Below are 576716 nucleotides of genomic sequence, written 5' to 3' on the forward strand. Positions count from 1 at the left end.
GCTCTCGTTGTTCCAGCGTCGAATCTGCCGGACAGCCCCAGAGCACCCCTTGTTATAGTTCGACCCCTCTTTGATGTCCGGAGTCTGTGCAGGCAGGGGTCTTGTCACCTGGGGGTCGCTTGTCGGGATTTCCTGCTATAGTCTTTTGATTCTTTCAGGGCCGGGTCGGGAGGAGTCCCAGACACCCAGCAGGCGTGGAGCCAGCCCTCAGGGAGGCCGGAGGGCCGATCGAAACCCATCGTCCCGGGGGAGTTCAGAGGTGCGATAGAAACTGCTCCTCCCTCTCTCATCCCCTGGAAGCGGGATGTCCTCCAGCCGGAGTGGCGCCTCTATGCCCGGGTCGCGCTGGGGCCGGGCGGCCATCTTGGTGCATGAAGTGGGCACGCGGGCCCGGGGTGGCCGAAAGGGGAGAGGCCAGGGACGGGGATGTCCGGGTCGGTGCGTGTGTCCTGGTGGGGAGGTTCGGCTGGGCCGGGGGCTTGGGCTGTATGTGTCAGGTTTCGGTGGTGCGGGGGCACGGAGGGCCATTCTACGAGGCCGGGTCCAACACCGGTCAAAGGGGTGAGGGTTAACGAGAGAAAAAAGGACTAGTTGTGCTGGCGAGGCTGTAAAGAGCTCAAGAGTCTCGGAAAGGTAGGGGGTAGCGGGACTGTCTCTGGTAACGGTTCAAAGCAGGGACGTATCCGGCGCACAGCTCACAATCCTCGAGCTGGGGGATATGGGGTCGGAGTCGGGGTCCGGCGGGACCGTGAGAGTCTGGGGGAGCCGCGAGTCACTCAGCGGGCTCAGGTACAAGTTCGGAGGTCTTACGATCTTCAAGGAGCCGCGAGTCACTCAGCAGGGCTCAGGTACAAGTTCGGAGGTCTTACGATCTTCAAGGAGCCGCGAGTCACTCAGCAGGGCTCAGGTACAAGTTCGGAGGTCTTACGATCTTCAAGGAGCCGCGAGTCACTCAGCAGGGCTCAGGTACAAGTTCGGAGGTCTTACGATCTTCAGGGAGCCGCGAGTCACTCAGCAGGGCTCGGGTGGGTTCAAGTTCCAGGAGCCGCGACCACGTCAGCAGGCTCTCGTTGTTCCAGCGTCGAATCTGTCGGACAGTCTCAGAGCACCCCTTGTTATAGGTCGACCCCGCTTTGATGTCCGGAGTCTGCGCAGGCAGGGGTCTTGTCACCTGGGGGCCGCTTGTCGGGGTTTCCTGCTATTGTCTTTTGATCCTTTCAGGGCCGGGTCGGGAGGAGTCCCAGACATCCAGCAGGCACGGAGCCAGCCCGCAGGGAGGCCGGAGGGCCGATCGAAACCCATCGTCCCAGGGGAGTTCAGAGGTGCGATAGAAACTGCTCCTCCCTCTCTCATCCCCGGGAAGCGTGATGTCCTCCAGCCGGAGTGGCGCCTCGAGGCCCGGGTCGCGCTGGAGCCGGGCGGCCATCTTGTTGCATGGAGTGGGCACGCGGGCCCGGGGTGGCCGAAAGGAGAGAGGCCATGTACGGGGAGGTCCGGGGTTGGTGCAGGTGTCCTGGTGGGAAAGGTCGGCTGGGCCGCGTGCTTGGGCTGCAGGCACCAGGTTTCGGTGGTGCGGGGGCACGGAGGGCCATTCTACGAGGCCGGGTCCAACACGTACAAACTGGGAAACCCAGGCATGTGTCCTGTGCCACAAACGTACATCACACATACACAAACACAAATCACTCAGCATTGCTCCTCATCCATGGACAAAGGGAGCTAGGGGACCATCCATGCAAACATTCACATCAGTCCACCATCAACACCACACATCTGAACTGCAACAATGTGTTTCTGTGAAGTCCACATGGACAGGTGACATTGCACATGAACCCATGACAAACACAGGAATGTTGCCAGGAACTAAGGTGCACACACACATCACACAAGGACTGTTTACAACCCTGGGGAATGACAGACACACTGCACAGTATGCGGTACATGGCCATGACCTCAAAGGTCATGTAACCTTCAGAATCCCTGCTACAGTCCCAGGACTATGCAGATGCCAAGGAGGAACACAAGGCACACATGCTGACACCTGCCAGCATCGCTGCCGTTAACCCGACAAGTGGGAGCAGTCACACACACATTCAAATGTCTCAATCACTGAAATCTACCACCTAGGGACAACTACATGTTATTGCGAACAAACAAGTGCCTTGAGGAACCCTGACTGTGTCCCATCTGTGTCTGACAACATCATCAACACTCAGAACTGACAAATCACAATGATGATACAACAATTAACAGTAGTGTGTCATGCACCCACACATCTGGTAGCCCATTGGAAAAGTAGTGGGATGAACCCAGTACCACTCAGCAAGCATCAACAACAGGAACATATCAAGGGAACCCTGTCTGTGTATGAACAGGGATGTGGACACACACACATGCACATACAACACACACCATGGGCCCAGGCCATGTCACTGGACAACACACTAACTTGAGGGGACACAACTCCTGTGGGAGCCCAGCTGTGCCAAACATATTCACCGCAAGTCCCACTCATGTCTGCAGAACACTTGGTCAGTCAGCCATCAGTTACCACACAATGAAGGCTCTGGTCACAACAGCCTGGGTATGGGAGTCTTCCCTAAGTCATCTGCACAGATCCAAAACATATGTCTATCAAGTTGCACAGAGGACCCAGTTGCTCCCATTACAATGATACACACACCTGTAGGGCCTGTAGTGATGAGCACGAAGTATGTGGAAGTGACAATACGGACAATGGGAAGCACATCATATGTGCAGGGGTGCAAGCCACAGATGTGACCATGCCAATGAAATGCTCACAGAGAGATGTACATAAATAGTTGATCCTGACACACCCAGGTAGCTGCAAAGGATGACATGGATACCCACCAGAATAGGATACATATCTCATGGACCACAGGGAGTACCTCACATCAACACATCAGTATGCAACAGTGTAAACCAAGCATTACAGGTGCAAGGGCATGTAAAACAACATCAACATGATGTACAGCTAAATCAAGTTCACAGGGACAAAGTAAAAAGCTTTATTCAGCATATGAAAAGTGAAACGTCTTTTCCAACAAAAGGCCAATGGCCAGTCCATATCCAAATGGCAAGGAGTGAACTAGAGTGACAAATTCAGTATATGAAATGCTAAACGTCTGTGCAACCAAAAGGCCAATGGCCAGTCCATGTCAAAATGCCAAGGAGTGAACTAGAGTGACAACTGTCACACTTTGCTTGCCTGCACTGCTAAGGACCGGGGTCATCCCCTCGGAGGGGCATACATGGGGGCAGGCCAGGCACCGCAGGGACAGGATCAGGGCGCAGCAGAAGGAGGCAGTGAAGAGGTAGGGGATGAAGGCGAGACACTTGCAACTGCAGTGGAGCTGACTGAAGTGGTGGGTGCTGTCACAACTGTGGGGCACAAGTCAGATGGGGTGGGTGCCGGCACAACTCCAGTGGGCAGGTCAGATGGAGTGGATTGGCACACCACTGCAGTGCCCAAGTCAGACTGGGTGGTCGTGGACTCCAAAGCAGTGCCTACATCCATGGGAGCGTAATGGGGACAAGTGAGGTCGGCAGGGCGGGGGGGGACAAGGTCCCCACATCAGTGGCACCAACTGTCTGACCAGGTGTGGATGAGTAAGTGCTAGGGGGGGATGGCCTTAGCATTTTGGGGATGGTGTATCTGTGTGTGGGGGAACCCGGGGCAGGGAGTGGCAGGGGACCCTCTGGAGTGGTGGATTGGGGTATGGAGGACGGAGACCTTGCCTTGGAGCTGCGTGGTGGCGGGGGGGGTCTTGCTCTTCTTGCGCCGGGGGACTTGTGGGTGGGCGTCGTGGTCTGACTGCGCCTGGGGGAGGGTGTCCGGGTGTGAGGGGCACTCCCTTCTGTGTGTGGGGACTTCCTCTTCCCCTTGTTATAAGGATCTGCAGGGTCGGTGGGGAAGAGGCCAAGGTCACAGAGGAAGAGCTTCTGGGGGGATGGGGTTGCAGGTGAGGCAAGGGAAGGGGGCTGGGAGGGAGAGGTCTCGGAGGACTGTGGAGTGGTTGTGGATGACTGTGTGTGTGTCAGCAAACAAGCCCCTGCACTGGCTTGTGTGCATGTCTAGCCCTTGGTTTGGGGGTTCCTGTGTTTGGGACAGGTAGGGTGCTAGGAATCGTGGGTGGTGCAGGGGTAGGTGGGGTGTGGGACTGTTGGAGGAGGGACACTGCTGCCCTCAGGGGGGAGGCCACGGACTGGTTCGTCCTTTGTAGGGCAGACATGCCAGAGGAAATGCCCTCCATGAATGACACCAGTTGTGTCAACAGACCTGTGTGTGCATGGAGGACCTTCAGCATCGACGTCTGCCCTACATGGATCTGTCTAAGAAAGTCCACAGACTCCTCAGTCAGGGCAGCAGGGGACACAGGGGCAGGGGGTGCGGTGCCTGGCACAAAGGAGACATGCTCACGAACACGGGAGCTCTCTGGGATGGTAGCCGATGGGAGGGGGTGGTGGTAGTGGTGGTGGTGGCGGAGACAGCCTCAGTAGCTGGTGTTTGGTGGCTGCTGACACCCGCCTCCACAGGGGAGTCATCCTCAGAGCTGCTGTGGCCTTCAGCTGGGGGGATGGTGCTGATGACTCCTCTGTGTGGCTCAACTCGCCCTCCGTGCCACTGGGTCCACCTGACTCCTCTCCTTCTGTCCCTGTAAGGCTCTGTGGCTCCTCCTGGTCCGTGGAGCTGTCCCCTCCTGTGGCCGTGGAGGTATCTGGATAGGAATAGGAAGTAAGAGAACAACATCAGTCACCTGCACCGACTGCACACACCACAGTGAGTACATCACATCACAGGGCAAGCTCTGGCATCATCAGCTGAACAGAGCTCAAAGTGCCAACACTGTTTAGGATGAGACAAATGTCATTCTCAACATCAACCATGGCACACATATCCCTCCTTGACTTTCACACATATGTCCATTGCATGTTGGATGCTAACACACCAATGTGCCAACATGTACCACCCACACATTAGTTGTACATGCAAGTGAACATGTTGGAGTATGTCACTAGACACACAGCACATCTCTTGCGACTGACTCAGTACAGGTGTCCGGATGAAGAGATGGGCAGAGACGCATTTCACATGCTTGGGATGCATGCCAGCAACACACACTATTATGTACTCATGTCCTGATGGGCAAGGCCACAATGGGGTGCATGGTGCACACTTGAACACAATGCAGGCTCACTCATAGTAAGTTCAATGCCATGGCACTGGGATGTCCTGAAAGTCAGTCAACACTGTCTCCTGTCACAGGGGCAGGGCATCCAGACAACAACACTATGCACTGACTCACAATCCTAGCTCAGGGGTAAAGCTGACTCTGCAGATGATCGGCGCACTTGCCCATCCCATGCAAACAACATATCCAGGACCCAGAAGACCCCACATCATGCAAATCATTCATATGAGTCTCAGCAAACACAAATCCATGTACATTAACACATCACAGTCTGCCATGCATGTAACCCAGCTGTATGAGGGACACAGTTGCATACACCATTGTGCGCTGTCAGATGATCACACACCTATATGTCACACAGGTCTTGTCTCCCATAGTCACATTGCAGATGTCATGCTGACCCTCTGAATCGTGGACACTCCAGTTGTACGTAGAAACAAGCCACACCCTAATGACACAGAGGCAGACACCTGAGGGCACATGTCACTAAGCATAACCCGCAATTTCATACACAGGAGTGGGATTACAGAGTGTTTCTGAATGCCCTTGAGGGGGCATGACTGGGCAGGACTAAGTGAAACAGTGTTTTGCCCCGGACAGTAGTCAGGTGGCTAAGCAATTGACATACTTGATATACATACTCCTGATGCCCAAAAATTGGAGTCCCCTGCTGCAAGGTTTTGTTTTGAATACCCCAGAAACATGTTGCGAGTCAGACAAGCAATTGGTACACATCTCAAGGGCACACACAGTTCACATGTCAGATCTCAGGCATTGTGTAAACAATTGACCCACCCATGAAACACACAACAGAGTCACGGGAACTGATGCTGACTGGTACCTGAAACATAGCTGACTGCAGGGACACAGTGCCCTAGTGACACAAGCAACAGACTGTAGGGGCCACACCTGTCGAACAGATGAGGAGGGTGGATCACACAGATGAGGGACCTGATAATGGGACTACAATACCTACGTAATGTGGAAGTGTGACCCGGACAAAAGACTGCTATTTGCATGTCAGATATAGTACACAGATCAGGCATGGACTTACCCCCTTCCTGCTGCTGTCTGGCCTTCAGCTGCCTATCCAGGTCCGGGAAGACCACTGCCAGTATCCGGAGCATGTGGGGAGTCAGGGTCCGGTGTCCACCCCTCCTGCATGGAGGTGACAGCTTCAGCTGGACTCTAGCTATCCTCCGGGTCCAGCCCAGAAGGTCCTGCCACCTCTTCTGGCAGTTGCGGATGCGGCGCTTGTAGACCCCCACAGACAGAACAGCCTGGGCGATGGTCAGCCAGATCTCCTGCTTCTGGTGGGCATCAACCTGTGAGGATGACAAAGTGAAAAGTACATTAACACACATGCCCCACATTTGTGCAGCACACAATTGGATATACATGTCATGATCACAAAGGGAAATAAATTACACAGGTTGTGCAACCATGGGGAATGAAAACTCACTTGCATGTCTGACATGTTAACAATGCCTGGATAGTTTAAGCTTGCAACAATGCACTTTAGCAGCAGGAAAACTATTCATTACATGTACTTACACACTTTGGTCGATGAAAGTAGTCTGTTAGAATGCTTGCCACTGGTGTAGACACTGCTAGTACTGCTAGTCAGACAACATGCATAATTAGGAAGGCAGTGGACAGCACACTCACCTGAACCCCTGGTGTCCCATAGAGCTTTCTGTAGTCTCGAAGGAGCCCGTCCAGCAGGGCCTGGTTCTCCTCCTCAGTGAAGGCTGGGGCCCTCTCCAGTGTATGTGCCATAGCAGGAGCCAGAGGATGCATAGACAGCAGCAGTGGTAGTAGGGATGTGGTCCAGTAGCATGTAGTGCAGGCAAGTGAGCTCCCGGGGGGCCAGCCAGCCTTATATCTGTGCTGCAGAGGCAGACTCAATGACAAGGCGTACGCACGGCTCGGTCATGACCCGTGCAATGCGTACGCATTGTCACACGCGTCGGACCCAATTGCATTCAATGACATGGCGTACGCACGGCTCGGTCATGACCTGTGCAATGCGTACGCATTGTCACCTGCGTCGGACCCCATTGCATTCAATGACAAGGTGTACGCACGGCTCGGTCATGACCCGTGCAATGCGTACGCATTGTCACCCGCGTCGGACCTCATTAGTGTGACTATTATACGGATGCAACACACATATACTGCCCATGGACACCTGCACACACCTGCCACACTATAGCATTGGCCATACAGTGTCCCATGGCATGTGAGGCTGCATTCCCTGGGTGTTTGAGGGGGCCACAGCTGTTTTTTTGTCTGGCGCTTCGTGCAGCACCTCCCAGGCTGTTATCTTGTACATGGGGGCAGAGTCCTTTGTGTGTTGTGCACATTAGCACTGTGATGTGCAATTGGACAGTAATGGGCATGAGTGAAGGCCACAGTGTGAGGTTGGATATGTTTAAGACATGTCACATACACCCTGAGTCCTGGGGGTGATAGCATGTACGTCACAGTGAGACCTGTAGCCCCAATACTGATGTGCACCCACAGTCTGTGTGCATGTTGTGTCTCAGATGTGTCTGATCACATTACCAATGGGTGTCAGTCTCCACATCCATGTGGTATATGCATCAACCTTGATGGGGTGTGTGTTTAAGAGACGTACATGTAGGGCCGGCAGGAACAACAGTGGCCACTACCTGTGGGACTTACGCTTGCCTTGTGGTGTGTACATGCTACACCATGTCCATTGCTGTGTTGATGTGGCAATACAGGGACCCTGGATTTCTGCATGGCAATGATCTGTGATGCCTGGGAGACATGAGTCCTCATTTGACACTGGGGTGGGTTTTTTGAACATTGCAGCAGCACATAGGTTGGGTGACACAGCCAGATGATTAGCCCATTGCACTACATGGCACTCATGTGGACATGTGGAATTGAGATGTGAGGTGGTGGTCTTGTAGGTGACATATGTGTCCATGCCGAACAGTACATTGTGTAATGTCATGAACTAGCATGTGATAGTGATCGTGGTCATGGCCACATGGGTGGATGAACTGAGTATCTTCCTTTGTGCATCTCTGTACTGCAGGGCACCAGCTGTCCATTGTCCGTTCCCAGACCTTGCAACCATGCAGGAAGGCGACAGCATCAGATGGTACCGCTTCACCAGGCCACTGATTGAGGAGTTGGCGGAGCAGTTGGCGCCACATCTGCTACCTGGCCGGACATACCCTACAGCACTCACCCCAGAGGTGAAGGTGATGGCAGCCCTGCACTTCTTTGCTACCGGTACCTTCCAGTACACTGTGGCTACTGCTGGTGGTATGTCGCAAACGATGTTTAGTCGGGTGCTATGCAATGTCTTGGAGGGGATGTTGCAATTCCTCGACCTGTATATCAAGTTCCCGAGCCAAGATGAACTCCCTGAAATTAAGGATGCCTTTTATACACTGGGGAGGATGCCAAAAGTCATTGGATCCATTGACGGGACACATGTTGCCCTGATACCACCACAGGCACATGAGCAGGCATACCGGAACAGGAAGCACTACCATTCGATCAATGCTCTGGTGGTCTGTCTTGCTGACATGTTGATCACACATGTGTGTGCACGGTTCCCTGGTTCGGCGCACGAAGCCTACATTATGAGGAGTAGTCACATTGCAATGCTGATGTCACAGATGCCAGCTCAGCGTGCCTGGCTTGTCGGTGTGTACTGACTGTTTCTCATTGTGTGTGATGTATTCCGCACTCCTACAAAACTCAGCTACTTGTTCATTTTTGTGTCTGTAGGTGACTCTGGATACCCCAACATGCCGTGGTTGCTGACACCCCTCAGGAACTCTGTGACACCAGCCGAGCTGCGCTACAATGAGGCACATGGTCGGAGCAGGAGGGTGATTGAGCGGACATTCGGCCTCCTGAAAAGCCGCTTTCGCTGCCTGGACAAGACCGGAGGGGCCCTCCCATATGAGCCTGCAAAGGTGTGCAAAATATAATACTGGTCTGCTGCATGCTACACAACATGGCGGTGCAGAAGGAGGTGCCTCTCATCCAGGATGACGATGACGATGACAAACGTCCGGCACCTGTGGAGGATCCCGGCCTGGGCCAAGATGCCAGTGATGATGAAGATGATGGTGACGTCCACTCCCAGCTCATCAACAACTTCTTCACCTGAATGTGAGTTTCCAGTGTTGTTATGTGAATGTATGGAGGTAGCCTGGAATGTGTTGAGCCAGCTCTGTTGCTGTCTGAGTGTGTCTGTGTGCCACTTGACTGGATGCGTGCTGTGATCTGTCCATTCAGGTGGTGTGTACTTCACAACAGGGTAGTACTGCTAACTAGTGTTTGTGTAGGTGTTTTGCAACATGTTTTGTGAATGTGTATTGCATTTCTCGCCTGTTCATCTGTGCTTTTGACTATATCTTGTCTGTCCTTCCCAGGGTCCTTTGCCTGTTGTGTGTTCAACACTGACCCCCAACACACAGAAGCCAACACCAGTGTGGAAGTTGACAATTCCCATCAACTGATGTACCACACATCCCTGGACTTCCATTATTCAACACATTGTGAGCCTGTGTCCACTGTTACGTAGAATTACCGTGCAACTAGTGTGGAATAAACGTGTTGCTGATGTGTAATGAACCTGTGCTATGCTTTGTTATGTGCGTTGTCTGTCCTCCCACATCTGAGTGACATCTGCTTACCTCACCTGTGGACTTGTTACCACTGACTGGGGTTGGTGTTGTGTCTGTGCATGCCAATGTGTTTCAGGTCAACATCATTGTGTGTGATGAGTAACATGGCCATGGTGAGTATGTGTACTGGTGAGTTTATTTTCAAACATGTGTGAGTGAAGTGCACAGGATGCTGGGTGCTGTACAGTGGTTTGGGAATCCAAAGTTCACATTGGAGTTGGAAGTGCTGGTAGATGAAATGTCCAGAGTAAAGTCCACAGTTGTCTGCTACATTGGCCCAACATGAACCCTCCATGTAATGTGGGCGAGTTGTGTGCGATTGGACAAGGTGAACGGGTTGCGCACAAAGAACATTGTCCAGAACAGGTTTGGAGGCCCTGGGGATGTGCTGGGACATCTGCCTCTCACATGTCCTTCTTCGAACGACCCCTCTTCTTCCGGGGGGGGGGGGATCCTCATGTGCAGGCCTCTGCGGTGCAGGGGACTCTCTGCAAGAGACCTGTTCCCTCCCTGCGGTGCTGGCAGATGGTGTTGCAACAGATGTTGGGGGCACACAGAGGGGTGGGGACAGGTTGGTGTTGATCTGGCGGAGGCATTGTAGTATGTCCCGATGCACTGCAGTTAGGGCATCCCACTTTGCCTCCATGCGGGCATGGTGGGCGACCTGCTCATGTTGTATGTCCTTGAGGATCCCCACTACCTGGCCAAATCCTCCGGTGCTATCCTGGTACGCATCTCAGATGCGTGCCAGTTGGGGGTCATCATGCAGTCCATACCCCTCTGCAAGGCGTGCCCTGTGCCTCCCACCCCTCCCAGCATCCCTCTCCACACGGGCAGGACCAGCGGCAGTATGCACAGGTGACACTGGGACCCCTTGGGTGGTGTTGCTGGTGGTGTTGGCTGTAGCTTCGGGGGGGTCCTGTGTCCCTGTGCTGTGGGTGTTGATTGTCCTTGCTCTGTCCGTGTTGGCGGGGGTGCCCTGTCGATGTCCAGATGCTGGAGGCGTGGGTACAGGGGGGGGCAGATGTTGCTGCTGCTGGTGCTGCATGATGGCTCACACCGGAGGGGCCAGGTTGGTCGTCATCATCCGAAGAGGACAGTGAGAGAGTCAGACCAGAGAGCTCAGTATCCACCAGAGTCTGGGACTGGGTATCCTCGTCATTTGGCGCTGGGTGCCCAGCACGACCTCTGTTTGGAAGAGACACACAATGTGATTTATGTTTCTACATGCATCGTTGGTTCAAAAACATGACATTTTCTACTTTTCATACAGATGCCTGCCTGTACACTCCTTTTTCCCAGCTTGTCACAGACAGAGTTTGATCTTGTTGTTGGCCATTTGCCAGCATGACCTTGTGCTCCCCACAACAGAGCCCAGTGTCAGACATCTTGTCAGTCCCTTCCCACTCCCTGTGAGGCGAGTATGGTTCAGGTTGATCTTGCAGGGCCATGTGGGTGGGTGTAGGTTGTCTGTGACTGCGAGTCCCATCATACTCTTGGCTACACCCCCTTCCCAGCATGCCCATGCTTCCTCCCTCTTGACTCTGCTTCCCTGTGAGGGGGTGTGACATCAATGGCATGATGGCTGAATGTGAAATCCTGGTGTTTGTATGGCTACAAGTCCCAAGTGAGCCCCTGTGCTTCACACAGCAGTACGGGGTATCTTTTGCTGATATTTCAATGAGGTGTGTGTCAATGCATTGTACCCGGTGAGTTGTGTAGAGTTTGTGTTGGGGGGGTGTCTCCCCATGCTGATTAGTATGGTCAGGGCTGTCAGATCTCCTTCCCATCATGAAACGTGCTTCCATTGTAGGGCGTGCAAGTTGTCTTTCAGGATGTCAGTCAGTGGTGTCCTGCTTCTGATTTGCACAAAAGCCCTAGCAGGGCCTTGTGCTCCCCACAGCAGAAGCCAGTGTCAGCCATCTTGTCAGTCATTTTCCACTCCCTGTGATGTGGGCATGTTTCAGAGTGGTCTTGATGGGCCAATCAGGAGGGGGAGCATTATCTGTGACTACGGGCCCCATCATGCTTTTGTCTACACTCACTTCACCTGCATCCCCACTATTCCTTCCTGACAGTCAGCTGCACTGTGAGGTGGTGTGTTTGTGGTGGCAAACTGTCTGGCTGGGTGTATTTGGCTTAGTGCCACTGGCTTGCTCTATTTGTTTGTAGGTTGGTGCATGACATGACACAGTCCCCAGTCACAATGAGATGGCAGGTATTGTGTTTGTGTGACTGGCATACACATCTTGGGTTGATTATCTATTGGTTAGTGTAGCTTTGCTTGGGGTGCATGGTTTCACTGTCCCCTTGCCACACAATCTTGGGTATGTTGTTTGTGTACTCACCAGTCTCTGGGATGTCTGTTAGGCCATGGACGCTCTCTGGTGGTAGGATGTCCCGCACCTTCTCCTCCCAGGTCCTGAAGTAGACTGGTTTGGCAGGCGGGCCACCGCCGGTGCGCTGACTCAAGGCGTGATCTTTCTCGATGAGTTTCTTGACCCTCCTGCGCACGTCATACCACCGGTTCTGGATATCGTCCTTTGTGCGCAACGTTGGTGCTTGTGCGTTCACCTTGTCCACAATCCTCGCCCACATCTTGGTTTTCTGTGAGATGGGGGTCCTTTGAACCAATGTACCAAACAAATGTGGCTCTACTCTGATGATCTCATCTACCAGCACTTCTAACTCACTATCTGTGAACTTTAGATTCTTCTTTGGAGGCATGGTGATGAGTGGGGGTGGTGGGGGATGTGTGTATGAGGGTGCAAGTGATGTTGGGTTGGTGTTGGTTTTGCTGTGTGTACGTGTGTGTGCTTTTGTATGAGGTGCTGATGGTGTGTGAGTTGTGTGATGGGTGAGTTGTGAGTGTGTCTCTGATTGCTGTGTACTGGTGTTTGCTGATGGCTGTGTCTCCTGTTTGCAAGGGATGATGGTAGTGATTGTAGTCCTTTATATATTTGGAGTTGTGGGTGTGTCTTTGTCCAATTAATTTTTTTAGGGTATTTATTGGCTTAGTCATTGCTTGTTTGGTCCTTTTTTTGTGTTTTTTCCTTTGTATTTAGTAGGCATGAAGGAGACGTTCATGTGACGAAACGGATGCTGCTGTTGTCTCGTGCGGGCTTCTCCGCCTCGTTCACGCTGCCTGTCTTCTGTGTTTGGTACACGTCGTTCGCGGCGGTCTCTATTGCTTGTGTGCCCGGTTGTCTGTGCATGTCGGCCGTGCGGCTTAGTCTCCGTGCGAGTCGGTCTAGTTTTACAATCATTGCATCGTACTGCGCTAATCGTACATCGTGGGTACGGGTCGGTTGGGTTGATTCCGGGTTCGTGTCGATCGGTGAAAATCGCGTCGCTTTTCCGGCCGGATCACCATTTTCCCTCCGGCTTGGTCGTATGGCTTGTATTCCGTACGTGTCGGTTGTAATTCACTTGCGTTGCATCGTACTGCACGGGTCGTACGGCGCTGGTCCGTGTCGGTCAGTATTCGGTCCGGGTCCTTGTCGGTCGGTTCGTTTTGCGTCCGGAATCGGAATCGACCCCATAGTGGGGCAAATTGGTGCAAAGTCTTGGGGCCCGATTCACAGAACTAACTTAAGACAAAATCCTAAACTTACTACCATTTTGGTATTCACAGAAGGCCCTTACTAATTTTGGTATTCACAGAAGGCACTTAATCATTTCGGTATTCACAGAAGTTAGGAGTCCTAACTTTAGGACTCCTAAATGCCTTCTGTGAATACCGAAAGTCTTAAAATTAGGATTTTTCTCAGTTCAGTAGTAGTATAGTTAGGACTCCTAACTTTAGGACTCCTAAATGCCTTCTGTGAATACCGAAAGTCTTAAAATTAGGATTTTTCTGAATTTAGTAGTTCTAAGTTTAGGACTCCTAACTTTAGGACTCCTAAATGCCTTCTGTGAATACCGAAAGCCTTAAAATTAGGATTTTTCTCAGTTTAGGAGTCCTAAGGTTAGGACTCCTAACTTTACAACTACTAAACTGAGAAAAATCCTAATTTTAAGGCTTTCGGTATTCACAGAAGGCATTTAGGAGTCCTAAAGTTAGGAGTCCTAACTATACTACTACTGAACTGAGAAAAATCCTAATTTTAAGACTTTCGGTATTCACAGAAGGCATTTAGGAGTCCTAAAGTTAGGACTCCTAACTTCTGTGAATACCGAAATGAGTAAGTGCCTTCTGTGAATACCAAAATGAGTAAGTGCCTTCTGTGAATACCAAAATGGTAGTAAGTTTAGGATTTTGTCTTAAGTTAGTTCTGTGAATCGGGCCCTTGATATATTATTTACTATGTAGTGCAATACTCGATTTGCAGTACAAATAAGTACTAAAGTACTGCAAATTAGTGCTACGTGCTGATTTTCTCTAACTAGCCTCTAGATGACGTCCCATGGTTGGGACATTGGCGTTCCCATACAATTACCCATGGTTTTAAACACAAAGTCCTATATATTGAAAATGTAATGTACAGCACAAATACAAAGCTGGAAAGGTTTTAAACTGTGCCAGAGCATTGTAATGTGTACTGGAAGGGCACTCTTCCTGTACAAAATCTATATTAGACATCATGCATATGCACTTAGTGGAAGGGTGTGAGGGTTTGCGTGTGGTGCAGGGCAGCCTAACATGCACAAGTGTGGGTAAAGCGAGCAACCATGTCATACTTATCTTAGTAGATATGACATTGTTCTTCTCAACTCTCATGCCACGCAAAGCAGCAACTTTGGTTGCTATGCAGCTTTCCGCGAATTCTGTAAATTTGCCTCATCATATAACTGTGAATGACTGAATGCTTTCCGGCATCAACCTCTGGTAGCCCATTCTCTTGTTTTTGATGGTACTAAATAAATCCATATCTTACAGTTTTTGGGAATAATAATTGTAAATCGTTTGCAAAATCGATTATTTGTTTTTATATTGATTTTTAATGGTTTGCGTAAATGATTGAATCATAATTTATGGTTTATATGGTTTGTTGCAAACCATAGAAAACTCGTTTTTTCTCTTCTATTTATGCCATGGAGTTTTATTTATAAAAAGTAATAGTAATTATAAGACATGCGATCTTGGAAAATCATACCCAATTGCAATGGCCTAAACCGATGATCCAATGATAGCTAGCTCTTTCCTAGAACACTCTCCCTGGGTCAAGATATAAAGCTATATTTCCATTCCTGGGAAATTAAGGCGAGATTCTCCCGGTATTAAATCTTGCTTTTCTTTGGTTTGACATTGCTGAAATACCCCACAGTTTATTAAGGTCATATTGCGTAAAAATTGTAGAAGTTTTAAAATACTTCTCCTGAGGCGGAACTTGGCCACGAGCGAAATGGCCAGCTTCTGGAAAGGCTCCGGGCTCCGTCAATGTTTCTTGCAATGCACAGGGCCGCTGATCCTTTTCCCGACTACTGCGACCCAGAGGTCATCTCCATGACCTAGAGCGGTAATCAAATCCGCATGTTGCTCATCTCCACTGCTCCTGTCCTGGTTTTCTCCAATGGTGAGAGGCCCTCAATTACAGGAAGTGACGGCAGGAAAACATTTCACAAGGCCCTGCTCCTGAGACCAAGCTGCGTAATGGAGGTTTGGATCATTGACCTGTTCCTAACAGAGGTGCTGGTGCTGCTGTACCCAGAGAGTGGGCGGGTAGGGTAAGCCACCTCCTGCGCCGTTAGATCTTTAGTGGCATACTCTACGACCGACTCTGAGGTGCATCACAATCAGCGGGCGAGCTTACCGTCAGCGCTGCTGACTGTGAGGCCCTTCCTCCCCTTGTACCGAGAGTAGAGATTTACACCAATAGATGTCATGTTGGATTGGGCTTGAAGAAGAATGATGATGTCACATGCTACCATGGCGGCCCCTCTTTTTCTCTGCTACTGACGCTGGGCGAATATACTGAGGCACAATCTTATTTATTTCCAGCCCTCACTGCCACTTGGCATCCAGACCTCTTGCATACCTTACTCCCCACGGAGCCTGCCAGTTGACTGCTCCCCTTGACCTTTGAGATAGAGAACATGATCATTTGGTATCTTTTATTCTTGCTTCCTTCAACTGGGCCCAGTTACTCACTTGAATTGAAGTTGAAATTGAAATTGAATTGAAATGAGATTTATAAAGCGTGATGGCTACCCGTAGGCCTCCCAGCGCTGCGGACAGAAAACAGAACAAAGGCAAGAGAGAGACTTAGAACAGCCAGGTTTTCAATAGCTTGCGGAAGGATAGAAGATTGGGTTCCTTACGTAGTTGGAGAGGGAGGGCATTCCAGCCCATAGCACCATTATAAGAGAAGGAGCGACCACCACATCTGGACCTTCTTATTCTAGGTTGGGAGGCAAGGAAGGATCCGGAAGACCGAAGATCTTTCTTCGGGTGGTAGGGGGTAATAAGAGACTGAAGAATGACGGGGCCCTTCCTCCAGAAGGTCTTATGGGACAGACACATAGCCTTAAACTGGATCCTTTGCCTGATCGGCAGCCAGTGCAGGCTTTCTAATGCTTGTTTTACAGAATTCCGATGTGGAATCTGAAGTAATCTGCGAGCCGCACAGTTCTGTATTACCTGGAGCTTATTGATGGTATATTGAGGTGCTCCCAGGTATAAAGCATTACCATAATCCAGGCGGGAAAGGATCAGTGCCTGGACCATGATTCTTCTGGCGTGGAAGGGCAGGAGGGGAAGGACCTTATGAAGCATCCTCAGAAGTCCAAAGCAAATAGACGAAAGTTTAGTTGCCTGGTGACTGAATGAGAGTGAATGATCAATCCAGATGCCTAGGCTCTTGATTTGATCTTTGGGCATAGGAGCCGGGCCTAGGCAGACTGGCCAAAGGGAGGTTGAGTTGAAGACAGGAGAGTTGCCCAACAGCATGAGCTCCGTCTTATCCCCATTCAACTTAAGGCATGATTGTTCCATTCACTTGGCGACCTCTTCTAGACAGCAAGCTAGGGTGTTAGATGGTCCTTCCAGGTGGTTAAGAGCTACCACGAGCTGTGTATCATGTGCATATGATACAATTTTTATGCCAAATGGATGAACAATTTCTGCCAGGGGTTTCAAATATATGTTGAATAGGGTGGGGCTCAAGGCAGAGCCTTGAGGTACCCTGCAGTGAAGGGGGTACTGATTGGAGACGGCGTCTCCCTCAAAGACCCTAAAGGAGTGGCCAGTAAGAAAAGATCGCAGCCACTGTACTGCCATACCAGACACTCCCAAATTCATCAGTTTGGTGCACAGTGTGGAATGACTGACAGTATCAAATGCAGCGCTGAGGTCCAGAAGGATAATAGCTGCAGTTCCCCCTAGGTCTAGGATCCTTCTTGATTCCTCAGTCACCGCTAGAAGAGCCGTCTCAGTACCCATTTGAGGGGGACATTGACAGCTGAGTATACTTCTGGTCATTGCACCAGCGGATTATAGGACTGACACACTTGCCAGCGATGACAAATGCTGAGGACCAAATCAAACAGACAGATACTTTGCTCGAAAGTGGCCGCTGGTTACATGCAGTCCATGCTGTCCCCTGTCACGTTAGAGATGCCAAAGGTTATGCTAGACTCTCAGATAGTGGATTTTAAGGGCTTCAAGGTCTCTGTGAATACAGCAGAAGCCTCTACCACCTCCATGAATCAAAAAGTAAAAAGCATCTCTTCAGAACTTGCTCATTTCAAACCTCAACTACACATTGCAGAACAATGCCTCTAGGATCTGGATAGCAAATATGCAGTATACCAGATTGTGAAGATGAACTCAGAATTTAAAGAAGAAAGTAACTCGCTTGAAGGACAGGAGTGGGTGGAATAACATTCTCATTATTGGGTGTCTGTATCTGGACAAAGGTGTGGATTTCATTGATTTCCTTAAGGGGCACCTGCGTTCACTCACAGGTCTGAAGTTCCATCCAGTGCTCTACTTTCAAAGAGCGCACCACTTGCGACCCAAATCCCAGTCCACTGGGTCTTCTTTCATGACTGTTATAGCTTACCTGCTACGATACCAACACATTAGGATATTATTGCAAGCCTCTAAATGTTCCAACCCATTCCAGTATAAGGGCAACCTCATCTCTCTAATGGCAGACTACTGTTACGACATTGTTAGAAATGAGGGTCTCTAGTTGGCAATGGTATACACCTTTGTACAAATAGGGACCCTTGCTTCTAGTCAGGGAAAGGGGATACACTCCTGAACAACCCCTGCTCACCCCCTTGGTAGCTTGGCACAAGCACACAGGCTTATCTCAGAGGCAATGTGTAAAGCATTTGTGAACACATACAGTAATACAGTGAAAACACTACAAATGGACACCACACCAGTTTAGAAAAATAAGTAATCTTTACTAGACTTAACATAAGACCAAACGACAAATATCCACAATACTGTAATAAAAATATGACTTTCAAATGGTAGAAATAGCTTAGTTCACTGTAGATGGTAAAAGCGACACTTTACTCTCAAAGTACCTTGGATGCGTCACGCGAAACAAACAAAAGGGTTGCAGGGAAGGTGATGCATCGGTTCCTTGCTTCGGGGGAGGTGATGCGTGAGTTCCTTACTTCAGCGCAGGGGAGGTGATGCGACGGTTTCTTACTGGAGAGGAGGTGATGTATCGGGTTCTTACTGTGATCCAATGCAATGTGACAAGATGGTGCCTTGATGTGATGCGACAATCCGGTGCGATGTGACAAAATGGCGTCTTGGATGCGATGCGACAACGTCGATGCAATGCGTGCACACCCAACAGCCGTGCGGCGAAATCGATGATCTATGGAGCCGCGACAGGCTCTGTGACACGCTTCTCCAGTGATGCGACGGCGACCTCTGCGGCTGGGGCAAGCTTCTCCGGTGATGCTACACGCTTCGTCTGCGATGCGGCGGCGAACAGCTGTGGCGGAGGCATGCTTCTTCGGCAATGCGACGGCAACTGCTGCGGTGGCGACACGCTTCTCCTCGTTGCGTCGCGCTTCCAGCTCCCAGGGACAAACAGTCTCTAAAGTTCCTGAACAGCTGCAGGCACCTCTCTGCAGGTTACATTTCCCAGCAAGGAAATTCAGGGGGAGCTGGTGGTAAAGACTTTGTGTCCCTGAGACTTCAGACAGGAGGCAAGCTCAGTTCAAGCCCTTGGAGATCTTCCTCAAGATGACAAAGCAAGCAGCAAAGTCTTTTCTCCTTTCCTTGGCAACAAGTAACCACTGCAGTCCAATCCTAGAGAGCAAACAGCACAGGGGCATTACTCCTCCTTCAGCCTCTCCGGTTTCTTTTCCTTGGCAAAGGTTCCTCTTGATTTCCCAGAAGTGATCTAAAGTTCTGGGGTCTGGGTCGCCCTTTTTATACACACAACTCCTTTGTCTCTGAAGGCAGAGAGTGTCTGTACCTAGTTCAAACCAGTTCTGGGTGCATTCTGCCAGTGCAAAACTTCTTCTTTTGTCAGTGTCGGCCAGGGTCATCAGACACACCACAGGAGGTCGACCCAGCATTGTGGAAGGCAGGCACAGCCCTATTCAGGCCCAGGTGCTACTCCTCCCACTACTCCCAATGCAGATAGGTCTATTCAGCCTAGTGCTGCCTCACCCTGTCTCCTGGAGCCACCCCAACCCCTGTCACTCACATACCAGACATGCAACACACAACCTACCAAGCAGAGGCAGACTGGATGGTTAGGCAAGAAAATATCTACTTTCTAAAAGTGTTATTTTCAAACACAGAATGTTAAATCCAACTTCACTAAAAGATGTATTGTATCATTCTGAGTTCAGGCATACTAAATTCATTTTTCTACCATGTTCCCTGGGTCAGTTAGGATGATAAGATGTCATATTCAAACTGCCCATTCTGGCTTATGGGAACAGGTAGCCATGCAATAGTGAAAAACAAAATTGGCTGTAATTCACTATCAGGATATGCCACACACATCAGGGCATGTCCTACCTTTCACATACAGTGCACTCTGCCCTAGGGTCTACCTTATGGATGGCTAACATGTAGAAAGGAAAGGATTAGGGACTGGTAAGTGGGTGCACTTACCAAGTCAACATTGCAGTCCCAGACTGCACACAGGCTCTGCAATGGCAGGCCTGAGCCATATTTTACGAGCTGCTTCTGTGGGTGACACAATCAGTGCTGCAAGACCACCATGAGCATTTGATTTACAGGCCGTGGACACACATGGTGCACTGTACTATAGTCTTACAAGTAAATCAAACAACCAATCATGGAATCACTAATCCATTACATTATTTTACAATAGGGAGCACTTGCACTTTGGCACTGAACAGCAGTGGCAAAGTGCCCAAAGCATCTAGATCAACAAAAACAGATGAGGCAACAGCAAAAAGTGCAAGGGAGACTCTTGCCAATGGTGCCAAGTCTAATAGACACTAACATACTCAGTGTAGGAAGCTGGCTTTTTATGTAGTATACCAAAAAAAGGTATACTGTGTAGAAAGTTCAGACGACCCTTATTGGTTTACAGAACTTAAATCAATAACCCCAAACGCTCTCTTTTGTGATAGTGTGGGTGAGCAGTTTAGGCTTATCGGAGGGTAGTGTTAATGCATTTGTTGAACACACACAGAGCCAATAAATGAGACATGCGCTCGAAAAGAAAATCGAGACAAATTTAGAAAAATAACAAGCATTTTGATATTTATTTTAACACCAAGAACTTTTTTAATGGGTAAATACTTTTCGTAAAAGAAGTTTTAGCAGGTAAGTAAAATGTTCAGTCACATACGTTTTACATGCTTAATAGGAAATATATTGCATACAGTTCTTAGTAAAAAATTCTCAGGGGTCCCTTTTTGGACTCAAGACACTAGGGGGGCCAATGTCCAAAGTGTCTAGGTATAGTAGTGCTTAATGGGTTGGTAGCCTTGCGCACTACACTGTAGGCAAGGATGGGGGCCACTTAGAAACAGGCTGCAGAGGGGGACTTGGGAACACTTCAGTGAGCTCCCACATGGGGGCACAGTTTGTGGGGTCCTGGGAGTAAGGGAGCCCCTTCGGTTATAGTAGACCCGGGCAGGGGAGCTTGGGTGCAGAGGGTTTTGGTCAGCTGATGCCCATGTGTTAAAGGCACCCATAGAACTCGGTTAGACCTGCAAAGAGGGACAAATCTGGACAGCTGTGCCACTCAGTGCTGGCATCTGTGATGCTGATGTTCCTCATTGTCTGCTCAGTCTCTGCAGTGTTGGAGTCCAGATTAGCTTTAAACAAGCTTTGTTTGATACAAGGGGTCTGGTACACTGGGTATTGGTGGGGGGCGTCTCCAGTTGGTCCTGGAGTCTTCTCAGTTTGTGGAGAGATTTATATGACCTCTTGGAGCATGGTAACCTCTTCCTGGGTGACTGCTGTGTTGGTGGACCCAGTGAACAGCAGAACGGTAAACTGGACATTGTGGGAAATGTTGATCGCTTGGTAAAGTGCTGGAGGACCTCTAAGGCTTTGGAGGCAGTACAGCTGCAGGACGTCACAATTGTCGGGACAGGAGCAGGTTGGCAGGCAGGGTTTAGCACCAGTGTCCACTTGCAGTCCACAGTTCTTGCTTCTTCTGCTCTTCTTTGCCTTCTTCTTTCTTCACTCAGTCGAATTTAAGTTTCTTGTGTCAGAGGGTCACCTAAATACTCAGGGCCCGATTCACAGAACTAACTTAAGGCAAAATCCTAAACTTACTACCATTTTGGTATCCACAGAAGGCACTTACTCATTTTGGTATTCACAGAAGGCACTTACTCATTTCGGTATTCACAGAAGTTAGGAGTCCTAACTTTAGGACTCCTAAATGCCTTCTGTGAATACCGAAAGCCTTAAAATTAGGATTTTTCTCAGTTTAGGAGTCCTAAGGTTAGGACTCCTAACTTTACAACTACTAAACTGAGAAAAATCCTAATTTTAAGGCTTTCGGTATTCACAGAAGGCATTTAGGAGTCCTAAATTTAGGACTATTAAATTGAGAAAAATCCTAATTTTAAAACTTTTGGTATTCACAGAAAGCATTTAGGAGTCCTAAAGTTAGGAGTCCTAACTATACTACTACTAAACTGAGAAAAATCCTACTTTTAAGACTTTCGGTATTCACAGAAGGCATTTAGGAGTCCTAAAGTTAGGAGTCCTAAATTTAGGACTACTAAATTGAGAAAAATCCTAATTTTAAGACTTTCGGTATTCACAGAAGGCATTTAGGAGTCCTAAAGTTAGGAGTCCTAACTATACTACTACTAAACTGAGAAAAATCCTAATTTTAAGACTTTCGGTAGTCACAGAAGGCATTTAGGAGTCCTAAAGTTAGGAGTCCTAAATTTAGGACTACTAAATTGAGAAAAATCCTAATTTTAAGACTTTCGGTATTCACAGAAGGCATTTAGGAGTCCTAAAGTTAGGAGTCCTAACTATACTACTACTAAACTGAGAAAAATCCTAATTTTAAGACTTTTGGTATTCACAGAAGGCATTTAGGAGCCCTAAAGTTAGGACTCCTAACTTCTGTGAATACCGAAATGAGTAAGTGCCTTCTGTGAATACCGAAATGAGTAAGTGCCTTCTGTGAATACCAAAATGAGTAAGTGCCTTCTGTGAATACCAAAATGGTAGTAAGTAAAGGATTTTGTCTTAAGTTAGTTCTGTGAATCGGGCCCTCAATCTAGGGGCATTAAGGGGAGTGAAGTGTAATTGCCAGTGGGCTACTTACCCTTGGGGTAACTACACCCACTATATGACCACTTTTTGTCGGGAGTAGGCATAACCTTGTCCCAGAATTCCTAATTTTTACCAACATCAAAATAGAGGAACCCTACTTTCTTGGGTACAACAGGCATCCCACTTTAGGGTTGTGACTGGCCTGGTAGTGCCACAAGTAACAATGTAGGTGAAGAGCGCACACTATTGTGAAACCTGAATCAGTGTATTACGGTACACGTGCTGTGTTGCAAATATCCCTGCGAAGCATATGTTAAAGAAACCAACTAAGTGGCCTATACCCTGGTAGGCGACTAGTATTGCAACCTGCACAGCAAATGAACGTTCATGCATTCAATTCAGCTTTTAAACAAAACTATTTACAATGAGATATAAACATAATATACATTTGAATATCTATACAATTTAGTGCTTTTATATTATTTCCATTAACAAGCCAAGATTATCAAAATTGCATTTTCTCTTTACAAAACGAAATTATTGCGACACCCAAAGCATTTCGGGACGCTGGGTCCCTTCGTCAGGGGTATTCTGTAAGAAGAAAAGGAGACCAATTTCAAAGGATGCACACCTGGGATCAGATATGGTGTTAAACACTAGTATGGTATGTGAACTCATTGTGCTCCCTTCACCACAGTGATTAAACAAATAAAAATGATACCTGACTCTAACGACACTTACTGTCTTGACTCCGCAAATTGCAACCACTATAGAAAAAAGAACAAACTATAGTACACCGAAACCACAGAAAAATCAAAGGGAATCTCATGATAGTGTTCTATAACCAACTGACATGTACTTGCTAACTGTACGTGTGTGAATAATCACAATTTCAATCTTATACCCAAAAGTATAGGGCACCTGGAGATACAAAAGTACCTGGTTTATAAACTGTTTCTGATAACTGTGATTCACTCAACTAACAAGAACCGTAGTGCAACATGCCTCCTAGCATAGCTCATTTCCCACCTTTCCTAGTGCCCAATGGGCCGCAGGGCAGGGAGTGCCTCTGCCAGGTCTTGGAGAAGCTAGGATTGCTTATCAACGGTGGCAGAGGCTTTGAAATCCATGGTCTTGCCATGCAGATTACCTGGCCATCCTGCTGGGAGATGTGTGAACACCTTCCTCCACTGCAGGTGTTGTTTCTGGCCTCAGAGAGGTCAGGGTCTCACCTGCATGGGGTCAGAAACCTGTCTGTGGTGGCAGGAGGGACATTTCCAGTCAGCCAGCACACTGAGAGGATGTAGGTTTTCAGGGGGCACCTCTAAGGTGCCCTCTGGGTGAATGTTGTACAAAATCCACTACTGGCATCAGCAGGGATGTATTATGGCAAGGTGTTTGGTATCAAACACCATGGTATTAAGTGAAACCATAATGTACCTGGGGAACTCGTAATGACCAGTGCCCAGTACTTATATTTAATATGGATTCCCTGTTCACTTGTACGATCTAGCAATTGAGCCAAACAACATAGGGGCATATCTGCTCTTGCAAATATGTCCTCAAATGTAATATAGTTCACCCTCTCTTAGGGCTATAAGGCCTGCTATAGGTGTGACTTACATATAATTCATGCAGTGTCTGTGGGCATGGCACACAGGGTGTATGTCATGCTGTGTTTTAACTTTTGTCTTACCCATTTCACGTAACCTGCTATGGCAGTCTGCATGGGTTTAGTTGCAGGCCCCTTACGGTGGCACAATACGTGGTGCAGCTTTTAGGGATCCTCTTTAGTACCCATGCCCCAGTTACCGGGGGATCTTTTACTTGGGACTTACAGGGAGGCTAAAGGTCTTGCCAATTGGGGAACAATTGCACAGTTACTTTGTTTCAGTGAAAGAACACTGACACTGGTTGACCTGGTTAGCAGAAACCCAGGGCACTTCAGTCAAAATTGTATCAGATACTAGGCAAAAAGTGAAGGTGACCATGTCAAAGAGGGGCCCTTTCCTACACTCAGGAAGACCATCATCATAAAATACTTTATTTCGGTTCTTTTACAAACCATAAAAGTGCGTATACAATATACAATACTTTGTCACAAAAGAAAAAACCATACATTTCACCAAGTGCCAGTGCAAAGGAGGAAATACATTAATGGTATAGGCACATAAAAAGGACAGAGTTTCACGATATAAACATTACTGGTCCAGACAGTTTCTCAGTCTGACAGATAATTTTAAAAACTCCTTGATTTGGAGGATACTGTCACTGTGCAAAAGCTGCAAATACAAAAGTGCCGGCCTGATTTGTTTAAAACCAAGTTTTTTTAAAAGAGTTACTAAGAATCGCTTGCGTGGAAATTCATAAAATTTACATAAAAAAATAATATGCAGCATATCCTGCGGAGACTTTCCGCCGCAGCCGCAAGGCGCCGCTGATTTATTAAAAATATCAGTCTTAGGTCTAATAAGCAGGTGATGGAACAGATTAAACCTGAATCTGGTCAGTAAGAATTTTTCATGTGTGGTCAGTGAACCTGCCAGGTATGGTTCAAGAGCCTCAGTAGTCTTTAGCATAACAAACTTCCTCACACTATGTTTTTAAGCTCCACTTCTTCTCTCAGGGTCCTCCTGTCCATCAAGAAGGCCTGTTTAACGAACTCCAGATCTCCCTTTGAAATTAGGCATGGATTGGCAAAAGGTTCAGATCGTCCAAGTTTTGCAAAGTTTGACTTTAAATAGTTTAGCCAAGGGGAACACATTGCCTTGTCCAGGCCCATAAAGTCCTTCACAATTAAATGTGTTAGGGGTATGTCCTCATTTAGCCATAATTTGAGCCAGCAGGTCAGGGGACGTAGAGAAAGCAGATCACATAAATATTGCGTCCCCAACTCCTCATGTACAACAAGGTTAGACGTACCAATGGGGACACACAGTAGGCGCTTCATGAATGAATTTTCCACGATCTGTAATTGCTCCCCGCCAACATACCCCCAGATTTCGCTGCCATAAGATGCAGTTGCTACGGACTTAGCATTATACAATTTCAGCATGGCGCAAATGGGTTTTTTCCCCAGTTTGGCAGCAAGGTTGAAAATAGATCCATTAACCCTCACCATTTCTCCTTTCTTTTTTACAAGATGAGGTTCCCAATTTAGTTTTGTGTCAAAAAGAACTCCTAGATAGGAGAAAGTTTTAGATAAGGGAATTACTTCTTCACCAATCTCAAATGAGAAGGACCTTTTTGGTTGCTGACCAACTTGTAGAACAAACGATTTTGTATTATTTACCAGAAGGTCTCTGTCTGTCATAAACAAATTAAAAACATTTAACAAGGATTGAAGCCCCTTCTCTGTTCTTGAAATTAAAGCCGCATCATCTGCATAAAGAAGTATTGGAATTCCACGCCTGCCTACTCTTGGGCAGTCTGCACAAACATCCTGTAACACACCATCTAACTCATTAATATAAAAGTTAAAAAGAAAGGGGGCCAGAATACAGCCCTGCCGGACACCCTTTCCAATGCTAAAGTTATTTGTTACTCTCAGATCTTGGGAGTATCTCACGTTGGCTCTGGTATTACAATGTAAATCAACCAGAAAATCAACCAAACCGCTATCTACCCCCTTCGACCTCATGGACTGCCACAGCTTTCCCCTGTTTACACAGTCGAAAGCGGAGGACAAGTCCATAAAGGCGAGATGGATGGTGCCTTTTTGTATTACGGTGTATTTGCTTAAAATCAAAAAGAGGTTGAGGCATTGGGTTATTGTCGAGCGGCCTTTACAAACACCATACAGCGAAGGGGACATAATATTCTTTTCCTCAGCCCAATCTGTAAGTCTTTGCAGTACAATTCTTCCTACAATCTTGACCAAAGAGTCTATCAGTGAAATGGGTCGGTAACAGTGTGGGCTACCCTTGTCCCCCTTCTTAAAAACCGGGACAATTGTAGAAACACCCCACGATCATGGACATCCTTCTTTCACAGCAGCATTGAAGACAGACTCTAAGATGGGTGCCCAAAAATTAGGTTCAGACTTAAATAAGTCAGGGGGAATCCCATCAGGCCCAGGGGCTTTCCCACCTGTGAGCCCCAAAATGCCCTCAAAAACTTCACCTCTGTTAAAAACAATTTGTTCACCAGTATCAATACAGGCAGAAGTCGTAATTGCATCCACTGTACAACAATATAACTTCTTAAAATGCGCTTCCCAATCCTCCTTGGATATATGGCTTTCTAGGCATGTCACCAACTATGTTGGTGAGTGAGGGTTCATGAGTAACTTCAGATTGATTTGCAGTGTCACAACAGTTTTGTTATTAGGAATCATTAGTCCTATTATTTTCACACTCTTCTGTTGTTTTCTTCTTCTTTCTAGGCCGTCTCCCGGCTCCTGGGCCAGGAACGGTTTTCTCACCAAGGCCCAAAATCTAGTACTACTCCGAAGGGTGGCAGGATCTAGAATCTCTGACCACGCCTCTTCCCTAAGGGATTCCTTATGTCTAGCAATAATATTTTTATAGGTCTTTCGACACAACTGAACATCAGCTTTAATCCTAGGTTTTGACGCCAGTGCTGCTCTTAGATTTCTGGCGGCTTTTGAGCAGTCGTGATTAAACCACCTAGGTCCTTTAAGATCCGACTTCTTTACAGGTGCTGATAATAGCTGAGACACCTTATCCGCTAGACATTGGAAAGCATTTAAGACAGTATTTGGGAGTGCACCCTCTTGTGTACAAACCGTGATTTCATCTGCACATGTAACTTTAATTTCATTATACAGCAGATCGGGGGTAACCGTGGACCATCTCAACCAGCGTCTGCCGTCTGTGGTATTCACCCTACCAATAGAGGAGTCTTCTCTTTCTTTAGCTATCAGTGGACCCCTCATGAAAACAGTGAGAGGGTTATGGTCACTGAATTCATTAGCTTCAATGGAGAAGGATCCCACAAAAGACTGCATTACTGATGTTAACAGAACAAAGTCTATAAAGGTTCCCCTCCCATTCCCCTTAAATGTCGGGGTATCAAAGCACTTGGTAGGGGCCATCAAAGCCATCGTAGTTGTTAGGTCCAACTCATTAAGCATGTCATTTAAATGTTCCCCCTCAGTTGTATGCTCAAAATGGAAATCCTCACAACGTGAGCAATTAAGTTCTGTAATCATTTTAAAAAGGGGATCTCCACAGGGATGCACATTAAAATCCCCCATCACCATGAGGTTGTGAATGCAATCCTTCATAGAGTTACTAATGAAGGTGTTCAGTGTTACTATCTGACTGGAAACAGTACTTAAATTAATAGCATTATAGAAATTAACCAGGCCAGCCCTACAGTTATCCCCTGTTAAAACTAACCCAATAATACCAGTATGGTTTGTTGTGATTCTCCGCACCTTACAGCAAAGTGCTATAGAAATAAACACAACCATTCCCCCTTTGGGTCTGCCCCTAGTGGTCGCTACTGCAGGGACATAATAAGCCTTATACCCTTCCAGAAAATGATTGCAGTCAGTTGACCAGGTTTATTGCAAACAGATAATTTGGTACTTCTTAATGTACCCAATCCAGTTGCAGTCCACCATTTTTATGCCTAAACCCGCAATATTCCAGGAGATTACGTTATTTGAGTTTGTTACTGCCAAGGTACTCTCCATACATCCCAGGTCCTCTGATCTTCGAGTTACCTGCCCAGCAGATACCTCATGTCAGTCACATGACTCTAATCCCGAGAGAGCATCAAATCTATTATGTGTTGCAATATTGATACCATTCCCACTCTGGCTACCAACATTGTACAAATAAGCTCCATTGGGGGTCAATGGCTGTAAAGATATACATGATCTAAGAGGCCCAGGGGTCGGTGGATTTTTAATCAGGTGGGAGTAAAAGTACCCCAGAGGGCGTATGCAAATGCTATTAGGAGTATGAACCATTGATGCTGCTCTTAGTAAAACCGTGGCAACATGTTGAGGATGCCTGAAGTGAACAATAATACAGTCACCATTTGTTAACTTACTAGATGGTCCGATCCAATTCACCCTTCTTGTTGTTATTATTTGGTCAGCAAATTTAACAGGAAACCCACAATTTTTATTGAGCCAAGAGACCGTTCTATTCTTTAAAGAATCATGAGTTTCCTCATGGGCCTGATATGCATGGGACTCAATGGGAGGGACATTTGTAAGTACAGCCACATAAGGTGCACAGTCAGGTGGAAGATTGACATGGCGAGTTTTCTTTACATAACTGTGAACTGACATGCCCTCAGGAACTCCCGTAGCCCTTATGTTCTGCATAATTGGTGGGTTGGGATCAAATGGGGCAGGCTCAGCAGCAGATGTATACTGCCTAGTATTTTTTAAATTAAGTCTGCCTGTTCCCAGACCCTCAACAGTTGGTTTATTATTCTCTACATTTGAGTTTCCTGGTGCTAAAGCCAAATGCGATGTTAGCAGCCCACCTAGTCTTTCCACTTCCAGAGAAATTATGTCTAATTTAGATAACAGGGGTTGCATCAGCTCAGTGATTTTTGCCTCTATTTTTTCTTCCAGAGAATGAATTAGAAGAGCAAATGGTTCCAAATCTATATTAATACTGGTGCCACCCATACCACTACCATCCTCTGGGTCCTTTCCAGCTACCACACTACTTGGGGCTAGATTGCTCTTTCCTGCTCTAGGTTTACAATTCTTCCCCCCGCGTTTAAATTGTACCTTCCTGCACAATCTTACTGGCCTTACGGGGGGTGATAGGGGTGGTGTCTCTTCTTCTGTCGAGTCAGGTACTGTTTCTGGGTGGTCTTCAGTCTGATCTGCATGTACCTGCGCCACAGTAATGGCATTAACCCCATTACCCCCTTCCTGTCTATCTGTAGCAGCTAGATCCACCAGAGGGGTAGGCAACTCTGCTGATAAGACAGAATCATTACCTCGCCCTAGAGACGCTCTGCGGGTATTATTAATTTGATTAACCTTTTGTATAAGATAATTTTCCATGGAACCTGCCCCAATTATGGGTTTATTAGCCTTAACCTTAGCCATTTTGCCAAGCTTGACAGTAATCCTCAGCACGACACAAGTTACCGGCGAATAAAGAACAAGCTACTAACTTCTAGTGACAAACAAATTAAAACTCACACTTTAGTGAGTAAAACAGATCAGAAAGGTCAGAGTACAGGGTCCATGGCCCAGCCCAGCCTCTTCTGGCCTCTTCTGGCCCGCCCTTTGCCCGGGCTTAGCCCGGCTTGCTCCCGCGCGGGCAGTCAGGTAAGATTTATGCCCCTCCTGGCGCTCCTTTGCCTGTGCCTTAGGCGGCTTCCAGCTGGGACTTGTAGTCCCCACAACCCTGGCTCCCCTCCGCACTGCGGCCGCACAGGTGGCAGGAAGTGCGGCGGCGGGAGAGAAGCGGGAAGAGTCGCAGATCTGCCCCGTCAGCAGGAGTAAGCAGGCGCAGGCGCTGGTGCTGGTACGAGAGCCACAGGTGCGCTGGTGGCTGCCAAAGAACTCAATTGCCCACAATGCCACATCAATCCTCGAAATTCTGGCAAACTGACCCAGCTAAAGCCAAAACCTCTGCTGAATCTCAGCTCTTTGCCAAAAGTTTATGTGCTAAGGCCAGCTAATATTGCAGATATTTATTAGCTTAGCAAGTCAGAGAGAAGATTTTAATAAGCTTCAATCCGTCGGATATTGTGCTGCCTTACGGACCACGCCGTCCTCCTTCAGCTGCCTTCCCCTCCTCACCTGCAGCCAAAGCTCGTTCGACGATCCACCCCAGAGTTGCACTTTAGTGCCCTGAAGACGCAGCTTAGCCGAAATCGCCTTTGCTCGACTTCTTTCTCCCACCGCTTCCCTCCGTCACTCCGTCACTTCGTCACTGTTCGCCGGGGAAGGTTGGAGCCACTATCGGCAAGGCAGGCACTGTTCGTTGCCACTCGAGCACACACAAAGTCACGCTAGAGCAGGTTTAGAACCCCTCTCGCTGTCTAATGATTCTTTCAGGTTACTCAGCGCCGTGGAGCCAAAAGCAAAAGCTAAAAGCTAAAAGCCACAAGAGCCCTGCAACCCGTTCGACTGTCGACCTTCCAGGTACGGGGCGGGGCCTCTCCTTCCACGGCAGGAATCAACTAACCCACCAAAGAAGTCTCTAAAGGTGTGTCCAGGATCAGAGCAATACCGTTTCTCTCGCTCCACGGGGGTCACCCAGGCCCGGCCTCCGCTCCCGGCTCTGGCAGCTTCAGTGGAAGAAGGGCCCGGTGCGGTTCAATAAGTCTCTCAAGGGCACGGGACTCTTCAGTGACAGGACAACGGCAACTGGGCCTTTTAATATCAAGGGGCCTCTCTGCGGAGGAACAACCGTCACAACACCTCTCAACAGGGGGCTCAGCGAGTGTCGCAGGGATGTCCCGTGATGGTGGCCGCTACCGGTGAGAGGGTGGGGCTGAGTCACAAAGCTGCTTCCAACGGTAGTATACCCAGCCACCTGCAGAGAATCACAATACGAGTCCTGTTCTGGAGAGTAGTTTAGCATCACTGTCAAAGGAGCCATTTCGGGAAGATACACGGTATAAAGTGGAGGTTTTGCGGCGCACAAGTCTCTAACTTCAACTAGGCAGCCAAGTGAGCTTGAGAACAGTTTTAATAAGTCTCAGTTTGGCGCCCTTCTCAGCGCTCAGCCATTAACCAGTCATTAACCTCTTTTTCAAAGAAAGACAGTGTCACACAATTACCGGTCCCTTTCTTGTACAACCACCTTCTCACCTCCTTCTTCAGTCCGCCGAAAACGATCAATAGGAACCGCTTCTTCGCCTCTCCCAATTACTCCCGATTGTTTTCGAGTCTCCCGCCTTTTGCGCCGCTCGCAGAGCAGCCTCTTGCCGACGGGCTCGAGCAAAAATGTGGAGATGAAGTGCCAGAGCGCCGCGTCTTGGCTCCTCGTCTCGGCTCCTGCCTCACCAATTTTTCGCCGCCTGCATTCAGCCGGTAAGCCGGTAAGCCGCTGTTGGTCTTCAACGAGTTACATGGCAGTTACTTCATGCTGTTGATTTTCCAGACGTTGGAGCAGCATGCCGGTTTTCAGAGCTCTCCTCACAGCTCCTCACAGCTCACCTCCCCAGCGTATCCCATAAGGAAGGGGTGGGGCCTATTCCGGAAGACAATTTTCACTCTCAGGCCTCATTTTCCAGAACTTCTGTTTAATTGCTTTCTTAACCCAGATGTTATAATAGTTATGATCAATGGAGTGACTGGTAAATTTACTCACCCTGACAAACTCGAACAATTTATAATCAACATGAGTGACAAGCAGATGGATTCAATCTGCCAAGGTGAGAGGGCTCCTCACCAACCTCAGAAGGCCCTGCTATGCAACCTCGATACTAGACCCATGTAAAACTTCACCTTCTCTCATCAGGTCTTCAGTGAGAGATAGACATTTTGAGAAGGAACAAACAATGCCCAAGAGGGTAAACATCCATTTGTACACGGTCATTACACCACGTACCATTACTACGCAAGCGTTACAATGCATGCGCTGTAATAAAACGCGTAGCCATTTCTACGCATGTTATTCCAGAGGTAAGAGGGTCTGTTTTTAAGGGTTTAGGGTAGGGGAAGGGTCGTATGGGGGTAGTCTTTTAGGATTAAGGGTAGTGTTGTGTTTGAGGGAGGAGTAGTGTTTTGGGGTTTAGGGTAGTGTCGGGGGGGTCGTGCAGAGGAGTGTTTGGGTGTAGGGACAGGACTGGGGGTAGGGGAAGGGTCGTGCTGGGGGTAGTGTTTTAGGGTTTAGTGTAGTGTTGTGGTGTTTGTGTAGTGTAGGGTAGTGAATTAGGGTTTAGGATAGTGTTGGGGTGTCGTGCACGGTAGTGTTGTAGTGTAGGGAGCGGACTGGGGGAAGGGTGAGGGTTGTGCAGGGGGTAGTGTTTTAGGGTTTAGGGTAGTGGTGTGATGTTTGTATAGCGTAGGGTAGTGTATTAGGCTTTAGGGTAGTGTTGGGGGATCGTGCAGGATAGTGTTTGAGTGTAGGGACAGGACTGGGGGTCGTGGAAGGGTTGTACAGGGGGGGTGTTTTAGGGTTTAGTGTAGTGTTGTGGTGTTTGTGTAGAGTAGGGTAGTGTTTTAGGGTTTAGGGTAGTGTTGGGGTGTCGTGCAGGGTAGTGTTGTAGTGTAGGGAGCGGACTGGGGTCGGGGAGGGTTGTGCAGGGGGTAGTGTTTTAGTGTTTAGGGTAGTGTTGTGGTGTTAGTGTAGAGTAGGGTAGTGTTTTAGGGTTTAGGACAGTGTTGGGGTGTCGTGCAGGGTAGTGTTTTGGTGTAGGGACAGGACTGGGGATCGGGGGAGGGTTGTGCAGGGGGTAGTGTTTTAGTGTTTAGGGTAGTGTTATGGTGTTGTGTAGTGTAGGGAAGTGGTTTAGGGTTTAGGGTAGTGTTGGGGGTCGTGAAGGGTAGCGTTTGGGAGTAGGGACAGGACTGGGGGTAGGGGCAGGGTCGTGCTGGGGTAGTGTTTTAGGATTTAGGGTAGTGTTGTGGTGTTAGCTTAGTGTAGGTTACTGTTTTAGTGTTTAGTGTAGTGTTGGGGGGGATGTGATGGGTAGTGAGTGAGTGTAGGGACTAGAGTGGAGGAATGCGGATGTTCGTGCAGGGGGCTGTGATTTAGGGTTAAGGGTAGTGTAGTGGTGTTTCAGTAGTGTAGGGTAGTGTAGTGTTTGAGTGTTTTGGTAGTGTTTTCCATTTTAAAATGTGTAGGGTAGTGTATTTCTATTTGTTATTTAAAGTACTGTTGTGTTTTAAACATTTTTAAAAAGGGGTTAATTGTCTTTTCTTAATATGACACATTATTCTGCATACCATTTTTATTACTAGGCAAGTGTTTACTTCATATACATTAACACTTTCAATGTAATGGTATGCGAAGTATAAACTTGCGTAGTAACGGTTACTGCTAAGTAATAACCACGTAGTAATGGCATGCGAAGTAATGGCATGCGAAATAACGTGTCATGTTCCCCAAGAGGTAAATCCAGATTCCCGCTGAAGCCCTGACTATACTTAGGGTCCTTGCTTAAAATGCCCTCTGAATACTGGATCCAAACACAATTATACCCATCACAATTGCTTTGTCTACTCTATGGAAGTTTCAGCAAGCCACTAGGTACATTTTTGTACCATATGACAAAGCTGATGCCATGGGAGGTATGCTAGCCAGTGTAAAGTTTAGGAAGTATCAGAAATCACTCTAGCTCACACTTTTAATACTTATTGTAGTGCTACAGGGATAGTTATGTTCCAGAGAGACTCGGACCTTCCGAGGACCTCACCAGATGAGACCCTAATCGTCTCTATATGGTATACTACCAGGTACTCTGACGACTCTCCTGCATCTGCACCTTGTTGCCCACACTCTCCCTATGATCCCTACAACCAGACTGCTGTCAGTGTGGTGCTTAAATGTGAACCGGCTCTCCACATATGTAAAGCAGAAAAATATCTAGTCCTATGTGGCTGGCTTCAAACAAGATATTGTCCTTTTACAGGAAAGTCACCACTCCACCACTGAGTCCTCTAACCTCAAAAGAGACTGGATGGGAATGGTTTACTATTCTGCCTATGGTCACAAATGGATGATGAGCTCTTCTGTGCCCTGTAACATCTACTGAAAGTGAAGAGTTGCAATCCTCCACCACAAAGCATTGAAAGCAAAAACTTTAGAAACCTTGATGGACAGGGAGGGGAGATAAATGGTGGGTAAATCTTTGCTAAACCCTCTTTCCCGGGCACCACTCTCGTCCTTGGGTCAGTATATGCTTCTAATGCCCAGAAAAGGGACTTTTTTGTCTGTATCATCAGCAAATGCACAATGCATTCCGGGTCCCTCCTTATGCGGGGAGACTGGGATACCTCCCTGGACCCGATGCTAGACAGATAAGTTAGGCTGGACTTTAGTAATAATAGAGACAGAAATTCCCTTCAGGATTTAATGTCCAATCATGGACTGACTGATCCATGGCAACTGGTGCACACCATGAAGTGAGGCTATACTTTCTTCTCATGCCCACACGGCACAGAGACAAGGAACAACTTTTTCCTGCCATGTCTTCTATTACCAAAAATATGGAATTGTACTAGTGGCACTATTGTGTTGTTGGATCACACCTCAACAGTGCTTCTTTTGGATATGCAGCAACTCGTTCTCAAGTCTTGGACCTGGCATATGGTTTCCCTTCAATTTAGACAGCCCCTGTTCTCTAACTCAAAACTTCTTGGAACTGGATGATGGATCCGTGTTTTTCTTGCAAAGCCTTTGTGTTGCTGAAAAGCACATGTCAGAGCACTGCTGATTAATGATGCAGCAACTTGATGCATGGAGTTCCACACTACATGAGACAGCCTGGAACAGGAAATACAATATACACGGCAAATGTATAGGCAAGACTTCTCAGCTGACCAAGTCTACCTCCTAACAATGAAAAACATCTCAATATCATGTACTTCACGATTGCAGAAAAGGCCCTTTTCTGCATCAAGTGTTTTCACTGCAAAAGAGGAGAAAAAGCAGGTAGCCTGCTTGAATTACAGCTAATTAGACAAAACTCTGCAGGTTGACTGCTATCTCATCCCTGGACATTACTGGAGAATTTACCCCCTTCTTCACCCGCTTATATACATCGGAGGCACCCGAACATGATCAAGATGAGGAATTATTCATGTCAGATATATCACTTCTGTGACTCAGTGGAGCTCTGAGTAATACGCTGGATCAAAAGGTCCAGGATGAAGTTTTACTAACCAGGATAAGAAAGGCTATCCCACTCCTCATTCACAAAAATCAGGTGGCCTTATACAGAGTAAGTCATCACAGAACCACCGAAGAACTCTCCTCCAACTGCTATGGCAGTCCCATCATGATACCAATGAGAAAGTTACCCTCTCACTTGACACAAAAAAAGCCTTCAATTGGGTGGAGTGCTGAGTACTTGTTCCTTGTCATGGATAAAATGGGTTTTGGGCCCTGATTCCTCAGCATAGTACATTCTCTGCACTCTGGACCATCAGCACAAATCAATTGTAATGGTTTCCTCCCTGAGACCCTAGTCATTCAGAGAGGCACAAGACATGGGTTCCCCCTGTCCCCACTTCTGCACCTGATGGCTCTTAAACCATTGGTTAAAAAAATCCGGACAACCATAGGATTAAAGGAATCACTTCCCCAGCTGGAGATTTGAAGATTATGCTATATGCCAAGGATATCCTAATGATGCCATTAAACCCGGGCACATCCCTTCCAGCCCTTATGAACATGATTACAGCATTCTCCATTTTCTCTGGATACGACATTATTTGGTCCAAATGTGAGGCCATGCCAATCACTGGGACCATGACTGCCGGTTCTATATTAGGTATTCCTTTCAAATGGATATTGCACAAATTCAAGTATCTCGGGATCTTCATCAGCATGAATATCCACTGTGTGGCTCCAGCAAATCTCACAGCCCTAATCAATCAGATGCACTGGGAATTCAAGAAGTGGAGGGGGCCTTAAACCTCCCTCCGGAGCTGTATTTAAATCATCAAAATGACTGTCACGCTGCGTTTGAACTACGTTATTGGCATGATACTTCTATTGTTATGGCGCAAAACCCTACAAAGCATAGAGGATATAAAAGCCTCCATTTGGGATCATGACAGGTCTTGAATGGCCAAGTTCAAACTGTATGCTGATCTGATTCAGGAGGGCTTTGTCTCCCCAACATTGAATACTACTGCACAACTCACCAATTATAGCAGCTAGCCTATCATTCCCAAACTGATCTGGAAATTCCGGATTGGGTTATCGTAGATCGTGAACTCCAGAATGAGGCCATAGGTGTGCAAGTATTATATATGCAACTGTGTGGCTCTATAGTGCCTGAGATCCCCTTGCCCCACTGTTCCACGCACACCTGGAAAGCAATCCAAAAGTCATTGATATATGATTGCTTTTTCCATGATTAGGCCCCGTTCTGGCATAACACAACTATCTGGAATGATGGTTCGCACATTCTTTGGAAATGATGTGCCTCAAGACGTATTCAATAGATCAGTCTCCTCCAAGGAGATGCTTTGAATCATTCCAGGGTGAATACAATCTCCCACCAGATCAGCACTGGAAGCTTTCTTCAATGCATCCTTACTGCCACTTCAGTAGACTTCTTGTACCCTCTCCAGTGCATGATTATCTGAGTAATTGGGACTCATACAAAAAGGTAATCTCCAACCGCTATTACTTGATAATTGGTGACTTTTATCCAAACTGACTAAAAGACTCTTACAAAGGATCTGGTCTGACCACTGACTGCCGGAATTTGAGGAAATTGTATGTTTGGAACTTTTACTAACACATGATAGATACTTATGTGAAGCATGTTTACAATTCAGCTATTTCCAAGTCCTGCATGATTGCCACTGGTCACCTTTTAAATGGCATGGGGCGCACTCCGTCTCCTCCTCGCTTTGTTGAAGATATGTCATGAGAGAGGTGACATTGTGCACATTATGTGGTTGTGTCGAAAGCTATCTACATTTTGGACTGATGTTTGGAATTCTCTGAACCAGATTGGTGTGGCACATGTTCAACCATGTATGAACTTGGGGATCCTTACTAATTTCAAGGACATTGTGGGCCTATCTTCACATGGGAAGAGATGGTTGGCATCTTCCCTGGTGATGGCGAAAATGTGCAATCTATGGTTGTGGAGAATGACGATTGCACCAACGGTAGCGGATTGGGCCAATCCAAAGGGTAAGCTAGCCCCCTATGAAAGGATGATGACTCAATGATCAGATGACAATTTTTGAAGCTATTTAGATCCCATTCCCCGACTTGCTGTCACTGTCCCAGGAGACCTAATGGGACACAATCCCCCCTATTCATACCTAGGAGACACCTTTAGGTGGATAGAAACAAGGCTTTCTATTCAATCTTTATGGGCACTGTAATTTTACAGACCTTTAAAGATTTCTTGTGATAGGGTTTGCTACTGGGCGTGGTCAGGGGGAGGTGAGATTCTACTTTTCCGATTTTCCCTTTATGTACTGATAGCGGCAAGACCTATTTCCGACTCTTGACTCGATGGACTTGCATTCATGACTGAATTAGGTACATTTTTTAGCCGGTGCCTTCCTTAAGGGTAATGCGAGAAAAATGTATTGCTCTATTCTTCTCTGTGATCCTTCTCTTTTAAATGGCTTGATATGTACTACTTCTTACAATGGAAAATTAAATGAACAAAATACTTCTCCTAACAGTATATCTCTGACAGAACCAAAATACTACCAACATTACAAGGAGCCCAAATTCCTGGCACAGAAAATACTAAACAAAGTATAATTCTTAAGCGTCAATGAGCAGAATACCATTGGTGGATTGTACCATTAGTGTTAAAGCATAGTACCAAGTGCAAAGAGCAGCATTCTCCTATATATGGCTACCTGCAAATTCCTGCATCTGGCAGACCAGGACAACTAGCACTGCTACCAATGGTGTCACAAACATGAGCAGATCCTGAGAATCCTAATGAGAGAGGCAAGGTTGTACAGAATTGCAAATGGCCATATCAGTCACGTACATGCAACAAGTACATCAGGTACAGAGCTGCAGACAGCAACACATTTGTCACATAATTGCAGACTGAATCCAGAGCCATAACCGCGGATCAAGGTGGCTGCACTCTATCTCCTTTACAATGTAGCACATGACGAAGCTGTACCCAGATCAAAACAGCACTTATTGAAGAAACCAAACATCACCACATAAGGCTACAGAACCATCAGATATTTAAGCTCCACAGTACAGCAAAGTCAAGCTTCAAAGATGAGGGAGGGAAAAAAACTTTTGAACAGCAATAATAATCATGCAGCAGTGGAACATGGGGGGCAAGGGACTCTTTTGCACAAGCGAAGGAACCGTGTAAGTGTCAGGAGCTGCATTTCTGTTAAGGAATCACCATAGTGTGAGAACAGCAAGGAATGAAAAATGTCCTAGCAAACGTAACGGAAAGTCTCAATTCTATTAAGGACTCGGAGGCGAGGATTATGCCTTCTTTCTTCACTTTATTCTCATAGCAGCGTTAAGATTAACAAAGACTATGTTTCCCATGAACCATAAGGAAAGGTAGCAAAGAAAACAACATAGCAACAGCCAATCACAACAAGGTATCAGTGTCCAATCAGGGGCCCTTGAGCCCAACATAGTCCTTTGCTAGTGTCCCCTCTTCCTCTTTCGGAGCGCAAAGTCAGCCTTCCTGCTCTCTTCAGATATCCTGTTTTTGAGCATCAGAACCAGTAAATGACAGGGACACATTACCCAAAGGAAATAAACTTCTACAGCCTGTAAAAGAGCACTGAGCAGTTACTTAGAACACAGCATAGTAATACAAAAAATCAAAACTTGAAGCCAAATACTTACTGCAGTATGGGGAGGGAGGGTTCTCCTCCTACAGCGTAGGGCGGGATAATCCTCGCCTCTGAGTCCTTAATAGAATTGAAACTTTTGGTTACGTTAGCTAGGAAATTTTTCATTCTATGTCAGGACTGGAGGCGAGGATTATGCTTGTTTAAAGCTTGCCCACAACCAACTGAGCCATATTAGGCACCGGCTTAAAGTAGAACCTCTTAAAGGTGGAGTCTGAAGATCAATCAGCCACATTGAGGATATCCTCCAAATGAGCAACCAAGACGAATGCCTTAGAGGCCATAGCTCCACGAGCGGAATGCGCCCCAAAGTGACGAAGGCTTATTCCAGCCTCTTGCATCACCCAAGAAACCCATCTGGTGATAGTTGGCGAAGAAACCATTTTAAAGGGTTTCCAGAGCGCAAAAAGGAGTTGCCGTTCTCCTGGTGGGGCGGAACTCTTCCGTCATATCTTCATATGCCTTGAGACATCCTACCATACAAAGTTTTGGGGAGTCAGGAAACTCCGGATATGAGATAACCCTGGTATGGTATTTTGGCGACGTAGTAGTGTGAAAGTCACCCCCACGGGGTACATATCCTCCCGGTGATATCCAGGGCCTGTACATCCGAGACCCGTCTGCAAGAAATTAGGCACAAGACCATGGCCAGCTTCGCAGAAAGCTCCTTTCTGGAGAGGAACCTGTTAGGTTGCCAGGATGGAAAAAGGTTGAGAACCTGATTAACATCCCAAAGCACGGGGTAATGCGGCTCTGGAGGCAAATAAAGTTGAATGCCCTGAAGCAACCTGCAAACCAAGGGGTGCTCACCCATAGGCGCCCCATTAACTGGAACATGGCCAGATGAAATAGCCGATCTAAAGGTGTTGCTAGACCTGTAGGCAAGTCCGTCAGAAGTGAGCTGCGCCAGAAAGTTCACAATGTGAACGACGTCTGCGACCAAGGGATCGAAACCCCGTCACAGACACCAATGGGTCCATCTACCCCACGCGAACCTGTATCTCTTGACAGTACTGTCTGTCCAAGCCTTGGAGATGAGCATGTCAGCCTCCTGCGAAAGTCCTGGGGACTTCATTCTACCCCTGAAATCTGCCACACCATGAGAAACAGTGAGCCCGTCAACACTAGCGGATGAGGAGTCCCCTCGGGATTCGTGAGGAGCGACGGAAAGTGGGGGAGTAGGATTGGATATTCCCAAGAAAGTTCCAGAAGAATCGTAAACCAGACTTGCGACTTCCAAAGCAGAGTGACCAGCACCAGGTTTGCTGATTGTCTGCGGGCTTGCGCTGTTGTCCACGTGATCATCGTGAAGGGAGGGAAAGCATATCCCTGCTCCAAACTCCAGTCCTGGAGGAATGCATCTGTGGCTGCCGCCCAGAGATCCGGCCTCCAACTGAAGAACCCAGATATCTGATGATCCAGTCTGGATGCGAAAAGGTCCGCTGAGAAGGGACCCCAGTGGTCGTTCAGCATCGCAAAACCAGACTGGTCCAGCCTCCATAGACTGGAATCTCGGAAGTGGCGCGATTGGAAATCCGCTTCCAAGTTGTCTTGTCCAGGGAGGTATTCTGCTGTGACCGAGGTCGGGCTGTCCAGACAATATTGCCAGAAACTCAGCGCCAGGTCAGAGAGGGCTTTTGACCTGGTGCCTCCCAGGTGGTTCGCATACCAGACCGTTGTCCATTTTGAGGAGAACGCACAACTGCAACGAGTCTTTCATCCAGCAGCGTACGGTAAAGGAGCCCGCCAAAAGTTCCAGACAATTTATATGTAATTTTCATTTGCCGGGTATCCACAACCCTCCTGTAGAAAGGTTCCCGCACCTGGCAACCCAGCAGAGTCTGCTGGCATCGGATTCGATCACCAGATCTGGGGAAGAACCGAAGATCGCTCAGCCGTTCCAGGCCTCCATGTGGTCCAACCACCAATGAATCTCAGACCTTACTTCGGCCGATAGGGCGACCCTGTGAGAGTATTGATACCCTTTGCAGAGGAAGTACACTTTGAGGTGCTGAAGAGCCCTGTAGTGAAGTGGGCCCAGGAAGATGGCCTGCATTGACGCTGACAGGAGGCCCACCACCCGGGCCAGCTGACGGAGAGATACCTGCTGTTTGGACAGGACGTGTCGCAACTTGTGACGGATTTTGGTGACCTTCCTGGAGGGAAGACTGAGAGTAGAGGTCGTGGAGTCATTTACGAACCCCAAGAAGGTAACTGACTGGGCTGGCTGTAACAGAGATTTCCCATTGTTGATCACAAAGCCGAGGTCCTGAAGGAGAGTCACTGCCATCCGAAGATGAGCAGTCAGCTGATGGGGCCAGGAAGCCATTAGGAGAAGATCGTCTAAATATACGATCATCCTGACCACCCGAGCTCTCAAAAACTCCACCACCAGCTGGAGCACCTTGGTGAAGCACCAGGGAGCCGAGGAGAGGTCGAACGGAAGAGCTGTGAATTCGTAAATAAGGGACGCCAGGCAAACTGAAGAAACCGCCTGTGAGGGGGGAAAATCGGGATCACCAAATAGGCGTCCTTGAGGTCTAAGCGGAGCAACCAATCATGGGGTCGAAGTACGTCCCGAAGGAAATGAATCCCTTCTATTTTGAAATGGCGATAAACTAGCCATTCATTGAATTTGCTTACATTTATGATGGGCCTCTTGCCGCCGTCTGTTTTCCCACCAAGAAAATATTGCTTAATAACCCCCTGGGACGGAGAGAGGTAAGGGAGATAGTGCCCTTGCAGAGGAGGGATGCAACTTCCTTGTCCACAAGGGCCGCATCTTGGGCGGAAAACTGAATGGGCCAGGGTTTGGATATCTAAGCTGGGTGTCCCACAGACTCTATGTGAAACCCTAGCACTGTTTGGAGAACCCATGCATCATGCATTAAAGACAACCAAGCCTGGTAACAACTTACCAGTCGCCCCCCTATTCTTAATGGGGAAGAAGGGTGAACACTCACCGGTGTTTGAAGTGGCGGATCCTCCTCTGAATCCATTTCCTTTGCCACGGTGTCCTCTAGTGGGATAAAAGTTCCCGAAACAGGACTGGTCCTGGTACTGACCGGGGCCTCTCTGGTTACCCTGATGAGGTTGCTGACCGGCCGAGCAGCCCTTGCCTCGGCAGACCCCTGCCTCGGCCGGCCCCGTGAAAAACACGGGGAAAAACCCTTTTTATCGTGGACTGAGCCCTGAAGGTATTAATGAATTTGCCGAGCTCCTTCACAAACGGCTCACCATACAAACCCCCTGGGCAATGGCACCCGCTTCTGAGTCCGCCAGGTCCCCTAGTTTTGGGTCCATTTTTATAAGGAGGGACCGGCCACACTCGTTGAGAGGGCACAGTTCGCATTGCCCAAAAATATAACCACTCTCTGCGCCCAACTGGATAGGATCTCCGGGAAATAATGGAGCCAGACTCTTTTGCTTCCTCAGCCATCTCGAGGATTTTTCTAATGGAACCGAGGGCATCTAGGCGCTTGTCCTGGCAACCCCTCCAGGATCTGTCAATCCCTTTTTTGGGATCCCTGATAAACTTCTGGAGGAAGGTGGACATGCAGGAGTCGATTTCTGAGGTAAGGGCCACCTTCCCCTCTAAAGAAGGGCGGGGACACTCAGCCCATAAGCAGTTGCCAGCCACTTTCACTAGAGGATGACGGATGTGCTCCGCCACATATGCAGCGACCTTATCCACCGGGACCCACTCAGAGGAGTGAGGATGGACGATATTGTTTGGGTCGAGCAAATCGGAAGTGTTTTGGGAAGGGAGGGAAGGGAGAGAGGGGAGCCAAGGCCTCGAAGGACTGGGGTCGAAGTCAAGGTCTCCAGCCGCGTCTGGGTCAGTAGACGGGAGGGATGGCGGGAGGGGGGAGGATTCCCTGCAGGCAGCGCTGCTTGGCTATCCACAAAAGCCTGCCTCAAACGTTCAAAAGCGTTCGAATCTGCCCCAGGTACTCAGGGGCATTTAGATGGCGGAGAGCCAAGGGTATTGGGGTCCGAAGGGACCGTGGCCATAGGGGTGCAGCCATCCGCTGCTAAAGATGTTCAAATGCCTGATTGATCTGGCGCGAGAGCCTGTCCTCCAAAGGAGTGATAGCTTGGCCCACCGCCTGGTAGATAGAAGAATCTACTGCCTCATAAAAGGCATCCCCCCAAGTCATCTCTGCGAGGGGGTCTTCCTACTCTTGGAAATCATCATAGTACTCCATGGTACCAGTCAAAAATGGGGAAATAACTGATTATTAGAGTGGTGATCCACCAGGCTGACAATGAGGCCTAAGATGTTAAGGGCTGGGTGTCAGCGTACACTATGGGCAGATGTACCACAATTTATCTGGGGTTCTAGCCCCAGGGGACAAAGCTGCTGGATTTCCAAATCCCCTATCTTGAGGGAATATAACTGGTCTGGGCCGCGTCCTGTTTAAGGCCATCACTGGCTCATACAAGACCTCCACGAGCCGTTCATTAAACCAATACGGACTCTGAATCCCGTCTACAAAATTTCTGGCAGGGAGATAGAGCTCAAATATGCAAACTGGCAGTCGGCGGGAGTATTATATCCGCTACCGCCTACCGACCCAAAACCGGGCGTTCTCTTCAGATCAGAGGCTCTGCTGCAAGCGCGCGCGGTGTTTGAATTCCTGAGAAGATCAAACACAGCAACGCACTGCGAACGTCCTCCCGCGCCGCCTGGCGGCAGGAGGTCCGCAGAGCACAAGCCAGCAAGACGCTGCGTAGGGACAGGAAAACCCGTTTCCGCGGCACAACAGAGACTGCATGCGCAGATACGCGCTGTAAAGGTAACCGACAAAAACAAAAAGAGATGCCTTGATCCTGAAAACAAGCAGCCTAAATAGGGCCAATTAAATGACACATCGCGATCGTGCCTAATGAAGCCTAAACAAACCAGGCAAAAAGCCCGGCGCAATCGTGCACGAATGGCAATTAGCATAAAATATTAACAAAGCACGAAACAGAGAGAGAGACAATTAGCATACAAAGCACTAAACAGTAAAATAACTGAAGAGCACTTATCTAGCTGCGTAGCACCGAAGAATGAGGAAGTGGGGACACTAGCAAAGTACTATGTTGGGCTCAAGGGCTCCTGACTGGACATTGATACCTTGTTGTTATTGGCTGTTGCTATGTTGTTTTCTTTGCTACCTTTTCCTAGTTGTATGGGAAACGTAGTATTTGTCAATCTTAATGCTGATATGAAAATAAAGTGAAGAAAGAAGGCATAATCCTCGCCTCCAGTCCTAACATAAAATTTCCTTTATTAGCCATCTCACCAATTCAAAAGCACAATCGAAAAGTCAGCAAATGAACAATGAAACCCCCTCTCTGTAATTTACATTTTTGCTAATACCTGAGCTATCTTTAGCAAGACCTAAGAAACAACATCAGCACAGTGGCCTGTGAGGGTTGTTGACCTGATTAGTTCCAGTCATTTGCCTCTCTGCATGTAACTGCAATGGGTTCCTGTGTGTTGTAATGGGTCATATGCAATTTCATAGAAATACAATTACATGGAATAGCATTACTGAGAAACCATTTCGCCAAAACTGTTTAATGGAAATTTTGAGAATGAATGGCATTTACCATTTCATAGAAACCAATTCATAGAATATCTTTTTGTTCAAAATTGATTTTGCATACTTCTTTGCTAAGGTGTAAGATCTTACTTTGAGAAAGAGTTTTGTTAGAGGAATTTATTTTAGAGTTTCTTCAGGGGATATTATTTCAACTTTTTATATTTTGCAATGTCAAGCAATTACATTGGATGCTTTTATTTTGCTGGATTTTCATCACCTCTATACGTCATCCATCTCTGGCCCCTCCCTACCCCTAAACATCATCAATCCGTGTGCCCTAAAACATTTCACCACACCTAAACTACACCAATCACCTTATACACTCAACCTTCACCCATCCCAACAACCTAAAAAACCCTCACTACACCTGAACTACACCCATCCGTGACCCTTAAACTACACCATCCCTGAACCTTAAAAGCCCTTTCTGCCCCTACACTCCACCCATCCCTGAACCGTAAAACTACTCACTATCCCTAAACGCCACCTATTCCTGAAACTTAAAAACCTCTTTCTACACCTAAGCCCCATTAATCCCTGACCCTTTAAATAGCATCACCATACCCAGACTTCACCCATCCCTTAACCCTAAAAACCACTCACCACCCTTAAAGACCACCCACCCATAACCCATAAAAAATCCTTCACACCCCTAAACTCTACCCATCCCCAAACCCTAAATACCCTTTTCTACATATAAATTCCACTATCCCTTGAATCCTCAAAACCACTCACCATCCTAAACTCTATGCAATCCTGAACCCTAAAAGCTCCTGGCCAACCCTAACTTCTACCCATCACTGAACTTTAAACACCCTCACTTAGACCTAAATTCCGGTCATCCATGAACCCTAAAAACCACTCATCACCACTAAAATCCACTCATCCGTGAACCCTAAAAAGCCCTCATCATCCCTAAACTCCACCCATTAATGATACCCAAAAAACCCTTTCTATGCCATTACTCCACCTATTGCTTAACCCCTAGAAACCCCTGATCACTGCTAAACATCATTACCCGTACCTGAAACCCAAACCCCCTCACTAGTCCTAAACTCCACCCAAGTTTAATGTACTTTTGGATTTTTCCTTAAATTATCTTTCTTTTAAAATGTTTTCATGAATTATTTGTATTTCCTTAAAATTGGCTTTCCTTAACATTGGTTTTCCATGATTTAATGTCCTCCAATGCGGTTTCTTAGTTTTTGTTTTTCCATTAATTCACATACATCAGTTGTAATAGCTACTAGCGGTGACTATCCCTAGTTGTTGAAGGCACAAAACAAAATAATTGTAGAACACACTGTCAGCCTGTCTTTTTGCTCTAATGTCAATGCAGAAGCAAATGTGACATAAAGCATGTGTGATTGTTCTGCCTTATTGACAGCCGGGAGCAAAGAACATATGCACAGAACATCTCACTGTATTTTAATATTTATACAGATTATATATGAAGTGCACTTCTGCATACTCACAAACGATATTTATCATTATTGATAGTTCAGAGGCACACAGGAGCATATAGAGAAAGAAAAAATGCATTTATTCAGTACACCCTTAGAAAGACGGCCACACCATAGTATTAACAGTTATTTGTTGGGTAATAAGAACTGGAAAGATGAAAAAATATGAAATATTTGTTGAGTTATATCCCCAAAGCACGTTAAAATGAATATTGATTTTAATGTGGTTACATGTAAACTTAAGTGTATGTGATGTTAACAATTATGGTGTAAATTGACATTTATTTGATTTATTGTTAAACTCCCAAGAACAACCCATCATGATGAATCTGTTTCATAATTTAGTTAAACTATTTATTTTAATTGTTTTCATTGAACATCCACATACCAATAAATTACTCCCTTTGCAGAACCGCAACCCTGAACCTGGAATTGGGCCAGGGATTCCTGTAAATTAGATGAGTGCCATTGGGTAGCACAGCTGTGTTTTCCACTTTATCACATGTAATGGTAGACAAGGATTATGGGATGATTGCAACAGAGTATGTTACACTATTTTAAATGCATGCTGCATTTGAATAAATATCACTTTTTTCAGCCCAAAACACCTTGGGTCAGATTCACAAAAGCATTTATGAGTTTGGAAAGTATACAACAGTAATACTCTTATATGCCTTATTGAATTGACCCTGAAACGCCCAACTTTCTGTGCAAAGAGTGTGCAGTCCTCTCCACATGTACCAATTGTATATAAAAATTCAGTAAATATTGCTATTTTAGATGTTTTGAGGCCAATTCACAAAAGCATATATGAGTACATACAAGAGTACTGCAACAATACTATTTATATGTACTATTACATATCTTTGTTAATTGACCCCTTTGCTGTCTGGTAGCATTGGGAGTAGCTCCTTAAGTCTCTAGCTTTTCTTTGCCATTCTTAAATATAGTTGTATTCTGGCAAAGGTTGGTAAAAATGAATATAATATAATATAACATAATATAATATTCTAATTAGCCATAGAAGAAATTCTGTGACGAAGGGTCTAGATCCCAGTCATTCATCAGCAATCATAGAGCCATCCAAGATGGCGTATAATATCCCTCCTGAAAAAATTCCCAAAAAGTTCATGCGTACATGTGCAACAGACATAACTATAATATAATATGAACTCAACAAAGGCACTTTGATCTTGCAAATCACTAGCTGGGTAAAAGTTAATTCTTAGCAAGAACATCAAAGATCATTTTGAATAGAAAGGATTTGTGAAATATTTTTAAAGGAGGCAATAACTTACTGGGCATCCTGGTTCTCATGTACTTAAAACAGAAGGAAGCTGAGCCTATTTAATGGGGTCTAGAGAAAAGGCAGACTTTAGGTTTTTCATAGAAGAAGATCAATGGTGTGCAGGGAAACAGAATGTGTATTCCAGTGATTTGTTATCACTACAGAAAGAAAATGACATCCTGCCCATATTCACTTATACTTTAGATAATCCACAATACAGTGGATGAAGAATGAAGATTCAAGGATGGTGAGTAGTACCTGATGATTCTCTTCACCATAGGTAAGCAGTGAAAAGGGCTTAAGGCTGCCTATGAGTGTGGTGGAAATTTGAGAGCTAACATGCAGTATAAATATAGATAAATAGTAAGTACATTATAATGTCCTTGAGAGCACTGAGGAACAGGAAATTTCAGTAGACCCAAAATAGTTGCTTCGACATCTAATAAACAAGAGCCAGAAGGCAGGTACAAGAGAATCTTCAGCTCTATCCTCACAAATGAAAAACAGTTCACAACATGAATCATGCGTGAAAGGCCCTGATATAAGAGGAAACCAAGATTTCATACCTCAGATACCCTAATAAGAGATGTGCCAAAAATAGACCAACAGGGTAGAATAACGTGAATTACACACATATCTATGTTCACACTTTTATTTTAATGTGGACTGTTGGAAAATGTCCCTCTCTGAGGCCTCCCTCCACCTCCATTTCTGACCTCGTTTTTGTTGGTATTAGGACTCTGAGCACTTTACAACTGATAATAAGTGCTAATGTGCATGTGCTTTCTCCTCTGAACATCGCAACATTTGCTCATACCCAATTGCCATATTTAATGTACTTGTAATTCCCTAGTAAAGTGCACTATATGTGCCCAGGGCCTGTACGTTAAATGCTACAAGTGGGACTGAGGCACTGATTGTGCCACCCACATAAGTATTCCCTTAACCATGTCTCAGGCCTGCCACTGCAAAGCCTGTGTGTGCAGTTTTTGAATTGATATTTCAACTTTACAAGTGAAACCTCTTTCCAGGTCAAATCATCCTTCCTTTTTAATACATATCAGTCACCTCTAGGGCAGGCCTGGACAGCCCAGAGGGCAGGGTGCAATATGTTCACAAAGTAGGACATATACTTTTACGTTTTACATGTTCTGGTAGTGAAAACTCTTAAATATGTTTCTCACCACTACAAAGCCTATCACTCCCATTGCTTAACATTGGGAGTACCTTATTACCTCCTTTTAAGTGTAATTCTCATTTACGGAGAGATAGACTTTTTAAATTTGGTGTCACTGAACTCACAACTTAAAATCACAACTTATGGTGAAGTCATATTTTAAATTCAAGTTTAGCCAATGACACTTTTAGAAAGATGGCATTTGTTTACTTTAGCCATTAGGTGCCTCCTGTCTGACTCTAGAAAATAAATCTGGAGTGGGTGACAGCTGGATTCCTGCATTCTCTTTAGATAGCCACACACAAAGGAAGAGTGAGTGTGACTGACTGGCCATCTGCATGCTGATGGGCCAAGCTGAGCAGGATGGGAGGGAGGACCTGACACTTACACCTGAAAGGGCAGTGTCCTGTCCCCAAACAAAGGGTTGCATATCCCTCTGGAGTGAGTCTGGAGCCAGGGTTAGGGAAGGCATGGACTCTATGCACTTCAAAAATTTCTTTGAAGTCTCCTCCAGTACAGAGGCACCAATGGGTACAAGTACTGGAACTCTAACAACACCAAATCAGTACTCTTCTGGACCTGCGACTACTCTGCTAGGAAGAAGAACTGCTGTGCTGAAAGGACTGCCACTCAGCTGCATTGCTGCTTTGCTGGAGCTGCCTTGCTGTGCTCTTGCTTTGCTCAGCTGCCTGCTGGTCTCACCCCTGGCTCAGAAGACCTGGACCTACATCACATGAACCCAGAGTTACTCCAAGGGCATACTGACTTGCATCCTGTTCCAAGTCTCAGAGGTATCAAAGACTTAAACTACCTGTATCTGCACCTGTACTCTGCGAACTGTGAGTCTGCCTTGCCAAATGGTGCCTCCCCAGTCCTGGACCCTTAAAAGTTAGGCCTATGGTGCCCTACATCCAGAACCCATGCAGCCTCATTGGAACTGGCGTATCTCGGTCTTTCAATGAGTCAGAACCAGCGCATCATCGTTTTTGCGTGAAGCGGACCTGGTGCATGGCCCTTGGACCCATCGCATCATCTTTAGAATCAATGCACCGTCTACTTAGGGAGCAGCATCTGCACGCCACATCCAGGACCAGTGCTGGCACTTGGAACTTCGCCGCAGTTGAATGGAAAGGACCCGGGGCATCACCTTTAGAACCAGGATGTCACCTATGGAATTAAAGCATTATCTACTGCAGGAGCAGCAGTTGTGCATCGCATTCAGAACCAGTACTCACACTCAGAACGGCCGCATAGCCACAGTTGCCTGGAGAAAATCGGTGCATCTCCACCACTGCGTGGCTCGACATTAAAGCATCACCTCTGCTGCACCTTATATCCTTGTGATCACTTGTAGCAAATAAGAGCATTGTAAAAGCTCTCACATGCTGAAAGCAAGCACAATTGTTTTGACAGAGAGGGAGCTGCATGTTAGCATTGGCTGTGGTCAACAAGAGCCTGTTAACAGGATCGAATTACCATTCGGTCTCACTCATTATCTTAATCGGCTGTTTACATTGCCACGTGCTCACCCGACTAGCACACCTCACCCTTTGTACACCATTGTTTCTTATATGCCAGCTACTCTCCAAGCCATCAAATGCACTTTCAAAGGGTACACCCCAGCTGACATAACAAATGTATGAAGTTACAACGCATACATTCACAATGCGGTAGTTTACATCACGTCTGTTACAACGAAAGTCATTACAACGACTTGCGCTGGAGGGCGCTGGACTTAGGAATAGTATGATTTACTATTCCAACTCCAGCCTATGTAACAGTAGGGAAGGTGTTGGAATAGTAAATCATACTATTCCTTAGTTTAGAGCGCCATCCAGCACAAGTGGTTGTAACAACTTGCAATGTAATGCCCGCGATGTAAACATACCACGGTGTAAAGGTCATTCTCCGACATAACACTCTACAAACGGTTACACTGTGCACCTTGCTCTCAAAGTGCGCATTTTCTTGTGTGTGCATTAGTCTTTGAGGGTGTTTCATATGCAAATTCTGGTCATATGCGCATCAAGCATATAAGCTTGTATATAAGTGTTGTCCTTGAGCAAATTGACTACTTGGTCATAATTTGTGTGTTATTCGACTGTGCACTCCGCTCTGAAAATGTGTGTTTTTTAGTTTGCGTGTTATTCTTTGGGGTGCTTCATATGTGAATTCTAGTCATAAGTGCACTCTCAGTTTTCTTGTGCACATTGACTACTTGTTCATAATTTGTTTGCTGTTCTACTGTGCACTCCCCTCTCAAAATGCGCATTTTCTTGTCTGCACGTTCATTTTTGGGGTTGCTTCATGTTCAAATTCTGGTCATACTCACACTCTTTGTTTTCTTTGGATTGTTGTTCTACTGTGTACCATGATCTGAAAATGTGCATTTTCTTGTGTGCATTTCAGTATTTGGGGGTGCTTCATGTTTGAGTTCCGCTCATACGAGCACTCTCTGTTTTCTTGTGTGTATCGACTACTAGTTCATAATTTGATTGTTGTTACACTGTACAGCCCGCTCTTAAAATGTGCCTTTTTTTATGGGCACATTACTGGTTGGGGGTGCTTCACATGTAAATTCCGGTCATATGTGCACTTTCTGCTCTTGTGTGCATATTGTCCTTGTGTCCCTTATTTTATTTTCAGTACACACGCCCACCTCAGGTTTTTTAAGACATGCTCTCTCTTGTGTGCACAGGATTCGTCGAGGGTTGTTTCACATGTCCTGCTGATATGCACACTCTATGTTCTTGTATGCAACTTCTTTCGGTATATCCCCCACCTTTCTATCTCGTCACCACCTCCGCCCACTATCCTTACTACAATAGAGCATGAAAAGTTTTTTACTGTCTTGAAATGTTTATGATTATATGCATGTAAAAATTACTTTTTGATTGCCATTGTATTAAATCAGGTTGAAAAGCAAATTGCTATTTTTCACACAAGTCTTAGCCACTAGCTCCCAACAAAACACTCCCCAGTGGACTTGCCCACTCCAAGCACTGTCCATTCAGACCACCAGGGCACCACAGAACGCCCACCCCGTCACCAACAATGTCAAGCCCACGTCCCACTCATGGGCCTTCAAATGACCAAAGTGGGCATTCCTCTAAGGCACATACAGGAAGCCTTCCCCAACGAAAAGGCAAAGATTTGTAAACTTTGCCAAGAGTGACACTTGCAAACCAAAGCACACATGTACACATGGCCTGAGTAGGGAACATTCGACCCCAAAATAACTGAGCATACCAAAACCCACATAATTGCCAAACACAAAAGACATAAGAGGGAAAGGAGAGGGGCAACACTTTACCTCTGGACTCAGTTCAAAGAAAGGGCAATATAGGACCCCACAACCCAGCCCACTGTTGAGTCTTCAGCAACTCCCTCTGTACACGACATGTGTGTGGCTACCCCTGCAACATCAGCCTTGGGGTATGTAATCCCCCCATTGTAGAAGAAGAGGAGCCACACGCAAATGGAGTTGCCATGGACATAGGGCGATCCCAATCACTAACCACTCAACATAGTTTAGGCCTCCTTCGGACCAAGGCTATCCCATTTAGGAAACCAACGTGCAGTGCACGACAGCAGAGCTGGCCTTCAGGCTTTCCAGGGTCAGATGAAGCATGGTGGCTAGCTGAGCGGTTCTCAGCTGTCCTAGATAGCGTTCCTGCAAGCTTGGGTGATGAAGGATGCTCTAGCTCCCTGGGGTCGAAAAGAGAAGGCGGAGCTGTAGGGGGCATAAGAGCAATAGAAATAGAGACACCCAGTGGGGGAAGTACAGGAAGGTCTAGGACAAAGATAGACAGGTCTGAATGCAGGGACAGAGCTAGGACACTTCGGGAGGAGAGGAGAATTACCCACGTTCTGGAAGAGAGAAGTGAGGCCAGATGCAGAGAGAAAAGGGAGAAATTGGATGGCGAGAGGTTACTTGCCCGCCTAGGGTCACTGCACATCAGACTACCACCCATGTCCAAATCCCTGAGACATAGGGCACACGAGATCAGGAGCCAAGGACATCTGATCCTCACTGAACGCCGATACTCCAAAAGTAACATACTAATAGCACAGAGACGTAGCCTCTCTGCAGAAAAAGCAACAAATGACACTACACAGGCATTTGGGAATGGTAACCACACCCTGAAGGAGATAATTGCACTGAGAGAAGGTGAATTTTAGGTGAACCCTTTTTGTAGTTTGCTAGCCCAATGGAGAAGGGGAGAGGGTAATGATGCTAGGCCCTGGCCACAAGAAGGGTCATTTGAGCCAGAAGACATGGCCATGGCAGATGACTCGATTGGGCATGAGGAGATAAACCCAGATTGGGACTTCCTCTACAGGCAGCAATGTTGAAGTAGGAAGAATACATCAAGGACAGGCCCATCACCTGTTCAGCAGCAAGGCAAGGAAGGGGCGACAGGGATTGTTTATGCCCCTTGGGCTGAAATGGACAAGGAAGGGCTCAGGGCTAAGCTTCCATTCCAAAGAGAAGGGGCAGGGAAGTGGATTCCCTGCTTTGAAAATAACACAGCAGGTAGCACACTTGCTGTAGGGGATATTAAAAGCCTACTAAGTAGCCTGACTAACGCTGAATTCGCCTTAGCCTGCATACCAGCAATAACTCCTACCAATACCCAACACGATGGGGTAATGTTTAACACATATGAACATCAGATCTGGACAGCCCTGAGAGAAATGTTCCCTGACCTCCCGGACATTGGTTGGTAGGGACCATTAAGCCTGATGAAAGGATAAACTACTATCTCAGCAGAATGAAGGAAAGATGGGGCCAGGAGACAAGACAACAATGGGTTAATGCAGGTCTGCAGCTCACCTTTTTCTTCAATGTCCTTAAAAAGGGAAAGCCCACCAAAGTACAAAATGGACATGACAACATAGTTGGGTTGGACACAAAACTATGGCCAGAGATACAGGCCCATATCATACATTATTATAAGAAGAAAATAGAGAAAGACGGGCAGGACCAATTCCATAGGGACACAGCCAAGTTGGTACACCAGAAATGAAAAAGGCAACGCTGGATGGAGCAGTTGAGCTGCAGCCACACAGATGGCCATGATCCCCATGGGAAGAGACACACAGATCTTCCAGGGATTCCAAACTATCAATCGAAGAGGAGGTTCCAATGAAAGAGGAAGGGAAGGTCTGATGAAAGATAATAGAGAATGTTTTTACTGCAGTGAGATAGGACACCTTGTAGGAGATTGCAGGACCAGGATGCATCAAGAGCAATAGAGATCTAGGTGGGAGGCAAGGAACACATGCAACACCCAGGCCCAGCCTAATAGCAACCCACAACATCCTCAGATACAGAACACTTATACCCTCCAGTGGGGGATCCCCCTCCTCACCATAAACACAGATGGACGGACCACACCTATGGCAGGATCATCAAACAGCAGGGAACCCATCCCAAACATTAGCAAAGGGCCTAGGGATCCCGGTTGCACAAGGAGGAGCAACAGTATGGGAAGGGAGCTCACTGTTCTAGCCCCAGAACCCCTTCTGGGTCCAATGAAAGTACCCAGGAAACTCTCTGTGTCCTGCATTGTCAGTCACACACAGGTTGGATGAGGAACCCATTGTGACGGTGGCTATCAATTAAATACCTTACATCTTCCTAGTGGACACTGGGGTCACTGTTGTGTAGTTCCCACTAATCCATAGGATCTGCACGTTGGTTGGACAGCATAAACTTTGGCTGAGGTGCCTAGACTGATTCCAGGCACCCAGCTGGGTATGTTGACCTAGAGACCGGCTAGCTCACTGTGCCACCATAAACCTCTTTAACCCTACCAGGGAGCTACTGGTTTCTAGAAACCACTGAACATGACAACCCTGACCCCTCAGAGAACATGATAACAGATCAGGACCACTCGCTTAGTCACTCATGCTCTTTTGTTCTCTGGGAAGTGTACAGAGAATACACAGGGGGACGTTTTCAATATATTTATTGAACCAACGTTATTTTTGTATAAAATAGACGTGCTGCGGTAATCAATAGACATGCACCAAAAGAGTAAATAGCAAATATAGTTCTGCCACGCTACTAAAACAGTGTATATATGCAGGCATACAATACAAGGCAGTAATCAGGTGTACTCCCACTCTGCAACCCCCACTCTGTGTGTACCTAGAGTGTGTGCAGGTGTGAAGCCAAGAATCCCCCCAAGTGATGATCCAACCCCATTACCTGGCGGGAGAAAATGTATAACCTTGTCCTGATCACAAACTGGACAGCCCTCACAGGGATGGCAGACCGTTGCATGGTGAAGTGTAAGCATGCAGGGACCCTCGGTGTTGGCTGGAGTGCCTACTCTGCTAATCTGATGAGATGCTGATTATTTATAATAAAAATCATCCTTGTGATGTACGTATACATTAGCAATGTTTTGGATATGTAGATAGCCCTGTCGCCCTGTGGATGAAGATAGAATGACATTTGTACATCCGTGCGTAAATGCCTTGTACTTGATGTTTGGGGCATTTTGATAATGTTATGCAAAGCTACATGTGTAAACAAAAGTAGTTTCAGAGAAACTAATCCAACATTGTCATGCATGCGCATATGGCAAAAGGTCACAGCAGTAATGTTATTGTGAAAAAGAGGACAATGCAAGAAATGAGCAGCTTCACTACATGGGCCTAGCCCGGGCACATAACACTACAAGATCTTGCCTCAAGGAAGGGAATGTTCCCCTCTCACGGAACACCATGAACCTACAGGGGTTTGGAGGGACTTTAGAGAGGGTTCCCTTCACTGAAATACTTGACTTGGAGATAGGTGGAAACCAACTCCAAGGTCAACTACTGTATCATCCTTCATCCCCCACCAGCCTTCTGGGGAGAGGTCTAATGGCCAAACTAAACATGACCATCCACTTTTTAGAAGATGGAACCATAACTTGCTCAATTCCCCGGGATCTCCCCCTTATGACTTATGACCGTAAGACCCAACTCTGAAAAGGGGAACACAGTCTGGGCCTCACCAATAGACCAGGCTGTATTCTCCAAAGCAGTTCTGACCCTCATCACCAATGCCCAATGCTATTAGGGAGACAGGTACAGCTGCCCAAGTGATTCCTATTCTGTAAGGAATGGCACCAAGAGCGGGTGTCCCAACTAGTGACAGTCCAGGCAGTAGAGATCAGACCCATTTACAGGGTCTTGATGACCTATGATGACAATCAAGTCACATGGCCATTCATCAATTTCTTAGACCCTGGTCTCCATGTACAGGACATATCAGATGAACAACTGTTCGCTGACTACCCAGAAACCTCAACAAAAGTCTGAAGATCCCATAGGCATCAAAGTTGAACTGCAGCGTAGGGCCTCGCACCTGTCACCACGACAACATCCCTCGGGGATAAAGATTTCACACACTAAGTAATAGGCAACTGGTCCACATGACGTGAGGCCTATCAACACCGTCGAACCAGTTAGGATCATACTCAGTGAAGGCCTCGTCCTACCCGGAGCGAAACAGTACCCATTGTCCAGGGGCGCAGAGAAAGACATAACCCCTACGATACAGGCCCTGATCTATCAGGGAGTACTACACATGGGGGTTTCACCCTATAATAACCCCATACACCCTGTGAAGAAGGAAAAGGGGGGAAATTGGCACCTAGTACAGGACCTACATCAGCCAATTGATATACAGGTTCCAGAGTTCCCTGTGTTACCAGACATCTCCATCAAACTGACCAACATCTCAACCGACATGGTAAACTTCTCAGTCATAGACATTAAAAATGCTTTCTTCAGCATTTTGCTTCACCCAGACAGCCAGTATCTAAAGTCATTCACAATTAGCGGCACTCAACTGCTCTTTCAAAGCTTACCTCAAGGGTACTGTGAGTCACCAAGTATCTTTAATAGGATCCTGAAGCATGACCTGTCCAATTTCCAATGTAACAGCACCATTAGAATATGCTGATGATATCCTGATATGCAGCCCCACCGACCTGATATGTAGACAACACACTATAGCCCTCCTCACTTCGTTAGCAGACAAAAGGTTACAAAGTGGACAAAGAGAAAGTGCAATTTGTACTACAGGAGGTCAACTATTTGGGTCAGCTGATCTTAGCCTCAGGAAAATGGTTCAGACACGATCGAACACACACTATTAGAGCAATAGCCCCATCCCAGACAAAGAGGGAGATGGAAAAATTCCTTGGGTTTTGCAACTACATCAGGCAATGTGTCTTTGACTACAACACCCTATAGCCTCCTTGCTGGCCATGATGAAGATTGCAAAATCCTGTGGAACCCAACTGACATGGACCCATGGGATGCAAAATGCCTTATCCGATTTACAGAAGAAATCATGAATGCACCCGTAGTTGGGACTCCAGACTATAAGAAGGACTTCTTCCTGTTCTGCCATAGCCATGGATGGGTGATGACTGCAGTTATCACCCAAAAGTACCCCTTAGGGCACAAACCTATTGCATATTACAGTAGTCAACTTAACTCTGTAATGCAGGGACATTCCCCTTGTGGGCAGGCCCTGGCCGCAGCCGCATTTGGGGTGGACAAAAGAACCTCTATTGTCAAGGGGGCACCTCTCACACTGTACACCGAACATGCTGTGTTCGCAATCACGCAGAAAGGGAAAGTCACCCGAACACCCAACGAGACTCAGGATATGAGCTTTTGCTCTCCAGACCAGTGCTCAACATAGTGCAGTGCCATATCGTCAACCCAGCCACATTCATTGCCCATGAAGTAGAAGAAGGACAGGAAGTTCACGACTGCCCAGTGCAAGCACCAGATTAACCCACCAAGACAGAATAAGACCCTATCCCCAATGGTAAATTCATGTTCATTGATGGTTCCTCTGTCATAGATCATGAAACCGGTGTTAGTCACACAGGGGCAGTAGTGATCACAGGAGATGGTCAGACATCCTCAGATTCCCTGCAAATCACATCACAGCTGACATTGGTCCTGTGCCTCTTTGCACAAGCAGCCAAATTGATGGCACTCATTGAGGTCCACACACAAGGCACAGGAGACATCATCACAATATATTTAGACTCAGCCTATGTTACAACTACCATACATTCCAATATTAGTAGACGGAGGAGAAAGGGCTTCTTCAAATCTGATGGCACACCAATAATGCATAGGGATCTGTTAGAGCTGTTCATCAATTCATTGACGCTCCAAAATGAGTAGCAGCCATCAAGTGCACAGCACACACAGGAGGACAGGACTTTACTAGCTGGCCAGGCCGCAAAGGAGGTGGCCTACGGAACCACTGAAGCAATCCATGAGTTCCCAGTACAGGATTCTGAGAAGCAACCCCCAGAGTACTCCTCACCACCTTCTGAACTACCATATAACGAGATGGCTAGATTAATCCTCAGGGAAATATAGGAAGTGGCTCTCACACATAAACGAGAACTCTGGGAATCTAAGGGATGCACACGGACCCCCATGATCTCATCTACAGGGACACTCTTACAGGGAGACAAGTCATTCCCCAAAGCCTGCTCTACTCCACCCTGAACCAGCTCCATCTCCTAGTACACACCCCTAAAGAGAGCATGCTCACCCACCTACAACTCCTTACTCCTACTCCTTACACAGCAGAAATTATCTCTATGTACCTAAATGAGTGCACAGTATGCCAACTGCACTCACCTAAACCCACACTGAAGGTTATAGAGTTATTTACCTCAAGACCCTCTGGGCCATTTCAGGCACTACATATAGATTTTACCAACATGACCAACAGGTGTACCACTTACCAAATCTAATCATGGTGGTCAGCCCCTTCTCTAGGTGGATAGAAGTTGACCCTGCACACACTGTGACGTAAAGCCGCAGCTACCTTTCTGGTTCCAGAAGTCATACCTCCTACCCAGATGGAGATCAGCAGTGAACCATCCTGGAGATTACAGATTTAATGACCTTGGACAATTTAGATCTAACCTTTTTGACCAAAATCTGACAAAACAAATCCTTTCAAACAGGGTTAGACCTCCTTGTCTCAGCAGAGTATTTTACTATCCACCATCAATAGAATCAATAATATTGACACATGGCACAGTTATCCACTAAAAGTTCATAAATTACAAAGCCTTAAAAATGGTCAATTGATTACTTTTCAGTGTTTGTCAATAGAAATAAAAATCATAGACCCAGCTCGTACTAAACTTCACTTCATCTATTATTCCTTTTCACCTGGTGACAATTGCTAAATTCACAGAACAATGTATTGAATGACTCTCTGAAATCTAATCTAACAATAATATTTTCCTGAAGGACTTCTTCTGTGGGGTGATCAAAAAGAATCTCCCCTGTTCACTGCTGTTGACATTTTTATCCAATTAAAAACCTCACTCAACTGGTTGTGATTCCCCTCTCCCCACACAAAGGCTCCACATTGGACCTCCTCATTATGAAAGAATTGTTAGTTAAGTCTGAGATCCCGGGCCAGGAGGATAGGTCTGTTCTCTTCCACATCCTCATTCTTACTTCATTCCTCAAAAGTAGTGACTCGTGGACAGCAGGAAGACCCAAAGAATGGGTCAAAGAGAAGAATGCTAACACTACCTCTTTAATGTCGGATGTAGCCTACTCTCTACATACTAACCCAAGAATTGAATCGCAGCTTAATTTAATTTAATGTACGGAGACCATCACATGGATCTTCCCATAAATACTTAATATGATGACAACCTTAAAGCAATTCTTCTCTGGAAGGATTAAAAAGGTTGGGACTTTAACTTAATGGTCATTAGATAATCCCACCTATAAAAAACATTTACAAGAGACTTGACAGCTTGTTACCTCACAGCGCGCACTTCTACACTCAAATGCCTCTCGATGGGAACGAACTCTCTTAATCCAAATTTCTAGTTATGCCACAGCTGCTAATACTTATGTACGTAATATTCATCCTTGTAAATATGGTTACTCGTTCTTTTTCGTCCCCTGCATATTTTATAATGAGTGTGTCTCTTTCACTGTTACAGGAAGCTCAACCATGCTATGTTACTGTATGATATGTTTTATTGCTCTTGTCCACTCTTTCAGAAACCGCCAGTAAAAAAAACATAAATGTTCATTTTCAATGTTTAGAAGATTCTGAAAATATTTTAGTCAGCGAGATATGATCTGAAATGGAGCAAGCAGTGAAATTCATGAGCAATGATGTCGAGGCTTTGGTAGGCACGAGCGAGCATGTGCCTGCCTCTCTGCCCGCGTGCGCACGGATACGTATTATGAAATAGTATTATTTGCTTTGAGCTTTCCTGACATATAAATCTCTGGTTTCCAGAGCCGAACAGCCAACATTTAGTGCGAAAAAGAAAAAGGAAGCAGAGAAATGCACTCGTGGCCTGGGGCAGGTTGACAGGTATCAGAAGTCCGTCATTTAATTAGAAGGGTCTTAGCTGAGCCAGAGTGCTGCCTCGCTGTATCCGACACATACACGGCCCTGCACACTGAAAGCCACCGATGAGAGCTTAGGAGGTGGGTGTATCAAGGCTTGACAGTTCCATTTTGAGGAGATTACAGTTTAGAAGTTATTTATTCTACCACGGGCATGAGGTTGACGGATAAATGCTCTTTGCATAGACTTTGTAACAATAAAAGTCGGCGCTGTCAAAGATAGTCCTGCGTGCCTCACATTTCATTTTTTTTTTTTGCCCGTGGATGACAGTTAATTTGTAAAAGCCTGGAGCCATGAACATAGTGGGGAATGTGACCTACATCGGATTGAATGTGTGTACCAATTCCTTGCTGGATTTAAGTTGTAAATTATGCACTACCCAACTGGTTTAGTACTGCAATTTAGCATCGACTGCAGTGACAAGATCCCTTCGGGCTCCAATCTCAAAAGCTTTGCACGTGGCAAGAAATAGCAAGTGAAGTCTATATTCAAGAAATACAAAGTAGCAAAATGTTCTTCATTGTTACAGCCATTCGTGCCACGGACATAATTGGAATGGAACGATAATGACACGAATCGAGGCAGATCTGCCTTCTTATAATACCTTGGAGACGCAGTAAATCACACATTGTCCTCAATAAGCGGGCGTCAGGATAGCTCACTCAGCTAATTTTGGCTCTTTAATGATAGCGAAGATTGATAAGTGTTCGAAGACAGACAGTGAGTGAAGTAGGAGAGAGAGGTGGTGTGTTAGCCGTAATGGCGTCTGGGCCTGGATGTGAGTTTGCCACTCCTTGCGCCACTTTTTCGTCACTTTTCCCATGTTAGAAATGACGCAAAAGTGGCGCAAGGGCCTTATAAATAAGAACCTCCATTGTTTTTAATCAAGGGACAGGGCGTGGTGTGTTTCACCATCTTGACTTTTGACTCTGATTTGCTGCTGTAGTGTTTAATATCTCTGTAAGGTCTATGTTCATGTTTACATAAGGTTTGAGCTTCGAAAAGCCTTGGACATGGTAACAATGAAACAGCCGTGTGGGATGGTGGTTAAATCGCCGAAGCTACCTCGTCCCTCCTCCTCTATTTCGAATTACATCACAGATGCTATGGGGGTGATCGAAAAACAGATATATGAGTGTTGAAGAGTCCCTAACTCAGTGGTTCCCAAACTGTTTGCCGTGGCTCCCTGGGGAGCCGTCAAACCTAGCCAGGGGAGCCGCTCATCAAGCACTTTAATGCATTTAATGTTGAAGGGGTTGTTGGCTTCAGTTAAACTAATTTTTATTTATTTTTAAACAAATTTCATTGGTCAAGCGGCACATATACAGCAGAGCCCCGTAACCCAGCGACATCTGCACAATTATAACATATAGAATTGACTTTGACATTTTCCCACTACTATACCCAATAAGACCTTAAAGGAAATACAACATAAATCTAACGCCCCCTCCCCTCCCCCCCAAGTGCACTACCCATCCACCCAGACTGGATCTGCATAGATATTGAAAGTCAAATTGCCCACCTGGGTCCCACCCCCCACCCTACTCCCAGAGTTCCGGCCAAGCAGCCCAGATTTTATAATCACTAATCGCATTCTACAGAAACCGGGTCTAGGAGCAATCCCCGATAGTCTGCCCACCGTTTCCATATTTTAAAATGTTTTAGGGGCATCCTCTAGCTAGGAAGATCGGTTCCTCAAGGTCCATAGAAAAGTCTAGACCGTTCTTCATGCGGTCACTGCAGGGGGCCTCGGAGCCTTCTATGCCCTCGCTATATCCCTCTTTGCCAACGTGAGACCTAACAATAACACGTGACGTTTATAGACATTGCCTCCTATCCCCTCCAGGACATGTAATAGTGCCAGTTTCGGCGAGCGGGGAAGATCCCAGCCCAAAACCTCCGACAGGCAAGTGAAGACTCCCCTCCAAAACCGATCCAGAGACAGACACTGCCAAACCATATGCATCAGCGTACCCTCCTCCCTGTGGCATCTGAGACACTGTGGGGATGCAACCAACCCCGCCCCCCACAACCGCGTTCGCGTGTAATAGACCCTATGCAAATATTGAAACTGGACCAGACATAGACGCACCGCAACGGCCGCCACACGGGGGGAAGCTAGGGCCTCCACTCAGTCCTCTTCCTCCAAGGCTCCCAGGTCACCCTCCCAATCCTCCCGGAGTTTCTGCAGTGTGGAGGAGCAGTGAATAACCAGGGTTCGATATATCCTAGATATCTTGCGGTCTTGTAAATCCCCCATAAAGACCTTTACCTCCAAGGGGCTGAACACAGGCACTTTTTCTAACCCCACCAGGCTGGGCGACAGGGCGTGCTGAAACTGGAGGTATTTAAAGAATTGGAACTGCGGCATATGGAACTCCATCTGAAGGTCCCGGAATGATTTCAATTTCGAACCCTTCATAAGATCCCCCAAGACCGAGATCCCTATGAGATCCCACCCTCTGAAACCTTGCAGGGTGGCTAATTGCGGCAAGCGCCCATTATCCCAAAGGGGGGTCTCCTGCGTCAGCTTATTCCACCACCCCATTCTGCGCAGTGCCTGCCTCCAAACCCGGAACACCACCTTTGTTGCCGGGGGCAAAGGCCCCCGCAGTGGTGCAGAGTACAATACTGCATGTAGAGAATGGTCCCCTATGAGTCGCCTCTCCACCGCATATGCCGGATCCTCACGATTGCCATGCCACCATTCGTTCAATACGAGTAGGTGAGAAGTTTGATAATAGGACAGGATATCGGACAACGCGAGCCCTCCACTATATGTACATAGAAAACACATCCGCAGGGCCACATGCACTTTGCCCCCCTCCCATAGGAATTGCCCGAGAGCCGCATTTACCTACCGGAACCAACGGGGGGGATCGGATATGGGTGATTCTGCAACTGATATAGGAGACGAGGGAGTGCCACCATCTTAAATATGGCTGATCTGCCATAGATGGTCAATGGCATACGGGACCAGGTCTTAATGTCATCGCGAACTCGCTCTCAAACCGGAACTAAATTACGCTCCCAGGCAACTGCAGGTATATGTGTTATAAAGTATTTCAGTCCCCCCATCACCAACTGAATCGACGATACCCAGCCATTCAGGTCACACCGGCCTCCAATTAACCACAGCGTAGATGTGAGGGGATTCATATATAATCCAGAGGTTTCCCAAAAAATCTGCATAATATGCAGGGGCCGAGGTCCCATTCTATCCACCTCCGTGAGAAAAAAGAGGATGTCATCCTGGTCCCATTCAAAACTGTGAACCTGCGCGTCCATACGCACCCATGCAGCCAGTGGCTCCATCGCGAGTGCAAATAGATATGGAGACAGAGGGCATCCCTGTCTCGTTCCCCGACCTATAGCAAACATGGAGGAAATCACACCTGCTACCCGCACCGAGGCCGTAAGGTCGGTATATAATAGGGTCAATTAAGACAGGAACCGCGGTCCGAGATTCAACCGACGCAACAGTGCAAACAAATATATCCAGCTGAGGGAATCAAACGCCCTATCCATGTCAGCTAGCAGCAAAGCCGCCGGAGCGCCCAGTCGTTGGGCGGCCGCTACTGCAACATGAGCCTGCCTAATATTGTGCCTAGTCGCCCGCTGAGGCATGAAACCCGCCTGATCTGGGTGGACCAGCGTCGCTATGTGAGGCAATAGACGATTTTCTAGGGCCTTCACCAATATTTTGGCCTCTACATTCAACAAGGAGATGGGCCTGTATGATGCGTGTTGATCCGGTGGCCTACCGGGTTTATGAAACACCACCACTTCCGTATGTCTCCAGTCTGGGGGGAGAAAGCTGCGTTCCCGCGCCTCCTCTACCACCGCACGATAGTGAGAGCCCAGCTGCAAGAAGTAAGGTTTAAAAAATTCGCTCGAAACCCAATAAGACCCGGATCCTTCCTGGAGTGGAGTTCCCCCAATGCGGTTCCCTGCTCCTCATCAGTCAGCGGGAGCTCCAATTCCTCCCTCACTGCATCTGTCAAGGCTCTGGGTGGGAGGTCGGCCAAATGCCGGTCAATCACTTCAGGAGATAGGCATTCTTTAGGGGCGTACAAGTCTGCATAATATGCAGCAAAGCTGTCGGCCAGAGCCCGTGGCTCTTTGAGTGGCTCACCAGCCTTGTCCAATACTCCCGGAAGTGTCTGTGAATGGTATATCTCTTGACAAAGCCAATGGAGCATGCTACCAGACTTACCCCCATTGGTATACCCTACTGCGCGTTGCGAGCCAAGCCTGCCGGGCCTCATCTGGCAGGAGCGCAGCAAAATGTTGCTGTGCAAGAAGCAATTGTACCCTAGCCTGCCCGCTCCCGGTAGCCCAACCCTGACGCTCAGGATCTCCAATGTCCGCCTCCGCCCGGAGAAGCGCCTCGCCACGTTCTCTACGTGCCACTGCACACCAAGATATGTCCTTTCTCCTCAAAACTGGCTTCATTGCCTCCCACATCATATCGGCCTCCGCGACCGACCCAACATTCACACTCAGATAGTCATCTATGGCGATGCCCATGTGCTCCCTATAGTCAGCATCTTGCAAGTGCCACATCGACAAGCGCCACCTGAACGGCTGCCTCCCCCGCCCCAGCTGCACTGTAAGGGCTATTGGGGAGTGATCCAATAATCCTCTTGGAAGAATCTCTGCTGCCTCCACCCTGCCCACATGCACTCTTGAGATAAAAAAAATTATCTAGTCTGGAATAGGAATCATGCGCCGACGATAGATACGTATACTCTTGATCATGCCGATGTAGATGTCGCCATGCATCTGTCCAGTCTAAACCTGTCACTAGAGAATGGAGTTTCGTGGTACCACCACCCCCCATGCCCCCCTCTCCCTCCATCGATCTGCTGCTATGTCCATCACATAATTCCAGTCCCCCCCTACCACAGACGCCCCATCTGGCACGTCCATCCAAATGACCATAACACGCTCCACTAGATTCCATTGTAATGGAGGAGGGGCATATACGCTACTTAGCACTAGGGATTCCTCCCCAACTTTTCCCTGCAGGAATAAATATCTCCCCTGAGTGTCGGTCCATTGCTTTACCTGCACATATGGAACCCTTCGATGAATCAGTATCGCCACTCCTCGCGATCCCCTCACAAAGCCGGAGTGAAACACCTGGTGGTACCCATACCTCTGAAAGCAAAGAGCTTTGTTCCCCAACAGTTAAACTAATTTTACTTAAATGCATGATGTTGATGTTTTGTAAGTGACTTGCCTAAAGCTGTAAACATAGTGCTTAATTGATGGCATGTCAAGGGAGATGACCTCCATATTTCACTGGATCCCCACATTCCAACACTCCCAAAGTAAGCGAAGATGCCCGATCTATTTTGTTAGACTCGTTAATACTTTCGTTTTTTTCCAAATGCATTTTACACCAATTCAAGTTTTCAGGAAAGTACAGTTTCCCTGTCTATTAAACACACTAAGTATTATTAAGTATTGACATTTGTACTTGAATTATAGGAACTTCCAGCACACATTTCTTTCAGTACACACACTTCCAGACAGGACTGCTCTCTCCTTGAGCACAGGGAAGTAAAACACCAAAAAAAGCATATTACTAACATTTGGAAGCAAGAAAAAGGGACACTTTATGTGGTTTACAAAATTGTGAGTCACCCTGCTGAGACAGGTGTATTGGCACATATGACATGGGTAGAAATGGAAGTGCATGCAAATAGTCTTTAATCGCAGAAACACTTTGGCAATGGGGCCTACATGCATAGGGGTGCTATCTAGCACTGTAAGTTGGATAAAAAAAGTTTGAGAGTGTACTCTAAAAAAGGCATGGGCAAAGAAGCGTAACTAAGATTCTTTTTTTAGATGCGCCACTAAGTAATATGAAACACCCTGCGTATATGATTATAATACCTTCATCAGCTTTATCCGAATTGTTTTCAGAGAGAAAAATGCAAGTGCTCCCGAGGCCTGGCTAACATCCCCCCATTGTCCCAAAAAAGTAACATTGGGGAGCAACGGGCAATGGCCACTGGGTCAAGGGAGCCGCAGATCGAAAAAGCTTGGGAACCACTGCCCTAACCAATTGAACTACTGATAAACCTGGATCGACTAATTGCAGCAGTTTTAAACCCTAATCCCAAACACGGCAGTCCAACTGGCAGAAGGCAGTCGGACGACAAGGAATTGTAGGAGAGTGTTGCCGAATTCCGTCTCTCAAGTCAACCAGTCACTCAACCTCCGAAAAAACGCCTTAAAATACCACACACTACCTTGACACAGATCCCTCAAGCACCCTGGGGAGGCTGAGGGCGGTGCCCAAAAAAAACTTCTCCTCAGAAACAAATTCAAACTAAAAAGGCTACTAAAGCATTAGCCAACTGCTTGTCCTCTCTTCCTTCGCTTCTCTGATGGCTTTGGTACAGACCCTCACTGACATGGTTAGGCTTTCATTTAGTATCATTACTGAGCAGCTAAAAGGCATTGAGAGGAGTGTTCTAACCTGCCTGGACACGCTAGGGAAGGGCCACGCACCACCCGCACGTCATCCCCAAGTTAGGGAAAATAAAACTCCCACACCACTTTCATAAGTGCCCAGTACTTTTCATACAGTCCAATGTGACCATCTCTCACCGCCTTTAGCTTTAATAGGGGTCGGGGCCCCCACTACCCAGTAGTCCCAATTCTCCCTCCCTGCTTCAACAGTCTGTTATCGTTCCCATATTCAAGAAGGGAGACCATAACAGTATAGCACAATATTTCTTTGCTGGATTCCCTAGTTAAGGAGACTGGACACACCCTTCTAGGCAGACTGCAGGACTGGGCCGAGCCCAATAATATTATCTTGGATCTGCAGTATGGGGTTCGGCCTGGCTTGGGACTACAGAACAGGCAATTAACCTGAATTTACTTATTGGGAAATAAGTGCACATCAAAGGAGGTAGTCTGTTTTTAGTATTTGTTGACCTAACATCCGCTTTTGATTTTGTGCTGCATGACAAACTATGGCCAATCATGGTTAATATGGGCATAGATTGCACTATTGTGAACTTCCTCAGAAACTTGTATGCTTCATGCCGGGGCACAGTACGTTATGGCCTGAACGGCAAATGCACCCAGTCATTCAACATAGAAAGATGTGTTCGCAAAGACTGCGTACTCACCCCCTTTTTGTTTAACCTCTACCATAACAGCGTAGGTAGTACTTTAGCAAGCAAGTGTACAGACTTACCCCAAGTTGGGCATCTCTCAATTTCTGCACTATTTTATGCCGACAATGCTGTTTTAATGGCTCGCACACCACTTGGCTTACAGCGATTAGTTGATGAATTTGCCCAGTTCATGCAGAATAAACAGCTTAAAAATTAATATCAGTAAAACCTTTGCAATGAAAGTTGGGAAAAGGGGCACAAGTTGTCGTGATATTGTCAATGAGGATTCTAAAATGTTGTTTACATCTACATTCTCATATCTAAGTATTTCATTTAATCAAGCTGGGAACTGGATGTGTGCACTTAAATCTAGGAGGCTCAGATTTGTCAAAACCATCATCGCCTTGCTGAATTTTGCTAGGAAATGAAGCATTAAACACCAGAGGGAAATGATGACCATCTTTAAGGCCAAATGCAGACCAAACCAACTGCCACAAACGGGTCTGAGCTGTGGGGATATGCGAATGCTGATTTACTTCAACTAGCAGAAAACGCATTCCTAAAGAATCTCCTTGTTCTCCCGAAAAGCTGCTCAACCTTTGTCTGCCACTCTGAATTGGGAGTTCCTTATTTAGCAGACGTGATCAAGATCCAGCCAGTTTTACTCTTGCATAAAATCTGGCCCCCTGATCACACTGTGCTCAACCGCTCCATCATATAAGACTGCCTTACATCTATTTCTGCACTTAAAATCCCCAGGCTCAAATTTGTGCATGACTTTTTGGCAGTCATTGTCCACCCCGAGTGTTTTGACCATCCTGAGCTCTTGATTAGCATCCAAAGGAAAGTCCTTAAATTGAAATGCCTAGTGTTACGCAAGGAATCGAGGCTATCCACAGAGATCACAAAATCCTCTGTTTTGAAGAACCAGATGATTCTGACTAGTCATAACATGCAACCTTATTTAGCTAACATGTACAATCCGCGCCATAGATTCGTGCTGACCCGGTTTCGGCTGGATATTTTCAATCATTTAACCAGCTTTCCTACAGTCAATAACTGGTCGCCTGACCCTGTGAAATGCCCATGTGATGATATTTCTATGCACAGTACCATTCATATTGTCCTGTTCTGTAAATATTATTCAGGTCTGAGAAAATGTCTTATTAAACCCCTGTTATCACAATAGGTTTTGTACAATGTTAACCAGCTTTTATATATCTGCAATCACTTTCGAGCTTGTATATATGTGCTGTATTGTCTCGGTTTCTATTGGCTGTTATACAGTGTAGGAAGCAGCTGTAGAAACCTTATTGATCAGTGGGGACACACGTTTTTATCCATGTTTGTTTTTAGATCTGTGTTTTATCATTTTTAACTGATTTTTAATCTTGATACTGTCATGTTTTGTAGCTTTTATTACTCACTATGTGACCTCGAAAAAAGCTTATTTTGATTGATTTATTGATTGAACATAACTGATTGATCAAGGAGATGGTAAATGGAGAAAAGGATAAATATTTCTTGAAAAGCCTCATTTGCAAAATAATAAATAGCAAACGAAGGAGATCCTGTTAACCAGCATGGTGATTTGGAGATGCTGATTAAAGTGGATCCTAAGTTATCTACGGAGTGGCTGAACGAGGAGAAGCACCAATGCTAGGGCGTCAGAAATCAGAAGACCAAGACCTAGAGTTATTTTGGTCACTGATCGAGTGGCATAACACAGGCTCCCACAGCCCCTGCGGAGGGGGGGCAAGCTCCAAGGGGCCCCCTTGGCACAATACTCTGGCTGGAGAGCCCCTGGTTGATTCCGGAGGGGCCCCCCCATGTACCTTGCAGGGGCACCCCCTCAAGTTTCGTTACGCCAGTGCACTCATCGTGAGTATCTCAGATTTGTCAGTGTTAATTTGGAGCTAATTATTATTCATCCACAAGCAATGGTGGCCAGTATTACTGCTTAGTGGTGGGGTGGGGGGGCACAATTCCAACCAAAAATGAAAAGCACAACAAAAAAATTATTAAAATCCCACTTGCCTGCTGCTCCGATGACCACCACCTTCCTTCTCTCCTCTGATCCTAGACTCCAACTGCGCAGGCTCCTAGATGCAAAATCTCAGAGCTTATCTCATGCTGGGAATACTATTCTGAGCAGGATTGGTCTGAGCAGCTTCGTTTGCCGCTCAGACAGTGCATTTGAGCCTAGGGCCTTTTTCCAACCTGGCTGTTCATCACAGCCTGGTTGGAGAAACGTAAGTGTGTATGTGTGTTTGGCCGGCCTAGGACAACCGGTCATACACACATGCACCCTTAAAAAGTGCCCACCACACCTCACCCTGCCATTCCTCTCTGACAGGATTGCCTGCCCTGCCCTGCCCCGCTGAAGACTCCATCGTCAGCAGTTAGGCAAAAGTAAAATGATATCAAAATGCTTTTATTATCATTTTTGTTTCCTCTTTTAGCAGAGGGCGGAGCTCCTCTGACATTATGGAGGAGCCACCCCTGTCCACAAGACAATGTCAAGGATATTCTTTTGGAATTTCTCTCTGATTACAGGAAATTGGCAATGAAGAGTGACCAGAATGTGTGTGTCATTGGTGTAGCACATTAAAATAAAGCCACTGGATCAAATGAGCTAAGGAAGGGGAAACAAGTAAAGGTTCAAAAGAGAGGGAGTGAGAGACAAGAGAGATTGTCCCAGAACACTTGTGAAAGCACAAAGACGAAAGAGCAGCAATCTGAATTCAATAAAGTATGGACAATTTTAAAAATGTCTTTCCTGGAAATTCGAGAAAGGAAGATGTGAGAGGAAAAGTAGTCAGCTCAAGAGGTGTAAGCAATTTATTTATAAATCTTGAGACCTAACACCAAAATGTTTTCTTTTAGTAGGTGTGTACCAAGGTGTAGAGGGCACTAGGACCCTGCACAATAATGAAGGTAGGGGCCAGTCACCAGACACCACTTCCAGTCAGGGAAGGGGGATGAGCAGTATCAGAAGACCAGGGAAGAGCAAGGATGTGGCTATGAGCATGAGAGAAAGTATACGAATAAAGTAGGCAAAGATCCCTACCTTTGTCCTTGTGTTCCTTGGGGTCCGGGGCAGAAGCAGGAAATAACAGCAGGTAAGTCATTTTTTTTGTAGAGACATTTGGGTGCCGATCATGATCCGGTAAGAAAATTCCCCGTACGACTCGTATCCGGTCTTTTTACCGTACGAATCGCACAAGTGCCGTACAAACTGCCAATTACGATTCGCATGGTAAAAAGTCCATACGAATCGCATTGGGAAGTATTCCCCACACGTCCTCGGGTCGGAAAATGTGTCCGACACGTCCACGGACGATTTACCGTACAAATGTGAAAAGTGAAGTCCGACCGAGGAATTACGATCCATCCCGTGCGTCCGATGTTACAACCGTATGGAAAAAACACCGTCCGCACTGAACTCCCATAGCAACCATGGAGACATGTGCCCGCATACGCGCCGCCCCCCCTAGCCCCCGTACGTATGCGCCGACCCCCCCCAGCCCCCGTACGTACGTCCGAGTCGTACCCCCCGTGTATGTACACCCGTGTACGTGTCGAACCCCCGTGTATGTACACCCGTGTACGTGTCGAACCCCCCTTGAATGTACACCCGTGTACGTGTCGAACCCCCCGTGTATGTACACCCGTGTACGTTCGAGTCGTACCCCCACCCATGTATGTACACCCGTGTACGTGTCGAACCCCCGTGTATGTACACCCGTGTACGTGTCGAACCCCCCGTGTATGTACACCCGTGTATGTGTCGAACCCCCGTGTATGTCGAACCCCCCCGTGTATGTACACCCGTGTACGTGTCGAACCCCCCCGTGTATGTACACCTGTGTACGTTCGAGTCGTACCCCCACCCGTGTATGTACACCCGTGTACGTGTCGAACCCCCCGTGTATGTACACCCGTGTACGTGTCGAATCCCCCCGTGTATGTACACCCGTGTACGTGTCGAACCCCCCCGTGTATGTACACCCGTGTACGTGTCGAACCCCCCCGTGTATGTACACCCGTGCACGTGTCGAACCCCCGTGTATGTACACCCGTGTACGTGTCGAACCCCCCGTGTATGTACACCCGTGTACGTGTCAAACCCCCCCGTGTATGTACACCCGTGTACGTTCGAGTCGTACCCCCAACCGTGTATGTACACCCGTGTACGTGTCGAACCCCCCGTGTATGTACACCCGTGTACATGTCGAACCCCCCGTGTATGTACACCCGTGTACGTGTCGAACCCCCCGTGTATGTACACCCGTGTACGTGTCAACCCCCCCGTGTATGTACACCCGTGTACGTGTCGAACCCCCCGTGTATGTACACCTGTGTACGTTCGAGTCATACCCCCACCCGTGTATGTACGTGTGTACCCCCAGCGCGTAGCACGGGGGGGGTTCGACACGGGGGGGTACGACTCGAACGTACACGGGTGTACATACACGGGGGTATGACTCGGATGTACGGGGGCTGGGGGGAGGGTACGACTCGAACGTACGGGGGCTGGGGGGGGTCGGCACATACATACGGGGGCTGGGGGGGGTACGGCGCGTACCAGGCCACCTACTCTGGTCGTTTCGCGACGTACTTCGCTTTTCCGGCACTTTTTTGGTGCCGTGAAAATATTGCCGTCCGGACTGCTGTCGGTTAGAATCGTGGGTTCCTGGGTCGTGAAACGCTGCCTGACAGCATCCCGACGTCACGTCGCAGCATTCCCGGAGCACATTCGTATGTATATTTTCGTCGGTCGGTGTTTTTACGATTCGTACGGAAATGGTGTTTCCGTGCGAATCGTAATTCCATGTTTGTGAAGTTTTACGACCGGGTACGAGTCGGACGGAGAAAACGCTCCGACCGACGGTTCGTACCCGGTTTTTGCCGGATCGTAATCGGCACCAAAGGGTCTTATTTATGGGAGCCCTGTGTAACCTTGGCACCAGGTAAAGTGGTAGGGTTCTCGTGGCTTTGGGTAACCTCATACATCATGAGTAAGACAAGACAGCACAAATCACTGTAAACTAAGCCTGGGCAAAGCACTACACTATGCTTGCGTAGTTTGCGCAGTTTGCGATACTCCGCACTACGCGAATTGCACGTAGCACAGTGCAAACACACGTAGCGTAGCGTTGTGTAGTGCAGTGGTTATTTTTTGCATGCTCGCAGTCCTCAATGTCAAGTTGGCGACCGCGAGCAAGCAAAATGACATCCCGCAGAGACTTTTTCCTCGTTCGCGATCAGCAACATCAAGTTGGCGTTCGCGAGAGTGGTAAATAAACCTCCCGGCTAGATTCTCAACACGGGTGTTGGACCCGGCCTCGCAGAACGGCCCTCCGTGCACCCGCACCACCGAAACCTGGTACCTGCAGCCCCAACCACCCGGCCCAGCCGGTCCCTCCTACCAGAACACCCGCACCCGGCCCGGACATCCCCGTCCATGGCCTCCCTCCTTTCGGCCACCCCGGGCCCGCATGCCCACTTCATGCGTCAAGATGGCCGCCCGGCCCCAGCGCGACCCTGGCCTAGAGGCGCCACTCCGGCTGGAGGACATCACACTTCCAGGGGGATGAGAGAGGGAGGAGCAGTTTCTATCGCACCTCTGGACTCCCCTGGGACGATGGGGTTCGATCGGCCCTCCGGCCTCCCTGAGAGCTGGCTCCACGCCTGCTGGGTGTCTGGGACTCCTCCCGGCCCGGCCCTGAACGAGATCAAAAGACAATAGCAGGAAACCCCGACAAGCGACCCCCAGGTGACAAGACCCCTGCCTCCACCGACCCCGGACATCAAAGAGGGGTCGACCTATAACAAGGGGTGCTCCGGGCCGGTCCGGCAGATTCGACGCTGGAACAACGTAAGCCTGCTGAGTGACTCGCGGCTCCTGAAAGATCGTAACATCTCTGAACTTGCGCCTAGCCTGCTGAGTGACTCGCGGCTCCTGAAAGATCGTAACATCTCTGAACTTGCGCCTAGCCTGCTGAGTGACTCGCGGCTCCTGAAAGATCGTAACATCTCTGAACTTGCGCCTAAGCCTGCTGAGTGACTCGCGGCTCCTGGAAGATCGTAACATCTCCGAACTTGTGCCTAAGCCTGCTGAGAGACTCGCGGCTCCTTGAAGATCGTACACCTCCGAACCTGTACCTGAGCCCGCTGAGTGACTCGCGGCTCCCCCAGATTCTCACGGCCCCGCCGGACCCCGACTACGACCCCGTATCCCCCGGCTCGAGGATTGTGAGCTGTGCGCCGGATACGTCCCTGCTTGAACTTTTGCCAAAGACTGTCCCGCTACCCCCCTACCTTTCCGAGACTCTTGAACCCGTGCACACCGTGTACATATTTGCCGTGATAGCCTACTTGATAAAGATTGTTTCTGAGAATAACCGGTGTGATTACTCTGTGTCGTGTGGCGCCAGAAGTACGATCCTAGCTGCGAGATTCCTCCCCCTGGGGAGTCTCCCGCCAGTGCCCGGCTACGATACTTTGAGGGTGGGTCTCAGGGTAGTCAGGACCCCCTTTCCGGGCTCCTCTGAGGTCGCCGTCTAACATTGGTGGCAAGCGACGGGATTCGGGCCCATCACCTAGAGATCGTACCGTGAACAACGGACGCACCACCGACAAGGATGGCAGAAGGAAGCGCCATGAGCCCCGCAGAAACCAACGCCAACAGGGTGTTCCAGGTGGAGCATCTAGAAGAATATACACACAAGGAGCTGAAGCAGTTTTGCAAAGAACTTAAAATCGCTACCACTGGTCTCAACACGAAGGAAGATTTGCAGAAAGCACTGAAAACTTGGGTGGAGACCGGGGCCTCCCGCCCGGAAGGCACGGGGGAGCGCCCCGACGAAACCGAACCTCCCCAAAGTGAAAGCAGCAGCAATCAGGTGCGAGGAGGCGTACCAGACGGGGGCTTCTCCCCAGAAGAACTCGCGGACAGAGAGAGAAGCCGCAATCATGAACTAGAGCTGGCCAAACTCAAAATTGAGGGCGAGTTGAAGTTAGCGGAAAAAAAACTAGCGGTAGAACAAATGCGTGTACAAGGCGAACTGGAGGAGAAAAAGCTCCAACGGGAGCACGAAGGAAGGAAGCTCCAGCTGGAGCACGAACGCAGCTTAAAGGAACTCGAGCTCAAGGCCCGAAACGAGGAAGGGAGGCCCCCAAGTAACCGAGAGACGGTCTCCCCAGCGGAACAGAAGGTCCACATCCCGAAGGATGTGGTCAAGGAATATTATAAAAACGATGACATTCAGCAATGGTTTCGGGCCTACGAGGTCGCCATGACCTCCCATCGGATCCCGGAGAAGGACTGGGGGGCGGGGTTGTGGGGGCGGTTTCTGAGCGAAGGAAGGGACACCCTGCTCGACCTACCCCTCTCCCTGCAGACCTCCTACAGCCACATGAAAGAGGCTCTACTCACAAGATACGGCCTCACCCCAGAAATGTACCGTCAGCGGTTCCGGGACTGCAGGAAGATCCCGGGCACCACATGGGTGGAATATGTAAACTTTTTCAGTCGGGCCTTCGATGGGTGGACCAAGGGCAGCAAGGTCACCACCCTGGCCGAACTCACTGATCTCATGTTGTGGGAACATCTAGCTGCGAACTGCTTCGTAGAACTACGTCAGCATCTGCTGGACAGTAAGCTCACAGATCCCCGGAAGCTGGCTGTGGAGGCCGACCGCTGGACCAACACCCGGGTCTCCCGGGGCATGGTAGGAGAGTACCCCCGAACCAGTCAGGGACCACCCCGCCAGAGAGGAGGAGGGAACCAGGGAGGGCCGAGAGAGTCCCAGCCTAGCCCCCCGAAGACACCACCTCCACCTTTCCCGGCGCCCCCTCCACCAGTAACCGGGCCCCCTGGGAAACGGGGACACCGGGTGACCGTCACATGTTTTCGCTGCCAGAAACCCGGGCACTACGCCAATGACCCAGAGTGCCCCATGGCCCCCCAAGTCCCCCCGACGAGACAGATAGCCAGCGTAGCCCTGGGGGAGGGGGTAGAGGAAGCCGAAGAGTGGGAACCCGCAGCAATGGCCCTAGTATCCCTGGGAGATAGGGAGATGATCCCTGGTAGCCTCCTCCCCTCCAACACCCAGAAGTATGGGCAGCTTGTCAAAATCAATGGCCACCAAGTAGAGGCCCTGCGAGACACCGGGGCCAGTATCACCGGTGTCCTCAGGCACCTAGTCCCCGAAGAGCAGATCCTCCCCAACGTCTTTTGCCCTGTGATATCCGCAGACAATAGAGAGAGCATGTGCCAGGTAGCCCTGGTGCCATTTGAGTGGGGAGGGGTGATAGGCAAACTCAAGGTGGCCGTAAGAACCTCCCAGCCGGTCGACTGCCTTTTAGGGAACGACCTAGAGAGTTCCCCATGGAAGCACGTAGAGCGTAAGGCCCACCTGGGAATGATGGGACTCCCCGAGTGGGTGTGCGCCACCACCCGATCTATGTCCGCCCGACTCACTCCCCAGAGGGAGGTCGAGAGCACCCCGATCGAAGAGATCAGAACAGTCCCCGCCGAGGGTCCTTCCGTCCCCCCATCAGAAGGGTCCGTCGCTAGCGATGAACCCACACCATCCGACCCGGACCCAGTCCCTGAGTTAGGCGATCTACCCGAGTTGGCCCAATGGCGCCACGAGGGCGGACCCACTCGGGAGGAGTTTTGCAGGGAGCAAGCCACTTGTCCGTCCCTGGTCGGGCTGCGGCGCCAAGCCGAGGGCCAAGCCGCAGGTGACCAGACCGGGACGCACCGAATCTATTGGGAGAATAGCATCCTGTACAGTGAGCAGAAGTCGGTGGAGCTGGGATCGGGACGGGTACTGGTGGTACCCCTCCGCTTCCGAGGTTTCCTCCTGGGTTTAGCCCACGACGTCCCCCTCGCCGGTCACCTGGGACAGGACAAGACGTACAACCGTCTTGTGACCCATTTTTACTGGCCTAAGATGAGAGCAGCGGTAGAGGCCCATTGCAAGTCCTGCCCCACGTGCCAGGCTAGTGGAAAGAGTGGAGGGAAACTCAAGGCTCCCCTCCAACCCTTCCCGGTCGTCAGTACCCCCTTCGAACGAGTCGGGATCGACATCGTGGGACCACTGGACCCCCCCACCTCCCAAGGCCACCGTTTTATCTTGGTCCTAGTGGACCACGCCACCCGCTACCCAGAGGCTATCCCCCTGCGCACCATTACGGCCCCTGTGGTGGGCCGGGCCCTGATGGGGATCTTTTCCAGGGTGGGGTTTCCCCGCGAGGTCGTGAGCGATCGCGGCACTAATTTTATCTCAAAGTATATGACGTCCCTGTGGCAACAATGTGGGGTGTCCTATAAGTTCACCACCCCGTACCATCCCCAAGGAAACGGCCTAGTAGAAAGATTTAATAGGACCTTGAAAGGGATGATCGCTGGCCTAGACGAACCCCTCCGGCGGAAGTGGGACGTCCTGCTCCCTTGCCTATTGTTCGCGTATAGAGAGGTCCCCCAGAAGTCCCTAGGATTCAGCCCGTTTGAGTTACTCTATGGGCACCCCGTCCGAGGTCCCCTCAGTTTGGTAAAGGAAGAGTGGGAGGCGGCACCCCAGACCACCCCCCGAGATGTGTTCCAATACGTCTTGGCCCTCCGGAACCAGACCAGGAAGTTCCGAGAACTGGCCGAGGCCAACCTGGAGGCGAGTCAAGAAGAGATGAAACGCTGGTACGACCAGAATGCCACTCTGGTTGAGTTCCAGCCGGGCCAGCAGGTGTGGGTCATGGCCCCCGTGAAGCCTGGCGCCCTCCAGGACCGATGGACTGGGCCGTACAAGGTGGTGGAGCGAAAGAGTCCAGTTACGTACTTGGTGGACGTCCAGTCGCCCCGGGACCCCCTCCGGGTCCTGCATGTGAACCGACTCAAGCCTCACTTTGTGCGGACAGAACTGAGCCTCCTGCTGGCCACCGATGACGGGGCCGAAGATGAGTCGGATCCCCTCCCGGACCTCCTGTGTGTCAAGGAGCAGGATGGCTCCGTGGAGGGAGTGAACCTTTCCCCAGCCCTCACGGCCCAACAACAAGCGGACTGCCGCCAGCTCCTAAGACAATTTGCCGACCTCTTCTCTCTGACCCCCCGGGTCACCAACTGGTGTGTTCATGACGTGGACACCGGGGACAGCCCGCCGGTGAGACACCGAGCCTACCGGGTTCCTGACCGGGTCCGGGCCTGCATTCAAGATGAGGTCTCGAAGATGCTGACCCTGGGGGTGATTGAGCCCTCTGACAGTCCCTGGGCCAGCCCCGTGGTCCTGGTCCCGAAGGCAGCGGCCCCCGGTGTCGCCCCCGAGCTCCGATTCTGCGTGGATTACCGGGGGCTCAATGACGTTACCCGAGCCGATGCCCACCCCATTCCACGAGCCGACGAACTCATTGACCGACTAGGGGCAGCTCGGTTCCTCAGCACATTCGACCTCACCTGCGGATACTGGCAGATTGCGCTCACCGAAGGGGCCAAGGAGCGGTCCGCTTTCTCCACCCCCGACGGGCACTACCGCTTCCGCGTGATGCCCTTCGGGATGAAAAATGCCCCGGCCACTTTCCAGCGACTGGTGAATAGGGTCCTGGCCGGGTTGGAACAGTTCAGCGCGGCATATCTAGACGATATCGCCGTCTTCAGTTCGGAGTGGAGTGAGCATCTCCAGCACCTCCGGAGGGTGCTAACCGCCCTGCGCCAGGCAGGCCTCACAGTAAAAGCTAGCAAGTGCCAGATCGGGCAAGGCTCCGTAGTCTACCTGGGGCACCGGGTCGGGAGCGGCCAGGTAGCCCCTCTACAACCAAAGATCGACGCCATCCTGGCCTGGGAACCACCCATCACCCAGACGGAGGTCCGAGCCTTCCTGGGACTCACAGGATACTACCGACGCTTCATTCGGGGATATGGCAGCCTGGTCGGCCCTCTCACCGAACTCACATCTAAAAAACAGCCAAAGAAGGTGCAGTGGACGGCTGCCTGCCAAGAGGCTTTCGATGCTCTAAAAAAGGCCATGTGCACTGCTCCCGTCCTCCAGGCTCCCGACTATGCCAAGGAGTTCCTAGTCCAGACCGATGCCTCCGAACATGGCATTGGGGCCGTCCTGTCCCAAGTGAATGACCAAGGCCTAGACCAGCCCGTCGCCTTCCTCAGTCGGCGGCTGCTGCCCCGAGAGCAGAGGTGGAGCACCATAGAGCGCGAAGCCTTTGCCGTGGTCTGGGCACTCAAGAAGCTACGACCCTACCTGTTCGGCACGTATTTCAGAGTCCAAACTGACCATCGGCCCTTGCGGTGGCTCATGCAGATGCGAGGAGAAAACCCCAAGCTACTGCGGTGGTCAATCTCCCTCCAGGGGATGGATTTCACCGTAGAACACCGCCCTGGTACGGACCACGCCAACGCTGACGGCCTCTCCCGGTTCTTCCGCCTCAGCGAAGAGAACCCCCCAAGATGATGGGCAGTTCTCTCCGGCTTTCAGCTGGGGGGGACGCGTGTTGGACCCGGCCTCGCAGAACGGCCCTCCGTGCACCCGCACCACCGAAACCTGGTACCTGCAGCCCCAACCACCCGGCCCAGCCGGTCCCTCCTACCAGAACACCCGCACCCGGCCCGGACATCCCCGTCCATGGCCTCCCTCCTTTCGGCCACCCCGGGCCCGCATGCCCACTTCATGCGTCAAGATGGCCGCCCGGCCCCAGCGCGACCCTGGCCTAGAGGCGCCACTCCGGCTGGAGGACATCACACTTCCAGGGGGATGAGAGAGGGAGGAGCAGTTTCTATCGCACCTCTGGACTCCCCTGGGACGATGGGGTTCGATCGGCCCTCCGGCCTCCCTGAGAGCTGGCTCCACGCCTGCTGGGTGTCTGGGACTCCTCCCGGCCCGGCCCTGAACGAGATCAAAAGACAATAGCAGGAAACCCCGACAAGCGACCCCCAGGTGACAAGACCCCTGCCTCCACCGACCCCGGACATCAAAGAGGGGTCGACCTATAACAAGGGGTGCTCCGGGCCGGTCCGGCAGATTCGACGCTGGAACAACGTAAGCCTGCTGAGTGACTCGCGGCTCCTGAAAGATCGTAACATCTCTGAACTTGCGCCTAGCCTGCTGAGTGACTCGCGGCTCCTGAAAGATCGTAACATCTCTGAACTTGCGCCTAGCCTGCTGAGTGACTCGCGGCTCCTGAAAGATCGTAACATCTCTGAACTTGCGCCTAAGCCTGCTGAGTGACTCGCGGCTCCTGGAAGATCGTAACATCTCCGAACTTGTGCCTAAGCCTGCTGAGAGACTCGCGGCTCCTTGAAGATCGTACACCTCCGAACCTGTACCTGAGCCCGCTGAGTGACTCGCGGCTCCCCCAGATTCTCACGGCCCCGCCGGACCCCGACTACGACCCCGTATCCCCCGGCTCGAGGATTGTGAGCTGTGCGCCGGATACGTCCCTGCTTGAACTTTTGCCAAAGACTGTCCCGCTACCCCCCTACCTTTCCGAGACTCTTGAACCCGTGCACACCGTGTACATATTTGCCGTGATAGCCTACTTGATAAAGATTGTTTCTGAGAATAACCGGTGTGATTACTCTGTGTCGTGTGGCGCCAGAAGTACGATCCTAGCTGCGAGATTCCTCCCCCTGGGGAGTCTCCCGCCAGTGCCCGGCTACGATACTTTGAGGGTGGGTCTCAGGGTAGTCAGGACCCCCTTTCCGGGCTCCTCTGCGGTCGCCGTCTAACAACGGGGAGGTCAGGTTTCTCATTGTGAGTGGTCGCGTATGCTCGCGACTGCTCGCGATGAGAAACTACCAGTCCGCGTTGAGAAAGCTGCCGCTCGAGTAAAAATCTACTCGAGCGACAGAAAACTACAGCTCGCACTGTGCAAGATGCCGTTTTCAATGATTGCACAGTGCCGAATGCTTGTCCGCACTGTGCAATCATTGAAAAAGGCATCTTGCACAGTGCGAACAGGGTACTATGCAGTTTGCGAAGTGCTACGCGTAGCTCACGTAGTGCGAAGTGCACTTTGCGTAGCTACGCGTAGCGCTACTTCGCGAACTACGCCCAGGGTTACTGTAAACACCTTACTCTGCTAACAGAAAGCATTCCACAGGAGTTGCAGTGGGTTTTCCCATGCAAGACCCATGGAATTTGACGCTGTCCCAGATTTACAGAAACATGTGTACCTGTGGTAGTGAAAATCCGTATGCCGCCCAAGGTAAGGCGTAACGAGGAGAAATAACTTGATTTGTTCTTAATTTTTCCTCTTTCCATGTATGCTGCATTTTGCAGCACACATAGAAAGAGGTAAAACGCCTCTTTGAATTGTGGTTATTGTGCAGGAATCTGTCCCCTTCTGCACAAAAACAATCTTGCCTGCCACACAGGCACTTTTGCACCATGGTGCAAGGGGTGCCTACTTTGGCGCTAGGCTGCTGAAACTTAAATAAGGTGCATTGCTTAAATATGGTACATTCCTGCTCTTTCACTTTGACGTTGCCTTGCTGCAATGCTCTAAGCCAAAATGCCATAAATGAGTCCCTTAGTGTCTCATTTACAATGAGGCTGGGGCCCTGGAGAATCACTTTTTGGACACTCCGTTTTTTTCTTTTTCTATAATAGCTGCATTCTGCAGCGCACACAAAAAGTGGAAAAAGCCCCTAGTCATTGTTTTAGGACCGTTTCCCTTCCTGCACAAAAACAATTATCCCTGCAATGCAGGCACCCTTGCACCATGGCACACAGGTACCTGCATTGACGCATGACAGCCCATTGTGCCCCAGAGAAGGAAAAGGACAGGGATGCACTGTATCCGATAGATACGGTGCATTCCTGCCCTTTTATTTTGTCATACGGCAGCACTGCAGGAAGGCCTGCGGTGCTGACCTATGGCAAAATCTAGTAAATAAGGCCCATAGTGTCTTTGAACTGTTGGTTTTACCAAGGTGATGATGAACAGAGACAATGAGTGCTTGAAGTGGAAGTTTCAATGATATTGCTTATGGAATCCAAAATCTGGTTATTGTAAACAGCAAGGTCGTTATTGTGTGATGCATTTAGGTGCAGGTCCGAGAAAGAGAAGGAAGAAGAGAAATGGTAGGAAGTGAGTTTAGACCAAAGACGTTCAGTGGTAGTAGGGGGTACAGCAGCCCTAGTTAGAATGAGAGGTGAGAGCCACAATACAGAGACAAGAAAATGATGAGAACAAGACTGGGGTCCAGAGAGCTGTTGATACCAACATGGGAGGCAAAAAGTAGGGTCAAGAAGATAATCAGCTTGGTCAGTGGGGCCCTTGACAATCTGGAGTAGACATAGGCCACAAGGGCCTCAATGGATACATTGTGGGTGCAAACTGTGCTCTCTCTAATTACTGCTGCCATCGGTGTGGTAATTTGCTTCGGATTTTAAATTGTATTCCCTGAATGGGGCAACTACGTGGGACTTGCACATGATGTGACCTTGTTCAGCACTGTTCAAATAAACAAGGGGGCAGATTTATGTTTGACTTGCGCCTCATTTACGCCGCCGTTGCGTCACTTTTGTGACGCAGCAGCGGCGCAAATCCTGTGCCATGGTGCGGGGTATTTACAACGTGACGCATCTGGGAGATGCGTCACGTTGTAAAGCCCTGCGCCACATGTAGGCGTTCCAGGGCAGGTGGGGGCGTTCCGGCGCAGGAACGCCTCCAAAAAGTGGCTGAGTGAAATCTACAAGATTTCACTCAGTCACTTTTGAGCCCATGCTGCGTCAAAACCCTGCGCCTGCTTGAAGCAGGCGTAAGGATTGACGCAGCATTGTGAAGATAGAGCCCCCCAGAGCAATGCTGGAGCTGCGTTGCGCTTGCGACGCAACTCCAGCAATGCGCCACTTTTACGGCACAGATGCGTGACGCATCTGTGCCGTTTTTGCCCCATGGTGCGCCGCATTATAAATGCGGCGCATCCATGGTGGCGGAGCTGGTGCGCAAAATAACTGGCGCATCCCTGCTGATATGCAGGGATGCGTCAGTCATTATAAATATGCCCCAAGGTATCTAGGGCCTAGTATCAACGGGGCTACCAGCCCAAGTACAATCAGGGCCTTATATGATCACATATGTTACTAGCTTTGTCACTTATTCTGCTATTTTCCATTTGTCCTCTAACAGTTGCGAACAAATATTCAGTTGCTTTCATATTTGGAAATCGTGATGTATGGAATTCAATGAGCAGTTACAGATGGGTGAGATAACAACACTTCGCAAGCTATACCTGAGCTTCCACTACACCGAAATGTAGCTACTCACAGACACAGGTGAACCAAAGGATCTCTAAAGTGCCTATGGGTCTGAAGTTAGTATTTGTCCAGGTTCATTTCTTAATCCTGCCAGGCATGCTAGGAAACGCAGAGAACAACAAGCACACACAATCAGCCCATAAAGACAGCAAAACCTGGAAAGGATTCTAGATGACTGCCAGAAAACGCAAAGAACTCCATCTGCGGAACAAGAGCAAACAAAAAGGGCGCTGAATCCACATAAAGGACTTGCATGGATGCCACATTTGAATACAAGTATTAGAGATTGCAACGTGGAGCACACAGTAATACACACATTAAAATGGTAGTCGCCGATCTACTACATTCCAGCAATTGTGAGCATCATTGCGTCATCATGACAACACCTGCTGCTAAACAAATACTCCAGTAATTGAAGAGCCACCACTTGAAGCACTCTCTCTCATGGATAAGGACATGCTTACACATTTATTTACCGAGGATGGATATGACATTAAGCCTCATTACATATTTCCAGGTAGTCCTAGAAGTCTGAAACATTCAGTTGTAGGGACATGTGAATTGCCCAATGAAAAATGCAGACGATTCTTTGTGTAGCATCAGCAGTAGCATAGATTCTTTCCATGATACTGAGAAATGTTGTCACTTGGGAGTTTTGGGGCCTGATGTACTAAAAGGAAGACCTCAAAAAAGTGTTTACAAATTGCTCACCGACCTTTTGTGCTCCGTCTCCAAGTGTGGGATGTGGCTCAGGTACTAGTAGGTCAGGGCACACAAGCTCCAGTCACGGTGATGCAGAATAAGCTGCCTAATAAATATTCATTAATCGCTATTTGTGATCTCTTGTGACTGGCTACAAACACAGGGATTTTGGCTTGCAAGGAACAGAAGACCACCATCTTTTTGTTTGCATTTACAAATGGACAACTTTGTTTTTTAAGCAGTCTCTGTTCCTTAAAGTAAATAATGTTGCATTTAAAAAAAAAAAAAGTTTCTCATTTGGGAAAATCCAGGGGAGCACGCAGTGGTACCCTGGACCAATGCCTGTTACCCCCTAGGTTGTCTAACACAATTCAGAAAAGGGAAGGTGTCCCCCGGATACAGCAATCCCTTTGAGAATCAGTATTCACCTCCCTTGAGGTGTCGGTAACAGATCAATGGTTTGCGACTGCAATCATCAATGCAATGTCATTCATTCATACCACAATTAGATCCGCAATCAGAAAGAGACACCCCTTTCACACCCACTCCTAATTGCGATTTGTGAGTTGGAACATCTTTTCCGACTCAGAAAATGAGTTTAGTACATTGCACATTACACTTTAGCATTCGGCAAACATGTCATTTTGTAAACTGCAGGATTTGCAAATACAATAGCGTTTAGTACTTTTTGGCCCCTTCTATCTAAAGCAAGCAAAGTGATTAGTCTTTTGATTTAGAGGTGAAAGCAGTTTCTTGTGGCGAAATTGAGAGCTAAGATTCACATTACTCAGAAAAGAACCCCTGCTAAGCATGCGTGGGATACAAACCACTTTAGTTAATGGTAAGCTTCTTCATAAAAGATGATAAAGGAATTCCATTATGCTCCAATTGATTATCTTAAATGAATTGGAGGCTAACCTACTGCTTAAACAGAAGACAGATGCATGTTCGAATAAACATTGTCATACATTGTCATGAACTAGTGAGAGTAGCACCAGCTCCCAGGTTAAGAGAAAAATGTAGGATTACCTCCTCAAAAGACATGGGGAGGTTTACAGACACCATCCCAGCATCGAATTAAAAATTATACCTTAAAGACATTATACTATGGCATGTTGCTTCGGAAAGATTTTATGTACGTCTTGGGGTAAGCGGCTTAAGTCTTCGCAGTGGGTATGATGCAGTGAACTGGCTGAGCTGACAATATAGAAATACAGACATCATGTGTGCCTTATTATCATGGCTGAAAAAACATTATGGTGGCGTACAACTTGAAAGTCCATGAAGATGATATCAATTACCTTCATATGTCAAGTGTAGTCAGAAAATATGAATTTGCATCCTACCTGGTTGGGTGGAACTTGCAGAATTTCACTCCGTGGCATTCCACGGAGTTACATAAAAACTCTGCGAGATTCTGTGGTAGGTAGTTGTAGGTCAAATCTAGTTATAACTATATATATATTCACTGAAAAAACCATAGGTTTCACACAAGTTATAGTTAGCTGTACATTTCACTCGTAAAAAACCAATGAAATTCCCCCGTTATAGTTAGTGCAGGCAACTATAACTCACGCGACCGCAATCCTCTGCTGATGCTAATACTGCATTTAGACACTTATTTGCCCATGTCTTCTTCCATTAAATTTTAGCTATACATATATTACAAATATTTTTTTTTCATAAAGACACATATGTCATCAGCAGAGGATTGCGGTCGCGTGAGTTATAGTTGCCTGCACTAACTATAACGGGGGAATTTCATTGGTTTTTTACGAGTGAAATGTACAGCTAACTATAACTTGTGTGAAACCTATGGTTTTTTCAGTGAATTTGCAAGGTTTTTTAAATGCTAATTCCTAACTATATCGTGTGTGAAACCAATGGTTTTTTCAGTGAATTTGTACGTTTTTTTAAATGCTAAGTTACTTTACGCCATTCGTGGCGTGCGCGCCCAGTTAACGCAGTTCGTTCCGTGCGCGCACGGTGCGCTTCGCGCACCGTGCGTACACAGTGAGCACGCGGTGCGCTTCGCGCACCACGCGCCCACTTTACGCAGTTAGTGCCGTGCACGCACGGTGGTCACGCGGTGCGCTGTGCGCACCGCGTGCCCACCTTATACGGGATGGGCCATGTACGCACGATGCGCTTCGCGCACCGTGCGCACATGGGGGACATGTTATGCGCTTCGTTGTGAAAAGGTATTCATTTGTACTATTTCGTGATGATATAAGCCATGCACAAATGGTGCCCTTCGGGCACCATTTGCACACGGGGTGTGGAGAGTGTGGATAATTTTTTTTATTTTTATAATTTTAACCGTACGCGTACGGTAAGCGTAATCGGCGATTTTTCGAAAAAAAATAAAATTGTTTTTTTGGCCTTGGGGGTTGTTTGGGGACACCTATATCGATGCTGGGTAGTTAAGAACTGAATATACTGCCCCTTTAGATGGTTTTTGTCTTTGTTTTTGCTGCCCCCCTCAGAGTGCGAGAGAGAAAATGGCGGCCGCCGCTTCCTGGTTTCGACCGATTCGAATGTTTACTTAGATCGAACAGCCAATCAGAATCGCGCTCGCGCACGTCACCGTAAGCGTACGGTAAGCGCACCGTAAGTGCACTGTAAGCTGGCTCAGATATATATATTGATTTAAAGGCTATTTTCTCAGAATCTACTGAACAGATTTACACCAAACCTACAAAAGGCACTTCCTTGACCTGTAGACTACCTCTCTGCCAAATTTCAAGGAACTCTGTTCAGCCGTTCGGGCTGTAGCTGTCTAAAGGTCCTATGGAAAAATGCATGGGAAAAACGTGTTTTGGGACCCCCCTTTTATCTCAGCCCCCGCATGACGAATCCCCCCGAGACTTTCAGGGTAGGAGCGGAGCGCAGCGCCCCACCTATTTTGAAAATTTCGCGAGGATTCGTCGACCGGCGCCAAAGTTATTCAAAATAGAATGTTGCGGTTTTCCTATGGAAACAGGGTCCTAACTATAACTACCTACTGGCGACCGCCAGTAGGTAATATATATATATATATATATATATATATATATATATATATATATATATATATATATATCAGCAAAGCGACTCCTTCATGTTTTCTTCTTCATCGAAAAGAGAGTCACGGACCCAAACTTGGTGGCTGAAACTATTTATTTAAGAAGCCGTATGACGCGTTTCGGGCACTCAGATGCCCTTGATCACATGCGGAAACGGAGTCCGCTTTCTATTTTTATATTTTTTAGTGAGCTACACCCATAGTGAACACAAACAAAATACTTCCGTTCGCACAGTTTGGATGAGTCAAGTATTATGGTTTGTTGAAGTCTATATTTTATCTTGAGTTCTTTTTGCTACTTACTTTTGTCTGTATATAGATAGTTTTATATACATGCACATAATATGAAATTTGCACAGTTGTTATAATGTGAACTGTATCTAATTGTCGCAGATACAATGGTGTGTGCTAAAAGAGTATAAATACCAATAAAACCGTTTATATTTCTTGGTTGATTTAAAACCATAAATAAATATATATATAAATACATATAATTATATATAAGCAAATGTATACATACAGTTACGCTTTCAATGGTAAAAACACATATTTCGAAGTGTAAAAACCAATTACTGCATAAATGCTTGAAAGGGTGTAAACCATAGCTTTGTGCAAAGTGCTACAAACTATTCATTATTTAACTTGCTAATGAAAATTTGAATTAAGTAGACATTAAAGGCATAGATACTCTGTTTTTAATTGGGTATATATTTTTGACATGGTTGGTATGCCTATCGTTAGCAATACCGAAAATATAGTTAGGACCTATTTTCCATAGGAAATCCGCAACATTCTATTTGGAATAATGTTGGCGCCGATTGACGAATCTTCGCGAAATTTTCCAATCTTTTGGCCAGCTCCGGTCCGCTCCTATCCGGAAAATTTCACGGTGATTCGTCAAGCAGGGGCCGAGAAAAAAGGGGGGTCCCAAAACGCATTTTCCCCATGCATTTTCTCATAGGACCTGTTGACGTAGCTACAGCCTGAACTGCTGAATGGAATTACACCAAATTTGGCAAAGAGGTAGTCCTCAGTTCAGACTTGTGCCTTTTGCTTAAATTATATATATATATCTATTCCACCAGAAATACGCACTGAACCATTAGGCAACGCGAAACAGGCCCTCCAGCCAATCTTTTGATTCAATCTTTTATTGTGGTGTTAGACCTGGTATCTTTGGCGTGGTTACCCCTGACGTTTTGCCTCTACCTCCTGTGTTTTTTGATGCTATGCTGGATCTCGTTTTTGCTGGTTTAGATGCTTTGGGCACTTTGCCACTGCTGATCAGTGTCAAAGTGCAAGTGCTCCCTTGGTAAATTGTTGTATTGATTGGTTATCCATGATTGGTATATTGGTTTCACCTGTTAGCCCCTAGTAAAGTGCACTGCATGCGCCAGGGCTGGTGATTCAAATGCTACTAGTGGGCTGCAGCACTGATTGTGCCACCCACAAGAGTAGCGCTAAAATGATGTCTTAGGCCTGCTTGCAGTGCCTATGTGCAGCCCAGGACTGCCATGTCGACCTGGCCAGTGCACCCACTGACCAGGCCTTATCCTTCCCTTTCTGTACATGTCAGGCATCCCTATGGTGGCCCTAGGTACCCCCCTGGGCTGGGTGCAGTGTATCTGAAAGGTAGGGCATGTACTGAGGTGTGTAACATGCCCTGGTAGTGAATCACAGCCATTTTCGTTTTTCACTGCTGAGAGGCTATCTTGCCCATAGGATAGAATGGGGAAGGCTGTTTACATGCCTATCTTCCCATAAGGGCAAGATAGAAAATCCAAGTTTGGTATCTCTGTGTTCAGAATTTAACTATACATCTTTTTAGCAAGATGGTTTTTAAATTCACTGTGTGAGAATAGCACTTTTTAGAAAGTAGCTGTTCTCCTGTTTAACCTTCCTGTGTGCCTGTGTGCTGGTTGGCTGACTGGTGTCATGTGATGGGCTAGGTGGCTCCAGGAGCCTGGATGAGTCAGCAGCAGGGTGAATAGGGAGATCTGCTTTAGATGGGTGGGAGGAGTAGTCCCTGGGTTTGAATAGGGCTGCCCCTGACAAACACAAAGCTGGCTCCACCCCCTGCTGGCCAGGCTGAGGACTCTGCCTCTGCTGGCACAAAGAAGGCTCCACCTCCTGCTGAGCGTCTAACGACCCTGCCCCTCACTCTGATAGGAACCAGGTGCTCCAGAGCAGAGCACACCCAGGAACCGGTTTGAGCAGGGGAATCCCCCCACTGAAACAAAGAGAGACAAAGACTTGGAGGGGTATAAGAAGAGGACCCCAGACACCTAAACTTTAGATCACTTTGGAACTAAGAAGAAACCTCTGCCAAGGAGAAAGCTGAAAAGAACTGAAGAGGAGAAGACTGCCTGCTTGCTGTTTTGCTTTGCTGCCAAGGAGAGGGGAAGGACTTTGCAGGGTCCCCTTCTTTTGATTCTGATCTCCAAGGGCCTGAGAAGAGCTGGCTCCCTGTTAAGAAGTCCCAGGAACAAAAGGACTTCACCACCAGCTCCCCTGGAACTCTGCTGAGAGAGTTCTGACCTGCCTTGGAGTGCTTGCCCAGTCTTGGGGCCTCAGGAGGTAGTTTTGCTGTGTTTGGGAGCTGGGAAGCAGAAGCGTGAACAAGAGTGACTGGTACCCAACGCATCATCCGATTGCGTGTCGCAAGATCGAGAGTGCGAGGGAAATTTCATCGCGGCACCATCGCAACACGCAGGGTCCCCGCATCGCCGAGTGCATCGAGCATCGTCCCGAAGCGTGAAGATTCCTGGCATTGCGAGGGTCGTCGCAGAACCAGTTTGCGAACCGCACCACTGCCGGTGCGTGAAAGTCTCCAGTCGCTGCGTGCGTCGACGCAGAGTCCCGTTCCGTGGTGCATCGAGAGTTGCGGCGCCGGAAGGCAACGCTGCGCCATGCATCGCACCACATCGAAGAGTGTCGCATCGAACCTGTGCGTAAAGCTTCCCCCTAAGAAACCTACGCAACGAAGGCCAAAGTCATCGCATCCTCCCCTTACAGATCGGAGCCGGCGCATCCACCTCTGCTGCGTGAAGCAGGGCTGCTGCAAAGCCTCCCCAGGATCTCAGGAGTATCGCATCGCCTTTGCAAGCTTCCTTGTTATAGCTTTTGGGAACCTTATCGCAACTACAGGTACTGTTGGGCACGAAAGTGTTGCATTTTGTGCATTGAGAGTCGCATTGTGCAAGACACCGACTTTTACATCCTGGAGTACTTTCTGCAAACTCTTGAACTATCTTTAAAGTAACCTTTTTGAATTATATGTTGGTTTGTCTGTAGTATTTGGTCTTGTGAAGTTTTTAGTAAAGATACATTATTTTTCTAAAACTGGTGTGGAGTAAATCTGTGGTGTTTTCACTGTGTTACTGTGAGTGTTGGTACAAATACTTTACACATTGCCTTTGATAGCCTAGACTGCTCAGGCCAAGCTACCTAGAGGGTGAGCAGGGGTTATCTTAACAGTGTATCCCCCTTTCCCTGACTAGAAGCAAGGGTCCCTACTTGGACAGTGGTACCTACCCTGCCAACTAGAGACCCCCAGATCTAACATTGGTGGTCAGCGGTGGGATTGAACTTGTATTTGTACTTGACCCACAGTAATTGGTGTACATCACTAGTTTAAGTGCAGACCAATAGACAACCACATGCTATATTTTTTTCTTGATTCTATTTTTGAGTAACTCTTCAAGAGCATCATGTCTCAGGTGGCAACAAGTGAGAAGGCAGAAGTGGAGTTTTCCATTACGGAGTTGTATTCGTACGGAGTGGTAGCACTCAAGCAATTCTGCAAAGACCGTGGTTGCCCCTTTAAAAGCGGAGCTAGAAAGGATGAGCTCCAAAAAATCTTGAAGGCCTGGTGGGAGGCCCAAGAGGAGGATGATGCAGATGTAGAGGATGGTTTTTCTCCCCAAGATCTGCCCGTGGGCAGAACAGTCTCAAGGGCTGGCAGCTCCCATTCCAGTAGGGGGCTCACTCCAGAGGAGTTGGAGGAGAATCAAAGGGTGAGAGACCATGAACTGGAAATAATGAGAATGAAAATGAAGCAAATGGAAGTAGACAAGGCGGCGGAGGAGAGCAAGAATGCCCGTGCCTTGGAGGAGAAGAAAAATGCCCTTGCTTTTGAGGAAAGAAAATTGCTTTTGGCTCATGAGTTGAGCATGAAGGAGCTGGACATCAAGGCCAAGCAGGTGGAGTCCGGTTCAAATGGTGGCAGCGCACAGCCAGTGCAGGGGGGTAAAGTATATATCCCCAAAGATTTAGTGCAGAATTATAACAGGAGTGAGGATATCTATGCCTGGTTCACATCGTATGAAATTGCATTGAGGATGAATGGTGTGCCTGAACAGCATTGGGGGGCGGGCCTGTGGAAACATTTGAGGCTTCTGGGAGGAGTGCTCTAGAGCCCTTAGAATTAGCAGGTACCATGACCTATCCCAATATGAAGGAGGCCCTATGTCTCAGGTATGGACTTACTCCAGAGCAGTATAGACTGCAGTTTAGGAACTCCAAGAAGAAAGAGTCTGAGACTTGGATGGAGTGTGTGAATCTGTACTCTGCACTGGAAGGTTGGATGAAGGGCAGCAAGGTAACTGATTATAAGGGGTTGTTACATTTAATTAGTTGGGAGCACTTGAGTAGTCTATGTGTTCCAGAGCTGCGCCAGCATCTTTTAGATAGCAAGTTGACGGACCCCATTGAGCTTGCTAAGGAGGCGGACCGCTGGACCAGTACCAGGGTCCACAGAGGAATTGTGGGTACCATTGCCAAAGGCGGGCAGGGTCCCCAGCAGAAGAGTGGGGGGGACAAGGGTAACCAAAAGGAGTTCTCACAAGGGCCCCAAAATAGTTCCCAGGGTAACCAGTCCCAGCCCCCCAAGTCAAAACCCAAACCAACCTGGCCCCCTAAGGGCAGGTCGGATAACAAGGGTCCCATTAGGTGTTATCACTGTCAAGAATTGGGTCACAAGTCTCCTGTGTGTCCCAAGAAATCCCAGGCACCCTCTGGTGTTCCAACCCCGGGTATAGCTAGTGTAGCTTTTGGTGGGGATTTAATTTCTAGTGATTTGGAGGGTTTAGCAGTTATGTCCCTTGTCTCTTTAGGAGACACAGAGATGGTCCAGGAAACCCCTGTCCCTGATAACACTAAGAAGTACAGGCAGTGGGTGACCATCAATGGGAGGAGGGTGGAGGCTCTCAGGTACACTGGAGCCAGTGTGACTACGGTCAGGTGTCAGTGGGTCCCTGAGGAGCTGATCATTCCAGACGTACTTCACCCAGTAGTGTCAGCTGACAACTCTGTGCGCCTTTGCAAGGTGGCACATGTTCCCTTTGAGTGGGGGGGGGTCTCAGGTCCTCTCAGAGTTGCTGTGAGTCCATCCATGCCGGTAGACTGTCTGCTAGGTAATGACCTGGAGAGTTCCCCATGGAGGGAGGTGGAACGCCAGGCTCATTTGGAGATGTTGGGTTTGCCTGAGTGGGTCTGTGTGACCACTCGGTCCATGGCAGCCAGACAGGGTTGTGAAGCAGACCTGGAGCCTGAAACAGTGGCCCAGGTCCCTGCCAGAAAGAGGAAGGGCAAGGGGCGTGGTGCGTCCACCCCCACTGTTCCCACGGTCCAGGAAGGAGCAGAACCTACGGGGGATGCCCTGGAGCCTACAGGGGAACAGGTAGCTGAGCTGGGAGACATACCTGAGCTGACCCATTGGCAGCAAGAGGGTGGTCCCTCCAGAGAGGAGTTCTGCCGTGCGCAGAAGACTTGCCCTACTCTTGAAGGTCTGCGGCACCAGGCTGCAGACCAGGCAGCAGGTGCTGATCCGAAGAACTTTTTCTCTACTAGGAGAATGACTTGTTGTACAGTGAGCCTAGGTTTGCTGAGCCCAGTGGATCACGTACCCTGGTGGTACCCGCAGGGTTCAGAGACTTCCTACTGGGTCTGGCTCACGACGTGCCGCTTGCAGGACATCTCGGGCAGGACAAGACCCGACAAAGGCTTGCCACCCACTTTTACTGGCCCGGGATGAAGACGGACGTCGCTTCCTTCTGTAAATCATGCCAGACTTGCCAGGCAAGTGGCAAGGCTGTAGGAAAATGCAAAGGCCCTCTCCAGCCTTTTCCTGTAGTGAGCACCCCTTTCGAGCGGGTGGGGATAGATATTGTGGGGCCACTGGACCCCAGGACCGCCTTAGGCAACAGGTTCATCCTGGTCCTGTTGGATCATGCCACCCGGTACCCAGAGGCTATCCCTCTCAGGACAACCACAGCCCCGGTGATGGGCCGTGCGTTGATGGGGATCTTTTCCCGTGTGGGTTTCCCCAAAGAGGTGGTATCTGACCGGGGTACCAACTTCATCTCCAGGTATATGAAGTCTCTGTGGGAGGAGTGTGGGGTAACTTATAAGTTCACCACTCCTTACCACCCTCAAGGAAATGGGTTGGTTGAAAGGTTCAACCGGACCCTGAAAGGCATGATCATGGGGCTGACAGAGCCCATGAGACGGAAGTGGGACGTCTTTTTGCCATGCCTATTATTTGCCTACAGGGAGGTACCACAAAAGTCTCTAGGGTTCAGTCCCTTTGAGCTTTTGTACGGGCACCCTGTTAGAGGACCTCTCAGTCTGGTGAAGGAGGGTTGGGAGAAATCCCCTGGGAAAACCCCCCAGGATGTGTTCAGCTATGTGCTGGCCATCCGCAACCAGTCACAGCGCTTCCGGGCCCTCGCTCAGGCGAACCTGGAAGCCAGCCAGGATGAGATGAAGAGGTGGTATGACCAGCATACCACTCTGATGGAATTTCAACCTGGGCAGATGGTGTGGGTGATGGCGCCAGTGAAGCCTTGCGCGCTCCAAGACAAGTGGACTGGGCCATATGAGGTGGTGGAGCGCAAGAGTGAGGTGACCTACCTGGTCAACTTGCGATCTCCCAGGAACCCCATGAGGGTCCTACACGTGAACCGCCTCAAACCCCATTTTGAGAGGTCTGAAATAACAATGCTACTTGCTACAGATGCAGGGATGGAGGAGGATAGCGATCCTCTTCCTGACCTCCTGGAAGCTAAGGAGCAAGATGGGTCAGTGGATGGAGTGGTCCTCTCGCCCACCCTGACCCCAGAACAGCAGAGGGACTGTCGCCATGTGCTGGGTCAGTTTGCATCTTTGTTTTCCCTGACCCCCGGTATCACCAACTGGTGTGTCCATGACATGGACACGGGAGATAGCATGCCTGTGAAACAGAAGTTTTACCGGGTGGCTGACAAGGTCAGGGCCAGCATCAAGAAGGAGGTTTCTAAGATGTTGGAGCGAGGGGTGATTGAGCCCTCCAGCAGCCCCTGGGCTAGCCCAGTGGTACTTGTACCGAAAGCTGCTGCACCAGGTGCCACTCCAGAACTTAGGTTTTGTGTGGACTACCGTGGGCTCAATGCTGTCACGAAGACTGACGCACACCCCATCCCCAGAGCTGATGAGCTCGTGGATCGGTTGGGAGCTGCCAACTACCGCAGTACATTTGATTTAACTTCTGGGTACTGGCAGAATGCCATAACTGATGGGGCCAAGGAGAGGTCTGCGTTTTCAACGCCAGAGGGGCACTTCCAGTTCCGTGTCATGCCCTTTGGGTTGAAGAACGCCCCTGCCAAATTCCAGAGACTGGTCAACCAGGTACTGTCCGGGCTGGAGCAATTTAGCGCCGCATATCTGGATGACATCGCTGTGTTCAGCTCCACTTGGGAAGAACACTTGCAACACCTCTGCGCAGTGTTGAAGGCTCTGCATAGTGCAGGCCTCACTATCAAGGCCAGTAAGTGCCAGATAGGGCAGGGTTCGGTGGTGTATTTGGGACACCAGGTAGGAAGCGGCCAGGTGGCGCCCCTACAGGCCAAGATAGATACCATCCAGGCTTGGGAACCCCCCAAAACCCAGACAGCGGTGAGAGCCTTCTTAGGACTCACCGGGTACTATCGCCGTTTTGTCAAGGGGTATGGCACCATTGTGGCTCCCTTGACAGAACTAACTTCCAAGAAGTTACCGAAGAAAGTGATTTGGACCAGTACCTGCCAAGAAGCTTTTGATGCCCTGAAGGAGGCCATGTGTACAGCACCTGTACTCAAGGCGCCTGACTTCTCCAAGGAATTCATAGTGCAGACAGACGCTTCTGAGCATGGAGTGGGAGCGGTGCTCTCACAACTAAATGATGAGGACTTGGACCAACCTGTAGCTTTCATTAGTAGGAGGCTACTTCCCAGGGAACAGAGGTGGAGTGCGATTGAAAGGGAAGCTTTTGCTGTGGTCTGGGCACTGAAGAAGCTGAGACCCTACTTGTTTGGGACTCACTTCCGGGTTCAGACGGACCACAGGCCCCTCAGATGGTTGATGCAGATGAGAGGTGAGAATCCTAAGCTGTTGAGGTGGTCCATTTCCCTACAGGGGATGGACTTTACGGTGGAACACCGCCCCGGTACAGAACACGCCAACGCTGATGGTCTGTCCAGGTTTTTCCGCCTTAGCAATGAGAACTCCCAAGAGGGTGGGTAGTTCTCCCCACTTTCAGCTGGAGGGGACACGTGTTAGACCTGGCATCTTTGGCGTGGTTACCCCTGACTTTTTGCCTCTACCTCCTGTGTTTTTTGATGCTATGCTGGATTTCGTTTTTGCTGGTTTAGATGCTTTGGGCACTTTGCCACTGCTGATCAGTGTCAAAGTGCAAGTGCTCCCTTGGTAAATTGTTGTATTGATTGGTTATCCATGATTGGTATATTGGTTTCACCTGTTAGCCCCTAGTAAAGTGCACTGCATGTGCCAGGACTGGTGATTCAAATGCTACTAGTGGGCTGCAGCACTGATTGTGCCACCCACAAGAGTAGCGCTAAAATGATGTCTTAGGCCTGCTTGCAGTGCCTATGTGCAGTCCAGGACTGCCATGTCGACCTGGCCAGTGCACCCACTGACCAGGCCTTATCCTTCCCTTTCTGTACATGTCAGGCATCCCTATGGTGGCCCTAGGTACCCCCCTGGGCTGGGTGCAGTGTATCTGAAAGGTAGGGCATGTACTGAGGTGTGTAACATGCCCTGGTAGTGAATCACAGCCATTTTCGTTTTTCACTGCTGAGAGGCTATCTTGCCCAAAGGATAGAATGGGGAAGGCTGTTTACATGCCTAACTTCCCATAAGGGCAAGATAGAAAATCCAAGTTTGGTATCTCTGTGTTCAGAATTTAATTATACATCTTTTTAGCAAGATGGTTTTTAAATTCACTGTGAGAATAGCACTTTTTAGAAAGTAGCTATTCTCCTGTTTAACCTTCCTGTGTGCCTGTGTGCTGGTTGGCTGACTGGTGTCATGTGATGGGCTAGGTGGCTCCAGGAGCCTGGATGAGTCAGCAGCAGGGTGAATAGGGAGATCTGCTTTAGATGGGTGGGAGGAGTAGTCCCTGGGTTTGAATAGGGCTGCCCCTGACAAACACAAAGCTGGCTCCACCCCCTGCTGGCCAGGCTGAGGACTCTGCCTCTGCTGGCACAAAGAAGGCTCCACCTCCTGCTGAGCGTCTAACGACCCTGCCCCTCACTCTGAAAGGAACCAGGTGCTCCAGAGCAGAGCACACCCAGGAACCGGTTTGAGCAGGGGAATCCCCCCACTGAAACAAAGAGAGACAAAGACTTGGAGGGGTATAAGAAGAGGACCCCAGACACCTAAACTTTAGATCACTTTGGAACTAAGAAGAAACCTCTGCCAAGGAGAAAGCTGAAAAGGACTGAAGAGGAGAAGACTGCCTGCTTGCTGTTTTGCTTTGCTGCCAAGCAGAGGGGAAGGACTTTGCAGGGTCTCCTTCTTTTGATTCTGATCTCCAAGGGCCTGAGAAGAGCTGGCTCCCTGTTAAGAAGTCCCAGGAACAAAAGGACTTCACCACCAGCTCCCCTGGAACTCTGCTGAGAGAGTTCTGACCTGCCTTGGAGTGCTTGCCCAGTCTTGGGGCCTCAGGAGGTCGTTTTGCTGTATTTGGGAGCTGGGAAGCAGAAGCGTGAACAAGAGTGACTGGTACCCAACGCATCATCCAATTGCGTGTCGCAAGATCGAGAGTGCGAGGAAAATTTCATCGCGGCACCATCGCAACACGCAGGGTCCCCGCATCGCCGAGTGCGTCGAGCATCGTCCCGAAGCGTGAAGATTCCTGGCATTGCGAGGGTCGTCGCAGAACCAGTTTGCGAACCGCACCACTGCCAGTGCGTGAAAGTCTCCAGTCGCTGCGTGCGTCGACGCAGAGTCCCGTTCCGTGGCGCATCGAGAGTTGCGGCGCCGGAAGGCAACGCTGCGCCACGCATCGCACCACATCGAAGAGTGTCGCATCGAACCTGTGCGTAAAGCTTCCCCCTAAGAAACCTATGCAACGAAGGCCATAGTCATCGCATCCTCCCCTTACAGATCGGAGCCGGCGCATCCACCTCTGCTGCGTGAAGCAGGGCTGCTGCAAAGCCTCCCCAGGATCTCAGGAGTATCGCATCGCCTTTGCAAGCTTCCTTGTTATAGCTTTTGGGAACCTTATCGCAACTACAGGTACTGTTGGGCACGAAAGTGTCGCATTTTGTGCATTGAGAGTCGCATTGTGCAAGACACTGACTTTTACATCCTGGAGTACTTTCTGCAAACTCTTGAACTATCTTTAAAGTAACCTTTTTGAATTATATGTTGGTTTGTCTGTAGTATTTGGTCTTGTGAAGTTTTTAGTAAAGATACATTATTTTTCTAAAACTGGTGTGGAGTAAATCTGTGGTGTTTTCACTGTGTTACTGTGAGTGTTTGTACAAATACTTTACACATTGCCTTTGATAGCCTAGACTGCTCAGGCCAAGCTACCTAGAGGGTGAGCAGGGGTTAACTTAACAGTGTATCCCCCTTTCCCTGACTAGAAGCAAGGGTCCCTACTTGGACAGTGGTACCTACCCTGCCAACTAGAGACCCCCAGATCTAACATGTGGCAAAACAACAAAGCATAAAAGCATTACACGTTTCGAGTCAAGCAGGTCCTTAATCGAATGTATGACGTTACAATACATACATTTACAACGCATGCCTTTACAACACAGTTTTTATATCGCAACATCCTTTACAATGCATTCATTTTACATCGCCTGCCATTACATAGCATTTTCAGAAACTACCTTTACAACGCATTCCATTACATCGCATTATACCTTTACAACGCATACCATTACAATGCATACCATTACATCGCATTTAAGGTAAGTGTTGGATAGTATAGGTGTAATATTTACTATTCTAACTCCAGTGAGTGCAACAGTAGGGTAAGTGTTGGATAGTGTAAGGGTACTATGCGTTGTAATGGTATGCATTGTAATGACTTGCGATGTAATGCCTGGTTTGTAGTGACATGCGATGTAATGGCTGCGTTGTAATGACAAGCGATGTAAAGGATGTTGCGATGTAATGACTGCTATGTAAAGGTAGTGCGATGTAATGACTGCGTTGTAAAGGTTATTTCCTCCCTTAATCATATGCAAAGTCAGGAGTGCTTATTGGTATGACGTTTATATAGTTGGTACATAAGCAGTGAAGACGGACATGTAATACTACCCTGTTCATTAAAGGACTTGAGATTCAAATAAATACCCAAATGAGTTTCACTTGAAATGTTGAAAATGAGGTCAGTGCTTGCTTTTCAGTTTTAGTACGCTGGTAAATCCTTTGTAAATGTTTTTGCATATCTTAGCTTCCTTTCACTGACATAAGCTAATTTATTCAAGAACCACAAAGTCCATAATGCTTTGTTACTTTCCAAGTAAAACCATGTCCTTTCATATCAATTGCTAGAATATTAATTCACGCTTTTTAAAACACACTTCCACACAGCCTGGTTGGAGAAATGTAACTGTGTATGTGTGTTTGGCCGGGCTAGAAAAACCGGTCAAACACACATGCACACTTAAAAAGTTCCCACCACACCTCACCCTGCCATTCCTCTCTGACAGGATTGCCTGACCTGCCCGCCCCGCGGAAGACTCCGTCGTCAGCAGTTAGGCAAAAGTAAAATGATAATAAAATGCTTTTATTATCATTTTAGTTTCCTCTTTTAGCAGAGGGCGGAGCTCCTCCAACATTATGGAGGAGCCGCCCCTGTCCACAAGACAATGTCAAGGATATTCTTTTGGAATTTCTCTCTGATTACAGGAAATTGACAATGAAGAGTGACCAGAATGTGTGTGTCATTGGTGTAGCACATTAAAATAAAGCCACTGGATCAAATGAGCTAAGGAAGGGGAAACAAGTAAAGGTTCAAAAGAGAGGGAGTGAGAGACAAGAGAGATTGTCCCAGAACACTTGTGAAAGCCCAAAGACGAAAGAGCAGCAATCTGAATTCAATAAAGTATGGACAATTTTAAAAATGTCTTTCTTGGAAATTCGATAAAAGAATATGTGAGAGGAAAAGTAGTCAGCTCAAGAGTTGTAAGCAAGTTATTTATACATCTTGAGAGCTGACACCAAAATGTTTTTTTTTAATAGATGTCGTACCGAGGTGCAGAGGGCTCTAGGACCCTGCACAAGAATGAAGGTAGGGGCTAGTCATTGGACACCACTTCCGATCAGGGAAGGGGGATGAGCAGTATCGGGAGACCAGGGAAGAGCGAGAATGTGGCTGTGAGCATGAGAGAAAGAATACGAATAAAGTAGGCAAAGTTCCCTACCTGTGTCCTTGTGTTCCTTGGGATCCGGGGCAGACGCAGGACATGACAGTAGGTAAGTAATCTGTTTTTTTTCCCAGATACTCTCAAGTTCTTTGCAGAGACATTTGGGGTATTATTTATGGGAGACCTGTGTAACCTATGCACCATGTAAAGTGGTAGGGTTCTCGTGGCTTTGAGTAACCTCATACGTCATGAGTAAGACGAGACAGCACAAATCACTGTAAACACATTACTCTGCTCCTAGAAAGCATTCCACAGGAGTTGTGGTGGATTTTCCCATGCAACACCCATGGAATTTGATGCTGTCCCAGATTTACAGAAACATGTATACCAGGGGTAGTGAAAATCGATATGCCGCCCAAGGTAAGGTGTAACAAGGAGAAATAACTTCATTTGTTCTTAATTTTTCCTCTTTCCATGTATGCTGCATTTTACAGCACTCATAGAAAGAGGTAAAACGTCTCTTTGAATTGTGGTTATTGTGCAGGAATGTGTCCCCTTCTGCACAAAAACAATCCTGCCTGCAACAGATGCCCTCTTGCACCATGGTGCAAGGGGTGCCTACTTTAGCGCTAGGCTGCTGAAACTTAAATATGGTGCAATGCTTAAATATGGTGTATTCCTGCTCTTTCACTTTGACGTAGCCTTGCTGCAATGATCTAAGCCAAAATGCCATGAATGAGGCCCTTAGTGCTTCATTTACAATGAGGCTGGGCCCCTGGAGCATCACTTTTAGCATTAAAGAGGCGTGCAATATGAGTTGCTGTGGACGTTCTCAACAACACCCATGGATTTTTGACACAGCCTCAGATTTAAGAGGAATCGTAACTCTGAGGCAGTGTCAAAAACATACGCCTCCCCAGAGGAGGCGTAAGGGAGGCGCAATGAGGTGAAATACCTTTATTTGTCCTCATTTTGTCTTTTTCTATGATAGCTGCACTCTGCAGCACACACAAAAAGAGGAAAAAGCCCCTAGTGATTGTTTTAGGAAGGTTTCCCTTCCTGCACAAAAACAATTATCCCTGCAATGCAGGCACCTTTGCACCATGGCACAAAGGTGCCTGCATTGACGCATGACAGCCCATTGTGCCCCAGAGAAGGAAAAGGACAGGGATGCACTGTATCCAATAGATACGGTGCATTCCTGCCCTTTTATTTTGTCATACAGCAGCGCTGCAGGAAGGCCTGCGGTGCTGCCCTATGACAAAATCTTGTAAATAAGGCCCATAGTGTCTTTGAACTGTTGGTTTTACCAAGGTGATGATGAACAGAGACAAAGAGTGCTTGAAGTGGAAGTTGCAATGATATTGCTTATGGAATCCAAAATCTGGTTATTGTAAACAGCAAGGTCGTTATTCCATGCCTTTAAAGGGATCAATCCCATGTACGGCTCCGGTTGTGTTTTATAACAGCAATCTGCACAATTATGTCACTCCAACATCTCAGATCGATAATTGGATTTTGCTTGTTTTACCATATAATCGTGTTCCGTCGTCATGGTGTGCAAGAGACAATTCTCCTACAAATCCTGGCTGTTTTCCAAAATCATCAGCAATGCCAGGTGGGCCTGCCAAGGCCCTTCCATGAAACACTTTTTATCCATTTTCGCAATAGCAGCCGGCGGGCTCCCCTTCGAAGTAAATAATCCAGAAGAAAACGAACGCCAAGGAAGCCCAGCCTCGCGGACCATGGCCTGTCAGGGAACGGCACTCCCAAAATATTCCACCAGAAATGTGCACTGCACCATTAGACAATGCGAAACAGGCCCTCCAGCCAATCTTTTGTTTCAATCCTTTATTGTGGCAAAACAACAAAGCAGAAAAGCATTACACGTTTCGAGTCAAGCAGACCCTTAATCATATGAAAAGTCAGGAGTGCTCATTGGTTTGGCATTTATATAGTTGGTACATAAGCAGTGAAGACGGACATGTAGTACTCATACACCCACTCACAGACCCATTCAGACACTGACACACCCACTCACAGATGCACTCAGAGACTCATGTACCTACTCACAGACCCACTCAGGGACTCATGCACCCTCTCACAGACCGCCTCAGAGACTCACATAACCACTCACAGACACTTACGTATCCACTGGCAGATCCACTCAGAAATTCACCCACCCACTCACAAACCCACTCAGAGACTTATACACCCACTTACTGAACCAGACAGACAGTTACATATCCACTGACATATCCACTCAGTCATGTACCCACTAACAGATCCACTCAGGCACTCACACACCCACTCATAGTATCACTCATGCACCCACTCACACACCCAATCAGAGACTGACACATCTACTCACTGGCTCACTGAGACACTCATACACACACTCACAGACCCACACAGACACTTACATATGACTGACAGACTCACCCCTCAGAGAGTCATGCACCCACTCACAGACCCACTGCGACACTCATATACCCACTCACAGATCCATTCAGACACTCTTACACCCACTCACAGACCCATTCACACACTATCACACCCAGTTAGATGCACAGAGAGATTTATATAGTTGTGAATTTTAAATGTGCTGGTGTCTATTGAATATCTGGCACATGCATCAACAATGCCATTTGCGATTCCTTAATAGCGAAAAATAAGGATTCGCTAATAAGGAATAGCAAAAGGCTATGCATGTAGAAATCGCTTACAAAATAGCGATTTCTAAACATTCCTTAATTGCTACTCACAAATTGCGAGTCGCAATTAAGGAATACCTCCCCATTGATTTCTATGGGCCTAGAGGCCCATAGGAATGAATGGGAAGACTTTCTCAATTTGCTAATCTCAATTAGAGAATCACAAATTGCTCATGCTATTTCAAGGGTGCCAGGGCGTCAAAAAGACACCCTGTTGCACCCCTGAAATCTGCATATGAATACATCTTGCACACACACATGCCCCAAGGGCATGTGTGTGTGTAAAATGGAACTTTGAAAAATGCACTTTAGTGCATTTTTCAAAGTTTTTGTAAATTACCATGAAGTTCAACTTCATGGTAATTTGCTCCCCCTATTAGCGAAATCGCTAATTTTTAAACTTTCATGCATTGCATTTAAGGAATCTCAATTTGGGATTCCTTAAATGCAATTGCAATTTAAGGAATCGCAATTTAGAGATTCCTTAAATTGCGATTTTTGCATTTGGGAAGATGCATCCCAAATGCAAAAATCCCAGTCGCAAAGGGGCAGATTCTGAGAATCTGCCCGTTTGCGACTGGCTTTTGCTTTGATGCATGTGGGCCTATATGCTTTAGTTTTGCGTATTGACTGTGTATTTGTGAATAAAAAAAAACAAAAAAAAAGCGATTTAAAAAGAAAATTAAGCATTGTTTGAGATATAGGGTGGCCCTGAGTAGGGGTGGGCGGAATTTGCGTAGTTGCTCTACGCAAAGCTCCGCGAAATGGTAAAAAATCTCTGCGAGCATGCAGAGTTCCACAAACACGTGGAATTGCTTGTTCCGCCCATTCGCAATGCTATTTTCCTGTTCGCGAATGCTGTTTGCGTGCTCGGGGGGAAATATCTCGCGAACATGCATTTTGAAAGCGCAAACAAGCAAAAAATTCTGCGAAGCCGCGGATCGTGGAATTTTTGGCAATTCCGTGTTCTCTGTGGAACGCGAAATTACCAAAATTCCGCAAGCGGAATGAAAATTACCACCCAGGCCTAGCCCTGAGAAGATCCTTTGTGTTTATTGTGTGTAGATGATGACTACACATAAAACAGGATGCAGGGTTTTAAGTTGGTGAGGAACACCCTGTTGCCTTTCTCTGGGAAGTGAACTCCATCACTTCCATATATGCATATATCCTCCATGTTAAAGCACAAGTTGTTGTAGATAGAGTCTATGTTATGGTCTCTGAAAAATGTGGATACAGTATTATTGACATATTTCCTGGCTTTGTCTATTTGTGCACAGAGCTCATTTGACCATTTCTGCCTTTGGCATATGTTGGAGTCTACCACCGGTTGTGGGCCACTACCCATGTGGGTCTTGTGCGGCATGCAGCCACACTTCTGTGACTAAAGAGATCGACATTGGCACAGGCAGACCGTGGACTCTTAGAAGCCACAGTAACTGCAACAGCTCAAATTTGATCTACCTTATAACTTGTCCGTGTGGGTTAAGATATGTCGGAATGACCACCCGTCGGATAAAAACCCGTATTTTGGAACACAAAAGTACAATACGGTGTGGTCGTTCCTCTACCAAACCTACTAACCACTTTCTAGTGGTCAATCATGTTCCCAATGACCTGCACTGGACCGTCCTTGACAAACCTTTCATACCTCCCCATCTGACAGATTGCTCTTCCTTTCTGTTTAAACGCGAGCAAAGGTGGGTGTACAAGCTTAACACGCACGTTCAAGGACTAAATGACGATATTCCATGGCTGTCCCTATGAATTTCGCATTACAAGTCTACTCTTTGGCCCCATTTTTCAGACTCTGCATATGGGAATAACCTATACGGTATACTTCATGATTTGTTGCTGCTTTTCGTATTCTGCGGCTTCCTTGTTGGGCCACCTAACATTTGCCCCTATGTCTTACATACTTAGACTGCCAGTCAACATTGACTTTTTCCATTCTCCCTCGACAGTCTACTGCTGTCTTGCTTTCCCCAGACATCCATTGTCCATGGCATCAGAGCACGCTTTGTTTTCTTTTCCTTTCCACCCACTTTTAAGTTTTAAATTTTGCAAATATTTTTCCCTGCGGAGCTAGTGCTTTTTAACTAGGTTCCTCCGTGTTGTATTTAAATGAATTGTTGCCCAAGCCTAATAGCATGAGTTTACATTCATTTCTCGATGTGGGCTTTATTTCACGGAGCGACTCTCCTCATGGAGCTAGTGTCGCATTAACTAGCTCTCCTCCGTGTTGGATTTATAAACGAAGCTTCAGCTCAATAGCATGAGCTTACTTTGATTCTGCGATTTGCGAATATTATGTTTTACAGAGTGAGTAACACGCATTTCGCTTCCCTCACTCCATAGCTCGACTCTCACACAATGGTAATGAGCGCTGTCATCCATTCACTTAATTACCCGTGGCGTGCATTCCAACAATTTTTGACAGCTTGAACTCAATCGTCGGCTGCATACCCATCACCGTGGCAACCTGCACACGGGCGGTTGAGCACCATTGATTGGTTCTCCCCATTCGGTGGTTTTCAAACGGGTCCTCCTATTGGCCCCATCCTGATGACACAATCTTTCTTTACGAGACACCGTCCAGCCCCGCGGGACCTCCGGCTGCAGGCTCATTCCGGCCCGGTTCCCCGACGGAGAGGTAGGCGTCTCGTTAAGCTCTGATGCTGTGTGCACACCGCCCTTTTTCTTTCCTTTTCAGTTAATACTATGATTTTTCAAAGGCGGTAGTTTTACAATCTTTTATAGATACGTCTGGTCACTCGTTACGATTTTGATGTAAACGAGGCACAGTTACTTTGAGCTCTTTCGCTCTTTGTTTAAACATACAGACTCACCATACTTTGTCTTACATGATATGTGGTGGTCTTGTTTTGGTTTTTTCACAATAAGAACATGTTGGTGAACCTGTTTTTTGTATTAACTAGGACTTTGTGCATTCAGTGATTCTGTCAGTTTCCCTCGCTATTAGATGTTTAGTTCACATGTTTATCACACTCGCTCATGAGATGTAAGTACCCCATTCCTCAGTAGTCTTACATCTTCTTTCAGAGCGGTGTTCCTTCCTGAGCTGTTGCCAGGTGGAGGTCAATTTCCCACCCAGTTTTCACGGGTGAGTGGCCAATGCTTAAAGTCATCACATTTCTCATATTTTCATTACTTAGCATTTGGAACCAACTTTTTCTTACACTGATTCTCTTTTGTCTAGGTGATGTTTGAATTGTAAAGGTGACGTACACCCGACAAGCAACTCTGGGGTGTTCACGGTATCCTTTGTTGTGTAGTTCTCACACAATTCTTTCCTTTTTGCAGTAGCTATCTAGGTCCTGATGAAAGCCGAGCCTTCTTAGGCGCCTTGGCTGAAACATGTCGACCGTTGTCTTTTGCATTGCACCATTGGTTATATTGAACTAGTGGTGCTCACATTTTTAATCTAGCATCGGTGGTGTCAAGAGATTCCTCCTTGCCGTCCCGTGACTAGTTTTAACACACTTTCACTGCACTATCATTTCATTAGCACTGCACCCCTCACTCACACCTAGCTCTTCATATGTGGATTTAGTCCATCCTTTAGTGCAAAATCAAAACATCCCTGAGCTCCTCCCTCTCATAGAGGGGGTTGTAGCCCCCAGAGAAACTAGGATTTTTCTCTGGGAGGAGAATCCCATATGTTGAAGCATGTCACCCAGGGTGAGTGAGGGATTACGTCCTTAAAGGGATTGCCCTTTCACTAGGTGAATTGGGCTTTTGTTTCTCATTCACACACCACCTTTTCATCTTTCTTCTTTCCCCTTTTTGTAATTTTAGACCTCAGGGTTCTTAGTGTTTATAATATGTTGGAGAACCCCAAGGCAGTCTGAGGCAAAAGTACCATTAGTTAAGTAAATGTATCCTTCATTAGGATTTGCAGTCCTACCCTAGTAAGTCTGCCTAGGTCATTGCCACTATAGTTCACAATCATGAGGCCAGGGTGTTGACAATCCACAATGTTTTTTTACCAAAGGCAGCAACTGATGCCACTTTAACCCTCTCTGGCCAAACCAAGTAATGTCTACATTAAGCAAGCCCAAGTCCCTGTCAAAACACTCTTTCTAGCACACTCTCTAGCCTAAATTACAAAGCTATGACCCAAAATCCACACTCTAACCTTTTTGAAGGGAAGGAGGAGTAGCACACCTGAGAAGGTTGGAGCAGAATGAGACAGTTTTCAAAATGAAAGGTAGTTAAAATGGAGGACAGGACCCGTTTATTAAAAGCACATATTTGATTGGATGGTGTAAATATGCAGGTCGTTAAAATTAGCAAGTGATTTTTATGAAAAAGTAAGTAGATCTGTGATTGTCTCTGGTGAAGATAAAAAACAATTTAATGCAACCCTGGATAGGCTTTTGATTGCAAACAGTCAACCACACCTGCTGAAGTTGAGTTGTAAAGTAATGTGCTGCTTCTAGAGTGTGTTGTGAATTTGTGACCTACTGGTTTATGAGGGTGTTCCAAAGGGGGTTGCTATGGTAACCTTGCTAAGAGAGTGTGGAGGAAGGGCCTTAAACAGATTCTTGTATGTTTCTTAAAATTATAGTGGTTTACACTCATTATCTATTATGGAGGGTTTATTTTCTAGGTGCATCTATGTTACTAGGACAGTGGTAAAGTGTGAAGAATACAAAGCTAGATATGTTTTTGGACTCTCGTATTTATTTGCAAATTCAGTATGAAGTTACACAGGGGCCGCGCTGAAGATCACAAAGAATTCATGAATATGCCAAAAATCTACCACATTGGACTTCTTTATTGGAGTGCAAGAAAGGGTTAACATACACTAACCATTTAGAAGTGGAGTAACAAAAGTAAAATATGAAAGGTATGTTTTGATTTGCTGCCTTCAGCAGCATCAGAGAGTGTAAAGTTGAAAAGGTTGCCATTAATGGTTGCTTTGTATGAGAGTGGTATACCATTCTTATGCTTAGTTTTTACATTTTCTGAGAAGGTTGAATCTATCTGATAAGAGCAAAACAAAATTTGACCAACAAACTCGATTTTCAGGTATATGAGTTAGATTGAACTTTAAAAAATAATGTGATTAACCCGTTCCGTGCTCATGACGGAACCACTCCGTCATGAGCCACGGGCGCCGTGTGCTCATGACGGAGTGGTTTCGTCATGCTGCGGCCGTTGGCGGGCGCTCCACCCACGCAGCGCTAATTCCCCGCCTGTGAGGGTGATTAGCGCAGTGGGCGGAGTCGTGACGGAACCACTCCGTCATGAGCACAGCTCGCCTGTGACTCATGACGGAGTGGTTCCGTCATGAGCACGGCGGCGCCACACTGCCCCCAAACCCCCCCAGCGTCGCGGCAGAATTCGTGCCGCGGCGAAGGGGTTAAAAAGGTATATGTGTATGTGAGGCTGATGAGAGTTAGCATGAAATGCACAAAAGTATAGTAACTTTATGTGGGGATTTGTGAGTGCTTGTGTGAGTGTTTTTATATATTTACTAATGGGTGAGTAACTCTCTTTCTGGGTGAGTAACTCTCTTTCTGGGTGTGTGTGTGTAAGTGACTGTGTGTTTGAGGGTGAGAGTAGCTGTGCGACATGTTTATTAAAAATGTGTTGACCGGGTACTGTAGACTGTACGTGTTGTTTTACTGTATGGTCTAGTTGGCATTATGAAACAGATGGCTAAGCTTTAAACTACTATTTAACTAAGAACTAACAGCCCTACAAAGTTTCACAGGTCCATGCGTGATGTGCTGCTCCAGACCAAGGTTTTTAAAAAAAACATATTTTATTTGTCGATTGCATACATATCACAGCACCCTGTGTATCAGAGTCGTCAATGAAATCATATTGCATCCTGTTACAAAAGCAATCTATTTTTGTGCATGCCATCCTGCAATACCACAAAAACACATCCCAAAATATAACAAACCCCCCCAACGCCCCCACCCTTCCCCCTGCGTTGCACCATGTCCATTCGGTCCCCACCACAGCCTTAATATTCTGCACCCAAGTCGTAGCACAATAAGATATATTCCCCCGGGTTCCCCCCCTGCCCGGCGCCCCCCCAACCTGACTAGTCTCAATTATGATCCCCATGAATGATCCTCTACCTCCACTGGTTGCTCCAGCCACATCCCCCGGTAACCCACCCATCTTTTCCATATTTTATAATGATTGCGTGGGCATTCCCTGGCCACAAATATGGGCTGTTCCAGACCCATACAGAAATCTAGGCCGTTTTTCCATGCGGTCACCGATGGAGCTCGAGGTGCCTTCCATGCTCTGGCGATGTCCTGCTTTGCTAGTGTAAGGCCAAGTCGCAAAAGATGCCGCTTATAAACATTACCCCCAATGGCCTCAATGATATGCAGCAGTGCCACTCGTGGCGTTCGTGAGATCTCCCAACCCAGAACCTCCGACAGACAGGTAAACACCCCCCTCCAAAACCGGTCTAGGGATGGGCAATGCCAAGTAGTGTGTAGAAATGTTCCTTCCTCCCGGCCACATCTGAGGCAATCTGGAGCAGCAATCATGCCCACTCGATACAGTCTGGTCCGGGTGAAGTAGACCCTATGCAGATATTTGAGTTGTATAAGGCGCAGGCGCATCGCTATAGCCGCTTCTCTAGGAGCCGCCAGGGCTTCCCGCCAGTCCTCCTCATCCAATGCACCCACGTCTGTCTCCCAATCTCCCCGCAGCTTCTGAAGCTTTGTAGAACAATGGATAACTAGGGCCTGATAGATCCTTGAGATCTTCTTGGCCCCTAAGTCCCCCATGAAAAGTCTTGCTTCCAAAGGACTAAACTCGGGGAGGGATGTCAGACCCTCCAAGCTAGGGGACAGTGTATGTCGAAACTGGAGATATCTATAAAACTGTGATTGGGGCATAGAAAATTCTCTTTGTAAGTCCTGAAATGACTTAAGCGTCGTGCCACTCATAACGTCTCCCAATGTCGAGATGCCAATATCATCCCATCCGCGGAAGCCCCGTAGAGCCACCAGTTCTGGGAAGCGCCCATTATTCCAGAGGGGGGTCTCCTCAGTCAAGACATTCCACCAACCCATTCGACGCAATGCTTGCTGCCATATCAGGAAAACCACACGCGAGGCCGATGGCATGCTGCTGTGCAAAGGGGCCGAATACAGGATAGTGTACAGTGTATTAGACCCCATAAGCAGCCGCTCCAATGCGTACGCCGGATCCCTCCTATCGCCATACCAACACTCGTTGAAGACAAGGAGATGCGAGGCCTGATAGTAAGACAGGACATCCGAGGACGCAATTCCCCTGCAATAAGAGGATAGAAAACTTGTTCTAAGGGCCACACGCGCGTTACCCTCTTCCCACAGAAACTGCCCCAACACAGAATTCACCAGCCGAAACCATCGAGGCAGGATCGGATATGGGTAGTTTTGCAACTGATAGAGTAGCCTAGGCAGCGCCACCATCTTAAATATTGCCGACCTGCCATACAGCGTCAGTGGCATTCGAGACCAGGTCTTGAGATCCGAGCGGATCCTCTCCCACACCGGCATCATGTTGCGCTCCCAAGAAAGCGTCGGTACCTCCGAAAGGAACACTCCCAAATATTTCATCCCACCTGCAGCCAGCTGAATATCCCTCGCCCACGCACCGGTCCTCGAGCGGTCCCCCAGAACCCACAGTGTAGATTTGCGAGGATTCATATAGAGCCCCAACGTCTCCCCAAAGATCTGCATGATCCGTAGGAGTCGCGGCCCTGACACATCCAGCTCCGTAAGGAAAAACAGGACATCATCCGCATATAATGCGATTCTGTCCGATACCTCCGGAGACCATTCAAAGCCTCTGACCTGCGCATCCATGCGTACCCACGCCGCCAAAGGCTCCATCGCTAGTGCAAACAGGTATGGGGACAGGGAACATCTCTGCCGTGTACCCCGCTGAATTGGAAAGATAGTAGATGCCGGCACCGCCACCCGCACCGTCGCCATCAGATCTGTATAGAGGAGCATAAGGTAGGAGAGGAAGCGCGGGCCCAGGTTGAGTCGGCATAGTATGGCAAACAGGTATACCCAGCTCAGGGAGTCAAATGCCCTGTCCATGTCTGCTAACAGGAGCACCGCCTGTTCCCCAGTTTGTCGAACAGCCGCCACCGCCACGTGTGCCCACCTTATATTGTGTCTGGTGGCCCTCTTGGGCATGAACCTAGCCTGATCAGGGTGTATAAGAGTCGATATGTGTGGCAGAAGGCGATTAGCCAATGCCTTGGCCAGGATCTTAGCCTCCACATTAAGGAGGGAGATAGGGCGATACGAAGCCCGTTGATCCGGGGGCCGGCCGGGTTTAAGAAACACCACTACCTCTGTGTGCCTCCAGTCTGGGGGGAGCATGCCCTTTTCCCTGGCGTCCTCCACCACGGCCCGAAAATATGTGGCTAATTGCGTGTTATAGCGACTGAAGAATTCACTCGGGAACCCATTGGGCCCGGGTACCTTCCCAGAGTTAAGCTCTCCCAAGGCCGTGCCGAGCTCTTCCTCCGTTAATGGAAGCTCCAAGCGGTCCCGCACTTCATCAGATACCGCTTTCGGCGGCAGATCAGCTAAGAATTTATCGACGGTGGCCGCTGGCAGGCATTCCCGGGGGGCATAGAGATCTGCATAATAGGCAGCAAGACTTTCAGCTATGATGAGCTGGTCGGTGATCGGCACCCCTTTATCATCCAGTAGACCCGGGAGGCCCTGGGCATGAAAGGCGCCCTGGCAAAGCCGATGGATCATCTTTCCGGACTTGTCCCCCCACTGGTATATTCGGCTACGTGTCGCCAGCGAAGTCTGATGAGCTTCGTCCATGAGAAGGGCTGCGCAAGACTCTTTGGCCTGGAGTAATTGCCTCACCAACTGCCCTTCCCCTTCTTCCCGGGCCTGACATTCGAGTGCCTCAACGGAGGCCTCCGCCCGTGTCAACTCCTCCCAGCGCTTACTTCGAGCCGCCGAACACCAAGATATATCCACACCTCGTAAAGTGGGCTTCAAGGCCTCCCACAAAGACCCTGCACTAGACACCGATCCCTCGTTTGAGGTGAAGTAGTGAGCAATGGCCTCTCTCATATGTGTACTGTAGTCTGCATTCTGCAGGTGCCATGGCGAGAGGCGCCACTGAAAGGGCTGTCGCCCCTGGCCCATAGACAACTCAACGGACACTGGAGAATGGTCGGAAAGGCCACGGGGTAGGATATCTGCCAACACCACTCTACTAACCCTCGCCCGGGGAATAAATAGGTAGTTCAGCCTTGAGAAGGTGTTATGGATCGCCGAAAGATATGTGTACTCCCGCCTATCGCCGTGGGCCCACCGCCAGACATCAATCCAGTCAAGACTAGCCACCCGAGAGCTTAGTTTTGTGGGGCCACCCCTCCTCCAACCACCCTACCCCCCACTCCTGCCCCTGGCCAAGTCCATAACATCGTTCCAGTCCCGTCCCACTACAGAGAGCACATCCGGCATATCCGCCCAAAGGGCCAGTAACCTCTCAACAAGAGACCACTGCAAGGGGGGGCATACACACAACCCAAAATCAAGGGGACCTCCCCAACCGTGCCCCGAATAAATAAATACCGGCCCTGAGGGTCAATCCACTGCTGCGCATGTATATATGGGACCCTACGATGAACCAGTATCACCACCCCTCTGGAGCCCCTCTCAAATCCTGCATGGGGTCTTCGTAAACATGAGGTGCGTTTCCTGCAGCATGAGGATATCCGCCCGAGCCCTCTTGGCCTGATGCAATATTGCTCCCCGCTTAATTTTGTCAAGGGCCCCTCTCACATTCCATCTTATATAATACGGAGGGTGCCTGGGACTCCTGTGTCCCTTAACGACATGCTAGCCATCAGGAAGGGAACCCATCCACCTCACAAATAGGGGGCTGCGGCCGTGTGCATGAATAGTGTCGTGAACCCACAATGGAAGTGCGACGCGGAACCTATAACAACTCCCCCCCAACAAACCCCCCACCCCATACCTCAATAACTCTGAAGCATCTGTCACGGTGGGGCTAATATCCAGGTCCCAACGGAGGAAGTGGCACTGCCCCATCCAATGGATCCCCAACTCACAGCCCATGTTCCTCGGGCGGAATCTCGACCAGTACAAGCCAGGCAGAGAACCAGCCCACACTTTAACTCCCCCGACAATTACATCACAAAGACTATGATAAGCACATTGTGGGCAAGGGAGACCATCCCTGCACCATACCAGCCCCAAGCGTCAGTGTACCAAAGATCAGTGTCCATGCTCCAGACCTCCCCCAGTGGAGACCCCACCAGACACAGAGCGCCTCCTGGATCGTGACCGCCTGTCACCCCTCCGTTACTGTCCCTTTGGACCCTTCCGGGCCACCTCACCGGAAGAGGAGTCCGACTCCCTACCGGGCGGCATAGGCACCCTCACCCGCACCGTTTCATCAGTCCACTTCAATACCTCCTCCGGGGTGTCAAAGAAGTGGGTGCGGGAGTGGTACACCACCCGCAGACGAGCCGGAAACAAAAGGGCATATGGGAGCTTAAGATCTCTCAGGCGGGCCTTCGCTGCCATGAATGATTGGCGCTGTTGCTGTACAAGTCGAGTATAATCGGGAAATATTAATATGCGCACATTTTCATATAGCAGCGGTTCCTTAGCCCGGGCCTATTTCAAGACAGCATCACAGTCCAGATAGTTCATGAATTTTACTATTATTGACCGTGAGCGAGCCCCCGGCGGCGACTTCTGCATCAGTGCCCGGTGAGCCCGCTCCACCATGAAGCAATGTGACATAGCGTCCGGCAGGAGCCAACTTTCCAACTACTCACAGCTTCACAGCCCTCCGGAAAACCCACGAATCTCAAGTTATTCCGCCGGGCCTGCCCTTTTGCATCCTCCGCCCGAAGCGCCAATCCCCGCTGGATCTTTTCCATGTTTACCATTTTGTGCTTCAGCATGGTAACGTCATCTTCCACTCCATAAATCCGGGTCTCAGCTTCTGTGATGCGAGACACAGCGTTGCGCAGATCTTGGCGCAGCAGTGTGACATCCGACCTAACCGCCCCGATCTTGGCATCGATCATATCTCTGGATTGGGTTATGGCTGCCATGAGGGCCGCATTGTCAGGGATAGTCTCCGGCGGCCCCCCGGTGGCACCAGCCACCACCCCCGGACCAGTGAATTTATCGATAGGGCCATGTCTAGTGGAGCCACCGCCCTTGTCTCTCGTCATGGCCGCCTCCGGGGACCCCCTGCGAGGCCGAAAATGGCTGGGCCAATTGCAGGAGCGGCGGTACAGGGCCCAGTGAATCCCCTCTAGGGGCCCGACCCCTCTGGGCCTCACGCAGGACAAAATCCGCAGATACAATCCGATCCTGGCGACAGCTGAGTGGCCTCACTGAATGCTGCGAGCGTCGACTGTCCGGGAGCCTCCGCCCGGACAGCCCTCAATGTGACGGACCACTGGGCCAAGAGAAAAGGTTCCCAGCTGCACCTCACGTGGCCCGACCGTGCTGCCGATCTCAGCCGCCAGGGTGCTCCACCCATCCTCAGATGCAGCCTCACGCGTGTCGCGGGCACCCGCAGCGATCCCACTTTGCTCCTCCGTCAAAGGGCTGCCCCCCCGTCCACCGCAGACATCGCACCTTCTCTCTCCTCACCTCCACGACCCGGTCCGGCCGCCGTGTCGTCGATTGCAGCCCCGCCTAGGCTACCACTCTAATCCAGGAGGGGGCCACCGCCCCCGGTCCGCAGTATGGAACAGCTCGCGTGTGAACGGCCTCCTCCATGCATATGGGGGTTAGGACTCCGCCAGGCACCGCCGCAAAGACCCACGATTCCAGGGGGGCTGATGCCGTCCTCACAGGGGGCCGCCACGCTGCCCCGCCCCGCGCCAGGCTGATGAAGAGGGAGCAGGGGGGAAAGGGGAGGAAGAGGACCCTGGATCCTCCCAGCGGCTGTGTCCCCCAGCGCTCATCCACTGCCAGCCCTCGATGTGCCTTCGCTGAGTTCGGGGGCCAGACCCCTCTGCGGAGCCCTCCACCACCGCTGCCACCTTCTCTAGATGCTGGGCGGGTCCCGTGTATCACACTGTCCAGCTATGGAGTCGGCTCTGCGATGCCACTCCCGTGTCCCGCAGGCACCCGGTCCTCAGCGCTGCCCTCACTTCCTGCCGGCCGGCACAGTACTGACGACTTCTCCCGGGGCCGGGCTCAACGCGACCCGCTGCTCCCAAGGGACTCGAGGACCTGGCATGCGACTCCCCGGCTTCACCCCCCATCCCCGCCTCAAGGCCCTGTCCCGCGCACGGCGCGACTCCGCCACCGATCACGCACGTGGGTGCCCTGGAGCACAGTCGAGTGTCCGCCCGGGGGGACAGCGTCTCAGCCGACCCTTCAGGATATATAAGATGTTGGGGGAACCAGGATATTGGAGGATTTTAGGCAGGCTGGACGGAGCTCGCCTAACTCACGTCCGCCATTGTAGCTCGCTAGGCCACGCTCCCCCAGACCACGGTTTTTCATTGAATTGTGGGACTAGTAGTCTTTTTTATTCTATTATAACAGAGGAGTACAAACCTGGACTGCAGCAGCCTGTGAAACATGGCAGCTATGTGCTAGATATCCTTTAGATAGGGTGTTGGTAAGTAAGTAAAAAAAACTGACAGGTGCTGATACCATCCCAACACCCCCAGCATTAGATGAGGCCCAGTGTAACTCTATCGCAAAATTTTTCATAGCTAAGGTTGAACGTATTTACGACTCCATGAGCCCCCCTTTGAATACAGAAGAATTGTGTTCTGAACAGACCGGAGATATTGAACTGCTTTCTTCCAGGATGAAGCTGACACATTGGGAATTGTTTGACGACACTTCGTTCTCCATCTGTCTAAACAGTATACGATCGGGCTCACCGCGTGATCCTGTACCTGTAAAATTCCTTAAATTACTAGATCTTGCACCTCGGAGGGTTCTTATGAGACTCTTAAACGCCTCATTACGTGAATCCCAGGTGCTACGGGACTGGAAACACGCAATGGTTGTTCCCCTTGTAAAAAAAGCTGGAGCTGATATGTCCAATCTTGCCAATTTCAGACCAATATCATTGCTACCCGTACTTTCTAAAGTGCTGGAAAGGCATGTCAACACCCAACTATACAATCTAGTGGAATAGTCGGGATTTTTGCATCCATCCCAGTCTGGTTTTCGTGCTAATTATTCCACTGAGACCGCCCTTCTTGGGGTAACCGAGAGTTTAAGACACGGTATCGACCACGGTGAAACATCGGCGCTTATCCTTTTGGATTTAAGTGCGGCGTTCGATACCGTGTCTCATTCCATTCTTTTGTACTCTCTTTGTTCCCTGGGATTGGACGGTCCGGCTTTGGCCTGGATTGCCTCCTTTTTAAGTGAGCGCACTTTCCAGGTGTTTTCCACGAAAGCCACTTCTTCCACTTATACATCGGCATATGGCGTTCCTCAGGGGTCTATACTCAGCCCTCTGCTGTTCAATATCTATGTAAGACCCCTCGCTTCTATTGCAGAAGACGCTGGGCTGACCATTTTCTCATATGCTGATGATACTCAGATTGTTTTTTCCCTCTCCAGCTGTGAAAGCAATGATATATCGGTTTTGAAAACTGGGTTGTCACGTATAGCTGAGTGGATGCAAAGGCATCTCCTCAAGCTAAACGGTGACAAAACCGAAATTCTTATTTTCGGGAAACAGAAAGATCTATGGGGCCCACAACATTGGCCTAGTGAGATGGGACCTCTCCCTCAGCCATCTTCAGTGGCCCGTAACCTCGGCTTCCTCATAGACGACAAACTCTCCATGAGACAGCAGGCCACTCAGGTAGCCTCCATCTGTTTTACTACCTTATGATGGCTCCAGAAAATTCTATGGATGCTGCCTCCATCCACCAGGAGAACCGTTGTCCAGGCGTTGGTAACCTCTCGCCTGGACTACGGAAATGTCCTCTACCTTGGTGCTGATGTGGCCACTGTTAATAAACTTCAGGTTGTTCAGAATTCTGCAGCCCGTCTTCTTTGTAACATCCCGAGAAGACAATCAGCTATGCAGGCTTTACGCGATTTACATTGGCTTAGGATTCCCAGCCGTATTAACTTTAAAGCCTTATGCTATCTTTTTAAAATCAAGCAGGGCTCGGCCCCGATGTATCTGCGTAACCTTGTCCAACCTTATAAGCCAAATCGAACACTCAGATCGTCCGCTAATTGTGACTTTGTCATTCCTCGATTTAAACTTGTAAAAATGGGAGGGCGGGCCTTCGCTCACCGTGCCCCTAAACACTGGAATGCGTTACCTTCCACCTTGAAAACTGAGACTAATTTTCTCGCCTTTAGGAAAAGACTGAAAACATTACTATTCCGGTGATTTGCATGTTGATCCAGTTGTCTCATGGTGCCGCTTCTATTGGTCCGTTTTCTTCTTTAGTCTATCCCTTCGCGCCGGGAAACCCACTGTGGGTAGCTGTTGCGCGTTATAAGTTCAAATAAATAAATAAATAAAAATAATAGAGCAGGCTTGTATGTGCGTAGATGATAAGGCATGCCCTTTTAAGCCATACTCAGTTACATATTTACTTTGAGACCTCTAGTCATAGGTAAATATGCAGTGTTTCACCCATACTACAAATTATATGCATATGTAGAAAAGCAGTTACTCACCTAGCCTGAGAGAGAGAGACAGAGGCATATAGATAGTCAATGACATGCCCATACAACACCTACATATGCAGCAGTACCTACATATAACCTGTCCCCACTGTAGTCTGTAGATAGGCTACAGGACAGGGTGCTTTATGCTTAAATATGGTTTTAAGTTTCACTGTGCTATGTGTGCGTTAAGAGACCCATATGCTTAGTTATACATCCAGTCTCCTACCCATACTGCAGCTCACATACCAGTTAACAAAAACGTATCACTCACACAACCAGTCAGACAGCGACAGAAGCACTTATACATTCACTTTAACACCTACACAGCAGTTACTTATGCAGCAGTATCACAGTCAGTTGCATACATAATAATATACCCCTATACTTACTAACACAGCCAGTAAGCAATTCTTACAGCCACTTACATACACATTTAGAGACCCATATAATTACTAAAACAGCCAGTCATATACTGGCATAATTACTTAAACATCTGGTGACCCACACAGAAGGACTGATTACTCACTCAGATATGTAGTCAAGTACTGATACAACCTAGTCACCCATACTCCTTTAAACACAGCTCGGCCAACTACAGCAGACCCTGTGTGCAGTTTTATTGCCAGATTGACATGGTATTAAAAACATCTTGCCAAGCCTCAAACTCTCCTTTTACTGCACATAACACACCATCAGCTAGGCTGTAGGGTGGCCAATAGGGCAGGATGCTTTCTCTTTAAAATATTCGACATGTCCTTTTGAGTTTCACTGACTTACACGTGCACTTGCAGACCCCTATGCCCAGTTATACATGCAGTTTCTCACCCGTACTGCAACTCACTTACCTATTTACAAAAGCATAGAGTCACATACACACTCATACGGCAGTTATGTATCCAGCAGTATCAGAGACAGTTACATACCATTACACTCACTAATACCTAATACAGCCAGTAAGCAATTCATAGAGACACCTCGATACACATTTAGACATCAATAGATTTATTTAAAGAGCAAGTGATTTACTGGCATACTTACTTCAACTTCTGGTGGCAAACCCACAGAGAGACTAATACACTTATTCAGATAAGTAGTCAAATAATGAGAGACCTAGGCATCCATCCAGAGAAGTAGTCCTTTAATCATGGCTTGGGCCTCGTACTGCAGAGCCTGTGTGTGCCATTTTTATTAAACACACAGTGAGGAACTGGTGGTCTAATGGAACAAAACTTGTAGGGAACCAAACTGCCAAACTCTAAACACAAAAATAAACTGTTCTGCCTCGAATAATGCCTATAATAGGACATTCAACAGAGATCACAAGAAGTTGTCAGGATTTCCATCAACTGCCAAGAGAGGCCAGTGTCATCATCTGGTAATCCTTCAATCTTAGCCACTATTCCTCAAATCCTTGAGGGAAATTGTGTAGCAATAAGATTGCAACTAAGCCAACAAAGTCTAGTCACAAAAGGAGAGCAACAAAAGATGGCTGATCAATGTGATCATGAAAGATAGTAAGTTATCTCTCGCTTGATGGAAATGATATTAGTGCAGTGCAGAACAGTGAAATTTAAAAAGGAGTTGGAGAAGAGAGAAACAACCTTTAATCACCATCTCTATGCCAATCCTATTAAAAATATGCTAAAGCAACTTTGAACAAATAGGTTGCTTAACAGTGGGTCGACTAGTTTCAGCCAAGATGGAACTATGTCCGGCTTTCTTCTGGACCTATATATCAAATTAAGCTACTGCAACAGTGAACTTGTGGTTTAAAACAAAATTGTCAAATGTACAACCTTGGGTGATGAGATCTCAGAGAGGGCAGGGTGATCTTCACTCCTGCACCTTTCTAGATACAGACCTCACCTCACCTGGTCACTAACTCAGGGATGGGAGACCCCGCTCTATCCGTCGGTGCCTCGGGCTCCCCTGTGCTTGTGGGAGGTTTTATTAGCCAGGATGACTTGGAATTTAAAACGACTTTGCCAAGCCTTAAACTTTCCTTTTACTACATATAAGTCATCCCTAAGGCAGGCTGTAGCTAGGTCATAGGGTAGTGTGCTATGTACTTGAAAGGTAAGACATGTACTTTGCAGTTTCAGTGGGTCACATACACCAAGGTAGAGTTTCATAGAGCCACTGAAACATCCAGACACACACTGATGGATGCACTCATACTTCCAGTCACTTACTCATTCAGTCACTCACACACCAACTCAGTCCCTGATAAAGACAGTAACATATTCAGTCACCTATAATTATATCTAAAACTACCTGTACAGATATTCACTCACTCACTCCCTAATACAGGTACTAACACATGCATTCTCTCACCCACACAGTGACTCATACAACCACTCATCCATGCTTACAATAACTAACACACCCAGTCACTCTCCCATGGAACTACTACTACACCCAATTACTCACCAATGGAGTGGACTGGTATACAGTGGAGTCAGGTACAGTGTAGTGACATACCGTGCAATAGTGTAGAGTGGAGTGCAATAGAGTGAAGTGATGTTGAATGAAATAGCGTATAGGGGAGTGTCATACAGTGGAGTGCCATAGAGTGTAGTAGCGTAGAGTGGAACAGTGCATAGTGAAGTTGCGTGGAGTGGAGTGACATAGAGTGAAGTGGCACAAAGTGGAATAGTGTAGAAGGTAGTGGCGAGAGTGGAGTGGAGTAGAGCAGCATAGAGTGCAGTGAGCTGCAGTGGAGTGGCGTACAGTAGAGTGGCATAGAAGAGAATAACACAGAATAGATTGCTCAATAGTGGAGTTGCATACAATGGAATAGTGTAGAGTAGGATGACGTACAGTGTAGTGGTGTACATAGCAGTAGTATACAGTGGAGTGGGTTAAAGTGAGGTGGTGTACTGTGGAATAGCGTAAAATGGAGTGGCATACAATGGAGTGGCATAGTGTGGAGTGGAGTACACTGAAGCGGTATACAGTGGAATAGTGTACACTGGAGTGGGGTAGAGTGGAGTGGCATAGAGTGTACTGGCATGAAGCAGAATAGCGTAGATTGGAATGCCATAAAGGACAGTAGTATACAATATAGTGGTGAAGAGTGTAGTGAGGTGCAGTGTAGTGGTGTATAGTGGAATAGCGTAGATTTAAGTGGCGTATAGTGAAGTGGCATACAGTGTAGTGGTATAGAGTGGAGTGTTGTAGATCGGAATACCATAGAGTGACGTGTTAGTAGAGTGAAGTGGGGTAGACTGTAGGAGCATGCAGTGTAATAGCATACTGTGAAGTAGTAAAGTGGAGTGTTCTAGAGTTAAGTGGCATACAGTGGAACAGCATAGAGTGTAGTGAAGTAGAGTGGAGAGGCATAGAGTGGAGGGGCATACAGTGAGTAGCATACAGTGGAGTGGTGTAGAGTGGAATAACATTGCGTGTTGCCAGCGTACAGTGTAGTGACATAGAGCGGAGTGGCATATAGTGGAATAGCGTACATTAGAGTGGTTCAGAATGGATTGTCATGAATTTGAATAGGGTAGAGTGTAGTAGGTTAGAGTGGATTAGCATAGAGTGAAGTAGTATACAGTGGAGTGGCATAGAATTGGGTGATGTACATTGTAATAGCGTACAGTGGAATGTCGTAGAGTGTAGTGGCATATAGTGGAGTGGCAGATAATGTCCCCAGCACACGTGAGCAACAAGTACATTAGTTAAAATAACAAGCTGTGAGCATCAAGTAAAACAAAGTGCGATGATTCTTGAGTTTTTCTTTCTTTTATTCCTTTGTTCATCCAACAGGCTGTTGGATGAACATAGGAATAAAAGAAAGAAAAACTCAAGAATCATCGCACTTTGTTTTACTTGATGCTCACAGCTTGTTATTTTAACTAATGTACTTGTTGCTCACGTGTGGTGGGGACATTATCTGTTCAGCCAATTGGCAGATACCGATTACCTGGGGAGTCTAGTGGTGCTCCTCACCTTTCTGCACCGTTACTAATATATACTGCTCAGAATACTCCATAGATGGTACTCTCCCTAAGTGGCGCCATTATCCTACACTTCAAACCACTACCTTCCTTTTCTTTACATATAGTGGAGTGGCATAAAGTGCAGTGGCATAGACTAGAGTGGTAGAGAGTAGAGTGGTGTAAAGTGGAGTAGTGTAGGGTGGGGTGGGGTAGAGTGGAGTAGCATAGAATAGAGTGGTTTAGAGTGGAGTGGCGCACAGTGGAACATCGTATACTAGAGTGGTGTACAGTGGAGTGGTATACAGTAGTGTGGCATAGAATAGAATATCATAGATTGAGGTATCCTCTAGTGGAGTTGTGTATAGTGGAATGGTGTAGAGTATATTGGCGTATAGTGTAGTAGTATAGAGTGGAGTGGTGTAGACTGGAGTGTTGTACAGTTGAGCAGCATACAGTGGAGTAGTGTACATTGCAGTTGTGTACACTCGAGTGTGTAATAAGTGAATATCTTAGAGTAAAGTGGCGTACAGTGGAGTGGCATAGTGTGATGTGTCATACAGTGGAGTGTTGTAAAGTGGAGAGGTGTAAAGTGGAGGAAGGTACAGTAGAGTGGCATACATTGGAATAGCTTGGAGTGAAGTGGCATGGACTGGAGTGGCATACAGTGTATAGAGTTCACAGGAGCCAGGTAGAGTAGAATAGCATAGATAGGAGAGGCATAGAGTGTAACGACGTAGAGTGGAGTGTCGTACAGTGGAGTATTATAGAGTATAGTGTCGTAGAGGGTAGTGAGGTACAGTGTAGTGGCGTAGAGTGGAACAGAGTAGACTGGAGTGGCGTAGAGTGGAATGGGGTATTGTGGAGTGCCATAAAGTGGAGCGTTGTGGAGTGGAGTGGTGCACAGTGGCATAGCATTAAGTGGAGTGGCATACAGTGGAATAGCATACAGTGGAGTGGAATAACATTGAGCGTTACTGGTGTACAGTGCTGTGACATAGAGTGGGGTGCATCTAATGGAATAGCGTAGAGTACAGTATGGTAGAGTGGACTGGCATACCGTAGAGGGGCGTACAGTGTAGTGCTGAATAATGGAGTGATGTACTGTGTAATAGCATGCAGGGCATTGTCATAGAAAGGAGTGGCATATAGAGGAGTGGCGTACAATGGAATGGCGTAAAGTGCAGTGGTGTGCAAAGTAATTACATACAGTGTAGTGTATAAACTAAAGTTGCGTACAGTGAAGTAGAATAGAGTGGAAGGGAGTACAGTGCATTATCGTACACTGGAATGATATAAAAAGGGGTGACGCAGAGTGTAAGAGCATACATTGTAGTGGTGTAGAGTGGAGTGGCGTATGGTGGATTGAGGTAGAGTAGAGTGGTGTACAGTGGACTAGCGTAGAGTGGAGTGGTGTCTAGTGGAGTGACATACATCGAAGTGCTGTAGAGTGTTGTAGGGTAGAGTGGAGTGGTGTGGAGTGGAATAGAGTGGAGTGGTGTGCAGTGGAGTGTGGTAATGGAAACAGAAGTACCTTGAAAGTTTGTTAACAGATGTAGATATAATGTGACAGCAAAATATATTATTTGGAGTAGATAGTAAGTTTTTGGATGTAAGTGGGAACAGTGTAAGTAGTGTTAAAATTATATATTTCTAAATTATATATCGTGCCCGGTATACCTTGGTAAGTTTGTGGCATACCGCAGTAAATGTGCATGATAAGGCAGTATTGATTGGCTTATGGGCATGTTTACAAACGGGAAAAAGCAGCAATGTTGTTTTCAGTACATTTTGTCTGTGTTTTGCTTTTTGTTGCATTCTGTGTTAGGGCTTACATCTAGATAATTATTCAATTTTATTGCTCTTCTCTACCTATTACCACTTTATTAAAGTATTAATAGGTAGATAAAGTATTTATATATTTCCATATATTTTTACTGCAGTTGAGGAAGAAATCTAATTTTTTTCTATTTTTTTTTTAAGAAGTAGAGCAGTAATTTGTAGGTATTATTGCAATACAATATAGACTTTGTACTGAAGATTTAAATGTCTTAAAAATGAAATATATGCTGTACCCTGTAGTATCCTACAATTGTAAAATATAGGGTACTACAGTGTATTTTTACCTTTTAATTTGAATTATTTTTAAAAATGTATTTTTGGTACTGATGTACCCCCGAGGCAGGATTGCAGTGCTCCGTACATTTGTAGAGACATTTTTAAATAGAAACTTCTAAATATCTTTTCCCACTTATTACCACTTTAATAAGATGCAGGTAAGTATTTGGTTTGATATGTGTCCCTTACCTATTGGTAAGGGACACATATCAAACCAAATACTTACCTGCATCTAAGGGCAAAATGCAGAACACAGGCAAAGTGTACCTAAAAACAGCATAGCTGGCTATAACCTTTGTAAAGGAGGTCATTAGCCAATCACATAGGATTAACGCAGTGCAATCCATTCTGAGCTAGCAAGCAACAAAGTTTCTTGCCTAACAACTTTGTAGGAAAAGCAGACATTTGAGGTGAGCAGATTTAGAGTGCCACTGGTGTTGTAGGGTGCTCAATATTGGAGCTGATCTTCACCTAAACTTGGGAACTACCCAGAGGTCCATGCATATATTTAGGAGCTCTCTGACAATTTAAGGTAAACGCGCACTGGTACAGCAGCTACGTGGGTCGGGTGGTTACAGCTTACAGTGGAGGCCGGAACAGAGTGGGTAACTATACTGCAAGGACCGGCTGGTCACACGGTTTAGTATTAACCCACAACACATAGAGGCGACCTTTGGATAAGCAAAGCATATTTTAAATTTTTCTCGCAGAATGTCTGATGACGCACGAAGAGCCCGTGAGCTCGCCGCGGACGATATATTTTCAGATGCCTTAGAAAATGAGGCTGCAACCAATAATAATGATGCATGCATAAACACCGGGACAGAACCTACTGGGTTAAAGGAATCCTTCAGGTTACTGGAAAAATACAAAAAGCAAGAGCAGGCCAAATGGTGGGAAGCACGCTCACTTAAAAGATATTTGGACGTGGGGAGAATCCCCAGAGGGCTTCGCATTATGCTGGCCCCTAGTTATGAGGCGCCCAATCCCTTGATGATGGCGGAATGGGGACAATGTAACCTGGAGTCATCTAAACGCCTCGTCCAAATTTTGGTTAAATACGCAGAGATAGACGGGGCAGATCTACAGGTCAAAATCGATGCCCTGGAAGCCAAAATAAAACAGCAGAGTGAAGAGTCCCACCAGGACCAGATAACAAACTTGAGGAAGGATATGACCATTAGACTAACCAAAGAAGAAGACAAAATTAAAATTCGTAAAACGTACAAATTCAAAAGAGATCGAGATGACTATCTACATGGTCAGATTTTCACCTTTGTGCGTCGTTATGACTTGCTTAGAGCAGCCACAGCTAAAAAACGCATTCAAGTAAATAAAGGGGCACAACAACAGCAAGAAGAAATGTCTCCAGTCTCCAGTTCAGCACCAGAAAGTGAATCAGATAGTGAATGTGCTAACAGAACAACTTGAGTGAAATTGACGTTGGGGGAAGAATTGGACGTCCTGAAACAAAGCAGGAGGGATACATTGAGACCACGCCCGCAAGAAGTAAAGGCAAAACAAGATGCCAGAGGAGAAGGGGGAGACGCCAGGCCCGCAAACAATGTCGAACAAAAGAAGCGGGGTCGTGGCAGAGGTCGCAGGTATTAGAGGCAAAGGAGAAAGAAGTAATATGCACCAGCAGGATATCAGAAGATGAGAAAATTAAATCTATCATCAACCTTAGTACAATGGAGCTGTTGGTAGCAGAAAGACAACTACTGTGTTTGGGACTCAGCTTTTGCCCAGAGTGAAACTTTCAAGACACTAAAACGAGAGCTGATGTATACCAATTTATCCGCAAACTTAAGCTCAAGAAATATCATTTACAAAGAGCCACTACAGATCAAGGAATAAATTCAACCAATGAAATTGAGGCTCCAGGCTTGAAGATCTCAGACCTAGGCCTCTTGCAGGATATGTGTCAACTTGCTTCAGGGGACAAAAGCAATACACAGGAAGCAGCAGCGTTTATGGGTCAGAAGAAATCAGAAACCCACTTCAAACCAAAATCCAAATTTATTCCTATCTCGTCAAGTGATGGCTTGGATGCATTTAATGAACATGTGGTTGCGCAAGTTAAAAGACTGACCCTCGCCAATAATAGACAAAAGAAAAAATATTCAAATGATGAAAGAAAGTATCAACAATTGATGGAGAAACTGCAGAAAGGGGACTTGATAATAAGAAACTCGGACAAAGGTGGAACCATTGTCCTATGGCCAGTATCGGATTATCTTGAGGAAGCATAGACAATTAAATGACATCCAATGTTACAGAAAAAGCAATTCATTGAAATACAAAGCAATGCAAGATATGTTATTCCAAAGTCTGTTAGCTTGGAAGGGTTTGGGACTGTTGAGTTGGGATGAATATAGGTTTATAAAAAAAGAACATCCACTTGTACCATATATTTACTTCATACCCAAGGTCCACAAAAGTCTAACAGTTCCACCTGGGAGACCCATTATTGCAGCATGTAATGGGCCTTTAGAAAATCTTTCCAAATATATAGATTACTTTTTACAGACTCACATGAAGATGCTAGATTCTTATATACAAGATACTAGTGACTTTCTCAACAAAATCAAAGATCTAGCATGGAATACTGATCTACTACTAGTAACGTTGGATGTAACCTCCTTATACACATGCATTAGGCATATGGATGGTCTAAGAGCAGGTGAATATTTTTTGAGCAGGAGATCGATGGAACATACAGAACATACACGAATGCTGCTTAATATGTTATCTTTCTGTCTAGAGAATAATTACTTCGTTTTCAATGGCCAATTATCAACAGGTACAGGGTGTGGCTATGGGGGCCAGCTTCTCCCCCAGCTATGCCTGCTTGTTTATGGGCTGGTGGGAGGTCCTCAAGGGGGAATTTGAACAAACCTGTAAGTGCAATATAGTCTCTTGGATGCGTTTTATTGATGATTTATTTATTGTTTGGCGAGGCACTGAGGAGAGTGTTTTACAATTTGTAGAAAGTATTAACCATAATGATCTTAATCTTAATTTTACTTCCAACATCAGTAAAAGCTCAGTGACATTTTTAGATGTACAGGTTTTAGTATATAACAATATGCTGGCAACTACCCTTTTTAGAAAACCTACCGCAGGCAACACACTACTGCATGCCACGAGTGCACACCCCAAACATTTAATAAATAGTATACCTTATGGGGAGATGCTCCGTATTAGACGCATATGCAGTGACCCAGTGGATATGAAAATAAAACAAATTGAAAGCCAGGCAAGGTTTTTAGATAGAGGATACAGCCCCAGAGTAGTCAAAGCAGCCATGACTAAGTCACAGCTCAAGCCAAGAGAAGAACTTCTTCAATATAAAACGGAGATAGAAAAAGACAAATTGGAGCCAGTTCGCCTAATCTTAACTTATTCAAAACAGGAAAAGGAGTTGAGAAACATTGTCAGACGTAACTGGCATTTTGTCAGAGATGATCCGGTGATAGGTGGCTTAATGCCCCCTAACCCTGCCATAGCTTTTCGTAAATCTACCAGCATGGGCAATGTCTTGGCCAAAAATAGTCAGGAGATCTGTAAAAAGGAGAGCTGGCTACTTACCAGAAATGGATTCTATAAATGCTTAAGCTGTAGGGCATGCCAATTTGGAATTAATACCAAAACCTACAGGACATTTTTCTCTGACAACATCAGAGAAATCAAACAACATTTGACATGTAAAACTGAATATTGTGTGTATGTCCTGGAGGGTGACTGTCATCTTAAATATGTAGGCAGCACCAAATTGGCAGTACATAAGCGAATCCTACAGCACTTAAGGGCAATAACAAATAAAGATCAGAACTATCCCGTTGCAAGGCATTTTGAAATCACGCACAACAGTGATCCTCGATTTCTTCATTATTTTGCTATTGAATCCATCCCCATAACAAAGAGAGGTGGGGACAGGGAAGCTTCCCTACGAAGGCTTGAGACCAATTATATATTGGAGTTTAATTGTAAGTGGCCGAGTGGTTTGAACACAACTGAGGATCTACACACCCTTTTATGAGAAAAATTGGGAATGTAGGGTGCTGTATTATCAGAAAGAAAAGAAAAATACATTTATATGCCACCTGAGTGAAACATTTCTGAAAAATCTCCAACAATCTCTGATAAATTTATGATCGTCCATAACATGGCTATACTATCTACTATACAAGTAAATTTAGAATACCCAGTCCCTGAAAATTTGGTGAGGAGGGTAAACTAATTAAAACAATAATAATGGGAATAGAGGAAAAATTATCTATCATAGGGGTACAGTCCTATGACATTGTTTTTTACAGTTAGTTTTAAGAATTTCATGGGTAGTTTTTATCTATGTGTCTTTTTATTGATTGTTTTAGACATGTCACTGGGCTGCTGTCTATGTTTTAGTATTTTATTCCCATTTGATCTTATACATTCTACCTCTATAAGTATGAACAGTATCTCTTATTAGTGAATCTGTAGTCTCTTCAAACGTGTGTCCAATGGATTTATGCAATGGTTTTTAATGCACTAGTCACTTTTTTGGATATCAGCGTATTAGGCCCTTTGGTATTTTATACGCTTAGAATTATAGCACTATAGCACTTTATTTTGAAAAAAGAAAAAATCTTCAGGATCTTGTATGGTCTCGGTGAGCACTCAATATTATATGATGTATATTGTGCAACTAATTGATTCATGAGAAAGGTTGGATAAAATGCAAAATTTATTTTTCCACCATAAGATCGATTAATATATTTAACAACACTTGTATGAGGAAAATAGGGCATTTATGCTTCTATTACATGTTTTAGATTTCCTTTATATATGGGGAAATGCACTCGCACAAAAAGTATTAACAATGATGAAATGTGTTCATACAAACATCAGTATGTGTTCCATGTTTATCAATGATTATGTTGCACTTTAAAAATGGGCAATTCTGTGACGTATGATCAGGTGATCAAGGCCGCTGGGACGGCCGAAACGCGTCCTGACACAGAGGAAATAAAATAATGCTGCACAAAGTTGGTCTACGCTGGTGATTTCCACGCGTAAGCGGGTGAATATCGCGAGTTGCTGTGATATATATATATATATATATATATATATATATATATATATATATATATATATCGGACCCCTTATTTTGTGAGTGGGGCTGGACTCTATGTTTTACCAGTCAGCAGGCACTGGTTCCCGGCATGACCTCTCGCTCTGGAGCAATGCGCTAGCTTGCAAATCTTGGACTTTGTACAAAAATACAGCGTGTCTCCCCCCAGAAGCAGATAAGAGTTTCCCTGGATTTCACTGCTGCAAGGGGAGAGAGGACGCAGCATTGGACTGCGTGAAGGTAACAAACAAACAACTTACCATTGATGTATCCCGTAGATGGACTGTCACAGTGGGTGTGGGGACTGTGGCCAACAGGTTTGGGGCACCACTGGTTGTACAAGTGCACAATTACTTAATGTACACTCGCAGCGGTACACACAAAACCTGGCGTGGATCAGCCCTGGGAGCAGCGCATGCAGCGCATGCAGTGGCTACACAGCATACTCCAATGTGAGTGGACCGCTAAATTTTCAAATAAGCCTCCAAGTGCAATATCGCTGTTGATGTTGATGTGGAACTGGCACTGAGGAAAGCCGCAACACTGAAACGCATCTGCCCAAGCATTTCACTAACACAGCATTTCAACGCCATGCACCTGATGGTATGGCAATAAAGATCCTTCGGACCCATTCTTGTGTGAGTGGGGCTGGACACTCTGAGGAAGGAGTAAAACTGCTCGTGTAACGAGGGTTGTCAAGCTGGCTGTCTGATGAAATAAAAGTTGGAAACTTACCTGCAGTGGTGCGCGTCTTCACTTGCTGGGCAACATGTTTTGAATATATATATATATATATCGCACAGCGCCGCTTGTATGCTTTCCTTCCTCTGGAAAAAACGGACGGCGAGACCACAGCTTCGTGCTTCAATTATTATTTATTCAGCCACCTTGTCCACCATGACGCGTTTCGGCCTTGCGGCCTTGTTCACATAACGCGCTACGGGGTTGCCATGTTTTATTTAAAGTGACATTGTTACCACACGTGATTTCATCAAAGACTTCAACGACATACTATGCGTATACTTTCGCAATGACAGTGTGCAAAGCTGCTTTCATAAATAAGGATAAAACTTGTTTAAAAATTGTTTTTAAATTCCAAGTTTAGAATAAATAGAATAATTTAGATAAAATATCATTTTTCATTGTTCTAAAACCTCATTATCTAAAAGCGATTTTATTATGCGTGTGCAAGACCGTCTTCATGCATTTTGAGATTTTTGGCTATATATGCCTTATCTCTTGCTTTTGTGTAGACCAATATATTTGGATCTATTGTGTTGGACATTGCTATATGGGTTACATTAGCATTATCCTTGAAAGTATACACCGCCGTTCTAATTTATTGTTTTTTCAGCATGTTTTTATGTCATTATGTGTTTTGGATGTCTTAGGATAAAGTGCAAGTGCAAAAAACTAAATATATAAATAGTGCTAGATTATAAAATTTGTGGATGACGTGTGATATTAAAGAAAATGTCATTTATATATATATATTTATCCAAAAGTACCCTTCCCCCAACTTGACTTCTGCCTAGTACCCTTCCCCCAACTTGACTTCTGCCTGCTACCATAGCAACAGCTCATGGAACACTGCTGTGTGGAGTTAGGTCAGAAGTGCGCCAAACAATGTTTCAATTCCACAGAGCAAGAGTGCTTGACTTTTCAAACCTAACAGCAAATCCAAAGTACTGTTCTTTGGTAACACATTTTTCTGTACCAATACAAAACATGCTTCTATTAATTTACACATGCAGCCTAGTTTTTATTCTAGAATGGTATGAAACAGCCAATCAGTTCTTTTTTTTATGAAAAAAATATGTATGCCTCCATTTCCAAACTGTCTTTCATTTCATTTTCCCATTCTACTGAATTACACCTCCTGAGTGCATCCAGATCTCCTTGGAAGATGTTCACAGTGTGGATTGTTGGGCACAGCTATGTCTTCTGGAGTGAAAAGTATGCAGAGAAAACAGGTATGGTGAGAGACCTTGCTTTGCCAAATGTAGACATTAAATGGATTGGTCAGAGAGGGTTAAAGTGGCACCAATTGATGCCATTGGTGAAATCCTTCATGCAAATCCAACACCCTGACCTCATAATAGTGCACTGTGGTGGCAATGACCTAGGCACTTTGACTGGGGTAGGTCTGGAAATGCTTATGAAGGACACCTTTGCACAACTGTTTTCACTTTTCCCTAAAACTGCCTTTGTGTTTTCGAACATATGCCAAAGGCAAAAATGGAACTGGTCCAATCATTTCTGTCCGCAGATTGACAAAGCAAGAAAGCACGTCAACAAATCTGTTTCTGCTTTCCTCCGTGACTATGGTATGGGTTCCATTTACCACAACAACTTGCGTTACGACATGCAAGACATTTATAGAGGAGATGGTGTACACTTCAATGATGAAGGGAACAGAGTCTTCCTCTTGAACCTTAGACTCTGCATCGGTACTTACTTGTAGGTACCACTAAAAAATCACTTCATAAACACAACGGCTCTTTTTAGAGCCCCCTAATATCTAAACACTTAAATCTGAATTTTATTTCTCTTTTTATTTTTTTTTCTACCGTACGCGTACGGTAAGCTTACCGTAAGCTTACCGTACGCGTACCCCGCGATTTTTTTTTTAAAAATAATAAATGTTTTCTTTGAACTTTTCTGTCCTTCTTTGACCCCCTTACAAATGTTAGGGGGTCTGTAACTCTCCACCTTGCCCCCTTTTCAAGATATCACTCTTTTTTTTCTGAGTGAAAAACACGAAATGGCGGCCGCCGCTTCCTGGTTTCGACCGATTCGAATGTTTACTAAGATCTAAGGGCCAATCAGAATCGCGCTCGCGCACGCCACCGTACGCGTACGGTAAGCGCACCGTAAGCGCACGGTAAGCTGCCACAGATATATATATTGATTAAAAGGCTATTTTCTCAGATTCTACTGAACAGATTTACACCAAACCTACAAAAGGCACTTCCTTGACCTAGGGACTACCTCTCTGCCAAATTTCAAGTAATTCTGTTCAGCCGTTCGGGCTGTAGCCCTGTCTAAAGGTCCTATGGAAAAATGCATGGGAAAAACGCGTTTTGGGACCCCCCTTTTATCTCAGCCCCTGCTTGACGAATCCCCCCGAGACTTTCAGGGTAGGAGCGGAGCGTAGCGCCCCACCTATTTTGAAAAATTCGCGAGGATTCGTCGACCGGCGCCAAAGTTATTCAAAATAGAATGTTGCGGATTTCCTATGGAAAAGGGGTCCTAACTATAACTACCTACTGGCGACCGCCAGTAGGTAATACACACACATATGTCTATATATACACACACACACATATATATAATCACACGCGCACATTTAATACACATATATGTATATACATATATATATATATACATATGTATAAATATATATATTTATATATATGTTGACCTTTTTTTCAGGGTTTTTACAAATGTAAAGTAAGATTTAATTACCACACCTAACACTGTCAACCAACAGATGTGCACGGCCTATGGCCAGGCCCTGCACTGAATCCCCACAGTTGACAACATCTCTGCCATGCACAGCCTTTGCTCCTGCCTTTCATGCGGTTGGTCAAAGGGCCTGAATTTATGCTAGGCCCTGTGCCCAACCTACCCACAGGAGGTCAACCCCCGTGGCTGGCCAAAGCCCTCCAGTGCATGACCTTTGACTGTGTGTTGCATGGGATTGGCCACAGGGCACCTACACCCTTGAGGGCAGCCAAGCAAACCCCTACTGTGCACGACCTTCTACCATACAAGGTGTGAAGTTGGCCACAGGGCCTGCCAGGCTTGGTTCACTTTTTTTAATTGAGCTTTAATCCCACACATGTAAGGGGGTGAAGCATGGCAGATGGGGTCTCCAGGATACTGCAACTTATCGGCCCCAGGGAGGGGTCCCCGGAGCTAATTATCAGCTGATTGAAGGCTGATTGCCCCTCCGCATAACATTTATGTTTGACCTTGGGCATGGGGTCATTGGGGTATCTTCGAGGCTTGGCGAGGGGGCCACAATCCCCTTTCCCATTTTAAAAATATAAGACCAAGGGTTGGAGTCCCCTGGGCTTCTTTGAGTTTCAGGGAGGAGCGCTGTTTGCAACCCTCTCCATTATATCTTTACCAGCCCCAGGGAATGAGCTGCCTGGTGCCTCATGAACAGTCAGGGAGGGGTGTTGCACACTACCCTCCCTGTTATGTATTTACAGGCACCGGAGGATGGGGTCCCCGGTTCCTCATGAAGTCTCGGGGAAGGCAGTTGCATGCTTCCCACCCCAAAATAAATCAAAATGCCCTATCCCTCCAGAACTTGTCCAAACACAGGGTAATCTGTGCCGTGGATCTATGAAGATTTGTTTAATGGCACCAAAGTTATAAGCAAACCGAAAAATGCTTTTCATATGACAACCTAGTCCTAACTATAACTACCCAATGGTGACGGGTGTATGTATGTAAGTATGTATATATATATATATATATATATATATATATATATATATTACCTACTGGCGGTCGCCAGTAGGTAGTTATAGTTAGGACCCCTTTTCCATAGGAAATCAGCAACATTCTATTTTGAATAACTTTGGCGCTGGTCGACGAATCCTCGCGAATTTCTCAAAATAGGTGGGGCGCTACGCTCCGCTCCTACCCTGAAAGTCTCGGGGGGATTCGTCAAGCGGGGGCTGAGATAAAAGGGGGGTCCCAAAACGCGTTTTTCCCATGCATTTTTCCATAGGACCTTTAGACAGGGCTACAGCCCGAACGGCTGAACAGAATTACTAGAAATTTGGCAGAGAGGTAGTCCTCAGGTCAAGGAAGTGCCTTTTGGAGGTTTGGTGTAAATCTGTTCAGTAGATTCTGAGAAAATAGCCTTTAAATCAATATATATATCTGAGCCAGCTTACGGTACGCTTACCGTAAGCTTACCGTATAATACATATAAAGGGGCTGTTTAGACAGCGCCCATGCACATAGCCATGTTAGTTGAGACCTCAAAGGCCAAAAACGGTAAATTTTTATTTTTTGAAAATTTCGCCGATTACGCTTACTGTACGCGTACGGTGCGCTTACGCTAAAAATTTTAATAAAAAAAAAAAACACTCTCTGTGCATGGCATATTATTGTCATCACTTACAAATTAAATTTAACAGATTACCTATCACAAGGAAGCGCATAATATTTCCTCCATGTGCGCACGGTGCGTAACGTGGGCACGCGGTGCGCGTAGCGCACTGCGTGCCCACCTTGCGTGTACGGCACTAACTGCGTAAAGTGGGCGCACGGTGCGCGAAGCGCACCGTGCGCGCACGGAACGAACTGCGTTAAGTGGGCGTGCACGCCACGAATGGCGTAAAGTAACTTAGCATTTAAAAAACCTTGCAAATTCACTGAAAAAACCATAGGTTTCAGACATGTTATAGTTAGCGGAAATTTTACTGATAAAAAACCAATGAAATTCCCCCGTTATAGTTAGTGCAGGCAACTATAACTCACGCGACCGCAATCTTCTGCTGATGACATATGTGTCTTTATGAAAAAAAAATATTTCTAATATATGTATAGCTAAAAATTTATGGAAGAAGACATGGGCAAATAAGTGTCTAAATACAGTATTAGCATCAGCAGAGGATTGCGGTCGCGTGAGTTATAGTTGCCTGCACTAACTATAACGGGGGAATTTCATTGGTTTTTTATCAGTAAAATTTCCGCTAACTATAACATGTCTGATACCTATGGTTTTTTCAGTGAATATATATATATATATATATATATATATATATATATATATATATATATATATAAATATATATATATATATCTATATATATAGTTAGAAGAGCATTTGTTGTTTTGCTTATAACTTTGGCGTTGTTTGATGAATCTTCATGAAAGTTTCCAAACCAATTCTTTGTTCATATCAGCTCCTATGTGGGAAGTTTGGGAGTGATACGTCAAGGGGTGGCCGACAAAAAAGGGGGGTCCCAGAACGTGTTTTCTCCACGTTAATCTCCATGTGAAACTTTAGACAAGGCTACAGGTTGAACAGGTGTGAAGGGAATTATACCAAATTTGGCAGGGAGAAGGGTCTTGGTCTAGAAAGCACGCTTTTGTTTATGTGGTGTAAGTCTGTTCAGTAGTTTTTGAGAAATATCGAAATTTACAGATATAGATATTTGGGAATTCTGCCATCTGATTGGCTGAGGCGTTACGAGCATGAACTTGTTGCTTATTGGTTGGGAGCAATTGTCATTTTAATAAAGCCCATTTGAGAGACCCCGGAGTGTGCCGAGCCTTTACTTACCTGGGAGAAGGCAGTGGTCGTTGTGTTTGGTCAGCAAGCAGGTTGCTGACATGCGGCACACCCTCTCGGTCAGGAGCATCGCGGAAGACCAGCAACCCTGGACGCTTGCACTAAAATGCAAATACGCGGAGCCCCCCAGCAGCTGGTAACACCATTCGGTCGCATTTGCTGCAATGGGGAGAGAGGAGGCAGCATCCAATGCCTGAACAAGGGGACGACAGGAGGCTTTTATTTTCATCCAACTGGGCACTCAAGCTGGACTGTAGCTCAGGCCCAACGACTTGGGGGCATCACATGGTGTTTGGAGGGACCCTGCCACTGTGCAGACATCCATCTGGACTACGTTACCCAGCATGCATCTGCCTGGGAGGATGTTCACGTGATGCAGGTACACCTTTAATTGGAGGAGGGGTCGAATATCACCTGACTGGGAGTGGTCAACTTATCAACTGCACTTTGCCTGACCCCCAGAGAGACAATGGAGTCCGTGAGACCGGCACTGAGGAAAGCCAAGAATGGCTGAAACGCGTCTGCCAAAGCGTTTCAGGGACTACCAGAAGCACGCAATTGTCATTTTAATAAAGCCCATTTGAGAGACCCCGGAGTGTGCCGAGCCTTTACTTACCTGGGAGAAGGCAGTGGTCGTTATATATAAATATATATATATATATCTATATATATAGTTAGAAGAGCATTTGTTGTTTTGCTTATAATATATATATATATATATATATATATATATTCAGTGAAAAAACCATAGGTTTCACACACGTTATAGTTAGGAATTAGCATTTAAAAAACCTTAGAAATTCAGTGAAAAAACCATAGGTTTCACACATGTTATAGTTAGCTGGACATTTTACTCGTAAAAAACCAATGAAATTCCCCCGTTATAGTTAGTTCAGCTAACTATAACTCGCGCGCCCGCAATGCACTGCTGATGACGTCACATATTACATCACTCATGACATGGTCAGTGACATCACTCATGACATCACTGATGACATCTCAAATGACATCACTGATGACCTCACTGATGACATCATCCAGTGAATGTGTATTTTTCTGAAAATTAAATATGTTTTATATATGTATATCTCAAGGTCGATGGAAGAATAAATGGGTATATTACTGTCTAAATGGATGATTTCTTTTTGAAAAATTGATTGTGTAACTGACTGATTAAGTGTATCATAGTGAATACATGGCTTAGTGAGTAATGTTTAAATATATAAATATCTGTATCAGTCTCTCACTTTGTGTATAAGTGGCTGCATGGGTTGGAGAGTAGCTACATGGGTGTCTATATAGGTTATTAGTTGGTTTTTTGAGTATCAGTATGAGTGTCTGCATGGTTCGGTGGGGGGTATGACGTAGTGCATAGGTGCATGAATGAGTGACTCACTGTTTGTATGTGTTGAACAGAGCATGTGTGCAGGACTGCATGGGTGGATGAGTGTGTGCATGGGTGTGTTAGTGAGTGAATGACTGTCTCAATAGTGTCTTTATGAGTAACTACATATGTTTAAAACTAGTATATGTGACTATTGGTTTATATATGTGAGTATATGTGAGAGTGAGAGATTGAAAGAGTTCCTGTATGAATAAGTATGTGTTTCTATAAGTGATTGTTAAAAAGACTAAGTATGTGTAAGTTTCCGTAGAAGTAAGTGTGGTGGTGTGTGTTTAACTGTATATGCAAGTAAATGGATGTTTGATTCTTTATTGGCATGAGTGACTATGTGTGTGAGTAGCTCTATGGATGAGTGGCGTTGTGTAATAGGATGTATAGGTGTATGAGTACATATGATAAGTGAGTACATGTATGAGTGACTGTATTGGACTGTTGGTGAATGAGTGGATGTGTATGTGGATCTTAGAATTACTGAAGAGGTTGTTGTAACTGTTATTGGTATGTCCATTGTTTTGTAAATTTTAGTCTCTATTTTTGATTGTGTGTATCAAAGGTTTTATTAGGGGAAGAGGAGGTCTGCCACTCTATCACAAGGATGATGTCATCAGTGAGGTCATCAGTGATGTCATTTGAGATGTCATCAGTGATGTCATGAGTGATGTCACTGACCATGTCATGAGTGATGTAATATGTGACGTCATCAGCAGTGCATTGCGGGCGCGCGAGTTATAGTTAGCTGAACTAACTATAACGGGGGAATTTCATTGTTTTTTTACGAGTAAAATGTCCAGCTAACTATAACATGTGTGAAACCTATGGTTTTTTCACTGAATTTCTAAGGTTTTTTAAATGCTAATTCCTAACTATAACGTGTGTGAAACCTATGGTTTTTTCACTGAATTTCTATGGTTTTTTAAATGCTAAGTCCTAACTATAACGTGTGTGAAACCCATGGTTTTTTCAGTGAATTTGCAAGGTTTTTTAAATGCTAATTGTTTTTTTTTTCTTCTATTTTTTTTTAACATATTTTTATTTTATTTTTCTTACCTTTTATAAAGACTATGGTTAAATTTTTAAAATTCTTTAATATGTTTTTTTTTAATATTTTTTTTAAAATAAACATGTAAAATTTATTTGCAGTACTTTTTTTCTATTTTTTTTATTATTTTTTTAGTACGCGTACCGTAAACTCACGGTAAGCGTACGGTTTACGCTACGTCCGTAATTTATCCACGCTGCTTGCGTATAGTTACGCAATTTGCGTAGCCGCGCGTACTCCGCGTGGGACGCGTACGCGTGTGTGCTACACGCGCACGTTACGCGGAAGTGTCGGGTAGTGTCTGTTATGCGCATGCGCGCAAGCGCGTGTCTTTTTTACGCGCATGCGCACTTTTGCCGTAAGCGTACCGTAAGCGTACCGTAAGCGTACCGTAGGTCATGTGATCATGAAACACAACTTTTGATTGGTTGAAACTACTTTCAGTTCTAGAACTCTCCTACACCACACCCATTCCCCTCATTTCTGCTTGTGATCCCTTAGGAGAAGGAGCTGGTTTGTCTTTGGGATACGATGGCAGAACAGCAGAGCTCTTCTGAGAGTGAGGCTAGCACTAGCAGCACTGTCTTGAGGCAGAGATCGAGGAAACAAAAGCCCTCTTATGTATGGGATTATTTTACTTTTCCTGAAGGCCAGCAAAAGGTGAATGCACCCTTAGTAACTTGCAGGCTGTGTCAGCGTGTACTTTCTAGAGGTAATCCTGACAGGAAGTATTCCTTTGGGAATCACACCATGAAGAGACACCTCAAGGATGTACACAAAAGGACACATGGTCATCTTTTTGGAGGTAACTCTTCAGAAAGACAAGCAAGTACATCCACAGCAGCTCAGCCTGGACCATCATCTGCAGAGCTGACTCCTTCTTCTGCAGGTCAGGTGAGCCCTTCATCTGTGGGAGGAGCATCTCCTTTTGCTGGCCCTCTGGAAATTAACCCTCGGTTTGCGAGGGTTGAAGTACGGTGCGCCACTTGTCACGATCTAATTACTTATAGGGAGACCAGTGTTTCCCTAGTGAACAGTAAAATAGATCAGCACACTTGTCGTACCGTCTAATATTCCCAATCTTTCTTTCCTCTGTCCCTGCATGAACACAACGGCTCTTTTAAGAGCCAACCTTACCTTTCATCTATTTTTTATATATGTTTTTAAAAACTTTTTTTTTTTTTTTTTACCGTACGCGTACGGTGCGCGTACTTTTTTTTTATTTTTTAAAAAAAACACTAAAAATCAATTATCACATTACAAGGTCCTTGAGAGACTACAATTATTATTATTGACTTACCATACTCACTCAAAAAAATATTTATTCATTTGTTTTTTTTAAAAATAGCTTTAAAAATGGTTCTAGTTTTCAAAAATTTTCTATATGAATCTGAAAAAAAAGAAAAAAGTATTAATATTTTTAAAACATTTTATAATACAGTACACATATTTAAATTTTTTTCCAAAAAATATTTTTGCCTTATTTTTGCTGTTTTCAGAATATATTGCATTTCACTATAAATTGTGAAAGCAATTGCATTCATCATTTTACAGCGGGCAAAAAAAAATAACAATCACAAAGATTGTAATAAGAAAGCCCAGAATCTCTTTTTACTTAAACTTAACATTATAGAAATGCATAATATTCTAAAAAAATATCATCTAATACCAATAGTTATTTCTTTAAAATACCGTCTGATATGTTTGTTTCAGAAGTATAATCACAATATTATATCTCAAATAACTCCACAATACATCTGATTCCATTTCCTTTAGGGCAAATAGTAATTTTAAAATTTTGTTTGGAATAAATTTCCAACAGTAATCAAATAAAATTCTAAAGTTTAATTTGTCCAGATCTCACTGATTCTCTGTTACATTTTGGTTCACGGAAATTTTTGGAATAATTTATTAAGTCCACAATAGAATTGGTTACTTTTCCGCATGGCCAAATAGTAATTTTTTAAATCATTTTTGAAAAAAATTCCAATGGCAGTCCAATAACATTCCAAAATTTAAATTGTGCAGATGTTACCGATTATCTCTAAATTATTGGTTTTTCAAAGTTTCATTAAAAATTAAAAAATTCCACATTACAATTGGTTATCTTTCCATTAGGCCAAATGATAATTTAAAAAATCATTTTTCTACAAAATTGTAATGGTAATGCAGTAAAATGGTAAAATTATTTTGTCCAGATCTTGCCAAATCTGTCTAAAATTTAGGTTTCAGGAAGATTAGATAGGAATTTGCTAAATCAAAAGGCAAACGTTGTTTGAAAATCAATTGGGAATCATTACACAGTGTCCAGCCTTTTTCACATTTAAGATAAACTGTGTAATGTCCAGAAGTAACAGTAGGTCCATCATGGAAAATTATTGCAACAGTTACAAAAGTTTTTCCTGAAATTGATAATTGCTGTCCTGTAAACTTCTTTATTAAAGTATCCAATTTTGAACCATCAGCTCTACATCGTTGCATCATTAAAATTACATACTGTCCGTATTCCTTTAAAATTAATGTTGAAAACATGTCAGATTTACACTCACCACATTTCATGCTATGATTAGCATCTTTAACTAATTTTGCAAAAGTAACTGTTTTACTTTCTGGCAATGTCAAATAAATAAACCTTTCATTATCAACATTAGAACCACATATATTATAACAATTATCACAACTATGTTCCCATTTATAAGAGAGACCAAAAAAAATGTCAATGGGAACTCCTTCTTCTTCCACTACCTGAAGAAAATACATCAAAAATTCGTGTGCATCTTGCTGTTCATTTTGAGAAAACTGTGTTCGTCCTGAACATATATCTAAAAGTTTTCTAATTTCAGTAGCACTTTCTATTTGAGTTTTATCTTTACTCAGCTTAAGAAAAAGGAGACTCAGCTCTGAACAGAATCTTTTTCCCTGATTTACTATTATCTGCTCTTGCAAACTTTCCAGATAAAATGCAACATTCAGCACTACATTTGCGTAGCAGTTGACACCAGAGCTATTTTCAAAATGACATCCTACAACCTGTTCTTCATTTTCCTTTTTCTTTTTGCTTGCAATTACATCACTCCTCTTTTTTTCCTCTTCTCTACATCTTCATTACAGATATTGTCATTTTTTCTTTTACGAGAAACTACACGTTTCTCTAACACAGGATACTGACCTAAATGAGGAGCATAGCTTCTTCTTAATCTATTATACTCCTTTACACAGTTTGTATCAGCACTAACTTTTGAGTCATCAAAGTCTATCATGAATAAACCTGATAATGTTTTCACTCGTGACAAAGCAACATATGCCATACCTTCTTTGATCACAGTTGAACCAATGTTCACAAATGCACAATCTACAGTCAATCCTTGAGACTTGTGAATAGTTACAGCATATGCTAGAGAAAACGGAAACTGCTTCCTACGTACATATAAGTCTTTCACAAGCATGAAACGAACTGTACAACGACAAATGTCTTTAACTTCTTCTATCTGATCAAATTTTATTTTTAAACATTCAATTCCATCTTTTTTCTGATAATTAATAAAACCCACAACTCTTCCCATAGCTCCATTAACTAAACCTTTTTCAACATCCAAATTTCTCCTTAAAAATACTCTACAGTTCATGCAAACATATAGATTTTTTTCTAATCCAGCTGTTTTGGAGATGTTCTTCTCTAGTGAGTCCAATTTATTTTTCAGTTTGCCTGTTACTGTGACAGTAATTCTTCCATCCTCAATTTTGTCCACTGCTTCCAATTTCCTGATCTCTTCCTTTTCCAATTTCAAAAGCTCCTCATTGAATATTGAGCATTCACGTAGAGTTGGCATTAAGCAGATGACACTTTTGTTTTCTGCAATGTTCTTGTATATCTTCTCTGCAACTATTTCTTCCTTTGGAAATAAATTATGTAGCAGCCGACTCTGTAATGCTTTTTTGCCAACTTCTGTGAGTAGTCCAATTCTGATATCCTTCAGAATACTTCCATATTCTTCATCGCTTGCTTGCCTCATATTAGTAGTAAGTTCCTTGTACTCAAAGAAGGACCAAATATTTGTATTTCCGATGCTTCCCAATGACTTCTTTGTGTCTTCATGTGTGACAGTACTAAACACTGGTTGTCCTTTAACTGGAGTAAGTTGCAAACGATCTCCAAAAACTATGACGTGTTTTCCACCAAATAACATGTCATAGTCTGTCTTCAAAATTTGCTGCATTCTTAAATGCACAAAGGCAAGCATTAAGTTTGATACCATGCTCACCTCATCAATAATGAGAACTTGCATCTTCTTCAATACTCTTGAAACTTCCAAGGATGCTTCTCCAGTTAGCTTGTTGAAGTGTATTTTGTTCTCATGCTCCACTGGTAACATTAGCAAACGATGTAAAGTGATTCCTTTTATGTTATATGCTGCTAACCCAGTTGGAGCAGTAACCACACAAGACAAAGTAGAATCCGTTTTTTGCTTTAGGTAGCTTCTGATGACTTTTATTAGGAAACTTTTTCCAGTTCCAGCTTGTCCGCTTACATACATCCTGATTGGATGAAATGATGTGCATGAGCACTCTTTTTTTTCATGTAGAAATCTGTGATCAATTTTGTTTTTGATCTCTTCATAAATTTGTTGCTGCTCTTGATTCAGTTGTCTTTCCAAATTTTCTAAGTCTATAAATTCTTCTTGAGCTTAATTCATAGCCGTTTCCACTTCATTCATGGCTATTGATGCTTCATTTTCAACGATTGGTTGTCCTAGGGGATCTTGACTGAGTGTTCCTGAACTTTGGCTGTCCTGAGAACTGTCTCTAGCTATTTCTGCTGCAATTGTAGTTTCCTGTTCAATTTCTTCATTTAACATTTGCAGATAAGTTGAGAATGTACTGCATTGTATGCTGTCTTTGCAAGCATTAAAATAATCTTCATAGCTTTGAAATTCTCCCAGTAGTTCATCCTCTGTACGCCATGGTTTAAACAACTGTAAAAGAGCCAAGTAGTAAAATTCCTTCTTGTCAGTAGTGTCACAACTCAGCTTCCGGTGATTTATCAAACTTCCTTTTGTTTGCTTCACCAAACATCCTTCTTCACCAACGACTTTATATTTTCCATTGTTGATGTCTTCTGCAGCTTTCCGTGAATAAATGTAGTTCTGCAACACTTCATAGAGACACATGTTCTCCAGATGATGACTTCTCTTGGGATAATAAGTGTCCAACATGTTTGATTTCAAAATATCTGTACTTTCTGGGTCATTCTCGGCCAAATATTCAATTTCTCCTACAGATTTCAGTACCCGATTTCTCATTGCTGCAAGGCCTAAACTTGCCCAAATTATTCTTCTTGACTTCGAGTAGAGACTTGCAGAAGATAACCTATCTGAACATTCGTAGGATCCAATTTCTCGATGCGATAACATCTTCAAACTGAAACTGTACAGCTTCTTACTGACAGTCTTCTCGTGAGAAATCTCTTCCCACATTTCCTTCAATTCTGTTTTTTCTGATTTCGTAATGTAAGACGTTACATATCGAGCAACAGCAATGGAATTGTCAGCAACATACTGTATATCCATGTTAGCGTTCCACATGGATAAAATGACTGGGTTGTAGTCATTTATATTTTTTGATTCTTCTTTTCTTTTAAGGTTGTAGGTATTCTTTGGTGATTTTCTTGTGATAGTATGTCTCACAGCTGACATAAAACTGTTTACTCTTCCATTTGAAAGAACAGGTCTAGGAAATCCAAATCGACATTTAGGTGCCGATCACGATCCGGTAAAAAATTCCCCCGTGCGACTCGTATCGGGTCTTTTTACCGTACGAATCGTACAAGTGCCGTACGAACTGGCAATCACGATTCGCATGGTAAAAAGTCCATACGACCCGCACCGGGAATCATTCCCCACACGTCCTCGGGTCGGAAAATGTGTCCGACACGTCCTCGGACGATTTACCTTACAAACGTAAAAATCCAAGTCCGATCGAGGAATCACGATCCATCCCGTGCGTCCGAGCCTACAACCGTATGGAAAAAACACCGTCCGCACCGAACACCAATAGCAACCATGGAGACATGTGCCCGCATACACGCCCAACACTCCCCCCAGCCCCCGTACGTCCGACACGTACCCCCCGTATATGTATACCCCCACCCGTCTATGTACACCCCAGTACGTTCCAGTCGTACCCCCACCCCAGTACGTGTCGTACCACCGTCAATGTAAACCCCCCCACCCCTGTACGTGTCGTACCACCGTCTATGTACACCCCAGTACGTTCCAGTCGCACCCCCACCCCAGTACGTGTCGTACTCCCCGTGTACCTACACCCCAGTACGTTCGAGCCACACCCCCACCCCAGTACGTGTCACAGCCCCGTCTACCTACACCCCAGTACGTTCCAGTCGTACCCCCACCCCAGTACGTGTCGTACCACCGTCAATGTACACCCCCCCACCCCTGTACGTGTCGTACCACCGTCAATGTACACCCCCCCACCCCTGTACGTGTCGTACCACCGTCCATGTACACCCCAGTACGTTCCAGTCGTACCCCCACCCCAGTACGTGTCGTACCACCGTCAATGTACACCCCCCCACCCCTGTACGTGTCGTACCACCGTCAATGTACACCCCCCCACCCCTGTACGTGTCGTACCACCGTCCATGTACACCCCAGTACGTTCCAGTCGTACCCCCACCCCAGTACGTGTCGTACCACCGTCAATGTACACCCCCCCACCCCTGTACGTGTCGTACCACCGTCAATGTACACCCCCCCACCCCTGTACGTGTCGTACCACCGTCCATGTACACCCCAGTACGTTCCAGTCGTACCCCCACCCCAGTACGTGTCGTACCACCGTCCATGTACACCCCAGTACGTTCCAGTCGTACCCCCACCCCAGTACGTGTCGTACCACCGTCAATGTACACCCCCCCACCCCTGTACGTGTCGTACCACCGTCCATGTACACCCCAGTACGTTCCAGTCGTACCCCCACCCCAGTACGTGTCGTACCACCGTCCATGTACACCCCAGTACGTTCCAGTCGTACCCCCACCCCAGTACGTGTCGTACCACCGTCAATGTACACCCCCCCACCCCTGTACGTGTCGTACCACCGTCTATGTACACCCCCCCACCCCTGTACGTGTCGTACCACCGTCAATGTACACCCCCCACCCCTGTACGTGTCGTACCACCGTCAATGTACACCCCCCACCCCTGTACGTGTCGTACCACCGTCCATGTACACCCCAGTACGTTCCAGTCGTACCCCCACCCCAGTACGTGTCGTACCACCGTCAATGTACACCCCCCCACCCCTGTACGTGTCGTACCACCGTCAATGTACACCCCCCACCCCAGTACGTGTCGTACCACCGTCCATGTACACCCCAGTACGTTCCAGTCGTACCCCCACCCCAGTACGTGTCGTACCACCGTCAATGTACACCCCCCCACCCCTGTACGTGTCGTACCACCGTCTATGTACACCCCCCCACCCCTGTACGTGTCGTACCACCGTCCATGTACACCCCAGTACGTTCCAGTCGTACCCCCACCCCAGTACGTGTCGTACCACCGTCAATGTACACCCCCCCACCCCTGTACGTGTCGTACCACCGTCAATGTACACCCCCCCACCCCTGTATGTGTCGTACCACCGTCCATGTACACCCCAGTACGTTCCAGTCGTACCCCCACCCCAGTACGTGTCGTACCACCGTCCATGTACACCCCAGTACGTTCCAGTCGTACCCCCACCCCAGTACGTGTCGTACCACCGTCAATGTACACCCCCCCACCCCTGTACGTGTCGTACCACCGTCCATGTACACCCCAGTACGTTCCAGTCGTACCCCCACCCCAGTACGTGTCGTACCACCGTCAATGTACACCCCCCCACCCCTGTACGTGTCGTACCACCGTCTATGTACACCCCCCCACCCCTGTACGTGTCGTACCACCGTCCATGTACACCCCAGTACGTTCCAGTCGTACCCCCACCCCAGTACGTGTCGTACCACCGTCAATGTACACCCCCCCACCCCTGTACGTGTCGTACCACCGTCAATGTACACCCCCCCACCCCTGTACGTGTCGTACCACCGTCAATGTACACCCCCCACCCCTGTACGTGTCGTACCACCGTCTATGTACACCCCCCCACCCCTGTACGTGTCGTACCACCGTCTATGTACACCCCAGTACGTTCCAGTCGTACCCCCACCCCAGTACGTTCCTGGCGCACCCCCAACACAACCTCCTAAGTACGGAGCGCACCCCATGCCCCAACATCACAACCGCATGTACGAGTCGTACAAAGCCACACACAAGGACCAAATCGTACAACCAAATGGCCCATGTACACACCGTACACACGCTCAAAACGCACGTACACAACAAGGACAAAACAAAACAACTCAACAATACACCATTCGAAAGGCACACAGCCACTAAACATGGCCAACAACCACCAACATAACACAATCACTGACCTGCAACTGTCAAAAACAAACAGAGGCCCAATACACCACCACTCCTTATAACACACCCACCCAAAATTCAAACACTGCCACACCCACCCATGGACCAATAAAAAGGGCCCACACACACAAACCATGAGCCTTTGCAACAGACCCACTGCTGCCAGACACCACAGAACCAGACTACAAGCGACACCACATCTTACACTTGCACACCTTCACACGACCACCCTCACAAACACCCTCTCATCACATTCACACACACACACAACCATCCACACCCCCCCCAACATCCACACACCCCCCACACCCACACCATCCCCACCCACACCCCTCACCATGCCCACTACCAAGAATCCAAAGTTCAGTCACCGAGAGTTGGAGGTCCTTGTTGATCAAATCCTCAGAGTCGAGCCACAGATCTTTGGAACATTGGTCAGAAGCACCAGCCAGGCAGCCAAAACAGCCATGTGGCAGACCATCGTCGATGCTGTGAATGCTGTTGCGGACACCAGGAGGACCAAGCAGGATTGCCAGAACAGGTGGTACGATCTGCGGAGGAGGGTCAGAGCCAAGAGACAGGAGGAACACGACCAGGCCAACGCCACCGGAGGAGGGCCCTCCCGCAGACCCGTACAGTACCATCCCTGGGAGGAGAGGGTGATGGCCATACTGCCGGTGGAGGCAGTTGAAGGAGTAGAAGGACTCCGAGACCCGGGTGAGTACACAAACAACGCACCTCACATGGGGGGAACTGCAACCACAAACAAAATTAATAACAGGCACGCAAACACCACAAGCCATCGCATCACTCAACCACACTCCATGAGCAGGCACATGCCACTGCTGCCACCATGCCCCATGCACCCAGCTGGACAATGTCAAGTCACAGGCCACAGAAGACAACAACACATGACACGGTAACCCGGATGGCGGGAGTGTGGGCACCAAGAATCACATAGTGCGACTCCAAAGCAGACAACAATGCCCTCTGCCCATATGGCCTAGGTCACAGCCAGACAAACACTGTGTCCCAACACAGGAATGACTTGCCAGCAAATGGCGGATGCCTTGCATCAACACATGGGGGTGAAGGCACTGTTTTGCACATGCCAGCAGCTAATGAACAGCCAACAGTGTGAAAGAGTGGCAGCACACACCACCACAGCAGCAGCGCACAGACACACAGCAGACAAAATGGGTGCCTGGAGATCAGAAACAAACTCACATCAACAGGCCAAGGGCCACTCAAAGATCTGCTAACAGTGTGTGCCCAGGAAGCTGGGCCAAGGTGACAGAGGGTGACACACGGAGGGAGGGAGAGGGGGACACAGAGGGAGGGAGAGGGGGACTGAGAGGGAGGGAGACACAGGAAGATGGACAGAGGGAGGAGGCTGACACACAGAGGGAGGGAGAGGGGGACACAGAGGGAGGGAGACACAGGAAGATGGACAGAGGGAGGAGGCTGACACACAGAGGGAGGGAGAGGGGGACACAGAGGGAGGGAGAGGGGGACACAGAGGGAGGGAGAGGGGGACACAGAGGGAGGGAGAGGGGGACTGAGAGGGAGGGAGACACAGGAAGATGGACAGAGGGAGGAGGCTGACACACAGAGGGAGGGAGAGGGGGACAGAGAGGGAGGGAGAGGGGGACAGAGAGGGAGGGGGACACAGGAAGATGGACAGAGGGAGGAGGCTGACACACAGAGGGAGGGAGAGGGGGACACAGAGGGAGGGAGAGGGGGACACAGAGGGAGGGAGAGGGGGACACAGAGGGAGGGAGACACAGGAAGATGGACAGAGGGAGGAGGCTGACACACAGAGGGAGGGAGAGGGGGACACAGAGGGAGGGAGACACAGGAAGATGGACAGAGGGAGGAGGCTGACACACAGAGGGAGGGAGAGGGGGACACAGAGGGAGGGAGACACAGGAAGATGGACAGAGGGAGGAGGCTGACACACAGAGGGAGGGAGAGGGGGACACAGAGGGAGGGAGAGGGGGACACAGAGGGAGGGAGAGGGGGACACAGAGGGAGGGAGAGGGGGACAGAGAGGGAGGGAGAGGGGGACAGAGAAGGAGGGAGACACAGGGAGAGCAAATCAGTCCTTTGGTGTGTGGGAATGTCTGCTCGTCAGCAGGTGGACTGCGTGCATGTAGACAAGGGTGCCCAGTGCCAGAACCCCCCCTCTTCATCATGGCAAAACGCAGGGCCATGTTACAACCTGTACACGAGCACAAGGACAGCCACCTGCATCATATGAGTGTGTGGATCCACTCCATGTGCACATGTACAGTGCTACAAGGAAGGCGCAAACGCATAGCTCGGCACACATGCACACTCCACTGCTGACTGCAGTCACACTTGACGCAGCAAGTAAGACTGTGCCACACATAGTTAAAGGGGCCAAATTGGTGCCCAAGGGACACACACATGCACAAGTGCACTGTGAGTGGAATGCAAGACAGATCCTAATTCCAAGAGGAAATGTGCCAACTTTGTAACGGATGCAACATGGATGTTGCATGGATCAAAAGTAACATTGTCTCTCTCACACACAGGTCAACGTCGTGCTGCACCCCCCAACACTGGGGGGGAACACTCACAGGACCCGGATCTGCAGGAGACCGATCCCACCGGCAGCGACCACTCTCACCACTCTGCGGACGACCCCGACCGACCTGGCCCCTCTGGTGTCCAACCACCTGCAGCACCTGCGTCAGGTACAACCGTGCCAACCACCACCCCCACTCCTGCCACATCCCAGGAGACACCCAGGATCCCTGCCCCAACACCACAATGCAGCCAGGCTCGCCAGGAGGGACACGGTGTCCCGGGCACCCAGGAGGAGGCAGGCGACAACGCCAATGCCACCCCTCAGGTGTCCCGGAGACCCCATGTGCCCACAAGTGCAGGCCAGACGCAAGTGGGCAGGGGTGGTGGGAGTGGAGAGCGGCGGAGGCGCGAGCCTGACCAGTTGGCTGGGGATCCGGTATTTTCCCATGTCCGTAACATCCTGGACTCATACCGGCAGGACACCACGGGCATGGCCCAGGTTGTGTCCGTCCTCGAGGGGATCAAGGTCCAGCAGGCCCAGCAACATGCGGAGCTAATAGCCTGTCTACAGCTACACCAACGGAGGATGGAGGACAGACAGGCTGAGCAAGTGACGGCGTCCCAGGGGATTCACGCTGAACTCCGTCGGATGGCCGACACCATGGCCGACCCTCCCTGTGCCAGAAGGCGGAGAACATCACCACCCACAGGGAGGGATCATGAGGAGGAGGAGGAAACATCCGACGGAGCATCCCAGACGTCGTCACGGCCTGCTGCTGAGGTTCCCCGCAGGAAGCCGGGTCGTCCACGGAAAGGACCGTGAGGGTGGCTGCTACATCACCATCTCCCAGGACACCTGGCCTGGCACCTGGCCCACTGGAGCAACAGCATCACAGCATCAAGAGACATTCTCTGCCACATGGCCCTGCTGGTCACTGGCTGACCAATGTTGACAAAGACTGTGGCATGGACTCTGAGGATTTCCAATGGCAAGGACACCAACTCCCCTACTGAACTTTGGATTCCCTAATCCCGGAAAGGCCCTCACTTGGCCCCCCCCCCCCAATAATAAATCACACTATTAAGAGTAGATGCCTGCTGGTAGCATTATTACCTAACATGTGTCTTGTACAGTCTAAACATGCCTGAGTCATCTGTTCACTTCAACCATCCACACCCTGGGGCCTGAGTCTGGCACAGGACACATGGGTCACAGTTTTCTAGGCAAGACAGACATGGAGCACCATACACACCCGTGATGGTCAGAACCAGCTGAGGGGGTGGCCGAACAACCGTGCTGACAGACACATTGAGTACAGCAACAGTCATGCGCAGAGGTCAGGGATCCTGGCCCGTGTCCTGGGGGGCACCCAGGTACGTGTAGACAGGTGGCAGAACCATGTCCTGCAAGCTTGAGTCCGGTGGATGCAGAGAATGGGGTCATGGACAACGTTGGATGCATGGGGATGGCACATGTCACAATACCCACACAGTCATGGACATCATGCCCATTACACAGTCTCAGCACACACACACAGCTTGCATCTTGCCACTCGACACATTGACACATAGCCACAATCAGGGAATACCATGCCAGACATGCAGGATGCACCGTGCCAACACACCAGCATTGACTGAGAAGAGGCACCTTGGAGGCATAGGGACACCTTTAATAGTCATGTGTTTGGGATTGCAGAGGCAACTTGAAGTACACATGAACACATCATGTGGAGTAACATGTGGCTCCAACACTGGCACCCCCCTTCTGCAGCACAAATGCGTGATAGCCATGGAACTGGCACACAAGTGTCGGATAATAGCTAAATACCCACAGCTGCTCACGGAGAGCCTGCCATACACCATACATCCGCTGATGTGGAAGTCCCACGCCATGTCAAGACAATGTTAACCGTATGTGTCCGAGGGCAGTGTCACACACATTGATGCCTTCATCACAATCCACCATCCCATCACTGATGACTGACAACCAGGCAGCCCATCTATTCAGGTGTACCCAGCTGCATGTCGTGTCCCATGGGGATGCCACATGTCTGCAGAGGACCCAAACCCCGACCGGGGCAGTGTGCACACATCGTGAACAACTGCCACACCCAATACACCCCAGATGCATCCCTTACCCCATGGAGACTTCCAAACGTGTCCGTGCCTGTAACGCTGAGTCAGCCCACGATGCCATGTCCATGAGGAATAGCAGTGCCACAACAATGCAACCAGCAAACGGCATGCGCAGGTACCTGGGGAAGAGAGACACACAAGAAGTCAGCCACAAGAAGCACAGCCACTTGCATGTGCATGTACTCGACACATGTATGTATGACAACATGCTAGGTCACAATTATGTCTGGGGAAATACTACCATCACTGCCACCATCACTCCAGTGACACACCCACACACACCTCTGACCCACGTGCCATACATGCAGGTGGAGACACACATCACAACGCATGCCACACGGGGACCAATGCGTGCACACTCAGACCCTGGTACTCACCACTAAGCAAAGAAGTCGCGTATGAGCCGAGTCCGGATGTCCTCTTGCGGCTCCACATCCTCCACATCACTAGCCCCATTGCCAAGCCCTTCGTCCTCCACGGGTGGATGGTCCTCGTCATCTTGATCCAGGATGAGGGGCACAGCTCTTTCAACTGCCATGTTGTGCAGCATGCAGCAGACCATGAAGATCTTGCAGACCTTCGCCGGGGCATATGGGAGTGCGCCGCCGGTCTTGTGGAGGCACCGGAATCGGCTCTTCAGCATGCCAAACGTCCTCTCTATCACTCGCCTTGTCCGGCCATGGGCGGTGTTGTAGCGGAGCTGGGCCGGCGTGATGGGGTTGCGGAGAGGTGTCAGCAGCCAAGGCATGTTGGGATAGCCAGCGTCCCCTAAATGGAAAGCACATGGATATCGTTAGAACAGGCGAAGCGGTAGTGCTGCTCGGCCAAACAGAATACAGGACAGACAGACTGTACCCACCAACAACACATGCACGTTCGTTGCGCAGCTGCATCATCATATCAGGCATCCCGCTACGCCTCATGATGTAGGCATCGTGTGCTGATCCTGGAAAACGAGCACAGACATGTGAAATCACCATGTTGGACAGACACACCACAAGGGCATTGATGGAGTGGTAGTGCTTCCGATTGCGGTACGCCACCTCCCGTGCGTGTGGTGGTACCAAACCTACATGTGTCCCATCTATGGACCCAATGACATGGGGCATCCCTCCCAGGGCATAGAAACCACGTTTGACCTCAGTCATCTGTTCAGGGGTTGGGAACTTGATGAAGTCATCCAGGTGAATCAACATGGCCTCCAAGAAATCATGCAGCACACCGCTGAACATGCTCTGGGACATGCCACCAACATGAGCTATGGTATATTGGAAGGTACCCGTGGCAAGGAAATGTAGGGCAGCCATTACCTTCAGCTGGGGTGTCAGTGCCGTAGGATACCTGTGCTGCGGTTGCAGGTGTGGTGCCAGTCTCGCCGTCAGCTCCAGAATCAACGGTTGGGTGAAGCGGTAGAGCCGGATCCTGTCATTCTCCTGCATGGTGGCCAAGTCTGGAAGTCTTCGGGCAACAGGAGGCGCTCTGCAGTAATTTGGAAGTGACAAGGAAGAGTGAGTGCACTACGAGAACAACTCATGTCTACTGAGCACATGTAAATCTGCCAATACACACATGCCACATAGGGAGTCAGGCATGTGCTACATGCCCAGGACACGTATGGATGCAAGGTGACACTCCTTCCAAGACCCAGCTACACACGGTGATTGAGAACCTCCCCATGCCACGCCATGGGAATAGCTGTGTCCCAGTGCAAGTGAACAGCCCGACGCAAGACAGAAGTGACATACACCCACACATCAGCAGAAGTAGGATGCCGATTGTAGAGACTGGTAGCGGAACACCGGAGCCACAGGTCACATGACATTACACTAGGCCTGCCCACACACCTTGCCATGAAGGTGCACATGTCATGACTCACCACACATTCCTTGTGAGGATGCTGACATGGCCTTGTCACGCTACTCCGTGTCCCATGCATACATGTGCACCTCACATCAGATACCACATGTGGCATGGTGTGCGGAACAGTGTGCAATGACAATCTACACACAGACACATGTTGGTTGCTGCAACGGCTGCAGCTTTTGAGGGTGCTACAACATCAACCTGATGTAAATCCCGGACACATAAATGACATAGTCACATTGTGCACTGTGGGTAGTGACAAGTCAGGTGTCATGACCCCTGTACCGGGCATCATGGGACACTTCCGTGTGTTGGTGTCCGTGCCATGCCAGTGACGCTCACCCCAAGTGCGCAGTACGACATGCACACATGTCAAAGGAGTCAAGGGCATGCCTGGCACACATTGCACCCTCACACAGTACACCTGTACACATCTCATCATACATCTGGTGCCTCCTCCACTCAGGAGGCATGTTCCACATCACAGCCTGTCACACCTGTGCCCCACACATGTAGTAATGCACAGACGATGCCTTGATGTCCATTCCTGGACAAGTATGTCCATCCATGGACAAGTATGTCCGCCCTATTCCTACCTGTGTGTCGACTATCACCACAGTGATGTGTACAAACCGGCGTACTGCTGCTAAGAGGGCCTGTGTATGTTCCCCAATCACTGTGGGAGTGCTGCCGTATGTGTACCCATCGTGATGGCGAGCGTACAGGCATTTGTACGGTCCGTACCACAATGAGTACGCATACGCGTGCAGACCCATAGTGATAGTGAGCGTACATGCGAGTGTACGGCCCTCTCACTATGGGTCTGCACGCGTATGCGTACTCGTTGTGGTACGGACCGTACACTCGCATCTACGCTCACTATCACTATGGTTCTGCACGCGTATGCGTACACGTAGTGGTACGGACCGTACACTCGCATGTACGCTCACTATCACTACGGGTACACAGACCCATAGTGATAGTGAGCGTACAGGCATTTGTACGGTCCGTACCACAACGAGTACGCATACGCGTGCAGAACCATAGTGATAGTGAGCGTACAGGCATTTGTACGGTCCGTACCACAACGAGTACGCATACGCGTGCAGACCCATAGTGATAGTGAGCGTACATGCGAGTGTACGGCCCTCTCACTATGGGTCTGCACGCGTATGCGTACTCGTTGTGGTACGGACCGTACAAATGCCTGTACGCTCACTATCACTATGGTTCTGCACGCGTATGCGTACACGTAGTGGTACGGACCGTACACTCGCATGTACGCTCACTATCACTACGGGTACACAGACCCATAGTGATAGTGAGCGTACAGGCATTTGTACGGTCCGTACCACAACGAGTACGCATACGCGTGCAGAACCATAGTGATAGTGAGCGTACAGGCATTTGTACGGTCCGTACCACAACGAGTACGCATACGCGTGCAGACCCATAGTGATAGTGAGCGTACATGCGAGTGTACGGCCCTCTCACTATGGGTCTGCACGCGTATGCGTACTCGTTGTGGTACGGACCGTACAAATGCCTGTACGCTCACTATCACTATGGTTCTGCACGCGTATGCGTACACGTAGTGGTACGGACCGTACACTCGCATCTACGCTCACTATCACTATGGTTCTGCACGCGTATGCGTACACGTAGTGGTACGGACCGTACACTCGCATGTACGCTCACTATCACTACGGGTACACAGACCCATAGTGATAGTGAGCGTACAGGCATTTGTACGGTCCGTACCACAACGAGTACGCATACGCGTGCAGAACCATAGTGATAGTGAGCGTACAGGCATTTGTACGGTCCGTACCACTACGTGTACGCATACGCGTGCAGACCCATAGTGATAGTGAGCGTACATGCGTGTGTACGGTCCGTACCACTACGTGTACGCATACGCGTGCAGACCCATAGTGATTTTGAACGTAGGCATGCATGTACGGGCCGTTGCCATGCATTTGGGGTGCCCTAGGGCCCGGAAACGCACCGTACCTGTGTGTGATTCTCCTAATTACATAGGGGACAAGTATTAAGGCCTACATGCATGCTGGTTGTCATGGCGACCAGGTTCAAATTTCGATTTTGTTCTGGAAGGTGCACAGCAGAAGTCAGTTGGAATTCTTCTACTTTGTTGCAATGTGTTTGTGGGGCTGACATCATGCAGGAGAATGAAACCGATAGAGAACCCACAGACTGCTAGGTTTGAAGGGATTGGTGGAAACATAGGATGCAAATGTGAGTGACCAATCACTCTGTACTCCTGTGCATGAGACTGGGCAGAAGGCCACATATAAGGCAGCCAGGTCCCATGAGGGATTACTTGCCTGCACATCTTTGCATTTGTCGACCAAGCTGCTGCTACTGATTCCCTGGAACCATGTCAAGGGCTGTGGAGAGGACACAGCCATTCACCCTGGAGGAGAACATGGCTCTGCTGGATGTGATCCTCCCACAGTACCCCATGCTGTATGGGCGACCAGGGTATCAGGTGAGTGCATAGGCCACTGCCACAGACTGTCCCTATGTTGTGACTGTGTCTTCAGGCATTGTGACCCGGTGTGACACACATGCCATGTACTGTCGGGGGGGTACCAGGGGGGGGGGTGCCTGATGTCTCCCAGCAGTGCCCTGAGACAGGAGGGGTGTGTGCAGAGTCCTCCCAGCAGTGCCCTGAGACAGGAGGTGTGTGTGCAGAGTCCTCCCAGCAGTGCCCTGAGACAGGAGGGGTGGGGGCCTATCACTCACAGCAGTGCCCTGAGACAGGAGGGGTGGGGGCCTATCACTCACAGCAGTGCCCTGAGACAGGAGGGGTGGGTGTGATGCACAGTGTGAGCCTTGATCATTGATTGTGACATTGCCATCATTCCACCTGAGTACCCACTATGGCACGTACTGCCTTTTTCCTCACCAGAGGATGATGTCCCTATGACAGAGGTGCAATGCGTTGGCTGCATTACATGCCATGTAGTAACCAGCTATTATGTTCACATATGTCTCTCTGTGACATGTGGCTGGTGTATTGATGTGGTGTCACTTGTACTTCCTCACAGGTAGGCGCCTCTGCCAAGGAGCAGATCTGGCTGACCGCCGTCAGTGCCGTGAGGCGTGTGGATGGTCGGAGGCGGAGCCTGTCCCAGGTGAGGAAACGCTGGCAGGATATCCGGTGCTGGACGCGGAGGATTGCACGGCTCCTGCTGGGGGACTCACCTGAGAGCCACAAGAACCGCGGCCGCCGCCGTCTGACCCACCTCCACAGGCGTGTGCTGCCGGTGGTCTTTCCAGACCTGGAGAGGCGCTTACAGGCGATGCAGCAGGCGGAAGGGGGTAGGTACATGTGCGTTTGTTGTGTGTCACCGGCATTTGTAAGGGCACAGTGGCATTAATTCACTGGCAGGGTTTAAAGGTGCTGTGCCCATCCAGTTTGCCCAAGTGTAGCGCTGCGCCCCTGCCACCCTTCCCCTCCTTGCAATGTGTTCCCTGGTCTGTGTGTAGTCACTCCTTCACAAGGTAATGTAGGCTGGCGCTTTGTCCACGAGAACAATGACTGTAGCATCATGGGTGGTGGTGGTGGGTAACAGGTTGTGGGACCTTGCCTGTGAACTGTCAAGTTCACTGCATGTGGGTTCCATGTCAGTTGGCACTGATGCTGGCTCCAGACATGGGAGTTGGTCTCTCATGTGTCATGCCTTACAGCGCGCATGTCCTATGTAGTGGCCTGTGACATGATGTGCATGAGTGTGCGCTACGCATAGTGCAGGGATGGTGACGTGTGTAGCAGTCATTCCCATTCAGTAGCATGTAGTTGCGTGCCCAATACTGTCCCCTGGGGCACCTTATCCTCAGTGTTGTTTGTGTCATCATCAACGTGGACACTCTCACTGTCTACAGCGTAGGTTGTGCTCTGTGCCATTGTCCCCTGTCACCATGTATATAGACGTGCTATTATGTACAGGTGTCCACTGTGCAGCCTGACCTGATTGTCCCTCTTCATACTCACAGTTGCCAGTGCCTGTGTGTCTTGTTATACTCATCTGAGGATGGGCACTGGTACCTCATTATTTGTACAGGCGCACCTTTGCTGTTTTGCGTCCAATCTTGCCTTTTGCCTGCCACTGTGTTTATCACCCAGACTATGAGATGTTGGTGCCACCTGTGTCTCAGCAATTAGCATCGTGTGGGGGTTGCTTGGGGCGGGCAATGCCTATGTGTCAAATCCTGATTCCTAATTGCTGGGTCTGGACAGTGTGTGATGTTACTGGACACACACGCAAGGTGCAGTGACCGAGTTATGTTGGGCATGTTTGCAGCATTACCTATGCAGCATGTGTCTCAAGTTCATGGATATTGTCCCTGGTCATAGGTATTTTCACAAACGCTGTGTGGTGCAGAGGCAGTGCAGGATTGTCCCCAGGGCCTGGGTGCTATGTCAGACTCCGTTTCCTGTCATCAGCTATTGTCTCATGCTCTCCATGGTATTTCAGTGGCATGGTGGCTCCACCAACTGTGTTTCATGCCCTACATCGGTACCTTGTTTTGCAGATGTTAGGGATCTGCCTCTTCAGGCTATGCAATGTTGACTATGTAGATTGGACTCATGTGACAGATGTGTACAGGTGTCTGATTAATTTCTGTCTCTCCACCCTGCCCACAGCATCGTCGGGGGACACAGAGGGAGACATGGACACGGACCAGGCGGAGGGACCGAGCACCAGTGGCAGCCGTGACATCGGGGCTGGCACATCGAGTGGGACAGAGGCGGAGGATAGTGTGGCCGAGGACCTGTCGACTGGCACATCAGACTACGAAGCTGACAGGTCCGAGGAGGATGTCTCAGGGTTGGCGGAGGCTGCACCAGCAGCTGACAGTGGAACAACACCTGCCACCACCCCCTCAGTTCCCACCAACCGCCTCCCACTTGCTCGTGTCCCTTCCCAGCGTGCCCGGTCACCGCATGTCTCCTTCCTGCCAGGCACCGCACCCCCTGCCCCTGTCTCCACTGCTGCCGCCAATGCTGAGTCTATGGACATCCAGCGGCAAATGCAGGTTGGTCAGGCTGCGATCCTGAATGTCCTCCATTCCCACGGGAAAACCCTCACCAACATCGAGGCATTCTTGGAGGGCATTCATTCTTTGCAGGCTGACCAACGCAACTTGCTGAGGTCCCTAGACTCCACACTGACTGCAGCAGTGGGTCTCCTGCAGCGCGACCTCCCCCCACCTACCCCTGCCCCATCCACACTTCCCACTTCCATGCCTGTCCCACGTACACCCAGACGTCGGCATGCACCCACCACAACAGACACAGGCACCACACCAGCAGGGAAGGTCCACCGCACTCCTCCTGACACGCACACACAGGGTGAGATAGGCACACCCACTGGGTCGGGGGGCAAACGTGTGACACGCAGCCAGAGTGGGAGTCCGCATTCCACACAATCCACTCCCTCCAAATCCCCTCCCCTCAGCTCTCCTGGCCACATCTCCCCCAAGGACTCCTTCATGGCCGCTCTGTCCCTGAGCCCCACAGTTACGCCACCACGCAAGCGGTCAAGGAAGTCCTCGGTCAGCGTGGTTGAGTCTCCCCCCCTGTCTCCACCCTCCCCCGGTGGCGCTGCAACCCATCCCTCTGAACCCCCCCCTCCTTGGGGCCTGAGGTCACTTCGGGTGCAGGGGACTCCCTGGAGGACCTTGCTAAGGTGTGTAGTGCCATCCTGGCCTCCGCCTTTGGCCATGACACACCCCCTGTGGTTGAGTCCTCCATCCCTGCACCCACAACGCCGCCCCTTTGCCCTGATGTCCCTGCGGTGCCTGTTGCTTCCCCCCCCCCTGATGCCCTCACCAGTATGGAAGACGATGGCATTTGACTGTGCAGGCAAGGTAGGGGACACACATCCCACTGTGTCCCCCATGCAGCTGGGAATAATTGACTGCCCTATGGCCTTTGTTGACTTTGAACTGCCGTTGATCCACGGACATTGTGCTCATGCTGATTAAAGCTTATTTTTTTTTTCATTATCACACTCCTGCTATGGTGGTATTGGTGTTGGTGGGGCTGCTACATTGTTTTGGGTGGTGTTTAAGGCTTTGGGTGTGTGGGATTTGTAGTAGTGTTCTGCTCTTTGGGGCCACCCTAGGATCTGTGTGCCATCACAAGGTGTTGGCTAACTTCCTTAGGTCATGTCAGCAGTTACTGCATGGTTCAATTGTCCCAGGGTGTATTCCTTCCTCTGTGTACCCAGTTTCTTCCCTGCAGGGTGTTCCCAATGTTTAGCGCAGAGCTGTGTGTACATGAGCTGTGTGTGTGACGGAGCCCTTCTACTTTGGCCATGCATGCATGGCCATGTCTCCACCTGCAACAATCGTGGCATCCTTGGTGATCACTGTACTTGTGTGTGGAGTCAGTTGACATGAGTTCATGGGGACATGTTCCCTTGTAGGCAGTATGGATGTGGGTAATTGTGGCATCACACACATGTGTTACACCCCTCCTGGGTGTGGACACTGCTGGGAGGACTCTGCACACACCCCTCCTGTCTCTGGGCACTGCTGGGAGGACTCTGCACCCACCCCTCCTGGGTCAGGACACTGCTGGGAGGACTCTGCACCCACCCCTCCTGTCTCTGGGCACTGCTGGGAGGACTCACCACCCACCCCTCCTGTCTCAGGGCACTGCTGGGAGGTCTCTGCACCCACCCCTCCTGTGTCAGGGCACTGATGGGAGGACTCTGCACACACCCCTCCTGTCTCTGGGCACTGCTGGGAGGACTCTGCACCCACCCCTCCTGGGTCTGGACACTGCTGGGAGGACTCTGCACCCACCCCTCCTGTCTCTGGGCACTGCTGGGAGGACTCACCACCCACCCCTCCTGTCTCAGGGCACTGCTGGGAGGTCTCTGCACCCACCCCTCCTGTGTCAGGGCACTGATGGGAGGACTCTGCACCCACCCCTCCTGTCTCAGGGCACTGCTGGGAGGACTCCACACCCACCCCTCCTGTGTCTGGGCACTGCTGGGAGGACTCTGCACCCACCCCTCCTGTGTCAGGGCACTGCTGGGAGGACTCTGCACCCACCCCTCCTGTCTCAGGGCACTGCTGGGAGGACTCCACACCCACCCCTCCTGTCTCAGGGCACTGCTGGGAGGACTCTGCACCCACCCCTCCTGTCTCAGGGCACTGCTGGGAGGACTCTGCACACACCCCTCCTGTCTCTGGGCACTGCTGGGAGTGATGGGCACCCACCCCTCCTGTCTCAGGGCACTGCTGGGTGGACTCTGCACACACACCTCCGATTTCTGGATATGTGCGCTTGGCACATACACGGTGGGGTTACGCACACTGCATTAGAGGTGAGGGTACGAGTCTACTGACACTGGTGTGGTGGGGGTACGCTCCGTACGTCCGCGGGTGGGGGTACGGGTCGTACTTACACTGTTGGGCTGGGGGTACGCTCCGTGCGTCCGCGGGTGGGGGTACGGGTCGTACTTACACTGTTGGGCTGGGGGTACGCTCCTTGCATTCGTGGGTGGGGGTTCGAGTCGTACTTACACTGTTGGCATGGGGGGTACGCTCCATGCATACGCGGGTGGGGGTACGGGTCGTACTTACACTGTTGGGCTGGGGGTACGCTCCGTGCGTCCGCGGGTGGGGGTACGGGTCGTACTTACACTGTTGGGCTGGGGGTACGCTCCGTGCGTCCGCGGGTGGGGGTACGGGTCGTACTTACACTGTTGGGCTGGGGGTACGCTCCGTACGTCCGCGGGTGGGGGTACGGGTCGTACTTACACTGTTGGGCAGGGGGGTACGCTCCGTGCGTCCGCGGGTGGGGGTACGGGTCGTACTTACACTGTTGGGCTGGGGGTACGCTCCGTACGTCCGCGGGTGGGGGTACGGGTCGTACTTACACTGTTGGGCAGGGGGGTACGCTCCTTGCATTCGTGGGTGGGGGTTCGAGTCGTACTTACACTGTTGGCATGGGGGGTACGCTCCATGCATACGCGGGTGGGGGTACGGGTCGTACTTACACTGTTGGGCTGGGGGTACGCTCCGTACGTCCGCGGGTGGGGGTACGGGTCGTACTTACACTGTTGGGCTGGGGGTACGCTCCTTGCATTCGTGGGTGGGGGTACGGGTCGTACTTACACTGTTGGGCAGGGGGGTACGCTCCTTGCATTCGTGGGTGGGGGTTCGAGTCGTACTTACACTGTTGGCATGGGGGGTACGCTCCATGCATACGCGGGTGGGGGTACGGGTCGTACTTACACTGTTGGGCTGGGGGTACGCTCCGTACGTCCGCGGGTGGGGGTACGGGTCGTACTTGCACTGTTGGGCTGGGGGGTACGCTCCTTGCATACGGGGTGGGGGTAGGGTCCGTACATATCCGTCCCCACGCTATGTGATGTTTGTGCGGCCCGTACCCAGGCCTTTGCCACGTGGGTGCGATCCGTCCCGCCATTGTTGGGGTGACGTGTGTGGGCGTGGTCCGACTCGTACCCACGCTCTTCAGGCGTGGGTACGGGACGTACCTGTCTGGTTGTGTTGCCGGTTCGCGTGGTGACGGACTTCCGTTGTGGCGGTCGCTGGCTTATCAGGACACGCCCCCACCCCCTCGTGGTGACCAGGGCATGGGAGTCAGGTATGTCCAGGCCATGTGTAGTGTGTCACTCATGTGGTTGTTTTGTGGCCTGCCCTGGTCGTGCCACCCCCACCCCACCCCACTTTCCCCCCTCCCTTAGTTATTCTGACCTTCTGCGGCGTCTGCGTCGTAACCTGTAGAGGAGGTGTACTGCTATGAGGGCAGGGATGACTCGTAGGTTCGGGTCCATGTCTGTCCGTCGCGTACTGGTACTCCTTGCTCGCGTCGTCCTGTCGCGTACGGGTCCTCCTTGATCGCGTCGTCCTGTCGCGTACGGGTCCTCCTTGGTGGCGTCGTCCTGTGTGTCCGTCACGTACTGGTCCTCCTTGTTCGCGTCGCCGTCTGTCCGTCGCGTACTGGTGGTCCTTGTTCGCGTCGTCCTGATTTCCCGGCAGTTTTTGGCTGCCGCAAAATATTCACCGTGCGGGGTGACGTCGGTGCGAATCGTGATTCCTGGGTCGTGAATGGCTGGCTGCGTGCGTCCCGACGTCAGGTCGGCGCTTTCCCGGATCGCATTGGTAGGTGTTTTTTGTTCGGTCGGTCTTTTTTACGATTCGTACGGTAATGGTGTACCCGTGCGAATCGTAATTCCATGTTTGTATATTTGGACGACCGGGTACGCGTCGGACGGAGAATCTGCTCCGTCCGACGGTTCGTACCCGGTTTTTGCCGGATCGTGATCGGCACCAAAGTGTAGTATTTTTCTTTGCTCTTGTATTTCCGTCGACAGTATTTTCCACACCGATGACTTTGGAAACGTAAAACTTGCTCCTTTAACTTTTTCTCTTCTGTGCTTTTTGGTATAGCACATGTTGCATATTCTTCAATGTAAGATAACACTGCTTCATCAGTATCTGTTCCAAACTTTGGGGCATCCTTGATCCACAACAGCATATGAATATGAGGAGCACCTCTTGCCTGGTACTCTTTTCTCCAAAAGAAATCCACTACTTCTCCAAGAGGTGGATTTTTTTTTATTGCAGATGAAGGACATCATAGCCTCAAATCTATGATTGAAATATCTGCAAACATTAACCGGATCCAATGAGCACAGTTCTCCTGCTGTCTTGTATTCGATGTTTTTAATGTTTGAATTTGCCTCTCGTAGAAAATCCAGTAAATCATCCCAAGCGTACTCGGCACAGCTTAGGGTAAGGAACCATGTTGGTGTTCCTAAATTCCGTAACATGCATTTTAGTTCACCATGGCGTCGGTACCAATATTCATTTGTCCCACGCTGACAAGCCATCAGATTGATCAGTTGTGTTTCCAAATGATCATCTCGGTGCTGCACTTTCTCCATAAAATCCTTAGCAGACACATTTTGTAAATGTACTCCACTTTTTAAAATGTGATTTACTGCATAAGACAGTGCAGACAAGTCGCTTTCAAATAAAAGATGGAACAAATAAGGAATACTTTGTCGAAATCTGGGATCTTCAGCATATAGTCTTGTAGTCCGATACTCAGAAGCTGGAATCTGTTCTGGACGTTCATCGTATCGTCCTCCTTTTCCTTTAGGAAACAGCTGGGGAAAACATCGAGCTTCCAAGCTCTCCTCCCATACACTCACGGGAGTTCCTTTTGCTTTCTTCATCTGAAAGAGATCAATATTGTCTCCCATAACTTCTTTTGAATGAAGAGGATGTATGCTAAAATGTTCATAAATTTCTTCTTCCTTTGACTTGTCCACTTTTTCAATTTGTCCAGTTGGTGTTTCTGTGTCTTCTTGTAAATCTTCTTCTTCTTCTTCTTCTTCTATATAAATTGATTCATACCATTTGTTATTCCTTTTCAAATACAAATTTGCTTTTTGTACTTTCCGTACATCTACCAGCTCCTGCCAAATCTTCTTATTCTTTGTAGGTACCCCATTAACCAGAATAATTAATGGTTCAGTTTCCAAAGTATCCGCATCAATAGTTTCCATATTTTTTTTCAAATCCAAGGGCAAATACACCACTCTACCTTTTAAACCTCTCAGTAAATCTGAAGGAGGTAATTTACCAGTTTTGGGCTCCATACGTACTATGGTCTGGAACGGATGAACACATTGAATGAGTATAGACTCATATGTATTTAATTCAGAAAGTTCAGCAGGAATAGCATCCAATTCTAAATTATTATGTACAGCTCTGGTCGGCATTCTATTTTCCTCTAACTTGTTGTAACAGTATTTACAAATACGCTGATCTTCACCCAATTCAAAACAATTTTCTAGAAATATATATGTGGCAAAATCCTTCCACTTATAATTATCTTCATTTTCACTCTTTCTGTAGAGATCAAAATTCCTAGTTTGTTTTCTATAATGAGTTCTGCGGCAACAAATACAAGTAAAATTTGGTCTTTCATTAGAGACTATTGCAAATTTTGTTATGTGATCATTAAATGTGTTACTTACAGAGGGTTCTACATTCTCTTCCACTTCTTCCTCATTTACTGTGTCCTTCTCTGCACTGTTTTGTTCAGGACCAAAGTAACAAAACTGAATTTCATCAACAACCTTCTCTACATCTGATACCGTTCCTCGGAACAGAGCCCTATTCAATTCATTTAACTTTATTGCTGGACTTTTGGCAAAATACAACCGTCTCACAAACTTTCTCATTTCAGTATGATGAACAGCCAGCATCCTAAAATGATGGAAAACACTATTGCACACTTTTCTAGATAGACAAGCCAGAGAATGACCCTGCAAACCAGTATTCTCTCTCACTCTGCATGGATCCAGACTTTGAAGCACCTTAATCTTCTGTTTTATACTTTTTTTACTATATTCTCTTAGAAACTCTCGAAATTTGTCAATAGATTCCTGACGCACAGTGCAAATACTACTACAATTCCAAGTGTACACTGGGGCTTTAGGACGTCTCCCCATTGCCTCATCTGCCATCACTTGTACCTCATCTCTTGGAACCATTATCTCCTTCTCCATTATGCAACCATTTTTTACTTCGTATGAACGACCTCTGGTGTCAACTGCATGCAGCAAACTATTACTTTGAAAATAGCTCTCTTCATTAAAAAAAGGTTCACTACTTGAACTATGCATCCACTTTCCTAAAAACACTTTACAAAAGTTTGTTCTGTTCACTACTCTTTTCCTTTTGCTATGTGATTTCAGTACATTAACCATTTTGTCTAATGTACGCATCCTATTCAAAATTAATATGAATAGTTTCCTTTTTAATTCTAATGCCTTTGCTGCAATGGCTTCAATTTCTTTTTTTCTCTTGTAATATTTTGCCTTTTGCTTATATTTCTTCACATCCTTTATCAAATTGGACATAACTCTTCTCTGAAACATTTTTCTACGTATCTCTTTAAACGCTGTTTTTCTGTTTAAGTTTAACTTTTTAGTTGCAGAAGGTATATTTGCATTAACTAAATTCTCAATTTTTTCTTGTCCTTTTTGTTTGAAATCATTCTTTCCTGTACAGACATTTTGTACATTTTTCCTTTTTTTGAATATATTCCTTAGAAAATATTTTTTTTGCTTACCAGAAGATTTTTTCTTCCTCCCAACATCAGCATCTTCTACTAACTTTGATCCTCTAGTTGTCTTCAAATATAGTTTTTTTTTTAGCGTTTTTTGCATCTTAAATTTTGTTCACTGCTCTTCAGCAATACCTGAAAAAAACTAAAAAAAAAATTCCTTTATTTTATTTAAATATATCACTACATTTCTTTTCACAATACTCACAAAACAAAATTTCTTTGCCAATTTGAATGCACACTTACTGCTCTTTTTTTTTGGCAAGTGAAAATCACTTTTACAGACTGACACATTATGAAACCACTTTTCAGATTTTTTAAAAAGCCCATGTCCAGACTGCTACACTCCAGCAAGGGCAACCAGCCTTAGTGATGCTGAATGTTTTTGCATTACAGACTGAAACCTGAAAACCCCACTCGCTTGTAAATACTGTGCATGATTATACATGGCAAGCAGATGGGTGTGTGCTAAGAGTCTGCTTCTTCCCCCAAAAAATCGCTCCCCCTTTCCATCTAATGCAACTGTGAAATCACCAGAAAAAAACGCAATAAATCTCTGCCTATAATTCCTCTTTGCACACAGAGTCATGTTTTCACATTAGTCCCAAAACGAAATTTCTTTGCCAATTTGAATGCACACTTACTGCTCTTTTTTTTTTGGCAAGTGAAAATCACTTTTACAGACTGACACATTATGAAACCACTTTTTTGATTTTCTTAAATGCACATGCCCAAACTTCTTTTTCAGACCACCACCATGTGTAACCTGGGTGGCTGCCTACACTCCAGCAAGGGCAACCAGCCTTAGTGATGCTGAATGTATTTGCATTACAGACTGAAACCTGAAAACCCCACTCGCTTGTAAATACTGTGCATGATTATACATGGCAAGCACATGGGTGTGTGCTAAGAGTCTGCTTCTTCCCCCAAAAAATCGCTCCCCCTTTTTCCTACTAATGCAACTGTGAAATCACCAGAAAAAAACGCAATAAATCTCTGCCTATAATTCCTCTTTGCACACAGAGTCATGTTTTCACATTAGTCCCAAAACGAAATTTTTTTGCCAATTTGAAAGCACACTTACTGCTCTTTTTTTTTGGGCAAGTGAAAATCACTTTTACAGACTGACACATTATGAAACCACTTTTTTGATTTTCTTAAATGCACATGTCCAAACTTCTTTGTCAGACCACCACCATGTGTAACCTGGGTGGCTGCCTACACTCCAGCAAGGGCAACCAGCCTTAGTGATGCTGAATGTATTTGCATTACAGACTGAAACCTGAAAACCCCACTCGCTTGTAAATACTGTGCATGATTATACATGGCAAGCACATGGGTGTGTGCTAAGAGTCTACTTCTTCCCCCAAAAAATCGCTCCCCCTTTCCATCTAATGCAACTGTGAAATCACCAGAGCAAAACGCAATAAATCTCTGCCTATAATTCCTCTTTGCACACAGTCATGTTTTCACATTAGTCCCAAAACGAAATTTCTTTGCCAATTTGAAACCACACTTACTGCTCTTTTTTTTTGGGCAAGTGAAAATCACTTTTACAGACTGACACATTATGAAACCACTTTTTGGATTTTCTTAAATGCACATGTCCAAACTGCTTTTTCAGACCACCACCATGTGTAACCTGGGTGGCTGCCTACACTCCAGCAAGGGCAACCAGCCTTAGTGATGCTGAATGTATTTGCATTACAGACTGAAACCTGAAAACCCCACTCGCTTGTAAATACTGTGCATGATTATACATGGCAAGCACATGGGTGTGTGCTAAGAGTCTGCTTCTTCCCCCAAAAAATCGCTCCCCCTTTCCATCTAATGCAACTGTGAAATCACCAGAGCAAAACGCAATAAATCTCTGCCTATAATTCCTCTTTGCACACAGAGTCATGTTTTCACATTAGGCACAAAACAAAATTTCTTTGCCAATTTGATAGCACACTTACTGCTCTTTTTTTTTGGCAAGTGAAAATCACTTTTACAGACTGACACATTAGGAAACCACTTTTTTGATTTTCTTAAATGCACATGTCCAAACTTCTTTTTCAGACTACCACCATGTGTAACCTGGGTGGCTGCCTACACTCCAGCAAGGGCAACCAGCCTTAGTGATGCTGAATGTATTTGCATTACAGACTGAAACCTGAAAACCCCACTCGCTTGTAAATACTGTGCATGATTATACATGGCAAGCACATGGGTGTGTGCAAAGAGTCTGCTTCTTCCCCCAAAAAATCGCTCCCCCTTTCCATCTAATGCAACTGTGAAATCACCAAATAAAAACGCAATAAATCTCTGCCTATAATTCCTCTTTGCACAGAGTCATGTTTTCACATTAGTCCCAAAACGAAATTTCTTTGCCAATTTGATAGCACACTTACTGCTCTTTTTTTTTGACAAGTGAAAATCACTTTTACAGACTGACACATTATGAAACCACTTTTTTGATTTTCTTAAATGCACATGTCCAAACTTCTTTTTCAGACTACCACCATGTGTAACCTGGGTGGCTGCCTACACTCCAGCAAGGGCAACCAGACTTAGTGATGCTGAATGTATTTGCATTACAGACTGAAACCTGAAAACCCCACTCGCTTGTAAATACTGTGCATGATTATACATGGCAAGCACATGGGTGTGTGCTAAGAGTCTGCTTCTTCCCCCAAAAAATCGCTCCCCCTTTCCATCTAATGCAACTGTGAAATCACCAAATAAAAACGCAATAAATCTCTGCCTATAATTCCTCTTTGCACAGAGTCATGTTTTCACATTAGTCCCAAAACGAAATTTCTTTGCCAATTTGAAAGCACACTTACTGCTCTTTTTTTTTGGCAAGTGAAAATCACTTTTACAGACTGACACATTATGAAACCACTTTTTGGATTTTCTTAAATGCACATGTCCAAACTTCTTTTTCAGACTACCACCATGTGTAACCTGGGTGGCTGCCTACACTCCAGCAAGGGCAACCAGCCTCAGTGATGCTGAATGTATTTGCATTACAGACTGAAACCTGAAAACCCCACTCGCTTGTAAATACTGTGCATGATTATACATGGCAAGCACATGGGTGTGTGCTAAGAGTCTGCTTCTTCCCCCAAAAAATCGCTCCCCCTTTTTCCTACTAATGCAACTGTGAAATCACCAGAAAAAAACGCAATAAATCTCTGCCTATAATTCCTCTTTGCACACAGAGTCATGTTTTCACATTAGTCCCAAAACGAAATTTCTTTGCCAATTTGAAAGCACACTAACTGCTCTTTTTTTTTGCGCAAGTGAAAATCACTTTTACAGACTGACACATTATGAAACCACTTTTTTGATTTTCTTAAATGCACATGTCCAAACTGCTTTTTCAGACCACCACCATGTGTAACCTGGGTGGGTGCCTACATTCCAGCAAGGGCAACCAGCCTTAGTGATGCTGAATGTATTTGCATTACTGAGTCCAACCTCAAACCCTTAAACTATTCTTTTTTTTTCCAGTACACCTTAATTTATTGTGAAAACATAGTCCATATTATTTTACATGTTACTCACATTTAAATTTCTCCCAAAACAGAAAATGATAAACGCAACTTCAACAAAAAGAATTTCCATTTCTATTATTCATTTCTTAATTTACCATATACATCTCCTCTCAAACTCTATCCTCACCTTTAAAATTAGTTAGTTGTGAAAGAAATGTGGCACTCAAACAGCAGATTATCAGAGCCAGGATCTCTGTTGTGTTCACCTCTCTCCTCTCAGCAGAACCAGATAATGGCAAACTTTCCCTCTATTTTTCCACACATAGACATGTAAGTTTCAAATCTCAGTGCTTCCTCCTTTTTTTCAAATGTAATCACACATTTCTATTGGTTGAAAACCAACCCTTTTCCAAAAGTACCCTGCCCCCAACTTGACTTCTGCCTAGTACCCTTCCCCCTTCTTGACTTCTGCCTGCTACCATAGCAACAGCTCATGGAACACTGCTGTGTGGAGTTAGGTCAGAAGTTCGCAACACAATGTTTCAATTCCACAGAGCAAGAGTGCTTGACTTTTCAAACCTAACAGCAAATCCATAGTACTGTTCTTTGGTAACACATTTTTCTGTACCAATACAAAACATGCTTCTATTATTTTACACATACAGCCTAGTTTTTATTCTAGAATGGTATGAAACAGCCAATCAGTTCTTTTTGTTTTGAAAAAAATATGTATGCCTCCATTTCCAAACTGTCTTTCTTTTCATATTGCCATTCTACTGAAAGACACCTCCTGAGTGCATCCAGTTCTCCTTTGAAGATGTTCACAGTGTGGATTGTAGGGCACAGCTATGTCTTCTGGAGTGAAAAGTTTGCAGAGAAAACAGATATGGTGAGAGACCTTGCTTTGCCAAATGTAGACATTAAATGGATTGGTCAGAGAGGGTTAAAGTGGCACCAGTTGATGCCATTGGTGAAATCCTTCATGCAAATCCAACACCCTGACCTCATAATAGTGCACTGTGGTGGCAATGACCTAGGCACTTTGACTGGGGTAGGTCTGGAAATGCTTATGAAGGACACCTTTGCACAACTGTTTTCACTTTTCCCTAAAACTGCCTTTGTGTTTTCCAACATATGCCAAAGGCAAAAATGGAACTGGTCCAATCATTTCTGTCCGCAGATTGACAAAGCAAGAAAGCACGTCAACAAATCTGTTTCTGCTTTCCCCCGTGACTATGGTATGGGTGCCATTTACCACAACAACTTGCGTTATGACATGCAAGACATTTATAGAGGAGATGGTGTGCACTTCAATGATGAAGGGAACAGAGTCTTCCTTTTGAACCTTAGACTCTGCATCGGTACTTACTTGTAGGTACCACTAAAAAATCACTTCAAAAACACAACGGCTCTTTTTAGAGCCCCCTAATATCTAAACACTTAAATCTGAATTTTATTTCTTTTTATTTTTTTTTTCTACCGTACGCGTATGGTTAGCTTACCGTACGCGTACCCCGCGATTTTTTTAAAAATCAATAAATGTTTTTTTTGTACTTTTCTGTCCTTCTTTGACCCCCTTACAAATGTTAGGGGGTCTGTAACTCTCCTCATTGCCCCCTTTTCTTGTTTTCACCAGGAAGCCGCCGCTTCCTGGTTTCGGCAGATTCGAATGTTTACTAAGATCTAAGAGCCAATCAGAATCGCGCTCGCGCACGCCACCGTACGCGTACGGTAAGCGTACGGTAAGCGTACCGTAAGCGGGCTCAGATATATATATTGATTTAAAGGCTATTTTCTCAGAATCTACTGAACAGATTTACACCAAACCTACAAAAGGCACTTCCTTGACCTGAGGACTACCTCTCTGCCAAATTTCTAGTAATTCTGTTCAGCCGTTCGGGCTGTAGCTCGTTCTAAAGGTCCTATGGAAAAATGCATGGGGAAAACGCGTTTTGGGACCCCCCTTTTATCTCAGCCCCCGCTTGACGAATCCCCCCGAGACTTTCAGGGTAGGAGCGGAGCGTAGCGCCCCACCTATTTTGAGAAATTTGCGAGGATTCGTCAACCGGCGCCAAAGTTAATCAAAATAGAATGTTGCGGTTTTCCTATGGAAAAGGGGTCCTAACTATAACTACCTACTGGCGACCGCCAGTAGGTAATATATATATATATATATATATATATATATATATATATATAAATATATATATAAATATATATCTATATATATAGTTAGAAGAGCATTTGTTGTTTTGCTTATAACTTTGGCGTTGTTTGATGAATCTTCATGAAATTTTCCAAACTAATTCTTTGTTCATATCAGCTCCTATGTGGGAAGTCTGGGAGTGATACGTCAAGGGGTGGCCGACAAAAAAGGGGGGTCCCAGAACGTGTTTTCTCCACGTTAATCTCCATGTGAAACTTTAGACAAGGCTACAGGTTGAACAGGTGTGAGGGGAATTATCCCAAATTTGGCAGGGAGAAGGGTCTTGGTCTAGAAAGCACGCTTTTGTTTATGTGGTGTAAGTCTGTTCAGTAGTTTTTGAGAAATATCGAAATTTACAGATATAGATATTTGGGAATTCTGCCATCTGATTGGCTGAGGCGTTACGAGCATGAACTTGTTGCTTATTGGTTGGGAGCGCTGCGAGTGGTTGCAACTAGGAAGTGTTGGCCGCCATTTTGTGATTCCGTCAAAGCGAGTAAGGGGAAAAAAGGGCAAAAAAAATAGGAAAGTCAGTAATATTTTATACGTAGTAGGAGGAAGTTTTGTTTGGAACACGGTAATTTGTATATTGTGCTTAGGTGGTGTTATACAGGGAGTGCAAAGGTAAATCAATACAGTATTTGTAACGTGCAAACTACACAGAAAACGATAATTGATTGGAAGATAAGAAGCATTGGGTACTAAAAACTAGGGTGCATATTAGTTGCGTGAAAAAGCATGTTTGTCATTGGTTAATAAAGAGCCGTCTAAACGTGGAGTACATTCCATAGGATGAAATGTGCAAAGCTCAACCAGACGTGCTACTTGCATTTGGAAGGTGCATTTGGAGCTTAAAACAATGGTGAATTTTTAACCCGCAGGTGCTGTTAAATGTTCGAGAATATGCTGAAAAAAACCCGTTATGTTTAAAAAAATCATGAACTTTTAACTTGTAGGTGTCGTAGAATGTTCCAGAAAGTGTGGTGATAAAATAGGTTGAACTTCTGACCAGCATGTGGCATGGAATATTAAGTAGCTTTTCAGGTGGAAAATTCAAAAATAACCAATGGAGATATGTTTTGGAATGTCGATGAAGGAATGAAGTATTCTGATTTGTTCTTTACATGTATTTATATGTGGAGTGACAGAGAAATTGTGCCATTACTGGTTCCATTCTTGATGAAAGCAGTGCATTACATGTACTGTGTGACAAAGAAAGAATTGCATTTGTGTGTGACATTTGAAATCTGCATACCAACTACAAAGGTGAGGTAGAAAAGAACAAGGTGTGTTATGTTTTCTGTAGTAGTGATTAAGTATTTGCGGTAATATTTTCAAGTTTGAAAGTATTTTTTATTTCAAAATAATATCCTGTTAGTAAAGTGTGGTGTTTCATATTGGTTATAAAATATGCATAAAGTTTGACCTGTTGTTATATAAGTACTTTATATATGTTTAGGAATTTTTCACAAAGAAGAAATGTAGTTTGTCATATTTAAAGGACTGTATGATTTTGAAAATGAGGTACAGTGTTAATTTGGGTTTGTTAATGTATTCAGGCGAGATAAACAAAATGTCCCACGTTTGCAAATTATACTTTTTGTGGAAGTAGTGGGGAAGGGGGGGTAGGAGATGTATGTGTTATTAAGTTAAAAGCGATAAAACCAAAGCCAGAAATGTTATGTGGACAGGTTGTGGTCTCATTTTTGACAGTAAGAGGTAGATTTGAATATAAGTCTAGGTAGGTTGTTGTACTGTGAGGCCGTTTACAGTGTTTGGAGATTACATGGAGAGGAGATGGAGATAGTAAAAGTGATACGTTCCTTTTATATGTACGCATAGTTTGAATCATTTGAATATAGGTTGAGATATAATATGAACTTGGTTTCTGGTTTGCATTTGGGTATAGTTAATAGTTTTAGTAGTTTGTGACTAGTGAATAATAAAAAGGTAGATATACTAAAATATATGGTAGTAAACGTATTAATTATTGTCTGTTCTTATGAAATAGAAGTGGTTGGGGAGTGTTTCTTTAGAAGAGATGTTTTATAAATGTGTGAGAGATAAAAAAGATATGAAAATGTTCGGTATATTTTCTGCATGACTTTCTTGACATTAGTAAAGTACATGTCATTACAAGTGATAATATTTGTCAGGCTGTGTTCCTGTGCCGATAAAAGGTATGGGTATAAGTGGTCCGGGTTTTACCTGAGCACAGTTTCACTATCTCTTTTGAGACACTCGTCAATTTTTTCATTCAACTTAATGTCCTTAATATACATATAGTAAAGGGACGGTATATCAAAAGTTTGGGAATTACAACTTTGTTTACTCTCCCCATCCTCTGCTATACACTGTACAGAGTGTTTAAACGACTTTATTAACATACAGATGTATAACTAGTAAAGGTGGCGTAGTGCCACTGGGCCCATTTATAAACCGTGCTATGTGATGGTTTATGTATTACTTGACAATTTGCATGTTTGAATACTTTTGGATGATAAGCGTTACGGAAGACACCTTTAAAAATTGAGCCCGAGTATGGGTATAGCACCGCTACTAGGAATGGTGGCAGTTTCTCTTTGATTTCGTACGGTTAAGCAATGGCGGGGTTGGGATGGGGGAGATGGGAATGTTGGTGATTAAAATACAGACTTTAGTAACGTGCAGATGTCTAGCTACTAAAGTTGATGTAGTACCACTGGGACCATTTATAAAGCGCCCTATGGCATGGTATATGTTTTACCTGCAAATTTGCATGTTTTAATACGTTTTGCTGATGAGTGTTTCGGGAGATTTCTGTTGAAATTAAGCCTCTGTATGGCTATAGTGGCGCTTCCAGGTTTGCTGTGGCTCTTTGTTTTATTGTGTAAAGTTAAGCAAGGGCTCGTGTGGAGGTGGTGTAGCGTTACTGGGACTATTTATAAACCGCCTTATGGTATGATGTATGTTTTACTTGGAAAATTGCAGGTTTCAATACCTTTTGCTGATGACCGGTCCGGCAGACACCTGTTGAAATTAAGGCTATGTATGGCTATAGTGGCGCTAACGGGAGTGCTGGGGCTTGTTGTTTTGATTTCGTAAGGTTAAGCAAGGGAAGGGATGGGGGTGGGAGAGGTGGGTATGTTGCTGATTATAACATGGACATTTGTAACATGCATATGTGTAGCTAGTAAAGGTGGTGTAGTGCCACTGGGTCAATTTATAAAGCGCTCTATGGCATGGTATATGTTTTATCCGGAAATTTGCATGTTTTAATACCTTTTGTTGCTGGGTGTTCCGGCAGAGACTTGTTCAAATTAAGTCCCTGTATTGCTATAGTGGCTCTACAAGGTTTGCTGGGGTCTTTCTTTGATTTAGTAAGGTTAAGCAAGAATGGGGAAGAGGATGGTGTAGTGGCACTGGGCCCATTTATGAAGCGGTTTATGGTATGGTATACATTTTTCTTGCAAATTTGCATGTTTTAATACCTTTTGGTGATGAGTGTTCCAGCAGACAGCTACGCAAATCACACAACATTTCTGTGGATAACAAATATTCCTGCTGATTGACACTCTTGCACTGTAGTAGAAGGCTGCCAGCGTTGATGGCAAATTATGAAACTTGGTGCCATAGTACATTTAAATGGAAGCTTGGATCATTTCTTTGTTACTTTGAGGGCTTTAAGTGGGGGAAAAAATGGGGGTGCTCTAAAAGGGGCAGGGCAAACCTGTTAAAGGGGTGTGGGCTATCCAAGTAGGGGCGTGGTCTACATGTAGAAAACTAGCATTGTGTGCTTAAGAAAATCCCCTCGAATTATCCTACGTTCGGGAAACACACTCTTTAAAGGATTACTCTTCCTCCTACAACGTGGCTCACGTAGCATGTCTCCACTTCTCAGTAGTGAGCAGAATTAGCATGCACACATCGTTGTGCATGCTCTGACTGCAGTGCAATAAAAAAAAAGAAAACTTGACTACCTTTGCGAGGGCCGAAAATAGAGCCCGATAGAGACCCATTTCAAGTTTTTCTGAAAATAACTGCCGGTGCTCAGAGCCAGCCCACTTAAAGCCCTCCATCAATACATCCTAAGCACTGCGCCATCCAACCATCTTTCAATTCATTCAGAAATTCCTGCCTACATACATCTGTCCCTGCAGTTATTCTAATTATCTATCAGCCCACTCGCCTATGGTAAGCACCGTGCCATCCATCCAGTTATACGCCCATATATTCATACATACATCTGTCCCAGAACCAATCCTACGCGTCTATCAGCCCACACATGTATCCTAAGTACTGGTCCATGCATCCATGTATCTTTCCATTCATCCATATATCCATACATCCATCCATCTAGCTATCTATTCATCCATGTGGCCATCCATCCAGTCGCCCCTTATTCAACTATCCGTCCTTATTTTCGTGCACTGTCCGCCGCCAATCCTAAATACTGCATATTATATTCATCCACCCAGCCTCTTGAGGGGCCAAAAAGGCTGGCGATAATCATTGAGAGGCAGATGAAGTTTCTCATAAAGAACAAGAAAGCTTTGAGTTGGTCTTTGCGGACCAGAGTTCACCACCCTTCTCTGGTGGTGTTTTAAACAAAGGTTGATGTAGGGAAAGAAATGTAAAGCAGCTTTTCAGTGTAAGACGTTAATTTAGAAAGATAACGGGGCATATTATCAAGAACGGCGTTAAAATCGTTACTGCTTTAGCAGCAGGAAACTGCCTCTAAAGCGGCGATAATGGGCTTGATAATGTGCCCTTGTCAATTCCCATAGCTGGCCAGGTTGTGGTGTGAAGCTGGGCTTCTATGGGAATTCACAAGGGCATATTATCAAGCTCATTATTGCCGCTTTAGCGGCAGTTTCCTGCCGCTAAAGCGGCGATAATTTAACGCAGTTCTTGATAATATGCCCCTAAGTGAGCCAGGCAAAGCGTGTGTTTTCGTAGCTCTACAACAACACTCTGTGAAAGGTGAGAGCAGAATTGTGTTGGAGTTGGCTGTGTGTGGTCGTCTCCAAAGGTGCAACTAGAGTGACATTTCGGGGGAGGCTAGTTCTTTCAGCAATAGGCAGAGTGGGGATGTAGGGGCTCTAAAAAGGGGTGGAAAAAAAACAGAGCATCATTTACAAGCAAATGGTCTTTTGAAGACCTGTGAAGTACTCGGGTGCGGCTCTGTGTGTGCTATTGGGAAGCTGTCTCAGGGAGTCCGGGGCAATGGTCTTTCTGCTAATCACACCACGATGATGTTGCTCCTGCGCTGCAAAAAGAGAAGGGAAATCATGAGAGAAAATGGCTCTCTTTAAAGGATTTCTTTTCTCCTACAATGTGACTCACCTGGCATGATATCTCCACTTTTTAGTAGTGAGCAATGTGCATGGTCTCACTGTCTCACTACAGTCCAATTAAAAAAAAGAAACAACGGACTAACTTTGCGAGGCCTGAAAATAGAGCCCCATAGAGATCCGTTTCGAGGCCCCCAAAAATAAACTGTCGGTGCTCAGACTCCCTCCCCTCCAATTAAAGCTTTGGCTGCAGTGTTATGTTTGCGAAGTTGTAGATAAAATTGTTAGGCTAATAATGGTAATTTTTCTGTGTGCCGTTTGGTTGGTAATATCATCCTAAGTATATAGATTGCAATTTAAAAAAATATTATCTATAAAGTTGTCTGCGGTGGGTTGCAGAGGGAGTGTGTGGGGTGGTGGGGTGCGGTGGAGAGGTGAAAAGTACGAGGTAGTGCAGTTACATGTAAATTATAAAGGTGTATGTAAATAATTAAATAAATACTTGCTGTATGTTTTATGGCACTACCCGTCATCCTACTGCTCCCCTGCCGTGCTCCATCACGTTGCAGCACTGCCTCTGGAAGCTGTCAGTAGAATTTATGTAATTGTATGTTATTATTGTAATATATTGAACTGATGTAAAAAATAATTGAATCTATTTTTTTTTTCAGAAAATTATTTCGTTTGGATAAAAATTTGAAAATGTCTAGAAGAACTGAGAAAAAAAGACAAGAAAAGAAGCATTTATATTTGCAGAAAAGAAAAGATTTTGAATTACAAAATAATGAGAGGACTACACAAATAGTTTCTTCTGGTAAAAACACTAGACAATTTCTGAAAAAAATATCACGAACATTTAATGAAAATAACATCACACAAAGGAAAAAGAAGAATTTTTCAAGTAAGGAGAAGGAGCCTTCAATTTCAAATACAAGGACATGAAAACAGGATAAAGAAACAGTATCTGTTACCTGGAGACAAAATCAATTTCAAGAAATTAGTCAGAGACTTTTTCGAACTAGAGTGATTCAGAATTTAATGAGAACATGCTGCAAATATAAAAATAAAGTGCTGTAATTCAAACAGAAGCAGCATATCGAAAGTATAGTGCATACTGCTTTTACTTTAAAACAGAAGTTATTCATTGTGATTTTGAAGAGGATCTAAGTATTAGATAAAGTAATCAAAGTGTTGAAAGAGAAAAGTAGAAGAAAAAGACTTGTGAACAGAACCAAATTTTGCCAAATCTCTAGTGGACATTGGAAACATACTTCCAGTAGTGAGCCTTTTTATAATGAGGAAAGTTACTTCCAGGAAAACAGTTTAACATTTGCAGTTGATACTGGAGGTCGTTGCTATGAAGTTCAGGATGGTTGTCCTCTTCCAAAAGAGGAATAGGTTGGTAAAAGTGCAGAAGAGTTAATAGTTGAAGAAGTGCAAGGGAAACGTACACAAGCTCCTGTGTATAAGTGGGGTTGTAGCAGTATTTGTAGTATTCGACACGATTCTATTGATATAATGCGAAATTAGCTACGAGAATATACACAGAAAAGTATTAAACAGAAGATTAAGTTGTTGCAAGGACTAGATCCAAGTAATGTACAAAAATATACTGAGAAACATGGGCATTCTCTGGCTTGTCTTTCAAGAAAAGTGTGTAAAAGTAATTTTCATCACTTGAGGATGTTAGCAGTACACCATTCAGAAATGCGGAACTTTGTAAGGAAACTGTACTATGTAAAAAGTCCTGCATTATGTTTAAGTGAACAGAATACAGCTCTTTTATATGGATCTTTATCAGATGTAAAAAAAAAGTGTGATGATATTGAAATGTGATATTTTGGTTCAGAAGAGCAGTCAATAGAAAGTGTAAGTTTGACAATTACAGATGTTGAAGGAGATGGGAAAGTGATTAGCACTGATCAGTTTGAAGAAGAAATTGGAAGGTTTAATGTATTGTGCTCTGAAATACCAAACTATGTTTTTGTTTGTTGTGAAAAGGAGAACAATAGTAAGTGGGAAGAATTTGCAACTTACTTGTTGGTGGAAGGTCGATTGAGATAGGTAGTGATCAATGTATATGTAAATATTGTTACAACAAATTATGAGAAAACAAAATGCCTGCTAGAGCAGTACATAATAACTTAGAATTAGTAGCTATTCTGGAGGAACTAGCAGAATTGAATATATATGAGTCGGTTCTAATTCAATCTGTTCATCCTTTTCAAACTATAATTCGGATGGAGCCTAAAACAGGTAAACTGCCACCAACAGACTTGCAAAGAGGGCTGAAAGAAAGAGTGGTGTACCTACCTTTGGATTTTATGAAAAATATTGAAACTATTGCTGGAGAGAAAGAGGAAAATGAGGCAGTAGTCATTCTAGTAAATGGTGTACCAACAAAGAGTTGGAAAATATGGCAACAATTTGTGGATGTTAATAAAGTTGAAAAGGCTACCTTATATCTTATAGAGAACAATATTTATTACAAAAGTGTAAATGTGGATGAACAGGTAATACGTTTAGAAGATGAATGTGAAATTTCAAGTGGTCAAATAGAGAAAGTGGACAAGTCAAGTACTGAAGAGATTTATGAACATTACACAATATGTCCTTTGCATTCAAAAGAAGTAATAGGAAGCAGCATTGAGTTATTTAAAATGAAAAAAGCACAGGGAACTCCAATGAGTGAGTGGGAGAAGAGCATGGAAGCTCGTTGTTTTCCACAGCTGTTTCCTACTGGAGAAGGTGGACGATATGATGACTGACCTGTACGTATTCCAGCTTCAGAATATCGGTCAACGAGATTATATTCTGAAGATCCTAGATTTCGACAGTGCATTCCATACATATTTCACGTTTTGTTTGAAAGTGATTTATCTTCTCTGTCGTATGCAGTGAACCACATATTTAAAACTGGAGTTCATCAATCACTTCTGTCTGCGAAAGAATTTGTGGAGAAAGTTGAAAAAACATGAAAATTTTGAATCACAGTTAATCAATTTGATGATATGTCAACGTGGAACAAATGAGTATTGGTATCGTCGTCATGGAGAACTCAAGTGTATGTTAAGGAACTTAGGTACACCAACATGGTTTGTCACACTTAGCTGTGCAGAGTATGCATGGGAAGATTTGCTTGAGTTTCTAAGAGAAGTGAATTCCAATATTAAAAATGTTGAAATAAAGACTCCTGGTGAACTGTGTTCATTGGATCCTGTAAATGTGTGCAGATATTTTAATCATAGGTTTCAAGCTATGATGTCTTTTATCTGCAATAAAACGAATCCACCTCTTGGAGAAGTTATTGATTTATTTTGGAGAAAGGAGTACCAAGCAAGAGGTGCACCTCATATACATATGCTACTATGTGTCAAGGATTCACCTAAATTTGGAACTGATTCGGATGAAACAGTATTGTCTTTCATCGAACAGTATGTGACATGTGAGATTCTGAGAGAAGAAGGAGATAGAAGCTTGAGACAGCAAGTTTTACGTTTCCAAAGTCCCGTTGTGGAAAGCACTGCAGAAGAAAATACAAGTCTAAAGGAAAATGTTACACCAAATGTCGGTTTGGTTTTCCACGTCCAGTTATTTGTAACGGAAGAGTCAATTCTTTTTTTTCTTCTGTAAGGCACACAATAACTCGGAAATCTCCAAAGAATACCTACAACTTAAAAAGAACAGAAGTGTCAAAGTATATCAATGACTACAATCCAGTCATTTTAAAAATGTGGAATGCGAACATGGACATCCAGTATGTTGCAGATAACCCGTTATGTTACATCGTACATAACAAAATCAGAAAAAATAGAGATGAAACAAATGTGGAAAGAAATTGCCCAAGAGCAAAAAATTGTATAGCTTTACTTTGAAAATGCTTTCCAACCGAGAAATTTGATCCTATGAATGTTCAGACCGCTTGGGCTCTTCAAGTTTATATTCAAGTTTATATTCAAAGTCTCAAGGAATCATTTGGGTAAGTTTAGGTCTTGCCTGCTCATGGAATAGAGTGTTGAAATCATTAGAAGAAATTGAATACTTAGCAGCAAATGAACCAGACAGTACAGACATTCTTAAAACTAATATGTTGGAGACATACTATCCGAAAAGGAGTCGACATCTGGAACAGCTATGTCTGGATGAAGTACTTCAACATTACAGCTTCAAAAGAAATGTTAAACAGAATTTAAAAGAAGGAAAATATGCAGTAGTTGGATGTCATGGTTGTTTAGTAAAACATGCAAAGGATAATCTTATAAACCACAAGAAACTCAGTTGTGAAACTCCAGATAAGCAAGAATTTTACTATTTAGCACTTCTCCAACTCTTTAAACCATGGCATAGCGAAAGTTAATTTCTTGGAGACTTTGACTGCTACGAAGATTCTTTTAATGCATGTAAAGATAGCATTGCATGTACAATTTTCCCAACATATTTAAAAACATTGAATGATGAAGTTGAACAGGAAAAGACTATTACAGCTGAAATTGCTAATGAAAGTTCTCAAGATAGTCAAAGTAGTGGTCAATGTAGTCAAGATCCTCTTGGATAACCAATACTGGAAAATAAAGCAGCGATTGCTATGCATGAAGTTGAAATTGCAATGCAACAAGCACACAAGGAGAATATTACATTGGAAAAGTTAGAAGAACAACTAAATGTTGAACAGAAAGAAATATATGTACAAGTGAGAGAACAGATAGAACATGGTTTGTTGCATGAAACAAAAGAATGTGTGTGTTCATCTTTTAAACCTCTTCTGTTGTACATCAGTGGTCAAGCTGGGACATGCAAAAGATTTTTAATTAAAGTTTTGACCAGCTATCTTCAAAAAACTACAGGTTCACATTTATGTTCTGTGGTAACAGCTCCAACTGGATTAGCTGCACACAATGTTAAAGGAGTTACTTTGCATAGATTACTGATGTTACCAGTTGAGCATGATAGTAAATTACAATATCAGAAGTTGTCTGGAGAAGCTTCTCATGAAGTGTCAAGAGTGCTGAAGAAAATGAAACTATTAATTATTGATGAGGTGAGCATGGGCTCAAACGTAATGCTTGCTTTTGTACTCTTAAGATTGCAGCAGGTATTAAAAACAGATTATGACGTTCTCTTTGGAGGAAAACATTTAATTGTATTTGGTGATCTGCTACAACTAACACCTGTAAAATGAGAACCAGTGTGTAAAATTCTTCTACATGAAGACACAAAGAAATCTCTGAGAAGTATTAGAAATGTGAATCTGTGGTTACATTTTGAATATAAAGAACTCACTCAGAATATGTGACAAGCACGAGATGAAGATTATGGAAATATTCTAAAAGATGAAAGAATTGGTGTTCTAAGCAAACATGGTAAAGAGGCTTTTCAAAGTCGTCTACTAAAGAACTTGTTTACAAATGAAAACACACCAGCAGAAGTAATGTACGGGAAAATGAATGAAAAAAAGTCTATAGTTGGCTTAATGCCTACAGTGGAAGAGTGTTATACATTTAATAGAGAGCTTATGAAATTGGAAAATGAAGAAATAGTTCACATTGAAGCTATTGATAAAATCGAGAATCAAGGAATAACAATTCTTCTTTCAGAAAAACTACAGACTAAATTGGATTCTTTGAAAAAGTCTGTATCAAAAACTGCTGGCTTAGAAAAAAATGTAGATGTATATTTAAACTGTCAGGTAATTTTGAGGCGTAATCTGAATGTAGAAGAAGGTTTACTGAATGGAGCAATAGGGAAAGTTGTTGATTTTGTGAAATATCAAAATAGAAATGGAACTGAATTCTTGAAAGTTACATTTGATCAGATTACAGAGGTAAGACAGATTGCGAGTTGTGATGTGCGATTTTTGCTTGTAGAAGACTTGTATGTTCGTAGAAAACAGTTTCCCTTCTGTTTAGCATGTGCAATAACTATTCATAAATCTCAAGGTTTAAGTGTAGATAATGCTTTGATAAATGTAGGAAGAACTGTGTTTAAAGAGGGAATGGTATATGTTGCATTTTCTCAAGTTAGAACGTTGTCTGGTTTGTATTTAATTGATTTTGATGAGAACAAGGTTAGTGCTGATGTTAATTGTGCAAGAGAATATAATCGTTTGAGAAGGCTTTATGCTCCAAGTTTAGGTGAATATCCTATTTATGAGAAACGTGTTGTGTGTTCAAAACGCAAACATGGTGAAGAATCAACTATGGTTGGAAAGCAGAAACAAAATCAAGAGAAAAGAAAAGACGTAAAGAAGCAGAAAATACAAAAAAAGGGATGATGTCGGATTCCAATTAGAAAATGCTTCTGGCGTCAACTGCTATGGTAATGTTATTATAAACGTTATATTTTATCTTGAAGATGTTTATGGTGAAATTATGGAAAGTCAGGAAAAAAGATTATGTTTGGCACTTTATACTTTATTTCAAGAATTGAAAACTGATAGAAGTAAGATCCATTCTGCTTCTGGTATTCGCCAACTGTTGGATACATGTACTGGATCTTTAACGTTCAGTGCTAAGATACAACAAGATGCACAAGAATTTCTGATGGTTACGCTTGGAGTACTAGAAGATGAAGGAATTCAGATTGGGAGTTTATTTGGACTCAGTTACAAATGGGAACATGAATGTGAACAGTGTTTGTTAACTTCAAGCACTATAGTTGACAGAGAACGATTTCTATATTTGACAATGCCTGTCTGCAAATCTGTAACATTTTCCAAATTACTAAAAGAAGCAGATCACAAGATGATCTGTTCTCGTTGTAAATCAACAATGCTATCTACATTATGCCTACAAAGATATGGAAAATATTTGATTATAATGCTACAACGCTGTAGACCAAATGGAAGAAAAGTGGAAACCAAAATCAAAAATGTTGTTGCTAGTCAAGTATCTATTTCTGGAAGAACTTTTGCAACAGTTGCTATTGTTTTCCATGCTGCAAGTACTAACACAAGTGGACATTATACAGTTTATTTAAAGTGTAATAATGGTTGGAGTCACTGCAACGATACAGACTTGGAAATGAAACCGAGATTGCCTCATGAATTACCCAACTCATACTTGATGTTTCTGAAACTCTGGGGCAGATTTATAATAACTGGCGCATCCCTGCATATCAGCAGGGATGCACCAGTTATTGTATGCCACAGCTCCGCCACCATGGATGCGCCACATTTACAATGCGGCGCACCATGGGGCAAAAAGGCACAGATGAGTGACGCATCTGTGCCGTAAAAGTGGCGCATTGCTGGAGTTGCGTCGCAAGCGTGACGCAGCTCCAGCAATGCTTTGGGGGGACCTATCTTCACAATGCTGCGTCAATCCTTACACTTGCTTCAAGCAGGCACAGGGTTTTGACGCAGCATGGGCTCAAAAGTGACTGAGTGAAATCTTTAAGAGGCGTTCATGCGACAGAACACCCCCCCCTTGCTATGATATGGTCAGACACGTTTCGGCTGCACGCCTTCTTTAATGTCAATGGGTTCAAAAACAGGGCCATATTTAAAATAAAATTAACAATCAACATAGAGTAAGGAAAACTCAATTCATTTAATTAATCAAAATAAAGAAAGGACGTAGTTACTGCATTATGTCAGTTTCAATGTGGTGGCTATCTTAGAAAGGTTCAAAATCATTCATTCTCCTTCCTTATTTACATTTATTTTGTTCAACACCACTGTTACAATTCCATTATTATAATCAGTGTTTGTTTAAGATATATATAATCCCACTTTATACACGATTTTATCAAAACATTGCATTGCATTTCATATTAGGCATTTCATGTCTTTATACACAATTGAGCCCTGTATGGGCTTTCATAAATACCCTGCTATATGATTGCAAGCCATTTTTGAGATACAGTTTGTTTTCATTTTCGAATCCAAATACACAATATCCCTCCTAATTATGCCCTGAATGGGCCTTCATTTTGAAAATTTAGTTTCATTATCCCTGTGGGATTGTACTCCCTATTTTTTCAATTTCCGCCATCTTATGATCATACCTGCCCTTTTCACTACACTTCTCTTGCTGTTGGAAACTCAACCAAAACAAACTCCGACTGTATCCTCAGTGGGGAAGATGATTTCATGCTTGTGTCCCCTGGATGTCCCATCTATCTATTTATTCAATATGGACCCAGAGCTCCTCTTCATTGTTTAGACCTCGGGGGGCTTTGTCTGCAGCTCAACAATATAACAAGACTCCAACTTTTTAAGTTTCCTGGTTCTATCTCCTCCCCTTTCTACCTTTGCCACCTGATTCAAGCAGAAAAACTTCAAAAGATTTGGGTTTGAGTTATGTTTTTCCTCAAAATGGTGTGCCACAGGATAGGTAAATCATGATTCCTTATGGCACGCATGTGCTCCAGGATCCTTTTCTTTGTTGGGTGTATAGTGCTCCCAACATAATTCATATCACACAGGCAAATTAAACAATACACCATGTAATCGGAGTTACAGTTCATTCATTTTACGATTTTTCGCTTGGTCTGTCTTCCCAGTACTTGAAACTCTTTTATTTTTTTACTGTGTCTGCACGTTTTGCAGTTCATGCAGGGATAGAATCCTGTAATCTGATCCTTCTTTTTTGGTCCCTTAGAAAAATGGCTTCTGACTAGCTGGTCCTTCAAAGCCGGACCTCTTCTATATGTGATAAGAGGACTCTGTGGTATTGTTGGTGCTATGATATTATCAGCTTTGAGTATCCTCCAATTCTTACAAAAAATCTGAAACACTTCAGTAGAACCAGTCGTGTACTCCGTTATCATTCTGACCGTTCCTTTGGTCTCTGCTGCGTAGCCTTGCCCTTCTCTAGTTGTTACCAGGAGATCTTTTCTTTGTACCTTTTCTATTTTCTTTACTGCATTAATCTGGGTCTTATTTCTATATCCTCGGTCTTTGAACCTGCATAATGCTTCCTGACTTTCCTTTTGAAAATCCCATCTATCAAACAGTTGTGTCTCAACCTTACCAGTTCGCCATAGGGGACCTCACTGATAACACTCCTCGGGTGAAAACTGTCAGCGTGTAATGTGCTGTTTCCCGCCGTAGGCTTTCTATAAAGAGTAGTTTCTATGGTGTTGTCTTTGATGTACACCCTTAGATCTAAGTATGGTACATTTGTTCTGCTCATACATTCAGGGAATTTTAAGTTCAAATTATTATCATTCAGGGCCGTCACATACTCCATTGCCTCCTCTGATGATCCTCTCCATATAATGAAGAGGCCATCGATACAGCAAGACAATAATACAACTTTCTCTAGCCATACCTCATTTTCTCCAGGCCACGTGCTTCTCCCACCAGCCTACATACCCTACATAGCTGGGGATGAAGCACATGCCCATTGCAGTCCCCTGCTTTTGGTGGAACAATTCTCCTGCAAATAAAAAGATGTTATTTTTGAGACAGTATGATATAATTTCTATTAACATCACACTGTGTTCACAGTACTTTAAGTTTCTCTTCTTTAAGAAGAATTGTGTTGCTTCCAGTCACTTTTGATGTTCAATACTCGTATAGAGGCTGGTTATATCCAATGTTACCAATAGCATATCTGGTTCCCACTCAGTATTGGCAATAATGCGTAAAAAGTCCTTTGTGTCCTTGACATATGAGCTTAAATCCGTTACCAGGGGTTTAAAAAAACAATCAATGTAGATGGAAGCATTCTCTAATAAACCATTTTTTTAGGATACTATCGGTCTTCTGGGAGGGTTGGCTATACTCTTGTGTACTTTTGGCATATGGTAAAATGTTGGCAGTTCCGGTGACTCACAAAATATAAACTTGTAATCTGCTTCTCCCAATATGCCTTTTGCCCTCCATTTGTTTGCCAGTTCATGGAAATCCTGTATGCTGTTTTTTTCATATTCAGTTCTTGTTGTCAACCTGTAACATTCTTTGTCTGCAGGTTGTCTCCTGGCTTCATTCAAGTATGTAATCTTGTCCATTACCACTACATTTCCACCTTTGTCTGATGCTTTTATTATTATGTCATCATCATTATTCAGGTGTGTTACTGGCAGTCGGCAGTAAGTAGTTATAGTTAGAACCATGTTTCCATAGGAAAAGCATTTATAGACTTGCCTATATCTTTGGGGCCGCTTGATAAATCTTCCCAAAATTTCTCCCCAAAAAGTGTCATGGTGAGTCTTGTTGTGCATGAAAAGTTTCAGGGTGTGATCCGTAAAATGGGGACCGAGAAAAAGGGGGGGGGGGGGTCAAAAAAAGTGTTTTTCCAATGTTATTTCCCATAGGCATTTTGAACAGGACCACAGCCCAAACTGCTTGATGGAATTACACCAAACTAGGCAGAAAGCTAGCTCTTGGTCTAGAAAGAATGCTTATGGTAATTTGGTGGGAATCCGTTCTGTAGTTTTGGGGAAAATTTAAATAAAACTAAGTTGTATATCTAGGGACACAGATCCTCTGAGGATTCATCAGTCCCCGCACTCACATGTGATTGGCTGTCAACACTTCAACCAGGAAGTGTTGAGAGCCATCTTGGGACTGGGTTGAACCAAGTCCCAAAAAACTGGTAAAAAAAGAGAAGGGGCAAGGTAGGACTACCCTGACCCCTTAAGCCTCTTGAGGGGTGTGGGGGGGGGCTGCATGGACCCTGAAGTGCAAAAAAAGCATTAACATAAATTGGTGGGAGATGTGCAGGATCCATGGCTCCTACCATAAAAAACAAAATGTGGGTTCCTGAACTTCTTTAATGGTTAGCCCCCGGGTGGACCAGGTCACAGGGGCATGAGCAATTATATAAAAGAGGTGAGCGTACAGGGCCCCTTTTCCGGGCTTATAAAAGCCCCGGGGACTGCCACCTTCCTTGGCACTTTAAAGAATATATGTGGGTGGGCCCACTGGACCTGCTCGTGCCCCGGGGACAGACAACGTCCAGAGGAAATTCAAGTTAAATTAATGCAGGGGGCCCACGAGACCCTGCCGCAGCCCCATAGACCACCACCTCCCCGGGGCACTATAAGAATATACATGTGGGAGTGCCCACTGGGCTCGCCCGCTCCCCGGGAACCGCCACCTCCCAGGGGCAAAACCTATCAATTTAATGTGGGGGGTCTGCACCTCATTGGGGTACTATAAAAATATATATGCAGACAGGTCGATGGGTCCCGTCCATGCCCCAGGAACCACCACCTCCTCAGGGCAAAACATACATTTAATGTGGGGGCCCTGCATCCCAGGAACCACCACCTCCCTGGACAATTCATTGAATTTAAGGGGGGTCCGTGCGGCTCCCACTGCAGTCCCATGGCTGAAACAAATTAATGTAGGGGATCAGTTTCAGACCCCCGGTCTCGGGGGACGCCCCCTTGCCGGTACAAACTTTTATGATGGAAGTGCAGCCACCCTCGTGAAGCCATTTATGGCTCTGGGGACTGCCATCCCCCCAGGGCCTGCTCCTGCTACCTACCGAGGCACCCACTCTCGGGGTAGTTATTTGCTTTTGCTTAGCGGGAGCTGACAACTCCCACCAAGTGAACATAACTCCACTTTCTGAAAGCTGGAGTTGTCAAACAGCTCTGGCTTGCAGAAAGCGGAGTTTTCATCTGTTTCCCTGCAATCAAATATGGTTTCAGGCAAACAAATGAAAACATTGCTCTGACAGACAGGGAGCTGCTTTTCAGCAGCCCCCTGTCTCTCAGAGCAATGCCGGCTCCCACAGGAGGCAGGGAGCTGGCTGGGACCGCAGAGACGTTGAGGCTCCCACTGTGGTCCCCGGGGCTGAAATCCCTAATAAAAATGACAAAATTAAGGTCAAAAGGGAGCAGAAAGAGGCAGACTAAAGGTTAGAAATGAGCAGAAAGAGGCAGAATAAAGGTCAGCAACGAGTAGAAAGAGGCAAGATAAGTGTGAGATATAAGCAGAAAGTGGAAAAATACAGGTGACAAACTAGCAGAAAGAGGCTAAATAAAGGTGAGAAACAAGAAGAAGGGCACATTAGAGGTCAGAAACCAGCAGCAAGAGGCAAAATAAAGGTGATAAACAAGCAGAAAGAGGCAAAACAGAGGTCAGAAACTAGCAGAAAGAGGCAAAATAGAGGTCAGCAATGAGCAGAAAGAGGCGAAATAAAGACCAGCAGAAAGAGGCAAGATAAAGGTCAGGAACGAGCAGAAAGAGGCAAAATGAAGGTCAGAAACTAGCAGAAAAATGCAAAATAAAGGCCAGTAATGAGCAGAAAGAGGCAACATAGAGGTTCTAAACAAGCAGAAAGAGGCAACAGCGATCAGAAAGAGCCAAAATTGAGATCATAAATGAGCAGAAAGAGGCAAAATAAAGGTCAGAAATGAATACAAAGAGGTCAAATAAAGGTCAGAAACAAGCAGAAACAAAAGTCAGACAACAAGCAGAGAACAAGTAGAATCCACTCAGGCACTATGCTCCTACTCACAGAACAACTGAGACACTCTCACAGTCACTCATAGACCCAGTCAGATACTCATGCATACACTCACAGATGAACTGAGACATGTACACCCACTCACAGACTAAGTTAGATGCTCATGCACCAGTTACTCATACTCTCTCACCCACTCACAGTCCTACTCAGAGACTCAAATACCCATTCACAGACCCAGTCATGAACTCATGCACTCACTTACAGACTCACTTAGATAGACACACATTCAATAACAGACCCACTCAGAGACTCATACTCACTCACAGACCCACTCAGATGCTCACACACTCACTCACAGACCCCATTAGACACTCATGTATCAACTCACAGGCCTACTCAGACACTCACACACCCACTCACAAACATACTCAGACACTCATACACCCACTTAGATACTCACGCACTCACCTACAGACCCACTCATACACCTACTCACATACCTAGTGTGACACTTATATAAGTACACCCAGGCCCACTCAGACACTCACATACCCAGTCATACACCCACTGAGACACTCATGCACTTAGTCACACACCCACTGAGGCACTCTTGCACTCACTCACACACTCATTTTCAAAGGTTACACTTAGAAAATAGAATTTAGAAATCCTTAGAAATTCACAGAAAAAAACAAAGGTTACAGGGACGTTTTAGTTAGGCTCACATTTCACTCGCAACCTTTCCCCACCAATGTTCAAACATGACTGCTAGTTAAAAAACCATAGAAAATCACTTTAAAAAAGTCAAAGGTTACAGGAATTTTATAGTTAGGAAATCGATTTTGAAAAACCTGAGAAATTCACTTAAAGAATGAAAGGTTGCAGGGACGTTATGGTTAGGCCCAGCTTTCACTCGTACAAAGCCAGTGAAATTCAGCAGTTATAGTTACCTGAGCTATAACTATAACTTACAGCCCCGCAATGCACAGCTTATGGCTTCACATATTGCATCACTCAGGACATGGTCAGTGACATCACACATGACATCACTGATGACATCTCACATAACATCACTGATGATATCACTGATAACATTGTCTACAGAACCAAAGGACATATACTCACACCTCTATACAACCTATAATTCTCTCTCTCATATAGGCACTCACACAACCACATACTCACCCATAAAGCTACTCATCCAACCAGTGACTTACCCATTCAGCCACTCACAGACTCACCCAAACAGCCACTCACACACCCACTTATTCACCTATATATCCACTCAATCACCCATATAGCCTCTCAATACAGCCACTCACTCATCCATACAAGCATTCATATGCTCTCTCTCACACCCACTTACATATCCATTCACACATCCATACAAGCACTCACACATCTGCTCGCTCACCCATACATTCATTTACATAGACAATTACTTTACAATGCATCAACTCACATACTACAACCAAAAAGCCACTCAAAAAGCCACTCACTCATATAGCCACTTATACAGCCAGTCACTCACTCATACAGCCAGTTAGACACCCACTCACTCATCCATATATCACTTACACACCCAATCACCCACAAATACAGCCACTCACTCACATATACAACCACTGACATACCCACTCACTCACCATCATAGTCACTCATACAGCCACTCCCATACCTACTTGTACACCCATACAACCACTCACATACCCATTCACACACCCATACCAGCACTCAGATACCAACTCACACACTGATACACAGAGTCGCACAGCCACACAAAATATATGTTAGAAATAGTATCACTCATTACTAGTATAGAAAGTATACTATTTTGACTTAAGTAGTACCTTGGTATATATGTTTAACACTCATAAATATTTAGAAAACACATACACTCATTGGATGATGTCATCTGTGATGTCATTTGAGATGTCATAATGATGTCATCAGTGATGTTACTGACCATGTCATGAGTGAAGTAATATGTGAGGTCATATGCAGTGTATTGCAGGGGGCATAAGTTATTGTTAGCTCAGGTAACTATGACTGCTGATTTCACTGGTTTAGTATGAGCGAAATGTGAGCCTAAATAGAACACCTCTGTAACGTATGATGTTATGCAGATTGTGATTTGTGTTATTTGGTGCAAATCTGTTCAGCAGTTGTTGAGAAATTTAAGAACAAAATTATAGTGATATCCCTGGTAGTGTATGTTTTGTGAAAAAGGACAAGCTCATGCAGGGAAATACACAGTTCTGATTGGCTGCCAACACTTCAGCCAGGAAGTGTTGGCAGCCATCGTGTGACTCGGCTTTACTGAAAACAAAGTGAAAATAAAAAAGGGGCAGGGTAGGAATACCCTGATCCCCAAGCCATGGTCTCGGAGTCCCCTTGGGACTTGGGAATGTCATAGAAACATTTTTTTAACTATTTTGTCGCAAAATCGAAATATTCGCCAATTTGCTACAACATTAAAAAAAAAACAAGCACAGGCTCCCGTGCTTGCTTTTGAATAACCCCCTGGAGGGCCAGGTCCTGGGGACATATCATAAATATAGGAGGGTAGTGCACAGGCCCCCCGCCAAGGGCTTATAAAACAACCAGGGACCGCCGTTTTGTCTGGGGCACTCTTTATTATGTATGCGGCTGGGCCCATTGGACCTGCCCACAGCCCCAGTGACAGCAATGTCCCTGGGGCTACTTACAATAATATGGTGGGGGCCTTGCAGAACACCCCTGCCCTGGGGGCTGCCACCTCCCTGGCGCTAATTACAATAATATGGAGGGCTCACGTAACCCCACTGCCCTAGGAATCACCAACTCCCCAGGGCCAAACTCTAAAATGGGAGGGGGGCTGTGTGGCCCCTCCTCTTAGGCTGTTCTAGGCCCCGTGGACCACCACCTCCCTGGCGCAGGCCCTATAAGAAAAAAGGAAGGTGGGCAGCGCAGGCCCCCTTCTGGAGCCACACATGGCACTGGGGACCACAACTCGCTAGGGCCGGCTCCAGTAATGTCCCAGGGTGCCCTCCCCTGGGAAATTGCAGTTTGCTATGACTTGGCAGGAGCACTGCTCCCGCCAAGCCATAGCAAGTAGTGCTTCACTTTGAGCAAGCAAAAGCATTTTGCTCTCACTTGCTCAAAGCAGAGCACACTTTGCTTTTACACACAGAAAGCTGCATGTTAGCAACTCCCTATGTGTAAAAGCAATGCTGGCTCCCAAACTAGGAGGGGAGCCAGCAGGGACCGCAGTGGCATTGCTAAGAGTTCATCAGAGGCCATGCCCCCTTTCTCCACCACACTGCAAACACTCCTCCGGACACACTACTCGTTGGGGGATGAAGTTCACTTTACTCTGGAAGAACCTTGGTGGCGAAGAAGCCCTCCTGGTACCTCCTGTAGGTCCTACACAGAATGGATTTCTGAATTCTGGTCAGAGGCACAGTCCCCTTTCTCCACCACCCTGCAAATGCGACTACTACTTAAAAAACCATAGGAATTAACTTTAAAAAACAAAGGTTACAGGGATGTTATAGTTAGGAATTAGTATTTAAAAACCTTAGAAATTCATAGAAAAAAACAAAGGTTACAGGGATGCCATTGTTAGGAATTACCATTTAAAAAGCCTTAGAAATTCACAGAAAAAAACCTAAGGTTACAGGGACCTTATAGTTAGGCTCAGATTTCACTCATACAAAACCAGTGAAATTCAGCAGTTATAGTTAACTGAGCAAACTATAATTTGTGCGTGCCCTGCAATGCAGTGCTTATGACATCACATACTACATTACTGATGACATGGTCAGTGACATCACTGATGACATGTCAAATGACATCACTGTTGGCATCATTCACAGAATCATTCCCACACCCACTCACACTGCCATAGAACCCATCATACACCCACTGCCACACAACTATTCACAAACTCATTCACCCATACCAGTACTTGCACACCCAATCACTGATTCGTCGATCTACATACACATCCTCTCACTCACCCATGCAGCCACTGATACACTGAGTCAATCACTCATAGAGCTACTCAGACATCTAGTCACTCACCAATACAGTCAAACACAGAGCCACTTACTCACTCATACAGATACACCCACACCCACTCACTTACTCATACAGATACTAACAAGTTCTTACTCACCTATACAGTCACTCACACAAGCAAACACTCACCCATACAGCCACTCTCATATTCACTCACTCACCCATACAGTCACTCATACACCTCATCACTCACTTATACAGCATTTCACATACCCAGTTACTCACCCATATACCACTGACACATCCACTTACTCACCCACATAGCCATACACATACTCACCCATAGAGACCGACACACACACACTCACTAATCTATACATCCACTGACTCACCCACTCATCCATAAAGGCAGTCACACACCCCCTCACCCACCTGCACAGAGACTAAGACCACCATACGGGTACTCAGACTACCAATCACTCACCAATACAGCTACTCAAGTACCCACTCACACACCCAGCCCTTTAGGCATCAACTGACAGACTAATACAGGCATTCACACAACCTGCCACTGAACCATACGTTAACTGAAACGGCTAATTGCTCACTTTTACAGTCAGTCATGCACCCACTCAATCATCCATACAGGTACTCATCCACCCACAGATTCACCAATATATCTTGGTGTATATATATTTTACACTCATAAAGTTTTTTTAAAACACTCACAGTCACCAGATGATGTCATCAGTGATGTAATTTGAGATGTCATCAATGATGTCATCAGTGATGTCACTGACTTTGTCATGAGTGATGTAACATGTGAGGTCATAAGCAGTGCATTGAGGGGCGCGAATTATAATTAGCTCAGATAACTATAATGGCTGAATTTCACTGGCTTTGTACGAGTGAAACCTTAGCCTAACTAAAACGTCCCTGTAACCTTTGTTTTTATTTAGTGAATGTATATGACTTTTCATTAAATAGGCATTTTTCATTTCTGTAATAATTTTGGCGCCATTCAAAAAAAAGTTCACTCACTTATGCTCCTGGAAAGTGGGGGCAAAGAAAAAGAAAGGGTTTTGAAACATCAATTTCCCATGTTGATGGCCATAGGAATATTTGCTTTCCGATGTAGAAAAAAGACTGAATTTCATGAAATTTGGAAGAACTGTAGTCAGAAAGTGTGCTTGTTATTTAGTGGAAATCTTTCAGTAATTTTCAAGAAATTTGCATTTAAAAATGTGCTTTGGGTAATCATGAAGGGGTTAATCTCCTAGAAATGTTTGTGCTATCTGGACTGTTATGTACTGCAAGACTTCTGTAAAAACAACACTTCTGTGCCATTCCTGCAGTACACACATTTTATAAAATACTTGAATCCCATTGGGTGAGGCAGCCTTCTGATTGCCCAGCTGCAACACCTTGGAAAAATGTAATGGGCAATGGGGTTTGAGTATTGTAGGAAATTGGGTTACTGGTTGAGGGGAGAATCAGACCGCAAGGTCCAGACAGCATCATCAAGAGGTGGGGTCACATCTCTTGAGCCAGGGTGCTTAAATTCAGCATTCTCTGTCCACGGTACAGGATGCGTGTGAATGGTTTGAATGGGTTGCCACCTACATTCTACTTTGTGAAGGTACTGTCTATGTATTATTTCCCCTTTCTAAGTTTTGGACACCTATACCTAATACGAAGAAGTGGAAATTGGGAACCAGCAAAGTGACCTCTGGCACTGTAGCAGGACGTACATCATTGGAGTGTTTTTTGTACAAGCTGTGTGGGGAATCAGTAAGGAGATACAATTAGCAGAGATGTGTCTCTATCTTACTTCTCCTCCCTAGCCCCTGTGTTGACCAATCACTCACCCATAACAGACTCAGCACACTCTGCTATATGCAAGAAAAAAACCTCGGACTGAAGAACTGTGGTCATTTTGATGCCTCTGGTTTCTGTTCAACCTGGTCATGGAGAGCTTTGAAGCCCTTAAGATAGACATTGCCCAGTGAGTTAATGAACAACTTAAGGTTACTTTGAATAGTCACAATTCTGAATCAAAGCCGGTTTGAGGGTGGTGAGTGGTGATTTAGCCTCTAGGGGAAGATCACCATGGACAGTGTTTGTCTTCATTTATCTCCAAGTTTGACCTGTGTACTGCCATGTTGCTCCTGGGTAATTTGCATTATAATATCCCTACTTATGTTTCTGGAGACGTATAATTGATGATTGATTATATATTTGTCTCAAGGCACCTTTTAACTTTACTAGTCCCTGTGTGCATAGTGATCACAACACCCTAACAATTGTGGTGCTAATTCCAGAAGGGAGTTGCAGAAAAAGAGAACCTGGCCTCAATTTAACAAGCTGCTTTTTATTGTAGCAGACTGGAGCTTAGACCAATAGGTTCTTAAGCCAATTATGTCTTATTCACAATACTTTATCACGTTTAATATTTTCATATAACATTTACTTAATGTATGAGTCAAATACACATCTAATACACAACGACTGTTAAACTTAAAGTGTGCCTATATACAACAATGTGCACAAAAAAGTGTGATCATAATTCATATATGAATCAATGAACAAAATAAACAATGACACCAGCTGATAGTTGACACAAATAATACAAAGCAGTTCCATCAGGATCTATAACTTGGCAAGATTTAGGAGTCTGCTGCTACAAGGGATGCATGCTGCTCTATGGGATACATCTTAAGTTTGACCCCCCTATAGAGGATAAAAGCGTCTCTTGATGTCCTTTGTAGCTAAATGAGAGAGGAAATGCCGACGCGTTTCCAATCCCGCGTTGTAATTACTGGATTTTCATCAGGGCAGAAGCACGGTGTAACCTATAAATTGAAATTAATAAAACGTGTTACCTATGGCGTTAAAAAACGTTTTTTATGTAAGTGTTTAGTTACCATATTTACTTCACTCAATAAAGTACCTGATATTGTAGTCCTGAGCGTTTTATACTTCTTGATTTACCTGGACACTTTCAAGGACCTAGAAGAGCCAGAGCATAGGATGTCAGAACACAGTTTTGAAGCATTCTCTCATAAATGTAACAGGGTTTTGTGGCGTTTTTACTTACACATGTATCCTCGAAAGGATAATGGAGTTTTGAGCATCCAAATATATTAAGGAAACGAGTCCCTCAGTGAAATTTTCACATGCGCGGGTCAATTACCGCACTTGCTGTAGAAAAAAGAGAACAGAAGAAACACAAGCACGCTTCGTTTACTTTGAGTTTTGTGTTCTGGATACATTGTATCTATTCTTCATGCACTGCGATATTAAAAATGCTAGCGCACTTACTTTTAAACGCGTGTAAAAGCGGCAGCCTTTGTTCCGCTGCCGTGTCTTTCAATGCAAATACGCCGTTTATCTGAAAGGGTAAAATGATCATTTTGTATCTGTTGTTCTATAAAGGACGGGTGAAGCATTATAACTAGACTACTGTGAAAACGTCACTTACTTTAGCCTTTTTGAGGTGCCAGTTTTCCAAGCGTCTTTAATCCAGCTTTTGAAACTCAGTCGGAAATGAGTCTGAATCTTTGATTTAACTATATCCTGTTTGACAGGAAATTTAAATGACACCTGTTTAACTGAATTATGGGATGTGTAGTCCCTAATATTCTTCAGTTCGAGTGACTTAAAAGACTAATTATTTACAACTAAAGGCAAAAGTGTGTTTAACCCTTTCGATGCGCATGACGGAGCGGTTCCGTCATGCGCGTCGGTTGCGCTGTGCGCATGACGGAACCGCTCCGTCATGGCCCCGCCCGCGCACCAAACCTTCAGCACAGCGCGGAAATCAGCGCCGCGCTGAAGGGGTTAATAATACGTGTGCGTACGGCAATAGTCTGTGTTTATTTATTCTTTCTGGCTGTTTGCATAATGAATTTGAGAGGCTCGCTTTTTTTTGGTGGATGTCAGTTAAAAAAAAGGGACAATCTCTGAAATAAAATGAAAGCCACTTGGGGGCACAACATGTCTTTTGAGGGAGACATACCTATAATGTAGTTTTTATGGTTTTAATGAAAAACATCCTTTAATGAGCGATATTTTACAGAGGACTCAGTGCAAAATATGATGTAATTCAGATGATTCATTCAAGCCAGCTATAATGCAATTCAATTTTAAAATCAAGTACGCTTCTCTCTTTTGTAGTAATGTTTCAACATCCCCCCCTCTGGGTGAAGGTTTAATCCCTGACAATACAGTCCAAAGGAAGTCTTTGTCAGAATGATCTTTCTCAATAAAATGCAGCACCATTGGGGCTGTTAGCACTTTTTTCTTGATCCTAGAGCGGTGTCGTACAATCCTCTGGTTAATCTGCTGGGTAGTTTTGCCAATGTACAGTTTTGGACACGGGCACGTGATGGCATAGACGATGTTCTTCGTTTTACGATTTGTAAATTCTTTATGTACCAATTTAATGGAATTGTATGTGAATTCATTACCTTCTACGGTGTTGATGCACGCGGATGAAGTACTACATTTGTGGTGACCCTCCACTGGATTCAGATTCCATAAAGATCTTAGATTTGTCTACATTTTTGAGGTTTTCAGATTGGCCCGAATAATCCGTTGGCCTATGCTTTTGTTCTTTTTCATAGCGAACAGTGGTTTTTCCATGGGGAATTCAAGACCTGCAAGTAAATGCCAGTTGTTCAAAATCACCTTACGGAACTTATGAGTGCGGGCTAAATGTAGAAACACATACCAACTTGTATAATGGTTTTTTAGGTTTCTTGACCAATAGTTCTTCTCGGGGTGTCCACCACGCTCTCTTTTTCGCATGTTTAATCATCTTCTTAGGGTACCCCCTTTTCTTTAGTTGTTTGCATAAAACTTCTGCATGGACCATGAAGTCTTCTTTTCGGGCTGAGCTACGCCTGATTCTCAAAAGTTGACTGTACGGCAGATTATCTTCAAGGCTTCTAGGATGCAAGCTTTGGTAATGTAGAATAGTATTTTTATCTGTTGGTTTACGATGTAAGGTAGTAGACAACTTATTGTCCTGCGCGTCCTCCCTGGCGTTGTTTGGACAACCCCTCCCCCCTTTTTTCTCCCAATTCCAGAAGGGAAGCATGTCAGTTTCAAGTGGGGTTGTAACAAATTGATTAAAGATAACAGGCTTAGATTTGTATGGTGGGGAGTAGATATCCTGAGGATACTGCTTAGGCTTTGCACAGGTCATTTGCCACTAATTAATAGCTGTTTAACAATAGATTCAGAGCCCCTGCAGTCAGTTTTGGTGTTTGTAGAACTGGGCGAAGTTGTGTGAGACCGTTCAATGAAACTTATCAGAGGTCAGATGGGTGGGCCCCACTCCTGGTTTAATGATAGACATAGAAGAGCTTGTGCCCAACTCTACCGGGCCCTCCAGGTTGTTCCTAGGCATTGTGTAGTTATTGCCAGATACAGGAAGGCGTACAAGCTTATTCTGAATGAAAGGAAACTAGAACTTCACTGTGAGGCCTGGGATAAATTAGTTAATGTCTTCAAGAGGAAACATGCTAAATTATTCTGGTATACTGCGAATAATTGCAAATGATCTAAAAATAACCTTAGAGCTTTAGATTCTAATATAAGCCTTGTTTAGTGGGTTCATCATTTTTAAAAATCCAGCGCACAGTCTCTGCTGTCTCATCTCTTAAATGTTGAATTTTTGTTGGAAGAAGTGGTTGAGGTCATTGCTGTTAATATGGAAAACAAAGCTCCTAGGCCAGATGGGATCCCTATGGATTTATATAAATCCAGTTTAGACTTTTGGGCCCCACTTGTTCCTATCTAGCAATCAGGCTTCTAAAAGTGGACTACCTCAGTCCTAGAAAACAACTGTTATAGTACCAGTTTTCAAAAGACGCTGCAGAATGATACTGGATGCTGTCAGCCGATATCACTTTCAGAATCCTTGGCTAAGATTCTGGAAAGGCTGATTACCTAGGGTTGAGGATAATGGGATCCTCTCCAAATTTTCATACATATTTTGATCTGGTCTCAGGACTTTGGAACAATGTCTCAACCTATATCTACTGATCAGTAAATATGTCATCACAAAGAAGGGACCTATTTTTCTAGCTTTTTTAACATCTCCTGCGCATTACATAGTGTGGTGGGCTCCATTTTGTGTGCTAAATTGGAGGTAATGGGGTTGATAAGGGGCTTCTGGGCCTTCTGAGGGCATCACATCATGATCTTTCTGCTACTGTTAGAAAGGGGGTAAAAGGGGAAAGTACTGATCTGTTTGTCTTGGGTTAGGGGGTACGCCAAGGGTGCGTTCTTGCTCCTATCTTTTATTAGGTCGAGCCTAGCAGCAGCGCGCGTGCACAGCTCGCTCTGCAAGCCTGCCATAGTAGAGTATGGGAGAGAAGCCGCGCCCACTCTCTGCCCATATTTTTCATTCATTTGAATTCGTTAATAGGCTTGTTAGTCCCTTTTTAGTACGACCATGTCTTCATTTGTAAACTCCCATGGCTACTGGCCCCTTTACTTCAGCTGTTACATGGGAAATGTTATTTGGTCTGTACTTTATTGAGCTTCTCTTACTGCAGTGTGGACATTCACTGCTTCAGCTGAAACCGCTTGTGTTTTTTAAGCAGCGTGCCCACCCCCGTGCCTGCTTTCAATCACTTTAACCCAGCACTATCTCGTGTCTGTTTCAGCCTCCCCAAGAAAAATGGATTTCCCCCCAAGTAAATGATTTGCGAATTAAGTCATGAGAATTCCAGGTAGCACATAATCCTGTGCTGATGGGCTGAAGCTGACAACAGCACATCTGTGTTGCATGTCATCAGTAGTAAAGACACCTGATGGGTTGTTTTCACAAAAGCCTGTTTTATAAACAACATCAACATCACCTCCACCACCACCAATACTACCACCACCACCATCAATACCACCACCACCAATGCAACCACCAACAATACTATCACCACCAATACCACCACCACCAATACCACCACAGCCAATATCACCACCACCAATACTACCACCAATACCACCACCAATACCATCACCAATACCACCACCACCACCACTACCACCACCAATACTACAACCATCAATAGCACCACCACCAATACCACTGCCAATACCAATACCACCACTACTAATACCACCAATACCACCACCACCAATACCACCAACACCAATACCATCATCACCAATTCCACCACCACCAATACCACCACCACCACCCCTACCACCAATACTACCACCACAAATACCACCACCACCAATACCAATACCAATACCGCTACCACCACCAATACCACCACCACCAATACCACCACCAATACCACCACCACCAATACCACCACCACCAATACCACCACCACCAATACCACCACTAATACCACCAATATCACCAACACTACCACAATACCATCACCATCACCAATACCACCACCAAAACCAATACCACCAATACCACCACCACCACCAATACCACCACCACCAATACCACCACGACCACCAATACCACCACCGCCAATACCAACACCATCAATACCAACACCACCAATACCACTACTACCACCACCAATACCAACACAACCACCACAAATACCACCACCAACCACCAACACCACCACCATCACCAATACCACCCCACTAATACCCCCCACTATCAATACCACTACCACCACCAATACCACCACGACCACCAATACCACCACCACCACTAATACCACCACCACAACCAAAACCTGCATCAATACCACTACCACCAACATCACTACCACCAATCCCACCACCACCAATACCAATGCCAATCCAATACCACCAACAAAACTGATACCACAGCAAATACCATCACCACCAATACCAATATCTCCACCACCAATACCACCAATACCACCAAAAATATAGATACCACCACAAATACCACCTTCAATACTACCACCAATATCACCACCACCACCAATACCACCATCACCAATACCAATACCACCACCACCTCCACCAATACCACCACCAATACCACCACCAGCAATACCAATACCACCACCACCAAAAATACCAATACCACCACCAATACCACCACCAATACTACCACCAATATCACCACCACCACCAATACCACCACCAATACAAAAACCAATACCACCACCACCTCCACAAATACCACCACCAATACCACCACTACCAACAAAACCAATACCACCATTAGAAATACCACCACCATCAATACCAATACCACCACCACCAATACCACCACCAATACCACCACCATTACCACCAATACAACCACCACCAATACCACCACCACCAATCCAATACCACCACCAACAACAATTCCAACACCACCAATACCACCGCCACCAATACCAATACCACCACCACAAATACCACCACCAATACCACCAATACCACCACCAATACCACTACCACCACCACCAATTTCACCACCACCAATACCACTAATACCACCAGCACCACCAATACCACCACCACCAATACCACATACAATACCACCACCACCAATACCACCACCACCAATACCACTACCAATACCACCACCACCACCAATACCACTACCACCACCACCAATACCACCACCACCAATACCACCACCACCAGTACAGCCACCACTATCACCACCAACACATTCCACCACTAATACCACTACCACCACCACCAATACCACCATGACCAATACCACCACCACCATTATGACCACCACCAATACAACCACCATTAATACCACCACCAATACCACCACCCCCAATACTACTACCACCACCAACACCAGCACCATCCTAATACCACAAATACCACCACCACCATTTCCACTACCACCAATTCCACTACCACCAATCCAGTACCACCACTTCCAATACCACCACCACCAATCCAATACCACCACCACCACCACCAATTCCAATACCACCACCAAAAACACCACCACCATTAGCAATACCACCACCACTAATACATCCATCAATACCAGCAAGACCACCACGACCAATACCACCACCACCAATACCACCACGAACACCACCACCACCAATACCACCACCACCAATACTACTACCACCACCAATACCACCATCACCACTACTGCCAGTACCACCACCACCAATACCACCATCAATACCACTACCACCAATACCACCACCATCAACACCACTACCACCAATAATCCAATACCACCAACAATACCACCGCCAATACCACCACCACCACCAATACCGCCACCACCAATACCACTAATACCACCACCAATAAAAACACCAATACCACCACGACCAATACCGCCACCACCAATACCACCACTAATATCACCACCACCACCAATGCACCACCACCACCACCAATGAAACTACAATACCACCACCACCACCAATACCACCACCACCAAAACTACCAATATCACCACCACTACCAATACCACCACCACCAATATCACCACCACAACCAATACCACCACCACAAATACCATCACCACCACCAATACCACCACCACCAATACCACTACCAATACCACCACCACCAATACCACCACCATCAATACTACCAATACCACCACCACCACTAATACCACCACCAATACCAACACCAATACCACCACCACCAATACTGCCACCACCAATACCACCACCAATATCACCACCACCACCAATATCACGACCACCACCAATATCACCACCAATAACACCACCCAAACAATTCCACCACTAATACCACCACCAATACCACCACAACCAATACCACCACCACCAACGCCACTACCACCACCAATACCACCACCAATACCACCATCACCAGTACTACCACCACCGCAATACCACCACACGAATACCACCACCACAAATACCACTACCACCACCACGCCCAATACCACCACCACCACCAATTCCACTACCAGCAATCCAATACCACCACCACCAATACCACCACCAATACCAATACCACCACCACCAATACCACAAATACCACCACCAATACCATAACCATTAACACCATCACCAATACTACCACCAATTTCACCACCACCAATGCCACCAATACCACCACTACCACCACCACCAATACCATCACCAATAATACCAATACCACCACCACCAATACCACCACCACCAGTACCACCACAACCACTAATACCACCACCACCAATACCACCAATACCATCACCAATACCACCATCACTAATTCCATACCAATACCACCACCAATACCAATGCCAACAATACCACCACTACCAATACCACCATCACCAATAACACCACCACCACCAGTACCACCACCACCACCGATAATACCAACACTACCACCAATACCCCTACTACTAATACCACCAACACCTCTACTACCACCACCACCAATACCACCAATACCACAACCACTACCACCAAAACCACCACCTCCACCACCACCAATACTACCACCACCAATACCACCACCAATACGACCAACACTAATACCACCACCACCACCAATACGGCCACCACCAACACCACCACCACCAATACCATCACCACCAATACCACCACCCTCAATACCAATACAACCACCACAACCAATACCACCACCACCACAATACCACCACCACTAATTCCACCAATACCACCACTACCAATACCCCCTCCAATAGCACCATCACCAGTACCACCACCACCAATACTACCACCACAACCAATACCACCACCACCACCACAAATACCACACCACCAATCCAATACCACCACCACCAATACCATTGCGAATACCAATACTAGCACCGCTATACCACCAGTACCAATACCACCATTACCAAACCTACCACCACCAATACCAATCCCACCACCACCAATACTAATACCACCACCACCAATACCACCAATAACACCACCTCCACCAATACCACCACCTGTGCCACCAATACCACCACCACCACCACCAATACCACCACCACCAACAATACCACTACCACCACAACCACCAATACCACCACTTCCAATACGACCACCACCACCAATACCACTGCCACCAATACCACCACCACCAGTGCCACCAATACCACAACCACAAATACCACCACCACCAATACCACCACCACCAGTATAGCCACCACTACCAATACCACCACCACCAACACCACATTCCACCACTAATACCAATACCACCACCACCAGTATAGCCACCACTACCAATACCACCACAACCAATACCACCACCACCAATACAACCACCATTAATACCACCACCAAAACCACCCCAAATACCACCACCACAATACTACCACCACAACCAACACCACCACCACCCCAATGCCACTAATACCACCACCACCATTTCCACAAACCACCAATTCCAATACCACCAATCCAGTACCACCACTTCCAATACCACCACCACCAATCCAATACCACCACCACCAACAGTTCCAACACCACCACCTAAACACCACCACCATTACCAATACCACCACCACCAATACCACCAACACCAGTACCACCACCACCACCAATACGGCCACCACCAACACCATCACCACCAATACCACCACCAATACCACCACCCTCAATATCAATACAACCACCACAACAAATACCACCACCACCACAATATCACCACGACTAATTCCACTAATACCTCCACTACCAATACCACCTCCAATAGCACCACCACAAATACCACACCACCAATACCACCACCACCAATCCAATACCACCACCACCAACACCAATACCACCGCAAATACCAATACTTGCACTGCTATACCACCAATACCAGCATTACCAATCCCACCACCCCAATACCAATTCCACCACCAACAATACTAATACCACCACCAAACCATCACCACCAATACCACCACTACCACCAATACCACCACCACCATCACAACCAATACCACCACCAATACCACCACCACCAACACCACCATCACCAATACCTCCAATGCCACCACCAACACCAATATCACCACCACCAATACCTCCACCACCACCAATACCACCACCAGCAATGCCACCACTACCTCCAATATCACCACCAATACCACCACCAATACCACCACCAGCAATACCAACACTACCAATACCAACACCACCACCAACACCACCACCACCACCAATACTACCACCAATACCACTACCACCAACACCACTACCACCACTACCACAACCACCAATACCACCAAAACCACCAATACCACCACCACTACCACCATCACCAAATCACCAATACCACCACCACCAAAAAATTCCGCCACCTATACCAGCACCACCACCCATACCACCACAACCAATACCAGCACTACCAATACCACCACCACCACCAAGACCACCACCACCACCAATAACACCACCACCAATACTACCACCACCAATTGCACTACCACCAATGCGATACCACCACCACCAATACAAATACCACCACCAATACCTATACTACCAATACCACCACCACCAATACAACCACCAGAAATACCACCACCACCAATAGCAATACCCCCACCACCAATACCAACATCACCAATACCACCACCAATATCATAATCACCACCAATACCATGATCAATACCACCACCACTAACAATACCACCACCACCAATACCACTACCTATACCACCATTTTAACCACCACCAATACAGCAAGTACCACCACTACCACCAATACCACCACCAATCCCACCAATACCACCACAACCACTAATACCACTACCACCAACACCACCAATACCACCAATAACACCACCAATACCAATACCAATACCACCACCACCACTACCACCACCACCAATATCAATCCTACCAACAGCAATACAAATGCCACCACCAATACCACCACCAACACCAATACCACCACAACCACTAATACCACTACCACCAACACCACCAATACCACCAATAACACCACCAATACCAATACCAATACCACCACCACCACTACCACCACCACCAATATCAATACTACCAACAGCAATACAAATGCCACCACCAATACCACCACCAACACCAATACCACCACTACCACCAAAACAACCACCACCACCAATATTACCACCATGAATACCACCAATACTACCACCACCAATACCACCACTAATACCACCAATACCACCACTACCAATACCACCACCACCAATAGCACCACCACCACCAGTACCTCCACCACCACCAATAATACCACCACCACCACCAATACCCCTACCACCAATACCACTACCACCACCACCAATACCGCAACCACCACCACCAATACCACCACCTCCAACACCACCAATACCACCACCACCAATACCACCACCACCAGTACCTCCAGAACCACCAATAATACCACCACCACCACCAATACCCCTACCACCAATACCACTACAACCACCACCAATACCACAACCACCACGACCAATACCACCACCACTACCACCAGCACCTATACCAACACCACCACCAATACCATCACCACCAATACCACCACCACTACCACCACCACCATTACCAATACCACCACCAAAACCAATACCACCACCACCACAATACCACCACCACGAATTCCACCAACACCACCGCTACCAATACCACCTCCAATAGCACCACCACCACCACCACCAATACCACCATCACCACCACCAACACCACACCACCAATACCACCACCACCAATCCCATACCACCACCACCAATCCAATACCACCACCACCAATACCAATACTAGCACCGCTATACCACCATTACCAATCCCACCACCACCAATATCAATCCCACCACCACCAATACTAATACCACCACCACCAATAACACTACCAATAACACCACAACCACCAATACCACCACCAGTGCCATCAATACCACCACCAATACCAATACCACCACCACCAATACCATCACCACCAATACCACCACTAGAAATACCACCACCACCAATAGCAATACCACCACCACCAATACCAACACCACCAATACCACCACCAATACTACAATCACCACCAATACTACACCAATACCACCACCAATACCACACCAATACCACAACCAATACCAACACCACTAACAGTACCACCACCAATACCACCACCAATAACACCATCACCAATACCACCACCTATTAAACCGTTTCCACCACCATCAATACAGTCAAAACCACCACTACCACCAATACCGCCACCAATACCACCACCACCAATACCAATACCACCACCACCAATACCACCAACACCAATACCACCACAACCACTAATACCACCACCACCAACACCACCAATACCACCACCACCAATGCCACCAATACCACCACCAATATCACCAATACCATCACCAATACCACCACCACCAATACCACCACAATACCACCACCAATACCACCAGCACCAATACCACCACCAATACCAATACGAATACAACCACTACCACCACCACCAATACCAATCCTACCAACAGCAATACCAATGCCACCACCAATACCAATACCACCACCACCACCAATAATACCACCATGAATACCACCATCAATACCGCTACCAACAATACCACCACCAATACCATCACCACCAATACCACCACCAATACCACAACCACCACCACCACCACCAATACCACCACCACCAATAACATCATCAATACCACCACCAATACCACTAATAACACCACCATCAATATCACCCCCACCAATACCACCACTACCACCACCGCCAATGCCATCATCAACACCAATACCACCACCACCAATACCATTACCAGTACCACCCCCAATACCAGCACCATCAATATCACCACCACCATTGGGAAACAGCGTTTACAACACTGCTGTTAACATGCCGTCAGGTAACAATTCGTTTGTTACAACAACTGCGTTGTTACCACGCATGGCTTTACATCGCAAGTCATTTCTACGAATTACGCTAGGTGGGGTGCAAGACCAAGGAATGTGTTGGACTTTAAATCCAACACATTCCCTTCTGTTGCGCTAATTGGAGTAGGAATAGTAATTTATACTATTACTAAGTCCAGCGCACCACCTAGCGCAAGTCATAGAAACAACTTTCTATGTAAAGCCATGCGTGGTAACAACGCGGTTGTTGTAACGACCACGTTGTAACCTACTGCGCGGTATTAGCAGCGTAGTAACGTGCTATATTCCCACCAATACCACCACCACAATACCACCAACACCAATACCATCACCAACACCAATTCCAATACCATCACCAATACAAACACCACCACCAAGACAAACACCACCACCAATACCACCACCAATACCACCACCTCCAATAGCATTACCACCACCACCACCAATACCACACCACCAGCACTACTAAAACCACCACCACCAATACCACCACCACCAGCAATACCACCAATTCCACCACAACCAGCACCAACACCAATATCACCAATACCACAACCACCAATACCACCAATGCCATCACCACCAATACCACCACCACCAATACCACCACCACCACCACCACCAATACCAATACCACCACCCCAGTGCCTCTTGCTCACTAGTAATATCAGGGGCACTGTACAAGGCCGGAGCAGAGCTGAAGCCAAGACCATCCCTCCCTCCTTCCATGTCTACCATAAAGCACAGTCCACCCTGCACCAGGAGATGAAGCCATGGCCCTACCACAGCTGGAGTGTTTTTTATTATGCCAAAGATAGCCTTAACATTACACAATGCCACACTGCACACTCAAATCACGGAAAGGGCAGGAAATAGCCTCCCCTAACGCTCTTCCTCATGAGCTGTGATAGTGTCATTACAGAGCAAAAGGTGTTGGAGCACTTTGTGAGTGTTCATAGCTTGGATCATATGTAACTCTCACTTCACACTTTGTGTCTGTGTAATTTACAACACTTACACATCTTCTTCACTGCACTATTTATCACTACTTTAAACATGTTGCAGGCCGGCCTCTTCCTCTGATATTTACAATCTAACAAGCAGTTGAGAAGGCCCTTTATTGCAATGCAATAGGTCTCACATTTGAGAGATTTTAAAATATTAGTATCTTAAGTGACAATGCCTTTTAAATCCCAAAACATAAATAAAATGCATTGTCATTTACAATGCCAAAAGCTCAACCGTGTGTGAATGCGAGACCTATTGCATTGCAAATTCTTGTTTATTATATGTTGCTGGGCTAGAGGAGTCATTGGAGGTCAATGGCGTAGATGCCACAAACATAAAAAAAACAGGCCTATTCCAGCATTAACCTTTCTGGATGACGCTGTCCTGATTTCAGGCATGCCACGGGGGTCTTATAATCTTAATGGAGCGCTATATTGATTTGATGACTACCTTGGATTACATCCTAATACAAAGTACTTCGGGGCTAGAGCTTTATTTGGAGTTTGTCTCTCGTTTTTGAGATGAGACTATCCTCATGAGATTACAATTAGGGTGTATTAGATGCCAGCTATGCTTCCCCCCTGGGCAGTAAGACCAGGCATCTATTCTTTTCTGTCCATGCGATGAAAGTTTCCCGCAGAGTGCTCTCTACTTTGCATTTTTTGCCATATTTTATTCGCTTTTTCGCAGGCACTTTTTAATACCAGTTTTGAAGTGCTTCGGATTGACAAAATGTAGATTGGCCTTACTATACTTACAGAAATTGAGCACCCCAGAGGTCTGTGATAATGTTAGCCTGTTTCTTAAAAATGCCCTACGTATTGGGAATTAAATGGCTTTTTAACTATAGGGAATGATGAATTTAATATTTTACTGTACCTGTTTTTACAATCTCGACTTTTATCCTGTTTCTTATTTTTATTAAGTGTTTTGTGTAATGTTTTGCTTTTATGATCATTGTATAATGGCCGAATAAAGATTATTATTCATTATTCATACTCAAGCAGCAATCACAATTTTTGTCAGGGTGAAAAAAGCAATCTTAAATTAATTTGTGATTAATACTCTGGAAGCTTGACACAAATGCTTCACTAAGAGGCAATGTGTACAGAATAAATGCAGCACTTCAGACAGTAATAAACAAAAACACAACAACAAAAAAACTCCCACACCAAGTTAGAAAAGTAGAATAAAATGTAATAAATAATTTGAGACCCCAACAACAAAAATCCAATCAGTAGAACCTGAGCTATGCAATTTTAAAGATTTAAGTAAAAGTAGTACTTAAAAGCACAAATTGGCAACTGTGGTTATCGGGTCACTCCGGACTGGTAGAAGGTCACAAGTTCAGCGAGACCACGATGGAGCACGGACCGAACACAGTGACCATGTTAGGCCTGCTGAAGAAAGTACCTTACATCCTGGTTACAGAGCGTTGCAAGATCCTGCGTGAGGATGAGTCGCGCAGCTGCAGTTCAGAGAAAGCTGCATGCTGCAATGCAAATTCAGGTATCAGAGATGAGTAGCGCTGCGGTGGTTCAGATGAAGCATCAATGGGATTTGCAATGCGAGGTCTTGCATCATTGTCAAAGATGCCATTATCAAAGGCTTGCAATGCGAAGTCCTGCATCAATGATGCATTACACAGCAGCGGTTCTGAGGAACTGTGAGCTGTGATGTGAGGTCTGGTGTTGCAGATGTGTTGCGCTGCATCAGTTCTTCCCAAGAGACCACAACTGGGATGGCAGAGAACCTTTGGGCCCACTTCAAGGGGTCCAGGACTGGGGTGGCACCGCTTGAGGGGGGAGATACTCACAGCAGACAGAGTTCAGGTGCTGGGTTCAAGGTGGTTGGAGCCTTTTCTGTCCCTGAGGCTCTGATCAAGAGGCCAGCCAACTAGCCCTTGGAGTCACTCTGGTGGTCCTGGGTTTAAGATGCGGATACAGTGCTTTTCACTTAGGCAGCAGGGCAGCAGAGTAGCAGTCCTTCTTGCTGCAGAGCAGCATAGCAAGTCTTCCACGGGTCCAAGTTGGGTCAGAGGGTCCAATATTTATACTTATTGTCAGCTTTGAAGTAGGAGAAGGTTCTGGAGGTTTCTATCCCTAATGGTGTTTGAAATTTCCTGCCTCCCTGCCCTGGACTCTACTTGTCTGAGGGTATAGAAGACTTGTGTGGAACCCTTTGTCGGTGTGCTGTGGCAGAGTCTTTGTAAAGTGTAAGTGTGATGATGACAATTCCTTTCCCTAATTCAGAGACAGCCCATCCTGTCAACATCAGTTCTCCCTTTGTCCCATGGTCTGGGTGCAGCCAACAAAGGTCAACTGCCAGCTACACCTAGTCATGTGACCCATGATATAGGCTGCAGGCACCAAATTATTGGGACAAGTAAAAGGCATGATTTATATGTACTAAAAAGGAAAGTTTACGCCTGGCCAAAGGTTTATTTTGGCAAGTTGAGGCTTCAGTGGCAGGTTGGAGAAATGTTTGACAGGCTACTTAAATAGGTGGCACAATTAGTGCTGGAGGCCCACTAATAACATTTAATTTAGCTTCCCAAAGCAGGAAGTGCGGTGACACGCTCTGATTGGTTTATCCCCTCCAATCAGAGGCGTACCTAGAGGAGCCTGTTGTGTCCCCAGGTACTTTAGCTCGCCGTGGTAAGAGGAAGGGGTGACATATGTGTGTTACTGTCGCTTCTGTCTGATTTTTTAAAAACTGAATCTGATATTATTATTGCTTTTAACTGAAACGCTGCAAGTTTTAAAGTCACAGCAGTTTTTTTTAGACTCTTAGCTTCCCAAAGCAGCAAGTGTGGTGACGAGCTTGGATTAGTTTAGTCCCTTCAAACTGAGGTGTAACTAGGAGGAGCCTGTTGTGCCCCCAGGTACTTCATGCACGCCGCAGCACGACCGGCGGTGCACCCAAGGCAAGTCCATCAGCACCCGTCAGCTCCTGGACGTCGCCAGGAATTATGGCCATCTCTCCATCCATAGGACTATCTACTCTCACGAGGTGCTACTGTCGGTACGAAGGGCCATCCCCAAATGCCGGTCCCATAACTGGGCTCCCACTGAGGGTGCAGGGCACTGCGACCACTGTAATTTCAAGCCTCAGCAATGCCTAAGCATCGTGTCAGGCGATTGGCAGCCCCCAGCCATTATCGGCGGCATTAACTGCCGTTCATTAGTTAAACACCACGCTGAAATATATGATTTACTGTCTGAACGCTCTTTTGACATTCTGTTCTTGACAAAAACCTGGCTCTCACAAGACTCGGTGGGTATTCCAGCCCTGGCCCTGCCCCCGGAACAGAGAGACGGGGCGTGGTGGCGGCATTGCAGTAATATATAAAGACTGCTATATGTGCAGCTTGGAACAGGCCTAAATTCAGTATTGTGAGAAAGTGCCACTTTTAAAGTAGCCCTAACTAACAATATCACGCTCTCTGGTCTGTTGATATACCGCCCCCCGGGGTTATCCAAACTTTTCAAAGAAAGTCTTGTGAACACGGTTAGAAGCCTTTCATTGCAATCAGCCAATTTTACAATTTTAGGTGATCTGAATTTACATTTGGAATCTGACAGTGACCTGGAAATATCCAACTTTCTTAATGACCTGGCAGCCTGTCAATTAAACGTATGGTCTTGGGGCCTAGGCATGAGGCAGGGCATCTGCTTGATCCAGTACTATCTAACATCCTGCTTGCGGAGGCCCCAATATCGTCACCTATGACATGGACTGACCACTACTTAATATGTTTCCCGTTGTACCCAACAGGTTCCAAATCTCAGGGACATCGCAATGCCATCTATAAAAGCCCCTGGCAGAAATTAGATCACTCCACTTTCCGAGGCACTCTTGTCTCCACTCAACCTGCACCTGCCTCAGACATTGAGGGTGCTAGCGAAAGGTTAGGTAAGTGGATCACTTCAGGCACTTGATAAGTGCATCCCAGCCAAATGGATCCATCCCAAGAAAGCCTCATCCCATGAGTGGTTTGATGAGTCACTTGTAATTGCTAGAAAAAAGTGCAAAACTCATAAGCGCTGCTGGGAGATGCTCCTACTGCCCTACGGCTAAATCAGAATATAAGGCTGCTAGGAAAATCTACCATAAACTGATCCGGAAAACCCGAGCCACCTTTTTTGCCAACACGATTACCACTAGCAATAATCCCTCTAAAACCACCTTTTCTCTATTAAAGGATATGGTGAAACCACCAACGCCCAATGAAAGCTCTATCACCTCTAATGATCAATGTGAGGTGCTGGCCACATACTTCATCAATGAGGTAGCAGGCATCTAGGATAGCCTTCACGTGGCATGTGAAGCCGCAGATGCGCCAAGGGGAGACCCCAGAGGGAACGGGTCTCACTCCCTGTCCTCTCTGTCCCCGATCACTATAGATGGCCTTAAGGCGCTGATCACCTAGATAAAATCAGGGTCCCCTGATGACCCTCTTAAACCTGAAATATTTGTCAAACACCAAGAATGCCTGTTTCCCAGTTGTTTGGATCTTATCAACCGTTGCCTCTCCAATGCTGAGATCCCTCTAGCCTGGAAAGATGCCAAGGTTATTACCCTATTGAAGAAGCCGTTTCTCGATGCTTCCAGACTGGAGAACTATCGCCCGATCTCTCTGCTACCTTTCCTGGCGAAAGTCACAAAATCTTTTGTGAACTGCCATCTGATGCAGTACCTGGAGTCCAACTCCTTAATGGATCCGTCTCAAAACAGCTTCCGCACCAGGCATAGCACAGAGTCAGCCCTATTAGCTGTTAAGGAACAAGTAAGATCATCCATGGATGAAGGCAATATGATGGCACTCATCCTGCTGGACCTCAGTGCCGCCTTTGATACAGTCTGACAGAAAATCCTGATCAGTCGGTTGCAGCAGATCGGTATCAAAGGTAGTGCGCTTAATTGGTTTGTGTCCTTCCTGTGGAATAGGTCTTTTCAGGTTATCTCTCCTCCCTTCCACTCCCAGAGTCACCCTCAGTGCTGCGGGGTCCCTCAGGGGTCAGCATTGAGCCCGACCCTGTTCAATATTTTTGTTTGACTACTGGCCCTGCTGGCCAAAGTCCATAACATATCTTTGGTCTCTTATGCGGATGATACGCAGCTAGTCTTTTCTTGCACTAAGGACCCCAGCCAGGAGGCGGGCAATTTCCAGGAGGACCTGTCCGCTGTGGCAGGCGGGATGGAGGCTCATTGTCTCCAGCTTAACATTTCCAAAACGGAGATCCTCTTGTTGGGCAGAGACTACCATTTATGGGAAACAGATGGTGGCCTCAGGAGCTGGGTCCCCGTCCTGTGCCAAAAACCACTGTAAAGAGCCTCGGCATTAGGATGGACAGTGCTCTATCTTTTGAGGAGCATGCCAAGACTGTGGCAGGAACCTGTTTCGGCATTCTGCGTGGCCTCAAACCTATTTTGGGATTGTTCGACTCCCACACCCGCCAGTTGGTAGTTCAAGCCACGATTCTGACCAGGCTGGACTATTGCAATTGTCTCTTGCTTGTCGCTAATAAATCAGGGACTAATAGGCTCCAGCACAACATGAATGCTGCAGCCCGTATTCTACTCGCTATACCAAAGCACTGTTCTGCCTCTAGTGCGCTGCTCTGTCTCTATTCGCTGCCTATTGAACAGAGGATCTGGTTCAAAGCACTCTATGTCACGCATAAAATATTGGCAGACGTCGGTCCTAAGATTCTCAGTAATCTACGTCTTCCATACATTCCCATCCACGCTCTGCGATCTGCGGGCCACCACCTGCTGCTGGTGCCACGTTTCCGTAGAGCGAGAACGGAGGGGGGGTCGTTCATTTGACGTACGAGCACCTACCCTTTGGAACTCGCTGCCTCTCTCCATCACGATCATCCCCAATCACCTGGCCTTCAGAAAGGCAGTAAAGACATGGTTGTTCCAGTAGCAGGTGCCTTGTATGCACCCTCCCGCCGTACCTTAGCGCTGGGACAGTCTAATATAACATTTAAAGTCCCTGGGTACATGTAGTACCACTTTACTGTGACTTCCAAGTACATTAAGGTGGCGATTCCGATCCGTTAAAAAAAAATTGCGTACGACTCGTATCCGTATATTTTTACGTACGATTTGTACAAGTGCCCTACAACCGGCGAAGTACAATTCGTACGTTAAAAATACATACGAATAGCGTAGGGAAAAGTGTACGAGAGGGAGCCGGACATTTTTACGTGCAAATCATAAAACAGAAGTCCGAGCACGCAAGTACGATCCGTACCGCCCGTCCGAATACACAACCGCATGTAAAAGGCTCCGTACGGAGCGAACGCAGTAGCCCACATGTACACGGGTAAACTTGTGCCTGGATATGAGTCATACAGCCCCCCCTCCCCCCGCATATGTCAGCACCGTACCCTGTATGTCAGCACCGTACCCCCGTCCGCACTGTACCCCAGCCCCGTACCTGTACGCACCGTACCCCAGGCCCGTACCCCAGCCCCGCACCTGTACGCGCCGCACCCCAGGTGCGTACCCCAGCCCCGTACCTGTACGCCCCGTACCCCAGGCCCGTACCCCAGCCCCGCACCTATACGCGCCACACCCCAGGCGCATACCCCAGCCCCGTACCTGTACGCACCGTACCCCAGGCCCGCACCTGTACGTGCTGCACCCCAGGCCCGTCTCCCAGCCCCGTACCTGTATGCACCATACCCCAGGCCCGTACCCAGCCCCCCACCTGTATGCGCCGCACCCCAGGCACGTACCCCAGCCCTGTACCTGTATGCACCGTACCCCAGGATCGTACACCAGCCCCACACCTGTACGCGCTGCACCCCAGGCCCGTCTCCCAACCCCGAACCTGTACGCACCCTACCCCAGGCCCGTATCCCAGCCCCACACCTGTACGCGCCGCAACCCAGGCACGTACCCCAGCCCCGTACCTGTACACACCATACCCCAGGCCCGTACCCCAGTCCCATACCTGTGCGCACCGTACCCCAGGCCCGTACCCAAGCCCCGCACCTGTACACGCTGCACCCCAGGTGCGTACTCCAGCCCCGTACCAGTACGCACCGTACCCCAGGACCGTACCCCAGCCCCACACCTGTACGCGCCGCACCCCAGGCGCGTACCCCAGCCTCGTACCTGTACGCACCGTACCCCAGGCCCGTACCCCAGCCCCGCACCTGTATGCACCGCACCCCAGGTGTGTACCCCAGCCTCATACCTGTACGCCCGTACCCCAGGACCGTACCCCAGCCCCAGCCCCGCACCTGTACATGCCGCACCCCAGGCCCGTATCCCAGCCCCGTACCTGTACGCACCGTACCCCAGGCCCGTAGTGCCTGTACGTGCCACACCCCAGGCCCGTACCCCAGCCCCGTACCTGTACGCACCGTACCCCATCACCGTACCCCAGCACCCTCACCCAGCATCGCGTCTGTATGGACCTTACCTACGCGATAAAAACTCGTACAGAACCAGGACACTGTAAAACAGCACAAGGAGGGTCAATTCGACTCGCACAACACTACAAAACACGTCTACATGACAAAATACATCTCAATGACTGACCTGGCACATCCAAACAGGCAAACAGAGGCCCAAAATCAAAACCACCTCTTATAACACACCCACCAAAAATTCAAACCCAGCCACACCCACAAATGGACCAATAAAAAGGGCCCACACACACAACCCATGAGCCTTTGCAACAGACCCACTGCTGCCAGACCCCACAGACAAACAACTGCACCTTACTTACACCTTAACTACACCTTAACTTACACACCTTCACACAACCTCCTTCACAAACACCCCCTCTTCACATTCACATACACACCATCACATTCACACCCACACACCCACAACCATCCACACCCACACCCCACACCATGCCCACAGACAAGAATCCAAAGTTCACAAGGGTGGAGCTGGACCTCCTTGTCAACGAAGACATCAGAGTCAAGCCACAGCTGTTTGGAACATTGGTCAGACAGACCAGCATAGCCCAAAAAACTAGCCTGTGGCAGAGGATCGTCGATAAGGTGAATGCTGTAGCGCCCATCCAAAGGACCAAGCATGAATGCCAAGCCAGGTGGTACGATCTGCGCAGGGCAGTCAAGCAGAAAATGAACGAGGAATACGCCCAGAGCAACATCACTGGAGGTGGGCTGCCCCGCAGACCCGTACATTACCATCCCTGGGAGGAGAAGGTGATGGCCCTGCTTCCGCCGGTGGGAGTACATGGAGTCGAAGGAGTAGCAGAGCCTGGTGAGTACACAAACTACTTACGTAACATGGGGGCAATGGCATCCACACCCCAAATACACCAAATGCACGCAACTACTCCCAAGCCCTCACCGGACACAACCACACTCAAAAAGCACGCTCATGCCACTAACATGTCCATGCCCCAATCGTCCGACGGAGCGTCCCAAACATCGTCAAGGCCTGCATCTGAGGGTCCCCGGAGGAAGGTGGGTCGTCCACGGAAAAGACTGTGAGAGGCAGCGGACCATCCACATCTCCCAGGTCACCTGGCCTGGCACCTGGCCCTCTGGCGCAACAGCAGCACCACATCCAATGACATTCTCTGCCACATGGACTTGCTGGTCACAGTCTGACCAATGATTACCAACACTGTTGTCTGGACTCTGATGACTTCAAATGCCAAGGATACCATCTCCCCCTGTGAACTTTGGATTCCATGCACCCGGTAGAGCACCTTATTTTATCTACCAAAACACGTACCCCACCGCAAATAAAAAGATTTATTGTTTATTATGGGATGTTGCAGTCATTTTGCATTAGTCCAGATGTTGCAGTCATTTTGCATTAGTCCACAACATATGTGTGTGTAAATGTCAAACTATGCCTGAGTGTTGAACTAACTCCACCCATCCATACCCTGGGATCTGAGTCTGGTACAGGACCCACATGGGTCACAATGTATCATTCAATGCAGACATGGAGCACAATACTCACCTGTGATGGCCTCAAGCTGCTGAGGGGGGGCTTGTAATACTGTGCGGACAGACCTGTTTGGAAGAGTATCATTAAGGCGTAGAGGTCATGGCTCATGTGGAGGTTTCCGGGGAGGGAGTCCCAGGTATGTTTTGCCAGGTGGGAGAACTATGTCCTGCATGCTGGAGTACGGTGGATGTGAAGAATGGTGGCCAGGGCAAGGTTGGATGCACGGAGATGGCCCAACGGGGTCTCGGATGACAGTGGTACAAGGTTGGTTTGGGGTCGGGGTTGTGGCCTGCCTCCTGAGTGTGGGTGGGGAGTCTGAAGGTCATCCTGCAGCAGACAGTGATCCATTGCAGCTATCTCTGCTGGACGGTGATGTGGCTGGGGCGCAGGATGTTGAAGTTGAGGTGTGCAGATGCACCCTGGATGTGTACTAGTTTCCCGGGAGTTTGGATGTACTTGCTTCGTAGAGGGCAGGGCAGTATTTGACACGGATGTTGTCGTGGACCTGGGGGATGGTCTGTCTTTCCTTAGAGTGGATCTATCTGTGGATCATGTGCATAATGCAGAGGGTGTTGCAGCCTGAGGTACAGATGCTGGTGATTACCATGGCAAATGTGAGCAAGCAATACATGATGCACACCATCTTGTGTGCGTGCCCACTGGGTGCTTGTGCAGGGCTCTTGCGGGTGGGACACAAGCAGTTGACCCAGCTGTAAGGGGACAAACTGCAGATGATTACCTCAGTCCTGTACAAGTCCAGCCTCAGGTGGCTGATGTTCAGCCATTCATCAATGGATCTCATGCATTCTTGAATATTGGAACTGGCAATTTCGGCGTCTTTGGTGAGGGTGAGGAGCACCTGGCTGTCAATGGCATACGAGCTGATGATGAGGTGCTGTGCGCATGTGATGGTGGTGAGGGGGGTCCCGGACACATTGTAGTTTGACACGCTGAGAGATGATACCTGTGCCATGTGCCAGACGACGACACCATACTATATGCAGAAGCCTTGAGTCCCACTCCCATGGCCTTGCTGGAGTACAGAGCAGGTGGAGAGTAGGGGGGACATGACCTGGTTGGTGTGACAGGGCCTGGAAGGCGTGGCAGCACTGTGTAGGCATTCGGAGTTGCACACTCATCATGCAAAGGTGTTGTGTGTGCCCTTAGTGTATGCGTGAGAGCAGGCGGTAGAAATGCGGATGGACATTGCTTGGACGGTGGCTGCAACATCAGACTGTAGTGTGATGTGGGTCATGCAAGGACATGAGGGTCATGCAATGTGCACATTGCATGTGCAGATGGTCCAGCCTTTGGCACCGCGTGGCCGCAACAGTGGCACAGACAAGCTGATGACAGCCAAATGAATGGGTGGAGGGAGGAAGGGAGGAGCATCTTTGAGGCGTGTGTGTTGCCAAATCCGGAAACTCTGTGTGCCCTTGCTGCAGGGGCTGCAGCAGCAGGCGGCATGTCCTGGAAAATATGCCACAAGTTGCACACAAAGACAAGGATGTCAGAAAGGACAACTGCAACGGGCGTATGTAAAGGAAGGAGTGTCCGGTTTTCCATGGCACACCCAGAGACAATGGATGCACAATCACCAAAGATGACTGACATCGGATCAGGAAACTGACGGCCGAGCTGCGCACAGGAAACACACCCTCAGCAGGTGTTGAGGGCCCGTTGTGGGGACCAACATGCCCAAATACATACACAACCATGGACTTCATGCACAATAGAGATTCTAATCCATGAAGAACAGCATGCATGTTGCTCATCTAAACATAGACTCATATGCACAATCTTTGACAACTATGCCAGAGATGCCGCATGCACAGTGGCAAGAGACCTGCATTGACAGAGATGAGGCACCTTGGAGGGTGAGGAACACCTTTATTACTCAGGCTCACACCTAGGGAAATGCATCAATATGAACAGACTCACAGGTCATTTGGCTGAACATGTGGGACCTACACTGGACACCCCCTTCACACCACAGATGCTGTAAATCCATTGAACTGGCACACAAGTGAAGAGGGTGAGCCAAACAACCCCTGATGCATACGGAGAGGCTGCAATTCCCCATTGAGCCTCTTATGGGGATATCCCACACTATGTCCACCCGTAGCCTCCCGTATGTTTCAGAGGGAAGTTTTACACACATTGATGCCTTCATCACAATCCACAATCCCATTACAGATGACTGTCACGTAGGGTGACTATCAATTCATGGGAGTCATGCTACATGTCATGTGCCCCATGGTGAGTCGACATGTGTCCCATCAATGGACCCAATTACATGGGGCATCCCTCCCAGGGCATAGAAATCACCCTTGACACCTGTCAACTGCTCACGAGTCAGAAAATAGATGAATTCATCCAGGTGATCCAACATGCCTTCTAAAACATCATGCAGGACACGGCTGAACATGGTCTGGGACATGCCACCAACATCAGCTATGGTGAATTGAAACGTACCGGTGGCAAAAAAATGTAGGGCTGCCATCACCTTCATCTTGGGGGTCAGCGCAGTAGGATACCTGTGTAGCGGTTGGAGGTGTGGTTCCAGCCGGGCGGTCAAGTGCTCAATCAACTCTTGCGAGAAGCGGTAGCGTCTTATGCAGTCTCGTTCCCTCATGGTACCCAAGTCTGGCATTGGTCGGGGGAGAGGCAGTGCCCTGCAGAAATTTGGAAGGAATAACGAAGAGTGAGTACATTACAACACCAATGTCAATAAACTGAGCACATGTTCAACAACTAATACACATCTGCGAAATACAGAGTCTGGTCTGTGCAATACATCCAGGACACGTATGCCAGCCAGATGAGACTCCTACGAAGAGCCAGCTACAACCGTTGATTGTCAAGTTCTACATTACATGCCCTGAAACAAGCTGTGGGCCAGTGTAAGTGAACAGCCAGAGACATCACAGGAGTGACATACATCCACATATCTGCATTTGAAGGATGTCATCTCATACAGACAGCTGGCGGCAAACTAGATGCACAGGGCACATGTCATTAAAACTTAGCAGCTCACACACATTGCGATGAAGGGGTACACGTGATAAAAGAAAACACAGACATGGAGATGACGCAGATATGTCCTCATGTCAAAAGAACATGTTCGAAGCATCCAGACACACGAAACGTGTGAATCCACATGTGGCATGGTGTGCGCATATGTGTGCCATGGCCATCTATGCACAGACACATGTTGGATGCAGCAACAGCAGATGCAGTTGACGGAACACCAACAGCAAGCTCATGGGAACACATGACACACACGACATAGTCACATCGGGACATGCTGGTAGTGAGATGTCAGGTGTTAGTGTCCCTGTCCCTGGCATCAGGGGACAGTTGCGGGTGTTGGTGACTGTGCCATACCAGTGATTCAGTGCTTGACACGTTTGTACTGCATGCACACATGTGCAAAATGTGAAGGGGAAGTGTGCCACATAGTGCCCCATCACACATGGCATGTGTACACAGGTCATCACACATCTATTGTGCAAAAAAATGAGGAGACATGTGCCATATCACTGCCTGACACACATAGGCCCTGCACAAGAAGGACTGCACTGACAATGACTTGATGTACAGCCTTGTGCGAGTCTGAGACCTCCATTCCTTTCCTGTGCACCTCCTATCACCAGTGGAAGATGTGAAACGCACTGTACACACGCTCTGAGGGCGTGTGTATGGTACGTATCACTATATTGGTGTTGGTGTAGGAGTACGCGTGTGTGTACGGACCGTACACTCGTACGTGTACGACCAGTGTGTACACGTACGTGTACACACTGGTGGTACATGTACGTGTACACACTGGTGGTACACGTACGTGTACACAGGTGGTACACGTACGTGTCAAACGCACTGTGCAACTGGTGCCGTAGGGGTATGTGTGAAACGCACCGTACCCGTGTGTGGATTGTAAAATTACATAAGGGACACATGAGGGACAAGTATTATGGCCTAAATGCATATTGGTTGTCATGGAGACCGAGTTTCCAGTTCAAATTTTTCCATCAGGTGGCCAGCAAAAGTCGGTTGGAGACAATATACAATGTTGCAAAGTGGTTGTTGACTTGACATGATGCTCAAATTTTGAACCATGCAAAGGCACTCACTGATGTATGTTTAAAGGGATTGGAGGACACGTAGGATGCAAATGAGTCTGACCAATCACTCTGTACTCCTGTAAATGAAACAGCCCAGCAAGGCAGCCAGAACCCATGAGAGGGCACTTGCCTGCACAACACGTCATTGGACACCACTGCTGCTGTCATTGCTTCCTCTGTCACCATGTCCAGGTCTGTGGAGAGGGCCCAGCCATTCACCCAGGAGGAGAATGAGGCATTGCTGGACGTCATCCTCCCACAGTACCCCAGCCTGTATGGGGGACCAGGGGAGCAGGTGAGTGCTGACTCCACTAGCTTTGACTGTGCACCTTTTTTGTGACTGTCACTTCTGGCATTGTGTCCAGGTGTGACAGACATGCAATGTTGTTTAGAGTGGGTCCCAGGGGGGGAATGCCTTATGTCTCTCATGCAGAGCATGATGTAGTTCATGTCTGCACTCCTCACTTGCATTGTGCTTACTGTGACGATCACTGCATGGTGCATGGCAAATTCAGCCTGGCTAATCCTCTTGGGCATTTTTGTTTGTTGGACCTGGCCATTTTGGCCGGATGGTCCTTAGACTTTTCGCCTTCCACCTGTACTTTTTCTGACCTGTTGTTGGCTATCCTATGACACTGGGCACTTTACCACTGCTGATCAGTGCTAAAGTGCATATGCTCTCCCTACTGTAAAATGTATATGTTGGTTGGATTCCATGATTGGCTTATTTGGCTTACTGTCAGACCCCAGTAAAGTGCACCAGGAGTGCCAGGGCTTGTAAATACAAATGCTGCTGGTGGGCTTGCAGCACTGGTTGTGCCACCCACAGAAGCGGCCTGGTAAAATGTATCTAAGGTCTGCCATTGCAGAGCCTGCGTGCAGTCTGGTACTGTCATGCTGACTGGGTAAGTGCACACACTTGCCAGTCCCTAAACCTTCCCTTAACTTCATATCAGACACCCCTATGGTAGGCCCAAGGGCAGGGTGCATTGTAAGCATAAGGTTGGACAAGCCCTGATGTGTGTGACATGTCCTAATAGTGAATTACAGCCATTTTCGTTTTTCACTATTGTAAGGCTACCTGTTCTCCATAGGCCAGAATGGGCTGTTAGAATTGTTACATTCTATGATCCTAACAGACCCAGGGAACATGGTAGAAATTCGAGTTTAGTATGCCTGAACTCAGAATAATAAAATACATCTTTTAGTAAAGTTTATTTTAATATTCTGTGTTTGCAAATACCACTTTTAGAAAGTTGGTATTTGCTTGCTTGACCATTTCAGCCCGCCTCTGCTATGATGTGTATCTGCTTGTCTGGTTGTGTGAGTGACAGGGCTGGGGAAACCCAGAGGGGCAGGGCTAGGTAGCCTGGTGGTGAATAGGAAGATTGGCAGTCAGATGGGTGGGAGGAGTACACCTGGGCTCTGAATAGAGTTGTGCTCTGCTACCACAATGCTGGCTCCACCTCCTGCGGAGCGGCTGATGTCTCTGCCCTGCACCCTGAATAGAAAGGCAGAGTCATGTCAACAGAGTGCTCAAGAACTGGTTTGGACTGGGCAAAGGCCCCTCAACCCCAGAGGAACAAAGGAATTAGGGGTATAAGTATTGGGACCCTGCTCCCAAGAAATTAGATCCTGCTGAAACAAGAAGAACCTCTGCCAGAGGAGAAGGAACTGGAAAAGCTGTAGGAGGAGTAACTGTCCCTGACCTGGGGGATTGGTCTGCAGTGGTTGCCTTGCTGCTGAAGGAGAGGAGAAAGACTGCTAAAGACTTTGCTTCAACTTGTGCTTTGAAAAGATCTCCAAGGGCTTGAACTGAGCTTGCCCACTGAATGAAGTCCCAGGACCAGTGTACTTCACCCCCAGCTCCCCAGAGTCTTTTAGAAGTGCCTGCTGCTGTTGTTGGGCCTTCTGAGGGACTGCGTGTCGCAAGGAGCTGGAAGCACGATGCAAGGAAGAGAAGTGTGCCGCCGTCGGAGCCGCTGTCGTCGCATCTCGCAAAAGGGGGTCGCCGCTGCAGCATCGCATCGAGCGGAAGCGTCTCGCATCATTCCGGAAGTATCTCGCAAAGCCGAAGAAGTGTGTCGTCATCGCAGCCATCGTAGCTGTCGAATTGCACTGCATCGAGAGAAGAGTCTCGCATCGAGGAGGAAGTGTATCGCCATCGCAGCCATCGTAGTTGTCGCATTGCACCACAACCAGAAAAGCGCCTCGCATCCACGGAGAAGCGTGCCGCCGTCGGAGCTGCTGTCGTCGCATCTCGCAGAAGGGGTGTCGCCGCTGCAGCATCGCATCGAGCGGAAGCGTCTCGCAACGTCGGAGAAGAGTGCCGCTGCCAAGGCCATCGTCGCATCTCGTCAAGGGTGACACCGCTGTAGCTGACGCATCGAGTCGAGCCTTCTCGCAACATCAGAGAAGCGTAACGCATCTGGAAGATCCCGTCTTTATTTCTTTTGCACCAAGAACTTCAACGCATCTGCATCGCTGCAACACTTTCGTTGCCCTGCATGTCGCATCTAAGGTACATTGACTTAAAGTGTCGAATTTAAGAACTTAAGAGAAACTAAGCAATCTTCTACCAACTAAGCAACCGTATTGTGTCTTTTTAAACTGTTTAATGGTCTTGTGATAATCCTATATAAAGAATCCTTATTTTTAATATAAATACCTGTGTGGTGTCCATTTGTAGTGTTGTCACTTGGTTCCTGTATGTGCTCACAAATGCTTAGCCTATGACGCTCTGAGATAAGCCTTGTCTGCTAGCGCCAAGCTACCTAGAGGGTGAGCAGGGGTTATTTTAGGAGTGTAACCCCTTACCCTGACTAGAGGAAAGGTTCCCTGCTTGTCACAAGTACCTACCTGTGCCAACCAGAGAACCCGGATTCTAACATTGGTGGTCAGCGGTGAGGATTCTGGACTTGCATATGTGACTCATGTACAGTGATTGGTGAACACTACTTAGTGAGTGCAGACCTTAAACGCAACCAATACTTGTTGGTAGATTTCTTTTTGGGACTTTCTATTTTTGAGTACTGCCAAACTTAACCATGGTGGAGAAAGCAGCATCCGTAGTCTCTGTGAATACTGAATTGGAATGGGAAGAAGAGAAAATATATCCAAAGCGGGGTACAAAGTTCCTCAAGTACTAGAAGGAAGAGATGAGGTAGGTGGATGAAAGGTTCAGTCAACAAGAATTGTTGAAAATCAACAGGAAACCAGGGGAGTTCCCTTAGGTGGAACTAATGCTCTCACACACCCAGCAAGCTAGGTGTCATGCTTCATCATATGAGCATTGCCCCTCGCCAAGTCGGCGCTGCAATCCTTGACGGGCTTCCGAAACCGGGGCTCTTTGTCGGGGATCTTTTGTTCCTGCCGATATATGCTTGGGTGTAAGGGACCTGGTAGAATAAATGTAGCAGAAAATGGAAGTTTATATTAAAAAGGGTTGGTCAGTCCTAACAGTGTTTTATTCAAAAGGTAGACTACCCTATTAAAATTGTGTAGAGTGGCTAGGTGCTAGAAATAAGGTGTCTAGACGTGAAGCTCTACTCTAAAATGATCAACATGTTTCTTGCCATGTTTGTCAGAAGGATCAGGGCAATTCATCAGGATCAGGAACTGTCTACATAAAAAGTGGTGATGTGTGACCTACATACCACGTCCGATGCTGCTGGCCTGTAAAAATAAAGTAACAACATCAAGAGTAAAACCAATTACATCTCCTCCGTGGGTACATAATGTCAACAATGGTGTTGCAAGAATCCCCGTGCATAACGTGAATATAACAACCTGCTTCAAAGTGCACTATTTCAAAGGATAAGTGAACATAAGTGGGGGGGGGGTGGTGTTGTGTATTAGATCTACTAATACGCTAAAGCCGTTCTCAAGGACAGAGGAGGTTCACTCACCTAATACATTGACTAGACAGGCTAGCAACGGAGCTGGCGGCTATAAAGGACACCGATTGGGTCCTAGAGTAAAAGAGGATAAAGAGGAACAACTACTGACAATCAAGGCACAATTGTGAAAAAGCAGAGCTTGGTATCGAAGTTGTTGCCTCTAGTCAAGTTCACATGATGATGTTATCGGACCTTTAAAATGTCATGATTGAAATCAGAGCGTGTCTGACTGGAGCTCTCGCTCAAGCTGATGCCGTCGAATGTGGTAACCGGCATTATCTACTTCATTCGAGAAATGTTTCCAGGTAAGACTAGCCCATCAAAATCAATCGACACGCTTAAAAATGTATTAGAGAACAGGGTACCGGAGGTACAAGTATTGGACGTACTCACCAGCGCTAACGAGCGCTTCTCTTGCAGACCTACCCAAGCCGCTAGAGTCCGGGGAAGAAGAGAAAATAGACAGTTACACTGCCAAGCAGCTAAAGTCCTTCTGCAGGAGATTCAAGGTTTCTACTACTGGATGTAAAAGCAAGCCAGAGTTCTACAAGGCGCTGAGGGCCTGGGTAGAAGCAAGGAATGCCATTGATGATGATATTGCAGAGGAACAGTTAGATGGGCCAGAAGGTCCAGGTGGAAGGAGAACCCCTTCCCCTGCTGGTAGCAGTGTTTCTAACCACAGTCTATCTCCAGAGGAGCTGGCAGATAGAAGAGAGTGTAGGATGCACGAAATAGAGCTGACCAAGCTCAAGTTAAAAGGGCAGTTTGAATTGGAATGGCAAATTAGAAAGTTAGCCCTAGAGGAAATGAAAGTGGAAATGGAGCATGAGTTGAGTATGAGGAAGCTTGACTTAGAGCTCGAGAGGCTTGAGGCCATGAGTGTCTCAGCCCAGCAACAAGAAATGTGTGTAGCTCAGAGATTGAGCTTTGCTGAGTGGGAGGAGGAATCCAGCTCAGATGGTGGCAGCAATATTGAATGCTCTAGTGCTGAGAGAGTAGTACACACACCCAAAGATGTGGCGCCTGACTTGAAGGAGGGGGTTAACATACACCAGGAGGTTCGCAGACATGAGGTAGCTCCAGTAGTGTGCAGTGTCCCTGAGAGGAATAGGGTAACTGGCGCAGGGGTTCATGGTCCTAGTGGTGGGAGGGACACTCTACTGACTCTAGATGAGAGGTGCAGGGAGAGGGGTTCCCCCAAAATTGAAGTCCTGGTATGTGAGTGTGAAGACCGCCCAGAAGAGTGTGGGGTGTGTGACAGAGACAGTCAGATACTGTCTTGCCAGTCTCGGGAGAGTGGTGTGGAGTATGTGTGTGAGGCACTGGATGGTAAGGTGAAGGATAGTTTGGTTAATCCTGCTAGGGGGCTGTGTGATCCAATTGTGGGAGAGCATATTGTAAGTCCCTGTTTTCCAGAGCTATGCCAACACCTGTTGGAGAGTGAGTTCCCTGACCGCAGGGAGCTCACATTGGAGGCAGACCTTTTGGTGGAGTCCAAAGGGTCTAGAAAAGCATTGGGGAGTGATCCCAAGATGAGTGGTTCAGGTATCTTCAAACCCAGTGTGGTGGAAGTGGCTCAGAGTAGCCCAACTAGGTCCTGTAGTAGTGAGAGGGGTGTAGGGCCTCACGTCCTGTCTTTAAGGGGAAGGAGTGAGAATGAGTTATATCCCGGTAGTGCCCAACCTCAGTCTCAGAGCCTGGATGGTCCTTTAAGGGAACACCAGGTGGGGAGCCTAGTCTGCCCTGAGGGGCTGCCCGTTTTGCGGGATCCCCTAGTGTTTGGTGAATGGGGAGTGTCTGTAAGCAGGCCTCCCTCAGTTCTGGTGTCTGGCAGTACCGCTCCAGTTGGGAGGGTACAGAAGTCCAGATTGAGGGGTGAGAGGGGGAAAGAGTCCTCAGTGGAAGAACCAGTGGGTCAGGGGCCAGCCAGAAGGGCTGCGTCACCAGTGAATGACCAGGGTGACACCACTTCTGTCCTGGGGGTCTTTGAGCACTGTCAGATGGACAGGGGTTGGGAGATCTGCGCCAGGCAGACTGTCACATGACACAGGAGTTATGTGTTACCCTCAGGGGGGGCATGCGTGCTCCCTGGGAAGTCCTGGTGCGCCAGGCGAGCGTTCAACCGCATGGATTGGTCCCAGGGTTGGGAAGCCAGGGTCAGGTGTTGTCTGACCTGGAGGGTGGGACAACTGTAATCAGTGTCCTGACCCAGGTTGCTTCTAGGGGTACCATTCCAGTTGGGAGTGTGCAGTACTCTGGAAGGGGGTGCAGAGGCAGGGAGTCCTCGCCTCTGACCCTGGTGCAGCCTGTTGGTTTAGACCCTAGGCTGGAGAGCCAGGTTCAGGTGTTGTCTGACCTGGAGGGAGGGACATCTGTAATCAGTGTCCCTACCAGTCTGTCTTCTTGGTGTACCACTCCAGGTGGGAGGGTACAGCCATCTGGAAGGGGGTGCAGAGGGAGGGAGTCCTCGCCTCTGACCCCCGCTCAACTGAAGGGTTTAGACCCTAGGTTGAAGGGCCAGGTTCGGGGTGTCCCCCCTGACCTGGATGCCCAGTTGCAGGATAGCACCCCTGAACTGGTGGGTGAATTGCGCAGGACACCTGCCACAGGTGCCCTGGCAATTCTGGAAGGGGGTACCACTCCAAGTGGGAGGGTACAGAGCCCCAAGGAGAAGGACCGGGTGTGGGGGAGGCCACCCCAGTTTTTGGTCCAGCCACCGGGTACAGGCCTGGGGCTGGTGGGTCAGTGCCAGGATGTCATACCTGACCTGACAGGAGGGAGAATGGACAAAGAGTGTGTAGTAATTCACCAGGAACAGTTTGAGTTGAAGTTGATTTTATTGGAAAACTACACAGCTCTTGAACTGCCAACCACCTTCATCCTCAGCCAGTCTGCTATGACAATACACATAACATTCCACCAGTGACATCAGTAGATGACATCACATACACATCCAGCTGGCAGGAGATGAATGTTAATAAGTTTATCATTGAACATAGAATATAACATACCTCCTTTTCTCCTAAGAAAAGGAACAATAACATAACAACAAAACTCCTAAATTACAAAATTTAAACCTAAAGAACATAATGTACACAAAACCCGTAAAATGAAATATTCAATGCTTACACAAAGCATGTCGAATAATAACACATCTCCCTTTTCTCCAAAACAGATTAGAACATATTTTCTATAGTAACATGCAATGCAAAATACATTCAATCACGAAACCTGTGGGGAATAACTCGAACCCTCGAACTTTTCCTACTCTGACCCACAGAAGGCTCGACATGACTGTCCTCTTTACTTGTAAAATTTGCACTCTCAGATGTAGGACGAGATCTTGTTTTAATTAATCTGGATAAATTCCACCAATAACCCCCTTCAACCTGGGCAGCATTATTATAAATGCGAATAACTTTGACAGGATTACCGAATTTACAATGCCCCTTCTTGGTATGTAGAGGATTCTTGATGCGTACAAAATCGCCCACAGACAGAGAAACAAATTTTACACCCCTTTTTTTGTCAAACCATGATTTTTCTTTACCCTGAGCCTTATCAGAATTGACTTTGACCTTTTCCATGATACCCTCCACATTACACAAAGATTCTACCCATTTACTCATCCAACCCGGTCTGAAACTGGTATTTGCCTTCCTACCTCTAAGTATCTCAAAAGGAGACACTTTTGTCGAGGAATGTGGAGTGGTCCTATAAAACCACAACATACTCTCAAGGGACTTGTATACATCGTGATTCCCACTCACCGCCCATTTGATACACTCACCCACAACCCTGTTCATTCTCTCTACCAGACCATTCGTTTGTGGGTGGTAAAGCGAGCTCCTGAGATGTTTAATAGAACTGAGTTTTAGAAAAGACTGAAATTCATCACTCACAAATTGTGTCCCATTATCAGACACAAGATACTGTGGAAAACCTTCCCTTAAAAATATGTCTTTTAGGAACTTGACTACACTAGAAGAGGTAGCATCTCTGACCACTTTGATTTCTGGCCACTTTGATGTATAGTCCATGGCTACTAAAATGTACTTCAACCCTAATGGAAGAACCTCATAAGGACCCATAATGTCAATCCCTATTTTAACCCAAGGACCAGACGGACACTCAATCGGGTGCAAAGGAGGTGTGATTACTTTCATAGATTTCTCGGATGTTCGACACACAAGACAGCTTTCAACCAATGTTGAAATTTCAACGTCCATACAAGGCCACCAAAAATCCTGACGGATTCGTCTTTTGGTGAGAGTGATTCCTAGATGACCCTCATGTGCCTCTTGGATAATCTTGGGCCTCAAAGAATGTGGTGGAATGAGTTTGTCACCTCTCATCAACAGACCATCTTCCACAGAGATCTCAGACTCAACCTTCCAATAAGCTTGAAGATTTGTGGGCAAAGATCTTTCCTTGGGCCACCCAACTCTGGTAAGTCTGCATACCTCTTGCAAAAGAGAATCCTCTAATAATGCGCCCCTCCAATCAGATTCGGAACCAACAGCAAGAACCGGAATATCTAATGAAGCTACAAAACAATCTTCCTTATCTTCATCGTTCAAGTCTAGGAAGCTGGTTCCTTCACTATGTCCACTACTCTGAGGAAAGCGAGACAAAAAGTCTGCTCTGGTGTTTTTCCCCCCAGCTATGTGGAAAACTTCAAATTGATACTGTAAGAGTTTGCTGACCATTCTGGTAATCCTAGGAGTGCAGCACTTACTCGGACCTGAAGACAAAATAGAAACTAAAGGCTTGTGATCCGTAAATAAGTAGAACCGTCTTCCCCAAACATATGGTCGATATTTGTCTATGGCCCACAAACAGGCCAACAATTCCTTCTCAATAACGGAATACTGTGTCTCAGCACTCCTGAGCACTCTAGAAGCAAACGCCACAGTATTTTCTACACTACCATCCTGTTGAGTAAGTATAGCTCCTAAACCTGCCAGACTAGCATCTACAGTTATGCAACTTGGAAGATTTGGATCAAAAGGAGCAAGAGCATCACTGTTTTTCAAAATACTCTTAACTTCCTTAAACGCCTGGTCACATCCTGTACACCACAGAAACTTTTTCGAACCCACAAGTAGACTGCTAATAGGTCTGACTATAGACGCGTAGTTTGGAATGAATCTCGAATAATACTCTAGAAGACCTAATAAAGACTTAACTCCAGTCTTATCCTTCGGCACAGGCGCTTCCAAAATTGCATCAATCAAACCTTGTCTGGGCTTAATACCCTCATGAGATAACATATGTCCCAGATATTCTATTTCCCTGCAAGAAAATGTACACTTCTCAGACTTCAGAACCACACCACGCTTCTTGAATATTTCAAGGACCTGTCTGACAATAACATCATGTGATTCATTGTCCTTGGCATAAATAAGAACATCGTCCTGGAAAACAATGACTCCTTCAACATCTTTTAACATATTTTGCATAACCCTCTGGAAGACAGACGCCGCGGAGGCCAGACCAAATGGCATTCTTCGATACTGAAACGTACCCAGAGGAGACACAAACGCAGTTAAAGCACAAGAATCAGGGTGCAACTCTATTTGATGATAAGCGCTAGCCAAGTCTAATTTCGAGAATACAGCAGCACCCTTGATGGATGTGAACAAGTCTGATATCCTTGGCAGAGGATGGGAATCAACCCAGATCTCTTTGTTGAGGGACCTGAGGTCCACACACACACGCAGCTGTCCATCCCTCTTCCTGGCAACCACCAAAGGTGACAACCAAAGAGAGGACTCAGTGGTTCAATAATTCCTTTATCACATAACGACAAAAGTTCTTTGTTAAGATCTTCTCGTATACTAAACGGAACACCTCTGAGCTTGTGTTTAATCGGAATAGATCCATCTTTTACAATTATTTTGTGTTTGAATCCAGTAATTTTACCCAGATCGTTACTGAACACAGAAGGGAAATCATTTTTCCACTTAGAACATTCCTCTTCACAGGTGACTAACATAACCTGTTCCTTTGTTCCTGGCCTCAGAATCATGCCAAAAAGACCCTGGTGAAACCAGCCTAAAATGTTCAACCCCTTGACCGCTACATTGATTTTTCCTCTGATCTTCCTTCCCTCGAAACTTAAAAAATCTTCCATAAAGCCTAACAATTCGATTTTCCGTCCTTCATAAGAAACAGGAGAACGATCAGGAGGGAATAATTCCCTCTTACCCCAGGTCTCATGAAATAACTTCTGAGTTATCATGGTGATTCTGGCACCAGAATCCACAAGAAGATTGATTTTCTTATCTCCGACAAGTATTTCAACAACTGGATCAACACAACACGAGGGATCACCAGTGAGGGGAATAGATGTTTCCTCACCAGAAACTGTCTCATGAACAACAGACACAATTTCACTTTCTGATTCATCAGCAGATTCTACCACACAAGCTACAGGTTTCTTTTGAAACTTTTTCTTGAGACACACAGTCGCAAAATGTCCCACTTTCTTACAATAATTGCAAATTGAATTGACAGCTGGACAATTTCCCCCTTTGGCATGTGACGCATTACCACAACGCAAACAGACATTGCTTGGTATAGGTACATTAGGTTTGATATTTGAAGATTTCTTATTGAAACTTTTACCAAATTTGCTCTTGTCTTTCTTCACTCCCCCCACAAAGTTAATAGTATCAGGAGGTTTGTCTTCAAGTTCCTTTAACGAAACTTGAGAAGTCTCAATACTCTTAGCTACCTTTATTGTTTCATCAAGTGTAGGGTTGTCCATTGACAGTAATTTTTGTCTAATCTGTTTATCTTTGCCATGGCACACAAATTGATCACGAATGAGTTGTTCAGTAAAATTCTCAAATACACACACTGCAGCTAACTTCCTAAGAACAGAAATGTAAGCATCAACATCCTCATTTTCAGCTTGCTTTCTCTTGAAAAATTTGTGTCTAAGTACAATCAAACTGGGTTGTTTGTCAAAACGAATCTTAAGTTTTGATACAGTTATTTGATACTCATCTAATTCTACACCGTTATCTGCCAAGTCAGGCAGATGCTTAAATATTGACCTACCCTCGAACCCAAGAGAATGGAATAGGAGATATTTTTTTCTTTCTGGACGGTATCTAAGTGCACCAATCGCACCCAAATAGGTTTCGAAAGCATCAAACCAAACATCCCACTTAACAGGTGGATCCCCTGGACTTTCTAAAAATGCAGGAGGTGCATTAATTGACTGCATAGTCGACATGACTAGAAATAGATGAAGACAAAACAAAGTGGGGTGTAGAACAAAAACGAAATTATATAACCACTAGAGATCAGAATTTAGTATAACCAGTAGAACTGATCCTAAAGCCATAGAACGGAATACCAGCACGCATAGAATAATACACACGTGAATAGAATGAGAAGCAAGAATGTAAGATACTCCACAGGAATACCTCTAGCACAACCATGAATTGTTTATAATATAACAAAACAAAGTCACCATCCTTTGAATTTGAAAACAGCAATATTCTCCTTGAACCTGGAAATCGAAAACAGTGAAGAAGACTTGTTTGTTACTACACCCAGTTTTCCTTATTTTTTTTTTTTTGATAAAAAATTAAAAAAAAAAAAAAAAAAAAAAATTAATAATAATTAATACGTGGTTGACACCCTAAATGTTATTAGCAAAATGGTTGTAAACACCTTTGTCAAACAACATTTGATAAAATTGTCCAAAAATGGCACTTCCTTGACCAAAATCGATGTTCCCAAGGCAAAAGATCGTGAATGACAGCCCAAATCTGTTGGTTGGCAAAAGAAAACAAACGTGGTTGGCGAAAGTCTTACTGCTTGGAAGCACTCAATACACGATGTCGACAACAACAAAGGTTACCTCGGAAACGGAACCCTCGTTGAGCAGGAACTCCTCTGTTATTAGAGAAAAGCAATGAGCACAACAGAGCTGCCGTAACTATGGAAACGTTGCACACGCTCCAGACAGAGACGCTTCTTGACGCACATGCGCATTCATGCGCGTGCGCATGCGCGAGTGCTGAAGAACGAGGCGAAGAATGGCGAGCCTCAGAAGACGCGCTGCCCAAGTTTCAAAAACAAACAACGGCGCGCGGACTGCGCGAACAGCTAACAGGTAATTACAGAACCAATACGTTCTCACTCCAGGGTTGTCAACAAAATGAATGAAATCAGCACAAGTTAGAACAGGAATCCCACAGCTGCTTTACCTCGCATGTCAATCCGACAGGAGCTTTTGTTGAATAAACGAGTCACACTTTCAGCTAGTGGAAGCAGAATAAAACAGCTCACGGTCTGAATAGGAACGAGCGTAGCAGAACACAGCAGATCCTTGAAATTGATGTAAAGTAGACGAAATCCACACCAAAGTTGTAAGATGATGAGGCTTCTTGCTCCAAACCGGGTAGCTTGATCATTGATAAAATTTGGATTCCTTTGCTTGAATTGTTTGAAGAAAACGTAGTAAGTTCTTGCTTGAATTGAAAGGCAAATGGTGGGTTCAGCTGTGTAGAAAGATCGTCGCCAAAATTCTGTAGTAATTCACCAGGAACAGTTTGAGTTGAAGTTGATTTTATTGGAAAACTACACAGCTCTTGAACTGCCAACCACCTTCATCCTCAGCCAGTCTGCTATGACAATACACATAACATTCCACCAGTGACATCAGTAGATGACATCACATACACATCCAGCTGGCAGGAGATGAATGTTAATAAGTTTATCATTGAACATAGAATATAACAGAGTGCTAAGCACCTGGGGCTACTGCCGCCCTCTCCCTGGCGCCACAGAGGTTTGAGAGCCCTGAGAGGCATACGGCCTGGGTCTCATCCCTGACTACTGTCAGTGGCCACTGTAGCATTTTGCTGTCTGTCTGTTGGGACACACCTGTGAGCCAGTTAAGGTTAGGTGCTGCACAGGTGGTGTCCACAGGTGAGGAGAAGGGTTTCCCATGGATTGGCTTGGTGGGCCCTGAGAGTATGGACAGAGGATTCCAATAGGTTCAGAATGGCGTAGGACTGGAGTCTGCCCCTGGAGTTGCGGGCCCGGTCCTTGTTCTACCGCCTGCAGCAGGGAAGTCCACCAAGGTAGTGATTGGTCTACCCTGCGTTTTGGCTGGAAGGGGGTTGTGTTGGACCTGGCCCTTTTGGCCAGATGGTCCCTAGACTTTTCGCCTTCCACCTGTACTTTTTCTGACCTGTTGTTGGCTATTCTATGAATCTGGGCACTTTACCACTGCTGATCAGTGCTAAAGTGCATATGCTCTCCCTACTGTAAAATGTATATGTTGGTTGGATTCCATGATTGGCTTATTTGGCTTACTGTCAGACCCCAGTAAAGTGCACCAGGAGTGCCAGGGCTTGTAAATACAAATGCTGCTGGTGGGCTTGCAGCACTGGTTGTGCCACCCACAGAAGCGGCCTGGTAAAATGTATCTAAGGTCTGCCATTGCAGAGCCTGCATGCAGTCTGGTACTGTCATGCTGACTGGGTAAGTGCACACACTTGCCAGTCCCTACACCTTCCCTTAACTTCATATCTGACACCCTTATGGTAGGCCCAAGGGCAGGGTGCATTGTAAGCATAAGGTAGGACAAGCCCTGATGTGTGTGGCATGTCCTAATAGTGAATTACAGCCATTTTCGTTTTTCAGTATTGTAAGGCTACCTGTTCTCCATAGGCCAGAATGGGCTGTTAGAATTGTTACATTCTATGATCCTAACAGACCCAGGGAACATGGTAGAAATTCGAGTTTAGTATGCCTGAACTCAGAATAATAAAATACATCTTTTAGTAAAGTTTATTTTAATATTCTGTGTTTGCAAATACCACTTTTAGAAAGTTGGTATTTGCTTGCTTGACCATTTCAGCCCGCCTCTGCTATGATGTGTATCTGCTTGTCTGGTTGTGTGAGTGACAGGGCTGGGGAAACCCAGAGGGGCAGGGCTAGGTAGCCTGGTGGTGAATAGGAAGATTGGCAGTCAGATGGGTGGGAGGAGTACACCTGGGCTCTGAATAGAGTTGTGCTCTGCTACCACAATGCTGGCTCCACCTCCTGCGGAGCGGCTGATGTCTCTGCCCTGCACCCTGAATAGAAAGGCAGAGTCATGTCAACAGCGTGCTCAAGAACTGGTTTGGACTGGGCAAAGGCCCCTCAACCCCAGAGGAACAAAGGAATTAGGGGTATAAGTATTGGGACCCTGCTCCCAAGAAATTAGATCCTGCTGAAACAAGAAGAACCTCTGCCAGAGGAGAAGGAACTGGAAAAGCTGTAGGAGGAGTAACTGTCCCTGACCTGGGGGATTGGCCTGCAGTGGTTGCCTTGCTGCTGAAGGAGAGGAGAAAGACTGCTAAATACTTTGCTTCAACTTGTGCTTTGAAAAGATCTCCAAGGGCTTGAACTGAGCTTGCCCCCTGAACGAAGTCCCAGGACCAGTGGACTTCACCCCCAGCTCCCCCGAGTCTTTTAGAAGTGCCTGCTGCTGTTGTTGGGCCTTCTGAGGGACTGCGTGTCGCAAGGAGCTGGAAGAGCGATGCAAGGAAGAGAAGCGTGCCGCCGTCGTCGCATCTCGCAAAAGGGTGTCACCGCTGCAGCATCGCATCGAGCGGAAGCGTCTCGCATCATTCCGGAAGTGTCTCGCAACGCCGAAGAAGCGTGTCGCCATCGCAGACATTGTAGCTGTCGCATTGCACCGCATCGAGAGAAGAGTCTCGCATCGAGGAGGAAGCGTGTCGCCATCGCAGCCATCGTAGTTGTCGCATTGCACCGCAACCAGAAAAGCGCCTCGCATCCACGGAGAAGCGTGCCGCCGTCGGAGCTGCTGTCGTCGCATCTCGCAGAAGAGGTGTCGCCGCTGCAGCATCGCATCGAGCGGAAGCGTCTCGCAATGTCGGAGAAGAGTGCCGCTGCCAAGGCCGCTGTCGTCGCATCTCGTCAAGGGTGACGCCGCTGTAGCTGACGCATCGAGTCGAGCCTTCTCGCAACATCGGAGAAGCGTAACGCATCTGGAAGATCCCTTCTTTATTTCTTTTGCACCAAGAACTTCAACGCATCTGCATCGCTGCAACACTTTCGTTGCCCTGCGTGTCGCATCTAAGGTACATTGACTTAAAGTGTCGCATTTAAGAACTTAAGAGAAACTAAGCAATCTTCTACCAACTAAGCAACCATATTGTGTATTTTTAATCGTTTAATGGTCTTGTGATAATCCTATATAAAGAATCCTTATTTTTATTATAAATACCTGTGTGGTGTCCATTTGTAGTGTTGTCACTTGGTTACTGTATGTGTTCACAAATGCTTAACCTATGACTCTCTGAGATAAGCCTTGTCTGCTCGCGCCAAGCTACCTAGAGGGTGAGCAGGGGTTATTTTAGGAATGTAACCCCTTACCCTGACTAGAGGAAAGGTTCCCTGCTTGTCACAAGTACCTACCTGTGGCAACCAGAGAACCCAGATTCTAACATTGTTCTATAGTCCTGATGTGATTCAGTGGTCCTCCCGGTGTGACAGGTGAGTGTACCCACAGATGTGTGTGAGTTGAGTGGAGCTGTGGTGAGAGTGTCCAAATGATGTGTACGCCCCCTGGACATTGATGTGTGTGAATGTTCCGTGTCATGTGAGTGAGTGTCTATGTGGAGTGTTGCACCACATCTGCATGGAGGAGGCAACTGCTCTCCCCATCTGATTTGAGAAGGAAGCCGTGCTGTGTGTCTGACGTGCTGAGCTACCCCAAGTGAGGAAACGCTGGCAGGACATCCGGTGCTGGACCAGGAGGATCACCCGGGTCCTGCTGGGGGACTCACCTCCATGCCCCCACGGCGGGCGTCGACGACTGACCCACCAGATGAAGCGTGTCCTGGCGGTGGTCTTCCCTGACATGGATAGGCGGTTACAGCAGGGACAGCAGCAAGGAGGGGGTAGGTACATGTGTGTTTGTTGTGTGTCACCAGCTTTAGGAATTGCTCAGTCGCATGGATACACTGCCAGGGTTTATATGTGCAGTGCATATCCTGTTGCCCCAAGTCAACCGGGGCTGCTCTTCCTCCCTTCCCCTCCTTGACATGTGTTCCCTGGTCTGTGTGTAATCACTCTTGCACATGGTTGTTAGACCTGGCACCTTGGCGTGAGTCTCCCTTCCTCTCTTTGTCGCTGTGCCTCATGTGTTTTTATGGTGTTGGCCGCTCAGCGCGCTGTGCCACTGCCAACCAGTGTCGCGGTGCGAGTGCTCCCTATGTAAATTGTATATGTTGGTTGGATTCCATGATTGGATTGTTTGGTTTACTATCAGACCCCAGTAAAGTGCGCCAGGGGCGCCAGGGCATGTAAATACGAACACCGCTGGTGGGCTTGCAGCACGGGTTGTGCCACCCACAGAAGCGGCCGGTAAAATACGTCTAAGGTCTGCCATCGCAGAACCTGCGTGCAGTCTGGTACTGACACGCCGACCGACAAGTGCCCACACTTGCCAGTCCCTAAAACCTTCCCTTAGCTGCATGTTAGTCACCCCTCTGGTAGGCCCACGGGCAGGGTGCATTGTACGCCTAAGGTAGGACAAGCCTGGATGCGTGGCATGTCCTAGTAGTGAATTACCGCCATCTTGTTGTTCACTACTGCAAGGCTACCCTGTTCTCATAGGCCAGTATGGGCGGCCTGGATTATTACACCCTATGATCCTAACCGACCCAGGGAACATGGTAGAAGATCGAGTTTAGTATGCCTGAACTCGGAATAATAAGGTACATCCTTTCGCAAGGTTTATTTTAATATTCCGGGTTTGCAAATGCCGCTTTTAGAAAATCGGCCTTTGCTTGCCTAAACATTTCAGCCGCCTCTGCGTGATGTGTATCTGATGTCTGGCTGGTGTGAGTGACAGGGCTGGGGGAACCCAGATGGGCAGGGCTAGGTAGCCTGGTATGAATAGGACGATCGACAGGTAGATGGGTGGGAGGAGTGCTTCTAGGTTCTGAATAGGACAGTGCTCCGCTACCTCGATGCCGGCTCCACCCCCTGTGGAGCGTCTGATGACTCTGCCCTGCACTCTGAAAGAAGAAGCCTGCATCACGTAAACAAAGTGCTCAGAAACCGGACTGAACTAGGCAAGGGCCCCCCTGGCCTGGGAGAACAAAAGATTTGTGGTATAAATGGAGGAGCCCTGCTCCTAAGAAACTAGATCCGCTTTTGACCAAGAAGAATCTCTGCCTGAGGAGGAGGCACCGGGAAAGCTGTAGGAGGAAGACTGTCCCTATCCTGGGGGATTGGCCTGCAGTGGTGACCTCGCTGCCAAAGGGGAGAAGAGAAACTGTTGCTGAAGACTTTGCTTTATTTTTACTTTCAAGACTTGTGCTTTTCCAAAACGATCTCCAAGGGCTTGGAACTGAGCTTGCCCCCTGAACTGAGCCCCAGGACCATTGGGCTCTACCTGATCTTCACTCGCCTGCTGCTAGACCGTGGTGACCTTTCCCTCGCCGGAGCTGTGACCCTCGTGCCGCAGTCCCTCCCTGAGCCGTGACCAGGACTGCTTAGCCGCCCCCGCCTTGGGAAGAGCCTCGCTCGATCGGAGCCGCTCCCCCTACGCTGTGCTGGGCTGCCCCTGTCACCTCGCTCGCTGGAGGCTCGCTGTGCACCTTCACCCTCCCTCCGGAATCGGCGTTTGTGAGCATCTCCCAGCCTCGGACGGCCCGGACGTACCTGCGTGCCCGGCTGCTCCGCTTTGTTCACCCGCCACCTGCAACACCCCGCTCTGGTCGTGAGCCTGAAGATCAGACACCCATCGTGAAGTGTGGGAGCCCCGGACGCCGCCTCGCTCTTCTGTGGAAGAGCCGCTGACATCCCGCCCCCACCTTCGCGACAAGAAACAAGGTACTGTACTTACGAACTCGACCGCGAGCTCGCATCGGATCCAGGGTCCGCAACGTTCTGATTTCCCTGTCATCTGCCGTGTGCTTCCCGGTCGCCGCCTCAGCCCGGAGTGTGCTGAGGCCTACAGTCACCTTGTGCCCGCCTAAAGACCTTTCCGTACAAAGAGAACTTTACCGTATTCCTAAGAATTGTGGCCCCATCAGTTCATCGTTACTGGGCCTTGTATTTAACTCTGCTGAAACTACATAAAAGCTTATTTTTATATACTTCCTGATTGGTGTCCGTTTGTGGTGCATGCAAGGGGTTTACTGTATGTATTATTGCACTTGCTTAACCGTGTACGCCTGAGACTTAGCCTAGACTGCTCGCGCCACGCACCTAGAGGGTGAGCAGGGGTTATTCTGGGGAGTCATCCTTCGCCCTGACAAGAAGTAAAGGGTCCCTGCTTGTTGTGGGTTCACACCTGCGTCAACCAGAGCCCCCTCATTTCTAACATTGGTGGCAGCGGTGGGATTTACGGATTTGCATTTGTGGTTTGCGTATAGTGAATCACTGATCACCACGCAGTGAGAGCAGACCAGTAACACAGCCACAAGGCTAGCATTTGTTTTTGTTTTGCCAAGAGTCTCCGTTGTTAGAGCCATGCCTGGTTCACTTTCAGCCGGAAGGGCGGCTTCCATAATCTCTGGATTTGAAGACGTAGATTGGGAAGAAGACGCGCTTCTGAATCGTACCAATGAAGACTTGAAAGGTCTTTGCTCCAAGTTCAGGATTGCCCAAACTGGATTGAAAAAGAAGGAACAATTTGTGAAGGCGCTGAGGGCCTGGTATGAGTCAAAGGCACCAGAGAATCAGGTGGAAGTGGTTCCACCAGAAAGTGTCCATGAGTTTGGCAGGTGCCTGTCGCCAGAAGAGTTGGCAGACAGGGCCGCAACCCGGGCACACGAGGTGGAAATGGCAAAACTTCATGGGCAGATGGATATGGAAAAACAAAGATTAGCCATGGAAGAAAAGAAACTACAATTAGAGCATGACATGAAGCTGAGGGAGCTGGAGCTGAAAGCAAAAAGTTTGGAGCTTAATCCCTCTGGTGGCAGCACACCGCCAGTACCGGCGGAACCAAGAGTTTATATTCCCAAGGATGTAGTGAAGGACTTCTTCAGGAATGACGACATCGGGCAGTGGTTCAGAGCCTACGAGGTAGCCATGTCTTCCCACCGGGTCCCTGAGAAAGATTGGGGAGCGGGGTTGTGGGGAAGGTTCCTGAGTGAAGGGCGGGACACACTGTTAGATTTACCTGTTGATGTTCGTAATTCTTATGCCCATATGAAGGAAGCATTGATGGCTAGGTATGGGTTGACCCCTGAGTTATATAGACAGAGGTTCAGGGGTTGCACTAAGATTCCCAATAGTACGTATGTGGAGTATGTGACTTTCTTTTGCAGAGCGCTGGATGGTTGGGTAAAGGGTAGTAAGGTGAATGATTATCAAGGGCTTCTTGATCTGATGGCATGGGAGCACTTGTCCAGTAATTGTTTTCCTGAGCTACGCCAGCACCTGATAGATAGTAAGCTGACTAACCCGAGGAAGCTTGCTGAGGAGGCGGACCGCTGGGTCAGTACCAGGGTCCACAAGGGTACCGTGGGAGATTCCGCCAAAGGTGGGCAGGGTCCCCAGCAGAAGAGTGGGGGGGACAGGGGTAAACAGAAGCAGTTCCAAAAAGGGCCCCAAAATAGTCCCCAAGGGAACCAAGGGAAGGGTTCTCAGCCTCCCCCACCCCAGAAACCGACCGGGGCCCCGACAGGTCCTCCTGTTCCAAAGGGGCCCGTAAGATGTTACAGGTGTAACAATTTGGGGCATTTTGCCTCTGATGTAAAATGTCCGTTGTTTGGTAAACCAGCACCCACTGGTGCTCCACCCCGGCAGGTGACTAGTGTAGCCTTGGGGGAGGAGAGGGATGTCCAAGGTGGGTGGGGTCCCGCAGAGATGTCCCTGGTCTCGCTAGGAGACCGTGAAGTGGTCCCTCCAACCCAGCTGCCTGAGAACACTAAGAAGTACAGGCAGTGGGTGACCATAAATGGCCATAGAGTGGAAGCTCTTAGAGATACAGGAGCCAGTGTGACAGCTGTCCGGTGTCACCTGGTGTCTCAGGAGCAGGTGGTCCCCAATGCATTCTATCCCGTTGTTGCCGCTGACAACACAGAGAGACACTGCAAGGTGGCTCAGGTTCCCTTTGAGTGGGGGGGGGTCTCTGGTACTCTTCAGGTAGCTGTGAGGCCCGCCATGCCTGTAGACTGTTTGTTAGGGAACGATTTGGAGAGCTCACCTTGGGCTAAGGTGGAGCGGAGTGCTCACCTGGAGATGTTGGGTATGCCGGATTGGGCGTGTGTCACCACACGGTCCATGGCAGCCAGTAGAGGTACTCAAGAGGTCCTGGAGCCTGAGAGGGAGGCCCAGGGACCGGCCTCAGAGAGAAGGAGCAAGGGGCGCGGGAAGCCGGCCCCTGAAGTTCCCACGGTCCAGGAGGAAGCAGACCTTGAGGGGGATGCCCTGGAGCCTACAGGGGAGCAGATAGCTGAACTGGGAGACCTGCCGGAGCTGACCCATTGGCAGCAGGAAGGGGGTCCCACCAGGGAGGACTTTTGCAAGGCACAGAAGGAGTGCCCTTCTCTCGTGGGTATGCGGCAGCAGGCTGCAGACCAGGCCGCAGGTGATCAGTCAGGATCACATTTCGTTTACTGGGAGAATGACCTCCTATATACCGAGCCCAAGGTTGCTGAGCCTGGGTCAGCCCGTGCGCTGGTGGTACCCCAGGACTTCAGAGCCTTCCTACTGGGGCTGGCTCACGATGTGCCATTGGCAGGGCATTTGGGGCAGGACAAGACCTTTGAAAGGCTTGTCACCCACTTTTATTGGCCTCAAATGCGCAGGAGTTCAGATACTCACTGCAGGACATGCCAGACTTGCCAGGCAAGTGGAAAGAGTGGAAGGAAGCAGAAGGCTCCACTCCAACCATTCCCTGTGGTCGGTACCCCATTCCAGCGAGTGGGGATTGACATTGTAGGGCCACTGGACCCCAGGACAGCGATGGGCAATAGGTTCATCCTGGTCCTGGTGGACCATGCCACCCGGTACCCGGAAGCCATTCCTCTAAGGACAGTGACGGCCCCCGTGGTGGGACGGGCACTGATGGGAATTTTCTCCCGAGTGGGATTCCCTCTAGAAGTGGTGTCTGACCGAGGTACCAATTTCATGTCCAAATACATGAAATCTCTTTGGCAAGAGTGTGGGGTAACCTACAAGTTCACCACCCCTTACCACCCCCAAGGAAACGGGTTGGTTGAGAGATTCAACCGAACCCTCAAAGGCATGATAATGGGCCTAGAAGGAGCCATGAGGCGTAAGTGGGACGTCCTCTTACCATGCCTTCTCTTCGCTTACCGTGAGGTGCCACAGAAGTCTCTGGGGTTCAGTCCCTTTGAGCTTCTGTATGGTCACCCAGTCAGAGGACCTCTAAGTTTGGTCAAAGAAGGCTGGGAGCAATCTCCCAGGAAACCTCCCCAGAATGTATATAGTTACATGCTGGCCTTCAGGAATCAGACTAGGCGATTCAGGCAACTTGCTGAGGCAAATCTGGAAGCCAGACAGGAGGAGATGAAGCGGTGGTACGACCAGAATGCCACTCTGGTAGAGCTTCAGCCTGGACAGAAAGTATGGGTCTTGGCCCCCGTGGAGCCATGTGCGCTCCAGGATAAGTGGACCGGTCCCTTTGAGGTGGTGGAGCGCAAGAGTCCTGTTACCTACGTGGTGGACCTGAAGTCTCCTAGGAACCCCTTAAGGGTCCTGCATGTCAACCGCCTCAAGCCCCACTTGGAGAGGTCCCAAGTGGGCATGCTCTTGGCAACAGATGCTGGAATGGAAGAGGAGACAGAACCTCTTCCTGACCTCCTGTCAGCCAAGGAGCAAGATGGGTCAGTGGATGGTGTCATCCTCTCTTCCACCCTGACCCCTGAGCAACAGAATGATTGTCGCCAGTTGCTGGGACAGTTTTCTGACCTGTTTTCCCTAGTCCCTGGTGTCACTGATTGGTGCGTCCATGATGTGGACACTGGGGATAGCCCACCTGTGCGGCACAAGGCCTACAGGGTGACTGACAGGGTGAGGACATGCATCAAGGAGGAGGTCTCCAAGATGTTTGCACTCGGGGTAATTGAGTCTTCTAGCAGTCCTTGGGCCAGCCCCGTGGTCTTGGTCCCAAAGGCTGCAGCGCCGGGAGCCACACCCGAACTCAGGTTCTGTGTGGACTACAGAGGACTCAATTCGGTCACTAGGACCGACGCACACCCCATCCCCAGAGCTGATGAGCTCATCGATCGGCTAGGGGCTGCCAACTACCTCAGCACGTTTGATCTAACGTCTGGGTATTGGCAGATCGCCTTGACCGAGGGGGCCAAAGAGAGGTCAGCATTTTCCACCCCAGATGGGCACTACCAGTTCCGGGTTATGCCATTTGGGATGAAGAATGCCCCTGCCACCTTCCAGAGATTGGTCAACCAGGTGTTGGCTGGGCTGGATTCGTTCAGTGCAGCCTACCTGGATGACATCGCCGTGTTCAGCTCCACTTGGGAGGAACACTTGCGTCACCTCTGGGAAGTGTTGATGGCGCTGCGCAAGGCAGGCCTCACGATCAAGGCGAGTAAGTGCCAGATCGGGCAGGGTTCCGTGGTGTACTTGGGACACCAAGTTGGGAGTGGCCAGGTGGCACCCCTTCAGCCCAAGATAGAAACCATCCTGAATTGGGAGGCGCCCAAAACCCAGACGGAGGTGAGAGCCTTCCTAGGTCTCACCGGGTACTACAGGAGGTTTGTCAAGGGGTATGGCAACATGGTTGCCCCCTTGACAGCGCTGACTTCGAAGAAGCAGCCCAGGAAAGTGATCTGGACTGACACCTGTCAGAAAGCTTTTGAGGCTTTGAAGACTGCTATGTGCACGGCGCCCGTGCTCTTGGCTCCCAACTTCTCCAAAGAGTTTATCGTTCAGACAGACGCTTCAGAGCATGGTGTGGGGGCTGTTCTTTCACAGATTAATGAGGAGGGCCTAGATCAACCCGTGGCCTTTCTTAGCAGGAGGTTACTTCCACGGGAACAGAGGTGGAGTGCTATTGAGCGTGAGGCATTTGCTGTGGTCTGGGCGCTGAAGAAGCTAAGACCCTACTTGTTTGGGTCTCACTTCCGGGTTCAGACGGACCACAGGCCCCTCAGATGGTTGATGCATATGAGGGGTGAGAATCCAAAGCTGTTGAGGTGGTCCATTTCCCTACAGGGTATGGATTTCACGGTGGAACATCGCCCTGGTACAGATCACGCCAATGCTGACGGTCTGTCCAGATTTTTCCGCCTTAGTGATGAGGAACTCCCTGGGGTAGGGTAGTTCTCCCCACTTTTCAGCTGGAGGGGACACGTGTTAGACCTGGCACCTTGGCGTGAGTCTCCCTTCCTCTCTTTGTCGCTGTGCCTCATGTGTTTTTATGGTGTTGGCCGCTCAGCGCGCTGTGCCACTGCCAACCAGTGTCGCGGTGCGAGTGCTCCCTATGTAAATTGTATATGTTGGTTGGATTCCATGATTGGATTGTTTGGTTTACTATCAGACCCCAGTAAAGTGCGCCAGGGGCGCCAGGGCATGTAAATACGAACACCGCTGGTGGGCTTGCAGCACGGGTTGTGCCACCCACAGAAGCGGCCGGTAAAATACGTCTAAGGTCTGCCATCGCAGAACCTGCGTGCAGTCTGGTACTGACACGCCGACCGACAAGTGCCCACACTTGCCAGTCCCTAAAACCTTCCCTTAGCTGCATGTTAGTCACCCCTCTGGTAGGCCCACGGGCAGGGTGCATTGTACGCCTAAGGTAGGACAAGCCTGGATGCGTGGCATGTCCTAGTAGTGAATTACCGCCATCTTGTTGTTCACTACTGCAAGGCTACCCTGTTCTCATAGGCCAGTATGGGCGGCCTGGATTATTACACCCTATGATCCTAACCGACCCAGGGAACATGGTAGAAGATCGAGTTTAGTATGCCTGAACTCGGAATAATAAGGTACATCCTTTCGCAAGGTTTATTTTAATATTCCGGGTTTGCAAATGCCGCTTTTAGAAAATCGGCCTTTGCTTGCCTAAACATTTCAGCCGCCTCTGCGTGATGTGTATCTGATGTCTGGCTGGTGTGAGTGACAGGGCTGGGGGAACCCAGATGGGCAGGGCTAGGTAGCCTGGTATGAATAGGACGATCGACAGGTAGATGGGTGGGAGGAGTGCTTCTAGGTTCTGAATAGGACAGTGCTCCGCTACCTCGATGCCGGCTCCACCCCCTGTGGAGCGTCTGATGACTCTGCCCTGCACTCTGAAAGAAGAAGCCTGCATCACGTAAACAAAGTGCTCAGAAACCGGACTGAACTAGGCAAGGGCCCCCCTGGCCTGGGAGAACAAAAGATTTGTGGTATAAATGGAGGAGCCCTGCTCCTAAGAAACTAGATCCGCTTTTGACCAAGAAGAATCTCTGCCTGAGGAGGAGGCACCGGGAAAGCTGTAGGAGGAAGACTGTCCCTATCCTGGGGGATTGGCCTGCAGTGGTGACCTCGCTGCCAAAGGGGAGAAGAGAAACTGTTGCTGAAGACTTTGCTTTATTTTTACTTTCAAGACTTGTGCTTTTCCAAAACGATCTCCAAGGGCTTGGAACTGAGCTTGCCCCCTGAACTGAGCCCCAGGACCATTGGGCTCTACCTGATCTTCACTCGCCTGCTGCTAGACCGTGGTGACCTTTCCCTCGCCGGAGCTGTGACCCTCGTGCCGCAGTCCCTCCCTGAGCCGTGACCAGGACTGCTTAGCCGCCCCCGCCTTGGGAAGAGCCTCGCTCGATCGGAGCCGCTCCCCCTACGCTGTGCTGGGCTGCCCCTGTCACCTCGCTCGCTGGAGGCTCGCTGTGCACCTTCACCCTCCCTCCGGAATCGGCGTTTGTGAGCATCTCCCAGCCTCGGACGGCCCGGACGTACCTGCGTGCCCGGCTGCTCCGCTTTGTTCACCCGCCACCTGCAACACCCCGCTCTGGTCGTGAGCCTGAAGATCAGACACCCATCGTGAAGTGTGGGAGCCCCGGACGCCGCCTCGCTCTTCTGTGGAAGAGCCGCTGACATCCCGCCCCCACCTTCGCGACAAGAAACAAGGTACTGTACTTACGAACTCGACCGCGAGCTCGCATCGGATCCAGGGTCCGCAACGTTCTGATTTCCCTGTCATCTGCCGTGTGCTTCCCGGTCGCCGCCTCAGCCCGGAGTGTGCTGAGGCCTACAGTCACCTTGTGCCCGCCTAAAGACCTTTCCGTACAAAGAGAACTTTACCGTATTCCTAAGAATTGTGGCCCCATCAGTTCATCGTTACTGGGCCTTGTATTTAACTCTGCTGAAACTACATAAAAGCTTATTTTTATATACTTCCTGATTGGTGTCCGTTTGTGGTGCATGCAAGGGGTTTACTGTATGTATTATTGCACTTGCTTAACCGTGTACGCCTGAGACTTAGCCTAGACTGCTCGCGCCACGCACCTAGAGGGTGAGCAGGGGTTATTCTGGGGAGTCATCCTTCGCCCTGACAAGAAGTAAAGGGTCCCTGCTTGTTGTGGGTTCACACCTGCGTCAACCAGAGCCCCCTCATTTCTAACAATGGACATCTAGGCTGCCAGTTAATCCAAGTGCACAATGCTTGCTGCATCATGTGTGGGGGTGGTCTGTGATGGATCACTGACAAAATATCGAAGGTCAAAAAATCGACCTACAAAAATATCGGAACAAAAATATCGATGTCAAGATTATCGACATCCTATCGACAACATGGTAAGTTCAAAAATATTGGAAATAAAATATCGATGTCAAAAATATCGTTATTAACTAATATTGTTTTTTCTTTAGTTTAAAACAATATGTAAAATAAACCAAAGAATACTTATAAATGAAATAAACATAATTAAATATATTTTATAATGTTTAAAATTAATAATTAATATATAGAATTTAATAAAACATTAATTAAACATATACATATAATATATAAGATATATACTTACTTAATAATTTGTTTTAATAATTATTTTAGTAACTTATAAATTATTAATTTTTTTTATAAATTACCAATACATCTATACACATAAAACAATAACATGAATGAAAATTTAATAATTACGTATAACAAATTAAAAAAATGACATCATCATCAAAACCACTTTAATCGATTAATTAAAATCATAAAAGTACATCACAGTATTACACATTGTTAAAAACACAAGTACAATACAATAACAACATTATAAAAATCCATCCCGACAAATACAAATAACACTAAATTCATAAGGTAGGCTGTACATCAAATTTTTTCCTTGCGCGAGCTGCAGCAACCAGGAAGTTAGCAATGTTAAAAATAATCCAGGGGGAATTTAATAATTGCAGATACATCAAAGCAGGTTTAACTTGATAAAAACCCCTCCCTCGCAACAATGGTATGATATACTTCCTTCTGCTTTCAACATAATATTTACAAAAAAAGGTGAAGTGCGCAGTATCTTGAAATGAATGGCCGTCGCAATTACAAAAAGCTGCATCTATAGGTTTGCTCCATCCCTCAACGCTCCCTAAAACAAAATGAATTTGGTTGAAACGGAATCTGGTCAGCAACCAGCGATGATGGTGATTCCTGACCAGATTAAGGTAGGGCTCAATCTGGGGAGAGGATATCAGTAAAAAATGAGCCCTTACTGATGTTTTTGTGAGCTCCTCATCTTCCCGCTCTTGAGTTCTTATATTTAAAAACTGGACTTTAACCCAGCCAATGTCCCCCTTAATAATAGATTCTGGGTTCTCGTAAATCTCCGGACGTCCTAATTTATAAAACATGTTCTTGATGTACAAGAGCCAGGGGATCTTAGCCATTCTGTCTAGGGCCAAGCAATCTTTTAGAATAAGTCTATTAAGGGAAAGTTCAGGGTTCAACCATGTTTTCAACCAAAATGTAAGGGGGGCCAAACTTAAATGATCAGAAACAAAACCCGTCCCCAATTCTTGATGGATTGAGAATGACATTTAATTTGAATATTTTTAATTATATATTACATTAGCTAAAATAATACAAAAAATATTAAATATCAGAGAGAATAAAAATACTACTCCAACTCCAACAAAAACAACAGTAAGGAAAATGTTGGATAGCGTAGGGCTAAAAATTTACTATTTTCACTCCAGGGAGTGTAACAGTAGGGAAAGTGTTGGATAGCATAGGGGTAAAAATGACTATTCCAGCTCCAGAGAGTGCAACAGTAGGGAAAGTGTTGGATAGCGAAGGGGTAAAAATGACTATTCCAACTCCAGAGAGTGCAACAGTAGGGAAAGTGTTGGATAGCGTAGGGGTAAAAATTACTATTCCAACTCCAGAGAGTGCAACAGTAGGGAAAGTGTTGGATAGCGAAGGGGTAAAAATGACTATTCCAACTCCAGAGAGTGCAACAGTAGGGAAAGTGTTGGATAGCGTAAGGGTAAAAATTACTATTCCCATTCCAGTAAGTGAAACAGTAGGGAAAGAGCTGGATAGCGTAGGGGTAAAAGTACTATTTCCACTCCAGAGAGTGCAACAGTAGGGAAAGCACTGGATAGCGTAGGGGTAAAAATTACTATTCCCACTCCAGTAAGTGAAACAGTAGGGAAAGCGTTCGATAGCGTAGGGGTTAAATGAACATAATAATCAATTACATATTTTGTTATTACAAAATAGCATATTAATAATTAATTTACAAAATAATTATTAATAAATACCAATAAATTAAAATAAATATTTAAATAAATAACATTAAATGACATCCCACACTATTCCCCCTTTAACACACAACACACTACACATACAAAAAACACAATTAATTTAACTATCAATTAATCAATTATTAACATTTAATAATACATTATTTATTTTTAATATAGTTATAAATTAACTAGTTAATACATATTAACTACCAAATAACAATTATTCACCAATTAATTATTAATTAACAATACTTTAATTAGCAATAACAACAAATAAAAAGAATTAATAAATTAATTATATTTAATATATTTAACTAAGTAATACCAATTAATTACCAATTAATAATTAATTAACAATGAATTAATAATAAATACCAATAAAAAAATATCATTAATTAATTTAGTTTAATTACATCCCACCCTATTCCCCTATAAACCCACAACCCACTACACATAAAAAATCACATAATTAATTTAATTATCAATTAATCACTTAATAAAAATAAATCACCAATTAATTATTAATTAACAATAAAGTAATTAACAATGACAATAAATACAAATTATTAATAAAATAATTATAACTAATATAATGAACTGATTAATAAAAATAATTAACAATTAATAATTAATTAACAATTAATTAATGATAAATACCAATTAAAGAAAACATATTAATTCTTTAATTATAATTAAATTACTTCCCACCCTATTCCCCTATAAACCCACAACCCACTCTGATACTAAAACGCTAAATTACTAATTTCTAAACATTTATTTAGAAATTTATTAAAATACATTACAAAAATGTTTAACATACATATAAAATACATATTAAAATACCTAACACTAAAAAAAATCGATATTATTGACAACGATATTTTTGCTTACTATATTACTTACTTCGATATTACTTACTTCGATATTAAAAAAAACGATATTACTTACCTTGGGGTCGATATTCTGCTCAACGATATTCTTGACTTCGATATTCTGTCCCTACGATATTAAAAACTCGATATTAATGTAGGTCGATATTTAAAATTCGATATTTTGACTAACCACCATCTGTAACATGTGTTGGTACCTTGCCTGTGCCCTGTCCTGTTCAGTAATTTGGGGGTCCATAATTGTTGGCACTGATGCTGAGTCTCAACATAGGAGTGTGCGGTTTAAAATGATGTTGTGGTCTCAGACATGATGTGCATGAGTGGGAGATATGCATAGTGCCAGGACGGTTGCTCCTGTTACAGTCAGATCATTCCAGGACCATGGAGCAGTGTGCCCACTACAGTCCCCTGAGACACCTTTTCCTAGGAATCATGTGTGTCATCCAACACTGTGGCCATTCTCGGTGTGTTCAGCATAGGTTGGCCTCTGTGGCATTGTTCCCTGGCCTCATTTGTATTTACGTAAAGTGTGCTACATGTGTCCACTGTACAGGGTGACCCCATTTGGCTTGTGCATACTCACACTGGCCAGTGCCTGTGTGTCTATGTACACCTATCTGATGATGGTTGTTTGTCACTAATATGTGTGGTCAGCCTCACGAGGTGATGTTGAGTACATTTAGGAGTTCTTGATGCACATTTTAGTAAACCCAGATTAAGAGGTGTAAGTACTTGCTCTGTCTCAATCACATTGTCTCAGGTAGGGGGGGTTTGTGCGGGCAAGGCCTACATGTCCAAAACTTATGTCTCCATGCCAGGTCTGACCTGTGTGTGATAATTGTCTGGACAGACACTCAACCTGCAGTGACCCAGTCATGTTGTGCAGGGTTTAATGTTTGTGCTTTGCAGCATGTGTCAAAAGTTAAAAGACATGGTTCCTGCTCATCCATTTTTGGCAACGGTGTGTGGTCCAGATGCTAGGTAGTTTGGTCTGTGTGTGCTGACATCTGTGTGGACAATCTTGGTTCCCATGAGGGTGTCTCCTCAGTGCAGGTGCTCCTTATTCCGACACAATTGCAGGGCCATTAGCTAATGCATTGTCCTGTGTTTGGACATGTGTGCCACTCCACATGACAGGTAGTGGGTCAGATGTGTTGCCAAATGTGTCATCATGGTACGGATGGCCATGTGACAGGTGGCATGATTCAAGTTGTTAGTCAAGAAGTCTTGTACGTTGGGCTCACTAAACTTGTCAACATGTCTCAATAGTTGATATGCATGACTTTGATGTTTTGTGGTGAATGACAATAATGTGCCTGCATGACAGATGTCTCCCAAGGAAGTACACAAGACACCACCTTTACACTTTTCTGGGACACGCTGGCACATTTAAAACAAAGGCACAGTTAGGAAAAAATTTGTCCTTGGTTGTTGCTGATACCAACTTACGAGTGTCAAGTGATCCAGACCACCATGGTGCCATGTATATGTACTTACTGATACCCCATTTCTTCTTTACAGTGGCTTATTTGATTTAGGCTGCCAGCTCATACAATGACTGTGTAAATGTAGTTTTGTGTGCACCTCCTTGTGTGACTTCTGTTATACAGGCACATGTGTGTTCTGATCAAAAAGTGGCACATTCACATATTCCAAACACGTCGATTGTGTAAAGTATTGTGATTCCCAAGGGTTCACAATGTATTTCTTTTGGCTTTCCAAATTACTCACAGGCCTCTGAGTGTGGGGACACCTTCAGCATTGGTGTCTGTTATTTGCCCTTGGGTGCACCAATACTGTTTCTTTCACAGTGAACAAGAGGTGGCATGCCTTCATAGTCTGGCTGTGCTCAACAATTCCCAGACACCATATCCTCTGTATAATTGGATATCGAGTTATTTGCTGTTGTGTCCTAATTTTCATTGTTTCCAAGTGGCATGATGGGTCAACCAACTGGGGAGTGCAGGGCTTACATATTTGCGGAGTATTCTAGATGTTACTCATGATGCATTTCCTGATATGCACTGTGACCTATTTTGTTTGGACTCATGTGTCATATGTATACAGGTGTCTGATTTTTTTCTGTCTTTTCACCTTGCCCACAGCATCATCGGGGGACACCGAGGGAGACACCTGCACGGATGTGGAGGAGGGATCCAGCACCGGTGCCACCAGTGCTGGCGAGTTTGGCGCAGCAAGTGGCACGGAGGGCGAGGGGAGTCAGACGGAGGACCTGTCTAGTACCAACACCGACTACGATGCTGACGGGTTCGAGGCTGAACTCCCAGAGGGGGCGGAGGCTGCTCCAACAGGTGGCCGCAGCACTACATCTGTCACTGCCCCCTCCATTCCCATCACCGCCCTCCCAGTTGCTCCGGTCCCTTCTGTCCGTGTAGGGCAACAACATGTCTCCTTCGTGCCAGGCACCGCACCCCCTGCCCCTGTCTCCCCTGCTGCCCTCACTGCCGAGTCTGTGGACATTCAGCGGCAGTTGCAGGTTGGCCAGACATCGCTGCTGAGTGTCCTCCATGGCCACACCAGACTGCTGACACAGATGGTGTCGTATATGGAGGGCATGTCATCAGCGATGTCTGACCAACGGATGTTGCTGAGGTCCATGGACTCGTCACTGACGGCAGCAGTGAGTCTCCTGCAGCGCTTCGTCCCCCCCTACCCCTGCACCATCCACACTTCCCACTCCCATGCCTGTCCCAAGCACACCCAGACATTCCCAGGCACGCACCCCACCAGACACAGGCAGCACACCAACACGGAAGGGCAAGCGCACACCTCCTGTCACGCAAACTCAGGGGGAAGAATGCACACCCACTGGGTCTGGGGCACACAGGCAGACACACAGCCACAGTCGGAGTCTGCATTCCTCACTCCCCAGTCCCTCCAATGTCACTCCCCTCGGCTCCCCTGCCCCACAATCTGAGAAGGAGACCTACTTGGCTGTGCTGGGCCTCAGCCCCACTGGTTCACCAGCCCGCAAACGGGCAAGGCACTGCACGGGTAGGGGAGTTGAGTCCCCCCCGCTGTCCACCACCTCCCCCAGTAGCGCTGCAACCCATCCCTCTGACCCCCCCCTCCATTGGGCCTGTGGTTTCTTCGGGTGCAGGGGAGACGCTGGACGAGCTTGCGGAAGTGTGCAGCGCCCTGCTAACCACCACCTTTGACGCTGCCCCACCCCCTGTGGTGGAGCCGTCCGTCCCTGCACCCACAATACCTACCCTTCCCCCTCCTGTCCCTGCGGTGCCTGGTCCTTGCCCCCATGATGCCCCCCCCAGTCGATGGACATGAAGTGTCTAATGTGCAGGCAAGCTAGGGGAGACGCGTGGCCATGTGTCCCCCCCAGGACTTCGCATCTGGACTGGCCTATGGCCTATGTAAATAGTGTCCTTTTATACGTTTTAATTTAATGCTGAATAAAGCATTTTGTTTTTCCTTTGAACACTATTGCTTTTCTGGTATTGATGTTGGTGCTGATGCTCCATGAGTTGGGGTGGTGATAATATGTTAGGTGTCTGGGAAATGTTGTAGTCTGCTGCTCATGGGGTGGACCCTGGTATCTGCGTGCCATCACAAGGTCTCTGCAAAGATTCTTTGGTCGTGTATGCTCTTTGTGTTTGGAGACATTGTCCCAAGGAGTGTTCCTTTCTCTGTGGCACCTGACATCTTCCCTGCAGGGAGTTGCACAATTGTTGTGCTGACCTGTGTCTACATTTCCTTGGTGGGTGACGGATCCCTTCAACTATGGCCATGCCTTCTGAGCAATGTCTCCGCCTGCATCGTCTGTGCCATCCTTGGTTGTCACTGTACTTGTGTATAGAATATGTTGCCATGCCTTCATGTAGAAATTGTCCCTTTTACGCACTATGCATGTGTGTACTCCCAGCCTAGCACACATATGTTACTTGTTCTGCAGGGTATTTGGGCATCTGACTCACAATTGTGGGCATTGTATCTGTGGGAACTCCACCCTATTCCTTCCATGGGAGACAACAACTTGGTGGCTGTCCCAGCACCTGTACATTTCTATCAGTCCTGGAATGAGCGTGACAGTGTGTGTTCCCTTTGGCTCTCTTAGTTTAGTAGGCTTTAACATGACTATACAGTCTTGTGGCATGATCTCAGTGTGTGTATTGTGCTGCATCTGCCAGGGGTGGGTATGCAAGTGTCATTTGTCATCACACACACATGTGGTGTGTCATGCATTGGGGGAAGGACATCCATCCTCATGGGAGTGGGACACTGCTGTCAGTGATGTGTTGTTATGGCACTCTCAACATAGTCGCACATTGGGGATGCGTTCAAACACCCATGGAGTTGTGCTCATCTGAGGATGATGTACACACCCCCATGTCTCTGTCCACTGCTGGTATTCCTCTGCACCCACCCCCATGTCTCTGTCCACCGCTGGGAGTGATAGGCACCCACCCCTCACATGTCTCTGTCCACTGCTGGGCGTCATCTGCACCCACCCCATGTCTCTGTCCACTGCTGGAGTGATAGGCACCCACCCCTCACATGTCTCTGTCCACTGCTGGGAGTGATAGGCACCCACCCCTCACATGTCTCTGTCCACTTCTGGGAGTGATGGGCACCCACCCCCATGTCTCTGTCCACTGCTGGGAGTCCTCTGCACCCACCCCCTTGTCTCTGTCCACTGCTGGGAGTGATAGGCACCCACCCCTCACATGTCTCTGTCCACTGCTGGGAGTGATGGGCACCCACCCCCATGTCTCTGCCCACTGCTGGGATTCCTCTGCACCCACCCCCATGTCTCTGTCCACTGCTGAGAGTCCTCTGCACCCACCCCCATGTCTCTGTCCACTGCTGGGAGTGATAGGCACCCACCCCTCACATGTCTCTGTCCACTGCTGGGAGTGATGGGCACCCACCCCCATGTCTCTGTCCACTGCTGGGAGTCCTCTGCACCCACACCCATGTCTCTATCCACTGCTGGGAGTGATAGGCACCCACCCCTCACATGTCTCTGTCCAACTGCTGGGAGTGATGTGCACCCACCCCCATGTCTCTGTCCACTGCTGGGAGTCTTCTGCACCCCCCCATGTCTCTGTCCACTGCTGGGAGTCCTCTGCACCCACCCCCATGTCTCTGTCCACTGCTGGGAGTGATAGACACCCACCCCTAACATGTCTCTGTCCACTGCTGGGAGTCCTCTGCACCCACCCCCATGTCTCTGTCCACTGCTGGGAGTGATAGGCACCCACCCCTCACATGTCTCTGTCCACTGCTGGGAGTGATGGGCACCCACCCCCATGTCTCTGTCCACTGCTGGGAGTCCTCTGCACCCACCCCCATGTATCTGTCCACTGCTGGGAGTCCTCTGAACCCACCCCCATGTCTCTGTCCACTGCTGGGAGTGATAGGCACCCACCCCTCACATGTCTCTGTCCACTGCTGGGAGTGATGGGCACCCACCCCCATGTCTCTTTCCACTGCTGGGAGTCCTCTGCACCCACCCCCATGTCTCTGTCCACTGCTGGGAGTCCTCTGCACCCACCCCCATGTCTCTGTCCACTGCTGGGAGTGATAGGCACCCACCCCTCACATGTCTCTGTCCACTGCTGGGAGTCCTCTGCGCCCACCCCCATGTCTCTGTCCACTGCTGGGAGTCCTCTGCACCCACCCCCATGTCTCTGTCCACTGCTGGGAGTGATAGGCACCCAACCCTCACATGTCTCTGTCCACTGCTGGGAGTGATAGGCACCCACCCCCATGTCTCTGTCCACTGCTGGGAGACCTGTGCACCCACCCCATGTCTCTGTCCACTGCTGGGAGTCCTCTGCACCCACCCCCATGTCTCTGTCCACTGCTGGGAGTGATAGGCACCCACCCCTCACATGTCTCTGTCCACTTTTGGGAGTCCTCTGCACCCACCCCCATGTCTCTGTACACTGCTGGGAGTCCTCTGCACCCACCCCCATGTCTCTGTCCACTGCTGGGAGTGATAGGCACCCACCCCTCACATGTCTCTGTCCACTTCTGGGAGTGATAGGCACCCACACCCATGTCTCTGTCCACTGCTGGGAGTCCTCTGCACCCACCCCTCACATGTCTCTGTCCACTGCTGGGAGTGATAGGCACCCACCCCTCACATGTCTCTGTCCACTGCTGGGAGTGATAGGCACCCACCCCTCACATGTTTATGTCCACTGCTGGGAGGGATAGGCACCCACCCCTCACATGTCTCTGTCCACTGCTGGGAGTGATGGGCACCCACCCCCATGTCTCTGCACACTGCTGGGAGTCGTATGCACCCACCCCCATGTCTCTGTCCACTGCTGGGAGTCCTCTGCACCCACCCCCATGTCTCTGTCCACTGCTGGGAGTGATAGGCACCCACCCCTCACATGTCTCTGTCCACTGCTGGGAGTGATAGGCACCCACCCCCATGTCTCTGTCCACTGCTGGGAGTCCTGTGCACCCACCCCCATGTCTCTGTCCACTGCTGGGAGTCCTCTGCACCCACCCCCATGTCTCTGTCCACTGCTGGGAGTGATAGGCACCCACCCCTCACATGTCTCTGTCCACTTTTGGGAATCCTCGGCACCCACCCCCATGTCTCTGTCCACTGCTGGGAGTCCTCTGCACCCACCCCCATGTCTCTGTCCACTGCTGGGAGTGATAGGCACCCACCCCTCACATGTCTCTGTCCACTTCTGGGAGTGATAGGCACCCACCCCATGTGTCTGTCCACTGCTGGGAGTCCTCTGCACCCACCCCTCACATGTCTCTGTCCACTGCTGGGAGTGATAGGCACCCACCCCTCACATGTCTCTGTCCAATGCTGGGAGTGATAGGCACCCACCCCTCACATGTTTATGTCCACTGCTGGGAGGGATAGGCACCCACCCCTCACATGTCTCTGTCCACTGCTGGGAGTGATGGGCACCCACCCCCATGTCTCTGTCCACTGTTGGGAGTCCTCTGCACCCACCCCCATGTCTCTGTCCACTGCTGGGAGTGATAGGCACCCACCCCTCACATGTCTCTTTCCACTGCTGGGAGTGATAGGCACCCACCCCTCACATGTCTCTGTCCACTGCTGGGAGTGATAGGCACCCACCCCCATGTCTCTGTCCACTGCTGGGAGTCCTCTGCACCCACCCCCATGTCTCTGTCCACTGCTGGGAGTGATAGGCACCCACCCCTCACATGTCTCTGTCAACTGCTGGGAGTGAAAGGCACCCACCCCTCACATGTTTATGTCCACTGCTGGGAGTGATAGGCACCCACCCCTCACATATCTCTGTCTACTGATGTGAATCCTAGGCAGACACCCACCCACCCGCCTGCACCCACCCCCATGTCTCTGTCCACTGCTGGGAGTCATCTGCACCCACCCCCATGTCTCTGTCCACAGCTGGGAGTGATGGGCACCCACCCCCATGTCTCTGTCCACTGTTGGGAGTCCTCTGCACCCACCCCCATGTCTCTGTCCACTGCTGGGAGTGATAGGCACCCACCCCTCACATGTCTCTTTCCACTGCTGGGAGTGGTAGGCACCCACCCCTCACATGTCTCTGTCCACTGCTGGGAGTGATAGGCACCCACCCCCATGTCTCTGTCCACTGCTGGGAGTCCTCTGCACCCACCCCCATGTCTCTGTCCACTGCTGGGAGTGATAGGCACCCACCCCTCACATGTCTCTGTCAACTGCTGGGAGTGAAAGGCACCCACCCCTCACATGTTTATGTCCACTGCTGGGAGTGATAGGCACCCACCCCTCACATGTCTCTGTCTACTGATGTGAATCCTAGGCAGACACCCACCCACCCGCCTGCACCCTTGGTGCAGTACACTGCTCTCCTGGGCATACACCCCCCCCAATATACTGGTTAGATGCTGCACCAGGCCCTATGACAACATTCGTGGCGTGTGTACGCCTTGTATCACTAATTTACTGGTGCCCTAGGGGTACGCGTGACGCGGTCCGTACACACGCTCTCAGAGCGTGGCTACGGTCCGTACCACTACATCACCACAACTATGGTGGTACGGACCGTACACACGCTCTGAGGGCGTGGGTACGGGCCGTACCCCTACGTCACCACAACAATGGTGGTACGGCCCATACCCACCCACGCCCTCAGAGCGTGAGTACGGGCCGTACCCCTACGTCACCACAACAATGGTGGTACGGCCCGTACCCACCCACACCCTGAGCGTGGGTACGGGTCGTACCACGCATACCCCTACGTCACCCAAACAATGGTGGTACGGCCCGTACACTGGTATCTTTTATCATTGCATGTGCCAAACTGGCCATGAAAGAAAACTTTTTCCAATTTGAGGAACAGTTGTTCCTCCAGGTATCTGGTACATCAATGAGGAGCATTTTTGCTCCCAGCCTGGCAAATCTGTATGTCCACGTATTTGAGCTAAAACACATCTTTGGTATTAATAATCCATACAAAGCTCATATACATGTGTGGAAAATGTATAGTGATGATATTTTTGAAGTATGGCGTGGTTCTTTGTCATCACTTTTGGAGCTCAAATCTTGGTTGAATAGCTGTAAGGCCTTCTTGAACTTCACAGGTGAATACAGCAAGACTGAATTACTTTTTTTGGATATCTTGATTTCACCTTCAGAAGGAGGTCTCATTACTGAATTGTACAGAAAACCTATGGCTAAAAATTATCTTCTGTTGTATGGCAGTTACCGTCCACAAGCTTTGCGTGACAATCTGCCTTTTGGACAATTTTTATGTGTAAAAAGGAATTGTTCATCTACTGAGAAGTATCAGGAACATGCCCGTAACTTGTCCAAACAATTACAAGTTAGGCAGTATCCCAACAAACTAGTGAAAAGATATTTCAAACGGGCCCTCAACAACAATCGTGAGGCTTTACTTGAACCAAGAATTGCGAAGAGACTAAGAACAGACTGACTTGTGATCACACCTTTTGTAAATTCTCCAATCAAATCAAAAAAAGCATCTTGTCTAATTGGAGAATCTTGAATATAGGTGATGAAACACTACCACAACCTTTGTTTGCATTTAAACAGAGCAGTCATCTTAGGGACCGGCTGGTACACACTCGTCCCCGTGTTCAAAAGAAAGGCACACAGAACACCTTGTGGGGTCTTTCCCCAATACAAGGACACCATCCATGTGGTTCTTGCGCAGCTTGTTCTTATACATCCGTCACAACAGAGATTGACATAGGATCATCTAGGCCTTGGGTCCTTAAGTGTCATACCAACTGTAACAGAGACAATTTGATCTATATGATCACATGCCCCTGTCCGTTATGATATGTCGGGATGACCACACGACGGGTAAAAACCTGCATCCTTGAACATAAAAGTACTATCCGTTGCGGTAGGGCCTCAACTAAACTGACTAACCACTTTCTCACAATCAAACATAGTCCTAGTGACTTGAGGTGGACAGCTTTAGATACACCGTTTATCCCGCCTCATCTCACTAACATCACTGCCTTTTTGTTCAGGCGAGAACAATGGTGGGTACACAAGTTACAGTCAGACACTTGTGGTTTGAATGATGACATTCCTTGGCTGCTATTGTAGACATCTGTCCAAACTTCCAGATCAGGCTGTCCCTCCTTTGATACACCTTTTGATTATAGGAATTATAGTGGTTACTTTTGATGACCCTGGTTCACTATGAAACATCTGTCCCATATTTTATGATACATATACTGATCATCGTCAAGCTTGTGTATGTTGATTTGGTTTGAGTATTCCCAAACATTTTTTGTCAGCTCATAGAGTATAATTTTGTTATACCTGCGATCGGTATTTTCACCTCTATACTCAGTAGTATTTCCCCTTTTCGTGCTGATTTAATTGATTTACAAGCAGTGCTTTACACACTTTACATGTTTTTACTCGCGGATCAATTGATATTGTGGTGCGGCTGCTTCATTGCACAATAAGACCGAATGATATCAACAGAGATGTCTATTCTTTGCAAATGCGCGGTGACGCACCCGTGCCATTTATTGCAATGCGCTTGCTTCAATAAACAGTGTTTCCCGCCACTGACATGTGCTGTAACTATGGCTGTTCTGTGCCGTGTTTGGTTACATTTTGTCAAGGAGAGGTTTATATCATACTTTTTTACTCGTGGATTAATCGATATTGTGGTGCGGCCGTTTCGTTGCACAATAAAACCGAATGACATCTACGGAGATGTCTGATCTTTGCACATGCGTGTTGATGCACCCGTGCCATTTATCACAATGCACATGCTTCAACAAACAGTGTTTTCCGCTACTGACATGCGCTGTACCTATGGACGTTCAGTGCGGTGATTGGTTACACTTTGTCAAGGAGGGGTTTATACAGGAAGTGGCCTCACTGTCCTGGTACCTCCGGCTTCAGGCTCAATACGGCGCCGGCGTACCGAGGGACAGGTAAGCCTTGTGAAGTCCTCTTGTTCATAATCGTGTATAGCTTGCTATTTTGACCATTACACAAAGTTTCTTTGCCTGACTTATTTTAAACAACTTTGTCTTCTGCTATATCGATATTAGGTTTAGGCATATAGACTAGATCCTTGATTTCGAGTTGGCATAGTGCTAGTGTCAGCTTTCATTACTAACAATGGAGAGAGTATGTTCAACCATGTGATCACTGCATGGATTTCAACGTTTATTTTCCTCCAAACTCTGTTTCATTGCAAATACTGCGTGTAGCTCATTGTTGAAGGAACTACACGAACATGGTTTTTGTTATTCATGTCTAACCATGCAATTATTCCATGGTTTACAATATTGTTTTGTATTTTTAACATAGTGTCTAGCTCATTTTTTGAAAGCGCCTGATGAGCTGTTCACTTTATATTTTCTCTCTCTGACATAATATCAGTCTCCCTCCACTAATTTTTTGGCTCCTTTTTCGCATGCTCACTAAAGGGTTTAGATATTAGTATAATAATTCCCCTTCTGTTTGTAGACATCTTTATTAAGAATGGATTACCACCATCTTTTCTAGAGCGGTGCTCCCTTCCTGAGCGGTTGCCCGGTTGAGGTGTGGTGACTTACCCAGTGTTCAATCTTAAGATTTGTTCTTGTGGAACACCACTAGATGTTTGATATTCTTACATTTATGTTTTTTACTTTTATAGGTAATTTTCACCACTAATGGACACATTGAAAGAGTGTGTGCCCTTGTCCCCTTCTTTGTGTCAATACCACATTTTTCATTTTTCATTTGCACGCAGTAGTATTACAGGTCCTGACGAAAGCTGAGCCTTCTTATAGGCTATATGGCTGAAACATGTTGACCAATCATTTCATCACCCCGGTCTAAAAATCTATTGACTGCTGGTGCACGATTTTTTAATCCTGACCAAGAACGTACCATAATAAAGTTTCTTTACGTTCCTGAGCTAGTTTTAAACTTCACCATCCTTAACATTTTTTCAAAATTTTCTTTTTTGCGCTGCGCCCTCACTCATACTTCCAGCTCTACATTTGTGGATTTAGCATATCCAACATCATATTATAAAACATCCCTGAGCTCCTCCCTCTCAGAGAGGGGGTTGTAGCCCCCAGAGGAACTAGGTTTTTCCTCTGGGAGGAGAATCCCAAATGATGAAGCATGTCAACTTTGGTGAGTGAGGGATTTCATCCTATAAAGGGATATGCCCAAAGACGCATCTATTGGGTTTAGATATTGGTTGTGTTTCACTTTTCTGTTTTGATTTAATTTGGATGTAGTGGTTTTCCACACTTTCTTAGCATTTGATAGACCTCGGGGTTTCGTATTGTTGTTTATCTTTCATTGTTTTTATACAATACATCTATTTTTGTTTATGGTGATGGATTACTTCATACCACGCACTGCTACTGCATTAGGAGAAGTATGTATTAAATCTTGGCCCTGTGACCAAAAAGCACCCCAAAAAAATGGCAAGGGCCCCGGGTGACATGCAATGTTCTGCTATTGTGCATCTGCATATAAACAAGAATTTGCACTGCATACTACAATTCATGTTCTTTACTCCTTTCTTGGATCATATAGCTAATCCTGCCAGAGGACCTGACCTGGAGGCCCACTCCTAGTGGAAGGGAGTTGATTGTAACAGATTATAGCTGACTGGTGGTCCTCGAAGGGCAAGAGAAGGAGGCACCAGCCACCATTCCCTTGAGCTGCTAGCCGGAGGGAATCCAGCAACGTCATCAACTCTGCCGCAGAGAGCTGAGGATAACAGTCACACCACGATCATCTACTGCCCTCATCCATAAAATAGCACAGGACCTGGAGGACCTGAAGAAAGGTGAAAAGGACCTTGCTGATAGGCTGGAGGCTATGGAGGCGATGGAGGCCAGTCCCCGCCCCCATCCCCCCCCAAAAAATAAAATATATATATATATATATATATATTCACTGAAAAAACCATCAGTGATGTCATGAGTGATGTCACTGACCATGTCATGAGTGATGTAATATGTGACGTCATCAGCAGTGGATTGCGGGCGCGCGAGTTATAGTTAGCTGAACTAACTATAACGGGGGAATTTCATTGGTTTTTTACGAGTAAAATGACCAGCTAACTATAACATGTGTGAAACCTATGGTTTTTTCAGTGAATTTGCAAGGTTTTTTAAATGCTAATTCCTAACTATAACGTGTGTGAAACCTATGGTTTTTTCAGTGAATTTGCAAGGTTTTTTAAATGCTAATTCCTATCTATAACGTGTGTGAAACCTATGGTTTTTTCAGTGAATTTGCAAGGTTTTTTAAATGCTAATTCCTAACTATAACATGTGTGAAACCTATGGTTTTTTCAGTGAATTTGCAAGGTTTTTTAATTGCTAATTTTTGTATTTTTGTATTATTTTTTTTATATATTTGTTTTTCAAAAATTTCCCTATGTATACATTTATATATTATCTGTATCCTTTAATTCGGTGTGGCTTTTATTTTTTTACTTTCAATTAGGATGAAGTACAACAACATAGTTAATATCTTCTATTAACTTATGTTCATTTTTTTTTTTTTTATACATTCTTGGGGTGCGCGCTCGTAGCGCGCTCCTAGGATGTTTGCGTACGTTTTTTGTGAATTTTGGCGTACGTTATTTACGTACGCAAACATACGTTTTCGTGCGCGTTCGGAGCGCGCAACCAGTACATGAGCGTGCGTCGTACGTGCTCCACGCGGTACACTTCCGTATACGCGTAGAGTCCGCGCGCTGACGTTCGCGTATACGCGCGTGCCGCGTATGCGCGTTACGTACGCGAATAGTACGTAAGCGCATGCGCGATACGCGTTTGCACATGCGTAATTGCATTGTGCGCGCTGGGAGCTTGCGCGGTGCGCGCACCTCGGGGTATGTGATGAATAAAACAACACTTTTAATTGGTTCTCATTACTTTCAGTTTCAGATTGTTTCAACACCACACCCAATCCCCTCATAGCAAGTCATGTGTTCAAGAATCATCACTTTTGATTGGTTTGAAGTACTTTCAGTTCCAGATTCTTCCAACACCACTCCCACTTTCCTCATTATTAGTTCTGATTCCCTTGGAGAAGGAGCTAATCTGTTGTTGAGAGACAATGGCTGAGCAGCATCCATCTTCAGAGAGTGATGAGGACACTCTTGAGAGACAGAGGAACAGGAAGCAGAAAGACAGCTTTATATGGCAGTTTTTCACTTTTCCAGAGGGACAAAAAAAGGTAAATGCACCTAAAGTTACTTGTGTACTTTGTCAAAAAGTCTTGTCACGTGGGAATCCTAACAAGAAGTATTCTTTTAGCATTCACACTATGTTGAGGCATGTTGACAAAATGCATCCAGTGACTTTTCGTCGAGCTTCTGGAGAAAACCCTCCACCTGCTCAGCCGACGACATCTGCAGCAGCTCAGCCGAGCACATCTTCGGCAGCTCAGGCTAGCACTTCTACTGCGATGGTGCCTTCACCTTTTTCTACACCTCTTGTTGGACCACCTTGTTTGGCGAGGTTGTCTACACGGTGCACTGATTGCGGTAATCTTATTTCTGTGGGGGAGACCAGTCTTGATCTCCTTCAGCGAAAATTTGATGCGCATCATTGCTCTAGGCCATAGATGTTTTTTCTTTTTTTCGTTTTTCTCTTCCTGTTTCCCTACATTAACTCAAGGGCTCTTTTCAGAGCCACCTAAAAACTAAACCCAAAAATATTTTTTGGGGATTTTTTTGTTAAAATTTTTTTGGGGGTGCGCGCACTCTGCACGCACCCAAGGCGTTTTTTTTTTTTTTAATTTTTTTTTAATTTTAATGAACAAAGAGAGGTGAAGAAAAGGAATCATGAAAAGGAAGGATTAAGAAATACAAATATTTTTTAGTTATCTTATTTTAAAAAAAACTTATTTTGATAAAAAACATTTTTAATAATTTGCAGGGAAACAGAATTTCTTTTTTTAATTTTTCTTTCAAGTTCTGAAAAAAAAGAAAAAAAATATTAATATTCAATCATACATTTTATAAAGCAGTACATCTTTTTACATATTTTACAAAGCAATTTTTTGCCCTTTTTTTGCTGTTTTCAGAATTTTTTAATTTTCACTTAAAATAGTGAAAACAATTTTATTCATCATTTAACAGCGGGCAAAAAAAAAACAATCAGAAAGATTGTTTAAAAAAGCCCCAAAACTATCCACACTAAAATATACCTTGTTACAAATATTACATATATATTACAAATACCTTTCTAGATGAATACAAATTTTTGAGATATTCCGTCTTTAAACCTTGTTGCAAAAGCACATATGGCAAAATAATATCTATCAAAGAAGTCCACAATTGTTTTTATTACTTTTCCTTTAGGCCAAATAGTAATTTCAAAATCCTTTTATTACTTTTCCTTTAGTCCAAATAGTAATTTCAAAATCCTTTTTAAGTGATATCTTCAATTATAATCCTTTAAAATTTCAAAAAATGCTTTCTTCAGATGCAGTTTTAATTTTTTTAAATTTAGGTTTCAGAAAAATTAAGTAAGAATTGGGTAAATCGTAAGGCAAACGTTGTTTGAAAATCATTTGGGAATCATTACACAATGTCCAGCCTTTTTCACATTTAAGATAAACTGTGTAATGTCCCGAAGTTACAGTAGGTCCTTCATGAAAAATTATTGCAACTGTAACAAAAGTTTTGCCAGAAATTGATAATTGTTGTCCTATAAACTTCTTTATTAAAGTATCCAATTTTGAACCATCAGCTCTACAACGTTGCATCATTAAAATAACATACTGACCGTATTTCTGTAAAAATAATGTGGAAAACATGTCAGATTTACATTCAGAACATTCCATGTTATGATTGGCATCTTTAACTAATTTACTAAAAGTCACTGATTTACTTTGTGGTAATGGTAAATATATGAACCTTTCAGAATCAACATTACTACTGCATGTGTTCATACATTTTTCACAGCAATGTTCCCATTTATAAGAGATACCAAATAAGTTTTCTACTTCTACTCCTTCATCTTCAAGTACCATCAGCATATATATTAAGAATTCTTGTGCATCTTGCTGGACATTTTGACTAAACTGTGTACGTCCAGAACATACATCTAAAAGATTTCTAACATCAGAAGCACTTTCTATTTTAGTTTTTTCATTACTCAGCTTCTCATAGAGGAGACTCAGCAAATAACAGAATCTTTTTTCATGATTTAGTATTATCTGCTCTTGCAAAAAATCAAGATAAAATACAACATTCGGCACTACATTTGAGTAGCAGTTGACACCAGAGCTATTTTCAAAATGACAACCAACAACCTCTTCCACACTGTCCTTTTTCTTTTTGCTTGCAGTCTCATTACTCTCTTTTTGTTTTCTCTTCTGTACATCCTCATTACAGATATTCTCAAATCTCCTTTTCCGACAAACAACACGTTTTTCAAACACAGGATACTGACCTAAATGAGGAGCATAGCTCCTTCTTAATCTATTATACTCCTTTACACAGTTTGCATCAGCACTTACTTTTGAATCATCAAAGTTTATCATGAATAACCCAGATGATTTTTTCACGCGTGACAAAGCAACATATGCCATACCTTCTTTAAACACAGTAGATCCAATGTTTACAAAAGCACTGTCAACAGTTAATCCTTGAGATTTGTGAATAGTTACAGCATATGCTAGAGAAAACGGAAACTGCTTCCTACGCACATATAAGTCTTTCACAAGCAAGAAACGAACTGAACAACGACAAATGTCTTTAACCTCTTGTAGCTGTTTTTGAAATGTTTTTCTCCAGAGAATCCAATTTAGTACCCAATTTGCCTGTCAATATAACAGTTATTCGTTCATGTTCTATTTTATCCACAGCTTCCAGTTTTATGATCTCTTCATTTTCCAATTTCAAAAGTTCTTCATTGAATACAGAGCATTCATGTAGTGTTGGCATTAAGCAGATTACAGTATTTTTTTCCGCAATTTCCTTGTATATTTTCTCTGGAACTATTTGTTCTGTTGGAAACAAATTACTCAGCAATCGACTCTGTAATGCTTTTCTGCCATGTTCTGTGAGTAGTCCAATTCTTATATCTTTCAGAATACTTGCATAGTCCTCATCATTGGCTTGCCTCATATTGGTAATGAGTTCCTTATACTCAAAATATGTCCAAATATTTACATTGCCTATACTTCCTAATGACTTTTTCGTGTCTTCATGTGTAAGAGTATGGAATACCGGTTGTCCTTTAACTTGAGTAAGTTGCAAAAGATCTCCAAAAACTATGACGTGTTTTCCTCCAAATAGGACGTCAAAGTCTGTCTTCAGAATTTGCTGCATTCTTAAATGCACAAAGGCAAGCATTAAGTTTGATACCATGCTTACCTCATCAATAATGAGTACTTTCATTTTCTTCAATACTCTTGAAACTTTCAAGCATGCTTCTCCTGCTAGTTTGTGGTACTGTATTTTGTTCTCATGCTCTACTGGTAACATTAGCAAACGATGTAAGGTAACTCCTTTGATTTTATACGCTGCTAACCCAGTTGGAGCAGTAACAACACAAGACAAAATGGATTCCATTTTCTTCTGTAGGTAGCTTCTAATTACGTTAATTAAGAAACTTTTTCCAGTTCCTGCTTGTCCACTTACATACATTCTCATTGGTTCAAAAGATGTACATGAGCACTCTTTATTTTCATGTAGTAATCCGTGATCAATTTTATGTCTGACTTCTTCATAAATTTGTTTTTGTTCTTCATTCAGTTGCTCCTCCAAATATGTTAAGTCTACTAATTCTTCTTGAGCTTGATTCATAGCTGTTTCCACTTCGTTCATAGCTATTGCTGCTTCATTTTCGATGATCGGTTGTCCTAGAGGATCTTGACTGAATGTCCCAGAACTTTGACTGTCTTGAGAACTGTCTCTAGCTACTTCAGCTGCAATTGTTGCTTCTTGTTCAATTTATTCATTTAACATTTGAACATAAGTTGTGAAAGCACTACATTCGATGCTGTCTTTCCTAGCATTGAAGGAATCTTCATAGCTCTGAAATTCTCCAAGAAGTTCGTCCTCTGAACGCCATGGTTTAAACAGCTGCAAAAGTGCCAAGTAGTAAAATTCCTTTTTATCAGGAGTGTCGCAACTCAGCTTCCGGTGATTTATCAAACTTCCTTTTGTTTGCTTCACCAAACATCCTTCCTCACCAATGACTTTATATTTTCCATTGTTGATATCTTCTGTGACATTCCGTTTAAACATAAAGTTCTGCAGTACTTCATAGAGACACATGTTCTCAAGGTGATGACTTCTTTGTGGGTAATATGTGTCCAACATGTTTGTTCTTAAAATGTCTGTACTTTCTGGTTCGAACTCTGCTAAATATTCAATTTCTCGAATAGATTTCAGTACCCAATTTCGCATTCCTGCAAGACCTAAACTTGCCCAAATTATTCTTCTGGATTTCGAGTAAAGACTTGCAGATGATAACCTATCTGAACATTCGTAGGATCCAATTTCTCGATGCGATAACATCTTTAAACTGAAACTGTATAGCTTCTTACTGACAGTCTTCTCATGAGAAATCTCTTCCCACATTTCCTTCAATTCTGTTTTCTCAGATTTAGTGATGTATGATGTGACATACCGAGCAACAGCAATAGAATTGTCTGCCACATACTGAATATCCATGTTAGCAGTCCACATGGATAAAATGACTGGGTTGTAGTCATTTATGTATTTCGACTCTTCTTTTCTTCTTAGGTTATAGGTATTTTTTGGCGATTTTCTTGTAATAGTATGTCGCACAGCTGACATAAAACTGTTTACCCTTCCTTTTGAAAGGACAGGTCTTGGATATCCAAATCGACATTTTGTGTAGAATTTTTCTTTGCTCTTGTACTTTCTTCGACAGTATTTTCCACACCGATGATTTTGAAAACGTAGAACTTGCTCTTTTAACTTTTTCTCTTGTGTGCTTTTAGGTATAGCACATGTTGCATATTCTTCAATGAAACTTAAAACTGCTTCATCTGCATCTGTTCCAAATTTTGGAGCATCCTTGATCCACAACAGCATATGAATATGAGGAGCACCTCTTGCTTGGTACTCTTTTCTCCAAAAGAAATCCACAACTTCTCCAAGAGGTGGATTTTTTTTATTGCAGATGAAGGACTTCATAGCCTCAAATCTATGATTAAAATATCTGCAAACATTAACCGGATCCAATGAGCACAATTCTCCTGCTGTCTTGTATTCGATGTTTTTAATGTTAGAATTTGCCTCTCGAAGAAAATCCAGTAAATCATTCCAAGCGTACTCGGCACAGCTTAGGGTAAGGAACCATGTTGGAGGTCCTAAATTCCGTAACATGCATTTTAATTCTCCATGGCGTCGGTACCAATATTCATTCGTCCCACGCTGACAAGCCATGAGATTGATCAATTGTGTTTCCAAATGATCATCTCGGTGCTGCACTTTGTCCATAAAATCCTTAGCAGACACATTATGTAGATGTACTCCACTTTTTAAAATGTGATTTACTGCATAAGATAGTGCAGACAAGTTTCTTTCAAATAAAAGATGAAACAAATAAGGAATACTTTGACGAAATCTTGGATCTTCTGCATATAATCTTGTAGTCCGATACTCAGAAGCTGGAATCTGTTCTGGGCGATCATCGTATCGTCCACCTTTTCCTGTAGGAAACAGCTGGGGAAAACATCGAGCTTCCAAGCTCTTCTCCCATACACTAACGGGGGTTCCTTTTGCTTTCTTCATCTGAAACAGATCAATAGTGTCTCCCATAACTTCTTTTGAATGAAGAGGATGTATGCTAAAATGTTCATAAATTTCTTCTTCTTTTGACTTGTCCACTTTTTCAATTTGCCCAGTTGGTGTTTCTGTGTCTTCTTGTAAATCTTCTTCATCTTCATCTATATAAATTGATTCATACCATTTATTATTCCTTTTCAAATATAAATTTGCTCTTTGTACTTTCCGTATATCTACCAGCTCCTGCCAAATCTTCTTATTCTTTGTAGGTACACCATTAACCAGAATAACTAATGGTTCAGTTTCCAAAGTATCTGCATCAATAGTTTCCATATTTTTTTTCAAATCTAATGGCAAATACACCACTCTTCCTTTTAAACCTCTCAGTAAATCTGAAGGAGGTAATTTACCAGTTTTGGGCTCCATACGTACTATGGTCTGGAACGGATGAACACATTGAATGAGTATAGACTCATATGTATTTAAATCAGAAAGTTCGGCAGGAATAGCATCCACTTCTAAATTATTATGTACAGCTCTGGTCGGCATTCTATTTTCTTCTAACTTATTATAACAGTATTTACAAATACGCTGATCTTCGCCCAATTCATAACAATTTTCCAGAAATATATATGTTGCAAAATCCTTCCACTTATAATTATCTTCATTTTCACTTTTTTTATACAGATCAACATTCCTTGTTTGAATTTTGTAATGACTTCTCCGGCAACAAATACAAGTAATATTTGGTCTTTCATTGGAGATGATAGTAAATTTTGTCATTTCATCTTCAAAATTTTTAGTAACAGTGAGTTCTACATTCTCTTCCACATTTTCCTCATTAACTGTGTCCTTTTCTGCACTTTCTTGTTCTGGACCGAAGTAACAAAACTGAATCTCATCAGTAACCTTCACTACATCTGATACAGATCCACGGAACAGAGCATTATTTAACTCATTTAACTTTACTGCTGGACTTTTAGCAAAATACAATGTTCTCACAAACTTTCTCATTTCAGTATGATGAGCAGCCAGCATCCTAAAATGGTGAAAAACACTTTGACACACTTTCCTAGATAGACAAGCCAGAGAATGTCCTTGCAAACCAGTATTCTCTCTCACTCTGCATGGATCTAGTCTTTGAAGCACCTTAATCTTCTGTTTTACACTCTTTTTACTAAATTCTCTTAGAAACTCACGTAATTTATCAATAGATTCCTGACGCACAGTACAAATACTACTACAATTCCAAGTGTATACTGGGGCTTTTGGACGTCTCCCCATAGCCTCAGCAGCCATCACTTCTTCCTCATTTCTTGGAACCATTTTCTCCTTTTCCATCACACAACCATCTCTAACTTCATATGCTCTACCATTGGTGTCAACTGCATGCAACAAGCTATTACTTTGAAGATAACTCTCTTCATTAAAAAATGGTTCAGTACTTGATCTGTGCTTCCATTCTCCCAAGAACACTTTACAAAAGTTACTTTTTTTCACTTCTCTTTTCCTTTTGCTTTATGACTTCATTGCACTGACTAATTTATCTAATCTACGCATCCTATTCAAAATTAAAATAAAAAGTTTTCTTTTTATTTCCAAAGCCTTACTTACAATATTTTCTATAAAAAAAAAATTCTTAATAATTTTTGTTTTTTTCTTATATTTTTTCACATCCTTTAGCAAATTTAACATCACTCTTCTCTGAAACATTTTTCGACGAATGTTTTTAAAATCTAATTTTCGTGTTAAATCACTTTTACTTACTTCTAATTGTACATTAGCTTTTGTTTTTTGCTGTTGACTCTGTTGTTGCTTTGTACCTAAAACACTGTTTGTTTTACATTTATTTTTTCCATTTTTTTGTTTTTTGAAGATCTTTTTTAAGAAATCTCTACTCTGCTTACCAGTAGACTTTTTCTTTTTGCCATCACCAGCTTTTCCTCCTATTTTTTTTCCAGTTTTGTCCAGATATAGTTGTTGTTGCTTTTCTTTCCTCTTTCTTGTCCTTAAAGGCATTTTTTTATTTTTTCACTGTTGCTCAGCAATACCTGCAAGAAACTGTAAAAAAAATACCTTTTTGTAATTATAATTCATTTAAATTTTTTTTTAGCTTTTCAATAATTTAAAATGTTTTAGCTTTTGCCTCTCATTTGTGTTTTAGTGTTTTCTGCTGAGTGCTAACCACCACATTTGAAGAAAACAAGCTGTCCCTTTCCTGCAAGTGCATGTTTTACAGAACAACTGCAACACAAATTACCCTGGTGACGTTGAATGTGTTTGCGTTACACAGTGCTATCTGAAACAGCACACAGAGCTGAGTACTACGCATGGGAGTGTTGGAGAAGCTGCTGCGTGTGTGTCAAGAGTGTGTTTCTGGAGACTGTGTATTGTCTGGTGCAAGACAGATGAGCAAAGAGACTTCCAAAACTGCATGAAGACTGCTGGGATGTATGTAACAGTGCATGTGTGCTAAGGGTTAATTTCAGTTTTGAACATATAGCAACTACCTGTGCCTTTGCTATTTTGAAAGGGAAATCTACCCTGTTGGTTTCAAATGTTTTAGCTTTTGCCGCTCATTTGCGTTTTACTGTTTTCTGCTCAGTGCTAACCACCACATTTGAAGAAAACAAGCTGTCCCTTTCCTGCAAGTGCATGTTTTACAGAACAACTGCAACACAAATTACAACTCTGGCCACAATTTCTGTGCGCACACAGCCTCATGGTGTGATTCTAAGCAGAAAACAGAATTTGATTGGCAATTTCAAAGCACATTTACTACTGTGGTAGAGCAAGTGATAATTACTGTTACAGCCTGACACATTTTCCTTGTAGATTACAGAGGCAGAAAAGAGCACATGTCCTTACTGCTTTTTCATACAATGAGCATGTGCAACCTGGGTGACTGACTACACTAGAGCAAAGGAAATGAGCCCTGGTGACGTTGAATGTGTTTGCGTTACACAGTGCTATCTGAAACAGCACACAGAGCTGAGTACTACGCATGGGAGTGTTGGAGAAGCTGCTGCGTGTGTGCCAAGAGTGTGTTTCTGGAGACTGTGTATTGTCTGGTGCAAGAGAAATGAGCAAAGAGACTTCCAAAACTGCATGAAGACTGCTGGGATGTATGTAACAGTGCATGTGTGCTAAGGGTTATTTTCAGTTTTGAACATATGGCAACTACCTGTGCCTTTGCTATTTTGAAAGGGAAATCTACCCTGTTGGTTTCAAATGTTTTAGCTTTTGACTCTCATTTGCGATTTAGTGTTTTCTGCTGAGTGCTAACCACCACATTTGAAGAAAACAAGCTGTCCCTTTCCTGCAAGTGCATGTTTTACAGAACAACTGCAACACAAATTACATCTCTGGCCACAATTCCTGTGCGCACACAGCCTTATGGTGTGATTCTAAGCAGAAAACAGAATTTGATTGGCAATTTCAAAGCACATTTACTACTGTGGTAGAGCAAGTGATAATTACTGTTACAGCCTGACACATTTTCCTTGTAGATTACAGAGGCAGAAAAGAGTACATGTCCTTACTGCTTTTTCATACCATGAGCATGTGCAACCTGGGTGAGTGACTACACTAGAGCAAAGGAAATGAGCCTTGGTGACGTTGAATGTGTTTGCGTTACACAGTGCTATCTGAAACAGCACACAGAGCTGAGTACTATGCATGGGAGTGTTGGAGAAGCTGCTGCGTGTGTGCCAAGAGTGTGTTTCTGGAGACTGTGTATTGTCTGGTGCAAGACAGATGAGCAAAGAGACTCCCAAAACTGCATGAAGACTGCTGGGATGTATGTAACAGTGCATGTGTGCTAAGGGTTAATTTCAGTTTTGAACATATGGCAACTACCTGTGCCTTTGCTATTTTGAAAGGGAAATCTACCCTGTTGGTTTCAAATGTTTTAGCTTTTGACTCTCATTTGCGTTTTACTGTTTTCTGCTCAGTGCTAACCACCACATTTGAAGAAAACAAGCTGTCCCTTTCCTGCAAGTGCATGTTTTACAGAACAACTGCAACACAAATTACATCTCTGGCCACAATTCCTGTACACACACAGCCTTATGGTGTGATTCTAAGCAGAAAACAGAATTTGATTGGCAATTTCAAAGCACATTTACTACTGTGGTAGAGCAAGTGATAATTACTGTTACAGCCTGACACATTTCCTTGTAGATTACAGAGGCAGAAAAGAGCACATGTCCTTACTGCTTTTTCATACCATGAGCATGTGCAACCTGGGTGAGTGACTACACTAGAGCAAAGGAAATGAGCCTTGGTGACGTTGAATGTGTTTGCGTTACACAGTGCTATCTGAAACAGCACACAGAGCTGAGTACTACGCATAGGAGTGTTGGAGAAGCTGCTGCGTGTGTGCCAAGAGTGTGTTTCTGGAGACTGTGTATTGTCTGGTGCAAGACAGATGAGCAAAGAGACTTCCAAAACTGCATGAAGACTGCTGGGATGTATGTAACAGTGCATGTGTGCTAAGGGTTATTTTCAGTTTTGAACATATGGCAACTACCTGTGCCTTTGCTATTTTGAAAGGGAAATCTACCCTGTTGGTTTCAAATGTTTTAGCTTTTGACTCTCATTTGCGATTTAGTGTTTTCTGCTGAGTGCTAACCACCACATTTGAAGAAAACAAGCTGTCCCTTTCCTGCAAGTGCATGTTTTACAGAACAACTGCAACACAAATTACATCTCTGGCCACAATTCCTGTACGCACACAGCCTCATGGTGTGATTCTAAGCAGAAAACAGAATTTGATTGGTAATTTCAAACCACATTTACTACTGTGGTAGAGCAAGTGATAATTACTGTTACAGCCTGACACATTTTCCTTGTAGATTACAGAGGCAGAAAAGAGCACATGTCCTTACTGCTTTTTCATACCATGAGCATGTGCAACCTGGGTGAGTGACTACACTAGAGCAAAGGAAATGAGCCTTGGTGACGTTGAATGTGTTTGCGTTACACAGTGCTATCTGAAACAGCACACAGAGCTGAGTACTACGCATGGGAGTGTTGGAGAAGCTGCTGCGTGTGTGCCAAGAGTGTGTTTCTGGAGACTGTGTATTGTCTGGTGCAAGACAGATGAGCACAGAGACTTCCAAAACTGCATGAAGACTGCTGGGATGTATGTAACAGTGCATGTGTGCTAAGGGTTATTTTCAGTTTTGAACATATGGCAACTACCTGTGCCTTTGCTATTTTGAAAGGGAAATCTACCCTGTTGGTTTCAAATGTTTTAGCTTTTGACTCTCATTTGCGTTTTAGTGTTTTCTGCTGAGTGCTAACCACCACATTTGAAGAAAACAAGCTGTCCCTTTCCTGCAAGTGCATGTTTTACAGAACAACTGCAACACAAATTACATCTCTGGCCACAATTCCTGTACGCACACAGCCTTATGGTGTGATTCTAAGCAGAAAACAGAATTTGATTGGCAACTTCAAAGCACATTTACTACTGTGGTAGAGCAAGTGATAATTACTGTTACAGCCTGACACATTTTCCTTGTAGATTACAGAGGCAGAAAAGAGCACATGTCCTTACTGCTTTTTCATACCATGAGCATGTGCAACCTGGGTGAGTGACTACACTAGAGCAAAGGAAATGAGCCTTGGTGAAGTTTAATGTGTTTGCGTTACACAGTGTTATCTGAAACAGCACACAGAGCTGAGTACTATGCATGGGAGTGTTGGAGAAGCTGCTGCGTGTGTGCCAAGAGTGTGTTTCTGGAGACTGTGTATTGTCTGGTGCAAGACAGATGAGCAAAGAGACTTCCAAAACTGCATGAAGACTGCTGGGATGTATGTAACAGTGCATGTGTGGTAAGAGTGAATTTGTATTTTGAAAACAGACTGCCCCTTTCCTGTGTCTGCAATTCTTACAGAACAACAACTTCACAAATTAAATCTCAGACAACAATTCCTATATGCACACAGACTCATGCTGTGTTGGTAGGCACAAAACACAGGCTGCCCCTTTCCTGGGACTGCAATTCTTACAGAACTAATGCTAATTTCAAATGTGTTGCCATTTTCCTCTCTTTTCTTTCAAAGTGATTTCTGCTAAATCCTAACCATCACAATTAAAAAGAAGCTGTCCTTTTCTTTCAACTGCAAGTCTTACTTTTCAACAGCAACACAAATTAAATCTCTGTCAACAATTCTTCTCTGCACACAGACTCATGGTTTGATGGTAGGCACAAAACAGTATTCCTCATTGTTACCAGTACACATTAACTTATGGTGAAAACATACTCCATAATATCTTACAAGTTCAAGACAGTTAAACATCTCCCAAACCTCAAAATGTAAAACATAACTTTTGAAGAAGATTCGCAATTCTAATATTTATCTCAAAAATCACCACATACTTTCCCTCTCAAACTCATAACTCACCTTTAAAATTAATTAGTTGTTTAAGAAATGTGCCACTCAAACAGCAGACTATCAGAGTCAGAATATCAGAGCTCTACACCTCTCTCCTCTCTCCAGAACCAGTAAATGGCAATGTTTCCCTCTCTTTTTCACACATATACATGTTAATTTCAAATCTTAGTGCTTCCCACTTTTTTTCAAATGAAATCACACATTTCTATTGGTTGAAAACTTCAACCCCTTTCCAAATGTACCCTTCCCCCAACTTGACTTCTGCCTGCTACCATAGCAACAGCTCATGGAACACTGCTGTGAGGAGAGAGGTCAGAAGTTCAGCACACAATGTTTCAAATCAAAAGAGCAAGAGTAGTTCACCTGTCCAACCTAACAGCAAATCCAATCTAATCTTCTGTGTGAACACAATTTTCTGAACCAATACAAAACATGCTTCGAAAAATATACACATACAGCCTACTTTTTTCTGTTAAAAGATTTGAATCAGCCAATGTGTTCTTTTTATGTTAAAAAAATATGTATGCCTCCATTTTACAACTGTCTTTCATTTCATATTGCCTTTCTACTGAAAGACACCTCCTGAGGGCATCCAGATCTCCTTGGAAGATGTTCACAGTGTGGATTGTAGGTCACAGCTATGTCTTCTGGAGTGAAAAGTTTGCAGAAAAAAGAGGTATGGTGAGAGACCTTGCTTTGCCAAATGTAGACATTAAATGGATTGGTCAGAGAGGGTTAAAGTGGCACCAATTAATGCCTTTGGTGAAAACCTTTCTACATCTCCCACAGCCTAACCTTATTATTGTGCACTGTGGTGGAAGTGACCTAGGCACTCTAACTGGGGTAGGTCTGGAAATGCTTATTAAGGACACCTTTGTGCAATTGATGTCACTTTTTCCACAAACTGCCTTTGTATATTCTAATATATGCCAAAGGCAAAAGTGGAACTGGTCCAACCAATTTTGTCCACAGATTGACAAAGCAAGGAAGCACGTCAACAAATCTATTTCTGCTTTCCTCAGAGACTCTGCATCGGTACTTACTTGTAGGTACCAAAAAACACACAATAAACACAAGGGCTCTTTTTAGAGCCACCTTATATCTAAACACTTAAATGCGATTTTTTATTCTTTTTTTAAAAAAGTTTTTTTTCGGGTGCGCGCTGGGTGCGCGCACTCGGCGATATTTTTTTTCAAAATATAAATCTTTTTTTTTGCCCTACAAGGTCCTACTGTGACCCCCTTACAATGCCTAGTGGGTCAATATCTCCCCACTCTGCCCCCTTTTCACGTTCTCCCCCTTTGTTTCTCACCCCCTCTTTATGTGAGAGACAAAATGGCGGCCGCCGCTTCCTGATTTCCACTGATTAGAATGTTTACTTACTTCTTACAACCAATCAGAAGTGCGCTCGCGCAGTGCCGAGTGCGCGCACCCAGCGCGTACGCTGCGCGCTTACAGATAAATATATTGTTTTAAATGCTTTTTTCTCAGGAAATACTGAACAGATTTACACCAGACCTGCAAAAGGCACTTCATGGACCTTATGGCTACCTCTCTGCCAAATATCACATAATTATGTTAAGCCGTTCAGACTGTAGCTGCGACTAAAGTCCCTATGGAAAAATCCATGGGGAAAACGTGTTTTGGGACCCCCCGTTTTTCTCAGCCCCCGCTTTACGAATCACCCCGAGACTTCCAGGGTAGGAGCTGAGCGGAGCGCCCCATTAGTTTTGAAAATTTCACAAAGATAAGTCAATCAGCGCCAAAGTTATATTCACTGAAGAAACCATAGGTTTCAGGGGTGTTATACTTTTCACTCGTACAAAACCATTGAAATTCCCCCGTTATAGTTAGTTCAGCTAACTATAACTCGTGCGCCCGCAATGCACTGCTGATGACATCACATATTACATCACTCATGACATGGTCAGTGACATCACTGATGACATCACTGATGACACCATCCAGTGAATGTGTTTTTTTCTGAAAATTACATATGTTTTATATATGTATATCTCAAGGTCGATGGAACAATAACTGGGTATATTAGTGTCTAAATAGATGATTTGTTTTTGAAAAATTGATTGTATAACTGACCGATTAAGTATCTTAGTGAATACATGGCTTAGTGAGTAATGTTTAAATATGTAAATATCTGTATCAATCTCTCACTTTGTGTATAAGTGGCTGCATGGGTTGGTGAGTAGCTACATGAGTGTCTCTATCAGTTATTAGTTGTTTTTTTAGTATCAGTATGAGTGTCTGAGTGTCTGTATGGTTCGGTGGGGGTATTACGTAGTGCATAGGTGCATGAATGAGTGACTCACTGTTTGTATGTGTTGAAGACAGCATGTGTGCATGACTGTATGGGTGGATGAGTGTGTGCATGGGTGTGTTAGTGAGTGAATGACTGTCTCAATAGTGTCTTTATGAGTAACTGTTAGAAATGGGATTTCTGGTTGGCTAGGGCTTACGCCAAAGCCAGGCAGAAACCACCACTCTAGTCAGGGCTGGGGAGTTACACGCCAAAGATAACCCCTGCTCACCCCCTTGGTAGCTTGGCACGAGCTGTCAGGCTTATCCCGGAGGCAATGTGTAAAGCGTTTGCGCGCGCACCCAGCAACAACACCCAAGGCCCACCACAAAAGAAACTCCACACAAGGTATTATTTAAAAATAGCCTTTGTATTATACCAAAACACATTAGATAAAAACACACACTTTACAATGTGCCAACAGGCACGGGCAGAATTTACAGGGGATATGTACAAGACAGGGCCACCTGGACCACTGTCAGGAATCAGCACTTTTAGAACTAGCACTTAGAATATCACTTAGAACATAAAATGTAAATCACTGTAGCACACAACCAGTAATCTACTGGTAAATGTTAAGTACCACCTATGCAACCCTAACCACCTTAGGAGAATATTACGCAGGGAATCATGAACACATCAGCATAACCTATACCAGGAAAAACCCTCTCCTACGCATAGGCACAGCTAGAAAGAAACATAGCATCAAGGCATTGCGCAGGCGCAAAAGTACACCGGTAACAATAATCAGGTACCCTAGGTGAGGGCACCACACAAGATAACTGTCCCTAGGCCAACTTGGCCTATCAGGGGCTCAAACGCCCTTTGTCACAAAGTCAGGGCTGGACTGCGCAGGCTGCGCAAGCCAAAGCGTGAAGGCCACAACCTAAACGTTGCAGCTGCCCACTAAGTGCTGGGCAGCTGTGGAAAGGAGCCTGGGCACCACGGTGCCTTTAAAACAAATATGTCACATGGTGGAGCCTCTCTGGGCTCTGAGGAAATAATGCCCCCGACGTTGGAGCCTTCTAGGCTCTAGAACAATGTGCCCCCGTCGTTGGAGCCTGTCAGGGCTCTAAAACACATATGCCCCCTTTGGAGTCCCTCTGGACTCTAAACAATGTTGGACCCAGAATAACGGCGGAGCGGCACTAGCGCTCTAAACCAAAGAATGCCCGGCGTGGGAGTCCTTCTGGACTCTACAAAATACTGCCCCCGTAGTTGGAGTTCCTCTGGACTCAGAAAAGTGAAAGGCTGCCCCTTCGTTGGAGCGCACCAGCGCTCTACGCCAAACAGAATACTGCCCCCGTAGTTGGAGCCTCTCGGGGCCTCGAGAACGCTTACCGGGTTTCTGCTCCGGGGTGCTGGGCAGCGCGCTGGAGCTTTCTTCACCGGAGTGGAGCTCTCTTCACCGGAGCTCTTCTCGGTGCTCCACGGGGCTCTCCCTCGCTTCCGGGGTCCCCGGGTGCCGACGCTGGCTTCCTCTTCCAGCACAGGAACGCGGGGTGGGCTGCTGTCGGCTTCCTGTTTCGGGACGAGGCCCCGCCCACGTCACCACAAGAACTGCCTGACTTCCTGTCTAAGCCCGGACCGGGCTGCAGCAGTGATTTTTCCGGCAGTAAGAGGGGTGGGCTCCCTCGTAATAATAAACACCATATCCAGCAGGATAGGCACCCGCTTACAGCCACAATAATTAACCCAGCGGGGTGGGCACCCACGATGAGGCGCAATAAGCGGGGTGAGCTCCCGCCGGTCGGCAGCACGGGGGATCCCCAAGCTCGGGATTCCCTCTGCCTTGATCGTGCCGCAGGCCAAACATCGACAGGGCTCCCTAGGTCAGCTCAGGCCAGGGACACAGCGCTCCTCCTGATCAAAAACAAAGCACTCTTCAAGGTAGGAGCAGAACACTCCCCCAGCACTAGAGATACAGCGCTTCCCAGGTGCTTGAAGGCCAGGTTCAGAAAAAGTTCTTCTAGGAGGCAGGGGGGCAAGGGCTGGGCCCAGGGGCCAGCTCACAGGGCCCTCCAGGCAGGGAGGCAGTCCCCAGTGGCGGTCTCTCCTGGCTCCCAGCAGTAGCAGCAGGCCCCCCAGTTAGGATCAGCAGAGAACATTTTACTTGGGGTCACAGCCCCATTTTATACACAGGTTTACCTTTGTTTCAAGGTGCAGGGGAGGGGCGATCCAGATGCAACTGGTTGTTGAGCACTTTGTTTTGCTCAGCCCCTCTCCCTATTCACAGAGCAGGCCAGGGTCATCAGTCGCACCACAGGGGGCGGAGCCAGCATTGTGTGGGGAAAGCCCAGCCCTATTCAGGTCCCAGGTGTACACCTCCTACCCATCTGGCTGCTGATCTCCCCATTCACCACTGGGTGACTCCTCCTGACTCTGGGGATTCCCTAGCCCATCACATGACCACAGCCAGCCAATCGCCAGACAAGGCACACATTTCACACTGCACACAGAAGTGCCCACTTCTAGAAGTGGCACTTCCACACTAGATACATGCACGCCGCACACATCATCGCGTAGCATTTCATCACACGAGTCCGTACATACCAAACTCGCACCTGCACTCCCCACGCATCAGGAACTACCAGGGACACATACATACCCCCATGCATTCCTATGGGAGGGCAGGCCACCCTCAATACACGCACGCACTTTACCCTGGGACGCAGTGGTAAAGTGCGCAGAAGCCAGAAATCACTACACCAGGTCACAATAAAAAGCAAAAAGTTTCAGGGGTGAACCTGCCAGAAGGGCCAAGTCCAACAGTAACTGCATATGTTTTAAACTAGTATATGTTACTTTTGGTGTATATAAGTGAGTATATGTAAGAGCGAGAGATTGGAAGAGTTCCTGTATGAATAAGTATGTGTTTCTATTAAGCCTGGGCAAAGCACTACGCTACGCTCGCGTAGTTTGCGAAGTTTGCGCTACTTCGCACTACGCGAATTGCACGTAGCACAGTGCAAACATGCGTAGCATAGCATTGCATAGTGCAACAAGTTGGCGACCGCGAGCAAGCAAAATGACATCCCGGCGAGACTTTATCCTTGTTCGCGATCAGCAACATCAAGTTGCCGATCGCAAGCATGGAAAATAAACATCCCAGCGAGATTCTCAACGCGAGGAGGTCAGGTTTCTCATTGCGAGTGGTCGCATATGCTCGCGACCGCTCGCGATGAGAAACTACCAGTCCGCGTTTAGAAATCTGCCGCTCGAGTAAAAATCAACTCGAGCAGCAGAAAACTACAGCTCGCACTGTGCATGATGCCGTTTTCAATGATTGCACAGTGCCGGATGCTTGTTCGCACTGTGCAATCATTGAAAACGGCATCTTGCACAGTGCGAACAGGGTACTACGCAGTTCGCGAAGTGCTACACGTAGCTTGCGTAGTGCGAAGTGCACTTTGCGTAGCTTCGCATAGTGCTACTTCACGAACTACGCCCAGGGTTAGTTTCTATAAGTGATTGTTTAAAAGACTAAGTATGTGTAAGTTTCTGTAGAAGTAAGTGTGGTGGTGTGTGTATAACTGTATATGCAAGTAAATGGATGTTTGATTCTTTATTAGCCTGAATGACTATGTGTGTGAGTAACTCTATGGATGAGTGGTGTTGTGTAACAGGATGTATAGATGTATGAGTACATATGATGAGTGAGTACATGTATGAGTGACTGTATAGGACTGTTGGTGAATGAGTGGATGTGTATGTGGATCTTAGAATTACTGAATAGGTTGTTGTAACTGGTATTGGTATGTCCATTGTTTTGAACATTTTAGTTTCTATTTTTGAATGTGTGTATCAAAGGTTATATTAGGGGGAGAGGAGGTCTGCCACTCTATCACAAGGATGATGTCATCAGTGATGTCAACAGTGATGTCATTTGAGATGTCATCGGTGATGTCATGAGTGATGTCACTGACCATGTCATGAGTGATGTAATATGTGACGTCATCAGCAGTGCATTGCGGGCGCGCGAGTTATAGTTAGCTGAACTAACTATAACAGGGGAATTTCAATGGTTTTGTACGAGTGAAAAGTCCAGCTAACTATAACACCCCTGAAACCTATGGTTTCTTCAGTGAATTTCTAAGGTTTTTTAAATGCTAATTCCTAACTATAACATGCCTGAAACCTATGGTTTTTTCAGTGAATGTCAAAGGTTTTTTAAAAGCTAATTTCTAACTATGCCTACAGAGATAGAACATGTGAAGAAAGAAGAAAAAACGCACAGAAAGAAAAAAAAGAAATGCAGAAAGAAGCAACAGAAGTCCTCAAAGACGAAGAAAAGTGCAGGAAGAAGGATAGCGTGCAGAAAGAGCAAACAGAAGAGCAGAAAGAAGCCTTGTTGCAAAATCATCCTGTACCCTCAACTTTTTCAGATGGATACTGGTGGTAACTGAGTCTGACTAACCAGTCCTAGAGCCAGTGCTATGTTAAAAGACACTCAGAATACAGTGAAAACACCTACATACACTAGGGAACACTATGTGTTGGGGTCTCCCTGTGATTAGCATGACCTCCTCTGTAAGCCCCTAGTATATAATAGGGCAGGGGATTAAAACTACCTCTTAAAATGCGCCACAGGGCGTGTTTGCACACGTCAGCTCAGGAACCGTCCCCTCCCCTCACCACTGTGTAAACGTGCCCTGTGGACATTCTAAGTTGAGAGATTAAGTCCCCTTGAATCCTAAGGGTCCCTAGGGTAAAACTAGCTCACTAGTTACCTCAAGTAAGTGCCACAGAGCTGCGTTGCATAGAGGTGTAAAAAGGGGCGTGGCCTCAGAACACCTGTCTGCAACGCAGCTCCCTGGCGCATTGGGCTAGTTGGCCCTCAGGGACCCTCAGTAATGAAGGGGAATTAATTCCCCAACGTACAACTGGCCAGGGGGCGCGTTTGCAGAGTGCTGCAAGGAGGGGGCGTGCCCTCCAGCGCGATGCCAGTCTTTTATTTATTTTATTTTTTTAAGAAGGTGGGCTGTGTTGCCCCCTTTCTTTTTCTAATTTATTGACTTCATCCCCCAGGGCTTGCACCCTAATTTTTTTTGTTGAAAAAAATTAATTTGGAAGGTGCCCCCGTCCCAAGGCCTTAATCGGCCCCGGGGACCCCAACCCCGGTGTCGTGGCCTTTTTTTTTTTCATTCTTTAGGAGGTGGGCTGCGTTGCCCCCCTGCTCAGGCAACTTATGGCTCCGGGGACCCCATCCCCCGGGGCCGCTCTTTGTTTTTTATTATTTAAAAAAATATATATGTATAGAAACACCTAGGACATGCTGGACAAACCGTATGTACCTATCACCATGACGATTTGCGTGATATTCATTAAAACGCGACTATGCATACATTGAATCCACGTGGAATGTATTTACACTGCTAGTGAAGCTCTGACGTGTCTGACGCCCTACCGTGCCTAATCCCGGCGTCCCAGCCAGTGGGTACTCTCCAAGTAGACACCCTTGTCGTTTATTTATACAAACATGGGTAGCTATTGACGGGCACATTTAATACACACGCACACCAAGCCATTCAAAGGGGATTCGACAAAAATTCGACCAAACTATGCAAGAAACCCCCCTCACGGTTAATAAAACACACATCCACCGCCGGATGTGTAATACTTTTTACTCTTTGGAAAGGAGACGAACCTCACTTGAGAGTCACAGAGTGCTCCTGGCTGAGCCCAATGCTGTGTTACACCCACCAGTGCCCGCCGAGTGCCACACACCTCTGTGTTGTATTCCACCAGCTAGTGCGTATGCTATGACACTCTCTATTCCATGTGCACTGTAACACCACCCCGTGAATATGTCATGCCACACTTGCCTTCGCACGGGTTATATTGCCCCATCTAACGGGCCTTCCTCGATGCCTATGTTATAACGCACAGCGCTATGCCATACATATTATAATCTGGGATCCATATCTTTGTCACAGTGCATATGCAACGTTACACTCACCAGCACATATTTTCTATTACAACTTTAGAGACTAGTTAGGTTACACATCACTGCCCTGTGCATATTACACTCCAAGGCGCATATCGCATAGCACGCACTACTGCCTGTGCCATCTCGCGCTCTCCAATGAATCTGTCATTGCGCACAATGTATTGCATATTATATTTCATGCCCCAGTTCATCTTATATCACCCGTTTTGGTGCATAGTTTATACCATGTACTATATCTAGTTTTCATTTTCAATCGCGCTCTCAGGACTATGTTCTATATAACACTGCGAAGGGGGTGGAGGGTCAGGGGGTGTTTCTGCCAAGTGAGCCCGGAGTCACAGTCACAAACGTCCTCTTCTTCCTGAATAAAAGTGAGATTATGCTGCATACTTGTTCATATTTTAAGTAGTTCGCACAGACACACATTTTAAAAACAATAAAGATCCTAATACCCACCTTCTCTGAACAGTTAGCTTACTGCCCCATACACCTCCTCCCTATCCTCTGTTGTCTGCATCCATGGACTAGCCTCCTCCCTCCTGCCATGCATGGTCTGATGTGCTGCCACTGCCCTCCATTTAGCATGATGTACCAGTCCACTCCTTCTGCCCTCCATTGCCTAATTCTATGCCCCATCATTGACCTCCTGCTTAGCCTCTGTGCTTAGCTTGCTGCCCCTATTCTCCTTCCCCCTGCCCTCCGATGTCTTTGTGCATGCTCTTGCTCCATCCTTTTTGCCCACCATGTTCCATGGACCTGCCACTCCTATCTACTCTGAGTGTTCTGTTGGGCTGCCACTCCCCTCCCACCTACCTAGCATTGTCAGATGACTGTAACCTGTCCCTGCCACCTCCAGCTTGCCTGTCCACATGGCATGCCCCTATCCCCTTCCTCCTGTCCTCCATGGTCCATTTTACTGCCACACACTTCTGCCCTCCCAGGTCTGTTGTGCTGCAACTGCTCCTCCTGCCTGCCCCACACTGTATGTTGTGAGGCCTCTTCCCCTGAACTCTCTTGTCTGTGCCAAGGTCCTGACCCTCTCTTCTATCCTCCATGGTCCTTTGTGCATGCCCCTGCACCCTCCTTCTTGCCCATCATAGCCATTGTGCTGCCACTAACCCTCCCGCTTGCCATGCATGGTCTTCTGTGCTGCCACAGCCCATTCTACCTTCCTTGTGTGGTCAGCTAGCTGCCTCTGACCCCCTCCCACCTTCTCTCCATGGTCTGTGTGTATGCCATCATAGTCTTACTGTTGCTGTCCATGGTGTGTCTTCTAGTGCCGATCCTGCCTGTCCTCCATGGTCATCTGGCTGCTCCTGCCCTGCCCCCTTGCCCCCAGCCCTCTGTTTCCATGTGCCGACCCCTATTCCCTCCCTCCTGGCTTGTCTGTTCCATTGTAATGCCCCTGATCCGTCCCTCCTGCCCTTTATGGTCTTTTATGCTGCAGCTTTCTCTCCTGTCTGTCCATTATGGTCAGCTAGCTACCATTGCCTCTTTCCCCTCTTTTCTCTGTTGTCCATGTGCATGGTCCTGTCCCCTCCCTATTGCTTTCTATGGATTGTTGTGCTGCACTTCCATCCCGCATTCCCTGTGTGGTGTATTGTGCTGCTGCAAACCCTAATGCCTGCCCTGCATGGTCAGTTTGGTGCACCTCTCCATGTCCCTCCTGTCTTCTGTTATCCAAGTCCATGTCCCTACCCCAATTCCTCCTGCCTTCCATGATCCAATGTACCATACTTGCGAACATTTTGAACTTTGTAAGAGGGAGATTTTGAAAAAAACTGGGGTATTGATTTTCGCCTTTGAGTTACATTGAAAAAGAGGAGATTGTAAACAGGAGACAGATCAAATAAAGCCCATTTGAGCTTAAAAACATTGGACGTGTCCTGGCTGAATCAGGCCTGTTGACATGTATGGTTGTACTACCACTGCCTCTTCCTTCTGGCCACAATGGTCTATTATATTGCCACCGCCTCTCTTGCCAGACCTGTATTGTTGGTTTGTTGCCCATGCCCCCTTTCCACTGCCCTCCATAGTCTGTTGTGCTGCCACAGCCCTTCCTGCCTGCCCAGTGTGGTCAAATTGTTGCCTCTGCCCCCTCCTACCTGCCTTCAATTTTCAGAGTTCGTGCCCCTGGCCTCTGCCTCTCAACAGTATCCTAATGAACAACTAGGTTGCTAACATTCTATATTTATTACAAAAGTGTGGAACGCCTGACGTCATCTTGATGTAATCAAAACTGTAATACCTAGAGCATTTCCTTTAGAAATTACATATTTGAGAGGGTCTTATTTGCATCAAAATTATGGTTAGTGCTCTAAAAAACTAAAATGAGGACATATTTTCTGAGTTTTCAAATAGCGACAAAGCACTTTTAATTTATTTGTTATCTTTATGTTTTTTTATCCAGTTGACCACTTGATTAAATGTTGCACTTAGGGAAGAGGATGTGGTGTTACTTCCAGAGCTGCAGACTTTGCAACTGGGGAACCAGGTTGGAGTTTCTGCTTCAGGTCGACATTCTGTGATTCTGGTCAAATCAATTAATCTCCCCATGTCTACAACCAAAATGAATTTGTTCTTGTGTGATGTAACCAATGCTCATGTAAAGCACTCTAATACCTGACAAGTCTGCACTATATAAAACTGCAAAAACACAAAATAAATTGTTTTGCACACTTCTGTCATTGGGCTATACTTGGGCTACATCTGGTTGATATTTGGGCTACATTTGGGCTCTTTTGTCTCTGGTGGCCATCTTGGGAGATTTATTTGTTATGAAGTTTCCTAATTTCTTCATTTGCTGCAGTCTCCTCAGTATGAAATGCTTTCAGTTTTTTACTTTGATTCCATCAAGAAGGTATTCAGATATGTCACACATTTGCCATAAATTCTGAATGTTAGCACTCTAGTTGCTCATAAGATCCCTACCACAGAAGTCTGTTGCTGGTATTAAAAGTGCATGTTTCAGTCTGCATGTCAGAATTTGTTTATGAAATAGAAGAGGATTTGAGAAGTCAAAATGTGCCCTAATTTTTATTTCTGCAGCACTAATCATAATTTCTATGGCAAAATGAACCCCCTCATTTTGTTCCTTTGTAAATTAAATGTTTTAAGTGTTACCACTTTATACCAATCAAGATGGCTTCAGGTGTGCAATACGTTTGTCATAAGTAGGACTGTTAGCGCTCTAGTTGTTCTTTAGAACACTCTGGGATGCTGCAGTAGAACACAAAGGAATCAACTGACAGTCTCTGCCCTTGTTGGATGTACATGTTTTACTGAGAATGTCAGACTTCATTCTCACATGACTGAGAAAGATAATGTGAATTTACAGAAAATATGCTCTCAGTTTAGCTTATAGATCACCTTCCAAACCTCTGTGGGAAAAGCATGAGAAAAAAGTTTTCTCTCAAACATGATTCATGATATCACAGCAGAAGGCCTTTTCACATGGTAAAATCACCTTAGACCACACCACAATTCCTAAAATGAGTATGGTACCATCAACAAATGATTTATAATGTAACTAAAGTCTTAAAACCTTCTATTAACTGCAATGCTTTTTAATGCGGTGCTATCATGTATATTGGTCCCAAGATGGCTGCCAACACTTCTTGGATGAAGTACTGACAGCCAATCAGATCTCACGATGAGATGTGTGGTTAGGCTCCACCCAGATATATCTATCTTTTAACTCTAATTTTCTCAGGAACTACTGAACGGATTTACACCATTTAAGCAAAAGGCACGAGTCTGAACTGAGGACTACCTCTTTGTCAAATTTGGTGTAATTCCGTTCGGCAGTTCGGGCTGTAGCTGCGTCAACATGTCCTATGGGAAAATGCATGGGGAAAACGCGTTTTGGGACCCCCCTTCTCAGCCCCCGCTTGATGAATCACCATGAAATTTTCAGGACAGGAGCGGACCAGAGCTGGCCAAAAGTTTGAAAATTTCGTGAAGATTCGTCAATCGGCGCCAACGTTATTCCAAATAGAATGTTGTGGATTTCAGTGATGTCATTTGAGATGTCATCAGTGATGTCATGAGTGATGTCACTGACCATGTCATGAGTGATGTAATATGTGACGTCATCAGCAGTGGATTGCGGGCGCACGATTTATAGTTAGCTGAACTAACTATAACGGGGGAATTTCAATGGTTTTGTACGAGTGAAATGTCCAGTTAACTATAACATGTGTGAAACCTATGGTTTTTTCAGTGAATTTGCAAGGTTTTTTAAATGCTAATTCCTAACTATAACGTGTGTGAAACCTATGGTTTTTTCAGTGAATTTGCAAGGTTTTTTTAATGCTAATTCCTAACTATAACGTGTGTGAAACCTATGGTTTTTTCAGTGAATTTGCAAGGTTTCTTAAATGCTAATTTCTAACTATAACGTGTGTGAAACCTATGTTTTTTTCAGTGAATTTGCAAGGTTTTTTAAATGCTAATTCCTAACTATAACGTGTGTGAAACCTATGGTTTTTTTACTGAATTTGTAAGTTTTTTTAAATGCTAATTTATGTATGTATTATTATATTTTTTATATATTTATTTTACAATAAACTACCTATGTATATAGTTATAGATTGACTGTATCCTGTAATATAGAATGGCTCAGCTCTTTTTTTTTTGAATTTGGGTAAAGTTGAACAGCATGGTAAATATCTTCTATAAACTTATAAACAGTTTAATTTTTTTTTTTTTTTTTAGGGTTTTTGACGGTGCGCGCATCGTGCGCACATGGTGCGCGCACCAGCAAAATCAAAAGCATTTTTTTTCCTCATGTGGGTCCTTTTGAGACCCTGTGACATGGCCTAGGGCGTTAGGAAGTGTCTTCCGTTACTTGTTTTCACATTCTTAACTTTTCTCTTTGGCTATTTTCTGCCGCGGGGGTGAGTGCACCGTGCACGCACCCTGCGCGCACCATGCACGCACCGTCTTCGTGTGTGCATGTGTGCTTCATGTGCGCATGCGTGCGTGCTCCGTGCGTGCTCCGAGTGCGCATGCGTGCGTGCTCCGTGTGCACACGCGTGCGTGCTCCATGTGCGCATGCGTGCGTGCTCCGTGCGCGCACGGTGTGCTCACGGCAAGTCATGTGATTACGAAACAGCACTTTTCATTGGTTCATAGTAGTTTCAGTTCCAGAATCTTCAAACACCACACCCACTCCCCTCATTATTTCTTCTTATTTTATGGGAGAAGGAGCTGAACAGCAATGGCAGAACAGCAGACTTCTTCAGAGAGTGAGGAGGAGACCTTTGTGGCAACAAGGCAGAGGAAACAAAAGGACTCCTTCATCTGGAAGTTCTTTACTTTTCCAGAGGGTCAGAAGAAGGTGAATGCCCCAAAAGTCACCTGCACTGTTTGTGGAGTTGTTTTGTCTCGAGGAGATCCTAAAAAAATACTCCTTCAGTATTTATACTATGTTGAGGCACTTTCAAACAGTGCATCCTGTGGCTTATGCACATGAGTGTAGAACAGCCACAAGAGCCAACCCTCCAGATGCTCAGCCGAGCACATCATCTGCGGCCGCAGAATCACCAGGTTCCAGACCTCTGGATATCCACCCTCTGTTCCAGAGGGTTCATATCCGGTGCAATGTGTGCAATGTTGTTCTCTGTTATGGTGAGAGCAGCATTAACCTGATAGAGAACAAAATCCAAAAGCACAAATGCACCACCCCATAATTATTATTTTTTTTTTGTTCCTGGTGAAAAGTTTTTTAAAATTTTTTTTTATTTGCTGCTCGACAAACAAAACAGTTCTTTTCAGAACTCACTTCACTTCTCCAAGAAGAGCTATATTCTTAATATACTGTGTTGAAATTTTATTGAATGAATGTGTAGTGTATACATGAATGATTGAAATGACTGAGTGAAGAGGAGGAAACAACTGACAGAATGAGTGAGAAAAGGAAAGTATGATCAGTCATGAAAGGGAAGTGAAAGACTGACTGCAACAAAAGGACTAAAGGTAGAGGATACAGGTAAGAAGAGTGAATGAGTAAGGGAATGGCAGTGAGTAATGGAGAGTGAGGGAGGGGTGAGTGAGAAAAGGGGAGTAAGGGACGGAGATAGGAAAAGGGAGTAACAGATGAAGCGGATGAAGTACAGCAGGGTAAAGGGATTGAAAGTAAGAGAAGTGGAGTGATGGTGAGATAACAGGTATGAGGATTAGAAAAGGGGGTAAGGGAAAGTGAGATATGGGGAGTGAGGGGATGGAGGGATTTAGGAAACTGGAGTGAGAGAAAGGGAGACAGGATTTCAATGAGCAAAGCAGAGTGAGGGAGAGTGAAGGAAAGAATGCGAAAAGGTGAAGGGGTGTGAGATACAGACAGGAGGAAGTGAAGTAGGAGAATAGGAGTGACTATGAGAAAAGGATAGTGACAGTTAGGGAAGGTGAGGGAAGGAGAATGACAGAGAAGGTTAAAAAATTAACATAGATGGAAAATGAGTGATGGAGAGAGGAGGAGTGGTAGAAACAGAGATGTTAAGGAAATTAAGGGTAAGACAGACAAAGGGAGAGAGACAGAAACAGAGACAGAGAGCAAGGAACTGAGAAGGAGTAAGGCAGTTAGAATGACTGAGACATATGGAGACAGGGAGAGAAACATGGCTGAAAAAATAGTGATGGAGGCAGTAAACCTAGGGGAGTAGTAGAGAAGGAGTGAGGGAGTTACAAAAGAGCAGTAAAGGAAGAAGAGAGAGGGAAGGGGAATGAGAAAAGCAGAGTGAGGAGAAGTGAAGAAAAGGGAGCATGAAAGTGAAGGGGTGAGAAATACAGATATTTTAAACTTACCTGACCAACAAAATAACTTAATTAGAAATAAATGTTTTTTTTTAATTACAAGAAAAATGGATTCAATTTCCTAAATTTTCTTTCTAGGTCTGAAAAGAAAGAAAAAAAGTAGTAATATTTAACAATATATTTTAGAATACAGTACACATATTTTCATATTTAACAAAGTAATCTTTTGCTTTTTTCAGAATATATTGAATTTCACTGAAAATAGTGATATCAATTGCATTCATCACTTAACAGCGGGCAAAAAAATTAACAATCTGAAAGATTGTTTAAAAAAGCCCTGAATCTATCCTCAGTAAAACATACCTTGATTCCTGATATTGATAATTGATTTCCTGTAAACTTCTTTATTAAAGTGTCCAATTTTGTTCCATCAGCTCTACAACGTTGCATCATCAAAATTATATACTGTCCATATTTCTTTAAAAATAACGTTGATAACATTTCTGATTTACATTGAGAACATTCCATGTTGTGATTTGCATCTTTAACTAATTTACTAAAAGTCACTGCTTTACTCTCTGATAATGTTAAATGTATCAACCTTTCAGAATCAACATTAGTGCTGCATGTGCTCATACAGTTTTCACAACAATGTTCCCATTTATAAGAGAGACCAAACATATTTTCGATTTCTACCCCTTCATCTTCCAGTACCATAAGCATATATATTAAGAATTCCTGTGCATCTTGCTGGACATTTTCAGTAAACTGTGTACATCCAGAACATACATCTAAAAGATTTCTAACATCAGAAGCACTTTCTATTTTAGTTTTATCATTACTCAGCTTCTCATAAAGGAAACTCAGCAGAGAACAAAATCTTTTTTCATGATTTAGTATTATCTGCTCTCGCAAACTTTCAAGATAAAATACAACATTCAGCACTACATTAGCGTAGCAGTTGACACCAGAGCTATTTTCAAAATGACAACCAACAACCTCTTCAACATTGTCCTTTTTCTTTTTGTTTGCAATCACATCACTCTCCTTGTGTTTTCTCTTCTGTACATCCTCATTACAGATATTCCCAATTCTCCTTTTTGTGACAAACAACACGTTTTTCAAACACAGGATACTGACCTAAATGAGGAGCATAGCTTCTTCTTAATCTATTATACTCCTTTACACAATTTGCATCAGCACTAACTTTTGAGTCATCAAAGTCTATCATGAATAAACCAGATAATTTTTTCACTCATGACAAAGCAACATATGCCATACCTTCTTTAAACACACTAGATCCAATATTTACAAAAGCACTATCTACAGTTAATCCTTGAGATTTGTGAATAGTTACAGCATATGCTAGAGAAAACGGAAACTGCATTCTACGTACATATAAGTCTTTCACAAGCAAAAAATGAACTGAACAACGACTAATGTCTTTAACCTCTTCAATCTGATCAAATTTTATTTTTAAAAATTCAATTCCATCTTTTTTCTGGTAGTTAACAAAACCCACAACTTTACCCATAGCTCCATTCACTAAACCTTTTTCTACATTCAAATTACGTCTTAAAATTACTCGACAGTTCATACATACATAAAGATTCTTTTCTAAACCAGCTGTTTGATATGTTTTTCTCTAGAGAATCCAATTTAGTTTTCAATTTGCCTGTCAATTTATTAGTTATTCCTTCATGCTGTTTTTTAACCACGGCTTCCATTTTCATAATCTCTTCATTTTCCAATTTCAAAAGTTCTTCATTGAATATAGAGCATTAAGCAGATTACAGTATTTTTTTCTGCAATTTTCTTGTATATTTTCTCTGGAACTATTTGTTCTGTTGGAAACAAATTACATAGCAATCAACTCTGTAAAGCTTTTCTGCCATGTTCTGTGAGTAGTCCAATTCTGATATCTTTGAATATACTTGCATAATCATCATCATTTGCTTGCCGCATATTGGTAATGAGTTCTTTGTACTCAAAGTATGACCAAATATTCACATTACCTAAACTTCCTAACAACTTTTTCGTGTCTTCATGTGTAACAGTATTAAATACTGGTTGTCCTTTAACTGGAGTGAGCTGCAGTAGATCCCCAAAAACTATAACATGTTTTCCTCCAAATAACACGTCATAGTCTGTCTTTAGAATTTGCTGCATTCTTAAATGCACAAAGGCACGCATTAAGTTTGATACCATGCTTACCTCATCAATATTGAGAACTTTCATTTTCTTCAACAGTCTTGAAACTTCAAAACATGCTTCTCCTGTTAGCTTGTGGTATTCTATTTTGTTCTCATGCTCTACTGGTAACATTAGCAAACGATGTAAGGTAATTCCTTTTATGTTATATGCTGCTAACCCAGTTGGAGCAGTAACAACACAAGACAAAGGTGAAACAGTATTTTTCTGTAGGTAGCTTCTAATTACTTTAATTAAGAAACTTTTTCCAGTTCCAGCTTGTCCACTCACATACATTCTGATTGGTTCAAATGCTGTGCATGAGCACTCTTTATTTTCATGTAGTAATCCATGATCAATTTGTTTTGTGACTTCTTCATAAATTTGTTGTTGTTCCTCATTCAGTTGTTGTTCCAAATTTGGTAAGTCTATTAAATCTTCCTGAGCTTGATTCATAGCTGTTTCCACTTCAGTCATGGCTATTGCAGCTTCGTTTTCTACGATTGGTTGTCCTAGGGGATCTTGACTGAGCGTACCAGAACTTTGACTGTCTTGAGGACTGTCTCTAGCTACTTCAGCTGCAATTGTAGCTTCTTGTTCAATTTCTTCATTTAACATTTGTACATAATTTGAGAAAGTACTGCATTCTATGTTATCTTTGCATGCATTAAAGGAATCTTCATAGCTCTGAAAATCTCCAAGTAATTCATCCTCTGAACACCATGGTTTAAACAGCTGTAAAAGTGCTAAGTAGTAAAATTCCTTTTTGTCAGTAGTGTCGCAGCTCAGCTTCCTGTGATTAATCAAACTTCATTTTGTTTGTTTCACCAAACATCCTTCCTCACCAATGACTTTATATTTTCCATTGTTGATGTCTTCTGTGGCATTCTGTTTATAAATGTAGTTCTGCAGCACTTCATAGAGACACATGTTCTCAAGATGATGACTTCTGTTTGGGTAATATGTGTCCAACATATTTGTTTTCAAAATGTCTGTACTTTCTGGTTCGTTCTCTGCTAAATATTCAATTTCTCGAATAGATTTCAGTACCCGATTTTGCATTCCTGCAAGGCCTAAACTTACCCAAATTATTCTTCTGGATTTGGAGTACAGACTTGCAGATGATAACCTATCTGAGCATTCGTATGAGCCAATTTCTCGATGCGATAACATCTTTAAACTGAAACTGTATAGCTTTTTACTGACAGTCTTCTCGTGAGAAATCTATTTCCACATTTCTTTCAATTCCGTTTTCTCAGATTTAGTGATGTAAGATGTGACATACCGAGCAACAGCAATAGAGTTGTCAGCTACATACTGAATATCCATGTTAGCATTCCACATGGAGAAAATGACTGGGTTGTAGTCATTTATATATTTTGACTCTTCTTTTCTTCTTAGGTTGTAGGTATTTTTCGGAGATTTTCTTGTAATGGTATGTCGCACAGCTGACATAAAACTGTTTACTCTTCCTTTTGAAAGAACAGGTCGTGGAAATCCAAATCGAATTTTTGTGTAGAATTTATCTTTACTCTTGTACTTTCGTCGCCAGTATTTTCCACACCGATGACTTTGGAAACGTAAAACTTGCTCTTTTAAGTTTTTTTCTTCTGTGCTTTTAGGTATAGCACATGTTGCATATTCTTCAATGAAAGATAAAACTGCATCATCAGAATCTGTTCCAAATTTTGGGGCATCCCTGATCCACAACAGCATATGAATATGAGGAGCACCTCTTGCTTGGTACTCTTTTCTCCAAAAGAAATTCACAACTTCTCCAAGAGGTGGATTTTTTTTATTGCAGATGAAGGACATCATAGCCTCAAATCTATGATTGAAATATCTGCAAACATTAACCGGATCCAATGAGCACAATTCTCCTGCTGTCTTGTATTGGATATTTTCAATATTTGAATTTGCCACTCGAAGAAAATCCAGTAAATCATCCCAAGCGTACTCAGCACAGCATAGGGTAAGGAACCATGTAGGAGTTCCTAAATTCCGTAACATACATTTCAATTCTCCATGTTACCAATATTCATTATTTCCACGCTGACAAGCCATCAGATTAATCAATTGAGATTCCAAATGATCATCTCGCTGTTGCACTTTGTTCATAAAATCCTTTGCAGACACATTATGTAGATGTACTCGAGTTTTTAAAATGTGATTTACTGCATAAGATAGTGCAGACAAGTCACTTTCAAATAAACGATGGAACAAATAAGGAATACTTTGACGAAATCTTGGATCTTCTGCATATAATCTTGTAGTTCGATACTCAGAAGCAGGAATCTGTACTGGACGTTCATCATGTCGTCCACCTTTTCCTGTAGGAAACAGCTGGGGAAAACAACGAGCTTCCAAGCTCTCCTCCCATACACTCACGGGAGTTCCTTTTGCTTTTTTCATCTGAAACAGATCAATAGTGTTTCCCATAACTTCTTTAGAACGAAGAGGATGTATGCTGAAATGTTCATAAATTTCTTCTTCTTTTGACTTATCCACTTTTTCAATTTGCCCAGTTGGTATTCCTGTGTCTGCTAGTAAAACTTCTTCATCTTCATCCATATAAATTGATTCATAGTACTTATTATTTCTTTTTAAATATAAATTTGCTCTTTGTACTTTTCGTACATCTACTAGCTCCTGCCAAATTTTCTTATTCTTTGTAGGTACACCATTAACCAGAATAACTAATGTTTCAGTTTCCAAACTATCTGCATCAATTGTTTCAATATCTTTTTTCAAATCTAATGGCAAATAGACAACTCTTCCTTTTAAACCTCTTTGTAAATCTGAAGGAGGTAATTTACCTGTTTTGGGCTCCATACGAACTATAGTCTGAAACGGATGGACACATTGAATGAGTATAGACTCATACGTATTTAAATCACTAAGTTCTGCAGGAATATCAACCAATTCTAAATGATTATGTACAGCTCTAGCTGGCATTTTATATTCTTCTAACTTGTTATAACAGTATTTACAAATACGCTGATCTTCACTCAAATCAAAACAATTTTCCAGAAACAAATATGTAGCAAAATCCTTCCACTCATAATTATTTTCTTTTTCACTTTTTTTTATAGAAATCAACATTCCTTGTTTGAGTTTTATAATGGCTTCTCCGGCAACAAATACAAGTAATATTTGGTCTTTCATTAGAGATGATAGTAAATTTTGTCATTTGATCTTCAAATTTTTTACTAACAGTGGGTTCTACATTCTCTTCCACATTTTCTTCAATAACTGTGTCATTTCCTGCACTTTCTTGCTCTGGACTAAAGTAACAAAACTCATTATCCTCACAAACCTTCTTCACATCTGATACAGATCCACGGAACAGAGCACTATTCAACTCATTTAACTTTAGTGCTGGACTCTTAGCAAAATACAATCTTCTCACAAACTTTCTCATTTCAGTATGATGTACTGCCAGCATCCTAAAATGGTGAAAAACACTTTTGACAAACTTTCCTAGAAAGACAAGCCAGAGAATGTCCTTGCAAACCAGTATTCTTTCCAACTCTGCATGGATCTAGTCTTTGAAGCACCTTAATCTTCTGTTTAACACTTGTTTTACTATATTCTCTTAGAAAGTCACGTAATTTATCAATAGATTATTTTTTCACATCCTTTAGCAAATTGAACATCACTCTTCTCTGAAACATTTTTCTACGAATGTTTTGAAACTCTGTTTTTCTTTTTAAGTCATTCTTTCTGCTTCTGATTGTACATTAGCATTTATTATTTTCTTTCTATTGTCTTGTTGTTTTCTACTTGAAACACTATTTGCAGTGGATATATTTTTAACATTTTCTCTATGTTTGAAGATATTTAAAAAAAAATCCTTAGTCTGCTTACCAGAAGACTTTTTCTTTTTTCCAACATGAGGTTCTTCAACTAATTTGTGTTGTCCAGTTGTCTTCAAATATAGATGTTTTTGCTGTTCTTTTCTCTTTCTTGATTTTATAGGCATGTTTAATTTTTTCAGTGTTGTTCACCAATACCTAAAAGAAACTAAACAAAAAAATACCTTTATGTAATTTAAACATATTACTATATATTTTTTTGAGCTTTTCAAATCCTATCATATGAGCTGCCCCTTTCCTACGAGTGCAAGTCTTACAGAACAAGAGCAACACAAATTAAATCTCTGACAACAATTCCTGTGTGCACACAGACTCATGGTGTGATTCTAGGCAGAAAACGATATTTGATTGGCAATTTCAAAGCACATTTACTACTGTGGTAGAGCAAGTGATAATTACTGTAACAGCCTTACACATTTTCCTTATAGTTGAGAGATGCAGAAAAGAGCACATGTCCTAACAGCTACTTGAGACCATGAGCATGTGGAACCTGGGTGAGTGATTAGACTAGAGCAAAGGAAATGAGCCTTGGTGACGTTGAATGTGTTAGCGTTACACACTGCTATCTGAAATACCACACAGTGCTGAATTGTAAGCATGGGAGTGCAGGAGAAGCACCTGGCTGTGTGCTAAGAGTGTGTTTCTGGAGACTGTGTATTGTCAGGTGCAAGAGAGATCTGCATGGACACTTGCACAACTGCATGAAGACTGCATACATGTATGTAAGAGCACATGTGTGGTAAGGGTTAATTGGAGTTTTGAACATGTAGGATCTACCTCACCCATTGCAGGAGTGGAACGAAAATCTACCATGTTGATTTCAAATCTGTTAGCATTTGCCTCTCATTTGTGAGATAGTGATTTGTGCTGAATGCTAACCATCACAGTTCAAGAAAACAAGCTGCCCCTTTCCTACGAGTGCAAGTCTTACAGAACAAGAGCAACACAAATTACATTTCTGACAACAATTCCTGTCTGCACAGAGACTCATGGTGTGATTCTAGGCAAAAAACGATATTTGATTGGCAATTTCAAAGCACATTAACTACTGTGGTAGAGCAAGTGATAATTACTGTAACAGCCTGACACATTATCCTTATAGTTTAGAGAGGCAGAAAAGAGCACATGTCCTAACAGCTACTTGAGACCATGAGCATGTGGAACCTGGGTGAGTGATTAGACTAGAGCAAAGGAAATGAGCCCTGGTGATGTTGAATGTGTTAGCGTTACACACTGCTATCTGAAATACCACACAGTGCTGAATACTAAGCATGGGAGTGCAGCAGAAGCACCTGGCTGTGTGCTAAGAGTGTGTTTCTGGAGACTGTGTATTGTCAGGTGCAAGACAAATCTGCATGCACGCTTGCACAACTGCATGAAGACTGCAGAGATGTATGTAAGAGCACATGTGGTAAGTGTTAATTGGACTTTTGAACATGTAAGAACTACCTCACCCATTGCAGGAGTGGAATGAAAATGTACCCTGTTGTTTCCAAATGTGTTAGCATTTGCCTCGTATCTGTGAGATAGTGATTTCTGCTGAATGCTAACCATCACAGTTCAAGAAAACAAGCTGCCCCTTTCCTACGAGTGCAAGTCTTACAGAACAAGAGCAACACAAATTAAATCTCTGACAACAATTCCTGTGTGCACACAGACTCATGGTGTGATTCTAGGCAGAAAACGATATTTGATTGGCAATTTCAAAGCACATTTACTACTGTGGTAGAGCAAGTGATAATTACTGTAACAGCCTGACACATTTTCCTTATAGTTTAGAGAGGCAGAAAAGAGCAAATGTCCTAACACCTACATGAGACCAAGAGCATGTGGAACCTGGGTGAGTGATTAGACTAGAGCAAAGGAAATGATCCTTGGTGACGTTAAATGTGTTAGCGTTACACACTGCTATCTGAAATACCACACAGTGCTGAATATTAAGCATGGGAGTGCAGGACAAGCAGCTGCCTGTGTGCTAAGAGTGTGCTTCTAGAGAATGTGTATTGTCAGGTGCAAGAGAGATCTGCATGGATGCTTGCACAACTGCATGAAGACTGCAGAGATGTATGTAAGAGTACATGTGTGGTAAGGGTTAATTGGAGTTTTGAACAGGTAGGATCTACCTCACCCATTGCAGGAGTGGAACGAAAATCTACCATGTTGATTACAAATGTGTTAGCATTTTCCTCTCATTTGTGAGATAGTGATTTCTGCTGAATGCTAAACATCCCAGTTCAAGAAAACAAGCTGCACCTTTCCTACGAGTGCAAGTCTTACAGAACCAGAGCAACACGAATTAAATCTCTGACAACAATTCCTGTGTGTACACAGACTCATGGTGTGATTCTAGGCAGAAAACAATATTTGATTGGCAATTTCAAATCACATTTACTACTGTGGTAGAGCAAGTGATAATTACTGTAACAGCCTGACACATTTTCCTTATAGTTTAGTGAGGCAGAAAAGAGCACATGTCCTAACAGCTACTTGAGACCATGAACATGTGGAACCTGGGTGAGTAATTAGACTAGAGCAAAGGAAATGAGCCCTGGTGATGTTGAATGTGTTAGCGTTACACACTGCTCTCTGAAATACCACACAGTGCTGAATACTAAGCATGGGAGTGCAGCAGAAGCACCTGGCTGTGTGCTAAGAGTGTGTTTCTGGAGACTGTGTATTGTCAGGTGCAAGACAGATCTGCATGCACGCTTGCACAACTGCATGAAGACTGCAGAGATGTATGTGAGAGCACACGTGGTAAGGGTTAATTGGACTTTTGAACATGTAAGAACTACCTCACCCATTGCAGGAGTGGAAGGAAAATCTACCCTATTGTTTTCAAATGTGTTAGCATTTGCCTCGCATCTGTGAGATAGTGATTTCTGCTGAATGCTAACCATCACAGTTCAAGAAAACAAGCTGCCCCTTTCGTACGAGTGCAAGTCTTACAGAACAAGAGCAACACGAATTAAATCTCTGACAACAATTCTTGTGTGCACACAGACTCATGGTGTGATTCTAGGCACAAAACGATATTTGATTGGCAATTTCAAAGCACATTTACTACTGTGGTAGAGCAAGTGATAATTACTGTAACAGCCTGACACATTTTCCTTATAGTTTAGAGAGGCAGAAAAGAGCACATGTCCTAACAGCTTCTTGAGACCAAGAGCATGTGGAACCTGGGTGAGTGATTAGACTAGAGCAAAGGAAATGAGCCTTGGTGATGTTGAATGTGTTAGCGTTACATACTGCTATCTGAAATACCACACAGTGCTGAATAGTAAGCATGGGAGTGCAGGAGAAGCACCTGGCTGTGTGCTAAGAGTGTGTTTCTGGAGACTGTGTATTGTCAGGTGAAAGAGAGATCTGCATGGACACTTGCACAACTGCATGAAGACTGCATAGATGTATGTAAGACCACATGTGGTAAGGGTTAATTGGGCTTTTGAACATGTAGGAACTACCGCACCCATTGCAGGAGTGGAATGAAAATCTACCCTGTTGGTTCCAAATGTGTTAGCATTTGCCTCGCATCTGTGAGATAGTGATTTCTGCTGAATGCTAACCATCACAGTTCAAGAAAACAAGCTGCCCCTTTCCTACGAGTGCAAGTCTTACAGAACAAGAGCAACACAAATTAAATCTCTGACAACAATTCCTGTCTGCACACAGACTCATGGTGTGATTCTAGGCAGAAAACGATATTTGATTGGCAATTTCAAAGCACATTTACTACTGTGGTAGAGCAAGTGATAATTACTGTAACAGCCTGACACATTTTCCTTATAGTTTAGAGAGGCAGAAAAGAGCAAATGTCCTAACAGCTACATGAGACCAAGAGTATGTGGAACCTGGGTGAGTGATTAGACTAGATCAAAGGAAATGAGCCTTGGTGATGTTGAATGTGTTAGCGTTACACACTGCTATCTGTAATACCACACAGTGCTGAATTGTAAGAATGGGAGTGCAGGAGAAGCACCTGGCTGTGTGCTAAGAGTGTGTTTCTGGAGACTGTGTATTGTCAGGTGCAAGAGAGATCTGCATGGACACTTGCACAACTGCATGAAGACTGCATACATGTATGTAAGAGCACATGTGGTAAGGGTTAATTGGGCTTTTGAACATGTAGGAACTACCGCACCCATTGCAGGAGTGGAATGAAAATCTACCCTGTTGGTTCCAAATGTGTTAGCATTTGCCTCGCATCTGTGAGATAGTGATTTCTGCTGAATGCTAACCATCACAGTTCAAGAAAACAAGCTGCCCCTTTCCTACGAGTGCAAGTCTTCCAGAACAAGAGCAACACAAATTAAATCTCTGACAACAATTCCTGTGTGCACACAGACTCATGGTGTGATTCTAGGCGGAAAACGATATTTGATTGGCAATTTCAAAGCACATTTACTACTGTGGTAGAGCAAGTGATAATTACTGTAACAGCCTGACACATTTTCCTTATAGTTTAGAGAGGCAGAAAAGAGCAAATGTCCTAACAGCTACATGAGACCAAGAGCATGTGGAACCTGGGTGAGTGATTAGACTAGATCAAAGGAAATGAGCCTTGGTGATGTTGAATGTGTTAGCGTTACACACTGCTATCTGTAATACCACACAGTGCTGAATTGTAAGCATGGGAGTGCAGGAGAAGCACCTGGCTGTGTGCTAAGAGTGTGTTTCTGGAGACTGTGTATTGTCAGGTGCAAGGGAGATCTGCATGGACACTTGCACAACTGCATGAAGACTGCATACATGTATGTAAGAGCACATGTGGTAAGGGTTAATTGGGCTTTTGAACATGTAGGAACTACCTCACCCATTGCAGGAGTGGAAGGAAAATCGACCCTGTTAATTTCAAATGTGTTAGCATGTGCATCGCATCTGTGAGATAGTGATTTCTGCTGAATGCTAACCATCACAGTTCAAGAAAACAAGCTGCCCCTTTCCTACGAGTGCATGTCTTACAGAACATGAGCAACACAAATTAAATCTCTGACAACTATTCCTGTGTGCACACAGACTCATGGTGTGATTCTAGGCAGAAAACGATATTTGATTGGCAATTTCAAAGCCTATTTACTACTGTGGTAGAGCAAGTGATAATTACTGTAACAGCCTGACACATTTTCCTTATAGTTTAAAGAGGCAGAAAAGAGCACACGTCCTAACAGCTACTTGAGACCATGAGCATGTGGAACCTGGGTGAGTGATTAGACTAGAGCAAAGGAAATGAGCCTTGGTGATGTTGAATGTGTTAGCGTTACACACAGCTATCTGAAATACCACACAGTGCTGAATAGTAAGCATGGGAGTGCAGGAGAAGCACCTGGCTGTGTGCTAAGAGTGTGTTTCTGGAGACTGTGTATTGTCAGGTGCAAGAGAGATCTGCATGGACACTTGCACAACTGCATGAAGACTGCATAGATGTATGTAAGAGCACATGTGGTAAGGGTTAATTGGGCTTTTGAACATGTAGGAACTACCCCACCCATTGCAGGAGTGGAAGGAAGATCTACCCTGTTGTTTTCAAATGTGTTAGCATTTGCCTCGCATCTCTGAGATAGTGATTTCTGCTGAATGCTAACCATCACAGTTCAAGAAAACAAGCTGCCCCTTTCCTACGAGTGCAAGTCTTACAGAACAAGAGCAACATGAATTAAATCTCTGACAACAATTCCTGTGTGCACACAGACTCATGGTGTGATTCTAGGCACAAAACAGTATTCCTGGGTGATACCAGTACACCTTAACTTATGGTGAAGACATACTCCATAATATCTTACAAGTTCAATGCAGTTAAATGTCTTTCAAAACATAAAATGTAAAACACAACTTTAAAAGAAGAAAAACATTTCTATTCTTTATATCAAAATACACCACATACATCCCCTCTCAAATTCATAACTCACCTTTAAAAGTAGTTAGTTGAGAAAGAAATGTGGCACTCACACAGCAGATTATCAGAGCCAGAATCTCTGAGCTGTACACCTCTCACCAGAACCAGTAAATGGCAAACTTTCCCTCTCTTTTTTCACACATATACATGTTATCTTCAAATCACATTGCTTCACAATCGCATTTTTTCAAATTAAAACACACATTTCTATTGGTTGCAAATTTCAACCCTTTTCCAAATCATTCCTACCCCCAACATGACTTCTGCCTGCTACCATAGCAACAGGTCATGGAACACTGGTGTGAGCAGAGAGGTCAGAAGTTCAGCATACAATGTTTCTAATCCAAACAGCAAGAGTGCTTGACTTTTCAAACCTAACAGCAAATCCAAAGTAATTTTCTGTGGGAACACATTTTTCTGAACCAATACAAAACATGCTTTTAAAAATGTAAACATACAGCCTAGTTTTTAGTGTAGAATGGTGTGAAAAAGCCAATGAGTTCTTTTTATTAAAAACAAAAGGATGTAAGCCTCCATTTTACAACTATCTTTCTTTTCATATTGCCATTCTACTGAAAGACACCTTCTGAGTGCATCCAGATCTCCTTGAAAGATGTTCACAGTGTGGATTGTAGGTCATAGCTATGTCTTCTGGAGTGAAAAGTATGCAGAAAAAGAGGTATTGTGAAAGACCTTGCTTTGCCAAATGTAGACATTAAATGGATTGGTCAGAGAGGGTTAAAGTGGCACCAATTAATGCCTTTGGTGAAATCCTTTCTACATCTCCCACAGCCTAACCTTATAATTGTGAACTGTGGTGGAAATGACCTAGGCACTTTAACTGGGGTAGGTCTGGAAATGCTTGTTAAGGACACCTTTGTGCAATTGATGTAACTTTTTCCACAAACTACCTTTGTATATTCTAATATATGCCAAAGGCAAAAGTGGAACTGGCCCAACCAATATTGTCCGCAAATTGAGAAAGCAAGAAAGCACGTCAATAAGTCTGTTTCTGCTTTCCTCAGAGACTATGGTATGGGTTCTATTTACCACAACAACTTGCGTTACAACATGCAAGGCTTTTATAGAGGAGACGGTGTACATTTCACAGATGAAGGGAACAGAGTCTTCCTCTTGAACTTTAGACTGTGCATCGGTACTTACTTGTAGGTACCAAAAATCACTCAATGAACACAACATCTCTTTTGAGAGCCAACCAACATCTAAACACTTAAACTTGATTTTTAATTCTATTTTTTTTCCAATTTTTTTCCACCGTGCGCGCACCCCGCGATTTTTTGAATGTTTTTTTCACTTTTCGGGATCCTTCAGATACCCCCTGACAAAGGCTAGGGGGTCAGGAACTCTCTACACTGCCCCCTTTTCACGTTCTCCACCTTTCTTTTAAATGGAAACACACATTTCTATTGGTTGAAAATTTCAACCCTTTCCAAATGATTCCTACCCCCAACATGACTTCTGCCTGCTAGCATAGCAGCAGATCATGGAACACTGGTGTGAGCAGAGAGGTCAGAAGTTCAGCACACAATGTTTCCAATCAAACAGCAAGATTGCTTGACTTTTCAAACCTAACAGCAAATCCAAAGTAATGTTCTGTGGGAACACATTTTTCTGAACCAATACAAAAAATGCTTTTAAAAATGTAAACATACAGCCTAGTTTTTAGTGTAGAATGGTGTGAAACAGCCAATGAGTTCTTTTTATTAAAAAAAAGTATGTAAGCCTCCATTTTACAACTACCTTTCTTTTCATATTGTCATTCTACTGAAAGACACCTTCAGAGTGCATCCAGGTATCCTCCTCACTCCCTGAAGAAGACTGCTGTTCTGCCATGTTCAAGTAAAATTGATGGCTGTTCACCTCCTTGTCCCAGGAAATAAGAAGAAATAGTGAAGGGAGTGGGTGTGGTGTTTGAAGATTCTGGAACAGAAATTACTATGAACCAATGCTTCTGAGTGGCATTTATAGAGGAGATGGTGTGCAGTTCACAGACTTCTGAGTGCATCCAGGTCTCCTCCTCACTCCCTGAAGTAGACTGCTGTTCTGCCATTTTTAAGTACTGGAAAAGCTGTTCAGCTCCTTGTCCCAGCAAATAAGAAGAAATAGTGAGGGGAGTGGGTGTGGTGTTTGAAGATTCTGGAACAGAAACTACTATGAACCAATGCTTCTGAGTGGCATTTATAGAGGAGATGGTGCACATTTCACAGATGAAGGGAACAGAGTCTTCCTCTTGAACTTTAGACTGTGCATCGGTACTTACTTGTAGGTACCAAAAAACACTCAATGAACACAACGGCTCTTTTTAGAGCCAACCGACATCTAAACACTTACACATGATTTTTAAATCTATATTTTTTACGAATTTTTTGAAAAAAAAATAAAATGTTTTTTTCACCCTTCGGGGTCCTTCAGGGATCCCCTGACAAAGGCTAGGGGGTCAGGAACTCTCTACCCTGCCCCCTTTTCACGTTCTCCACCTTTCTTTTTCACTGTCACACACAAAATGGCGGCCGACACTTCCTGATTTTGACCGATTTGAATGTTGACTGACATGTAACCACCAATCAGAATTACGCTTGCGCACGTTATGGTGCGCGCACGGTGCGCGCACGGTGCGCGCCTATAGATATTTATGTACATTTAACTGCAATTATCTCAGGAACTACTGAACATATTGACACCATATATACAAAAGGCACATGCCTGACCTGAGGACTACCTCTTTGCCAAATTTCAAGTAATTCTGTTCAGCCATTCGGGCTGTACCTTCGACTAAAGGTCCTATGGGAAAATGCATGGGGAAAACGTGTTTTGGGACCCCCTTTTTTCTCAGCCCCCGCTTGACGAATCACCCCGAGACTTACAGGGTAGGAGCTGAGCGGAGCGCCCCATTAGTTTTGAAAATTTCGCGAGGATCCGTCAACCGGCGCCAAAGTTATTAAAAATAGAATTTTCAGATTTCCTATGGAAACTCGGTCCTACCTATAACTATCTACTGGCGACCGCCAGTAGATAATATATGTAAAACAATGGCCCGGAACTTAAAGAACGTACTCCCAGCAGCTTAAACCAACCAGCTTTATTATTTACAGAGAACTGGCATCTTCATTTCAGGTAAGATTTCTCGCCGCCGCATTTCAAGGACACAGCCTCTTCCTCATGGGCAGCTCGGGTTTACACAAATGATTCCAATTGAACTTTCAAATATGTGCAGAGATCCCCAGTGGATCATGCGCAGTGCCTGTGTTTAGTACATTGCATGTTGGGACATCGAGTCCCCAATTGGAAATAGTTATCCTCACAGTAAGTTCCGTGCGCTCCTCTCAGAGAAATATGAGTTCACTCACTCACTCATACACTCAGAGACTCAAACACCTTCTCACAGACTCACTCAGATATGTACATGCCAACTCACCAACCTACTCAAAGATGCATGCATCCACTCACAGTTCCACCCAGACACTTACCCTCCCAGTCACAGACCCACTCAGACACGTATGCATGTACCCATTCACTCACTCACGCACTCAGACACTTATGCTCTTCCTCACTCAAAGACTCATTGAGACACTCATACACACAGTTACAGTCCCACTCAGACACACACACCCATACAGTCACTCACACACCCAGTCACAGAGCCACTAAGAGACCTATGCACCCAGTCACTCATTTACTCAGAAACTCACACACTCACTCACAGTTTCACTCAGAGACCCACACACCCACTCACAGAATCACTCAGACACTCACGCTCCCATTCATAGACCCACTGTCATATACTTACTTAAAAATGCACAAAGGCACTCATGCACCTACTCACAGATCAATGGAGAGACTCATGCAACCAATCACAGACCCATTGAGACAATGATGCACCCACTCATAGATGCACTGAGACAGTCACACAGTTCGTTACGGAACCATTGACAGACTAATGCACCATTTCACAGATCCACTCAAATACTTATACAGTGAATGAGAGAGTTACTGATACAGTGATGCATGCAGTCACAGATTTCACTGAAATAGCTACACACTGTGCTATACAGCTATTAAGGGAGTTATACATGCTATGCTATTATAGAGTTATTTAGATAGTAATTCGTTGGTTATATTCCATTTTGCAGTTATAAGTTTTGAATGTGCTGTGAACTTTTGACCTACTAGTTCCACTGGGTTGCGAGCTAAAAGAGTGTATTGGAGGAAGGGTGTTAAAGAGACAACATTTGTTTTGGAAAAACTGAGGAGCGATGGCACAATTTAAGTAATGGCAAGTTTTAATTTCCAAGCCAGGACCATGTAATAAACTGTGGTGTAGTATTTAAAGTTCAGAAAAATGAAGTTAGATATCAGCTTAAATAACTGTTTTTTTTGCGATTTCTCCACGATGATCGTGAAAACATTGTGAAAACGGGGCAAGAGGAACCTCGTTTCAAAGGAGAGGGAAAGAGTTAACTGGTGCTAACAATTCACATGTGGGGATGTAGTAGTCAAAAATGAAAGACATGATTTAATTTGCTACATTTATTATGATGATACAGTGGAAAGTTGAAGAGGTTGCCATTTTAGACTTGCTTTGTATGACAGTGGTGTAGCATTCTTGTTCTTAGTTTTTACAAATCTTAACAGTGTCAAAACTATGCAGAAAGAGCTAAAACAACAATATAATCTACAAACTGAATTCAGTGGTATTTAAATAACTTTGTAAATATTGTAAAAATGTACATTAGAAATGCAGGGGCGTGGCTTGGACTGCAGCGATAATGGCTGCCTAACCCCGTCGCTTGGCAATTGGAGGAGCAAACATGGTGGATTCTGCAAGCCCTGTGCACCGAATTTGGAAAAAGAAACGTGATTTGGCTTTGGGATGTAGTGCTGACCAAACCAGAGTGGTGCAGAACTCATGCAACCTCCTTGAACCGCTCAACTCCTAAGGCGATCGGAGCGTGACTGCCGCCGTCTGCAGCTCTCAAAATGGCGGCTGTGTGAAGTGTGGACTGCAATGGAAAGTAGCAAAGACCCCTGGCTGTAAACCAAGGTTGCACACCATATACAACCTTCACCTGGAACAGCTGCTGGCCAGAAGGTGGGTTCTTACATCTCGCGATGCCCGCATAGCGGGCTTTTCCATCGGAGTTGTGGTGCGCGCAGAGCTCATGCTGTCTGCCTGACCTTGTAATGGCGCCTTGCGTTTCCTCACGTTTCCCATGTTGAAAGTCCCGGTGCCCAACGGATGAAGTGCTCCTGAGCCCCAGTACTTTGAGGTGACCCCACTCTGCAGCGCACACGCCTGGACCCATCAGTACATAGTTAACAATCATATCTCACAATGCAAGGTACTACACAACCAACCTGTCCTGACTAGTGCTGCCATTTTGATCTCCTCAATCACCAGCAAATGATCACCAGCTTCTCCAGCGCCAGACCAGAAATAGCCAAAACAACCCACCCTTCTCAAATTGGTGCAACCCCACTTACGCTCTGATACTACCTACCTGATACCACTCTGGTGCGCCAAACCACCCACGAAACCAGTAATGTGATCCTACATGTCTGCCCAGCATTGAATAACTAAGGGAGCCTGACACTTAAAACGAGGTCCCACAGTGCAACGACTATTCGTGCAGGAGCATATGACGCACCATTCAATACACCATTCAACATAGAGACTAAGTGAACCTAATGCCTGACTCAGCAAGGGAGGGTGGCGACACCCGCAGAGCCCACACAAGCACCCGCATGGTGCAGTACACACTCAATGCCCAACAGTAAAGCAGTGTGCAACATGCGTAAGCAGAAACACGACAACTCATATGATGCTCTGACCCTTCCCAAAATGACAGCCTAGCGTGAAATCGAGTGAAAATCTTCCTGTGATACCCAAAGTTCAGCTGTTTGATTCAACCCTAGTGAATGGAGCTACACAGTGTAGTCGCTAAAGTGAAGGCACAACAGTGGCATTAACTCAAAACAGTGATACTATTTTATAAGGCACATAAGGAACATAAGTCGCAATAGTGATGTTAAGGCACATAAGGTACATAAGCCGCAATAGTGGTGCTAATTCATAAGGAAATCTACCTACCTAAGGGGCCAGAGAGGCTAGAGGCTAGAGGGTCTTGTTCAGTTGGTGATACCAAGCCAGCGCCAGGTGTCAAGTACCAAGTCACTACTGCTCCACTACTGGGAAGAGACAAAACGAGGAAGACAACACTGAAGTACACAGAGTAAACAAGACCTGCATGGAATAGCCAGGACAGCAGCAATCGGAAAACAAAAAAACGCAATCTACTACTCGCCATACACGCTAGGTAGCGGCCACCCACCACATATTCCATCACACATTCTACTCAGTGCCACGAATACCGCTAGTAATACTACTGGAATTATAGCAAGAGTCATACCCTGCGTCGACATAACGCGCCACATCACAAGATGGCCGACAAAGATCCCAGAACCTCCTATAAAAAATCAAAAGCTGAACCTGCCATCTCAGATTCACCAATTAAAGCCAAACCAGATCTGAATAGCACAATGGACATGATATTAAAAAAGTTAGGTACACGATCTGGCGAAATCCATGAAACAAAATACCGACTCAATGCAACTGGAACTCACTGCCATCAGAGCGGACATGAGTACAATGAATTAAAAAATTATTGACACAGAACAAAGAATAAGCCACTTCGAAGATGTGACCACCCAAACAGGCAAAGAAATCAAACACCTCCGGAACGTCACAAGCGACCTCAGAAAACACGTATCTGAATTGGAAGACCGAAAAAGAAGAGGAACATACGCATCTTCGTAATTCCAGAGGGGTCGGAGGACACTGTGGGCTCCTGCGGGACTTTTCTCGAATCCTGGATACCGATGCTCACCGGGATAAAATGTAATCATGGCCTGGAACTGGATAGAGATGCAAAAAATATTGGGACCCCCTCTACACAATTTACTTATCAAAAGGTCAGGGAGAAGAGGGGAAACAACGATAAACAATCCAAAAAGTTATGCTCCCTCACGACCTATTTATTATTTCTTATACTTTCAAACTACTCATTTTTATTTTAAAAAAATGGGCTCTTGAATAAGGAATTCAATTTACCAATACAATTTTATTTCTTTACTTTTCTTTATTTTGTTTTAATATTGTCATTTTTTTACATCATTGTTCATTTATAACATTATCAAAATTATGCATTTCTATTGTTTGTAACAAATCTCTAATACAAAAATATTTTTCTAAATAATCCCAGGTAGAGAAAGGAAATTACACACACCACTCATTCATACATCCACATTCCATACACATCTCATACATAAATCCTAGTTGATGCATTTAGGTTGGTTACAGTCTCTTTAACCCTAAGGAGGGCTATTAATGAGTTAGTAGGATTTAAAGAGGACTTGGTCGATGCGTTTCGGTGGCATAAAAAAACGTAGAAGCCACCTTCATCAGGACCCGCCACTTATCACATCAATAGTTCTCAAACCCTGGGATTTCCTAAAAAGATATATAAAACAATATCAGTTACTAACCCGAAACTAACTAAAAATTAAAAGACATTGATTGAACCAGTTTACCAACATTTACAACATATAACAGTGATCAACTACACAAGTGTCGCTTTGTCTCATTCAGGGGTATAGGCATTAGTGATCCAAACAAGTATGACAATGCTCTATTACCTACTTATACAGTCCCTACTAAAAGGTGGAGTAAGGGGTAAAGAGGAATAATCTGGTGAGTAGCAAGACAGCCTATTTAGCTATCATTTCCAAGTGGGACTCTACTACATAAATACATTATTTAAGGGTATGGCCTAAGTATTCTAGTTTCATCCTACCAAGATTTAAAAATAGGGTACTTACTGTATGTAAATCTGATACTGGCATAAGATACTTCCTGATATTGTGTAAAACAGCCACAATGGTACCATATGTAAGGATATGCCCGTGTCCTGACAAAATAAAACGTTTGAAAGCTATAAGTTATTACTAGCTATTACTTAACTATGCTTTCCTCCATTATATATTGACCTATCTTATATTATAAAAGGCATTTTCTTACCCACAGGTAGCACCTTCTTTCTTCTCAAATATATGGGGGTCACTGTCCATTCATTAATTGATCACACATGTACTCCGTATGCCTGCATGAGGACATTTTTATTTCTTACATTCACACCTATACTTAATTCTAAAGGCATCCCTACCAAGGTTATATCAGAATAAAAAATGGACGAACTATAATACCTTTGCATTGTATCCCTTTCTGGAGTCACAATAAGATTCTTGTCTCCTAAGTATCGATGGTCAACTCTGTTTTCCCCATAAACGACCACGTCTTTCAAACTCGTCGTGATATCACTGTCGAGAGAGAGGACAAGACTAAACCACATATATGAGTACAGAGTCAAGAGAAAATATGAGTACAATGAATTCAAAAATTATCGACGCAGAACAAAGAATAAGCGACGTCGAAGATGTGAACACCCAAACAGGCAAAGAAATCAAACACCTCCAGGACGTCACAGCCGACCTCAGAAGACACGAATCGGAATTGGAAGACCGAAACAGAAGAGGCAACATACGCATCTTCGTAATTCCAGAGGGGTCGGAGGACACTGCGGGCGCCTGCGGGACTTTTCTCGAATCCTGGATACCGATGCTCACCAGGATAAAATTTAATCATGGCCTGGAACTGGATAGAGTACATAGGATCCCGACATTCAATGCAACTAACAGGAGAGGAACACTGCCTATAGTTTGCAAACCTCTACGATACCAACATACGGAGGCCATCCTTGCTTTCGCCAGGAAGAACCACCATGTATCATGGGAAGGCCACCGAATCATATTCACTCAAGACTACTCAAAGGAGACAGTAGATATGAGGAAAGGATTCCTCCAACTACGAGACAAGCTGAGAGACAAGAACATCCAATTTTCCGTTGCAGGCCCGACCAAGTTCAAATTCTTTGACACTGGCAAGCATTATTTCTTTACAAACCCCAAAGATCTGGCAAGTCACCTAGAAACGAGCACAGTACAAGAGATGGATCTTTCCACAGTGAGCTCCAACAAATGGAAGACTTGATAGCCTTTAATCTGTCATTATGGTTGGGTTTCTTACTGTTTTGATACAAAGAAAATAGTATTGGTTATACTGTAATGTTGTATACTGTATACTCCTCAAACAACACACTAGTCTCAGGTAACCCAGACCATTGAGTGATTGAGCTAGTACAAGTTAACAAGTTAAACTAACTTCTTACAATATATGTACCATTAATAAAAAATGTGATAAAAGTAATAAAAAAGTGGTACAAAGTGTTTAAGAAATGTTTTTAAAAAGTGGCATCAACACGGTTAAAATAGTTCAAAGCCAACAGCTTTAAGTTAATACATAGTACATAGTTCATAGTACATAGTAATACATAGTAATGGTTTTAAAATTCTTCGCAATTACATTCATATAAAGTTTATGCAGAGAAAAAGTTGCCAATTTACTATCCTCCAGAATGCCGATTGACGGATCTGCCGTCGCAGTCCCTGTATTCGATTTTCTCGGGGAGGGGGTGAGGGGATGGGTCAGAGGGTAACTGTACTTATGTACATCTGTAACTCACCTGTTCACTACATATTATGTTATAATGACAGATATGCTTTACTTCCGATACATAACCAGAAATAGTCCCCCTGTCAGCAACGGGACGAAAGAGGACGAAAACCAAGCTCACTATATAGCCTTTGTATTTAACACTCTCCAAAAGACACAATGCAGCTAGCAAGGGTAATGAGGTGCACAGATCCTATTCCTCACCCAATTACTTAGCGATCACTCCTTTACCTGATGTCTCACACTAAAGTTATTACAGAAGACCTTACTATTGTTTCCCTTAATGTAAAAGGGCTTAATCACCCAGTTAAACACAGGAAAATATTCGACTACCTGGCCAAGACTAAGGGAGACATTATACTCCTTCAGGAAACGAAACTGTCAGAAGAGGATGTAGGCTTCATTAAGCACAACTGGATCTCCCATACCTCCTGCTCACCCACTACACATAAGAAAAAAGGAGTCATTACACTAATTGCCAGAAAAGCCAATATTTCCATTGTCTCACAATCACACGACGATGAAGGGAGGATGCTAACCAACCTCAAGAGAGGAGATGACAACAACCATGTTTTCAACATATATGGCCCAAATGCCGATGAGCCCACTTTTTGGGAAAAGGTTTCTACTACAATAGAGTCCTTCCCTGAAGATGATCTCATCATAGTAGGGGGTGACTTTAATTTACCGTTAGATCCAATTATTGACCGCTGATCCAAATGCAGGTACCAGCCCATATGCTCACATGAGATTCTCAACAAGATATGCTCCAAATTCAACCTTAAAGACTCATGGCGTCTCCAGCACCCAGATACAAGGGACTACACATTCTATTCAGCCCCACACAATTCATACTCTAGGATTGATTATATTCTAATTACAAGAGCGCATACACATCTTATAGACCAAACAGACATAGCCCCTATTCTAGCCTCAGATCACGCATGTATTAGCACCAAATTAGCAGGTACCCACTCCACTTCTCCTCCTAAAAGATGGCGATTCAATGACGAAGTCCTCTCTGATCCAATAGACAAAGCAAAGATCGAATTCGCCATTCAAGACTACATTAAACACAACGATCTCCCAGACACAGACACTTTCACACTATGGGACGCGCTGAAGGCGACCATTAGAGGGGTCGTCATTGGAATCAAGGCAGGGATCAACAAAAACTAAACCTAGAACTTGACAATCTGGAGAAAGAAATTAAACTCCTAGAAGCTTCTCAAGTAGCAGCTTTAGACGATAAAGTCACCCTAGATCTACACACTAAAACAAAATATGATTACAACAAAATTGTGAGCAAAAGGGCAGGAGCATGGATTAACAAATTTAAGGCACTCAAACTCTGTGATGGAAATAGAGCAGGTAAACTCTTAGCGTCGTACCTCAAACACAGGCAGAGACAATTCACTATATCATCGATTAAAGACTCCAACAACATCATACAAACCAGACAAAAAGAGATCCTGAGTGCATTCCACTCCTTTTATAAGGACCTATACAAAAGCAAACAAACAGTAAATTCGGCAGACTGTACCAACTACCTAGACTCACTTAAGTTGCCAAGACTATCCAAAACTGAGACCGCTGCTCTTGGAAAACCCATTGAGAAAAAAAGTTAGATGACGCTATCAAATCCCTTAAAAACAATAAAGCCCCAGGCCCAGATGGCTTTGCAGCCTCCTTCTATAAAACTTTCAATGACTCTCTTCGACCGACACTATTGAAGATATTCAACAAGATAGCGGAACAGGGCCACATAGCTAACTCCATGAAAGAGGCCAATATTATTGTAATACCAAAGGAAGGGAAAGACCCTTTGCTACCGAAAAACTATAGGCCAATTTCGCTAATCAATGTGGATTGCAAACTTTACGCCAAAATATTTGCCACAAGATTGAAAGCGTTTTTGCCCAAATGAGTTAGTAACTCCCAGGTCGGCTTCCTCAGACATAGAATGTCCAATGATAAGACAAGATTGCTCTGTCACATATTGGAACAGACTAAGCTGTTGAATCTCCCTGCGATTGCCATCATCCTAGATGCTGAAAAGGCGTTTGACAGAGTATCGTGGTCGTTTTTGAGACACTGTATGTCGTCTTTTAATCTAGGCAACCAGTATATAAGTATGGTCATGGCTCTATATTCGGACCCCACCGCCAGAATTGCTATCAACAGTGCCCTCTCGGACTCCTTTATTCTTTAACAGGGAACCAGACAGGGTTGCCCCCTGTCCCGTTCCCTATTTCTTCCAGCCCTGGAACCTCTTATTCAGGACATTAAGCGAAACACAGACATTAAGGGAATAAACTTTGAGGGTCTGCCAGTTAAATTAGCTGCATACGCAGATGATATTCTCATTGTCACGGAAGAACCAAAGTCATGCATTGAAGCCCTAATGCACACCATAGAAACCTACTCAACCCACTCGGGGTACAAACTAAACTGCGACAAATCTTAAGTTAAGCCCTTGAACATACACTATACTCGAGAGGTACTGGGTACCTCTGGACTAATGTGGCAATCAGGATTTATTAAATATCTGGGGATAGAATTCGGTAGCACTACTTTAGAGTCATAAAATAGGAATGAAACCACCACCCTGGAAAAAATCTAAACCCTCCTAGAAGCATGGTCCCCAAGATTTTCCACTTGGTGGGGTAAGATTGAGACAATCAAGATGATGATCACGCCATTGGTGAATTACCTGCTGACCATGCTCCCTCTCATACTGACCGAGGAATACTATCATAAACTCGACGCCCTGATTTTGAAATTCTTATTGAAAGGGAAAAGAGACAGAATCAGTCTAAAAAAACTCAGATTAGACAAAACCTTGGGGGGTATCAATTTAGCCGATTTTAAACTCTACCAGACAGCATTCCTAGCCAAACAGGGCTCATACTGGCTCTCCCTTCCCCAGAGGAGTATATTCCAGTCTGGCTACAGATTGAAAAAATATTACTTAGTAACCTTGCCCCTGCCACCCTCCTCACCTCAAACTTCACTAACCTCACTTGCTTCAACAACATTTTTAAAAACACCAGGTCTGCACTGATGAAAGTAGACAAATATTTAGACACCAGCATTAAAGGATTCTATTACGAGTCCATTTGGGATAACCAGAAAATCTTATACAAATGGGCGACCCTACACAAAGACTCCTGGATCAAGAAAGGCATCTTCTTTCCACACTAAATATTTCGGTCAGGTTACCCTCTAACATTTAAAGGTGTACAGAATACTTGCAGTCTGGACCCCTTAGAATTCTACAATTTTCTAAAAGTAAAGGCAACAATAACCAAAGCTAATCTTGAGCCCACTTCACCCTCCCTACTTCAGTACTTAGCGAGAATAAACAGACTAGGACATCAGGTCTCTTGGCTCTACAAATTAATCCGCCCTCAACAATCATCCCTAAACAAGAAGCTTAGATCCTACTGGGTATCGCACTCCTCTTCCCCGATCTCGGAAGCTGAATGGTCCAAAGCCTGGAGCTCAGTTTCCAAAAATAAAATGTCCCCAGCCCTCTCCCAGACTAAATTCTGGCTTTTACATAAAGCCTACTGGACACCAGCCAGATTACACTCACAAAAGATACGCGATGATCCTACCTGCTGGAACTGCAATGACAAGATAGGCGACTGAGCCCACCTACTATTCTTCTGCAAAAGTGTCGTTTCATTCTGGGACAATGTGTTCACCTTCATCTCAGACCTCTTTTCTTGCCGCCTCGAAAGGGAACTTTCTACACTGACATTTGGTTTCCTTAGAGTAAACTTGCCAAATGACAAGGACAGAGCGCTGTTAGATCTGCTCTTGACCGCAGCAGTTAAGACCATATTAAACAACTGAAAAGACACGAGCAAAGCATCCTATAAGTGCTGGTTGAACTGGATCACCAATCTCAGGGGAGCCGACAACATTGCACTCCAGTACTCGCCATGGAAACCTCCCCTCAGAAACATGTGGGACTCCCTTGATTTCTACTTTGACTCACATAAACCATCATGATCAACTTGCACCTAGTGGCTCCATCACATTCACACTCTATCCACACTAATAGTCATCCCCTCATTACTCACTACATCTAACTGCTGCACCTAACACAGTACATACTTCATGTCATTGCTGCATAATATTAATTATATTGCCTGCCTGCTTATATTAACTAGGTCTGCTTTATTAATACATAATACTATAAGAAAATCTAGACGAGTGTCTAGAAAAACAAGTGCACTACTCAATGCCCAGGTGGGGCATATTCGTGTTTAAACATGAAAAAGTGGCCTAACTGTAACAAATATCTTATTAGACAGTTATACAATTAATCACAAAGGACACCATAATGCAACATTGGAATCATCAACATAGTTAATTCTCCACACTTAGGAAACAAATTCAAAGCGAAGCTGGATCCATGTGTCCGTATGATTTTTAATCAGTGACGAAAAAAAGCTTGACAAAACGTTGCTTCTTCTCAGCAAAAAATCACAATTTCAGAAGGCAAATCCCAATGCATTTCGGGCTTACAATTCAGCCCTTCATCAGGGGCATCTATAGAAACAAACAGTGCATATATCAATAGTAAAAAAACACATCATCAATCGTCGTACTGAATAAATACAATTTTGCTGTTCAAGGAAAACGCAAGGGGATAACATTATGGTCATTGCAACAGAAGCGTAGTCCCACCACCAAAGGAACCGAAAGATCAAGGTGCTGTATGCCTAAAAAATGTGCGAATTAAAGAAAGCCAACGGTGCTCAAAACAAACCTAGTTCATGCCTACAGAAACTACTATACGTGTAACACCATTAAAATACCACCACCACAAGAAACCAATACGTGAAAACACTACGTAAAAACACTATCCTATTTTCACAAAGACAATGCGTACCTGAAAAACTACGATGGGTGAAGCACGAATGACGTGCCAGAAAGGGCATTTCGCAGGGGGGAATCTCAGCGGGCGCGCGGGCTCTGCCTGACAGATGTCACACCCCTGGCCTGGCGATGGCCAGGTAACCTCCAATAGTGGTGGAGGGAGGCGGAATGGGAGAGGGTGGGGAGGGTGGGGAGTGTAGAAGGTCAGACAGGTTGGTAATAATAGTAAGAGAAAACTCAACAGGTTAAATTGGTATGATGGTAACACCAAGATACGGAGTATCAAATGGGCTATGCCAAATTTAGAGCAAACATCCAGATTATACACGCTAATGAGATGGGGGTGTTAAGAGTGTTATCCATATATATCTGTGGTTTAAACGACATTAAAAAAAGGCAAATTGTAGCGGTAGGATTACAAGCTGTGGGTACGAATATTGTCTGTTTGCAAGAAACACACATAGAGGGCTCACAAATACACATTTTAAAAACACTGGGGTATAGGTTGGTTTGTGCAACATCCAAGGGGCTGGGGTTAGGGGGGTTGCTATTCTAGCCAAGGGCTCTGAGTATGTTTTTAATCATTCCAAACCTGATAAATTTGGCAGCTGGGCAGTTACAGAATGGCAATATGGAAAGGGGCACGCACTGACCTCTACCTTTAATGATTTGCGGGTATTTTGATATCAATCTTCCCAATAATTGGTCTATGAAGGATGACTGGCAATATATCGTCCGCAAACCTCAAGTGTTCAAGGCGTTGTAACATATGTGTTATACGCATGGGCTAGTGGATGGCTGGCAGACTTCAAATTCGAATGATCCGGGGTATACCTTTTTTCTAACCCGCATCATACCCATATAAGAATAGATTACATATTGATTTCTAATTCACTTAAATCTAAGTTTCAATTAGAGAAGCTGCCTCGAATCCTATCAGACCATAACCCTCTAATTTGCACCTTAGAAATAACACCAGGAAACACAACGCCTAGATCCTAGACTTTTGAGAGGTCCCTGCTTTTAGATGTCAAATATTGTGCTCACATGAGAGAATGGATCCCCAACTTTATAAATGATAATATCGAGAGTGTATCAATTGAAGTTGTGTGGGATGCCCTAAAGGCAGGGGTGCGAGGAGAGACGATGCAATATTCACTAAAGGTCAATAAACTGGCCAGGGAATATATGAGGGGACTGCAGGAAAATCTTAGGCTGGCCGAAGAAGAATTGATAAGGGTGACTAGAGGGAACAAAGGGGTAGAAGAAATAACAAAAACCCGAAGCCAGGTGGCAATCGCTAAGGCCGCAATCACAAATATTTTTACTGATAAAGCTGTAAAAAAAGCAATATCACAGAAAGAAATGCTGTATGAGATAAATGAGCAAGTTGGCCATCAGCTGGCTGTACGTATGAGGCAACAGGCTTCATCAAATTTGATACGTGAAATACATGATCCTGTGGAAGGCCAAATATCCGATCCAGATCATATTAGAGAGGCCTTCTGGCGATTTTTTCAGGATTTGTATACCGAGGACGGGAGGGGTGACCTAGTAAATATTGAAAGATACAGTGGAGATAATGACATGTTTGATGATGAAGATAAGACTATTCTAGAAGAGGCCCCGAATATAGAAGAAATCTTAACTACAACTAAAAACCTACCGAAAGGGAAAGCAACTGGACTGGATAGTATTCCTTCGGAATTCTATGGTGTCTTTCTAGATCAAATCAAAAGTATTTTACTTGACTTAATGATACACATTTTTAAAGGTGGTCAGCCTCCAAACTCCTGGTCTAGGGCAAAGATAGTTATTTTTCCCAAGAAGAATAAACCTCCAGAGCAGCTAGGTTCATACCGCCCTATTACTCTTATTAATGTGGATTCAAAAATATATTCGAAAGATCTGGCGAGTTGAATTGCTCCTATTATCCATAAAGTAATTGTTAAATGCCAGCATGGTTTTGTACCAGGGAGATTGACTATTAACCATATCCAGAGAGTGATCACCCTATTTGATAGCACGGAAGTTGCAGGAGACCCTATGGCATTGGTTCTTCTTGACGCCGAGAAGGCTTTTGATAGGGTCTCCTAGCAATTTCTGTGGGCTTCTATGTCTAGATTTGGAATAAAGAAAGGCTTTATTCAGGCAGTACACAAACTGTACGCCAACCCCAGGGCCATGGTAATGGTGAATGGCAGCCTCACTAAAGAGTTAATAATATCCCGAGGAACACGACAGGGCTGCCCTTGCTCACCATTGCTTTTTGCGATCTATATCAACCCCTTTATTCACCGACTAAAAGGAAATAGAGAAATAGCACCTATTGTACCGCAGAAGTATCTGACCAAATTCTTGGCATACGCTGATGATATAGCTATTGTCACAGTCGACCCTAACACAGCTATGACTGTTATTGAAAATGAGGCTATCAATTTTGGACTAGTATCTGGATATGCCCTCAATCAAGGTAAAACGCAGATTGTGTTGAACAATAAAAGCAAGATGAGCGATCCCAGAGTGGTAGAAAAGGCTATATACTTAGGAGTATGCATATCATCTAATCTTGAGAATACGGTGAACCTTAACTTGAAACCAATGTTGGGCTCAATGCAGAAAGATCTCCGTCGCCTAGATAACGTATATTTCTCTATTATTGGTAGAGTTAATGCCGTGAAAATGGTCTTCTTCCCTAAAATTCTATACCTATTTAGAGCAATATGTCTAGAATTTTCAGCTTATTGGTTCAAATCCATAGAACATATGTTCTCAAGTTTTATCTGGCCGTATTCGCAACCCCGGCATGCTTATAAACTTCTTACCCTTTCCAAGGATAGAGGAGGATTAGCTCTCCTAAATTTGAAAGCATATTACTGAGCATCCGTGCTATTATATAGTAGTGAGCTATTACAGAATATCGGGATAGAGGAGGTGCTCGGGGCAGCACGCCATCTATCTTTCAACTAATTCTTGGCAGTAAAAGTTACGGATACCCCTGGCGACATCTGCACGATAGTTACCATAAAAAAGTCAAATTTAAAACACTTTATAGTGGGTTTAAGGTATGGAAGGCTGTGAGAAGAATGTTGGGCATAGGGCGAATATAGTTTTACACCCCCCTAAGGGATAACCAATTCTGCCAGGAATTTTTAAAGATAACTGTATAAACAAATGAAACGAGGCGGGAATAACTCAGATAGGCTGCCTCTTTTCCCCTACAGGGATACAATCCTTTGAAGAACTGAAAAAAGATTTCCAATTGATTTGGCAGGACTTTTTTAAATATCTTCAAATTAGAGATTTTTTGTTACAAAAGGTGGGGGGTAGGGTTTTGCCCCAAAAAGTAACTATAGTAGAAACATTCATTCACAATAAAAAAAGCACTATTGGGGGATTATACTCCCTTATAAATGCGTTGTTTCCTGGTGATATGGAGAAAACTTCACAGAAATGGCAGGGAAAAATCAGTACGACTAGGGATGAATTTAACTACGTTTACTCAATGTCTCAAACAATTCTCATGTCCACAAAACTACAAGCACAGTTTTACAAAACTTGTTTTTTCTCATATTATAAATACGCCTGATAAAATTGCCAAATGGGGGAGCGGAAAGGGGACATGCTGCCCAAGATGCATGCTATTTTTTGCTGATTGTGTACACATTTTCTCCACATGTGATGGATTAATATCCTTAAAACAAAACATAGAGAAATTCTTGTCCACAGTATTGCAAAGTGATATAGCTCTGTCTAGTGATGTTATTTTATTAGTGGCCGCCGATCCTAGTAACCCTAGAACGGGCCACAAACTCATTTTTATTGCTATGGCGGTTTTAAGAATGTGTATAGCCTCAGCATGGTTGGATCTTATACCACCGTCCTTTCAACAGTGGCTAGCTACGCTATTTGCAATTTCTAATTTGGAGGCTGCCATTTATAAATGGAAAGGCAGGAAACGGCGTAAAAGGGGGTTGGGGATTTGGACTCCTCTAGTAGAATGGTGTCAATCCCAAAGTCATATGTAGTGGTATACTATGAAGAATATTCAACTGTATGATGGAACAGAATGTTACTGCAGGATATAATTTAATATGATTTATGAAGCTTTAGGTATACTTGTCTGAACTGGGAGGGTAGGGGTGGGGTGGAGGGTTGATAATTGCTGGGAAAAAACGAATAAAGATATTTTTAAAAAGAATTGAATGTATCCAGATGCTAAGTGACATTGTTTTATTGCTACCATCTATGCATTCTGCCTACAATTATGTCATTTTGGTTTCATTTACCTATGTACCTTTTGTGTTATGCTGTGTATGTCCCTTATATTTTGGTATACTGTATGTTCCTTTCTGTTTGAAAACTTCAATAAAAACTTGTAAAATAAAAAAAAAAGAAATGCAGAAGTATATGGGAGTTTGATTAAAAGGAGTATCACAGGGATAATAAAAAATATGTGAGATGAACTGTATCTATTAGAAGGTATGTGTTTAAGAGGTTAATGGTGAATGTTTTCGGAAATAAGAGAAAAACAAGCATTGGCATAGCCAATAGGTCTCGCTTTTGGGACCTTATAAGTGTTTAGTTATGCAACTGTTGCATGGCTAAACACTTATAAGGTCCCAAAGGCGAGACTTATGGGCTATGCCAATGCTTGTTGTAAATATGCCTTTCACCATTTTTTTATATTTATGGAAAAAGATTTGCACCTGATCTGGACGCGAGGACAAATTGCCACTAATTCCTCAGTGGAAACACTTACCACAGAACGTATATTAGCAGCTGCTCTCTTTCTAAATGACATTTGACCACTCAATAATTCCAGGTGTGTTTGCTTCCAGATTAGGAACTTGCAAAATCGATTTAAGTTTCCTTCGCGTAAATCTCAGAACTGTTAGGAAAATTATGTCAAATGACACAAAATGCCAATCCGTGATTTAACGCTATATTGTCTCGCAAAACGAGTCCTGGCATCAAATTTTGATGCCAGGGTGCATTTTGCACAAAAAATATTGTGAAAAACACAATTGATACAACCACCGTTGGTGCTTTGGTTATTTTCATTGTGGCCACGCTCTCAAAGTTTTCTACAAAATGTGGCACAATTACACAACATGATATATTAACATAATTTCGGGAAATTTGCATGTGTTTTGCGAAATTACAGAAATTCTGCAAATAAAGGCAGCATTAATTAAATTTCTGCCATGCCTAATGCAAACACATAGCATGCGATTTTATCAATTTAACACTTCACATGCGGTTTACACTTGTCGGACAGAGCGAAATAAACGCACATGCATCAATTTCGCTTCTCCTCACTCGTAATTACGGCCACAGAGTGAGTTATGTTTTGCTTTGTTTGCACAGCCCATCAATACCTGAGGAAGACAAGCTAGCAGTAAACTTGTATTACCGAGGGCTAAGGCAGGTGACTAAGCGCAGCTCACTGTTTCCAAGCGCTAGAAAGCAGGGTCGGGTTGGGTCAAAAAAACGGCCCAGGCAATAACATTAAAGTTACCCCATTAGCGAGCCAGATAGATAACAAGCAGGGCAGCATGAGTCACAGCGATTTGGAATAAGTGTCTAGTGAGAAGTACAGGCAAACAAAACTAACAAAAAGGGAGGGGGAGAAGGGAGGGGGAAATGCGAGCAGAGGTGACAAGAAGGGCTGGGCGAGAAGGGAGGGGGGGAGCAGAGCTTCAAAGGGCTGGGCGAAAAGGGAGGGGGGAATGGGAGGAGTAGAGGCGCCAGAATGAAACGGACTAAAAAACAGAGCGAGAAGGGAGGAGGGAAATGCGAGCAGAGCATCAAAGGGCTGGGTGAGAATGTAGGGGGGAATGCAAGGAGCAGAGGAGCAGCTGTGCACGTGCACGCCATTGTGCACCCAAGCTTTAGGCCAGCAAAACCATGTGGGTAGCACTTTTGAAAACCCACTTACAAAATGTCTCAGCGAGACCTAATGAATTTGTGCCTGTCGGTTACATTGTGTATTTATTGAAAAATAACAGTATAGTCTTGTGGAAAGTTTTAATGAGGAACTAAGAATGTTTTAAATGTCTAAACATCATGCGCAGAATAGATACATCTGTCATTTGCATTCTGGGAGTTGTAGTACTTTTGATAACATTAGTAAACAGGAATAGCATAGTGATAAATAAAAGATGAGAACACGTGGTCTGCCTGTATATGAATTAAAAAGAAGTAATACTTGTTAGGTATGTATTGGGAAGAGTTTGTCAATGTGATTTTTAACTTATATAACCACTTTGTGTATATGCTTTGATGGTGAGATATGGTTTTCGTGCCTGCACATATCTATATATATGGTGGGACTTTTGAGTTTGCTTAAAAATGCAGAGAGGTATATATTTTGGGAGAGATGGCTTGAAGGTGCACATCTATTAGGAAATTGCACATATGTTTACATGGTGACCTATGTTCAGTGAGGCTGATAAAAAAAATCATGTTTATGGTGAGAGTAGTGTTTTTCTTTAAACATGGTTTGTTTACAATTGAAAAGGATTAATAGTGCAGAATGTCTCAAGAGTTTCTGTGCTAGCATCATTTCTAGTGTAGCCTTTGTTTGAGATATGCTGAATATATGTTTAAGATGCAGACGAACTATTGAAGAACTGATGTAGGTATGCCATTCTAAAAAGGTTTTGTGCTTTGAAAAATTTCAAAATGTTGTTTTCCATTTTAGAAACTTACTGATCCATGTTCACACTCAGTAACAAAGCAATGTGTGTTTCTAGAGGGCCATGTATGCAAATATATATTAAGTGTGATACCTAGATTTCCCTCACACATAGCTCCAATGAAACGTATGTATACAGTAAAACAGTTAGTTTGATACTGACAGAGGAGATAACCAATAATTCTGAGATATCATGACAATTTGTATGTATCTAATATCAATGAAGGTACTTTCTCAGTCAGTCAGGCAGTATTCAGACTCTCATGGAATCACTGAGCTAATTCTCAGGCATTCATCAAATCAGTGATTCACTATCCATAGAGTTATTCAATTATCCAGAAACTATAGATGTACTCTTGCAATCAGGCAGCCAGAAATGATGAAGTCATTGAAGTATGCAGGAGCTATGTATGCATTTATCTAATCACCTAGGTACTATCTATTGACTTCTGCAATTAACAAGACTGTAACTATGCAATCATAACATTTGCGCAGAACCTAGGCAGCCATCTAAACACCCACTTCTAACCCATGCAGTCATTGAAATATGAGGCACACGCGTGCACTGATGAAACACTCAGGCTCTACTCATGGGTTTTAAGATGGCTGCATAGTTTGTGAGCAAATGTATAATGATTGCATAGTGACAGCCTTGTAAGTTTAGTGATAAATCTAAAAAAGTATAAAAGAAAGAGAGATGCAGTGAAACAGAAAGAACGAGCTGAGAGAGGAGTTGAAAAGGCCTTTGCTTTGAAGAGGAAGCTGTCCATTTTTATTCTAAATAGAATGAAGACTATTAACAAAATAGTGTTGTGCATGAGGAGACAAAACCAGAAATAAAGATTGGTGAATAGAAGTGACTGATGTATACTTTTTAGTGGAGAATGGCTACATACTTTTTGTACAGAGACTTTCTTTAATGAAAAAAGCTATCTCTAGCATAACAAATTAGTTTATACTATTGGTTAAAGAGGACAAAGTTATGACATGAAGAATGGCAGTCCTGCAGCAAAAGAGGTGAAGGTACCTAGAAATGTAGAAATTATTGCAGAAGAGGTATAAGGAAGTAGTAGTCAGGGTACTGTATACAAATCAAATTGTAGTATTCTAGTATTAGACATCAATCCATTGATATATTAAGAAAATTCCTGCGTATCTTTCCAAGGTGAAGTTTAAAACACAAAATAACTTATACCACTCAGCAATGCGAACTTTAGGTAGGATGCTGTATTATGTGAACACTCCTGCTTTATGTTTAGGAGAAATTAATAGAGCACTTTTGTATGGTAGCGTGGCAGACGTAGAAAAGGTTTGTGGTGCTGTGCAGTTTTGTTTCTTTGGTCCTGAGCAGGATTCTAGGGAAAATGAAGAGTTGTTAAGAGGAGGAGTTGCAGAACAAGACACATATAGTACAGTTGATAGTTTCAAAGAAGAGATTACAAATCAACATTAATTATTTGTTATTCTTTGCAGCATTGCAAAGGGCATGGACTGTTCTCCAGCACTCACTAGAACTCCATAATACATGCAGTATGATGCCATCAGGGAAAACTGTGGTGCCAAATCTTCAAGTTGAGATTGGGCTTTTGAATGGACTCTTTCCTTCGGTATTCTTGTGCTGCTATTGAAGTTGAGGGTCCTTCAGCATTGGTTGTCTTCTTGCTGCTCACTATGAACTCTTCTTATGAGATGTGCAAAAAATAAAAAAGGGGTAACAAATTTACCCTGTACGATTTTTGGTCGCATTGCGGATAGCTGTAACACACTGCTCACTAGCTGTAATAACAACAGTACAGTCCATGCAATACATGGCCATTTGTAAAAACCCCAGAGCCTTATTTGTTGTAGTAGTCTGTACCTCTTAAGGGACTTTCTGGCCGGGAGTTGTTGCTGCTGCTGCAGATGAAGTAGATGGTACTCCTTCTCCCTTTTGCTTGATCGGCTGTTTCAGACGCTTTCTATGATGCAATTTATGATGATAGAACATGAACATCCTCCAACATGAGTCCAAACAATTTCACCAGCCAACATCTAATGCCTGCTCACAATAAACTTCTGGATAGAAAGATTCAAGAAGGAGGCGTGGGTGTATACTTCCTATTTATTTTCCCAGTAACGTTTGTTTTTGTCAGTGAATATATTACATAAATATACATATACACATAAATACACATACATATATATAAATATATAGGTATATATATATTTGTTCCAATGTCTGCATTTAAAAATTTAACACAGACTCCAGCATGCTCGGGGTTGCTCAAACAAGTGTTTATTCGGGTCACATAGGTGTAGGTGACGCGTTTCAACCGCCCAAGCGGTCTTTTATATGTATAAATCAGCCCTCCCATGTAACTTCTGTTGTATTAGTCTGGAAAGTAGATTTTGTCCTCAAAACTCAGGAGGAGGTATACATGGATAATCACAGGCTAAACTTTAAAAATGGCAGACCATTTGCGCTTGTCATCCTCTGTTGTTTCATTTTTGACTGAGTGCTTGTTTATTTTAATTGGTAATCACAAAAGGGTTTGGCCCTCAATCAGTATGGCCAGGCCATATACTTGAAAACACCACAAGAAAAGCCAGTACTGATAAACAATCATTCATACTTTCATTCAAAGATCTCATGAGCTAATTACTATGATCTGCTAATAGTGATTTAAGTTCTTAATTTAGAATTTTTGTTTTGTTTAAATGCAAATCAATAAACATATAAATCACAAAATAACATACAAAACATATATACATATATAGCTCAGGTTCTGTATAAATTTGTAACCACATTAATATCAAAATACCTCTGGCTAGTGTCTTGCTCAGTTATATTTCTAAATCATTTCAGAGGTAGTGGCCAAATAGTGACCCTACTTGGCTCACACTAATCATTTCTAAAACAGAAGTGATGCAAGTAAAGTCAAAATCAAAATTAAGAAATCAAATAATTTTTTGCAGATTTAAGTAATTAGTTTATATGATCTTTGAATGAAAGTATGAAAGATTGTTTATCAGTACTGGCATTTCCTGTGGTGTTTCTCTTTATTTTAATCATCAAAAATCTCTTAGAGGACATGCATCAAGCTTTTTTCTGGTCGCAAACGGGCTGATTCGCACAACAAAAAGGCCTTTTCTGATGCATGTACCTTTTTCCATTCACAATTTAGGTAATCGCAATGTTTTGCGATCACCTAAATTGCAACGGCATTTAGGCAATTGCAATTTGCGATTCCTCAATGCCGATGCATCTAGCTTTTCCTAAATACAAACTGTGCTAATTAGGAAATGCTAACTTGAAGTTGATGGCAATTTGTGCATGCTTTGGAAAATGTACAAACATGCATTTTTCAAAGTGCCATGTAGCGCACACATGTGTGTGCTTGACATGTGCACACTTACATTTTTTCGGAGGTTGCTTCGGGGGGCCTTAAGACCCCGGGCACCCTTGGATTTGCATTTGCAATTTGCGATTACCAATTTGGTAATCACAATTTGCAAATACATTACCATGGAGTCACATTAGCTAATGGCGATTCACAATTTCTGAATCGCTATTAGCCAATGTTTAGGAATCGCTAATTTTATTGTGCTTGCTACATGCAAAGGCATTTGTGATTACCAAATAGTGATTCCTTAATAATCGCTATTTGGTAATCGCAAATTGTGAACTTGATGCATGTGCCCCTTAATGTTTTGAGGTGGGAGACTGTTCCTTCTGATGGTGACAACTGTGCCAGCTGCACTAAAAACACGCTCTGCAGTCACACTGGCTACCGAACATGCAAGATACTTTATAACCAGCTTTTTGAGATCGGGTCACTGTGCCAACATCCCATACCAACAGGAAAATGGGTCTTGATCCAGGTACACCTCTATTGGGTCATCCAGATAGTCCTGAATCATCTTCTGAATTTATATTTGTGCTGCCACTTGCTGTGCACTGCATTTTCTGTGCCTCTGCATGTGTCAGTCCTGCTGAATAAACACAACCAATTTCTGAGGTCAGCAATGAACTTGAATAGGATGTTGTGCTGGTTTTTGGAGTAGCTGAAAATGGTGTTTGCTTCTGCTGCAGAGAATGTGAGCCAAAAGCACTGCCCTCTATATGGGTTGAAGGGTGCACTTCTGAACTCGGTCTTGAATTTGCAGTGGCTCTTCTTTATAACTTGTTTTACTGATGATCCAAGTCTTGTAAAATAAGACATCCATTTCAGAAATAGGAATGATAGTGGTCAGCGCTTTCCTGTATTGTTGATCCAGCTTAGTGGCACAGATGAATTCTTTGGGAACACAATCTCTTTTTGTATCCTTTGATTAGTGTTCAAGCAAAGGATTTAGTACTCCAGCCAGAAAGCTGTTTATTCATTGTCATTGCTGAATGTTTGTTCCACCTTTTTCAAATGATCCTCTAGCAAATTTAACAAAAGTATAGCTTGGCTCATGGTACCATCTGGCTTGTTGAATTCATGTGTGATAGTCTCAAAAGAAAGTAGCATTTTGTATAAGGTCCTCCACTAGCCCACAGTTGTCTATCTCCACCACGATTGTCATGACTTTAGCTGTTACATCCCCTTTTCTTTTAATTACATAATGGTTCATACACTTGTACTGGTCAAACAGGCGTTGCAGCATGTGGTAGATTGATTTCTAATGTGTTGGCACCTCCGTTATGAGGGCTTTTATGGGTTGTTTATTAAAACACTGAATGATGCTCAACTGTTTCCAGGCTTTGAATGGATTACTTAAATTAGTGCATTTTTTTGGGCAGGTGACCAGCATGTTGGTGTCTACCTATTCTTTTTTGAGAAAGTCCTGCACAAATAGATTGATGTAATGGTCTAAACACAAGACTCTAAAATATCCGCTGTTGGACATAACTTTGACTATGAGCCCAATTATGACTTTGTCGGACATACTGCCAGCCTGCTGGCGACATACTGACCACTGCATCACAAGTTTACCGCTGGGCTGGTGGTGTGCCGGCGGTGCAGCCATGGCGGTGGCATGCTTCAGCTCTATGAGAGAGCCTGAAGGCAATGTTGGCTGTACTGCTGCACCTCCAGCAAGTCAGGTGCACAGTTGCCATGCACCATGCCGTGTATGACAAACAATGCACACATGACAGTGCAGGCATAGGGGGGCAAAACATGTGCCCACAGCCACAATCCTCATAGACTTAATGTCCCTGGGGTGGTGTCCCCACCATGAAAATGTCAGTAGAAAAGCAGGTCATAATTCACACGGTTGTGCCGATGCCAGTACCACCACCATTGACTGCTGCAGTCCACCCCAACGCTGCTGTGTGAGCTCAGATCTTGGTGGAGGTCTGGAGGTGGTCTCACTGCCCTCATCGTAATCTGGTGGTCGGACCACCCGCTATGCGGGTGGTCAGACTGTCAGGAAGGGATGCCAGCAGTTGGACCGCCAAACTCATAATCAGCCCCTATGTTACTAACATTGTCAGTGACAACAAATCCAGTTGCTAAACCTCTATGTTTAAGCCATTCATATACCTTCATATTAAACCCGTCCATGATGTTTCCAGCTGAATGCGATTTCTCCATGGCAACTGCTGCATGCCCTGTAAAGCATAATTTATGGTGATACCAGCAACTAGCCTTTGCTAATCTCCCTGGAAATGGATCCAGTGGGCAGTGATGCACATGTGATCTGTTGTTTAACAACTGGTCCACATGTCTTTTGTGAGATGGATGGACTGAATATCACTCTGCTGTATTCTATTGCCAACCAATGGAGCACTTGATGATGCACATTAGCACAGTCACTAACGCAAAAATGGGTCGGCCTGGGAACCTTCCATTTAGGGCGTAGTGCCTCTCCAAATTACAGAAAGCCCACTCCTTCCACAAAAGAAAAAGGGAGGAGGTCAAGCACTAACACTTTAGTCAGCTTCCCTTTATAGAAAAAGGATTTTGCATCAGTCCTTGGTAAACATAGCCTTAATAATAGAATATTTTTGTTTTGGTACTACTACCACAAGTGACCTATGGGTACCAGTAGGTTGGCTGCTGGGGCACTTTGGGGTGGAAGTTGCTGTATCCTACTGTGCAGTACGTCATGCGGAGGTTGCTGGGGGTGAGGAATGTGCACTATGAGGAGACTTACAGGACAGCTCTGCGTAATGCTGCTGCTGGCATCCTATTCTGCTTCCTCCTTGCTGCCTTCTTCTATCACTTCAGCTGCTATGTCTACCTTACTACCACCACCAGCATGTTTTTAAGATGCTCTTCTCACATCATGGAGCGTCATTTTTTTAAATGGGACTGTTGGCCTTCTGTATTGTAGTGCCCTCCTTGCTTACGACAAGAAACTTTTTTGTGGCAAACAGAGCATATTGCAAGTTATCCTCTTGCTGAATTAACATAAAGAAGCCCCAAATTAGGGAGAAGAGCTTTCTTATTTGTGACAAGACCTAAACAACTGGAGCAGTGTTGTTTGCCTTTCTTCAGGGTGTACTGTGACTGTGGCAGGCTGATGGCTGCAGGTATGTGGGGTCTTGCAAATAAGGAAGCCAGATGTGTTGGTGGAACCACATTCCTCTAAACAAGTTAAATAGAGGTGAACCTTACCTTCTCTGTGTTATTCTCCACACTGATGATCACTGGCTCTTCATCACTATCAAAATACTGACAGAGGGTAACTCCTCAAACCAAGGGGTTGGAATTGTCTAGATCCACCTTTATAAATGCTCCCCTTAGCAGCCATCAATACTTACCACCAATGGCACACCATGCCATTCAATATCACACCAATCACATATATAACATCATAATTACAAATATGGCAAAATAGAATACCACAGAAACTTAGAAAAATATTAATGGTTTTAATTCCACAGACGGTATAAAAAATACAAATATATATATAGCAAAACATATATTACATATCACAAAAAACAAAGAAGATCTTTCTCAGTAAAGTTAATCTGTCTTCAAATGTGAAAACCTTTACTTCATGTATCACTGAACGTCTGCGATTTTTTATTATTATCATATAAGGATTCTCAGTTCCTGTAGAATGTGTCTTAATATGTTGTCAATGTACTTCGGTGGAGTTGACCTATAAATTCCACATTCTCTAGGTCTAATACACTTATGAATCTTCCATGAACTACAATATATAGTTCAATGTGCATATATAAAGTAAAACAGACATAACATATTAAAGACATGAACAAACTTCTACTTAGTTTTATCAAAATATGAACAATACATAACATACTAAAACATCACTACTGCTTCACAGACACACAGCATACAAAATTCCAATTCAAATTAATGCACACAAAAACATTTCTGTATACTTTTCTAAATTGGTTAAAAACAACTGTATGCTTAAAACATTTTTTAAACTCTTTGGATAAGACAACATATACATCTATCCAGTATCAAATGGTATTGCCAATAAATATTCCTTTCACTTCCAGAACACATTCCCTCTTCAGTAATCACAATATCCATGCTTAGTAAGAATAAAACACAGTTAATCCACTACCATTCACCCTGCTCACGTATGGCAGGTATTACATGATCCGTAAATCACTCACCCTAATTAGTTCTGATCATATATAAACGGGTAGCTGAAAGTCTAATTCTCCCGATATGAATCCCAACCGAACCACCAATGGTCCCCTCCATCCAGCATCAAGGATAGGGTTCAGAATAACAATGTAATAGTACCCCTTTCGGTATCACCTCTCATAATGTTGTGGTATTAGATATGTTTTTTACATTTTACTTATCTCACCTCCTCTACAGACCTCTCTACATTGTGCGGGAAAATAAGCTCCACTGTGCAATGAAATCTGGATGTTTTACGGGATATTATAGAAAATTTAATTCATCCAGGTTAAAAACTTCTTGTGGCATACCCTCAACTCTGTAAAGCCAACAAAGTCATATAAGCATAGGTCCACCCCATGTGCTCTCATTACAGAATCACATTACCTTTCCCAGGTGGCATACCTATAACTTCATTAAATTGTTGTAGTCGTTTACTCAAGGAAGAGTGCTCAAGCACCTCCATTAACTCTTGAAGGTAACCATGTGAGATATATAAATTAAGACCTTCACCATAAAACCCCTAAAAGTATCAAATATATACAAATGCCCTGTCATTATTTATCCTAAATCTCAGTCTGCAACAAACATGTAAACCGAAAATCCGGCGTTATCCTTATTGTGTTTAAAGTGCATGGTGTTCTGCTTTTTCCTAGCAGTGATAATTATACCTCAAACGCCCACGCGAAAAAACATATAATCAAAGTGAAAATCCCATGTCTTAAGGTTTCCCAACTGTGAGAATCTTACTGTCCTGGCCAAAGGCCATTCAAAAGTGTGTCATGTGTGCTACAAAATGAAAAGGGCTATCTGTCTCTGCACAAGACCTCCTCCCCAAAGTTTGTGAACAGTCCACCACTTACTGTGACTGCATCTGGTTCCTTCCATTCCTGTGGTCCATAATCCCACAAGTGAAAAGCTGATTGCCATCTGTCCACCTATTTCGAAGCTAAATAGATTTCTTCTTTTTCTTATTAATAGAAGCACACCAAGGAGACATTTTCAGATCAGTGCTTAGAAGAATTTGTTGCATTTTAAAATTGTTGTGGTTTTGGGGAAGGGGCATTTATTAAGTGTAATGGAACTTTGGGAACGATCCCTGTGAAAAGAAAATTACCTGCAATCTGATGTCTGCATACAGTTGACTCAAGACTAGAGAGTGTATGGGAGTACTTTCTATATTTTTTTATAAATTATTTTTATTACAAATTTTTAAATTAATAAACAGCAGCGATCATACATATACAATTTTTTCACGTAAGAGGATTAATAGTTCCATTTTTTAAACATTCGATATTTCAAAATTACGTTTTTTCAGACATACATTTTAGGTAAACTCTCAATGGAAGGGGAAAGGAAAAGAAAATCAAATCAAATCAGAAAGCTAAGAATTATACACAGTTGAAAAGGAGCTCTAACAAATATCCTTTAAGATAAAATTCTGGCAATCAAATATATTAACAGAGGGAAAACACCACAACAAAGATTATGTGTCAATCATTTTTCGAAACTCTAGGGCCCAATATGAATTTGCGCTTCCTTCCTATTATAGATAGGGTCCCGGATACGTTTACCCAAAATGTTCCCTCTTTTACTCCTCCTTTTGTAAATTTCCCTCTCCAAGTTAAACATCGCTAGTAGCCTAGCTAACCAAAGCTGAAAGGTTGGAGCGACTTGATCAAGCCAGGCTGCAGCAACACAAATTCAGAAAACTGCCATAGCAAGAAACAGAAAGCGGCTGCCGACTGACTTCGGTGAAAGTTGCTGCTGCTTCTCTCCCTCTGCGTTTATCTAAAGATGATATGACAACCACCTAAACATTATGCCTTGATTGGGCACTTACCTCTGTGATGACATGCGGCTGCTGGGTATCGGGTTCCAGTTGAAAACCAGGTTGTTTGCCACAGTTCTTTTTTTCCTGCCTCCAAGCCCCCGGTGCTTTCCTGGCGGACCTCTATTGAGCAGGTGGTGTGTCGTACGGAATATGGTCCCGAAAACAGATAAGGCTGATAAGGCGGCTAAAATTCTTAATAAGGATAAGAATGCCTTGAATACATCTGTGGGCGTTGGGGGTGCCACTGGCGCCTCTGGTGCCAGCAGTTCTAAAAATGCCAACATCGCCCCTGGTTCAATACGGCGGCTGAATCCTGCACGGCGAGGAGGTCTGACGAAGAAAACAGAAGGCACCGGGAAGGAAATTGGCACCGCCGGCGGGACCCGGCTTCGTTTGGCGGCCGCCACAGAAGGAGCATTGAGGCAACCAGCGGTGGTGGAGGCTTTTTCGATGTCTCTGCCCTCAACTCTCGCCGTCAGTCTCCAAAAGGTAGAAGAGAGAACGCCGAGTTTGCTGATGGTAGGAGCAGCGGGGACGGGGAATCCACACAGCCCAGCATCAAAAACGAGCTGCATGGAAAATCTGGACTGGAACAGGGCTTGTTGTTGGATCAGACACAGACTCAGCATGCACAAGCCTTGCAAGGAGATCGAATAAACTTGCTGGTATGAAATTCGAAAACACAGAACATACAGAATATGTGATCATGGAAGCTCCTGACTTGGTGGCAGTGGGTGAGCAGGTTGACAGTGCATTGGCTGCACCGAGGGAGATAACTGAATCTGTAGGGTTACCGGCCACTTTTGCTAAGAATAGGGCCGAGGTTAAGAATATAAGCGGCAATGGCATGGTTAGTATTGTTACTGCTTTAATTGAAGAGGTCTTCGCCACTGTACCTGCAGATCTAGCTTCGGATTATAATCTAAAGCAAGCTTCACAGCATCATGAGAGGATGCATAAATCTCCCGAGGGGGATAAGTTTTATTTGCTTAATGATGACTCTGAGTCCCCTGCCCTTAGTGACTTCAATACTTCGGAATAAACTGTCTCAGAGGAGTCTTCTACCATGCAAAAAGTCTTTCGTAGCAAGGTTGCACTTCAAAAACAAAGAACAAGATCTACAGCAAGCCCGGCTCAAACAGTTGCGGCAACAGCAAGAAAATTGGAGTGGGACTACTCGGCTACTAGCATGGTTTATGCGAACGATGGGCAAGCGGAATCAGGTGGTCCGGCTGCTCCTTCTAAACCCTCAGCCCCACCCTCACTGGACTTAGTATATTCTACTTTAAAACAAATGCAGGCAGAGGCCAGAATGGAAAGTAGAAGATCGCTTCAAGCTACTAAACAATTGCAGGCCTCTATCCGCAAAGTTAATAAACTTTGCACAGAAATGGCCGAGCGGGTCACTCATGTGGAGGACAGAACTGTGGCATTAGAAGATGAGGTTGATAAACTACAGGAATTTAAGGAACAGCAGGAAAAGCAGGCAATGGATGTTTGCTAGTAACTTGAGGATTTCGAGACCCGTCAACGGAGAAACAATGTCCGTTTATTGGGAATTGCCGAAAATGCGGAAGGGGGTAATATAATGCCCTTTGTGGTGTCCTTGCTAAAGGGAGTGTTCCCGGATCTTGCCCATTGGAATTGGGATATGGAGGTCCAGCGGGTCCACCGCTTTCTAATGGTGCAGAGGAGGAATAATCCAACTTAGCAAGATGAGCACCCAAGGGCAATCCTGATCTATATTGGAAACTTTCTTCTTAGACAAGGTATAATAGACAAGGCAAGACCTGATGCCAAGCGGACATTTGATGGGCACACTTTTTTGGCGCACCCCAATTTTTGCCATGCTACAGTGGAGCGCAGATGGAGACTCCGACAGCTGATAACTGTATTTCAGGGGCTGGGCTGTGAGGCGTACCTGCTATTTCCTGCTTGACTTAAAGTTATTATGAACGGGCGTATTCGAATGTTTCATTCTGAAGTGAAAGCTCAAGAATATTTGACGGAGCTGAAGGAGGCAAAAGGGAGGGGTGATGTAGCCAGCTAAACTACATGGGGTTTGACATTAGCCTATTGGATTATTGACTAACGCTTTGGTATACTGTATCTCTACATATTCCTATGTCGGCTTATTCATAAAAGTTGAGTGGGGTGGAGGTTTGGTGGTGGTGGTGGTATATTTAAGGCTGGAGGGGGCGAAGAGGTTGCGGTAACCCGAGATGTGAGAATGGTAGCCACACATAGGTCATGCTTGACCTATTTGCCTGAATGGGTTGTAGGGAGGGTGGGGGCGGGGGGTGGTTTGGTCCTGGGGGAGGTTCGGGGTTTTGGGGGGGTAGGTCACAGCACAGTATAGCACAACGTATGAGGAACATTTTGGTTAAAAGTTGTAGGAAATTTAGTGAATGTTTTTTTGTAAAAGGGAAGGGGAGGACGTGATGGTATTAAAAAAAAGGCAAAAAAAAAATATTAACTTAATGCAGAAGGGAAATTATCTAAAGTTACTTTATGGATTCTTTGAATCTTAAAATCGTCTCAATTAATATTTGTGGGCTAATGATCTAGCTAAACGACAAAGGGCGGCAATAATATTGAAAACACTGCGAGTCGACATATTATGTGTACTGGAGACCTATATAGAGGGTACCAGAGGTGGGATTTTAGAACAATTAGGTTTTAGATTACTGGTGGCCACAAAGCAACTTACTAAAACTAGAGGGGTAGCTATCCTCACCCGCAGGAAAGATATAACAGTTAAAAGGATACTGTCAGATAGATGGGGTCGATGGGCTTTAGCGGAATGTGTGTTCTCTGGGGAGCTATTTACTGTGTGTTCGGTGTACGGTTCAACAGCCTATGACCCAGAGGTACTAGAGTTTTTGGATAATGAGTTAGCTAAATGGCCTACTCCACTTATAGTATGTGGTGATTTTAATATTAATGGGCTTGATGGACTCTGGGGAATCACCGGCGACAAATATGTAGGACGCAAAAGAAAGGTTTTTAAGTCACTTACCAATATGGTTAATAATCATGGACATATAGATTTATGGAATCACTTAAATACTAATGACCACGGTAGTACCTTTTTTTCTGCCTCACACAATGCGGTTTTCCGACTTGATTATTTTTTTGTTTCACACTCATTAGCACACCGGGTTAGAATAGAGAAACTCCCAAGGATATTATCGGATCACAACCCTCTTGCTCTCACTTTGGTTTTTACTATAGGAGAACGGGGTGAGCGGACTTGGACCTTCGAGAGAGCGCTTTTAACAGATCCTGAATATGTCTCTCAGATGAAGGGGTGGATTAAGGCTTTTCTTTATATAAATAGACACAGTGCTAGTACAGGAGTAGTGTGGGACGCATTTAAAGTGGGAGTTAGAGGGGAGACTCTCAGCTTTAGTTTATTTCGGCAGAAGAGGGAGGCCCAACGCGAAGAAACGCTCTATAAAAACTTAGGCAGGATCGAAGAGGAGCTGGCTATAGCCGCAAATACAGGCTCAGTGACTAATGATATTTTGCATCGGCTTGCTTGAGCTAAGGCAGAAATTGGAGAACTGTACTGTAAAGGCATCAGAATGTTTTTTAGCAAAGAAAGAGCACTGTCATGAATTCAGAGAGCAGGTAGGTCATACACTGGCAGTTAGACTTCGACAAAGGTGTGCCGCAAGCGAGATAAATGAGATTACTGATGAGCTTGGAAATTTAGTCACAGATCCCTCTGGAATCCAGGAAGTGTTTCGACAGTTTTATCATCGACTATACGGTGAGGAACCTCAGGACTCGCAGAACTCATCTCAGGATTACCTTAATAGTATACCTTTGCAGAGCATTGAAATAGAGTATAGTGAAAAGCTGGAGGTTAGTCTGACGCAGGATGAGATTTATGGTGTGCAGAGAAATCTCCCTTCTGGCAAGGCCACCGGACCTGATCAGATTCCTTTGGAGTTCTATAAGGTCTTTCTGGAAGAAATCGGACCTGATCTGGTTGAAACGATACACTGCACACGATCAGGGAGCTCGATCCCAGTCTCTTGGGCAGGCGCTGATTTTATAATATTTTTTTAAAAAGGAAGGCCGCCCTGGGAGCCGAGATTATACCAGCCAATCACACTTATAAACAGCGATGCTAAGATTTTCTCAAAAGCCCTTGGGACTAGATTAAATACTATTATAGTGAAAACCATCCATTCATGCCAGCATGGGTTCATACCCGGGAGGGGGACTACTCAGCATACATGACGTGTAATAACTTTGTTTGACGCAGCGGAAGTCTCAGGGAACCCTATGGCTTTGCTACTTCTGGACGCAGAAAAAGCCTTTGATAGGGTCTCCTGGGATTATTTATGGGAGGCACTGAAATGTTTTGGAATTGGTCAGGGGTTTATTAAAGCCATTCGAGCTATGTATAATGTACCAACAGCTCGTTTAAGAATAAATGGGAAATATACCACACCTTTTGAGATCAAGTGGGGCACCCGGCAGGGTTGCCCTTGCTCACCCCTGTTATTGCCATCTACATAGACCCTTTAATTCGGCTATTAGAGGCTTGTCGGGAAATTGAGCCAATAATTTCTCACGGCATTGCCACAAAAGTTCTCGAATACGCAGATGATGTTGCCTTAGTTACCCCCAATCCATTAGCAGCTATAGCGGCTGTTGAGGAAATTTCTTTAACATTTGGTAGGATTTCTGGATACTCTCTAAATAAGCAGAAGACCCAGATAGTCACTAATCGGGGGATTAGCCTCTCCGATCCGCGGGTGATAGATTTAGCAGTTTATCTGGGTATTTCTATATCCCCTGATTTGAATGCTTTGGTGGCAATAAATATCGATCCTATAATCTGGAAGGCTAAAAAAGATTTTGACAAATTTCACAATTTTCACTTGTCTTTGGTTGGCCGCTGTAACGTGATTAAATGATATTTTTACCAAAAATACTCTATTTATTCAGGGCCATTCCTTTAGAATTTGGGAAGCAACGGTTTGTTGCATTAGATAGGCTGGTTAATCGATTTGTCTGGGCACACAGTAAAACAAGGAGGGCTTTATGTTATAAGACACTGCCTTCTGTAAGAGGCGGCTGGGCGCTTCCAGACTTTAAACTTTATTATTGGGCTGCGGCTCTCCAATATATATGGGTGTTGTTTGGTGGGCAATTAGAAGATTCAAGTACCGAGGATAGGCTGGCAGATGTTTATAGGCTATTGGTGGGTGAGGATGCAATGAACTGTTTCATGAAATTTAGCGAGCCTAGCTATTTTAAAAGAACAAAGTTTAAAACTATGCTGGCAGCTTTTAAAATCTGGGCTGCCCTCAATTGTCCCAGAAAAAGGCTTTTAAAAGTGGAATAAAAGGTTTGAAGCGCACACTGGATGCATAAAATAGTGAAAGATATCTCATCTACCACATGAGCACTGAAGAAAGAGACTTGGAAAACAAAGACAACATGCCCACCACCAAAAATACACTCGCACACTACACATAGAGAACAAAGAGCACATGGCTGTCTATGGCAGACATACAAATTGGCTATGCAAAAACCAGCAGAGAAGGAAGCAAGGAGGACAAAGAACACATGACTGCGTATGTCACACACACACACACTGCTACACAAAATATCCACCACCTCATCACCAGCAAAGAAGGAGACATGGAGAACAAAGAACACATGGCAGCCTATGACAAACACACACACTGCTACATAAAACATACACCCTTTCATGGCTATCAAAGAAGGAGACATGGAGAACAAATAAGACAGTTGCCAGGTCCTGCCTGGAGCATCTTCATCTAAAAAAAACATTGGAGGTTAAGGATTGTGAAGATATTATGTATCCAATTTGTTTGGGTCCACAAATGCGAAGGCCATTTACACACCAACATTAGATAAGCAATGGCAAAAGTGAAAATTAAAATATGTTTAATAAATTCCCACCACAATTTCAGCCATGCCACTCAGATACAAACTCACAAAAAATGGTGGGCAGGAAGAAGGTAGCTGAGAACAAAGGAAACTATCTAGCTGCATGGTACTGGACTCCAGGAGCCACCCAGCCCTATCCACTAACAGGCACATGCAGATAAAAATAACATACATTTTGCATTTAATCCAAAGCCATCTATCATAAACCACTAAAGGTTTTTGGTTTTTTTAAAAACTTGACACAAAGCAGCAGTGAGAAAGGGAAAAATACAGAAAAAATACATCCAAGGCCTTGTGCAAGACAGGCTAGGCTCCAAACAGGAAAACAACATCACTGTAAAATGATGAACAAATCAGTACAAAATTCACAAAATCCACACAAGAAATTGGAGAAAGTGCATATTTAACCCCAGGCCTTCAGCATCAAAAAAGTGCAAACAGTACCCCTTAAAAACAGTTAGTCCCACTTGGATTCCCTTCTACCCAAGTCCAAAATACAGGACACCCACCCGCAAAGAGGCAAAATAAAAAAACAAAAAAGAACAAACAATACTGGTGTATGCAACCCAACAACAAACTTTTTCTAAAGCGCTGCATTTAACTTGCTTATTTTTTTTCCAAAATGTTAAGATTACTGAGTGAGTATACAGCAGAGGGAGGAGTCTTTGCAGATTGCACTTAAAGAGGGTGATGCTTTCCCTCCAAAATCCACATCCACAGTCAATCAATCAATCAGGGGATTGTAAAGCGCACTACTCACCCATGAGGGTCTCAAGGTGCTGGGGGAGGGGGGATTTCAGGCAGCTCCGGCTCACCCAAAGAGCCAGGTGTTGAGGCTCTTCCTGAATGCTCACAGTTTGGGGGTTCATCTGATGCTGAGGGGGAGTTTGTTCCAGGTCTTGGCTGCAATGTGGGAGAAGGATCTTCCCCCCATTCTGGCTCTGTGGATGTGGGGGATTTCAGCCAGGGCAAGGCCGGGGAGCTGAAGTTTCTCTTGGGTGTGTAGAAGGAGATTCTTTCATTGAGGTACTGGGGTCCAATGATATGGAGGGCTTTGTAGGCGTGTGTGAGCAGCTTGAAGGTCACTCCTATTTTGACAGGGGGCCAGTGGAGGGCTCATAGGTGCTGGGTGAAGTGGTCTTGTCGTGGGATGCTGAGGACGAGTCCGGCTGCGGTGTTCTGGACGGCCTGAAGTTTGTATAGTAGAGATTTGTTGATTCTGGCATAGAGGGCATTCCCATAGTCCAGTCAGCTGGTTATGAATGCATGGGTGACGGTCATTCTGGATTCGGGGGATCCATTTGGAGGTCTTGCGGAGGGTGTTGAAGCACGTGGAGGATACAGCTTTGATCTGTCGGTTCATGCTGAGGGAGGAGTCAAGTATAATGCCGAGGTTGCGGGTGTGGTTCGTGGGTATGGGATGGTTACATCACTGAAGGCCACCATGTGTTGTTCCACACAGAGGGGGTGGATCCGAGTGACCAGGGGTTGGAGAAAGCAGGGGGAAGTTTCTACAGGACAGGAAGAGGAAGTTGCTGCTGTTGCTACTACGTATGCTACTACTAGTCTCAGACTCTATGACACTTTCTTCCTATATAAACAAAAAGGTTTTAAAAAACGTACATCTCTCAATAAAAAAGCAGTCCATTTCGGTAAAATATCACTCAAAAATGAATTTTGAGTTAATTTTCCAGATGCTTGAGTAAACAAAAACAACCCAAAATGCTGACTGATGACTGACCGTGTTAAAGAGCTGCTGTTCGCTTTCAAAACAACACGAGTGTTCATGCTATTGTACTGTTTTAGTGCTCTCGTGGTCCAATTTCCCCTAGTTGGAGAATCAGTTAAGCGCTGTGACGTTATGTCTGAAAAATCTCTAGTTATGCGTCACAAGAGCAATGCTAAATTTCTGAATCACTCCAACTACGCCTGGGCCTAGTTCTAAATGTGGTGGATATGCCAGAACTTTAAAACAACTATGCACTATGTACAATACCTTTTCAAGGTGAAAACCCTCTGCTCTGTTTAATTTCATTATTGCAAGCATACACCTATCGGTTTAAATGCCAGCATGTTTTCTATTTTCTACTTGAATTCTTTTAAGATATCTTGCCTATCTTGTTGAGTTTGTGTGTATTTTATTACGATTGTGTCAGAGGGTGAATGCAAGAATGAGTCAAAGGATATATGATTGGATGCATGAGTGCAACTATGATTGACAGAATGCATGCATGAATAATTGTTAGAGCCTAAACCCATGAATGACTCAAACGTCACATTCATTCAAAAGCTATTCCCATTGGCATTGTCAATGCTTTTTTTAGTTCCTGGTGGAGTATTAATGGCTGTTGGCATATTATTGCATCTGCTCTGAGATTGCTTATTTTTCAACTACCATCAGTGTTCTTTAGTAATCATATTGCCAGCATTACAACCCGAACAAAGGACCTCGTTCAGAGTTGCTCAAGGTGTTACTTATTGCACCCAATAAATGCTGATATAATAAGGTGTGGTATTTACTACATGCATTAATTAACACACAATTCGAGATTCTGATTTGTTTACAAGTTCTCTATTTGCAACCAAAATTGGTTTGCTTTAGAATTTGAAATAGGCCGATGTGAGGTTGGGTTATCCAGGGGCTAGCTTTTTTTCAAGAAGATGACAATATCCGTACCCTGCCAAGATGGAGGAGGTGTCACATTTTGCTGCACTCCTGTGAACAAATCTAAAAAAAATGGGCTAATTCTAGATGTAATACCTTATACAGTTCGAGGGGGGTTCTATCAGGGCCGACCACCTTTCTTGAGCCCAGGAAGTGCAATGCATTAACAACTTACTCTAGAGTAATATCTGCTTCCAACTCCCTGTTTAAATCTGGATCTATCAGTCCTGACCTTCTTTTAGCCCTACTTCTCCTCCCCAGGGACTAGTATGCGGGTATCTTCGCAATATAACATTCTATAAAAATCCTCAAATACATTAATAATGACAGTAGGGTCTGTGCCAAATGACCCATCATTCCTTTTGATATTCTCGAAATGTTTCTAAGCTTCTCCCAACTAACTACCCACATTTATAACTTACCTTTTTGTGTGCCTGAATCTTTTCAGCTGCCCCTTAAAATAATAGCTATTGGTCTCAGCTTTTACAATAGTGATTTCTAACTGCATTTGTGTATCTTCCTCCCCCCGCCTGATGCTCTCTGTGTAGAACTTTTTGTAGTGCCGCTAGTTTTTCATACAGCCCCTAATCTTGCACCCTTGATGTCTCCTTCTGTGTGCAACAAAGCTGATGGTTCACCTCTTAACTCTGCTTTGAAAGCATCCCAAACCACTCCCTATGGAGCACTATATCTGATCACATCAAAAACTTGACCACCTATTTTCTCGTATGCTGAACAAATAGGTTATTTAAAAGCAATTTCCTATCAATGGTCCACTAAATCTAAGACTTAAGGCTGCCCTGTGTTGAGATTTCCAGAGCTAACAGACTATGATCTGAAAAAAAGCCTTGGTCATTTTTTAATTTCAGTCTTACCCACTAGCCCTGCAGTGGCCAGAAAATAAACAAATCAGACATACTGTCTCCAAATGCACTAAAGTGGTTAAGTTAGAAAATTCCAAAATTAAACCATTAGTCCGTGGTTATTGTATTTCAACTTTTTAATCGTAAGCTTTTTTCAGAGCATATGCAATGTTTACATTACATTACATCATCAATACATCGTTTGTTGAACCTGTAAAAGAAAGCCCACTGCATTTCGGGCTCAGCCCTTCATCAGTGTGTGGTTCCTGAAAAGTAATACCACTAAATAATATAGAGTACTGAGTATCACATTTATAGTTGGTTAGTCATGCCCAAGTTGAAAGTGGTATTCTGCAGGAAATGTGTGAGTATTGGCTATTTGGAGAAATTGCAGTGAAAGTGTATATTTGTCACGTGTGTAAAACTTCCTAAGTTTCACTTTCATCTTGTGCACGACTAACCAAGAATATAGGTGATACTCAGAACTCTAGATGAATTAGTGGTATTACTTTTCAGGAACCCCCCCCCCCTGATGAAGGGCTCCACCCGAAATGCATTGGGCTTTCTTTTACAAGTACAAAAAAGGATGTATTGATGATGTAATATGATGAGAACATTGCATACGTTTTTGCCTTGCACGTAAACGCATTCAACAGTAATTGTTCAATATGAAATTCTCCATACATAATAGGATACACTGTGGGTGCCCATCTTGCTTGGCGGGTATTTATGCACAAAAGAGTTCCTATGGGCTTGTTGGATCTCCTGGGCCCAGGTCCATCCCTCCAGTTCTGGGAATGATTGATGAAACAAATTCACCATAAATGAGTGGATATCCGACCCCTCTTTACTCTCTGAAACTCCAAGCACCGGCAAGGTATTATGCTTTTGGCAATTTTCCTGGGCCTCCAACTTCCACTGGATGTTAACTAGCTGAGATTCATGAGCCTCCGCCTGGCCACGAGCTCCAACAGCATCAGATTCAAGAGCAGCAGCTCTGGTCTTAAGGTCAGTTAGGCACTCTACAACGGCATGACTTAGCAACCTTTCATACCACCCCCTGTACCTTGCGTATTGCTGCCTGTGATCTGCAGTCATCCAATCGAGTTTCCTCCTGATGTGATATAACACATTGAAAAATAGACTTTAATGTAGCAGGGTTTGAGCTAAAAACCTCTTGGGAAACTTCTGATGTGCCACCCATCAATTGGACAGTTGGTGAATAATCCCACTTGAGACCTTTTCCATCTGACGTTTGCCACTCAGTCTTCTTAACCACCTTCTGAGCTGGTTTGAAAGGAGTTCTGCTAGTGAAATCATCAGATGCACTGTCACTAGAATCAGTAAGGGAACCTGAGCCATCTATAGGCCATTCTGTCCCATCCGAGAAGGAGAAGAAGCAATCGTTGGTGTCTCGGTCAGAGCTGGCTATATGTGCTCCAATCTGTGAGCTTTTCTTGTGCTCAGGGAGGTCTATCTGAGGAAGACAGTTTTCAGGAAACTACACTCTTCGAGGTGGTGCTCATAATCTCTGCAGACTTAAACCAGCGACCGCGATCACCATCATCCCTTAACAGTGACTTTTGCAGATTCACATTCACCTTCATGCCCAAGCCAAAGTCAGATGTAGAACCTGTAAGTTCTTGTGTGATTGTTTCAGATCCACCCATGTTTGCCTCTAGTGGTAACAAAATGGTAACACCATTTGCTTTGCTTTTCAGAGTCTGTAGAACTTGTGGGGGTGTCTCAGCTATAACGCCTCCTTCAAGATCAAGTTCAGTCAGATCGATTGGCAACGGGCTTCCTTCTGCCCTTGCCAGATGTTGTAGACCTCCTGTCGAGCTTGTCGGACCACGTACAAGCTCTAGAACTGCAGTACTTGTGGTGTGTTGAGAAGGTGGAGGCTCTCTCTTTTCCTTCTTCTCCCCTCTCAAATCCGTCTTACTGGCTGGTGGGAGACACCGTTCACTCTGGTGTTGTACTATGCTGCTTGTTGGCTCTACCGCTTAAGAGCCCACCGGGATTTGGGGTGTAGCAGCTGTTATGGAGATTCCTGTGCCTTTCTGGCCACCAAGTCTAGCACCAGCCATTTTGGGACCCATTCTAAATATCAGACAGCATCCACAACAATGACTGTAGTTGGAGCAGCTCACTGCTTTAACAGCCAGGCGCTCACAGGCAAGCAGAAGCTTTCTCTGTATTGGTGTACTATCCCTCCTCCTGCTGCCAAGTTTTGATTGCTGAATTACAGTGCACCAGAACTCTGCCATGGTCTCCAAGAGCATACTCCACAAGGTTTTTCCTATGCCGTGTTTTAGTCTGGCAGCTGGTCAGAGAGCTGCAATACGGCAACTCACTCAGCCGCCATCTTGCTCCTCTCCTGTTGTGTCTTTGATAAACTCCGATGTTAAGCTCTACTCTAAAATCCGGGTGGTCCACTTGTGGAGAATCATAGCTCCCCCGGGTCACACGATAGCAACATTGATTTATACCTGGTAGAGGAACAACGCATCATGTCAGATGTCCTATAAACTTATTTATTAGGCCTAGATGTGAAATTCCGCACCGCTCTCAGGGTTTGTGGTGTTTTTTCCACTACGTGCCATCCGAAGATCTGAAAAAATATGCAGAGCAAAGTGTTTTTCTCGACCACGTTCATAGCCTCCCTCAGGTCACACCATGGCAACATGGATTTATACCTGGCAGAGGAACAACGGATCATGTCAGATGTGCTAAAACCTTATTTGATATTGCAGAGGTATTCAAACTCAAATTCAAATGTTATTGTTTGATTACTAAAAATCATAACAAAATATTAAAACCATATGACTTATGTATACATTAGGGGTGGGCAGAATTTGCGTAATCGCGTTACGCAAATCTCCGCGAAACGGTAAAAAATCTCCGCGAACACGCAGAAATTCCGCGAACACACGAAATTGCTTGTTTGCGATGCTTTTTTCCTGTTCACAACCGCTGTTTGCGTGCTCGGGGAGAAATATCTCGCAAACACGCATTTTGAGAAGGCGAACAAGCAAAAAATTTCACGAAGTCGCGGAAAGCAGAACTTTGGCCAATTTCGCGTTCTCCGCGGAACGCGAAATTACCCAAATTCCGCGAATTCCCCGAGCGGAACGGAATTTGCCACCCAGGCCTAGTATACATGTACAAGTTTAAAAAGGAGCAAAAAAAGGACTTTAGTTAGTGCAACAGCAGTGCAGTAGTCTTGCGATAAAAATGGATACATTTTAAAATTGGCCGAATATGCATTTGTCTTTTACAAATCAGGCTCGTTAAGTAACATGACAGTTGCGGAGTGGTTTTAAGAAAGTCTAAGAAGGGAGACAAGTAAGTATGTCAGCTGGTTTTAAAAATGCTGAACATGGTGTCCATATGGGCCTAGGTGAAGGGTGCCGGTGGGCGCTAAAGTTTTTGTTGCAGGTAGATAGCTGGACCAACCGGCGAAAAAATTGGTGCCTTTTCTTTCCCCAACATTTTTGCAGCTCTGGCAACGAATTTGGTGAACCGAATGTTCAGCTTTATATTTTCTTGATTCATGGCTGCCATTATCGCCTGGCGACATGTGCGGGCGCCTAGTTTGATCCACTCCGCTCTCAGTAAGATCCTTCTGACATGTAGCAGAGCTGGGCATGCGCAGGCTATGTGCTCCAAACCTTCGGAGTGGTAGCCGCATTCCCTGCATTCGATTTTGTGACTTGGGCACCACCACTGTGGTAAATACTTTAAAAAGGGTCATTCGCCTAGCCTAAGGGCCATATATTTGACCTTCCAGAAGAGTTAATAAGTACTTGATAGGTAGGATGACTCAAACCCCGGTTTGTAATCGGAGATGACGGCCCAAGCGTGCTTCCTTCTGGATAATTTTTCTCTGTCGGAGTGGAAAGACCAGAGCCAAACGCTTCGCTTGATTACGCTCTTCAATGCTTGTTGTGGTGGATTTGGTCCCCAATATTCCGAAACTCCGAGGAGCTGTAGGGATTGGTCCAAGTGGTGCCGATGTTTTTGGCTGGATGCGCTGGTTGATATTTCATTTCAGAGTTTGATCTCAAGCCTGTTGTCCCGGGACTTGCGCAGTCTGTTGCAGAACTTGATAAAAGCACCAGCCTCGACACCATTGTGATCTAGCAGGCCAAGTTTTAGTCTGACTTGTGCCGGTGACGAAGACCACGGCTAACACCATGCTCGCTTGAAGATTCTGGTGGTTGATTTATTTAGTAAGATGTTTGTTCAGCCCATCATAATCTTGTGGCCATATGATAAGGAATTTGTGATCTTAGCCTTCATTACTTTGAGCAGAGGAGTTAGGTTTGGTCCTAGTAGGTGTTTTGAGAGTTTTGCCGACGCAACCTCCAGCGACAGTGCCTTAGCCTTGATGGCGTCTTTTTGTTTGGTGAAAGAAGCTCTGGAATTAAGGAAAATTCCCAAATATTTGTAATGTGGCACTGTGTCGATGCTTTTGTTGTTAAAAAAACACCTGGTTTTCTGCTGCTTTTGTTTGCTAAAATGAATTATTTTTGTTTTCGACAAGTTCAATTCGAGGGCGTTTTCAAATGTAAGGAAGAAGTTCATCAAGAAGCCTCTGCAAGCCAACCTTTGTGTGACTCAATAACACAAGATCGTCGGCGTATAGCAAGTTGCTGATGCGGGTCCCATCCAGTTGGGGCGGATGGGAGTTGACCTTGTCAAGTATGGGGGATAGGTCAGAAATAAACAGGTTAAAAAGAAGGTAGCGCCAAGCCGCAGCCTTGTTTGACGCTGCTTCCTGTTTGGATCTTTTTTTGAGACATGGGACCCGTCACCCAACTTTATCCTTATCCAGGTCTGTGTGTGGAGTTGAATGATGGCTTGTAAGAGGGCTGAGGGTATACCCCAGTGGACCAATTTTTGCCATGGGCGGCCACGTGGCACTTGATCAAAAGCAGCCTTAAAGTCGACGAAGCAGCAATATAGTTGTATGCGGCGGACGTTGGCCTTCTCCATCAGTACGGATAATGCAAATAGGTTACTGGTTGTGCCTGACTTGGCTACAAAGCCGGTCAGGTTGAAGGGAAGACGCTGTGTTGATTCAACCCAGGATGTCAGTTCTTCCAGTAGGAGGCTGGCATTGTATTTGGATTCAATGTCAAGGAGAGCTATCATTCTATAGTTTTTTGGGCCGTCTCTTTTGCCACTTTTATAGATGGGATGAATGATAGCACCTTTCCAAGAACCGGGGATGTGGTCGTTGAGCCTGCAGTGTAAGAACAGTGGTGCGAGGAGACATGACCACAACGTTTTGTCTGATTTAAACAAAGCCTGAGGTAGTCCGTTGGGACCGGGTGCTCCATCTGACCTACCCTTCCTGATAAACCAGGAGATGGTGTTTATTAAAATTCCGTGTGTTGTCAGCGTCCCTGGGGTGGAATCGTTTCGTGGCTCCTCGAATATGGGTATATCCAAGACACCTTCAACCATGGTAGTAGGCCCAGTGTTTCCTGTGGAGTGGTCATCGGTGGATGGTGGGCAGGATTTGAGTGTTGAATGAGGACTAGGGGGCTTTTGACCGCTTGGGTTTTCTCTAAAGTGGTGGAATAGAAACTTAGTCCAGTCGTCAGCACTTATGTTTGGGGTGATGTATTCTCTGCCTTCTAGTGGGCCTCTGTTCACAAGGGCCCAGAATAACTTTGCGTTGGACTTTTTGCTGGCATGGACTAACTTCAGCCAGAACTGGTATGTCGCTGATTGTTTGTATCTATGTAAGGATGCCTTAAAAGCTTTTTGAGCTTGCTTGTAATAGTTAAATAAAATTACGTTTCCCAGGCTTTTTCTGGTCTGGCGCAGTGCAGCGTTTCTTAGTTGTTTTAACGTTTTTGTTGCAGGAGAAATCCGAGGTTGAGGAGGATCTGGCCGGGAATGAGGTTAGGTCGGAAATTCGTTTAATAGACTGTTCGCAAGCGCTTCCCATCCGTTGATAATAGACACGTCTTTTTCACCTTGAGAACGTAGAAGATGACAGCATTTCTCCATAGCAGTGGGGACAACGCTTGACGACCATTTCATTCATCTTAGATTCTCCGTGTAGCTGTCTGATATCGTGTGAGCAAGTGCATGATGGTGAGGGATATCGAAGGATAATGTTATTATTTGGGGTCGACGATCACTTTCTCCCAGTGCTGCTATATGATGGCACTCAATTAGGGTGAACATTTCGCTGTTAGCCAGTGCAAAGTCCAGAAATGTGTGGGTTCGTCCGTTGGTTCTTGTCCAGGCCGGGGGGGGGGGGTATCTGTGGGTGAGCAACCATTTATTACTATGTAGCCTACTTTGCTAAGTTGGAGAACTGCGTATTCGCCCAATTTAGATGGTCTGAGTATAGGCGGTAATGTTTGTGTGGCGAGATGTGTGGGGACCACTGAGAGAGTGATTCCTAGGTCTTCAAACTGGTTGTAAAAAAGGTTAGTATTAAAATCTCCAGAGATTAGACATGATATACTGCCGTATTTGCTTAAGATGTTGCATAGGATTTCGATCAGGCAGTCCAGTTTGGATTTTTTCTCGCTGGGGCATGGAGAGATATAAACATTTAACAGTAGTAGCTTACTCTCTGACGAGAAATTGTCGGCCAAAATGCCAGTGACCCAGTCAAGATCAAATTTTAGATGTCTAATGCGTGCTGACAGTCTGGTAGCCACGTAGATAGACAGCCCACCACACTGTCTGCCATGCTTGCTCAGTCTTGTGGCTGGCGATGTAAATTCCAGATACCCTTCGAGTAGGTTGCTTGTTGATTGCCAGGTTTCCAGGAGAAGGATGATGTCATGTTTTTTGAAGAATCTGAGTGTGTCCGGAGATTGCAGTTTCGACGAAAGACCATTGATGTTCCAGGAGCAGATTGTTAGACCAATATTGCAGAGGTGACAGGTGACCAGATGCCTATGATCCTCCTCGATGCAAAAAAAGCATTTGACAGAGTGTCATGAAGCCATCAATTAGACCTGAGCATGAAATTCCACTATGCTTGTAGAGTTTTTGAGAGTTCTTACCACAACGCACAGCACGCAGAGTTCAGAAAAACTCTGCTCCGCATAGCAGAGCATAGGTTTTTCCTCGGTCGCACTTGCCAACGTTAAGTTGGTGAGCTTGGGCGAGGAAAATCTTACTCCAGACCACAACGTGGGTGGTCGTGGAAGCCCACTCCCACTTGCGTAGAGAAACCTTCTGTTCGCATTTAGGAGCTGCAACTCAAGTAGAACATCTTGGGGCTACAAAATCAACACGAACAGTGCAACCTAATGCACTCTGTTGCTAACGGAACTTCGCGTAGCATAGTGGAGTGTTTTGGTCACTTCGTGGAGTTCCGTGTAGCGGAACTCCACGAACTTCACCCTGGCCTACTAGTTATGGAAAATCTTGGAACATAAGGGGTTTGGTCCATGCTTCAAACAGGCCCTTAGGGCAATTTATTTTACTCCTTATGCCTGAATCCAAATTATGGGCCAGGAAACTCGGAGAATAGACATAACCATAGGAACAAGACAGGAGTATCCCTGTTCTGTAGTCTTTTTTGCCCTCTATATAGACCCATTCAATGAGCAAATCACCAAAAGTCAGGTAATAACGTCAGTTTGAATTAACTAATATGACACAAAGGTACCAGAGTACGCAGATGATAGCTCAGTAATACCTTCTGACCCCTGTAGCGCAAAAGCTGCGGTAGAGCAAGTGGCTGGTGAATTTTGGAGAAAATCAGGTTATCTATTGAATAGGGAAAACCCCAGAATGTCTGTACTGAAAATGTTGCCTTTATAGATACTCGTAGGATGGATATGGTTCCATATCTTAGGATCTACATAAACCCTAAGGTTGCTTCTATATCCCATATCAACCTTGATCCTTTGATAAATAGGATTAGTACTGACTTGAAGCGTATTATTGGTTTACATCTATCTATTATTAGTAGATGTAATGTTCTTAAAATGACAATCCTATCTAAGGCATTTTATTTGTTTCACACTATTCCCCTTGAGGCTGACAGTTCCTTGCTCAGGAAGTTGGACTCCATATGTATAAACTTTAGATGGCAATATACGAAGACTAAGTGAGCCTTGCATTTGTAACTCTTCCACAGGAACAGGGAGGATGGGCAGCTCCCAATGTCTTGTTTTATTACTGGTCGGCCCTCTTAGAACAGATGGGGGGTATTGTTTTCTGCAGAAAGGGGTAATATGGATGATCAAGGATATGGCGCTGCCCCTCCTACTAAATATAAGCTTACACTTGCTTCATCATCTTGGGCCATCTCCTCATGCAAGTAGAGCTGAGTGATTTTAAAAACGTGCAGTTTAAGAGCGTGATCACCACTTGAAGAGTCCGGAGCATAATATATGACATAATGGGCAGGCAACAGGAACAATCTGGTCTCAATAAGATTGGAGACCTATATTCTGCTGACCAACTATGCTCATTTGTGGAATTAGAACAAGATTTGGGGCTAGCGGCAAGGTCATTCTTCAAGCACCTACAGGCAAGGGATTTTTGGAGTATACTTAGTGCAGGTATGTTGTAGTGAAGACTGCTATCTATATACGTACAGTGTTAGGTTAGCACAACCGCGTTGGATGTTGGAAGGCCATCTTGCCGCTTTTGCTGCTTTTGCACACAACACTGTAGTTACATGTTATTAATTGAGAAATGCTTGCTCGACTTTGCTTCACATGAGAACTGTCTGTTGTTCACATCGCTAACAGTGAGCAGCGACCTTGGTCTGAACATTGTGTAAAGAAACAGTCTGGGTCGCTAGACGGTGCATGTTGTTGGGTTCGGGTTGATTGGCCCACTATTTAGCCATAACACGCACGCAGCTGCAAATACCTGAAATTCGAGTGCTTTTAATATTGCAGTGCTGCATGTTTAGCACACATTCGGAAGAAGAGCGTTCCCAGGAGCAGAGTCTAAGCTGATCCTGTGATGTGATTCCACTAAGCTGATCTTTACGGTATGGGGTTCCCCATTCAAGCCTAGAGACCTTTTATTAGTCTAATGATAATAATATTAGTTTACTAGCGAAAGGAAGGTGGCTGATATCCACTGTCATTTTATTATGATTACTCCTTTCATTTTCTATGGTATCGTAACTATGCTGATGGTTTTGATCTTAATCATTTGTCTGCTTACGTTAGCCAAAGTACTGCATCTTAGGACACGAGGTTTATAAAATAAACTCTTTAAACTTTACCGTGTCTCTGTTTATTCTGTTGTGGACTGATATGAGAATAATTACGAACAGGTATTTCTTATTCCCACCATTCCTGAGTATACCCTAAGTCGCTTGTTCTGGGTTGTCTATATATTGGGACCGCCGATAAAACTCGTATAACGAATGGGACACTGATGCTGGTTGGATAAGGGGTTCTGGGCTCTGAGGTGAGTTTTTGGTACACCACAATTCACTGAGGTCCTGGTTTCCTGTGCATAAAATGTGCCTAAGCAGAATCCCTGCAACAATGTTTTCACTGGAAAGAAACCTCCCCTTAGATGCAACAATCCGATCAGACTGTAAGATAGGACAGGTGTATAAGCTTTTAATGGATACGGCCCCAGATGATCTTGAGAAGGCTGAACCTACCTGGGCAAGGAAGATAGGGGAGGGGGATGTGGACACACACATGCCCATTGGACTAGGAAGGAAGGTTCTTCTTTCATCTAAATTGAGAGCTCAGCACTACAAAACGGGTTTTAGACTCTATTTTACTACATTAAAGTTGGTTGGATGAGGAAAAGTAAAGATGATAAGGTTCCTCGGTGTGGAGACGGTACGACTAATTTGATACATATGTTTTATAGTTGTGAGAAATAACAACCTCTCAAGGAAGGTATTGAGACATTCTGGAAGAAGCTGTTTGGGAAAGAGATATGTATTAGTTCTGGCATGATGCTTCTTGGTTGTAATAACCACTGTGAAGGAGATCTGACTCAGAAATATTTTAGTCTATGTCAATGGCAGTAGCTCAGTTGCTAATTGCAAAAGTCTGGAAAAGTGTAGAACCTCCTATGATCCAGTCATGGCTGGGGCGGCTGTTGGGTATTCATAATTTATAAAGATCTCTTCATAACTGCAAGTGTAGAGGGCCTAAGAGGTGGGGTAAAAAGATTTGGTCCTCTTTGATCAATTGGGTTCCTGGCTATTTAGGGCACAGTGATTGGTTAACCCCCGAACCCTAATATGGAGGGCGATACCTGACTACTCTCTAATGAGAGAGAAACTAGACAGCGCTTGATGTGCTGCACAGCAATGGTCTGATTTGGTTTGGCTTTTGACATGCTTAGCACTGTCATAAGGTGATAGGATGGTTTGCCCATCTTTATGTTTATATGTGGGATGACTTATTTATTAATTTAAAGCCCTGTCTTTTATTATCATGTCTTATGATTCAGTGGAACGTGATGTTATGTGGTTATATTGTTCGTCCATGCATTTGTAACTGTTTTTTTTTAACGAAGATTGGTGTTTGCCCTGTGATTAAATGAATCGATTTTATATGCCTATGTCCCTTTGAGAAATAAAAATATATTTTCAAAAAACCAATTTGAAATAAGTGGTTAATCCTGGTGTGACAATATAAATTAACGTTAGAGTTGCTTCTTTAGTTGGTTCCATGATAGGTGCAAATACATCGACATTCAAAGGCCTGCGTTTTTTGTGTGCTTTTTGTCAGCTTTGAAAGTTCATTGTAGCTAACACCCAAACACTAAAAATTCTAATTTACCGGGAAAGTAACAGACCGGCTCTGATTCCGAGGGTGTATTTACTCTGGATCGCACATGATAAGATCCCACACTTTAGGGTTCGGAAATGATTGTGTGTGATATATAACACCTATTCCAATTTTTTTGGGGCGATTAATGTTAGGCCTGGGCAAAAATTTCGTTCCGTTCGCGGAAATTGCGATATTTTGACATTTTTGCGTTCCGCGGAGAGCGCGAAGATGTCAAAAATTCCGGTTTCCGCAGCTTGGCGATAATTTGTTTCTTGCTCGCGCTGTAAAATGATACATTCTCGCGCGCGCGCGATCGCCTTACCTGATTCCCTGCGTTCGCCGACAAGTTTTCTTGATCCGGTCGCGTTCTCCATGAGATGTTGTATTGTTTTTAGCCATTTGCGCTGTCTCGCGACAGTTCGCGCCCGCAGTGACGTCATGCGTCGCGCGATCACGTCTTTCTTCTCGCGATCATGCACCGCGAGAACAACTCAAAACAAGATGGCCGCGCCCGCAAGCAGCCACATGGGTAAGTTGGCGACCCGCAACCATGCAGAAAATCGCGCGAACATGCCGGAAAAAACCTTCCGCATCTTCGCGATATTTCTGCTTGTTTGCGATAATTTTAAACATTCTCGCGATAATTTGCGAAGGTTAATTCCGCAAATTCCGCCCACCCCTAATTAATGTACAGACTTCCGCATGTTACCTAAATAAAAAATAGTTTTCGCTTGTTAAATTCCGACTGCCTGAAATTAAATACCGAGTGAGGTATTTAACCAACTGGTAATTTCCGCGTGCAGTAAATACCACCCAACTTGGCATTCTGATGCCTGGGAAACAGGTTTTGCGCAGCGATCAGTAATCTCCGAACAATTCAGATTCACGGCCGCAGTAGTTATGTTTATTTTATTTAAACCACGGTCTGTCTTTGAACATATCGAGAAACAATTATGTATCCAGCCGAGGCCGCCAGGCATCCCGTGTTTAGTATGCCTCATGATTTCTCAATCAGCGCTAAGTCTTTCTGGACACATCACTTGCATGTGGCGTTCCGCAGAGGCAAGCTAATGAGCTGCGCAGATGCTGCACAGAAATTCTGTAGCTGAATGACGTCCCTGATGGGAAGAGGGTCACAAATAAATGCAAGTTAACAAGTATTATGTTCATTTATGAAAAAATTAAGTGAGCTAACCTAATCTCGACGCTTGCACATGGCAGGCTTGAGCGCCTGAATATTGATAAGGCGGGATGCAGTTTTGCTCTTCAAAACTCCCGGCTTCCGTGTCTGTGCAAATAATCAAATTAGTGGCCTGCAGGTCCCAGAGCCAGATGGAGCTCTAGTTTTGTCTCAAAATTAATATAATGCGCGCTACTGAGACGGAACTTCCTGCGACACCCTGGGACTCAGCTATCTACGCAACAAAAGGTGTATCACACCCACAAGTGCACGAAGGTTTCGGAAGCGGATTTGTTTTACTTTAAAAGATTTAGCAATATACAGTGATTCAGATAGAAAATGCAGTTCAGGACAAATGAGGTATTTTTACTCGAGTGTCTGGTGACTGGCACTGGCGCCTTGGAAGTTACACAGTAGGGAGCTGGGTGGCTTATCATGGATCCGTTCTGCGAGTCGTGCACAGGCGAAGAGAGCCAGGGCTTAGCTGGGCTCCTCTTTGTATGCACTTGCAAGGTCAAAGTGCATATGTTTAACTGGGCAAGCACCTGCGCCAATGCATGAACCCCAGACAACTCAGAACTGGAACACTGAGCAGCAGGGTGCGGTCTCAGAATGTTATTGACAGAATATTGTTTGGTATAAGCATCATGTCCTAAAGATTATTTACAAAAATGTCGCCCCGTTGGAGTCAATACAAAATCTACACCAAACGGAATGATATTTTATCGCCACATTGGAGGTAAACTAAGAATTGCGGACAATTTTGTGCTGGTGTCTGGAGATTTTTGCATAGATGAGGGGCCATTTTGCATCACTGAGAACTGTCTTTCTTATGAACAGAAAGGGCTGGGCCCATTAGTTCTAGGCCAATGCTCCACAAAGCTTTCCTCAGAGTGAGGACCCTCGGTAAGATGGGGCTGCCATTTTAGATAAATAGCTTTCTTGCTCCACATCGTTATGCTGCCTGCTTTCACCAAGTTTTCACCTTGAAACGACATAGGCGACATTGGGAACAGCTTTTCCTCATTACTATTGGAATTTGTGGTCAATTTTTTCACGCTTTGGTAATTTTTTGGCGCTGTTCTTTTTTCGCTTCAGTTTTCTAGCTTTTCAGGGCGCCATTTTAGAATTTTCAATTCTACTTGCAGATTTTGCCTTTTCCATAATCATACTGGGCCATTTTTACTTATTCAACGTTAACTTTTTCCCTTGTCGCTGGACAACATATTTTTGCTCCTTGATTGAAATAACTTTTTTAGTCAGATTTTTGGTTTCCTTTTTCCTCAAGAATAAATAACAGACTGCTGGACACCACTTTTGATTCTTGTTGGATTACTCTTCAGTTCTCCTTTCAAAATGGCTCGCTCTAATCGCTCTTCTTCGCAGCAGCTAACTGCGCCTTCTCTGTCATTAGAAGATATTAATCCTTTTAGTGTCTTACAAGATAACATGGAGGAAAATCTTAATGACTCTGGTGGAATAAAAGGTACATCTACCACTGCTTCTCGCTCGAGCAACAAGCCTAATTCCAAAATTCCCTCCACATTGGGAAAAATAATAAAGACAAATCCACCTTCCCCTACTAATTCTGCCTCTTCTGTTTCTTTGGACCTTTTGCTTGAGGAAATACGTTCTCTCAAACCATATATGGCTGAAACAAATACCAGACTTCAAAGCCTAGAGGACAACTGGTCACATACCGAGCTTCGAGTTGTGGATCTTGAAAGAAGAGTAACTTCTGTGCAGGTTGTCTCAGAGCAGGTCCCTGGCATTCACAAAGAAATTCACTTTCTTAAGCGGCAGGTCGAGAATTTGGAAAATCGTAATAGGCGCAATAACCTACGCACTTACGGTTTGGCGGAAGGTCTTGAAGGGTCTCATCCCCCATCCTTTTTTCAATCTTTTTTGACAACGCTTTTGGGTCTTCCTACCTCTCCTCCATTGAACATTCAGCGAGCTCACCATTTGGGTCCAGTTTCCCGCTTATCTAATGCTTCTGCCTCTTCCTTGAAACCCAGAGGTGTCATTTTGTACTTTCCAGAATATACTGACCTCATAAAAGTGATTCAAGCGGCTAAACAGAAAGGGAAAATTACTTGGAATGGCTCAAATCTCTTTTTTGCTCAAGATTATGCTAAGGCTACTGCAGATCGTCGCAAACAGTTTCTGGACATGAGACCGGCCCTGCGCGCCCTGAATGCCCGATACGGATTGTTTCATCCTTGCCTTTTTAAAGTTACCCACAACAACAGATTCAACAATTTCTGAACTCTCACAGAGTCGACTCCATGGACACTCCTGATCTATAACTGTTGCTTCGTTTCTTAATGGGTTGTTGTTATTTGACGTTTGGTCTTTCTTTGACTGTTTTGTTTTCAATATGTTGTGAATTATCATTTTTAATGTCTTCTCTCTCTTCTTTTTCTTAGGTGAAGTTTTGTGCTCCCCTGTTGTTGTGTATGATGTTTTCGCCTGGAGGTGTTCCCCCTTTGCTGCGCCCTCTTGGAGTCCTCCGTTTCGACGTGCTGTTTTCCTTATGTGGCTCTTCCATCCCCATTTCTTTGGTTTTTTCATGGTATGTCAGTTTGACATTATTTTGTATCATCGATTGTTTGACTTGTTTTGTTTTTCTGTTCAATGTCTTTTCTATCTCCTTTATTCCTGTTCTTCTTTCTCCTAGTCGTTTTTCTTTCTTTCTTCCTTCTTTCTTTTCTTCTCTTTTCCCTTTTTTCGCTGTATGTTAGCTTTTAATCACTTTTTTGGTTTTGGTTCTTTCTCCCTTTCCTTATATAATATTTTCATCTCTACTACACTTCATAAAGCTCGTTTTGTGACTCTTGCCTTTATTCATATCTTTCTCTTTTCCTTCATTCTGAGGCTATTTTCCAAATTTATCTTATATGTTTTCTTGCTCCTAGGTAATAAGGTTTTATTTTCCAATCTTGATTGCATATTGATTGCTCTTATTATGTTTGATCGACATTACTTAATTATGTTTATCTTATATGTGCAGATTCTCTTTAATAGTTTAACTTTAGAGTTTTAACATGGAATGTTAAAGGAGTCAATAATCCTATTAAAAGACAACGCATGTTAACCCATTTATCTAGATTAAATACTGATATTGCTTTAATCCAAGAATCGCACTTATCATATGCTAAAGCAGCTAAATTGAAAAGGAGCTGGGTGGGTCATGTTTTTTCTTCCCCAGCTTTAGGAAAGAAGAATGGTGCTTTGATTTTATGTCACAAAAAACATCAGTTTTCAATTACACATCAGGAAAATGATCCTGATGGTCGTTGGGTAATTGTTAAATTACTTATCGATCAAATACCCTTAGTTTTATTTAATGTTTATGCACCTGTTACTATTGATAATACATTTTGGACTCGGATATCTGACAAGCTTCTTCTGTTAGATGACAATTATGTTATCTTTGGAGGTGACTGTAATCAGGTTTTAGATCCTATATTAGATAGACATTCTTCTGCAAAATGTTCCATCTCTAAGATGCATTCACAATTATCCTCTGCTATAAGTCGTAAGGCTTTAATTGATATCTGGAGACTTTGTAACCCAGACTTACAAGAAAACACCTTCTATTCTCCTCCTCATAACTCACAATCTAGAATAGACTATCTCTTTTTTAGCAAACCTTTATCTCAACTTGTCACTCATGCTGAAATTGGTTCCATCCTCATCTCGGACCATGCTCCAGTTTTTGTGGATTTTGACCTGCTGCCATTTTCTCCTAATGCCGGTAGATGGCATTTTAATAATGCATTATTATCAGATCCTAATTTCACAAGTCAATTTAGCTCTTTTGCTTCTGAATTATTTTCTATTAACTCCGTGCCGGAATCTTTTCCGGTAATGATTTGGGACTCTTTTAAAGCTACAGCCAGAGGATTTATTATAAATTTTGTATCACGGAAAAAAGTTTTTTGAAGCCGAAAATTCTCAGTTATTAGCGAAGATCAAGCAACTTGAATATTGTTATTATCATTCCAATTCCGAATCCTCATTAAAAAACCTATTGAAGCAAATATTTCGTTTAACAAATCTACTACTGAGGCTGCATCCTCTTATCTCTTAAAAAGTAGTGCCCGGTATTATGGTGGCCAGAATAAGATGGGTAAACTTCTTGCAAATTATTTAAAAATCCGTCGTGAACGGACTAAAATTGATTCCATCCGTAATAATGTAGGAGAGTTGCTTTTTAAAGACAATGATATTCTAAATGAATTTGTTTCTTTTTACAAAAATTTGTATACTCCAGAGCATCAACCAACTTCAGATGCACTCTCCTCTTTCCTTTCAATCAATAAATCCCCCTCCCCCTCGTGATACTGATTTTTCCTTATTAGAAGCGGACATTACCTTAGTTGAGATTAAACATGCTGTATCCGTACTGTAAAGAGGTAAAGCTCCTGGTCCTGATGGGTTTACTATTGAATTTTATCCTCACTTCGCTGCTCTATTACTTCCCCATCTCTTACTACTTTTTCAATCTTTTGTCAAAGACGGTTCCTCTTCAGGATCTTTTCAAGAAGCCGTAATCTGTTTAATTCCCAAGGATAACAAAGACCCTGCGTTCTGTAAAAATTATCGCCCAATCTCCCTATTTAATTTAGACTATAAGATTTTTGCTAAAATCCTCGCGCTTCGTATTGATCCCATTGTGCCGAACCTTATTGGTTCCGAACAATCAGGTTTTATTAAAGGCCGTTTATCTTCGGAAAATTCCAGAGTCTTCTTTAATATTTTAAGTAAGGCCTCTTCACTTGATTATCCCATTGCTGCAATAGCATTGGATGCCGAAAAGGCATTTGACAGGATTGGGCGGGATTTTATGTTTCATGCTCTCCAGTGGATCGGATTCCCTACTAATTTGATTTCTCTTATTTCTTTACTTTACTCTGGCCCTAAAGCTTCTATTTTTGTTAATGGGAAATCCTCTGAATATTTTCCGCTTTCTAGAGGTGTTCGTCAAGGTTTCCCTTTATCACCGCTTTTATTTATAATTGCATTAGAACCCTTCTTAACGAAAATTAGGCTAGATGATAGAATTACCGGCTTCAACCTTGCCACTACTCAGGTTAAAATGTCTGTATATGCTGATGATATCCTCCTGTACTGTTCAAATCCCTCAACTTCTCTTCCAGCCTTTCTCTCTCAAGTTGATAATTTTTCTCAACTCTCCGGATACCGACTTAATTCGGATAAATGTGAAATTCTTCCACTAAATGTTCTCTGTTTGAAACAGGATTTCGTTTCCACTGGTTTCTCCTGGAAGTCCACTAAAATAAAATACGTAGGTCTATGGTTCTCTCCCACCATTCCAGAAACCTTAAAAGAAAACTTTGACAATCTTACTAAAAATTTATCTGCCTCTATTGACCGATGGCATCCACTTTTTCTTTACTGGTGGGGACGCATGGACTCTATTAAAATGATGCTTTCGCCGCTAATTCTCTACCTTTTATCTATGATCCCGGTTCATATTCCTGGTTTTTATTTTTAAAAAATTGATTCTCTATTAAACAAATTTCTTTGGAAAAATAAGACTCCTCGAATTGCTCTCAATGCCCTTAAGGCTGACAAAACCTCTGGAGGTCTCACATTTTCTGATTTTAAAGCCTATCATTATGCTTTTTCTCTTAGGCAATCTTCCCGTTGGCTTTCTTCACATCAAGGTGTTCATCCTCCTATTTGGTTGATTATTGAAAAAGACTTTATAGCTCCTTTCCACTTTAACGAATCCCTTAATTTTACTACCACTATTCCTTCGTTTCGCTCTCAAGTTATTTCTCACACTCGTAAAATATTAAAGCCGCTTCTCCCATCTTCGTATCCCTCCTCTTCCTCGTTAAATTTGCAAACAATCTGGCATAATCATCTGTTGCGTATTCAGAGCCTTACGTTTTATTGGAAGTCTTGGAGACTCAAAGGTTTACTTTGGATTTCACAATTAATATCTAATCATACTCCGTTATCCTTCCCGGAACTTCAATTACAATTTTCTTTACCTTCTTCATGTAAATTCCAATATGAGTCTCTCCTTCCTTCTCTCTTACAATATCTTCTTGCCTTGCAGCCTAACCCAAATATTCCTTCTAAATGCTCCAGTCTTTTTCCTTTATTATCTACTAATGCATCAGCTTCCTCTTTATTCAAGACTTTGCTTTTTTCTTCTGATAGATCCAAGGGGAAGGCTGAATTGGCTTGGGAAAGAGATCTTGCAGTCTGTTGGACTATCCCTTTTTGGGATAAATTATGGTCAAAGATTCACAAAACATCTAGGGCAGCGAATACCTCTCAGACTCTTTATTTTGTGTACAAACGCCTTCTTCTGACTCCTCTAAAGTTAGCTTCTTTCTCTTCAGAATTTTCCTCGTCCTGTTGGTCCTGCAAAATGGTGTCCGCTGACTTAAAACATATGCTTTTTGACTGCCCCTCCCTTTCCTGTTTTTGGCTCCTAGTCTGGTCTCAAATTAATACAATTTTCAATACCCACACTCCTTTCTCTCTATCTAACATCTTTTTAGGCTCCTTAGCACCTTCTTGGAATTTTTTTTGTGCAGTAAGGAACACCTTTCTGCTCAAAAACAATCCGTGGAGGATTTTTTCCTCTTTCTATGAGTGCTGCAGAATGCAACACATATGAAAAGAGAAAATAACGGGGAGAAATTAAGATATTTCTGCTCGTAACAACTCACTTGGGAAGGCAAAGCATTTTGAGACATTCCCAGGTTCAGAAGTCTTTGTAAATCAGGGCATGCACCAAAATCCATGGGTGAATGCATGGGAACGCCCATGCTCCACCCATGGAACGCCTCCCAAGTTGAACTGTAACGTAACTCATTGAAAGCAGCTGTGCTGCATTACATTTCTTTACAAAGCCACACAAGGCCACACAAATCAGGCCTTGCATTGCTTTGTAAATACTACAGAAGCCTCTGCATTACACTTACACAAAGGCTTCATAAATATGGGCCCGAGTTGATTTTTTGCCTTTGCTAGCTGGTGTAAATGACATTCAAGCACTGGTTTTTGCTGTACATGCCAGTGCAAAATTGCTGGTGGAATTTCACATAATGAATAAAAAAATGATTTAGCACTGATTCAATCTACATGAACTGGCTGTTTTAAAACAGTAATCCATCCAAAATGTACACTGGCAAATATTGCTACGTGCTGGACCCAATTGGGATTACAGATTGTGAGAGAGTGGATTATTATTTGAAGTGGAAGGCATTCATCTCCACGTAATAATGGCACTATTCCTTACTAGATCCAGTTAGCTCTCACAAATTTTAACCTGAGCCCAAACCCTAGTAGATGTAGAAAAGAGCAGGCAGGCTTAAGTTAGGGGAGATGTTTAAAGCCTGTATCAGTACCAAAATAGTTAAAAAGCAGAAAACACAACAAAATAAAAATCCCACTCCAGTTTATAAAAATAGAGAGAATTTCAATGAATAAATACACACCAAAATAAAAATGAAATCTGATGCATGGAACTAGAGACTTTTCGAAGTTGTAGATGTTTCTAGTGCCCAAAAACCCAAAGCACCAACTGCAGGTATCTGGTCTCACTAAACCGGGTCAAAGTCAAAAGTTAAGGCCGACAACTGTGTGGTGCAGGTTAGGTTTAGGAACCAGGTTCATCCGAGTGGAAAGTTTACTTTCTGACTAAGTTGTTTTTCTGAAAAAAGTTCTTGTTGAGGTCAACAGCGGGTCTGGGTGCCAGCTGGATCCAAAGGGGGACTCATCGACAGCAGCTGGCTGAAGGACAAGACCTCGTTGGAAAACACTGGTCTGGCAAGAAGATTTAGGTTCTCGACATCCAAGCAGGAACATTCTGAGTGGGTGATGTATACTTTAACCTAGTGTTTTTCTATGAGAGCTAGCCTTGCCACATCGCAAAACAAATTTGCAGATTTTTCACTGCCAGGAAATGTAAATCTTATGTGCACGTCATACTTTTTAAATACCATGCACCTTACCCTATGGGCCTAATACTTCTCAGTATTAAAAAAGAAGATTGACGTCAGGAAAAGGATTATTTTGCCAGGTCGAATTTGCAGTTTTAAAACTGCACGTGCAGTCTGCAGGTTAAGGCCTGAAGACATACTTTGCATTGTCATGTTAGTGGTGACACAATAGGTGCTGCATTCCACTAATGGTATGTATCTTACAGGCCCTAGGTAGACTGGGTACCATACTAGGAACATAAAGGTAATTTAAATGTGCCAATAAGGATATATAAGAAATTCAACAATGTTTTAGGACCAGAGCACATGCACTAGGGCCTAGTTAGAAGGACCCCAGTGTGCAGAGTGTAATAAACAACAGGTAGTACAATGTTCTTAACTTCTCCTAACAATAGATCGTGAGGCAAAGCAATGCAAATTTCTCTAAAGCCAGGAGATTTTGCACTGCGTTTATATCAATTCTGCATCAGTGGCTGAATATTTTTGCTGTCACTTTTGCTTTGATGGCCAGCAGAAAATGATTTTTGCGCATTAACCTACTAGTGTTAAATGACGTTTTGTACAGATTAAATGTAAACCATTGTCTATTGTAAATAAAATTACTTGTATGCACAATTATTGTTTTCAGTAGTACATTAAAAGATTAGATTGTATAAAATGGGAAATATAGGTATTCCATGATGGCTGGTGAACTCCAAAAGTGGTGGGCTAATTACCATCCTTGAACTGAATTGAGCAAGGGTCATATGACACATTTTGCAGCATGGTTGTAAAATAACCTAACAATCCAGAATTTCTGATGGGCCACTTATTAAATGATCTGGATAATTGTTTATTAGAGCACACTGTGTACTTTGACCTTATACCCACAATGAAGACTTTGTTGTGCATGTAAGGGGGAAAATTAGTTAGATTAGCATCTGGAATCCGGATAGGCAAAATTAAGGCTCAATGTGTGAGTAACGAGAAAAAATAGGTTTACACCTTGGTATAATCACACCCATATGTTGCAATATAATTTGACGTTCAAATTCCTCAACTATTTTGCTGAGAGAGAGACAGCCCATCTCCAGTAAATCACCTTACAGCACCAATGTGTAAAACGGCAAAGGTGTCATTCACTGGCTTTATGGCAAACAGAATAATTGCCCTTAGATTGTTGTGAGTCAAAAATGTGATACAGAGAACCATTGGGAGCATAGACGATGGAATAACTACACATTTGTGGTAAAATAACAAACATAACAGCAAGTGTGCCCTTGTACCAAGATATCAAAATCAGCAATATGTCAATCCTAAATCTATTTCAGAATTGCAGTTATTTTTCTGAAGCAAGAGCTTGGCAGTTTTAAAAATAAAGGCATTTCACCCACCAAGGAATATATTTCTTTTTATTTTGGATACATAGGCTCAATTCACGAAAAAACAGGCTTGCATTTAATATTTTATGCCACCGAATACTTTAGAGAGCACAGTTTTAGTCACCCAAGAGCATATTTTCTTTTTCACTGAGCACTCACACATGATACTGTCGGACACATGGACCTACAGTACCTTGTATGTGCATTTACTATCTTCAAAGACCAGCAATGACCAGCATATCACCACCATTATGCCCAGTAAGGCACAAATATATAAAAGATTTCCGCAATATTCCAAGGAAGACCAGCTATTATGCGAAGCAGAAATGGCCAGAATTTTGAGATGAATGTCCACATATTTATCACTATGGGCCATCAGTCTGTCAGAGATAGCCAGGATATTGTCTAAATGGATCACAAAATGAATGAATGAATACAATTTATAAAGCGCAACTTATGCCCATGGACGTCATGGTGCTCATGGGCATAAATTGCTCATGGGCATAATATGGGACACCAGTATGCCAAGCTAGCCAGCATGTCACCTAGAAATCCCATGGTATGTCAATGATAAGCTACCATAATGCCAGATCTCTCAAAGATGTCACCCACATTGTTCAAAATGTTACAGATGGGTCAAAATTATCCAGGGGCTAACCAGAATGCCAATCAAGAATTCCACAACATGCAATAAAAGGGTCCATTAGGCATGGTTTAAGTCCCATGCCTCCAACCAAACACAGCCATAAGAGCACCGATATGTTTATTTGCCCACATTTGCGTGCTCCTGCAGTCAGTCACTCATAAGTTCACTCACACACGTTAATATGCACAGACACTCACAGGCTCTCAGTCACACACATGCTCACTCACACAGCTAAATACACAGGCATAAGCTCTTGACAACATTTCTGTGGGGTGGGAGGGCTGCACAAAACTCTCCCCTACCTGCTTCATACAAATGAGCAGTAGTACAGGCTAGACCGGGCCCTATGCAAGTGTAAGTATAGTGGAAAACACTAGGGACAGCCCCCTAATGTTCAGTAAACAATTCAGTGAGATGCTGCACCTTTTATTGCAAACGAATGGGTTGTCAGTAAATAGTAGAAGGAAACCGAATGTTCATATCGAGTAATGGAATGCTATTAATACACCCAGTATTAATGTGGTCTTGTTCTAGCTGCTTTCCAGCCATCAACTCCTAATTGCTGTCGCATTATTTCCCTCATAAAATGTACACATTTAAAGCAGGGACAAACCAAAGTTTGAGTCTCTACGCGTCTGAGATACAGATGGAAAAGCAAACTGTGAGTTGCCATTAAGAGGACTATCAGCTCTTTTCTCAATGCACACTGTGTTCCCGGAAAAAGGAACAACTTGCTGAAATGGCTTCAAACCTGTTACCATCACTTTATCTTACCGTTCATTATCCTAACGTAGCCTAGCCAGCTGCCCTGTCTTCTTACTTATGGATTTCAACATCTTCCATGGCACCACAGATGTGCTTTTTGTTCCTTCTAAAAATGTTATACTTTCAGATAACTGCAAGAAGTATCTCATCTTCCTCTGCAGTGGCAGGATCCACTATACTAGCACCAACACAAGCCATTCTTTAAACTAAACTCTATGCCATCAGAACAGGAAGCACTGCACTTATGATTTGATTTGATTTTTAATACTTAATATACATTTATTTTTATATTTATTTATTTTACTCGTACAGCCTGAAACAAATGTCAGAATTAGCTTCCCAAGCAGAACAATACAACTAAGGGTCAGATGTACTGAGCATTTTGGCACGCACAAATGTATAGATTTGGCGTTTGTACCGTTTGTCCCGTTAAAATGCATTTTCTTTTTTACTAATCCCATTTTAGGAGTCAGAAAAGTTGTTCTGACTCCTAAAATGGCATTCCAAATGGATATCGAGTTGGTATCTGGAAGAGGCATGTTGCAGGTGTCCCTCAACCAATATTTAATATATCAATGTTTTTCAACCGAAATCCAGTGCAAAACATTGATCTGAATCTCAGAACCGATGCATCACCTCGGCTGCGTGGTATTTATTCGACCCGGACCCACACAATGCTCCGCAATCAGGATTGAAGGTGCTTTTTTAGGCAGGCCTAACTGGGTCTCTGTAGCCGGCCTGCGCTCCATTGTGGCCGGCCTGAACTTGTGACTTTGTCTGGGTCTGGCACGACCAGATATTCCTTGTTGGTGCTTTGTGCTTTGTGGCACTCTTTTAACTTAAAACTATAAAATTAAATATTTCCGGTTTTACTGATTTGATTTTTGTCGGTTAGGTCTTGTTTTATTTATTAAACTAAGTTTTATTTTTTAAACCTGTTCTAAGATATTTTTGTGAGGTGTTTTTACTGTTTTACTGTATCAAGTGTTGCACAAATACTTTACGCATTGCCTTCAAGTCAGGCCTGACCTCTATGTGCAAAGCATGTGCATGTTAATTTTGGGAGAACAAAAAAGAGCCATTTCGTACGATATTATGCAGCAAGTATTTTATTCTAGCGGACAGGTCTTGACCACATGACAGAAGGAGTAGTCATTACGTTTTTACATGCATATACATATAGACAGTGAAAAAATATTAAATGGACATAAACAGTGGGTAGAACTGCAACCAGTAGGTGCACGATCATGATAATATCTTACACGGAAATAAAAGTGTTAATTTCTTTGTACAGTTTATAATTCATTCACATTTGAATATCTCAAGTTGGTTACTACATTGTCTTTCTTCCCCATCAAAGTCATGTAGTTTTAGAAAGTCCCACATTTTGAGACTAAACCCCTGGTTGCATTTCAACATTCAATGTCATAATCTCAATCTTGTTTTAACACCATATGGTTCAAATAACCACAAAATCCATTGTTCTTTCACATGCGCGCAACTTTATAGCATCCACTTTGCCTTCTGCTCCATTTATTTATTACTTTACATTTATGTTTTCTGCCACATCTATATTGCAAAACCCCAAAACACCTCCTTGCCTCCGGAATTCAATTTCATATTGGTATAGTGCTCGTTATTACTTATCAGATGAGGCAATAGTAATGATAATATTCGCTGGCTGTTTTGAAGGCTTCCCACCTTTCCAAAGGACCTTCTTCGTAACCCAATCATACCTGCGTTAAGCATCAACACTGTGCTAGGGTACATTACCCCTGTAATTGCTGGCTGTTTCAGATTGTCCTGCAATGAGTGGGACAAAAAAACAGGCACTCCCCATGCCCTCAGAATTGTTGCAAAGAATTGTTATTTGCAGTTGTGCGATTGACAATTGGTAATATCGATATCAATATGATACATAGTACCCATCCATGACAGATATTACTAGCCTAAAATGGCCACGCTGTATTATATTTATCCTGTTCCTATTTCAGAAATGTTGTCCATCTACTCTGTCGATTGTAATCACATAGAGGTGGATGTTCGAATAAATGGAAATGAAAAGAAGACAATGCTGACATTGACATAGCCCGCTGAGGCCAAAATGTGTTTGTCATAAGCACGGTGCGCCATAGTTAGGTGAAATGCTGAAATGCTCAGTATACCTCTGACGGATTCCAGAAACTCTCTTACTTAGTCTCGTATATTTCTGTCCTCTACCTCATGTAGTATGCCTGTTATGTGGATGTTTTTTTCTCTTTGATAGGTTCCTAGATCTTCTTGCTGGAGCTATGGGTCTTGATTTTTGCCTATCAGAATATGGATATTGGCCTACATCTGGTGTTGTTCTTCTGATCCTTCATCAGAATCTTCCCAAGTTCATCTACCCTGGTCCCTAGCGAATTCAGGTCACTTTTCAAGGCTGGAAGCAGGTCTTGTAGTATGAGTTAACTGTTCCAAGTTCCAATCTGATCTCCTGTAGTAATTGCTGAGAGAGTGCTTAAGACATCCAAATTTGCTTGGACTCTCCAGAGATGCTGACTGCTGCAACACTCCATTAGGATTTAGGTGTGCTTCTTTACCTTTCTTGGTCGAAGTTTAAAGTTGGAGGCACTTCCTCTTGTTTCTACAATTTATGCTGCCTGTCTGGCACCGCCTACAGCCAGAGATCTTGTTGTGCTCAGAGGTTGTTTCACTTCTATGGGTGCTCCTAAGACTAATATGAGTGGCTCATTTCAACAAAAAGTGTGCATATAGCTTGTGTATGATATCCGTCTGTATTGTTTTTGAGTGGGCATCATAGAGGGTGACACAATCTTAAAACGTTTCCTTGCTATCTTCCAGTCATGACCGCCAGGCCCCTTGTACACTGGTAAAGGAGTTATGACTATATTGCAGTTGTCCAGGGCAGGTAGAAGGTAAATTCAGGCAAATAAGTGAGTCACCATTATGCTACCAAAACTGGACACCAAATTCAGAGTCATCCGCTCTGGGGGGTTCTGAGTTCCTTTGCCGTGTTCCTTCACTTGAATACAGCTAACAAATTGGTGCAGTCCTAGTTAGAGACTATGGCAGTTGGGACTTGCTCCATCGCATTCACCCCTTGTCCTCTGCATGGCAGGGCCAAACCTATAAATGGCACCTGCCTGGCTAGGTTGCTCGTAAGATGGAGGATTAAAGGCCAACATATGGTATCACTGTCCTTCATGACGGTCATGTTCCTTCAATTGTCCTGGTCACGATTGGCATTCCTTCAGCTTCTGTCACAACCTGCAAGTTGGTGGTTTAATGTCACTAGGCGTGAGATGGCTTCAAATCCAGGCCATGGGTACTCAGCCATGCACAACCCACACTCAGGTTGGCTTGCAGAGGCAATCTGATTGATCCATTCCTCTACTGCCAAAGCCTTGATGTCCTCTGCCAGATTTGATTGTTGCTTTCCTGTGGCAACTGGCCGACTTGAGCCTTTGGGTGCTGTGCTATACCAATTCATCTTCATCCAGCCTCCGGCTTGCATCAAGAGCGTCAGACGCCTGATCCTACGGCAGGCCTCTGCTCCATGCCTAGCTCTTCAGGTCTGCCCAGAATGAGACAGGCCCATATAATGTGAATTATTTAACCGAATGCTCACCATTATTTATATCACATTTATTAAACTCAGGAAAGCCATAAAGATTTCGTACATATACTTATACATGAACCAGAAGGCCCAGTGTGATGGTGTTATATCTTCTAAAGATCCTTCAGCCATAACTTGTTTCGTCACTTGCATCAATATCCCAATGACTTAATCAGTGCTAAATCATTATTCTCAAAGTTCATATTGCCAAATAATTGCATTGAGTATATCAAACGTGAACTTACCATCACTCCTCTGGAGACCAGCGTTAGTGGGGAGTGTACCTCTCTTTGTGCAGACTGTTTCCACTCCTGTGGGAGACACAATCCCCCTGCCAATAGAGAGCCCTGTTTGGTCCTCCATTAGTGAATGGATGTAGTAATCAACGGCCTGATGCAGACCTAGAAGTGGATAACACGTGTCAGCACTTATAAACTTGTGGTGTGCCAGTGCCGAATTGGGAATCTACAAGTGCATTTTCTGCAACTTTTTATTGGGAGGAAACTGTGGGTCCTCGAGAATTTCTTTAGCTTGTACCTTTAAGCAGTCTTTGCTAGACCTAAGCATGAGGCAGCAACACTGCTAATCAGAAATGTTCTAAATATTTGAATGACTATTTGGGTATTCTAGTAAACAAGATAAACTTTTTTTTTAACTAGATGTGGGCTCATGAATTTCACAAGAAAATGGATATTATCATTTTTTTCTCAATGGATACATGCTGTGCAAAGGCCAGCAGAGCACGAGACAGTAGCTCATAAAGCAGCCACCTTATTTGGCTTCTGGCGCCTGAATTTCTCATTAAAAAGGTCTACTTTATCACATTGACTATAACCCCTATACTGCCCATTCTTGATATACTGAAAGATAAAGGAGAAGCTGGAAGAAATAGTCCTCATTTCTGCTTTTCACATTCCTCTGACCATTCATCATACTTGTCCCCCAAATGCTGTAGTCACTTCTTTGAAATGAAGTGTCACTGCGGCGGCTTGGAAGATACACTGCGGCGCATTAACTGCATCGATGTTTCCAGAACGCCCACAAAGGCGCTGTCAGGAACCCTGCTCGGTATTCCTCAAATTAGGCGCAGGACTGGACTTGCTTAAAGCTTCAGGTGCAAATGATTTACGGTGCTGCAATCAATAGACAGCAGCTGCCCGACAACAATCGCACCAACCACACCAACGAGACCATTCGAAACACCGAGCTCTGCTCAGCGCCCCTGTCTGACCTCTCAAGCGCAGAAAAGTGAGGGAAACGTGCGCCCTATACCTAGATTCTAATGCTAACGGCTATGACGTGTAATGTTCAACGGCATACTTTATTTATGCAGGACTTGCAGGCAAAATAGATTAGATTGTGAAGCGATCTGCAGATCACGAGCTCAAATACCCCACGGAGGCTTCAAGCTTTCATTCTTCTAATGCTGATACATTCACTGCATGTGAATTAGGCAATAGTAACACTTGTATTTACAGTGCCTAAAAAATGTAGCGTGAGGCGCTATATAAATGGGAACGTTATCATATTTTGTATCCAATCAAAGTATAGAAGTTGCAAAGAAGTGGCACATCCACGACAGGTGTGCCAAACATGTACTTTTAACACCCATCTACGTTCACAATGATCAGTCGTTCCATCACCACCTTCTTTCACATGGCCCACAATATTTGGGTGAAAAAAAGGAAATTAAAAACAAAGTGCAGAATAAGGAAGGTTATCCATTTAACATTCGCCATTGATTAATACTACGCTTTTTATACAACATTCACAATTATCTTTACTCTGATTTAAACTTGAACAGAGCGCTAGTCATGCTATTCGCATAATTAACAACTGCAACAATCTAACAGACTGCACAATGTGTAACTATGCATTATTGCCAATAAACAATAGGATGTATGCATGCATGCATAACAGACCATCTATGCATGCTCTGATAATTCGCAGAAAATTCATTTATACATTTTTATGTACTAAATCATATGAATGATTGTCTACAATTTGCATGTGCACATTTTGTGTAAGTGGAATCTGTTTTTCCATCATATAACTTCAGCTGCATAAAAGATCGTCGTATATGTCTGTTTTCGCAATATTATGAATGCTTACTAACCCTGGGCGTCCTGCTCCGCTTCGCCCACGGAGTGCACGTAGCGCTGCCTGCTTCGCCTTTTACGAAGTAGGCGAAGCAGGCAGCGCTACGCACACACCGTAGCGAAGCAGAGCTGCCCGCCACCCACCTCCCGCCCACCCTAATTTTAAAATAATTAAAAGAAGGTTAAGTAAATTTAAACCTCTTACCTTCGGCGCGGCATCCCGGGGCTCCCTCTTCATGCACATTTGCGTAGAAGAGGGAGCCCCTGGACGCCGCGCTGAAGGTAAGAGGTTTAAATTTACTTTTTAACCTTCTTTTAATTATTTTAAGATTAGGGTGGGCGGGAGGCGGGCAGCGCATAGTGGGACAAAGCGGAGAGCGCGCGTGTGCGTAGATTTTGCCACACTACGCGCTGCTCCACGTAGCCCCACTACGCCGCCTATGCCCAGGCTTGATGCTTACGCATGTCGTGTAAACCTCTGAATTATAAGTATGGGGGACAGCCACACTTGAAGCACATTAGTCGTAGCTGATATCAACAATACCTACACATACATACGCAGAACATGGCATGCAAACTTAGGGGTCCATTACCATGGCGGGCGGACTTTGCCACCGTAACAGTACACAGGACCAACCACCAGGGTTGCAGTGGTCCCGCTGTGGCAATTAGGATGTGACCGCCACCCTGGCGGTCACATACCACATATATTACATTGTGGTGGGCGGTGCTGTAAGATAATGTTTTTAAATATGTATCTATTTGTGTTGTTAGTCCTGTGTCTTATGATTTGAATGTAATATATATGTTGTCTTGTCATGTTGCAGCCCTGATGAAGTTCCCCTTGGGGGAATGAAACGCATTGGCTGGACCTTTTATATCAGTTGAACTCTTTAAAAATTAGAATAAAGAAGATATTTATTTATAAAAATCTTCCTTTTGGACTTTCTGAATCGTGCACCCCCATCTATTCTTATTCTTTGATGATCTGGAACACAGTGACGCTGCGCTGGCGTTTGGGGTTGATTGCACGACCATTATTGTTTTTGGAACTGGTGTGAGGTGCGGCAAGAGAGGCCCGCCGTTGTTGCAATTAGAATACAAGTATATAAAAAGATGCAGGTGACAGCGTTATTGACTTGCAGCTACAGCCGGCCCGTGCAGGTAAGAGCGGTGGGGTGGTGGAGCCAGGTGAGGGGGGATTTTGATGGACGATGAAGAGGGAAAATTAATTATTTATTTAATTTTCCCTCGTCATCGTCCATCGAAATCTCCCCTCACCAGGCCCCAACTGCCCACCGCTCTTACCTGCACTGGCCGCGTCTGTTGACTTGGTAGATCTAGATGGCGGTTTCAACTCATCCCAACAGCAACCAGTGATCACCACCATGCATCTTTATATGATGCATGAGCTGCCTGCAGTGGTGACCCACTTATGTGGGCATTTGATGGTGAGCAAACAAGATTTTCACATGTCCCTTTGAGTGCCTGAAGTTGTGTGGCACCATCTCAAAGATGCCATACTGCACAGTGTCAGATCCTAAACATTAAGTGCAAAAACCAAGAATTTGGATGGTGTATTAGCCCACTCTCATCCACAACATACGCATAGTTTGTGTTCTTTTGAATACTGATCGGCTAGCACTTTCTTGGATAATTGGAGTCTGAAATGGGGTGCCACGCCTCTCTCAGCAGAGCAATTTACATCAATGATTCAAAATAAACGCCAGGCACTACATCACATTTAAAGTGTGATTACCTATACAGGGCCTGTGATTCAGCCATTCACCATGTGGTTCAAACTATATTAAAGGCTTTTGGTATTAATCATGACATGCCAGGAATTCAGGGCAAAAGGGGACAACACAGCAATCAGAAGCAAGTGGCCCAGTGTGATATAGATGAGGGAAAGTCTGCATGGGTCATATTGCAGAAATATAGTTTGCTGGTGAGTATGTGCACACATGTTTGTGAAGGTACATGTGTGCTTGTGTACATCCATGTATTTGTTATTGATCTGTCTCAAGCTTCGGTATATTTTTGGCTCTAGGATAATGGTGGTAATTCTTGACGTATCATGGGAATCAAATAGCATGATGGTTGCCATGCATTAAATTCTAGGAATATTGTGGGCATTAATGGAATAATTTTTTTTATGTGGTACATCTGAGGTTTTCAGGCCTAAGAATCTTCTAAATCCATGCCAAAGGGGCAAAATGTGGCTCAGGAAATATCAGAAAGCAGAACTATTCAAATTAACCTCTGACTGCACATCATCCAAGACAGGGGTTGTGTCTGAAGAACACTGGACAAGAGTTTCAGTTTGCATCAAGCCGCACCTGGGCATCCCTACACCCACTGGCCTACTCACCAAACGGAGACTTCTTGCTTGGTCTGAGAGTGGTGTCATTACAGTTGGCGCCCTTTTCAATGAGAGCACCCTCATGGACCATGGGAACTTCACCAGACACAACAGGGTCACTGAAAGACTATATCTCACGCATGCTGCGATTGTACAATACGTTAAAAAACACTGGGCCCCGCACAGGGAAGCACCTATGCAGCACGAGTTGGTCCATATGACCCACCGAAGGACACCACCTCACTAAGTGGCTGTACAGAGGCATTAAAATGCACACTGGCATCCCCCTGACGGACCTATGTAATGAATGGTCTGCGGACCTTGACAAAGAGCTGTCAGACAAGGAATGGTGCATGATTTTAGAATACCCCCCAAAAATTCCTCGGAATGCAAAATTTAAGTTAAGCCAATACATGGTACTATATAGGGCATATCTCACCCCACACCGACAGCAGCACATGCTCCCAACCACGCAATACCACTGTCCCAGGTGCAAACTAGAGGAGGCAGACCTGCTTCACATGATATGGCTGTGCCCAGTGATAGTCAAATACTGGTCAGACGTGATTACAATGATCGCTTCTGCAACTGGGATTCCTGTGCTGCACACGGCAGGTAACTGCCTATTAGGACTGACCCGACGATCTAAGGCGCAGAAAGTGCCACTCCGCTTCTCAGACCTAGCCCTACCCATGGCCAAACATACTATCACAATGCGGTGGAAGTCAGTTTAACCCCCAACACTTCATGGGTGACACAGGGAGGTGGTGCGATGGGGAAGTGCAGAAAGGGCAGCAATTAGGAGAGAGGAAGCCCATGGGTTATGCAAAAAGGTGATTTCTATGGATTGGGATATAATAATGGAAACCTTCAAGACACTAGCTCCAGCGCAGGTCCATGTAGTACAGAACTAGTAGTACTTACCAATAATGCAGGTCCTTCCAACTATGCAGGGGAACCCTAAATACAGCCCCGTGGTAGCATAACACCAAGATTGCATATCCAAACGAGTACTGACATGAAGTGAGCAATTGGATGGACTTTCTGATAACCTGGCAAGCTAGGGGTAGGGGCAGACGAGTTCAGGGAAGGGTGGGAGGGAAGGGTTAGGATAACTGTTCTAACTCGATTATTCTGTCATTTGGTTTCACATATTTCTGATATATCGTAATAATCGGTCCATGTGATATTTATTGTGTACTATACCGATACCAAGAAAATACAAATGTGATTCCATAATGTTGCAAAACACGAACAGTGGTACAATTTGTACCCCAATATGGATTTCCATATTTTGACTACACCAAGAAATCTGATGTATCTAGTACACATATGTGTTCTCACATGTATGTAAACTGTAAACACTTCTAATAAAATATGTTTTAAAAAAAGAGTTTCAGTTTGCACTGAAATAAAATCTGGGGGCTAGATATGATAAAAAATAGTTTGCAAAAAGTGGTTGCAAATTGTGCATTGACATTTTGAAATTAAATTCTGATTTTGTGAACCAGCCGATGTACTGTGAGAAAGTGCCTCTTTTGCATGGTGAGCCCCATTTTTGTGGACTGCCGCACCAATTTGTTTGACTCTGCGCACTAAGACCCTGCTAACCAGGCTCGCATGCATGTGCTATGACCCCTAAAACATTTTGAAATTTGGCTGAAACCCTAATTAGCATATGTAACTTGCATATAAGATGTTAGTATATAGTTCTTAAAGTACACCCATGGCATGAAAAGTTAAATGTCACTTCTGGACTACAGCAGTACTAGGCCATCCACTAGTGTGACCTAGCAAATATGACTCCATGTCTGTTCTTGCAGCTTGGCAGCTGCAGTTTAACCCTGCAGGTCAAACTGCCAAAATAAATATTTTTTGACAGAAGAACACCTTTCTTTTAAATATTGTCACCTATGTAGGCCCCGTAGTCCATAAGATAGGTGGCATGGTATTGAAAAGTAGGACATGTAGGCATTTAAAGTTAACATTTTCTTACAGTGACTAGCACCCAAAAGCTATTTACTCTGCAGGAAGGCTGGCTGGTCTAGTTAAAAAAAACAGGGAAACAATACTAACTATTAATTCTACTATCTCAGGCTACAGTCCAGCTAAAAATATAATTCAATGAGCATTTTTAATACTCATTAAAAGGCCAACTCAATGTTAAAGTCAGAATTTTAAAAATATCAGGTAAAAGTGTATTTTAGACATTTACCTTTGCTCTGCCTGAAGTTCCTAAAGGCTACTTTGCATTAGCCTCCAACTGTCACCCAGTTGGTGAATAGTCTTGATGAGCTAGAAAACGTACTCCCAGCGCAGAGACAAAAGCGTGGGTGTTGGGAGGTGTTTTGTTCTTCTGACAGGAAGATCATTTGGGCAGGGCCTAGGAACTTAATTTACTTCAAAGGGGCCTCCCCTGCCACAAGCAGATGTCAGATGATACCTACACAGGCCCTTCTTTTGTTCTACCAGTCAGACAGGTACCAAACCCAGTGGGGGGGAAACTGCCCCTAGAACTGTTTTAGAGTTACCAATATGGAGAAGACTGCTCATTACTCTGGCCACACCTCTGGGTGGGTGAAAAGGCCCTGTACAAGTGGAGGAAGGTTTCTCCATCTTGGGTTTAGTGAGTGAAGGGCACTTTGAGATTGTTTGCAGTAGGGTGAACAGAAACTACTGCAAAGGTTGGTAAAGTTACCTCTGGGAACTTGTCCCTATTTGTATGGGAGAAGCCAAGAGTCACCTCACCAAGAAGCCTGCGCCAGGCTGAAATGTGGCATCCCCTGGCATGTCTAACTGGACTTCTCCTAAAATCCCTAAAACCCTAGGACTTAGAAATGCTTTAACCTGCAAGACCTCTGGAGGACTGGTACAAACCTGCTAAGAAGATCTCCTTAAGACACCTTGCTACTGAGCTGAAGAAACAGGTTTTCCCCTCTCTGGAGCCTTTCAGCAGGAGCACATCCAATTCAGTGGGACCACCCTTGGAGCTCTCTACAGATACATCTCAAATCCATACCCTGCTGGAGTATTTCCAGCTCCTAAAAAGAGACTAAGTCCGAAGTTATAAATCTAGACTGCCAAAAGTATCCAGCTAGTGAGAGGACTTCCTTGGGCATGAAATATGAATTTCTCCCACACTGAGCTTTTCCATCCAAAATCAATGGTTTCACCATTACCTCATCCAATACATATCGGATGTAGTGGAGCCCTCCTTGGATACAGCCTGCTGCCCAAGGGTGTAGCTTAGTCTGAGTTTCCAACAAGCACTGAAATGTACCCCACAAAAAAGATATCAAAAACATGTTGCTCTATCATCATTATATCTGGCCCACACCTGAGAAAGGATAACTGCAGCAGCACAGCTCAATAAGCTATTAATATATCATACGTGAGGTAGAGACATCAATCCTGGTCATAATGCCATCTTTAGCATGCATACAAAGAGCTGAAAACAATGTTTTACAGGTATAACTTTCTTGATCATAAAAGGCAATATAGTTTGTCATAAATTAACAGGCCCAAAACAGATGTTTTCTATCACCGATTTTCTATGTCCACTTCAGTGTCCAGATTTGTGCCTCAAAACATATCAAAATGTCCACAATGTCAATGCATTTCACGATCTACCATGCAGGATTGCAAATTGTTTTTAATAAGGAAAAATTCAAGCTCACTTTATGAGAGTTGTGCATGCTGTCACTATACGTTCATTGTAAGGCTACTTACAGCACCAAGCCCTGCAATTTCTTGTGATCTCTGTCACAAAGCATGAAACAGGCAACTGCTTTGTAGATCTCTTTAAAAGGTTCTTTTTAATTTAAAAAATGTATGAAACCCATTGTTGTGGATGTCAGTCAATCTTGTCAGATTTAAGAACGTAGTCAGTGCACTATAATTACAAGCAGGATTCCCTTTCAAACGGGCAACATGTTATCTATGTACCCAGTGACTCTGTTTACTAAATGTCTTATGTTTATAGGGCCCTCAAAGCTGAAAGCCCTCTGACATAATTTAGGGACCACTCAGCATACCATGTTCCTTCTTTTCCACTGTCTGCAATTCCTAGTGGTGTACCCTAAATTTCAGGATGTGTACTCCTGCAGATCACACCATAAGCATGCAAAAATCTTATTGCACCCAGCATGCATGTTTTCTTTTTAAGTGTCCTTGAGTGGTTTGGTCAACATCCTGAACATTTGCTAACGATAGAATAGGTGCAGCCAATGGAAACTGACAGATTCTGTGAGATCCGACCGGGCCTTCAGAATGCGACTTTCTGTACTGACGGTGAGTACACCCAACAAACCCCTATAAAGCCTCACCCTGCTGCTGACATACACCCACTGAAGGATTTTCACTTCCAGAAAAGGGGTGAAGTCCCAATGAAAAACTAAAACCACAAATCAGATTGAATCTAGTTGCTGTATCTGTTTCCCCTATTGAATGTTTGCCATTTTCATTTCACTTTACTAAATACATTATTGTCTATTTCTATAACTTGTAGTGGGATGTTTATTGTGTTGGAGTTTTTACTTTTTAACGTATTTGTTCTTCTAAATACTTTACACATCAACAGTGGTTCAGCTCAGAATACATTATTGAAATATTTAATTGGACCTATCAAGATAGTTCCATTATTAGTTGTGGTGGACCTCAATCCACCTCAACTATTAAACCATTTCTCACATGTACAATTAAGTTGGTTTGCAAAATGACGACTCATTGTGAATAATAATGAGATAAGTAACAAAGTGTTACTTACTCCAATTGGATGCCAATACAGGGATATTGGTCTGCTGGGGTTAGCAGATCACTGGGTTTATGACTGCACTTAGATAAAGTACACTTTTTAAAATGCTGCCAGTTGTCTTTAAAGGAGAAAAGGATGCATTAAAAAAAGTTTACTTTCTTTGACAAGTTTATTTGAGTGTTAGCAGTGGTGCCTTGCCGCACTGCCGAAACCACAACCAATGACCCATGAGGCACAGGGTCAAGACAGGGTCAAGACTGATTTGCATATGGCCAGGTCTAAACTGGGGTGGCATGGTGAGCAAAATAATGATGGATTTAACCCAGATCTCTTGACTGGGGGTGAATGTTTTGATTTGTTCTGCATTCCGTCCATCAATTGTGTCTTTTGCTTTCTCGCCCTAAGTGTGCCAGGTAAGCCCAGACGTGGGTCCTGGGCTCACTGTGCTACTGGAATCAAGCTATCCTGGCTGAAGAGGGGTGAAACCCTGAAACCGGTCCTAGGATGCTTGTTTCTGGTCCAGGGAGGACCTGGCTTGGTAGTTCGGGCTGGACTGTTCCCATGAGGCAGAGGGTCAAGACTGATTTGCATATGGCCAGGTCTAAACGGGGGTGGGATAATGAGCAAAAGAATGATGGATTTAAACCAGATCTCTTGACTGGGGGTGAATGTTTTGATTTGCTCTGCATTCCGTCCATCAATTGTGTCTTTTGCTTTCTCGCCCTAAGTGCGCCAGGTATGCCCAGACCTGGGTCCTGGGCTCACTGTGCCACTGGAATCAAGCTACCCTGGCTGAAGAGGGGTGAAACCCTGAAACCGGTTCTAGGATGCTTGTTTCTGGTCCAGGATGGACCTGGCTTGGCAGTTCGGGCTGGATTGTTCCCATGGGGCACAGGGTCAAGACTGATTTGTATATGGCCAGGTCTAAACTCGGGTGGCATGGTGAGCAAAAGAATGATGGATTTAACCCAGATCTCTTGACTGGGGTGAATGTTTTGATTTGTTCTGCATTCCGTTCATCAATTGTGTCTTTTGCTTTCTCGCCCTAAGTGCGCCAGGTATGCCCAGACGTGGGTCCTGGGCTCACTGTGCCACTGGAATCAAGCTATCCTGGCTGAAGAGGGGCGAAACCCTGAAACCGGTCCTAGGATGCTTGTTTCCGGTCAAGGGGGGACCTGGCTTGGCAGTTCGGGCTGGACTGTTCCCATGAGGCACAGGGTCAAGACTGATTTGCATATGGCCAGGTCTAAACTGGGGTGGCATGGTGAGCAAAAGAATGATGGATTTAACCCAGATCTCTTGACTGTGGGTGAATGTTTTGATTTGTTCTGCATTCCGTCCATCAATTGTGTCTTTTGCTTTCTCACCCTAAGTACGCCAAATATGCTCAGACGTGGGTCCTGGGCTCACTGTGCCACTGGAATCAAGCTACCCTGGCTTAAGAGGGGCAAAACCCTTAAACCGGGCCTAGGATGCTTGTTTCCGGTCCAGGAATGACCTGGCTTGGCAGTTCGGGCTGGATTGTTCCCATGAGGCACAGGGTCAAGACTGATTTGCATATGGCCAGGTCTAAACTCGGCTGGCATGGTGAGCAAAAGAGTGATGGATTTAACCCAGATCTCTTGACTGGGGGTGAATGTTTTGATTTGTTCTGCATTCCTTCCATCAATTGTGTCTTTTGCTTTCTCGCCCTAAGTGTGTCAGGTATGCCCAGACGTGGGTCATGGGCTCACTGTGCCACTGGAATCAAGATATTCTGGCTGAAGAGGGGTGAAACCCTTAAACCGGTCCTAGGATGCTTGTTTCCGGTCCAGGGAGGACCTGGCTTGGCAGTTCAGGCTGGACTGTTCCCATGAGGCACAGGGTCAAGACTGATTTGCACATGGCCAGGTCTAAACTGGGGTGGCATGGTGAGCAAAAGAATGATGGATTTTACCCAGATCTCTTGACTGGGGGTGAATGTTTTGATTTGTTCTGCATTCCATCCATTAATTGTGTCTTTTGCTTTCTCACCCTAAGTGCACCAGGTATGCCCAGACGTGGGTCCTGGGCTCACTGTGCCACTGGAATCAAGCTATCCTGGCTGAAGAGGGGTGAAACCCTTAAACCGGTCCTAGGATGCTTGTTTCCGGTCCAGGGAGGACCTGGCTTGGCAGTTCGGGCTGGACTGTTCCAATGAGGCACTGGGTCAAGACTGATTTGCATATGGCCAGGTCTAAACTCGGGTGGCATGGTGAGCAAAAGAATGATGGATTTAACCTAGATCTCTTGACTGGGGGTGAATGTTTTGATTTTTCTGCATTCCGTCCATCAATTGTGTCTTTTGCTTTCTCACTCTAAGTGCGCCAGGTATGCCCAGACTTGGGTCCTGGGCTCACTGTGCCACTGGAATCAAGCTACCCTGGCTTAAGAGGGGCGAAACCCTTAAACTGGGCCTAGGATGCTTGTTTCCGGTCCAGGAAGGACCTGGCTTGGCAGTTCGGGCTGGATTGTTCCCATGGTGCACAGGGTCAAGACTCATTTGCATATGGCCAGGTCTAAACTCGGGTGGCATGGTGAGCAAAAGAATGATGGATTTAACCCAGATCTCTTGACTGGGGGTGAATGTTTTGATTTGTTCTGCATTCCGTCCATCAATTGTGTCTTTTGCTTTCTCACCCTAAGTGCGCTAAATATGCCCAGACGTGGGTCCTGGGCTCACTGTGCCACTGGAATCAAGCTACCCTGGCTTAAGAGGGGCGAAACCCTTAAACCGGGCCTAGGATGCTTGTTTCCGGTCCAGGAAGGACCTGGCTTGGCAGTTCGGGCTGGATTGTTCCCATGAGGCACAGGGTCAAGACTGATTTGCATATGGCCAGGTCTAAACTGGGGTGGCATGGTGAGCAAAAGAATGATGGATTTTACCCAGATCTCTTGACTGGGGTGAATGTTTTGATTTGTTCTGCATTCCGTCCATCAATTGTGTCTTTTGCTTTCTCGCCCTAAGTGCACCAGGTATGCCCAGACGTGGGTCCTGGGCTCACTGTGCCACTGGAATCAAGCTATCCTGGCTGAAGAGGGGTGAAACCCTTAAACCGGTCCTAGGATGCTTGTTTCCGGTCCAGGGAGGACCTGGCTTGGCAGTTCGGGCTGGACTGTTCCAATGAGGCACATGGTCAAGACTGATTTGCATACGGCCAGGTCTAAACTCGGGTGGCATGGTGAGCAAAAGAATGATGGATTTAACCTAGATCTCTTGACTGGGGGTGAATGTTTTGATTTTTCTGCATTCCGTCCATCAATTGCGTCTTTTGCTTTCTCGCCCTAAGTGCACCAGGTATGCCCAGACGTGGTTCCTGGGCTCACCGTGCCACTGGACTCAAGCTATCCTGGTTGAAGTGGGCCGAAACCCTGAAACCGGTCCTAGGATGCTTTTTTCCGGTCCAGGAAGGACCTGGCTTGGCAGTTCGGGCTGGACTGTTCCCATGAGGCACAGTTTCAAGACTGATTTGCATATGATGTTATGATACATATTGGATTATAGTAACATGCATGGTGTGCCTTTGAGTCTCATTCTAAATTGTATGTTCTGGCGCAGGGCAATCCATTATTGATTTTCTCTGCTTATCCAGATTGTTAAAGTCTAGGTGGATGAGTGTCTGACACGAAGATTGCACCCAACACTTTACTTGCCGTTGTGATGCTTTTTCACTGTTTGGAGACACAATGATGTGCAGGTCGTTAATAGCAAATCCACCACATTTTAGTGAAATCTGATTTGCATATGGCCAGGTCTAAACTGGGGTGGCATGGTGAGCAAAAGAATGATGGATTTAACCCAGATTTCTTGACTGGGGGTAAATGTTTTGATTTGTTCTGCATTCCGTCCATCAATTGTGTCTTTTGCTTTCTCGCCCTAAGTGCGCCAGGTATGCCCAGCCGTGGGTCCTGGGCTCACTGTGCCACTGGAATCAAGCTATCCTGGCTGAAGAGGGGCGAAACCCTGAAACCGGTCCTAGGATGCTTGTTTCTGGTCCAGGGAGGACCTGGCTTGGCAGTTCGGGCTGGACTGTTCCCATGAGGCACAGGGTCAAGACTGATTTGCATATGGCCAGGTCTAAACTGGGGTGGCATGGTGAGCAAAAGAATGATGGATTTAACCCAGATCTCTTCACTGTGGGTGAATGTTTTGATTTGTTCTGCATTCCGTCCATCAATTGTGTCTTTTGCTTTCTCGAAACCACAACAATGTTCTAAGCATTCACAAAGTCAAATGGATGCCAAGGGGATTCATTCCCCTTTGTGAATGGATTACCACTGCCTTCGAGAAGACAGTGACTGTTCAAAGGTCTGTGACCAAAACTGCGGTTGCAACCTTTTGATACATTGCATTGCCAATCACAATTTGAAAAGAACATGCCTATTTCAAACTCTGATTAATTATGCATTTCTAAAACAACTTTGCAACTCATTAACAATTTACTGAATCGGAGAGTGGGTTCAGTGCATAGGAAAAAGCCATTTAGTGGTTGTAAATCCTGTTATTTAGTGAACGGCTTAGTATATCTGGCATGTGCTTCATCTTTCCCTGCATTTACATGGTCTTTTGTAAACCACGATAATTCTCCAAAGGAATCAACAGCTGATGCACAGTGCTTGCTTAAACTATTACATAAATAAGTAATTTAAATTCCGAAGCCATTAATGAATGTACACGTATGTGATGAGCTTACAGATCTGAGAAAACAATGGACACAAGAACCAGAATGGAAAAACGCAATACAGGAGAACTGCGAAATATAATAAATACATGTGCCAAATAACAGACCATGAAGTACTGAAAGCTCACATAACTCTTGTAGAGTCAGTCCAATTGAGAAAACCAAATACCAGCAGCAAATTACTTTTCATTTTTAGAATTGGGTGGTTTTAGCATGGTTTATGTGGAAGCAGGCAATAAAATTCAACATGCCCATCGTTGCTCATGTAAATTAACAATGGAAAACCTAACGTGATATACATCTTAAGCCAAGTACCAGAGCAAATCTACACAGAATCAAAGGCTCAATAATCTGTTTTAGGTAAATATGTGGCACAATAAACTGTGCAGGTCGGTGTGAAGGTGGAGCCAGACATCTGCCACCTTCATAGATGTGTCTCTACAGTAAACATGAATGGTGAACATAGGAACGATACAGTTTTAAAAAAATGTCTTTATTGAGCAACAACAGCCGCAAATGGCAAGAATTACTCACCATGATATATACCGCTTCAAGAATGATGTCAATAAATAACTCAGAAGTCCCTAGAATGACATGAATCAATAGCAAGAACTTTATTTCATCTCATATTAATGCAGGGACATGTGCAACAAAATAGATGAAAGTGAGAGATACCCACTTAAACTTGATCAAAAATACTCGGCCTCTGTGGGCCTGAAGAAAAACGTGATTATGGTTCCACTATTATAAATCCCAATGTTTCTCACACCTATAGGATACCACAGCAACAAAGAGGAAAATGGAAAGACAAAGGAGCAGGGATAAGACAAATCTCAAAGATTTCCAGAGCTCAAAATACCATCCTAAGGAATCAGATGTACAACATAAAGAAAATCAACATTATTTTAGTGGAGAGTGCGAGAGGGTAGTAGCGAGGGAAAATTATAGCCAAAATGTATGTTTGACTATTTCCCTTCTTTCTGCCGAAAGAAAGGGTTTGCTCCAGAGATTAAAAATGCAGTCTTGTACTTTCTGCTGCCCTTGATGACGATGCTTACTTTGCTTTATGGTGGTGCTGATCCTCCTGAGAAGTGGTCTCGATGAGGTGTTAAAGGTTAAAAGAACTGCCTGTTGCCCCATTTACAATCCTGGCTCCACCCATACATATAAATATCAAGGGGGTACCCACAGGTTCACTTGGTACACACAGGGCCAAGCCTTTCCTGCTTGTATGCTAGGGATGCACATGGGAGAAACCCTGGTAATGAAAGCCCATGTGCTTAAGGAATGTGTAGGATTGTTAAACTATCGGAGATGTGAACTGTAACTGAGCTCCCACACAGCCAAAACACTCGCCCCCCTTTAAGTACATTTGTTTCAGCATTGGTGGTTTGAAACAAGCACTGCGGCCTTCATCAGGGACAAATGCATGTGGTACATATGGAGCAACATCAAAACAACATTATAATTAAGAAACAAACAACTTGCAGTTATAAAAGTCTAATACAACTTGATGGTTCATCTCGGTCAAAAAGTTTACATTCTGTTGCAGAACATTGCTGGAGGTCAAAAATGTTCAGTGGAGACAGCCTGCAAGCTGTAGCTGTAAAGTGGTCCGCAAGTATAGATAATTATTTTTTGCGGTCCTGGCATAACCTAAAAGCTCCTGGGCAAATGTTCAGAGTAGAACAAACCATTAAAACGTAGCCTTGGTGTTGCATGTTTTTCAGTGAGGCTTGCTACCTTGGCCAGGCATTTCAAATATGAAACATGTATAAGTATCAACGTTTAAAAACAGTTCTATATCTTCTTTTCTGATGCTAGAAAAGCCTGCAAACTTTTAATAAAATGTTCTTGGAACTCAGTCCATGAGTTGAGGTTGCAGAAACAATCCACACAAATCGAGTCAGCTCCACAGCAACATATCCAGTGAATGAAAAGAATTCCTGGGATTCCTCTACTCCAGTTCCCTGTGTCTAAGGGTTCTTTCTCACTCCCAGATGCAAAGCAGGAATTTTACATTGACAGGTTGAAGAATTGTCCAGTTACAAATTATCTACTGTTTTCTTGCTTACAATCATGGTCTCCTCCATCTCCAGAGTCTACTACTGACCTGAATCTCCATGTCCTTGGGGATCAGCAAGAGTTTAGCACCACATGGAGAAAAGCTATTGTACTGCAGGTTGAAATCCAAAGCTGGAAATACCTTTCTCCAATATTATGTTGCCGTTCACTGTAAGAAAGCCAATTCGGAAGGATAGCGGGAGCAGCGCCAGACTGGCCTACGGGGCACCTGCCGTTTTGGTGGCCTGGCAGGGTGGGGGGCGGTTTGACTGCATGCGACCTTTGATGCTAGGGGCCTGAGGACCATTTTTCTACTTGCAGCACTTCTTTTCAGTTTTAAAGGAGAGTTTATTGAAATTCATTTACAACAGCATAAAAATAAAACATAGTATTAAACTCATCTCAAGTAGAAAAAATAGAACGTCATAACTAAGAGAGAGGAATAAAAGACAGGGGAAAGAAGTAGAAGGGAGAGGGGCAGAAAGCATCATCAAATAAAACAAAAACAGTTGCAATAGAAATGCAGTCATTGTCATACAAAATTATACAAAAGAATAAAGAAATAGATCAAACGTACAAAAACTCCTCCAATAAAAAATATACAAAATAGTCATAAAACAAGCAGTAAAAGTATGTACATGAAACCATCAGGAATGCTGTCATGGAGGTTTGGGAACTTCTTCTGTACACGGATTATGTAGGGGTAGGGATCGAGCAGACACATCTAAAAAATCTGTAATGGGAAGCCATAATAAATCACGTTTAATTGCAAGTGTAATGGGATAAACATAGGCTCTGTCCAGTCTATGATGATAACAAACTCCATACCACCAAGCTTGAAAGGAAACATTTGAGGTATCCTTCCAAGATTTAGTGACTTGCTGAAACGCTACAGCACTTCTAAAAACAAATGTACAATTTATGCATGCTTTAATACCATTTGTTTTTCCATTGCTTATTGTTGTGTATACCTATGTATTCTATGTGGGTATGCTTACCTCATAGAATACTGGTATGTCATTACTAGAAGTGTCATGGTTCCAAGGTTCGAGAGTGCGTTAGTCGAGGATACGGTGTGGTGGAGTGAAGTCGTGTTCCCTGGCACTTGCGTGTTCCTGTATTGTGTTACTACAATAAATATATCAACCATCATCCTGCTTCCAGTCTTCACTACAAACTGGCGACGATTGGGATTTGAAAGGTGGCCACAGTGCAAAATCGTGAGGATTGCATTTTTGCGGAACAAGTAAAAAAAAAAAAGTCGAGATTGAGGCGTGTACTCATCGCGTGTGTATTCGTCATATATCGGAAGAAAAACCGAGAAGAAAGCAAGTCACGGTTGAAGTCAGGCAAGAAACAGTATACAGTAAGATCACCTTGGGGCAGAAAGCCTGGTGTGAGAGCCGTTGTCAACTGCCGTTGAAAGTTTTCTTTCGGATGACGATGGAGTTCCGATGTGGACGCGCGCTGAACTAGTCTCGAGCTGAGACGGTGCGCTGACAACTTCTACGCGTGACGTCAGCACGTTATTTCACCCTCATGACCTTACGTGGCGGCCATTTTGGGTGAAGTGGTGCGAGTTTACGATAAGTGGAGGACAAACGATCAGTGAAGACGAGCGCTGTGAGTAAAAAGTATAATTTACAAGCGCAAACAAGGGATACAAGTAACGGACAAGTACAGGAACAGGTGAGACTGTCGGGGCACGTAAATATTAACATTTTGTTTTCGTTGCACTTAAAAGAAAAATACATATATTTTTGCATAAGGTGTTGAAACATAGTTTTAACATAACAACTGGGATAATAAGTGCATGGATCAAGGTGATCAAACGGAGTCTTCAACGGGGAGTGAGTGCTTAACTGAAGGCACGATGGCACAGCAGAGTTTTAGCATCAGCTCACCTCATTCTTTTTGGGTTAATGGTCCACAGCCTGACATGAAATGGCTGGAGTGGAAAGAATATTTCATAAATTATATTTGCGCAGTTGATGAAGCAGGTAAAATGAAACCTGATCAAAAGAAAATAATTCTCCTGCACTCTTTAGGACCAATGGGAATAAAGACTTATTCTCGAATGACAAAGGTAGCTGTGGCTGAATTGGATGTTTTTGAATGTGCGCTTAAAGATATGGACAGGTATTTTGCGCCAAAAGTCTGTATAGGAGTAACAAGACATAAATTCTTTCAAAGGAAACAGAACAAGGAGGAATTGGTGGACGAATGGCTAGATGATTTAAAAAAATTAGCTATTGATTGCAAATTCGGTGATCTCCATGATGACTTGATTAGAGACCAGTTAATTGTACACAACAACAATTCACCTATTCAAGATCGATTATGGGTGAATGGGGATTCACCTTTGGAAGATGTTCTGGCCATAATGAGGAAGTCAGAATTGTCGGGCAGATGTGCTACAGTTCTTAAAGAGTCGGATAAAGATCCTATGAAAGACTCTTCTGGTGTCTTCAAGTTACAGACTTTGCCAAAGAACCAAGGTCAACAAGCTGCAGGAAGGTGGTCTAGCCAGTCACAAAGAGTGTCTACGAGTGACAGGAAGGGCGATGCGAGGAAATGTTATCGTTGTGACAGCAGTGAACATTTAGCTTTCAGCAAAAATTGTCCGGCTTTAAAGAAGAAGTGTGGGATTTGTGGCTCAATTGGACATTTTAGTAAAATGTGCCGTAGGCGTAGTAGTGTGAAGTATGTGTATGATGATGAACATTTTACAGGGGGAATAGTAGAAGGAGAGGAGACTTGTGTTAAAAATTTACAAGGGAATTTTGTTTTAAACATTGATGAGAGTCATTTAAGGAACAAACCTATTTGTGAAGTATCCCTGGGAGGGGTAGTCACGAAAGTATATGCCGACTCTGGGTCACCATATACTATTGTATGTGAAGAGGTATGGAAAAGAAATTTTGTAGATAAAATAGGTGATTATCTCAATGTTCCTGATGTCAACCCGGTAAGTTTCACAGGGGAGAAAATTGACATGTTGGGTTACAGATGGCTTACGTTTCTTTTTAAGGGAAGGTTAGCTAGGGGCAAGCTATATGTCTCTAAACTTGGACCCTCCGTTTTGGGATGGCATGATCAAAAGAGCTTACACATTGTGTTAGATCCCAATAGTCACGAAAAAGTGTTGGTATTGGATGAAACGAGTAAAATGGGTGATGTTTTACGGAAAAATTACCCTACTGTTTTCAACGAGGAGTTGGGGGCACTAAAAGGATTCGAACATCGTATCGTGCTTAAAGATAGTGCGGAACCCAAGGTACATAAAGTAAGACCCATTCCTATGTTGGTAAGGGAGGAGGTGAATAGTGAACTCAAAGAGCTATTATCTAAAGGGGTCATTGAAGAAATTGACACTTCTGAGTGGATTTCTCCAGTCGTTGTCGCAAGGAAATCAAATGGAAAAATCCGTCTCTGCATTGACTTGCGCCATTTAAATAATAATATTGTAGTAGAAAAGTTTCCACTCCCAAAAATCAATGAGATGGTATCCTCACTAAAAGGGGCTACATGGTTTTCCACTATAGATCTTTCTAAAGCGTATCATCAGGTTGTGTTAGAACCACAATCAAGGAAGTTAACTGCTTTTGTCACTCCTTTTGGTTGTTACCAATTTAGACGCATGCCTTTTGGGCTGGCATCAGCGGCAGCGGTTTTTCAACGATTAATGCATAAACTTCTAGGGAAATTAGATGGAGTTTCTTTTTTTCAAGATGACATTCTTATTGCCACAAAAAATAGGGAGGAGCATGATGCTACTGTGCATAAAGTTTTGCACATTTTACAGGAAGCTGGGTTATCTGTGGAGTTGTCTAAGTGCAAATTTGGTGAAAGAAGTGTTTCGTATCTTGGGCATGTTATAAGTGAAGAAGGGGTGAAACCGAAACCTTCGCTTATCAACACTATTGTCATGACACCTGCTCCAGAATCTAAAGACGAAGTTAAGTCATTTCTAGGTATGGCTGAATATTGTGCGAAATACATACCTAACTTTGCATCAAAAGTGTTTAATATTCGCTCTCTCTTGAAGAAACAGGTTAAATTTGAATGGTCGCCAGATTGTGAGAAGGAGTTTTCACTGATTAAGTGCGACTTACAAAATGTTAGTGCCCTAAGTAGTTTTGATCCGAATTTAGATTGTTTACTGACTACAGATGCGAGCGATAAAGGGCTTGGAGCTGTTCTTTCACAAAAAGAGAATAAAAGTGGTAAGGAGAGAATTATTTTATTTGCTTCTAGGGCCTTATCTCCTGCAGAGAGCAAATATCCAATAATCGAAAGAGAGGCTTTAGCTTGTGCATGGGGTTTAGAGCATTTTCGAGCATTTCTCTGGGGGAAACCTGTTATTATTCGCACTGACCATCGACCTTTAGTGCGTATCTTAACTACTGAGGGTAGTGTGGGAGCTTCGGCCAGGTTAGCAAGGATTTCCATGCGCATGAAAGAATTTATTTATAAGATTTGTTATGTACCTGGTAGAGACAATTTGGTTGCAGACTGTTTGTCCAGATTACCTGTTCCTTTGGAGGAATGTGTTGATGATCCATGGAGTAGTTACAGTATTGCGTTGGTTCTTGACTCAGGTGTTCCAGCTATTACCAAAACGGAATGGTCACAAGAGTTGCATAAAGATGGTGATTTGTGTTTGGTTTCTGATTTTATATGTAAGGGTTGGCCTAGGAAAGACAGAGTTAAAGCAGAGTTGAGACCTTTCTGGGAGGTACGTACCGAATTATCCAGTGACAAGGATGTATTGATGAGAGGTGATCGTATTATTCCTCCTAAATCATTACGGAAGAGAGTGTTACAGTTGTGTCATGAGGGTCATCCTGGAATTGTCAGGACAAAATTAGTGGTTAAGAAGGATTTTTGGTGGCCTAGGGTCGATAGTGAAATTGAAAAATGTGTCAAGTCATGTTCCGTTTGTTCTGCTGCTGATAAATCCTTAAAGACCCTAAGACCTCCGATGTCTGATGGTTTAATTCCTGATCTTCCTTGGGAGACGGTAGCCATGGACATTTTTGGACCGGTTGGTGAATCAAAAGAATATGGATTGGTCTTACTTGATCTCTTTTCTAAGTGGCCAGTGGTCAAAATAGTGGATAAAGTAGACACCCAGGTAGTTTTAGAGTTTTTGGATAACATTTTTATTACAGAAGGACTTCCGAAGTGTGTACTTAGTGACAATGGGGTGCAGTTCACATCTAATTTAACAAAGGAATATTTTGAAAGGTGTGGTGTTAGACACAAAACCACCTCGTTGTACAACCCGAGTGGTAATGGTACTGTGGAGCGATTTAATAGAGTGTTAAAAGGTGTTATTCAAGCTGCTATGAATAAAAAACTGGATTGGAAGCTACAGGTACAAAAGGCGGTCTGGGCATATAGGGTCACCATTCAAACATCTACAAATTTGTCTCCTTTTATTATGATGAGGGGTAGAATTCCTCGGTGTAAGTTTAATTCGTTTTGGTCTTTCCAAGGTGAAGTACAGAATTGGTCTCCTGTACAAGTCAAAAATGATTTGGATTTTACTCACACAAAGAGTAAAATATTTTATGATGTTCGTCATGGTGTGGAACCTATATCTGTGAAGGTGGGGGACTGGGTTAGAGTTAAGAAACCTATCAGGGTCCCAAAGGGGGAGAGTAAATTTGATACACCAAAGCAAATTGTTGAAGTGCTATGCAATTCTGTTAGATTATCTGATGGAAAAGTATGGAATCTTAAGAGTGTGGCATTAGACTGTAGTAACCATGAGGTACGAGATGATGAACAGGACGTTGCTGCTTCGGATAATGATTGGGTGGAGGATTTCTTTCACAATAGTAGTATACAGTCCCAGATATTTTCAGATGATGGTTTGTTGGAAAATTCTAAACTTAGGGGTGACCTCAGTACTACACTTTTGAATAGTCAGGATTCTCAGCATGATTTTGCTTCTGTTGCAACAGGAGGGGAAGGGTCTTCTGTTGTCCCTGAAGTTGTGCTAGACTCTCCTGTTGTTCCTGAGGTAGTTCAAGATTCTTCAGTTATTAATACTCAAGGTGTAGTTGTTTCCAAAAGAAATAGGGTTCCGTCAGTTTGGTTAAAAGATTATATAAAGTGATGTATTGTAAAATTATCTAGATGTATTTGCTTATTTTCTTTTCTCTTTTATCATTTTTTAGATGTTGTTGTTTTGTATGCTTTATTATTTGCATAGTGTTGTCTTATGTGTTGTTAAGGAAGGGGGATGTGTTGTGTATACCTATGTATTCTATGTGGGTATGCTTACCTCATAGAATACTGGTATGTCATTACTAGAAGTGTCATGGTTCCAAGGTTCGAGAGTGCGTTAGTCGAGGATACGGTGTGGTGGAGTGAAGTCGTGTTCCCTGGCACTTGCGTGTTCCTGTATTGTGTTACTACAATAAATATATCAACCATCATCCTGCTTCCAGTCTTCACTACACTTATTTAGAAGTGTTGCAAACAGGAACGTGGCTGGCAGATCCCCAGCTACAAAACCTGTCTCCACGGCATTGAGACCTGCCCCCACACTGCCAGTCCACCAAAATGCCAAGTAGCTATTCGGGCCGTGAGGGACAGGGCTCAGCGCATTCAGAAATTACTGAGCCCCAGTTGTATCAATGGGAGCAATTTACCTCTGGTGTCCTAGGGCATTTGTACTGCAGACCCTCAAACTGGAAATTGAGACCCTCTATTATCACTTGGCACAGACTAGTAAGGCAGAGCAGTCCATGACTGACACAGGGAGGTGCTGTGGGCTAGAAACTCAACAGAGTGTGCAGATAGCACTCACTAAATCAATTATCAGCCAGTGTTTTTCTTTAAAAAAAAAATACAAAATTACAGAGGGCAAAACAATAGACAATCCCAGAACAGGTCCCTGAAAAATGGTACCACGGTGCAATTCAAATACCTCAGTTTTTTTTTGCAAAGGCAGTTACTACCAAAACAAAACTTCCCTATTACGGTGAACTGTGTGGCTCCATGTAGCAAAATGTCTATCTACAAGTTTAAAATAGTGTAGTGAGAATAAACTAATAAAGTTCTTGTCTGCTCCACTTGCTAAATACCAAGATGTTCTGCAGACTATGCAAACCAAAATCCCTTGTGTGCCAATTTTAAATAAGTACATTTATAATGCATCGATACCAACATGATGTGCTGTAAAAATCCCATTCAAAGAATAAGTTTTGCTATTACGCTGAATTTGTATTGTACTTATTTGTTTTGTCTGACATGTTTTAATGGGGTTTCGTGAGACCAGTTTATACCGATACTTAACCTTGTAATATTCCTTTTAAGAAAAAGTTCATTAAAATGTAAATACACTTGCTCCTTTATTTTACATTTGTGGTTTTAACATGAAGTAAAATGTTAATGATCTACATGTATGAATATATTCAGGTGTCAATGGTAAAATGTATTTTTAATTGGCTTTAAAGATGTAAATAGATGGTTAAGAAGCAAGTAAAGTAATCTCATTAAATGGACAAGTAATTTTTGGCTATAACAAAGGCATTGGTTAAATATCAGGAACAATATGAGCTTTGTATTTTCATTTATTTCCATTCCCCACCATGCCCAATGTGTAACGATAGGACTGGTATGCAAACATATGAATACTATAAAATATTCTACCTCTCCTGCACACCATAGCCCACATCCTATTATACTGAGAATGTATAGGTTAGGGGGATCCTCTATAATAGACTGCTTTAATGGGTCTAGAGTGCAGTGGGGAGATGTTGGCGGATGATTTACTCTGCCACAGCGGTGTCGGATATCCCGCCGAAATCTAAGGGGCATATTATCAAGACAGGCGATAAAATTAAAATGGCGATAATGGGTTTGATAATATGCTCTATGGAATTCCAATTGAAGCTCAGGTTAGATGTCCTTCACATCTAACATGGGCTTCAATTGGAATTTCATAGAGCATATTATCAAGCCTATTATCGCCGTTTTAGCGGCAGTTTTCTGCCGCTAAAGCGGCCATAATTTTATCGCCTGTCTTGATAATATGCCCCAAAATTTCATAGGCTATAATGAGATTTATAGTTTGTCGGATGGAATATCAGTCACCGCTGTGACAGAGTAACCCATCCACCAACATCTAAATCAGGCCCTTAAGAGTCGCGAAGGGGCCCCTCAAACTGTAGTGTGATGCTCTGAAGCCTGCTTTTTTGGACATATATTAAGTGTCCTATGTTCCTATTAGCAGCGGTGCTGCGGAGTTGTTGAAGCCTTGTGGATTAGTTTTTTGGGTGTTTGCATGGTATTATAAAGGTGAGCCTGAAGAGCCATTTGAGTCTAATGAACCTCAGGTGAACAGCGTGAAGGTGGCGGGACCAAATGCAATAAAAAAAGAAAACTAAAACAGAGCATGGAAAGCATCCCCTAAACCCAGGCTCATATGGAATGCCCAAACAACACCCCTCGGATTTAAATTTGCAAAAATGTTTTTTATCATGGGGTTCGAGAACCAGGCTCAAGGTTCTCTGGAGCCACCATATATATTTAAATATTTAAAAATGTAAAAAAATGTCTGGCTCTCTTTATTGAGGTAAATTCAATGTAGGCGGTCAGAATTGAAACCGGCTAGTCATTCCGGCTGGCTTACGACAGAGCCTGTTGGCCAGTCGCAACCGTCACATATCCCTATATGAGAGGATTACGATGCTTGGTTTCCGACAGGCTTTCCATGTCAGGCTTTACATCCCATCCGGGTTAGAGCATTTTATCTCAGTGTCGAGGCTGCATGCAATGTGAGATACTGGGCAAGCATTCACCTTAAATGGGATTAAGTTGCCATGCTGTACAATTTTCACATTACTGTATCTGTTGAACATGTTAACACGGCAGGACAAGGGGCATTTTCCTATGTGTTTATTATTTCAAGACTATACGTTCTTAATTTGCTTTGAAATTCACCATTTGCAAATCTTTTTTCAATTTTTTCCTGGGAGGAGGACCAACCTGGAACCCATGTTTGCCCATTAAACTTGCTCGTTTTGCTCGCTACATAAAACTCATACCCAAGCCACCTCTGGAGTAGCAGAAAATACAGAACTATCTAGCACAAAACTAGATACATTAAATGATAACACTGGAGAAACAGGCAAAACATACTAAGAATCACAATGAACCACAAATAGAATTTAATTCTACCTTGCTAGCACACTCTATAACATTAATGACTAAGCTTATAATTGGGTCTGATCATAAAGAACGAGTTAAGCAATGTTATTTGGATCATTGTCGGAACTTATGCCTCAAGAAGGCCCAGTTTGAGGAATCAACAGTTAAATATTCATTAGAGTCAACAACAAGGAGCATAGGAGCACATGCATCAAGGTAGGCAATTGCGATTACTTTTTTGCGATTATTAAGGAATCGCAATTATGGAATCGCATTGCCTATGCATGTAGATTTCGCTAAAATATTAGCGATTCCTACATATTCCTTAATTGTGAATAGCAAATTGTGATTTGCAATTAAGAAACCTCTTCCCATTCATTCCTATGGGCGTAGAGACCCATGGGAATAAATGGGAATTGCATGCGCATTTTCGAGTACCAAATAGGTACTCTCAAATTGCAAATGCAATTTCAAGGGTGCAAGGGGGCCAAAAGGCCACCCTGATGCACCTCCGAAATTGGCATGTGTGCACATGTGGCGCACTCACATGCCCCAAGGGCATGTGCGTGGCCACATGGCACTTTGAATAATGCACTTTTGTGCATTTCTTAAAGTTTTTGCAAATTACCATCAACTTGCAGTTGATAGTAATTAGCGTTTCCTAAATGCGTAGTCTCATATAGGTAAGGCTTGTTGCATCCCAAATAGGGAATCTTAATTAGCGATTCCCTAAATGCATTCGCAATTTAGGTCATTGTAAATTTTGCAATTAACTATTTTGCGAATCTGCACGTTTGCGACCGGTATTTTGGTTAATGAGTCCTAACTTTACTACCCCTAAACTGAGAAAAATCCTAACTTTAAGACTTTCGGTATTCACAGAAGGCATTTAGGAGTCCTAAAGTTAGGACTCCTAACTTCTGTGAATACCGAAATGAGTAAGTGCCTTCTGTGAATACCGAAATGAGTAAGTGCCTTCTGTGAATACCAAAATGGTAGTAAGTTTAGGATTTTGTCTTAAGTTCTGTGAATCGGGCCCTAGGCCAATGGTTTAGATAAAAAACTATATGGTTGTTTTATTTTAGAACCAACAATAGGTATCAAAATATACTTTCTCCGAATGAGATGCTTTAGTTAAATACTTTGCAATAGGCAATTGACTTTTGCAGATAATAGTTACAGTTTTGTTGCAATAGGCCACACAATTTCAAACACAATAATACATTGAGCTCAATGGGAATTTTAAGTTATGTACAATGGATTACTTTCAGGATTACTTTTCTAACTCCAGGACTGGATCCTAGATTCAGTCCTGGGACAGTTCTTGGAAACAAGTGAGTAAATTCGTTTTAGTGACTGTTGTGATATTTAAGCAATATCTTGCTATTTTAAAAGTTGACACTTGGAAACTTTTTCTAAACAAATTACCAATGTGATCCTATGGAAGGAAATTCACTTAGCAGGTAAGTGGGGTTATGGTTACTTTTTCTAGGTCAGTGTTGGATCCTGGATCCAGCACTAGTGTACCACCTGTAAGCAGTTGAGAAACTGCGTTTAAGTTACACAGGCGATTTTTAAGGAATATTTATAAGTTTGCAAAATCGACACTTAGAAGAAATTTCACAGAAAAACAGTCACTGGTTTCTTATGGGAGAAAATTCAAGTTATGGGTAAAGTATGTTCTCGTTACTTTTGTAATCCAGTGCTGGGCTCCTAGGCTCAGTACTGGGGCATCTATCTAAAACAAGTAAGTAATTGCGTTTTCACAGTTGGTACGATTTCTAAAGAATATTTGTAGTTTGCAAAAATCGACAGAAGAAATTTCACCGAAAAACAGTCAATGGTTTCCTATGGGAGAAAATTGAGTTAGTGGTAAGTACGGTTGTAAGTACTTTTCAGGGTCAGTGCTGGGCACCAAGATACAGCACTGGGATCTCTCCTAATAGCAGGTGAGTATTTCCGTTTTCGTTACTCGGTTGATTTTAGGTGAATATTTTAAAGTTTAGAAACTTCACACTTTGAAGAAATTTCAGAAGAAGCCAGTCAATGTTACCCTATGGAAGAAAAGTGAGTTATCGGCTTTTGGGTAAGGTTCTGGGCACAGACTCAGGGGTCTCCCAGGGTCAGGTAAGTGCAGTTGTTACACCCTCAGCGGCACAGGGGCAGCCGGGTGCAGAGTGAGTTAGGGCCAATGTTATCCTATGGGAGGTAGGGGGGCCTTGGTTGTTGGCTGCTGACTAGCAAGCCACGCGGCTGTGGGGGCTGGGCTCCTGGTCACTTGCTCAGGGCAAATGGGGAAGTAGGTAGGAGTAGAAGTTGCACTGCCAGGGCCACTCGGGCAGCTGGGTGCAGGGTGCTTTTGAGCCTTCGGGCGCTCAATGGATTTCAATGGGAAAGCTCAAGGACGAACAAAGGCTGCAAGCTCGGGGACGAAAAGTCTTCAGGTGTGCCCACCCCTTCGAGAGGTAAGTTGGGTAGTTGGGGGATTGGTAGGTACCCAGGAGTCGGGCACAGGGGGCCGCAGGGTGCTGGGTGCAGGGGTGCCTTTTGGTGGAGGGAAATCTTACCCTCTGTTGATTACGGTAGGGGGGTCCCTAGTTCTGAGGCTGCAGGCGTCGCCAGGAGTGTCGAGGTGGGTCCTTGGGTGCCAGATTTGGGGTCACAGTCACCGGGGGGACGTCCTCGGGGTCTTTGTCCACTCCAGCACAGGCCAGGCTTGGCGGGTGCAGAGTGTGCAGGGTTCACGGTTCCGGGCTTTTGCCAGGGGTTAGATACTTGCTTTGAGCAGAGCCACTGCTCATGGAAGTCCCAGGTGCTCAGAGTCACAAGGTAGCCAGGTCCTCTGGGGTTTGTGAGGTTGCTGGTCACAGGAGGTGCCGGGATTTAGCAGGGTCGTGGGTCGACAGGCCGGTAGGGCTGGGGCCAAAGCAGTTGGTGTCTTCCTCTTCTCAGCAGCTGCATGGCAGATTTTCTTTCTTCTTGATCTTCTTTGCTTTTTTAGAATCTAGAATCTGAGGAGGGAAGGTTAAGGGTGCACCAAATACAAAATTTAGGGGCGTTACAGGTAGGTAAAGGGCAGGGACCACTGTGTCCCTGTCCTGGGGTGGGTACACCCCCTATCCTGTCACTCTCCTATGGGAGGGGGCAGTGGCCTAGTCCTGATTGGGTAGGGCTCCCCATCTTCAAGATGGCGAGGGCCCGGAGATGTGCTTCACCTCGCCCCCCCCACCTGAGGGGTGGGGTTGGCAGGGCTGGCACATCCCCTGTCTTTACTTGGAGTTTCCGGCCAGTCTTCCCGCCAGAGTGGGGGTCAGAACCGGTGGGGGCCAGTTGCTGGTACAGCAAGTGGCCTGGAGAAGCTCACAAAGGCGGCGTGCCTTTGAAGCTTCCCCCCTGCCCATCCTGGGGGAGGAGACCTAGCACCTCGCCCAGGATGTGCATTGTTGCAGGCCCAGGAGAGTGAGGAGCTCTCCACCCAGGGGTCCAGCAACATGTCCGCTGTGTGGCAACCTAGGCAGCCTCTCAGACAAGACGTGGATTGTAGGTTAGGTTTCAGGGGGCATCTCTAAGATGCCGTCTGTAGTGCTTTGTACATTAAATCTCACACTGGCATCGGTGCAGGTTTATTGTGCAGAGAAGTTTGATACCAAACTTCTCAGTCTTCAGTGTTGCCATTATGGTGCTGTGGAGTTTGTGTTTGACGAGCTCCCAGCATCATATACTCTTAAATGGAAGCACTGCACTTACAGTGCTCAGGAATGGACCTGGGTACTGTAGGGGCACAGGGTTCATGCTCCTGTGCTCACACCACTGGCATAGGGCACCCAGCTAGAGGGGTGGCTGATGTATGCCAGGGCAGTGTAGATTATGGGCATGGCACACAGGGATGTGTGCCATGGCGACTCTTTGTTTTGTCTTGTACCCAGACACTCAGCCTGCAAGGGCAGTGTGTTTGTGTTAGGGTACAGGGCTTCTAAGGGTGGCACAATAAGTGCTGCAGCCCTTAGAGGCCTTCCCTGGTCACAAGGCCCTGGGTACCTATGGTACCATTTACCAGGGGCTGACATGTGGCCAGGGTTTGCCAATTTGGGTTTTAGGTTTTAGGGAAGGAACATAGGCCCTAGGCAACTGATTGGCAGGAGTCCAGGGCACACTCAGCCAAAGTACATTCAGCAATTCAGCAAAAAGTGGGGGCATACCATGCAAGAAAGATGGCACTTTCTCACAGGTTGTAGTTGCAATTTTCTACCTATATTACCTACATTGTATGTGTGTTAAAATTGTGTTGTGCTATTGCTGTAACTGACACTTACCAGTGCTTTTGTGGGTATTATTTATAGCACCATAGTAATTCATTTAGTACAACACAATGGCAAATATGACTCAGCCACCACCCTTCCTTGACTGGAGAAGGAGAACCTTCTTTACCTTGGAAAGAGTGGGAAAAGTTATTCCAATCCTACCTGATTGCAATTAGGGAGAAAAAATCTCCTCATTGAGTAAACAACATATTTTGCTTCAAAATCCAGGTTTACAAGGTAGGAGAGTCTGTGAAAGTTATGTAACTCCTTCACCTGAAGATGGGAATGAAGATGAAGGTCACAAAGATTTGTACATAATGGTATTTCACAAATTGAACAAGCATTTTGGGAAAAAGGTGAACATAGTCCATCAGAAGCATAAATTGTTTTGGCGGATTCAAGATAAAGAGGAATAAGTCACTAGTTATATAGCTTATTTGAGAGGGATGGCCAATTTATGTGAGTTAGGCCCTTTGTGTGACTCACTCATTTGGGATCAGTTGGTGAGATGCAATTATAATCCCCAGGTACAGGAAAAGTTACTACCCCGCAATCCATATTTGAAAAAGGCTATAGACTTGGCTAAGTGCATAGAGCACATAGCAGAGTGTATCAAAGAAATTAAACAGAGTAATCTTTCTCAAACTGTACATGTGGTCAAGACCACCCCAATAGTAAAGAAGTGAAAAAAGAAGGGAATGTTACAATGAGAAGTCAGGTTGCACAGTTTAAAAGAAACTTGGATAGTAGCAAAACTAAAGAAAGGAATTAGTTTTATTGTTGTGGATATTATAATTACTTAGCGAAGAGCGCTAATTGTCTAGAAAGGATATATATTTGTAGGAAATGTAATAAGAGGGGTTATTATGACTGTGCATGCAGAAACGGGGAAAAAGGAAAATAAACAAAGTCTATGTGGCTGAGGAGTCTGAAGTAAGTCCTAATACATTTGTTTTCCAGGTCTTGCCAGATAAGTTGGAAGCTGGAAACAACTATCCCACCTGTGAAATTCTTCTGGATGAGGTGAAGGTAACAGTATATGCTGATTCGTGTTCAGCTCTTGCTTTCATTGATCGTAAAACCTTTGATGAGAAATTGAGAATGAAAGGTTACAGTCTTCAATACACAGACATTAAACCAGGTGGCTTTAATCTGGATCCTATACCTTTGTTAGGAATTTTAGACATGCACATTTCCTTTAAAGATCGTACTACTCAGGGAATGATTTATGTAGCTGAAAAGAGCTCAAATTTGCTGAGTTGGAAGCAAAAAGATTTAGGCATTAAATTAGACCCTAACAGTTTTGAACCAGTCATGGCAATTGATGTTTGTAAAGAATTCCCAGAAGTGTTTTTTGAAAAATTAGGACGTTTATGGAAGTTTCAGCACAAATATCAAGACAATGCGGTACCTGTGGTGCAAAAAATGAGGCCCATTCCCCATTTAGTGTGTGAACTTTGAAAGAAGAGTTAGACAGTTTAGTAAAACAAGGAGTCATAGAGCCCATTGAAAGGTCACCCTGGCTCGACCCTATTGTAATCGCTCAAATATCAGGAGGAAGAACCCTGTGTTTATGTGTAGATCTAGGAGATTTGAATATCAGCATTTGGGAGGATAGATTTCCCCCACCAAAAATAAACAATATGATTAGCATGATAGGAGACATAGGCTATTTCAGTGTGTTAGATCTCTCTTTGGCATACCATCAAATCAAGCTTCACCCAGATTCAAAATCTCTTACTTTTTTTATAGCCCCTTTTGGTGTATTTAGGTTCCACGGGATGCCATTTTGGATGGCATCTGTGGGGCCATATTTCAAAGAGTAATGAATCAGTTATTAAAGGGTATAAAAAATGTACTTTACTTCCAAGATGATATTTTGATACATGGCAATTTTGTGGAAAATCATTAAATAATGTCCTCACTACCCTTAAAGGTGCTGGTCTAACTATTAAGCTTGAAAAATGCATATTTTGTGCGGAATCAGTCAATTACCTATGTCATAGCATTTCCAAAGAAGAAATAAAACCAAAACATGATCTAGTAGTAGCAGTCAGAGATGCAGCTCCACTCACAACTAAAGAAAGAATTGAAATCTGTTGTGGGCTTAGTGGAGTATATGGCGTAATTGTTTAAAATTCTTTTTGCACCCATGAGGCATCTATTGAAAAAGGGTACTCATTTTGAATGGGATAATGCATGCAAGAAATTGTTTGAACTTTTCAAACAAGCTTTAATAGAGGTACTGTCTTTGGGGAATTTTGCCACCACATATAAAACTATCTAACAACAGCTGCTAGTTGGAAATGAATAGGAGCATCACTAGTGCAGGTTGTGGATGGAAAGGAGAAAATTGCTGCCTTTGCTTTGAGGATGTTGAAAGATGCGGAAGTAAATTATTACACTACAGAAACAGAAGTATTGGCTTGCTATTGGGCCATTTCCCATTTCAAGTTATTTTTGTGGTGTTTTCCCTTTATATTGAGAACAGACCACAAACCTCTTCCATACATTTTTACTACCTGAGGTAGGGAACATTCTGCTCCTTGCATAGCCAAATGGATCATGGGTCTGGAGGGCTATCATTTGAAGATAGATTTTGTTCCAGGTAGCAAGAATTCAGTTACACACTAGCTTTCTCGGTTACCCTGGAAAGGAGAAGAGGAGATTGAAGTGGCGAATTTTGAAGATCCTATTTTACTTGAAACCCTTCCCAGTATCACTAAGGAGGAGTGGGTGGAGTGATCAGAAAAGGAGTCCTTAAGGCTCTAAAAGCAAAGCTTGTTCAGGGATGGTCACCTAAACCTAATGGACTATAGGATGATATCCGTAGCTATTGTAAAGTCAGACATGAAATGTGCAAACATAATGACATGGTTATGAGAGGTGACAAATTAGTACCTCCCAAAGCTCTACGGGAGAGAATCGTGGAATTAGCTCATGAAGGCCACTTGGGGCATAGCATCACTAAAAACAAAGTTAGGGCTGTGAATTAGTTCCCAGGGATGGATAGTATGGTGGAGGCTAAAGTCAAGGAATGTGTTACATGCTCTAGGATTGACAAAAGTAAAAGCGTAAGAACAGTAACATTATCCCTAGTAAGTTTTCCATCCAAGCCATGGGATAAACTAGTTTTAGACATAATTGGTCCCATCAACATATCCATGTGGCCAGGAAAATTTATCATGGTATTGGTGGATTGCCATTCACATTGGATCATTGTTAAAGTTGTAATCGCGGGGGGCACCAGAGAGCTGGCAAGCAAGATGGCCGCACTCAAGTGAGGCTCCTGCCGCCCAGGGCAATCATCCTACAGAATCCTGACCTGGCAGAGAGGAGTGCAACCCAAAATAACTTATTAAGTATGCCTGAAGCGCTCTGCTGCAGAAAAGAGGCAGTGGGACCATTCTGTCACAGGTGGTGAGTAGATACCAATTGGGGCCTAACTCGCGTCATTGATGAGAAGCGAAGGGCCTTGAGAGATAGAGGCCCACGTGAATTCAGAAGAGAGGTGAAGCTGCGCTGCCCACCCCCTGTGAGAGACGCTGCTGGAGGTGAGGCAGGCCCAGCTTCCATTGCAACTTGCCTGAATCACTCTGCCGCCGTGTCGAGCTTCCCTGAAGGCCTTGGGAGCTGCCCAAGGTGAGATGCCGTATTCTGGGGTGGAGGTGGGGCTCGGCGTTGACTGGAGCCAAGCAGAGTGGGGACCGGGCTGCGCTGCCTTCACTAAGGACTGAAGGTGCTACATCCATAAACTCTGACCTACAAGTGGAGGCGCCGGAGCACCTCATGGCTCTGGACCACACCCATTGGCTGCCATCGGTCTGCTGTATCTGGCGAGTGCCTGCGAGTGCCGGCTGCCAACTTTGTACCGGAGCCACACAGGCTGAGAGCTGCAGTCCCAGAGCCATCTTGGGTGATTCCTCTATGTGGGACACTGAAGCCGCTTTCTAAGTTTTGCCTGCAGCGGGGGAAAGCACTAGTTCCACCACCAAAATTGCGAGTTGAGATGTCCCCCACATTAACTCCTTTAGAAGCCTTCATCGAATTCACAAACTGCGTGCATCAATCTATCTTGCTTCCCATGCGGCAGGGTCCCTGCCATGATGCCCTGTGGTACCCCTGCTGCCCCGACTAGGCTCGTCACGGCAGCCTGCATCTGGGTGGTTCACTGCTGCTGCTGGGACTGAACTGCAGCAATGGGCAGGAAGGATGGTATACTTGCCAAGCTGCCTTTTGAACCCCGAAAGTCTGCTTATGCCCATGCTGGGGTTATGGAAACAAATATGTCCACCATTCTACATCGTAGCCAGGAGACCCAGATATGCAGTCCCTGTTACTCACCATGCAACAAAGTCTCATGTCCATTGAGGCCAAGATGGACTCCATAAGCATGCAAATGGACTTCATCACACAGCGCCTAGAGAAGCAAGTATCAGTGAGACCGAGCATAGGCTCTCACAACTGGAGGATGAGTCCTCGATAAGGGGGGGAGCGAATGCAAAGTATGGAACAGCTTCTGAAAGTCATATCTGCTAAAAATGAAGATTTGGAGGCGCGATTGTGCAGGAACAAAATCCACATCCTTGGAGTTCCAGAATCTGCTGCTAATAGGCGAATGTAAGACTATGTGGAGCATATGCTGGTGGAACTGTTTGAGGCCTCATCTCTTTCCTAACAATTGGTAGTGGAGAAAGCACATTGCTCAATTACTGCTAGACCTTCTCTTGACTCCACTACCAGACCGATCATTGCACACCTCCTAAACTATCGACATCGCGATACCATCCTGCGTCTGGTGAGGGAGAGGCACAATTTAGTATATGATCGCAACTCCATCTCCATATACCCTGACTTCATAATAATGGTACAGGAGGCCCATAATAAATTCATCCCAGTGAAACACAAGCTGCAGCAAGCCAATATCTCCTATGCCATGCTATATCCGGCTAGGCTCCGAATATCCTTTCAGAAAAAGCAGCACACATTTAATATTCCACAGCAGGCACAGGACTTTTTTAAGAGAGCGACTTGTCACACCTCCCCGGCCAAGGAAGCCGAGTGCAGTGCCAGATCCACATCCCCACTCTCAGAAATTGGATAGGCTGCGGACCTGTGCCTCTCCCGAGCTCATGACTTTGCTTTCTTACCTATCATTACGTGTCTTGAACCAGTAGGAGGTCATGTGCTTTAAAGAGAGAATAATCCAAACCATCCTCCCCTCTTACTCTCCTCTTTATGCTGAATAGAGGTCCCAGCCGATGAATCATAGCAGTGTAGCACACCCACCAGACTGGATAAGTCCCTCCAGGCCCGTTTGAGGTCTGAACCGACTCTAGACTCCATCCTGTTCCCGTGCACCCTTGTCCATTCGAGGAGAACTGCCATGAGCTACAGTGTTCACCCCCAGGTGGAATTCCCTGTGTTATGAACTGGTTAACGTTGCTACTTCTCTGTTCTTCACTCTTTAACACTGCAATCTATACTAACTATCTCTCTCTCAGGTCCCCCTCTCCTCCTCTCCATCCATCTCTCACTCTCACTCCCCCTTTTCCTTCTGCATCAACCTTTCCTTATTGCCTACACTGTTGGTGCCTTCTACCCGGCGCTCCTCACCGTTTGCTTAATCTTTGTTTTGCTTTAACTAGGCATTATGGAGGGTCTGCATTCGCCAACAGGATTGGGCCGCTGGTGTGGCTGAGGTGGGAGGATGGCGGGGTTTAGCGTAACTATTTACTGTTGTGCACCACATTGCTGTCCACAGTTGCCCAAATGTACATCACCACAATTGCACCTTATTCAATTTCACATAGTACATGTACACACTCAGTCACAACCACTGATTAAACTGATACATGGGCTCACCCAGTACCTTAGATAGTCCCATTCACAAGACTACTGACTTGGAATGTGCTCAGCCTGCGCGATCTTCGCAAATGCAGACACATACTCGGGTACCTTGACAGGCATAACTTCCAAATAGCAATGCTGCAAGAGACATACCTTGACCCCATAGCATTGACTGTCTTTGCTGCGAAATGAGCTGCCGACAGATGCTTTACCTCATACTCTACCTACGCTAGGAGGACCACTGTTCTGATAAAAAATAATGTTCAGTACTTCCCAGCTGGCTCTTTTCAAGACCCTCAAGGGCAATACTGCGTAATGTGGAAACGAATCGCCTTACACTCCGTCACTCTGGTAAACCACTCCGGTTCCAATGTAGATGATGCTACCTTTTTTGATAAGCTCTGGGGACTCATACTAGACATGGGCTTCACACACTTAATATAGGGGGGGTTAATGTCGCACTAGACCCCAGTATGGATCGGTCATGTAGCACTCAAGGCCCACAAACCAAGTGAGGGAAGCACATAGTAGAGATCATGGCTGATCACTAGTTCCTAGATGCTTGGAGAACTCTCCACCCCACACAAAAAGAGGGCACCTTCCTTTTCAGTGCACATTTTAGCTGGTCTTGCATCTATTATCGGTTGCTGTTGTGAAGGGTAGGCACCTGTGTAGAACAGAACACCTTGCACGCACATACTCTAACTATTCCCCTGTGTTGTTACAGCTGCGCTTATCGTGGAAGGATTCTCCCAACCAGTTGTGGTGGCTTCAGGCAATGGCCCTACTAGACAATTGCATCCAGGAAGAGGTTGTGCTCGAGATACGTCATTTTTTACCAAGGAACTTAAGCTCAGTCCTGACTTTGGCTTGCGTGTGGGAGTCCTTTAAAGTAACGATACGCTGAATGTACATTGCAAAAGGAGGCGGCATTCTGCCTGACATTAGGGGAATGCTCAGAAAACTTGAAACAGATATCAAAGCGACTGAGGCCCATATTGCAGATGCCCCTGACAGACAGGCACAGGCCCACATTCAGGAACTGATAATGGAATACCAACCCATTACCAAGCAAGAAACCTCTAGATCCAAATATTACTGAGCCCGCCAATATGGGGAGGGAGAAAGGGGTGGGAAAGTGCTGGCTGAGGCGGTGCTTATTTCCAGATTCTCCAATTATGTCCTGGCAGTGGAGGATACGAATGGCTCATTGCAAAGAGATACTGCAGATATCCTCCATACTTTCTCCACATTCTATTCCACCGTCCACTCTACTCAAAGGGCTCGACGGCTAGATCTGTCCTCCTGCTTCGAGGACATAGTTCTGGGATGGCTCAGTGGGGCACAGGGAGTTTTTATCTGCAGATATTGAGGAAGAGGAAATCCAAATGGCAATAATGCAATTGAGCTCAGGCTGGGCTCCAGGCCCGGATGGCCTGCCAGCTGATGTTAATAAATGTTATGTGGGAACGTTAGTTCCTATTCTGAAAAAAAGTGTATGAGGAAGCAAATGAAAGGCGATGATCATTGCCCTCCTCAAGCTGGGGAAGAACGCTGCCAAATATTAGGCCTACAGTCCTCTCTCCTTAATTAACTGTAACACAAAAGTACTAGCTAAAGTACTGGCTAACTGGCTGAGCTTGTTAATGGAGGGACTAGTCCTAGCGGACCAAGCGAGTTTCATACTGAGGCGAGCCACCTCCCATAATTTCCGTACTCTATTATTCGCAATGCTACAGGATATAGACCCTGTATTGTCGGCAGTGGTGGTCTTCTTAGGCGCAATCAAGGCCTTCGACTCGCTAGAATGGACCTACATGTTTGCACTAATGTGGAGAATGGGATTCCCCCATCCCTTTCTATGCTGGGTCGCCTTGCTCTAAAGCCACAAGCCACAGCACGGATTGACGGCAGCTGTTCCAAATCATTTCACATTTTGAGGGGCACCAGGCAGGGGTGTCCACTGTCATCCCTCCTGTTTGCTCTAGCAATTGAGCAACTGGCTGCTAAACTCCAACAGCACCATAGTGAGTAGTGCTGCGATACCCTTCATAACTTGCTAGTATCGCTATAAGTTGATGACATCACCCTCTACATTTGAGATCCAAACACGAGCTTGACTACAATTCTTGGGGAATTTATTTGATTCAGAGAGGTCTGGTGTAAACATCAACTGTGGCAAATCTCTGATTCCGATAGTTCCTCTTACTCTCACCACCCCATAAATTGTACTGGATTATCCATTAACGTGGTGCAATTCAGAAGTTAAATTCTTGGGAGTGATGATCTCCAGGAACAGCGAGGAAACGCTGTGGGCAAACTATGGCACTGCCATCACTTCGATCACGACCTCTGTGTCACGCTGGATCTCGCTGCCCTCATCATTGGCGGGGCGGATCTCTTTAGTTAAAATGGTAATATTGCCGAAACTGTTATATTTATTCCTCAATATACCATACCCCCAGGTCGCTCTTTTTTTCATGCACTCCAGACACAGCTATTAAGGTTGACCTGGGGAGGCAAACAGCCAGAGTGTGCTGGACTATACTTGCTCAGCCCTTTTGGAGAGCAGGCTTTGAAGCTTCAGATATGAAGTTATATGATCTATGCATTCAAGCCCACTATGCGACTTATTGGTTCAGACCACCGCCCTTCATGCCCCACCTGGCCATTGAGCAAGGCTACATGGCCCCTCTTCCCACTAATTCCTTCCTAGGGGCACAGGTCCCTGGCGAGGACACCACACATTCCACTGTGGCATGCACTAACCTTGTGTGCCAGCGATTAGCCATGAAACTGAACAAACCCTTACTACACTCCCCAATAGGGCCACTTCCCTACCACTATCTGACCCTGGTCACTCACGAAGCCTTCTGCCGCAACATGCTACTCAAGAGAGGTATAGCCAACTGGGGAGATCTCTATCACGACGGACTATTTAAAGATCAGGAGGCACTGCTGAGGGGGGAGGTGATCACACCATTGAAGATTATTTTATTCATCAGAATCAGGCATGATATCTGAGCTACACAAAAACAACGGGAGAGGAAGGGAACACAACACGACTACTCCCCTCGAGGGATTAATCTCAAAAACAACAAAGTCGTGTGAATTAAACAGAACCTCTTTGTGTCAAAGGAGCACGGGTCTGCTGACTCAAAACAATCCTGTACGTTGTTGAAAGGAAGGTAAACCTACATACGTTGTATAGGTTTTGTATAAAGCCCTCACTCGCCAACCTGGTTGGTGACATGCTTCATCATCGGGCTCCACTGGGTATGGCTGAATGCCATCCTAGTGTGCTACAACGCCAGATTACTGCGGAGCGGGGTTCGTGTGAGGTGACAGTGAATTTAAAAACTTCCAATTGAGTCAAAAAAGCAGTTTTATTTGTTTTGCTAATTGGAAATATTAAAAGGGGAAGAGTGAGGGTCAAAAATTAGAAGACCAGATTCACTCCTTAATGTATGGTTAACAGGCTTTCATCAGGACCAGAGTGGAAGTGCAGAGTCCCGGCGGTATGAGCGCGCTAAGGCTCACCCTACCATGGACTCAAAGTGTGAAAAATATATATACAGTGAAAAATCCGCCAAAAAATTATAGTGGTGGAGAGAAACGAGTTTATTCTGGTAGTTAACAAACACACAACAAAAGACAAAACATGAAAGAATTGTAAGTGTTGATGGTCAAACTCGTAATAAATCGCTGCCGAGTCAGCCAAGCAGCAAACAAGGTGCTCAATTGATGAAGTGCCATTAGCGAATACCACAGGTGCATTAATTGTGACATCGGTGCACCTAAAAGTACCAAGGCACAGGTGTCAGGCAAGTAGGTTGAAACTTGTCCTGAATAGCGTGTCTAATCAGGTATATCGAGACACATGTGAATGCTGTACAATGTGTCAAAACTTATATAGCATATGGGCGGGGGGACGAAGAAACGTCCCCTGTGTAAGTCATAGGTAGCGACTTATCCTACAGGGAAGAATGAAACAACCCAATCTTTCTCGGAGGCATATCCATGTAAAGCCTCACGGATCCCGGGAGGGTTGTGGGAGCATATGGCACACCCTGGAATTAAAGAGAGAGAGGGAAGCAGGAATAAAAACCAAGAGCGTGGTGTCTCTTAGAGCGCTTACCGTTAGAGTGGAGGGAGAGGGAAGGAAGGGGGACAGAGTGCTACTCACGCCCTCTTCGCTCAGCACCCTGTTTGGTACCTGTAGAGCCTCTCGCACCCCGGGTCCAGAATATCAGGGTCCGCGGTGAGGGGCTCGTATACGTGGTAGCGGGGATGACGTGCGTCGCGTACAGCGACGGGACAAAGAGAAAGCCACGGTGATTGGTCCTGCTAAGCCCCTGCTACTGCGTGATTGGGTATCCTGGCGGCTGGGGAGCCAATCATATCGTGGTTGGGAAATAGGCAATGCCGTATAGTGTAAGGAAGATAATGGCGGAAAAAGCAGGTTTTTTAGTTAAACCAAAGCTTTATTGAGCGTGAGAACCTTGCATTTGCCCTTAGTGAGTGATATGTATGGAGCTAATCATTTCGTGGTCTGGAAATAGGCAATGCCGAATAGTGTAAGGGAAATTGATCACAGAAAAGGCAGGTTTTTAGTTAAGACACTGCTTTATTATGCGTGGGAATCTAACACTAGCCCTTAGTGAGTAATGTGTGTGGACTACATTAGGTACATGGCAGCTCATGTATATAATGGGGACATATTATAGCATTAGAGCTCACAAAGTCTAGGCAATGCAGACGGACACGGCACATGAACCGGGCCATCTTTCTATATAATCTTGCGTTGCTCAAAAAAGGGTAAAGTGATTGGGTAACAGAGATTATATACCAACAGGAAATATTTCAGAGTAAGTGGTGAACAACATCCACTCATGCATGGGATAGATGGCAAAGGGTAGACAGAAGTACTTGTAATTACGTGTACCTGTCTGAGACAAGACATGAAGGAACCCCAAGGGTACCAGCAAATTGATTCATCAAAAAGATAGAAATGAATTGGGAGTGTTAGGGACTTATAATATAGTGGTCCAAGGTATGTTATCATTGAGGCCACAATGATTTGTCCCCAGACGATGGACCCATCTCTGTTCATTTTCAAAAAGGATTTTTTGAATATTCCGCTGTGCGGTGATCTCCTCAATGATGGTCCATGTTAAATCATTGGTAGTATGGTTGGAAACCAGGAAGTGTTCACTCAGTTTAGTGGTGATGCGTTTGCACCTGATGTTACTCCGGTGCTCGCATATTCGGAGTTTCACTTTTCTGGTAGTCATTCCTACGTAGCGTAGGCCACACGGGCATGTGATTAAATAAATCACATTGGATGGGTTACAATTAGTATGTCCTCTTTGGGTCCAGGTCTTGCCTGGTTCCAAACTCAAGGTAGTTGTGTGCGAGGTCAGGTGGCATATGCTGCAATCAGAGCACAGAAAATGTCCTGTGATCTTAGTTAAGCCCCAGGCCTCTGTGATAGTCCTTTGGGTTGTGTTTGGTTGTACAGTTGGGCGTGTGTGTACCAGGCTGTTACGCAAGCTCTGAGCCCGTTTGAAAGAGAAGAGAGGTTTCTCCCACTTACGGTTGTTGATATTATTAATACTCCAGTGTTTGTTGATGACTTTCTTCATTTTGTTAGATAAAGTGCTGTAAGTTGTTACGCAAGTTAATGGTGTAGGTCTCGCATCATTGATGTGATCCTCCAACAATACTTCCCTTGGTTGGTTCCTAGCACATTTGTAGCTTTTGGAGAGTAAAGGTTGTGGATAACCTCTCGCTACCAGTTTGGAGGTCAGATCGTCAGATTGGTTTTTAAAATCGCCCAGTGAGGTACAATTCCGCCGAAGGCGGAGGAATTGACTGTACGGTAAATTCTCCCTCAGTGTACGGGGATGGAAACTCGTAAACTCCAGTAGATTGTTTCCGGAGGTGGGTTTGTAATATGTCCTGGTATGTAGTGCTCCCTGCTTTTTCGTGATTATGACATCAAGGAATACTACTTCTGAGTGATCATGGGTATAGGTGAATCTCAAATTGGGATCCAAAGTGTTAACCCATTCGAAGAAAGCAAGCAGGGCATTTTGGCTGCCTTGCCAAATTAACAGTACATCATCTATATATCTTCTCCATAAGCCTATGGAGGATATATATGGGTTGGTGTTGGGAAGGATGAATTTCCGTTAAAAATCGTACACGTACAGTCCTGCCACGCTTGGGGCGAAGGTACTCCCCATGGAAGTACCTGTCGATTGTAAGTGCAAGTGTCCCTGGTATTCGAAAAAGTTTTCTTTAAGAGCCAAAGTGGCACATTGGATGTTAAAATCCTTTGTAGTTCTATATTTCCATGGGTGGGAATTCAGGGACTCCTCTAGGACTCTGATAGTCTCATCCTGAGGGATGCTTGTGTATAGGCTTTCGATGTCGGCGGACCAGGCGGAACAGCCTGGTACACACACGCCCAACTGTACAACCAAACACAACCCAAAGGACTATCACAGAGGCCTGGGGCTTACCTAAGATCACAGGACATTTTCCGTGCTCCGATTGCAGCATATGCCACCTGACCTCGCACACAACTACCTTGAGTTTGGAACCAGGCAAGACCTGGACCCAAAGAGGACATACTAATTGTAACACATCCAATGTGATTTATTTAATCACATGCCCGTGTGGCCTACGCTACATAGGAATGACTACCAGAAAAGTGAAACTCCGAATATGCGAGCACCGGAGTAACATCAGGTGCAAACGCATCACCACTAAACTGAGTGAACACTTCCTGGTTTCCAACCATACTACCAATGATTTAACATGGACCATCATTGAGGAGATCACCGCACGGCGGATTATTAAAAAAATCCTTTTTGAAAAGGAACAGAGATGGGTCCACCATCTGGGGACAAATCATTGTGGCCTCAATGATAACATACCTTGGACCACTATATTATAAGTCCCTAACACTCCCAATTCATTTCTATCTTTTTGATGAATCAATTTGCTGGTACCCTTGGGGTTCCTTCATGTCTTGTCTCAGACAGGTACATGTAATTACAAGTACTTCTGTCTACCCTTTGCCATCTATCCCATGCATGAGTGGATGTTGTTCACCACTTACTCTGAAATATTTCCTGTTGGTATATAATCTCTGTTACCCAATCACTTTACCCTTTTTTGAGCAACGCAAGATTATATAGAAAGATGGCCCGGTTCATGTGCCGTGTCCGTCTGCATTGCCTAGACTTTGTGAGCTCTAATGCTATAAGATGTCCCCATTATATACATGAGCTGCCATGTACCTAATGTAGTCCACACACATTACTCACTAAGAGCTAGTGTTAGATTCCCACGCATAATAAAGCAGTGTCTTAACTAAAAACCTGCCTTTTCTGTGATCAATTTCCCTTACACTATTCGGCATTGCCTATTTCCAGACCACAAAATGATTGGCTCCATACATATCACTCACTAAGGGCAAATGCAAGGTTCCCACGCTCAATAAAGCTTTGTTTTAACTAAAAAACCTGCTTTTCCGCGATTATCTTCCTTACACTATACGGCATTGCCTATTTCCCAACCACGATATGATTGGCTCCCCAGCCGCCAGGATACCCAATCACGCAGTAGCAGGGGCTTAAAAGGGCCAATCACCGTGGCTTTCTCTTTGTCCCGTCGCTGTACGCGACGCACGTCATCCCCGCTACCACTTATACGAGCCCCTCACCGCGGACCCTGATATTCTGGACCCGGGTGCGAGAGGCTCTACAGGTACCAAACGGGTGCTGAGCGAAGAGGGCGTGAGTAGCACTCTGTCCCCCTTCCTTCCCTCTCCCTCCACTCTAACGGTAAGCGCTCTAAGAGACACCACGCTCTTAGTTTTTATTCCTGCTTCCCTCTCTCTCTTTAATTCCAGGGTGTGCCATATGCTCCCACCCCCCTCCCGGGATCCGTGAGGCTTTACATGGATATGCCTCCGAGTTAGATTGGGTTGTTTCATTCTTCCCTGTAGGATAAGTCGCTACCTATGACTTACACGTTTCTTCGTCCCCCCCGCCCATATGCTATATAAGTTTTGACACATTGTACAGCATTCACGTGTGTCTCGATATACCTGATTAGACACGCTATTCAGGACAAGTTTCAACCTACTTGCCTGACACCTGTGCCTTGGTACTTTTAGGTGCACCGATATCACAATTAATGCACCTGTGGTATTCGCTAATGGCACTTCATCAATTGAGCACCTTGTTTGCTGCTTGGCTGACTCGGCAGCGATTTATTACGAGTTTGACCATCAACACTTACAATTCTTTCATGTTTTGTCTTTTGTTGTGTGTTTGTTAACTACCAGAATAAACTCGTTTCTCTCCACCACTATAATTTTTTGGCGGATTTTTCACTGTATATATATTTTTCACACTTTGAGTCCACGGTAGGGTGAGCCTTAGCGCGCTCATACCGCCGGGACTCTGCACTTCCACTCTGGTCCTGATGAAAGCCTGTTAACCATACATTAAGGCAGAAACATGTTGACCGCCACAGAGTGAATCAGGTCTTCTAATTTTTGACCCTCACTCTTCCCCTTTTAATATTTCCAATTAGCAAAACAAATAAAACTGCTTTTTTGACTCAATTGGAAGTTTTTAAATTCACTGTCACCTCACACGAACCCCGCTCCGCAGTAATCTAGCGTTGTAGCACACTAGGATGGCATTCGGCCATACCCAGTGGAACCCGATGATGAAGCATGTCACCAACCAGGTTGGCGAGTGAGGGCTTTATACAAAACCTATACAACGTATGTAGGTTTACCTTCCTTTCAACAACGTACAGGATTGTTTTGAGTCAGCAGACCCGTGCTCCTTTGACCCAAAGAGGTTCTGTTTAATTCACACAGACTTTGTTGTTTTTGAGATGATATCTGATCTGCCACTCCCACCTTCCCGCAGGAACCCCCGACACTAGCTACACTACTTGGCTTACTACAAGCTGAGTGACCAGTGCATGCAGTTTCCTAGCTTTATCGAGCTGCCCTTACAGAATGTCCCCAAATACAGACCAGCTCACGGACCGGCTGTGATCTGAAGCTGGATACACCACTCACTAATAGACAATGGCTCAATTGCTGCAAACAAACTGGCAAGATAACTGCCAGCAGCCGTCTGCACACCATACACTTTAAATTTCTACATCATGTTTATTACACACCTGCGAGAATCTATAGGTATAAATTGCGACCTGATGACTGCTGCAACAGATGAGGGCAGGAGAGGACGGGCTTTTCACATCTAGTGTGGTACTGCTGGATGATACACAGGTATTGTGCGGAGGTGGTGACTGCTCTGTCCCATATACACCTCACCTCAGTCATGGCACTTCTGGGTTACACAGAGGAACTACAAGCCACACATAGGAAATTCATCTAATTGGGTCTACTCCTGGCAAAGTGGAGGGTGGCATGCAGGCGGGGCCGATGGAGAGCTCCCAAGTACAAGGAGTGGCTGAATGATTTTACATATGGCAAAGTTCAATTAACTATTATATTTGATCGTGTACTTCCGATTGTTATGTGAAGTTTATCAGTTGTGCCGTGCTCCTGGGCATCACTCCCTGCTAAGGAGTGTAGCAAATAATCAATATGGTAGCATCCCCACTTCCATGGGGTGTCTCCCCGGGCACAGGTCGAAATGCTGAAACAACAGCTAGAATAAACACTCTTCTCTTTCAAAGGTTCCTTTGTGGTTTTTAATAGTTGGTTTCACAATTATTTCGTTAACATTCAAAACTTCATTTCCCAAAATGCATTGTTTGTAAGTTATTCAATCCAACATCCTTTCCTTTATCCCTATGTATTTCAGCATAAAGCCTTCATCAGGGGATTGTCTAAGAAAGCAAAAGTAACGTATATTTAATCAGGGGAAACTCCACCAAAATAATATCGCCAAATCCAGAAGGAGAAGACCTTTTGAAAGGGCTCCAGTGAGCTACAAGATCCTAGATTTATTTGAACAGTTGGTGAAGCAAGACATGTCAAAACTAAACTTCCACAAAAAAACTAAACACAAGAATCTTACTGCCAAAGAATTTGGAGCCCTAAAATCAATATCAAATAACACCACAGTGACCTGCCAGAAAGCGGACAAAGGGGGAGCCTTCGTAATATTAAATACCACATACTACCTTGAACAGGTAGAAGCTCACTTTCTGGATGAGAACACGTTCATGAAACTTGGATTAAATCCTACAGGAGAATTCAAAGCAACCCTTCAACACATAGTTCAAAAAGCAGTGGATGCGGGAATCATAAATGAAAAGGTGAAGAAATATTTAATCCAAAATAATCCCAAAGGCCCTATTTTTTACATGGTGCCAAAGATTCATAAGGATCCTGTGAGACCACCTTGTCGTCCCATAGTGTCGACTCGAGGAAGCCTTCATGAACCGGTGGGCAAGTTTTTAGACCGCTATCTGCAACCATGTGTACTAAGGATGAGATCATTTCTTAAGGACACTACAGACTTTCTCAATTAACTCATCCAAATTAAAATTACAGGAGAAGACCCTACATTACTTTGCACTATTGATGTAAAATCCTTATATACATCTATCCCGCACTAACAAGGCATTGAAGCCCGTCGAGAAAGCACTACTACAAATAGAATATGAGGAAGGAATAAAAGTGTTCCTGATAGAACTTTTGGAATTCAACTTACTGTATAGTTATTTTAAATGGCAGGACAGCAGGCATATACAAAAGACTGGTACATCTATGGGCAACTGTGCAGCGCCCACATATGCGAATATCTTTATGAATTACTATGAAGAAGAACATATCTTAAATGCCCAACCGTGGAAAAACCAAATACAATTGTACCTACGATTCATTGATGACATATTTATGATATGGAGAGGCCCAGCTGAAACGTTGAAAGAACAAATAACTCAACTCAATTTAATCGATGATAGGATACAGTTTACATTTGAGATACAAGAACACACAATCAACTTTTTGGATGTAGAAATGACTAAAACACAAACGGGTTTTGACACGAACCTGTTCAGAAAAACCACAGATAGAAACAATACCTTGGCTTATGATAGCTTCCATCCGCAGCCACTTAAGCAACATTTACCATATTCTCAATTATTGAGAGCTAAAAGGATTGTGTCAGAACCCATGAAGGAAACCGAACAAAGAAAAACATGTTACAAAGGTTCAGACAGAGAGGATTTTGGAAGACATACTAACACAAGCCATAGATCGAACAAAAAGCAAAAAAAGACAAGATTTATTGGCTACACAACCCAGATTAAAGGAAGAGAGAATGACATGTGTATGTAAATACTCCACCATGAGCCAGCATTACAAAAAAATAGTTAAGAGACATTGGATTCTTTTCAATTTGGAACAGGATTTTAGGAACATATTCGAGCAGGAACCTATCTTTGCGTACACCAGGGGCAAGAATATAGGTAAAAGAATAAGGCATCCCACACAGAATGTTGTAAAAACTTCCTACAACTGTACCATTCCATGTTTGAATTGCAATAGTTGCAACAATATTATCAGAGGAACTCACCTCACCCATCCTATGAAAGGGTATAAAATCACATTACAAGTTAATACAACCTGCAACACAGCCAACATAATATACATGCTCAAGTGTCCATGCGGGAAAGCCTACATAGGACAAACAGAACGGAAATTGAAAATTCGAATGTATGAGCACAAAAGTAACATCAGGACTAAACAAGTGAAGTCTACAGTAGCCAGTCACTTTATTGAGGCATAACATGATATCAGCCAACTACAAGTTTGTGTACTAGAGATTATACAAAAACAGGAACGAAAAGACAATCGGAATACCCATCTTCAATGTGAGAATTACTGGATATATCATTTGAATACCTTAAAACAGAATGGAATGAACGAAATAGTTGAATTTCAATGCTACTCATAACTGGTTATCATGATCAGATGCTGATGAACATTACGTACTTTTTGTCATATACTTTGAACTTACATACCTTATAATTGCGGGTATTAACACTCCGAATATATGCACATAACACATATTTTTATGAAGTAATTATCTGACTGCTAGCCATAAGTGACTGTTAGACTAATAGGATGTAGTATGCACCATGGCATCTTTTATTATGCTACAACACCCACATATGAGCGTTTCTAAAGCTTTATTAAATCGTTGAGCCTTTTTATATATCAGCAGTAGCATCGCCAAAAAGTAGCCATACGATATCTACACATGAGCGTTGTTGACTTAGAAACTTTATTGACACATAGAGCTGTTCTCAGTAAACATCCACCAGCCCTCTTTCTATGTTTAAAATAGAACGCCAGAACGTAACACGTCACTCACGACTTAACAGCCAGGCACAATAGAGCATTTACAAACGCGGCAGCTTCAGGAGTGAGGAGCGCGTAACTTCAACATTCCGGTAAGCCAGGCAATAAAGGGATTGCTTGCCATCCGAATGAGAGGGAGCATTTTGGGTGTAAGCACGCAAAGTTTTAACGATAAAATGCAACGCACATCCACACAAGCGGCATGTTATTGCTTTCTATAGTCACCTTGATTTTTAAGAGCACTCGATGTAGTAACGGAGGCACGTAGAACACGCTGACAGAAGCGGTATGCGATTAGCTTAAAGTAGGCACTTCGACTAAAAAATCACCGACTTTCACGCAGACGAAGAATGACGTTATTAATAGTATGCACAGTACTTAGACACCTTTTGAAACACTGTAAAATAGGAGGTGGTGATATTATTTTGGTGGAGTTTCCCCTGATTAAATATAGGTTACTTTTGCTTTCGTAGACATTCCCCTGATGAAGGCTTTATGCCAAAATGCATAGGGATGAAGAAAAGGATGTTGGAATGAATAACTCAGAAAAAATGCATTTTGGGAAATGAAGTTTTGAATGTTAACGAAAAAATTAAAAACCACAAAGGAAACTTTGAAAGAGAAGAGTGTTTATTCTAGCTGTTGTTTCAGCATTTCGACCTGTGCCCAGGGAGACACCCCGTGGAAGTGGGGATGCTACCATATTGAAAGATCAATTAACCACATATGATGAGCTTTTGCCATTGACTTCCTGCCCGCGGCACATTTGGGATCCTCTGCTGACATACTGGAGGGAGAGTTCAGACTGTCGCTCCACATGGCTGATTATGGGGCCTCTAGATACCAGAATCCTCATTGGGTAGCAATGCAGATGCAGCAGTAGTTATCCGTACATCTACAACACGCGGAGACGTAACTAATTAACTGACCTATACTGCACGGTGCATTTCCTCCTAGCTGAGGAGCACTCCTTAGAGGAGGTAAGCACACTCCAGAAGTCGAAAACTGAGAACTTAGGGAGATTTGTATAAGATCTCTGGTCAACCACCTATGGATTGCTATTTAGAATCATGGTTACTGCGCTAGTGAACAAACTATTATATATGTGGACATATGTTTAATTCAGTAAAATGTGAATGCACTACTGTACTTTGTTGTAAAAATTCAATAAAGATTTATTTATTTTTAAGTTGTAAATCGCATTTCTCGTCAAGATGTGATTGATTTCTAGTTAGATACATTTAAAATGATGGGGATACCCAATTCTATTGTAACGGATAATGATATACAGATCACTTCCAAAAAAATGAAGACATTTTTAAGGAAGTTGTCTATATTTCATCTTAAAACTGCCTTGTATTCTCAACAAAGAAATGAGTTAGTAGAAAGAGTAAATCGCATGCTAAAAAAATGCATTAAATCAGTACAAGTGTCTGGAGTACTGCTATTGAATATAATACCTAACCAAAAAAGAAAAAGCTAAGTAGGAGGTGTATGCTCCTGGGGTTGGTGAGCAGTGCACAAAGAGAAGGATAGCAATCTTGTGGCTCAGCCCGACCCCACCATATATAAGTAGCTGGATGAGAGATATGAATGAGTAGGCAAAAGCTGAATTGGTTCGGATGAGGCACATAATGAAGGATGATAGACTTGAGGAAGATGAGGGGGCGTGGTCCGTCTTCATTGCAGACTTAAAAGATCTGCAGGATGGGGAGGCAGAGAAGGGAAGTGGTTTACAACAAACCCCGGAATAGACACTGGGAAGCGGAAACTAAAGAGAGACATATGGTACTGGACTTCAGTTGATGGTTATTGAACTCCATATGAGAGTACAGACAAAAGACATTAAGACACGAAAGGTGGGTGGGAAGGGGGGAAACTACATTCGTAGAAAAATGTTATAGATATTATAGTGATGGTGTTAAATTGAAATCTGACCCTGTAACAAAAGAAGCATTCTGAATGTTATGCATCCTGTACCATTGGAATATTCTGTAAAAATGCCAATAAAGAATGTTCAAAACAAAAGCAATACGGGTCATAAGCATTGCCCATATACACCTGACTTCACTGGTCCCCGGAACATCGTCCTGACATCTGCCCAACTACATTTGTAGGATAATGTAGGACAACTCTGTTCACCATAAAAAACCTAAACAGTTCAAACAATAAGTATGAAGAGTTAGATATGTTACCTGGATAAGGTTGTTTATTGATCAGTCTTTGTGTGTACTTACAAGGTACCCCCTAAAAAAAACGCTTAATAAGGTCTGGGACAAGGAGGAAAAAACATTGATTACAATGTACTGTCCCATCCGACCTATGGGGCCATAATTAGCTCCCAAATCTGGCCATTTTGTGAAAAAATCTATAAAATTAGACCATGAAAAAAAAAGTGTACTGGTAGATATTGCTGTTAAAAAACTGTTGTGGTCATATCATACAGCTCCAAATTCAGACAATGGGATTTCTCCTATTTTAAGGCTCAAAGGCAGGCATGCTGGTATTAAGTTGTTCCCTAATTGGATGGGAGGTGGTAAAGCTAGATGGGTTTATCAAGACAGTATGAGTAAAAGAGTCAAAAGTCATCAAGATCACTATAACAGAAGGTATGATAGCAAACATGGTGTAAAAAGCAGAACGTGGAAGGTGGGAGATTGGGTTGGGGTCAAAACCCCAGATACCTTTAGAGGAGATGTCAGTACGGTTTCAAAATCATTAAGAGTAACCAAGGTTAATACTAATGTGGTTACATTGGAGGATGGACGTGTATGGAGCACGGACAAAATCTCTAATTGTAACAGTTCTGTTTAGAGAGAACATTCAATTCTAATGAGCCTTCAAAATCTCATTGTGATCAAACTGAGTTGGATGTTAGGTCCCGAAAACACCACACACCTGTTTGGCATAAAGATTATATTTTTCAGTAAAATTATTATAGGAAGGAGATGTGTTGTGATTTTACTATATATATATGGAAAACCATCTTGTAAATTCCTACATTGATATAATAATAATGAAGAAGCATATACTATATACATATTTTTTTTTTCACATGATGGTTTTCCGTTATATATATAATGTATTATCACATGGTATCTTCCCCTTTCCTGTTTCCCCTCCCTTCTTGGAGTGTTAGCGCATTCCACTACCAATGACAGTTCAACTGTCATTACTGTTCTATTATTTCTGTGTCTCTGAGATTGTGCTTACGATCTTTATAAACCACTCTTTATCAATCTACAGTGCTCTTCTTTAATTTTGCAACAAGGGGTTTGTATTCTTGCAGTATTTAGGATCACCAGATGTTTGCTATGCGATTTTACATTTTATAAGAGTGGCTCTTAATATCAGCAAATGGCATGAATCCTAATAATTGGTGATATACATGGACTTTGAATTGCATTGAAGCACTGTTTAGTCCCTACTGAATGAGACTATGCCCTTGTCCATATGCGAATCCCCTGGGTCTTTTTTCTATGACGATGCTTGTTTTTTATTGTCAAGGAACTAATATATGGATTTTTTTATATTTTATAACATTCATGTTCCATGAACTGCACTTGAGCACTTTACTTCCCATTGATCTAAGTGTATGGCTTTTCTGAAATATCAAATTTTTGTATGTCTTTTATGTTGATGTCGTACGTTTATGGCTCCGGATGAATAAAGAATTTAGGGGCAAATTATCAACGGCCAGCGATATTTATCGCTGGCCATGCTTTGCGATAATAATATTATTGCAGGCTATCTCTGGAATTTATCGCCCTGGTAGCACGTTATTAACAATGCGTTTCTCCAGGGCGATAAAAATTTCAAAGATAGCGAGGTTATCGCCCTTTTGCAGGGAACTTCGCTGGTTTTCCAGCGATGTTCCGATGCAAAACGGCGATAACCTTGCTGATACGATCCACAGGGTCAGCATAATCCACCCCCTATGTTAGAGATGGCTAAGTCAGGATTTTAGCAGACGTCTGCTAAAATCATGAGGGCTGCCTTGTAAATATTGCGATGTAAACATCAGCGATATTTGCAAGGTAGTCCATCCGGGGTACGCCCAGTACCACCCACTTTGCATCTCATTGAAGATGCAAAGGGAGGCATTGGGGAAAAAGGGTGCTAACATGCGATTATGCATGTTAGCACCCTCTTCTAAATAGGGCGCTGGTTTTATCTCTGCTTTTTTGGCTTTGTAAGCCAAAAAAGCGAAGATAAAGCCCTTGTAAATATGCCCCTTATTGATTGATGGATTGCCTGAGCTAGAGTAGATGGACAGAGGTTCTAGACAAGTGGAAAAATATTTAGAAGCAGCTGAAGTATTGCTACCAATATCTGCCTGAAGTTACTCCAGAACCATTTTCTACAGGACTGGCCAAAGCCTATATATGTTTTGTAGCCCACAAACAAATTCAGTCTAAGAAGCATTCAAGTTTAGCAATGCCTGCCTGAAAACAACTGATATAACGGGTCATTATCAAGCTCGCCAATGACATCTTGCTTTATTATACACATTCTGTGAACCATTACTGGAGATCCATTTCCAAATTATGTATGGCTGTTACTCACTGCAGTTATGTCACTACATCCTAAGCAGACCAAAACTAGGTCAATATTTTTATTGATAATGCATGGGTGCGTTACACTGGTTGAGATTCAGGTTCAAGAATAGAAGAAAAACTAGGTAACAAATCTCAGGCATGTTAAATGATACCCACCGAAGAACACAATCACTAACACAACAAAGACAACAGGGACAGCTGTGGAACACTGAAAGTAGAGAAAGAAGAAACCCACTCTCGCAATGTAACACTACAGCTTGCATAAACTGTGGGGGTTTTCACCAATTCTGTCAAGGATGAACAGCAATAGACATAGTGTGGTGCTGATGAGCGAAGAAAAAGCTCTTTGCATCCATATATCAATTCATCATGAATACAGAAACTTCAATATGCAGACTAATAGAGAGAAGAATAAATGCATATAAGAAGAAATTGAGAAAGGGCCTAGCCCCCTTAAAACCTGGAGAGATGAAGATCTAGTAACTGCAGAACCAATGAGCTTCCTAACCACAAATTATGCTTATATTGGTGAGTTGAGCATAATAGTAAGTGCAGTATCAAAAGGACACCGCTTGCAACAGTGCAACTTATTCACAGAGGGTATAATTTAGTGTATTAATGGACACAGGGGAACCAGTCAGCACAATGTACTGGACATTGCATGCCTCCCTACAAATATGAACCTTTACACATATGCCAGTCTGATACCTTTGCCTCTGTAGGTCAGTTTCCAAACCATGACACCCACAAGCAAACATCAATGGAAACTACATACTATGTACCTGAATATTACACTAGAATGCTGGTAAGTAATGCCATTACCAAAGAACTATGCCTGCGAACATTTCTCAACTCCATTGCGAAGGATGCACTGGAGCAACTGATATAGAAGCTTTGACATTTGTTTGAATTAAATGGAAAGGTAAAACAGAAGAAAATCACTATACACATAGATTGAACAATAGACCCTTTTACACTATCACTACAGTACATTGCAATTTGTTTGTGAAAAAGGTAGAATGGAAAATAAAACGATTCGAAAAATTGGACATAATTGAAAAGATAAGAGGACTTAAATCTTGGGTCTTTTTAATAGTTGTCTCAACAAGATCAAAGAGCCCCGATGAAATTTGAATATGTGTGAACATGCAAAGCTCAAACAAGGCAATGCACACGAGAACGGGATTGCATGCCTACAACTGATAATATATCAGTTCAGCTCAGTGGTTTACCATAATTTCAAAACTCTAAGGCACAGCAGGAAACCTCCAGCTTGAACTAGGCATGGCCTCCAGGCCAATAAGTATGTAATGCACTCACATTTGTTTAAGATAGTATAAATGTCCAAGCTTTGGTGTTTCTTCCAGACATGAAGTATTTCAAAATGCAAGGCATACTGAGGGGTTTGCCAAGAGTTTTAAACAGAAGCAAGGAATTAGTGGGATATGAAGAAAATGGAAAATATTAACATGAAAGACTGCTCGCTCCAGCCCATCTCCCTCTATCCCATCTCCTCAACTCGCAAAGCAGAGCTGATGGCGAACAAAGAAAAATAAAGGTTACACATGTAAAAAAATATTTTAGAAATAATTAGTATAATATTATATAAAATACAATTACGTGTTTGTGTGTGTTTGTGTGTGTGTAATTATCTGATCAGTCAAAGTTACTAGCTATCAATTAATCAGAGTCAATAAATATTCACAGACGTGAGAAAAAAGCTTCCTCCGACAAGTCAATTGCTTAATTGATTTACCAAAAATTGAGCAGTCACAAAATAATAAGGGATCTCACAAGAATAAAGTCACTGTTGGCATAAACTGCAAATTTACTCATAGACTGAAGATTCGATGCAGACAATAGTCAAAATGTTTAACTAACTGGACAAGAGTTGATAGCCATGACTGATAACAAGCCTCTCATGTTCATGTTCAACACAACTAATCATGCAAAGGAGAATACAATGTTGGACACTGCAACTATGGAACCTCAAATAACACTTTGGACCTGATTCACAAAGGTAAACTTAGACCAAAAGTTAAAGGGTCTGATTCACAAATGGCCTCCACACTCGTGGCGGAGGCCCCACAGTTGCGGCGGAGACTCTGCATTCCTTGCAGAATCTCTGCAATGAGAGTTTTCATTGTGGAGACTCCAGCCCCTAGTGCAGAGACTCCCCTGCGTCTGTGGGGCCTCCGCCATGAGTGCAGAGGCCGTTTGTGAATCAGCCCCAAAGTTTATGACTTTCAGTATTAACAACGGGACTTAGAATAGTGTCTCCATCAGTGCAGAGTTTCCGCACTCAGGTTGGAATCCCTGCACTCGGGTGGTAACTCCGTCTTTGGGCCAGAGTAAGTTTACTTTCATCCTGGCACACCTGTGTAAGTGCCTACCATCCGCCTTATCAAGTTCCAGCTGAAAGTCGTTAGCTGAGCAGCCAGTCTCAGCATGGCTGCATACATAAACTCAGAGCTGCTACACACAAATCCTTTCAGACCTTTCAGACATGTCTCTGAATGTGTTTGCAAGTTTGCCCCTTGTCATGGGACAGAATGATATGAGGAGAAGGAGGAGGAGGAACAGGACAGCAGAAATTATCTTTAGCCAAAGGATCAACCTCTTTGGGATGTCCAGCCAAGTTGTCAGGTACAGATATTGTTTTCCACCTGATGTCATCTTGGAGATGGTTTGTGAGTGGGAGCAGTATCTTCACTCTGAGATATGCTGCTCCCACGCCATCCCAGCCTATGTCAAGATCCTAGCAGTATCCCATTTCTTTGCAACAGAGTCTTTCCAGAGAGTGGCTCAATACATGCAACAGGGAAAAATGCAGGAAGTTCAATACAGGAAGTTGCTGGCAGACATGTTATGGTCATTCTGAGTCACCCTCATCTTCAAGCAAGATCCTCTGCCATCCTGCTGCTCTATTTAACTCTCCTACCACCCAACATGGCTGAGGGACTTGAGGACCCTCAGCTTTATGGGGGACCAGAGGAACAGCTGAGTATTGCAGCGTGCACCAGACTCTGGAAAGATATTGTAGTGCGCTGCAGTGCAGTGGGCATGTACCAACGGCAGGCCAAAATGTGTCTCAAGCGCTGGGAGGACCTGCGATTCTGGGCTCGAATTAAGGATCAGAACTTATTGGAGGTGGCATCCTAGTCCCACTTAGACAGGCCCTGTCTCAGCCCACTGTACAGAAGGGTCCTGAAGACAGCCTGGCCAACCCTCCATGCTCAGCTAGAGGTGTTTGGGAGCAGAGACCTGATAAGTGCATTAACTGCATTGTGTGTCTGTAAGTATGATGTGAGTGGTGAAAGAGATGTACCATCATGTGACTTTTGTCACCTTTCACTTTATCTGCAGTTTCACTTTGGCTGCAGTACGTATAAGGCCTATGCATCATTGGAGCACATGAAATGCTGTTTTATGAGGGCCACCTGGGACTTGTAGCCCTATACACTACTGGTTACATCATCCTTACAGTAGCATTGTTATGAATAAATGCACTTACATCATCATGACTAGTGAACTTTGGCCTTATAACTTATGCAATGGGGAAGGGAGGAATTGGACATTGTCTAGTGTTATTATGAGAGAGGTTTGGGTGTTGGATGCTGTATCATGCATGGTTTTTGTGTGTCTATTTTATTTGTGTACCATGAAGTAAAGGTTGACTTTGTGATACTTGCCTCACTGAAATTGATACAAACATACTCAAGGGGGACGAAATACATACATCTTCTCAACAGTGACATAAATGTAATTTTTAACATCTAGGTAGCTATGCTAACTATGCACATGTGATTGCAAGTGTACAGCATAAACATTGCAGTCTTGACATGCTAAATGTGGCACTTGCCATGTAGAGTGTCTGTTATCAAGGGATATTCTAATATTTAGAATAACATCTTAGCAAAGATCATGTCCAAGGCCTTGTTTGTATATGTGTACCCAATTTGGCATGTATGTTGTGTTTCACTATGCTACACAATCGATGACTTTTGATAGTAAGTGTAAGACTGTTGAGACTACACATTACAGGATAATCCTGGATTAACTTTTAGCTGTGGATATATCCATCCAGGCTGTGTCCCATCTCCACTTGTACACTTACATTGGAAGATAACTATGTTTCAATGGCAGGAAACACACATTGAACTAATGCAGAAGGAGAGGGTTATTAGATACTGAAGAGTATACTGACCAAAATTGAGAAAGATGTCAATATGTGATGAAATTCCGGATATTACTTTGACAGTACACATACGTTTGGCTCCAAGAAACTTATAATTGATTAGTGAGATCAAAGAAGTACAAAGTCAGCACTTGCTTTATGTAGACACGTGCATTGTTATTATTTGTACACCAACTACATAATTGCTTGCTTTTTATTTCAGTGGAGCAGCCTGGCCAAGAACCAACAGGACAGGACCAGGGACAGAGAGGGAGTTCCTCAGCTCATTGACAGGCACGTCTTCTGGATACCACCAGCGAAGAGGAAGAGGGAGCCCAATCACCAGGCATGGGTAGTGCACCCACCAGGACAGAACCTTCAACAGCCACAGCAACAGCCTGGGTGGAGTCTGAAGAGGCTGAAGGTAAAACATGTAAAGGGACACCTCAAGCCAGAGGGGGTGATGCGGCCCTCCCTGTGGTCCACCAGAACTTGAATTGGATGTTGTGTCCCCAAGGCAGGCCCCATAACCATATAAGCCTGCCACCAACCCCTCCCTGACTCTTGAGACCCCCATTCCATCGAGGTCTCTAACTGCACCCCCTGTCAGTATGGAAGTCAACATCGGTAGGTGTTTAGCTATGCTTTCAACATAATACCTTGTTACGCAGATGGTCCTACAAATCTACATGTCTTACTCACATACATTTTTGTCGCATATGTGACCCCCAACCAGAGTAACTAATTGACCATCACCAACTATTACGCAAATCACTTTCGGAGAATATTCTTTTTGTTTGCAAATTTTAGGAGTACTCATGTTTTACAGTGAGAATGGGGGATCTCGCAATTGTGTTGGTGAGGATCTCCGTGAGTAAGTGTGATTATTGTGTTGTGGCCGATGTGTGGGTGGGTGTGGTGCATCTGCCTGTCCTGTTTGTGGGTATGAAAGTGCAGGGGATGAGGGTGTCTGTATAGGTGGGGGAGGTGCCTGGACAGGGGGTGAGGGTGTGCGGGTGCCTGAAGAGGTGGGGGATGTGCCTGTACTGGGGGTCAGTGTGCCTGCACATGTGGGGGATGTGACAGCTCATAGGGGAGGTGGCTGTGCAGGGGGGGCATGGGCAGGGGGTGGTGCCTGTGTATGTAAGGGGGTGCCTTTGCAAGTCTGTGGTACAGGTGGGTGGGTAGGGGTGGTGCAGGTAGGTGTGTTGGGTCCCATCCATTGTTGACATGAAGGAATTCTTTGGTTAGTTTCAACATGCCCCCCCATGATCTTCATGGCCAAGGCATGCTGTTTTGCACTCTCTTCCCTTTAGATTGCAATGATGTCATTTTGCCACCTTGCCATGTCTTGGCAAGATGTCTTAACCCTGTCTAAGAAATGGGTTTGTCTGTCAATCATCTGAGATATTTGGCGTAGTTACTGTAGTGAGTCTGAAATGTCTGACAGAGTAGCCACTAGGGCATGAAAGTCCTGCCTCACATCAGCCTGTTATTGGAAGAAATCATCTTTCCACTGGCCACCATGACCATCTACCAGCCCCCTCCACATGGGACCACCTCTGATACGACCTTCAGGGATGGGTGGCACATGGGAGGCTATGAGGAGGAGCTTGGTGCAAATGGCATACCTGCTCCTCACCTGGGTTGTTAGGTCTCTCAGATGCTTGAGAGAAGGCTTGGGATGCACTGGCACCGGAGGAGTGTGTAAGAGAAGCAACATGTCTGACCTGGATGTGAGGGCTGTGAGGAGTTGATGGTTGTTTTGGGGTAGGTGAATGCTGTGGCTGGTTGAAATGGGCAATTCTCAGAGGTGAAGTGGGATGAACGATGCTGACTGGACCCGGGAGGAGGCTTTGGTGTTTTGACCAGTGAACCAACAACGCACTCCTCATTATCTGACACCTCCTCCGCAAACAGCACCAGATCATCTTCTTCATCCTCATTTTCGTTCTCTTCATCCTCCTCTTCTTGGGCGATGCTGGTGGCTGACATATCTGCTTGAGGAGGATTGAGTTCTCCCCCCGGATTGCCTGTCACCCTCCCCTGGTGGATGGTTCAGCTTCCCCAAGTGATGGGTCAATTAATCCATGCATCTATATGATGTTTAACATGGGACCTGGTTTTTGTAAACCTACTCATGACAGCTCACACTGTAGCACTGAGGTGTTCAATGCAGATGTGTAATGCAAATTCAAACTCACCAGCTCCAGCCACAGCTCTGCGTGGAATTGGGATCCCTGTGATGTCAGCATCTGAACCTGGCTCCTTGTGTGTGTGACATAAGATGTGGACCTTGATCCAGCAGCTTCAGAAGGAAGTGACACCATAATTAATTTTCAGCATTAATTATATGTGAACATGCAAAATTAACATAGACATCGCTGATTACATTGGGAACATATTGCGATGTCACACAATTGATTGACGGAATGCAGAACAAATCAAAACATTCACCCCCAGTCAAGAGATCTGGTTTAATTCCATCATTCTTTTGCTCACTATGCCACCCCAGTTTAGACCTGCCATATGCAAATCAGTGTTGACCCTGTGCCTCATGGGAACAGTCCAGCCTGAACTGCCAAGCCAGGTCCTCCATGGACCGTAAACAAGCATCCTAGGCCCGGTTTCAGGGTTTCGCCCCTCATCAGCCAGGATAGCTGGATTCCAGTGGCACAGTGAGCCCAAGACCCACGTCTAGGAATACCTGGCGCACTTAGGGAGAGAAAGCAAAAGACACACAATTGACGGATGGAATGCAGAACAAATCAAAACATTTACCCCCAGTCAAGAGATCAGGGTTAAATCCATCATTCTTATGCTCACTATGCCATCCCAGTTTAGACCTGGCCATATGCAAATCAGTCTTGACCCTGTGCCTCGTGGGAACAGTTCAGCCCGAACTGCCAAGCCAGATCCTCCATGAACCGGAAACAAGCATCCTGTCAAGGTCCCCTCCCAAGGCTTACCGTCTTTTTGAGGGGGTGTTCCTGCAGAGACGACTAGAACCACCACCCCGTTTCCCGCCGTGCCCTAGTCGGGGTAGAGCACCGCTTAGGACAAGGGGGTACCCGGGGTAGAAGCCAGAGAGGCGTGAGTCCGGATGACGTTGGACCAAGCTGTGAGGGAAAGAAGGGAACACGGTTACGTTCCTGTACGTTCCTTCTCTACCCCCCTCCGTGTCGTGCCCACCTACTAGCCACTGGGTTACCTGGTGTTCTTCTGATGTGAGATCCTCCTCAATGTCCGGCTTCCAATTCGCAGGTCCGGGACCACAGTGGCCGCAAAATGTTGTGTAGCTCCCTAATGGTATCGACCCAAAACAAGGAAACAAAACCAGCGCTCCGGCGCAAATAATAAAGGTCCCTGGCGTACCTGTCCGGTACTCTCCTGTTTCAGGGAACGTGTGTGGCAAAAATCAATGGAACAAAACCAGCGCTCCTGCGCAAATAATAAAGGTCCCTGGCGTACCTAACCGGTACTCTCCTGTTTCAGTGAACGTGTGGCAAAAATCAAGGGAACAAAACCAGCGCTCCTGCGCAAATAATAAAAGATCCCTGGCGTAAATAATAACTGCAGGATGAGTCTCCCGCTCCACTGCACACTCCCCGGTCTGCAGTGGGATGACTTAACATAGATGTAGTGAGATGGCAGAGACAGACGTCTATCTACTTTTGGTGCGCCCTCTGATAAGGCTGTACCTGGTCCTCTCGAAGTCCGCGGCAGCGTCCTTCTTCGGCGGTGTTCTGGAGCTCGGAATCGGCGTCTTCTCCTTCAGCGGTTGAGACCAGAATTCGAAGCGCTGAGCAGCCGGAGTTCCCGGCTGTTATGCGCGACCAACCGGAAGTGAGGATTTCGACCTTCCGTTGTGGTCCCGCAACACTAGACCGCTAACCTCTCCTCCACGGAGCGGGCGGATCGCGGAATCGCGGAATCATGACAGCACCCACCACTAAACAGAACCCCCACCCGGCTGCCGGAGGTTCACACCAAGGCGGCAGGCCGAGGACAGCCAGGATGACCCAAGTGGAAGGCCCGAACCAACCGGGAGGCGTGGCGGACATGCGACAACGGCTCCCACGACCTCTCCTCAGGACCATAACCCTTCCAGTCCACCAGGTAGAAGAGCCGGCCCCGGGTCCTCCGGGAATTCAGAATGGCCCGGACCTCGTACTCGATGTGGTCACCGCGAAGAACAGGAGGTGGAGGAGCGGAGGCCACACAATCAGGATGGGTAGCTCGCAGGAGGGAAACGTGGAAAACAGGATGGCATTTCATGTGCGGGGGTAGAGCCAACTTCATGGCCACACGGTTGATCACCTTAGCAATGGCGTATGGACCCACGAACCGGGGCAACAGTTTCTTGGGACCGTGTGCATTGATGTGCTGGAGTGACACCCACACCCTGTCACCCACCCTGAACAGCGGCTCGACCTGTCTACGTCTGTCCGCGAACAGTTTGTATGATTCCTTAGCCTTGGCGAGTTCGAACCTGGCCTGCTGCCAGAGATCACGAAGGAACCCATGGTATGCTTGCACTGTGGGCAGAGGACTGGCAGCAGGATCCTCCCAAGGGGCCGTTCGGGGATGTCGCCCCTGGAGACAAAAGAACGGGGACATGCCGGTTGAGGAATGTCTACTGTTATTATAGGCGTATTCCACCAGCCAAAGGACCTCCGACCATTCGTGATCGACGGACAGGAGTAGACATCGGAGGTACTGCTCCATGGTCTGGTTGGTTCTCTCCGCCTGTCCATCAGTCTGAGGGTGGTATGCCGTGGATAAGCGCACCTCCATGCGCAGGATGCGACAAACCTCGTTCCAGAACTTGGACACGAACTGGGAGCCCCTGTCCGTGATGACTACCGATGGAATGCCATGTAAGCGTATCACGTTTCGTAGAACGATCCCTGCCAAGGCGGCCGCCGAGGGTAGTTTTTCCAATGGGACGAAATGGGCCATCTTGGAGAGATGGTCCACAATGGTGAGGATGGTGGTACAACCCGTCTTAGTTCTAGGCAAGTCCACCACGAAGTCCATGGATATGGTATGCCAGGGGTACGGAGGCACAGGAATAGGATGTAGCAGCCCCACCGTGGGTTGAGATGACCCTTTACCCTGAGCGCAGACAGCACACCGCGCGATGTAAGCATGCACATCCATGTCTAGGGTAGGCCACCAGAAGTGTCTTGACAACAAGTCCTTCGTCTTCTGACGACCAGGATGGCTGGACAACGGGTGATCATGGCACATGTACAGGCCTGTTGCTGAAGGTGAGGTAGAGGCAAGTAGTACCGGTCTCCCTGGTATATGTACCCATCTTTAGCGGTGAGCCCTTCAAGTTCCCCCATCCACAACGAGGCGGCCTTCAGTCGTAGGTCGTCCCGCAGTTGGGTCAAGAAGCCGGAAGACAGAACGGTTCCTAGAAAACAGCGGTTCGGGAGGATCGGTGCTGGCACGTCAGCTGGCAAGGTCTCCTCGTTGTCCGTGAGTCGTGACAGGGCGTCAGCCTTGGCGTTGTTCTTGCCAGGTCGGTACTGGATGTGAAAGTCATATTCATTAAAGAATAGGGTCCACCGCAGTTGCCGAGCGGTCAGGGCCCTGGCTGAACGAAGGAACTGGAGGTTCCTATGATCCGTATATATGGTTACGGGATGCCTCGCATCCTTGAGGTGGTGGCGCCATTCCTCGAAGGCGGCCTTTATGGCCAGCAATTCCCTGTCGGAAACCGTGTAGTTCCGCTCTGCCGGCTGTAGTTTTCTCGAGTAGAACGCCACAGGGTGCAGCAAGCCCGTGTTGGCATCTCTTTGGGACAGTATCCCACCTAGGGCGTCTTGGGAGGCATCGGCCTCTACAATGAACGGCCGTTCCGGGTTCGGGTGTAGCAAGATGGGGGCCGTGGTGAACCGAGTCTTCAGGGCTCGGAAGGCGCTTTCTGCGTCGTGGTCCCACGCAAAGCGGACCCCTTTTCGCAGAAGGCGAGTGATGGGAGTGACGATCCGAGAAAACCCCTCGATGAAGCGACGATAGTAATTCGCAAACCCCAGAAATCGTTGCACCTGCTTCACCGACGCGGGGGATGGCCACTGTAGTATAGCTGCCGTCTTCTTGGTATCCATGGTAACCCCCTCAGGGGTGATGACGTGACCCAGGAATTCAACGGCGGTGGTGTGGAAAACGCTCTTTTCCAACTTGACGTATAACCCATGGTGCAGCAGTCGCTGTAACACTGAGCGCACATGTTGGATGTGTTCCTCGCGTGTGTTGGAGAATATCAGTATGTCGTCGATGTAGACGACACAGAACCGGTCGATGAAGTCCCTCAATACTTCATCAATGAAATACTGGAAAGCCGCCGGGGCGTTGCAGAGTCCGAAAGGCATGACCTGGTATTCGTACAGTCCGTACCTGGTCCGAAACGCGGTCTTCCATTCGTCACCCTTTCGAACTCTGACGAGATGGTAGGCCCCCCGAAGATCTAGCTTGGTGTATATGTTGGCGGTTTTCACTTGATCCAGTAAGTTCGTGATCAGTGGCAATGGGTATCTGTTTTTTACCGTAATGGCATTCATCGCCCTAAAGTCGATGCACGTTCTTAAATCTCCTTCCTTCTTTGCCACGAAAAAGAGAGGAGAAGACACCGGTGATCTGGAATGGCGGATGAACCCATTACGTAAATATTCGTCCAGATACATACGAAGGTGTTCATTTTCTTTTTCTGTGAGCGAGTATATGCGACTACAAGGCAGCTTCGAGCCCGGAATCAGATCTATTCTGCAGTCAAAGCTGCGATGCGGAGGTAAGGTATTCGCCCCTTGTTTATCGAACACGGCGGCCAGGTCCAGATACGCCTCAGGTACCGTCCCGTGTACGGTTAAGACAGTGTTGGTAAGGGGCAACACGTGCGCCTGTATACAAGAGGAGCTGGAGATACATGGTCGGGGGTAACAACAAGACGTACAACCCTCGGAATCTAAGTACATCACCCTGGTCGCCCAGTCAATTCGTGGGTTATGGGCCGCCAACCATGGAAGTCCCAGGATCAGGCGGAACTGCGGTGCGTCAATGGCATCAAAGGTGATTGAATCCGTATGGCTATTCTGGAACGTCATTTCAAGGAGTTCGGTTGAGAAACGGATGAGCCCCGACGTAAGATCTGTCCCATCCACGGCCTTCACGGCCTCCGGCGTCTTCTTTGGTACCACTGCCATTCCTAGGCTAGCCATATAGAGGTTGTCGATAAAATTGCCTGTGGCTCCGGAATCGATAAGGGCTGTCACCTGCCATGCCTGTCCCGTCTGTGTCTGCAGGGTAACTTCTACCCCGAAATGATGGCAACCGACGCCGTTTCCCGGGGTTGGTATCCTGACGGATGACGAACCCAGTAGCCGGACCCCACCGTTTACTGGGTTTCTTCGTTTCCCGACCAGTCTCCCCTGGAAATAGGAAGTGCAAAGGGTCTCCTCGGCCGTGGCTTTGTGGGTTTAACAGGGCACTCCTTCACGAAGTGGCCGCTTTTGCCACAATACAGACACTGGTTCTGTCGCCGTCTCTTCTCTCGTTCCTCCTTGGTCAGTGCTCCCCGAATCCCTCCGATCTGCATAGGTTCGGGTGAGTCGGAGGTAGGTACCGCCATGTCGGGGTTCTTCTCCCTTTGTGGCACCACTCGGGGGTCTCCGCCCCTGTGTCGATCGGTCTTCCGTTCCTGTAACCGGAAGTTCAGTTTAACAACCAGCTCGATAAACGGTCCGATGTCCTCTGGCGGGTCCGGGATCTGGGATAGAAGGTCTTTCATGTCGTCCCGTAATCCCCTATAGAAGACCGACACCTTCTTGGACTCAGGCCACTGGGCTTCGATGATCAGTCGGTTGAATGTAGTGATATAGTGTAACAAATCCGTGGTACCTTGTTTTAATCCGAGCAGCTCATTATCCGCGGCCTGTACAAATGTGTGATGGGCGAACATCCTTCGCATGGTGTCCTTGAAGGCAGGTAAGTGGTACAACACTGGGTCGTCATTCTCCACCAAAGGTATGGACCACAGGGAGGCATCACCTCCCAGATAAGAGAGGATAAAGGCGATTTTAGAGGCATCATCCGGGAAGGCGGTAGCACGGGCCATGAAGTGCAGCTGGCACTGGTGCATGAAAACGCTGTACTTCGTACTGTCACCAGAAAAACGCTCAGGGGGGGCCAGTTGCACTGTATGCGGGGCTATCACCTGGATGGAGGTGTCTTGCGAGGGAGTCGATGGAGAACCACCGGATTGAAAGGTGGCGGGTCTCAACAGGCCTTCTCGCAGCACTCTTGATGTGGGGAACTGTCCCCAAGGCCCTGTTCCGGTATCCGCAACCTGTGTCTGTAACGCGGTTATATCCTGGCGTAGACTGCGGTTGTCCGCTTGCATAGTGGCCAAGATGGCCGCAATGTCTTGTAGCGTAATCTCAGGGTCACCCATGTCGCCCGGGCAGGAGGTAGTACTTGGGCTTCGAATTCTGTCAAGGTCCCCTCCCAAGGCTTACCGTCTTTTTGAGGGGGTGTTCCTGCAGAGACGACTAGAACCACCACCCCGTTTCCCGCCGTGCCCTAGTCGGGGTAGAGCACCGCTTAGGACAAGGGGGTACCCGGGGTAGAAGCCAGAGAGGCGTGAGTCCGGATGATGTTGGACCAAGCTGTGAGGGAAAGAAGGGAACACGGTTACGTTCCTGTACGTTCCTTCTCTACCCCCCTCCGTGTCGTGCCCACCTACTAGCCACTGGGTTACCTGGTGTTCTGATGTGAGATCCTCCTCAATGTCCGGCTTCCAATTCGCAGGTCCGGGACCACAGTGGCCGCAAAATGTTGTGTAGCTCCCTAATGGTATCGACCCAAAACAAGGAAACAAAACCAGCGCTCCGGCGCAAATAATAAAGGTCCCTGGCGTACCTGTCCGGTACTCTCCTGTTTCAGGGAACGTGTGTGGCAAAAATCAATGGAACAAAACCAGCGCTCCTGCGCAAATAATAAAGGTCCCTGGCGTACCTAACCGGTACTCTCCTGTTTCAGGGAACGTGTGGCAAAAATCAAGGGAACAAAACCAGCGCTCCTGCGCAAATAATAAAAGATCCCTGGCGTAAATAATAACTGCAGGATGAGTCTCCCGCTCCACTGCACACTCCCCGGTCTGCAGTGGGATGACTTAACATAGATGTAGTGAGATGGCAGAGACAGACGTCCATCTACTTTTGGTGCGCCCTCTGATAAGGCTGTACCTGGTCCTCTCGAAGTCCGCGGCAGCGTCCTTCTTCGGCGGTGTTCTGGAGCTCGGAATCGGCGTCTTCTCCTTCAGCGGTTGAGACCAGAATTCGAAGCGCTGAGCAGCCGGAGTTCCCGGCTGTTATGCGCGACCAACCGGAAGTGAGGATTTCGACCTTCCGTTGTGGTCCCGCAACACTAGACCGCTAACCTCTCCTCCACGGAGCGGGCGGATCGCGGAATCGCGGAATCATGACACATCCTAGGAATTATGGATTTAACCCAGATCCTTGTGACTGGAGGTGAATGTTTGCATTGTCCAGCATTTCGTCCATCAATTGTTTCTTTTGCATTGGGAACATAATGCACACCAACTTCTGATGCTACCAAAAAACTATCAATATCTTCAAATATCCTTTCACGAGCATTTGGTTATTGTGCACGATTTGGAAATCAGTAGTTTACAACACTATATGGCACACTTACCTGGCTGACGGCTGGCAGTGGGTCTGGCTGCTGCAGCCAGCATGTCTCCCAAATCCCTGGATGGTGTACTCTGGATCACTGAGGATGTCCTGACAGCATCTGCAATGTTCCAGACATATCCATATTTCAATACAAAGGATGATGTCAATTATTTTGCAAGTATATGTCATAGGTATACAGCAGTGGTACTCAAATACGGCCCGAAGGCCACATGCAGCCGTCCTGACCTTTCATGCGGCCCCCTGGTTAACAGCAGCACTGGGCTGGTGTTAACTCAACACTGCACTAACATTAAAAGATGTTAAATCATCAATAAGCATTATCTTGGTAAAAACCATAAAAGCACATATAAACCAATAAAAATCATGAATATATAAAGTTCATTATTCACAAATCAATCATAAGCAGATATACAAATTAAGGTCAATATTACAAATACAAGCCAGAACATGCAAAAGTTTAAGCGCGCATTTCGCCTAGCAGCAAATTTACATATGTTGCGTAAGGTCCCTCATACAAATGCTGTAACCACACTAAACAACTGGGTAAACCTACTAAGTTCCACAATGTGCAAATTAGGTCTTCACTTGGAATTATCCTTAGTTGAGGTTCTAAAGAGAGCAAAAGTTTCTGGGCCTACAAAGAAGAAAAATTTAAACACTTCATGCTGACACGGTTGTCTGGGAGGCTCACTGAACCTATTGTAGTCAAGCCAGCGCATTTAATCTTGTGCATCAGCTGTGATGTAAGAAATAGCAACTGCGCAAACACATGCTTTAGAAGCGTCAGCATGCAGCAGTCTAGCTGCCTCAGCACATTGTCTGGAACCCAAGTTCCTACAACCGGGGATTATCCATCATTTCCTAGGTTGTTTGTACCCCGGAAAAAAGAAGAAAAGGTGCATAAGAGTTTCGTCAGCCCGAAGACAGACAGGGCATATGGAGCTATGCTCGATAATAGCCTTCCAGCTCTTGGTGAGATTCTTAAGAGGAAGAGCACCATGTCAGAACGTGACAAACAGCTGCTTAGGTAAGGGGTCTGTAATGAAATCTGGGACATTCTCAAACCCGCTGCTATTTTTGATGTCCATAAACTCTGAGGAGACAGGGCCCAAATTAGGTCTTCTTACTACCTCGGTCCAAGTATGCACACAGAAAACTTTCTTTAGGTGTGCTCTAGTTCAGGAAATCTTTTGAAGATCTGTACTCCAAAACTCATCACAGCCCAAAGATGAAAGAGAGGCATTCAAGCTCGCCACACCCTTGATCTTCCTGCCCTTATCCGGTTCTACAATTCCCTAAAGGCACACAGGTAATTCGCCAGGGCGTGGGTGTTCCTCAATCTCCACCAGTACAAGATTGAACATAATTTAGCTTTGTCCCTGATGGAGTTCCTGCCCATGTCCCACCTTAAAAGTAACATAGGGGTGCTCTGTGGAAAAAAACATTTCAGCCGTGGCTATTGGAGTAATGTCAACTATGCCCCATAGTTCAGCATTGTAAAGGGCGCTAGCTACTGCATTTGTCTGAGAGGTGAGTAAGGCCGGAGAAATCTGTTTTGTGTAAGAAGAATTGAACAGCTTGGACCCCCGAATGCATGATGGGACAAGTTCAGAGCACTCTTTCTAATTTGGGCTGAGGAGGACAAGTTGAAAGTCAATCTGACGCCTAAATAGTCAAAGCGATGTACCCTCTCTAAGCAGTGCTCAATGATTTAATAGAGCCTCTAAACGTTTTGTGTGGATAAATATACATGAATTTAGTTTTCCCAATATGTATTTCCAGACCCAGATCATGACAAAATAATGCAAAATTGTCTATATGGTTCTGGAGTCCTGACATGGTTTTGAAGACTAATGAAGTGTCATCCACGATGAAGAGTATCAGTACTTTGGTGTCTGCAATTGTAGGGGCGCCGTGCCTACACTAGGCCATTGCTTCCACTACGCCATTTATATACAAGGAAAAGAGCTTGGGGGCATATTATCAAGCCAGGCGATAAAATTATCGCCGCTTTAGCAGCAGAAAACTGCCGCTAAAACGGGGATAATGGGCTTGATAATATGCTCTATGGAATTCCAATTGAAGCCCATGTTAGATGTCCTTCACATCTAACATGGGCTTCAATTGGAATTGATAATATGCCCCTTAGGGCGAGTACACACCCCTGCTGCACCCCCCCTACTCCTTACATGCCAACCCTCCAGATTCAGACGGGAGACTACCGATTTCAGTGCTAGTCTCCAGCCTCCTGATTCCTGTATGCAAAAAGCTGATTCCCCCTCAGGATTCTGCAGAAAAGGACCGGTCTTGAGTACACACTGCCAGTAACCAGCTCCTTCAGGGCAGTACATAACATTTTTTTAAGCTCTCTCTACCTGCCATATTGCTTTCTCCCTGCTCCTGACAGGTAAGGTAAAAAAAAACTTTCTTTTAATTTATTTCCAGTACATGAGAATAGACCCGAGAAAGCCCTCAATAGAAGTCAATGGGAGAATACATTCTTCCGATTATTTAAAAATAAATCTCCCACTTTCCCTTCTAAAATGTTGGCATCTATGCTACTCTCGTGCACTCCCTCAGCTCGCCTTGCTGTCCCCATCTCACTTGCGCTTATGAATCATAATGTGGACGAATTAGAATATCCAGCAGGGTATGGGGGATTCCCCGCTGCCCTTACGCTCCCCACAATCTACTGCAGGGAACTAAATCAAAGGCAGTTTTTAGATCACCAAATATTACATAGAGATGGGCTTTCTGAATAACCACAGTTTTCCTTGCGATTGACAGAAATCTGAACGCCTGGTCTATGGTGTTTTTTTCTGAACCCAGTCTGTAGAGCCAACAAAACGACTGCACCATCAATCCAGGTTTCAAAAGCACTTAAAATCTGTCTACAGAATATTTTTTATGACACATCAATAAAACTGATTGGTCTATAATTTAGAGGTGAGCCCTTAGCGCCCTTCTTGTGGATTGGGACAATTTCGAGGAGATGGGAATCTGCGCGCCTTCCACTATTGCATTTGCAAGTTTATTTAAGTATAGGTTCCAGCTCACTATGTCAGCTTTAAAAAAGGCCCCGCGGTATACTATCTGGGCCTGCCACTTTACCTTGCAAGATACTATTGATGGCCTCCCTAGTGGCAGCTGGTTCTATATGCAGGTCAGATAAGGTTTTGGATCCCCCTCACTCTGTCTAATAATAAAAGACTGATGGCCCTCGCCTGGCGTATTATAAAGGTCGGTAAAATACTGCCACCGTGCTTTTGGCTGATAACATTATTTAAATATTGGATTCAATGCTGGCCTCCATTAGCCACCAGTTCCCAGAATTTTTCGTCATCCTCTGCCTTAGCTGCATCAAAAATGTGGTCCCAGAGGTTTGAGTCCCAGGACCGACAAGCCTGCGCCTGTGTTTTTTTTGTAATGTGCCATTTTTTGCCTTGAAAAACTCTCTGCCAGATTTAAGCACAAGCAGCAGTTCAGTTTTTGTGACCCCCACATTCTCTATTATACCATTATGGATTGCGTTTGGCAAAAGAATTAGCCTTCCCAGCATCCTGGCGGAGGCAGTTAATTGCTTATTAAAATAGGCACCATGGATATCAGAGATAGCAAGGCTTCTATTGTCGGCTTAGTCTAAGATGTCCATACCCTTCAGAGTGGAATTAAGTGCACATTTAATAAGGGCCAGAATCCCAGGTTTAGTTGACACTCTGGCCCACTTCAAGGTGCATCTATTGTTAACAGGTCTTATATTTCTGCTGAGTAATATGGCAGGTGCCTCCTGGCACTATGATGTCACCCATAATGCAATGTAATGCATTATGGTCGCTGTCCTGTATGTTGATCACCATCAAGTCCATTACGAACCTCCATAAAGGCAAAGAGACAAGGACATAGTCAATTCTACTAGGGGATCCTGGGCAGTTAAAAGTATGCTTGGGGATCAGATCTCGTGAGGCCATTACAGGCACGCAGTCCATATGAAAAGGTCAAGGCCATCAGTTGGTAAGCGCCGTCTCTGCGCTGCTTCCCTGGAGTAATTGCTATGGCAGGAATGCCCCATTAGCCATACTCAACCTCAATTAGAGACTTATCCTTAGTATCAAGAGGCTCAAAAGTTGTAATAAAGTCCCCTGCAATAACTAGGGCCTCATTATTGTTGAAATCCCCCTGTGGGACATGAATTGCTTCAGGGTAGTAGTCTCTCCTGCACCTCTGGTCCCACAATTATAAATGTTATACATGTGTTTTGACCGCTCATCCTTGTTCGTGAGGGCAAAGCCCAAGATATCTGGGGAATTTAGATTAAGTAAAGGTAGGCCCACAAACAATTATGTCCTGACCCATATAATAAGGCCACCCGAGGGACGACCCATCCCAGTGTGATGGGCAGGAATACAAAAATTCAGACACCACTTCTCCTGTAATAGACAGATATCTAAACGATACGCATGGGTATGTAAATGACAAATGTATGTCGCTGAAAGGTTTGTTGAGAATGAGACAGAGAGCCATGTTTGATTGTTGTTTAAACCTGCAACATTCCAGGGTATGATACTAATGCTTTCATGAATTGTAATTGATTTCTGAGGCTGGCCATTAATTGGGGAAACTTCTTCTAGGGCAGTCCCCTCTTGCTCCTGCCGGGGATAACATTGCTCCGATTGGTGCTACCCAGGCCCTGCTAGTTGTGGTAAATTAGGGCCTGGGTTTCTCTCAGTCCACCATCGAAGTCCCCGATTGATCCCTATCAGAAGGGGAAAAATGCGGAGCAATAGGGTTTAGGAATGGTGGTTTTAGTTTAAACTGAACTTGGGAGTTTGGACAGAGAGATATCTGCAAACCAAGTCCCACCAATCCCTCAACTAAATGTCTGTCCCTAAGCCTTAGCTCAATATAATCACCAGTTTGGCCCGATTGTCCAATAAATCTGCTTGCACCAATAATGTCTGTGTAGATTATTGAGTAACAGTTGTGGATAGATCTAATCAATTGTAGCCATTTATTTTTAAGTGAGTTCTAAGACTACTTACCCTCCACTCTCAATGCAGGCACGTTAACCAAGTAGACACTATTTGGGGCCAATAGTTCCTTACCAAGACCCTCTTGACTGGGGCTCCTCTTATTTGGGGTTTGTGTAAATTGCGTAGGTGATTCATGGGTGGCCTGATTTATTATACATGATCTGCCACTAGGCTGTGAATCTCTTGCCCTGTAAAGGGCATCTCCCCATGGCCTCAATGTTGGGGTAGGACTCAGGGTGTGATGGTAGGACAGGCTGCAGAAGGGGAGTTTGGACTCGGCTCTGGGACATCAAGTCTCCAGCAGTCTTACGCTTGTTACGGTCATTGATTAGGGAGGTGTACGTGCTATTGGAAACATTAATCAGGACCATACCCTTCCCTGATTTTACTGAAAGGTCGCTAAATGTTATTATCTCTACATCTCCCGTCAATGTTGCTACTTGGGCTTTCATATCAAGGATTTCATTCTGAAGGCTTCTGATAAGGGCCATTCGTTGAGAAGTAGCTAAAGGGCCCGCTAACCCCTCCCTCGCACCTACCAAGAGAGCAGACACTAAATTCCCACCACTATCACTGCAAGGTTTGCTCGCACTCTGACCAGAACAAGACTGGCAATCAGTTGAAGGTGAAAATCTGTTTGTGCAGATTGCACAGGCTCTAACGGTACAGCGGCACGTTCAAAATACTTATGAGAGAGTAAGTAATCAATACATTGTCCCTCGAAGACTCTGTGGTAGGCTGAGAGATGGAGTTGCCGACTTCATCTTATGTTTAGCTGGAATCTTTTTGGTTTGGCATAAAAAATTGGAGCAATTCTACTTGCTAGATCCCTCTTGTTGTGGCCTTTAGCTTTGTTGCCCTCCAGTAGGGACTCAACCTGCTCAATTAACCCCTTCAGTGCCCGCCCCTTTCCCCGCCCAGTGCCGGCCGTTGCATTAGCGGGCGGGGTCTATGACGAGCTGGACTCGTCATGGGCACAGCGCCACCGCGGCCCATGACGAGTCCAGCTCGTCATGGGCACTGAAGGGGTTAAGAGGTCAATGTCATCAAGTGTTGGCTTATGTTGAGTCACCCCGGCTGCATCTGCTGGTTTTAGCTTGGTCTTTTATGATTCTTGCCGGGGAGAAATGTGCTGGCTTTCTTTTTGCCTATTGTAATGTGGATTCAAATTAGGGCAAAAAACTAGGTCCAGAACAAGTGAATACATACCAAAGTCAAGGAAGCCCCACCCCCTCTAGAGGCAGCCGACAGCAGATGTCCCTCCTGGCAGGATACGGGTTGGAAAAGTGAGTCCCCTGGGCTGATGAAGATCCAAGGGGGTAGAATGCCCCAGAGAATGCAGAAAAGATGTCCCGTCAAATTCAGCCAAAGCTTGCGCTCTGAGATGGGATTTTGGCCCAAAAAAACATGATTCAAGTCGCGTAGGGGGGTAAAGTAGGGGTAAGCCTGCCCAGCGACGCTAAGCCGGGTGGTGGAATGCACGCTGCGCTTCCCTTACCCCCCTGGCGAGAAACCTGCCTGCTCGCCCATGCTGTCTTATAACAGCCAGCGCCACACGCAGCCTTCATCTTTACTCCAGCCGGCGTATTCCTCCTTGTTTTGTCTGGCCGTTTCAATGCCATATGACATGGCCCGAATGCACAACCTTTACGCACAAATGCTCCTGGGCCCTGAGATGAGCTGAGTAACTAATGGCTGCTTTTATCTTCAACTCAGCAGAGAAAGTTTCAGGAACAAAACCTTTAACTATGGATTGATGGAAAGGGAAAGAATGATGGAAGGAAAAAGGACGGGTGAAATGTAATATATATATATGACTGGAAGAGAAGGTGGCTGGGTGGAAGCGGATGCATATACTATAGGTGACTGATAGGATGCATGGGTGGGTGAAGGCTAGATGAAAGCTATATGGGTGGGAAGCCTGCCTGGGTGGATGTAAGTGTATGTGTGAAAAGATGCCTGCCTGGGTGGGTGATTGGAATACTGTGGTGGTTTTGATTGAAAGGACGCATGGGTATGTAAATGACAAGTGTATGTTGCTGAAAGGTTTGTTGAGAGTGAGACAGAGAGCCATGTTTGATTGGATGGCTATATGGATGGATGGTTTCAATGGTGAAGACTGGATTGAGAGAATGTAAAACTTAAAGGGTGGTGAGTAGCAAAGCCAAGGTTGAAGAATAAAATACTAGAAGAACAATGCAATGATGAATTGAAAAATCCTTGGGAAGGAGATTATACAAGGTACCAGGGTGCTCCTCTGTAGTGGTGTTCTTCTCACCTTTAGTTGCTTGGAATGGTTTTTTTGAGGTTCTTTGATTCAAAGGGTTGAGGTGGTATTTAAGACTCCTCCCTGGACTCTCTGGGCATGATTCACAAAAGTAATCTGAGACAAAATCCTAACTTTACGACTTTCGGTATTCACAAAAGGCATTTAGTAGTAGAAAAGTTAGGATTCATAACTTCACTACTACTAAATGCCTTTTGTGAATACCGAAATTCATAAAGTTAGGATTTTGTCTCAGTTTAGTAATAGTAAAGTTAGGAATCCTGACCAACTCCAGTATACCACTGCACAGCCGCTCCTGAGACAGGAAGCATAGAGGTACTGCGCAAAATAATGCTGCTCCCCTCCACTATTTCTTGCCAGGCTCCGGGCGCCCGAACTGGCACTCCGCGCCTTGTCAGTGGGGCAGATCCTTATATTCACAGTCTAAGAGGCCGTCGGAGTGAACTTGAAGTGTTAAGCCAATAAAAATATCGACAACATCAGACCACAACATGGGTAAGCAAGACCCGAAACAACCAAAGCTACACTTCGAAAACAAACGCACAACTCGGCATACGGAGTCAGACCCAGAGGCCAATTCGGAGAACATGAATGAAAATCAGCAGGCAGACCAGGGAGAAGACCTGCGAACTCTGTTGCTGGAGATGAGATCAAGCCTACGTACCATAGATACCAAATTAGATATGTTAACCACACAACTCGATACTGTAAAAAAACAAGTTGAGACTCATGAGACCTGCTTAGACGTGCTCGAAAATAGGAACACAGAGTTCCACGAATTCCAAGTGGAGACCAAAGAACAATTATTAAATATGGATAAAATGCTCACCATCATCTGTGCAAAGAACGAGGATTTGGAGGCCAGATCCCATAGAAATAACCTTTGTGTCACGGGAATCCCTGAAACAACTGCCATTTCAAAGATGGAGACTTACGTATCTGATCTGCTGCATGAGTTATTCAACCCTCATCTATCTGCTGTCTTTGCAGTCGAGAGAGCACACCGCGCCCTAGGTCCGCGACCTCCTGTCGGGAATACGCCCAGACCCATACTTGCAGGATTCCTGAATTATCAATATCGGGACCTAATACCATGACTGGCCAGGGAGAAGGGGTCAATCTCGCACAAAGGAAATATAATCTCCTTCTATCTGGACTTTACACCGGCAGTACAGGCTGCAAGAAGAGAATTTCTCCCAACTAAACACATCCTGATGCAGGCCCAGATCCCGTACTCCTTAATATATCCTGCCAAGCTCAAGGTCTCGTATGACGGCACAGTCCACTTCTTCACTGATGCCAAATCTGTCTTCAAATTCGCAAAACACATCAGAGGGAAGAAAAACAAACAGAGCCTTGGGCCGAGGGACTCTTCTGTGGATCGGTTGAGCGAAAATGACTGATTTGGTATCGTATAAATGTGCGCTTTAACTGTTTGCTCAAACATATTATTTGCATTGTGGCCTTGACTGACACTTTAATGCTTATGCTTTTTACATGGTTGTTGCTCCTGGACTTGCCTACGTGGCACACCGGGCGTTATTCAAACCATTGAGCTGATAGCATTGCTTCCCAAAAAGTTATCCCGGCCACCCTGGGAACAGTAGGGATGTTCGCTGGCGACACCACGCCATGGGAGAATTCCTAGACAAGGGTTTTGTCCTTCCGTTGTTTGGGGGCATTTTCACAACCTGTTTGGGGGGTTGGGGTGGGAGGGGGGTTGGTGAGGTGGGTTGTTCTGCAGTTTGATGACAGTATTATACTATACAAGAATGTATACTTTGAATATGCCAACGATTTTCAAGTAATGTACATGCTTCCTTGCTTGCATTTACAGATTGTGATTAGACACATGCTATGAACAAATTTAATTTCTTGACCTGGAACATCTGAGGGTTAAACGACTGTAGGAAGACTAGATTGGTCCACGCTTATCTCATTCGTCACCACATAAACATTTGCATGCTACAGGTTACACACTTAAATGTAGCTCCATCCCCTAGATTGAAACACAACAGATGGGGGTCTGTGTACTCCTCCATATACTCTAATGATGCTAGAGGGGTGACTATTTTAATTAGACGAGGACTGGACTGGAGAGACAGTGAGGTTCATCTTGATCCTGAGGACCGGTTTGTTGTGATTGTAGGTACACTATGCAGAGTTTAGATTGTGTTTGTGGCGGTGTACGGTCCGAATGTTGACTCACCTACATTTTTTCAAGATCTCTGGGCTAAAGTGAGGGTGAAAAATTGTGATTCCATTATCTGGGGTGGGGACTTCAATGCAATATTAGATGACAAGCTGGACAGGAAGGGGATTTCGAGGTCTTTACACACAGCAGCCAGCACCGCACTAAATGCTATTATCCTCGATGGTCAGCACATTGCCATGTGACGGCACACACACCCTATAATCAGAGAGGGTACCTGTTTTTCCTAACATCATAGATCATGGTCTAGACTAGACTTCTGGCTGATATCTCGGGATGTCACTACGTGGTCCACTGAGATCACACATCTTCCCAGATCCCTGTCTGACCATGCCCCCTGTTTACTCAGACTAACTGTGCCAAACTCACCCCCACCTATGTTTACCTGGAGACTACCACCGGAGGCCCTTCTAGACAATGCATTCAGGGAGGAAGTCCGCCACGACATAACCGATTATTTCTCTCTTAATGAGGGATCAGTCAACACCCAAGCTTCTCTCTGGGAAGCATTCAAGACGAAAAGGAGTCTGTCAGTCTAAGTGTTGAGCAAGGTCAACAAAGAGATAGATATAGATGTAGAGCATGAGAGAGAAGAACCTTAGAGTGCTGATTGGTTGTAAAGGATTTCCATCAATAACCAGTGATTGGTAGGTGTCATCATCTGGATATCCAACCTTCCCACCACTATAAACCACTCCGACCTGGAGTATTATATGTGGTACGGTGTTAGCCAGAGCACTTGGATAAAGCCCGGGAAGGGGGAAGGAAAGAAGACAGCCAAGTCACTAGCTTAGGCAAGATGTGCAGGTATATACCGAAAATGATATATAAACAGTGCAGTGCAGTAAAGTGAAAATGTTAAAAAAGGAGTTAGAGGAAGAAGATAGTTTAATGCAAGATATTCCTACTAATCCTTATTTAAAATGGTGCAGAAACAGCTTTTAACAAATAGGCTGTTTAACAATGTGGTCAACATGTTTCAGCCTGCTTGACCCCATGGTCAAATGGCTTTCGTCAGGACCTTGTAGATTATTAATTGCTACTGCAACAATAAAGTGTGAAAAAAGGAACAGTGAGTATTTTAAAATACAACCTTTTGTGGTGTATAACTTCTTCGTGCACTCAGTCTATATAAGTTTATCTGGTTAGCACGAGAAGTAAACCTCACCTCACCCGGAATAGACTCAGGTTTGAAGGAGGCCCCGCCCTCTCCGTCGGTGCCTCGGAGTAGGTCTGAGCCGTAACGCTCAGACCTACTCCGAGGCACCGACGGAGAGGGCGGGACCTCCTTCAAACCTGAGTCTATTCCGGGTGAGGTGAGGTTTACTTCTCGTGCTAACCAGATAAACTTATATAGACTGAGTGCACGAAGAAGTTATACACCACAAAAGGTTGTATTTTAAAATACTCACTGTTCCTTTTTTCACACTTTATTGTTGCAGTAGCAATTAATAATCTACAAGGTCCTGACGAAAGCCATTTGACCATGGGGTCAAGCAGGCTGAAACATGTTGACCACATTGTTAAACAGCCTATTTGTTAAAAGCTGTTTCTGCACCATTTTAAATAAGGATTAGTAGGAATATCTTGCATTAAACTATCTTCTTCCTCTAACTCCTTTTTTAACATTTTCACTTTACTGCACTGCACTGTTTATATATCATTTTCGGTATATACCTGCACATCTTGCCTAAGCTAGTGACTTGGCTGTCTTCTTTCCTTCCCCCTTCCCGGGCTTTATCCAAGTGCTCTGGCTAACACCGTACCACATATAATACTCCAGGTCGGAGTGGTTTATAGTGGTGGGAAGGTTGGATATCCAGATGATGACACCTACCAATCACTGGTTATTGATGGAAATCCTTTACAACCAATCAGCACTCTAAGGTTCTTCTCTCTCATGCTCTACATCTATATCTATCTCTTTGTTGACCTTGCTCAACACTTAGACTGACAGACTCCTTTTTGTATTATTGATTACTGAACAGGGGATTGAGTCTGTCCAGGTCTTTAAACATTCCCTTGGACCCTTCCTTTTTGTGTTCTGAAGCATTCAAGACGGTCATTAGAGGCAGCTGTATAGCCCGACAAGCAAGAGTTCTTAAATCAATACAGGGCAGATTGGGAAACTCAGAGGCACAGATTAAGGAACTTGAGACTCTGTTCTATGAAACTGGCGATTACCGCACACTAGCTAAACTTACAGAGACACTGATAGAATTTGAAGAAAAGTTCCTAGGGAAATATGCTCAAGCCCGCCGATACGGAGAATGGGACAGACCAGGCAGAATCCTAGCATCCATGCTACATCCACCCCGTTCAACTACAATTGTCACCGAACTTAACACCACATGCACCACAGCTGTCAGAGGCCTGAAAGACATCCTAGACTCATTCTCAGAGTTCTAGTCAAACTTATATACCGCCCGTCAAACTTCCACCCAGACAGACCTGCTATCTTTCTTAGATGCATTTGAACTTCTTTAGTTAGATCGAGGACATAGGGAGTATTTGGATGACCCCTTCACAGTACAAGATGTGGTTCAGGTTATAAAAAGTCTACCAATGTACAAGGCACAAGGGTCGGATGGACTAACTACAGCATTCTATAAAACGTATGTAGAAGAACTTGCACCGCACCTGATAGCTGTATATGAGGAAGACCAAACCACGGGCATTCTCCCGCCCACAATGCGAGAAGCCATAATAATCACACTATTAAAGCCTAGGAAGCCCGAAAAAGAAGTAGACTCTTACAGACCCCTATCGCTCATTAACGTGGACATGAAAATTCTTGTAAAGTTGGTTGCCAATCGTCTACCACCTTTGCTCCCGTTGGTAGCTCTGCCGGATCAATTGGGTTTTATTCCAGGAAGATAGACATAACACAACCTTCGCTCTTTTTTGCTATGGTACATTAACTACAGCCATCGGTGCAGGCGGCCGCTGTGTTCCTAGATGCTACTAAAGCATTCAACACTTTAGAATGGCCGTACCTATTCCAAATTTTAAATAGACTGGGAATGTACCCTCTGTTTATTTCCCTCATAAGACTGCTCTACACCGAACCATCTGCTCGAGTGAGAGAGAACGGAATGGTATCGTAACCCTTCACAATATCTCGAGGGACCAGACAGGGCTGCCCACTATCCCCATTGTTATTTTCAAAAGCAATGGAACCTCTCGCAGCTCGTATAAAACAGCATCACACAGCTAGGGGCATTGGCTTCAGTACGAGAAGCCTATTGATTTCGCTATACGCTGATGATGTTACGCTGTATGTTATTGACCCTGAAACAAACTTAGATCCACTAATGCAGGAATTTATTAAATTTGGTGGCCTATCTGGCGTGTCCATCAATTGGTCAAAGTCAGTGATATTTCCACTAACTGATACCACCACACCGACCCATACTGAATACCCGCTCACATGGGCAAACGAACCAGTCAAATATTTAGGTATATGGCTAAGTAGGAACACTCAAGAACTATGGGACTTAAATTTTGGACGCGCTGTCAACTGGCTCGAGGGAAAGGTTGCGGTGTGGGCCAAACTCCCTTTATAATTAGCGGGAAGAATTGCCCTGGTTAAGATGGTGGTGCTGCCAAAATTACTCTATTTATTCGTGAATATTCCTCTCCCCCTTCCACCAGTCTTTTTCACTACTCTAAAAACGCATCTGACCTCATTGATATGGGCGGTAGGACAAGCTAGGATATCGTGGGACCTTCTCACCCTTCCGCTACACCAGGGCGGGCTGGGGGCAATGGACATACATTTGTACGCACTGAGCACACAGGCACAATTTTTATACTATTGGGTACACCCTACTCCTTTCCAGCCCCACACGGCAATTGAGACAGACATCGCCGCACTGTCTCCTCTGACAGTTGCACTATACCGCCCTTATAAACAGCTTAAAGCAGAGATTGATACTGTTAATACTCTACGATGGGCATAGGAAGGTCTGAAGAAAAGAGCACAGGCACTTATCCTATATGCCTCCTCCATACCCCTAGCGCATAATCCCATGCTGCCAACAATGGAGGAAAGCTCCAGCACTTTATTAGCTTCTAAAATGGACATGCACACATTTGCGGATCTATATCCGAACAACAAATTTAGACCTCCACCCCAAGTGGAGGAGGACCGAGCAGTGCCATTCTCAGACATATTCTTCTATCATAAGATCAAGGCCACCTGCCGGTCCTTACACAAAACGTTCCCACACCCCCCACCAACTCTAGAGGCACTGGAAAATGTGTTGAAGTCGGATTCCCCGCGCAGATTAACCACACCTATATATAATACGACACAAAACACTGCCCCACAAATACAAACGTGAGCGCTCCATGCATGGAAAGTGGAGCGAAAAAAGCTCCAATCAAGGAAGACCAATGGGCTTACTGCTGCGGCTAACTCAAAGCCCTCTCGACAAATTACAGACTCCAGCTAATTCATTTTAAGTACTTGCACAGATTTTATAGGACCCCTATCAGTCTGCATAGAATGGGTTTAAAGGAAAACAATCACTGTTGGGGGTGTGGCGCTGCCCTTGCCTCCTTTCCACACATGGCATGGACCTTTCCAAAACTGCAGACATTCTGGTGTACTATCTTTATAACAATCCACAACATGATCAGCACTTCAGACTCCCTGGACCCTGTTACGGGGCTATTAGGCTATGTTAAAGATACTCCGATGCAGTTTTGCAAATTGCATTCAATGCTTTTACTGTTTGCCAAACAATGTGTCTAAACATTGGGGTAGGAAAGTCCCTGCTAATGTGATGGAGTGGATACACGATGTCACTTTTGGGCACACTCAACTGACAACATTCTGGGAACTCATGCCATCAGAATCTAGACCCAAAGATATCTGGGAACCATATGTGCAGTGGGCCCGGGATCAACATGAGGAGGGGGAGGAGGCATCACGGACATCGGAAATGATACCAAAAGAAGGGGTGGGATAAAACAATATACTCTGGAATGAAGGGTGTACACCATTGTGGGATACTAACTTTACTACTACTAAATGCCTTTTGTGAATACTGAAAGTCGCAAAGTTAGGATTTTGTCTCAGATTACTTTTGTGAATCGGATCCACGGTAATTTTCAAGCGCAACATAATATGTATCCTTCCTACCTACCCGTCATCAATCACCTCCCTCCCTCCCTAACCAAGGTATGATTTTATGTGTTTTGCTAAGAGCATTGTTTACAATTTCCCTTTTTTCTTTCTTGATATATAGTTACTCCTGCTGGTCCCAAACCACCTAACAGGCAGGAGATTGCAGCCCAGACCTGGCCCTAGAAACTGGTGGCCATCTGGGCCGAGTACCGGCGGCTGGTGGCCTTGAAGGATGAAGAGGGAGAAGCTGCTGCAGATGCCCCGTGAATCAGGCAGACCACAAGAGCACACCGTTAGTGCCCGCCGCCATTCCAACATCACTGCAGCTTCCCCTTATGTCTGCAGATTTGAGCACTGCATCATGCTGAGCCTGGCCAATATTGAAGACAGGCACCTTATGAAACTCCTAGCCCACTGTTAGTGGCCTCTTCAGCCCCCTTTTTAAATAATTTTTTGGGTGGATGGGACTTATTGTGGGGAGAGGGTGGGAATGTGGGAGTTGGGGCATTGTTGGGTTTTTCTTTATATATGGACTCTTTCGTTTTTGGACTCTTGAACACTACTTGGACATTTGTTGGGTTTAGGAAGAGTGGTGGGACAGTTGTGAGTTTAGTAGTTTATATTTGTTAAGGGAATACATTTTTCATAGTTTTACATTATGAATGATTAAAAATAAATAGTGGGGTTATTGTTTTACTTCACACTGCTGTCTTTGCCAGAGCCAGTTTTTAAAATCTGCTGATAGTGTAAACAACAAAATAGTTATGCTGTACTCTCCCTTGTTCTACTACTCTCTTCGTCTAGTCTCTTCAGTCTGCTACTATATATTATTAACCCCTCGGAACATGGAGGAGGTGTAGGATGAATTTCCAGTGTGCAGAATGATTGCCATTCAACAATGAATCAATCAACCACAGCTCACTTCTTTTATCTGATTAGATGGAGCGAGGGCTGCATGGTTTCCCAAAGAGCCATGGTGGTGGTAGAAATAGCAGCATGCATTGCTAGTGTTTTGACATTGAAGGCAAAGCCATCAGAACTGAAGCATGGTCCCACTCCCTCCTAGGCAAGCTCGAACTGTAGGAGAAGAAAACTGTTCATTGCAAGGAACTTAACAAATTAAAATAAAAAGGTTAATGCCTTTATAATATGCAAGCTTCGAAAACATATGACAGTCACCAGAGACTAGACTACTAGAACAGACTCAGACACAAGAACAGAGACAATAGAAACATAAGCAATGAAAAATTGAATTAACCAGAACAATGGTGAGCTAGTAAAAGTTACAATATGAAGTTGATTCGAGCTACGATGTGGGTACGCTTAACCTTGGACGCAAATTAATACAGTGCCTAAATAATGAAGCTGGCAATGAGATGTTCCTCTGAAAACAAAATATTGTACACTGTGCAGGGGTGGCTAATACAATATATTTCCAGTGTGGGCTATACGACCTGAAGAATAAGATCTTCACCCTGCACTGAGTTGGTGTTGCTTTCACCACATCCGCCCCACCAAGTGTGTAAAGTGATAGCGTTCCTGGCTTTACTAATATTTGCTGAACTCACAGTGAAAGTATGTGAGAATATAGCAGCTGACACAGGTTCTACGCAGAGTTTTTAGCACGCACTTTGTCCTTGAAGTTAGGATTTCGGCAGTATTAAGTGTTGCCCTGAAGAAGTCCCATATGAATAGGGACGAAACGCATAGGCTGTTTGTTTTGGACATGTCAACCTGTTTTATCCAAACATTTGAAGATCTCGGGGCCGATTCACAGAACTGATCAGAGATAAATTCCTAAATGTACTACTTTTGGTATTCACAGAAGGCATTTAGTAGTAGTAAAGTTAGGACTCCTAACTTTACTACTACTAAACTGAGACAAAATCCTAACTGTACTACTTTCCGTATTCACAAAAGGCATTTAGTAGTAGTAAAGTTAGGAGTCCTAACTTTACTACTACTAAATGCCTTCTGTGAATACCAAAAGTAGTAAGTTTAGGATTTTATCTCAGATTAGTTCTGTGAATCGGCCCTATTGTGAATAAAGACGATGTAAAAGCAATCTGAATGTGAAGAAATTTGTTCATTGCATTTAAGCTAGTGGTTTTGCCTGTCATATGTCTGGTTATCAATAATATATAAACTTTGAGAGTTTTTTCTAGACCTGAACGTTGTGCTCCTCATCTTGCGTTGTTACACCTCAATAAATCAAACACAAGGAGATGATGAATGGAGCGCTGAAACTTTTCAGACACTCACCCCCAGTCATAGATCTGGGTTGAATCCATCATCGTTCTTTAGCTCATGTCGCCACCCCAGTTCAGACCCAGCTATATGCAAATCAGTCTTGACCCTGTGCCTCATTGGAACAGTCCAGCCCAAACTGCCAAGCCAGGTCTTCCCTGGACCGGAAACAAGCATCATGGTACCGGTTTCGGGGTAACACCCCACATCAGCCAGGCTAGATTGAATCTAGTGGCAAAGTGAGCAAGGGTCCCACGTCTGACTCCTTGTGTTTGCACCCCTCAATAAATCACACAGGTTTGATGAAAGGATGGAAAGGAGGATTTGGGAAAAGGACAACATTCATTTTGGCACATTTTGGCAATGAGCAGCCACCCATCATAAATCTGTTATTGGAGGAAAAGGAAAGGAAGGAGCGAATGAGTACAGGTAAAGCAAACCAAATTGTCCCTCTGCACCCAGAGAGACCAAGTTACATTATTATGATCTGTCTTACCGAGCTTTGAAAGATATCAAATATATTACATATTAAACCTTTTGTAGGATTCAAGTAAACAACACAAACACACGAATTTCAAATGATTACTAAAAGAACAAGCATTTGCAATGCAATAGGTCTCGCATTCACGCAAGTTTGAGCTATTGGCATTGTAAATGACAATGCCTTTTATTTATGTTTTGGGTTTTAAAACATAAATAAAAGGCATTCTCATTTACAATACTAGCAGCTTAAACTCCCACAAATGCCAGACCTATTGCATTGCAATAAAGGGCCTTCTTGACCGGTTGTTAGATTGTAAATATCAGAGGAAAAAAACGGCCTGCGATGTCTTCAAAGTAGTGATAATTTGTGCAGTGAAGAAGATGTGTAAGCGTTGTAAATTATCCAGACACAAAGTGTGAAGTGAGAGTTACATTTGATCTGAGCTATAAACACTAACAAAGCGCTCCAACAACTTTTGCTCTGTGATTACACTGTAACGGCTCAGGAGGAAGAGTATTTCCTTACCTCTCCGTGATTTGAGTGTGCAGTGTGGCATTTCGTAATGCCATTGCTATCTTTGGCTTAATAAAAGTATGGCCCTGGCTTCACCTCCTGTTGCAGGATACGCTGTGCTGTATGGCAGGCATGGAATGAGGGAGGGATGGTCTTGGCTGCAGCACAGGCCCCGTACAGTGCCCCTGCTATCAATAGTGAGCCAGAGGCGCTGAGGTGGTGGTATTGTTGGTGGTGGTATTGGTATTGGTGGTGGTGGTATTGGTATTGGTGGTGATGGTATTGGTATTGGTGGTATTGGTGGTGGTGGTATTGGTGGTGCTGGTATTGGTAGTGGTGGTATTGGTGGTGGTGGTGGTGGTATTGGTGGTGGTGGTTGGTGGCATTGGTGGTGGTATTGGTGGTGGTATTGGAGGTATTGGTGGTATTGGTGGTGGTGGTATTGGTGGTGGTGGTATTGGTATTGGTGGTGGCATTGGTGGTGGTGGTATTGGTGGTGGTATTGGTGGTGGTAATAGTGGTGGTGGTATTGGTGGTGGTGGTATTGGTGGTGGTAGAGGTGGTGGTGGTGGGGGTATTGGTGGTGGTGGTATTGGTATTGGTACTGCTGGTGGTATTGGTAGTGTTGGTGTTGTTGTTGTTAATAAAACAGGCTTTTGAAAACAACCCTGTCAGGTGGCTTTAGTGCAAATGACATGTAACAAAGATGTGCTGTTGTCAGCTTCAGCCCATTAGCACATGATTATGTGCTACCTGGAATTCACATGACTCAATTCGCGAATCATTTCTAAATCCATTTTACTGGGGGGGGAGGGGTTGGTTTGAAACAGACACGAGATAAAACTGGGTTAAATTGATTGATAGTGTGCGAGCGTGTTACAGGGGTGGCTGTGCTGCTTAAAAAACACACAAGCAGTTTCAGCCAAAGCAGCGCCTGTCCGGCCTGCAGTAACAGAAACTCAATAAAGTAAATAGTGCTCAGAGAATAAATAACAGGTCCCGTGTAACAACCAAAGTAAAAGGGTCAGTAGCCAGGGGAGGTTACAAATGAAGACAAGGCAGTACTAAGGAAGGACTAACAAGCCTATTAACGAATCCGAAGGCAGAATTTACGAAAGACAATGACACAAGCCAAAGAAAAGTATAGGTGGAGAGTGGTCGCTGACTTCTCTCCCATACTCTACTACAGAATAAATAACAGGTCCCGTGTAACAACCAAAGTAAAAGGGTCAGTAGCCAGGGGAGGTTACAAATGAAGACAAGGCAGTACTAAGGAAGGACTAACAAGCCTATTAACGAATCCGAAGGCAGCATTTACGAAAGACAATGACACAAGCCAAAGAAAAGTATAGGAGGAGAGTGGTCGCTGACTTCTCTCCCATACTCTACTACAGCAGTCTTGCAGAGCGAGCAAAGAATGTGCGCTGCCGTTAGGCTCAACCTAACCAGGATAGTGTACTTCAAGACATGCTTCTGTCCCTTCCTCACTGACCCAACCCCCAGTGTACCACTCTTGACCCAACGCCCACCACTGAATGTCCTGAATCACCATTCCCATACATTGTATGCACTTTCAAGACTGGGAATGAGACATATTCTGAGAATTTATAGATGGTGGAGATCAGAAGTGGAATGCACATGGTGGATAGCAGTGTGTTGCGATGGTGTCATGAGTCTGTGTGCGCATGTACGGTCCACATTAAATCGCACAAAGGAAGCAGCAATGTGTGAGCAATACTTAGGGGCAGAGGTTGACGGCTCACTCATAGATGCCATCTGGCACGCAACGCCCATAGGGCTCAAAGGGCTTCAGCCCCCCATCGTGTGTGTCAGCCCGGGCTGAGACAGCTTCCCGGGCACACACACAGACAGTTTTTAGCTTATCGCATCCGCACCCAAGTACTTCACAGGTCTTTAAAAGACCATTTACGTGTTAATGAGCCTATTGCTGGAAGAAGAAGCCCCCCGCCTGCAATTTTTAGTAGCCCCCCCCCCGAAATTTGGCTCTAGTTGTGCCTCGGGATACCATGTGTATGTAGGAACAAGAGAAGGGACCATCACTGTGTGAGGAGCACTCGGGTGGCGGGGAGTGCACAAAGTGCTCAGGATGGTATCACAGTGTATGAAGGACGTATGGGAACCACTGGTAGGTGGAGGACAAATTACTGAGTTTAAAATCCATTCACATAGTTCACTGAGAGAAACAAGGGTATGAGGCCCCATCTTTAAAATATTAATATTACAAGAAGGGAAACTGAGTATTTTTCTTTCTCCAGTGTCATCGCAAATGTGACAGGAATTTAGAAAACAATTTGGTAGATTTCGAAAACTTTAAAAAAGCGTGGTAATTGTCTTCGATTTAAATTGTTTCTTCCTTTTTTTCTCTGCTTTTTAGTTCCACATTAGTCAACTAAGGTCTTAGCACCAAGATAACTTCGTGAGTGAAAGTTCTGCGCTTTATAAATACACCGCAAACAAACATATCCTCTTACCTCCTTTCCTTCCAGACTGCATCATCATACGACATCTGACGGTGTCAAAGGGGTAGGAAACCAGCCCAGCTACTGTCGCCACCGACTGGGCGATCATTCAGCTCACGGTGGTGTGCACGTTCTTGGGATCGGGCATCATGCCTGTGGGTAGAGGCCACTGGTGAGCACTGGCAGGGGTGACCCTTGCACCTCGCCCGCCATTCCTGCCACCACTCATGAGACAGGTACATTCAGTTACAGGGAGTAGGCTAGGCACAGCTGGAGGACCACCGCGTCACTCCAGCCTCTAGTCATAATGTGTTCTCAAAGTATGATGTATGTGTCAGTGTATAGCATTTTACAATAATATAAACAACACTGCGTGACACAAGAGGGGCAGTCCTGCTTTCGCTTCATTCATGACTACATCAAACTATTCAGTGGGCAGTCTCTACCCAAGTGGTAGCTGTTAGACCTGGCATCTTTGGCGTGGTTACCCCTGACTTTTTGCCTCTACCTCCTGTATTTTTTATGCTGTGCTGGATTTCGTTTTTGCTGGTTTAGATGCTTTGGGCACTTTGCCACTGCTGATCAGTGTCAAAGTGCAAGTGCTCCCTTGGTAAATTGTTGTATTGATTGGTTATCCATGATTGGTATATTTGTTTCACCTGTTAGCCCCTAGTAAAGTGCACTGCGTGTGCCAGGGCTGGTGATTCAAATGCTACTAGTGGGCTGCAGCACTGATTGTGCCACCCACAGGAGTAGCGCTAAAATGATGTCTTAGGCCTGCTTGCAGTGCCTATGTGCAGTCCAGGACTGCCATGTCGACCTGGCCAGTGCACCCACTGACCAGGCCATATCCTTCCCTTTCTGTACATGTCAGGCATCCCTATGGTGGCCCTAGGTACCCCCCTGGGCTGGGTGCAGTGTATCTGAAAGGTAGGGCATGTGTGTAACATGCCCTGGTAGTGAATTACAGCCATTTTCGTTTTTCACTGCTGAGAGGCTATCTTGCCCATAGGATAGAATGGGGAAGGCTGTTTACATGCCTATCTTCCCATAAGGGCAAGATAGAAAATCCAAGTTTGGTATCTCTGTGTTCAGAATTTAATTATACATCTTTTTAGCAAGATGGTTTTTAAATTCACTGTGTGAGAATAGCACTTTTTAGAAAGTAGCTATTCTCCTGTTTAACCTTCCTGTGTGCCTGTGTGCCTGTGTGCTGGTTGGCTGACTGGTGTCATGTGATGGGCTAGGTGGCTCCAGGAGCCTGGATGAGTCAGCAGCAGGGTGAATAGGGAGATCTGCTTTAGATGGGTGGGAGGAGTAGTCCCTGGGTTTGAATAGGGCTGCCCCTGACAAACACAATGCTGGCTCCACCCCCTGCTGGCCAGGCTGAGGACTCTGCCTCTGCTGGCACAAAGAAGGCTCCACCTCCTGCTGAGCGTCTAACGACCCTGCCCCTCACCCTGAAAGGAACCAGGTGCTCCAGAGCAGAGCATACCCAGGAACCGGTTTGAGCAGGGGAATCCCCCCACTGGAACAAAGAGAGACAAAGACTTGGAGGGGTATAAGAAGAGGACCCCAGACACCTAAACTTTAGATCACTTTGGAACTAAGAAGAAACCTCTGCCAAGGAGAAAGCTGAAAAGGACTGAAGAGGAGAAGACTGCCTGCTTGCTGTTTTGCTTTGCTGCCAACGAGAGGGGAAGGACTTTGCTGTGTCCCCTTCTTTTGATTCTGATCTCCAAGGGCCTGAGAAGAGCTGGCTCCCTGTTAAGAAGTCCCAGGAACAAAAGGACTTCACCACCAGCTCCCCTGGAACTCTGCTGAGAGAGTTCTGACCTGCCTTGGAGTGCTTGCCCAGTCTTGGGGCCTCAGGAGGTCGTTTTGCTGTGTTTGGGAGCTGGGAAGCAGAAGCGTGAACAAGAGTGACTGGTACCCAACGCATCATCCGATTGCGTGTCGCAAGAACGAGAGTGCGTGGAAAATTTAATCGCGGCACCATCGCAACATCAGGGTCCCCGCATCGCCGAGTGCGTCGAGCATCGTCCCGAAGCGTGAAGATTCCTGGCATTGCGAGGGTCGTCGCAGAACCAGTTTGCGAACCGCACCACTGCCGGTGCGTGAAATTCTCCAGTCGCTGCGTGCGTCGACGCAGAGTCCCGTTCCGTGGCGCATCAAGAGTTGCAGCGCCGGAAGGCAACGCTGCGCCACGCATCGCACCACATCGAAGAGTGTCGCATCGAACCTGTGTGTGAAGCTTCCCCCTAAGAAACCTACGCAACGAAGGCCAAAGTCATCGCATCCTCCCCTTACAGATCGGAGCCGGCGCATCCACCTCTGCTGCGTGAAGCAGGGCTGCTGCAAAGCCTCCCCAGGATCTCAGGAGTATCGCATCGCCTTTGCAAGCTTCCTTGTTATAGCTTTTGGGAACCTTATCGCAACTACAGGTACTGTTGGGCACGAAAGTGTCGCATTTTGTGCGTTGAGAGTCGCATTGTGCAGGACACTGACTTTTACATCCTGGAGTACATTCTGCAAACTCTGAACTATCTTTAAAGTAACCTTTTTGAATTATATGTTGGTTTGTCTGTAGTATTTGGTCTTGTGAAGTTTTTAGTAAAGATACTTTATTTTTCTAAAACTGGTGTAGAGTAAATCTGTGGTGTTTTCACTGTGTTACTGTGAGTGTTGGTACAAATACTTTACACATTGCCTTTGATAGCCTAGACTGCTCAGGCCAAGCTACCTAGAGGGTGAGCAGGGGTTATCTTAACAGTGTATCCCCCTTTCCCTGACTAGAAGCAAGGGTCCCTACTTGGACAGTGGTACCTACCCTGCCAACTAGAGACCCCCAGATCTAACATTGGTGGCAGCGGTGGGATTGAACTTGTATTTGTACTTGACCCACAGTAATTGGTGTACATCACTAGGAGAGCAGACCATTACACAGCCACATACTGCTGATTGATTATTTTTTGGTTCTATTTTTGAAGTAACTCTTGAATTATCATGGCTCCAAGTGAGAAAGCAGCCAGTGTAGAAGGAGAGCTAGAGTTCACCATTGGAGATCTGTGTTCATACAAGGTGGAGGAGCTCAAGCAGTTCTGCAAGGATTTTGGTTGTCCCATAAAAAGCAACGCCAGAAAGGAAGAGCTACAGAAGATTCTGAAAACATGGTGGGAGGCTAAAGAGGCTGAGGAAGCAGATGATGATAATGAAGGGAATGGGTTTGGGGCAGATGATTTGCCATTGGGCAACCCCACCAGCGGGGCGGGGAGCCACCATTCCAGCAGGGGTCTTTCCCCAGCAGAGGAGTTACAAGAGAATCAAAGAATCAGAGAACATGAGCTGGAAGTAATGAAAATGAAAATGAAAATGGAAATGGCAAAGGAGGAGAAGAAAAATGCCCTTGCTTTTGAGGAAAGAAAATTGCATTTGGCTCATGAGTTGAGCATGAAGGAGCTGGACATCAAGGCCAAGCAGGTGGAGTCCGGTTCAAATGGTGGCAGCGCACAGCCGGTGCAGGGGGGTAAAGTATATATCCCCAAAGATTTAGTGCAGAATTATAACAGGAGTGAGGATATCTATGCCTGGTTCACATCGTATGAAATTGCATTGAGGATGAATGGTGTGCCTGAACAGCATTGGGGGGCGGGCCTGTGGAAACATTTTGAGGCTTCTGGGAGGAGTGCTCTAGAGCCCTTAGAATTAGCAGGTACCATGGCCTATCCCAATATGAAGGAGGCCCTATGTCTCAGGTATGGACTTACTCCAGAGCAGTATAGACTGCAGTATAGGAATTCCAAGAAGAAAGAGTCTGAGACTTGGATGGAGTGTGTGAATCTGCGGGCACTGGAAGGTTGGATGAAGGGCAGCAAGGTAACTGATTATAAGGCGTTGTTACATTTAATTAGTTGGGAGCACTTGAGTAGTCTGTGTGTTCCAGAGCTGCGCCAGCATCTTTTAGATAGCAAGCTGACGGACCCCATTGAGCTTGCTAAGGAGGCGGACCGCTGGACCAGTACCAGGGTCCACAGAGGAATTGTGGGTACCATTGCCAAAGGTGGGCAGGGTCCCCAGCAGAAGAGTGGGGGGGACAAGGGTAACCAAAAGGAGTTCTCACAAGGGCCCCAAAATAGTTCCCAGGGTAACCAGTCCCAGCCCCCCAAGTCAAAACCCAAACCAACCTGGCCCCCTAAGGGCAGGTCGGATAACAAGGGTCCCATTAGGTGTTATCACTGTCAGGAATTGGGTCTCAAGTCTCCTGTGTGTCCCAAGAAATCCCAGGCACCCTCTGGTGTTCCAACCCCGGGTATAGCTAGTGTAGCTTTTGGTGGGGATTTAATTTCTAGTGATTTGGAGGGTTTAGCAGTTATGTCCCTTGTCTCTTTAGGAGACACAGAGATGGTCCAGGAAACCCCTGTCCCTGATAACACTAAGAAGTACAGGCAGTGGGTGACCATCAATGGGAGGAGGGTGGAGGCTCTCAGGGACACTGGAGCCAGTGTGACTACGGTCAGGTGTCAGTGGGTCCCTGAGGAGCTGATCATTCCAGACGTACTTCACCCGGTAGTGTCAGATGACAACTCTGTGCGCCTTTGCAAGGTAGCACATGTTCCCTTTGAGTGGGGGGGGGGTCTCAGGTCCTCTCAGAGTTGTTGTAAGTCCATCCATGCCGGTAGACTGTCTGCTAGGTAATGACCTGGAGAGTTCCCCATAGAAGGAGGTGGAACGCCAGGCTCATTTGGAGATGTTGGGTTTGCCTGAGTGGGTCTGTGTGACCACCCGGTCCATGGCAGCCAGACAGGGTTGTGAAGCAGACCTGGAGCCTGAAACAGTGGCCCAGGTCCCTGCCAGAAATAGGAAGGGCAAGGGGCGTGGTACGTCCACCCCCGCTGTTCCCACGGTCCAGGAAGGAGCAGAACCTACGGGGGATGCCCTGGAGCCTACAGGGGAACAGGTCGCTGAGCTGGGAGACATACCTGAGCTGACCCATTGGCAGCAAGAGGGTGGTCCCTCCAGAGAGGAGTTCTGCCGTGCGCAGCAGACATGCCCTACTCTTGAAGGTCTGCGGCACCAGGCTGCAGACCAGTTAGCAGGTGCTGATCCGAAGAACTTTTTTCTCTACTGGGAGAATGACTTGTTGTACAGTGAGCCTAGGTTTGCTGAGCCCAGTGGATCACGTACCCTGGTGGTACCCGCAGGGTTCAGAGACTTCCTACTGGGTCTGGCTCACGACGTGCCGCTTGCAGGACATCTCGGGCAGGACAAGACCCGACAAAGGCTTGCCACCCACTTTTACTGGCCCGGGATGAGGACGGACGTCGCTTCCTTTTGTAAATCATGCCAGACTTGCCAGGCAAGTGGCAAGGCTGGAGGAAAATGCAAAGGCCCTCTCCAGCCTTTTCCTGTAGTGAGCACCCCTTTCGAGCGGGTGGAGATAGATATTGTGGGGCCACTGGACCCCAGGACAGCCTTAGGCAACAGGTTCATCCTGGTCCTGGTGGATCATGCCACCTGGTACCCGGAGGCTATCCCTCTCAGGACAACCACAGCCCCGGTGGTGGGCCGTGCGTTGATGGGGATCTTTTCCCGTGTGGGTTTCCCCAAAGAGGTGGTATCTGACCGGGGTACCAACTTGATCTCCAGGTATATGAAGTCTCTGTGGGAGGAGTGTGGGGTAACTTATAAGTTCACCACTCCTTACCACCCTCAAGGAAATGGGTTGGTTGAAAGGTTCAACCGGACCCTGAAGGGCATGATCATGGGACTGACGGAGCCCATGAGACGGAAGTGGGACGTCTTTTTGCCATGCCTATTATTTGCCTACAGGGAGGTACCACAAAAGTCTCTGGGGTTCAGTCCCTTTGAGCTTTTGTACGGGCACCCTGTTAGAGGACGTCTCAGTCTGGTGAAGGAGGGTTGGGAGAAATCCCCTGGGAAAACCCCCCAGGATGTGTTCAGCTATGTGCTGGCCATCCGCAACCAGACACAGCGCTTCCGGGCCCTCGCTCAGGCGAACCTGGAAGCCAGCCAGGATGAGATGAAGAGGTGGTATGACCAGCATACCACTCTGATGGAATTTCAACCTGGGCAGATGGTGTGGGTGATGGCGCCGGTGGAGCCTTGCGCGCTCCAAGACAAGTGGACTGGGCCATATGAGGTGGTGGAGCGCAAGAGTGAGGTGACCTACCTGGTCAACTTGCGATCTCCCAGGAACCCCATGAGGGTCCTACACGTGAACCGCCTCAAACCCCATTTTGAGAGGTCTGAAATAACAATGCTACTTGCTACAGATGCAGGGATGGAGGAGGATAGCGATCCTCTTCCTGACCTCCTGGAAGCTAAGGAGCAAGATGGGTCAGTGGATGGAGTGGTCCTCTCGCCCACCCTGACCCCAGAACAGCAGAGGGACTGTCGCCATGTGCTGGGTCAGTTTGCCTCTCTGTTCTCCCTGACCCCCGGTATCACCAACTGGTGTGTCCATGACGTGGACACGGGAGATAGCATGCCTGTGAAACAGAAGTTTTACCGGGTGGCTGACAAGGTCAGGGCCAGCATCAAGAAGGAGGTTTCTAAGATGTTGGAGCTAGGGGTGATTGAGCCCTCCAGCAGCCCCTGGGCTAGCCCAGTGGTACTTGTACCGAAAGCTGCTGCGCCAGGTGCCACTCCAGAACTTAGGTTTTGTGTGGACTACCGTGGGCTCAATGCTGTCACGAAGACTGACGCACACCCCATCCCCAGAGCTGATGAGCTCGTGGATCGGTTGGGAGCTGCCAACTACCTCAGTACGTTTGATTTAACTTCTGGGTACTGGCAGATTGCCTTAACTGATGGGGCCAAGGAGAGGTCTGCGTTTTCAACGCCAGAGGGGCACTTCCAGTTCCGTGTCATGCCCTTTGGATTGAAGAACGCCCCTGCCACATTCCAGAGACTGGTCAACCAAGTACTGTCCGGGCTGGAGCAATTCAGCGCCGCCTATCTGGATGACATTGCTGTGTTCAGCTCCACCTGGGAAGAACACTTGCAACACCTCTGCGCAGTGTTGAAGGCTCTGCATAGTGCAGGCCTCATTATCAAGGCCAGTAAGTGCCAGATAGGGCAGGGTTCGGTGGTGTATTTGGGACACCAGGTAGGAAGCGGCCAGGTGGCACCCCTACAAGCCAAGATAGATACCATCTGGGCTTGGGAACCCCCCAAAACCCAGACAGCGGTGAGAACCTTCTTAGGACTCACCGGGTACTATCGCCGTTTTGTCAAGGGGTATGGCACCATTGTTGCTCCCTTGACAGAACTAACTTCCAAGAAGTTACCGAAGAAAGTGATTTGGACCAGTGCCTGCCAAGAAGCTTTTGATGCCCTGAAGGAGGCCATGTGTACAGCACCTGTACTCAAGGCGCCTGACTTCTCCAAGGAATTCATAGTGCAGACAGACGCTTCTGAGCATGGAGTGGGAGCAGTGCTCTCACAACTAAATGATGAGGACTTGGACCAACCTGTAGCTTTCATTAGTAGGAGGCTACTTCCCAGGGAACAGAGGTGGAGTGCGATTGAAAGGGAAGCTTTTGCTGTGGTCTGGGCGCTGAAGAAGCTGAGACCCTACTTGTTTGGGACTCACTTCCGGGTTCAGACGGACCACAGGCCCCTCAGATGGTTGATGCAGATGAGGGGTGAGAATCCTAAGCTGTTGAGGTGGTCCATTTCCCTACAGGGGATGGACTTTACGGTGGAACACCGCCCCGGTACAGAACACGCCAACGCTGATGGTCTGTCCAGGTTTTTCCGCCTTAGCGATGAGAACTCCCAAGAGGGTGTGTAGTTCTCCCCACTTTCAGCTGGAGGGGACACGTGTTAGACCTGGCATATTTGGCGTGGTTACCCCTGACTTTTTGCCTCTACCTCCTGTATTTTTGATGCTGTGCTGGATTTCGTTTTTGCTGGTTTAGATGCTTTGGGCACTTTGCCACTGCTGATCAGTGTCAAAGTGCAAGTGCTCCCTTGGTAAATTGTTGTATTGATTGGTTATCCATGATTGGTATATTTGTTTCACCTGTTAGCCCCTAGTAAAGTGCACTGCGTGTGCCAGGGCTGGTGATTCAAATGCTACTAGTGGGCTGCAGCACTGATTGTGCCACCCACAGGAGTAGCGCTAAAATGATGTCTTAGGCCTGCTTGCAGTGCCTATGTGCAGTCCAGGACTGCCATGTCGACCTGGCCAGTGCACCCACTGACCAGGCCTTATCCTTCCCTTTCTGCACATGTCAGGCATCCCTATGGTGGCCCTAGGTACCCCCCTGGGCTGGGTGCAGTGTATCTGAAAGGTAGGGCATGTACTGAGGTGTGTAACATGCCCTGGTAGTGAATTACAGCCATTTTCGTTTTTCACTGCTGAGAGGCTATCTTGCCCATAGGATAGAATGGGGAAGGCTGTTTACATGCCTATCTTCCCATAAGGGCAAGATAGAAAATCCAAGTTTGGTATCTCTGTGTTCAGAATTTAATTATACATCTTTTTAGCAAGATGGTTTTTAAATTCACTGTGTGAGAATAGCACTTTTTAGAAAGTAGCTATTCTCCTGTTTAACCTTCCTGTGTGCCTGTGTGCTGGTTGGCTGACTGGTGTCATGTGATGGGCTAGGTGGCTCCAGGAGCCTGGATGAGTCAGCAGCAGGGTGAATAGGGAGATCTGCTTTAGATGGGTGGGAGGAGTAGTCCCTGGGTTTGAATAGGGCTGCCCCTGACAAACACAATGCTGGCTCCACCCCCTGCTGGCCAGGCTGAGGACTCTGCCTCTGCTGGCACAAAGAAGGCTCCACCTCCTGCTGAGCGTCTAACGACCCTGCCCCTCACTCTGAAAGGAATCAGGTGCTCCAGAGCAGAGCACACCCAGGAACCGGTTTGAGCAGGGGAATCCCCCCACTGGAACAAAGAGAGACAAAGACTTGGAGGGGTATAAGAAGAGGACCCCAGACACCTAAACTTTAGATCACTTTGGAACTAAGAAGAAACCTCTGCCAAGGAGAAAGCTGAAAAGGACTGAAGAGGAGAAGACTGCCTGCTTGCTGTTTTGCTTTGCTGCCAACGAGAGGGGAAGGACTTTGCTGTGTCCCCTTCTTTTGATTCTGATCTCCAAGGGCCTGAGAAGAGCTGGCTCCCTGTTAAGAAGTCCCAGGAACAAAAGGACTTCACCACCAGCTCCCCTGGAACTCTGCTGAGAGAGTTCTGACCTGCCTTGGAGTGCTTGCCCAGTCTTGGGGCCTCAGGAGGTCGTTTTGCTGTGTTTGGGAGCTGGGAAGCAGAAGCGTGAACAAGAGTGACTGGTACCCAACGCATCATCCGATTGCGTGTCGCAAGAACGAGAGTGCGTGGAAAATTTCATTGCGGCACCATCGCAACACGCAGGGTCCCGCATTGCCGAGTGCGTCGAGCATCGTCCCGAAGCGTGAAGATTCCTGGCATTGCGAGGGTCGTCGCAGAACCAGTTTGCGGACCGCACCACTGCCGGTGCGTGAAAGTCTCCAGTCGCTGCGTGCGTCGACGCAGAGTCCCGTTCCGTGGCGCATCAAGAGTTGCGGCGCCGGAAGGCAACGCTGCGCCACGCATCGCACCACATCGAAGAGTGTCGCATCGAACCTGTGCGTGAAGCTTCCCCCTAGGAAACCTACGCAACGAAGGCCAAAGTCATCGCATCCTCCCCTTACAGATCGGAGCCGGCGCATCCACCTCTGCTGCGTGAAGCAGGGCTGCTGCAAAGCCTCCCCAGGATCTCAGGAGTATCGCATCGCCTTTGCACACTTCCTTGTTATAGCTTTTGGGAACCTTATCGCAACTACAGGTACTGTTGGGCACGAAAGTGACGCAATTTGTGCGTTGAGAGTCGCATTGTGCAGGACACTGACTTTTACATCCTGGAGTACTTTCTGCAAACTCTGAACTATCTTTAAAGTAACCTTTTTGAATTATATGTTGGTTTGTCTGTAGTATTTGGTCTTGTGAAGTTTTTAGTAAAGATACTTTATTTTTCTAAAACTGGTGTGGAGTAAATCTGTGGTGTTTTCACTGTGTTACTGTGAGTGTTGGTACAAATACTTTACACATTGCCTTTGATAGCCTTGACTGCTCAGGCCAAGCTACCTAGAGGGTGAGCAGGGGTTATCTTAACAGTGTATCCCCCTTTCCCTGACTAGAAGCAAGGGTCCCTACTTGGACAGTGGTACCTACCCTGCCAACTAGAGACCCCCAGATCTAACAGTAGCCTTTAGTCCAGGCAACAGGGTTAATAATCAATACTCCATCCGTAAATGTTTCATTCATTAGACTTGAGGTCTGAGCCATGTCCACATGTAATACACCCACTCCAATATTCAACCTATGCTGCCTTGCAGCTTCAGTGACAGCAGCCACTTGTCACAGGCTTTAGTTTGTACATGGCTGATTAATTTCTTGCACCACTATAGCTGAAGAAAATGAATATAATTCAACTATAAATATACAGAGTCACCATAAGGGTCTCTACATATAGAATGATCATACGCGATTTAAAAACATTTATCTTTTAAAAGAAAAATGGTTAGGTTTTATCAAATATATTTTGATGAGTTCAAATTTGAATATTGTTTAAAAATAAACATGAAAAAGTAATTTGTATTTTCTCTCACCAGTAAAATATTTTGTAAAATACAATTTGTAAGTTGGTTTATAAAATGTAAAGTGGTTTCTACCCCGTCCTCCGTACAGGGCTCGTTTACTTGTTATGTTACATTGCTTCCACTGATGTCACAGTGACCCTGACCTTTCCATGATGGAACTGCATCACTACTACCTGTGGCATTGTGCCCATTCCTCCTCCCCTTGGTAGGTATCTCTCATGGGCTTTTTTTGCCGCTTCCCTGCGTCTCCCACATCAGAACTAAGCACCCCCCCTCCCCATCACCCGCCTATTGCCCTTCCTATGCCCAGCTCACCTTTGGCAGTGTCATAGACACCGAAGTAGGCCGCCCTGTAAATGATGATGCCCTGGACGGAGACGTTGAAGCATTGGTACAGGCCCCTGGCCCCATCTGACTTCCAGATCTTGGTGAGGCAGTTGCCCAGGCCCGTGAACTCCCTCTGTCTGTGGCCCTTGCCCACGTCAACACCCTGGTCCTGGCAAAGTCCAGCGGGTACACAAAGCAGAGAGAGGGCGCACCGGCTGCGCCACCGGAGGCCAAGTTGCTCAGGAAGAAGCGCCAGAACTGGGTGCGCTTGTCGATGCTCCCCAGGAAGATCTGCTTGTATTTGTCCTTGAAGGGCAAAGTTGAGGGCCTGAGTGGGGAAGTAACGGATGAGGTTGTCCATGTTGCCCCTCCAGAAGGAGAGGAAGCCCTGCTCCTTGGGAATCCTCCGCACACAGTCCATGATCCCTTTGTACTGCTGGTCCACAGAGATCTGCTTGCTGGCATGTTGTACCTGCACGGATTTTAACGGAAAAAGTGTGAACTGTAAAAAAAAAAAAGAGTAAATGAAAAATAAAAAATCACGGAACACAAAGATGCGCATTTGTTTCTATTTGAATTAAAACGTGTTTATTAACACAAGTGCAATAAAGTACGCATTTATCGGTTTGTTTTACATGTGTAGGTTTTTACGCAGGTCAATACCGGTTTTCCATCAATTCGTAGCATTAGTTCTTACGGTGTTTTCCAACATTTAAACTGGGCTCATTAGTTCACAGTTTAATCACTGGCGATAAAAGAACTAAGGGGCATATTATCAAGACAGGCGATAAAATTTTCGCTAAAACGGCGATAATGGGCTTGATAATAGGCTCTATGGAATCCCAATTGAAGTCCGTGTTAGATGTCCTTCACAACTAACATGGGCTTCAATTGGAATTCCATAGAGCCTATTAATGCGCCACCCTTATGCCATCAGATGCGTCACACATCTGTTTATCCTTGCGCCATGATGCGCTGCATTGTAAATGCGGCGCATCTGTGGTGGCGCAAGGGTAAACTTGCGTGACGCATCTTTCCTGGCGCATCCCTGCTGATTTGCAGGGATGCGCCAAGAAACATAAATCTGCCCCACTGTGTCTTCGACCGGTAGGTGGCGCTGGCTAAGTGGCTAAACGGGCAAGCACCTCATGTGTCATTCTGTGTATGTGCAGCACGATTAAGCCTCCATGGGTCCATAGAGGTCACCCTTCCAACAAGCATATGCAATGCAACGGTCTCGCTTTTAGGATCTTAAAAGTATTTAGCCATGCAGCACATTATCCTGGGTGTTATATTAACTCTTCTCATTTAGCCTTACACAACTGCTATAACCGGATGAAAAGAGCATTTGTTCTCAGTGGGGCGCCGTGGAAAGGGGTTAAGGTAACTGTTAGTCCCAAACAATAAAGTTTTACAAAAACCAATATGCATTGACAAAGCTAATGCATTGACAAAGTCAAAAGGCTTGCAGCATAAGTCGGACCAGCTAGCTTTTCAAATGCTTGTGTTACTTTGTCAGGGATGTGGAGCAGCAGAGGAATGTGGAGGTAAAGAACAGTGTGGTATGAAACTGAAACTGATCATGAGCAATAGCTAGACTGAAACAGAAGCGTGTTCTCTACTCGAGAAAGAGACGAGCCGAACTTGAAAAATGATCTGCGAAACAAATATGATCTACAAAACTTGTTATGGTTTGAGATTGGGCTAACCTTCGCTGGGATGTCAAGGTTGAACAAGCACTGGCAACGACATTAGGTCTGGCTTTAACACCTCCAGAGTTTTCTCAGTTTAAATAATGTTCTAACCTGTAAACGCTCTTACATTTTGCACAGTGGGGTCATGGAACCCATTCTACAAACTTCAGAATTAAAACTTGCACTGGTAGCTCTGTACAGTACAGCATCCCAAGCATTCTGAAATCTAAGCAGCTTGTTATGAATGACACGGTAATTGCGAGCTTATACCGCTAAATATCGCATGTGAAGGTCTTTGCTGAGTGTGTTATTAAGTCACAGAATAAGTGCTAACTCAAATATGACAGTAAATCTTCTGCCGTCAATTCTGTGTTGGGTGACACCACAGAGGAATAATGTGCGATGAACACAGCATGCATGCTGTTCCAAGTTACACCAATGCGTCAGTGGGGTTACAAAATCTTAGCCTCCACCCCTCCCCCCGTGGACTGTAAGGGGGCCCTCTACAATCATCTGGCCTCGCGCTGTTTTCAAACACCATGCACTTGCAAGGAAACCAACGTGTTCTGTAGGCAGGGAGACATCACCGCGTATGAAAAAACATTTCAGATGTTGTTGATTCACAAAATTGGGGTTCCAGAAGTAAAAATGATTGGTGATATGGAGAGATCCCAGGGCACAGACATAGCATCATAAGCATATCAAAGATAACAGTGACCAAAAATGCTGCAGATGTGCTATTGAAAAGTCAATTCGCAGCACACCAATGGATGTTGTTACTGGTATTTTATCTTTCATATTTCTCAATTCCATCATATTCCTAGTCTATGTTGCATCAATCAATCAACTTTACTCTGAGGTATAATATGTGGGGCAAGATTGCGTCCAAGTGAATCCACCGCTCTAACCTCTCCCGCAGCCAGTCCTAGAGTTACTAAACATGTGAGGATTTTCGGACCAGGCGTTTTGGGTCACGGCTGCCTCAGCGGACCGGTGGCACTGGCTGATTGTTCGGAGGTCGACTCTTTTGCCTCCGGTCTCTCAGCAGGGGCGTCCTTTGACTGCAATGGTGGGGCACGGTGGCAAAGGTGCTAAACAATGGGCTGCCCTCCCGGCTCCTTCTTTATCGACGATAACTGGCCAGCCTCCCCCACGGCTTGAGACAGCGACAGGGAGTCGGACCAGTGGCACGGCATACTAAACGTAAACAAAGCACGTTGTGATTTACACAAGTCCTGTTGCATTGAAGACACAAACAGCACCGGTTCGATTGTCCGGCTGCTTAGAAAGTGAAAGCGCGCATGGCGTGCTAAACGTATACAAAGCAGGTCGTGATTTACATGAATCCTATTGCATTGAAGACACAAAAAGACACGAACAGGAGTGGGGAAGCGGGGGGCGAGAAGTCACAGACTGAGGGAGGGGGGAGGGGGCTGGGGGGAGACAAGGAAGAAAATAGTGTTAGGAGTAAACTTCCACGAAGCTTCCACACTAAAGTGTATACTGCATGCCTCGCAAAGCGATGACAGCGCATTTGTGCTGCATCGCTAGGCGAGACCTCAAAGAAAATAGTGTTAGGAGTAAAGGGACCAGTAGCCGTGGAAGGATACAAATGATGACTGAGGAGGGGCTAACAAGCCTCAAACCAATCGTAAGGCAGCATTTAACACAAAAGCCAATGGGCAGAGAGTGGGCGGAGCTTCCACAAAGCTTCCACACTACAGTGTATACCGCATGCCTCGCAAAGCGATGGCAGCACATTCGTGCTGCATAGCTAGGCGAGACCTAAAAAGGGGGAGGGGGCTCAGCGAAAGGTGAAGATACTCTAGTGGAGAAGTGTGGCTCACTGGTTAGAGTAGGCAGACCTGGAAGCAGAGGTCAGCCCGGGACCAGGGTTCAATTCCCGGCTCGGCTGGGTCTTGAGTCCCTAAATTGTCCATGGACTCGATAATTCTCGCTCCAGTGCATACTCGATTCATGGGTTCACACTCTGCGACTCTGGGCAATAGCTTGCTTAATCTCCACAATGGCCCCTCGCGGCGGGATGCCTGGCTTTCACCTTGTGGATGCCCTGCTGGGTTATCTCAGAGGGGAATACCAGGACGGGTTCCCTAAGCAAGCGCTTAGAGACCGGTTGGTGATTTGCGCTATATAAATATCTGCACATTTACATTTACATTTACTCCAGGCAAGGCCTCTGAGTGTCTCTCATTCAGCAGAGCATTGAAGGTCAGTCCGGGGACAGCTCCTCTTCTGGTTGGGTGAAAAGGATTCATGAGAAGGGTCAAGTAAAAAACTCAAAGGAGCCAAGCAGTGGGGTAGCAAGGTCTGGTGGTACCCGGTGCGGAAAATTTGTTGTCACCCCCGGCTTGACAAAATGGCAAAAATATGTTTAAAACACATATTTTTGCCATTTTGTCACACCCTGAGTGATGACACCCGGGGCGGCCTGCACCCACTGCACCCCCCTTACTACGCCCCTGGAGACAAGTTAATAATAATACGCCATTATTGTGCCTGTTGCAGTCCTCCAGCAAAGGCGATTCTGCCAGCACCTTCTGCAACTTTCACAGATGTCCAATCTGTAAAGGGCCAATGACGTTTCTCATTGAAATGTCAACCATAGTTTCCATTCTGAATGTGTTGTGCAATATCCGCGTATCGAAGAGATACTGAAAGTGCAGTGAGTTTTCCTTTAAAAAAAAAAAGTGTGTGCAGACATAGGTTTGCAAAAGAGATGTGGTCCCGGGGCTGAAGTGTTCACCTCTTAAATTGGAGACCTGGGCTGGAATCCCAGCAGTGGCACTTGGATAAACTACGTGATTTCAGGCAAATCACTGCGTCTCCATTCTCTGAAATCATAAACTTGTGCCTGTAATGCCTGCCGCTGCATTGTTTTATAATATTTAATCACTTTCACCAAAGTATGCACACATTGTAAAATGACGTCAAATGCATTCATTGTTATATATAAATCTAGTTTTAACCTCAAGCAAGTGTATTTATGTTTGCAAACACTTCAAGCTTGGAGTTAGAATACACTGAGGAAATGCAGTGTTTTGTTACTACACGCTATAATATTCATATACTGTAAACACATCTCTAATCAGCACTGAAATCCTGGTACCCTGTACAAACACCACTGAGCACTGATTCCGTCCACACAGTTAAACAAGCATTTGCAATGCAATAGGTCTCCAATTTATGCAAGACCTACTGCATTGCCTAAATGCAAGTGAAGCACGTCGTCTGGAGAAACTTAATAAAGGAAATAGTACATGCCACGTATAACATGCAAGTAAAGGGCCCAGTAGCCATGGGAGGATACAAATGACGACATGGCTGTACTAAGGCGTGACTAACAAGCCTCATAATGAATCAGAAGATAGCATTTACAAAGGAAAAAACACAACAAAAAACACAACAAGCTAATGAAAATTGAGGGCGGGGGAGTGGGTGGAACTTCTCTCCGTACTGAACTACCACAGCTCTTCGCAGCGCTTGCGCACTGGCTCATTCTCAATCTAAAAATGTATTCTGTTTTGCCAAATTGGGACTGGGAGATGCATCTGCATTAATTCCTCTTGTATGGTCTGTCAATCTTGGGTGCCTGGCAGATGCGCTCTGGTGAGGTAAGCACTGCTTTTCCAGTTTGCACCGGATAATAGGGCCTGCAGATTGGAAAGCAAAAATGATAATGAAGAATCAAGGAGAAAGAAAGAAGTTAAACTAAGGACTAGGAGTGCATCGTGAAGACTCAGAGGAAGCTCAAAAGGAGAAAAGAATAGTTCTTTTTACATTAATTCATTTTATGCCTTGTGTGTGAACAAATTGATGAGGCCAATTTTACAACAACTAAAAATCCCACAAAAAATGGCTGTGTGCAATGTAACTATCAGCATCGGGCAGATCAAACTGTCTTGATCATCATTTCAGTACACAAGAGAGGGAAAGCCTCATCACTGATGAACTCCTAACATTTTAAGAGGTCAAATTAACTGGTCTCAATATATATATATCTAAGCAGAAAGGAATCTGCACCCAGGTGAATCGGTGCGACCCTTGCATCACATGGATATATTAGTAGGATCCTCACCCACTAGTACCACCAGTGGCATGCTTCATATTTGGATCCTCACCCACTGCACCTAGTGTGAGTGGGTGGGCTCAACACGGTTTGTAAGCTCGGCTCTTACTAAAACCTAAGTGCAAGTTAAAAAAGCCTTCAGGATCCTAATTCTTGTTTATTAATAAGGTCCTTTAGCTGGGATAAAAACAGTGTGATGCTCTATGAGTGCAATGACCCCTAACATCCATAACTCAGTAAGGTCAACATGTTTCAGCCTGTTACAAGTGCCACTCAGGGTCAGCAGGCTTTCTTCAGGACCAACTCAATCTGTTGATTTTCTGCAGATTGTGCTAAATACCATCTCTTAACCCCTTAGCCCCGCCCCGCCCACTGATTAATTCTCCCGCACAGGCGGGGAATATACCACGCGTGGGCGGGCCGCGGCCGTTATGACGAGCTCAGCTCGTCATGAGCACAGCTCCACTGTGACTCATGACGAGCTGAGCTCGTCATGAGCATAGAAGAAGTTAATGCTGGTTTACACAGTACGCTAAATATGAAGCATGCAGTCATACAGACCTATAGGATATTTTTGCTCTAGTGGTCTCTGAAATAGAAAACACAAAAGCATTTTTGGTAAGGGGTGAATCACACCCCGGATCATGTATTAGTCTCATGCTTGTGCACACTTAGATAATCGTGTATTAAACGGGGCATGCAGACACGTGAGTTTGCTCCCAGACGACAGACAAGAAATGTATATACACACTCATCAAAACACACATAAATACTAAATACAATCAAATTATAATCGCCAGTAGTGTGAGCATGCACACGCTGGTGTATTTCAAAAAGGTTTGTCATGTGTATGACACCTACATGACTCCTAAAACTTCAGGCTCCATGAGGTAGTGGGTGGGGCGATCCCTGCTGTCACGCTCTTTAACAGAATAGAAAACACAGTATTTACCCTTTGTTTCCTAAAGAGAGGACTTAAATATCCTGTTTCCCCAGCACTTACTACACCAAGAGACATTGCCCTCCCTTGCACCTATTCAGGTCCCCGCACTCCTCCGATGATGGCCGGCCCTGAATTGAGCTGTCTTTTATGTTTAGGGAGGAAGTCATGTGCCAGGGTCACATGGTTCCTTACGGAGTATTGGTTGGTGCTGGCAAGCTGGACTGCTGGGAACTGTAGTCCCGACTCCAAATTTCCCTTGGTTCCTAAAGGGAACGCCAAGTCATGTATTGGTGGAATAGGGGTCACTTGTGTGTGGGGGCTGGTGGGGGGGAGAGGGATGGCTGGATGGGAAATGTAGTCCCATCTCCTCATATCTGTGGTCTTAATACAAGCCAATGACAAAAAAGGGGGGAAAGATACAAATATTTTTGCAATGCAGTGACGTGAATAATATGGAGAAAAATACACCTTTGTACAGACCCAGTGTCAAACAGCAGTCCGTATTCATTAATGTTAGCTACCGGATGCTGAGCTGCAATAAATATTATCGTAGCACATTCCACCATAGGATGTCATTATTCAGACCTTTTTTCTGCATGGATAATTTATAAATCCAACACTGTTCCTTCTCAAATAAAATTCTTTCGAGATTCCTTGTCTCCACTATGACATGTTCTAGAATGATCCATTTGAGGTCTTTTACTGTTTGCTTTATGTGTAGTGTGACATCACTCACGTGTGAAGTGGCACTTAGGGAGATGCAGATGACAAATGGCAAGGGAAGGAATGATCCCTAGACAATGAATGCTGTTGTGCACCTATAGCAGACATGGGGTTAATGCCAGATGTAGTCGAAAATGGTATGAGCAAAAACATTTTTTTTAAATTCTACAAAAAAATTAAAAAACATTGAAAAAATATAAAATATAATTTACCAACTAATAATAAAAAAAATTAAACATAAGTAAAGTTACCCTCAAAGATATAATAATAAGTTATTATTAAACTGCTATCTCATTTCTCAACCATCCATGCAGCCAATGCCAAAGGGTCGATTTTGGATGGACGCACAAAATGGCTGCCAGCCAGTGCCACATTGTCATCAACAACAACAGTGAGCAGAAAGGCATTCATTTGGAACAAAAAGAACACATGCAGGTTTATAGGGAAAGCAAAGCACACTGGCTGCCTACTCAAAATGCCCGCCAGCCACATGGTCACAGCAAGTAGCTGGTGGCCTAGAACAAAGAACGCATTCAGGCCTATAGGGAAAGCACACTGGCTGCCAACACAAAATGCCCACCAGCCACAGGGTCACAACAAAAAGCTGGAGACCTAGAACAAAGAACGCATTCTGGCCTATTGCAAAAGCACACTGCCTGCCTACTCAAAATGGCCACCAGCCACATGGTCAAAAGCTGGAGGCCTAGAACAATGAACGTATGCAGGCCTATGACAAAGGCACACTGGCTGCCAACAAAAAATGGCCAACAGCCACATGGTCACAACAAGAAACTGCAGGCCTGGAAAAAAGAACTCATGCAGGCCTATGGCAAAAGCACACTGGATGCCTACACAAAAGGGCCGCCAGCCACATGGTCACAACAAGAAGCTGGGGGCCTGGAACAAAGAACGTATGCAGGCCTACGGCAAAAGCACACTGGATGCCTACACAAAAGGCCACCAGCCACATGATCACTCACAAGTCACAACAACTGGAGGCAGAAGGCCTGTAAAACAAACAGGACATGCAGGCCTAGGGACAGTCCACTGACTATACAACATGGCCCCTGGCCAGTGGCCACATGGCATCTGGAACAAAGGCAAATGGTGGCCTATGGCAAACACACAAACACACACACTGGCCACATAAATGAGGCTTGGTAAAACAGAGAAAACATCATTAATTTAGCAGTGCCAAAAACGAAAATTATTGGGCTTTTTTTTGTTTACAACAACACACATCCTTCAAAGGCATTACCCTTACCCCACCTAGACCTATACAGTGTTTGCATCGAAAAAAACAATAAAATGACACAAACAAAACACATTTTGTATTTCAATCCAAATCCACCCATGGCCTAAATGCTGCAAACACCACAGAAACAGTTGTTTAGCACTGTGCCTGCTGGCTGGAAGGCCAATTGGCAGACTAGGCCACAACGTGAATTCAATCAATATTGCACATGTATTAAAAACATGGAGAACATGTAGTAAACTGTGAAACATTTTTCCTTAAATAAAATGCTAAGAAATCAGTGATCAATAGGTCCCTACTGAAACAACAGCCCACCCATCCCAATATTTTTTTTGATCCATTAACAATACAAATAATACATGTAGGTGCATTGCCCCAATCAAACAAACACCAGTTTTTCAACTTACTTGTAAAATCTCAAATACAAAAGTCCTTAAATCCAATGGGATATGCATCAGCAGACACGAAGAGTGATCCTTCCAGCTCCAAATCCAAATGGAAAGTGACCAGGAGATGGACAAAACACTGGGAGGAGCCTGCTGGACAGGAACAGAAAGTTGGAGACTCTGGGGCACTTGTTTCTAGGTTTAAAAATGTAAAAAAAAACAAAAAAAAGACTCCTTGCACGAAGAAAAACACAGGCAAATGTCAGTTCTAGGAGATTTTTAACTCCAAATCATCAGTTTGGGAAGATTGTGATGCTTCTCGCGGAGAGAATCTTCCCCAGATTGCAGTCTCGGTAGATCCTGCACATTCGGTATCGAGTACAGCAGAAAACATATGCAGGACGTCGCTGGAACGCCTGAATGACGTGTTAGCGACTGTAAAATCTTGCGGAAGCATGCAGTCGGCTAGCAAAGCTTGTGGCACCCATGAATGGCACAAAAAATCTCATGAACGATCACAAGATCCCGGAAAGTTGCTCCCGTGCGGGTGAGAAAAGACATTTCAAGCGTGCAGACCACATAAATCTCTGCTATATTGCAGAGTGTGGAGTTTAACGGTAACTCTGCATTCTCAGCGGAACGCAGAGTTGCTCAATTCCTCAAACTCCATGAACGGAGTGGAGTTTTACACCCGAGCTTACCTGGCACCACATTAAAGTCATTATCCATGGACAACCCTTGCAGCAAGTGGGGATGCCTGGTGGAGAGAAAGTCCTTCTCAAGTGGGGTGTGGCCGAAATGGGTTCCAGTTGGTCCACCATGAAAAGCTCTGGCCACCTGTATCCTGGTGAACATCTCTTTCGCACGCCTCTACCCATCCTGCCACTTTTTCTTGATGTCTGTGACATTCTAGACATATTCTCCCAATGCACAAACTGCAGTTGCCAACTGGTGCAATAGGGCTGCCTTCTGTGTTGCTCTCCTGTAGAATGGAGCTAGCCCATGCAGCTTTTTTTAGTTCCTCATTACAAATGTAACAATCATATTCGTCTCCTCCTCAGTGTAATTCTTCTTTCTCCTCAAATGTTGCATGCTGAAAGCCAGGCAAAGCGCAGAGTAGGCAGGTGATCAATAGGTCCCTACTGAAACAACAGCCCACCCATCCCAATATTTTTTTTGATCCATTAACAATACAAATAATACTTGTAGGTGCATTGCCCCAATCAAACAAACACCAGTTTTTCAACTTACTTGTAAAATCTCAAATACAAAAGTCCTTAAATCCAATGGGATATGCATCAGCAGACACGAAGAGTGATCCTTCCAGCTCCAAATCCAAATGGAAAGTGACCAGGAGATGGACAAAACACTGGGAGGAGCCTGCTGGACAGGAACAGAAAGTTGGAGACTCTGGGGCACTTGTTTCTAGGTTTAAAAATGTAAAAAAAAACAAAAAAAAGACTCCTTGCACAAAGAAAAACACAGGCAAATGTCAGTTCTAGGAGATTTTTAACTCCAAATCATCAGTTTGGGAAGATTGTGATGCTTCTCGCGGAGAGAATCTTCCCCAGATTGCAGTCTCGGTAGATCCTGCACATTCGGTATCGAGTACAGCAGAAAACATATGCAGGACGTCGCTGGAACGCCTGAATGACGTGTTAGCGACTGTAAAATCTTGCGGAAGCATGCAGTCGGCTAGCAAAGCTTGTGGCACCCATGAATGGCACAAAAAATCTCATGAACGATCACAAGATCCCGGAAAGTTGCTCCCGTGCGGGTGAGAAAAGACATTTCAAGCGTGCAGACCACATAAATCTCTGCTATATTGCAGAGTGTGGAGTTTAACGGTAACTCTGCATTCTCAGCGGAACGCAGAGTTGCTCAATTCCTCAAACTCCATGAACGGAGTGGAGTTTTACACCCGAGCTTACCTGGCACCACATTAAAGTCATTATCCATGGACAACCCTTGCAGCAAGTGGGGATGCCTGGTGGAGAGAAAGTCCTTCTCAAGTGGGGTGTGGCCGAAATGGGTTCCAGTTGGTCCACCATGAAAAGCTCTGGCCACCTGTATCCTGGTGAACATCTCTTTCGCACGCCTCTACCCATCCTGCCACTTTTTCTTGATGTCTGTGACATTCTAGACATATTCTCCCAATGCACAAACTGCAGTTGCCAACTGGTGCAATAGGGCTGCCTTCTGTGTTGCTCTCCTGTAGAATGGAGCTAGCCCATGCAGCTTTTTTTAGTTCCTCATTACAAATGTAACAATCATATTCGTCTCCTCCTCAGTGTAATTCTTCTTTCTCCTCAAATGTTGCATGCTGAAAGCCAGGCAAAGCGCAGAGTAGGCAGGTGAAGTGTTGGTGTGGAAAAACCAGTGCCTCAAATGCATGTGTACTACTTTTATGTGGTTTGTACTGCAGGGGTTGCAGATGGTATTAATTGGGGGTTTAAAAAATTATACTTGCTCCACCCGAGGGAGGAGATTCTGCTCCGAGTGCGGCGAGTCCGCAGGGAGTGCAAAACTCTGCAGTTGTAAAGATACTACTCGTAAGTCCCATTGTGAATACAGAATGTTGTAAACTTAGACTTTTGGTTTAAGTTTACCTTTGTGAATCGAGCTCTTTGTTTATAAAACTGAATGTCCAAAAGCTGCAAATAATACTTAAAAACATCCAGAACGTGCAAGTGCACAATATCAATAGGAAAAATTCAAATAGCACAGAATACTGCACAACACAATCAATCTTAAATGAATAACTGAAGACGCAAAGATGCTTGCAACGGGCAACTGAATCAAATAAAATCTGATATAAATCATTGTGTGACCGACGCCAATAAACAGGAATCATACTATAGTTTGTTACAGATAATGCATGAATTACCTGGAATGCCAGATTCCAATTTCCACAATGGCAACAGAATCATCGCACCATATTCACTATGGAACACCCTGGTACTGCTGCCACAGGACATCCTTTAGACAATTACCAGAACAAAGACACTACTCTGCTGTAAGCCTGGGCAAAGCACTACGCTACGCTCACGTAGTTTGCGAAGTTTGCGCTACTTCGCACTACGCGAATTGCATGTAGCACAGTGCAAACATGCGTAGCGTAGCATTGCGTAGTGCAGCGGTCATTTTTTGCTTGCTCGCGGTCCTCAACATCAAGTTGGCGACCGCGAGCAAGCAAAATGACATCCCGGCGAGACTTTTTCCTTGTTCGGGATCAGCAACATCAAGTTGCCGATCGCGAGCATGTAAAATGAACATCCCGGCGAGATTCTCAACACAAGGAGGTCAGGTTTCTCATTGTGAGTGGTCGCGTATGCTCTCGACCGCTCGCAATGAGAAACTACCAGTCCGCGTTGAGAAATCTGCCGCTCGAGTAAAAATCTACTCGAGCAGCAGAAAACTACAGCTCGCACTGTGCAAGATGCCGTTTTCAATGATTGCACATTGCTGGATGCTTGTCCGCACTGTGCAATCATTGAAAACGACATCTTGCAGAGTGCGAACAGGGTACTACGCAGTTCGCGAAGTGCTACACGTAGCTTGCGTAGTGCGAAGTGCACTTTGCGTAGCTTCGCGTAGTGCAACTTCGCGAACTACGCCTAGGGTTACTCTGCTGACACAACGGTAAAAAAAGTTGTGGTAACCTGCATTTTGAGTTATACCACTCTACAGGGGCTACTGTGAGCACCAATCACAATACCAAGCTCGAACAAGCCATTGAAGAATGCTAGTATGGATGTCTGTGATTTCTTAGATGGCCAGTAAATTGTGGACTCCATGGATGAACATTTAAGATGCCCATTAGAAGGTTTTGTGGTGAAAATATCAACAGAGGCTGTTCAAACAGGTTGCTGGGGATCTACCGTCCTGAACTAACCCATACTGACCACAACTTAATGGTGAGGGAGAGTAATTTGTGAAGAACGAAAATAACACAGCCCCATGAGAATAATTCCATCAGGTTGTTACTTCACTACTGCGTATGTTCTAAACCACACCACACTGCACTATTGTTTTGTCTGACAGAATATCGAGGAAACAAATATTGTGCGGACAGAATATTGTGACAAATATATTGAGAACCCAAATATTATAAGTACAATGAGGTAAGTATAGATTTATTATTCTTAACTCCACGTCTACAGACCTTGACAATATCTATTTTGTCATGGTACATATATGTGAAGTTAAGTATAGTTAAAGTTTGTTTACCCATAGAAACTTACCTTCGCAATATTTTAGTCCTCGATATTCTTGACACATAATTTGTTCACATGATATTTTTTCTCCGATATTTTGTGTAAACACCACACCATTGGTAAGGTGCGAAAAGTGATTTTTCAAGGAACAACAAAAAAGTCAAAAATACCACAAATTGTGAAGGCTGCCTCTGCCAAGGGCCACCAAAACAATGATGAAGAACAAAAGAGAAAAAAGAAGCAGACAATGTCTAGCAGGGCATGCGACTTCTCTGTGCTGATCCAGCAAGGGAACCAAATACTGCTCCCTTGTAAATACTGACTCGCCAAACTACAACTAACACATGACCCAAAGTCACTTTCAGTAGTGTGCAAGCACAGAATTCTGGTTACAGCAGAGATGGCTAGTTAGCTGGTCACAAAAATGTATCTTTCTTCATAACGATAAAGGTGCGAAACAGCAGAAAGACTACGGGGCATATGAGCAACAACCGGTGATAATTATCGCTAAGCGCACTTAGCGCTAGGATAATTATCGCCGGCTAGCGTGGATTTTTATCGCTGAGATAGCGTGCTATTAGCAACGCTTATCTCAAAAGCGATAAAAATCCTAGCGCTAACTGCCAAACGTGAGAATATCGCTGGAAACCCAGCGATAATATCACGAAATGTGGCGTTAGCTTGTTGATAGGTCCCCACAAACTTAGCCATGATATCCACCTTCCATAGGATATCATGGCTAAGTCAGTCCTGAAGCAGGCGTAAGAAAAGTAGCGATAACAGGAGTTATCGCTACTTTTCCTGTCGCTATGCTTCATAGCGTGGGGCTTAATGATAGGAGAAATGTCGCTTAGCGACATTTCTCCTGTCATGTCTGGTCAGGAACGCCCACTTTGCATCTCATTAGAGATGCAAAGCTGGGCGTTTAGAATTTGGGCGCTAATGCAAGGTTTCACGCGTCAGCGTGACCTTGCAAATTAGGCGATAAAATTATCACCCTTTTTCGGCCGAAAACGGACGCAAAAGCGGTGATAATTTTCTATCGCCGCCTTGTAAATATGCCCCCAACTGCGGCCCGCAAAGGAAGACTCTAAAGCCCACTTTGGCAATTAGGAAATATGGAAGTAAAAGACAGCAGGTGTCTAGTAAGTCCACCTAAGACACCTCAGATCTGACTGGGAAGGCTACAACTTTAAACAGTGCCTAAATTCCCAAAGGAGCTACGGTTTTTAACAAAAAGCGGCATCTGGCTTCAGCACCTGGAATCCTATGGAAGCCCAGGCTAGTTTTACTTGGAATTTTCCGTTACTATTGTTACTTGGGTTATGCAGCATGCCACGTAGGAGCACATGCAAAGCTGAATGACAAAGAAGCGTAATGCCTTCTTAGGACACTCGATGGCCAGCAATCTCGGTGTCCTGATATGATCAGTTTGTTGTCCCAGCAGTGACCCCGTTACTTGCCCTTACCATTGGCATGCCACCATCATGCACCCGTCACACCAACTAAGGTTGTGTGCAGGGCTGGACTGGCAGTAGCGGGCACCAGACGCTTTCCCCGTAAGCCGGAAGGGTGGGGGCCGGTTTTGGAGTGGTGGGGACCATTTTTTTTTTTTACTGGGGGTCAGTTTTGCTGCAGTGCTGCAATATCGACTCCCTGTAACAAAATAACAAAAGCAGTGTTTCCCACTAGCACCCCCTTGCTCCCTGCCCCCCTCTCACCGCAGGGCCAGTCCAACTTAATTGCCAGGGCTGGTTTGTGTGCTCAGTATGACTGTGGTTGTGTGCCCTGGGCTGCAGCAAAATAGACAGTGTTCAGTGCAACGAAGATATTAATTGTCAGCAGAGCTATAGCAATGCCAATTAACACTAAAAAGAAATACACATGACTCTCATATGTGGCCTTAGCTAATCTCTCGAGTGAGCTTGGCATTCTGCAATCTAGCATGCTTTAATGCATGAAAATATACTTTTTCTTGCTTTACTGTTCAGCTCAGAGAAAAATAGATACTTTGCAATAATACCGGTGCAAATCTATTCATCTGTAACATGAAATACTATCAATTGGCAATTGAGATAACACCTCGCCGCCTGTTTACAAATACCCATTATATTTTATAGCATGCTTCATAAGCTTTAATGTTTCTCTCTTTTGATGATGAATTATAAGACAGAGATTTACCACAGGTAATACTCACCCACAATGCCGCTCTCAAGCTCTAGCCTCAAAACATTTACAAATGCATTTGTTGTGTATATATGAGTATCTCATCTGCAATTCTGCAAAATTAACCAGGATCGTAAAAATGTAGGATGTTTTATTTTTTACCATTTCTTTTAATCTATTATCGAAAATGGCATATTGTATTTTCTATCTCTTGTCCTTCTTCAACAAAAATCCACTGAACGCCCACTGCCCTTTTAAATTTGTACGATTATTCACACTTTTAGCCATTTATAGGGGTACATCAAATACAGAATCGTTTTTCATTTGCCTCCCTTACAACAGTTGTTACGCTGGACCGGAAATAATCATTCTGAGAACAGTTTCGGTGTATTACCCCTCATCAGCCAGCCTAGCTTGAATCCAGTGGCACAGTGAGCAAGGGACCCACATCTGGGCATACATATCTCACTTGGGGCGAAAAGTGCTATGCAAACAAAAGATGGACTACATGCTGAATAGATCATACGTTCACCCCCAGTAAAGAGATCTGGGTTAAATCCATTGTTCTTTTGCCACCATGCCACCTCAATTTAGACCCAGCTGAGGCAGATCAGTCTTGACCCTGCTCCTCATGAGAACAGTCCAGCCCAACCAGCCAAGCCAGGTCCTCCCTGGTCCAGAAACAAGCATTCTGGGAACTGCTGGTCCCTTGATGATCATCCTGGGTCATGGATAGTCTTGTCATGCAGGCCAAGAACATGATCCACATGTTTGGTGTCTTGCTCATGAGGGAGAGTTGTGTGTCGCTGGCATAGGAGAGGACATTGATGTCGTGAGAGCAGATGATGCAGGCCAGAGGGATGATGTAATCATTGAAGAGGGTCGAGCTCAGGGAAGATCCTTGCAGAGCTCCACTGATAAGTTCACGGGTGCCAGAAGTGTAGGGAGCCAGGCTGACTGACTGGGTCCTTCCAGTCAGAAAGACATAGAACCAGCAGAGTGAGAGTACTTGGATTCTGATGCCGTGTAGGTGTTGGATGAGGATGGTGTAGGAGACGGTGTCAAAGACTATGGACAGGTCCTGGAGGATGAGGGCCGCAGTGTCTCCACCTTCCATGATCATGTGGATGTTATCAGAGGCGACGACGATGGCAGTTTTGGTGCTGTGGTTGGGTCTGAAACCAGGCTGTGTGGTGTTGAGGAGGTGTTGGTCATTGAGGTAATTGGTGAGGCTCCGGTTGATGATTTTGTCTTGGCAGGGTACGATAGTAGGGAGATCAGTCTGCAGTTGGTAAGCATATATGGGTCTTTCAAAAAGGGGAGAACTGTTGCATGTTTCCAAGCATCTGGGAATGTCATGGAAGAGGTGGAAGTGTTCAGGATGGGTGTGAGCAGTTGCTGATGGGTTGATTCCTCTGGAGAAGGTGTGGTTGGGGCAACAGTCTAGTGGAGATAGGGCTCCCAAGTGTTTAGATGTCATGGTGGTGGCAGCTTGTCCAGGGGGATGATGCGTAATGTGGTTAACGTTGGTTCATTGGATGAGATCAGGAGCTGGATGGCGAGTTCTGTTGAGTCTGGTTGTAGGCTGAAGTTGCTGTAAATGTAGGTGTTTTTGTCGCTGAAGAATGTAGAGACAGGTACTTCAAATGGGTGAACGAGCTGGAGGCTACCACTGGCAAGGAGAAATATTTCACAAAGGAGAAGATGTATTTGCTTCTATTGGTACTTGAGTTAATTTGGTCCACCTGGGCAGTGCTTTGTGGTCTGGATTAGTTGACGGTATAGTCTTAGAACAGATTTCAATGCTCTTTTGTCTGGGTTGTCTTGGTTAATCCTTTATCTGTGCTCCTGTTGTTTGCAGTGGTACTTTATCAGCAAACGTTCCTAAATGTACCAAGTGGCTGGAGGTATGGATCTCATTGTATTGCTGTGCCTGAGGGGTCGAGGAGATGACACAAGTGGTTATCCAATTTTTGGAATTTACAATGGATATGGGGAGGACGTTGCTGTGTTTCGGTCAGTGGATGTTGACAGCAGTGTTCTAGTCCTTGTCTATGATGATGTTCCATTTTCGGTGGCCTGATCTAGGTGTGGTGTATGTTGGAACAGGATGAAAATACTAAAGTTGATGAGGGCATGGTCTGTCCAAGTGACTGGTGTGGGTTTGTTGACTTTGATGTTGTTGAAGGTGGTGAGGATAGGGTCTAGAAAGTGTCTGGTAACACTGGTAAGTTAGTAGATGACATGTCAGTGGAGGAGGTGGAGTAGATGGGTTTCTTGTTGATGACGATGACTCCACCTCCTGGCTTGGGGAATCTCTCTTGCCTGGTAATTCTGTTGCCAGTGGAATGGGATGGCTGTGGCGATGTCCGATGCCAATATAGGGTTCAGACACTTTTCCGTGCTGAAGTGGATGTCCGGGGCGTGGTCATGTAGCAGGTGCCAGATATCTGTGGCATGTTTAGTGAGTGATCAGGTGTTGAGGAGCATGCATGTGAGTGGAGAGTGTAGTGTGGGAGGTGGCAGGACTATATGAGTATGAGAGAGTGGTGTGTTGAGTGCTGTTGGTGTGGAAATGGTGAGTGTAGGGTATATGCAAGTGCATGAAAACTTGCCGGAGGTACAGGAAAATTATCTTTCTTTGTTGTGTGGTACAGCAGCATGGTGAACTGTGGCCAGGGTTGCAAGTTTGGAGCCTTGCATCAGGGTAGCATTGGGAGGGTGAAAGGGTACAGATGGGAGAATACAGGTGTAGACGGGCTGGCTTTTGCTGCATCTTTATTGCCTCTGTGCTGCATTTTAATTTATGTAGGTCCTGAGAGAGGGGAAAAGAGCATGGGGTAGGGAGCCAGCTCGAAAGGGGTAGAGCAGGAAGACTGGAAGGCAAAACAGTAGGAAGGCGGGAAGCAGGAAAGGAGCATGCTAAAGAAGCAAGAGAAGTAGAAATATTATGGAAAAGGAAATGGAAGCAAGAAGAAAGTGAAGAAGTGGCAGTAAAAGAAGCAAGCGGAAATTAGCAGAGAGAGAAAAGTGGCACAATAGGCCGCAGGCAAAAAGTGAAGAAGTGTATGCAAAGATTGGGCACATGCTGAGAAGTGAGATTGAAGATTAAGAGTCCTGGGATAAGAGAGAGAGACCATACAGGCAGAAAAGAACGAGTTACAAAGGCAAAAAGTGAAAAAAAGGAAAAGAGCAAATGTGAAAAGCAGGGAAAAATTAGACAAATAGCTGTGACAGAAGCAAGCCAAAAGAGTGAGGGCAAACCTCAGTGAGGGAGGGAGAAAGAGATAGATAGAGAGAGAAACAGAGTGTTGGACCCGGCCTCGTAGAATGGCCCGATGTGCCCCCGCACCACCGAAACCTGGTACCTGCAGCCCCAAGCACACGGCCCAGCCGACCCTCCCCACCAGGACACACGCACCGACCCGGACATCCCCGTCCATGGCCTCTCCCCTTTCGGCCACCCCGGGCCCGCGTGCCCACTTCATGCACCAAGATGGCCGCCCGGCCCCAGCGCGACCCGGGCCTAGAGGCGCCACTCCGGCTGGAGGACATCACGCTTCCAGGGGATGAGAGAGGGAGGAGCAGTTTCTATCGCACCTCTGAACTCCCCTGGGACGATGGGTTTCGATCGGCCCTCCGGCCTCCCTGAGGGCTGGCTCCGCGCCTGCTGGGTGTCTGGGACTCCTCCCGACCCGGCCCTGAAAGGATCAAAAGACAATAGCAGGAAATCCCGACAAGCGACCCCCAGGTGACAAGACCCCTGCCTGCACAGACTCCGGACATCAAAGAGGGGTCGACCTATAACAAGGGGTGCTCTGGGTCTGTCCGCAGATTCGACGCTGGAACAACCAGAGCCTGCCGACGTGGTCGCGGCTCCTGAAACTTGGACCCTCCTGAGCCCTGCTGAGTGACTCGCGGCTCCCTGAAGATCGTAAGACCTCCGAACTTGTACCTGAGCCTGCTGAGTGACTCGCGGCTCCCTGAAGATCATAAGACCTCCGAACTTGTACCTGAGCCTGCTGAGTGACTCGCGGCTCCCTGAAGATCGTAAGACCTCCGAACTTGTGCCTGAGCCTGCTGAGTGATTCGCGGCTCCTTGAAGCTCGTAAGACCTCCGAACCTGTACCTGAGCCCGCTGAGTGACTCGCGGCTCCAACAGACTCTCACGGTCCCGCCGGACCCCGACTACAACAACGTATCCCCCAGCTCGAGGATTGTGAGCTGTGCGCCGGATACGTCCCTGCCTTGAACCTTTACCAGAGACTGTCCCGCTACCCCCTACCCCTTCCGAGACTCATTGAGCCCGTGCTCACCTTGTACATATTTGCAGTGATAACCTACTTGATAAAGATTGATTTCTAAGAATACCCGGTGTGGTCACTCTGTGTCGTGTGGTGCCAGAAGTACGATCCTAGATACGAGATTCTTCCCCCTGGGGAGTCTCCCGCCAGTGCCCGGCTACGATACTTCGAGGGTGGGTCTCAGGGTAGTCAGAACCCCTTCCAGGCTCCTCTGAGGTCGCCATCTAACATTGGTGGCAAGCGACGGGATTCGGGCCCATCACCTAGAGATCGTACCGTGAACGACGGAAGCACTACAGACAAACATGGCAGAAGGAAGCGCCGTGAGCCCCGCAGAAACCAACGCCAACAGGGTGTTCCAGGTGGAGCATCTAGAAGAATACACACACAAAGAGCTAAAGCAATTTTGCAAAGAACTTAAAAACGCTACCACTGGTCTCAACACTAAAGAAGATTTGCAGAAAGCACTGAAAACTTGGGTGGAGACCGGGGCCTCCCGCCCAGAAGGCACGGGGGAGCGCCCCGACGAAGCCGAACCCCCCCAAAGTGAAAGCAGCAGCAATCAGGTGCGAGGCATCGTACCAGACGGGGGTCTATCCCCGGAAGAGCTCGCGGACAGAGAGAGAAGTCGCAATCATGAACTCGAGTTAGCCAAACTCAAAATCGAGGGCGAATTGAAGTTAGCGGAAAAAAAGCTAACAGTAGAGCAAATGCGTGTACAAGGCAAACTAGAAGAAAAGAAGCTCCAACGGGAGCACGAAGGAAGGAAGCTCCAACTGGAGCACGAACGCAGCTTGAAGGAACTCGAGCTCAAGGCCAGAAACGAGGAAGGGAGGCCCCCGGGAAACCGAGAGACGGCCTCCCCAGCGGAACAGAAGGTCCACATCCCTAAGGATGTGGTCAAGGAATATTATAAAAACGATGACATTCAGCAATGGTTCAGGGCCTACGAGGTCGCCATGACCTCCCATCGGATCCCGCAGAAGGACGGGGGGCAGGGTTGTGGGGGCGGTTTCTGAGCGAAGGAAGGGACACCCTGCTCGACCTACCCCTCTCCCTGCAGACCTCCTACAGCCACATGAAAGAGGCTCTACTCACAAGATACGGCCTCACCCCAGAAATGTACCGTCAGCGATTCCGGGACTGCAGGAAGATCCCGGGCACCACCTGGGTGGAGTATGTAAACTTTTTCAGTCGGGCCTTCGATGGGTGGATCAAGGGCAGCAAAGTCACCACCCTTGCCGAACTCACTGACCTCATGTTGTGGGAACACCTGGCTGCGAACTGCTTCATAGAACTACGTCAGCATCTGCTTGACAGCAAGCTCACAGATCCCCGGAAGCTAGCTGTGGAGGCCGACCGCTGGACCAACACCCGGGTCTCCCGGGGCATGGTAGGAGAGTACCCTCGAGCCAGTCAGGGACCACCCCGCCAGAGAGGGGGAGGGAACCAGGGAGGGCCGAGAGAGTCCCAGCCTAGCCCTCCGAAGACACAACCTCCACCTTTCCCGGCGCCCCCCCCACCAGTGACAGGGCCCCCTGGGAGACGGGGACACCGGGTGACCGTCACATGTTTCCGCTGCCAGAAACCCGGGCACTACGCCAATGACCCAGAGTGCCCCATGGCCACCCAAGTCTCCCCTACCACCCCTGCGAGACAGATAGCCAACGTAGCCCTGGGGGAGGAGGTTGAGGAAGCTGAGGAGTGGGAACCCGCAGCGATGGCCCTAGTATCCCTGGGAGATAGGGAGATGATCCCTGGTAGCCTCCTACCCTCCAACACACAGAAATACGGGCAGCTCGTCAAAATCAATGGCCACCAAGTAGGGGCCCTGCGGGACACCGGGGCCAGTATCACCGGTATCCTCAGGCACCTAGTCCCCGAGGAGCAGATCCTCCCCAACGTCTTTTGCCCCGTAATATCCGCAGACAATAGAGAAAGTATGTGTCAGGTAGCCCTGGTGCCGTTTGAGTGGGGAGGGGTGATAGGTAAACTCAAGGTGGCCGTAAGAACCTCCCAGCCGGTCGACTGCCTCTTGGGGAACGACCTGGAGAGTTCTCCCTGGAAGCACGTCGAGCGCAAGGCCCACCTAGGAATGATGGGACTCCCCGAGTGGGTGTGCGCCACCACCCGATCTATGTCAGCCCGACTCACTCCCCGGAGAGAAGTCGAAAGCACCCCGAATGAAGAGATCAGAACAGTCCCCGCCGAGGGTCCTCCCGTCCCCCCATCAGAAGGGTCCGTCGCCCGCGACGAACCCGTACCATCCGACCCCGCCCCGGTCCCCGAGTTGGGAGATCTACCCGAGTTGGCCCATTGAGGCCACGAGGGCGGGCCCACCCGGGAAGAATTTTGCCGGGAGCAAGCCACTTGTCCTTCCCTGGTCGGGCTGCGGCGCCAGGCCGAGGGCCAAGCCGCAGGTGACCAGACCGGGACGCACCGAATCTATTGGGAAAATAACATCTTGTACAGTGAGCAGAAGTCGGTGGAGCTGGGATCCGGACGGGTACTGGTGGTACCCCTCCGCTTCCGAGACTTCCTCCTGGGCTTAGCCCATGACGTCCCCCTCGCCGGCCACCTGGGTCAGGACAAGACCTACAGCCGTCTTGTGACCCATTTTTACTGGCCTAGAATGAGAGCAGCGGTAGAAGCCCACTGCAAGTCCTGCCCCACGTGCCAGGCTAGTGGGAAGAGTGGGGGGAAGCGCAAGGCTCCCCTCCAACCCTTCCCGGTCGTCAGTACCCCTTTTGATCGAGTCGGAATCGACGTCGTGGGACCACTGGACCCCCCCACCTCCCAAGGTCACCGTTTCATCTTGGTCCTAGTGGACCACGCCACCCGCTATCCTGAGGCTATTCCCCTACGCACCATTCCGGCCCCCGTGGTGGGCCGGGCCCTGATGGGGATCTTTTCCAGGGTGGGTTTTCCCCGCGAGGTCGTGAGCGATCGCGGCACTAATTTTATCTCGAAATATATGACGTCCCTGTGGCAACAATGTGGGGTGTCCTATAAGTTCACCACCCCGTACCATCCCCAAGGGAACGGCCTAGTAGAAAGGTTTAATAGGACTTTGAAAGGGATGATCGCTGGCCTAGAAGAACCCCTCCGGCGTAAGTGGGACGTCCTGCTCCCCTGCCTCTTGTTCGCTTACCGAGAGGTCCCCCAGAAGTCCTTAGGGTTTAGCCCGTTTGAATTACTCTATGGGCACCCCGTCCGAGGTCCCCTCAGTTTGGTTAAGGAAGGGTGGGAGGCAGCACCCCAGACCACCCCCCGAGATGTGTTCCAGTACGTCCTGGCCCTCCGGAACCAGACCAGGAAGTTCCGAGAACTGGCCGAGGCCAACCTGGAGGCAAGTCAAGAAGAGATGAAACGCTGGTACGACCAGAATGCTACGCTGGTCGAGTTCCAGCCGGGCCAGCAGGTGTGGGTCATGGCCCCCGTGAAGCCTGGCGCCCTCCAGGACTGGGCCCTACAAAGTGGTTGAGCGGAAGAGTCAAGTCACATACTTGGTGGACGTCCAGTCACCTCGGGATCCCCTCCGGGTCCTGCACGTGAACCGCCTCAAGCCTCACTTCGTGCGGACAGAACTGAGCCTCCTGCTGGCCACCGATGACGGGGCCGAAGATGAGTCGGATCCCCTCCCGGACCTCCTGTGTGTCAAGGAGCAGGATGGCTCCGTGGAAGGAGTGAACCTCTCCCCAGCCCTCACTGCCCAGCAACAAGCGGACTGCCGCCAGCTCCTAAGACAATTTTCCGACCTCTTCTCCCTGACCCCCCGGGTCACCAACTGGTGTGTTCATGACGTGGACACCGGGGACAGCCCGCCGGTGAGACACCGAGCCTACCGGGTTCCTGACCGGATCCGGTCCTGCATTCAAGCTGAAGTCTCGAAGATGTTGACCCTGGGGGTGATCGAGCCCTCTGACAGTCCCTGGGCCAGCCCCGTGGTCCTGGTCCCGAAGGCAGCGGCCCCCGGTGTCGCCCCCGAGCTCCGATTCTGCGTAGACTACCGGGGGCTCAATGACGTTACCCGAGCCGATGCCCACCCCATTCCACGAGCCGACGAACTCATTGACCGACTAGGGGCAGCCCGGTTCCTCAGCACATTCGACCTCACCTGCGGATACTGGCAGATTGCACTCACCGAAGGGGCCAAGGAGCGGTCCGCTTTCTCCACCCCCGATGGGCACTACCGCTTCCGCGTAATGCCCTTCGGGATGAAAAATGCCCCGGCCACTTTCCAGCGACTGGTGAATAGGGTCCTGGCCGGGCTAGAGCCGTTCAGCGCGGCATATCTGGACGACATCGCTGTTTTCAGTTCAGAATGGAGTGAGCACCTCCAGCACCTCCGGAGGGTGCTAACCGCCCTGCGCCAGGCAGGCCTCACAGTAAAAGCCAGCAAGTGCCAGATCGGGCAAGGATCCGTAGTCTACCTGGGGCACCAGGTCGGGAGCGGCCAGGTCGCCCCTCTACAGCCAAAGATCGACGCCATCCTGGCCTGGGAACCACCCATCACCCAAACGGAGGTCCGAGCCTTTCTGGGACTCACTGGCTACTACCGAAGATTCATTCGGGGGTATGGCAGCCTTGTCGGCCCTCTCACAGAACTCACATCTAAAAGACAGCCAAAGAAAGTGCAGTGGACGGCTGCCTGCCAGGACGCTTTCGATGCCCTAAAAAAGGCCATGTGTACTGCCCCCGTCCTCCAGGCTCCCGACTACGCCAAGGAGTTCATAGTCCAGACCGATGCCTCCGAGCATGGCATTGGGGCCGTCCTGTCCCAAGTGAATGACCAAGGCCTAGACCAGCCCGTCGCCTTCCTCAGTCGGCGGCTGTTGCCCCGAGAACAGAGATGGAGCACTATAGAGCGCGAAGCCTTTGCCGTGGTCTGGGCACTCAAAAAGCTACGACCCTACCTGTTCGGCACCCATTTCAGAGTCCAAACTGACCATCGGCCCTTGCGATGGCTCATGCAGATGCGAGGAGAAAACCCCAAGCTACTGCGGTGGTCAATCTCCCTCCAGGGGATGGATTTCACCGTAGAACACCGCCCTGGTACGGGCCACGCCAACGCTGACGGCCTCTCCCGGTTCTTCCGCCTCAGCGAAGAGAACCCCCCAAGATGATGGGCAGTTCTCTCCGGCTTTCAGCTGGGGGGGACGCGTGTTGGACCCGGCCTCGTAGAATGGCCCGACGTGCCCCCGCACCACCGAAACCTGGTACCTGCAGCCCCAAGCACACGGCCCAGCCGACCCTCCCCACCAGGACACACGCACCGACCCGGACATCCCCGTCCATGGCCTCTCCCCTTTCGGCCACCCCGGGCCCGCGTGCCCACTTCATGCACCAAGATGGCCGCCCGGCCCCAGCGCGACCCGGGCCTAGAGGCGCCACTCCGGCTGGAGGACATCACGCTTCCAGGGGATGAGAGAGGGAGGAGCAGTTTCTATCGCACCTCTGAACTCCCCTGGGACGATGGGTTTCGATCGGCCCTCCGGCCTCCCTGAGGGCTGGCTCCGCGCCTGCTGGGTGTCTGGGACTCCTCCCGACCCTGCCCTGAAAGGATCAAAAGACAATAGCAGGAAATCCCGACAAGCGACCCCCAGGTGACAAGACCCCTGCCTGCACAGACTCCGGACATCAAAGAGGGGTCGACCTATAACAAGGGGTGCTCTGGGTCTGTCCGCAGATTCGACGCTGGAACAACCAGAGCCTGCCGACGTGGTCGCGGCTCCTGAAACTTGGACCCTCCTGAGCCCTGCTGAGTGACTCGCGGCTCCCTGAAGATCGTAAGACCTCCGAACTTGTACCTGAGCCTGCTGAGTGACTCGCGGCTCCCTGAAGATCATAAGACCTCCGAACTTGTACCTGAGCCTGCTGAGTGACTCGCGGCTCCCTGAAGATCGTAAGACCTCCGAACTTGTGCCTGAGCCTGCTGAGTGACTCGCGGCTCCTTGAAGCTCGTAAGACCTCCGAACCTGTACCTGAGCCCGCTGAGTGACTCGCGGCTCCAACAGACTCTCACGGTCCCGCCGGACCCCGACTACAACAACGTATCCCCCAGCTCGAGGATTGTGAGCTGTGCGCCGGATACGTCCCTGCCTTGAACCTTTACCAGAGACTGTCCCGCTACCCCCTACCCCTTCCGAGACTCATTGAGCCCGTACTCACCTTGTACATATTTGCAGTGATAACCTACTTGATAAAGATTGATTTCTAAGAATACCCGGTGTGGTCACTCTGTGTCGTGTGGTGCCAGAAGTACGATCCTAGATACGAGATTCTTCCCCCTGGGGAGTCTCCCGCCAGTGCCCGGCTACGATACTTCGAGGGTGGGTCTCAGGGTAGTCAGAACCCCTTCCAGGCTCCTCTGAGGTCGCCATCTAACACAGAGAGAGAGAGAGAGAGAGTGGGAGACAGACAAGAGCTTCCCATGCGCAGGAGTGGGCCCTGAAAAGCCTTTGCCTGGTAGGGGACCAGGCACAGGGGAGTCCTGCGCAGGCCAGCCAGGTACCTATATAGTAGATGGTTTGTGCTGCAGCTGCCCTTAAGTTGGTCCTAGGAGGGGGAGGAAAGCAGGGGCGGAGAGAGGGTCCAGAAGGTGGTGTGGAGTTTGGAATGCTGGTGGCTCGGAAAATGGGAAGCTAGACAGGAGCGTGCATGGAGAAGGGGAAAGGAAAACAGTGGGATAAGTTGCAATGTAATTGAAAAGGAAATGGAAACAGTGAGAAAGTAGAAAAGTGGCAGAAATGAGCAGAGAGAGAGAGGTGGCAGGAAAGGGCCCAAGCAAAAAGGCTCAAAAAGTGCAAAACAATTGAGTGAAGGTCAGGAGCCTGCTGAGAAGCAGGAATGAGATTGGAGGTTAAGAATTCGTGGATGAGTGATACAGAGTGAGAAAAACAGACAGAAAGAAAGGATTTTATGAAAGGCAGATAGTGAAGACATGCAAATAGAAAATGCAAAAGGCAGTGACAAAAGTAGGCCAAAACAAGCTCAGCATGAGGGTGTAGGAAAGTGGGTTTCTGTTGCAGTAACCCCCCCACTTTTTGCCAGACTACTGATGCACTTTGACTTGATGTTCCCTGGGTCCCTTCTCAAGACCTGTTTTCTTTCCCCAAAACTAACCCAATTGGGATCTCTGGCCACAGATCAGCCCCTGGTAAATGGTACCACAGGTACCCAGGGCACTGTGACCAAGGAAGACTTCTAAGGGCTGCAGCACTTATTGTGCTACTCTTAGAGGACTTGTACTTTTACACATACACACACACTGCCTTTGCAGGCTGCGTGTTTTGGTGCAGAACAAAGTGAAGAGTCGATATGGCACACATCCCTGTGTGCCATGGCTACAACCCATTGCCCTGGCATAGATCAGTCACCCTCTAACTGGGTGCCTTATTTAAGTGGTGAGGGTACAGGTGCATAGCCGTGTACCCCTACAGTGTCTAAGACCATTCTTAGACATTATGCAGTGCTGCCATTAAGAGTATATGGTGCTGGGAGCTTGTTATTACGAACTCCACAGCACCATAATGGCTACACTGAAAACTGGGAAGTTTGGTACCAAACTTCTCAGCACATTAAACCCACACTGATGCCAGTGTGGGATTTAATGACAAATGCACACAGAGGGCATCTTAGAGATGCCCCCTGAAAAACGACCAGCCTCTGGTGGGTTCCCTGACTGGTACACACCAGACATGTTTCTGGACCCCTAGGGTGGGAGCCTTCTCTCCCTGAGCCGAGAAACAAAGCCTTTACTGGGCGGAGGTGTTCACACCTCCCCCAATCCAGGTAGAGCCATCTGTGGCAGGGGAACTTCAAAGGCCTGGCAGCCTTTGTAATGCGACCCCCAGCCTCTCCTTCTGTCAGGAGCAGGCCCCCTTCCTGCCTCTCCTCCTTTTAGGCAGGAAGACAGGCTGGAAAACTAGCCAGCCCAGAAGGTGTGCCCACCTCTACCAACTCCACCCCTCAGGAGGGGGAGGTAAGGTGAAGCACTCTCCTCAGTGCCCGCCATTTTGCAGATGGCAGGCCCTCCCCAATCAGGATTAGCGATTGTGCTCATTCACCCACGTGGGGTGAGCACAAGAAGGGTGTAGTCACCCTCAGGTCAGTAGCCCATTGGCTACTGACCTCGAGACCCCTAAAGCACCCCTAAATACAGTATTTAGGGGGCACCCCTGAACCAGGAAAGTAGATTCCCGCAACCTAAGAAGAAAAAGGACAAAAGAAGGCAGCCAGCAGAGGAGACTACAAAGAACAACTGACTTGGCCCCAGCTCTACCGGCCCTTCTGCAGTTTCCGGAGATCCTGCACCAAAAATCATTTTGTCCTGCAGCTAGCAACCTCCAGAACCCCGCGGAGGACTGACTGCCCTCAACAAAGATCGGATCTCCTGTGAACAGCAGCTCTGTTCAAAAGAAACACCAATCAAAGACTCCGAGCCTGTTGAGGAAAAAGAAACCAGATGCCTGTAACCACCACTGCACCCGTTTCACACAGCCCAAGTTCAAGTTGCCCACCGGTCCCAGCGAGGTCCCCCAGCGCTCCAGAGTCTGAGTCCACCATGGGTTGACCCCTCCAGGACTCTCCGACGTCGTCTGCAGCCTCTGCACAGAGAACACCCCAACTGCAAGTGTCCTGGTAAGGTGATATCCGACCTCAAACGACACCCCTACATCCAGCTGACCTGCGCCCTGGAGAAAGGAACCCAAGGTGCACCTACATCCCTGAGCCCTTCAACTTACCTGCCCTGCTGTTGGTTCCTCCCGGAAGTCTTCCTGGACCGAGCCTGCAGCTAAAAACCACAAACCGAAAATCCCCTTTGAAAACAGCAGGCCACCCAAGCCAAAACAGCACCTGCCCTAACCCTAACACCAGGAGCTTGGCTCCCACAACCTTGTGGCCTGCTCACCAGCAGCCACCAACCTGAGGCCCCTATCCCTCATTGGATAACATGGGGCCTCAGCACTCTGCACCCGGCCGCTCTAGTGCCGCTGAGAGTGTAATGAGAGTGCATCCTTGACCCTGCGTGAACTCTTGTTCTAACCCCAGAAGCTCAATTCCAAAGACCGATTACTTACCTGGTAACAGTTAACTTCATTTATCTTCATAGGAACCTATTGACTGTTTTTCTCTGAAAAATGTTCCAAGTTTGGAGTTGATTTGTATGGAAACCTGAAAAATAACAATTACGCAAAACTGATTTTACTTACCTTCTCTCTAGGGAATGTCCCAGTGTGATATCTAAACATATCACACTGAGTAAAAAAAGTCATAGAAAAAGTAATCTCAAAAGTAACGTAAAAGTAACGTACCAGTATTTTTCATTGCAAAGTCGATACAAAGTATATGTACAGCATTTCACAATATTGCATTACCAGTCATTCAAACTGTAACCATTTCAAAGTGCATTTACAATTGCATTTCAAACTGTGTATTTACTGCAAAGTATTTATCAACTTACCTGTGCCAGGCTTGCTTGGTTCTAGAAAATAAAATAACTAAAGGAATATTTTTATACAAAAACAATTTGTCTGAAGATCAGTCTTTGAGTGTGTGAATTCATGTGCTAACTGAGTGTGTGCAACAAATGCTTAACACTGTCCTCTGATGCTGCCTTACTGCTCGACCACACTACCACAAATAGAGAGTAAGGTTCTATCTAACTTTGCCTCTGCCTACCTTTGGGGTTCCACTGGACTCTGTGCACACTATACCTCACTTTGGTATAGTATATACAGTGCCAGCTTCCAACATTGATGGATCATCTGTGGAATATACAACTTTGCATTTATTGGGCTACTTAGTTACCACCTGATCACACAAAAGAACTCTTAAATTGTCTTTAGAATTCAGATTTTTCAAATGGGCATTTTTAGCAAAATTACTAAAAGTCTTGTTAGGGCCTTGGTTAAGTCCCTTTAGAATTTTAGAGAACTAAAAGTCACTGTAGCTAGGGTTAGCGGAGTTAGAAGTGTTTTTTAACTATGTCTCAAAACAAGAACCCAGCTGTGAGTGAAAATAACCACAAAGACATAAAGGACATGGTTGAGGAGCTGGACCTCACCCCTTACCTTCACTTGTCTTTCAAGGAGTTAAGGTCCTAATGTAAAATTAAAAACATAGCCATGGGGTCCCATCCCACCAAACAAAAGCTCCAGGAGCTGTTGGCTGGGTATGCTAAGGACCACCCTTCTGAAAATGGCGAAGACCAGTCAGATGAGGAAGAAGAGGGAGGGGATGACCAGGTAGATCAAACTCCCCCACTTCTTAGGGAGAAAAGGGCCCAAGTGGCCCTGACTCCAAGAATCAACCTCTCAGTACCTAGATCCCACACAGGTGGGTCAGGTACCACTGAGGACATTGAGGAAAGCCTCAATGAGGAGGACATCCTGCTAACCAGGCTGACCAAAGATTAGACCTAGAGACCTGTCACGAGGAGAGCCGCTGCAACAGTATACAAGGGGCCGACTGGTGGGAGGCACGAGACATCACGGACAGTATCTTTTGTGATTCACAGGAAAACGAGTGGACGACAACAGCAGGAGACGCCGATACGGACGTATACCCCTTTAACTGGGGATCTCCTTCTGGTAACCACGCCCCTTTTGATGACGAGGAACTCGCACACCCAATAAAGACGGAGGAAGACCGAGCTATGGTGTGTGGCTACACCGGAGCGGGAGAAGTGAGAGCGAGAGGAGCAGTGGAGCGGAGAGCTGAAGACGAGAGAAGCAAGGAGACGAGAGGGACGCCGTCGAAGGAGGATAAGTCGGAGACAGGAGTACTCCGCACCTACGCATCGCCGAGCCGCGCCCAAGAAGGAGCGTGGCTGACCCAGGTACGTGACCGTTTCACGGGCTGGGTCGGGAGGCGGGAGAAGGCTACGAAGTAACACCGGGGCTTCTCGCCGCCTCGACTATCTCTAACTTCTTTTGTTCACCCCCCCCCTTCACTTGCACTTCCTCTCTTGTTCTCACACCGGTCGAGTTGGATACTGTTTAGTTAAATTCACCTGAGCACCGGAGTGTCCCCTTCACCTCCCCGGGCCCTTTGACCAGAGGTCAATTTGAGCGTCGTACTGACCCCAGCCTTTGTTCTTTGTTTCTTCCTGTGTTGGGGCGGCTGCCGCTGGGAGTTGGCGAAACATCACGCACGGGAGAAGAGTGTATCCTTCCCCAAGAGAGAAGCAAGTGGAACCATCCCCTGAGGCCAAGGACAGAGACTATCTCAAGACGCCCCCCTAGGGACCGGTTGGGATCGCAAACTGGATACCAAGCGCACCACTTTCCCCTTGAGAATAAAACCTTCGTTAACCAAACGCCGTGTGCTGCGTTATTCTTCCCAACCGCTCACAGTGGTGGAGAATGCGGGCACTGACCCTTCCATCTGTACAGTGAAGATGGACGTCGTAATCCAGCACATGATCAAAGGACAGGAAAAGCTCGAATGGGCAGTCGAGCGCCAGATGGCCTCCGCCAGTGCGGACAGGGAGGTGTTTAAAAACACAATCACAGCCCAACTGGAAGGACTACAGAAAGCCATAACCGATCCCCAATCCACCCCTCTACGTGACCCTCGAGGTCCTAGCCACCCCACTCCATCAGGACTGTCCTTACAGAAATATATTCCTGGCGAAGACCCAGACGCCTTCCTTACGAACTTTGAGAGGGTGGCCAGGGCATGTAGCTGGCCGTTGGATAAATGGCCATTTTTCCTAGCCCCTCTTCTGGTAGGGGAAGCCCAGTCTGCATATCTGGTGGCGAATGCCACTGGGGACGCCCCGTACGGGACTATTAAGGGTGTCATTCTGGACCACCTAGGCCTGGATGCGGAAGCGTATAGGGTCCGGTTCAGGAGGGAGAAAGGAGGACCAGGCGAAAACCCGAAAACGCTCTTCATCCGGTTAAAGATGGCGGCCGACAAATGGCTAACTCCGGGTGTAAGTACTAAAGAGGAGATCATGGAAAAGATCTACCTGGAGCAATATCTCGATGCCTTGCCATTCCATACCCAAAGGTGGTTGCGGCAGCATAGTCGACTAACGGTACAACAAGCAGTGGAGATGGCCGCCACCTTTGCCCGAGCCCAACCCAAAGGAGTGGGATGGGAGGGGGAGAAGCCGCGCCCTCTCCCCTACAGAGCAGAAAAAAAGACCAAGCCCCCAGAACTGATGAAACCCCGACAACCCAGACTTGAAGTGACGGGAGTAAAGGGGCCCCAGTGCTTTGAGTGCGGGGAGTGGGGCCATATAGCCCGTGTATGCTACAAAAAGAGACCAACGGAAGAGCCCATGGAAGTGGGTTACATACCTAAGTCCATTCTGTACACCGCGGAGATGGGGACAGCGTTCCATGTGAATGTACAGGTAAATGGGAAGACCCTGAAAGCCCTACTAGATTCAGGATGTAAGCAGTCGGTGGTACAAGGGTGCTGGGTATTACTAGAACAATTAGTCCCCGAGTCCTCTGTATACATCAGGTGTGTTCATGGAGATGTGAAGCCGTACCCCGTAGCGGTCATTCCATTGGTACACGGTGGGAGGGGGATTAAAACCCATATAAAAGTAGGGGTCTTAGATAACCTCCCGGAGGACCTCATTATCGGCACCGACAACCCGGACTTTTTAGACTTGTTTAAGCGGGTACTTAACATGCCAGGGCAGAGTCAGCCACCTAGGGAGGAACAGACCCCACCTTCGTCAGCCTTGTTAACCCCAGAACCGTGGCTCACGGACCGTAGTTTTAAATTTGCCCAAGCCAACGACGCTACCTTATACAACGCGTGGGAACAAGCACATAGCACTGCAGACACCGACACCCAGGGGTATCCTAGGTTTCTCATTATGGACGGGCTCTTGTACCGAAAAGCCTCCCTGACAGACCCTCAACAGCTATTGGTCCCAAAATCCTTCAGGGAGCAAATAATGTTCTTTTCACATACACACATCCTGGCAGGACACACAGGGGCAGAAAAAACGACTCAGTCTATTTTAAGACATTTTTATTGGCCGGGGATATACCAGGATATCAAAACACATTGTCAGGCTTGTGTAATATGCCAGAAAAGAAACACTCACAGGCCAGTTGGCGTCCCCTTACAACCTCTGCCAGTGATAGGGACCCCTTGGGGGTGGGGATGGACCTGATTGGGCCACTACCCCGAACAAAAAAGGGCCACTTGTATGTCTTAGTGATAGTGGACTATGCTACTCGCTTCCCAGAGGCATTCCCCCTAAGAACCCCCAACACCCGTAACATAGCTGACTGTTTTTTGGAGTTGTTTTCCCGGGTAGGTTTCCCGAAGGAAATATTAACGGATCAGGGAACACCCTTCGTCTCCAGACTCATGAAAGAAGTCTGTCGACTCTTGGATCTGCGCCACATCCGGACGTCAGTTTACCACCCACAGACGGATGGACTGGTGGAGCGCTACAATGGCACCCTGAAAAACACTCTTAAAAAAATGCTAGAGGTTGAAGGAACCGAGTGGGACCGATTACTACCCTTGGCCTTGTATGTCATCCGAAGCCAAGTACAGAGCAGCCTGGGGTGTTCAGCCTTTGAGCTCTTGTATGGACGCCGGCCCCGCAGTCTGTTGGAAATGACAAAAGAGGCATGGGAGAAGGAAGAATCCCTGGAGGCCAGAGAGATGTTGGAGTATACGCAGACGCTGAAAACGAAAATAGGGAAGCTTAGAGACCTGGCCTATTCTAACCTGGTGAAGAGCCAAGAAAAACAGGCCTCTTATTACAATCGCGGAAAGAAATGGAGAACCTTGAACGTGAATGACTGGGCGCTGGTGTTACTCCCAAGCACCACCACAAAGAAATTCGTAAGAGAGTGGAAGGGCCCCTTTCAGGTCATTGCGTCTATCGGGAAGACAACATATAAATTGCGTCTATCCCCCAACCGCACCCAAGTCTATCACATTAACATGTTAAAAAAATGGATAGGTCCTCCACCGAAGACAGCCTCCCTTACTCTGCCCACCCAGGGGAAAGGAGACGATACCTTGCTACAGTTACCCCTCAACCCTGAGCTGGATCAAAGGGAGAAGATGGAACTGATGGAGGTACTACAAATGCATAAACCCATCTTTTCGGATCTACCAGGGAGAACGCACCTGGCCGAACATTCCATCAATACGCCCCCAGGAAAAGTCATCAAACAGCGACCGTATCGCATCCCGGAGGCCCGAAGAAGAGCAGTACAGCAGGAAGTACAAGAGATGCTGAAACTAGGAGTCATCCGGCCGTCCAGAAGTGAGTGGTCGTCTCCCATAGTGATGGTGCCAAAACCCGACGGGAGCATACGATGCTGTATGGACTTTAAGGCCCTTAATGAGATATCGTCCTTCGACGCCTACCCCATCCCACGCATCGATGAGCTCATCGAGAAGTTAGGCGATGCCAAATACATCACCACGATAGACCTAACAAAAGGGTACTGGCAAGTGCCCTTGCGAGAAGAAGACCAAAGAAAAACTGCATTTTCCACTCCCGACGGGCTGTTTGAATTTACGGTTCTACCCTTCGGGTTGCATGGGGCACCTGCCACTTTCCAGAGACTTATGAACACCCTCCTCCAACACTACCAGTCCTTTGCTTCGGCATATCTCGACGATATCGTAATATTCAGTCCCGACTGGAAGTCCCATCTACAACATTTACACACCATCTTTCAGGCGTTAAAACAGGCCGGCTTACACGTGAACGCAAAAAAATCTCGCATGGCGTTCCACAAGGTGAATTATCTGGGCTATGTCCTTGGACACGGAGTGATAGCCCCCCAAACTGAGAAAGTGAAAGCCATCACCGACACCCCGTTCCCAACCACAAAACGCGAGATGAGGGGGTTCCTGGGTTTAATTGGGTATTATAGACGCTTTATTCCCAACTTCTCTGACATAGCTAACCCCTTGACCGACACCCTCCAGAAAGATGTGAGTCCCCAGGTATTCCACCGACCCACCAATCAGATGTTACAAGCCTTTCATCTCCTGAAACAGACTATCACCTCTAGTCCCGTATTAACCTCCCCGGACTTCTCACGCCCCTTCATTCTGCACACAGACGCCTCAGATCATGGGTTGGGGGCGGTTTTGTCACAAGAAACAGAGGAAGGGATAGAGAATCCTGTGCTCTATATTAGCCGTAAACTATACCCGAGAGAGGCGAAATATCCGACCATTGAGCGAGAATGCCTGGCTATTAAATGGGCGACTGATAAATTACGGTACTATCTAGAGGGGCGGCACTTTCTCCTCTACACAGACCATGCCCCGCTCCAATGGATGAGTAGGAACCTCTCCAACAATCCTAGGGTTCTCCGTTGGTTTCTCTCCCTACAGCCCTTCTCTTTCACCCTTAAACATCGGAAGGGGAAGGACAATGCTAATGCGGACTACCTGTCCAGGACATTTCCTCTCCCCGATCGGGAGAAACCGGCGGTGGAGGAGTGTCACGAGGAGAGCCGCTGCAACAGTATACAAGGGGCCGACTGGTGGGAGGCACGAGACATCACGGACAGTATCTTTTGTGATTCACAGGAAAACGAGTGGACGACAACAGCAGGAGACGCCGATACGGACGTATACCCCTTTAACTGGGGATCTCCTTCTGGTAACCACGCCCCTTTTGATGACGAGGAACTCGCACACCCAATAAAGACGGAGGAAGACCGAGCTATGGTGTGTGGCTACACCGGAGCGGGAGAAGTGAGAGCGAGAGGAGCAGTGGAGCGGAGAGCCGAAGACGAGAGAAGCAAGGAGACGAGAGGGACGCCGTCGAAGGAGGATAAGTCGGAGACAGGAGTACTCCGCACCTACGCATCGCCGAGCCGCGCCCAAGAAGGAGCGTGGCTGACCCAGGTACGTGACCGTTTCACGGGCTGGGTCGGGAGGCGGGAGAAGGCTACGAAGTAACACCGGGGCTTCTCGCCGCCTCGACTATCTCTAACTTCTTTTGTTCACCCCCCCCCTTCACTTGCACTTCCTCTCTTGTTCTCACACCGGTCGAGTTGGATACTGTTTAGTTAAATTCACCTGAGCACCGGAGTGTCCCCTTCACCTCCCCGGGCCCTTTGACCAGAGGTCAATTTGAGCGTCGTACTGACCCCAGCCTTTGTTCTTTGTTTCTTCCTGTGTTGGGGCGGCTGCCGCTGGGAGTTGGCGAAACATCACGCACGGGAGAAGAGTGTATCCTTCCCCAAGAGAGAAGCAAGTGGAACCATCCCCTGAGGCCAAGGACAGAGACTATCTCAAGACCCCCCCCTAGGGACCGGTTGGGATCGCAAACTGAATACCAAGCGCACCACTTTCCCCTTGAGAATAAAACCTTCGTTAACCAAACGCCGTGTGCTGCGTTATTCTTCCCAACCGCTCACAAGACCAGACTCCTAGCTCTAGAAAAAGAATGAGCAGAGATGGGCTTAGGACCCATCAATGGTGGCAGCAATTTACTAAAGAAGGATTAAGAGCAATGTTTTGATCCTAGAATCCCCAAAGGGATTGTCCCTAAATATGAAGAGAGTGATGATATAAAAAAATGGTTCACAGCCTTTGAGAGGGGTTGTGAAGCCAGAAGAGTGAAGAAAACTCACCGGGGGGCACTCCTTTGTGAACTGTTCTCTGGTAAGTGCAGATACAGACTTCTGACCCTTAATGAGGCAGATGCTGGGTCTTATGACCTCATGAAGAGAACTCTGATTGAGTGATTTGGGCTCACAACTGAGGAGTATAGAATTAGATTCACGGGGGCTCAGAAAACCCAGAGTCAGCCTTGGGTGGAATTTGTAGACTACTCAGTTAAGACACTAGATGGCTGGTTGACTGGAAGCAAAGTGCACAACTATGATGGTCTTTATAATTTGTTTATGACAGAACACCTACTAAGTAATTGCATTGATGAAAAGTTGAATCAGTATCTGGAAGACCTAGGTCCAATTTCCCCCCAAGAATTAAGAAAGAAGGCGGACCATTGGGTCAAGACAAGAGTAACTAGGACAACCACTGGGGTGACCAAAAGAAAGGGGTTACAAAACCTCTCCAGAGGAAAGATAGTGAGCCTCTAAAAGATAAAAGTTAGGAGTCCCAGGTAGCCCCCCAAAAACCTGACCAGGTGGGAGGGCCCAAAGACACCTCACAAACTAAAACTGGGTACCAAGGTAAGAATTGGGATCCCAACAGAGTATGGTGTCACAACTGCCAATAGGCGGCAGAACACCTCACCAAGGACCCTAGCTGTCCTAAAAAAATTACAGCCCCTAGTGTAGCTCCAGGGGTTGCCAGTGTAGCTTTAGAGGGTGACTCCTCAGATGAGGAAGCCCTCGTAGCATTCAACTGGAAAATGCGCCCAAAAGGTGAGTTGGAGATTCCAGAGGGGAGTAGACACTTCCATCACCTACTGGTGAATGGAATCCCAGCCCTTGCCCTGAGAGATACCTGTGCCAGTCACACTGTGGTGCATGACAGGTTGGTTCTCTCAAACCAGTATGTTCCAGGGATAACAAAAAGAGTAAGTACTATCCCTGTCACTGTTAGGCCTGTGTCTGTAGTGCTCCTAGAAATAGCTGGGTACCTTAGATGGAGAAAGGTGGTATTCAGTAAATACCTCCCCCTTGATTGTCTCCTTGGCAATGACCACCCAGAGGTTGGGCTGCGCCAAAGAGAGGTACTGGTCCAATGCCAGACCTCACCCATGAAACCTGGGGGGGGAACTCAACCTGCAGTTAGTGCCGCTAAGCCCCAAAGGAAAAAGAAGAAACAGTGTAGGAAAGGTGGGCAACTGATAGCCACAGTTCCAGTGGGCCAGGGAGATTCTATCCCAGTAAGGGAGAGATCCACAATTGGCACTGGTGAAGTCCCCCTAGCCAACAAAAAGCCCTGCCTAGTCAGGCAACTGTCCAGCCTGAGTTGGTGGCTCCTCAGCTGGCAGAACAAAGGGTGGAAGAAGGGTGTTCACTACCAAGTGTAGTGACCCCCCCCACCCTAAAACAGCAGACAGGCAACCAGAATCCAAAGAAGCATGTAAGGTAACCCCTTCATCTACCAGTGAGGAGCTAAAGGTGTGGTTCTGGGCACTGACAGCTGTCAGTAGCCTCTGCTGGGTGTTAGCCTTCATGGCAGCACTTTCCTTGGCATGGTGGCTTAGTCCCCTGCCAAAAAGCAAGTTGGCCCCCTGACCTTATTGGTCATGGTGGGGATGCTCAAGCTGTGGGTAACCTCTGTGGGTAAGCTGGGATTTGCCATAGCTAAGTTAGAATTTGCAGAGGTAGGTACCTCTGAACCCAAACTAAAAAGATGGGGTGAAGACACTAAAGAGTTAGGAAAGGAGCATTAGGAATTAGGTCCTGAAACCGTTGAGGTAGGCCAGCTGCCCAAAGGGACTGACTTGGAAAGAAGGTTGTAAGGCTGAGTAGGCCCTGCAACTTTCAAACCACTTCCTCTACTCTTCCTCGCCTGAAAAACTAGGAAGACTCTCCCAGCTTTGGCTGAGTCTCCTGGCCTTTGGGCTTGGGGGTGGGGGGGGGCTTGTGTAGGAAAGTGGGTTTCTGTTGCAGTAACCACCCCCACTTTTTGCCAGACTACTGATACACTTTGACATGATGTGCCCTGGGTCCCTGCCAATCAGATTCCCAGGGCCTGTTTTCTTTCCCCAAAACTAACCCAATTGGCATCTCTGGCCACAGGTCAACCCCTGGTAAATGGTACCACAGGTACCCAGGGCACTGTGACCAGGGAAGACCTCTAAGTGCTGTATCACCTATTGTGCCACCCTTAGAGGCCCTGTACCTTTACACACACACACACACACACTGCTTTTGCAGGCTGCGTGTTTTGGTGCAGAACAAAGTGAAGAGTCGACATGGCACACATCCCTGTGTGCCATGCCTACAACCCACTGCCCTGTCATAGATCAGTTACCCCTCTAGCTGGGTGCCTTATACCAGTGGTGAGGGTACAGGTGCATGAGCCCTGTACCCCTACAGTGTCTAAGTCCATTCCTAGGTCATTGTAAGTGCAGTGCTGCCATTATGAGTATATGGTGCTGGGAGCTTGACATTACGAACTCCACAGCACTATAATGGATACACTGAAAACTGGGAAGTTTGGTACCAAACTTCTCAGCACATTACACCCACATTGATGCCAGTGTGGAATTTAATGAAAAATGCAGACAGAGGGCATCTTAGAGATGCCCCCTGAAAACTGACCAGCCTCTGGTGGGTTCCCTGACTGGTACACACATGCCTGCCACAACGAGACATGTTTCTGGACCTCTAGGGTGGGAGCCTTCGCTCCCTGAGCCCAGAAACAAAGCCTTTCCTGTGTGGAGGTGTTCACACCTCCCCCAGGCCAGGAAGAGCCATCTGTGGCAGAGGAGCTTCAAAGGCCTGGCAGCCTTTGTAATGCAACCCCCAGCCTCTCCTGCTATTAGGAGCAGGCCCCCTTCCTGTCTCCCCTTCGTTTCGGCAGGAAGACAGGTGGGAAAAGCTAGCCAGCCTAAAACGTGTGCCCACCTCTGCCAACTCCACCCCTCAGATGGCAGGCACTCCCAATTAGGATTAAGGATTGTGCTCACTCTCCCACGTGGGGTGAGCACACCAAGGGTGCAGTCACCCTCAGGTCAGTAGCCCATTGGCTACTTACCTCGAGACCCCTAAAACGCCCCCTATATACAGTATTTAGGGGGCAACCCTGAACCGAGAAAGCAGATTTGGGCAACCTAAGAAGAAAAAGGATGAAAGAAGACGCCCAGCAGAAGAGACTGCAGAGAACAAGTGACTTGTCCCCAGGCCTACTGGCCCGTCTGCAATTTCCGGAGATTGTGCGCCAAAAAATCGTCTTGTCCTGCAGCCAGCGACCTCCAGAAGCGCGGGAGGACTGACTGCCTTCAACAAAGAATGGATCTCCTGTGAACAGCAGCTCTGTTCATAATAAACACCAAACAAAGACTCCTGATGCCTGGAACCACCACTGCACCCATCACCTACAGCCCAAGTTCAAGTGGCTCACCAGTCTCAGCAAGGTCCCCCAGCCCTCCAGAGTCCGAGTCCACCGTGGGTTGACCCCTCCAGGACTCCCCGACGTCGCCTGAAGCCTCTGCATCCACGAGTGGCCCGGTAAGGTGAAATCCTACCACAAAAGATACCCCTGCGTCCAGCTGGCCTGTGCCCTTAAGAAAGAAACCAGAGGTGCACCTACATCCCCGAGCCCTCCAACTTACCTGCTCAGCTGTTGGTTCCTCCCAGAAATATTCCTGGACCAAGCCTGCAGCTAAAAGCCAAATCCGAAAATCCCCATTGAAAACAACAGGGCACCCAAGCCAAAACAGCACTCTGCACCCGGCCGCCCATGCGCTGCTGCAGGTGCACTTCATGTGCTAAACCGGATCCCCCTTTGCCCTGAGCCTAACACCAGGAGCTTGGCTCCCACAACCTTGTGGCCTGCTCGCCAGCAGCCACCGACTGGAGGCCCCCTATCTCTCATTGGATAACCTTGGGCCTCAGCACTCTGCAACCGGCCGCCCTAGTTACGCTGAGGGTGTAACAAGAGTGAATCCTTGACCCTGGGGGAACCCTTGTTCTAACCCCAGAAGCTCAACTCCAAAGGCCAATTACTTACCTGGTAACCGTTAACTTCATTTCTCTCCATGGGAACCTATTGACTGTTTTTCTCTGAAAACAATTGTGCAAAACTGATTTTATTTACCTTTTCTCTAGGAAATGTACCAGTGTGATATCTATGCATATCACACTGAGTAGAAAAAGTAATCTAAAAGGAATCTCAAAAGTAAAGTAAAAGTAACTTACCTATAAATTTCATTGCAAAGTCAATACAAAGTATATGTACAGCATGTCACAGTATTGCATTACCAGTAATTCAAACTGTTACCATTTCAAAGTACATTTACAATTGCATTTCAAACTTTATATTTAATCCAAAGTACTTATCAACTTACCTGTGCCAGGCTTGCTTGGTTCTAGAAAATAAAATAACTAAAAGAATATTTTATACAAAAACAATTGGTCTGAAGTTCAGTCTTTGAGTGTGTGAATTCACTTGCTGACTGAGTGTGTACAACAAATGCTAAACACTGTCCTGTGATACTGCTTTACTGCTCGACTACACTACCACAAATAGAGCAAGCTTCCATTGAACTTTGCCTCTGCCTACCTTTGGGGTTCCACTGGAGTCTGTGCACACTATACCTCACCTTGGTGTAGTATAAACAGAGCCAGCTTTCTACAGAGGGCAAACCTGAGTGAGAAAGAGAAAGAGAGTGCCAGATGAGAAGGAATGAGGCCAGAGCCTCAGACACACATGATAGGGATGGAAAGTATAAATAATATTAAACTAAATGTATCACAATAAAACAGGGAATTAAGCAGTATACAGAGCTCAAGTAAAACAATGTTAAATAAACAGTCATCATTTTATTAATCAGTCTTCCTCATCAAAATTGTCCCCAACATCACAGATCAATTTTGTACTGCTCCTTACCATGTTTTGCTTGTGTAGCAGAACATTTTTAGGGTAAAGTTAGTGTTGCTACTGTCTGTTTCCGATTTTTGTTGCCACCTACAACTTTAATACTACTTTACGCACTACAAAATGCAGCTTGTAAATTGGCCCCTATATGTCTTAAGCAACATCATTTGGTATTCCTATATTAGAAGGTGACTTTTTAGACTTCGCTGCCATGGCGTCACCTCCAGAGACTTTTGGTGCTCTCAGAAACTCTCTCTGATTGTCAATAACATTAATGTGGAGGTTGACAGTATGCTATTATTATTTCTCATGTTGGTACACATCCCACTAACCCTGGTGGAGTCACGAATCCTTGATACTAGTTACATTAGATTTTAAGCTATAAGTCTTTTATAGAACACACATTTTATGCGGCTATTTAGTACAGCTGTCCCTAGGAAACCGAAGGTACTAGTCTATATCACACTTTCACTAACACATATTTATTAAAAATTAGCTTGTTATCGGACTCATTCCGAACTCCAGTTGGTACATTAATAATCAAAGTTGTTGTGGCCAAAAAAGATTCTTAGTACTCTATCAAACATCAGAATAGATTCACTTAATAACTGATGCTGGTTGATTACATCTTGTTCTAGCATCTTTGACACAAGTTGGACAATAAGCAACATTGAACACAGGGGCATATTCTCAAGGAGCTAACGCTGAGTTATCGGTAATTTAGCGCAGCCAAAATCGCGTTAAAATGACTGCCCCATTTACAAGCTGGTGCAAACAGCCGATACCACCAGTTTTCCGGCGATAGCATCCTCAAAAAACAACACCACGGATGAATCCGGCAACTATTGCTAATGAGATGCAGAGTAGGCGTTCCTGAGCAAAAAGGCGCGACAACACCACTCCGCAACATTCACAACGACCAACCTGATCAGCGATAAGAACACAAAACAGGCGATAAGGCGCGTTAGCAGCAGGAAACTAACACCTGCTCTGACCTGGTGTAAAGTTGGACGACAACTGGCACCAGCCAAGGGAGCACAGCCCATAGCCAAACATGAAGAACAACAGATGTCCCCCAGCAACTGAACATGCATCCCGGAGCACCAAGAGGGCAACAACACACACCGCCACCCCTACGGGACCCCACCACCCCCCTCCCTTCCGACAAAGAGAATGCACATCAACTCCACAAACCCATGACCCAAACAAATCGCCTGAAGTCGCACAACCACAACACCTAACATACAGGTGTGACCACAAAAATGGAAACACACATCCACATCATATAACCAAAAACACATTTATTACAGATGACACAAAAAAACAATCATGAAGAGGCACTGCGGGTCTTCTTTGGGAATTCCGTAACTCACAGCCTGCAAGACAGAAAGACATATAAGAAGGTGTGACATGCACCCATCAAAGGACAGAGAGGGAGAGCAACAGAGAGAGAGAGGGGGAGAGGGAAAGAGAAAGAGAGAGGGAGAGAGGGAGAGAGAGAGGGAGAGAGGGAGAGAGAAAGAGAGGGAGAGAGAAAGAGAAAAATAGAGAGGGAGAGAGCGAGAGAGAGCGAGAGAGGGAGAGAGATAGAGAGGCAGAGAGAAAGAGAGAAAGAGAGAGGGAAAGAGGGAGAGAGAGGGAGAGGAAGAGAGAGGAAGAGAGAGGGAGAGTGTGGACACTGCGGACCCAGGCCCGTCTGCTCACCTGCAGCCACTGGTGTGTCTCCAACCATGTGCCGGTACACACTGCAGTCCCCCAGGTCACTCATCTGAAACATTTGCCAGAGACATGAATGGCAGAGTCCATACAATTGCACACGCCATCATCGCTTGCCCGCCCCTGCGCACCCAGGCTGCTGCACCCCAGCTCCTCCAGCCGCCCGATGGAGACTGCCCACCCTTGCGCGACCAGGCCTCACTGCTCACCTTCCGCCACCGACGTGTCTCCAAGAGGGCCTTGATTTCGCAATGACAGAGAACACATCAGTGCACAGGGCATCATCGCAGGCTGCACACCCGCTCAGCCCAATAGGTGCCACTAACTCTGTGAACTGCGAGGCAACACCACGTGGTGGTAGGCCCGCACTGCCCGCTGGCTTAGGCCTACACTGCGGTCCAGCAAGGCGCACACCAATGCCACTATTCTGGACTGCCTGGACGGCGCATCATCGCAGGCTGCACACCCACTCAGCACTGAAGGTGCCCCTATCTCAGTGCACCAAAAGACACTGTCCCGTGGTGGTGTGCCTGTGCCTGCCGCAGTGCATCCGGTGCCACCAAGTCTGTGCACTGCTAGCCATGGACCCTTTATGATTGAGTACCGTGGTGCGGACGCCATCATGTCACCTCAACAAAACCAAAGGGGATGATGGATGGAGTGATGAACATAGCAAGCACTTACCCTCAGTCAACTGATCTGGGTTTAATCTAGGGGTGGGCGGAATTTGCGGAGTTGCCCCACAAAATGGAAAAAGATCTCTGCGAGCATGGGGAATTTTGCGTGCTCGCGGAGATTTCTTGTTGCACCCGTTACGTGCCCATGCACACATGCACAAATGCACTCATACACACCTCATGCACACGTGTTCACCCCCTGCCACTAGGTCTCGCTTTTGGAACCTTATAAGCATCGCTCGAGTTTTTTTTAAACATTACCAAGCAAATATGTGTCCTGTGTTGAAATTACTGAATAACCAGTGCAGGGCAGTGCACCGGAACATTGTATGCACTTTCGAACTGTTTGACTTCCCCGTGCATGGCTGTTTTGTGATGGTTATGGATTTCTCAGAGTGGTCTCTATTAAAAGTAGAACATTAACCAAGATGAGCTGTTGCAGACGGCTTCGTCCCTGTGGAGCCAGTCCAGGATTAGGATGTTTTGTGGTAGGAAGTTAATGTATGACTGTATTGCATTCATAGCCACATATGGTCTCTCTTGCTATCTCTGTCCAAGGCCGGAAGTTAGCTCATAGCGTGCACTGTGCTCTTGTGTGGTTGAAGTGCTTGTCTGTGGCGAGGCAGTAGTGACTTTGCATAACAGAATTGTGCCATGTATTTTATTTCAACCTGTGTATCTTGGCGCTTGCATGTAATCGTTCCAGTTGGTTTATAAAAACGAGCCTAGTAGTCCTTCAAGAAAAAGTGTTATCCCCCTTGTCCATTTTCGAGCTCCAATCTCTTCCGCCCTTAAATAATAAGGGCAAGATTCTACAAACCTCCTTTTCTATTTTAAAAATGTATCTTTTTGTGTTTAACTGGCGCCCAACAGACAGTGCCACATTATAATAATTACATTTTTTGTCCTCTCCTCTGCCTCGAGTAGTTTGTGATAAATTGAATAACACGTATATTAAAAAGTGTAAGATGATAAGGTATGCGTCATCAGCCAGGCTAGCTTGCCATTGGATTCAAGCTAGCCTGTCTGATGATGGCTGATTAGCCAGAAACCTTGCAATGTTCAACACTCCGTCCATCATCCCCTTTGGTTTTGCTTTGTTCGCCCTAAGTTGGCAGGGTATGCCCAGACGTGGGTGCCTTGCTCACTTTTCCACTGGATTCAAGCAAGCCTGGCTGATGACGGCTGATTAGCCAGAAACTGGTCCCAGGATTCTTGATTACGGTCCATGGAAGACATGGCTTGGCAGTTCGGGCTGGACTGTTCACATGAGGCACAGGGTCAGACTGATTCGCATATGGCCATGTATGAACTGGGGTGGTGAGTGAGCTAACGAATGATGATGGATTAAACCCAGATCAGTTGACTCGGGGTGAGAGCTTGCAATGTTCAACACTCCGTCCATCATCCCCTTTGTTTTATCATGTCACCACCGGCACTGGGCAATGTGACGTGGGAGGGCCCTAGGCCCTCGTGCATAACAGATACCCACACGGAGACACCCATTTGGAGAGTGGAAATGGCATCCAGCACATGCGCCAGGCCCTTTTTATTTACAGGGTCACATGTCCTGTGACGCCGGTGCCGAATGGGTGTGGGTGTGAACCAGCCGTGAGGGAGTGGCATGCGGTCAACTAAACCTGTGAGCAGCAGATCCCTACAGGGAAGACCTGGGAAATGTAGCGTTGTCGCCCCCCCTGTGAGCGTGAGCGGTGTGGGCTGGCCTGGCCTATGCCAATCCAGCGTAAAGGTGCGAACAATGACCCCGGGACTGTGGGCGTACTTCCGTTCTGGCCTGGACAAGGAAGTATTGAATGCGTGCTTCCCTGTTCTAGTGTCGGCACCACCCAGCACGCAATTGGCAATGTGTCACCCTGTGGCCCAAGTCCCACAACATAAGCAACATGAACGTAAGGTGAAATCATTGACCCTACATGCATCCATACCTCCACACTTGCAAGATCATAGACATGACACTCCGTTGTGTAAACGAATGTTAAATGCATATTCAATGTAGTGTTATAGCTGGAGCAGTTCAGGGCCATGCAAACACCACCTTTTAGCGCTGGCCCGTGGAGGGCCAGCCAGAGTTCTTCAGGGAATGACATGTACATCAGCAGTGGAGGAGTTCAGTCCGCAGTCTGATATCTGTGTCATTGGTGACATAACAGAATATGGCAGTCCACGTCGAGGTCCAAGGTGAGTGTTGCAGTGTGCATTGGGGGTCAGTGGGAGGGGATGATGCTGAGTGCAGATCCAAGCAGAAACAGGCCATATGGCGGACATAAATGCTACCACTTCCTTCTGACCACAAGGGCAGATTCATCCGCATCTTTGTCCTCAGCTGTTGCATGTGCCTCACATGTGGGTGGTGGTGTTCTGTCTCCAGCACTGTGTGGCAGTGACACCACAGGGGCCAGAAGTGGAATTTCCGCCACACTGTGTGGCACTGACACATCAGGGGCTGGAGATGTGGATGGAGTGGGAGCAGCAGCATGCATCAGTGCCAGACCTTGTGGCAGCAATGCCATGAGGATGTTCTTTATGGCATTGAGGGTCCCAGCTAACTCTCGCTGGTTTGCAGCCGTGTCAGCCGCTGTTTCCGCATGCTTAAGCTCCCTGTCTCCATGAGCCTCCGCATGAGTCCCAACCAATGTTCCCTCTAATTTTTTTCCTCTGTGTGCGACAGTGTAGGGTCTCTGTGCGCTGCAGCCATGGGCATTTGACAGGAACCAGACCGCGCTTGTGCGCAGCGCCAAATATCACTACAAACTTTGGTTACAAAACTGAAGCCCATGTTAGGGGGCTTAAGGCAGATTTGCAATTTGGATACACACGCCATGACAATAATGGAGTAATGGAGAAATTGGTAAGAGAGGGAAAGAAATAGAAAGGATTTGCAAAGTCAATAGTAGGTATGATCAGGGCTTTAAGTGGGTCGGGTCTCACCAGTGCTGAGCATAAGCAGTTTTTTAAAGGGGGCCTCAAACCGGGTCTCTAGCGGGCTCTGTTTTGTGCCCTGGCACAGGTGGTCCATTTTTTTCAGACTGCAGTGAGAATAGGCACATCGATGTGCGCTGCTCAAACTGCTCACTTCACACTAGTAGAGAAGTTAGGGCATGACGTCATGCCAGGTGAGCCTTGTAGGGGAAGGGAAATCCTTTAAAGAGAGTCATTTTCTCTATGGATTTCCCTTCTTTTTTTGAAACTCAGGCACAGCAACATTGTTGTAGTGTCACCAGGGCTTTAAGTTCAAGCTTTTTCAATATTATATACAAGCCATAGTTGCTGCTTATTTATCTTATGCAACTAACAACCATTGACAAAGCTAATAGTCCTGACTTGTAGGTATAATGTTACTACTTGTATCATATATCTGGATGCAATGACAGAAACAGCAAAATACAAGTCGGGCGGTGCACTATGCTAAAAGTACAGATTTTTAGCTTATGTGTCTTAAAGCTAAGCACTTGATTACACTGGCAACCCCCTTTGCGAGACCCCCCCACAGTTTCTTCATCCCACTTAAAGCTCTGTGTATGATAGGATAGGATAGGATATATGCTTGTAGAGCGCTCGAATGCCGTGGCGTCTTGGCGCTGAAAAGGGTAAGAACCTAGTGGAGCCAATAGACCTGTCACGTACAACTATGTTCTGGTAAACAACAGAGTTTTCAGGGCTCTCCTAAACGCCAATCTGTTAGATTGTAGACGACTGGCTACCGGCAATGTTAGCTTGTTGTATCATATATCTGGATGCAATGACAGAAACTGGCACACTCTGCCAAGAACAGAAAAGTGTAAATCACCCCTCAACTGCGCTCTATTAAGAAGAGAAAATCAGCAAGTCTACAAACACGACGTGTGTTTTACACACCGTGTTTGTAGAGTTGCTGCATTTCTTTTCTTAAAAGAGCGCAGCTGAGGGGTGATTGTGGGACTTTGTTAAAGATTTCAGGTTAATCACAGCGCCCGTCTGGAGCTGCAATTAACCTGAAAACTTTAACAAAGTCAGACAATCACCCCGAAGCCCAGCTCTGTTAAGAAGGGAAATTCAGCAAGTCTACATAAACGGCGTGAACTTTAGACGCAGTGTTTGTAAACTTGCTGAATTTCTTTTGTTACATAAGCACGGCTGCGGGCTGATTGTGTGCTTTTGTTAAAGTATTCATGTTAATCGCAGCTCCTGACGGCCCTGCAATTAACATGAATGCTTAACAAAAGCGCACACTAGGCACCGCACGAGCGCTACATATTAAAAGAAAATACCAAGTGCCCCAAGACTTTCCTGTCGCTCCCTCTGCCAGGAAACACCCGTTTTTCGCGCCGCTCGCTTGTTAAAAGGAGCGGTCTGAACGCTCTTGTTGGATGTGCTGTGTGTGCGCGCTCCACACACAGCACTGCGCGCTACAGGTAATAGAGGTGCGTGCGAGCGCACGCGCGCACCTTATTGGGAACAGTGGTCCCAACTCCCCGGCGAGCTCGCTGGAGCCACTATGACTGGCCAGTCATTCTTGCCTCTGAATCAGGACCCTGGCGATGTCAGCCATGGTTTGTTGGAGAGCATGGAGCGGACTGTCTGTGTCTGTTAGGGAATGTGAGTGGTCCCTGATGGGACTTAGACACCCACGTATGGTGTCTAGTTTGGCTGCCATGCGGTCGAACCCAGCCTGCACCTGTTCAGCCAGCTTCTCCTGGCACCCCAACACATGGAGTTGGAAGGCCATGTGTTCGTCGTGGGGGTACTGTGAGGCAGCCGTGGTGGTGGGTTCTGCCTGCTGTGTGTACTGTGCAGGGGGTGGGTTCTCCTCGTAGCAGCTGGGCTGCCCTGCTCCTGTAAGTGGGCTGTGGAGGTTGTCCATGAGCTGTTGGAGGGCATCGGAATCGAAGGTCTGGTTGTCCTCTTTGTCATCAGAGAAGAGAGGTTGGGACTGCTCTGCAGGAGGAGTTGAATTTCCCTCTGCAATGTGAAGGGGAGATGCAGTTTAACATTGTGTTCACATGTATATTGATACATTGTACATGTTTACATGCCGACTGAATGACAGTGTACATTGCTACTGTTTGTGGGGAGCTGCCTATATGATGTGGGACAGTGGACATTTCAACAACTTCACGGATGTGTTTTTGTACTTGCACATTGTCAACTTACATTTCCCTGAGATGCCATATGTGATTGGCCAGTTACTGCACACAAGCGGGACCAGTTGTGTCCCCTGTTCTGTTGTGGACGTGTTGTGGATTGTGCCACATCATTGTCAATGTTGATGTGCTCTGCGTGTGATGTGTGTGCCGCTTTTTGGGGGAGTTGCCCCTGCAGCTCTGATTTGTCTGCCCCTGATCCCTTACATGCAGTGTGCCTTTGACTTCTGGGCTTCTACAGTGCTGGGATGTTGCATTCTTGGGTGCATTGTTATCTTGGTGGTAGTTTGCGGTCTGGAGCATGGTTTGTCTGAAGATGTGCTATGCTTACTTGTGCATGTGTGCCATTGTGCCCATCTCCCTCCTTCACCCCAGGCCCTGGTCGTTACTCACCCTGTTGCTGTTGTGTCCGGTCCTGTTGAGCAGTGTCCAGTCCCCCAACTCCTGCCACCGTCTCCCTAGTGATGACTGTGGACAGCATTTCCTCCATCTCATCCAGCTCCTCCTGTGGCGCTGGACTCCCACCTCCAGTCTGCATTGCTGCCTTCCGGATGTTTGCGAGTTTCTGCTTGGCTTTGCGCTTGACATAATTCCAGCGCCTCTTGACCTCTTCCATTGTCCTCTTCAGCACTCCGACTGCATTCACCTTGTCCACGATGGTCAGCCATATTCCATTTTTAGTTGCCAGTGACACAGTGGAGGTGACGAACAGTAGTTGATGGTGTTCTATCACCTCTGTTATCAGGATCCTGTTTTCCTGTGGACTGAACCTTTTCTTCCTGCTCTTCTTCTTCTTCTCCTTGCCCTTCCCTGATCCCGAAGTCCCAGGCTGGTCCTCCGGGTGCTTGTGGGGTTCTGGTTGTCCTCTGCACTTGCTCCGGCTGACTCCATTGTGCTTCGCTGTTGTTTGTTTTTTGTATGTGGTTTTTTTCACCTTTTGTAGTGCATTTTCCCGCATGTCGCATGGGAATTGCAGGCCTGTGGCTGGTTTTCGTTGATTTTTGTATCGCGATTGGCGTCATCGCCGCTTTTTTCGCATTGGTGTTTCGCATTTTTGCGGCATCACGTTGATTTGTACACGTTGGTTTGACGCGTTGTTGTGGGACTATCGCATGATGCCGCCGGCTTGGGAATACCACGTTACCACGGTGCTATTTTCCCGCAATAGACTGCGATGTGAAGAGTTGCGTTAAGCTACTTTTACGATAGTTATCACACGTTCTTGAGAATATCCCCCTAAATGAGCCAAGTCAACTTATCATTTCATGACCCATGGTTTTACAGCTGCTTCTTTAGGGTTTTTTTTCAGTAGTGGTCTCACCTTTTGAGGAAGGAAAGCTAGAACTCTGAAGATATTAGCTCAGTATAAATTAATTTGTTTGCCCAAGCTCTTGCTTGTCTATAGAAATCAGTAATTATTTCTTCAAGATTACCTCAAACTCTGAAATAAGTTTAGGGACTCATTTAGAGTTGAAAGATCGGTACTCCATCAGAAACATGTTGTCTATCCAGTCTGCCTTATTATAAGTTCATTAAGATAGAATGTACTTGTAATAAGATGGATGGGATACACGTGAGGTGTTGGAGTACCTGTCTGCCAAACTCTAATTAAGCACTTAGTTTGATTTGCTTTTCTCTATATTAATCAGTAGTTGTTCATTTGAGAATAACTTGCCTGTACCAATTAGTCGTTCCTTTGAGAGCAGCTTCAATTCTTTAAAAATAAGTGATGTTCCCCTTACAGAATTTCTGTATTGGTTTAAGAGTCCTCCAGATAGACTTAGAGTTCCTTCAGTCTCCCAAAAATCTTCCATAGTATCTCCTAAAATGATTTAGCTTTTTCTATTCACCTGCAAAAACTCTTTTCTTCTTAGCCTGAATTAGATATTTATGGACTATTACCACATTTGCTGGGTTCACTGTGGGACCATGTCAGTTTCTTGCAAGAGTTCTTTTCTGCTGTTTTACATCAATGACCTAATGTGTCAAGCAGACAATATTTCTACTTCCAAATTTGCGTACAGTCATCTAAATGGGGTCTGTTAGTTTAGGCTCTACCCATTTATTTTTCTCAATGGGGAAACATTTTGTGAAAGGAAAACTCCTGATCAAATAATTACCCAAAATGGCTACTTAGATCCAACTATTTACAATGTTGTTTATTTTCCCATTGGCAGTAATTAATCTTTGCAACTGGCAAAACAAATAAATATTGAATATGGGTCATCTTGGAATGTATTTTCTCATAAAGTAAAATAGATAACGTTCCAAGATGGCCCTCTATTAGGGGTGGGCGGAATTTGCGAAAGTGACTTTTGCAAATTATCGCGAAAATGTTAAAAATCTCCGCAAACATGCGGAAATATCGCGAAGATGCGGAAGTTTTTTTCCCGCCCGTTCGCGGTATTTTCTGCGTGGTCGCGGCTCACCAGCTTACCCATGCGGTGTCTCGCGGGCGCTGCCATCTTGTTTTCACTCTTCTCGCAGTGCATGATCGCGAGAAGAAAGACGTGATCGCGCGACCAATGACATTACTGCGGGCGCGAACTGTCGCGAGACAGCGCAAATGGCTACCAACAGTCCAACATCTCGTGGAGAACGCGACCGGATCGGGAAAACTTGTCGGCGAACGCAGGGATTCAGATAAGGCGATCGCGCGAGAATGTATTATTTTACAGCGTGAGCAAGAAACAAATTATCGCTAAGCTGCGGAATGCGGAAATTTTGACATTTTCGCGCTCTCCGCGGAACGCAAAAATGTCAAATTATCGCAATTTCCGTGAGCGGAACGGAAATTTAGCCCAGGCCTACCCTCTATGCATGTGCATGTGAGCTGATCCACCAGCAGCCATCTTTTTTTTAACTTAGCAAAATGTCAAAGCAAATAAGCACAGGTACAGCCAATAACTATGCATCTGATTTTTATGGCTTTAGCCAAGGTTAGTCTTTTGTTTTTTATTCTTGCCTATACACAGTGTTGTAAATGGGCAGGTCGTTTTATCCCATGAGTATCTGTACTTATTTTATTTGAATAGAAGATTACTAGCACTACTCAGCCAGGGTGCATTACTAGCAATTGGAAAGTGATGGAAGTTCTCAGTAGGAAGCAGATACTCTAGTATAACGTGAGTCCCTGTGTGTCTCTTCATCTATTTCAATCAATACCTACATGGTATGAAAACCCTCTGTTACCACTACGGAAATGAGTTCAACAAAGGTGTATGAGATTAACCCTGTGTTTGTGTGAACTAAAAAAACAATATAATGATTCAGTTTGGTCTGGGCTGATAGTTGCTGTGTCTGTGTTTCCAAAGGATAGTAGATTGAGTCGTTGAGGGTTTTGTAAGAGCCCTAGCTCTAAATGTAATCTTTTAACCTGTTGACTGAAATAAATCTAGCCATTAATTTTAAATACACTTTGCTCAATAAAGCTTGCGTTGCTTTGTATCACCATGCTATTGATACTGTAAAGTAAATTAGATGTATTTATTGGTCACGTTTACACAAGATTGAAGTAATTTGTAAACATCAGGGTTTATTGTAATCTTAAGAAATTCTAAAATACATTATAAGTGAGTGTATTTAAAGCATGAGTAATTTTTAGTAGTTAGGTTCGATTTAATCTTAAGAAATGTTTAAGTGTGTGTGTAATATTTGCTTGATGAATCATCTTGGGAGAAACATTTTGTACTGTGCTATAGAAACGTATAAAAAAATTGGATCCAGGAAAATCTCACAAAGCAAACTAATTGTATTCCATGTATGACACTTTCGTAAAAGAAAACACAGAGCACACTCACTAGGCTTCAAACCTGGCTTCATCTTTATTATTTCAAAATAAACTATTGGTGGAATTCCTTTTTCTTAACAGAAGAAATTCATTATGCTGCGTTTTTACCTTGTTATAAAAGTCTTGATGTAACATGTCCCGGATCAAGCTTTGTTTGCTACAATCTCTATAAGGTAAGCAGCAAACGAATGCAAAAAACATTAGGTCCATTTTAGCACAGGTGGAAAGATTGATATACTTGCCTCAGGCTGCTTACTGGTGTCATTGCCCAAGACCTACAAGTGTGGTGCCTGTGCATTCATTTACTACAATTAAATACTAAGGGGTATATTCACAAGCACGTGTGCTAAACATCACCAAAAAATGTTAACGCAACTTTACACATCGCAGCCTATTGCGGGAAAATAACCCAGTGTCAATGTGGAATTCACAACAAGGCGGTACTATGCCATAGTCTGCCGAAACCGCGGACAATGTCCACGATACAACCACCTCGATGGAGATAAAAACCCAAACCACAACACCAAAAAACCTGCGATGGGCCAAAGCGGGAAAGGAAAACAGTGACAACCAGCGCGAGGGCAGCTATACACACGCTTAATGTGGGAAAAAGCACAAGAACAGCATACCGAAAATTCCACAGAAAAATAACATCAACAGCGAAGTACCACTGATGCACCCTGACCGACTGCAGACGGCAACATGTACACCACAACATCCAAGCACCAAGGAAGAACAGAACCGACAGGCACACCGCATGAAAGAGACCAGTGGCAGACAAATCAGAGCCACAGGAGCGACTTGCCCACCATGCAGCATACGCACATAAGCAGAAGTGCACCTCGACATTGACAACATCCCGGTACAAACAGCAACCCCTCCACAACAGAGCACAGGATACTACAGGTTTTGCAAATGTGCACACCATGGCAAATCACATCTGAAATTGCAAGAATATGTAACATGACAATGCACAAGTACAACCTGTAACCTGCAAATATGTTTTAATCACACATGCAGTGCTATTGGACATCCTCAATTGTCCCATGATTGCCATGGACGGCCACAATGTGAAGTGCTCATGAGAAGTAAGTGTCAATGATGAAGTTCCTATGGGCCATTCCTGCCGCAGCTGCAGTGGGATGTGGGCCACCTGCCCCATCGTCACCATCATCTTCCGGTACCTCTGGAACTGGGATCCATGGGGCATTGGTGTGAACACAGACGTTGTGCAACACACAACATGCAACAATCATCTTGCACACGATGTCCGGGCTGTACAGGAGCTTTCCACCTGTGCCGTCCAGGCACCTGAAACGTGACTTCAACACGCCAAATGTGCGTTCAACGATGCCCCTGGTGCGTATGTGGACCGCATTGTACTACTTCTGTGCGGGTGTGTCCGGGTCTCGGAGGGGTGTCATCCTCCAAGGGCACACTGCATATCACCTGTGACAGTGCAGGGAGAAAAGAGTCAATACTGGGTTCGGCAGGATGTGATGGCAAGCCCACCAATACAGTGACGCCTGTGCTGGCTGTGTGTGGGGTGAGTGTAAGCCAGCCCTCAGGGAGTATCTGGTGCGGGCAACAACTCCAACACTCATCAGGCACTCAGAAATGCAATGTCAGTACAACAAGGGGGAATGACTCGAGTCGCACAGGACTAGTGGCCCCTGATGCACAGCGGCTGACACAGGCCCACCGCCATGCGTCGCTGACATGCAGGAGACTGGGATAGGGTCATGAGGGCATAGCAGGGTCTCGTATGTGTCATATGTGCCTTCTGCGGAGTGTCACAGGGGAGAATGGGGGGCCTACCCCAAGGGCTTGATGCAGAGGGCACATGCCATCTGTGTCCGGCAACAAGGCGCATACGAATGCCACAGACCCATGCCTGACACCAAGTCTGTACCTGCCCGTTGCTGATGAAAACCCCCATGCCACAGGCTCAGACACCAATGATGTTCTGCCAGCGGATGACGGACACTCATGGCGCACAGAGTTAGTGGCAGGCCGCGCGGCGCTGAACTGTCAGTGACGTTGGCCTTCCTGGGAGTGGGCAACATCCTGCGCAACAGGGTTTGTCACCACACCCCTGAGCAGCCCTGGCGTACTCAGAGCCAACCCACTATGCTCACGCACACAGGGGGGGACGCAGCGTGCAACACTTCCGCTATCTGTTCCACGCCCTGGGGTGACATTGTTGCTTCCACTGCTCACTACTCTCAAGTCACCAGCAGTTGTGGTCTGCGTGGTTTGCATAGCCATGTCTGTCCTGCACATCCACGCCTCACCTCTCGTTGTGTACATTCCCATTCACGGGTCACATGCATCCTCATACATGGCTGCATTCCGCATTTCCACACGTTCAGCTGTTGTGTGGTCGTGGTGCCATGTAATGTCTGTATTGGGTGCAGGGGTAGCCCAGGATGACCATGGAGTGGTGTTGTCGTGTCTGGTAGGTGGTCGTGTATTTTTACATGTTGTATGTGGTTTGGTCACGTCTGCATTCCCACAGTTGTGCATTGTGTGTTGGTGGCTTTGGGGTGTGTGATGTGTTGATTTGGAACTTACCAACGAGCAGTCTCAATACATATGTGCCATCCTGGAAGTGCTGGTTGATAATGGACTGTCAGAAGATGAAGGAATCATGCACACTGCCTGGGTAGTTGGCAACGACATTGGTGAAGAGTCCCCGGTGGACCACTATTGCCTGCACATTGATCGAATGCTGATGCTTTCTGTTGCGAGAGTGGTGTGCAGTATCCGCAGGGGGCACAAGTGGGACATGTGTGCAGTCGATTGACCCCAACATGGCTGGAATCTGGCTATGGTGTACAAGCCTTGCTTTGTCTCCAGCTGTTCCTGTGCAGTGTTGGGGTAAGTGAAGGTACAGGGGTATAAAGCTGAGGAAGGCATCCAGGACAGGTGTGATGAACTTTGATAGGGCTGGCTGTGAGACCCCTCCGACTCTGGCAGTTGTTGGTTGGAAGGTACTAGAGGCCAACAGGTGCAGCACAGCCAGCAGCTTTGTCTGCGGAGGGATGTTGGTTCTCCACTGTGTTGGGTCCGTCAGCCTGTGGGCGATGTGGGTCAAGATGGGGAGGATGGTTGCCCTTTTGAGCCTGTAGTGGGCAATGAATTCCGCAGGCGTTAGGTCTGTGAGAGTGGTGCGTTTTCCGTAGGTCCGCTGTCTTACTCTACGCTGCCTCTGTGGTGGTCCGGGGGGGGCGAGTCCGGGTCCAGGGGGTGGTGGAGGGCCTGCAGGTGGTTGCTGTGGGTGTTGAGGCCCTGTTGGGGCTCCGAGCTCCATGATGAGTTGCTCCATAGCGTTGTTTTTTCATCAGGTGTGTCTGTGTGCGGGGCTCCCTTACCTACCGCAGGGAGTCGTCCATCTATACACCTACGTGAGGCGTGTACCTGCCACTAACACGGCTTATCGCTTGTTTTCGGTTCGCATCGCAGATCTGGCAGTTCGTTGTGAAAGTGGTTTTGTGGTTTTTTCTTGTGTTTTTGCACGGGTACACCTACTCTGCATCTCATTAGTGTTAGTTGGTGGTGTCCACCGTGGTGTTAACTCTTGGAGCAGTTATCGCGTGAATACTGGCGATGTCTGCAGTTTGCACCGGATCGTGAATGGGGTGTTAATTTTAACTCCACTTTTGGTGCATTAATGTGGGGATGAATCGGAGATGGGTCCTTGTGAATACGGCCCTAAGTCCTGCCTTCCATTCTATGATTACTGTGCAGCTGTGCAACATAAGGGACAAAATTAGCTAAACTGAGCACTGACAGTGCAAATTTAAGGCTAGTCTCTGCAATACTTTTAGTATGATTGGTGACTTAAATAGCTGAAGAAATCGAGCTGGAGTATTTTATCTCCGTAGATAGTGGTAAATTGATTTTTTTGCGCTGGAACTTAAAAGGAATGTGTGCATGTCGATTGGAAATGCATGAACTTTGGTTATCACATCCAAAGCATACAATGAAACACAGCACAGTGGTGTAACACAAATAAAATAACGCTGCAAAAATATAACAAAGCACAATAGAAATGAACGGATTGGAAGAGAACAATAGCAGTACAATGCAACAACAGCACAATGCAATAATGCAGTACAAAAATAAAACAGCACAAACATTTCACCATCACAATTAAATGCAAGACAACAAAATTGGACACATATTCTGGTTACACAGTACCACCACCACAAGTTTTGTTTCATAATATTGTGGCAAACCCAGCTTGCACAAAGCGCTGCCATAACGTATCAGCAAGCATATATATACGTGCCACTCGAAACAGTTTTTGGATCCGGCACAAGGATTACATTTCTTTTGGCTTATCCTGCTCCCGTATTTCACCATCATCCTCAGCATCAGGTTGATTCTTCAATATCGAATATTAATGATACTCTTACACATCAAAATGTTGCTGCTACTCTAGAAATTGTTGGTTGCTATATGACTATTATATTCTGAGTTGTGAAACAACCCCACAGTACTTGGTGAGAGACCCAGCCCTCAGGCTCCAATTGTAAATGACCCAGTGTGTGTGGAGGGGATAGGGTTGATCAGGTGTCACTACATACACATCAACACATAGATACTCATTTACTGTGTTCCTGTGAGTGAAAACTAAAACATACAAAGAAGTCACTGCATGCTTTCTTGGGGGATTTGGCTGCTTGTGCATTATTTTATTTAGTTAAATATTTTTTTCTTGTAAAAATATAAGGCAGTCAAAATACAGAATTACAACAACATAAGTGAATACCTATGAAAAAGGATTGCAATATTAGGAGATAGATCTGTGAGTAAAAAAGAGAGATTTTTGATTTTATATAAAAAAGGGAGCTAGAAAGAGGGAAAAGATGAAAGAAGAAGAGAATAGAAAAAAGTATAAAGACTAGGAATGAGATGAGTACAGAGAAAGAAAGTTTGTGAAAGGTAACCATTATATGTCAGAGTTAATCTTTTAATGCGGAGTAGTAAAAGAAACAAGACGTATTCTATGTTCATCATACAAAATTCCATTCTGTAAGCATAGACAACTTAGAAAAAATCTTTCCAATTTTGGTCTAGGAGATGGAGCTTCAACATGAGATGATAAAGAATCTATGAAAACATTTTGAAATGTAAATGGGATGCTATATTGAAAGATTTTCAAACATTTAGACCAGACTGATTTCCAAAAAGCATTAACATGGCAACAATTGTATGAAGTGTAATAATGAGCCATTTTCTTTAGAGCAAGACCAGCAAAAAAGGCGAGGCAGAAGCATCAAATTTAGCTTTTCATTCTGGTGTGATGACAAATCTATGGCAACAAATATAGGTGACAGGGGCGTGGCTTGCTAGCATGGCCACGTAGACGTGCTCGAGAAGAGCTCCATGCGGCGTTCCACGCTGAACTAATATCCTATACAATCCTGGCCCCCATGGGCTGAATAATAACTCTCCGGTATCCTGCGATACCTTTGGCCAAAGGATGGAAGAGAAGAGGAAGCTCAAGATATGGGGTATCGGAGCCTGGAGCCCTGATCCTGTGGAGGTTCGGCCGCCATCATGGAGCCGGGCTGGCGCAACCGAGCTGTGCAGTCGGCGTCACGGACTCCCTGGACCCCCCCGGTGGGGGTAAAACATCACTGTGGCCCGTGTATGTGACGGGGTTCCTAGATGGGTCAAAATTGCTGCCGGGGGCGCCCTAACCGGGCTGAAGCAGGACTAGTACTCCTGGGAGACTGGCATGAGTCTGTTGCCACGCGAGGGGTCGGTGTCCTACCCATCAGCTGGATCCTCCGGAGGGGTGGACAGGTCAGACTGTGAGGCTGCACGCGACAGCACGCTCTGCGGAGCCTGGGACGCGCCATGTCTCTACGACCCAGATAGCTGTGGGGTGATTTCTGGATTGGAACTGCTTTGCTTGGCCCCCGGGTGCTCCGCTGTTCCTGAGGTCCCCTGTTGTCAGAGAGCAGGCTAAAGCTGTGACCCTGGCCCATGATGGAGAAAGGCATGAATCGGGGGTAGTGGGCCCCCAGGGTTAAAAGAATACGCAGTACAACGTGTGGAAAAGCGGATGAGATGGTGAGTCAGGGGACGCTTATATTCAGAAGGGACTCGTTCCTGTTGAAAATGAAGCAATAGTGAAGAGAGGTGACGACCTGGGGTCCTGGACACGATCAGCAGCGCAACTGGGATTGCAGGGAGCCTCTCCTTGGGACAAGTTCTGAAGGCCTGAAGGTGGGTGAGATGGACTAAGTGCACTGAGTGGTGGCGAGTGCCCCAGACTCGGGAAACCAGGTTCCTTGCAGACTAGCAAAAGGCTCCATTGCTGCGGGGTCACTTGTAGCACCTCATATATGCTGGGGCCTGAATACAATTATTAAGTGCATACGTGTATTGAACCCTGACTGAGGTTGCACCCACTGAGAAGAGGCACAGCCTGTGCTTCCCTGCCAGGAAGGATCATATAAGATACTGTCTGTAAGACCAGCCAGCCATTATGGGAAAAAACAAAACGGTTAAATCGCAATCAAACAAAATACTGAATTACGCCCAGCTGATATCACGCGGCCCGGAGGATAGAAATGAGGATCGACCACCGGAAAGGGACTGTTGGACTTGGCCCTTTGTGGCTAAAGTTCCTTAAACTTTTTGCCTTCCTCCTAGACATTTTTCTGACATTATGTTGCCGACTTAGATGCATTGGGCACATTGCCACTGCTGATCAGTGTCAAAGTACAAGTGCTCCCTTTATAAAGTGTTATGGTAATTGGTTGTCTATAATTGGTATGTTTGCCTTACTAGTAAAGTCCCTAGTAAAGGGTCTTCAGCACTAATTGTGCCACCCACACAAGTCGCCCGAAAGAGAGAACTCATGCCTGTCACTACAGTGCCTGGGCTCATTTTACTAACTGCCATGTTGTCCTGACAAGTGCACCCACTTGCCAGGCCTTACCCTTCCCTTTCCCTGCACATGAGACACCCCTGTAGTAGGCCCAAGGTAGCCCCCTGAGCAGGGCACAGTCTCTGTGAAAGGTAGGACATGTACTGAGGTGTGTACCATGTCCTAACAGTGAAATACTCTCCATTTCGTTTTCACTGTTGCAAGGCCATCTTGCCCATAGGACAGAATGGGGAAGGCTGTGTAATATGTTTCCAGCCTATCAGGGTTAAGATGGAGAGGTGAAGTTTAGTGTGCCTGTGCAATTTAATAACACATCTTTTTGTGATGGTGGTTTTTGAATTATGTGTTTAGAAACTACGCTTTTAAAAGTGGTTGGTTTTTTTTGTTCTAACAATTCTGTGTATCTCTGCCTGGTTGTGGATTGACTGTCTGAATTTGAATGTGATAGGATCTGGGAAATGTCTTGACCCAGGGGAGGAGTAGGGGAGACAACAACAGGCTGACTTGCATCTGGAGTGTAGGGGGAGGAGTAGACGCCTGGATGTGAAGAGGCCTGGGCTGCTGCCATAAAAGAATGGCTCTACCTCCTGCTGAGTGATTGAGGAACCAGACCCCCACTATCAAAGGAAGAAGGTGTCACTTGCAGGGAGACACCCAGAACTGGTTTGGACAGGGGTCAGTTCCCTCTGAACACAAAGACTTCAAAGACAGTTAGGGGTATAACTATGAGAGCTGAAACCCCTTGACATTGGACTGATCAAGACTGAAAAGGATTGAAACGACTTTATGGTCTAGAGGAACCTCTGACAAGGAAGAACAGCTGAAGAGACTGAAGAGAAGGATTGACCCTTGCTGTGTGTTCTGTGGCTGGCCTACAGTTTGCTGATTTAACTAAGGAGAGGCTAAGGGACTTTGCTGTGTGCTGTGTCCCCCTGCTGAAAGGACTTTGCTGTCTGCTGTGTCCCGAAGTAACTTGTCCCCAAGGGCCCGAGGAGTGCTGGCTTCCTGTTGTGGAAACTCAGGAACATCAAGTTTCCAAGTGTGTCTCAGCGGCGCTGTGTGCGTGTGCTTTTTGCAGCCTGAGATCTTTGTAAGCATTGGTCCGGGACTGTGTGACCCGAAGCCCAACCGAGTCTCAGTGATGCTTTGTGCGTGTGCAGCCTGAGACTGCCGTGGAGTCTGTGGTGCTGGTTGGAAAGAGCCCCATTACTGCAGTGCCCCCACAGCGTGAATCATCCTCCATGCTGCTGTGTAGCTGTTTGTGGCCCGAGCGGTCATCATAACTGAGGCTGCACAAGATCGCCGCTGCCAGCCCGAGCCGCAACGTGCTGAAGGATTTCATAAAGCTAATGAAGTCGTTAGGTAATCGTGATCGTTGTTCACAAGAGGAATCTGCCCAAGATTGTCAGCAACGGAAAAGGCAGCGCCGTAACCTGTCCGAATACAGCGTCGCCTTGCATCAGAGCTGCGTCGTCATCGGGAGCGCCCAGCAGAACGTCCGACGAGCGGGGAGAGAGAGCGAGGCAGCGCATCCCCCAGGTAAGGCTTGGACTCCGGTCGGGAGCCGCAAGCATGTGTGGCCTGGGGAGACGTGCAGGAGGAGTACAATAGTGCTCCCGTCTCTCTCCCGCTGCATCGCTTTAGATGCGCTGAGTCCTCGAGTGGCCCGAATCTGCCCGGCAGTACCAGGGCCGCCCTAGGAAGTTAAGGACTGTTGTCTGTGGTTGGGGCCTAGTGGTGCCCGCGCTAATCACGTTGATTGGCCTGGAATTATTCCTGCATTACGAACTGCCTTATTTCATGCATTGAGGATTGTATTATTCCTGCATTACGAACTGCCTTATTACGTGCATTAGGGATAGTATTATTCCTGCATTACGAACTGCCTGATTACGTGCATTGAGGATTGAATTATTTTCGCATTACGAACTGCCTTATTACTTGCATTAAGGAATGCGTTATACTTTCATTACGAACTGCCTGATTACGTGCATTGAGGATTGCATTATTCTTGCATTACGAACTCCCTGACTACATGCATTGAGGATTGAAAGATTTTTGCATTACGAACTGCCTTATTATCTGCATTAAGGCGTGCGTTATACTTGCATTACAAACTGTCTGATTACGTGCATTGAGGATTGCTTTATTCTTGCATTACAAACTGCCTGATTACTCGCATTGAGGATTGCATTATTCTTGCATTGTGAACTGCATTAGTCTGACAATACAAATGGCATTACGAACTGCATAGCATTTCATTAGAACTGCATTTGAACATTGGGAACTGCTCATTAATACCACAAGAACCTACAAGTGTTTGTTGGCCAAATAACCAGCCAAGGCAAATATTAGGAATACTCATATGTTGGAATTTTATCGTTTGGTCTTACCGTATTTTTCTTCTTGCTAAAGATACCACTATTTTCATACATCAGTGTGGTGTCGATTTGTGATGTTATCACTGTGTCACTGGCAGTGTGGTTGCAAATACTTTACACATTGCCTCGAAGATAAGCCTGGTTGCTCGTGCCAAGCTACCAGGGGGTGAGCAGGGGTTATCAAAGAGGGTGTCCCTCCTTTCCCTGACTAGAAGCAAGGGTCCTTATTTGGACTAAGGTAACTGCCTCAGCCAACTAGAAACCCCCAGTTCTAACAGGGACGCATTGGAGGGGGCTGACAAGGACTCTCCGACGCTGATGGATGTTATCCGTGCCGTGCAGTTGACACGAGATGATATGATCCGGAAGATTGACACCGTGGCTATGGACGTCAACCTGCTGCGATGTGATCTCAGAAAGGTTTCTGACAGAGTGACGGTCACAAAAAAAGATACTGAGGTCCTGCAGAATGAGGTCAAGAATCTTAGCACCACGGTAGTGGATTTGAAACGTCAAGTGATCAAGTTCGAAGATCGGGCTGAAGAGGGCCCGATGGTAAACCTGTTTCTGGAGAAGTGGATTACCCAGGAAGTGGCTCCTAAACAGCTGTCGAAATTCTTCAGCGTCGAGCGTGCACACAGAGCGCTGGTGGCCCCCCCTAGGCCCAGAGCACCTCCTCTTGATATCATTACAAAATTGTTCAATTTCAGAGACAGGGACTTTCTGCTCCAGCTCTCTCGTAGCAGACGGAAAATTCTTTTGTGAAGGTCATTCCATAGCAATATTTCTCGATTACACCCAAAGAGTCCAGGAACAGAGGAAAACATTTATTGCAATCAAGCAGCGGCTCAGAGACTTGAACCTCAAGTATAGCCTCATGTTCCCTGCAAAATTACGTGCTTTATTTTTCTTTTCTGCGGAGGAGACAAGAGGCTGGTTGGATGCTAGGGCCCCGTAGGGGAGATGTCTGGTCCCCTCCACAAGCTCTGATGCATCACATACCTAACAGTCCCCCTTGAAGAGCCCTAGACAGCCTGCACAGCAGGCACCCAAGAAGAGAACGATGAGCTTGGGCCGAATAACAGTCCTCCGCGATGGCACGCTACAGGCCTCAGATTCGGAGGTTGTCCCAGACTCAATGAAGGCGACGCCGGAACTTGGTCATAGCGCAGGTGGCCCAAACAGTAGGCATGACTGAGTCCTATAAACTGCGCACCATTTGTTGATCTGTACAGATAAGTTGAAGCTGTGTTTGAGATTCACTTAGGCTTGGGTTCTTGGGGGTTGGACTTTCTGTGGATGAGGAAGCAGTCTCTCGACTCTTGTAATACTATGTTTCTTCTTTTCTCCCTTTAATTAGACCATACAATTGGTCGAAGGTTGTACCACGTGCTGAATAGGTCATAGAGGTGAGTTGCTGCCAGAGACAAGGTCCACCGGGGAAGCTTGAGAGCAATGTCGCGCCACGGTGTGACCAACTCTCTTGCACAGCATTTGAGTGTTATTCGTTGGGTAAGGGAGGGAGGTATAGGGCTGTATGTATGGTTGTTTATATGGCATGTATGTTCACATTTACACTACTGCCCATGGAAGTTCTTGGAAGTTTATTTGTTTGTAGGGGAACTGCTGGGGTGACAAGGGATTGCACCATGACACAAGGGCACAAGGGAAGACGGGATGAACACCCTAGGCAGTGAAGGCTGCAAGTCTGATATCTTTTAACACAATGTCATGACAGTACAAACACTGACATTTCTTAATTGGAATGTCTGAGTGATGGCTGCCTTAGATAAACGCCGTAGAGTGCATGCATTCTTGAAGAGATATGGTGTAGCGATTGCAGGTCTACATGAGACTCATATCTGGGGAAACACCATAAAGTGCATACGTAAGAGATGGAGGGGACAGATTTACACCAATGTCTTATTCTGGCTTTGCATGGGGGGCAATGGTATGGGTGGCACCGGGGGTCCCGTTTCAACATCTTCAGCATGTTTTAGACCCTGAACGGAGATATGGTATTTAGTTCGGGAGGTGGGAGTGGAGAGAACTGTGCATTATTAATGTGTATGCGCCCAACTTGGATTGCACCGATTTCTATTCGGCAGTACTGAAGGCTGCGATGCCGTACATGGGAGCTGAAATCCTTCTCTTTAGAGATTTTAATTGTGCACTTGACGGGACACTAGATAGGGAACCTACCAGATACAATACTAAACCTCGCATGCTGAGATCCCGCATAGGTACTCTACATGGGATGCAGTTACCTGATGAGTGGCGGGCGCGTAACCATGACAGGCAGGAGTTTTCCTGTTTTACTCCCGCAGCCAACACCTTTTCCCAGATCGATTATTGTTGTATTACTGCGGGCCTTTCAGTCACGACAGTGGCTGTTTCCTACCTACCACGATATTTATCGGACCATGCCCCACGGCTGCAAAGTCTGACCATACGACCGGGATGACCTCCCATTCCTTTATGTCGGCTACGAGAGGAGGCCCTTCAGATCCTCCATACGTACAGACCGTGACAGGTGCCCTCTGACATTATTTTGGGGAAAACTGGGGGTCTACTGCTGCTAGATCCACGGAATGGGAGGCCATGAAAGTTGTTATCAGAGGGGTCTGAATGAAGACTACATGTTGAGTTTACCATCAGCTAACAGCTGACATTGATTCCCTAGAAAATCGCTTACAGATACTGGAAACTATATTATATCAGTCCCCCACTGATAGAACTGAGTGGATGGGGGTTAAGGGGGAATTTCTGGAGGCTTAGTCGCGCTTGGAGAAACATAAATACACCACTTATAGGCAGAGGCTTTACATGGAGGGCGATAGGTCCGGTGCGTTGTTGGCTCACCTTAATAACACCGAGACAGAACACACACCGGTGTTGCTGCTTTGTAATAGCAAGGGGCATAAATATATATACAGGATGCGATTATAAACAAATTTGTGACCCACCCACGTCAGACCTGCTCGACTGCCACCCAGATTAGACCTCTCGCTTCTGGGATCTTTTTTAAGATATGGTGCTCCCCACCCTGGGGGACGACGAGGATGAGACCCTTGGAGCGCCACTCACTAGGGAGGAAATAAGGATTTCCATTAAACGGTTGAAGACTGGCAGCTGCCCCGGGAATTACGGTTTCCCAGCTGAGTTCTATAAGACGTTTGCGCCGCAGCTGGAGGATCACCTACTTGAGGTGTATACAGAGGCGCTAGACCAGGGGTGCCTCCCTAACACCATGATGGAGGCACTTGTCTCCATGATTCTTAAGCCTGATAGAGATCCTCCCTCCCCAAGCTCATACAGGTCTATTTCTCTCCTGAATATCGACGAGAAAATACTAAGTGGTGTGTTAGCTGCACGTCTTTTGCCATTTATGACTCGATTGGTCCACCCTGACAAGTCTGGAACACCACACATAATTTGTGCAGACTCGCACAACTATGGCACGCGCCATATCTTCAGGAATTGGAATGGGCCCTATGTCTTCTAGACATTCAGCAGGCTTTTGATTCTGTTGAATGGGATTACTTGTGGACTGTACTCGCCCGGATGGGACTGGGGGACAACCTTTTAAGATGGTTGAAATTGCTTTACTGTAAACCAACAGCTCGGATCCGCCTTCGGAATCAGGAATGAGATGCTCTGGAGTTTCAGCGGGGTACTCGTCACCACTCCTTTTTGCCTTTGCGATGGAGCCTCTGGCAATTGCTCTCAGGCGTCGGATGGAATGGTGGGGTATCTGGGCGGGGACAATGGTTCAAGTGATGTCAATGTATGCAGATGACATCATGGTATACCTTCGACACCCTGGGACGGCGGTTTCAGAACTCCTTAGGGAGATGGCTATTTTCGGGGAAATTTCAGGACTCTGTCTCAACCCCTGGAAATATAAACTTTTCCCCATGGGTAGCCTGGGAGATACCGTAGAGAGAGAACTACCTAGGATGGTGATGAGTTGGGTCGTGGATACAGTCCACTACCTGGGGGTTCGGCTGGCACACACATCGGAAGACTATCTAGAACGCAATGTGGGGATGTGTCTGGTGGGGGTACAAAAATCCATTGAGTTCTGGCGAGACCTCCCCTTATCTTTGATGGGACGGGTGGCCATAATTAAAATGGTGGTTCTTCCACGCTGTTTATATATTTTACTAAATTCTCTCTATCGCATCCCTTGGAAGTATTTCCATAGACTGGAGGTTTTGATGGTCGACCGACCTCTTATGAGGATCCAAAAGTAAGAGGGTGAAACTGGATACATTACAGACGATGTGGAAGCGAGGGGGGCTGGAAGTTCCTAAGTTGAGCCTTTATTATATGGCGACACAGCTTCAGCATGCAGTACAGTGGCTAGATGAGAATGACAATTGGGAGAAACGGCTGCTGGATGGCACCCATTGAGGGGCACTTCTCCACATGATGGGATCGAAGGTGCCTGCGCATTTTCCCTATACTATTAGACATGTGGCTGCTACCTGGGAAACTGCAATAAAAACTGTAGTGAAACAAGCGCTATATGCTCCAGAGGCCCAGCTATGGGCAGTAGTACCATTTAAATGAATTAGTCAAACCATGACCATTTCTAGATGGACGGAGGGAGGTTGCTCTAAGATGGGACACTTATATTTGGGGCAGCGGTTCCTTACAAGGGAGGAAGCGGAATCAACATTTGAGCTGGGCAGAGGGCAGTACCTTCAATACGCAAAGATTTCTGCAGTGGCACGTGAGATCTGGCCAATGTTTCCGGAGGAGCTGCCCGTGCCGTGACTGCCACTCTTCGGGTCCTTACGGCACTGGCTGGGGGCCACAGACTGGTGTCTCATATATATAATGCATTAAGAGAGGATTTAGTTGCAGATCCACTCCTGGTTCAGACCAAATGGGACAGAATACTAGAGGAACTCTTGAAGGAATTAGAATGAAAATGGGTACACAAAGGGGTTAAGCAAATTAGTTCCAATGTGAGATTCAAGCTTACCCAATTTAATATTGTTAATGAAATATATCTGACTCCACACGTATTACATAGAATATACCAAGACCGCCCTGCTCATTGATTCAAATGTGGCCAAGCCGATGCCCAGTTCCTACACATGATATGGAAATGCACGGAATTGAAATGAAACTGGGGGTCAATTCTAGAACGTTTGAGGTTGGTGACAGGGTGGACGCTGCTTCCCCAATCAAGGAGGTACTCCTGGGACTTCTTCCCGGACCTAAAGGAAGCTTACACAAAGGTTCCTACAGCTGGGGTTGGTGCTAGCTAAAATAAGGATTGCAATCAGGTGGATGAGCTTGCAACCCCCAAAATGGAAAATTGGGCTAGGGATCTTAGAGAGTGGGCCACAGCAGATCTCATTCGAAAGCGGCGAGTTCAAAGAGATGAAAAGTTGAAGGAGGATGCCAGGTCGTGGTATTTTATGATTTCAGAGATCCCCATTGGTGAGCCACCCATTTCCCAAACCATTGAGGAACCAAAGACAGATGAAGGGAGACCAGATGCAGGTATTTTACCAGGGAGTATTCCCAAAACACAAACATACTAAAATGCCTAGGGTGAGATAATGTTTGACCTACGATACACGGTGCCGAGAAGTGCTTCTCATTGCGAACGGGGGGGGGGGCTGGAGGGGGGGTTATTCTCTAGTTAATTTGTTGAAATTTGTTTTTTAAGTGATTCATATGTTTATATTCAAATGCTATACCAAGTGATTTAATACCAGTGCCTAGATAGAAAGTGTCCTTATTGACAGAATTGTATCACCCTCTTTTTTGCATAGGTGATATTTACAGATTATGATATGGGATATATAAATGTTGATATCCTGATCTAATGTCTATGTCTATGACATTAAAAAAATATAGATATATAAGTGACTGGGTTATGTCAGCATCTTTGGAGGTTGTAAATAATCAAAAAGTCATATTTTATCCAGAAATTGGGGCGTGAAGGTATTGGACAAATTTGTTTACCATAGCAATTCCGAAGAACTTTTAGTTCTAATAGAATTTGGAAAGGGAGGTTTCTATAAATGAGTGCAGGTTTGGGGACTGCATCATGCTTAAAGAAATCAATAAAAATATCTGGCACTGGTATTAATGGTTCAGGGTTCATGTGGTATTTGGAGAAAAAACATTAGCGAGAGCATGTGATCAATTTGTACTCCTCTATAAAGGAAGGAGGTAAGTGGCATTGTGTTTGTATATAATCAAAAGTAGCAAAAGTATCATCATTGATCAATTGATGCACATAAGTTATACCCCTTTCTTTTCAATGTCTACAATCGAAAGACTTATTACTAAACCTAAGATATTTGTTATACCAGATGGAAAAATGTAAACAACATTGTTGAAAAGTACACTTATCAAATGACAGTCATTTGAATAAACAGTGAGAATATTTTAAAGCAGGATTTTTAAATATAAAGGCACTATTAGACGTAGAAATAGTTTCTCTAAAGAAATAAATCAATCAGTAAAGAACGTTCAAAATTAATTCACATTGGTATAGGTTGATTTAAAGAATCCTGGGTTAAGGCATACATTTTTCTGATTATAAAAGAGGAATGGTATAATCAGAAATCTGGGAATCAAACACCACCTTCATAGTTTATATGTTTGAGCTGAGAAAGTGCCATACACAGTGATTTTTTTATTCCAAAGAAATTTAGTGCAAATAGAATCCAGTTGCATAAAATAGGAATGGGATTCTGAAAAGGTAGCATGGGAGTAGTATACAAAATATGTGGGACATTCATAATTTTAATAATGTTGAGGCTTCCCCACCATGATATTTGATTTCAACATAGTGAAGTTATGACCTAGTGTGTCTCTTAAAATGGAGGAAAACCAAATGCCAAGGTATTTGATTTTTTAGGTACACCACATAAAATTAATATTGGGCAACATGTAGTGATAACACTGGGAATTTAGGAGTAACATTTCAGCTTTATTAAATATAGGTTTTCAACTAGAAATAATGAAATGTAAGGAGATTTAATTTAAAAATAGGTCCAAAGTAGTAAGGGGATTGGACATACATATTAACATATCATCGATGTAAGCAGACAGGTTAACTTCCGTGGTTCCATGTTTGAATCCTGAGATGAGAATATTGCAAAAAATGTGTTCTAAGAAAGGTTCCAAGCAAAGAACAAATACAAGAGGGCAACGAGGACAGCCTTGTCTAATACTCCTATGTAAATCAAATAAAGGAGAAAAACAGGGATTAGAATACAATAATTCGATATAGGAGTTAAATCTTGGACCAAACCAATGGAGACTGGTTAACATAAATTGCCAATTAATACAGTCTAAAGCTTTTTAAGCATCCAGGGAGAGAGCTGCAAGTGGAAAATTATAATTATGGGTGAGACTCACAATATTGGAAAACATTCTAGCGTTATCTGGCGAAAGTCATCCTTTAATTAAATGAGATTGATCAGATTTAACAAGAAGAGGGACAACAGACTTTAGTTGAGAAGCAAGAATCTTAGAAAAGATCTTACATTCATAATTGAGAAGAGAGATAGGTCTATAGTTTTACAAAATCTGGGGTCCTTATCTTGCTTAGGAATAAAAGTGATCGATGTCTCTAGAAAAGAACCACTAGCTTTGGAGTCAGAAATAAAAGAATCAAAATGTTCTAGCAACTTGGGAGCAAAAAAGACAAAGATGTAATAAGTTCAATAGAAAAACTATTGGGCCGAGCGCCTTGGCTTTTTTCAGCGATATAATAACAGGTAAGAATTCCTGAAGGATAATATCAGCTTCCAATTCAGCAAATGTATTTGGAATGGTAGGAGGATGGGGGAGATCTTGAAAATTATCTTTGGAGATTATGTGTGGGAGAGGAGATGTGCTCAGCGTATAACTTTGTTAAAAAATGATTGAAAAGAATTGGAAATATCAGTATTAGAAACTGATACCGAGCCATCTAATTATTTATTAATGGATCAAATAGCCTTCTTAATTTTAAAGTAGTTAGCAAGCATTTTACCAGCTTTATTTTGGCCACCGTGAATTTTCAGCAGTAAATTACAGGCATCAACTGCGCTCATAAAGAAGGAAATATACAAGAACATTTGAATAGAATGATGCTTCCAGCCCTGTGTAGCACTGTGCACTCCCACCTATGCTTGCACTTCTGGTCCCTGCTGTAGGCCAGTGTGGCCTGTCTGGGTGTAGCCACATTTCACCAATATCCACAGCATGATGCTGGAGCCTGGGGTCTGCTTAAGTTTGGGGTTGGCCATTTCAGTTCTTGGACAGTTGAGTTTGGTGTACATTTGGCAGCTGGTTGCTCCCAGCTCTGGAGTATTCCATGTCTGAAAATACCTTGGCACTCTGCGGCAGTGACCAATGTTCAATGAAAGATCCATGGAAGAGATGATGTAGTTACAAAGGCCAGGGTGCTCTCCACTCAAAATGGACTAAGCACCAGAACTAGCCTTGGGCTGATTAGTACTAAGACTACTAAGTGTGTCATAATGTTCTTCAACCTATGACTGTTTGCTCCCTGCCACCAAAGTCCCTTTTTTGTCACATCAAAATTACCAAACATTCCAATGTATCCAGCTGCTTAATAGCAGTAATTGCCCCAATGTAAGGAACTAAGGAGATTGAAAACTCAGGGGCATATTTATGAAGATTTTGTGTTACCCTTGCACCACACATGGGTGCGCAAGGGCGACACAAAACCTAAGTCAGATTTATAAAGCCACGCAAGACCACTTTGCATGGCCATACATAGCTTGATAAATCCAGAGTAACGTAATGCAACACAACACAGTGCAAATCGCTGTGTTGCGTTACTCAGGCCCAAGGAAGCATTCAATAGGTGGAGTGTAGGTGTTCCCAAGCATACACTCATGGATTCTGGTGCATTCCCAGATTTACCAACACTGATAAACCTGGAATGTGTCAACATGCAACACCTCCCCAGGGAAGGCGTAATGAGGAGAAATATTTTCATTTCTCCTAGTTTTTTCCTCTTTCTATGTGTGCTGCATACTGAAGCACACATAGAAAGAGGGAAAAGCCTTAGAGGAAACAATCCTTTCTGCAATGCAAGCACCCGTGAACCCCCATGCAGGGGTGCGTGCATTGATGCTAGGCATCCAATAGGGCGCCAGCACAAGGAAAGGACAGGAATGCATCATATTATGATAAATACGGCTCGTTCATACCCCTTCCCTTTCATGCAGCGCTGCAAGGTGGCTTGCTGCACTGTGTGAAAGCTACATAGATCTGGCCCTCAACTTTTTAGTAATCCCCTTTACCTCAAGCCCAATATTCACAGCCCTTGGGGCTAGCAGAATAGACAAGAAAAGCATCATGGACATGTCAAGTATTGAACCAATAGTATTAGTGTTAGACATGGTTAAGCACATATAAAGTGCAATTTGGATGGTAACCATAACCATTGTGCTTCATTTGTCACACTCATATGCCCGCGCTTTCAAGTCTGACTTTTTCATTTGGTCCTTGTTCCCACTGAATTGCTGCTTTATTGTGGCAAATAAATATTTATGAATTATCAATTTGGATATGAAATATAGGCCTCATTGTATCTCTACGTTTTTCTAACTGTTTATATGCTCTGTGTAAGGGACCGTTGTTCTTTTATAAATAGACGTACCCCGGGTCCCTTATTACCCCTGGGTTACCCTTGTTTAACATGAACACACTCAGTCAGTCACAGGCATGGTGCGCGTTGCAGTACCCTACCCTTACCCTTGTAATGTTCCCTATCAACAGCAGACATAATTATGTAGACATTTTTGATGGGACGAACAACATTGGTGAACTAATCTGGAAAGAACTCCTGATGTTTTTAATGATATTTTTGATACGTTGAAGAAAACAATTTTGTCAACCTTGTTTGAGCCTCAGTATAGTAAAAGCGGATGTAAGAATTTTGGCAGATGTGGTAGACGAACTTCAGCACTAATATAAGGAAATATCTTGTATTCACAAGGATGTGCCTACATTGGCCGAGCCATCTTGTGGATCTAAAACAACCGGTTAAACAGACTATCTCTTTGCCCACACACACACACGCACGCACACACGCACACACACACACACACACGCACACGTTTATATGATGAGCTGTATAATGCAGTCCACTTCCATAAACTTCCCACTATATGAAGTGACAACCACACAGAGAGGGTCAAGTCCTGAAAAAAGACCATCGCATCTTATTTTTAGGGAAGCAATAAGGCCAGAAATATGTCGACCTCTTCATAGGGGAGAAACCTTCCCCTTATATTTTAATCCTACACACTAGGGACATGAATACAACAAGTAGTACACACGGCAAACAGTTGTATTTGTCATACTACTATCCACGCTGTCTTCATCGAAGCCACACCAGTAATATCATTAGGACATTGATTATTGAACACCCCAAGAGCTCCCCTGTTTCTTAGGGCTGTAGACCACTTCCTTTTTCGTCTTTATCAGTGGGAAGAACACTATTATGATGCATACCACACTCTGGATGGGTGAGGGCTTTTGCTTTATTATTTAAAAAATCTCTGAGCCAACCAGGCCAATAGGACATTCAGAGATGATGTAGCGTTTAAAAGGTTGAAAATTGTAGGGGTGCGTCATATTCACTGTTAGTTGGCACCCGCATATAATCAAATGTGTACTCAGGTATTTTGTGTGCAATGTATTAAGAATTGTATAACCTATATCGATTTAAATAGAAGTGTTAGCAATGTACCAGCGTATTGTGAGTGTATTTAGAGAATTGCATAAGAACTTGGTCTATATAAACTCCATGCGATCTTAAAATGTGTAGCCTAGAAAACGTTCATGTAGATTGTTTAAACATACATGAAAAGAAAGACGTAAATGTCAATAGTGTGATTTAGACATGCTTGTGTAACCGAAGTAGTGGCCAGAATTTGCATATATCGTTGAGGAGAAAGGCCTGTTATTTTCTTATGTTAGCCGAGGGCAATAGGCCAAAAGGATTTATTCCAGTAGAGGTTTTAGGCTGTAGTAAATTGCAAAGTTAAAAGATGTGAAGTATGTCTGCATTCCATGATCTCACTCCAGGTGCAAGGACAGTTGCTTCGTTAGTAGAGAAGTTCTTTGTTCACGAATTGACTTATGTAGTTAAAGCCAGACATGGGAGTGCATTGGAATGTGCCAATCGTAACTCCTAGTGCGGACGGTGTCTGGGACTCAAGGCCAAGCTGATGGACGATGGAACTGGACAGCGCTCAATGGAAAATTACTGAAAGACGACCCGGCTGGAGAGGAGGTGCAAAAGGGCGTGTTCTGGGATTTGGGGTTCTGTATTAGGGAAAGCGCCCCGAGGGTGGAGGCAGAACAGAGCAGCCCAGAGTAGAGAAGGGTAGGCGAGGAGCTAGAGGGGGCAACTTCATAGATCTAGCTCTCTAAGTGAAGACTTCTCAGGAAGTTTCACTCTGACACCTTTTCTCGATTCGAGGGTCTCAAGGGATTGCTAAGTAGGGATGACATTTAGTACAGAGCAGGGACAGAGATGGTATGGTCCAGTGTCCCTAATATCGACATTGGCTTGGTAGTTTTCTACCTCATGCTTTTAGAAATTGTGCTTTTAGTTATTTTTAGTCGTATGCGGATTCTTCGTAGAGTAGCATTTGTGTTAGTGCCTATGTATTTGTTGTGCCTCGGATTGAGGAGTTTGTATCTTCAAATTTTTATGCTGATAATAAAAGCCAGAGAGCCAAGAGATGAAGTCTCGAGTCCTTGATTATGACAAATTGCAGACAGTATTTTCGATAATTGTGTTTATTCCCTCCACGCTATTGGGCAAGTAAAAAGTTCCATCCGACCAGAGTGGGTTCTTGTAGATAATTGAGGGATACTAAAATGGGCCGGAGCAGAGACATTCAGAGCTACCGTAGATTTTCCATTGGGTACTTATTTTGTGGTTGGGTTTGTAAACTTGGGAGTGTGTCTCAAGTGCCCCTTCTTCCTTACCTTCTCCTGCTGTGATTTATGTGTATCATTAAACCGCCTTTTAGACAGTATCTCTGCCCTTCAGTCCTCAGTTGGAGAGACAGGAATTATACAGACTCACCACACGCAATTGCGGTTCCTGCAAATACATTCGGGTACCTAGACATGCATAACAACGTATCGCTAAGGCGTGAATGTGACATCGGAACACACAGTGCCAATTCACATACTGCTCTTGAGCCTTTCTTCTGCATAGCAATCTATCTCTTGCAATGTCCCTGTTTGGCGACTTTGCGGTAAAACATCCACAGCGATAAATTAGAACATCACTCAAATATGCCAGTCGTAAAACAAAAGATAGGGCAACAATGAAAAAAAATATTTCTTTAGTAAAATATATTTATGCTTCTCACTCCCTTGTTGACATTGTTTTATGTGATAATGTGATGTGCACAATACCATACCGAATACAATTTAGAAACTGTGATTCATGCTGTTTGATTCCATTCTGGGAATTAAACTTAAAACGTGTCTGTTTTGTTTCCGTGAAATAAGTGCACAGTATTGAAATGCAGATTGGCTGGAGTCAGAAAGCATTTGTAATCTTAGGGCAAGTCGATTGTGTTTATTTTCCAGGGAAACCAGGAAATATTATGCTGTTAATGGGCATTTTATTTTAATATTAAAACGCAAGTAGGGCTGAGAGGGTTTGACTCATTAACTACAATAAAGTAAATATTTCCTTTGTGATCATGATTTTAATTTTGACCAACATTTTGGAAAAAAAAATCTAAGGTACTTATTTATACACAGAAAAGTAAACAAGACAGATTCAGTTTGAGGATTTTGTGGGCCCTGGACAAGACATGGTTTTACGGGGCCCTGTAAGGAAAAAATAAAATTGTATTACCTATTTCCTGCCATTTCAAGCCTGCATGATGCAAAACTATACTAAATTATATATTAAACTTTAACAGGGTCAGACAAGGACAGTTGAAATGTGTCTTGCTTGGGCACTCAAAAATCATTAAATTGACAAAGGGGAGCGAGACAGAGTCAGAAGTAGAAGTGGGCAGAGAGGTAGATAGGTTCAGATAGAGAAATAGCATAGACATAAGTGAAGTAAAGAGAACATCCACTTTCCCCAGGGTCCCTTCAACGGTGGGGGTCCTAGGCAATTTCCCACTGTACCGATGCATTAAAATGTCTTTGACAAAAATGAAGGCAGTAGTCATGCGAGAAGGGAAGCCAAAACGATGGGAGGAAGCAAAGTATTGGAAGGAAGAAGATGGTGAAAGGAACAAAGCAAAGATTGAAGCAGGGATGTGGAAGCAGTAAAAAAGGCTGAGGAAAGGAAAATGAGGGTTTTATGAAGAAGGCGCTGCATGTCCCTGCCTAACCACCTTACCTGTAAGCTGTCCTCCGACCAGGGCCGGCCCTTTCAGATCAGCTCTGCTCAACTACATCAGATTGCTGCTGCATGTCAGCAGCCAATTCCAGCAAACACCTCGAGCATGTGACCTTACAAATAAGCAACTCAAGCAACACCAACTTAGGAGGGCACTACTTTACAGACCTCCTGGTAGCAGATCAAATTTAGGCCTGACTGGTGCTCACCTTCAGCTCCTTCATACTCCTCGGCAATCTCAACTTTCACCTAGAGGACCTCAGTGTCTCCAACCCCACCAACCTCTTGGAAGAACGCTGCATAATTGAACTCACCCAAGGAGTGAACAAACCTGCCTATGAGGCCAGACACCTCCTTTCTTCACCAACTTCACAGACATCACATCACTGTAGACATACCCACTTCTCTCACTTGGACTGGCCACTCCCTTGTCTGCTTCAGCTCACACCAACAAACACTGACCCACTCTCAACCCCTCCCTCGTGCAACTAGAACAAGATGCACAAGGAAGTCTGGACCTCAGAACTTATGTCTCTGTGCCAGCCACACCACAACAACCTAACCCACTACATTAACACCTGGAACACCCCCTGCAAAGTCACACTGACCCTATACAAATTTCCCTCACCACTCGGACCAAGCCACAGCGAAGATGGTAACCAGAAGACCTCCAACTCTTCAAACACCACTGCAAATTGTTGGATTGCTGTTGGAGAAACTCCATGATTACAGTGACAGAGACAAGTACAATTCAGTCCTCCGGATCAACCACCAACCGCTCAGGGCTGCCAACTACACTTCAATCAATGAACAGAATAAAAACAGCTGCACCAACTCAAAAGAAATCTTCGCCAAAGTGAATAATTCACATCCCTCACTGCTAGCTCCACAGTCATCACGCCATCACAGGAACTCTGCACCTAGGTCTTGCAATATTTAAGCAGCAATATTATCACCATTTACAACAACTTTGCACCCCGACTGGAATTTTCCAGTCTCGCCATCCTCCAATCTAATATCAAAATTCAGATATACCTTTCATGCAGGGACGCTACAACCTACGCAGTGCTTTCCAACTTTCCATACCAGAATCTACCCCACAAAAGGAATTCATGATTGGTTCAGTGGTGGCCTGGGCATAAAGGGTATTTTGGGAGGAGAAAAAAAATGCTGAATATCTAGTCTTTCTTCAACGGAAATCTAAAACAAAATAGTAATATTTAACCAAGCTTACGAATGTAACTTTGGAAATTCTCTCACTTGAAAAACTGTTATACCTGCTGCTGATTTACATCTATTTTATCAGTTATATTTTCTCTATTGTAAATATAGAAATCTGCAAGATTAACATACCCTTGTAATGTGTAAATAGAACTGAATACATTCAAATTGTCAATAAGTGTGTTTGCACCCACCTCTCTGCCAAGGATACTTGGGAGAAAAGAAAGGTTCATAACACAAAATCTGTAGAACAAATAATTCGCTCCTCACACCGAAACTGCGAAGAGCCAGCACAGAACATTTCTCCACAAACCAGCAAAGATTTTAAGTTCATTCAGTGTCCTTCCAAATGCCATGATCGGTGACTTGCAATCCTTTGAAAACTAATCTCAAATTAAGCAAAGTTAATCTGCAAGTACATACAGTCTTTCTCCGTAAGGCATGATTTATAGCCTAACAAGACAAATGTGTACTTACAGTTCCTTACCAAACATAATTATACAAATTATCATAAATGTTGTGTCTAGCTTCTGGCATTTTGAATCCGCTTAGTTCATGCAATTTTCATTTTAAACAAAAGGTTCAGGAAATCAGGAATCTTCAGGTTTAATGTCTTGATCCAAATGAAGGATCACACATTTAACTCCTAGTCAAAAATATTTTAAAACAATCCTAACATGAAGGTTATAAACCAAGATAACACGATATTGTTTCTCCTACTTGAAGGTTCTGTGAAGTACACACACAGAGATGAAGGTAGGAGGAAATTAACTGGTTTGGGAAGAAAGTAGCTTCAGAATTGTTCCCTTAATAAAACGTTGAAAATGACTACTCCATTCAACATCTCCTAAGACAAATTTGACTTCCTGAAAAACTTGACTGTAGCTTGTTTCACCAATTTGTCACCTTTTGGACGCCAGGTTGGAATTATTCTCCTGCCATGCGTTATTAAATAAACCAACTTTAATTTTATGAGACATCACAACACCTCATCTCTTTTTACATAGGCAGCAAATTAACCATTTAATGCAATTATCCCTTGTAACTGCCACAATATCCAAATTTGCATCTTTATTAACAATAGTAACATCTGATGAGAGGCTCACTCCAAAAACTGCCCTGACATGCTGGCCTGGCATCACCAATCTGGAAACAGCCTCCACCAATCATTCCGTCTACTCAAGAACCTCCTTGGATCCACGCCCCCACTTCATCTTGACCAAAGGAGATGACCCCATCTGCAATGCTCTTATGCCAACCCTCAATTATTCACTCTCCACTGCCACCTTCCCAAACTCCTGGAAACACGCCACCATCTTACCCCTCCTGCATTTCAGTGGATCCAAACACATTGGAAAAACTCTACAGACACATTTATTAGTCTCTTACCTGGCCAAAATCTTGGAAAAACTCATCAGCAAGTGACTGGCTGACGACCTCAAAACCACCCATCAGCTAGACCCCTCGCAGTCAGGATTAAAACTGAACGATAGCATGGATACCACCCTCATTGCCCCTTTGATGGCATTCATCTCATTATGGATAAGGGGGACACAGAGGCACTCATCCTTCTCGACTTCTTGCTACATATGACACCATCTATCACCCCATCATCATCCAACACCTATGCGCCACTGGAATAGTAATGTTAATGTTAAACCATTTATAAAGCGCACAGCTGCCCCCGCAAAGGGGCGTCCCGGCGCTGACAACAGTTTCTAAGAGGAATTCCGGTTAGGCCATGGGGAAAAGAAAAGTCTTGATAGCTTTCCGGAAGGATGTCAACGAGTCTAAGCTGCGGATTTTTAGAGGAAGAGAATTCCACAGCTTAGCAGCAAGGAAACGATAGGACCTGCCACCTGCTCTGGTTCGCTTAACACGTGGGACAGAAGCCAGAACCAGTTCGGAAGATCGCAGTAGGCGGGCCGGAACATAGGGAGTAATCAGGCCAGACAGAATCTCAGGTGTGGAAGACTTTAAAATTTTAAAAGTAAGACATAAAGATTTGAATTCAACTTTTTTTAAAATAGGGAGCCAGTGAAGGCGGCGGACCGCGTCCGTACCAGAGAACGTTCTTGAGAGTCCAAGTAAAGTTTGTGCGGCAGTGTTTTGAACGCGCTGCAGACGGTTCAATTCCGCTTTATTGACTCCTAGCAGCAGGGAGTTCGCATAATCGAGTCTAGCTAAGATAGTGGCCTGGACTATAAGTTGGCGTGTGGTCACGTTAAAGAACCCCAAAATGGGCTTTAGACCACGCAGAAGGCCAAAACAGGTGCCTGCAGTTTTTTTGGTGTGATCTTGGAAACCTAAGGTGGAATCGAGCCAAAGACCAAGGTCCTTTACCACCTGCTTGGGGGTGGGGGCCGTGCCCAAGGAGGAAGGCCACCACTGAGTGTTCCAGAGTCCCTTATCCTTCCCCACCAGTAACACCTCGGATTTACTGGTGTTGAGCTGAAGACAGTTCTCCGTCAGCCAGCCAGCCACCGCCTCAAGTCCTTTACGGAACTGGGGGGCACCGTTGGCATGATCATCCGAGAGGGCCACCACCATCTGGGTGTCGTCCGCATATGAGACCAAACTAAGACCATGGTCGCGTGCGACTACTGCCAGAGACTGAACATAAAGGTTAAACAGAGCCGGACTTAAGGCCGAGCCCTGCGGGACTCCCTGCTTATGTGCTGGATGGAAGAAGCAAAAGGGGGAGCATACACCTGGAAAGATCTATCTGACAGGAAAGAGCGGAACCATTCCAGAGCTAGATCTTTTACTCCAGCTTCCTCAAGCCGGCGCAGTAAGATCTTATGAGAGACCGTGTCAAATGCGGCACTCAAATCAAGCAAAATGAGTGCCGCAGTTTGACCTTCATCTAGAATGGACCGCAAATGCTCACTAACCGCAAGGAGAGCTGTTTCGGTGCTGTGGCCAAAGCAGAAGCCATTCTGAGACCGGTCTAGGATCTTACTGTTGTTTAAAAAGTCCGAAAGGACTTTATTGACATGGGCCTCCGCTACTTTAGCAACCCAGGGCAAGAGAGAGATTGGTCGAAAGTTTTCGGGTTTAGTGGGATCCAGTAATGGTTTCTTGAGCAATGGGAGCACTTTAGCTTGCTTCCAGGACGTGGGGACCACTGCCATGCTGAAAGAGGAATTAATGGTCAGCAATAGAGGAGTGAGAAGTACAGGTAGGCACTCCCTAAACTGAGCCAGTCTCATGGGGTCAAGAGGAGAGCCAGACTTAGCTTTGGCACTCAAGGTAAGAAACTCCTCCTGAGAAATGGGGGGAATGACCTTTAGTATGACATTAGAGATTGATATTAAAGGATTCTCTAAAACCCTAGAACAGTTGGGGAAGGTTTTATAAATGGTTTCTACTTTTTGCACAAAGTAGGAGGCCAGTTCTTCACAGTATTGGGCCGAAGTAATAGGAGAGGTAGAAGGATCCTTCCTCTTTTTAAAATCACTCAGAATCTTGAAAATACATTTGGTGGGATTGTTGCTAGAACCTATCTGGTTAGTGATAAAGGCAGCGCGTGCTGACTGTATGGCTTTGTGATAACATTTAATAGCATCCTGATACTGTTTTTCTTCTAAAAGGCAGTAGTTCCTCCTCCAGGCTCGTTCACGTTGTTTACAAACAGTCCGCATGGCCGCCAGGGAGTCAGAGTACCAAGGATTGGAGCCAGAGTCACGGCCCTTAGACCATTTAGCGGGAATAAGAGAGTCTAATGCCGCACAAATCCACTCACAAATAGTCTTATAGGCTTGTTCTGGGTTGGTATCAAGGCTAGGAGTGCGGGAGGCCAGGAGGGCCAGCAGATCGTCCAGCCTAAGTTTGTGCCAACAACGTTTGAGAGTGGCCCTGGAGGGAGCTCTAGGCATAGCCCCCACCTGGGGAAGAAAGATGGTAATGAGGTAGTGATCGGTCCAACAGACCGGACTAGGTGGTTGAACCAAGAGGGAGGAGATATTGGAAAAGACTGGATCTAGTAGATGTCCAGCCATATGAGTGGGACTCAGTACCAGTTGTCTTAATTGACAGGCTTCAAAATCTGCAATCAGAGAGCTGACTTCTGAGTCTGACAGGAAATCAAAATGGATATTTAGGTCACCAATAAGGCTGAAATTGGCTGATCTCATAGCCCATACATGGACGGCTTCCATAATCGCTACTTTAAATTCTGCTGAGGGGCCAGGAGGGCGATAGACCAAAAGGCCAGAGAAAGAGAAGTTAGCATTGAGAGATAGGGTAAAACGGGCGCACTCGCACCCTGCCACGTCCTCCTTGACAAAAATACAGTGCAGGGAAGATTTAAAAATCACAGCCAGACCCCCACCTCTAGTTTCTCATTACTGGTTTGAATGGTATATCCCAAAGGAAGAGCGAGGCCGGGTTCAATTACTGTGTCTTTGTTGAGCCAAGTTTCAGTAATAAAAAATACATCCGGCGACTCGTGCTCAATGAGGTCGTGAATCTCACTATAGTGCTTGACTAGAGAACGCACATTCAGATAAAGTATTTTAAAAGGGGTCTTAGTCAGATTGGAGGGTGGAGGAGGCGGTGCAGGGTATGAGTTATACCTACAACTATTACAACAGAAGGGCCCCTCCAGCACTACTCTAGGTAGAGAATTACAAGGATATACACTTTGGCCGACGGATATTAGTGATTCCCTAGTGTATTTAAGCAACATAGGGCTTAAACTAGCAGCATGTCTGGCGTCTGGCGACGTCCAGGTGCGAACGGGCGCAGACGGGCTTGCCTTAGGTGCGCCTTCGGCGTGCCAGCGGCGCGCCCGCTGCGCGCCCGTGGTAGCATTGGTTTAAGTGCTGCCAGGCGAGAAAAGACTGGTGCGGGCACAAACGTCTCCCAAGATGGCGTCCCCCCGGTAACTGTGACTGAGGCCGGGGTGCCGATCAAGTTAGACCGCCTGGCCATAACACCCTGAACAAGCGGCAAAGGTAAGCCGGATGTGGCGATACTTAAAAGATTTTAAAAGTGTAGCGTAGCAGATAAAACAGATAAAACGCAGATAAAACTCAATTGAGCAAAGCAAAGCGAGCGCGCATACAATTAAATAAACTTCAATAGTGATAATGAGCGCAGACACTACCTCCCGGCTCAAGCCTCAGGAGACCAACTGACCACAGACTGATACACAGACCTGCACTCCATTTGCTGAGCTCTTTCCTCATTGGATGCAATCATACTGACAGCCTGCACCGTACTCCTCCTCTACCATCAACCTGATATGCAAAAACAGCTGCAAAGAAGGCACTGGAGGGAATAAATGCAGAGAGACTTGGAAGAGAGCATGAAATGAGTCAAAAAGTGCTTGACCAAAAAGCCAAACAGTTCTCAGAGTCCAGCAGCAATAGTGGCCATGGCAATTGAGTCTCCAATGGAGACAAAAGGGTTCACTTACTTAAAGACCTGGTGTTGAGTTATGTGGAGGATGATATTAATATGCAGTTTGTAGCATGTGAGAAGCCCTGTGTGTGCATAGGGTCCAAGAGGAGGATTGAGGGGGTTATTAAATGAAAGCACATGCCAATTGATATGATTGAGGGATACCCTGCTTGCCCTAGAAGAAGTTGACCAGATGAACTATGCCCTCATGAAAGCAGCGCTTATCACCAAGTTTGGTCTCACCCCAGATAAGTACAGCTTGAGGTTCAGGGAAGGTCACAAATTGTCTAACCATCTTTGGTGGGTTTTGTGGATTGCTCCAGTAAGAAACGGAATGATTGGGTTAAGAGCAGCAAAATTAGGGATTTTGAGTGGTTGTATAATCTAATTCTGAAAGAGCAAATGCTCAGCAAATACTTAACAGAGTTGCGCGAACACCTGAGAGACTCCAAGCTCATTGTCCTCAGGAAGCTTGCACAAGATTTGTACACCTGGATTAGTGCCACGGTGTCAAAGAAGATACCTGGTGGAATCATCAAAAGGGTGGACAGAGTCTTGTGTTGGGTTTTAGCTTCATTACTATTTGAGTGCTTCTTAAATATTTTACACATTGCCTCTAAGTTAAGCCTGACTGTTTTTGTGCCAGCTGTTAGACGCTTAAGTACAGGTTTATCTAGTGACTCTTGGGGTTCACCCTGACAGGATTGTGGATTCTACTTGAGTGAGGTTCTCACCCCCTCTCAACTAACAACCCAATTTCTCACAAGTATCAACTGCCTAAAACTCAACTCCTAAAAAATGAAAGCGGTAACCTTTGGAAAAGACATCTCCCTCTGGTCTGCAGCTTGGTGGCCCTCAGAACTATGACCAACACCACCCTGTCAAACTTAGCAAAGAACCTAGGGATCACAGTCAAGAACCAACAATGTCTATCCAGGTCAACATTGTCACCTTCCTTTGCTTCTACACCCTCAAACTCCTTAAGAAACTTTTCAGAATGCTCCTCTAAATCACCCAAAGACCTGTCACTCAAGCATCGATCATCAGCAAACTAGCAATGGAAACACCCTGTAAACTAGCTTTACCACACAACTCCCCAAGAGACTCCAGGTCATTCAGAACAGAGCAGTCAGACTCCCTCTCAAACTCCCACAAAGGCATCCTCTTCAGTCTTCTCGTCCACACCTAAAGAGCAATACAAACCAAGGCCCCACATACCTGAACATCTGCATGATTTTCCACAGCCTGAGCAGCAACCTCCTGCTCGTCCATGTCCCCCACCTCCAAAGAGTCAGAGCCAGGGTCAAGCCTTTTCTTACCTGTCTACTGAAGCCTGGAACAACACCCTGATACAAATTAGAGCCATCTTAGAGCTCCATCTTAGAATTTCACTATTTCAAAAGGATCCATTAAGGGAAACTCCTCTGCTTGTTAGGCACCAGGATACACCTTCAGCCCTTCTGGTGATATGCACACCCTACAAATCATCATAGCATAACATAACATAGCATAGCCTTTGGCTGCTTAGGCCGCTGCGCACCTGCTGGTGGGCCAACTCTGTGGCCGCCATAGTGGTGAACAGGACTGAACCCGCTGGAGCTACAAGGGGAGTAAGAGAACCCGACTGGGCCCTTGTCCCTTGTCCCAGTCCTTCACTTGAGATGCGAGGAGGTGGCGGCTGGGAGCAGAAGCTGCACAAGATAGTAGGCACACTGGAGGGCCTGGAAGAAGCAGGTACCAGGTGTAAGCAGGTACCCCGAAAGACAATTGCAAATGGCAAGGGAGGTACAGCGCAGCTGTGCCTCTCATAGGGAGGTGACAGGAGAGTTTGATGCAACAGTGGGCCAGCAGGCAGTAGTAAAGCAACCCACCACACAGTGTGAAGGGGATCCTACAGGTATGGACTAAACTGAACAGGCCATGGCATGAGAGTTGCCTGTAAAAACAGATACCTGGCATAAATGGAGGGGAGATACAGGGTGGTACAGAAGTGAGGTGCAGGCGGCCGGTGGAGCAGACTGGGCATTCTCTCTGATGTTGGCTATGCCCCCACAGAGAGAGAGTGGCACAGACGAGCTGGCCAGACTAACAGGTGCACGGAGATAGAAACCTCTATGCCTGCCATGGCAAAGGATAAGATAGCCAAGGGCCAGCAAAGCAATACCACCACCCAATTTGCCATGCCTCAGGGACTACCGTCACACAGCACAACATAAACGGGACCCCAGGACAGAAAGAGGAGAAGAGAGTGGCCATCTATGAGGCAATTCAGAGATCCCTCACAGCCCTGGAAAGGAAGATCAACATGGTTAGACCTGAGATTGGCCTACTGTGCACACAGTAGTGGAGAGGGTGACCGTTGCAGAACAATCAACCGGAGATTTGAATAAAGATGTTGCCACTCTTAAGAAACAGGTCACATGGGTAGTAGCTGCCACCAAGATCCGGGAAAATAGGGCGGAGGACACATAAGGCAGGTCCCGCTGTAATAACATGCGACTAGTGGGGTTCCCCTAGAGGGTGGGAGGAGAATCGACCCAGCGTTTCTTAGAACAATGGATTACCCACACCCTCAGACCAAAGGACTTGTCACACATGTTTGCAGTGGAGAGGGTTCACCGGGTCCTGACGATGAGGCCTCTGCCGGGGGCCCCACAAAGAGCCCTGATTGCACATATTTTCAGTCACCCAGACGGGGACTGTATCCTCAGGGCGGTCTGTGAGACGCGGGTGTTAAAGTATGAAAATCACAACATTGCAATTTTCCCGGATTACACCCACAAAGTACAGTCACAGTGAAAGTCCTTTCTGGAAGTAAAGCAAAAACTTAGAAGCATGGGACTGTCTTATATGTTGTTGTTTCCAGCACAACTCCATGTGATCGCATATGGGAAGACAAACTTTTTTGAGACAGCAGAGTATGTTTGGCCATGGCTCGAACAGTGGGGCAAGGTGCAGAGACGTGAACAGGAGACGCTGAGAATGAGACAGGGGAGGAGACTCTGGAGAACCGGGAATGCCAGCAGGAGCAAGTCAGAAGATTCAACCTCAGCTGGGAGTCGCCTTACACCGACAATTGTCATGCAGGAAGATGGCACTAATGGATGAACAGATGAATTGCACTGACTCGAATTACACCATTGCTGTGGGAAATGAGGGTGACCTTCCAGATCCTTCGGAGACCACTAGCACCCCATCTGAGTGAAGAGGAGTCTATGGCTTCACTGGTTGCTGTGGCTTGAGGGCTGGTGTGTAAGTTCTTGCTTGAGGGAGAGGAGAGATAGAGCACAGGAGCGTGTCTGGGGTGCCAGTTGAGAATCTGGGAAATACACAAGAAATTCAATGTTATGACCCAAAGATAAATTGGTAAAGCAGAATTCTACAGGGTGCTTCATAGGGCTTATTAGGACAGCGGAAGGAAGACCTGGTGTGACACCCTGCTCAGTATAGGGTGCGGAAGTACCAGTTTGACTCATTTCTGCTCACTGGAAGGACTAGTTTAGTTATCTGCGTGAGGTGTGGGCTCTAGTTTGACAGAGAGTGACAGCCACTTAGAACACAGAAGTTTGGGGGGGCTCAAGTGTTAATTCTAGCAAATACTGGGGGGCAAACACAATGTTGTGCGAGTGTGGTTATTAAGTGTTTACCCGAGTTGGGGAGGAGAAGGGGGATTGAGACAGATGTTCATTATGTTCTTGTTGTGAAAGCTGAAATGGTGGGGCTGCCGTCCCAGGGAGATGACAAAAGGCAGGTGCATCCACAGCGTAGATACAGAATTATAAAATAATCACATGGAACATCAGGGGCCTGGGAAGCTATGTGAAATAACACAGGGTACTTCCTACCTGAGACATAACAAAGTGAGTGTAGCCTGCTTGCAGGAAAGAGGAAATGTAGGGGTAAACTGATTTCCTCCACATTTTCCACTTACGCTTGAGGGGTGGTGATCTGGGTGTACCTTTTAAGCTGGTATACTCAGAAGCAGACCCCAGTGGATGGTATGTCCTGGTACACGAGACAGCACATATATGACTATACTGAAAATATATGCCTCCAATGTTGATGATAAAGATGTTTTTGTATATCTGCAAATACTTGTGACTGATAGTATGGTGGAGCACTTGCTGTGAGTTGGGGACCTCAATTGTGTCCTCAACGTAGAGATGGATAGATGGTCCTCTCATGCATTGACCAAACCTGGTATGACAGAGACACTGACCACAGTCATGCATAAGGTAGGTTGCAAGGACATATGGAGGGAGGTGAACCCAACTAAAAGAGAATATTCCTGTCATTACATTATACATGGCACCTATAGCAGGCCGAAATGAGCCCTGAGGACAGTAGAGATGAGAACAGAGATGCAGGTAGCCGCTTATCTGAGCTGTTATTTGTCGGATCACTCTCCCCTCCTCTTAGACTGGGTGAATTAGGGTTACAAGAGGGGCGGAGAAGTTGGCATTAAAAGAAAATGTGGCGGGTAATTGGAAAACCATGGGCAGTAGAAGTACTGAGTGGGAAGCACTGAAAGCAGTTCTGAAAGGTGGAATGCATGTGCGAGGTATATGGTATCAGGAGACAATTGCAGACTGAGCAAGGGGACAGAGATAAATGGCAGATTACCAATGAGGGGAGACAGACCCTGGGATGCAGGTGAAACAATAGTGGCTATCAGACAACAGCTGAGGGACACATGGAACAATGCTTGACAGACTCACATTTTGGGAATACAGGCAGAGCTTGCACTGCGAAGGTGGGTAAACTATTAGTTTTGCTGCTCTAACGTGAGGTGGACAGGGTTCCTATTGTTGCCCATCGATGGCAGAGCAGGACTCTTGTGATTGTCTCTTTGTGCCATTAATGAAACCCTGGGGTAACACCGGTGAGAGTTATACAGGGGGTAATGATGTAGATATGACAGAGGTGAGGAGATACCTGGATCAGGTGGAACTATGGGTGCTGCCATGTCCACTGAGAGATGAATTGGAGGCAAAGGGCAAGATGAATAGAGAAAAGTGCCAGGAGACGATGACTTCCTGGTAAACTTTTACCAGGCGTATGCAGCACAATTGGCAGGGCCACTGTTGGAGGTGTTCCAAAAGACAAAGATCGGAGGAATTCTACCCCCCATCCTCAGGGAGGGAATTATATGTATGCTTCTGATAACGTCGGATTCCACTGCAAATCTTACATGGAATCCTTGGTCGACTGGATCTTTATTACCTGCTGGAAAGTGTAAAGGGAAGAAACAATACATTCATAACGAACTAGCATGGACCAATCAAGTAAGCCTCGGAAAGGATCACTGACTCCGAATTCCAGTTTAGGGGTTTTATTACAAAGCAAAAAATAACTGAACATACCAGCACCTCATGATGAGGTTGAAAAAATACATAGGCACTAATACAAAGTTCATCCTATGGACCAACCTAATCCGATGCAGCACAAAGAGAATGAGTAACTCCAAAAATACTAAACAGGCAATAACTGCTCCAACATCTAGATTAGTCTTCATTAGTGGCTGTAAAAGAAATCCGTTAATCTATCCCTACACTATATCTAAAGTGGCATCCCTACTTGGCATTTCCCAGGCAAGATCAAGAAAAGGTGTCAGCTTGTGAAGACTTCCTAAGAAGTACACTCACATTGTCAAGATCAGTAGCCAACCTACAGAGTACGTTCTAAGTCTTCATCCTAAGAATCGATCCATTCCTTCTACCCGCTAACAGCTCTCTGCTAGCTCATCCCTCGGGCACAATTGGTAGATCACTCCCCTGAAACACCTCCTCTGGCCAGGCACCTCTCGTAGGTAATTTTTCACCAAACTTGTACTCGGTCCAGCAACGGTTGATGTGTCCTTGGGTCTTAGGCTTCTTCAGCAAGAAAGTATATTGGCTTCCAATTATCAGCATTCCGGAATACTTTGTAGCAGGGCTCCTCCATACCTAACTCCTAAAACAAAGACGTTAGTCTAACTAACGAAGTTGGTGTCCTTGCACCTGCAACAGAGACGTGAGAACAGAACAACCTTGCACACACATGAATTTTGCTGACTGCCACCAAATGAGAGCTCTACCAGGGCTAAATGCATTTCAGGCCTACACAAATCAGCTAACGTAAGAAATACGAATAGGCCTTTCATACCACTAAAGAGTAAATACTCCATCCAGGCCTATGACATCAAATTAAACACACATTTATAAATGTTGCATCTGCAAGCACTGCATCTCATTACATTTAAGGCACAATTAATCATCACTAGGTGTGCAGACTTTATATGGTGCACATTTAAATCTAATGCATTACGTTACATACGAGCTACTTTGTTAAGCATTTACAACGAACATCGTGAGTTACATGATTCCCTCTAAATGCCATTTTACATTTCTTGAATGGCACAACTCATTCTAACATTTCATTTACCATTGGTAATTACAGCATAAGTTACTAACTAACATTAATACACATGAATATAATGTACCCCTACAAATTCCAGATTATCACTGTGCTCTATCACTTCCTTAACCAGGAGACAGTGAGATGGGCCCATCCTCCTGTAGATCTCTCACAAAACTTAATGTAGATGCTAAAATGATTTGCAAAGTACTAGCGGAAAGGTTGAGTGGAGTGGTGGGGTCATTAGTGCATGAGGACCAATGTGGCTTTATGCCCGGGTGCAGCACAGCCGTTAATTGGCACACGTGCTGCACTCATTACGACAATGCAGGGAGGACCTGGTCTTGGCATCTGTGAATATCACCAAAGCATTCGATACTTTTGAATGGGCATACATAATGCAGGAATTACTAAAGATGGGTTTTGGGCCAAATGTCTGCAGGGCTCCCAAGGCTAGAGTGTGGAATGGAGGGGTAATCTTGGCAGAATGGAAAGTGAGGAGGGGTACACGACAGGGATGCCTGCCATCTCATCTCCTATTTGTGCTAGCACTGGAGCCCTTGGCATTGAGACTCCGTAGAGATATGGGGGACTTTGGTATTGTGGTGGGAGAAGCAACACACCATATTTTGTTATATGCGGATGACGTGTTATTCTATTTACAGTGGCCCACCGACCCAGTTCCACAGTTGTTATCACAACTGGAGGAGTTCAGAGCAGTGACAGGACTGCGGATTAATAGGTGCAAGTTGCTACTGTTCCCACTGGGAGCACTGAGTGAGGCCCCAGAGGAAACTCTGCCCCCAGTGGGACTGTGATGGGAAACTAATACATTGAGATACCTAGGCATCATGGTCATACACAGTACACATAATAGAAGGACAACCCCAGCCCAGTACCAACCTGCTATTGAGCGGATTGACAAAGTTGATTTACTTTTGGAATTTGCTGCCGCTATCGATGGCGGGGAGAACTGCGGTGGTAAAAGTGGTGTTTCTACCTAGATGTCTACACATAATGCAGAATTTCCCGTACACTCTTCCCTGCACCTTTCTTAAGACACGAACAGACTCATGACCTCATTGGTTTGGGTGAGGAAATGGAGCAGGGTGGCATTGCTGCTGCTCAAGCTGGACCCACAAGATGGAGGCATGGGCCTCCCGGATTTGGAGCTATATTTTTGTGCTTCTAAATAACAACACACGACACACTGGGCAGCAGACAAGGAAAACTGGGGGAAACGACTACTGCAAGGCACCTATGGCACTCACTCGTTGATGGCACTGCTAATGAGAGAGTCGAGGGCATGGGGTGATGCCCCATACGTAATATGTCAGGTCGCAGAAGTGTGGGAAAGGGTGCTTACAAGAGTGCTGATGGGATCTCCCTTCACTACGGCACTTGTCATGCAGACATGTCGGTGGAACGCGGGAGGTGAGGAGGCTGTGAAACGTTGGGTGATCTCTACCCAGGAGGAAAGTTTCTTACCTTTGTTGAGGCATGGTAGGCCGTCTCGGTGGGGGGAGGCCAGTCCCTCCAATATGCTAAAATAGCAAAAACAGTGTGGGAAATCTGGATTGATTTCCCTAATACAACCAGGCAGACAGAACCTATACAGGTGATGTTGATAGCAGGGATGGCACAGCACCTAGTGACACTACACTACAGAGCACTTAAATCAGACAGGGTCAGTGTTGAGACCAAGGCACACCAGGCATGGAGGGAGGCATTGGCTGCACCCCAATAGATAAGGAGATAAGATGGACTGCGACCTGTGGGCAGGTGAAACAGGTCTCATGCAATGCCAGCTTTAAGCTGGCACATTTTAATTATGTCCACCACACGTACCTAACACCAGTCAAACTCAGTAGGATGTAAAGGGACAGGAGCGAAGGTTTGCAGGTTGTGAAGATAGAGGGCATCCTTTCGCATATGGCATTGACCTGCCCTGGGGTGCACACCTACTGGTCGACAGTGGTCACACAGCTTCAGATAGTGACAGCAATTGAAATCGAGCTGATGCCCCCAGCATGTTTGCCGATGCACTGGAAGTTTCTGCAGCCGGAACTGGTAGTGGCCAAGAGGAGGGTGGCAGTAGGCTGGTTTAGTACGAGAGCCCCATTGACGGCGCTGTGGTATAGGGACGTAAAAGAGTGGGCACTACGAAAGGAAGTTCACAAGGACTAACCCAGAGGGAGGCAGAGGATGTCATCCATCAAGCTTAATGAACAGTTAGCAGTGGAAGTGGGCACTGGGGATCAGGGGACAAGTTATCAGAAATGAACAATGGACTCTGATGTATTCATGAACACGGAATAATGTTGCAGAATGTTATGTATTTGCACGCGGGAAGGGGACATGAAAGTGAACACTGAGCCATTATACCGTTTACTATTGTTTTCGAGTTGTATTGCTTCACTTTTATTTGGGAACATACAAATGTGATTGTTCATGAAGAAGGCTAATAAAAATATTTTTTTTTAAAATGCTGAGCAAATTGCGCTGCTGCTGCAATTTTGTTGTACATTTTGTGGTAGCACTTCTTTCTTGATAAAAAGTTCTCAAATCCTCAGGAAACGTTTCTCAAATAACTTCTATCCTTTTACAGCTGCAGAATAGTCCCATAAAACTGCTATGAGTGTCACGAATTGTATGACAGCAGATCCACTGGATTTTGTACAAGCGGGCAGGTGCTGCCTCGGTTCTGGACAATGGAAACCTTCACGCCAAGGAGGTAAAATTTCCATTTCCAACTGCAGTTTTCCAGGTAGACAACAGCTTCCTGCAACTCAGGACCTACTGCAGCCTCCCGATACATTAGTTGATGACTACTGCCACCAGTTCTGGATCAAAATACAAAAAACTAAACTTCAAGAAAGACAAGTATATTGACATGTAGGCAGGGATTTTTGAGTGCAGGAAGGGTAATATTTTCTTCAGATTCAGCAGAATCTCTCGTTGGAGTAGGTCCAACAGTATGTTTTGAAAGCTAACCCAGCCTCTGGTGAGATAGACTAGTAAATCTGAATAAAATTCCAACATTTACCAATCACTGTGTCACAGTTATATGGTATGATTTCTCTCCTGTGCATTTGCTTTGTAGCACTGAACTATCTCAAAGCGTTATGTCTCCAAACAAAAGTGGTGAATCTCTGATTCAGCTGTTTGCCACTCATCCCTAATATCTAAAAATAAAACATTTCTTATTTTATTTGGCATATTGTTATAATCTTTATTTAACTTATTTTATAAAATGATTAATTCGTTACATCTCTGTTAATAATAAATTAATCCATAATAAAAAATATATATTTTTAACTTTGGGTGGGATTTTTCTAATTTAAATTTCAGTAAAATAGTTCTATTTTAATTTAATATATTCGAGATAATTACATTTAAAAGTTACATTGAGTTATTAATGCTAACTTTGTTTTATTTTGCTCTACTTGTAGCATAAATATATACATTTAATTTCCATTGGTTTTCAAGTATAATTAACTTTTTTTCCTTTTCCTTATACTTGACTATATGGAGATCTTTGCCACCTATTTTTTATGGTTTCTTACTACTTGTATTTTGATCTAAAAACAGGGATAAAACTCGTGGATGAACCTCGAAAGCAATATGTTTCAGACAAAAAGGCAAAATTCCAAATTTAGCAAGTGATCATTTATGTATATCGCTCAGGGTTTTCCCAAATAACCTAATGGTCAAAAAACAAATTATGAAAATTATAGGGGAAACATTGCAACAGATGGCAAAGTTGTCATTTGAAATGTCTTGCTCTGTCTGCCAGTGCGTCACTTTTAATATGGGAAAAAGTGACGGAGCAAGGGGCTTCTAAATGAGCCCCATAGTGTATGTTGGTTGTACAAAACATGCAATATCTAAAGTCAATAACTTAACTGCCATTTATACTGATATTTCATATATGCCTACCAATGTTCCCTCTAATTTTTTTCCTCTGTGTGAGGCAGTGGAGGTTCTCTGTGCGCTGCAACCTTGGCTATGTGCTCCAGGAACCAGACCGCGCGCGGGTGCAGCGCCAAATGTCAATCCAAACGTTTACTTTAAAAAGTGAAAAGATGATGCATATTTACACATACAGTGCCACGTTAAGGGTCTTAAGGTCGGTTTGCAAATTGGATAAACACTCGATGGCATTAATTGGTTACACAGGCAAGTACACTTCAGGTTTAGAAAAGCACAAGACTCCAAGGGGCATATTATCAAGAACGGCGTTAAAATTATCGCCGCTTTAGCGGCAGGAAACTGCCGCTAAAGCGGCGATAATGGGCTTGATAATATGCCCTTGAGAATTCCAATAGAAGCCCATGTTCTGGTGTGAACCTGGTCTTCTATTGGAATGCTCAAGGGCATAATGTCAAGCCAATTATCGCCACTTTAGCGGCAGTTTCCTGCTGCTAAAGCGGCGATAATTTTACGCCATTCTTGATAATATGCCTCCAACGGTAGTACCATCATAAGATTTTACTAAAGATTCTTAACTGGAGCACTGTTCATTGGGTGGGGAAATGTTGCCCCTTTTGTTACTTTGCAGTTTAGAAGTTTGAATCCTAATATAGAACAGTAAGCTATTAACTATCAAAGAGCTGCATTTCCATTCATTGCAATGGCAGACAACCTGGGACAGACCACCCGAGCGGAAGAGTAATATAGCTTTTGATTGTAAGAACGTAAGGGTGTTTTTGAACAGTAAATAGAAAAATTCAGCCTGAAATGTAAAAATCAGCATCAAGAGGAATAACCTTCAATCATGTTTTACTTGAAGATAAGTTTAAACAAAACACAGAACAAGGCACAGTAGGGCAGCCGATTCAAGGGAGTTCCTCAAATACTAAAATAGATGCCTAAATAACAGCCAACCTCTGTACGTCTCAAACCACAAAGTTACTAACTAGAATTCAAGCTCTGCATTTTCGACCCCATACCTCCTGCTATGCTGTAGGTACCACAAGGGAGAGGGGCTGCAGCTTGCAAAGAGAAGAGCAACTTTAAAAACACAGCGTGTACTTTCTGAAAGTGCACGCTGGGTTTTTAAACTTGCTCTACTCTTTTGTTTGTAAAGCGCCATGTGGGGAATAGGCCCAGCTCCAGGAATTTTTATTTGGGTGGGCCAAGGGTGCATTTGGGTGGGCCACTGCGGGCTTGATTTATCGCATATATGTCTAGGCAGGCCTGCTTCCGGCCCCTCCTTAGTCTTACAAGGCCCAGTAAAACGCACTTTTTTCCAAATCTCTTTCTAAATATTATCACTCTCAAAACGTGCTTTTTCCATGTAATGTTCCTTTATTGGGAAGAGGAGGTTTCTGAGGTGGGAGTATCAGGCAAGTGACACTTCCCGGGCTCCCTCTGTGCGAGCCTTCAGGGAGAATCCCTCTTCATTACTACCTCTGCCTGACTCTGGACTCTGCAACGCACTCCCTTACAGGCTTGATTATCCACTACTCCTCTCCAGTGCACCTTATCTCACAGCTGACCTTGGGCCCCAGCCCCATATCAGGCACCATAGGACTCCACTTTCATTTTTCCCGGTAAAAACATTAGTAAAATCGCCTACAAACTTAAAACATTGAATATAGCAGTAAATATAATTAGCACGCACTTTAAAGTATGTTCCACAGTAGCCCTTATAACCCGACTGCTAATTAAATAAACAAAAACATAAAGGCCATGACAGGGCCGGCTTCAGCGCTGATACGAAAGTATTTTTTGGTACCACACCAATAACCTCTTTCTCCGTAAATACCTTTACTACCACCTTCCAACAGTGCCCCTCATCCCTCCATGGCCCCCTCTATTGACCTCCTCCTCGGATTCCCTCACTGCCACATGCCACAAGTGCCCCTCATTTCCCCATAGCCCCTCCCCCTTATGACCTTCTCCTCGGATTCCCTCACTGCCACCCTCCAACAGTGCCCCTCATCTTTACTTAGCCCCTCTCTCATATGCATTTCATTTGTTGTATAGCGCTACTCATATCAGTGTAGTGTGTTAGTACTTTACACCACGCACACATTATACAGAGACAATGAATCATACAAGTATGTAAATCAGTCTACAGGGAATGTCACATAAGCCAATGAGGATTACAAGGTGTAGGAATCACATGTCATCCATACTGGTGGGCAGTATATTTTAAGAGGGTTTGGTCTGGGGAAACACAACCTTAGGATTTAAAGAGTATTCCATGGGGGTCAGTTTTACTGATAAAAATGTTTATCTGCCCGAACATACTCATTTTAGCAACATTAGAATAATGAAAGACTGCGGAAGTTCTAACTATATCACAAAACAAAAAAAGCCAAGTTCTAACTATACCATTCATGTTTGTCTGCAGCTCTTTGATGACAGTTCATTGGTCACTGTCCTATGTTAGGATTGTAACTTCTGAACTGCAAGTAACACAAGGGTCTCTGTGCCAAAGGCAGTAACCCACTGAGCTATCCACATAAAATACAGTTCATCTGACAGACAAATGATTGCTCTCCAGCAGGATCGCCAGTGTTATCTGGGCATTGTGTACTGTCTTATTGTTGTTCTGCATCTGCCATGATAATGATAAAAACTGTTTAAATAAAGCACACACTGTGCAGATTTTAAAAAGAAAAAAAATGTAGTAACACATTCTCGTACCTACTCCATTAGTCAAACTTTTGGTCACAGCCTGATGTGATAAGCCGCTGCAGGGGTCAGGAAAGGTAAATAGGTATAAATAAACTTCTTCTCTCCTGCGCTGCATAGAAAAAGAAAAATCCACGCAGCAGAACAGGAGGCAATGGTTACCATTGTCATCGAAAGGATTTGTTGCCTTTTGCCATGTGGAGATGAAGGGGTGAAACAATAAATAAAGCCAGGTTAACATGTAAATGGTCTTTTAAAGACCTGTTAAGTACTCGGGTGCGGCTGCGATAATCTCTAAAGCTGTCTGTGTGCGCCCGGGAAGCTGTCTCGTCCCGGGCTGACACACACCAGGGGGGGTTGCAGCACTTTGAGTCCCATGGCGTTGAGCGCATGCCTTCAAGCCTTCACTGCGAGGGCCAAGGCTCCTGTTTGGCTGGAACCGGGCCTGGTGGGGAAGAGTGTGGGCTTTTGTTTAAGTATTTATGTTAATCACAGCTCGTGAAGGGGCTGTGATTAACATGAATACTTAAAAGCCGACAATCTCCCCCGCAGGTGCAGACAGCCGCAAGCCCCCAACCCCAGCCTTACCTTCACTCCCGACACCGCATCCAAGAAGTGAGTGATTTTTGCGCCGCTCGCTTTTTTAAAGCAGCGGTGCGATTCACTCGCGGGATGTTGTGGGTGTGTGCGCGCTGCACATACGGCAGTGCACGCTCACGTTAACAGAGGTGCGCACGTGCGCACTCACCTTAACGGGAACAGTGATGCCTACCATGCATCAATTCATAAGGTAAAATGTAATGAATGAAAAATTTGCATTTTTGAAATGTTATTTAGATATTGAGTTTAGAAACAGTGGTTATTTGTACAACTCAGTATTTTGAGTTTCCCAAAGTAGCATATCTTCAGAGGGCATTTTGCAAAATGTGTTATTTCTTGGAACTATATTATATTTGGAAGCCGAAAATCCAGATCCATGCTAGATTGTAATGATCTGGTAAACTGTCATGCTTTAGATTTAGAAGGGTAATGGCAAGGAGTAACCGTAGGGGATACCAGCAAGGAGGAAACCAAACCTGAAAGGTATGGTATTTGAACTTAGTGAAAAGAGGGAGCAAATACAACTATAAAATGTTGCCAGTAAATGACAATGGCGTGCCGCATAATTGAGCACTCATTTTGCTTCTGTGAACCCCTGTGTTGGGACGGAAAAGTCCCTCACATGGTGATGGACATGCCTCCCTGCCATAAGTGACCAGGCTGCAACGATGTCTGGATTCCTGATGTTGAATTTTGTTGTCATGGGTGAACATGGATCATACATGTTTGCCATGGCATAGACCTGTCTCACGGATTTCTGTCTTTTCACTGTAAATGGGAGGGCAAAGCACTACCCTCATAGTGGTAAAGGGCTACTGACTTTGCCAGGATTTAATTAGGAAGAGCACTGTGCTGGTCGCATAATGTGTAGTGATCAGTAAAAGTGAACAGGCCTTTTTACCTGTGTCACTGGAGTGAGGCCCACAGGCTCACTTATGTAAAGTTCTGCTACTGTGTGCTAATTCATCCTTGGCCTACATCAAGTTTGTATGTAGTGCTGTGCAGCACATGTGTGGCTGCATGCATGTATTATGTGTACCTGTGAATTGTGCAATACATGGAGGACTCTGAGTTTCATTTTATCAGACCTAGGGTTGACAGGAGGAGTATGAGAAGGTAGAGAAATACCCTTGGACAGATTTGTGGATTGCTGCATTCCTGAGAGCTGGAAGGGACACATGCTGCAGGAAGAAGAGCCAGGCTCTTCACTTCAAAAGCTGCTCTGTGATTTAGTTAAAGGTCACTTGGGAGGGGCCTGGGCACATCTCAGGAGCGAGATGGGGATGATAAGAGACATATACAAAGTAGTGCTGGGGCTCTGGGGTAACCTTTTGATGCACATATCAACATGGCTGACATCCAGGAATGAACCTCCATTCACTCCCATGGCCTCTGCTATGGGGCTATCAGTTTTGGAGTCTTCCCTGCTGTGACAAATTGCTTTCAGGAGGTAGGCAAGGTCAGAAGAGTGGGCACTTCAAAAGGAAACAGATCCCCAACAAACATTTCAAAGACTCGGACCCTAAATCACATTTGGGGCTGGAAATGGACTTTAAGAAGTGGAGTTCAAGGCCCCTAAATTGTGATATGTCAAGCAGCCAGATCGGCTACGAGAGGAGGGGAAGCTCTGTGAGACTTCTGCCTGTGACTAGGATTGGAGCCTGTCATCTCCAAGTTGGGTGAGGAGGCATAACCCAAGGAAATCCAAGACCACCTGTCCCTGGAGCCTTGAGCACCAGGAACTGCCTGCTTGCCAAGACCAGTGTGCCCTATGAGTAAGAGGAGAGCTGTTGGAGAGCCCAAGTCCAGTAGGGATTCATGGTGAGTGTTAGACTTGGGGGTCTCTAGTTGGCACAGGTATGCACTTGTGACAAATAGGGACCTTCTCCTCTAGTCAGGGTAAGGGGGTACACTCCTAAAATAACCCCTGCTCACCCCCTTGGTAGCTTGGCATGAGCAGACAGGCTTATCTCAGAGGCAGTGTGTAAAGCATTTGTGAACACATACAGTAACCCAGTAACAACACTACAGATGGACACCACACAGGTTTTATATCAAAAATATGTATTCTTTATATAGATTTACCACAAGACCATTAAACGACAAAAACACACAATACTGATACTTTAGATGGTAGTATTTTCCTTAGTTCTCTTAAGTTCTTAAATACGACACTTTAAGTCAATGTACCTTTTAGATGCGACACGCAGGGCAACGAAAGTGTGCAACGATGTTGATGCGTTGAAGATTATGGTGCAAAGAAATAAAGACATGAAGATCTTCCAGATGTGTTACGCTTCTCCGATGTCGCGAGAAGACTCGACTCGATGCTTCAGCGGCGTAACCCTTTACGTGATGCGACGACAGCGGCCTTGGCAGCGACACTCTTCTCCGACATTTGCGAGACGCTTCCGCTCGATGCGATGTTGCAGCGGCGACACCCCTTTACGCGATGCGACAACAGCAGCTCCGACGGCGGCATGCTTCTCCGTGGATGCGAGGCACTTTTCTTGATGCGGTGCAATGCGACAACTACGATGGCTGCGATGGCGACACGCTTCTTCGGCGTTGCGAGACACTTCCTGGATGATGCGAGACACTTCCGCTCGATGCGATGCTGCAGCGGCGACACACTTTACGAGATGCGACGACAACAGCTCCGACGGCGGCAGCAGGCACTTCCAAAGAACTCTGGGGAGCTGGGGGGTGAAGTCTGTTGTTCCTGAGACTTCAGCAGGAGGCAAGCTCTTTTCCAAGCCCTTGGAGATCCTTCACAAATTGAGCAAAAGTACACACAAAGTTCCTTTCTCCTCTCTTTGGCAGTAAGGCAACCACTGCAGGCCAATTCCCCAGGTTCAGGGATAGTTTCCTCCTCAGCTTCTTCTGGTTCCTCCCTCAGCAGAGGTTCTTCTTGTTTTCCCAAAGTGATCTAAATTCTTGGGATCAGGGTCCCAATACTTATACCCCAAAATCCTTTGTCCTCTGAGGGCAGGGGGGCCTTTGCCTAGTTCAAACCAGTTCCTGAGCACTCTGTTTACCAGACTTCTCCTTTGCTTTCACAGTGTAGGGCAGAAACATCAGACGCCCCGCATGAGGTGGAGCCAGCATTGTGGATGGCAAGTACAGCCCTGGATCACTTTGTTGACAGGATTCCTTCTCTTCATTCAATGTGCAGGCAAGAGACATCCGCCGCTCCCCAGGAGGTGGAGCCAGCATTGTGGAAGGCAGGCACAGCCCTATTCAGGTCCCATGTGCAACTCCTCCCACCCATCTAGATGCAGATCTCTCTATTCACCACTGGGACACCTCACCCTGTCTCCTGGAATTCCTCAGCCCTGTCACTCAAAGAAACCAGACAAAGGAATACACAGCCTAGCAGAGGCAGGTTTGAATGGTTAGACAAGAAAATACCTACTTTCTAAAAGTGGTATTTTCAAACACAGAATGTTTAAACCAACTTCACTAAAAGATGTATTTCATCATCCTGAGTTCAGGCATACTAAATTCGAATTTCTACCATGTTCTCCGAGTCAGTTAAGATTATAAGATGTAATAACCAAACTGCCCATTCTGGGCTATGGAGAACAGGTAGCCTTATAATAGTGAAAAACGAAAATGGCTGTAATTCACTATTAGAACATGCCACACACACCAGGGCATGTCCTACCTTATCCTTACAATGCACCCTGCCCTTCGGCCTACCATAGGGTTGTCAGATATGAAGAAAAGGGAAGTTTTAGGGACTGGTAAGTGGGTGCACTTGCCTAGTCAGCATGACTGTATTCAGACTGCATGCAGGCTCTGCAATGGCAGACCTTAGACACATTTTTACAGGCTGCTTCTGTGGGTGGCACAACCAGTGCTGCAAGCCCACCAGCAGCATTTGGATTTACAAGCCCTGGGCGCTCCTGGTGCACTGTGCTAGGGTCTGACAGGTAAACCAAACCAACAAATCATGGAATCGCAAATCATACATTAATTTACAATAGGGAGCCCTTGCACTGTGGCACTGGACAGCAGTGGCACAGTGCCCTGAGCAACTAACACCAGCAAAAATACATGAGGCAACAGCGAAAAATGGAAGGGAGACCCACGCCAATGTGCCAGGTCTAACAGTGAGTGCATTTCTGTAGCGAAGAGAGGGCTGCCTCACTGATCCGGCCATCGACTGTGTGCAGATTCAAGTCATTGACACAGTACGCGAGAGGGGGCTGCCTTGATCGGGTCATAGCCCTTGTGCTGAGTAAGGTCAGTAGCCACATTTGCAGGAAGGGGCCACTGCAAAGAACAAAGAACCTTGCCTGGTTCAGCCATTGATGAGAGGACGCCATGGTGACCTGTGCATGCCTGAGCTTCGAAAGAGGATCAGGACCATGTGATCACCCACCCACCTGTGAGGAAGATCAGAGAAACTTACTGTATCACCAGGGGAAGCACCAAGGATGCCCTGCCGCTGCCACTGCCCCTGAAGAGCCATGAGTGTTGCTCACAGTAAGCAGCCACTGCAGTCCTCCGCGTTGTCCGACAGAGAAAAGCTTCCGGAGTCTCCAGTAGCATAACTCCAACAGGAGTGGGTAAGGCTGACTGCAGGCCAGAAAGGCCCCAGGATAACTTGTTCTACTGCATATCGCTTTAGGCGTTGGAACAATTTTGGAAGAGTTGAAGTTGGATTCCTGAGACTCGTACTAGTAGTGGAACGTATTCAGAATTATATCTATAGTGAAAGGGGAATAACCACTCAATCAATCAGGGAATTGTAAGCGTACTACTCACCCGCGAGGGTCTCAAGGCGCTGTGGGGGGGAGCATCTCCATTCAGCCAAAGAGCTAGATCTTGAGTGTCTTTCTGAAGGCGCTCAGGGAGGGGGTGCGCCTAATGTGGATTGGGAGGTCGTTCCAGGTCTTGGTCGCGATGTAGGAGTAGGCTCTTCCTCCTGTTCTGGCCCTGCTGATGTGCGGGATTTCGTCGAGGGTGAGGTTGGTGGATCGGATGTTTCTTTTGGGTACGTAGAAGGAGATTCTCTCGTTGAGGTATTGGGGTCCGGTGTTATCCAGGCATTTGTAGGCATGTTTGAGTATCTTGAAAATGACTCTCTTCCCGACTGGGAGCCAGTGGAGGTTCCGTAGGTGTTGGGTGATGTGTTCGTATCGAGCGATGCCGAGGACGAGTCTGGATCGGTGTTCTTTATTGTCTGGAGCTTGCGGAGTAGAGACTTGTTGATCCTGGCGTAGAGGGCGTTTCCGTAGTCCAGTCTGCTGGTTATGAGTGCGTGGGTGACTGTCTTCCTTGATTCGGGGGGGTCCATTTGAAAGTCTTGCAGAGGATGCGGAGGGTGTTGAAGCTGCTGGAGGCGACGGCGTTGACCTGTCGGTTCATGGAGCGGGAGGAGTTGAGTACGATGCCGAGGTTTCAAGCGTGGTCCGTGGGGGTTGGGGGGCTGCCGAGTGAGGTGGACCACCAGGTGTTGTTCCATGCTGACGGGGAGGTTCCAAGGATGAGGACTTCTGTCTTCTCTGAATTGAGCTGAGGCAGCTATTTCTCATCCAGGATGCAACATCCTGCATTCCTTCCTGGAAGTTGAGTCTGGTGGTGGTGGGGTCTTTGGTGAGGGAGAGGATGAGCTGGGTGTCATCAGCATAGGATACTATGCTGAGGCTGTGCTGGCTGATGATGGTGGTGAGGGGGACTATTCAGATGATGAAGAGGGTTGGGCTGAGCGGTGATCTCTGGCAGACTCTGCAGTTGATTTCCGTGGGTTTAGAGAGGAAGGGTGGTAGTCTGATTCTTTGGGTTCTGCCAGTGAAGAAGGAGCGGATCCAGTCGAGGGCGGTTCCTTGTATGCCAGCATTGTGGAGTCTGGCAGCGAGAGTGGGGTGGGAGACAGTTCGAAGGCAGCTGAGAGGTCGAGCAGGACCAGGGCTGCGGTGTGTCCATGGTCGAGGAGGGTACAGATGTCATCTGTGGCAGCGAGTAGGGCGGTATCGGTGCTGTGGTTGCTGTGGAATCCAGACTGGGAGGGTCGAGGATGGAGTTGTCTTCGATGAACCTTGTTGTGCGTTGATGGTCTTCTTGGCAACTTTTGCCGTGAAAGGGAGGAGTGAGATGGGCTGGTAGTTCTTGAGGTCCATGGGATCCGCTGAGGGCTTCTTGAGCAGGGGTCTGGCTTCTGCATGTTTCCAGTCATCGGGGAAGGTGCCGGTCTTGAAGGTGGTATTGATGGTGTGTCGTAGTTCTGGTGCGATGGTGGTGGTGGCTCTGTGGTAGATGTGTGGTGGCCAGGGGTCTGTGAGGCCCCCCGAGTGGATGCCTTTCATATTCAAGGCGGTCTCTTCAGTCGTGGCCAGTGTCCAGCTGGAGATGGTGGGGTGGGTGGCATTTCTGGTGGAGGGGGTGGCTGTGGAGTCAGGTGTCTGGTCTTTGAAGTTGAAGTAGAGGTTTTTGATTTTCAGATGCTTGTCGAGATGTCCTGGGAGGGGGTGATGTCTGTGGTTTCGCTGGAGGGCTTGGTGAATTCCTGGATGATGTTGAAGAGCTCCTTGGAGTTGCTGGAGTTGGTGAGGATTCCGTTTTGGATGAAAGTTCATTTGGTAGTTCTTATGCGTTGGTGGTATTCCGTCATAGCGGTCCTGTAGGTGGTGTTGTCTTCAAGCATTTTGTTGTTCCTCCAGTTCTTCTCGAGACGTCTGAAGAGGCGTCTGACTTCTTGGAGGTCGGTAGTGAATCAGGTGGCCCTCCTGGGGCGCGGCTTTTGGAGCAGTGTAGGGGTGCGAGTTTGTCAGCGCAATTGAAGATCTGTTTGTGCAGTTCTCTTGCTGCGATGTTTGCATTAGTCGAGGTGGTAGGGGTGTCGTGGTTGAAGGTGGTGTAAGCTGATCCTCAGTGACGTTGCTCCAGTTCTTTCGTGGAGGGCGCAGAGCAGGTTTGGATGGCTTGGGTTTGTTGACGAGGAAGTGCACGCAGTGGTGGTCCATCCAAGGGGGTTGAATGGTGTGGATGATGTTTCCTCCTGTGTAGATGGGGTCGAGAGTATGTGCTGCCTTGTGGGTAGGTGTGGTGATGAGCTGTCTCAGTCCGATGTTGGTGAGGTTGCCCAGGAAGGAGGTGGAGTTGGGGTCGCCAGGGTTATCTAGGTGGAATCTATGGAAGCGATGGCGTGGAGTGCGAGGAGGTCGGTGATGGTGGTGGCGAATAGGAAAGGGGGCCGGGGGGGTCTGTAGGTGAGGGTGCCGTGAAATGTGGTTCTGGGGCTTGTCTGGACCTGGTGTTCAGCGGCGGGAAAGACATCGCTCGAGGTGGAGAGCCGGAGGGAGCTTTTGTGTACGATGGCGAGTCCTCCACCGGGTGGTTGGGGCAGTCCTTCCTTTGGATATTGTATTCATCCGGGATGGCGATGGCAATGTCGGGGGTGGAGGAGGCGTTGCTCCAGGTTTCTGTAAAGAAGGCGACGTATGGTGAAAGGTTGTCAAGGAGGTCCCAGTTCTCTGCGGTGTGTCTGTGCAGAGAGCGCACGTTGAGGAGGATGCACCTCAGGGCAATGGCAGTGTTGGCAGCGGGGGCGGTGGTGAAGGTCTGGCGGCAGTGGCAGCAGGAGAACTGACCTTGGGTGGTTTTTCGGCACCAACAGCAGGCAGATGCTGTTCACTACTAGCAGTGAAAGGGAAGCATGTACCTGCTTATAGAACACTAGCGCCCCAAACCCAGAATGATGTATGCATTGTTTGTGTATGCCGTATTTCACTTTGTGGTCATATATAAATACTCAATGTTTCATTAAAAACAAGCATTTGACTGGACAATTATTTAATGCTGCTATTGGGTGTATTTTGAGTTGTGAGCCTATATTCACCCCCCTGCATCTCCCTCCTTCCAGATAAGCCTTGGACTGGTTGACCCATGCTACTACTGTGGATGAAGTGCTGAAGGATGCTTGGCCCAGTTACTCAAGACACATAGTAAGTCGGGTCTTAGAACATCAGGAATAAAAGGCCTCAACCCCACGGTTGGGCCCAATAGCCCTTGATTGCCCTGTGGCCCTCTGAAAGGGGTTCTAACACCCTAAAAGAAGAAGTTTCCACCCCTGCAGATGTTGACGGTCTAGTGTTTTTAGATGCTATTGCACGGTCTTTCACAGTCTCAACTCCCTTACTTTTCTGAATCAAATGACTCTATGAGTGAAGCAAGGGGTGGTGTGTCAGTCTTGTGATTGCATATCACAGTTCTGAACAGGTCTTAACATGCATGAGCATCTCTGTGACCTGTTCGCACCATGCTCCTGGCCTGAAATCCAGACATGGTTGCATTTTGCTTTACTTTTCATTTACCTGAACACTGACTACTTACCATTGAATGCTGGCATGTTCTTGTTTTGTTCTGATTTCCTCCAAATAGTTTTTGTACTTAAAATAATTTTGCATTGATCATGTAGGCATATAGGAGTAAATTTGGCTTACTTTTCGACTTTGCAGACATCCACACGATAAAGAAGAAAAGGGATCCAGTGAATACCTTGGACGCAGCTCAATGACCTGGACTTTGCAGACGACCTGGCCCTACTCTCCCATATCCATCTGCAGATATGAGAAAAGACCAACAAGGTGACAGCCACATCAGCACAACTTGGCGTCAACATTCACAGGGAAAATAAAACACAATCTCCCGAAGGCTAACACGGTCAGCATAACTACAGCAACTCTTGCAGGTCATGCACTGGAAGAGGTTGAGGCCTTCACCCATTCGGAGAGTATTATAGAGAAGCAGGGTGGCCCAGATGCTGATGTCAAGGCAAGAATCAGCACAGCAAGGGTTTCCTTCATTCAGCTAAAGAAGATCTGGAGCTCCAAGGGCCTAACGCTGCAAACAAAGGTCAGACTTTTTGATTCCTACATCAAATCGGTAATTCTGTGTATAGCAGAAACTTGGAGAACAACAGTGACCACCACCAACAAAGTCCAAACCTTCATCAATACCTGCCTGAGGAAAATCCATCAAATCCACTGGCCAAACACCATCAGCAACAATGACCTATGGCAGCAGACTTTCCAACTTCCTGCTCATGAAGAAATCATGAAAAGACAATGGATCTGGATAGGTCACATCCGCCGCAAGCCCTCATCAAACTCCGCCAGGCAAGCCCTAACCTGGAACCCTCAAGGGGTAAAAAAATGAGGAAGGCCAAGCAACACCTGAACAGAGGACAGAGGTGGCTGGAGAGCCATGTTAATGGCCTATACCCCAGGAGGGATAGCAGGCATAAGTAAGTAGCTTACTTTCATCCTGGACATGCCTCTTGCTGATCTTTTTATAAATATTTTTTTTCTGCCGGCATTATTGCATAGGGGGCGATTGTTTTCACACATTTAAGCATTCTTAAAATAAATCTGTGCAAGACTTACAACCATTTTGTCAGAGACATTACATTAATGAGTGGAGAACAACATGTATTGGATGAACACAATAGGTGAAGGATTGCCAATAACATACTAGGGCAAGCAGATTACCAAGAGTTGCCACCACCACCACCAGGGACACCCACAAAATACCCTGAATTACATTGATATCCACTTTATGTCAATCTTTACCACATGAATTCCATGGTCAGCAATATCAGGAGGGGATACTTTCAGTTTGGGCTGGGTCCAAACTAGGGTGATGTCATGAGCAAAAAACAATGGATTACATCCAGAACCTTGTGACTGGGTGTGAATATTTGCAATGTTCAGCATTCCATCCATCATTTCCTGTTTTTGCTCTGGTTGATAGGGCATACACATTTAGAAGCGTGCATCCACAAACAAACCCATACAGCTCACCTTCCCTCCAGTGGCACAGTGTTCTGATGTTCTATTTTGCTATTCCAGCCTCTGCAAGTCATATCAGTATCTTAGAGAGGACAGTATTTAGCAATGGATGCCTACTTAATCTGGCCCTTCCTGCTTTGTACAGTTTCCAAGTTGTTGTGTGGTCTCTTTAATGGGTACCCTTTGCCAGGCTATATTAGGCAATGTGCTGTGTTTCTAGGTTATTTGCGACATGTCCACTTTGGATTGTATCTGTGTGCGGAGGACAACATTGAATTATGCCTCAGACAGGTGCAGCCCTGATATCCATCTGCTGACTCCTATGTATGGTGTCTTCATTCTGCAGATGGATGCACATAAAAGTCACCCAGGTAGCAAAGGCAAAAAGAACATTTCCTCCTGTCACCCTGGGCTATAGGGCTCATATACAAAGTACTGAAAATAATATCTGACAATTTATTAGATTGTATTTTTATCCATCATTTGATTCATAAAGCATCCGAGGGATAGTGGGCTGTTACCTGATAGCCCTATACAACAACAATCACTGATTATAAGAAAAGCAATAAGCACGGCCTCTGAAGGTAAGCCTTTACATTCATGTCAAAAGTTTTGTTAGACCTGACTCCTTGGCGTGAGTTTCCCTTCCACTTTTTGCTGATGTGCCTCATGTGTTTTGTTGGTATTAGCTGCTCAGGGCACTGTGCCACTGCTAATCAAGTGCTCTCTTTGAAAAAGTGTATACATTGATTGGTGTCCATGTTTGGCTTATTTGGTTTACAATCAGCCCCTAGTAAAGTGCACCAGGCTTGTAAATGAAAATGCTGCTGGTGGGCTTGCAGCACTGGTTGTGCCACCCACAGAAACGGCCCAGTAAAATGTGTCTAAGGTCTGCCATTGCAGAACCTGCATGCAGTCTGGTACTGTCATGCTGACTGCGCAAGTGCACCTACTTGCCAGTCCCTAAACCTTCCCTTAACTACATATTAGTCACCCCTCTGGTAGGCCCAAGGGCAGGGTGCATTGTAGGCATAAGGTAGGACATGCCCTGATGTGTGTGGCATGTCCTAATAGTGAATTACAGCCATTTTCGTTTTTCACTATTGAAGGCTACCTGCTCTCCATAGGCCAGAATGGGCTGCTGGAATTATTACACTCTATAATCCCAGCGGGCTCAGAGAGCATGGTAGAAAGTCAAGTTTAATAAATTACTTCTTTTAGTAAAGTTTATTTTAATATCCTGTGTTTGTAAATACTACTTTTAGAAAGTTAGTATTTGCTTGCTTAGCCATTTCAGTCCGCCTCTGCTGTGTGTGTGTGTGCTGCCTAGTTTCAGTGAGGGGCAGGACTGGGGAATTCCAGGAGACAGGCTGGCTGCCAGGTGGTGGGTAGAGAGATTACACCAGGATGGGTGGGAGGAGCACACCTTGACTCTGAATAGACCTGTGCTCTGCCACCACAATGCTGGCTCCGCCCCCTGTGGAGCGGCTGATGTCTCTACCCTGTGCACTGAAAGGAAAGAGCAGAGTCACCACAACAAAGTGCTCCAAAACCGGACTGAGCCAGGCACAGGCCCCCTGGCGACAAAGAACAAAAGAAACTGTGTATAAAAGAAGGAGCCCTGCTCCTAAGAAATCAGATCCTGTTTACGCCAAGAAGAAACTCTGCCTGAAGAGAAGGACCTGGGAAAGCTGCATGGAGGTGTACTGTCTCTAAGCCTGAGAGACTGGCCTGTGGTGGGTGCCTTGCTGCAAGAAGGAGAGGAAAAGACTGAGAGAGACTTTTAAATCAACTTGTGCTGTTTGAACAATCTCCATGGCTTGGAGGAACCGTGGGCGCTACCCCTCCCTGGAAGAAAGGAACCTGCGACTGGTGATTTGCGAACGCTGACCCCAGAGAATTTGTGTGGCCTCATCTCGCTGAGCACCGAGGTCACCGTGAGCACCGTGACCTCTGCCCGCCTGTGCTGCTGTGAGCACCGTGACGGCCTGCCCTGCCTGGCCTGATCAAAGTGAACAGCTGCCCCCTCGAGCCGGAGCTCGCAACGTAAGGAGAGACTGCCTGCGTCCAAACCCTGAGCCTCTGTGGCCCCGAGCCATTGAGACCACCGTGAGGAGCATTGCCACGCCAGTTCACCCCATCTGGCCGAAGCCGACAGAGCTGCGCGCTGAAAAGTACCCCCGAGCCGCCCCGCCTGCTTCCCACCTCGAGGTGTGCCGTGACGTCCAGAGGCGCCCCACGAAGCATTGCGGTCCACTGACCCAGCGGGACTGCAACGCGACGCGGGACGCCCTTCTAAAGACTGCTGAGGCCGCCACGAACTTTTCCCCCAAGAATAAGGTACTGTGAGCCCCAAGCGCCCCTGTATGACGCATACTTTCCATTGTACGGTCCGTACTGCGCTGTCATCCCACTACGCTACTCATGCGGGAAGCGTGAGGCATTGCGCGGTTCGCACCAAGCCCGTACGGCGCGTCCCTGCACTTGTACGGCCCATACTGTGTGAATATATAGCTGCTTGCTCACGCGGGAAGCGTACAACGACGAAAGAACCGTACTGGTGGTGTATGGAGCGTACCGAAGTAGGTACGGCGCGTACTGACGCGGGTACAAAGCGTACCTTCAGCGCTACGGTGCGCACAAACCCCAAGAAGTCTGCATTATTGCTAAAATTGCCTTTTAAGAACTGTGAACATTGATATAAGTAACTGGAACCCCCTTTTGAAGTGAAGAACTGTATTTTTGAAGCCTGCTTGAAGAGTCTTTTATATAAAGAGCTTTATTTTTACATAGTACAGTCTTGTGTCTCTGTGTGGTGGGGTGGTGACTGTTGTGGGACATCCTAAATGCTTAACCTCATGCCCTCTGGAATCTAGCCAGACTGCTCGCGCCACGTTACCTAGAGGGTGAGCAGGGGTTACTTTCTAAGAGTAATCCTTTGCCCTGACTTAGAGGAAAGGGTCCTTGCATGTCGCAAGTGCATACCTGCGCCAACCAGAGACCCCGGATTCTAACAAGTTTGCACTATCCACTTGCGCTAGCACTTTTCACCATTTTTGTTTTTCTACTCACCTACTTCAAATCTATGTTCATGTATTCTTAACAGAAAATGTTCAAAATATTGCAATTTAAAAAAGTCACAATTCAATCCTTATGCACGGTGTAGCTGAGTTTGTCAATAGTTGTCTAAAGTTGGGAATGATCCAGCAGAAAAGGAGCAGACCTCATCAGTTGCCAATTAGCTACTTCGGGCGTAAAACTGTGTAAGCTGTAATGTTTAAAGCTTGCTAGGGCCTCTCTTTTTGTGCAAAACATAAATAAACCTACACCCAACATAAAGAATCCAATAAAGACAGCTTCATTTGGACTTTCCATTATTTGAGATAAAGTGGGAATGCTTTGTTCGCTTTCCCCCACTTTTTCCTCTTATTTGCAGTGGGTTGAGTTTGCAGTGTATCAATATTAAAAAATGAGGACAAAAAGAGGAAAATATTAGCAAGATGTTCAGCAAACATGTTTTAGGTAATATGATGGTCATTTGCAACACACATTTTTCCACCAAAGAACTTCTGCATTATTTTAACTCTAATTCCTATTTTGTTAATATTTGTTTGGTGCCTTTTTTACTTTCATTAAGTCTGCCCTTCCCCAAGCTGATAGAGTTGTGCCTCCCCTAGGGAGGAGTGGCATTTTGACACATTCTCTGGTCTACCAGTATTGGAATGCTTCAGAATCCATAGGTGGATGTGTGAGAACACCCCCACTCCACCCATGGAGCACCTTGCTGGGCCATTGTAACGCAAGGCAGAGACTTGCACTGCTTTGCATTACTCCAGATTTACCAAGCCACGCAGGGTCATGCAAGATGGCCTTGCGTGGGGCAAGGGCAATACAAAACGCTGATAAATATGCCCCTTAATTTGTTGGGAAACATTTTACTGTAGGTTTTATTTTATACCAGAAATATGTCAACGTGGTGGGTTAACTTACGGGCGATCCAAGGGCAGGCAACGGTGACTAACCTGAGCTGCCCTGCCTTCCTGATGAGCCAACTGCACCGTGGCCAACCCAAACAGTGCTACCATTTTGTGGGGATTACCCCCCTTAAATAAAGTGGACCACCAGTCCATCCCTTTACTCATGCCTTTTTAGGGGCGGAATGTGTCCAGGCAATCCCCCGGTTGCTCAGGCTCACAACCACCTGAATGACTAGCAGGGCACACGCACTTTCCTCTACAGTCCTGCCGTAAAGACTCCTGTGGTTGTTTTGCTTCTGCACCCCTATTGTGCTACTGAACAGGGTACCCTATGTACCGTTCAGCCTTCAGATCGCCCTGTATTCTGCCTGCAAAACAAATTAACAAGTTAACATACTCCTACCCTAGCTACGCACCCCAGCCAACACGTTGGCGGTAGGGAGGGAGACGGCATGACCAGAAGGTACAAAAGGAAAGCCAGATGGGGGGGCAAGTATAAGAACCTTGCCCCCACCCTCTGATGCGCTGGATATGACGCATGCCCCACGCCAGACTTTGGGGACTCCCAGCTCCTAGACATGTTGCTCTTGCCTAATGCGACACTAGTTTGTCTGCCCTCTTGAGTGGGCACACTTCGTGTGCCGGGGGCAGCCCATTCTTGTACAAACAGACTGATCCGCCCATTCAAGACAAAGATAAAGTGATTGCCAGAGACCGTGATTGATGGGTATTTGCTCGATCGGGACTCCTTTGTCAGCACCCATCATAGTATGGCCCCCACCTTCCCCCTGGCACCTTAGCAGCCTGCCTCCTGTGGCCCCTTCTCCACCCTTTGGACATCTCCTCTCCCCCATACTGCCCTGTGTCACCTCTGCCCACTTCCTGTCCTAGCCCCATGGCTCCGCTGTTCCCTCTGCTCCCTTTGCCTCTGCCCCCTCACATCCCTGTAACTCGTCTGGCACCCTTGCCCCTCCTTTGTGTCTCCAATGCCCCTTCTACTGCCGCATGACTGCACTGCCCCATTCCTCTTGCGACACCCTCTTGTCTCCTCTGTCCCCAACTCCCATTTTGCACGTGACTTCTCTCTTTCCTGTGTGCCTCCTGTGGTCCTCTCCACCCGGTCCTATGTGGCTCTCCTCCTCCCACAACCCTTCTGGCCCACTTTCGCACATGTCTCATGTCCCCAACCCCTGCAAAACCCTTGATGCCGCTTTTCACCGCTGGAAGCATGTACTCTGCTGCTAAAAGGAGAGTTTACAAATGAAAATCTGTGCGCCGTGCCACCAGACCTCCTCTGTTCCGGTGCTGCTGTCTTGAGACTCTGGCAGGTCATAGACTGGGACTTGGGTGGGTGTCCCCAACAGTGACAGACCACAGGCCAAGTGTTGTTTTTGTCAGGGGGCACACTATCTGCCTACAACAATGTCATTATTGTTAAGAGTATGGGGCTGCAACTTTGCTTTTTTGCACCACATTTCCCAATCAATGCCAGAAACTCCAAGGACTGTGGAACGCAATTCAGGCAGTGAAACGAACCCATCCGCACTGCAACTATTCGCTTGGGAGTCATATATTTTATCTGGCAGTCGTTAACCCTCATTCTGTAGTGTGAACTCTTCCGAACATCCTTTTCTTATTTGCATAAAACTGACCACATACATTAGTTGATGATAGTCTCTCAATCTGCTTTCTTTTCATTAATGCTGTATTTTGAGGTTTTACATTGTTTCCTAAAACACAATAGACCTCTACATGACCGCGCGTTAGAATAAACAATGTTATTGTTTTTGGTCCTAAACAGGGCAGCCATCTCTGTAGACACATTCTCCAGCATGAGGAGCAGTGCGGTATAATGCATTCTTCTGTTTAATGCAACGGTATTTCCAGGAGTTCACCCTCTGTCTCCACAAATTAATCAGACTCTGCAGGACACAGTCATTTTCTGAATGTAATGCGAGGAACATTTTACGGATCACATGAAAGATTGGAATGGTTTTGATTTCGAAACTGCGGATTGCAGAACGCCGAGAATGTGTTTCATCAGCCTATTGAATATTGCTCTAATGTAGAGAGAGAAGCCCTTGAAAATGTAATTAGCATCGCATGCTGCATATCAGGTGACAGTGTATTAGATAATCTTATCGATTTCTGTAATTTCTACCTCTGGATCACTAACAAACTTTGAGAAATCACTACATTCGCGCCAATGCCTGCAAATTTCTGGGAATATTATGCTCCGATCAAGTGACGAAGATGAAGAAGGAAACACTTCAAAAGGACCATCCATTTGAAGCGAGTGTCTGAAGTTATATTAAAGTATATATATTTTCAAAACACAGCACCAGACTCTTCAAATGCTTAGTTGAGTGGTGCATAAAAGTTGAATTAAGTACAGTCTGTGTTATCATACTTTTTAAATAATAATAATAATAATAAACGACTGACAAAGGCACTACTAATAATGATAGAAAAGACAATGGGGCATATGTACAAGAACTGCCGCTAACTATCATTAACGCTAGATAGCAGCAGTTTTCTTAACGTGGCCTATCACCAAAAACTATCGCCCTGTTAGCAATGTATTTATAATACATCGGGCGATAGTTTCAGGTAGCTGCGGTGAAAACTGCCGGTGACACTAGCGTGAAGGCGATACAAATTCTGACGTTAGCGGGCAAAAACTGACGGAAGACCCATTAGCGGTAAAAAAAACTCACGTTAGACAGCCCAACTTAGCAAAAATAGCCGATAAGTCCACCTCCAATGAAAAATAGGAAATAAAACCAATGGAATGCAGAATGGAGCAGCCAGGGCTAAGTGCAGCA

The 576716-nt window shown here is 45.6% G+C and overlaps 1 protein-coding gene and 1 pseudogene across 1 annotated transcript; one reads left to right on the forward strand and one right to left on the reverse strand.

The window, feature by feature from the left end:
• Window positions 1-98782: 98782 nt before the first annotated feature.
• Window positions 98783-448307, forward strand: LOC146865688 (uncharacterized). The gene is made up of 5 exons (XM_085640760.1): window positions 98783-98895; window positions 355128-355273; window positions 397491-397559; window positions 423719-423919; window positions 448002-448307. Exons 1-5 carry the CDS (start codon window positions 98886-98888, stop codon window positions 448107-448109), a joined length of 534 nt encoding a protein of 177 aa, XP_085496886.1. The 5' UTR covers window positions 98783-98885; the 3' UTR covers window positions 448110-448307.
• Window positions 448308-448884: 577 nt separating this feature from the next.
• Window positions 448885-465264, reverse strand: LOC146865689 (ADP/ATP translocase 1-like; annotated as a pseudogene).
• Between the last annotated feature and the right edge of the window lie 111452 nt (window positions 465265-576716).

Source organism: Triturus cristatus, chromosome 2_1, assembly GCF_964204655.1.
Source record: "Triturus cristatus chromosome 2_1, aTriCri1.1, whole genome shotgun sequence".
NCBI lineage: Eukaryota > Metazoa > Chordata > Amphibia > Caudata > Salamandridae > Triturus > Triturus cristatus.

What these genes read in the sequence shown, in the direction of transcription:
- LOC146865688 (XM_085640760.1), top strand. An exon ending in TTCTTCTGGATGAGGTGAAG is followed by an intron (nt 397,560 to 423,718) that starts GTAACAGTATAT and finishes TTTTTATTTCAG; the next exon opens with TGGAGCAGCCTGGCCAAGAA. An exon ending in GGAGTCTGAAGAGGCTGAAG is followed by an intron (nt 423,920 to 448,001) that starts GTAAAACATGTA and finishes CTTGATATATAG; the next exon opens with TTACTCCTGCTGGTCCCAAA.